The 576716-nt window shown below is 39.5% G+C and overlaps 14 protein-coding genes and 3 long non-coding RNA genes across 47 annotated transcripts in view; 7 read left to right on the top strand and 10 right to left on the bottom strand.

The window, feature by feature from the left end:
* lama2 (laminin, alpha 2) overlaps nucleotides 1–144977 on the bottom strand; it is a 222887-nt gene extending 77910 nt beyond the window's left edge. For 5 of the 9 annotated variants that reach the window (XM_037750093.1, XM_037750096.1, XM_037750095.1 and 2 more), the window contains exons 1-32: nucleotides 144813–144977; nucleotides 100617–100787; nucleotides 98862–98974; nucleotides 86628–86679; nucleotides 85691–85881; nucleotides 80391–80573; nucleotides 79180–79269; nucleotides 75954–76071; nucleotides 73579–73757; nucleotides 73399–73498; nucleotides 72913–72970; nucleotides 70774–70876; nucleotides 70475–70615; nucleotides 66225–66389; nucleotides 51811–51915; nucleotides 48256–48467; nucleotides 47593–47704; nucleotides 47268–47381; nucleotides 42821–42948; nucleotides 37936–38022; nucleotides 27277–27488; nucleotides 20987–21093; nucleotides 19947–20219; nucleotides 18844–19024; nucleotides 16881–17017; nucleotides 13880–14011; nucleotides 12480–12584; nucleotides 8008–8151; nucleotides 1785–1961; nucleotides 1373–1558; nucleotides 1027–1145; nucleotides 568–685 (exon numbers count right to left, since the gene is read on the bottom strand). In XM_037750093.1, coding sequence (XP_037606021.1) covers nucleotides 568–685; nucleotides 1027–1145; nucleotides 1373–1558; nucleotides 1785–1961; nucleotides 8008–8151; nucleotides 12480–12584; nucleotides 13880–14011; nucleotides 16881–17017; nucleotides 18844–19024; nucleotides 19947–20219; nucleotides 20987–21093; nucleotides 27277–27488; nucleotides 37936–38022; nucleotides 42821–42948; nucleotides 47268–47381; nucleotides 47593–47704; nucleotides 48256–48467; nucleotides 51811–51915; nucleotides 66225–66389; nucleotides 70475–70615; nucleotides 70774–70876; nucleotides 72913–72970; nucleotides 73399–73498; nucleotides 73579–73757; nucleotides 75954–76071; nucleotides 79180–79269; nucleotides 80391–80573; nucleotides 85691–85881; nucleotides 86628–86679; nucleotides 98862–98974; nucleotides 100617–100787; nucleotides 144813–144879 — 4380 coding nt within the window. In that variant the 5' untranslated portion in view covers nucleotides 144880–144977. The remainder of the gene's footprint in view (nucleotides 1–567; nucleotides 686–1026; nucleotides 1146–1372; nucleotides 1559–1784; nucleotides 1962–8007; nucleotides 8152–12479; nucleotides 12585–13879; nucleotides 14012–16880; nucleotides 17018–18843; nucleotides 19025–19946; nucleotides 20220–20986; nucleotides 21094–27276; nucleotides 27489–37935; nucleotides 38023–42820; nucleotides 42949–47267; nucleotides 47382–47592; nucleotides 47705–48255; nucleotides 48468–51810; nucleotides 51916–66224; nucleotides 66390–70474; nucleotides 70616–70773; nucleotides 70877–72912; nucleotides 72971–73398; nucleotides 73499–73578; nucleotides 73758–75953; nucleotides 76072–79179; nucleotides 79270–80390; nucleotides 80574–85690; nucleotides 85882–86627; nucleotides 86680–98861; nucleotides 98975–100616; nucleotides 100788–144812) is intronic. The other 4 variants (XM_037750099.1, XM_037750101.1, XM_037750102.1 and 1 more) reach the window with 1 other exon arrangement.
* A 1994-nt stretch (nucleotides 144978–146971) lies between these two features.
* LOC119477228 (vesicular inhibitory amino acid transporter-like) lies at nucleotides 146972–161438 on the top strand. Its single transcript, XM_037751195.1, has 8 exons — nucleotides 146972–147075; nucleotides 147347–147968; nucleotides 154675–154811; nucleotides 156424–156544; nucleotides 156757–156959; nucleotides 158272–158509; nucleotides 158745–158907; nucleotides 160749–161438. Exons 1-8 carry the CDS (start codon nucleotides 146972–146974, stop codon nucleotides 161060–161062), a joined length of 1902 nt encoding a protein of 633 aa, XP_037607123.1. The 3' UTR covers nucleotides 161063–161438.
* A 44417-nt stretch (nucleotides 161439–205855) lies between these two features.
* On the top strand, nucleotides 205856–334794 carry ptprk (protein tyrosine phosphatase receptor type K). 17 transcript variants are annotated; one of them, XM_037750180.1, is made up of 41 exons: nucleotides 205856–206198; nucleotides 212745–212768; nucleotides 259415–259537; nucleotides 268874–269034; nucleotides 270820–270871; nucleotides 270953–271011; nucleotides 276888–276969; nucleotides 278394–278509; nucleotides 279901–280075; nucleotides 287233–287345; nucleotides 288770–288950; nucleotides 297434–297616; nucleotides 297744–297863; nucleotides 298452–298561; nucleotides 298664–298865; nucleotides 298983–299088; nucleotides 299853–299922; nucleotides 300206–300328; nucleotides 301516–301590; nucleotides 301834–301870; nucleotides 308940–309075; nucleotides 312634–312663; nucleotides 315770–315930; nucleotides 317117–317152; nucleotides 319922–319933; nucleotides 320182–320369; nucleotides 321603–321702; nucleotides 321925–322070; nucleotides 323737–323754; nucleotides 324386–324422; nucleotides 324527–324624; nucleotides 325259–325375; nucleotides 325521–325675; nucleotides 325807–325930; nucleotides 327294–327443; nucleotides 328705–328878; nucleotides 330266–330397; nucleotides 331451–331576; nucleotides 331666–331829; nucleotides 332915–333050; nucleotides 333306–334794. In XM_037750180.1, the coding sequence occupies exons 1-41, from the start codon at nucleotides 206108–206110 to the stop codon at nucleotides 333357–333359; spliced, it is 4497 nt and encodes a 1498-aa protein (XP_037606108.1). In that variant the 5' UTR covers nucleotides 205856–206107; the 3' UTR covers nucleotides 333360–334794. The 17 variants fall into 17 exon arrangements, with proteins under 17 accessions (XP_037606108.1, XP_037606107.1, XP_037606105.1 ...); XM_037750179.1 differs by having other exon boundaries at nucleotides 205858–206198; nucleotides 321615–321702; nucleotides 325807–325942; XM_037750177.1 differs by having other exon boundaries at nucleotides 205858–206198; nucleotides 321606–321702; nucleotides 325807–325942.
* A 2869-nt stretch (nucleotides 334795–337663) lies between these two features.
* LOC119476736 lies at nucleotides 337664–452766 on the top strand. Its single transcript, XR_005204096.1, has 6 exons — nucleotides 337664–338321; nucleotides 351671–351824; nucleotides 363280–363435; nucleotides 426086–426169; nucleotides 451654–451723; nucleotides 452276–452766. It is a non-coding gene; the product is annotated as an uncharacterized LOC119476736 (long non-coding RNA).
* On the bottom strand, nucleotides 350209–460829 carry LOC119476735 (disks large-associated protein 2). Of its 2 annotated transcripts, XM_037750217.1 has the most exons (13): nucleotides 460304–460829; nucleotides 394264–395414; nucleotides 383380–383597; nucleotides 380138–380288; nucleotides 378009–378228; nucleotides 368380–368418; nucleotides 363337–363393; nucleotides 357761–358119; nucleotides 355331–355416; nucleotides 354825–355246; nucleotides 353743–353834; nucleotides 351647–351799; nucleotides 350209–350652 (listed from the first exon to the last, which is right to left on the bottom strand). In XM_037750217.1, the coding sequence occupies exons 1-13, from the start codon at nucleotides 460422–460424 to the stop codon at nucleotides 350437–350439; spliced, it is 3285 nt and encodes a 1094-aa protein (XP_037606145.1). In that variant the 5' UTR covers nucleotides 460425–460829; the 3' UTR covers nucleotides 350209–350436. The 2 variants fall into 2 exon arrangements, with proteins under 2 accessions (XP_037606145.1, XP_037606144.1); XM_037750216.1 differs by lacking the exons at nucleotides 350209–350652; nucleotides 351647–351799; nucleotides 353743–353834; ... (3 more) ...; nucleotides 363337–363393; nucleotides 368380–368418 and adding an exon at nucleotides 368685–373549 and having other exon boundaries at nucleotides 460304–460825.
* On the bottom strand, nucleotides 419689–427344 carry LOC119476738. The gene is made up of 3 exons (XR_005204098.1): nucleotides 427327–427344; nucleotides 421214–421217; nucleotides 419689–421097 (listed from the first exon to the last, which is right to left on the bottom strand). It is a non-coding gene; the product is annotated as an uncharacterized LOC119476738 (long non-coding RNA).
* LOC119476737 lies at nucleotides 452226–454480 on the bottom strand. The gene is made up of 2 exons (XR_005204097.1): nucleotides 452713–454480; nucleotides 452226–452544 (listed from the first exon to the last, which is right to left on the bottom strand). It is a non-coding gene; the product is annotated as an uncharacterized LOC119476737 (long non-coding RNA).
* Nucleotides 460830–464469: 3640 nt separating the features above from the next.
* Nucleotides 464470–473290, top strand: LOC119477149 (cytospin-B-like). Its single transcript, XM_037751056.1, has 13 exons — nucleotides 464470–464611; nucleotides 464979–465095; nucleotides 466104–466224; nucleotides 468594–469073; nucleotides 469933–470006; nucleotides 470338–470948; nucleotides 471033–471120; nucleotides 471528–471603; nucleotides 471693–471729; nucleotides 471979–472075; nucleotides 472201–472317; nucleotides 472861–472920; nucleotides 473025–473290. The coding sequence occupies exons 3-13, from the start codon at nucleotides 466185–466187 to the stop codon at nucleotides 473112–473114; spliced, it is 1770 nt and encodes a 589-aa protein (XP_037606984.1). The 5' UTR covers nucleotides 464470–464611; nucleotides 464979–465095; nucleotides 466104–466184; the 3' UTR covers nucleotides 473115–473290.
* A 272-nt stretch (nucleotides 473291–473562) lies between these two features.
* On the bottom strand, nucleotides 473563–477296 carry grcc10 (gene rich cluster, C10 gene). Its single transcript, XM_037751058.1, has 4 exons — nucleotides 477169–477296; nucleotides 476185–476238; nucleotides 475749–475925; nucleotides 473563–474401 (listed from the first exon to the last, which is right to left on the bottom strand). Exons 2-4 carry the CDS (start codon nucleotides 476234–476236, stop codon nucleotides 474262–474264), a joined length of 369 nt encoding a protein of 122 aa, XP_037606986.1. The 5' UTR covers nucleotides 476237–476238; nucleotides 477169–477296; the 3' UTR covers nucleotides 473563–474261.
* A 155-nt stretch (nucleotides 477297–477451) lies between these two features.
* On the top strand, nucleotides 477452–479543 carry saysd1 (SAYSVFN motif domain containing 1). The gene is made up of 2 exons (XM_037751057.1): nucleotides 477452–477704; nucleotides 478782–479543. The coding sequence occupies exons 1-2, from the start codon at nucleotides 477501–477503 to the stop codon at nucleotides 479106–479108; spliced, it is 531 nt and encodes a 176-aa protein (XP_037606985.1). The 5' UTR covers nucleotides 477452–477500; the 3' UTR covers nucleotides 479109–479543.
* An 891-nt stretch (nucleotides 479544–480434) lies between these two features.
* On the top strand, nucleotides 480435–491637 carry bpnt1 (bisphosphate nucleotidase 1). Of its 3 annotated transcripts, XR_005204145.1 has the most exons (11): nucleotides 480435–480754; nucleotides 481856–481977; nucleotides 482675–482779; nucleotides 482910–483017; nucleotides 483668–483716; nucleotides 485222–485299; nucleotides 485468–485559; nucleotides 485639–485836; nucleotides 486910–487015; nucleotides 487205–487835; nucleotides 490889–491637. XR_005204145.1 is itself a non-coding variant. In XM_037750720.1 (10 exons), exons 2-10 carry the CDS (start codon nucleotides 481858–481860, stop codon nucleotides 487354–487356), a joined length of 1008 nt encoding a protein of 335 aa, XP_037606648.1. In that variant the 5' UTR covers nucleotides 480435–480754; nucleotides 481856–481857; the 3' UTR covers nucleotides 487357–488223. The 3 variants fall into 3 exon arrangements, 1 of the variants encoding a protein (XP_037606648.1); XM_037750720.1 differs by lacking the exon at nucleotides 490889–491637 and having other exon boundaries at nucleotides 487205–488223; XR_005204146.1 differs by lacking the exon at nucleotides 485222–485299 and having other exon boundaries at nucleotides 480441–480754.
* On the bottom strand, nucleotides 490739–497942 carry LOC119476983 (serine/threonine-protein phosphatase PP1-beta catalytic subunit-like). Its single transcript, XM_037750721.1, has 8 exons — nucleotides 497793–497942; nucleotides 495211–495342; nucleotides 494368–494598; nucleotides 494079–494183; nucleotides 493554–493625; nucleotides 492960–493111; nucleotides 492262–492396; nucleotides 490739–491935 (listed from the first exon to the last, which is right to left on the bottom strand). Exons 1-8 carry the CDS (start codon nucleotides 497842–497844, stop codon nucleotides 491831–491833), a joined length of 984 nt encoding a protein of 327 aa, XP_037606649.1. The 5' UTR covers nucleotides 497845–497942; the 3' UTR covers nucleotides 490739–491830.
* Nucleotides 497943–502057: 4115 nt separating this feature from the next.
* On the bottom strand, nucleotides 502058–526770 carry LOC119477221 (phospholipase B1, membrane-associated-like). 2 transcript variants are annotated; one of them, XM_037751190.1, is made up of 42 exons: nucleotides 526715–526770; nucleotides 521841–521894; nucleotides 519946–520006; nucleotides 519798–519832; nucleotides 518468–518552; nucleotides 518262–518313; nucleotides 517461–517538; nucleotides 516988–517053; nucleotides 516831–516892; nucleotides 516670–516751; nucleotides 516484–516591; nucleotides 516118–516192; nucleotides 515122–515193; nucleotides 514887–514961; nucleotides 514727–514787; nucleotides 513728–513786; nucleotides 512590–512663; nucleotides 512412–512455; nucleotides 512222–512330; nucleotides 511553–511604; nucleotides 511344–511424; nucleotides 511187–511252; nucleotides 511004–511104; nucleotides 510834–510915; nucleotides 510651–510755; nucleotides 510433–510528; nucleotides 509881–509952; nucleotides 509654–509731; nucleotides 509036–509096; nucleotides 508134–508192; nucleotides 507674–507741; nucleotides 507552–507595; nucleotides 507304–507403; nucleotides 507150–507201; nucleotides 506340–506420; nucleotides 506171–506236; nucleotides 505986–506080; nucleotides 504670–504751; nucleotides 504472–504576; nucleotides 504295–504390; nucleotides 504123–504197; nucleotides 502058–502962 (listed from the first exon to the last, which is right to left on the bottom strand). In XM_037751190.1, exons 3-42 carry the CDS (start codon nucleotides 519951–519953, stop codon nucleotides 502651–502653), a joined length of 3174 nt encoding a protein of 1057 aa, XP_037607118.1. In that variant the 5' UTR covers nucleotides 519954–520006; nucleotides 521841–521894; nucleotides 526715–526770; the 3' UTR covers nucleotides 502058–502650. The 2 variants fall into 2 exon arrangements, with proteins under 2 accessions (XP_037607118.1, XP_037607117.1); XM_037751189.1 differs by lacking the exon at nucleotides 526715–526770 and adding an exon at nucleotides 522243–522407.
* Nucleotides 526771–529088: 2318 nt separating this feature from the next.
* Nucleotides 529089–535548, top strand: slc35a1 (solute carrier family 35 member A1). Its single transcript, XM_037751191.1, has 8 exons — nucleotides 529089–529284; nucleotides 529365–529545; nucleotides 531106–531265; nucleotides 532893–533045; nucleotides 533213–533279; nucleotides 533549–533725; nucleotides 533804–533938; nucleotides 534773–535548. The coding sequence occupies exons 1-8, from the start codon at nucleotides 529275–529277 to the stop codon at nucleotides 534904–534906; spliced, it is 1017 nt and encodes a 338-aa protein (XP_037607119.1). The 5' UTR covers nucleotides 529089–529274; the 3' UTR covers nucleotides 534907–535548.
* Nucleotides 535549–536778: 1230 nt separating this feature from the next.
* rars2 (arginyl-tRNA synthetase 2, mitochondrial) lies at nucleotides 536779–547646 on the bottom strand. Its single transcript, XM_037751345.1, has 20 exons — nucleotides 547481–547646; nucleotides 547296–547369; nucleotides 547094–547196; nucleotides 545749–545832; nucleotides 545556–545656; nucleotides 545411–545466; nucleotides 544894–544977; nucleotides 544710–544786; nucleotides 544229–544387; nucleotides 544011–544117; nucleotides 542762–542857; nucleotides 542478–542538; nucleotides 541674–541750; nucleotides 540233–540357; nucleotides 539896–539963; nucleotides 539669–539778; nucleotides 539084–539179; nucleotides 538899–538973; nucleotides 538686–538749; nucleotides 536779–536955 (listed from the first exon to the last, which is right to left on the bottom strand). The coding sequence occupies exons 1-20, from the start codon at nucleotides 547514–547516 to the stop codon at nucleotides 536869–536871; spliced, it is 1740 nt and encodes a 579-aa protein (XP_037607273.1). The 5' UTR covers nucleotides 547517–547646; the 3' UTR covers nucleotides 536779–536868.
* Nucleotides 547647–548728: 1082 nt separating this feature from the next.
* akirin2 (akirin 2) lies at nucleotides 548729–554243 on the bottom strand. Of its 2 annotated transcripts, none has more exons than XM_037751377.1 (6): nucleotides 554140–554243; nucleotides 553655–553833; nucleotides 551005–551139; nucleotides 550235–550384; nucleotides 550078–550149; nucleotides 548729–549371 (listed from the first exon to the last, which is right to left on the bottom strand). In XM_037751377.1, exons 1-6 carry the CDS (start codon nucleotides 554172–554174, stop codon nucleotides 549361–549363), a joined length of 582 nt encoding a protein of 193 aa, XP_037607305.1. In that variant the 5' UTR covers nucleotides 554175–554243; the 3' UTR covers nucleotides 548729–549360. The 2 variants fall into 2 exon arrangements, with proteins under 2 accessions (XP_037607305.1, XP_037607306.1); XM_037751378.1 differs by having other exon boundaries at nucleotides 554010–554153.
* Nucleotides 554244–557128: 2885 nt separating this feature from the next.
* On the bottom strand, nucleotides 557129–561309 carry cnr1 (cannabinoid receptor 1). Of its 2 annotated transcripts, none has more exons than XM_037751418.1 (2): nucleotides 560944–561309; nucleotides 557129–560115 (listed from the first exon to the last, which is right to left on the bottom strand). In XM_037751418.1, the coding sequence occupies exon 2, from the start codon at nucleotides 560068–560070 to the stop codon at nucleotides 558667–558669; it is 1404 nt and encodes a 467-aa protein (XP_037607346.1). In that variant the 5' UTR covers nucleotides 560071–560115; nucleotides 560944–561309; the 3' UTR covers nucleotides 557129–558666. The 2 variants fall into 2 exon arrangements, with proteins under 2 accessions (XP_037607346.1, XP_037607345.1); XM_037751417.1 differs by having other exon boundaries at nucleotides 560939–561307.
* Nucleotides 561310–576716: the final 15407 nt, after the last annotated feature.

The raw sequence follows: 576716 nt of genomic DNA, 5'->3' as shown, positions 1-576716 counted from the left end.
TCTGTATTTTATTGTTGTAATATCTTTGATATTTTATTTATTCTACTTTTTACGTAGTGTGCTTTTTCTTGTTGCATTGAAGTTAATTTTATCAAACAAATTATTACAAATACCGTTAAGTGAGTTATAGAAACCATCTCTTTAAAAAGCAGTGTTCATTATATCGTTTATAGCCCCTGTGTGGTTTCGATGGACACTTAAAGCCCGTGCTTCTTGTATGGCAACTGCTGTATGTTCTATTTTATATTGTATGTTTTTTATGTGTTTTTATGCTTGCTGCAGCATAAATTGCCCACTAGGGAATAATAAATTGATTTGAATTGACTTGTCTCAGTCACATTTGCACTTGTAAAATACTGAAAGTTCTTCAAAGTTAAATTATTCAGAGAAATTACAGAAAATACAGTCATTTGAAAATGCTGTTTAACTGCATACCTGCTGACTACAACAACAACTGTTATACCTACAGTATATCAGAGTTCTCAGGAACACCTTTTAGAAAAGTTAACATTTTGCAGGTATGAAGTCTTCACGTGTTTGCATGCATGTCTTTAGTTGTACGCTCACCTCGCAGGAAAATCCGGAGTATCCGCTTGGACAATCACATCTTTCTATCTGATGTGCTTTCTCGCTCTCTTTGGTTGGTCTGCCTTCCTCGGCCACCGTTAGACTGATTTCTGAAATACTGAGAGAGAGAGAGAAGTCAAATCAAATCCATTAATACAACGATGTATTACGATTTTTCTTTTTCTAATAGCACTGGTTTGTCGGGATGCTTGCCCTTCATCATGTCAAAGAGGATCTACACATGTATTTGGATAGAACTATAATGATGATTTGCAGCAGGTTATAATGTTTTGCTGTGGAAACGGCCTTTAGCAGAGGCAAATCATTAAACCTTGAGATATAAATGAAAACAGAGGGTTTTTTTTTTCCCCCACAGGTTATCCTTTATTCACCTATCAAATTTCATATTCAACCAACTGTGTGGAGGTGCATGCCACTGCGTGTGTGCGTGTGTTTTACCGGCTGTGTCTCATCAAGTTGCCGTGCGACGCCTTAATTAGGATGTAGTCCACATAGAACAAAATATCCATGAAGTCCTCTCGAGTCATAGACCGGCCATCTGCGTACTTCCACTCATGCTGCACACACACACACACACACATTAAACACACTGACAAATCAATTTTACCACTGCAGTCTATTACCAATGTAATAGACCCTGTTTGTATTGACCGACAGAGCTCGCCAGAAATAAGTACCATCAATATTCTGTTTAGCTGTATTATTTTTGTAGTTGGTATTTAATAGAAGAAGTTGTTTCTAAAACGCATAACTCAAATATTTCTTCCATTAAGCCTTCCTCTACCTCCGTCATGTCGATCTCGTGGCGGGTGAGCTGTCCAATCTGCATGCCCGGTTTGTGGCGTGTCATCAGGATGTTGTGGTTAGGACCGCCCTTAATGATGACCTGAGGCTCATAGGAGGAGGGACCGGTTTCTTCTCTGGCCTCGTAGAACACTGCATATTTCAGCTGCCCACCATATGCTGTGATCTGGAGAAAGACGGAGAGATGTGATTGAAGACTGCGCTGAAGTACAGTTTTCACCATTCTGACAAGCTACACTTGATTTGAGCTAAAAACTTGATATCTATATCACGACTTTGATTACAAATTGCTGTAGAAAACAATTAAAAACTGTATTGCTCAGTCTAAAAGTGTAATGGCAGACATGTTAAAAACATATATATTAAGAAATAAACCCAGTGAGCTTTCCTACCATGGAGCCTCTGAACTGCTCGGGTAGTTTCCAGTAGTAGGGTTCAGAGAGGGTTGAGCTGACCAGCTCTGTGTGAGCGAGGATCTCAGGGTGCTGGAAGCTCACTCCTCTCCTCGTCTCCACAGTGTTGGACTTATCCACCAGGGGGAGCACCGTCTGCTCGGGCTTCAACGCCAACTAGGACACACAAAAGTCATGACAATATTAATGTGATGCTGAGTTGATCTTTGTAGATTAACCCAAAAGAACCAGTCCATGGAAGCTGTTCATACTGTATATACCATGCTGCCTTTACATTTGAACTGGACATAATATATGCACTGAGCATATGGGTGGTTAGCCAAGACTTGGGTGTTGCTGTACAAGTAGTATGATGAGTTTAAATGGTGTTAAATGGCTGCAGTAATAATCCTGGATCTTCTGTTCTCAGTAAAACAAAATGTGAGTACAAACTTTTTTAACTAACGTTGCAGGGTTTGGGCTTCAGTAATTGACACAGAAATAATAGTACACCCTTGAAGATACTGTATGTGCATATATGGGTGTGTAGAATAATCAGAAATTAAATCACATCAATTAGGTTGCATACCATAACACAGACCTCTGAGTCATGTGTGTGTAGTATCACTGTCTGTCTTTTCTCTTTCAGTCACACAATCTTCACCTCCTAATGACGCTGACTCATATAATACTCCGCCCTCTCCGTTCTTTGACTTTGGCAGATTTCAAATGTGTTTTTTTTTTGTCTCAGACTGCTATCTTGTTACAGAAAATTTGACATCCTTTTTTCATCTGTGGGCGCGGAGGATTGTGAAATATCCTGACTAATGAGGTTGGATCTATGCAGCTCTAAAAACTGGCCAGATGAAGGCACCTTTTTACAGAAATATTTGACTGCAACAAATACTGTCAGGCTGCATGTTTTTCAAAAAAACAAACATTATGTGGTAACCCTCTTTTTTGATAGTCAAATGAATTTCATTAAGCAGAGGAATTCTGGTGAAGTATGAGGATAACGATCTGTTATTTAATAGACAACGATCTTCACTCTTCAGCTGAATCTGATGGCATTTAGTTGCAATCCTGCTGCTGGAGTCACAGTACGTCTTACATAACCAAACACCTTCACTCCCTCAGCTTCAGTCAAGTCACACCACCTGAACAGCCTAATGTATGATTATGCATTGTATGTACGGTATGTACCTGTACCCCCATACACTTGTTTTGGTGATGGTCTTCTTTCAGTATTTTATAATAGTGGTAGTTGTTAATAAGAAAATCACCAAGTCAGTATTTTTTCAAGGTGATAGTAATTTTTATTAAAGGGTCAAGCTAATTTTTGTTGCTTTTTTCGGTTAAATGCACAATATGTATTTCTGCCGCTAGGGGGCTCTCAATCAAAACAATAACAAAAGGAGTAGTTTGATGACGTCGTGAAGTAGCCGTCGTCGTCACCATTGCCAATGAAAATCTATCTGACGTGACTCAGGCAGAAATCATGTTCACGGATGAGGTAATGTATAAAAGTTTAATCCACGTTACGTTTACTCAAGTTTACTCACGTTAATTTGTTAATTTACCATGAGATTATCTGACTGTTCATACAGCTATTGTTACTGTAACGTTAGCTAACGTTATGTGGCGAATTTCCCGTCCAGGGCTGTGAACCTTGGTTAAAACAATCATACTAAAAATAACTTTATGAGTGTGTTGAAAGTTGTTGTAACGTTATAACGTTACCGTCCACATTAGCGGGGTGGCTGCAGCCAACGGCGATGAATAATCGTGCTCCATCACGAGTGTCCAAAAAAAAAAAACTATTGTAAACAATAGGCTTCCTTCCTGAAAATAATAGGAACTAGAACGGGCAACGTGGATATGGGGTCATTGACAGGCGACAAAATGAAACGGTTACCATTAATAAAATCGAGCATTTCTCTGGGTTTGAATATTGTTGGAAACATTTGGGATAATGAACGTACACTACTAAAATATATAAAGCATAGGTAGTCATTTTTAGACATTTTAATGCAGAAATGTTACATATTATACCTTTAAGAATTGCTCTTTAGCTGTAATTTCCAATTTAAATGTCTTTCCATTCTGAATATAACTGATGTTGTCACTAATAAAGTCGTCAGAAATAACTCACATACCAGAAGAGCGAGAGACAGTCTGGAGAAAATCTGGCTCTTTCTTTCTCATTCCCACTTTATGTGTTGATATTTCAATATCACTTGAATAATATGAGGGGTTTATTATTGACTGCGGGTTGTGGTTGAGTGGACTGATTTTAAAATAGATTCATCTGCTGGAGCCTGGATCTCTCTCTCTCTCTCTCTCTCTGTCGCCGTAGTCCAGCAGTGCTGATATGTTGATATTGTGTGAATAATATCTGAGGCTATACGGAAGAGTGCTTTTTGGTTGAGAGAAATCTATGAAGTTTCTATAGTTTGGACACACTGGCAATAATTGAGAGGCAGTCACACATGGAATGGGAAAATGCTAATTTCAAAATTAATTGAATGCCAAACATTTATAAACTGTAGCTGGTTTCTCATTGGCAGTTTGCTTGATACAACTATGAAATCTAATAAGTAACAGAAGTAAGTTATGATTGATATTTTCACTCCAAAATAGGGAAAAAAGTGATCCTGGAATTTTTCAATGTGTAGTTTGTAAATCTGTAGAGTTGCTCACAAGTTAATGTCTAAATAACTAGTTCTGAATATTGATTAAGAATGAGATATACCTAGAGAGGAAGAAGTACGGCTTCATCCGAAATCACATACTATGCACGACATACTCGATATGTGTACTATCGTTCAACATACTTTTCTGTGAATAATAATAATCTTTTCGAACGCACTGAGCAGTAATTACCACGTCACTTCCTGAGTGCCTCCTTGCTGGTTGGAGAGGCGTTACCGTGGTAACCTGTGCAAACCTCATGTGACCAAGACGACGGTTTGTGAGAGTCAAAGTCTGAATTAATTTTAAATATATATTACGCCTAGCAAAGTGAAATCTTATACTTACACTTAAATTGAAGTGTTATTGATGTTACAGAGCTGCCCGTCAACATCTAATACGTACGTTGTCGTCACTGTCGCATTGCATTGTGGGATATTTATGCCTCCGCAGTGTCCAGAGTTGTATACTGTAATGTTTCACCGGAAATAGTATACGATTCGCGTACTATTGGTTTCATACTAAGATTTCTGACACACTAACAAATCTCACATACTGTTTTGGCGTACTTTATGGCATTTTAGTGTGGCATTTGGGACACAACCTGTGTGAACAGACATGATGAGTTCATTCTCTCACACAGTATGTGTACATTCAGTATGTACAGTATAGCATGCCATCAGTAATAACACCGAATTCAAATAATAAGAGATTCTGATCCATTTCAACAATGTGCAAAATGTTCAGACATAGAATACATAACATTTTTCCTCATCTATCTATTAAAGTAATGTTTTTTAATTATTTATATATATGTGTCTGTGACGTTAATGTTTGTTATGGCATTCAGATATGACAGGATCTTTATGCATAGAACCAAATGTTGCACCTGCATGCACATAGCTGCATATGTGAGGACGAATATGTTTCAGAAAGTGATATACTTTACATATACCTTTTTATTTTTACAGCTAACAGTTATTGATGTGCAGATATTAGTAGCCGTTTGACTTGTTTTCAAAGTTTCTTTCATTTCTCAGCCCAGCACTTTATGACTGGAGAAGTTACCAATTAAAAATGTAATTTGGAAGATGCTGCCATTTGTCTGGTGGCAAAACCTCTCGTCTTTACGAGGAGAGTCCTCTTGACAGTATTTTCCTTTTTTTTCTCTATTTATCAGTGCTTCCATCTTATCTAAGTTCTTTAAAGATTTTTACTTCATTATATTAGTGCAGATCTTTACTGCAGTATTTAACAACCAGTAAATAGTCATCCAATCACACACTCAGTTCTCCCATCAGAGATAAACATCACTAAAAAGTCTGTGTGTGGCAGAATGTGTGTGTGTGTCCCTCTCCCCTAACCTCCATGTAATCCCCTGTAGTGTGAGTTTTTGTGTGTTTGTGTACGTGAAGGCATGTGTGATGTGTTTGTATAGTGTATGTGTATGGTGTCTAGATAGGGTGAGTGTGTGGGTGTGTGTGTGTGTGTGTGTGTGTGTGTCCCACTCCACTCAGTGTAATCTCACGATTCACTGGTTCAGAGAAAATCTCCCTCTTTCCAATAAACTCTCTATTTTTTCTGTCTTTCTCTCTCTGTCCAGCTCTCTCTCTCTCTGTCAACAATAAATGAAGTGAATGTTTGTCGTTCAAATGAAGCCTCTCGCCGCACTCCATCAGAAAACTCTACGGTTACCACGGAAACGGCAGTTTATCGCCGATGGCAACCGTTTCTGAGATGAAGGGCCTTTTATTAAAAAACGGGCTGCCACTCAACAATCGATTGCTAACTTGCTGGCTGACTGACTGACGGTGTCTGCTGCACCTACGTACCTCTGTTTTTCAGTCACAGCGGGTGTCCTTCATGCTATTCTATTGTATTTTGATGTGTAGAAGACAGCCGATACATGGCGGATGAAGTCTACTGATTTTGATGGTCACCTGACTTTTCCTCAAGCACTCCCAGCAAGTTTTCACTGACAGTATCCAGAGAAATATCTTTATAACATGGACTGGCACATGCTTTTATACATTCATGGTTCCCAAACGATGTGGCAACAACTATTGGATGGATTGCCTTGACGATTGCATTGAACTGTGATGCAACAGACAGATATTCCTGAATGCAGCACACCTATCTCATCTCTGTAAACATCACCATCTCATCTTCTTCATATGTGTAACCTGGCTTCCTGTTGACAGCCGCCAGGTAGGCTGCAAAAAACTAACATCATTGATTTTCTACTGGGCAGAAATCAAGTAAAAATGAGATTAACTTTAAGTATTTGAAGAAGCCTCTAATTATCCATAGATAATGATTAATGAAGAACATGAAGCTCACAGCTTTGGCATAATGCAGAGTCAGTTGTAGGCAGCCAGCTGTCGAATGTGTCGTCTCAGCATGGAGGCTGGCACAGACAGTGTGTACAGCGAGTACAGCTTACAGGCAACCACTGGTTAGATCCAGGGATAACACATTAGAGACAACAGAGATCCAGACCACAAACTACTCTTTAAATTTGTACCATTTTTCCACCAAAATAAGTGCGTATATGCAGGTTTTTTAAAGCGATAGGCTCCTTTTCCATTGCCACTAGACTAGTAGCCTTTTCTGTTTTTTTTTCCTGGTATGTCACGTTCAATGTCACAAACCCGCCGTCTGGCACCGGAAGGGGTTAGTTAGTTCGCTTTTTTGTATCTGTTACTTATTCAGTCTCTCTTTCAAACTCTCAGACCAGAGTTGGTGATTGTTGGAACAGTAGAAAGACTAACAAAGACTGTTTTGATGAGTTCTATTTGTGTGTTTTACTTCGATCAGCGAGCTAAAATGTGTGTTTCTGTAAATAGAGTTTGGTGGCTTTGAGGAGCACATAGAACGGCTGTTTCTGTTCACATCTAACGTCATCAATTAAGGGCTTATTTCAACCAAACTGTCGTGTTTGAATGAAGTGTGTTTCAATGTTGTCTGACTGGAATCTGATGGCTTTGAGGAGAGCACATTCACTGTACGTTTTGTACGTTAATTAAGTTAAAAGTATAATAATTGTCCAAATACCTGTTGATTTTATTTATTATATATTGACTTTAATGCACATCACAAAGCATCGCACCAGAAAAGGGGCGAAAATGAGTGTGTCCACCCAGCTGTCATGTTTCCGTCACTGCCAATAAATACCTGTGACTACTGCAGAGTCATTTGTCCCAGAAAATGAATGCCGATTGTAACATTTCCCACTGAAGGCAAAAGCCAAATGTTAGTGGGTGTTAGTGGGTTTTTCTCCACTGGGTAAGGGGCTTTATTGTTATATATTATCACCAGCGTTTTGGACAAGATGGAGCATTAACATGTTTGATGGAATATGTTTATTTGAGACCAATAAGGCCATTGCTGTCTTTAAACATTTAAAAAAAAAACATGGGTGTTGCTTACTGTAGGCTCACATGATCCTTTTTTGCCAAATACTTAAATCTACTTCTGTTAAACAATAACAGTGACAGGAGAGAAGTAAAACAATTAAGACATGTCCACTCACCCACATCCTGATGAGTCCTTGTGCCTCTGAGCAGGTGCGTGTCAGTCCGTAACAGTAACAGTTGCTGCAGCCCTGCGGGTTTCGTACCGACAACCCAAACGTGTCTGGCTTACAGCGGTCACAGTTGTCTCCTTCCACATTCGCCTAAAATAACAAACACAGGCAAGCGCATATAGTTGAAGAACATTTTAACATTGTTTTTAATAACAAATCTGATTTAGTGGATGGTATTTAGTGGAGAAATAGAGTCATGTGACAACATTGAAAGCAGCTAAATCCACTCAGCTGATGATTAATATGTAGAATTTTGTGGAACTTGAGGCTGCGAACTAAAATCAATCTGAAAATACAATGACATGGGAAACATAATGCAACTTTAGAAAGCATCTAATCCTTTATTTTACTGCTTAAGGTCAGAAAGCAGATATTATAATAATTGGTTACTACTTTAAATTTGACTGTGTCACACATTTTAGCTGTTAAAATACATCCATCCTACGCTACACAGAAAATGTATTCTCCGTTAGTTGCATTGGGGTAGAAATAAGCATCTCACTGCACTGAAATGTTTACATTTAATAGGTAAATAAGCTGAGAGCTGACTGCTCTTAAGTGGGATTGTGGACAGGTCTGTATATTAAACCTTTCTCTCTCTGCTAAGGAAAGGCTCACAGTGCTGTCAACAAAACATCATCCAATTAATGTTGAGCTCTGTCAAAAAGTCCTGCAGGTTAGTGAGAAGAACAATGTGAAGGAACCTTTAGTACTCTTCATTATTAGCATGTGTTACGTCAAAAGGAGGTCATTATGTTATTACTGGCAACTAATGATTAGCAATTTAGTCATCAAATATCTTTTTCAATTAATCTTTTTTTTGTTTAGATTATAATGTCTCACGACAACAGTTCAAAAAAACAAAGTTATTCAATATATGATCCCATAAAAGAGCGGAAAATCTTCACATTTGAGTGGCTAAAAATTGTGAATTTTAAGGATTTTTTTAATGATAAATGCCTTAAACAATTACTGAATTATCAGAATTATTCTGTCAAACATTTCAACATAAGTTATTACATTATATACAATCCTTGCAAGTTAAGAAGACGTAAAACATCGGGGCCACATTTCGATTTTGGCATCTTAAAGTCAAGTTTAAATGAAAAATGCCTTTTTAGCCCTTAATGAACACCTACTTAACAATATATGCAAAACACAAAAATACATTTCTTCATATTTTTATATCAAAATTCAATCTTTTCTTCCTGTAAAACAAAATATGATTTACGAGATTACATTAGCAATGCTAAGCTGCAACTTTTAGCGACAAGGTAGGTGTGTGTGACAGTCCTCTGTAGCTCCGTATCGCACTACAAGCCCGCCCACTTTCTTAGCCGTCCTATCAAAATCTAAATCTAAAGACGCTCTAACTTCTGTTTCACCTGGACTTTGAATTTGGCCTCTTTAATTCTAGATATACGTGATGCAATTAAAGCCATAAGGAAATGCAGGTATGTCACATACTTCCATAGATACAGAGATACATACAGACAGAGACACAGGTAACCAGCATGCAGCAGCAGCAACACGTAACAGAAACAATTGATGACACATCAAATGACTGTTTGAGTGACAGGAAGTCAACCTCCTACCTGTTCAGAGTGAAGATGACACCATGTGATCTGACGCCTCGTTACAGGCCATGAATCAGGTGTGTACATCGATGTGCATGTGTGCACAAAATTTAGTTTCAGCATTTGTCGCTGTCTATGTGGGATAAGGAAGTGACAGCCAAGATGAAATGTGTCTCCAGTCTAGGTGTGCCACATATTGAATATGTGCATGTGTGTGTGTGTGTGTGAGAGAGCTGTGACAGCAGGCTACAGTATTGATGAGAGGCGTGCGTGTGAGATATATGATCAACTTGTCACAGTGAGGATGAGAGGTGTGAAATATATGTGTAATACAGTGTGTGCGTACATACAGTAGGTGAGTGAGTGTGTGTTTGTGTCAATACATCCAGTGATGGTATTTTTTTTCAGTAATTTTTTTTGTTTAGTTTACAAATTTAATAAGGATTCATACTGTAGTGTGTGTGTGTGTGTGTGTGTGCGCATCATTACTGTCAAGAACAAGGTGGAAGAGAGGAGATGACATCCACACACACACACACACTTTCTTATTTCTAGACAACATACTGTAGAGGAAAAAAAAACTATGTGCATATATATATGAATATGTGCATCCATCTATTTGTGCAGCAAAGTGAGGACGTCACGCAGAGATGGCCGTCTTACTCAGTTCTGTGACATTTACTGAAATAATTACACACTAACACACATATACTATAGAACACACACACACACACATGCTGAGACTCTTAATATATACAGATAGAGAAAAACACGTGCATTCGGTTTTAAATCTACATTGACATTTAAAATATAATCCTTCAAATAGCAGGTTTTTCACAGTTTCTCACACATTCATTCGGACTTTAAGGTGACTTTCTGAAAAGTAAAAGTTGCTCGAGGAACATGATTTTTTTCAGATTACCTATCTCATGTACTACTGTCAGGATATACTGACCGTTTTATAAAAATAACTTTTTTAATCATATTTGCTCCATTTCTACCCACTGCAGCTTTAAAGGGACTGTTTGTAAGAATCAGAAATTGGTTGTAACAGCGACACCTGTGGCTGTTAAGTCAACGAAAGTCAGCGTCCTGTTGCTTGCGCTCGCCCGTGTGCACGCGCTACCTGAATGTGAGCGAGCAACCCTCAAAACAGTGAGGCGACACACGTCAGCTAAAACCACAATATCACTCTATATTTCACCTGCTTGGCAGTAATGTTAGCTGACCAGACGAAGGTCTCTCCATGAATCACGGATGGGACACCGACCCGGATTGATTTAAACGTGTAAGAAGTTACAAATAGTCCCTTTAAAGGGACTATTTGTAACTTTCATAAATGCTTCTTAAGAGCGACACCTGTGGCCGTGAAATCAACGAAAGTCAGCGTCGGGCTCGTGCTTGTGCTCGCTCTACATAGACATGAACGAGCATCGCTCAAAACAGTGAGGCGACACACGTCAGCTAAAAGCACAATATCACTCTATATTTCAGCTGCTTGGCAGTAATGTTAGCTGACCAGACGAAGGTCTCTCCATGAATCAATGCTGATACTGTGTTTGCTTCTCCTGCCTCAGCGCAGGCTTCAGCAGCGGGGCTCCCCAGCGAGAAACTCGTCTCCCTCCGCCCGCAGCCGGAGAGAGCAGGAAGACACCGGCAACCGGTCGGTAACGTTTCTCTCTGCGGAGCCCCGTTACTTCCCAAGACACGGGAAACCTCTGTTGGTCTGGAGGAGCTGCAGCATTTATTTCTGCACAAACGTCCACTGAACATTCACTAGATATTCTCAGAGCAAAACTAACTCTTCTGCAGTGTGGAGTGAGCGTGCGTTCACGTCTAGAGGTGGAGCGAGACAGCGAGGACGTGCGAGCTGTCTGAGTGAAGGCGAGCAGGCAGAGGAGACGAGACAGCGGCCACACGCGAGCGCGCATATGCGAGCGCGCATATGCGAGCGCGCATATGCGAGCGCGCATATGCGAGCGCGCATGTGTGCCGACCCGCTACATTTATACGCTTAGAAAGTTACAAACAGTTCCTTTAAGTATGAATGATGAAAATCAAAAAAAAAAAATACACAATACAGAGTATTTTATTAGAAGTCCCTAAAAATATCAGGAAAACTCATCTCTGATGCTGCAATATTCACAGGAAATAATCTTCTCAAAATTCATCCAAATCGCTCGTTTTACATAAACTTCCTGCAGTTCTTATGTTCACTATTTGGGTTAATTGTGCAGTGTATCAGTTGGTCTGTACTGTTACTTTTATGTATTGAATATAATATGAAATATTCATAAAATATGTCACTTAGTCAGGGGTCGTCAGTTTACTCAATGATAGAAAGGAAAAAAGTTGGTTTAACCTACTTGAAATGAAATTTGCTTTATGAAAATTTCGACAATCTTTCCAGGCAACAAGTCAATTAAAATTGTGTGTTGGCCAGAAAAGACTAAAACGGGCCTGTTTACTTCAGGATTTTTGTAGTGCATCAAATTATCAACTATAAGGCCAAATGCTCGGACTGTAATGATGACCCCAGGCTCCCTGATCAATTTAATGAATTCTACTATAGTTTTGATAATATCGCAACAGAGTCTGCCTACAGTGGAAGAAGCCCTCCTTGTGTCCAGCCTTTATGAATCAACAATCGTTTTTCAAACCCATTGACCATCAGCATAGGCTTGTCCTCTCACCACTGCTCAACTCATTACACATCAATGACTATTGACTTAGTTTGCTGATGATTCGACTCTGGTGGGACTGATTTCCTGTAATGGTGAGACAACATCATGTGGGAAGACCATGTAAAAGTGTGTGTATCTTTGTGAGTGTTTGTTTTACCTTGCAGCTGCACTTTCCTGTCCGATCTGCGCAGGCGCACACTTCTCTCTCCAGGTCGCAGGTCTGGCTGTCCGATCCTGCGACGTTGCACTTGCACTGGGTGCACTGTGGGAAACATGGACACAGACAAGGCTGAGAAAGGAGCTACCAGAGTGTGTCACCAAAACTATTGAACTTCACTCCAAAATGAAAATGATGCCATTATCCTCTCACTCCCACGTCAGTCGAATCATCACTGAAGTTCAAAACCAAACTCAGAGTTATTTTTCCCGTTGGACTGAAGCTAAGGAGTTCAAAAAGGGGCAACAAAAAAAGTTACCATGAAATTTCTGTGAACACTGACTCAACAGGTTCTTTTTATTCTGTTACCATGCTATTCAGGAAAAACTATTCACAATTCGTCTACCTTGAATACAGCTACACAATGGAGCAAATATCAAATCTGAAATATGATTGCGCCTGTATGAATGACCTTTTCAGAGTCGAATTAAACAAAGCCTTCTGCCTTCAAGCTAAGACTTGAATGAAACTGAAAATGTGGCGGCCAGCAGTTTGGAGAAGCAGACAGGAGTTACCGCATGGGAGCAAATCAATGTACTGCTGTGGATGGGGCCGGCAGCAAAACATATTTTAGCCACCTAAAAGAAAGGCTGACCTGAAAAAAATCTATATCAGTTTAAGTGTACACTATATTTGGAATATTTTCATCGGTTTACCTTGCTGTGAGACAGCTATAGTCTATGTTTCCTACGGGGAACTGAGGCCGTTATCTATGCTCTCGCCAAAGCAACCAGACTCCATAAAATATTCTGCCAGACCTGTACACAGCCATACATTACTTTACTTCTGTGAGGTAACTCCTGTCTGTTTCTTGAAAACTGGGGGCGTGCTGACCGTGTTCTACTGTAGGTAATACACTGACTACACTAAGTACGTCATACAACCCCACTTCGAAGCACCTGAACTATCCCTTTAAGGTGAGCTGTTTCTTCAAAAATCTGTTTTGTAAAACATTCTTGTGTCAGGGAGTATGTTTTATGTACAGCACGATGTTCATCTTTTTATTTAAAGTGAGGTACCTCTGTTGAAAAGTTTGTCTCTGGTGTAAAGATGACTTCAGAGCTAAATAAAACCACTGGTGTGACGACACTATTAGGCCTCTATCAACCAGGCAGGGAACACTTCCGTTTATTGAGGCTTTTTATGCTCATAAAATCCATAATAATAGCATTGTCATGTCTATGAAAAGCTCTCTCCCTTGTCCTAGTCGAGTCACACAGACTCTCAAACCCCCAATGATCGAATCCCATCAGATTCTCTCCAGTGCCTCCTCTCTTATCTCACTTTAAAAAAAAATAAAATAAAAGCCTGCTTTATGATAATAACATCAGATCATTCACCTGAGGGAAGTCTCTGTATCCAATCTGACATTCGTTGCACTTCTCTCCTCTGAAGGAGTCGCGACACATGCAGCAGCCTGTGTTGACGTTGCACTGCTGGGTCACCGAGCCGATCACGCTGCAACCGCACGCCTACACACACAAACACAAACACAAAGAAAGAGATTATTTCTGTTGCTCTTATTAGTCTGAACTTTACTCACACATTAGAACATCACACAGCTGTTTTCTTCATCAAGTACAATGCAAACATTTGTCTAAGTGCAGACAACAGTCAACCGAGAGAGTAACAACAGAATAGTGTCAAATCAGTGTAGAGTTTCATTTGACTTCTATGAAGGTAAAAGATGAGTTCGCAGGTTAAAAGATCACAACAGAGTTTTGAATCAGTACCGCTGTTTCCAAATATTGAACATGGGAAGATACATGTGCAGTATGCATGACTGGAGTGACTGAAATCACTTTAAAAGCTCTACCTGTTAGAGGTTTAACGTTGGAATTTTTCAACCTGGACCCGATTTTCTTATGTTGAAGTATCCAAGTGACTAATGGGGAAAACAATTTTTGACACTGGGCCAGTATGGGCGAGAACGCTGTAACCAGCAGCCGCTAAACAAGCTGCAAGGGCAAGTGAATAGCATCAATGTAAAGTTACATTCACGACAAGTGCTTGTTTTTGCCACTGATTGTTATTATAAGTGTCTGACAACATTATGGAAAGGACCCTACAGAGAAATAAATGTTTTTCTTACCTTTCACTTGATCCGGTCTGTTAGTTATTGTGTCCAAGTGCCGCTCAAGGAGAAGTCTCGTTGTGAGATCTGAATATCTGTATACTCAGGCTCATATAAATACGGGCGGCCATCAAATTCAAAGATCTCATCCACATTATGGAAATCATTTAAATATTCAGCCGTGACATTGGAAATCTTTTAGTTCACACTAAGCTACGCTTTCTGTACTCCAACACAACAAATTCTGCTTCTTTCCACCATGGATGTATTCCACTAATCCACCGTTGTCTTCCCGCAACACATCACCTCGCCAGATTTCAGAACGAGACTTCTCCTTGAGCGAGACTCTTTCCATAATATCAGACACTTATAATAACAATCAGAGCCTGTCGTGACAAAAACAAGCACTTTTAGTGGACGTAAATGACGATGCCAGTTTGCCCCGATAGCACAATAGTGCAACCTGTGAGCAGCTGCAAAATATACCAAAGTAACCCTTTAACACCAAAAGTGCAGTTGTAGATGAACGTTCTTACTAAAAACGATCAATGAACAACATTGGATGTTATTACATTTAACAAATGTCTCAATAAAAGATGAAAACACCCATAAAATCAGATAACTGTGTGTGTGCTGCGAGGCAAAAGCTGCAAAATCATAAGCTGAAAAGCTGTAAATGTTTATCTGGTAAAATAAGAACAACTTTGTTTGAATTAAGATCTTCAGTGTTGAGTTGTGTTCAGAGTTCAGATACCAGAACACTTAACCCAGAGCAACAGGCTTTCACTGTTGACTTTCACTGACATTTTATGATGACATTTAATATGGCTTTTTGTGAACTGTTAAATATTATCTCTATGGAATCTTAAAAGAGTTAAATGTTTCACACTGTAGAATTTGCTGTGTGTATCTAGCTTGTTATTTCCTTAGTTGAACTTCACTGTTGTTATGGTGTACCTTTCTGCTTTGCTGTGTTTTACTTTGTTCTGTTGTCTGTTTGTTTGGTGCCACTAAGATCTGTTGCTTCCCTCTTTGTTGTCTTCATGTACCCTCCTGGATCAATCCGCTGTTAAACTGAGACTTACAGTACTTTCCTGTTCAAGCCTCTAATTGCTCTATTGCTACTTCTAATAGTTTACTGTTTTTGCTGTATCGCGGCCCTTTGGTGAGATGGTTTCAGTGCAGAACAATTACTTTTCAAACACTTTGAACAAAGTCGTGTTACGAAACAGAGAAGTACAGGAACTTGGGATGATAAAGGTGAAAAGAAAGAGGAAGTAATACAGAGAGAAGGCTTTCTAAACAAGCACTGTGATAATAGGAGGATAAGAGGAGAGAGAGGGAGCACACAGGGAGGAGTGGATGATGGAAAATAAGAAATTGGTAACCAGCTGAAATAGACTTAAACATGTGAAAATTGTGACTAAAACCGCAATACTCCAAGTGATTATATTAACCTTTACTATGCATGTATTGGGATAAGATAAGATGGTAAGAAAACTGTGTTTATGTGGTAATTTGTTATTTAGAGTAGGATAATGAGTAAGCACAAACAGTCTATAGACGTGTTTCCATTCAATTGTGAAGTGAATTTTGAGCAAACTCTTGAAATGTCGCAAAAAAGAAAATGTGATCTACGAGAGAAAAAATGGAGAGAGATCTTCAGGAATTTGTTTCAATTAGGCAAGTTATAATTGTTCTTTCACGTCAGCTAGTGTTGGTCATGTTTCAGGCTGTGCAGAGACAAAGATGAGCATTTGCACGTTATGAGAATATCTGGGAAGACGTCGACTGCGGACACCGCTTATCAGTCATGTGAGTTAAATGTTCGCTACGTCAGAATTTATTTCACAAAGGCGTTTCCATAATCCATTAAAAAAACACATCAAGCGAGCGTAAAATCTTTCTATTAGGTTTTATCAAGCTTTTTATTGAAAGTTTTTCTAATGTGATACCTCAAAATGCGCTTAAAAACACATTGATGGAAACCGCTTATGCTGATTAATATATAAATATATATATATATGAGTATTTTGCCTCTAGTATTATATTAGAAATGGGTTCAAGGGTTCAAATAATTTTTGAATTTATGACTCAAAGCTTTTGTTTTTCATTGTCTTAAAAAAAAAAGTGAAATAATCTCTTTCTTACAGAGTACTTGCCAAATTTTTGTGCCACCCCTCCAGTGTGTTTGCGACTGTAAGCCCCCTCCACGTGTTGCTGCAAATGTTAAATGTCAAATAACTGTTCTTTGTAAATCAGCCTACCTTGCATCCAGTGACGATATCATGGCCCCAGTGGTTGGGAGCGCAGCGGTCGCACCCCCCACCGATAGTGTTCGGAGGACAGATACACTGTCCCGTGTTAGCGTCGCAGTTATTCCCCACATGGCTGCACTGGCAGGCTGTAGGAGAGGAGAGAAAGTACCTTTTAAATGCTTTTGAATAAACTCTCAAGACAAATCAGTGGTTTACAAGCTGACTGTAATTTCTCTTTCAGTGTTTTATTTCTTCTAGTTCTCAACAATAACACAGTTTTTCTTTCACGACATGACATGCTGACTAACAGTCTCCAAATTGAAACAAAGAACAACACGTCTGGGACGGAGAACAGGAAAGTGAGCTTGCCACATTTTGTTGGAAACTTCGGAGGGAAACTGTGTGTTTCTAGTTGTACTGTGAATTTGTGAAATAGAGAAACATTGTCTTTATCTAGCTGTTATTACAAAACTTTCCACAAAAGTGAAAGTGAAAGAGAAAATGTTAACGGTTTATTAGATTGATACTGAGGTGAATGTTATGTGCATACTGAATTATATGGACTAGCCATCATTAAATAAACCCGTTTCAGTTATAGGAATTGATTGAGTTACTGCATAAAGATTGAGTTGTTTATAGAAACACCCACAATCCCCCAGTGTCATTCATTTCAATTTATTTCGCTACCAATTAACTCACTCAATTTCCACCATTCCCCAGAAAACACAATTGCACTCTCTTTCTCGCTCCGCACGCTGGTTGAATTGAAATGTTAACGCTCACGAAACGTGAAATCATCTTTACAGGAGGAGTTGCATTATTATGATAATATTTCAATCGATTTAATGATGTGAACTTTCCCGAAATTTAATGGAATGAACACCTGATTCATTCATGTAAATTGTTAATGAAAGTTATGTCTCGTCAGCTCGTCGTGGACCCGGCAGCCTGCAGCGTATTTGTATTCTGACAGGAAATTCCCTGGAACATTAAACACAGGCCAGCATAGTATTTCTGTAACCTGTGGTTGTGATCTTAAGATGAATCGAAGCAAATAACTCCCGGCCCTATCTTGTCTTTCTGATGCATGACTCATTACTCTTCTTCTTGGCTGCCAATAGTGGTTGGCATCAATAATAAATTGCATAAGGAGATAATATGTGGGGAAAGCTATTCATAGTCGTACTTGGGGTGCATGGATGCTTAATCCTCATTTTGGGCAGCACAAGTTTGCTGCACCTGCTGCCTGCGTTGCCAAGTTTTTAGGGCATTTGACTTAAGAATTTGAACATATTCCCGTCTAATAATAATAATAATAGGCAATTAATAATGTATTTTCAGATGACGTAACACACCCTCAGGCAACAATAATGAAAATCTCGCTAATACACTTTCAGGCAATGACATTATTATTCATAATTTCTACATGTCTGACTTTTATAAGACAGGTAGTTTGTGGTTTCTGCAGGAAACTGATGATATTTCAGACGGTACAGTATAGGTGCAGACTTCATTATGTCCATGTGGAACTGGAACAGGAAGAAATGCCTACACTGACAAAGTACTGTAGTTTTTAATACAACGCAGCACTCATTTCACTAAAGCCAGCGGCTCACATTCATAACATGTTTTGTCATATTTTGCTCTGATGTTTTTCGTGTGAAAGATGTTTCGCTTCGGTCTGCTTGTGGGCAAAAGATCTTGCTTTTGCAATAATTATAAAACTGCCACCACGATGTGAATGAATGCAAGTGCATTTTTTTTAATGGAATTGCTCTGCTGACTATTTGTGTAAACTTTAAATTAAAAAGAGAGAAGAGCAGAGCAGCAGTTTAATCAGGACAGCATTTTGTGATTGCTGACATTACTTTCATTGCAAATTACAGTATAAAAACAAATCCAAATGCTTTGATTTTGCCAACTTTTTAAAGAATCACTCCTCTCTCTCTACCCCGCCGTCGTCTATGCTTACGTGTGCAGCCGCCCTCCTGGAAGTTGAAGAATCCTCGTGAGCACCGGTCACATTTGGCTGCGTTGACGCCCGGCTGACAGCGACACTGACCGGTTTCATCGCAGTCAAACGACTTGGAGCCAAACGAGTTGCAGTGACACGGGACACACGCTCCACCGGTTTTAATGCCGTGAGTCTGAGCCTGGAGAAACACACACAAAGACAAATGGAGTTGAGAATAGGTAGTGGACTAAGGGTACAGTAAGACAAGTTGCAGACACACTCAAGCAACTCAGAAACAAGGGGGTTATAATACAATACTTGTTTTTGAAGATTGAAAGAAAAAGAGGGAAAAAGTGATGGAATAAAGATTTTATATTTGTGATTTTCCATCTTTTTCAGTCTTTTCGAGGTATTATTCTGGGAAATAGAGAATTTGTCTTCAGTTTAGAAGCAAACTAAAAACTGCATTAGGGATTTGAAAGCTTTCCTCCTTGTTGCTGCTAAGGAAAATAAAACACAATGCCATGCATGCTGCCTCTTCAGCTACAATATGCCAGCCAAGACAATTTCAACAAATCTTCTGAAACGTTGCCAGATAAAAAAATGTTTGAATGAGATAAAGTTCAGCTGAAAAATATAGATAAATAAAAATCTGCTTCCTGAATGCAGAATGCAGCTACCTCGGGAAAGAAAAATCATAAACATCCTGATTAGCCTAAAAAGAATGACATTTACAGAACCAATTCAGCAACAACAAACATCTCGAGTTACATAAAGAGGTGACATTTTCTAATGACGTCTCATCGGCACGTTGATATTAAAATGTGGTAAAGATCACTCGTTATGTGTACGTTTCCCGACCGCTTACACTCAGCAACATCTTCAAACGGAAAAGTCTTTCACAGAAAAACACTGAAACAGCCGTGCTGGTAGAACAAAAACACACTTCCCTTTCCATGCAATGTTCAAAGAATTCGGGCCTCAAACCATCACATCCACAAACAAAGAGGGTTTAATGCTTGACACGCATGTAAAATGTGCTTTAAACCTGTTCCATGAATATCTAATATTTAAGTAAACACACCCATGCTGCGTAAAACACACCATGCAGCGTGTGTTACCCCTTGCTTAGGCCTGTACGCCCCCCTGGGGCAACCCCCCGTGCGGGAGGGGCCCCCCCATCTCTGCTGCACGGCTTCTATGGGAACGCGCTCCACCGGCCTCCGGGTCTCTCGCCTCTCGTAACCTTGGCGACGCAGGTCACAGCTTCGGCCCACAAAGCCGGGGCGACAGATGCAGCGGCCCTCGATGTCACAGCGCTGGGACATAGAGCCGTGAGGGCTGCAGCGACAGGGAATACAGTCCTGACGCTCAGCGTCCCACCAGCAGTTAGGCTGGACCAATCATAGCGCACAAGGGTGGAGGGGGGACCAATGAGAATGAGTGAGCGAATGACAAATAACAACAACAAACTGAAAGAATAAGTGAAAAAATTAAAAGTAGATTAAAAAAGAAACGTCTCTTCTGGTGAGATAAAAATCAGTCATCATCATCATAGCGTTATTATTACCTTAATAGTTAATAAAAGAACAAAAATACCAAAAATAGTTTACATTTTAAACAATGACAAACGCTTTTTCGTAAAATAATAATATAATCTTTGTCCTACTGAGGCTACACATGTGTGGCTTTGCCTATCACGGCCTGATAGCTGACATTGCAAAAACTGAGCTGCAGGAAAATGTCAAAATATGCATATCACAAATTGATTTCTGCAGGATACTGATGAGTAACAAGGACTTAAAAGGCCTCTATATTCCCATGGATGTCTCATATTACCTCATTTATAGTAGGGAACATAAATGAACTTTTGACCTTCTGGCAGACCACATATCTGGTTAACACATTTGATGTAAAGAAATGAGGAAAAATAAGGTGTAATACGAAGAAAAGCATCGTCACAATAGATGTAATTGGGGTTGATACACTCAAGACCACAGATAGTCCATTACACACATGATATTTCAAGATTACAATAAGAAGAAATAGTAGAATTGATGCCACCAGGGGAAAAGAAATGACTAGAAAGTCTACACAGGAGTGGCGCCAACACATATTTGCAATATCTGTAAAGATTATTGGCATCTGTCAAAATACTTACGATGCACTCGTCACACTGTCGTCCAACCACATTTTTTCTGCACTGGCACCGTCCAGTCTCCTTATTGCAGACCTCAGATATAGAGCCATTAGTATGACACTGACAGGCTGCAGAAGAGGAGGAGGAGAATAGAGGAAGAGGAGGAGGAGAGAAGAGAGAGCATATATCAATTATCATTTCCTAATGGCAGAATTTCTACATGAGTACATATAATAACACATTTTGGTTTAACAAGAACAGAAGTTGGCGAGTGTGTTTACTTCACTCTGCAGTCGGCTGGATGAGCTCAGATCCTGCTTAAGGTCTTCTTCAGGATTAGCTGTCGATATGCATTTTAATATCCTTCTGACTGCACTTTAGAGAAAATCTTCTCTTCTTCAAATAGATTCTTCAGTCTAGTGGGCTGATTTAGTTTTTGCCAGATTATATTTTGTATATTAAAAACACACAAGTGTGAGCCTAAATGACAAAGCAACGCTGCGACAGAGGACAACATCACATTTTCAATTATTTGAGAATGTAGATTTGTCTTGTTGGCTCTGAAGGAAATTGTGCCATTGAGAGACTGCACAGGTGTGCACAGGAAAAACAAAAAGCAGAGTCCTCCGTCCAAACAAAACTGCAATCACCAAGATTGAACCGCCTTCAATTGAACCAAACACAACAATAGCCCAAAAATTTGCATTAGGTACAGTTCAGCTGAAATGAATGCAGCCTGAATGCAGAATGTGGCTACCTCATGAATATCATAATTTGCCTAAAAAAATACATTTACAACACCAATCCAGCAACAACAAACATGTAAATATCATCCAGATATTCAGGTCTTAAATGTTCACTGATGTGTAAATCCACACTTTGGTTAAGAAAGAAAACATTTTAGTTTAGGGCCCCCAAAGTGCGACGATGAAGATGCAATACAATACAGTGGAGAAAGCACTACTAGAATCTGACTAATTAAACACAGAGCAGATGCTCCTGATGATGGCTGGGAAAAATAATGTCAACAAGAAAGGGAACAGATTCAACGTGAACTGTGTTGAGTAATCTAAAAAAAAAAATAAACCCTGTTTTGGGGTGTCCCCCCATGTCTCAGGGGTTAAGATGCTGACCGTTAACCACAATGTCTCGAGTTCAAGTCCATTTGTTGCAAAGACTAAAAAACACCCACAACCCATAACACCCTAAAATTTACCCTGTTTTCTCTGATTAAAATCTGGTGTTCAGTGCCAACACTGACCTAAAATACTTGCCGTGAATATAACAAATAAAAACAGGGATTTATTCATCTTATATCGTGCCTTTTAGTGGATCCCTTTTGGATCATAACATATCAGTTGTATGGAATTAATCTGCAGATGCTCCGGTTAAAAATGAGACCAAACATTTCTATGGATGTCAGTTTTTGAGCCATGACAAACGCCAAAATGTGGCCTGCAGCAGACTGGGTACAGCTTGTTTTTAAGCCTAGCTGATTGCCAGAAATTAGTTTGCTACAGAAGCAGTTGCAGTCCCTTACCGGCCGGTTAATGACGGTATGAAACAGTCAATAAAGTAGTTTTTAAAAAAAATGTGAATCACCGCGACCACAAGAGGTCCTTGAGCATACAGTCATAGACGAGCACAAAAACTATCAGGCTGATGGGTCCAGAAGTGTGCGCGATTAGCCGTGGACAGACAGACAGATGCACACACACACACACACACACACACAATCGAACGCATGATCTCCCCACACCTGGCGGAGATAATGAAGGACGCACTACTTGGATCTGACAGATGCACATGGCAGCTGAAAAACTGTCCACTAAAAAGACAAGGTCACAAGACAAACACTTATTGAACTAGTCTTCAACATCAAAACAAAGCAGTTTGAATGTTTGGAGGAGCTCATTCGCTTTGGTAATGACAGTATATTCACTGAAACTTCATAAATCATATCAAGATTCTCGTCTCTGCCTCGTGCCTCATTTCTCTGACATTGAATTCGCGGCCTTTGTCATTGTGCGTGCAGATTTGATGCTTCCTAAATGGGTTATTACCACATACGACCTTTCAAATCTCTCTCTATCTGTGATACTTCAACTTTATTTAACTTGTTTAAATCCTACGGGAAGAGGAGGAAAAAAAAAAGACACACCCACACACGCCAATCAGCCCCTTAGATATACAATTAAAAGCTCGAACATCACAGCTCCCATCTGGTGGATGGGCTGTCAGAAGCATACACACATATATGCACAAAAAAAAAACACCTTTCTCAAGAAATAAGTAGCACACATCACATCACGTAGACACACGCGTACTAGTTTTACCTCCTGCCATTCTCTGCTGTTAGATGTAAAAGAGACAGACGGACAGACCTGAGTGTGGGACGGGAAAGTGAGAGAGACAACAGATGTCCACACACAGAAATATGCAGAAACACACATACGGTAAAAACATACATTGATTTCTGCTTCACACACGATTGCAGAGAGGCACGCATGCCCTCCCACACACACACACATGCAGATGTACATACACCCACGCCTGACTAAACATACAAGAAAACATGCACATATACGTCTCTGTTTCACACACACACTCTCACACAGTCTCTCACCCCCCTAGCTTCACCCTTCGGGGACCATCTGGACTCCGTTCTGTCAGTCGCCACAATGCGAGCCTTGTTGTGGGATAAAATGTTGCTTTTTGTTGTGTTTTTTATTTCTTTATTTGCAGCGCTGGCCTTGATGGCGAAGATGACATTTTTTTTTGCCACTTGAAATATATTATTTTCTGTTACCAAGCAATCCACAATCTGTTGTATAAACAAACTACAGGAGAAGCTATTGTGCATCTATACTATGTCATTAGCACTACAATGGTGCGTCGGTGAGAAGTGGAGGCGCTATACAATCATTTAGGTAGTCATACAGAACTGAACAATAGCAAATTGAGTCCACACTCAAAATGTCTGTTAAAAGCATGCTGATGAGATGTTGGTGTTCAGAGGCCTTGAGGGGAAAATAACAGACAGAATGTTGTGCAATAAATGCAATAAAACAATAATTACAAGCTTGACATATGTTTGCTTGGCCGCTGTATGAAGGTAAATATGTTACAAAATGAGAGAGCATGTAGACATGATGTGAGAACTTGTTGAAATTGTATGTTTAAATCTTCCGAAGCGTTTTAAATAAGGTTTTAGCAAAGATGCATGTGTTTGGGAAGTAGTGAGCATCCGACTGGATAAATGAGACTTGGATTATAGAGCAGAACAAGTTGTGTGAAAGTTTGTAAACGGTATGTCTTCATATAGTTTTGCTGTTGTTAAACGTGGCCCCCATTTACTGAAATTCATCAAGACGTTTCTCTGTTATTTGATTCATCTGTTCACCGTGGAGGCATGCGAGAAAAACAACTTCAAGAATTCAAGGTAAAAGGAAAAAAGTTGTTGCTTTTTCGCTGTGTAATATTCACGTTCTGTGTGACAGTGCTCAAAGACAAAAACAGCAGTTTGAAAAAATATATATAGACATTAATTAATTGTTAAAAAAGTAATGTTATAATAATGTTAAAAAAGTGCCACCATGTAGACAAGTGTATAAGGATGTCTAATTGCTCGACATACATTAAAATTAGGAAAAATGTACTTTGTCTTAATGAAATTTGTTTGTTTCCTCAGACTGAACTACTTCCTGTTTACTGTCAGCAATGACAAGAAAAGTGGAAATGTTGACTGCAGAATTCATCTCAGGTATCATCATAAAAAGATGAGTATGTAATGTAAATGACACTTACACACTGTGATTAAAAAAAAGAGGTTGTGATTGTTTTGCTTCTCTAAAAGCTGCCTTTATTTGGGATTTGCAGCGAGATATTGTTGGTTCAATACTACTTTTTTGGGGCCGACTGTACCAGTCCAGTAAAAAGCCTCAGCACAGACTGGACCAGACAGTCCATTAAGAGAGGTAAAGTAGAGTTGTGAGGTTTCTCAACGATCCCCTAAGAGTTTATTGATCGACCGTATGAAGTATCTATGAAACATTCATTAAGTGTCGGACACACAAGAAGCATAATTACATTATTGAATTACTACACATCCACTTTGTTCCAGTGATTGGACAAATGTGTGACAGCGCAATTCACACGTCTTTACAACAACTAGCCAAGGACTTTTCCCCGTGTGAGAAATGGTCAGAGGAGGTGGAGGGGGAGGAGGATTATTCCTTGCATTTATTCCTCAAGCAAATTGCTTTGTGGTCAAGTTGGCTCGCAAAAATCAAATTATTTTCCATTTGGACTGAATTAAACTGAACCGCTATTAGTGGGAGACACAGAACGGCTGCAGCAAAAATGTCCGCAGATGGGAACTCTGACATGAAAAGAAAAAGTAAAGGATTTTCACAGTCTAATAGTGCACAAATGGACTGAACTCTCCTGCTCCACTCAATAAAATTCATTAAGACTGGGAGCGATAGGCAGACAGAGGGAGAGAGATAGACTGACAGAAGCAGAGTTGTTGTGTTTTAATAATTCCTGGTGGTCATTCGTACAGGATCAATAACAACCCTCCAGCTCCAAGACACGAGCAGCCGATGAGCACTGTAGGAGAGCAATAGATCAGGCTGATTAATCAATAACCATTTAGCTGGGTGGAGAGGGGAAACAACTACAGAACAATGAACTATCAAATGCACATTAATACCCTCTGTCAGCCTGTCTGCCTGCCTCTGTGCCCGTCTGAGGGTTTTATCTGTCTATTTATCGGCCCTGCCTGCCTGTCTGTCTCTTGCTGAGGTGTCTCTCTGTTTGTCTGTCTCGCTGCCTGTGCCTCTGTTTTCATCAACAGCACAGGTTTTTAATGAAGATCTTAACAAACAAGCGCCATCTGTACGTCTGTATTCGCTGCCATCTCTCTCTTCCTCTCTTGTTCAGTCTCTTTACAGGTATAGTTTTTTTTATTCTCACTCTTAAACACAGCTGGTAGTCAGTGGGCCGCTCCGACATCACACCTCCTACTAGCACAGCTGCTTGCCGATGCAGTCACACACACACACACACACACACACTCCAGATGGTGCATCTACTCAGTGTTTTAGTAAGAGGATTAAAGGTATCATTTAGCTAAAATTGAGTTTCATAGAGGAAATACCACTGTTCAGTGTAACGCTCCTGCTGAGACACTGAAGCTGCAAAATTGGCTTTTTAATATTGATTTTTTTTTCAGTAGAGGAAGTTATTCCCTCTTAAAGTCCTAATGTGTAGGATTGTTTTTTTTTATCTGATTACAGCATCTTTAAAAATCATTCTGATGGCAAACTGTTCATAGAAAATCTCAAGACAAAATCAATACGTTGCTTTTAGCCAATTCATTCTCTGTGTGCCAGTATCGGCTGTCTGATATGTCCTATAATCACTTTAAATAACATTATGACAGCGATACTAAAACCTCATAATATAGTAAAAATCTGTATTTTGGGAATGCACAATAAGGTACCAGCATCCTGGACTTTAAAGCGAGTCTGTAACTTTAGCTAAACAGCGGCCACGTGGCCACATAAGTGGCAATTATGCCGCAATTTAACTGCATGGTACGACACGGCTCTACTCAACTTTTTTGGTTTTCCTTTAGTAAAAGTTATGGATAGTACCTGGTGCCTTTTTTGGTACCCCCTCGGTCGAGGTTCCAAGCAAACTGAGCCGATACTAGAAGGTGAAGTTAAAACTGGGGCTGTCAATCGATTGAAATATTTAATCACGATTAATCGCATGATTGTCCATGACTAATCGCGATTAATCATATCATTATTTATCTGTTCAAAATGTACCTTAAAGGGAGATTTGACAAGTATTTAATACTCTTATCAACATGGGAGTGGAAAAATATACTGCTTTATGCAAATATATGTGTATAGTTATTATTGGAAATCAATTAACAACACAAAACAATGACAAATATTGTCCAGAAACCCTCACAGGTACTGCATTTAGCATAACAAATATGCTCAGATCATAACATGGCAAACTGCAGCCCAACAGACAACAGCAGCTGTCAGTGTGTCAGTGTGCTGACTTGACTATGACTTGCCCCAAACTGCATGTGATTATCATGAAGTGGGCATGTCTGTAAAGGGGAGACTCGTGGGTATCCATAGAAACCATTTTCATCCACATATCTTGAGGTCAGAGGTCAAGGGACCCCTTTGAAAACAAACCAAACAAATCAAAGCTACTGATAGATGTATAACATGTATTTGTTTATTTCTTTAGTTTTGACGCTTGTTGTTGGTCAGTGTACTCACCCTGGCAGTTCTTTGCTGTGATGGCATCTCCATAGTAACCATCAGCACAACTGTCGCAGGTCCCGCCGCCATAACCTTGACGACAGCGCAGACACTGGCCCGTGATTGGATTACAGCTCCCAGGTATGGATAGGTCCAGGTTGCTGTGGCAATCGCAGGGCTGACATAATCCCCCTGGCACAGAAGGCTGGCCGTAGTATCCGTTGGAACATCTAGGAGGCAGCGGAGAGACACAGAAACAGTGAGATTAATAATGCTGGTTAATACTGGATGTACTGTACACAAGATTTGGTAAATCAACTTCCCAGTATGAACACTTGAATCGCCCTTATTTAAATCATTAGGTCCTAAAAGTTGTAAAATGCACTAATAGCTGAATCCAGAGCTATTTTCCTTCCTCCGTTCATGTGAATGAGACCCAGACCGAGTTAAAGGAAACACTACTGCACCTCCTCTATGAGCCCAATGGACGCAGATGGTCGCTGGATGATCCGGGTACTTTATCACTCGGCAGTTGAGCCATTTTGGCTTCATGAGCCACTGAGCAACTTTCATAGGAGTGAACGGGAGCCCGCCTACGATGCTGTATGCAATTCTCTTTACACATCCATGGTGTGACATCTTTGTTATTGTTCTTTTGCGCATGTGGGTTGGTTCAGGACCGTGGCCAGTTCTAATCTGCCCCATTGAGAATGACTGGGCTGAAACCGATTGCACAAACTTTCCTCCAAACGTCTCCTTTTTCCACAAACAAAAATGTATGCCATGAAGATAATCTGAAAGATGCTATAATCACAGAAACAATTATACACATAGGGGCTTTAAAGTACCTCAACAATCGATCACCATCCCATCTGGTGTGCTTTCAAGTTGCAGCAACAAGACGTCATCCTGTTATTCTCTTTCTCAGAATACAATTTGAGTTTGGAGATAATACTGCATCATCTTCTTGAAAGAGCGGGTAGTGCTGTAATATCTCCTGAAAATACAGCTTTACTCTGCTTTCATGTGGCAAATAATACTTGAAAACGCAGTTTCCAGCTTTCAGGTCTGCAAGAATATACGCGGAGGCTCACCTCGTCTTCTTTCTTTTGTATCTAACAACTGCAGAACAAACAACTCTCAGATATCAGCAGGCAAATATTAGCACAATATTGTTTACCTCCGCTTCCAGCTTGTATGACAAGAACATGCTGATCTCCAGATACAAGATCACTAATGACAGCAGGTCTCATCCCACAAGAGCTGACAACTAATATCCAATCAGGAAATAAACAAGCAATAAAGCTCATCTAGCAGAGTCCACAGGAATCATCAGCATCGGTGTGTCTCTGACCAGCGAGGCAGCTCGGCTGAAGGCTGTTGTATAATTCATATTTAACACTCACATCACATACAGACACACATTACTTCATAAATATACACACAAAAGAGCTGGAGGGCAACAGAGCCAAACCAAACATCAACAGATATGAAATGAAAGTTTAAAGAAAAAATAAGCTTTACCAGAGATTTAAAAAAAATGGAGATTTGATGTCTTCAGGCAGTTTGTTCCAAATCAGGTTATTTGCAGCAAACTGTCCAAGTTTTACCCATAAAAAATATTGATATTACTGAATTACTGTTATAAACCTAGAGCAAGAAACATCTACTGTACATGCTACTGCTGTTAATAACAATTTAATCTGCAGAAAATTTATGATTGATGTCTTTGGAGCTGCAACATTTAATCGATTAGTTGTCAACTATTGAATTAAACAGTCAAAATTCTCTGATTACAGCTTCTTAAATGCGTATATTTTCTGGTTTCTTTACTCCTCTATGACAGCAAACTGAATATCTTTGAGTTGTGGATAAAACAAGACATTTGAGGACGTCATCTTGGGCTTTGGGAAACACTGAATGACATTTTTCACCATTTTCTGACATTTTATAGACCAAACAACTAATCGATTAATAGAGAAAATAATCAACAGATTAATCGACAATAAAAATAAGCGGTAGTTGCAGCCCTAGATGCCTTTGTGGTTTTCAGTTGAAGGCAAATGTTTTTATTAGGGCTGTCAAAGTTAACACGATAATAACACGTTAACGCAAATTAGTTTGAACGCCGTTAAATTCTTTAACACATTAATGCAACTTGCAATTTTTAGGTTGTAGCGGGCTCAGTTTGAAAGTTAGAGTGAAGATACTGGCATCGTATGAAACTAAGACACATAAGCAATCCATTGGTACCAACCATGTCATACTAGTCTGTCGCAAAGGAGGTTAAATAATGATCCAAACCTGCGTTAAATTTTGCAGAGGAAAAATTGTCATGGCCATTTTCAAAGGGGTCCCTTGACCTCTGACCTCAACATATGTGAATGAAAATGGGTTCTATGGGTACCCACGAGTCTCCCCTTTACAGACATGCCCACTTTATGATAATCACATGCAGTTTGGGGCAAGTCATAGTCAAGTCAGCACACTGACACACTGACAGCTGTTGTTGTCTGTTGAGCTTCAGTTTTCCATGTTATGATTTGAGCATATTTCTTTATGCTAAATGCAGTACCTGTGAGGGTTTCTGGACAATATTTGTCATTGTTTTGTGTTGTTAATTGATTTCCAATGATAAATATATACATACATTTGCATAAAGCAGCATATTTGCCCCGTCCCATGTTGACAAATCTCCCTTTAAGGTACATTTTGAATAGATAAAAAATGTGTAATTAATCACGATTAACTACGGACAATCATGCGATTAATCAAGATTAATATAGATTGACAGCCCTAGTTTTAACTGATTGGGATAAAAAAAAATGCTTTGATTCTTTTATGTTGCCAAGTTCTTTGTGTTTAATGAAAAAATAAATGAAAGAAAATGCCAATAACAAAAATCAAAAGCATCCTCTTCATCGGCATCATTCATAGTAACAAAAATTAAAAAGGGTTGTCGGCACCCTCGAGCAAGGACGAGGACACACGCGTGTGAACTGTCACGCCGTTCCAAGATTTTCATTTTTGCTTTTCAGCCTCTTTTCTTTGATTAATAATAAGAGGAAGACCAGATGCTGCGAAATATATTAACCTGAGAGTGCTGCGGCGTGTCAAGAGCCACTGAAACCAAATAAAACAGGACTAAGCTGAAATAAAGCTCTACAGGCTAAAAAGGGAATTGAGATGAAAGAGAAGAGAGAGAGAAAGAGAGAGGGGGGGAAAGGTCTTCACATTGAAAAGAGAATTGAATTTAGAGAGGAGAGTAAAGAAAGGACAGAGAGAGAGAGAGAAAGAGTCAAGAGCAGCCAGCCATTATTACCACTGACCCTCCTTGGTACTCAATAGAACTGGTTTATTAGCTTCAGTGTGTGTGTGTGCATGTTGCTGAAGTGTGTGCGTGTATTTCCGTTGGTGTGTGTGTGTGTAGCGCTAAAAGTACATTCCTGCAGTACTTGAATGAGAATCGTACTGGCAGCAATCTCACTTCTTGATAGGAGAGAAGAGTGTTTGTATTTTGATTAATTCACACTTGAGGTTTCTATTTTATTCTGTTTCATTTCAATTCAATTCAATTCAATATGCTTTATTGGCATGAATAGATGAACAGGGATAATATTGCCAAAGTCAAGTAATATATACCATCAGCGTGTGTGTGTTACTGTGTAGTTACTTGGGCTAGAAGAGGAAGTGAAGGTATTTTTAGTTGAAAGAGATATATTAGACACCTGGTCAAAGCCTTCAGAGCGTACAGGAAGCGGACGTTGAGCATAACTGGTAGAGTTACAGCAGGAAAAGAGAGAGGGGCTGGGATCCTAAAAGCTATCTGCTTTTATTTTTAGTGTTATAAATGGGGAGTCGGCGTCAGGGGAGGACAGGCTGTGCTCCTCCCTCGTACATTTTTTTCCATAACTTTCAAAGCATTTGGAGATCAACTTGCTCTCTGAGTGTTACTGTACAGTTCCTGTTGAAAGCAGAAATTGGGGCAGGTTGTTTTTAGGGAATAAAATGTGACTTTCATATGAATAAACATCTTGAAGTTATTTTGTAATTTACTTTTAAATTTATGTGTATTATGGCAGAGAAATAACATCAAATGAGGTCTTGTTTTTTTGTTTCTGTATGACTAACATTTACATTTTCCAATGGGTCGACCGTGCTGCCGTGCTTGAGGCTGCCAAAGCACAAAGTGCAGATTTAAATCTCCTCAATACATTTAAACAACAATTGTGACGTGCTGCATTAAGTCAGTGAGTGGAGCTATGGAAGTGTCAGCAACACTCAAAACTAATGACCTACCTGGGGTTGCCAACATGCAATTCATGTATAGTACAGCTTTAATTAACCCGGGGTCCTAAATGAACACAACATGTTTGAACTCAAGTTTGATTGTTACTTATTTAGTCATGGATACAAATGGTATAAAGAAATGCTTATGTTTAGAACAAGGTATTCAGTATCTTTAAATATGAATCTTTAAATTTCTAATTGTATACATCAAACATAAACATTTTTATTCCAAAAGCTTTTATTCTAAACATTTGATTAACGCCTCTATACCACCTTTGTTTCTGCAGTTGTCTCTTTGCATCATACAGTATATTCAAAAGAAAGACAGACAGAGAGACAAAGACCGAGGCAGATACGTTTTCTATTTTAAACATTAAATATGATAAGCCCTCACATTTCAGTCTTTTATATTTCTGTGCTAGATGAAAGTATCAATCCTCTCTTCCAAAGACATTGAGTTACATTTCTAAAAACTTCTAGGGATGCACCGATGTATCGGCTGAACATTGGTATCAACTGATATTCACCTTGTTGACTGCCATCGGTAAATCTATGTTAAAGGTTGTTTCATACATTAGTATGATTGAGTTTGTGCTCATTCAAAGACGCTGTAATGAAATGCTGAATGACTATAAAACAGCAGTTATTTCCTTGGCACATACAGTAAGGGGATTAAATAACAGCAACAAGAAAAATATTGGTATCGGCTATCAGCCAAATTGTTATTTTAAACATCGGTATCAGTCCATAATTTCAGAATCTACTTCTTTCTGTCCTAATTTCATGATTTCAACTGACAATATTATTATAGATCACAATTTATTCAGTGCCTCCCCAGGTTTTATATTTGTATTTAGATCACGAGACACTGAAAATACCCATTAATACTACAGTCATCAATACTACTGCTATATTCTTCTAGTAATGCTGAACTAACGCTTCACAAATACTCACTTACTAATGCTACTACTGGTAACAACAGCATCATGTCCTTACTTGGAACTATGTACCCCAATGCTCTTTGGTCTCATCCTTATTGTTGTTATTATTAAATTTCAAAAGTCATGCTGTCCACTATGCACCTGCCCTGAAAGGAAATCTCATTTCAGGTGACTCGTCATAAGATTTAATCTTTAATATTTTCCTCCCCCTACTGAAGCGGTGCCCGATCACTCAGACTTGACCTTACATGACTTTCATTTTTAATGAATTGTTGACATTAATATAAATACATATAATAACAGTAACAATAATCATAGCCATCACCACTGCTTCCTGTGCCCTTCTAGATGAAAGGTTGATCTATTGAGTGCCTCGTATTCATCCCACATCATTTACAGCGAGGCGGTGTTGAGTCACCGGCATCCAAATGAATGTGTAAAATCTAAAATACCTTTAAAAAGGCCACTAACATCTGGATATACTGGCAAACTTTGGATATCACTAAACAGCAGCTTACTGCTCAAAGTGTTTTATCGGACGTATTTGTGAGGCAGTTGCATTAAACAGCTTTCAGCTAAATTCTAAATGGCTGTTTATGGACAGGAAATTGAAAAGCAGAATCACTTAGCGGCGAGCGGATAGTCTATTAGCATAGAGGGAATGGAGGGAGCTTATTTCGTTAAAGCCCATAATACAGACAAATTGGCACATTACAATTAATTACCATTAACAACAACAAAAGCACTGTAGATAATGAAGTGTAATGGCAGGTAGTGCATAGCAGGTATCAATTAGACTAATAGAACTAGAAACAACCAAGTGCTGATTAGCTCTTTAATACTGTCATTACTGTAGTAATAAAATATTATTTTACATTATGTCAGCTCCGACTGTATATGTGCTCTGAGTCAATACAACAGTCGCTCTTTCTTTCTCCTTTTTGTTTACCAGCTGTCCCTCTCTCACTGACTGGAGGCACCATATGGCATCAGAACAGCACACACACACACGACCACAATAATGCACATATACACAGATGCATTCTAGACACAAATACATATTTACATGCACATACACATTCGGCACACAATCTCCCCAAAACAAACACTACCATCTCCATTTAGAAAAAGTGACTGATGATTACTGGAGCTTTATCCCATTTAGTTGCATTAAAATGGGTCCATGGGTGGACTTCAGAGAGAAAGTCAGAGCAGTGAACTTGTACCGGTTTGATTCTCTGTCAACACTGGACCATATTGGTCATTGGCTGGGTTGAATCAACTGACAATAGAGTTGGGCGATATGACGATATACAGTATACTGTGTGAAGGTAGAAATGTGTCCACCGGTAGAGATTTGACAACACCGTTTCCACCGTGTGTTTCTCTCGCGATATCGCAAATCTAGCTGCCTCGCAAGGTAACGTGATTCGGGCAGACATGGAGGAGGAGAGTGAAGTTGTAAATACAGAGCAGGAGGAGGCATCCCAAGAACACTGGTTACATGATCTCCAGACATTTGCACAATGTAGTTTATTTTGTTTTGTCAGCTTTTTGAAATGAAAGATGAGCAAATCCTGCAGGAAAAGTCAAGTCTTTCTTTCTTTTGGTATACTCTAAAATACAAATGTGTGTGATTTTTATATTGCACTAACTGACTGTCAGCCTGGTATTTGCACCTGTTATCCCTAAAACCTGTAACACGTGAACTTATTGTTTAACAGAGATTGTTCAACAGAGATTAAGATTTAGTTTAACAGTTTTGAGTCTTTTGTTTTCAACTCCAGTGTTGTCTCATGTGAAGCAGTTATTTTTATTCGTGTGGAAGTTCCAACTAAAAGAAGAAAATAATCGAATGTGATGAAGTACGGAATGGTTATTTTAAAACAATTACTGTATCGTGATATATACTGTTAACGTGATATAAATATACATATACTGTGATGGAAGAATTTTGCCATATTGCCCTGCCCTGAGTGACGATAAGTCAGTTTGCTTTCCAGTGGCAAATGATGTTTATAAAAAGACTAAAAGGCAGACGGAGAGACTCTGCTGTGGACAGCATGGCGAGGCGAGGCATGTAGACTATGCATGGCAGCGAGCTGAGGTCCCTGTGAGCCCTACGGCCACCAGCAGCTCTCTTTCAACCGGCAACTGAACACCTATTTGAAGCACAACGTTTCATCCTTGAGATTAAAATTGTTATAATAAGTATGTAAATATAACTAAAAAGATATTAAACTTATAACCGGCTCATGAAGGCATTTTTCATTTGCTATTCTCAAGAAGGAAAATGGAAAACTTGCACAGCAGGTGATGCACAATCTACATAAATTCAAACTTCAGTCACATCGTAGTAAGACATAGCATTCGGTGCTTAAAATATGCTATAATGTTGCCTTCAATGTCAACCAGGATAATCAAACCATCACTTTGAAGAGAGAGATATGAGTCTCTCTTAAATGAGCCAGCTATGACAGGAGCAGTTATTTTAAATTGTGGGTCAGGAGCATAAAGACTTGATGCTATTGAGTCACCACCAGATCTAGTTTGATATAGTCTAGTCGGTCAGTATCATCCATCTCCAATATGATAGCTCAAATCAATTTGTTTGATATTTGGATACCACTTTCTAATAAGGCAGCCTTAATAAAGGACTTCACATTGTAACTATGGGCGCTTTCACAAGCCAACATTTATTCCGTTTTAATCAAACTCTGGTGCTGTTCGTCTGTGCGGTTGTGAACGCAGTAATCATCTTCTGGTGCTGACCTAAACAACCGGTCCGAGCCGTTTCCAAGTGAACCAAAACACAACCCAAAACGTGGGTATTTGATGAGATGGACACAGGTAAACGACAGGTTAACATGAGTGGGAGCGGACTGACATGGACTTCTGCAGAAGTCCGATGTTTGCTTGACATGTGGGCCGAAGAGAACATACAAAATATGCTAAATAAAGTCTGCAAAAAAAGTGGCGTTTTAAAAGTAATTCAAGATAAACTGGAGGAGAAGGGACTCTTAAGCATAGTAGATCAGTGTCGGATCAAAGTGAAAACACTTCAACAGCAATATTTCCAAGTGATTCCCTGCATAGGAGTGGCAGATAAATTTGGTCATCCATACACGCTCCTCAGCAAATTCATTTTGATTTGGTCCGCTTTGATATGTGCACCTTGAAACCGAACCAGACAAACCAAAAATATAAATTTCACTCTGATTCGGACTAGCCAAACGGACTATGGCTTGTGAAAGTGCCCTTTTAAAAGGTGTTATTAAATGTAAATAGGTCTGTTATAAGTCATTAATGAGACCAACTTTTTGGTTGCTGGGTTGGGAAAAATCCATTTGACTGTTTGGCAACTTACTTAGACCAGAATCCATTTATTAAAAACGTATTAACATGTATAACTCCAGACTTCATAGCTTATTAGAAAGTGAGAAAACCATGAGTATCTATTAATGGATCACCAACATTTATTACTGCATTATTACCAAATAGAAAGAATAAACACCTGCCAGAGAGAGTTTTCACAACCTGGCAACCCAAACATTGTTTTTTATTAATGGCTTATAATTTAGCAGTAAAGCATTAGTAAATGATTTATTAACTATTGATAAAACCACCCTTTATAAAGAGTGACTTACTAGAGAGTGGTATGGATAGTTTACTTGGTAAAAAGTAAACAATATGTGGGATTCTTTGTTATGTGTCGTGATGGTACCTTTCTGACAAACACTGAAGGCCTTCATATAAGACTGCAGAAACTGACAAAGCATTCCTCCTTTGACTTGAAAAATATGAGCTGTACGAGGCCACTAACTCATTTACGCAGTAAATCACAAAGAAAAACATTACTACAACATATCAAGCAGTTTGACCTCACACTGCACATTTCAATAAAACACTACAGAGCTATAAGGTTTAACTTAAATAACAACAATGAAAAGTTTTTTTAAGTGGAAAGATTAAAATATACTGAATACTAACTGATAAATTCAGCTGTGGGCAGTTTCGCTTCAATAGAAAAAAGTCCAAATGCATTTCAGTGAGCCTGTGTGGTGGAAAGACTATATTTACTCAGTCTGCGTCACCACATGACAGTATAGCCTGAAGTTTTAACAAGACTAGCATCCAGAGAGACTTCTCATTAGTCCTGGGTTGGTAAAGAAGCTCACAGCTAATGGAACAAGAATGTCACTCAGCTAATAAATGTGCTGTGGACAGAAAGCTAGATGGACAACGAGACATAGAGAACTCAGACAGTGGTTAATGAGCAGCGGTTTCTGTTGCCATTTGGGAATGTCTATTTTCCAAATAGTCATTTCAAGGAAAGACAGTAATAATATTCTTTCTATTTTCTAGATTAACGCTTATATACACATTTGAAATAAAAAAAAAAGTAAAAAGGTAGTTCTGTTCTGATGCTGCAATTAGGTAATGAAACATACGTCGTACTTAATGGGCTAAAAAGTGTTATTTAAATACTGAAACGTGGCATCACATCCGTTCCGTATCTGTCAACCAAAACAAACCATAGCGAGCCGAAACGACAAAGCAGAAAACGACGGAGGGTCTGCATGAATACGACCTGCACCCTCACATTTTAAATCCAACGTGGTAAACACTACACATACAGTAAAGTATGGAAACACTTTGGGTTTCACATATTGCCAGGAAAAGCAGAGCTAGACATCACGACTAAAGCTGCATGCTAACTCTGTCATGGACAAGAAACATTATCGTATTGCGGTAACGTGCGGTCGAGCCGGCCGTCACTCTCATCTCCTTGGTCAAATGGGGCGATGCTACAACTGTAGGGCACCCATATACTGACATTTATGTTAAATGCATTCAAACGTCCCCGATGGAGCTGACCATGGATGTATAAGGAGAACGGAGCTGATGGGAGAGCTAGAGACGAACATGGCGAAGTTAAGGGAAGTATACACGTGTGACTACATTTGGTTTTCAAAATAAAGTGTTAACAAAGGGAACTGTATATACAAAATACATATATGGAAATAATCATCTCTGACTACATACATGCTGAAAATCAAACATTTGTACTGTATTAATGTAGATATTTTCCAAAGTAAAAGTCCCTAGAAGTGTATGATATTAACTTTTTCCCATGATCCAGTGTTAAAAAAGTTAACAAAAATCGCAATATATCATAATATTGAATCGCAACACTTAAAAATCACAATACATGTCGAATCGGCACCCAAGTATCGTGATAGTACCGAATCTTGAGATAGGTGTATCATCCCAGCCCTAATAAACAATGAAGAATCAAGTCTTTTCCAGCTCTGTAATAACGAACTACAGTCACATTAAGCTTGAAGCCAGTAAATTCAACACAACGGCATAAAGTTTAAGCATAATAGTGTTTTTACCAGTGTTAACGTTTCTCATTCAGTGTGTGTGTGTGTGTGTGTGTTACCTGTCACATCTTGGTCCTGTGTATCCGGGTTCACACTGGTCGCACTGCAAATCCCCTTCTTCACCCAGGTGGCAGGTGGGACTGAAACTGTCGTAGTCGCCAGGATGACGTAGCAGTTGTTGTTTTTGTTGAAGTTGTTGATGAGTTCGGTAGCGTTGTCCCAGCGTGGAGAAAGGGAGGAGGAAGAGGAGGAAGAGGAGAGGACAGAGGCGAGTTAAGGCCATTGTTTGTATCCTCATAGAACTCACACACACACAAACGCGCTCACACCTGTGGTCCTACTTCCACTTTACAATCCTCACATTCAAACACACACTTAATTTCCTCTCTCTCTCACACCCACAAGTCTGTATGTCCACACACTCCTGAATTTGAAAACACTCTTCCTCTCTATGAACAGTAACCTAAACGAACTGAGGGAGAGAAAGAGAGAGAGTAAAACGATAGTCTGGTACCCCCGTTCTGTCACCCTCCCACTTCCATAAACTATAGATAGTTCTGCTGGCTCGGGTTCCAGACCCCAGACTGACTCACTGGCTGACTGACTGGCTTGCTAACTGCAAGCTGGCTTGCTGAGCTTAACTGTTGTATTAAATGGGTTGTATTTGCACATTTAAATCAGCTTTAATCATCATGGGCACTGGTTAAGTCAAGGTGCTGTAGTAGTGTAGTAGTGCCATTAAAAAGTGTTTTTTTGGAGGGAAATTATGTAACTGAAGAACATAAAGTATAAACGAACATTCATGTATACAATTTTTGACGAGACAACACATATTTACTTCACTATATATGCAATGTATTCAACGTATCCATCTGAATCTAGCAGCATTTTAAGTCGTCACTGATGCGTAGCATAGACTGTATATAAAGATGGATGACGTGACAGCTCCCAAAAATGAAGCCAAAACCTCTGGATCGCCCCCTGGTGGTTGGCTGCAGTATAGGTCTTAGTATAGGTCTCAGTATAGGTTTTAATTAGTTATTTGATGCTATATAAAAAGGGGTGGGACATCATGATTGGCAGCTGTGAGTCTCTCTCGCTGACAAGCTGCAGCCGTGTTCGGCCCGCGATTGTTTCAGGCGGATGATGCAGTGGCTCCACCTCCCGATCACTACTGCACAGACTCAGGCTCCAAATGACGTCAAAAATCTCAAGATTGGGCAGCTCCCGTATCGGGATATTTTGGATTCACTTCTGTACAGTGGGAGGAAGTGGAGACGTGTCATCCATCTTTATATACAGTCTATGATACGTAGCCACTGGTTTTGCTAGGGGTTTTAAGAGTGGAGCGAAGCGAAGTAAAACAAACTACGATGACGGGCGACACTGATAAGACATGCCGTCTCTGGCGCAGAGCTTGACAATGGCCTGGCGCTGACTGACTAATCATAGGACTGCTTTTTCAACTGAGAAACCGCCGTTTCATGTCGTGATGCCAGACGAATCAACTCAAACTCAGTGGAGCGGGCGGATTCAAAGGTCTGGACCCTGGAAAGTAGGAGAGGGTAATAGAGATACAATCTACTATCATGATATAAAACATTTGATATCACATTGATAAACTGACAGGATTAAAAATCCAAATATCACCAATATCACGATAAAGCACATTGAAACACTGCCTAAAACGCCCTTATATAACCTGAGATATAAACAGTATGGAAAAGTCTATGGCAAAAATGCAACACTGTCACATTACCCAACCTTATGCTACCGTAAAAACAGGTAATTGAGTTGAGATTACTGTATGGCTACTGTACCACAACTCATCAAAAGAGTTGTTGGATAAGTTTATCGACTGATCTTGGTAATATCCGGATACATCAGCTCACACAATCCCAAACAACTAAACATCCAATGTGTATAAAGGCTTCATTCAGACTGAGACACAACCAGAAATCACTTGGAGAGTGCCTCTGCCAAGGCGGCACAACCATCCAAATGAGTTGCTCTAATAATAGAACTTGTTTGAATCTTTTAATCTACATCTGATGCAGATCTACATCAAAAGACAAATAATAATAGACAATCATGCAGATTTTTTGGAGTACATCTAAATCCTGGGAGTATTGGGGCTTTTTACGAGGATTAATTGTGCAAATTTCAAGTGACTCAGACTCAAATCATTAAATTACTAGTAGTGATGTTGCTGTAGCGCTGCCTTTACATGAAACAAGATGAAGTTTTGTGGATTTGCTCAGAGCTGACTTGTTAAAAAGGATCTTCAACAAGTAATCAAGAGTAACAACTAACAGACTGCTGTGCTAAACCCCTGGAGAATTTGTCTCTCTGTGTCTTTGTCTTTTTATGTGTTTGTATATCGGTGTATTTCTGACCCGCTAAGAATCTGATCGATGAAGAATTTATTCATGTGTAAAATGTTTTTCCATCCTTCGGAAATTATTTATTTGCTGTTTTTTTTTAGCAGATACTTTAACTTGAACAACCCTGATTCGCGACCGTGAAGCAGGCACAGCACGATGAAAGGTTTTAAATACCTTAATTACTTGTAGGAGGTTTGAGTTTCTACTGTGTTAAGTTCTCCAGCCACAGTTGTGTTGATTCTGCCAACGGTGATGACATTTCTACCCACAGGGATGATGTTTCTCCACTTATATTGATGCTTCTACCTGCGGTGATGATATTTCTATTCGTGTCATTACAATTATATTCCTACCCACAGTGTTGAAGCCACCAGTTTGTGGCGATATCCTTAAAAAGATGACAAAATGTAGTCCATGTCAGGAGAGGAGACGGGTCAAAGAGAGAGAATAGGGGCCACAGAGCAGTGGTAGATTGAAGTGCTTGGTTACAGCTGCACAATGTGCAAATAATTATGTCAAATAGGCCATGACTACAGGACTTTAACTACCTGCTGAAGGAAAACAGATGTGGAGCAATTTTAGGAAAGATTGGGTGAAATTTTATAAGAACAGTGGTGAGTTTTTTTAAACAAAAATCTAAGCGAAAGTAAAACTGTATAGGTACAAATGATGAAGGCCTTTATGGATAGACACTTGAACGAACGATCTTCAACTAAATTTCCCTGAAATCTGTTAAATAGATTTACATCCAACTGAAAAGATAAAAAAACCTCCTTTGCAGTGAGGTAATTAAGCCTGGGTGTAAATAAAAAGGAACAGCACTCCAGGACTAAACTGATTTCTATCAAATCGCTGTAAATCCCCATCCTTCTTCCCGTGCTCAAACTAACATGGACATCATTTTTATCAGATGTTCCAAAGAGCTTAAACATTACGGCTAACTGGAGCAGTCCGGCTGGCTGGCTGGCTGGCTGGCTATTTGAGTGATTGGCCTCAGTGAACATAAGGGACTAGATGGCTATTTTGAGGGGCTGAAAGCTCGGCACCTTCAAGCTATTATTACTGCGGGGGTTTATGGGAGGTAGGGAAGGGGAGAGGTGAGAGACAGAGAGAGTTGTAGCTTTCTTTAGCTCGGAGAGTTTTGGACATGACGTGTCATGTCTGCATGAAGATTCTCAGCTGCTGCTGCCTGTGTGTGTCTGTCTGTCTGTCTGTCTGTCTGTCTGTCTGTCTGTCTGTGTGTCTGTCTGTCTGTGTGGGTATGCACCAAACACAGAGCATCTCTCTCTGGTCATTTGGAGAAACTGCAAATCTATAATAGCAGGAATAGATTAAATATCCAATTTAACCTATGTGTATATATTGTTCCTACTTATAGCAATAGCTTTTGTACAAATTCATTTCCTTCACCAACAGTTGGTTTGTTGCGTCCAGCATTTTGTCAGATCTGTGACCAAACAAATACTAACAAGTATCTCTGATCTACTCCTCAAATGCCTTTGTTGGAGCATTATCTGTAGGTATAATTCCTATTATTGATTGCTGATGTGTGATTTGTTAGTCCAGTTTGTTTGTTTGTTAGTACTGTTTTGTATTAATCTTTGGACTTTGTGTATGTTGACTATATTAATTATTGTACTGTACTGTTTCTACGGGGCCTCAAAGGGTTACTTGGTATTTTTCACCTGGATCCTATCTATTGTGTCTGACTAAGTCTCGCTGAAGGAGAAGTCTCATTCTGAAATCTCATGAGAGGGTTAGGCCTCATCCACATTGTCGAAATTAGGTAAATATTCAACCATTTACAATCTCTTAAATGACTCGCTTTTCTACACTTTCTGTACTTCAAAACAAAAAACTCTTCCCGGCACTACTCTCTTCAACTCTCGCTCCCGTTTCTCCCGTTGTCTTCCGGCAACAAATCACCTCTCAGAACGAGACTTCTCCTTGAGCGAGACTTGGTTAGAAAGTAGAAAACGTCTTTCCTCCGTACATACAGGGTCTGCATGCTTCCTGGATGAACCATCAGGTGAGAGGCCCCGTCCCACGCCTCTCTCTACTGGGCTGCTTCTATGACAAACAGCAGATTGCTGCTTTTTTTAATTACATTTTTAGCAGATTTTTGCTGTAACTTGAACAACCCTGATTTGCGACTGTGAAGCAGGCACAGCACGATGAAAGGTTTTAAATACTTTAATTACTTGTAGGAGGTTTGAGTTTCTACTGTGTTAAGTTCTCCAGCCACAGTTGTGTTGATTCTGCCAACGGTGATGACATTTCTACCCACAGGGATGATGTTTCTCCACTTATATTGATGCTTCTACCTGCGGTGATGATATTTCTATTCATGTCATTACAATTATATTCCTACCCACAGTGATGAAGCCTCTATTTGTGGCGATATCCTTAAAAAGACGAGTGTCAGGAGAGGAGGTGATTATGAAGAGACGGGTCGAAAAGAGAGAATAGGGGCCACAGTGCTGAGGCAGTGATAGATTGAAGCGTTTGATTAAATTGTGTCGTCATGGCGCCATTAACCCCCGTTATCTTCAGAACCTACTTGTTGCTAGGAAGACTGAGCGGGCAGGCGCAGGGCTGACAGTCCGCAGGTGACCCACGGGTGGCGTTGCCGTAATAACCATGTAGGCAGGTGTCACAGTGGGGGCCTGTGGTTTGATGGGAGCAGTCCTGGAGGAGAGACACAGACGTTAAAGTTCATTTATATCAAGAAAACAAATCAACTATTAGTCAAACAAACTGTCTGATCAGTGTCAGCATCTTTTTCTTTATAATCTCATTATCACTTGACGCTTTGGAAATATAGTCCCTGTTATGTTCATGCTAATAAGGCATATTGAATTTAATTAATACTAAGTGTAGGAAGCAAGTTAGGACGGTGAAAAAGAAGAAAACCAAAGAACAGACCTGCTCTATTTTAGAGTAATTAGTATCACATGTTGCTTCTAGAGGTTAAAGGCTGGAAAGGTAAAAACTAATCGGCTCAAGGGTTACGGCACTGCAATAAGAAGAGCAGACACTCGCTAACAACAAAACTGTTGTTATTAAATAAAGCTGTCACATCAAATCACTGTCAAGCAGACAGCAGCGGCAGGAACAATCTCGAGGAGGTCAAGGTTAATGATATGGTTCAGGATTAGCATCACATTTTGTTACCATAGTAACCAAGCGCACAGGATTCACAGGTACAATAATGTCCCTCAGAACCTGTTAACAAGTTTCAGTATTTGTGCGTATTGATGAGTACTCATGCTAACTACTAAGGTACTGACACATTCAGTAGACCACTGGTTCCCAACCTGCGGGTCCTGACCCCCAGTAGGGGTCGCCAAAAGCTTAATGGGGGGTCGCAATGCCTTCTTGATTTTAAGGTGTGTAAGACAACTTATTTAAAAAAATTGAGTTTACAGTTGGCCTATATCTCAGTATTTCATTCATTTCTGTGAAGAAAACAAAATTAAATTGTTCTTTTTTAAGTTTAAATTATTATTTAAGATATAAACTTTAAAAAAAGATCTCACAGGATAAGGGCACGGTGAAGAGCTGAACACAAGCTATATATAAGCCGTCACTCTCTGCAAAACAGCCTCATCCTGCATTAGAAAAGTACGAAGTTAAAACAACCACAGAGCTAATGGAACAATGGCCAAACGACAGGGAGAAGAAAACACTGGATTTGTAAAAAAAAAAAAAGAAGCCTATTAAGTATGTATGACTTTTAAAATTAAAAAAAAATAAAAAGATACATAATACAGACAGATAATTGTATAAAAAGTTCCTAAAAATAACGTGAAAACTCATCTCTGATGGAATATTCTCAGTTCTTCTGTACTGTTATTGTTATGCATTGAATATAATATGAAATATCCACAAAATATGTCACTTAGTCAGTTTACTCAATGATAGAAAAGTATTTTAGTATTATTCGTTGAATATTAATATCAGCATTTTTATTATTCTTTCTTCTGTGACTGCTTCATTATTGGTTTTGTCTGTTTGTGGCCAACTGGTAATAGAATATGAAAACAAAACCAACAACACTACAAATCCAGTTTAAATCCTTCTAGCGAAAGAAAAGCATTGAAGACATTTGCCGTACAGCTCTGCCTCCACCAGCACTAATATCACACAATGTAAACAACTCCTTATTAGCTCATTCCAAAGCTGCCTCAAAAATAATTAAAAACATGACATTTCATTGGTCTGGTGTAGAATGAAAATAGTAATTTTGTATTTAACATGTCAGTTTAAGATCATTTTACCACTTACAGTCAAATTAAATTGTGTTCCTTTCATTGGGGAAATCAGGCTGTTCTTTTCTTTTCTTTTCTGGGCCGACACATCCATGTTTTTATACGTCCAGATACAACAACAGTTGATTTCATGGAGCTACTGTGTGTGTGTTTGTATGTCAGTTATGTTTCAAATCATTTCCCTCTCAGATCAAATGTCTCTTCACTGCTGAAACACACCCTGACACACACACACACACACTGTGTTAACCTACAGTATCGGACCACAGCAGCATCATTCAGTCATTCAACTATAGCCAGAAACCACACAGTCCTCAGGGAAGGAGTGTGTGTGTGTGTGTCCATCTGTCTGTCTGCCTGCCTGTCACTGTGTATGGACATGAGAGTGTCTGAGAGAGAGAGATTGAGCCTGCTCATCTTTGTCTGGAGTGTGTGTGTTCTCCTTCTGACATATCCCAGCATCCTCCTCATCTATAATGAAACACAACATAATAATACAAAACCCACAGCTCTCTAGGTGTGTGTGTGCGTGTGTGTGTGTGTGTGTGTGTGTGTGTGTGCGCACTGGTGTGTGTCTATTTAGTTTGATGCTAACTGACAGCTTAAGCCTGAGGCAATGTGTAGACTGGGGAGTGACGATGTGTGTGTGCAGAATGATGCACATGAGCAGGTTGGCCTGTATGTGTGTGTGTGTGTGTGTGTGTGTGTGTGTGTGTGTGTGTGTGTGTGTGTGTGTCTCCACAGCATACTTAAATGTGTATTTGTGAATGTGGATTTTTCTGTGCGTTAGGGTGTGAAGTGTTTTAACCTGCTGTTCCTCTGACGGCCACTAGATGGTGGTTCCAAGAACATTGTATTGAAGAAGTGACTTCTAACTTGAAGGTATAATATGCAAGAATTAACTAAAAAACAATGTCTAGACTGATAGAAAAAGAATCCCTCTCAATCATCACTCATGTCCCACTAGAAGTGTGATACGGTGTCTGTTTCTGCAGAGACCCTGCAGCCCTCTGCCTGGATTTTCTCTGTTCTTCTTATTTTGCTTTACTCGGGACGCTTCTGAACGTCAGAGCGCGGGGTGTGCAGCCCGTTCAGGTAGTCAAATATCGACAGCTTCGTCACGCTTCTCAGCTTATGATACCGAGGCACAAGTCCTTTAGCTCTGCCAGATACAAAACAGCTGCACAAGGATGAGAACGGGTTGTGTTATGTGCATGTGTTCCAGTGATCCACCTGCTCCTCTCTGTGCTGTGAGTGCAGCTATGATCGCTGTGTGTCAGTAGTTTGACCGAGCGCTGAGCAGCATCAATGCAAAATCCAGCAACTCGGTTCCTTCCCGCTGGGTTATGCGAAGTTGTGCGGAGTTAGTTGTTTTTTTATTTGTGTTTTGGAACGTAACCGCCAAGAAACAATCAGAAAATACCATTTTATTTCTCAGATTTTCTGCTTTGTTCTCACTAACGATCCCTCATTTCATTCACTCTACAGCTTGCTCGATCATTGAGCCGACGAGCAGTCGCCAACTTGGATTGCCTTGTGTTTACAAACAGCAACCGACAACGGTTACATATTATACCTATAACTCTTAAAAACACAGTCAATATGTATTTTTTTCCACATGAGGTCATGGTTTCAGTGATTCATTAAATCTGCTCTGATTTGTGCTTCTGTGGCATAAAATCAAATTGAGAGGGTTAGCGCTCGTTCTGCCGCTCGTGCGTACCAGGCTATTAGTGATCTCACAGGTATTACTACATGTTTTCTGTAGTTTATGGGATGAACTCTCAACTATAAATTGGCCGATACATGTGAGTAACCCTCAGCTCCCAACCAATTATGAATTAACCTCTCTCAATTATTCATTTAAAAGAAAAAAGAAATCAATGCTGTGAACAAGTTGACCGTTTAAAACATAAATAAAAATGTCAGCTCATTTACTCACGACAGACAGGTTACTTAATATTATACCTTAATGATGATTAATGGGGTTGACAGCTTTACGAGCTAAAAGAGAAATTACAGTGAATAATGAGTCGAGTACAATCACATATTGCATAGGCGATATTCTGCCTAAAAGTATAAGGTTAGTCACCAGGCTGTCCTCTGCTTTTCAAATAGACGGGAGACTATGTTACTAAATGTCTGCGCATGCATACACACACATATATACAGTAGTGTCTGTGTATGTGAACAAATATGTATGAGTGTGTTTGTGTGTGTGTGTGTGTATGTATATATATATATATATGGATGTATTTAATAATTTAATGTACATAAATATGTCCAATAGCCAACCTGTTTGTTTCGTTTTCTTTCTGTTTGATTATCTTGTACTTAATTGTAAATTTAGAAGCAGTCAAGCTGCATATATAAATGTGTTATTGAAAAAGATAAATAAAACATAAATCACAAAAAAAACAATAATGCTGTAACTTGACATATTCTGAACATTTTAAAAAACATATATATATATTTTTTTCATTTTGGTATTATCTTTTGACATTTAGTAAATATCAAAAGTGATAAAGACGTTTCATGAAAGCTTTTACATTTGCTGCTCTCAACACTTGATGTCTGCTACAACTTTCCCTGCAAAGAAATAACACTATTTGTCATTTTCGGCAAATCAATTCAGAGGAAAGAGTGAAGCAGAGTAAATCAGTTCAGTGTGATTCAGTGTGACAAACAGACAGACCGATAGACGGAGTGTCTTCATTAACTTATTGATCATCTTACCAGGCAGTGTCCTGTGTCCTCGTGGCATTGTGCAGCGTGTCCGTGGCAATGACAAGCTTCACACACACCATTATACAGATTCCCGTTGACCCTCCGAAAACCGTGAATACACGCCTGAAACACACACAGACATACACAGTTAGAGAGACAGGAAGACAGACAGACAGAGTCTTTGAGCTGCTGTGGAGTAAACAGAAAGTACTAATGACATTTTACAAAATATCTTTGTTACATTTTTATGTGGCTTTATCGTACTTTTATTTACATTTTTCCAAGACCGTTCTCTAGTTTTAACGTTGCAGTAGGTGTGTGTGTTTGTGTTTACCTCACAGGAAGTTCCAGCGTATCCAGGAGGACAAGAGCAGCTTTCTACAGCTGATGCTCTCTGCTCTCCTCTGGCAGAGGGGTTAGCTACCTGCATAGAGAATGAGTGGAGTCTAGACGCACACACAGACACACACAGACGCACACACACAGAAATATCATGCATAAACATGTGGTACATTGGTAGTCTGTCTATATTTATAGTTAAACCTACTCCTTCACTTACATAAACAGGGCTGATCAGGTTTATAGAACTGTTATGACCAGAGTTCATTCTCTCAGGCAGAATTTACTCCCAGACAGCAGTAAGTTTCACCAATTGTTTCACTGAGTGCACCTTCATAGTTTAGTCAAGATTTTCATGCACAAACAGTCCACAAAGGGCTATCATCAAGTGTTTCCCACAAACGTACATACTTGTCATGGTACAATATCTACACTTGGATGGAATCCAATCAAAAGTCGCACCACAGTAGAATCATTCAAACAAACTGCATATGCATCATATTACTTTTATTGGCTGATTTGTTGGAATTTTAAATTAAAAAAATGACACTAAACACGATACTAAAATACTAATAATGACACTTGACGTGCGGTATGTAATCATCCAATAATGCTCAACATTTTAAAAGCCTGCCCTGGAATGTGTGTGTGTTTCTACCTGTACACAGCGCTGGGTTCTGTGCTGTAAGAGGCCCGCACCATCACTGTGGTCACGTTGGCCAACACAGTCAAGAAATCCCTCCGGGTGATCGGCTGTGCGCTCTCTGAAACCAGGAAGTTCTCTGGAAGGAGAGCGATGCGATTGGTGCTTGACGAGGACGGGTACACCGGCTGGCCATACCTTCTGTCAATAATCTTGATTCCGCCTCCCTGGAAGAGAAAAACATTTTTAATTTGTGTATTTTTGTCTCCTTCTTTGTTGCAGTTCACTTTTACTTCCATAAATCCAGACGGGATATTCTCCAAAACATAAATACAGACACCTCTTTCAGACAGGACTATGATATTCAACTGATCTGGAAAACCAGAGTAAGAGTGAATGATGTGTCATTAGGTAAAGAGCTGCAGTTTCTATTGACATTTTGAGTGGACTGCATGCAAAGTGAATTGAGCCCGGGTCTGGTATCTGACTATCTCTTGTTGAGAACAGATCAATGGCATGTAGCGGCTAACACAGAGTGACAACTACTGATGGAGAGAGAGCTTACCATGCAACAAACCATTACAAAAAAAACTAATTGAAAGAGAGGAGATGGAAGGAGGGATAAAAACACAAGAAGCAGTAGCAGGGCCGAGAGATGCAGAGATAAAGACTGAGAGAAAAACAAAGAAAAGAGGCAGATTGACAAGAAAAAAGACAAAGTCACCTCAGAGGAAATTGTTTTCATTAAGTCTCTGAAAAACCGACAATAAAAGATAGACAGTAAAAGCCTCAATTCTATTTATCACACCTTAAAAATCCCATGAAAAGACTCAAAACAACAACAATGTCCTGCCTGTGGCTCTCAACCTCATACCCATTCACTTCTTCAAATATGGCTCATAGATATGTAAGGGATAATGCCCGACAAGGTTCAGATTCCTAATTATGGACACCTCAAAGGACATTATAACGGTTATACCATGGACACTTGTCAAAGAAAAAAAAATAAGCTCGCTAATTTCTATTTTCATGCGTTTGGCAACCAAAACCTAAAGTTATTCACAAGCCATAACTCCATTTCCCTGCAAAGACTTGAGGGTTAGCTAATACCTGGAACAATCATTACCATTCATAAGGTTCCTATATGCAATGGAAATGTTGTTGATTGCTCCAGTAAATAGGAAGGACCTTGGCTACGACTTGGCAACGGGAGATATTTCTAGTCCTCTTTGGCTCTGCTAACATTACAGCAGGGTCTGAAATTAAGTTTTTTCCATGTGCCACTGTGGCAGGTCACTGAACATTTCTACTAGCCACACAAATTTTTTGGCTGCGGATTAATACACATTCATTGAGAATCACTGAGCTACAGTACTTTGTAGGCTTTGGCAACACACACAATACTTGTTATTAGGATCAATTTAATGTTGGTTTTGGTCTTTTTGTGGAATTCGTTGGGGTGAGAAAATTTACACAAGAAACGTTGACAAAAACCACACAGTGCGGTGAGAGCATTTTATTTGTTTCCATTTCTTTTAGCCTGTTTCTAGATGGTTCTGGAAATAGCATCTTGAGCTACTGGCAGAAGAACTAAAAAAATATATTGATTTGCGTACGTAAACATTAAAATAGAATTTGTAAACAAATCAAAATCAAGTTTTCATCTGTCGCTTTAAGCGAAACGAGAGACTCCAGATGCAGTACATTGTTGCTGTCATGAAAGGCTCGGTATTTACATTTCTACAACTCTGCCGATGGAAGGCTGATAAAGTGGGCTGGATTGAGAGAAAGACATTGAACTCAACAAAGCCAAACAGACAAACAAAGACAGAGAGATTATTGTCTATTCAGATCCCACGTACTTACAAAGCTTTTTTCTGCGCTTCACAAAACCACGCACACAAACAATATCACAACTTGATGCAGATATGCAGAGTAAACAGTGGGGGGGGGAGAAAGGAACAAAAAGGGCTGAAAGAGAGACAGTGAAGAGGGAGAAAGGCGGTTGACAGTGTGTAGGTGGTTCATTATCGTCATCATTTGGAGGAGCTTTTTGTTGACAACAGGGCCGACACTTGTCCTCCTCTCCTCCCAGTATGTCGATCTAACTGACACGTCTTTAAATAACACAAGCTCATTGGTCTGTGACTACCCATCATGCAGCTTTCTTTCTTTCCTTTTTCACTTTATTTCCCGTTTCTTTGCTTCTTCCTTCTTTACTTCTGTTTGTCTTTGTTTCCTGCTGTACTTTCTCTCTTCCTTCCCTTCCTCCCATTCTATCTTCCTTTGTTTCTGCACTAATGTGTGCATTTTTATATCACGTTCACTAAACGAAAGGCTTAAAATTTAAAGTCGTAACACAATTATTTTCTTTGCATTCGTGTCTATATTTAATCTAAAATTACATCTCTACAGGATGAAACTTTTTTGGTTATTAATTTTGTTGCAGTCAGTGCCTGACAAGTACATTTCCACATGTTACTGCAGCTTATTACAGATTTTTTTTCATCTATTCTAATTAAAACTTCCTCTAAGTTAACACGTCACCGGCAGAAAGTTGTGTGTGTGAAATAACGGGATCATTTCTGCAGCTCTGGCACACTGTGAACATGCACAAACACATCAACCTGCTTATGCGCCTGTTTGTATTTGTGTGTGTGTGTACTGTAAACACACACACAAACACACAATGTTGTTTAGTGATGTAGCCGATATAAACAGTTAACTAATAGTGTTGCTGCTTCGCTTATTGCTGCCATACATCATATCACAACCTGCTCATTATAAAGACATACAGAGAGAGGAGGGAGAGACTCTCTATCTGCATTTTTTATTGCTAAGTTCAGCATTTCTCTGCCAGCTGCACTGTAGCTGCGTGTGTGTGTGTGTGTGTGTGTGTGTGTGTGTCTGCCTTTAACAGCTTTTATTTGCTGCTTCATTTAGTGGTCTTCACTGGTGCAAGAGTCAGTGGCTTGTGGGAAAAGATGAATAATGCTGCAGACACAAATACATAAACACACAAACACAGATTCACACTTGTGCTCATGTGGGTTTCCTCAGGTTGTGATCATTTCCTCCCACAACAAAAAAAACATGTACAGTATGTGTTGAATGTTAAATGTTAGGAACACTCCTGGTCAATGCCTGTGACCGAGGTGCTGCCCTGAGAACTGGAGCTTATTTCAGGGCTCTTCACAGCCCACTGCTCCTTAGGAAATCTCCCAAATTTACAGTCATGGTTTAACGAAGCACAATTCTAAAAGTCAAAACCTATTATACACACACACCATATAAAATAGTACATGCAGATCAAGGCATATATCTTGTTAGACAGGACTTCATTAGTGTTCAAAGGGATAGTTTGGATGTTTTGAAGCCGGGTTGTATGAGGTATCCATAGTCAGTGTGTTGCCTACAGTAGATGGAGGTCAGCACGCCCCCAGTTTGGAGAAGCAGACAGGAGTTAACACAAGGAAGCAAAGCAATGTACTGCTCTGTACCGGGCCTTTCATATATAATTATGCCGATGCTCTACGATGTCTTTATCTTTGTGCGTGTTTGAAAACTTACCTCTATGATTAGGTCAGGTTGTGAGGTCACCCTAATCGCCGCTTGTTCTTGTTGGTCTGTAGTATAAGACACGGTGTAGGTCACACTCCCTCCATACGCTGAGATCTGAAGACAGACAGAGAGAGAGAAACAGAGATTAGTAAATTCATGTTATTTGAAACATAACATAAACATAAACAACATTAGAATTATGGCAAACTACTGACGTGATTAAAGATTAACAATTACAGGATGGTAAATGGTAAAACGTAGTGTAGCAGTAGTACAAGTAGTCATAAATGTCAGCAAACTGACTCAGTAATGTTAGCTACACAGCAATCTCTCTAAAGTTTGCTAACATTAGTTATCACTAGTCACCAATTTCACACTAAGCTTGAACTGTATGTACTGCTACTGCATGAAATTAACTACTGTTTGATTTTATAGATAGCTTGTGAAATGAATGTGACAAAATTATAATTCTCACGTGTACACAGATTATTTAGGACAATGTGGTTCCCAAGCTTTTTCCTTAGGGGACCCCTTTTCTATCATTGAGTAAACTGACGACCCCTCACTAAGTGATATATTTTTCATGGATATTTCATATTACATTCAATGCATAACAATAATAGTACAGAACAGCTGATAAACTGTTCAATTATCCCAAATAGTGAACGTAAGAACTGCAGGAAGTTTGTGTAAAACGAGTGATTTGGATGAATTTTGAGCAGATTATTTCCTGTAAGAGTTTTCCTGTTATTTTAGGGACTTGTAATACAATTCTCTATATTGTGATTTATTTTTTATTTTTAACAATCATACATAACAGTTGTTTTTTTTAACAAATTCAGTGTTTTCTTCTCCCTGACGCTTGGCTATTGTTTTATTAGCTGTTTGGTTGATTTAACTGCGTACTTTTCTAATGCAGGATGAGGCTGTTTAACAGAGAGGTAAGGTTTTGTGAATATAATTTGTGTTCAGGTCTTCACTGTGCCGTTATCCTGTTTATATCTAAAATAATAATAGCAATTTAATTTAGTGTTCTTCACAGAAATGAATGAAATGCTGAGATATAAGCCAACAGTATATTTTTAAAAAAAAGTTGTCTTACACCCCTTAAAATCAAGAAGGCCTCGTGACCCCCCGTGAAAGTTTGGCGACCCCCAGGTTGGAACCAGTGATTTAAGATATATGTAAAAGCAGCAGCACTACTATACTGACTACTTCAACAGCAATATAGCAAAACAAACAACAACTGCTTCTACCAATCATAGTGTTTCCCTAAAAAAATATTTCAAAATGTCTCAAAAGTAAGGTGAATATGCTCCAATCGTTGTTGTCCTGTGTGTTTCGGTGCTTCAGTGTTTCTGTCGAGTCCACAGAATGAGCTTTAGCTGGAGAAACGCTGCGTCGGCATGATCCTGAAATTTATTATTCTGCTCCAACCTGAACGGTAATGGGTGGGAGAGCGAGATAATAATGCCACCATAAAAACACAGAGAGGGGGACATTGAGGAAAGGGGGGGGAGAAGGACGAAGAAATGGAGCCCGGGACAGAAAGACAGAGAGAGAGAGAGAGAGAGAGAGATAGAGAGGGAGTAAGAGGTGGGCTTAATGCCTCTATAAACCTCTTCCATTCTACATCATTACTCTCAGTTCTTAAACCGGGAGGAGGAATCACCCATTTCACAGCTGACTGAAAATACACACACACACACATACACACTATAGTGGGCACGGAGGTGTACTCGGGTGGACGTTTTATTGACTAACACTTATTCTCCATCTAACCCCATTTGCTGATTTGGACTCCAGAAGACAGTAAAATCATAGTTTAAACCCACACTACACAGCCTACACACATCAGACGCTGGCGCTGCTCGACCTCCTTCGCTATTAGCTCATCTGCTCTCTGGCACGGACTCTGCATTCACACTTAACTCTCTTATACGGAAGGAAACTCAGGTTTGTTCCACTGCAACAAAATAGCAGAATGATGAAAGCAAAAGACACCACAGAAGAAGAAGTTATACAGAGACTTACCAGAGCTGTAGTGTTTGTGAACACTAAACATTGTGCATAATATGACATGTGAACTCCTCAAGCCAAATCAATTTTAGAAATATATATTTATATTACAGCAAATATAAGTATAGATACCTGTATGCTTATTAAAAGTCTTTACACCTGAAATGAAAACTGGGTTTGTTGATTTTTTCTGGCCACTTTGGGGCGGTGAATACAACATCTGACATATCATCATTGATATGGCAAATGTGTTAGTAAACACTGTTTTTTTCCATGTTCAGTACACACAGAACAACATTAGCATTTAGTTGGAGTTCTGTTTCTGGTCACCTGATGAATCTAAGTCCAATATTCACTCTCCTTTTAGCTCTGTTTTGGTCTCCACCAACTCCTGAGAGGAATATCTGTCTTTTAAACTGCTAAATGCTCCACTATGTTCACCATAAAGTTGCCAACTTTGTCCATTTGCTGCTTGATACTGGATAGGTAGTGTACTAGGGGTGTCCCCGAATCCTACGAATTTGCATAGTTGAATCTGATCGGTCAAGTCTTGCCTATAGTCGACTGATCGTAGAATCAGGTTTTCACTGTGACAATTCGACTGTGAGATTGGCAGTCGAATCAGGCTCCTTAGATCAAACCGTCATATAATTGACCATTTGGGGTAACCCTTATAGTCTACAGAAGGTTTTTACAGCTTTTTTTGTTGAAAACAGCTGCAGCTGGAAATGAGGTTGATGAGAGTGGTGAGACTCAACCAAAACAGTAAAGTGACAGGCCATAAAATAACGAGTTGAAAAGACTAAAAGACTCAGAGCAGAGTTGGGTAAAAATCTAGATAATTAAAATAAAATCAAGATAAAAACACCAAAAGGTTGTGATCCATAAGTCCTTTAATTCATGAAGATAAAGCAATGTCAACTAGCAACACCTTGTCACAGGCTGGATATGTCTTTGAGCTGTGAGCAGTTGAACCAAAGAGTGATTTCCCTCCCCAGTTTATATCTTTTAAAAAAAATGTATAGAGGTAAATCTACCCTGGATTTCACAAGAATGAAGCTAAAATTATAATAATTACAAAAAAACGTTTTCATGGAGGTCCACGTTGGGAAGTGGTGGTTTAGGTCTGTAAGTGCTGAAGAGGTCTTGCATTAAAAGCTTTTGTTTTATCCTCGTTTGTAACCACTCAGCGGCGTAAGAATAGAGAAGAAGAAGAAGAAAAAGCTTCTCTTGTGTATTCTCAAGAACACTCTTCACTGATGGAACTTGTACCACTTTTGTGGACGTGTCTCTATCCACTTCTCACACCTGAGTTTAGCAATTTACTTCCTTTGAAATTATTGACATTTCTCAGAAAACTCATTTCTCTGACTCCGTTCACTCAACCTGGACAATAATCAAAGCTTTTGTCATGGCAACCCGGTGACCCATCTCTACCTCGGGGGATAGGAAACAAAAGAAATACAACACAGGAAAGAGAAAAGACTGACAGAATAGCACAGCGGGAGAGGGAAATTATAGGAGAAGAGAGGGGAATTATGGGGAGTAGAAACGAAGGAACAATAAACACTCAGCCACACAGCTACAATAGACATCAGTCGGATCCCCCCCGAGAGCTCCATAAGCTTGTTATTAACTCTATCAGTGGGCCGAATGAGAAGACATAATCCTCTCTGTTAAAACCCTAATCAAGACCTGACACAATCTTCATTAAAGAACATTTTGTCAGGCCATGAGCGTATTAGTTCATTCAAGTCATTCAGCTTAAATTTATGTAGGGGTAAAAAAAAGGCTAAATAATCCCATGTCACAACAGGAATATTTACTGAAGGAAAAAAAGAGAAAATATTTAAAGGGCAGGTCCATCTGTGTTCAGTTTTTTTCAAAACGCTTACCTCATTAAGGTCATGAATGATGTGAACGCTAGCAGTTGCCGAGTCACAGTTAGCTGTGCTACGTTTGGAAATATCTGAAAGGGTTAGTTCATTTTTTGAAGTGGGCTTGTATGTATACTCCCACGTTCTGCGAGGTAAAATTACTGTTATTGTGAATGGAATCTTGTGGCTTTGAAGAGAGCGATATAACGGCTTCAGTTACTGTCAGAAAGGGCTGTCTGACGGCGAGGTAAAGTGGCTGTGTACGGGAGAAGCAGAAACATATTTTAGCCATCAGCCAGCCATCAGCCATCAGCCAGCCATTTCCGACAGTGGACTGAAGCCGTTATATTGCGGTCTTCAAGACCAGGCCAGACTCCATTCACAAAAACAGTAATTATACCTCTCAGAACACTGGAGTTTCTGGTCTACCACTGTATCGATCGGTTAGTTTGTTTGTGTTATTGTGTGACGTTTGGATCCGAACTAACGTGGCGTCCACAGCATTACGTTGCTTAGCTTCCATGCCGGTACTCCTGTCTGCTTCTCTAAACTAGGAGCGTGCCGACCGCCATCTAAGTTACTGTATGCAACGTTAATGCACTGACTATAAGGATGCAGAAACCTACGTCAGGTCACGTGGGAAAACGTTTTTAGAAGGGCTTGGGAAAATACCATTTTGACGCTAAAACATACATACTTTGACGTAAATTTTAATGTTTGTATTTGAATACATAAGGAACACCACTGGGAAGCTACAGAATGATATAAAACCCTAAAAAAAACTCAACAATAATCAACCCGCCCTTTAACTAAATAGGCTGTTGAGATGGGAATTTTGTGCTTTAGAGGTCTTGCTGTAGTTGCAGGGTTTTTCTTTGCATGCTACAATGCAAATTTCAGTTTCAGTGACATACATGTTAGCATCCTCTTTGCTATCGTTTGTCAGTTAGAGTGAACATAAAGTGGACACACACAGAGAGAGAGGAGCAGAGAGGGAGAGAAACTAGAGACTAGAAATACTTGAAGAGAATTGAAAAGGATGAAGGAGGAGAGAGAAACAAAAGATGGGATAAAGTGTAGCAGGACAGTAGGAGAGACACACAAAACAAGGATAAAATAAGAGTGGAGGAAAGGAGAGAGGAGAGGAGACGAGGTGAGTTAAAGTTATGAGATTTAATTTGCTGCCTATGCTAAGGAGTAGGCTTGGCATGGAGCGAGAAGAGGTGTGAAAATGAGTCACTATCGACTTCAGTCCTCCTCCAGGGTTCCCACCAGAGCCCTGATGTAACACGACTTTTGCAAAACTTTAAATAACCAAGTCAGAGCATTTTAACGAACTAAAAGTGTTAGTCCGTCCTCATTTTAATACTGTTGTTATTCCAATAAGGTCACACTTCTGCTACAGTTTGACTTTCTGCCGGGAACATAATTTTATAGAAAAAAAAGATGTTAAACAAATTGGAAAATATATTCTGGCATGTTCTTGTAAAGAGACAGGTTTTTTTAATTCCCCAGTGTTTCCTCACATCCACAGAGAGAATTTATCAAAGCTAGTTTTTTGGGGGTACATACACTTTTATAACATCTGTTAAAACTGCTGTTAGAAAAACAACAAGAGACTTATAAAGCAAGCATTCCCTCTGACTCTCACAATCACAATCTGCCAATCACAACTACGCAACCTCACACAAATCACTGTTATAGGTAGCAGAAATTACTGACCGGCTTCACAGGGTCGAAGCTGACAACATGTTTACTGACAACTTGGAAATCTCAGTAACTCTCCTGAGCTCTCCACTAACATCTCTTGTCTGCTGTTTCCAATGAACACTGAAGCTCAATTTAACACGTCTTTGTCCATCTACACATAAAGCTATTCACCGGTCTCCTGGTGAATAATCCAAAAGTTAAATCACAACAGCATCATCTCATTTGGTTTCCTCATAATAGTTGTCTTCTAACATAACAAATTACAAGCTTCCTGGACGTATTCTCATCGCTTTGATAATTTGATTTAACGCAACAAAAGAAACAGAAACATTGTTTGGATTCCCACACTGAGGAGAAACGTCGGAGGTGTAGAAGAAAAGCTAGGGTACTCGAATCAAACAAATTACTGATTGCAGGAAGTAATGGCATTACTGAAATTGAAAGCCATTAGTATGCAACTTCCTTTTGTGCCGACCACATGCTAGTTTCTTCAGAGAAATGTGTTTGACAATCTGCATCCGTACGCCTGTTTACTGTCAATTTTTAGAGTACAAAAGCAACCGACGCTCTCTTCAGGAGATTGGGCAGAGAGAGAGGGGGGACAAAGGAAATCATCCTTCAGGAAATGAAAACCAGATTGTCACAAAAGCTTCAGAAAACAAACTCTCCTAAAATGACACACACACACACACACACACGCAGGCATACACAGAAACACACACAAATACCCAGCGAAACAAAGACACACACACACACAGCAACTTAGAAATACAAACACACACACACCGGGGTCGCCTTTCTGATGCCTGTGGTTGAGTGCAATTGGTATCAGGAGTTTTCACTTTGTTTATCTACCGGTTACACACACACACACAGGCAGACTGATGTTGTTCCTAGCAGTAGGGTCAGATTGGCTCCAGATGGACCAATAGACGGAGTAATGCTGAACATCATACAATCAAACTGACCTTCTGTGTGTGTGAGTGATATATGTTGGCAAAGAGAAAGGAAAGTCATTGTCGAAAAAGTAGCAAGATCCAGTTTTAGTACCCGGATATGTCCGTGCACTTTCTTGTTTGGTTCTATATCTATCTTCAGAGCCTCTGTGCTGAATATCTTTTTAGTTTGTGCCTGTTGCTGGGAGATGGGTGCAGGACCCTTGAGGCAAACTGTGCATTCAGACTTCCCCCTGGTCTAAAGGGACATGGTGTCCATGGGGTTTTCTTGCTACCCATTGCAGCCAGGATTGCTCTTCGAAGGGAGTTGTAGGCGGCATTGGTCAACCAACATGGGAATGTAAACATGCCCAGGATAGTGGGTGTTTACTCATCTTAGTCGCAAGATCTTACAGTGACAGTTCTGGGCTCAAGTTCCCAATCAATCTAAACATTTTCACTCATTTTGACGTAACTTAAAAGGAGCCGTGTGTAACAATTAGGGAGATCTATTGGCAGAAATGTTTTCTTTAGTGTATAATAACCTGAAAATAAGAATTGTTGCGTTTTCGTTACCTTAGAATGAGCCGTTTACATCTACATAGAGTGGGTCCTTTTCAGGGAGCCGGCCGCCACGTTTCTACAGTAGCCCAGAACGGACAAACCAAACACTGGCTCTAGATAGGGACATTTGCATTTTCACGTTTTCTCGTCGTCCACCTTAGTTCTCTTACACGCACAGCACATCGGAGAAGTTTCGGCTGGTTACAATCTGCAACCTCACCGCTAGATGCCGCCAAATCCGCCCTTAAATGTGCAGTGCGCACATTTAAGGGTGCTTTTACATGCCAACATTTAGTCTGTTTTAATCAAACTCTGGTGCAGTTTGTCTGGGCAGTTCTGGTGCAGACCAAAACAATCGGTCCGAGACCGCTTGCGAGAGATGGTCACGAACCATTTCCAAGCAAACTAAAATGCAGGCTGCCTGTGCGAGCATTTGTTGAGATGGACACGGGTAACATGAGTGGGAGAGGACTGACCTGGACTTCTGCAGAAGTCTGATGTTTGCTTGACATCTGGGCCGAAGAGAACACACAGGATATGATAAATAAAGTCCACAAAAATAATGACTTTTATAAAGTCATTCGAGATGAACTCAAATGACTTTCGAGAAGGGAAGGGATTCGTGTGCAGTCGATCAGTGCAGAGTCAAAGTGGAAAAACATTGAGAGCAATATAACAAAGTCCATGATTCCCTGCATAGAAGTGGCAGCTCTCGAGACGGAAAAAAAATTCTCTCCTTCGTTTATACACGCCCCTGAGCAAATACATTTTTTTATTTGGTCCGCTTTAATTAGTGCACAGTGAAACCAAACCAGACTAAATAGAAAACGATCCACAAGCATCAATTTCACTCTGATTCGGACTAGCCAAACGGTCTATGGCTTGTGAAATCAGTGTTCATGATAAAAATCATAGACTCAAAAATGAACAAAAACTTGAATAAAACATGTAGTTTTGGGTTCCTTCTGCAGGTTCTTGAGCTTCTGAAATGCTTTTAGCCTCCTATGAGTGGGTAGGAGCCACTTGTATCAGACAGAGTGCTCCCTGAAACTTTTTTCTCTTGGTGGTTTTCAGGTGGTTGGTTGTACGTTGACTTGGTATTCCTCTGCAGGTTGGGAGAATGTTTCGGCAGCTGTGGGAGCGTCCTGCTTGCTCACTGCAGAGGTGGAGGCATTTGCTTTGGACTCCATGCCTATAGAACAACCCAGGGCCAAGGGGTCCTCTTTGGTTGTTTGTAGTGTGTTTGGTTGGGGGTCAGTCAGGGGGTATGAACCCTGAGAGGAGGAGGCGGGTCGGTTGTCAGCTGGTTGCTCTGCATGGGGTTTGCCCTCAGATAGAGTTTGGGGTTACAGACAGTCACTTGATGAGGCCTTTTCACTGCCTTAAGAGGATGGGGTGGCAAAGTTTGGAGGGGTGGGTTTGATTAAGATTGGGTAAAACAACTTTGGTTACGGTCCGTTTTTTATGTACATATGGTTCAAATAACAGACGTTTCATTCCATTACATTTTATAGCAAACAGACTATTTTACATGCTGTACTTTTTAGTTTTTTTTACAAATACTGCAGGAGAAACAGCACAGAAACATATCTGTGCCACTTGAAAAACAGAAGGACAAAGTAACATTGTTGAATTTTGAGGCGGTTGTGTACAGGACTGTGACATGATAATAGTCCCTGCTGGTGGCAGAGGAGAGGAGGTTAGACGGACTGTAACTCTGTATGCACACCTCATCCAGGAAGATGACTAAGAGCGGCTCACTCATTTGCTTCCAGCCTCTTAGAGACGATCAATTATTGTTCTGCACTCCCACGGCTCGCTGACTCTTGAAAGTCAACTCCAGCACCTTGCTGTGTATCAGACTTAAAGTAACAAAAACACTGGCAAAATGACACCCTATATTCAAAGCAGTGGACAACCTGAAAAGTCTGAAAAGTGAAGCCAATGTGGAAGTGTCTTAAACTTGCATTCTTTCTAACAGCCAGCAGGGGGCGACTCCTCAGGTTGCAAAAAGAAGTCTGATTGTATAGAAGTCTATGAGAAAATGAGCCTACTTCTCACTTGATTTATTACCTGGTTGCAAAAAACAAGATGGCAACGGCCAAAATGCCAAACTCTAGGCTTCAAAAGTGCAGTCCACAAACCAATGTGTGACGTCACGGTGACTACGTCCACATTCTTATAAAAACAACACCATCAGCCTCCACACATTGCCTTAAACAGGTTGGATTTATCAGGAAATTAGAGTGATTACTTAACAGCGCACCAGTTGATTTATGTCACAAAACTGGACTTTTCGCACTTTGTTATTAATATATTACTTCACATGTTTTGACAGTTATCGTGAGCTGTTAATAACTTTCATGCTCTCCAGAAAAGGCAGCAGAAAGCAACAATGTTGACAAGAAATACAGTCTTAATATTAAGATCCATGCACTACGTGGTATATTTTGTTTGATGGTAATTATGCTTTTGTAATGAAAACATCAGTGAATCAGGATTGCAATGATCAGTTATGGTGTATTACTGGAAATGAAAAACCAGGTGTAATGAATTTCTTTTTTTTTTTCTGAGCCACAGGATTGTTGTGTGGAGCTTAGCGCACACTTTCCAGGAACACAAATGTGTGTGACACCAAATTATTTGGTTGACGAAAACTGGAACAAATCCACTGTGATTGATGTAAAAGACACGTTTTCAGCCATGTAAGTGAAAAAACAGAAGATGGAGGGAGGGGGAGAAGACAGTGAGGAAATGGGAGGGGAAATCCATCTCATGCAATCAGGACCAGATAAGGAGTGGCATCATACACAAACTCCTCTACACACATTCTTCTCTCTCATAAGTCACAGCTCAGCGGCTCGGCAAAAAAACTGATGCTCCTCTTGTGTATTTGGCAGAAAAAGGGAGAATTTGCTTCCACAGAAGTCGTTTACAGAAACACTTTTAAGAGTTAAGATTTAATTCATCACAACTTTGAGGTGTCAACCTCTATATCCAAGGTGAAACTGGAGCAGTTTTCTAAACACTGCCTCAGGTTTGCACCTGTATTTTGTATTACTTCAATATAGAAGACAAGACAGACAAGAAAAATGAATAACGGTAAGAAAAAGTTGGGGGAGGTAGAGGCAGAGTTGGAGAAGGAGTTAGGATGAAATGTAACACTAGCTGAGCTGTGTGTTTGTGTGTGTCTGTCAAGCTTCAACATATTCTGAGCTTTCTTTCATCAGCTGTCGGCAAAGGATGTGTCTCCTCTTTCCATGTTCATCCATCATCCCCTTTATCTCCCTGCTTCAACCTCCCAGTACTCTCTCTCTCTCTCTATCTCTCTCTCTCCATCTCTGTCACTCGATTTCTCCCAATGATGAGCATTTCTTGTTTTTGAGCCTTTTATCTGACGGTGAATCTGTTAGTAAATCTGGGTACAAGATGGATACAAGGAGGTGAGGATGCGACTGCTTTTGAAGGCTGACAAAGTTGCTGATGGATGATATTTTCTGTGGATATTTACTTCTGACCAGTTTACTGCTCGGAAAGTTAAAATACACTGCAATGTTTCTCAGAATCCTCTTGTCAGAGCGGCTCCAAAACAACAGTTGAAACATGAGAAACTAATAAGCTCTAATGTAACTTAAAATTATAAGAACTTGTCTCTGATGCTGCTTCACAATTAGTACAATTCAATGCCACTTTAAAATCATCAATTAAAGAACTTCCCATACACGACCAGATTAAACTGAAACTCTGAGCAAACTCCATCTGCTGATGAAGATCATGCGATAGGCTGAAAAAAGCTCCAGAACATCTAGGCTACTAAATGCACCTTGAGGTGAGATTATTTTGTCCACTGCTGTTTCCAAGTTCACAAATGAACGCTGAAACTCAACCTTTAAACTCAACATAAACAAGAAGTCCTTTAAGTGCTCAGAGCAAATGATACGTCTACATTTTACACGACACTGCTCAAATCGACCAAAAGTTCCAAAAGCTGTTGTTTTTGTTAAATACCGTAGTGTTATTAAAGGTCCAGTGTGTAGGGTTTTGGGGGATTTATTATCAGAAATGGAATACAATATTCATAACTATGTTTTCATTAGTGTATAATCACCTGAAACTAAGAATCGTGTTCACGACGTACACAATCGTAGAATGCACCTGATTGGTCCCTGGTTCTCTGCTCGCCATTTCAAATAGGAAACAACATGACGGCCTGCTCGTAAACTTTCTGTTATTCCGTCTAAACAATCCACCAAAAATCTATTTCTGAAAATATTTGAAGCAAGAAATAGACTATGCCACTGCTGAGTCATTTGAGAACTACATGTCCTAGTTTGACAGCTTGGTCTCATGGTTACAACATCGTGAGTTCATATTTGGCTCTTCACGCTGATCCCTGCTTATCTGCACTCCACTGCCAAATAAACCAGAAACATTGCAGAAATATTCTTTTAACAGAGCACGCTTTAATGAAAGCAATGGCTATCCTGGTGAATGAGCAGTCCCCCGACCTACACGTGCGATAAAAATACCCAATGAGCATCAGTGAAACGTGCTTCTGGACCAATGAGCATCCACAGAGCGCACTAACGGGCCAATGAGCATCTCTAGCATTAAGGATACAGGAGGTCATGCAGGAGAATTAAGAACGTTATCACACACATTTATACTCTTATATATCCACCGCTAGCTTGTCATTACACACACAGCCTGTCACAACCAATGATACACACTAACATGACAGACCACAGTGTGTGTGTGTGTGTGTGTGTGTATGTGTGTGTGTGAAAGAGTCACATAGTCAAGTCACATAGCATCTATCTCTGTAACACGATCAGAGATTGAAGCAAAGAATCGCTTTTTCATACAGCACTCGCACACTGCTCCTAGCAATCACACACACACATACACACACACACACACACACACACACACACACACACACACACACACACACAGTAGTAATTTGTTTGTTTCCCATGTTTGGAGGCATTCGGTTCTGCTCCGCTGTCCCTAATGCCTCCAAAACACATCATTATCTGACTTATATAGGCCTGGGAGTGTGTGTGTGACTGTTCGTGTGTGCCAGTGTGTGTTTGTTTGTGTGTGTGCACGTGTGTGTGTGTGTGCGCTAAGAGAAAAACAGTTGATTATCGAGTTCAACAGGCGAAACACTGTTTACCCTGAGAGACACAAAGCGAGCGAGGGAGATACAGAAAGAGAGAGAGAGAGAGAGAGAGAGAGAGAGAGAAGAAAGCTTGGGGGAAGTAGAGGGAGATGATTTAGGAACAGGGAGGTGAAAAATGGGAGTCCTGGAGAGACGGAGTGAGAGTTAGAGAAGCAGACCAATGAAAAGGAGCAGGGATGGAGGGATGGTTAGAGGGAGGTAGGGAGGGAGGGAGGGAGGGAGGGAGAGAGGATCAGACAAAGAAGTGAGATGACAAGCCAGGCCTGCAGGGTGCAAAGTAATGAAATTCTGTGGTATATTCCTCTAAGCCATGACACCCAGACAAACATCACAGTCAGTCTGTTGTTGTAGTAGGGCAACAACTCGACTTCAGAAAACATGGACTGCAGCTATTTGCCAGCTGGAGTGATAAAGTCTAATCGTGGCCACAGAAAAACCGCAGCGCAAATTCAAACGGTCGGCATTAGTGGGAGCACAGATAGAGAGAAACAGGACTGGGAGGGAGGTGAACATCCCAGCAGGATACTTTCTCACCAGACTTACATCCAGGGGGATGTACTTTTAGATCATACACTGGATCCGGTTTATAAATTCAAGCTTGTCCTAATGATGTAGCCTCATGTCAGCTTTTTCCGTATTTGCATGTTAACGCGGTCATTAGACCGTAAAACGGTAGGAACTGTTAATGCAGAGATGTGAACGGTCAGTGGACAGTGAGACCACACGTTAGGTTGCAGTTCACCTTTCGTTCACACAGAACAAAACTGATTTACTATTGTGACCTAGACCGGTCTGGCTGCTGGTGCAACACCTTCGGAATAATAAAAACAAAACTGCAAAAAAAAGTTTTCTTTTCACCATCTTTTTGTTTTGAAAAATTAAATTGTAGATACAGGGGTTACGATTCAATATATTGCGAAGGAGGCTAAATAACGCTACAAATTTAAACTTGTGCTAAATTTAGGTGAATAAAAACTGTCATGGCCATTTTCAAAGGGGTCCTTTGACCTCTGACCTCAAGATATGTGAATGAAAATGGGTTCTATGGGTACCCACGAGTCTCCCCTTTACAGACATGCCCACTTTATGATAATCACATGCAGTTTGGGGCAAGTCATAGTCAAGTCAGCACACTGACACACTGACAGCTGTTGTTGCCTGTTGGGCTGCAGTTTGCCATGTTATGAGTTGAGTATATTTTGAATGCTAAATGCAGTACCTGTGAGGGTTTCTGGACAATATTTATCATTGTTTTGTGTTGTTAATTGATTTCCAGTAATAAATATATACATACATTTGCATAAAGCAAGCCTATTTGCCCACTCCCATGTTGATAAGAGTATTAAATACTTGACAAATCTGAATTTGAACAGATAAACTATTGGGGAATTAGGATTTCTTAGTATGCCACGTTACCATTTGGCATTTTTTATACTAGATACAGCATATTCAATTCATGCTTGCTATAATAGGATGACAGACACGTCTTTCACATTTACAGGGAATGAAAGCAACAACAGGAACATCTGACATATCCAATAATAACCAGCACAACATCTCTGAAAACATATTATGTCTGAGAAGATAGCTGTTGTTGAGACTCTATTAGAGAAGTGTTATTCACCTCTATGGTTAGGCACTGTATCAAATTACTGTTATTTTTCAACATTATTTGCTAGGCACTTATTTTGACTGAATTCAATGCATGTATACATTTTTTAAAACTAAAAAATAATACTGTAAAATACCCTTGTAGTGGTAGAAATTGTCATTATTTCACCAAGTACAGACGTAATCACAGGAGTAATTAACTGATAGTTAAATATAATTTGCTTTGTCTCCTCATATTCCCTATCTGTCAGTGTGGGAAAATCTAATCAAAATAAAAATCCATCCATGATTACGGTGCCTTGAACTCATACAATTACAAACATTAACACATGAGAGCTGTCGAGTACAGTACATCCACTGAAAATGAAGTCAAGAAGGACAGATGTCTTGCACGAGAAAGAATTATTGTCTCAAAGCAAATCCTTAAACCATTTCTGTTTCCCGATTTGGAGAAAATCTCATCATGATTCGGTTGCAGAATATATATGTGTTAACGTATATGAGGGTGTGTCTGCATCTAACCTTGTTTCCCAGGTATAGTCCAGGTGCGTTCCAGTAGTAGGCAGAGCCGAGATCATTCACAACGTCTGAGTGTCGGGCGCTGAGATAAGGAGGCGTCTGTCTGTGGACGGACCACACTCTTCCTCCTGTGTCTCCGAGCAGGTGCCAGCCGGTCAGAGTGGTCTCCTACAAAACAAGATTTACTTTCAGCTGAGCTGAGCAAACAACTGTTTTCATTCTTATACTGGCAAGAGAAGGTCGATATTCAGTCTTAGACCTTAGTTCACTGTGTCTCATTTCAAAGTACACAAAGAAACTTTATGTTCAACACCCAGGAATTGTGTAGCATAATGTAAGAACATTAAATGAAGAGGTTTCGGGCGGGATTGGACTCTTTCCCTTGTTGCAGTAAAGTGTAGGTTTCAACACGGAGTTAGCTTTCAACTTGTTAAGGTAAGTTTTCAGCTGCACTTACACTGCAAGTGAGTCACACAGAGATGTAAAATGTCAAAGTATAGCAATCAGAGAACTAATTATATATGTTGGAAAGGATTTCAGTGATTTTTTAAAGTATATTCAGAGAGTTTCAGACAGAACTGACCTTCATGTTTAAACTCAGATTAATGCTTACCGAGCAGAGAACAGAAGTTGTGCTCACTGTCAGCAGATCAGTAGCATTTGACAGCAAACGTATTAACGCCAGTCACCAGTCATGTTCAATGTGGATGGACTTTATAATCTGACAAGCTTTGCTCATAATGCCCAGCTGGTGGTCTTTCTTCTCTGCTGCCTGCTACATAACAATGTACCGGCTGGTTAAGTAGATGTGTCCCTCCACTATCTATGTTCCTCCTGTTCTACAACCCAACTTAATATCACTTAGTTTGTGTATCCAAAATCACCCTCTATCCTTATAAGGTCCGTATAAGGAACAACTAAACTAATCTTAACTGTTTTCTAAGACAGACCAGACTGAAGGCTCTTTAGCACACAAATCTGCGCTCACGGCAGGCAGGTGAAGTTGTATTGTTGCAGTAAATGTACAGCGTAGGTTACAGTTTGCTCATGAATAAACACTGCAAAAAACAGTCCTCAATACCCAAGAAGATCCTGTCTCTTGCTTGGTTCATGTTTGTCGGTGAACCGTGGCCGTGACAACTCTTAGGGGTGGATCACTCGGCTAGTGCGTCAAAGAAGAACGCAGCTAGCTGCAAGGATTAATGTGAATTGCAGGACGCATTGATCATCGACACTTCGAACGCAACAGCTGCTGGGCAAAAGTGAAGGGAGAATCTGGGGGATTACAAACCAGTCTCTGGACAGAGCCAGAGAGCAGCATATACCGCCCCACCTAGGTCGCAAACTGTAGATAAATATTTTTAATCAGTGCCTTTTTATTGGGTATCAACCTCACGTTTATGAGCATATTATCGAAGAAAAAAAAAACGACTTGACGGAGCCGTTGCAGACAGCTGCATAGATTAAAATGAGAGCGTATACTTGCAGTCTAGACGGGTTAGACAATTGTGGGTTGAATTCATTCAATCCAACTTTACAGCAGTGGTCGTTGCAGACATACCCGGCGGAGATCTGAGTGCACTTTTGTAGATTAAAATGATGGATTCAATTGGTTTGAATTGTAATGGTCAATTCAGAATTAATAACTAAGGGTCAATTTATGAATCAACTGTTTCCGTAAACCTAAACTTCAATTAAATTCACCTTAGTTTTGAAGCTCCACAAATAACACTAAACTGACATGAAATGTAAATAATGACAAACATTCACGTCTATAAACAGTATTTTGTTATGGAAGTGCCAGTATAGCGTATGCATTCTTAAAATACTACATTTTAGGATATGTTAAGGTCCCACCTGATTGTAATGAATGAGAAGTCGTATCAATAAAAATGTAAAACTCAAGATTTGTTTAAAGGTTTCGTACATGTCACATTTAAGCCGGAGAGTCTTACAACTGACACCTAGAAAGAGCTTCTTTCTCAACTCCTGAAGGATTGCGTGTGTGTGTGTGTGTGTGTGTAAGAAAGAGAGACAGCCAGACACACATCTGTCGTTGCAATTAACCTGACCTTGGCTTCCCCTTTTGAACACATACACACACACACACACACACACACACACACACACACTATCGGTGTCTAAATCAGAGCTGTCATCCTGTCAGCGTCTCCTCTCTCCTCCTCTCCCACCCCGCCTGTCAGTCAAAAACTGTTTTCCTCTTTTCACCTCTCTCCTCCTCCTCGCCTCTTGTCTTGTCTCCACCCTTCGTCTCTCCAGTCTTGTCCTCTCTACTCCTCTTTTTTTTCTCCTCTGCCCTCTTTCCTCCTCATTTTCACCCTTCTCCTTTCCTCTCACCTCCACCGTACTCCATCCTCAGCCACTCTCTTAAATGTGTATTCGGTGAAGATTTGTCTTTGCTTTTACACTTAATGCTTCACTGCTACTCACTTCTGCACACTGACGCAACAAGTGACTCAATTTTATTAAATTCCAGAAGCCTAAAACATTTGTGCGGGATTAATTTATTATTGTGGATCTTGTGTCTGACGAGTTTCGTGCCTGATGGATATTTATGAAACTGGTGCACCAGTGTGGAAGAGTAGTTTTCCCGTCATCTGAGAAACTTCTTTTGGGTAATCAGTGAAGTGATTCGCTTCTCTTTATGCACATGCATGTGAGAGAAAATCATGAGAGTAACAGAAGCAGACAAAATAAGTGCAGTTAAATGTGCATTGTGGTGTAAGTTTGTGATTGATATTGTCCACCACAGCAGGTGCATAGTTTAAAAAAGAGAACTGACTGAGGAAAATCGCGCGATACTAGGGTTTCTTCAATCTTCCAAAGTTAAGAATGAACTTTCAATCTCAACAGTAGACGCTAACCGAACAAAAAAGTTAACACAGTTTATTCCAGAACATACTTGTACCGTCGACTAAAAGCCTCTTTTGTGGAAGAGTTTATACTCCAGCAGAGGAAGGTTGTGTAAAGGTGTACAGTATGGTGCAGCACAGCGACAGTAAAAGCTGTCCAGCTCTTGATTTCCTTAAAAGGTCAACGCTGTCAAGACTATTTAATATTGCCTAAAGCAGCAATTCTCAACCAGTGGGCCACAGTGGGCCTCAGAGCGCCATCTAGTGGGCCGCGGGGTACCGCCACATGGTTGGATTAAATTAAACATTTAAATATTTGGTAATTTACAAGTTATGTTTTTATCTAAATCTGCTCAAAAATGTCACTTGAATGAAAAACGTCAAATTAAAATGCATAATTTGAATGACTAGTTCTGTTTGAATGTCACCACACCAACCACAACTCATCATCAGGACAAAGTAGAGACGAACGCTAGCTAGCTAACGTTCCCTCAGATCGTTTTTTTAAACGAAAAAGGGATACGCTTCATCTTGCCGTCAGACAGTCCCTTCCGACGGGGAACTGAAGCCATCGTATCCATCTATGCTCTCGCCACAGCCACCAGACTCCATTGATAAAACCTGTAATTTTAACTCGCAGAACACGGAGGTTGCTGGTCTACCGCTGCCTCGATCAGTTAGTTTGTTTTGTTAGTTTATTGTGTAACTTTGGAGCGGTAGACCAGCAAATTCTGAGTACTGCGAGGTAAAATTATTGTTTTTTTCAATGGAGTCTGGTGGCTTTGGCGAGAGCATGGATAACGGACTGTATAGCTGTCTCACGGCAAGGTAAAATATTCAAAATATAGCGTGTACTTTAACTGAGGGGGTGCCGATCTACTGTAGGTAATACGCTGACTATTGATGATGAAGTACCTCATACAACCCCATTTCAAAACACCCAAACTATCCCTTTAAGTTACAAAATGTTGAGAACCCAAAAGGCAAAAATTCATTATTGGACTTGACACAAATGATTCAATCAGTCTTACATCACCCTCGCAAGCAGGTCTGCTAATTGTAATGATAATTCTGTTAAATACGTTCTTTAATGCATTAAAATTCCTCCATTTTAAATTATTTTAGGGCCATAAAGGTAATTAATTCTGTGGTGGACAGGAATTGATGCAATTTTAATTTTTAGCAGCAAAAGCGGTTTGTTTACATTAAAAAGAAGAATAATTAAGTTGTTAGCTAAAAGCAAAAATAGCAGAAATATTTTCTAGTATTGAAATATATTTAGATTCACATAAAAACTTGTTCAAATGTAAAACCCAGACAAAGAGACATCCTGATTGGCTGACAGACGAAGTATATGAGTGTGTGTGTAACATTGCCTACATTGTGATAGGCCCATGTGGAGGCAGAGCAGTGACTGGAAACGCCCATACACGAGCACTTTTCGCATCCACGTCGATTGTCACGTTGCAGGTTGTAGAATCCCAGTTTACAGCGGTCGCAGTTTTCTCCCTCCACGTTTTCCTGCAGGAGACAAAGACAGAAAGAGAGAGAAGAAGAAGAAGTTTATGGGCTGCCCTCAAACTGACGTTATGAGCACAAAGCATGTTATTGCCGTGTTAATGTGGTGGAGATAATGATGACAGGGCTAGAAAGGTTAGCGCATTAAAGAGAGTGTGTACCTTGCACACGCAGGGTGTTATACACGGGTCATCGTTGGTGCTTCCTTCCACGGTGCAGTTACAGCGCTGGCAGGACGGGTAGCCCATATAACCGACGGCACACCTGGAGACAAATGAGTTTAATAACAATAATAAAGATGACGAGTATTAGAGAGGCCTTCCCGTCACCAGGAGGTCACGGGGTCAATTCTCCAAACAACCACTGTGTCAATCTTGATCAAACCGTCTCGGAGCTGACGTGCATGTATGTACCTTCTCAGAGGAAATGTACTGTATAAAAGAAACTGCTAATTAAGAGAGAGAGGTAGCTGAAGCAAAGTCCATTAAAGGACATTTTAAGAAGTGATTTTTAAAGACGACGTTTATGCTGCTGGTCTGATCTGAGGACAGGTCATTAAAAAGTTTGAGGGGGGAAAAGTTGTATCAGCTTTTAGATTAGATTAGATCATAACTGAATGAGGCCCACAGGGAAGTTGAGTCGTAGCAGTGGGGGAAAAAAGATAATACAAACAAGCAATTACAGCAATAAGAGATAATGATAATACAATGAGTGATTAATAATTTATGATAAGGCACCTTGTTGACGGATTTGCAGGTTAGACAGAGAGCTTTTCTTGTTGTTAGTATTTCTTTTGATTCACAGGTTGTGATTTTAACCGAAAGTTTGGAAAAACATGACTTCCCGCGATGATATCAGGCTGCGTTCAGGTCCATTAGAGATTCAAGTATGTAAATTATGTAGGGCTGACAAAGTTAACGCAAATTCGTTTGAACGCCACTAATTCCCTTAAAGCATTAACATTAATCTATATTTCGGAGGTTGTAGTGGGCTCAGTTTTAAAGCAAGTGAAGATACTGGCATCATATGCAACTAGAAAAATCTCAGGAATCCATTGGTACAAACCATGTCATACTAGAAGGAGGCTAAATAACGGTCCAAACTTGTGCTAAATTTTGGGGAGGAAAAACTGGCATGGACATTTTCAAAGGGGTCCCTTGACCTCTGACCTCAAGATATGTGAATGTAAGTGGGTTCTATGGGTACCCACGAGTCTCCCCTTTACAGACATGCCCACTTTATGATAATCACATGCAGTTTGGGGGCAAGTCATAGTCAAGCCAGCACACTGACACACTGACAGCTGTTGTTGCCTGTTGAGCTTCAGTTTTTCATGTTATGATTTGAGCATATTCTTTATGCTAAATGCAGTACCTGTGAGGGTTTCTGGACAATATTTGTCATTTTTTTGTGTTGTTAATTGATTTCCAATAATAAATATATACATACATTTGCATAAAGCAGCATATTTGCCCACTCCCATGTTGATAAGAGTATTAAATACTAGACAAATCTCACGTACATTTTGAACAGATAAAAAAATGTGTGATTAATTTGCGATTAATCATGGACAATCATGGACAATCATGCAATTAAGTAAGGGATAATGTGAACCCTGAAGGGGTTTATTTCACAATAATGACCCGATAGCTGTACTGTATTATCCTGCATATTATACGGCTACTTACTTAAGAAATCAATAATTTGACACAAAAATGGTCCGCCAGAGTCCGAACTCAGAACTGTGCCCATAGCAACGGTCTGTTTTACATAGCAACGGTCTGTAGAAATAACAGATCGTAGAACACTGTGATTGACCAATCAGAATTGAGTATACAACAAAGCTATGTAATAATCGCAATTAAATATTTTGATTGATTAACAGCCCTAATTCTTTCTGATTCACAGGTTGTGATTTTAACCTCAAGTTTGGAAAAAACAAAACATCCCTTGATGATATCAGGCTGCGCTTAGGTCCATAAGAGATTAAAGTATGTAAAGTATATCATCAAAGAAATAAAAAGTTGCAGGCAAGAAAAACAACAAATTAAAATAGAAAATGAAACCGTATGTCTGGCATTGACACCATGTCCATTTATTCAGTGACTTCTTTACATTGGTACAATACCGAGTGTGCGTGTGTGATAATAAATATCATCAAAGATCTTAATGGAAACTTTCTGGCAATTTCCAAACACTAATTGGAACAGACAACAGCTGAAAGGTTCTGCTCACCTGTCACTATGTGTCTGTCTCTTTCTCTATACGTGTGTGTGCGTGTGGGTATGTGTGTCTCTCACCTGTCACATCGCAGACCCCCAAAACCATCCTTACACCGGCATGACCCTGCTGGCTGAGCTGTCAATCAAACACACACACAAACGCAAAGACACACACACACATTTTTAAAAAACAAACAGTGCGAGTGAAACCGAACGGGTCTCTTTTTGAAGTGGCTGCGCCTAAAATAGCTCCTCTTTCTAGACATAAAAACAGTAAAAACACAGAGAGGAGTAAAATTATCTCTAATATAAATAGTTGTTCTGTTCTGTCAAAGGCAGTTTTCAATAACAGAAGCTCTCTGTGCACACAGCTGAACCTGACTAACCCCAACCCCACAGGAAATCAAGCAGGACTGAATCGATGAAATGTCAGAGTTATTGAAGTACCACCTTTTTAAATTAAATGTGTGACGTGTGTTTGCATTCACTGATATCCTCCGTATGTGTGCCTACTATTTCAAACACAAACATCCAGAAAGGACAGAAAAAGGTATATCTGCATACTGGGTGTAGCCTGGCTTGAATCTTCGACACATGATTGGCTGATAGAACCGTGTGAGTCACATGAGCAGGGGATGCAGGGGTTCTCCTCCTCAACGCTCACCTGGACGGGTAAAGAAAACATTTTTACACACATTCACTTAATCATGACGAATTAAAATAAAGTATACGTATATGACATACCCCAGTGGGTCTGTAGTATCCAGAGATGCACGTCTGACAGTTGATTCCAGCTGTGTTGTCGCGGCAACTGATGCAAACTCCACCCCCTCTGTTTTGACCTTGGACGTTCAGGCTGAGCGACAGGTCTGCTACCGTCTGATTAAAGTAGCACTCCTCTGCCTTACCGTGGCAGTTACACCCTGAAAACACACACACACACACAAAAGGTAGTGCTGTAATTCATAGGATTGTTGAGTCCAGAAGGCGAGTAAGGCTGCAACTAACGAATACTTTCATTATCGATTAATGTATCGATTATTTTCTCATTTAATCGATTAGTTGTTTGGTCTATCAAATGTCAGAAAAACTATGAAAAATGTTGATCAGTGTTTCCCAAAGCCCAAGATGACTTCACCAAATGTCTTGTTTCGTTCACAACTCAAAGCTATTCAGTTTACTGTCATAGAGGAGTAAAGAAATCAGAAAATATTCACATTGAAGAAGCTACGATCAGAGAATTTTGACTTCTTTTTTTTTTTTAAATTGCTCAAACCGATGAATCGATCATCAGAATAGTTGCCGATTAATTGAATAGTTTATATTAGATTGATCGATTAATCGTTGCAGCTCTAAAGCATAGAGGACCGCTCTTTTAACTCTTTTTTGGTTTGGTTTGTTATGTATCATGTCACGTTGGTTTCTTAGTATTGTTGTACCACCTGTAAAGTCACTGCGGTTTTGTTATCTGCATAATAATAATTAAAAAAAACAGGTGCAGGACTTTTATATTGCAGTGAAAAACAAGGCCACACTGAGTAGAAAGAAAAACGTCCTGAACCTGCTCGGGGTTCAGAGGGTTAATCCGTTTACTTCTTCCACATAGGAGTTTAGAAAAACATCAAACCCTGTTTTGAAGACGGCACCCTAAGGTTCACACACTGACCATGAGCAGCGTGTTATCTCCGCGGTCCAGAGAGAAAAAGTGGGTCTTAGCTTGTCCTCACCGTTTCCCACAGTGTGGTAGTGAGCGGGGAGTCTATAGCATTAGCTCTGTTTCCTTCTCACTGAGCTCACCATGTAAAACTCACAAACAAAAAGGAGTGTTGTTCTGCGATGTGGTTGAGGACACGATTTAAACGCTTTTACAGAAAAGGAATGAACGATTTTGAAAAAATATCTCATTGCGATTATTTTGAATGATATTAAAATTGCGATATTGGAGGGTATGATTTTTTTTGATTATGGTGTGATTTTTGCAGGGATCTCTGTACCAAACGAAGATGTTTTCATAAGCCTGTAGAATATGATGTGTAGGACAGGACATCTCTGCAGCACCACAATATTTATTTTAAAAATGGTTTGACACACTTTTTTTTGTACTTTTTCACTTTAACAAATATTGCACCACCCGGAAATTGAAAATTACAGTAGGCCAAATTCTGATTTGGATAATATTTCAAGCCCTATTACAGAACAAGGATCACAGGGATCTGATCCAGGAATGTTCGATTTGAGTAGCAGATCCAGTAATGTGAAGGTTTATCAGATGCCAAACTAAAGAAAGGATGTTTCATAAGGTTTATAATACTATGAGGAAGGATTTTACTCCTCTGGAAAGTTACAGTATGATGACAGTTGTTCAGTTTGGTGGAATAACAATAGTGGAACTCTTATCTCCAGAACATTTCAGGGCCCGTCTCCAGGTCTGATCTCAGACTTGGCTCTGCTGACCTGTAAAGCTGTGCTGCTGCTGGGCTTCCCCCCTATACTGCTTTCCCCAAGACGCCTAACTTCACTTGTCCATCCCCTGCATTAGATCACTGTTTACAATGATTGTGCTAATACTGCATTCCCAACGACACTCTGGCCCTGAATGGGCTGAGTCTGTCGTGGCTGCTTCCTTTACTATTGTGCCAGTCAGGACTGTTAATGTTTTGTTGTGTCAGTGTCAAGGCAGAAGAAGCAGTTATCAGGCCACACTGAGACTACCGAGCCTGTTAGAAGGTGTAGCCTGTGTGGAATAAAATGAAGATTACATGTTGTAACCTTAGTTTTATGATGACGGGAGGAAGCCTCTAACCTCATCGCTCCGCTGCTACACAGCTGATGAAGGTTAATGGATGCAAAGGTGACTTTTGATGGCTTTACACAGTCTTATGAGTGAGCTCCTTCACAGTTCTGTAAAGCCTGTGTTCATATAAGCTGTAGGTGTGCTGCACAGGCATATCATCTATGAACAAGTGGTGTGTGGGTAAATATGCTGCATTACAATAAACGTACAGTGGGCGTCTACAGAACCATAAGAACTCTGGAAGAACATTTACAAGTAGGGAAAAAGTGACTGTTGGTTTTCTGAGTAGTTTAGTAGTGTGTAATTTGTGTTGTGTTTTTCTTACTCTCGCAGACGTGTCGAGTGAGGAAGGTTCCTGCCATCCAGGGCTGCTGGTGGTAACCAGGGCAACAACGATCACAGCTCTCCCCGCATGTGTTGTGTTCACATTCACAGCTAAACTTCTACACACACACACACAGACATACACAGAAATATATAGAAAACAAGTTTCACAGATTTGTCAATTAAACAGACATGAGCAACAGTGTTTAAATAAATGCATCGTCTGGAGGCTGATTTCAATGAGAAGGCTAAACATGGTGACAATCTGAGTCATCGTCAAATTTGAATTCCAGTGTAGCCACAATCTGTCAAGTGTCTGGAGAAAGAAAAATATCTGAATCTCAAAACGTTGGGCCTTGACTTGACATTAAGTTAGATCAATCCCACATAGAATTGGGAGGATGCACTGCATTCTTAACCACTTAACAACACTCTCTTTAACTTGCAGCATACTTTCTATTCAGCCTTCTATTTGTATGAGTAACTTAATAGTTGATGTATTTTTTTAACCTTTTCTGGTTTGATAGTTTGTGGTCTTTTACATGTGGTACTGAACACACCCTGAGCAGTGTTGTGCATGATTGAACATGCTCAGGTTTTTTGGTGAACTGAACGTATCCGTTTGCAACTACTCACAAAATATTCGAAATATAGCGTACACTTTAACTGAGCCTTTCTTTTAGGTGGCTTCTTTTGCCACCGGTCCCGTCCACAGCAGTACATTGCTTTTGCTCCCGTGTCGGTATTCCTGCCTTCTCAGAACTGGAGAAGTGTTGACCGTCATCTAATGTAGGTAACACACTGACTATGGATAAGTACCTCATACAACCCCACTTCAAAACACCCAAACTATCCCTTTTATGACGCGGCACCCTGCATGCCGGCATGGTTAGTGCAATAAGAAGGAACGGAGACATCGAGACATCAGCCACCCTCTATTCCATCCCCGTCATCAAAGTCTCAAAAGTCAACTTGACTAGCAAGCTTTGAGCAGTTACAAGCGTATAGGGACCGCTCACGGGACTGAATTTGTGCCACGAATGTATAAAATGCTACCTCGCAAGGATGCTTTTCCGCTCGCGGATACTGCTCTGTCCGCTCGCATCGCATGCACATGCCTGGTTTTTATGTGCGCAGGTTTTGAGATTAATTAAACGCCATATCATCTAACCAGTTTAAAAACAAAAAAACTGAAGAAACCAACTAATTCATTTTAATCCGTGGGAATTGAACTTTGAGCTAGCACTTGTGAAGTGTGAACTTGCACAACACTGACCCTGAGTATTAGCAGCCGGTGTAAGGCTACTTAAAAATGTCCAAAATATAAAACAAAAATTTAGGTTGGTTGGTTTTAATTTGAAAACTGAAATATGTGATTACACCCTGAGATATGCGTTTGTAAGATTTTTATCTGTGTGACTATACATTTTCAATGTCATGAACTAAAAGCGTTAGTGAATTGTCATCTGATTCATTCACATGAATGTGAAAAATGGAGGGCTGCAAATAGGTAATTACCAATATGCATGACCTACTGAACGCCTATCAAACAACAATATATTCACGGGAGAGCCAACGGCAATGAAAGAACTTGGTTCACTTTCCAGCTTGTCAGTCGGTAGCAAATGGGTTCACTATTACTCTCCCAGGAGGGAAATAAATTCAAAACTAAGCACAGTCAAAGCAGAATGTGGCAGGAGATTTGCCAACTTTCGAGGTTCAGTAATTCAATTTAGGACTTTCTGTAAATTGGCTGATGTGAAGAGGGTGCCAGATTTAACTGAGAGGAGAGCAGTACAATAGCACAGCCGGAGCCAAGTTTGGATTTGTTGGCACGAGTGGATTTGCCCCTTTTATCTGAGACGCAGCGCTACAGCTCTGGCTTCGGGCTGCCTTTGTACGGAGCGTGCATCTGAACAAATGTTCTGTAGACGATCATCAACAAATCATCTCGCAGGTCTCCACCTTCTCTGCTTCCTGAACGCCTGCCCAGGACTTTACTGCACGGATGGATGAACTCGTATCAAAGTAAAGCAGCTAAATGTCTTGTGGGAACAGAGGGCGAGAGAAAATCTCTACAAAATTCACATTTAGGCCTCATAGATTATATATGACTAACTATATGCTACCCACGTAGGAACATGTTTAAAATTAAGTGATTTTAAATACAAATGCATTATGCTGCTGGACCACATACTATATCCACCCCCTGAAGTCTTATATTTGAACCCTAAACCCACACATATGTTTGCAAACAGTTTTATTTTGAAGGTCCTCTATACGATATCCAGAGCATTATTATAGCAGCAAACAGCTATTGTCTATGTAAAGATAAGGAGGAGTGATGTCTACCTGAGCTCTCCCTCTGTGTGTGTTGTAATCCGAGCTTCTGTGTGCTTTGTTGACATAGCCGGGCCGGCCATGCATCCCTTTTATAGCATGTTTTTAGTGCCGTTCTGCACTGCACTCATACGGTGGTTACAGCTGATAACGCCTTCCCGACGACGGCATCTTTGAGGAAGCACAGAATCCACCTTCCACTTTTCTTTTAGGTGGATAAAATAAGTTTTGCTGCCGGCCCCGTCCACAGCAGATCATTGCTTTGCTTCAGTGCGGTAACTCCTGTCTGCGCGCCGACCGTCATCTACTGTAGGTTAATACACCGACTACGGATAAATACCTCATACAACCTCACTTCAAATCATCCGAACTATCCCTTTAATATGGCCTTTAGAGATGGGAAGAAGAGAGAAGTAGAAACAAGAGCTCTTAACACATCAGTGACATCACCTATTGTCAATGACATCATCACCAAGGGACCAGACACCAGTGTCACATCGGAGTTAGTCTCCGTGGTTCAGCCTCAGGACATGTAAAGGACACGAGACTCTAGGTGTGTGTGTGTGTGTGTGAGCGAGAGAGAGAAAGATCAGGTGTCTGGTATCAAACACTCTGCTGTTTGAAGTGACACGGGAGACAGCGCTTCACTGTGTCACCTGTGTCCCCTGCAGACACACACAGACAGACACACACACACACACGCATGCACGCACACACACACACACACACACACACAGAGAAAGTTTGATACAAGGCGGCGGCGGTGGCGGCAGATAAAAAGCTGGAGCTCGAGGGTGCTCTTTGCTCCTGTTCAGCAGTACTGAGGAGCTCCATTACCTTAGTGGTTTTGTTAAGTGGACTGAGGGAAGCAGAGTTAAGTATTTTACCTTTGTAGCGATGTCGAGTGGACAAGCTTTGGCGTGGCCGTAACAGATACACATCCCTCCGATTGAGATGTCCTTAATGGAATAATAGTACTGAAAAGAAAGAGAACATGTGATCGTTAATGAGCATATTAGCAGTTTAAGAGATTGTGCTCTCTTATCTCAGAGGAGATTTACACTTGAAAAAGGATTTCCTGATCTGACAAATGATGTCATGAAGGTGCGCCTATAGTAACACAACATCTGGTGATGTGTTTAACAGCAGTACTGGTGAATGGTAGCGTGTATATAGTGCTTTTATTCAAAGCACTTTACAATCTACCTTTACAATACAATCTAGTCAAGGTTGATTTTCATTTATTGTCACATTATCTGCTGGTATCTGATTTGTTAAGGTTACAGCATAATAGCATGACTCTTTTAATTATGATACAAGTTTTCATAACAGTTAAGATAAAAGATAAGATAATCGTTTATTAGTCCCACTGCTGGGGAATTTGCAGTGTTAGAGCAGCAAAGGGGACAGCGCAACAACAAGAGGCATCAGTGAAAAACAAAACAAGAAATAATAAATGAGTAAAAACTACAAAACAAAATATAAATCACATCTAACTACTCTTATGGTTACAATTAATATTCTACCATTCCCAGTTTTTATAGCTGTGAAAGCAGGGCATATTTTGAAGCATCATTACTTCTAAATGAATGTGAATACATATATAGAAGATTCATTAATTTAATCAACAGTAAACCCTCTGAGTTGTATGAAAGACCATTATCGCAAGAATAATACTCCTAAATAAACAATAAATTATGACAAACTAAGAATGATAGCAATACATTTTTTTATCTGTATCTAAATACTTAAAGTTTTAGTCACTGCTAGACTTAGTATCTTCTAACGTTGAGTCATATTCATGATTTAATATCTGATAATTATGACTTATGAGATGGTATCTTAATTATTAGACTTGGTATATTTTAGTTATGACTTTCAGCTATTCATTCAAACATTACTCTGAGATATAGTAACAGAACCTTGTAAGTTGTGACAGATCTTTAAGTTCTGAAACACCTCATCACAATTATTAATTTACTTTGACATTATTATAATTATGAGATAACTTTTGATCTATTTGTAATTTTCCTGTCAGATATTTATAATTTCCTGAAGAACAGAAAAGAGCAGAAAAGAAGAGTGCGTTGAGTCTCACCCGTCTCGTCACGATGGGATCACTCTCTTTCGGGTCACGGGTCAACGTCAGAGTCATGAGGTCGGCGTTCAGCGTTCTGATTCGCTGGAACACCAGCCTGATGTAGCGGGCGGAGGTGAAGTTCAGCAGGGTCGGGGAGGGGTCTTCTGCACTGGGCCGGCCATTGATCAAAGACGTGTGGATCTATAGACAGACATAGACAGGTAAGTACTGTAAGTAACAGTTAGAGTTTAACTGAGATAAACATTAAAGGTGTTTTCAGTTTCAGGAAGTAGCAGATGGTGGAGGGAGTGAGGAGCCTCTTCAGTGGAGCCAAAGACACAACAAATATAAACAGATTGGAAGGAGGAGGAGGATGACTAGCAACAACCTTTTTGTAACAGGAAGCGTTGTTTATGAAACATTTGTCCTTAAATTTAAGAAAGACTTGCATAAGCAACAACTCTGGTCATATTTGTACTTACTAAGGCACATTTAAATAGACAATAATATAACTGAAGTTCAAAAAGATGCTTAAATGTAACACCTTTGAGTACAGAGGTACAATTTTCTAAATGGCTGAGGAGAAAGAGAAGAATATATGTGTGTTTGTGTGGTGCAAAGAGCAGTTTCTGACATATAGACGGCAGATGGTGATTCTAAATTAATCCAAAGGACTAGAAGGAAAGAGCAATAGAAGGCGACTAGAGCTGCAAACTTTACTTTAGCACTACTGTAGGAGCAATAAACATGCTTTTTCTTTGCAAAAACGTGAATGAAACAGAGAAAAAACAAACCCTAGGAAGTTTAACAAAACAACTTATAGCTGAAAAGAATCAACAGATAAAACCTGCAGCCTCCTACAGTTCCACTACAGACCGGTGATTGGCTAACTGGAAGCAACCATCTGCTCAGGTAAACATAGGGTGAGCTAGACTGATGCAGAGCATTTTAAAGAATACACAATAAGAACAAAGCTTTCATTTTCCTGTTACTGCAGACAGACACAATTTATCTACAGGCCCATATGCACACACCCACTAGTGGACCAACTTTAACAAAATGTAATTTAGTACAGAGCAGTTTTGCCCTTTCTTCCTCAATCGCTGCTCAGACCTGAACCCTTTTAACAGATCCTAATATTGTGGAATCCTGTTAAGTAAATGTGAAAAAATGTCCGAAAAAAAAAATCTGAAAAATATCGGACAAAAAAAGTCTGAAAAAATGTCCGACAAAAAAGATCTGAAAAATGTCCGAAAAAAAAGTCTGAAATAATGTCTGAAAAAAAAAGTCTGAAAAATGTCTGAAAAAAAAGTCTGGAAAAATGTCCGAAGAAAAAGATCTGAAAAATGTCTGAAAAAAAAGATTTGAAAAAAATTTCCGAAAAAAAGTCTGAAAAAAAATTGCCCGAAAAAAAGATAAAAAAAATGCCCGAAAAAAAAGATCTGAAATAATGTCCGAAAAAAAAGTCTGAAATAATGTCCGAAAAAAAAGTCTGAAATAATGTCCGAAAAAAAAAGTCTGAAAAATGTCCGGAAAAAAAAGTCTGAAATAATGTCCGAAAAAAAAGTCTGAAAAATGTCTGAAAAAAAAGTCTGGAAAAAATTTCCGAAAAAATGTCCGAAAAAAAAATGCCCGAAAAAAAGATTAAAAAAATGCCCGAAAAAAAAGATCTGAAAAATGTCCTAAAAAAAAGTCTGAAATAATGTCCAAAAAAAAAAGTCTGAAAAATGTCCGAAAAAAAAAGTCTGAAATAATGTCCGAAAAAAAAGTCTGAAAAAATGTCCGAAAATAAAGATCTGAAAAAAGTCAGAAAAAAAAGTCTGAAAAAATGTCCGAAAAAAAAGATCTGAAAAATGTCTGAAAAAAAAGTCCGAAACAAATTCCGAAAAAAAAGATCTGAAAAATGTCTGAAAAAAAGTCTGAAAAATGTCCGAAAAAAAAGATCAGAAAAATGGCTGAAAAAAAAGTCTGAAAAATGTCAGAACAAACGTAGTAGTTTTAAGCCAAGGGCTACAAGTAGCTCTCTAAGTGGCTTGCTAAAGGTTCAATGTACAGAATATGTACATAAATTTGATAACACAAATTCTCTTTGTAAACCTGTTTAAATTTCTATCCAATCTCTCCATCTGGTAGCAGTCTACCAACAGAGAAGGTTAAAGGAGCTGAAAACAACACTTAAAAGACAACAGTCTCTGTTTACTACACTGACGAAGACGGTCGACGCAGCAACAGAGGCTTCGTTTAGTGACGCACATCCCAAATGAAACACTAAAAGCCCTTCTTCGCCTATGGCGGGACAAAGCATCAGTATATGACGAGTTGGGATGAGAATGTGTTGTAATAATTATTGTTACTGAACAATAATCGTCTGGTAATTGCTTAGTAAATATTCCTATACAGGCAAATGCATACACCCCCACTTCTCTAGAAGAGGTAGTGTGCTTTCAAAATGACATGCACTTGTGCAGCCCAGTATCCAGTATCACTTCACGATCTATGCCCATTGCCAACATTCACTGCTTTTTATTTATTTATTTATTTTTATTTGCTTGACAATTTTATTTTGTCTACCAAAGAAATTTACCTTTTTGTATTGCACCTGCCTTGCTCTACCTTTAAATTAATGTAGAAGAAGATCGAGCGGTATCACCAATAATCAACAGGCAGCCACATAACAAAGATTGTGAGGTCCTGTCTGCCTTCCTGTCTGTCTGTCCATCTGTCCGTCTCACTTAAGTGGCCAAAAGCAACATTTGGGATCTGCACAAAAAAAGTCATACAGAGTGGGCTGACCGTGTGTGTGTGTGTGTGTGTGTGTGCGTGTGTGTGTGTGTGTGCGTGTATGTGTGTGTGTCAAGGGGGAACACTTGATGGGTGCAAGCTGCACACTTGGAAGTAACGAAGGAGATGGTTGTGTGTGTGTGTGTGTGTGTGTGTGTGTGTGTGTGTGCGCGTGTGTGATGAGTGGTGGGGTGACATTGTGAATGTGTGTGCGATGCTGTGACACATCGCCTACGACTCATTATGGTTTCACTGTGATCAGACGGCTAGGGAGCTGTCAACCACACACACACAGACACACAGGACACACATATACACACACACACACACATCCAGACACCTCCGTCGTTACTTGCAGCTCTTGACATCTCCCAGCTCGCACCCCCTCTAGCGCTCCCCCGCAGGACACAGACACACAAAACGACAAGCCGAACACACACATGCACAGCACAACAGCACCCATATAAATGCATATACTGTACATATTCAGACAGGCATCTACAATTAGAGGCCTGTGTGGGAGATGTGGATGTGTGATTAGCTTGTTTTCACTGCATGTGTGTGTTCCGCAGTCCTCTTTCTCTTCATTAATGTCAGTAATAGCAGGCTTTGCCCTGTATGCTCTTACTGGGTGCAATCTCACACACAGCTGATCAAAGCAGCACAACAGTAAACAGTGGTGTGCACATGTGTGTTTCAGTGTGTGTGTGTTTTCCATCACTGATTAAAATTATATTAAGAGTTTCCCACTTTTTAGAAAACAAGCTCTCATCTACTTATTAACTTGAAACCCGACATTTCATAATTTATCCAGCTCTGAAGACTAGACTGGTGTCTTAACGAGAGCTCATATAAACTTTCGTTTCTGTTTTATATGATTTTTGTGTTGCTTTTATGCAGTTTGATCTAGTGTCAGGAGTTGAGCTTCTTCTTAAAGGTGCAGTGTGTCGGATTTGGTGGCATTTAGCGGCGAGGTTGCAGATTGCAACCAACTGAAACGTCTCCCGTGTGCCAAGCGTGTAGGAGAACTACGGTTGGCTGATGTGAAAATGCGAATGGCTCTCTCTAGAGCTGTGGTTCTCAAACTATTTCTGTCATTCCCCCCTTTGGAGCAAGAAATATGTTCACGCCTCGTCATCTCCTACCGCATTCATTAATTATTTATATTCATATAAATGTAATTACTGTTGCATGCGGGAGAGAAAACAGTTTTTAACCGCAGTGAAACGGTTGTTTTTGAAAGGATGTACAACGAAAAACACGGACTGAAGCAGAATATTTCGTTAGATAAAAACATGCAGTGAATTTTGGAAATAATACAATCTCTTTTTTTTTCAATAAATTTTGACTTTTTGACTGAAGCAATTACGGAGCGCCGCGTCTCTCGCTCTTTGTGTGTTTGAGAGGAGGTAAGAGAAGGTGGAAGGTAGGTTAATCAACCTTATGAATGAAGCTCCAAACTACTCGGTGCAGCCCTACTTCATCATATTTTCTTTTGATTACCGTCAGATGAGCACGCTGTCTTGTTCGTCTCTGAAGCATTGTGTGTTTTTCTTTTTGTCCCTGTCAAACATTTGTCCATTCTGTAAACAATACAAACTACCTGTCTGAATGAACACCTTTGCTACCATGGATGTATAAAGAGACGATTGGTTTACTGTTCCGCCGCGAAAAAGATTCTGACGTCAAAACATTAATTGCGCATCACATTTTCTGTAGAAACATGACGTCCGGCTCCGTAAAGAGGACCCTCTCCGTATGTAGATATAAACGGCTCATTCTAAGGTAACGAAAACACAAGTCTTATTTTCAGGTGATTACACACTAAAGAAAACATACTTAGTAATATTACATTCCAAATTCTGCCAATAGATCCCCTTAAATGCTAAACACTTTTTCTTTAATTCATTTTCACATTTTCTGCTTATTATTCATGTCCGCTGCTGTAGCAACATCTCCTCTCGTTCCAAACTCTGTTATTCACCTTCTAGACTCGCTGCCCTCAGCCCTTTCCTACATTCCCTGTGACCTGAGCATCACCTGCCTGCACACCCAGCCCTCATTCCTCCTAATCAGTCACTTAGTATGTACACCGGTCCACGAGCTCACTCTCTTTCTCAGATCATCTTATGCACCTCCTGGCCATAAAGTTCCAGCCTCTGCCCTGCCTGCCTGATTTGGATTTTTTACCTGCACTCCTTTCCTGCTCCTTTTCTGGATTTGTTTGCCTTCTCTAGCTGCTTACCTGTGTTGTGTACTCACCTGTTACACAATGATGCACTAAGAAATACTTTGCAGGCATAGTTTTCAGCAAGTCAATCCAGCATCCAACACAGTTTAAACTCAAACGCAATTTAAGTAGACGTGGCATAATCCAAATCACTGTTTACACCCAATCTAATCCCACCTAACCAAATTTAACTCAACCCACTCCATCCCAGCCAGAATCAACCCAACCCATGCAAAACTAAACCCAACTCAACTACAGACAGGTCACAGTGGCAGTGCAACGACTTCTGTATCTATCTGAGTGTTACCTCTCCGTTCTCCAGAGGGTGAATCTTTGAATAATAAGACGTGCAGATGACTTCATCATCTCTGGTGTAGGATGGAGGTCCTCTCCGTGGATTGATGTTGAACCTCGTCAGGCACTCCGTGTCTGTGATGGCGTAGTACTGCCACGGGTCAAAGGTCACGCCATCGATTGAACGCTCCAAGACCCAGTTACCTGTGGACAAAAATATTGGTGAAGAAAATAATGATGAAACGCTTCAAACGTGTGAAGTGGAGAAGAGAAAAGATCAATAAAATATAATGATGGACATCCAAGACTGTGCTTAGGTCACCCTACTTAAAATACATAGAAAATTGACAGAACATTCAATTCAATTTCTTATAGCTTTGACCAGAACTGTGATATTCAACCTCCAGAATTGATTGAATGTAAAGTGAAGGGAGTCCAGTTAATGGAAAAACTAAATCAGCAAATTACATGGCAATAAACAGAATACATACAAACTGCTATCAACACTATAAAAACTATGCAACTATCAAGATGTACCAGTTTCATTTTTTCAATTAAAAATTAACATTAGCTGATGCACATTGCGAACTGGCCACATGATGTTTCAGTGTTTCTTCAGTTACCATTAACGTCGTCTTTGTAACACCAAGTAAACCAAAAATGAGCTCTGAAGTGCTTTCATGTTGTTTTATTGTTATGACTGAAAACAAAATGCAATTTATTGAATGTAATCTTCATCTTTCCAATGACTCTCTGTGGGGGGATTATGTGCTCAAAAGGTTGTAATTACTGTATTTAACTGTTCATAAGACAGAGACTGAAAATAAGTCTGTAGCTGGCACTTTAATCACACAGCCATTGTTTTATTTTCATAATCAAAGCAGTAATGTTAACACCTGAATCAGTGTGTGGCTGCCTAAACACAAACTATGAAGCAGCAGAATGTTTACCTGGGCGAGGTGAGTTGGCTGCCTTTATGATCATATAGGCGATCTGGAAAACCTGGAAAACACAGAGGATGAAAACAGTTTAACTTAATATAATATACAGTATATTATATAACTTATAAATTACAGGTACCTGCGGAAACAACTTTGGTTTTGATGATCACACTTTGGTTTTCATTGGAATGCCAAGTTTGTATACATTTTTAAAGTAGACTACTATATAAAAAACACCATTGTTTTCTCTGTCGTAAGCAGTTACTTGAGATTTTGGACTCTTAAGAATCATTATCATTTTGAGTCATTGTTGACAGATGTAATGTCGCACAACTGTGGCACATTGCATTGTGGGATTGTTATCAGAAAGTAGTCAAAATACCATCAGCAATACTTTTGTTTTATTACACGGTTTTGTTGAATACTCGTTTCGGATTGGTCAATTATCTATCCACTAAAAATCTACGGTCTGTTATTTTTTTATAGCAGACCGTTGCTATGAATAACAGACCGTTTCTATCAATAACGGACCGTTGCTATGAATAACGGACCGTTGCTATGAATAACGGACCGTTGCTATGAATAACAGACCGTTGCTATGAATAAAGGACCGTTGCTATGAATAACAGACCGTTGCTATGAATAACGGACCGTTGCTATGAATAACAGACCGTTGCTATGAATAAAGGACCGTTGCTATGAATAACAGACTGTTGCTACGAATAATATACCGTTGCTATGGACGCAGTCCTGATCTCCGTACACAGCGAGAGGACTATTTTTTTTTTTTTTAACAAAAGAAATAAAATCATTTTTAAATCAATATTTTGTGTCAAATTGATCTCTTTAGTAAGTAGCCTTGTAATACGTGAGATAATGTACAGCCCTGTAGGGGTTTATTTTGCAATAATGACCGGCTCCCTGTACATTATCTTTTACTTGTTCTATTGTGGGCATTTTTGAGGGCACTGTACGTAGGGGGTATAGGGCATTGGTTGTTTTTTCATGTTCACCTTTTAATATTCAAAATAAGTACAGAAATTACCATATTATTTGTCAATAAAATACAAATATCTGTGTTTCGACTGACTTTCCTTCAGTTTGATCACCAACTAGACAGACAGACAGTTAGAAATATTGGATGTAGGTCAAATGCTGACTCCCCGTCTCCCTCCAAAACCTCATCTTTCACCCCATCCTTTCTCTCTCTCTCAGTATTTCTCTCTTTCTTCTCGTGATGTGGGAAGCAGTGTCACATTGCTGCAATTAGAATAGGGAGAAAGCTACCAGGTGTGTGTGTGTGTGCTTAGAGGAGAGAGAGAGAGAGAAAGTGTATTTCAGGGTAACCTTATAGCAGTCATTCAAACCCCCTACAAAGAGTCAATGTTACTTGTATTCCCACCGAGGACGGGATGGTGTGTGTGTGTTATGTGTGTATGCGTGTGTGTACGTGTGTGTGTGTGTGTGTGTGTGTGTGTGTTATGTGTGTATGTGTGTGTGTAAGAGAGCTCTCAGCGGTAGCTTGTAATATGGTGACAGCTTTGGGACAGCTAGGCAGCTCCAGCAGCTAAACATAGATGAACACAGCTAACTAATGCAGTGTGTGTGTGTGTGTGTGTGTGTGTGTGTGTGTGTGTGTGTGCGTGCGTGCGTGCGTGCGTCATATTCTATGTTTTGATCAGACGAGGGATTTTTTTTTTTGCCTCTAAAGCTCAACACAGCATCAACAAATAAACACACCAATAACTGTCCTGCAAGAAATCACACGGCTGGTAAATAAATGTTTATCTAGTGACATTTAACGTCAGGTAGGTAAGTTTACGGGGAGTTCACGTCACAAACACATCATATTATCAGCCTTCTGTATATAATTTAATTGGCTAGATTCACTTTTCAACTTTTTCTATTTATCTTTTACTTTCTTTACTGCAGCTCTGGTTTGGCAATTTTGAGCTCAAACTTGCAGGGTGTCTGCAAGTTTCATCAGGTTACATTTGAGACCTTGTTAATGCAAGTTAGAATGAAGCAAATGAAATGTTATCTCACTGGATAAAGAAGGCATACCACACTAAATAAATAAATACACAATTTGGGACTGAATTCGCACAAGAAAGAGTATTACTACAATAGAGATAAAGGGCATCTATTGGTAGAAATGGAATATAATATTGGCAAAAGTATTAAATATTAATTCTTCTATTTTGAGTACTGTTTTTATCTCAAAGGAGAGAACAAAGCAGATCTATATGCCCCAATTTAACACGTTAAAGTCCAACTAAACTGAGTGAAACAATCTGTGACTCATTTAGATGAAATGATGTAATCTCTTATCTGTACTTTGTTTCTGCACTGATGAATAATCCTGTGATTCTAAATTAAACTACTGACTGAATTTGCTCATTTCTATATTGCACATTATAGACGTGTTGAGATTGCAGAGGAGTGGAGCAAATTATTCACAAGTCTATAAAGGCTATAAAATTGTGTTTATCTCCAGATATGACAAGTGTCTCCTATTTTTACATCTCATCAGTGATTCTAATACTCCATACCAGGGCTGCCCAAAGTGGGGCACGTGGGCCAAAGTTGGCCCACGATAAGGTTCGATTTGGCCCAGCAGATGTTAGCAATCCTGACTGACTTTACAGACTTTAGCAGGCTCGATTTTAGAGCTAGAAAACCAAACACTAAATATACTAATATCACATGAAACTAGAAAACCTAAGGAATTCATTGGTACCAACCATGTCATGTGAGCTTTTTGGGAAGGAGGCTAAATAACGCTCCAAAGTTAGACTCAATTTTGGTGATGAAAACTGGCATGGCGATTTTGAAAGGTGTCCCTTGACCTCTGACCTCAACATATGTGGATGAAAATGGGTTCTATGGATACCCACGAGTCTCCCCTTTACAGACATCTCCACTTTATGATAATCACATGCAGTTTTGGGGAAAAATAAACAAAACATGCAGTTATTTGAATGCAGTATAAATGTGTTATTATATCTTGGAACTGCATACATTGGGTATGACTAGGAATGAGCCCAATTGTATTCAGCGGGTGGGTCTTAAGGGGTTAAATTGTAAAAGCTAGAAGAAAATTCAATTAGGGGAACTTGGGATCCTAGTACCATTTTGTATCTTAACAATACAATACAGTAGGCATTTGATTTTGGCCTGAGTCTGACCATTTAGTTCTAGTTTTGGCCCTCCAAGCGATTCAAGTTTGGGCACCCATGCTCCAAACCACAAAAATTAATATTCATTTCCAAACAGTTCTCAAGCATTTCATTGGAGCAATCTTACATATTTGACAGGAAATAGTTATGACATGCCAGGGAATGACTTCTTCCACATATATTTGAGCATAGCAGCCAAATGAGCACTTAAAATGTTTATTTTAATGCTCAATCAGTCCATTTAAGCCCTGTGTCCAGTATGGTCGGGTTGCCCACAATCAAATGGACCGTGAAGAATCCATTTTGTCTCGGCACGATTTGGCCACACAGTGACAGTGGTTTTACTGAACAGCTGGTGTTTACAGGCCATTCACATGGCAACGTGTTAAAATTTCTCTGGCCTGATAAACTGGCATCGAACCCCACTTCCAGTTAGTACTCCAGCTAATTATAACAGGATTAGCACACAAAAGACAGATCAGAAACAAAGTGGAATAAGATCAGAATGAGACAAAAATAATTAACGAGAAAGAAACATGAAACTGAATCATTTTGAGGATTCAGACATAAACAAACATGCAGACACACATGTGGCTGTTCCGCCAGAGCAACAGGCCTGGTATGCAGACTTGTTAAAATTTACCGTCACTTCAAGAGAAAATGTGTTAACATCTCACTGGACTAATAAAGTAGCTTTTGGCCCAGTTCTAAATAGTGTGAATCATCCAGCATCCCTGACTGCCAATCTTAGTGCAGGCAAACAAGCAGGAGATATTCACTGGAGCCACACAGTCATCTCATCGCAAGATCGCTCTGCTTTGCCACTGAGCTGCCACTAAAAACAATTTGGGGAGAGATGCTGCAGTATTTTTGAACGGCAGTCTCTTGACAGCTCTGCAGCAAACACATTAGAATGGAGTTCAAATTTCTAACCAAATTGCAGAATATGAAATATTAAAAATGATTGTGTTTTTCATTGGCTTAAAGAGTGGAGAGGCTGCAGCGTATACTGTACAGACAACAGCCTCTGGATGAAACTGAGAGACGTCCCGTTGTGTAACAGCCAATTGAAATCTATTCTCTTTACGTCTGCCTCTCTATCTGAACTGCCAAAAACACAGTTACACACACAAATAGTACAAATGTGCACACAAACACGCTCGCTCACAGACTTGGTCGTAATTTAGCCTTAAGCTTTTTAAATAGGCTTTAGTCTGCACAAAACACCAGATGCTGCAATATCTCCCACACTCTTGCTTTGGCCCGAGCTATACTGTCAAACATGGACCAACAAAGTTTCATTGGCTACAGCAGATGTTTCATTTACCTTCTCTCTGTTATGAATAAAGTTATTGTTTCTGGCATTAAAAGCCCTGACCACATATTATTCTCATATTCCTAATTATAACATAAACTAAAAAAAGTCAAGAAAAGTTTGAGATATGTTAACCATGGCAATTTACAACGGGAAATGTTTAGCACACAAAATGTCTCATATAAGATGTATATGCCGCTTTCATCCAAGCATATAGTATATGATATAAAGCTATAACCATGATAGGTAAAGCTTCACTGAGTCCTTATAAGAGTTGATTTCGAGAACCGATGGACTCCAGGCTCAATCATCTGCCTTATTAAGGTGTCATTGAGCAAGAAACTGAGTGTAGACTGTGGTAAATTGAACTGTGATGATTTTCAGTTGAAGAGTAGGAAGGTTTAAAGCTGCAATATTCAGTGATCTGGATATTCAAATAAATGTAAATAAATAGCTCATTGGTCTGGTTATAGGTAAGATTGTACCAAATGTTGTTGTTTTTTAACACTAAAAGCTTCTATTTAGGTTTTACGAATGAAGCGTCGTCATATTTTGTGACGTCATCACCCTAAAAAAATGTAAAAAATATATTTTTTGTTATTGTGATTATATAAATGTAATTTATGGTGCTGTTTGAGCTAACGAATTTTAATCACTCATTTGAATATTTTGGCTTGAAGGTACAGTGTGTAGGATTTGGCGTCATCTAGTGGTGTGGTTGCAGATTGCAACCGACTGAGTAACCTTCTGCTAACTCCTCCCTTTCCAAGACTGCAGTAACGTGAGCTGCCGAGTTCAAAACCGTGGTACTTTATGAGCAACGGAAGTCAGACAGCGGCTGGAGGTAACGAGGTAACATAAAACCACGTTTGTCCGTTCTGGGCTACTGTAGAAACATGGAGGAGTAACATGGCGGTCCCCGTGAAGAGGACCTGCTCCCTATGTAGATATGAAAGGCTCATTCTAAGCTAACGAAAACACATTCTTAGTTTCAGGTGATTATACACTAAAGAAAATATGAATATTATATTCCATTTCTGCTAATAGATCCCCTGAACTGTTACATACTGTTCCTTCAAACAGTTTATGTTCACACTGTACCTAAAAAAAGAAAAATCATTTCCAACTGCATGCGTGTGCATGAACAAGTTCCTGGTGAATTCAAGGTAGTAATTTTGCATGTGACATATATGCATTCATGGTAGTCTTTGTGTCCGTCCGTCTGTATGAGGTATTTAAGGGCTGTGGATAATGACAGCACTTTGACTGACAGCCTCTTTCAGGCCCCGCGATCACTCTGCCAGGTTCTCGGCCCGCCCCCACAGAGCAGAGCCGCCGCATGATTTGACCACGTTGAACAAACTGTCCATCAATCAAAGTGGCCGCAGCACTTCCATAATAACTGCAATTTAACGTCTCAAGCTGACAGAAGATTGTTGCCACGGCGAGGCAAGTTTAACCCCTCATGGTGAAGTGGTCCTCATACATTTACTAATAATTTCTTCATCTATATGCATACTAATGAATAAGGCTAGGGCAACTCAAGACTTCACACGTTGGAGACGCACAGCTGGAAAACTTTTAGTTTGATATGGAATAACTGTAGGTACAACAGCCCAATAATTAGAAAAATAAAAAGAGTGTAAAACATCAGTTTAAATTTGTAAATGAAACCTTAAAAATAACCAAAATTTGGGAACTAAGGTTTCATCATTGAAGTGCTTTTCAACCTTCTTCAACGTGTCTCTATAGGAGACTTTTACTTGTCAAGTCAGATGCAAAATTACAATTCAAGAATTCATCTAAAAAGATGATGAAGAACATATACGGACGTCAAATGTCTTTCACACAAACACAGACAGGGTAACACACATGGACCCTGGGCTCCCACTCTTTCTCATTATTTAGTCTTTCCATCCAGAGAGGCTCAACAATAACAAGAAAGGAAATGAGGGTGGTGATGTCACAGGCGATAACCACACACACACACACACACACACACACACACACACACACACACACACACACACACACACACACACACACACACACACACACACAACACGCAGTCCCACTGTCATTTTCTGAGTGAGATGACTGAGGTCGCAGGGGAAATTCAGCGCACACTGGAGGGTAAATAGCTTTCCGTTGGACTGATCGAGACTCACACACATATACACACACAAAACACTCACTGAAGGGTGCACATGTTCACACAAACACATACACGCACAGACATTATTGGCAGTGAGTAGACAGTCGATCTACCGTAACTTTGATCAATACAAAATTGATTTAATTAATTGAGTTACGTGATGAAAGGATCGTTTTCAGTCTTCTTCGATGAAGTTGGTTGTAAAGCCTGTTTCGTGTCCAAACATTTGAGAATATATATAGTATTTGAACTATTTTTTCTAGGGCTGCACAACACAACCTGCGATTTTTAGGTTGAACCAGACTCAGTTTTAAAGCTAGAGTAAAGATAATGGCATAATATGAAACTAAAAAACCTAAGGAATCCATTGGTACCAACCATGTCATACTAACTTGTCGCGAAGGAGGTTAAATAATGCTCCAAACTTGCGTTAAATTTTGGCGAGGAAAAACTGGCATGGCCATTTTCAAAGGGGTTCCTTGACCTCTGACCTGGGTACAGTATACATACATTTGCATAAAGCAGCATATTTGCCCACTCCCATGTTGATAAAAGTATTAAATACTTAACAAATCTCCCTTTAAGGTACATTTTGAACAGATAAAAATGTGTGATTAATCACGATTAACTATAGACAACTGTTAACTGTTAAAAAAAACATTTACATTTGGCCCTGTGTGTTCACGTTGTGCCACTCTGCACCATCCAAACAACCCTTCATCACTTCGTATATGGTACACTGAATGAGTTGTAATAGTAAAGTGATAATCCTGAAGATTGACGGTTTTTCATGGGCGGAAACAGCAAATTAGAACTGCCCCCTGAAAGTCGAATCATCTGTCGGTGACCGCTCCAGGTCGAGCACTCACTTAGTTTTGTTGATGATTTTTTGTCAGTCAGTGTGCATTAGCCTACATTATATTGATGCACTTTGAGAACAAAATTAAGAGGCTAGATCTATGAAGAACTTTGTGCTCTTGTAAAAATGTTGAGCTCTAGAAAACTGGTTGTAGTGTAGATATGAATGGAGATGACACAGCAAGAAAGTCACACCCACAAAACATGGTAAACGAGACAGGGTCCGTGTTTCGAGACGGGTCGGGTGGGTTGGTGACATCGCTGCAGACCCTGACGCACTGAAGACAGTCCGCCCCGGTTGACAGTCGCGCCGGTAGCAGGGGGGCCATCCCTCCCCGCAGGAAGAGAAGGCAAAGGGAGTACTAATTCCATGACCCCAGGAAGTGGCGACGTCCGGGCAGAGGGGTGCTGTAAAGCTCACAACCGGAGCCGCAAGTCACCTTCACCCCCGGGCCTTTCCAGGCCGACCAAGAGCTTGTCTCAGCGCATCGCCACGGAGGGAGAAAAAAAGGAACGAATAGACAAATCTTCATATTGAACAGCCAAATCCCTTCAAATTTTGATTCAGGTACAGCTTTTTTTCAATTGACAATAACAGAGGAGCGTTTAGTCAAATGAAAACCTTAACGATTACTGCTTTATAGTAAGACAGACAGGCTTTTCACGGAAATAAATACACATAATAAAACGCTGTGAGCACGTCAAACACGGCCATTGTATGATGAAGAGGACTGTAAGAGCTGAGACGGCCCGGTAGGTGGTCATTGAGAAAAAGTATGCTGGTATTAAAAAGCTTTTAAAGAACCTGCTCGTGACAAATGGAACAAGAGGGGTTTTTTTTCATACTCTCACACTCTTTATCCAGCTGTCAGCATTTATAATCATTTCTTTTTTCATTCATTTCTCTGCACATCTCTATGCAAGAGCAAGAATAGTGTGTGTGTGAGTGTGTGTGTGTGTGTGTACATGCCAGTCTCCTGCTCCACACACTCATATTAAGGTCAGAAGTGAGTGAGTGACAAAGTGTGTATGTGGGTGCGTAACCAGGCAGATGCATTCATTGGCCGTACCACTCACAGTGACAGGTGTGAAACGTGTGTGTGTGTGTGTGTGTGTGTGTGTGTTTTTGGGACTATTTAGGGGCTTATATATATTCTGCAGCAGCGGTCCACAGTGGTGAAAGCTGTGATTGATGGGCCTGAAGTCATTAACATGTCAAGATGGCTGCTCCTTTACTTCCTGTCCAGAGATAGAATTATATTCTACGCATGTGAAGGTTGGCAAAAAATAAATAAAGCTCCCCTCAGTTTTACCTCTTACTATTTTATGTTCTCTTTCTCTTCCTCCAAATTAAACTCCATATGAATAATAGGAGGCTGACCTGAAATAGTCCAATATTCACATTAGTATTCAAATCTCAAAGACAGAATCCAAAACTTTGTTTTTTTATTATAACTTTTGGTCTCCTTTTGTTTACTCTAACACACTGCACTGACAATGAGCTATCTGTTTCGGCTGTGTGTTTAAGTTATTAATATAAAATAGAAAGATTACAATAATGAGGAAACAGATGTGTGTGTTTGGGATTCTGCTCTTTGTGAATTAAACCAGTTGCAAAAAATTGGGAGTTTCTTTTCTTTGCGGACTTAGTCACTTCAATTTTTCAAATGTTTTTCCATTTTAATTGTTTCACGATGTGGCAGTATGAAGACGATGCTATTTTGTAGCTGGTTGACTCTTTATTTAAAGGTGCTAAATGCGAGATTGGGAGCCTTTCTATTGCCTCCGCATGGCTCTCAACATGGAGACAGCATCTAACAGAGCTAACAGTGTTAACATGAACGAGAACCGGAGGGTGGGTGCTACGCTTCCGTGTCTGCGCCATCAGTCGGGATTATCAGCTGTAACCGCCGTAAGAGAGCAGTACAGAGCAATGCACCAATGACCTGGCAATATCAACAAAGCACAGAGAAAGCTCCTGTTACAACACACACGGAGGGAGAGTGACTTAATTCTCTGCTCAGGTAGACATTACTCCTCTATATCTTTACATAGCAAATAGTTGTTTGCTGCTAGATTAATGCTCTGGATATCAAATAGACAACCTTTAACCATGGTGTATAAACTGCAGCAGCAGATTAACATAGGTCTGTTGCATCTTCATGCATTTTTAGACTTTGTCAGGTCTACCTCTGCAATGTAGAGAGATACTGAAAGACCGTTTTGATGCTTAAATACTGGCTTCAGGTTTTGGGTTTAAGCTTTTAGGTGAAGTAATATATCTATTTTTTGACCAGAAAAGCCTGTAAAATGGTGTTACACAACAATAATGTACAGCATTTATACAGCACTTTTGTCTGAAGCACTTTAAAATGTACCTCTTATTCACCCATTCACATTTTACAGAACAATTTATATCCCTCTGCACTGATTATTTCTCGGTTTCTTATTTCTATTTTCTCTGTATGTCTCCTACATTGTCCCTCATTGCTGTTCCATCATCATTTCTTCCCAGATTCCTTTTCTAGAATCTACTTTTTTGATAAATTTAAGGCATCTCTGCAGCGTATTGTGAACAGAGACAGAAAAGACGGGAGAGTGACAAAGATCTTGACCCAGATTCAACCTTACAACGTTCGAAAAGCAGTAGGAGTATGAGACCACAAAAATGTACTTTAAGTTGACAAAACTGACAAAATGTGCTCAAGCAACATTCACTTATATGTGATGTCAAGTAGTTATTGCTAATTTGGCTTTTTTGTCCTCATTGTTGCATTTTTGTCTGGAATATTAGCATTTTTTATTCATCTAATATTAATTTGTTTTAACTTTAAAAGCAATTTTTCACAGGCTTCTCTTAATGAACAGAGGGCTTCTCATGAACTAAAATCTCTCACCCTCATTAGTTTTATTCTCAAGACATCTATATAATTATACTGTGCGGTGTAATCTGTTTAATCACGTTTCTAAACTAGACTAGATGTCCTAAATCATCCCATGCCAGTACACAGCCCCTCAATCACCCAGATTCCTGCCAAGCCTCCAAAATCAAAAACCCAATTATTTAAAGAGTGACAAGCGAGCTCATGAAATGATTGATAGCAAAGTTGGTTTAACTAATTTCAGCACTGCTGTAATAACAGTAGGTAGCTTAATTTCCACAAAGACACATCTTTTATATGATTAACTAATTGCTCTAATTACTATGGGATTGACAACATATAAAAATATACTCAAGAGAGGCAGCATTGGGACCAATGTTGTGTGCATTTGATTACCTAAATTTTATTTTGTGCACACTTCAAATCCAAATCCAATCCATTAAATTTATAATTTTTTAAAAGAGAAGAGGGCATTTTTTTTTTACATTTCATAAGCTATGAGATATAGCTACAGGCCATATCATAAACCATATTGTAAAAAGTGAGATTTTCATGTCTTTTATATTATAAAGCAGGTTTAAGTGATATATAAATACTGTGAAAGTATCAAAACACTCAATCCACAGATAAACACACACAGCCCGTATTCAGAAACTGTGTGTTTGAAACAAGCCGTCAGGATTTCTGTACATTTGTGATGTCACAAATCTACAATATTTAGACAATTTTACAGTTTTAAATGTAAAAATTCTTAATGTGTCCCAGTTTATTTCCTGTTGCAGTGGATGTGAATGACATCAGCTGACAGGAAGTAAACATGGACCCAAGCTGTTTCCTAGCAACGCAATTCCGTTGTCATTCCGTTGAAATGCGCTAAAACGGAGCGTTTCTGATAGAGGGTGAATACAGGTATATTCAGACAGACAGAACATTAAAGCATGTAAACATGTTCTAGTAGAAACCCATAATACAAGTATGAACCTGAAGATGAGCCCTTTAAGGTTTAAAGTTCGGCATGATTCAAGGTGTGGCTGCTTTGAGTGACAGGTGTGTGCCGTACGAGGTCGCTAGCTGCAAGCTTTCTGCTCTGCTGTGTCACCCGGGCCCGTCTCAGCTCCACCGACGCTCCATCTCTTTTCCCCATTTTTGGATTAACCGGGAGTTGGCAACGGCCAGAGCCGCCCACTTTGAGCTTTACACTCTTCTCTACGCTCTTCAGAAACCTATGAGTGACGTCACGGAGACTGCTGTGGGCATCTTCGGGTTCTGTGTTCTGTGTTACCCCCAACTGTCCTTCCATCTTCCAAATGTGTTAAAGTTTTATGAAGTTCCTCGTCTCTTTAAGGTGTGTTCAGAGCAAACATGAAACACATTTTTTTTGCGTGGTGCGATCACAGAGTCAATGGAAAGACGCAAATGGAAGCGAATTTGCACCGGATTTCACAAATAGATGTAAATACACATCCGTACGAGTTGAAACGTTTCAACTTGAGCGTTCAGCGTTATCAGAGTTGAAATTCTCCTGACGTCACCGAGAATCAGAAATGAAGGACAAACTTGATAAAACAGAAAAGGTTTGCAGTTTGCTTCGTCGCAGACAGTGGAGGCTGCGGTTTGACGTTTGATTCATGGCGGTTACAGTGGATTCCAGTAATGACGAGTCACCATTAAAATCCAAACAACATAAATCCAAGCCGACCACAGCTGTCAGTCTTTGTGAAGAAGGAGCCAGCTGTCAATGCTACAGGGAGTGGATGTTTGAAACTCAGAAACATTCGTTTAAGGTTGGGGTAAGCCTCTAGGGAACAATATCCTCACAAGTATAGTATTACAGGTTTGTGTGTGTGTGTTTACCTGTTTTAAGTCCAGAGTGATAGTCACGTAGTGGTACGCCATTCCATTCTTGATAGACGGACTTTGCCACCAGCGATTAGTCCCATCTATGGCATATTCTATGGGATGTTTTTCTGTACACACACAAACAAAGAGAGAGAGAAAAACATATATTTTAGATATTTAATAAGTTAATAGAAATCGTTGAATCCAGCGTTGAGGGGGGAAAATGTTCCTCTCCACTCTTTTTTTTTTTAATAAAATTCTGGCATTTCAACCATTCAAGGGCCAGACATCAAAAGCACATTTTTCTACCTTGTAAAATAAAGAATAATAGATTTCTTTTCCATTTCAGATGATTCTATTTCGCTTCTGAGTCAAAAAAAAAAAAAAAAAGTCACCCTATTTGCAGAATCTACTCCTGGCCGCTGTTACTATTCCACACAATAGCTTCCACAGAACAGGAAGAAAACACATTATTAGTTTATCACATAGCAAAGGTCACTTATGCAGAAGTTTTAGGGATGGCTGTGTGTACGGGATGGTTTGGGTGTTTACGTGGATGTGAGAGAGAGTTTTTTTAAGTGAAGATGTGATGTTTCAGGTTGACTTGCAGCTGTCAATCACCGAGCTACTTATGTGTGACATTTCTGTTAAAAAAAAACATGGCAACTATTGATAGAAAAATGAGGGAGCTAAATGTATTTCATTCGGTAAAAGTACTTTCACTCTCTTTCTAACAGCATCCTTCCTCTTCCCTCGTTTTTTTTTAGTCCTATTTCCTTCTGAGGCAAAGAAAGAAAACTGAATATACATTTCTTACATTACAAGAAGGGCTGTCCTCGATCAAAGAAATTCTTAGTCGACTAACACATCGATTAGTTAATTTAATCTGTAAAACTGAGTTTCTCCATAAAGAATCACACAAGAATCACATAATGGAAGATAGAGGTTTTTTAAAGTGACCATTATGGTCTCAGTTGATCTTTCCATCTCATTCTTTTCAAGCTTTCAAGCTCCTTTTTGCAGCACTATATCCAAACCTTCTTTTTCCTCTCAGCTTGGTTGACTAAAGCTAACTGGACTCATTAACTGACTGACTGGCTGGTTGATGACAGTCTGCCTGCCTGACTGACTAACTGATTGGTTGGTTTCATGAGGTTAACTGATCAATGATTGGCTAAATAACTGACCGTCTAGTTGGCTGTTTGAATTATGATCGCAGGCTAATTTTGTATTGTCATCCTGTCATGTTGCGATTGATCCCTCAGTTCATTCAGTAATGATCATTTCAGACAAAACGATTGGATAACATCTGGCCGGTTCTGCCGCTAATTAACTAATCTAGAATGATTAATTGTTGTAATCACCAGGCCTATAAGTCTTGTGTGTGCTCTTTGTAATGGAAATTCTTTCAGTATTCCAAGATGAGTCCTAATGAACGTTGAAATCAAGATCCCAAACAGATGAAATGTCTTTGTTGTATTTTATTCTTGCAAGAAGAGGCACTGGTTATACAGAGTCACACAAAGTCTGCAGAAGAGTGCGCTGCCGGAGATTATTACAATGTGACTATATAGAAATCTACAACAGGGACTGAGAGAAAAGGAGTTGTTTTGCACAGATAAAGAGTTGTTTTACCCAAACAGTGTCCCAGTAAAAGTCAACACTCAGTACTTTCCCACTACATGAGACGAAGAGCACCCAGACAGTAACTTTCCACTGTTGCATAAAGAGACATCAGTACATACAATGTAATTTTCCATTACATCTTACCAAATGGTTTTGTGCTCTTTTGGTCGCAAGTTCGACACTGAGGGTTTCTAACGGGCTGGCCTGGTACATGTTCCACCAGCTTACAGAACATCTCTGGACCCGATGAACCACAGGTAGCATTAGTGGATATATCTGCCATGGACGCCAGGTTCAGCACAGCCGGGAACAGACCTGGGGAGAAAACACACAGGCAATTACATACAGAAATAGACAATGAAACAAAAACAGCTGTATGTATTAGTACTGACGTCTGATAGACGTCACGATGCAGCAGAATATTATAAGTCTGATATTTTGGGAAGTACACTCGTTTATGCTTGACATACACAGATGATGTTGACGTCAATCTTCTCATTGGGCCCAAAATCGGCTTGATTCTCGTATAGTGTGTACCCAGCAAAGCCCCGATTTTTTGATGGTTCTAAAGATTATCTGTCCAGATATTCCTGTGGTGTGAGGTATGTGTGTTTTTTACGTCCCCTGATCGGCTCGGAAGTCCATCCTGGCCGCACCGATTTCAAATCATAAATATTAAACATATTCAACTGTTACGACCGGGTATCCTGTTGTGTGTGGGAAACCCCGCGGACAGCCGATGACGCAGTCACGTGGGAAAGAACGATAGCCAATTGAGAACCAAGCTGACTGAAGAAGGAAGGACAACCACAGCTGTCATGAGCTAATGCAAAACCTGAAGCATAAAGTAGAAGTAAGATGGACCTCAGAAATGGACGACCAACTTGTTAATTTGTCGCAACAACACAACAAAGTGTTTATTGAACGTGTCTCCATGACTTCATCCATCCATCCTTCATGAATTTTCAGTATAACGTAGTAAACTAACATCGCTAATTCTTCCTGCTCGTCGTCTGCCATGTTAGTTTACACTAAAGTCACGTTTGATTGCGAGAGATTTTGCAAGATTTTCGGTTTTGAGAGTCAGGACTGTTGTTGTTCATGAATTAATCTGTTAGTGTGTGGTGTGCTGTTTTGGCCACATCGTTGCTCTCCACATACTATAGGAACAAAACTGTTAAATTTAACATAACATGTGTGGGCTCTCTCACATCTTCAACATCTGTTAAGATCTGAAAAATCTTGTAGTGTGGGCCAGCCTTTAGCTGTTGATTGTCGAGAGGGGGGAATCGGGCCCAAAATAGGCTTGATGCTTGTGTAGTGTGTACCTGACATTAATTGCAGATCATCACTGATCACAGGTTCAAGTCCATTAACAGCAACTCAAAAGAGGTCAAACTGTATTCCTCCTTCAAAGCAAAACAAATGTGTTATATTGCTAAAATGCAGTACAGTAAGGGTTATTAGGAGCACACCCTGCTTTGCACACAGGTTTTGTATTTAAAAATCATTAAAATAATGTCCGTTTCTCTGTGTAGTCTTGTTCCGAGTGAGCCAGCTAGCTTGTATGGCTGTTGTTGTGAGCTTATGAGTAATTAGTGTGGAACATGAGGGGGAGGGCAGGTGTTTTATACCATCCACGTTAGTTAATCTGGGTGTATTTTCGGTGCAGTCTAATGCAGTTAACATCATTTGCCCCTCACAGATAGCGAGAGCTGTATTCACTTTATCTTTGGATAAAAGGAAGCATATAGAGTACAGCTTTTTGGCCAGCGTTCAGCTGTGCAGACTTTGGGCAGTGTAATGCTACTATATCAAAGGACTATTCATTTGCATTATGTTGCCCAAGCAATTTTTTTTTCATTTCCTGTCCGTGGATATTTTTCAGCGCTGGAACAGAATGTAAACTCAGAGAGAACATACATTATGGAAAACACTGCAAAGTACACACATTTTTTTTCCAGGATATTGTTGGAAGCCATCAATAATGTTTTATACTGTGCAAACATTACTTTGTTTTCCTCCCTCGTGGCCTTATGGGTGCTCGGGGTATTAAACAAAAAAAATCTACTAGAAGACATGAAAGTAGAGCTATACATCAAATTCTCATCTTCATGAGAATTATATTCAACTCTTGGAGCCGTAAGATTACAACCAGGGGAGTGTGCTCCAGTCACCTCTCCTCTTACCGTACAGGGTAGGAAGAAAATAACATGCGTACTGTAATCGATGCAACATTTTATCAGCTAGAAAGGCTTTTTGCCAGCGAGCCAGAGTGGCTGGACTTGCTATTAGGGCTGTGCTTTACTATTATTTTCATTATTGGTCACTTATTTTCGCAATCGATTAATCAATTGCACTACGAAATGTCAGAAAATAATGAACAATCACAATTTCCTAAAGCCCAAGTTATAGATTAGACATTTGAGGATGTCATCTTGGGCTTTGGAAAACACTCAGACATTTTTCTTTTTATAGACCAAACAACTAATCGATTAACTGAGAAAATAATAATTAGTTGCAGCCCTAATTTGTCCGATGAAATGTCAGAAAATAGTGAACAATCACAATTTACCAAAGCCCAAGTTGATATCAAATAGCTCCTTTTGTCCAACCAATAGTCCAAAACCCAAAGATGTTCAGTTTACAATCATAGAGGACAAGTAAATATTTATATTATAATAATATAATATATTATGTACAGTGCCTGTATAGTAATACAGGAACTAAACTATGAAAATAATTTAGGTAATTTAGGCGAGGATAATTTTGCCATGTATCATATTGATCAATCAAAAGGCACATCTATGGGTTCAACGTCAATATTTTTTTCACTTAACCTGTCGATCAAGTGGGTCAGAAATCTTCTTGCCCAAAGTCAATGTTTACTTGCCCCAATACAAGTAGTTTTACTAATTAGTGTTTATCAAACAAAAACAAAGATAATAGTTAATTGAAGTAAATTAATCTGCAGTTTCGCCCACATCCTCTAACGCCAACCACCTAAACTTGTGTTTCCAGGATAATTGAAATGCCTGATATCGGTACTGCGTATGTGCAACTCTCAACAGAGATGAGAAGGAAGCGAGATGGCTCACACTTTAGCTACTTCCATCATCAGTTCTGGAAAGAAACGATGTGTGTAATTCTTTTTTACCATATACTATATTATATATACTAGCCTGACGGGGCATTTTTCTTGCCCCGAGCAAGTAGGCAATCCTTATTGTTGAGCCCTGCTATAGTATCTGCATATGCTATAAAATGTGAGCCTGCTAACAGCCAGCAAGCCAAGTAGCTTGTGTTATCTAAAGTAGAAATAAACTGAACTAATCACTGCACTTTAAACAAACTGATCTTTCACCACACAAATGCACCATGAGGCTGCTTACACGTGTTTTTTCTTTTTTTTCTCCAGCAGACTTCTCTGTGTTGTTCCCATAGCAAAAGCACATTAGAGTGAATGACAAGCTTGTTGGACTTAAAAGTACTGGAATGCTCAACATACTGTACACATGGTTCACATTTCCTGTCTGGCAAACACACACACACACAGAGACAAATACATGCACATCCTGTACGACGACACGTCACATACACCAGTCCTGGTTTAAGGTCACAGCTTTTACAGTTAAACAACGTGTGCACTGATATACAAACATAAACACAGAGACGCGTAAATGTACAGCAACCGTACACAAAGGAGACAGACAGGAAGGGGAGATCAGATGGAAGGAGAGGAAAAGAGAAATACAGAGGAAAAGCACTTGTGAAAGTGTGGACGGTGTGTGTGTGCATGTCCAGATGAGCCCAGCTGTTTGGCCAGATGTCAATACTGATGAACTGTGAAGAACATCTGAGACACCCAAAGTCTCTCTCACACATGTGTGCACATTCTCACACAACTACTCACAACATATCGTATACACACTCAGTCATACCTTCCAGACCTCTCAGAAATGATATCTGAGAACCTGCCCCACTGAGGGAGCCCAGATTTCCAAAACAGTGTTTTCATAGAGGAAAAGTTCTCACTGAAAGGACACAAATGGGGGGGGGATAAGCTCGTACCATATCCAGCTCTGAGTCAATGAGCAGTAGATAACAGTTATTAAGGGACCTGACCTCAAAAAGGCAAATATACATAACACACATATGTCAAATTAAGATAATGATGGCATTCTGTTTATGTTGTTGTAGGCAAGTTATATTCATCAATTCATGCATCAATAATGTCCCTTATATGTTACCCAACATACAGTTTAGATAATCACAATCTCAAAGCTTAAAGGTCAAGTCCATCTGCGTTCTTTACCCGTTTTTTCAAATGGAAATGCCCAGTCAGCCTTTAGCAAAAGGCATTGACGTAGGTTACCAAATTAAGCTAATCGAAGCTGATCAATAAGTTTATGAATAAAGTGAACGCTAGCAGTAGCTGAGTCAAAGTCAGCTGTGCTAAGTTTGGAAATAACTGAAAGGTTTGGTTTGGATTTTTTTTAAGTGGGGTTGGATGTATACTCCTGTGTTCTGTGATGTAAAATTACTGTTTTGTGAATGGAGTCTGGTGGCTTTGAAGAGAGCGATATAACAGCTCTCAGTTCTCTGTGGGAACGGGATGTCTGATGGCGATGTAAAGCAGTTGTGGACGGGAGCAGCAGGAAAACAGGTTTTAACCACCTAAAAAAAAAAAATCACTATCAGTTTAAGTATACGCTACATTTAGTATATTTGCACCACTTTAATTCACCATCACACAGCCCTTTCCGACGGGGAACTGAAGCCGTTATATCGCTGTCTTCGAAGCCACCAGACGCCATTCACAAAACCAGTAATTTTACCTCTCAGAACACGGGAGTTGCAGAACTATCAATACTACTATCATTGTATTGATCGGTTAGTTTGGTTGTGTTATTGTGTGACTTTCAGATCATGGCATCCACAGCAGTACATTGCATCTTAGTTACTGTTTGTAATACACCATGACTAGAAAGATGTATGTATACTATATATGTAGCAGCGGTCAGGTCACATGGGGAAAAGTTTTTAGAAGGGCTTGGGAAAATAGCATTTTAGGCTCTAAAGCATACTGTAAATACTTCGACCAAAATGTGAATGTTCGGATTTGAATACAAAATGAACACCACTGTGAAGCTGCAGAATGATATAAAAACCTCAACAAAAAAATATAAAATAATGGACCTGCACTTCAATTCCCAACTCATCTTAAAATGAAAAGGTGAAAACTACTCTGTCTGTCAGCTTGAACATTGAATGATTCATGTATCAGTGTCTTTTCAGCTCCATCTTTTCATTGTGGCACAGTTTTTGGATGCCTCAAGATTTTAAATCTGATATTTGGTCCACACCTCAAAGACTCCCGTCAGTGGAGAGCAGGTTGAACTCTTTTCATTGCGCTCTTTTGTTAATTTAATTCCCAATATGAAAAGTCACAGTGGGCAAAAGAGAAAAGCTCTAACAGAGAGTAAAAGCATGCAAGGCCCATATATAAGAACGCCTACAGGATCTATCCTCCAATGCACCCATTACGAGAGCAAACAAAAAGAGTGCACCATCTTTTTGTCGTGTTGCCAACACAGGAAATCCTGTAACCAGACTTCCGTATAAAAAATATCTTATTTAAAGGCCTTAATACAAGATCAAACCGTTGCTTTGATGAACATGTTTTTCATGGTCCTTCCACACCGTTTCTAACTACCGCCTCCTGCTTCTGCCAGGAAATCAAGCCAACATCCTGCGTATTCCTGGGTTTAGATCCACAACCTGGAAGAGTCTCCTACCACATACAAATGCACGTGGGAGCAATCTTTAATAGTGTCATTTTACCTTGATTTGAGACAGCTAATACCTTAAGCTTCCCATCAGTACTGCGTGTCTGATTTACAGAATCACAAGGGATTCGAAAGGGAACTACATTTGTTCCAAGTGTAACCACATGTTTTGGTTTGTGCCAGTTTCACCTCTTTCAATCTAGCTGGCAATTTTGGTGCAGTGTTACAGGGAGGGTCCATTATTTTTGTGTTTTTTGAGGTTTTTATATCATTCTATAGCTTCACAGTGGTGTTCCTTGTGTATTCAAATCAGGTGTGTATGTTTTAGCATCAAAATGCTATTTAATTAAACTTAAACTTTTTCCCACGTGACCTGACGTAGGTTTCTGCATGATGACGCTGCTACCTGTACAGTATATACTGTATATAAGCATCCTTATAGTCAGTGTATTAACGTTACATACAGTAACTTACATGGCTGTCGGCATGCTCCCAGTTTGGAGAAGCAGACAGGAGTACCGGCACTGAAGCTAAGCAATGTACTGCTGTGGACGCCACTTTGGTTCGGATCCGAAAGTCACACAATAACACAAACAAACTATCTATTCGATGCAGCGGTCGGTTAGTTTGTTTTTGTTATTGTGTCACTTTTACACTAAATAACACATACTTATTAATATCATATTCGATATCTGCCAATAGATCCCCCTAAATGCTACACACTGTTCCTTTAAAAAACATCTTTGGAAAGTGTTCAAGTCCTGCTTTCACAAAATAATGCAGGAAGCAGCAAGAAAGAACGACTGACAACTAAATTTTCTTTTTAGACTTTCATGGGCTCTCACTGTCTGTGTTGGCTTTCATAGAAATTTTTACTAAACATCAAAATGATTTCTTGGGAGAACGTGATCATGTGTACGACTCCAACTTTGGCTACTGATAACACTTTTTCTCTCTAGCCTTTTATGTTGAACAATGAGGTGAGATAACAACAGAGAAACAGAGAGGGCCGGCTAAAGACAGGGTTCAGATTTCAGATTCACTGAATGACAAGGACACAATGACTGTCTGCCTTCGGCTGCCACACACACACACACTCACACACACACACACACACACACACTCACACACACACACACTCACACACACTCACACACACACAGAGACATCTACTCAGGTTCATCACCTTCCATTCTTTCCTCTCTGCTCTGATAACCATGGTAACCTGTCTGTCTGTCCGTCTGTCTGTCTGTCTGTCTATCTGTTGGCCTCTCTATCCCCGTCTACGCTCTGTTAACCAGACGTCTCAGAGGATTTACTGCCATACAGGCTCTAAATTATAATACTGTCAAAATGTATAAGTACACCCAGTGAAAGCTGGGCAATGTCATCGCCAAAGAAGTTGGCACTGATCACAAAGAAACATCCCTGGTAAAGGTGGCCATTTATTCACAATGTATACACTAATATTTCTCAGATGATTTTTTTAATGAGCTACCTGTTGGGTCATCATTAGGGATGTCACGAGGACTGATACTTCGGTACCAAGTCAATACCAAAATTCTGTAAACGTGACGGTACTCGTTTCTCTATGGTATACCAACAGGGCATGAGACTCACAGCGTCCCATCGTCCAAGGGATGGTACAAAATATGTTTGGGATGCAGTAAACTCACTATAGACGTGTCCAGGGGACGCACAGTATTTTTTCCCTGATAATGCTACATTATGAACAACAAATCCGCGTTGAAATCGGCAGAACAAGAGCTAGTTAACGTTAGCCGGTAGCCGGTAAGCAGCACAAACCTGCACGGAGCTAACAGCTAACGTTAATGAGAGGTGCCATTGATTTACATAGAGATGCATTCAGGCTTTATTAAGTAAAAATATTATTTATCCCTAGTCAGTATGTCTAAACAATTATTATAACTTACATGTAAATATCTTCCAAAAATAGTCACACCCGATATATTGTCAAATTGCATTAACATTATATAATTAAAATGTATTAATATAAGATGAAGCTAAATTTGACATGAAGGTTCAACCTTGACCTTATCGCAAGGTTCACTGACTTGGTTGTTTTTTCAGGAGCTTTCAGACACATTTTGTGGCCTTCATCTGCGCATGGACTTCACTTCGTAGTCAACTGCTATTACATGACCAAAAATCCATGCAATCCAAAGGATCTCTATACAGAATTCAGAACGTGCCTACACACGGCGTTATCAGCTGTAACCGCCGTATGAGAGTAGTGCAGAGCGGCAGCCATGTGGTAGCCATTGGGGCACAAAAAGCACGCAAAGCTGGCCTGGCTATGTCAACAAAGCACAGAGAAACTCAGATTACAACACAAAGAGAGGGAGAGAAACTTCATTCTCTGCTCAGGTAGACATTACTCCTTTATATATTTACATTACAAATAGTTGTTTGCTGCTATATTATAATATTGTATAGATGTGGCTGCTTAAAAAACAACCAAATAAGAGGACCTTCGTCAAAGTATAAACTTCTATTTGTCCAGTTTGTTCCCTTTCAACTGTGAATCTACGCCATCTGTGTGCGTGTTCGTGTAACACAAATCTTCATCAATATCAAATCCATAAGTTCACATTGTCCGTTTTCTGTTTACCGATTTGCACCTTGCGAATATGTCAAGAAAAATGTTATGAGCAGTCGAGGGGAGAAATGCAACATTAAACAATATACAGTACAGTGCGCCCGAATTCAACTGGAACCATAACATGCTTTCCAATTGTGGTTATTCGATTCTAAAAGTGAACTTCGGATGGGCGGCACGACTTCCATCTACATTGCAGGTTGCACGTGCACTAACACATTTATTGAAGCACGCTACTCATCCATGTGGTAAGAAGGACAATAAGATATCAATATGGGAGTTAAATGTACACTTAAGGAGAAAATGTCCAGACGTGACTGGATTTCCACAAGATTCAGGATGACAGCAAATTCTTTTTATTGTATAACGGCTTCTTATTACATTATGAATAAAACTTTATTTGCTTTTTCAGTCACGGTAGACGATGACTCTGCACTGCTTGCCCTTCTGTGTGTGTGTGTGTGTGTGTGTGTTCATGTGTGTGTGATGGATGTGTTATTGTTGAGTTTTGAGGCTAGATGTATGCTTGATGGAATAAGAAGAAGGTTGAAAAAGACAGGATCATCTCTCTCTGTATCTCCCTCCATCCTGAGTAGTTGGGGGGGCTGAGAGAGATATGGATGCAGAAACAGATAGAAAGATTGATGGAGATGGATGGAGGGATTCCCAGAGAAAGATAGAGTGTTGTTTAAAAGGGTCAGGGCCAGGAGGCGAATGAGGGATGAGACTGCGATAATCCTGTATACTCACACACACATAAACACACACACACACAGTCATTACATAAAGACATCTACATACAGAAGTGTGTGTGCATAAAAATACAGATGCCAAATAGTGAGAGACGCATAGGATTATAGGTTGACCGATATATTACGATAGTTTGGAACAGGAAAAAGCCAATAGTCGGCCGATATATTCTTTACTTCTGCAGCAGTCTAGTCAGCTACTGTATCATACGCCTTTTTCAATAAATCCGTTTTTTGTCAGACCGCATTTAATAATTCATAAGAGAATATCCTGAAGTGTGATTTGATGGATTACTGGTGCCTTCAAATGGGTTCGTGTTTACCGTGTTTACGAGAAGAGTCCATATGAACGCCCCCCCTTTTGTGGTATTCACAACCTCGTAAGTGGAAAGTCTCTGAAAGCTCCGAGTTCACGACTTGTGACGTGTTTGTTGATGTCGTCAGAAATGGAGGAGGCCATGGAAGTTCATTTTTCGGTGCATAATAAGTTCATATATTGTTTTTTTAGTCGTGCATTGTTTTACTTTGTAATTTTATAATATGTCTGAGAAAAATTTTGATATTCCCATCTGCCTCATTTTTTTCCTCTGTCATTATGCCTTTGCATTTCCTGCATTATGTTACCTACTTGGTAGCTTAGCCTCTGTGGCTTCCAGACGCCAACAGTAACGTTAATTTTGCCGTTGCTTAGCAGCGGTGTTCTCACGACTTTGACACGAGGTCTCACGAATGACCGCTTGAATGCCAAGCATATTGTGTACACGACTTCCCATGTTGTAAACACAAGCTTCATTTGAAGGCACCATACATCGTTGGAACATGTGCGATTCATTTACAATGGGCGACGCGCTGTTCTGTGGCTTATGATTGGCCAGGATCCTGTTACATTGTTAAATGCCACTTTTAAAAAACATTAATTCTCGGGGTAAGGAGGATCCTTAAGTGTGCGATTTCATTTCATGAGTGGATGGTTATGTGTCTGTATTATTTTGAAGGGAGAATGCCAAATTGGTACAGTAAGCAAGTTAAAGTAACAGTGAATGATTTATTTTCCTCCCTGTCTACCTGTCTTGTATCGTGGACAAAGAGCTGATGGTGTTGCGTTATATATTCAAGAGATAACTTTTTACTACCTATACCTTGACGTTAAACAGTGATGTCCCCGCGTGATTGGTGGAGCCTACGCAGCCATCGGTCACTAATGATAGTTTGTAAAACATCCTATACATAGGATTGCCAAAAATATACATTCACAAATGTGTTAGACAATTAATCTGCCATGCAGACACACACATGTGCACAAATGAATATGTACAATACACATGCACACCCCACACTCAAATGAATTCCCCGCCTAATACACCACATTTGACGGAGCCAGATTTGGACCAAGAAACAATATAAACACTAATCAGTCCTGGACTCATCCTCAGCTTTGGGAGGATCTCATCCAGAAAACTCATCTGCTTTGTTAGCTCAGATGTGCTCTGAACACCTGAAATATGATTTCTCTTCTACCTGAGTTTCACAAACAAGGCAATCCAGGAAATGAGATTTTAACAGTTTAACAAGGACAGAAGAATTCAACGCATGTCCCTAGTTGGGAAAAATCTACTCAAAATGTCTTCATACAGGTGAAACAGAAAGCGGTTGGTTCTTATGTGTTGTGAATCACACACACAAATAAAGCCCCATTATTATCAAGAAATTAAGCTGGGATTTGTGTTAATATAAATAAGAGAATATGACCCACCACCAAGCATAGATATGGAGGCTGATGGCGATATACATTGTAATATTTTATCATGTTTGTGCAGTCTTGATATCAGAACATAATATCTTGTTATCTTGATATATCAAGCTTTGTTTTCTTTAACAATTACATAAAGAAAAAGATGCTTTCTCAAGACAATGACTTAATTTGGCCGCAATGGTAGCCTGAGTCATAACTCATAACTAAAAACAATGTAATTGTCTGGCTCAAGATAACAATTATTTCTAGATACTGAGATAATACAGAGATAACACACATAGAGCTTAAGTACAGAAATAATCCTCCCGATAAAGATGTTCATCATTGAGTATGACATCACCACAATAGTTTAATTAGTAGTCAAATTATTTAGCAAGGTATTTAATTAAATCATTATCTCAAGACAACCATGTGTTAATCAAACACCAGAGGCTGCTCTCAGCAGTCGTGTAGCATTTATCATTCAACGTATATCCTCACTCGACTCTTCGTTTGACATCTTATGAACAGTTATTCCTCATTTTTCATGCATTTTCCTACCGATGTCCAGCAACACGCGTCAATTCCTGCTCATTACACGCATACAGTCTTTTCAAAATAAACTTCTGTCTTCACAGGAAACAACTTGGTTAGAGTTAGGCAACAAAATTACTTAGTTAGGTTCAGGAAAAGGTCGTGGAAATGGAAGTTACGTGACGAATAAGTCAACATTTGGGTAAAACAAAATGAAACGAACACCGGCCTCTTGGCAGTGAGTAAGTCCGATGTTTTTTGACCCATCCATCCACCCCGACCTCCTCCCTACGGCAACAATTATTTTCATTATCAATTATTCTGTTGATTATTTTCTCAATTTACCGATTAGTTGTTTGGTCTATAAAATGACATATAATGGAAAAAAGTGTCCATCAGTGTTTCCCAAAGCCCAAGATGACGTCCTCAAATGTCTCGCTTTGTCCACAACTCAAAGATATTCAGATTACTGTCATAGAGGAGTAAAGAAACCAGAAAATATTCACATTTAAGAAGCTGGAATCAGAGAATTTTGACTTTATTTCTGTTTAAAAAAGATTACTCAAACCGATTAATCGATTATTAAAATAGTTGGCGATTCATTTGATAGTTGACAACTAATCGATTAATTGTTGCAGCTCTACTATGCTGCGTTTGTCGCTCTTTATTCTTCCTGGTTCACGATTACGTGGATTACATACAAATTGATTTTGCGGGATATATACAAATTACAGTGCATTATTTTTCGCAGGTATATTCAGGAATGGTTTATGAGAACAGTCTGTATCATTAGATTAAAAATACATACACATTATATTTGGTTCTATACAGGCACCTCATCAGGAACTTCTTTTAGTTGTATAAATGTATGCAATTTGAATTTAATCAGAACAGTATAACTAACAGGAATTTTCATTCCTCACCTAAAGACAGATATTCTTCAGTAACACCTACATGGCTCAAACTGTCATGACAAAAGTTTTTCAGTGATTGGAGTTTAAATAAGTATAATTTCTTGAAATGAATAAAATGAAAAGGAATTTAACCCAGGCACGACCAGCATCATTATACAATAATCACAAGTGAAAGGTTTAAATATAGCGATGTGATCATCTCCACCTTGATCAAATCAGACACGGAGACTCACACGCACACATACACCTCGCTGTCAACCTGTCCTGGCTGCTGCTGCTCGTCACAACATTTATTGATGACTTGACTTTGGCAAAGCTCACATCTAACAAAAGGTTTAATATTAGCGCGCGCACACACACACACACACACACGGCTGTCAGTGTTCGGCGGTTGCTGTGTGTTGTTTCTATGGTAACATAGTTTGTACTGACATGTTGGATAAATGAATGACTTTTCTAATAGATGGTAAATTACATTTCCTGGACATCAACTGACTCTCTCCTTCTGTCACTCTCTGTCTCTGTGCCCGTACAAACTTCCACATTAAAACAGTTTGGCAGAGTATCTTCTGTGTCGCACACTTTGTAACTGGTGCTTAAACTGTTGGGTTTAGACGTTTTGTTGTTAACTTGTATTACATCTAGAGACTTTTAGTGAATTGACATCCTTGAGGTGGCTTCAGAAATGGTTTGAAAATTGCTGAAGGATTTTCAAGTGTCACATTTTCAGAAATATTACCCTCAAATATCATGCTGAGAAAATGAGCTGTACAGATTGATACTGATAATGACCCTCATAGCTATTTTACAACATGCTTACAGCTTCAGTATTCACACTGACTGCTGTCATGATGAGCCTGCTATGATTCTTGCATTTTGGGAAAGTGTACAGTCAGTGGACGGCCACAGAAATATAATAAAAGCACAAGAAAAGCATATTTATGTGTCACTCTGGCACCATCTCCTGAAGCGTCACAGTGAATATATTACATTTAAAGCTAACTGCAGTTTAAAGTACATTTTAGAAGTGTCATTAGACAAAGATGAGGCATTTTATTATACATCAATAAATATAAAATCAGTCTCTTGGTTTGCCTTTGACTCAATTTCTCTCTGTCTGACTTCGCCTGCTGTTTTTATGAATATTATCCCTACACACCATTGCTGTAAATAAATATTTACTTTTAGTTCTCTTGTTATAAATTGTTTGGTGCGATAAGAGTTGGATGTACATTAATCTATACTTTTGTTTCGCTGCCTGTATCTATGGCTTCACATCTGTTAGCTGCTCTTCTGTCGACCTCCAGGGGTTTTCGGAGAAAGCTGAAATAAAAACTAAGTCAACATCCTGCTCTCACAAGGACTTCCTGCCCCGGGAGTGTGTGTTTCTGAGTGTGTGTGTGTGTGTGTGTGTGTGTGTGTGTGTTTCCATCAGCAATGAAGCTCCAAAAGAAAATGCAAGCAGACAGTTAGTCACCCTGCCATGAAAGACAGCAATGAATGGCTTATTATACAAAGACAATAAAGGAAGAAAGTTATTGTAAAGGAGAGGGAAAGCTTGTGGGATGATCAGAAGGGTCATCTCATTTCCCTGGGCTCTCTTTCGATTCCCGCATGACCAGATGTCCCTTTCTTTCCCGTTACTGCCCCATCCCATATCTGCTATTGAGTTGATATCTTAAAATTGTGGTAATAATAATGCAATGAAGACAGAACCAGGCACAATGCACTTTATTTTAACTACAAGCAACGCTAAATCTGATTTGATTTTAACAGTTTTCAGCTATAAGCAGTGGGCAACCTCTGGGTCTGAAAAGTGAAGCAAATGCCTTAAACCTGCATTCTTTCTAACAGCCAGCAGGGGGCGACTCCTCTGATTGCAAAAATAAATCTGATTGTATAGAAGTCTATGAGAAAATGAGCCTACTTCTCACTTGATTTATTACCTCAGTAAACATTGTAAACATGAGTTTATGGTCTCAATCGCTAGTTTCAAGTCTTCTTTAATACAGCATGATGTTCATTTAGTAAATTATGGTCCCATTTAGAGTCAAATAGACCATAAAGCAGGGGATGCTTTAGGGCATGGCTACCTTGTGATTGACAGGTCGCTACCAAGGCGTTGTCCGGTCTGGGAGTTGTCCGTGTTTTCATCTTACAACTTTAACCCTTTCACAGTGTGTTTAACAGTTCATGTCTTATTCAGCGTTCGGTTGCACTTAGCTCCACCCTCTCGTGTCACTTTTGGTTGCAAAAAAACAAGATGGTGAAGGCCAAAATGCCGATGTCGAGGCTTCAAAACGGCAGTTCACAAACCAATGGGTGAAGTCATGGTGACTCTTTCCACTTCTTATATGCAGTCTATATATGTCTATATGTCATGATAATTACTGTAATGGGTAATCTCAGTGTAAGAACTCAGATACTACCAATTACATTTTTCATATTACTGTATATTTTTCTTCATCGTGCCAATGTGCGTTTGCCCATCAAGCTTCTGCTCGCAATTGCAATTACAGGATATTAGAGACTGAAATGTCGTCCTTTTCCAGATGGCCACACACTCGTCAGAGAAAAGAAGAGGGAGAGACATGTGGGCTTACAGTCTGTGTGTGTGTGTGTGTGTCTGTGTGTGTGCGTGTGTGTGTGTGTTTGGTCTGTATGGTTGATCTTTGCAAATGCTGTCCTCTTCCAGACGGTCATAAAGTCAGACTAAACAGGAAAACCACAGAGTTATAGACAGTTAATCCCCCACTTAGGCACACTCATACACACTTACACAATGTCAATGAACTGGTCATGTCTGCTGGAGGCTACGATGATCACTGTGCTCCAGACTGGGGGGTGTCTAAGTCTAAACTGTCTCCCAGGAGGACCACTGGTTCTCTACGCACACAATTAAAATTCTCAGACTAGAAAGTAGGCTAAAATACAACATATATCCGTCTACAGTGCAGACACATGGGAGGGCTTTGGCAATATATTACAGTGGAAACCGCTTATATGGATCAAAAAGCTTGGGACAGAATCATTCCTATACAAATGCTGTTTAAATAAGTTATAGTAATCAAGTACTCCGCTTATAGTGTTCATATTGGGTCTTTTCATACATGACAACATGTGGAAAAACATTTTAAAACTACGTTAGATTAACATTAAAACAGTTAGTAACTTTAATAAAAAAGAACTTCTTGTGACATTTGCTCAAACTGTCACATTATCCTGACAGTAGTACATGAGACAGATAATCTGTGAAAAAACAAGGTTCCTCTTCCTCCTTTTAAAAAGGCATTTGCAAGATTCCCCCGCATCCGAAGAAAAACAACCGATTAGAGCCACGTCTCCAACGTCAATCACTGCTCGTGAAGCTCATGAACTCTGATCAAACTGTCAAACTAGGCAGCGCTGATCAAAGATGAATCAAGATTATGTTACTGTAATGCCTATTTCTCTCCTCAAATGTTTTCAGAAACATCTCGTAGTGTACTCTTTAGCTGTAAAAGGAGAAAGTTTGTGACACGGCCCGCCGTGTTGAAAACAGTCAAGCCAAAACCAAGCACTGCCCACCAACCGCAGCACACTAAATAATATACGATCATACAAAAAACAAGTATGTAAATGGAAGTTTAAACTCTTACATTCAGATCTATTAACCATGAAGCACGAGCAAACACCATCATGATACTAAAGTATGTCAAAATCAAAATTCAGTAAATTAAAAACCCCACTTTAACTTGAACGTGAACTGCAAAAAAAAAAAAAAAAATATATATATATATATATATATATATATATATACAGGGAAGATAGAAGCACGGAGAGGGAATGTTTATGTGCAATAACTCCTGGATAAGTGGTAGAAGTGATTTAGCTGAGCTCAGACCAGCCAGCAGTAAATCCATCCTGCAATGGACCAACTGCGCTCTCACACACACACACACACACCGAACACACACACACACACACACACGGTCCATACCTGATGAGGCAGTGATGAGGACTTTGTTAAATCATCCACAAGTACCTCAGAGACACAGTTGTGTGAGTGTGTGTGTGGTTGTGTATGATTTAAGTAGGAACTCATCGGTGCTAGCCTTGGTTAATACTGCAGCCAAGGCCACTACACACACACACACACACACACACACACACACACAGTCTCGGGGATATGTTGGCGTTGGTAATGAAAACATGCCAGTGAGTAGATTTACAGGAGAGAGCAACTTGACCTCTGGCCCCCAGAGAGATTTATCACGGGTAGAGGATCTAATCTTCTCATAGCTACGATCACAACCCCACAACAATATAGAATAGACTAGAATAGAGCAGAATAGAATAACAACAGCGTGATTTTCTTGGGAAAATCAGTTTGGACATTTATCTTGAGCTCAGCAGTTGTTCCTCCTCACACTGCTGACTGCTCTTGATTCATGTCTAATGCGTTCTCCGGAGATAAAGTCAGGGTTCAGTGACTGCTCAGGCTTCAAGAGAATCTATGTTCAAGTAAAGCCAAACAATTGAAACAACTTGACCTCACAGAAGCTGCAGCTTTCCCGCTGTATGTGAGCACAACACCTACAAATACTGTAAACACCAGAGGTCAGAATAGTGGTATTTACAGAAGTTACTGTATTCAATTCAATTCAATTCAATTCTGTAGAACTACACAGTGGCAATTCATGTGAATAAGCGTGATTTAAAGACAGTTCACAATTTTGGCAGTGGAAAAAATTTAACTTCCAGATGGGGTACGTAATAGAGAGACGGTTAAAAGAGCCTAATGCCTGTTGGACATTTCCTCTCCAAACTGCTGCAAAGTGTTCAAATAAACGTGGTCATGTTAACTGAACGTGGAACTCACTAATGAAAAAGGACAAAATTACATCAATTTTACATTATGTATTATGAAAGGTTCACTTTATCATAAGCTGTTTAACATGTATGTGTATTAGGTCTGTCTATTTAACCGTGATTAATCGCATGATTGTACATAGTTAATCATGATTAATCGCAAATTAATCACACGTTTTTTATCTTAGTCGACCAAGGGCCCAGACACACCAACCCCGACATCAAAGAACTTGCGGCGACGAAAGCCACCAGTTGCGTCGCCTCACGTTGGCCATATCTTGACCAAAAAGTTGCACTCAAACACACCGCAAAGACGACAGCCGATGGCCAACTACAACGTATGTTCTGCGCCTGCGTGAGAGGAAATAAATCTCCACACCAGCAGGTGGCGGTAGTCTGTATTCCTCATTCAAAAAGGGAAACCGGAAGAACGAGGACGGCGGATATACAAGCCGTTGTTATGATACGTACATGAAACAAAGCGGCGATCCATTGCCAACCATTTTCACTCTCACTCACCACTGAGCTTCATTCCATACGACCATTTCATTGTGAAAATATCCGTGTATAGGAATGAAAAATGAGAAGAGCTTTCTGTGCTCGTCCTCTTGACATTACTCGTCGGCTTGCTTTCCTCACTTCCGTTTCTCCTCTCATGCACCGATTTGTTTAAGCTAAACAGCCAATCAGAGGGATTTCTCTCACCGACGGGCTCCGCTGGCGATTCAACATGCTGAATCGTCCGAAAAACCTCCAACACAAGCACACTAGAGCTGACGGTATGGGGCACATCGCAAAAACCAGGCCGACGGACGCTCACCGACGGCCTGGTGTGTCAGGGCCTTAAGACCAAAACAACCGATTTTGTCGGCTAAACAACTAATGACTACTAAAGAGGGAGCAACCCTTGATACTGTCAGCAAAGTACAATACTGAAGCTAAACAAAGTTTAATATCTATAGAAAACATAATAATATATCTCTTATGTTGGGAATTGATGTAAATGTTGATGATAAGATGGAGGAGAGAAACAGGGTGGAGAGTATGACTGTGTGATGACTAGAGGCCTTGCTATGTTGGACTTATGTATTTCGTCCATGTGTTTATATAGATGTGTATTGGGAGTGTGCAGGTGCTCCTATCTTCAGTGTGTTCTGTATTTGTCAGGTCAGGAAATAACATCATTCTCTAGATGCGGCCGGTAGGGTCACAGGGGATTGTGGGTAATTGGAAATCCAGATGGACGTGCATGAGCTTCCAGGAAGAAACGGTTACCAAGGAGATTGAAACCGAACACACGGGCTACAACGTTAATATCTCTCATCTCCGCCTGGCCGCCTTTCTTATTCTCCGACTTTTCCTATTCTCTCTTCTCATTTTCCTCGTCGTCCCTCGTCTCATGGCCTTTCTCCTCGCTTACCCTCTTTTTCGCCGTTCACTTGATTTATGAATGGGAGACAGGAAACAGTGTACTATTGGCTGAGAGTTAAGTGGGCGGGTCCATGGGGGCCAATCAACAAAGTATGTACAAAAGCAACAGCCAGTTATCATGTGTAATATTCACCGCACACGCACACACAGAATTAATGTTGGTTTCTCTGGGGATTGACTTCTTCACAGTACTTGAGAGAGCTCACCATCATAGAGACTGATGGAAGCTAGACTTACTGCTATTAGTCTCTCTGTTAGTTACCAGAGACGCAGTTGGCAGTACTGCTGAGATCTTAAGATTGGTAACAGTTTCACAGTCTGTTGACAGCAGACACAGCCAACAATTTGAGAGTCGACATGGATAACATCATTACAGGCCAACAAAAACACAAAACAGATGTTTAAACCTGGTTCGCTTACACGATTTGTACATGAATCTGCTGAGAGAATGAAGTGTGACCTGATGGGCCCCAGAGTAGTTTACATTTGTGAAATAAGTGTTTAATTAAATTTTACGGCTATCATTGAACACACATTGAAAAATATGTTACTCTATTTGTAAAAACTAGATTTCTGAAGGCAGGACTGACCATTCAAACATCAAAACATCTCTTATTATGTTTCTGCCATGATAATAATTGTATTTTTCTTTTAATTAATCAAAGGCATAGACGTAGTTTATCTTTTATAGTGTGTTTGGAGTGGGCAAATATACTGCTTTATGCAAATGTATGTATATATTTATTATTGGAAATCAATTAACAACACAAAACAATGACAAATATTGTCCAGAAACCCTCACAGGTACTGCATTTAGCATAACAAATATGCTCAAATCATAACATGGCAAACTGCAGCCCAACAGGCAACAACAGCTGTCAGTGTGTCAGTGTGCTGACTTGACTATGACTTGCCCCAAAACTGCATGTGATTATTATAAAGTGGGCATGTCTGTAAAGAGGAGACTCGTGGGTACCCATAGAACCCATTTTCATTCACATATCTGGAGGTCAGAGGTCAAGGGACCCCTTTGAAAATGGCCATGACAGTTTTTCCTCGCCAAAATTTAAATGATTGGTTCCAATGGATTCCTTATGTTTTCTAGTTTTGTATGTGACAGTATCTTCACTCTAGCTTTAAAACTGAGCCCGTTACAACCTCCGAAAAATTGATTGCGTTAATGCGTTAAAGAAATTACTGGCGTTAAAACGATTTTGCGTTAACGAAAGTTTTGGTCTATTCAATCCAAACTTAAAATTCCTTACAAATGCTTCCATGAATGGGACACTGGAACCATCTTTCCTGGTCACATCAATTTCTTATAACAACATGAAACCATATTGATTCCCAAAAGCAGATTACCAGCCCGCTCACAGGGAGGTCAGAGTCAGCTACAGTCTAGTAATGGCAGAGAACCATACATAAAGCTTAATGTTATCTGGTTTGATTTGAATTGACATTAAATCATGTCCTCGCAGGAAAAAGAGGTGGAACGAATAACATGAATGATGGCTGCCCTTCAGCAATTATTGCAATGCAGCAATTAATAATATGAATTAAAATAATAATAAGTAATTAAAGATTGAAACGCCTGCAGTAAAAAAGGTCTATTCAACATTACTTTCACATATCCTAATATAGAAGCTCAGTAGGCAGCTATAGAAAGAGCAGCAGCTACCTAGCAACCAGTTCATACTGTACATACTATATCTCCAAAGCATATAATTGTCTCTATATCTTTTGTTTAAGTTGAATAGACGGTATTATAGTTCATTTTTTTTGCATATTATTTCCGATATGTAACATTTTCACACACTGGACATCGTAACCATGCACCACACAAATGTGGATAAAAAGGGAATAAAATAGAAACGAGATCACCTGGAGTTAGGAGGTTCTCACACGCAGCATTAAATGATGGCTATGGATTTTGACAGGGCTGAACTACAGGTTGCTGACTCATCGTTTTTGACCAGCGCTGATGACTACACATCTACTATTAGCTGCCCCCGGGCTACCGCTAACTGCTCTGGCACAGGACATGTTCAGGTTAGATTGAGCGTAGCTGAAATGTGTGTTTGACAATATAGAATCCATTACGGTGTGTGTGAGCGCTTAATAGACAGTGTGTGTGTGTGTGTGTGTGTGTGTGTGTGTGTCTACAGTGCTTTATGAAAGTGAATCTTTTATGCTTAATGATATTGGAGATCTACATTTTTTCAGCATTTTCATGAGGACAAATTGAGATACTCTTGCCTGTTTCAGTGATTATATTCACATGAAAGATTAGTAAAGCTGGGCATACACTGTACGATTTTAGAAATATTGTTGTGTAATTCTTACATGTAAAATAGAAAAAAGAGAAACAGAAATTCATCCGACTGTCCCATGGCCGGTCGGTAGGGATGTGACGGTGAGGAAATTTTCCCACCGGTTAATAAACTTGTGACAACACCAGTGTTACAGATTAAACCGGACATTTTACAAGAAAAGATGACAGCCAATATGTATAGCGCGCTTACGCTGATCTTTAACGTCACGTAGCTGTGTGTCTGGCCTCTCCAGTTGAGCTTTCACTGCGGAGCCACAGGTTTCAACCCGGCGCTGCTCCTCTGCGCAACCCGGCTGTGATCGCTCTGTCCTCCTCACGACGATTACCTCATTAACGTTATGGTTCCCTTATGGCATTCGGTTTTAATCTGAAATATTGCCAAATAGGCGTTTTTACTTTTCGCTTCGACACTTTTCGTCCAGTGTGTGAAATCCGACTCCTGCTACTCTGAGCTGAGACTTCTTACAGAACAGACACTTTCACTTTCAGTTTGTAGCGTTCGTCATCCGACTACGGCGCTGATATGCGAAAATTAACTAAATGGGTTTTATTTTTGTAAAAAAAGCAACACAACGGTGGGGGCGACAATTAAATAATGTAATCGGTGTGTGCCTGAGCACTGTGTAACACAGGTTACAAGACTACTGTGGCAAGCCTAGCGGTAAGGAGGAGTTAATCGATCCCCGGTGCCGCCTGTATAATTCACGGCAAACGACGCCTGACAAAGCTGAAATTCGGTCCGACTCTAAAAGGAGCAGCCCACATACGGTTAAAAACTCGGGCCAAAATTGTAGAGTGTATGCCCATCTTAAGAGAGAAGGACATTGAAAAACAGGAGATAGAACTATGTGAGAGCGATAAGGAGAACTAGTTGCACAGAAAGGAAAAGTGTGGATGAGTGAACACAGCCCTGCATCGACTACAGTGTGTTTGTTCTCGCTGAAGTTCAGATGTATGGTTCACAAAACCATCCGTTACACCAATGCACCTGTATGTGTGAGTGTGTGAAAGAGATGGAGAGAGCTGTGTGTGCTGGAGTATATAGCATTCATTACAGTGGCGCTACAGACAAACTGCTCCCTGGATAGACATTGATTTTCACCCAATGGATCTCACTGTTAGCAAACCTAATAGCTTGGTGGGTAATGGGTACATGTTATGAATGAGCCCCTATGGGCAGCAGAGGGGAGGAGAGGAAAGGAAGTGAAGGATGGAGGTGGAGAAATGAGAGAAGAAAGTCAAAAAATGGAGAAGGAGAGCACGTGAATAAACAAAAAAGAGAGATGAGGATAAAAAAAAGGAGAGAGGAAGACATATGAAAGAGAGGAGAGAAGAGGAAAAAATACCAGAGGCGGTCAACTTGAGGGCAAAAAATAGAAGACAAGGAGAGGATGTGAATGGATCTGAGAAAGGAAATAAACCTGCAAGGATTAGTCGATGAATTGATCAAAAGAAAAGTAATTATTCTGATAATTAAACAATTGTTTTAGTCTTTTTTTTTTAAGCAAAGTGACAAAAATGTGGTTGTTCCAGTCTCTCAAATGAGAACATTTGCTGCTTTGCTCTGTCATAAATGATAGTAATCTGAATATATTTGGGGTTTGGACTAGAGCTGCAACAATTAATCGATTACTTGTCAACTATTAAATTAATCACCAACTATTTTGATAATCGATTAATCAGTTTGAGTATTTTTTTAGGAAAAAAAAGTCAAATTTCTCTGATTCCAGCTTCTTAAATGCGAATATTTTCTGTTTTCTTTCCTCCTCTGTGACAGTAAACTGAATATCTTTGAGTTTTGGACAAAACAAGACAATTGAGGATGTCATTTTGTGCTTTGGGAAACACTTTCACCATTTTCTGACATTTTATAGACCAAACAACTAATCGATTAATCAAGAAAATAATCTACAAATTAATCAGAAATGAAAATAATCATTAGGTGCAGCTCTAGTTTGGACTGTTGGTCAGACAAAACAAGACATTTACTGTATATTTGACCATTTTCTGACATTTTAATGACAATGTATAAATCGAGAAAATAAATAAATGATAATGACAATGATCGCCCTAAAAAGGAAACAGGGAATGATAAAACAGATAGTGTGGGGATATGATGGGATTAAGAAAAGAGAGAGGGAGGAAAAAGAGAAGGTACAGTGGGGAAGTACAGAGGAGAAAACAAGGAGAAGAGAAGAGAGGAAGACAAACAGAGGAGAAGAGAAAGGGAATAGATCAGATGTGAGTTGAAAGGGGCGCTGCTATTTACCATTACTGCTAATAGGTTTCAAAAGGAAGCAAGTCGTTAGCTAAATGGATAGGCCCTAAATGACACATTACCATGTTAAAGGCTGATTCCGCTCATTATTGGAGCTCTGATTCCTCCATGCATCACCAGCTAGGGCTGTGAGCTGGCCACTAGTACACAGACCTGCTGGCTCAGCAAATACACACACACACACACACACACACACACACACACACACACACACACACACACACACACACACACACACACACACACACACACACACACACACACCAGCAGAGAAGGACTGTGGAAAATGGCCATGAGAACAAATCTCCTGGCCAGCGCTCTGCTCTGAATCACTATGTAAATCAGATAGGAAACCTGGTTTTCCCATTAGGACACAGGTTTGTGGTCTAAAAAAAAAAAAAAAAAAAAAACAGTTTTTGTTTTAGCATCATGAAACATTTTTCCATCGTGGAAAGAAAATGTCAACTGGGAACTGAATCGGTGTCCAATAACATTACAATAAAGCACAGAGTACCAAAAGAAATGTGAGACAGAACAGATTTGATTAGAGCGCTCCAAACTTCTCCTACAGTATTGATGAACAGCTGTTAAGTCTATGACACAAACCATAGAGGCGTCTGTTGTGAAACAGATGGAATTTCTGCTGCACTATATTTTACAAAACAATAAATCACACACCAACAGAGAGAGAAAGGAAGTAAGTGTTATTAAATGAGGGTGTCTGTGAGTGTACTGTGAGTAACACACAAATGTTAGTGGTGGTTGTAACTAGCACCCGAGAACCAGTCGGTCCATATCTAGCAACAGTACATGTGCTTCAGGCTGTACCTACTGTATATACATGTAACTGTATACTGTACATTAGGGGTGGGAATCACCAGAGGCCCCACGACACAATATTATCTCAATACCTAAGTCATGATACAATCTTATTGTGATTTTAAACATTTTGTGATATGCTGTGAGATATGAGTATTGTGATAAGATATAGTTTGCAGTTTGTCAACATCTGTTTTACCTAATAAGATACAGTTTTCACTCTGTTCATCTCAGAGTTTTCATTCACATATATTGAGGTCAGAGGTCAAGGGACCCTTTTGAAAATAGCCAGGCTACTTTTTCTCCTCCAAAATGTAACGTAACTTTGGAGCATTATTTAGCGTACTTCCCGACAAGCTAACATGTCGATTTCTTAGGTTTTTCTAGTTTCATATGACACCAGTATCTAGCTTTAAGACTGAGCACGCTACAACCTCTGAAAGACAGAATAGCGGCCGGGCCCGCCAGCAGGACATCAGATTGTTAGGAGGTTAATAGTAGGGATGCACCGATCCAACTTTTTCAGTCCTGATACCGATAGCTATACCTGCCAATACCAAGAACCGATCCGATGCCAGTGTTTAATTAATAAGCTGTATGCCTAACTGTGTGGAAGTGACTGGGATCATTCTGTTATGTGTAAGGAAATGACAGGCTTGACTTAAACATTGCTTTCCTAACTTTGTAAAACAAAATGTAACTAATAAATACATCATTAATTAATAAATAATATATTGTATGACAGCAGCTTGGTAAAAAATCTTAAAAATTAACAGGAATAACAATTCAGCTTTTAAAAAACCTTTTAAATGCAGCAAAAAATTGGTCAAAACGTAAACAGGAATTTAAATTCCAGTATATAATGTATATAGTATGTAAACATAGAATTGAATTTAATAGATCGGCACCATTGCCACCAATATCCGATCCAGCTATTTGAGTCAGTATTGGCCCGATATCCGATTCGGTATCGGTGCATCCCTACTTAATAGTTTATATAATAAAAGATCAATACTTGATGTCTGTGTATCGATACAATATAGCCACGAGAAATATCGCAATACTATGCTGGATAAATTTTTTCCCCCACCCCTAGTATACACTCACCGGCCACTTTATTAGGTACAAAGTGTACCTAATAAAGTGGCCGGTGAGTATATGTGCTCATTACAGTGACACTTTCCGAAAACTGCAATTCAGTGGTAAACTTAGCAACACAGAGCTCATTGTAAATTGTGCAGGATCTTTGGAGAGTGATTAAAGGGCCCCGTCACCCCCCCACCCCAGATGCTTATACGCTTATAGCGCTGGTCAAGGATCTCCAGCAGTTAAATCGTGATTAAGTGTTGCAATCTCTTTTTTTTTTATCCCCTTTCCTCTAATTAACCTACTTGCATTTCATTTGATACCTTTCTACATTTCCCAAGATGCATTTGCCTAGAGTGTAGTAGACTTGTTTTATTCAGCTGTTGGTTGAGCACCAGCAGTCTGCCAATAATTTTATGTAGGCCACCTGGAAATTAGCTCCACCACGGTTCCACAATAACTTCAAAAGTTTGTTGAATGTGATTTCCAGACTGTGTTTAACACAGGCTTGTGATATTTATACATGTTTAATATGAAATAGTGTTCACAAATGAACACTTTTACAGATTTAACACATGAATGTAGCTGGTAATCGAAACAAATATTTAAATACAAAATACAATAATTTATTTCCTAACTATTTGAATTGTGTGTTTTAATGCAAGTAACCACTATAGATGACAATAACAGTACAGTACCCCCAAATAATAGGGCTCCCCCGGAAGCTTCGGTGTAATTTTAACACTGGAAGTTACCATGCATACAATATCTTTTATATCTTTTATACATATTGAACATTGAATGACATCAGTTCTGAAATGATCTTCCTTTGTTTACCGCAAAGATTTCAAAAGTGGCAGATAAAAAAAAATACTTGCCTGCCACAGTGGCACGCAGTAAAAAGAGTTTTAATTTCAGACTCCTGACTGTGACTATATCCTGACAGTAGCACATGAGACAGTTAAAGGGACTATTTGTAACTTTCAGAAATGCTGCTTAACAGCGACACCTGTGGCCTTGAAATCAAAGAAAGTCAGCGTCGAGCTCGCGCTTGCTCGCTCTACATAGACATGAACGAGCATCGCTTAAAACAGTGAGGCGACAGACATCAGCTAAAACCACAATATCACTCTATATTTCAGCTGCTTGGCAGTAATGTTAGCAGACCAGACGAAGGTCTCTCCATGCAACAATGCTGATCCTAGTGTTGGCTTTTCCTGCTCAACGCAGGCTTCAGCAGCGGGGCTCCTCAACAAGTTACGTTATCGCCTCCCGACCGCAGCCGAAGACACCGGCACCCGGTCGGTAACGAGACGATAACGTAGCTCGTTGAGGAGCCCCGTCACTTCAGAAGACACGGGAAACCTCTGTTAGTCTGGAGGAGCTGCAGCAGTTATTTCTGCACAAACGTCCACTCTACATTCACTAGATATTCTCAGAGCTAAACTAACTCTCCTGCAGTGTGGAGTGAGAGCGCGTTCACGTCTAGAGGTGGAGCGAGACAGCGAGACAGCGAGGACGCGCGCGCTGTCTGAGTGAAGGAGAGCAGGCAGCGGAGACGAGGCTCCGGCCACACGCGAGCGCGCATATGCGAACGCGCATGTGTGCCGACCCGCTACATTTATACGCTTAAAAAGTTACAAACAGTCCCTTTAATCTGTGAAAAAAAAATCATGTTCCTCTGTGTTCTTTGCAAGATTTCACCACGCCTGAAGTAAAACAACGAATCAGAGCCGAGCAGTCTCTAAAGCAGCAGCCCGAGAAACTCGTGAACTCCGATCAAACGGTCAAACAAGGTAGGCAGCGCTGATCAAATATTAATCAATATTCTGTAACAGTAATGCCTTTTTCTCACCTCAAATGTTTTCAGAAACATATTTTTAGTGTACTGTTTAGCTGTAAAATGAGAAAGTTTGTGACCCGGCAGCCATGTTGAAAACAGTCGAGCCAAAAGCAAGCACCGCCCACCGGCCGGAGCAAACTTTCATTAAAGAAAATAAAAATAAAAGTCCCAGCAGAGAGCAGAGCAGAGCCAACCCCCTCCATCTGAAACTAACAGAAGTCTTTGTTAACAGGGTCCAAGTAAGCAGAGGACAACGAGCTGGTTGAGTTGCTAGAACAGAGCAGTGGGCTCCTCTAGGAATAAATGTGCTGACGGACCACCCACCTCCCACCCACTGCCAGAACAAGCCTAGGGCTTGGCTGAATGCTTAGGTCTGCTTTCCTCTGCGGGGCCAAACAAGGTCAGCAGAAGACACATAATGTATGAGCCTCACAGATATTAAAAACTGGAATATACAAGGTTTGATAGACAGGACTCTTGAATATTTTCTTCCAACTATGTTGGCTATTTTTTGACGGAAAGGGGCATTTGCTCTTCTTCTAAGATACACTAATAGTTAAATACTTCATTGATCCAAACAGGGGAATTCCTTCCAACAATGAGGGAGGTCAAAGGTCAGATTCAACGAACAGAGCATTGCTGTATCCAACATCACTCCCTCTTTCACACATTCACTGTTGCATACTTAAAGGACCAATATGTAATATATTTACTGTAATAAATCATGAAAAATTACCGTGATATGTGATCAGAGATTAAGGAAACATGCTGAATTGAAAATCCACTCCCCACTTCAACACCCCATATGAAACAAACTTGCACACAAACGCAGCCTTCTGCAGCCATGGAAGTAAGCAAACAAACTGGATCAACAGAGATAACATTAACGTTAGATTCTACCCGACCTGAAAAGCCTCAGCACGTCTCTCTGTGGTCCGTGTGCAGCTGGGTTATCAAGGCAGAGAATATTTGAGACACACAGCCGGTGAAGTGATTCTGACTACTGCTGCTGGCCAGAGGGTAACACGGTCATGTCTAGAAGGTAACCCTCAAATTGCGAAAACGTGCGCCGCTATCAGTCACACCATAAGAGCGGACGGGCCACAGCTCCAATGTTTTGAATATGGACTGCTGTGACCTATTTTAAGCGCTAGCTGTCAGTCCTACATATTGTTCCTTTAATAAACAATCATTAGTTTACTGCATAACGAGCGGTATAATAATACTTCGGACACTGACAAAACATCTTTTTGCACCACCACCGACAACAAGGTCCTAACCTCGCTACTGATTTTGAAATTTGTTGTATATTGTTTGTAATATTTTTTAGACAGTAAATCTATCATTTATTTTTAGGCAAAAGCTTTAATCTAAATAAAATAAAAAGGGACCTGGTATTTCTTACCTCCTCAATAGGGACCTGTGAAAAACTTTATTTACATGTCACCTAAAAGTGAAGAATTACATCATTTTTTTTATGCAAAAAGTTGTCTACATGCTATGGATGCAATTGTTTTTGTTGCACACTTGAATGTCATGAAGAAATATAGTGCACTGGATGGAAAATAGGGAGTGAATTCAGATTTGAAGGTGGGAGTTTTGTGTCAAGCAAGGCAATAAATGCTCCTATATTTATCCAGCCAATCAGATATTACAGAGATATGTATACCAATGACCAAAAAGGAAACATAATCCCTCTGCAGTGATGCTGGCAGCCTCTAGGACACTCACAAACAAGATGAATCATTCCTCAGAGGTTCATCAATTTGTTTGGCATTTCAGTGTTTGTTTTTAGCCTCAATACTTTGCTCCATAAGGCCAACCATTATGAAGTCATTTAAGCACAAAACACACGACTGTACCCACGACCAGCGGCTACATCTCTGCCAACCTCATTGTGCCATGAACAGGAAATGGCATTGTGGAATAATTCACCCGGTACCAGCCTTGTCCAATCACAGACCGGTGCCCAAAATTCCCGTGTGTCGCCGGTCTATTATTGCAGGGCTGCAAAGGCTCTGCGGCCCCCGTCCACACACACACACACACACCACTTTTCACATATTTCATCTTGTGTCAGATGTGAACATTTGCTCTGCATTAGGCTCTCTGTGGGTTTGCCTTGGACCAGAATAATGGAAATACAAAAAATATAATAGAAATGTGAAATTACATACAGAATATGTCCCTCTCTCTCTCTGTGCACACGCACACACAATATTGATGAGAAAAGCAACTGGAATAATGGAAAAGCAAAAATGTACAGTATACGCAGCACATAGCTCTTTCTTCTTCCTTCACTCGACTTCTGCCTGCCTGTGTTTTCACTCTGTCACACACCTACACACACACACACACAGAGGTGTGTATAAATGTTAAATCCATAGCTAACCAGGCCAGTCTAATAGACTCTTATTCCTCTGATGCTTTATCAGCTCAATCACACAAACATTCAGCCCCAAAATAATGGCCTTTCTGTTTGCTGCCTCTTTCTGTGTGTGTGCATGTGTGTGTGTGTGCTTCTATCTCAGAGCTGTGCTGCAAAGCCTGTGTGTGCACTGCATACAGATCTGTCACTAAAGCCAGAAATGGCAATTGTTGGGTTAGGAGGTCCAAGACGTTCATTCATTCATTTATCCGCCTGTCAGTCAAGCCGTCTGTACATATTTGATTTTAATTAAAAGTTACAAATGTGCAAAAACTACAGAGTGCCAGGTAGTGAAGGAACACACACCAGTTTTAGCAATTAAATGGTGATCAACTGAGTTTAGGATGTTCGATAAGGACCTCTAGCATTGGAGTTAAAGTGGTTATTTGCAGGATAACTGAAATCAAATAGAGTATCTTGAATTTTGTGTGAATAAAGGCTAGGGCTGGGACGATTCACCTATATCCCGATTCGATACCATCACGATACTTGGGTGCCGATTTGATGTGTCTTGTGATTTTTAAGTGTTGCAATTCTACAAGTATTGTGATAACTTTTTAAAAATTATAGACCATGGGAAAAAGTTTAATCATAAACTTCTAGGGACTTTTACTTTGGAAAATATCTAAATTAATACAGTAAGAATGTTTGATTTTCAGCATGTATGTAGTCAGAGATGTCCTGAAGTCAAATATATCCGTCATTGTCAGGAGAATTATAAGGCACATGTAATGTTTTATACTTCTGGTGAATATAATCCAATCAATTTTATTTCCATATACTTTATGTATTTTGTATAAACAGTTCCCTTTGTTAACACTTTATTTTGAAAACCAGACGTAGTCACACGTGTATACTTCCTCTAACTTCTCCAAGACTGTCGCTAGCTCTCCCGTCAGCTCCGTTCTCTTTATACATCCATGGTCAGCTCCATCGGGGCCGTTTGAATGCATTTACCATAAATGGCAGTATATGGGTGCTCTACAGTTGTAGCGTCGGACAATTAGACGATGGAGATGAGAGTGACGGCTGGCTTGACCGCACAGATTTAAAATGTGATGGAGTAGGTCGTATCCAGGTGGACCCTCTGCCGTTTTCTACTTTCTTGTTTCAGTTTACTGCAGCCGGTTAACGGATATGGAACGGATATAACGTCTCATTACTCAGACTACAACAATAAAAGTGGTAACTTCCTTCTACCTCCGCATAGACTCAAATGAAGCAAATACAGTATATCAATTCTGGCATTAAAAAATGTATTTCAAAATCTACTCTCCTCTGTACGTCTAAGACTTTGGTGCAAACTGTCCAAACCCTCTCTGTATATGGCTAGGTACTCTGACTTGGACCACACACCAGACTGAGTCCATGATGTAGAGGACGGTGACCCTGACAGGTCAAAGGTCATGAATGTGAGAGGTCAGAGGCTGTTTTAATATTGAAGGTCATGACCCAAAATCATCACAGCTGGACACACACAAAGGAAACAACACATGCAACAACAAACACTCAAAGGCATTCTCTAACAATTTCTTTCAATGTTTCTTACACACACAGAGTCTGAAAACCATGTTGTGACCATGTGTTGAACAAGGATGTCGTGGGCAAGGTAATTGGTCATTTCTAGCAGCCACTAAAACCAGCCGGTATCAATCTATACACGACTTCAGAGGAACAGCAGTCTAACAAGAAGCCTCGGCTCAGACATTGTGACCACAGAGGCCCACAGCAGACTTGCCAACTAAAGTATAAAAATCTGCTTTTGAAACACGATCCACAAAGCATTTTGATGTTGGTGGGAGTCTGGCACATTGGCTTTCTGTCGACGTCGAGGGGACCCTTTATATCATTCTGTAAAGGTTTTGGTTTTTTCACTTCTTTCAATAAAATGAAGAAAAAACTGCGCTAAATGACATGTAAAAAACTGATGTTTTTTGCTGCGTCCCCAGGTCTTTTCTATCTAGAGTAGGCTTTATAAAATGGGTTAGCAGCTTTGAATATGACTGAGTTTTGAATATTTGTTTGGGAGTGAGGACTCCATTGTGAAGCCACAACAAAGCCATTGAATCAGAGTGTGTACAGACAATAAGCTAATCATTTTAACATGTGTAGGCCATGTGTGTTGCATTGAATGAACTGCAGGAGGAGTCACAGTTGGCAGTATTGTGTCGTCTTAACACTTTGAAGAAGAATTGAGTACTCCAAATCAAACGACCAAATGAGAACAACAATTTTCTGATATAACGCCCCCCATTGGCAAAACAACCTAATATTGTCAGTGCCTTCTAAAGCCGGTTAGGTTTAGGCAAAAAAAGACGTGGTTAAAGTAAGGGAAAGATTATGCTTTGGGTTAAAATTACTATTTTGCGAAGATGAGTGGACCTTCGTCATGTCCATGTCATGGATAAAATAATAACTACTAGGTAAAGAACGATTGTGGTCACGGTTAAAAGAAACCAACGTTGACTGTCAGTTGGAAACAAGAAACAAACTGTGGTGAATACCCGTGTCAAAGTCTGATTTTGTGGCTCTATAACAACAATTTCCTTACAACCGCTAAAGGTCTTTGACACTTGAACATAAACATGTCATTATTGCGCATTTGCCGACCGACTGATCGTGTTGGATAAACATCCATACATCTGCTAGCAGCTAATGCAGCATGACTTGACATGTGGAGTGTTAGTGGAGAAGACGTTGTTGTTCCAGTACATATGACTATTCAGTACAGGAACACACAAATACTACAAATTCCAAGTTCATGCAGGTTTTTTTCTGGGGAAAGGAGACAATTTTGGTGAGAATTCCCAGGAAATACTGTAGAAGAGTAGACCTAAATTACCAGTATTCAACCCTATTAACAAATCATCGGTGTCAAAATATGCATGTATTTTCTGATTTTGTGAATTTGAGTTTGCACCCATCAAATTCATGCTTTGACTGTGATTATATTTACGTCATACCCACATCTCTGACTTAACATCTGTTAATTTAAATCTAGGATTACTTACTATAAACCTACAATAGTTATGATGAACCTGATTATCACGTGATTCATCCAAAACCTGATCATCTCTGATTGAAATAAACCACGTTGGTGCACTCCACAGTTGTAGCTAAACCACTTACATGAAACATAATGAGAGCTGAGAGGAAAAAACAGCCCCGGACCAGAATCAACAAACTGAGAACTAGTTCCCAAAGTCTAACTCAGAAAAAAAAGCATACACACAAACCAAAACCCAACAAACTAAAAAATTCCAAAATAGAGCTGGGGGGCATCCGTCTTGCTTTATGGCTGTCTTTGAACTGCCTGTGTCAGACAGATTTCTCCTGTAAAAAGACAGCTTGCTCTCAGTGTGTTCGCTGTGGATAAACAGAGGTTTTGAACCGAAGTGATTTGAGCTGGAAAAGAGCAATAAGACCTCCAGAAACCGACGGTGAAGGAGTAGCAAGACAAACAAACTGAGGCCAGACTCTGAGCTCTGCTTTGGCCGCAGAGGTTGTCAGCGGTTCTCCTACATAGGATGAAAGATAGATAGCAGAGAGGAGGAAGAGGAGGAGGAGGAGGTGAGGGGGGGAAATGTACAAAGGGGCACAGAGGAGAGGGGGAAGGATGTGAAATAGAGAAACAGCAAAGCACAGAAGATGTACAAGAAGTCCACCATCAGCCAAAATTAATAAATTTTCCTAATGTACTATTGACTTTTTAGAAGATTAAGACAAACATTTAGGTCCGGACTTCGTCAAACAATGCACAAATCAGCATAGGAGAGGATAATCAGGAGGCCAAGGAATGAAAGGAGAGAAGGACAGAAAGGAGGGACAGGAAAGAAAGAAGTAGGCGAGAGGGGACGAAGGATTATGAGCAGCGGAGGAGGGGAAAGTGTCTACGAGTGTGTGTGCGTGTGTGCGTGTGTGTGTGTGTGTGTATATGTGTGTGTAGGGGGGCTCATTATTGACACCATGTGTTACCACAGGAAGCTCCTTGGGAAAATATAAGCACCCAGAAAGATCAGAGAGCGAGACAGAGATGAGAGGACGACACAGAGAAAGAAAGATGAAGAAACGGAGGTCATGCCAAAGTCTTTGCAGCTGCAGGCGTGTATGTTTGTGCGTGTTTGTTCGTGTGTGTGTGTGTGTGTGTGTGTGTGTGTGTGTGTAAGGGTCAGTAGCCTCTGTTTTAGCAGCTGTACATCTGTATGTCAGGCGTGCAGTGTTTTAGCCACAAAGTCACGGGGTCAAATCCCGCAGCGAACATGCACTCAGATCTATCTATTCATCCATCATAGACTTGCATACATACATAATTCAAATGAACACTGTCCGTTTCACCAGAAGGCTTGTTAAAGTTCAGCTTCTTCAAAAAGTCGCAATAAAACACTTGAAACAAGTGAAACAAGACTGCCTTTTTATCCGGGGAAGAAAACAGCATGAAAAAATCAGACTAGTCTACCAGTATTAGTTTTAAAGCTAGAGTGAAGATACTGGTATCATATGAAACTAAAAAACCTAATGAATCCATTTATACCAACCATGTCATATTAGCTTGTTGCAAAGGAGATTAAATAACGCTCCAAACTTACACTAAATTTTGGCGAGGAAAAACTGTCATGGCCATTTTCAAAGGGGTCCCTTGACCTCTGACCTCAAGATATGTGAATGAAAATGGGTTCTATGGGTACCCATGAGTCTCCCCTTTACAGACATGCCCACTTTATGATAATCACATGCAGTTTGGGGCAAGTCATAGTCAAGTCAGCACACTGACAGCTGTTTTTGCCTGTTGGGCTGCAGTTTGCCATGTTATGATTTGAGCATATTTTTTATGCTGAATGCAGTACCTGTGAGGGTTTCTGGACAATATCTGTCATTGTTTTGTGTTGTTAATTGATTTCCAAGCATAAATATATACATACATTTGCATAAAGCAGCATATTTGTCCACTCCCATGTTGATAAGAGTATTAAATACTTGACAAATCTCCCTTTAAGGTACATTTGGAACAGATAAGAAATGTGCAATTAATTTGCGATTAAGCGCGATTAAATATTTTAATCCATTGACAGCCCTGCTTATTTCATGACTTATTTCCAAGAAACTTATCAGCACATCTCTGGTAAACAAAAGATTTAAAGTGGTGTTTTTGTGTGATTTCTTTGTGGAAAAACAAAGTTTTACAGATCTGTTGATTAAATCAACTAATCTGTTAGTCGATAAAATTGTTAGTCCACTAAGAATTTCTTTGGTTGAGGTCAGCCTTACTTTTTACTCCCAAGGAGTAACCTACATTTTGCTCTTTACTATTCAACTTAGCTACCCTGTAGGCTAAAAGTCAAATGCTGCTGGAGAGCAATTTACCCACACAGCAGCAGCCGAATGAGACCATCAAACTGCACTGGACTCATGCTTCAGAGTGAAGATGGGTCATTTTGCTATTTCTGCTCACTGAAATGCCCCACTGAAATTTACAAGTTGGAGTACATGCGACATGACTTCACAAGATACTCATTTTGATCTAGATATTTTTTACTTTTCAACGTGGAGCACTGATGCTATTAAACACATTTACTTACATTAATTTCCATTATTTTTCATATACAGTATATTGTGGATGAAATAAGGAATGTATTCAAACTAAAGCTGGGAGTTGTACTCCAACCAGCAAAGTTTGTCAATCAACATGTTGTACAATTTATTTTCTACAAATCCATATCACAGTTGTGCTTATTTTTTAGGCACAGTAAACAGCCACGGTGCAGTAGCTTGTACAAACACACATGCACACCCTGTATGAACTCACATGCACACACACTTCACCAATTCATCAACTCATGCTTTCTGTGTCTAAGCCCACACTAGAATGGAGCTGGGCAGAGCAGCTATTGTGTCCCTGGTAGAATTAACTATTGATTTTCTCCTCAGCATTATCAATGCTGTTCTGACAACAAAACAGCCAGGAAACACTCACACACACATGGGCGTATACACACACACACACACATGCACAGGCCTAGATTCTGTTCAGTGTGAGATGTGCTTTGTAGGAGGCGGCACAGCCACGCGGGGAAAGTCAAATATTAACACGCTATTGTAATAAGCACACTAACAAATACGCAAACAATGATGCAGGCAAATCATCAAACATGCAAAACAAACTGAAGCAAATGTTTTGAGTCTCATCACACATGCATTAGGATGAACACTGTCCCATGGACATTAGACTGTGTTTATGCATCACATGTTTATGCATAGCTTGTGCAATCAGAACGTAACCTTCGTGAACATCCGTACTGTAGACCTACTGTACATCATTCCATTACTCCTGGCACTATTTGTATTTAAACAACTGAGACTATAATCCCCTTTTCTTTCTGCAGTAAAGAGAAAGCCGCTACTTGTCCTACTACATTTTACTGAAACAGAAATACATGTCAAATAGGGATGCACCGATACCGGATCGGATATCTGGCCGATACTGACTTCAATAGCTGGTTTAACCTTTTACCTGTTTACCTGTTTTAGTCGCACACTCACAAAGAATGATCGCATATGCAACCATTTTGGTGGCAGTCTGCAGCCCTGCTGTGATTTATTTATATTCTACATGTAGCACTCCTGATACTTAGTTCAATTCCAAAAGTATTATATTGTCAGAGCACACTTTATTTTTTTAAATCAGGAGGTATCACTTAGCTGCAAGCCAGCGTCCTGACCTACTTCTGCCCCACACTGTCACAGGTGTCACAAAAAAAACAACCCGACTAAGATTTAAAATGTCAAAGTCAGTGCCACCAAACCCCTCTCTCTCTTTTTTCTCCTCCAGCTTCGTGTCTCTCTTATTGACAGGAAGGATACAGCACCGTTCCAACTTAGCACCTGGCTAATTTTAGCTCCCAGAGGATTCCTCTAAAGTACACAGACACACACACACACACACACCTGTTGGTGCTCATGTGATCTGTGTCTTTGGCACAATGTCATCGATTAATTCTTGGCTGCCTTGAAGCCAATGACAACTTCAAAAACACGGTCTGACAGGAAGCTACAAACATATACAAACATACACATAACGAGTGCTTTAATGAGACGAATCTCATATATCAAATCTGCCAAAATAAGATTATTTTAAAAGTGCAAGCAGACACACGCGTACACCAAGTGCCAGGTTGATAGTAAAACTCCAAGACGCCACGTAATTAAAAAACCAGGACAGACTTTTATTTCTGGTGGGAGGCCTGATGAATGATGAAGGACGAGCGTTAAATGTTAACTTTTATAATTCAATCAAAAGTGTGTCGCAGCAAAAACACCACAGATACTCCACTATACTACAGTTCCCCTTTCTTCCCATAATTATACACTGTCAGTTTAAATAGAATAAGACATAAAACTCAATGTCCTTGTAAGGTGCAGCCAACACACAGATCACATTGTTTTGGCAACACATTTGTCCAAAGTGAATTACATTTACATACACGCATCTGGAGTAGGGATGCACCGATACCGATACCGATACCGATACCAGTATCGGGATTCGGGTCCGATACTGTGCTCATGTACTCGTACTCGTACTCGAAAAACGACTTCAATACAACGGCACCGATACCACTTTACGACAGTGTGACGTTAACCTCTCGTCACCATCTTTCGGGTCCTCACGCTCCACGTCCCCGATGGTGTGGGCGAAACTTTTACTTTCACTTCATTGCGCCACGGGGTTTTCCTTGCACCCTCTGACTCACGCGTGCGTTAGACTCCTTGGTCCGTGTTTCAAGACGGGTGGGGTGGGTTGCCGACATCGCCGCAGACCCCTGGCGCCTTTTACGTGGGCCGCGGCACAACGATGTTGGGGCGCACTAAGGACAGTCTACCCCGGCGACGGGAGAGAGGGCGCAGCGAGCCTTCTGTCCACGGTGTGGCGAGGTCCAGGTGGGCAGTGCTGTAAAGCTGCGGCCGCGAGCCACATTCGCCCTGAGCCTTTCCAAGCCGACCTAGAGCCGGTCGCCGGTAGTATGCGGGACTCCCCAGCCTGCCGTGTGTCGCTCACACCCTCCAGCTGGCTGTTAACGAGGGTCTTGTGGCACAGAGAAGTATTTGTACCGGTACTCGGTATCGGCGAATACCCAAATGTAAGTACTTGTACTTGTACTCGGTCTGAAAAAAAGTGGTATCGGTGCATCCCTACTCTGGAGAAATTCAGCATCTATTCAAGACTGAAGATGAAGATGTGAAAGACTCATTCTAAGCTAAGGAATATAAAACAATTCTTAGTTTCAGGTGATTAGACACTAATGAAAACATAGTTTTGAATATTATACTTCATTTCTGCAAATAGATCCCCGAAATGTTACACACTGGTCCTTTCAGTACATTTTACTGCTACAACATTTTGAATGCAGGATTTCTACTTGTAATTCTACACTCTGGTATTGCTACTTTTACTTAAGTAAAGCATCTGAATACTTCTTCCACCACTGATATGGTGTGAATGGGACTGTAGGAGTAACAAATGAGCGTGTAATGTTTGTATTTATTCCAACCCCACTCTAAAATACAGCACTCATGTATCCATAATCTGCATTCATTTGCATGTTTTAACAAAACTATATAATTTTGCCAAATAGACCTAACCCATTATTACAGCACATAGCCAACTAGACTGAACTAAACTGTTGTGAATCCTTCCAATCTTCCTGATTTCTTTCCTTCCCTCCTTCCTTCCCTCCTTCCTTCCCTCCTTCCCTTCCGTCTTATTTTCTAGGACACATTGATTATATTCAGTGAGTTTTGTGTCCCAGGCTGAGAAAGTCTGAGCGCGATCCCTCTGGTGTATTCCATCAAATCCACTCAGCTAAGCTCGGCTGCTTTCACATTAACATAGCAGACTGAGATCAACATATTTTAGAAACATTATGACATTGGGATGAATTCACTCCATAAAAAAGTTGATTTCTCTGATGGGCAGAGAGAAACGCTCTGGATTCACATCACATTCACGGCGATACCTCTGGTGGCTTCACATCACATCACAGTCAGCCCGGCTTGGTTAAATCCGCATTAACATAAACGTATAAACACATCTGTAGTTGCTCTGAGGAGACCTTTTATCTGCAAATTAACTATTTTTTTTTACATTTTCAGCAGAGAAAATATTCCACAGGATCAGGCTGCACCTTTGATTATTCCAAAGTCCAATAAACATCAACAGGGAAATCAATCTGTTTTCTCTCCCTTCCTGATATGTTTGCTGTTTTGAAGATGCAGTAGGAGGTTTTCTGCAGGACAGCGATATTAAGAATAAGTCACATGGATTTGCTAAATAAAAATATGTTGATTTCTCAGTTGGTTTACAATCCTTGTCTGGATTCATTCCACACTGGGGTCTCTAGTGAGTTAACTTCATATCCATTCATGCAAATCAGGCTGCTATCATTCATATTAAGACACACATAACTCCAACGACTCAACTTTTCTGGCAACTTCTCACAACTTTTAAGATTTTCCCCGGCAACAGCCACACATTCCTGACATTTCACCATCTTTTGACAATGTAGGTGTTTGGCTGTGTCAGGCATCATACTGACCCTCAACTGATTTATTGACCAATACCAGCATCAAAACAATATGAAAACACAGTTTAGGGCCAAAAGTAATGGTCATTTTAGCTATTAATTAAAGCAATCAATCAATTAGTCTATAAAATGTCAGAAAATAGATGCCCAAGATGACATCTTTATATTATATTTTCTTCGACTAACAGTCTAACATGCCATAATTGCTCTATTTACAGTGATAAAAAAACAGGGAAAAGCAACAAATCCTCACATTTGGAGGATTTAACCAGCATATCTGGTGCTTTTTGTGTGATAAACAACTTAGTGTGATTTCAAAGTAATCCTTTTCAGCACAACAATCAAAGTTAAGGTTCTTTTTCTAAGAGTTTAACACTCTTGACTTGATGATGAAGCAACTGAAGCAAAAAAGAAGATTCACAACTATCATCACATTTAGATTTAAATGTTGATAGAACTTGATTGGTGCACAAAAATGCATCTTTCCAACTGAGACCTGCTGACTTCAGTGAGAATAGCACATACAATAATACAGAAAACCTCTCTTGTAGACTAACCAAAAACTGTAGAAAATGTTGCGTTCATGCAGCATCTCAGCACTTATAGTGAGTGAAACAATAATTAAATTACTAAAATTGTAGTCAATTTATTTTCCATTGATCGGCTAAGCGATAAATCGACTAACTGCATCAGTATTAACCCAGCTTATCCATCAATTCTGCAACAAAGTCTAATAACACGCCTGCAGGGTTTACAGTTTTCTGCCCAACTCTCCTGCAAAGTTGCTTGAATTCTTGTAACGTTGCCAAAAAAGCATCTTTTCATCATCAACAATCCATCTGTCTCCTCAAACTCGCATAAGAAACTTTTTTGATTCTGTGGAAACTGTTTCAAAAGCTTCCATTTCCAACTTTCCGTTGAGTTTGTGTATACTTCCAATCTCCCTCACTAACTCCATCTTGCTGCTTCAACCTCATCCTCTCTCTCATGACCTCTGACCCTTCCGTCTACCTGTTTCACCCATCCTCTCTCCATCACTGATGTCTCCTGCGATGCCTAATAACTCTTGAACGCACCCTCCTTCCTCTCTGCTCTCTATTTCAGCCCTCCTCCTCCTCCTCTCTTTCTGATTATCTCCTGGTGTCTCTCGGAGCTCTGTCGCTGATAGAGAGCACGCCTGGCTGACACGCCTGGTAATGAGGCTCCTAATGCAGATGGCCTCTCCCGCCCTCTTCTACTCACTTTCTCTCACACACCCACACACACACACACACACACGCACACACAGACAGTATGCTATCAACACACACAGACCGCCTCCCCTCCTCCACTCTGCAGGAGGTCCAGAGCTCTCCTGGGTTAAACAGTAGCTGGAGACGTTTTGAAGAGGATAAATAGGAAAAAGCCTGACGAGCACTAAATTTGTCTCATCTTTCAAGCGACAGTCACCGACACCAAACCCTCGCTCCTCACACACACATGCAAACAAACCCTTCACACACTAATATGTTCAAACAGCTTACCGATCCTCTTCCTATATTCTACGTAGGGGTGTAACGATTCATCTACTACGTCAATGTGTCGATTTATATTCCTACGATTCAACTACATCGGTAGGTACTCGGAAATTTGTCCTTCACAGGGGAAGTATATCAATCTAAAATTGATTTGCAAGGTAAATAATGTATTGTATCGATACTAAGAATTTGCACCTTGTATTTAAGCACAACAAACGTTATATGGATGTATTTTTTAGCACTTTTGATAGTAAAGGAATGTTAAACGTTACTCCGGTTCACTCTCCCTGTGTATGACGTCGTCGTCATGCGGCACCAGCGCCAATCTCAGAAAGACGTCGACAAAACGAAGCACGGCGGGGAAAAGCCAGACGAGCGGGAGAGCACCTACTGAGATGCCATGCACTTTATTTTTTGTTAAATATTATTGCTCTACCATTTATACTGAAAATGAGAACAGAAGCATCAGGTAGCAGCTTGAATAGAAGTTGGTTTATTTTATTTTTTGTTAAATATTACACTGCCTTGTATCTTGAGAACTGAACAAGCGAGTCCTTAAGTTGCACTTTTTATTATTTTCAAATAAAAGGTGTATGTATTTGCCCTTTATCGTTGTGTTTACTTGTTTATATCCACAATTAATTTATCCCTGCCTCCCCTACAAGACAAACTTTGAGGAATCCTGACCTGCACTGTCCAATATCCAGCTATTTATTTTACAGTCACATTGATTTTTGGCAAAAAAATGTAAAAACGTATTGTTACACCCCTTACACACAAACATGCAAACAATACACACACTCATATGTTTAAACAGCTTGCCGATCATCATCATGTACTCTACAGCATTGTTGTAATAAGTGGGACAATCTGACTAATAATAACAATCCATATTCAGCATGAATATTTTGACTCTTATTGTGCACTGTGTCATATTGATTTTGTCCCAGCTGTCAATCCCCATCTCCGCTGAGGGCATTGTTGCTCATTTTTCATTGTTGACTATGTCACGGCCCTTACACACAAAAAGCACATAATTAATCCCCCACAACCTCACAAATACACAAAGTAAAAGAGCAGCAGCTCTTCTGATGTTCATTTCATGACATGATTTGATCTTTAAAAGGGTTGGTGGTTCACCTAGATGACAAAAACCCTGGCGGTATCCAGGCATGCAGATTGATGTGGGTTTTATTTGTCTGGGTTTTGAGAGATTCATCTGAGATTTCTGTCTGCACAGCAATGCAGTGGGTCTGAAATTAATTTTGTTTATGGTGCAAAGCATTGAAAATAGGGCTGTCAAAGTTAACGCAATAATAACGCGTAACTCAAATTCATTTTAACGCCACTAATTTCTTTCACCAGCGCAATCAAGCTTTCAGAGGTTGTAGCGGGCTCAGTTTTAAAGCCAGAGTGAAGATACTGGGATCATATGAAAGAAGAAGACAAAAGGAATCAATTGGTATCAACTATATGGAAATGGGTTCTATGTGAACCCACAAGTCTCCTAAGGAATAGATTGGTACCAACCATGTGAGCTTGTCGGGAAGAACGCTAAATAACGCTGCAAAGTTCCGCTAAATTTTGGTGAGGAAAAACTGCCATGGCCATTTTCAAAGGGGTCCCTTGACCTCTGACCTCAAGATATCTGGATGAAAACTCTGAGATGAACGGAGTGAAAACTGTATCTTATTGGATAAAACAGATGTTGACGAAATACATAATTTGCGGTTGAAATAAGGTGATAAATCGCAATTTATTGCAATATATCTTATGGCAATACTCAGCATATCGCAAAATTCTCTGAGCACCACAACACAAAATTCAATTCACCTTCATTGTATTGGTGTGGTGGCAAAAAAAACTCAGAAATGATATCTTATCTACAAGGCTAGATCCCACTAGAGAAAAAAAAAAGAAAGTGTATTTTCATAATTTGGGTGAACAACCTTCAAGTCATGTTGTGATTGACTGTTTACTTTCTTGGAGGAATAAACAGAGGTTAACTAGAGCACAGATGGAAACACTATATACTTCACTTTAAAATTTAAAGATCAATTGGCAACCTGAACTTCTTATCATTTGGAAAAACCAAAACCAATATGGCACACAATCATCTGATGATTTCTAACAATGGAACAGACACATATGGCCTTATACAGTAGCATACATATCAATGGCTTTAGCACCATTGTTCTTGAAACTTTCATGCCAATAAAGCCCCATTGAATTGCATTGAAAGTGTACAGTCTACATTGTGAGTGACTAATGCACCAGAACTATGTGAAAAGTTGGAAAAACAAGACTCCCCAGGGGGTAGACATAACTTTAAATGACACACAGTGCACTCTGGGTAATCATAAACTCTGTTGGCTAAGCAGTAACTGCAGAAGGCCAAAATCCAAATGACATATTTATGCTGTTGTCTGTCATGTTAACTTGATTTATGAGTCTAAAAATAACAACAGATCCAACTAGAAGTGACCCCTGATGAGTCATAATGTTTCTAAATGTTTTCTGGTCGCATACAACTAAACTTACAAGCATCTTTTTTATTTTTCTAGTTTTTAGATAGATAGATAGATAGATAGATAGATAGATAGATAGATAGAGAGATAGATAGATAGATAGATAGAGAGACACTATAAAAATACATACAATTTTACTCAAGTAAAAACGCATGGGCCTACTTTTGTAGCACCAACATGTAGGCTACTTAAAGCATCCATAATAAAAGTACCCATTGGGTTATTTTTATTTATTCATTTGTTCATTTATTTATTTTTTATTTTATTTTATTTTGTAAGCAGCATTTGTATCACCTGATAAAAGCACCTGATCTTGTGTTTTGTATGTAAAAAACTAACTTACAAGCATCTTTTCATGTGTTCTCACTTGTGTGTTTGTTTTAATATTAGGATCATTTAGCTAGCTAATATTAAGTGTTTGACACCTGATTTGCCCTCTTTTATTAACAATAAACAACCTGTAACTGTGACAGAAACAAAGTGTGATTAATTGGGAGATTATCCTGCTTACCACACTGATGTGAGGACGTTTAAAAGTCTCTCCCGTGGTCAGACATGACACTTTTCATTTAGCTAGCTAGCTAGCTAGCAGAGGTGTTACTAACCGTTAGCTAGCCGTTGGACTGATTAGCTTATTAAAGGTCTCATATTGTCAAAAGTGAGATTTTCAGGTCTTTTATATTATAAAGCAGGTTTATGTGCTATATAAATACTGTTCAACTATATAAACGCTCAATATATGGAGAAACACACAGCCCCGTATTCAGAAATTGCCCGTTTGAATCAAGCCGTTAGGATTTCTGTCCATTTGTGATGTCACAAATATATAAATATTAACTCCATTACATGATTTTAAACACAAACATTCTAAATGTGTCCCAGTTTATTTCCTGTTGCAATGTATGTGAATAACATCAGCTGACAGGAAGTAAAAATGGAACCAAACTGATGCCTAGCAACGCAGTTCCGTTGCAATTCCGTTGCAATTCCGTTGAAATGCACTAAAACGGAGCGTTTCAGACAGAGGGTGAATACAGGTATATTTAGACAGACAGTATGAGGAAAATAAAGTTGTTTTTTTTAACATTACAGCATGTAAACATGTTCTAGTAGAAACACAAAATACAAACATGAACCTGAAAATGAGCATAATAGGGGACCTTTAAGGGTAAATGAGCAGCCGGGTTAGGGTAATTGAAACCCGGGCTCATTTGGGTGTTGTTCACCGGTAAAATGTCTCTCTCCTTACCAGGTATATTGGTGTATCGATCAGTAATCTCTTATCTATCTATCACCCTCTCTGGGAGGACTCACCTCTCTGCTGGGCACGGCAGCATTGCCATAGCAACGCGGTCAGGAGCACGAGCCGGAGTCGTTTCATCTCGTGCTGTCTGGAAAAGTTTGATATCGAACCGCGCGCGCTGCTTGTGGTGTCAGAACGCTGTAGTCCTCACGCGCAGCTCTCCGTGGTGCGTTTACTGACCCAGGAAAGTTTCAGAGAAGTTCAACCAAACTCTCTCTCTCTCTCTACTACTCCTCCTCTTCCTCTCCTCTTCTCCTCCTCCTCTACAGGTTTAAAGTTGGGCCAGATGTTAATGATATAAAAAAATAAATATATATATATATGAATATATGGAATGCATATATAGAAATATATATAGAAATATATAGAAATATATAAATGTATGGAATATATATATATATATATAGAAATATATAAAAATATATAAATATTTATATATATAAATATATATATTTAAATGTATATATAAACATATATAAATATATATAAATATATGGAAATATGTAATCATAGATATGAAATCATAGATAGATAGATAGATAGATAGATAGATAGATAGATAGATAGATAGATAGATGTTTATTTTTTTAATTAAGGAAAATATTTAGATAGATAGACGAGTAAAAGTCATTCATAATTTTACTCAAGTAAAAACGCATGGGCCTACTTTTGTAGCACCAGCATGTAGGCTACTTAAAGTATCAACAATAAAAGTACCCATTGGGTTATTTTTATTTATTTATTTATTTTATTTTTATTTATTTTTGTATTTATTTTGTAAGCAGCATTTTTATCACCTGATAAAAGCACCTGATCTTGTGTTTTGTATGTTAAAAAAAATATTCTTGAAAGTTTTCTGGGCTAGCATTAAAACTTTGTCTTTCAAATGAATGTAAAATTTGAAATGTAATGGGGTAGAACTATAAAGTAGCATATAATAAATACTCAAAGTAAAGTATACCTAAAAAAGTGTACTTAAGTACAGTACTTGAGTTCATGTACTTAGTTACTTTCCACCACTGTTTACAGTTAATTAAATCATGTAAAAAAGCGTAATCAGGCGGGTCATCAGATTACTTTTTGTTGCAAGCCAATGAACTTTTAAGCAGTAGGCTATTGTGATAAACTTTCCACAGCTCGAAAAAACAAATGGGAAAATGTAAAACTGTCTGAATGTGAGGCAGGTGTTAAAACACTGAATCCATGAAGAGTTTTGCTGTGTATCAGTGTGCTGCAGAACTTTTGGAAATAAAAGCTCCAGGTGGTAAAACAAAGCAAATGAAACACAGCTTTGGATGCAATAGACAAAGAGCACATAGGAGGTTGAAATAAAAGAGTTGAAAAGAACTGAATGGAGTATAGAGTACAATCAGAAGTGAAGAGTTGGACAGAAGTTTTGGTCCAGTTGTGTCCAGCGAGTAACACAACTGTTCAGTGGCTCCTCCTGCTGCCCTGCACAACTCACCACAGTCTGGGGCAAAAACTGAGGCAAGCAGGTTCAAACGACCATAAAATCACATGGAATAAGGGATAACAATGTGAATATTTAATCCATTTGTGTAGAGAAGTTTTATCACTAAACTCTTAAACTTCCAAAAAAGTGTGTGAAACTAGTTGACTTTTATTACTGGAATAACCAACGATGATGCAAAGGTTGTTAGATAATGACATACAGTTGGTAATCAAACACAACCACCTAAGTCTGAAGGTTTTTCATTAGAACATTGCTATTATGTAATGCAAGTTTATATTTTATATCAGCATGTAAAAGTGAAGACATTTTATTCTGCAAAAAAAAGAATAAAAAGTTCATTAAACTAAGTTTTTCCCTCCACTTCATTGCTGAGTGCACTTATCTGCTGGGAAGGCCGTTGTAGCTGTTTACTCCTTCACTGTTGAAAACACTGCTATATTATAATGTTACAGCTCACCAACTTGTCAATCAATTCATGCATCTGTGCATGTGTGTATAATGCAAGTGTGTGTGTGTGTGTGGCTCAGGTGTTTGTACAGTTTCTTTACAGGCAGATATTGTGAGTGTGTTTCTGTGTATATTTGGAGATGATAATTTGTGCATGAGTATGTTTATGTGTCCAGTATCAGTCAAGTTCTCCAGACCCTCAGACCTCCAGATGCAGAGAGGCTGACTTGTCACACAGCGAGGCTGAAGATGGGCTCTCTCCGCTGGGCTCGGAGCTCCGGGCAGCCCTGGACTGCTGCTGGGTCTCTGTGGGGCTGGGCAGCGTCGAGGCTTCACCTGGACTGGACAACAAGGTGAGTCATATACACATTCATATACTGAATATAATAATATAATATAATAATAATATATATAATGATATACTGTTGTTGTTTTTATTCAGTTCAATCTGCTAGATTCCAACAATTTATTGGCAATATTGTTGAGAACTTTAGTTATTTTTTTAACTGCCCAAATCCTCACACAACTTGGTCTTCCTAATGGAGTACAAATATGCCATTTTAAAGTGGATGAGGGCACAGAAACCATGAACTCAAAATGTAATAAAGTGTTTTTGATCATCAGGTTGTTTCAGGAGGACGAAGAGATGCTGATTCTGACCCACAGTGATGAGCTCAACAGAACCTACAGTGAGGACAGCAGATCGCCTTTTGACAACATCCCAAACAAAAATTACACAAGCTCCGATGACACCAGAGGAACCAGAACTCTGACTGAGCAAGATAATCCCAGCATCCCAGGATCCACCAGCACCTTACTGCAGGAGAGTCCAACTGTTAAAGAAACCAGAGCTACTGTGATCTCCACTGGACCCGCAACCATCACCATAACCTCAGCAGTTTCCACAGTAGACTCCTTTTGGTTAAAAAACACCAAACATTATGGCAAAGGGATGGGAAGCAACAGTGAGGAGAACCCGAGTTTCAACCAGAACCAGGGTAACAAGAAAGGATCCTACAGGCTGTTTAGAGGGAGTATGCAGAAACAGAGACTTTCAGAGGATGGAGAGGAGAAAAAGGATGGAGAGGAAACTGTGGAAGGGACGTTTCAGTTCTGTGAAGAAGAGAGAGCGAGGATGAGTTTGGCTAATCCAGTTCAGAGTCCAAGTACTGGCACCACAGGTCTGAAACCTCCTCTCACCATCACCGCCTGGGAGGCTGGCTGGAACGTCACAAATGCTATACAGGTACACTCATACGTGCATGGGCAGAAATGTTTTCTATACATGAGAAAAGCGAAAGAAAATACTATAGATTTGGTATACTTTGATTTAAAAACAATTTCATGTTTTAGTTTATTAACCCCAAATAACACATAATTCAGATTACTGTGAACCAGTGTTGTACTCAAGACCACCTAAACTGAGACGAAGTACTGACCAAGACCAGAGTGTATCGAGAAAAGACCAAGACTTTGAGAGATTGAGATCCAAAGTCAGGACTAATACCGAGGCAGTGCAAGACCGAGTCAAGACCAGTGCGAGTCCCACACTGCATGCATGACAGACTTAGGATAAAATGTGGGAAATGCAAACAATAGGCACTCCTCAAATTTAAATCTGAAAGATCCACATTCCCAAAGAAAGATGCACAGAAAACAAATGAAGATTACTCTTCATTCACCTCTTTTATTGTCATGTATTGTGTGGGTGTGTATCAGTGTACCGTGAGAAATGAGGCATTTTATGGTGAGGTGAAGTTTACGTGTGGGGATTTCCCTTTGTTTTCTATAAGCAAACAAATACAGACACAAATATACTAAGGAGCTGAAATCAATTTAACCATCTTTATTCAGCTCTCCTTTTCCATATTTTATCATCCACCTAACACAACATCATTTTCTGTATTGTAATGTGTGTGGTCGGGTAGAGGTGACAGCCGTTAACAGTAACGTAACAAACATTTCAAATTAGAAATGAGTCAAGTTATTGGTTGCATTTGCAGCAGGAAGTTTTATATCCAATCACAGTAATGATGTTAACAAATAAATCAGACAATGCACAGGTAGTTTAGTGATAGACAGTAGTGGTCTTTGTCTGAGACCGAGACAAAACCGAGTAAAGATGCGGTCGTTTCCGAGAAGAGACGGAGACCTTCAAAATGTGGTCTTAAGACCGTTCTCGAGACCAAGACTGATCTCGATACCACAGTTTTATTGGACTTATGAATATGTTTTCCTACTTTCCAGACAGCCATGTTGCAATTTCACATCCCTCTTTGATCCCTTTTCCTGTTTCCTTGGCAAGACACAACCCCACATATCAGTCACCTAAGACCTCTACCACCAAATAAATGTAATGTAATGAAGGATGACATGAAAAACTAATCCAAGGCAGTGAATTATGTGTCGGTCAAAGTTATTCAATCATTGCATAGCAATCAACCTGTGAAGCACAACTGTCGGCTGCTGAACATCAGTCTCCTGAGTTTGAGTTCCCGATAACACAGCTCATGTTTATTGCAGCTGCAAACGTGGAATTAATTATTTTGTTGGTTCAATTTCAGCATGTCATTCCTCCTTTTTGTCAAAAACTTGATGTCTCCATCTCTCTCTTGCAAAATGCAAAATGTAAAATGTAAATGCAAAGTGTTTAGGTGCAGAGCTGCACACTACATTAGAAAAAAGCATTAAACAGACAGACTATTTAATTCGCTTCCATTGTGTTTTGATATTACTAAACAACGCTTTGTGGTCTTGCAGGCTTGTTTGTCTGGCACGCTCCGGTCTTCATAATCAAACAAAGTGTGAATCAAATCATTTTATAAAAAAAGAAAAGCTCCAGGTCACAGTGTGTCCTCATGGCGGTAATGCTAATAGCTTATTATGCTGTAAACGCTGAGCTGTATTCAACCGCTGCACTCATGTAAATGTGTCCTTTCACTGAATAACTGTGGTGTAATTGAACGGCGTCACTGGGTCCGTAAAGAACATTATGACATTAGGGCATCAATACACATGCACACACACACACACACGCACACACACACACACACACACACACACACACACACACACTAACAAATGATGACACATGCATGCAGACATGTTCATTCAGGAGTCAAGGTCAATTTGCATCAGACGTAAACACACAGATTTTAATTCACTGTTAGCGCTGCTGTCAGTACATAAATACACATGATATTTAGTAGATAAACAATATTTTATGTGTTTGGTTTGTTGATGCTAGTCTATTTATCTGAAAGACAGGATTTTATGTCTGTGTTATATTACATATTATTGATTTAAAGGTACAGTGTGTAGGATTTGGCGGCATCGAGTGCTCCTCCGCTTACTCCTCTCTTTCCAAGACTGCGGTAACGTGAGCCGGCGAGTGCAAAACCGTGGTAACCCCGATCACCTCGCTCAGAGGCCATCCATACCATAATAACATTGCTTTAGGAGCAACAGAAGTCAGCTAGTGGTTCCACGGTTTTGCACTCTGCGGCTCACGTTACCGCAGTTTCACATATACTGATGCTTTGTCAGACGCCTTGGCGTCACTTTTTGCTCGCAGTAAACACGTGCTTAATGTTGTGAATTAAACAAAAACACTTGCTTAGGTTTAGGCAACAAAACTACTTAGTGTGGTTTCGGAAAAGTGTGACTTGATGTTGTGAACACGGGACAAAAACAAACAGCTGATTGTAAAGTGAAAGTGAAACGTAACACACGGGACACGAACAGCGGTCTCTTTAAACTACGTCACCACCACAGCACTTTCTCTGAGCGTTTACTGCTGCCGCGGATGGGTTTACATTGTAGTTAATGGAAAGCCCGGCGTGTCAAATACTAGCGATAAAGGGTATCTTGTGCAGCGGTATCGAACACAGACAGCCGTGACAAAGCGTCTGTATTTGACTCCGTGGAATGAGAACGGGCTGAAACACAATGATTCTTAGTTTCAGGTGATTATACACTAATGAAAACACTAATAGACCCACAGAAATGTTACTCACTAGTCCTTTAAATTGCCTTTTAAAATCAATGATTTGTCAATGCTTTCGTCTATATTTTAATTAATTTGTCCCTAAAACCACGCTGTGATTTGAATAGTTCCTATTTTACTGTATTTTCCTGCAGCATGCTTTGTTTTCTAACTGTGCTGAAACAGTATGGGTTTCTTTTTGGGGTTGTTGGGTTGGTTTTATAGGTTATTCATAACCTGCAGCAGCACGCTGTAATCAGGAACCCTAACCAAATGGATTGCTCAGTAATCCCCTCGGTTGAGGTCACAGACAGGTGAAGATGAGGTGAGTACCGGATGACTAACATAGCAGGAAGGAGTCTTTTTCATTAATGGTGATGATTCACTGGATGCTTGAAAACCTCAGACGGTGACGGATGACCACATCGTAACGATAAGAGGCGCAGGATGTATCAGATGTATAAACATCAGTGCCATTTATTTGTTAAGGCTAACAGATGTCTAGTAATGGAAAAAAAGAACATCAGTTTTATCTCCCATCAAGGCTAAAAAGAAAATATGTATTTTCCGGTGTTTGTTTATTGATGCCAATATAACTCTGATACGACTGTCTGCCAGCTTAATAAACTTTTTATTAGAGAGCAAATTTGCTGCCAAAAATGCTAAAACCAGCTCCAGCTCTCCAGACTCCCGACTTGGGAATATTATGAAACTCAGTTTTAATTCCAACCCGACTGTTAATGAGGCAGATCCTCTTTTAGTGTCTTCATCTCAGATTAGAGACGTGGACATTTTGTTTCTGTCACTGAGAAAAAAAACTGATATCAATCTAACTGCCTGTGATTGTCGGCTTTTCGGCGACATTTTACCATAAACTGGGCTGGAAATTCAAGTTCTAAATGGGTTTTTCACACCCAAACACACGCCGTAGGGAAATGAAGAGTGTCCCCATTTTGTTTTGGGGAGATTGCTGTCAAAAATTATTTGGTTCATCACGCTGCCAAATACATCCCAAGACCCTGCAAATAGAGAAGCTGAATAAATATGGCTGGTTGTCCATTAAAAAAGTTACTTTTATGCAGTTTTAGTGTCGTCTTCCACCAGTTATTTGGTACATGATCTCCTATATTTATTTATATTATCATGTTATATTATTATTTCCCAGGAGTCAAGGTGACGTCTTCAGATTGTTGGTTTTGAGGATGAACTGCTGTAGCTGACTCGATCTCAAAAACCCATCGGCTATCGGTCGGAAGACAATTTAGCCTCTGTTAGCCAATATTTCGAGCGGATAATACTTCCTCTTCCATGCGCTGGTCATTGCTTACAGTCCGATTAGTACCTTGAGACGTGAAAATGGAGTTGGAGTTGAGAAACGATGTCTATGACCGGATTGCATATCTGCATTTATATTCAGATATCTGTTTATAGAGATGAATTAAAAAGCTAAATCATCGTCAGACGATAGCCGACGAGTCCGGAGATTGCGTTTCGGCTCAGTTTGAAAGACGTGGGCCTAAAGAAGGCAATTTTGATAAAAGATTGTAGTTGAAAGACAGTCGCATTATGGGAAATGTGGATCAACTTGGGCTTAACTCATACTAGGGACTAAAAGTGGGATATCTCAGCTTTGTTGCTTTGATTTTGACCATACGTTTAAAAATCTGTGAGTCACTCAACTTTATGGAAGTACTTCACTAAATTACTGGAGTACCCCTTTAATTAATCATTTACTCTGTTAGAAACGTGTTTAAAAAAAAACTTTCTCAAGTTCACAGCCCAAGGTGACATCTTTAAATTGCAACCAAGAGTTATAATTACATATTATATTATTATACATCAGACAAAAGCAGCAAATTGTCACATTTGAGAATGTATTTGACAGTGAATGTTTGGCATTGTTGCATTGAAAAAAAATTACTGAATTATTAATCAGGTATCAGAATAGTTGCTGATAAAAATTCCTGCGGATCGACTAACCAATCAATTGATTGATTGATTTCAGCTCTAATATAATCTTTACCATAAAAGAAGTGAGATTTTCCATCATCATTGTCGACCTCAGTATGCTGTGTGGCACTTTTCATGATTACAAAGGAAGTATCTAACACTTTCTCTATAGAAGGATTATGAGACAAAACCTTTTCAGAGTTTTTTTTATATTTGAACAAATAAAACAACTTTTGATTAAACTTGAGCGCTATATATTTGTTTAACAAAATGACACTTCCAGTTAATTAAATGTCAAACCTGTCTGTTTCTGCTCCGCATTATCCTCTCATGGTGGTGAGAGACATGTCTCTATCACTCTTTGTGCTCAGCGCATGTGCTTGCATAAAACATCGTGTATGACCTGAAGAGCAGCAGTTGAAATCCTGCACCTGGGAAGTCCAGACAGGAGCAGCGGACGTGTAATAATCTTCTTTTTTTTCAACACCCTTGCTGCGCGATGGATGATATTGAGTATGTAGTGTGAGGTATGAAAAAGGTCAACCTTCCCTGAATAAACTGGGTGTCAGATTATGACAGGATGAAGCTGAAACATCTTCTTCAGAGCCAATCAGGGGGTTTCTTTTCCTCCCTTATTGCACACGTTTGTGATTGGGAGCTGCTTTGGGTTGTGCTCAGAGAAACCAATGAGCTGGCAAAAACACAGAGAGACAGAGACGTGGAGGGAAAGAGAGAGAGAGAGGGGAGATGAGATCAGATACTTGAGCGTCAAACTGCTTTCATCACCAGCAGCTCCATTTGAACATCAAAGCTCTATCAGCATATGCGTAACAGACACCAGTTACAAAATAGAGACTTGAAAGAGAGAGAATGTGTCTGTTTATGCATCCGCAGTGTGTGTTACTACGTGTGTCTGTGTGTCTCCATGTTCTCCATCAAAGTAACGCGTTGTCTCCTCTGATCTCCCCTCGTCCTCCTCTTCCTCTTTCCTCCTTCAACCTCTTGCTCTAGCTGTGAGGTTGCACCTGTCCTTCCTCCTTACTCTCTCTATTTCCTTCTCCTTCGCTCCTCTACTCTCCTCTTTTCTTCCTCTTCCACCTCCACTCTTCCTCCTTTCTCCTCTCTCTGGCAGTCATTTCCCTCGGTGACGACGGGCCAAAGCTCCACTCTCCTCTTCCTCCTGCTCCGGCTGGTCTCCTGCGTCCTCGAACTCTCCGGGCATCACGCCAAAACTCTCCTCTCGCCTCCTCATCGTCCAACCGTGAACGCTCCTTTCTTCCCTTTCCTCTTCAACCATCTTCCTTATTCTTTCCTTTCCTCTTTTCTTGAAGCAACGTCTCAGTCGATAAGTCGACTAATCGGTTGTTTTGGTTTTAGTCGACTAAGATTTCTTCAGTCGATTAGTCGTTTTTTATGCTTTTTTTTATGTTGAATGACTTATTTCTGAGAAACTCATGAGCACATCTCTGGTAAACACCAGATTTAAAGTGGTTCTTTAGTGTGATTCTTTGTGGAGAAACTTCAGAGATCTGTCGATTAACCCTCTGAGATCCGCGATCCTGACTGACTTTACTGTCTGTCAGAGGCTCTAGTAGGTTCACTTTTAGGGCTAGAGTGAAGCTACAGATCTCATATGAAACTAAAAAACCTAAGGAATCTATTCATACTAGCTTGTCGGAAAGGAGACTAAATAACGCTCCAAAGTTGGGCTAAATTTTAGTGAGGAAAAGCTGGCATGGCCATTTTCAAAGGGGTCCCTTGACCTCTGACCTCAAGATATGTGAATGAAAATGGGTTCTATGGTTACCCACGAGTCTCCCCTTTACAGACATGCCCACTTTATGATAATCACATGCAGTTTTTCGGATGAGAACGTGTTGGTATGACAGTATAGAGACAGGAAACACAGGGAGAACGTGACGAAATGGCATAATACAAAGGTTTAAATGGTCTCTTCTCATTTCTTATGTTCCACACAAACCTATTCTTTCTTTCCTTCTCTCACTTCTCTCCTCAGGGTATCTTTGTGTTGGGTTTACCCTTCGCTCTGGTCCAGTCAGGTTACGTGGGTCTCGTTTTGCTGGTTCTGTCAGCCTGGGTCTGCAACCACACAGGGAGGATCCTGGTGGCCTGTCTCTATGAAGAGGATCAAAGGTATGGGTTCTATCATCAATTTATAATCAGATTACATTACTTTATTTACATAAAAGCACTTCATCACTGCACTTGGCTTTCTATTCGACTGATAGCAGATGGACTAAGCAACTTATTTAACTTAGTGTCATTGCTGTAGCACCTCTTGGCTCTGCTTCCCAGAGAGCTCTTGTCACTGTGCTCCGTACTGGGATGTTTTTTTCATTGTTGGCTAAGTCAGAGTTTCTGCAGCTGCTGCTCTCCTCTGTATTTTCAGCGATGGCAACTATCATTTGTGACAACAGAGTCGTCCTCATATTTATTCCTTCTCTTCTATTCAGACTCCTCGGGGGAATCTAACCCCAATTGTGGTGCGAACGCTGCAGAGTGGAGAGTTTTTAGAGTCCAAATACACAAACATGTTATTCTATTCATTCAGCAGTGGTGAGCCGCCTCAGAAAAACACCGCCGCCACGCAGCTAAAGGAAATGTGTTCTGCAAAACTGTGGTCCATTTGTGGTTTGAGTTTACTTTTGCCTCATTGATTTGTGGGTTCAGTATAATTAAATTCAGATTAGTTCTGAGCTGAGTTTGATTTTGAATATACATTAGCTTGCTGTAAAATAAATGGATGGATGGAGGACGGAACGTGCCAACATAAAAAATAAATGAATAAATAAGTGACTCGATAAATAAATAATGCCATTAAAAGTAGCAAAAATAATATAAAAAATAAATGTATTCATTAATTGATAAAATGTGACATAAATTGATGTTTCTGTTATAATTTGTTTTTTATTTATTTACCTTTGTATTAATTCCCTTATTTATTTACTCTTCTCTTTAATTTCCACTTTTATTTATTCATATATTTATTTTTAGGAATTTTTAAATATATTTAATTATTATTGCATTTTGCTTTATTTATTTTATACTTATTTCTAAATGTATGTATTCATGTTTTATATTTATTTTGAAATGCATGTATTTATGTGTTTATTTATTTATCTATTTATTTATACATAATTTTCCCTTAGCATTTCACAGTCTATTTATTTCCCCAAACATATTTATCTCTTTATATATTATTATATTATATTCTTTCTTTACACATTTATTCATGCAAATGAGGGGACGTTGCTTTCATATTGTGTCATCACTCAGAAAGGGGAGGCAGGTAGGACGTGGCTACACACTGCCCCTTTAATAGTTCAAAGACAACATGCTGTAGCTTTGAAAACAGTATATGTATCAGACACAATTTATCGCAGTAAGAAGCAGGGTTGCAACTAACAATTATTTTTATTGTCGATTAATCTGTCAATTATTTTCTTGATTAGTCAATTAGTTGTTTGGTTTATAAAATGGTGAAAAATCAGTGTTCCCCAAAGCCCAAGATGACTTCTTCAAATGTCTTGTTTTGTCCACAACTCAAAGATATTCAGTTTACTGTAAAAGAGGTGTAAAGAAACCAGAAAATATTCATAGTTAAGAAGCTGGAATCTGAAAACTTTGACTTTTTTCTTAAAAAATTACTCAAACCAATTACAAAATAGTTGGTGATTAATTTAATAGTTGACAACTAATCGATTAATCGTTGCAGCTCTAGTAAGAAGGTGTTTGTATCTTTCAGTGGTGGCTCGGGGTCAAAGGTCAGAGTGCGACACAGCTACCAGGACGTTGTGGAGGCCTGCTGCAAAGGACTGTGGCCCAACTGGCCCGGACTGGGGGGCTGGATGGTTAATGTCGCTCAGGTAACACACACACATACGTAGAAACCAACACACACATACTTTATTCTGCAAATCAGTCTGCACATAAATTGAATCTTGAAACTTTTCTTATACTGGAATACTTCTAGATTACTCTAGCATAATTCAACATTTATAATATAGATAAACTGGTTTGTTTCCCACAATATGCATGAAGTAATCATCTCTTTGCACCTTGTTTCTTTTTATTCCAGGTCATTGAACTGTTGATGACGTGCACCCTGTACCTGGTCGTCTCCACCAGTCTGTTATCTGACAGTCTATCGGTGATGGCTGTTCCTCGATCAGTGTGTTCTCTGGCGTCTCTGATGTTCCTGCTGCCCTGCCTGCTGCTCACTGATCTCAGACCAGTCTCCACTCTCAGCCTGCTGTGCTCCCTGGCTCACATACTCATCAGGTGATTGAATAGAAGACGCATCAGGAGCAGTATAAATTTGTGCATCAGCTGATCGGCTGACAAACTCGCCAATCGTGTTGAATCGAGACAACAAGGCGGTGTTTATAATGTTTAAAATCTGCTCTCGTTCTCACTCCTGTGATCGTTCTGCAGCTGCTGCTGGTTCTGCTGTCTGCTCCCACCTGCTGCTACTCTCTGCTCTTACTGGTTGTTTGATTTATCTCTCATGCCAGGTGTCTTGGTAAATGGAGCTGGGTCTCTTCTTTTGGCTATTAAGTCATGTGCAAATACACATTTCTTCTCAGTTTAGTCCCTCACAATTCAAAGCTTAAGCAAAGAGAAACATATTTCATCTATTTTTTTGCTTAATCTCTTGCTGCTGCTTGGATTAATTGGGACTCACCCTCGGGAGCAGATGTTAAATAATTAAATAAAAGTAACCATTTGTTGCGTACACAACGTTCAACGCTCTGAAGAAGTCGTATGTCTATTGTGATGTGAGCCAATTAAACAAGTGTAATGTTAGTATTATGTCCTCCTTGATTTTGAAATCTTGGATGTGCTACCCTATCACATTTTTATACTCACAATGTATACTTAATAAAGTAATAGTAATAATACCACAGTGTAAAAATATTCGGTGGCAAGTAAAAGTCATGCTTTAAAAAATGCACTTAAGTAAAATTACAAAAGTATTAGAATAAAAATATTCTTAAAAGTATCAAAAGTAAAAGTAATTATTATTATGCCCATTTCAGAGTAACATATATATTATATTATTGAATTATAATTATTGCTGCACCACTGTAAACATCACATTAATATTGCATCCAGTTATGGTGTGGGAAATTTTAAATACTTAACTCCTGGGCGACTTAATCTACAATATAGTATCATAATTTATTAGTTGATTCAGATTATTAATACAAAATATAAGTAACTAAAGCTGTCAGATAAATGTAGTGCAGTAAAAAGTACAATATTTCACTCTGAGATGTAGTGGAGTAGAAGTATAAAGCAGCAGAAAATGGAAATACTCAAGTAAAGTACAGTGCTTGAGTAAATATACTTAGTTACTATTATTTCTTGTATTTTATTTTCTATAATTTATATATTTCTTCCATTGTTTTCCTAATAAACAGCTCTTACTAGACCACCCTGTACAAATAAGAAACAACATCAAACATTTAAAAAAGTAACTTTATTTATTTATTTTTTAAATAAAGGTTGAATAGATGAAAGGATTACCATTACATTCATTTTAGATGTTGTTTTCATAGAGCATTATCTTTTGTCTCTGACCCTCTGTCAGCCTGCTGGTCATGCTGTACTGTCTGAGTCGAGCCAGCAGCTGGTCCTGGTCCACTCTGTCTCTGTCCGTGGACCCGGAGGACTTCCTCGTCTCCGTGGGCGTCATCATCTTCTCCTACACCTCGCAGATCTTCCTCCCTCCTCTGGAGGGCAGCATGGAAGACAGAGGGCAGTTTAACGCCATGCTGGGGTGGACGCATGGAGCCGCCTGCATCATGAAAACTCTCTTTTCTTTACTGGTTAGTGTGACACAGCAAATGTTCCCGTAATTGTTGAGTTGATAGCGTTGCTTGTATGAGTTTGTGATGCCTCTGTGTTGTCTATATAGTGGAATATAGTTTTATTTTATAATTTGCTGATGGTCAAATGTCCATCATCGACATCTGGCTGACAACAGCCGGTCTAATCAAGAGATGGAAGAAGGGACGGACAAATGGAGTGATTGATTGACTGATTGTTTCCGTCCTCCATTAGGCCGTGTTGACCTGGGGGGCAGAGACCAGCGAGGTCATCACAGACAACCTGCCCTCTGACCTTCGACCTCTCGTCAACCTGTGTCTGCTGGCCAAAGCCCTGCTGTCCTACCCTCTGCCGTTCTACTCTGCTGCTGAAATACTGCAGAGCTGTCTGCTTGGAGGTGAACATCACAGATGACAGGTCGATTTTATTGCCCCAAATATTGTCCCAATACATGAAGTGAGAGTTCCTTCAGGCTCATCTATTAAAGATCTAAGGTAAAATGGTTAAGATCATGACTGTAGATCAACATTTTATACGTTACAATATCTGATACATACAGTAGATAACACATGGCCTTAGGTAGCTGCTGTTTCCTTTACTCTAAATACTCTGTGGAGCAGCAGAAGTCTGGAGAATCAGGCCTGAGGCTGGAGGTTCCCTGGATAGTCAAAGAAAATAGCGTTGATGTCTCTCGTACTGTCCAGTTTGCCTTGAGCATAACATTTAATTGCTCCAGAGGTCACCAGTGGTAAACTGTGGTTAGACTGGGCAACTTCCAGGTGGGAATATCTGCAGAAAGGTCGTGTTGGAACGGAGCAGGAGAGCACAGTTGACTTTCTATTAAAGGTTTGTTTAGCCCACTTATGTTACATGCTGACATCCACCCTCGAGGCCACATAACTACTAAAATTATGGCTCCTGAGAAAACATAAATGGTTATAGGTGACCAGGACGTTATAGGAAATATACTGTATGTGTTGATGAACAAAGCTTTGTGTTATTCAGTCCAGATATTCAAACACTGGACACTCAACAAGTCCCGTTAATTCAAATAGAGAAGATTAGATCAGAGGTTCTCAATCTTTTTACAGCCAAGGACCCCTTACGAGATAGAGAATACACCGGGGACCCCCTATATATACATAACATACTGTATATGTAAGTTATGTGAAAGAACAACACAAGAGAAATGTTAGAAAGATATTAGACATGTATTAAACATATTTGCAGATCCTAAGAGTTATAGATTTGTTAGATTAGAACATCATTTATGAACTATTTTACTGTAGATTTAGAAATGATAAATATTATTTGTTGAACTATGAAGAAAACTTGTAAAGAAAGAAAAATCGATCATGATAATTTAAATGACTGAATCAGAAAACTTTTCACGCACACCACTTTGAGAATCACTGGATTAGATAACATTATTAATCCCCAGCGGGGGGATCTAGTTTGGCTGTCCACAGTGACAAATAACAAAAGAGACACAAATTCAGACAGGTCACAGCAGACAACACATGAAATACGTACTGCCACTACACTAGTAACACCAACAACAACAACACATTCAAGAGGATGTTGGTGTATCTCAGAAGTTAACCTAACAACTAAAAAACAATGTTAATACAATAAATTAATTAATTAATCAATAAAAGTCTGATCTTGAAGGATGCACCAAAAATCTAGTCTGATAAAATAAGCAAAACATAGTAAATAAAACTTCAGAAATTATGTCAAAAAATACAACATATAACTCAGAAAACAAACAAATATCACATGCCACTTATTTCCATCTGAGAGTTGAGTGATCAGGGAAACTAATGTGTTCACTGTCAACACATTTTGTCACCACGGCTGAACTTTTCATACTTATTGACTGTCAACAGTCGTGAAGTCAACACGATACTTTACCTTTGCGCCAAGTGATGTCATGTCGTTTAATGATGAACATTTCAATAATAATATGCAATGGTCATTTAAAGCTTCTCTGTCCTCTACAACTTATATTTAAAACACAACTCTCAATACTTACAGTAAATAATGTCACTTAAATTGTCCTCGTATGCCCTCTTTAAAATGATGTAATACTGTAAATAAGAAAAAAAGTTCAAGGCTGATGATACCTCTATATAGATGCAACTGGAAAACAATGAGTCAGACTAGAGCGACCCATAAACAAACATTGTTAACACAAACTGCCACCAAAAGCAACTTCTCTGTTCAATCTTCCTACAGATGTCTCATCGTACTCCAAACACGGAGGTCGAGGCGTGTCTCGTCCGGCCCTGCTGGTCCGCACCGCCCTGCTGATGACATCATACCTGCTGGCCCTGCTGGTCCCCAGGTTCTCCCTGCTGATGGGTTTGACAGGCAGCGTGACCGGGGCGACCATGACACTCATACTGCCGTGCCTGTTTCACCTCCGACTGCAGTGGGGCCGCCTCGCTGTGACGGAGCGGCTGATAGACGTGTGTATACTGAGTCTGGGGGTCGTCTGCAGTGTGTCTGGTGTGATTTGTTCAGTGAAAAGACTGGTGGAAGGACTGTAGGATGATGGATTGATGGATGGAAAGGTAGATGTGTGGGCAGATCAAACAGGTCATTTTGAGGACAGTTGAAAGCTCTCTTTCGTAATATTTTCTGTATTAGAAAACTGTATCAGTGCATGATGACTCTAGTCCTTGAAGCAGCAATAATCAATAATTTCATAGTTCATAGTTAGTTCACATGAGTAAGTATGTCAGAGGAGTCAAAAGTGTCAAATCCACTTAAGACGATCATCAACTCTGAAGTTCCCCTCAGCTTTACTAAGCATTTTAGTGTCTTTCAGCTCGCAGTTTTGGTTTTCTGGACCACAACTTTACTGTTTTGGTTCACTCTCGTTGCTCTGCAGTGTCGTTTATCGTCACATACGTCACTTTATTTTTGGCATCAAAACCACTATAGTTACCCTTGGCATCACTACAAACTACATGGTTGGGCTCAAAACTACTATGTTTGTAAAGTGAAAGTGAAACTGAACGTTGTGAACACGGGACGCGAACGAACGGCTGATTGTAACATGAAAGTGAAACTTAACATACAGGACATGAACAGCGGTCTCCTGGATGAAAGTTTTGTGTGTGCTGGACCCATCCAAACACTGACGGCTGTGATGTGACAAAGTAAAAGCTTTAAGGATCTACAATACACTACTTGTGCGACCTGTCAATCACAAGGTAGCCACGCCCTGAAGCATCCCCTGCTTTATGATCTATTTGACTCTAAGTGGGACCATAATTTACTAATGAACATCATTCTGTATTGAAGAAGACTTGAAACTAGCGATTGAGACCATAAACTCATGTTTACAATGTTTACTGAGGTAATAAATCAAGTGAGAAGTAGGCTCATTTTCTCATAGGCTTCTATACAATCAGACTTCTTTTTGCAACCAGAGGAGTCGCCTCCTGCCTACAATATAGTCATGAGTTAGTCAAAGCATATTCTGCAGCAATGTAAGGACAGTAAAATCCTGAAGTTACCATGGTGAAATATTATTACACGTGGAGCCAAGTGAAGATGAGAATTAATCAGCAATACAAAATAAAAAACGGTACGTCAGCCAGCATGTTTCTTTAAGCTTCTTATAGAAGACCCACCTGTCAAAACACGGATGGCAGTCTATTAACCAAACCATCAAAACTTTTAAAAATCTCATTTCCCACACTGTCTTGTTTGTGAGAAGAAAAAGTAAAAGTAAATGTAGTTCATGTTGTTGTGATTGCATTGGACGGCAAAAGAGGAATGTCACACAAAGTTGGCAATAATGTCAAGAATGTCTGTTCAAGTAGGACGTGGACTTTTGTTACATTCAAAACTGAAGCATGAAAAGTGCAAAATTATAATAAACTACGATACAATTAACTCTATTTTTGAAGATTTAATGTCGAGATGAACCTTTTTGCTGTGCAACATTATTGTAAAAACTCTTCTGCATATATATGTGAACCTTATCTTTATTGTTAAAATGGTCTAATTAGCCTTCAGGAGAAATAAACATTAAAAACTATAACTTATCTCCTCCTCCTTTGGGCTGAATAAGATTAAGTGATTGTCTTATCTCTTGTCTGAATTTGTAATTGTTAAAGTATGTATGGAGTCTGTGTGTGTGTGAGTGTGTGTGTGTGTGTGTGTGTGGCAGGTGGGAGTAATCTTGGCTTTGTTTCGTCTTCTGTTTACGTGCCTCCAACGCACTGTGGAAGTGGGTTGATCCAAACTGTGAAAGAAAAGAGAAGAGAAATAAGAACCACAGAGGAGACTAAAATGGTTTCATTTTTCATACTGTTAAAAATATCTACTGAAAATGTGAAAAGCGAGAGGAAAGAAAAATGAGCAGGAAAAAGATAAGACTGAGAAAGGGCGAGAACTGAATCACAGCTGAATTAAAGAAGGTCAACAGAGGGAGAAAGTTACAGAGGAGAAATTAAAGTTTTCAGTTTTTTTCCTCTGGGAGGGGGGGGGAGTCGATGTGACTGAATTTCTACTAGTTACTAATCAGACATTTAGACACACACATTCACGCATACCACTGCACCACAGTAACCTCTCAAAACTAAAACAATTCCTGAGATATTTTTTTTGTGAGCAGAAATTTATCTCCGTGATATGTGTGGATTTGCATTGTTAACATCTATGGTTCAATCTCATTAAAGTTGTATTTGATCAAGTGCAGAAGAGAATGAGAGGCAGAATGACAAAGAGAGGGGAGGAGGTGCTAAAAAACAACAGGAAACCTGAGACCAAATCGTTTTTGTTGTTAGTCCATAAAGGCTCGATCAACCTTTGACCAGATAACCAGTACCGCACAATGCCAGGTATAAAGCACTTGATATAAAGTGACTAATAGTACTAATGAATAAACTTGAAGGTGCTATTTGCTTAAAAAAACAATTAGCATACAAATGTTGAGGTGTAAGTATAATCAAAGAACGTATATTGCAAAGAAGTGAAAGTCAATTGTTCGTTCCATTGCAACATCAGCGCCCAGCAACAAAGCTACGCTTCCACCATTTTGGACTGAAAGCAGCTACTGGACGCCAGTAAAACGTCCGCCAACAAAGTGCCGTACAAAAGTAAAACTAAATTATTTCTATTCTATTTTCATAATTGTAATGTCTTGACCGAAATGGCCTGTGTTGAACAATAATATATAAAAAATATAAGGAGCGTTTTCAGTCCAAAATGGCGTCAGCGGCTGTTGTCAAAAACACACTGGAGTTTCGTCTCTTTGCTTCTAACGGCACAAAGTAACATAGCAATGTAACGTCGCAGGGTAACATCGCAACGAAACATCACAACGTAACGACACAACGTAACGACACAACGTAACAACGTAACGTAACGACACAATGGTAACACCGTAACTAGTATAAATAAATAAACACCCTTAATAGAATTTCTTACGCAACACTACGTAACAACGCTGCAAGCAGAAACTCAACGTTGACCTTTGATTTCACACAGGACACGAACAGCGGTCTCCCGGGTGAAAGTCTTGTGATTGTTTGACCCGTCCACCACCATTCCTACAGTACAAGCCCTTTGTGGACTTTATCGACTCTTTATACTCGTTATTATACCACGTAACTTCCAATAACGGTCGCTCCATATACTACGTCACTTGCTCTGTGCGTTGCTTGTTGTAGTACATCACTTGCTCTGCCCGAAACGTACAACATTTCTTCTCATGACTGGGCTGCTAAATAGCTTCAATATAACCAGAAATGACTACGTTTATATCAGAAAACATGATAAACATGTAATTTGTGGTTAATATTTGGGCGGTGATAATAAGGGGTCTGTTTCTCCACACGTCGTTCAATCCTGCTTTCCTTCTGCCTACTTTTTTCAGGGTTTTTTTTTGTTAGGGTTACGCTTACAAACTGTCTACCTTCTCATGTTACAACCTCACACACACACACACACACACACGCATACACACACACACGCACACAGCTGACAGGGTGACAAAGTCTTTAAGCCAACACACCTGTCACCTCCTTACAGATATCATTATAAGACGTGTGTGTGTCAGTTTCATATGGTGATATGGCATGTACACAGCATGTCAATCTGTCAGCTATCCATCGCTCTTTCTCTCTCTCACACACACACACACACACACACACACACACACACACCTTCGACAGAAGATTCAGACAGATTCAGACACTGGATGCCAGCTCAGCCACCCTTCACACCTCAGCAAACATTTTTAGGTGAGCTGAAGGTGAAAAGACGTCTGGGCGTCCACTTGCTTAAAAATAAGAGCTTTTTTAGATATCTGCACGTAACCAGGTTACATATATAACCCTTGTTTTAACCTGACACAAATCACCCGTTACAAACCGGTAGTAAAGGAGCATTGTCTCCTTCAGTGCCTCCACCCTGCTACACAGACTGAGATCAGTTTTCACCCGGCTGTGCTGCAGTAACACATGGGGATTAATGAAGGGACGTGTATCACGTTACGTATTTAATCTGCCTTTTGAACCATTTCTGAAACAGGTCCAGACTGGTGGGATTTTCAGACAGTTTATGACTGTAATAAGTAATGTGATCACATGGCTTTATTGAGGGATAAATGAGTCCAACACTGCTGAGGTGTTTACCTGTAATTTGATAACGCTCTCAGGCTAGAATTACTTAAACCAAACATGTTGGTTTCTTGTCTCAGAAGAAGCCTCAACGTAAAGTAACCTCACACTGTGCAGCATCAGGGCCTGGTCCACTCAGACTGGATCATTCAGAGTCTAAACGACACTTGTCAGCGTGAGTCTCCTCAGTGTGAATCTGTGAAACTACCAGCAACTGTGGCAGTCGTGACCTGCTGGTCAAATCAGATTCTAGCGATGTCCCAGTTTTTCGGGTCAGTCTGGCCTCCAATTGTTGCATGACTGGATTTCTGAAGTAGCACACTATTCCCACCCGGGGACAGTATTTACAGCACATTTACACGCCCTTTTGTAACAAACTAACAAACAGGACAGTACGTCTGCTGTACAGAGGCAGAAATGAACATGAAAACAGCGTTAAATTTCAAGCAAGAAAACCCAGCGATTTTTCTGGAAGCCACACACACACACAAAAAAAAAGGAGACAATGTTCCCTCTGTGCTGATATCTTGGTGACCTCTAGGTTTATTGATTTATCATAAAGCAAACCTAATACCTTGTTATCCGCCACAGCTACAGTTGTCCCCAAAGTTGTATTCAATAGACCTGGAGCTGTACTTTTTGATAAATGACGTTATTTATATGCTGGGCTTTTGCCATATACCTTTTGGGTTATAGTGAATTACTGTAATAGCGCTTACAGTAACTGGTGCACCTTTTGTGTTTGGATTTTTGGATCACTTTGCAGGGAGGTCCTCCTTGAAAAATGATCTCTCAGTGACTAGTGTTGTACAATATGCCCTTATGCTTTACCACCTATCCTCTCGAATCACCCGATACTTACACAGGTACAGTATTTTTAGACCTCATTGGCTCTGATTTAGCCGGAGCGTGGGCTGGGTTGTGCCATGTCGTCTGGGGTCAGGTTGGAAGGTTGTTTCAGTCGATCCCACCGGAGCCAATTATGCACAAGATGTATGCACTCACCACACTGTGAGCTGCTCTGGATAAAGGTATCCACTGTGTGACATGTGGCTGTCATGATGGCTGTCCTTCAACCTGGTGACCCAGGTTTAAACCCCTGTGAAGACAAGCATATATCCTACTTTAAGGCCTGCGGTCTCACCAGCATTTAAAAGAAACGTTCTTTGGGATGGATACCACTCTCATGTCTGTAGGCCAAAATGTGAAGCTACCGCCAGCGGCTGGCTAACTTAGATTAGCAAAAAGACTGGAAACAGGGGGAATAGTTAGCCTCGCTCTGTGTGAAGGAAACAAAATCTGCCTTTCAGCACCTCTAAAGATAACTAATTAACACATACTGTAATATCTAATTTATTTAATCTGTTCAGAAACCTAAGTGCAAAAATGTCAATTCACCGTTTTGTGGGAAGTTATAGAACGGATAATTTCTTGCTCAGGACCAAAGTGACTACCTGGACTCTCCTCTGGTTGCCTGGCAACTGGTCCTGAATGGTGAATTTTAACCATAGACTGTATATAAGAAGTGGACGTAGTCACCGTGAAGTCACCCATTGGTTTGTGGACTGCACTTTTGAAGCCTCGAGTTCGTCATCTTGGCCGTTGCTATTTTGGATTCTGGTCGTTGTAGTGGCTAGAAAGGAGCCGCAAACTGGGGAAACTCTCGTGAGATTGTTAAGGTTAGGCATTGACCTCGAATAGGTTAGGATAAGTCGTTGGGCAGGGAGTCTTGTGAAAGCTTTTGCAGATTTCAGATCAGATTTTGCAATTTGCAGACTTCTTTCTAGACACGACTTTTGGCCGTCGGCATTTTGCAACCAGAAGTGACACGAGAGGGTGGAGCTAAGTACAACCAAATGCTGACGAAGACATTTTTAGGCAAACAAAAAGGTTATAATTAACTTTCATGAACTGTAAAGTTGTAAGACGAAAACACCGACAACTCCCAGACCGGACAACGCCGTGGTAGCGCCCTAAAGCATCCCCTGCTTTATGGTCTATTTGACTCTAAATGGGACCATAATTTACTAAATGAACATCATGCTGTATTGAAGAAGACTTGAAACTAGCGATTGAGACCATAAACTCATGTTTACAATGTTTACTGAAGTAATAAATCAAGTGAGAAGTAGGCTCATTTTCTCATAGACTTCTATACAATCTGACTTCTTTTTGCAACCAGAGGAGTCGCCCCCTGCTGGCTGATAGAAAGAATGCAAGTTTAAGACACTTCTGCATTGGCTTCACTTCTCAGACGTGGAGTTCGTCCACTGTCACCAGCCCTGTGAGTAGTTGCTACGCCAACAAGCTTCTAGGACCTGCTGAATCCCTACTAGCTCCAGGGTCAAACCAGCACCATTTAGATCTACCAGGGTAAATCTGACCTCCCTACACAAGTCAAATAACTCAAAATAGCTTAAAATATCTGAGTCACATTGACATGGATTTTTTTTTTTTTTTACAATTTCTATAACATTATACCCATCTGCACTACTACACCTTTATCAGCACTAGGCTTTTACCGCCAGAGGCACATGGAGCGCTTTCCAAGAGATCTTCACCTGCCTGACAAAGCAAATCAAGAAGCTCCTGCTGGAAGTGAAGAGGAGAGGAGGAGAGGAGGAGAGGGGGTGAGAAAGAAGGGAGATAGGGGTGAAGATAGATAAAAAAAAAAAGAGAGACAGACAGAGAGATCATAAGATGGTGAAGATGGAGACAAAGATTGATGGAGAGAAAGAGAGGAAGAGGTAGCGTAGTAAAGTGAATTAGCTCCAGTGGATAAGGAGCTCTGTGCTGACTGCCAACTTTGCTAATCCTTCTCACATCTGGCTGGCTGGCGAGCACACTGTGTGTTTATGATGGATGTGTGTGTGTGTGTGTGTGTGTGTGTGTGTGGGAGTGCCTTTGTAGGGCAGCGTACATGTGTGTGTGAAAGTCTGCATATCAGTTCAGCTCAGCTCATATGGTCATGCATGTGCCTCCATATATTCAGTGTGTGTGTGTGTGTGTGTGTGTGTGAATGTGTGCATGTATACGTCATAAATGTGTGTGTGTGTGTGTGTGTGTGTGTGTGTGTGTGTGTGTGTGTGCGCCTCCCACAGCACAGAGCTGCTTTCAGAGCGATAAAATTCACACACAGAAACCAAACCTCTCGCCCCTCTGGAGCTTTATTGGCTTAGTTCGGTGAATTGTTTCTGTGGAATAATAACCTTGTATCTCCTTTAGACAATAATTGTTGGGCAAAAAGGCCGTATCTCCAAAGAAAAGGCTTTTTTAAGCTCCTTTTGAGAAAATGTGGTGGATTTTGGGCATAAAGAAACCTTTAACTTTTGTGTTGGAGTTGAAAAATCAGGTACAAACATATGTAAAAGTTTTAAAGGCTTTACAACAACTAAAGGCCTTTGCACACCGAGTCTGCATTATTCTTCCAAAATTGTTGCATTGTCACGTTTAAAAATAAATATGACCTCACGTTGTGTGAAACACGTTTACACGCCGACTCTGAAACTTTCGTCAGTCATTAAAGATTTCGGAACGGGTTTGATTTTCTGCGTTTTTTCACAAAGAGCATTGTTTGACCACTGAGAGACACCGTCCGTGCAAACGTCATCATCCAAAACGGCATCTGATAAATTGATTCACGTCTCCGAGCACTAAGACTTTATACGATAAGGAAATAAAGTTTCCGATAAAAGAAATATAGAGACGTGTGATTCAACGGTTTGTATGATATCTTACATACAGTTATTTTTATTATTTTTGATGTGTTTTCCTACGAATGTGCAGTAACACGAGCGATCAGTGCACCTGCACAAGTTCCTGCAGTGTTTAGGTAACAAAACGACTTGGTTAGGTTTAGGAAAAGATGGTGATTTGGGTTAAAATAATTACGGAAGTGGTGTTACTTAAGTACAGAAGTTACATAACAAATAAATCAACATTGACTTCTGGTTTCACACGGGACACAAACACCTGTCTTCTGGGTGAAAGTCTGGTGTTTCTAGAGCCACCTATCCATCCCGACCTCCTACCTACGCAGACTTTGTCGCTCTTTATAGCCTATGGCGCCACTTGTCCTGGCTCATGATTATTTGGGTTACATATAAATTGATTACGTAGGTATAAGTACAAAAAGTGTATGAGAACAACCTGGTGCAGGACGGTTACCAACATTTAAAACAGCTGTGTGGCAGCAGGTGCAGCCATCAGTGCCTCATGGAGATTACAAAAAAATATGTGAACAGTAATTTGAAATCTCAATAATATTCAACGGCAGAAATAAAATATACTGTAAGAAGAAGAAAATGGCAATAACAGTGCACATACAGAATAAGGCTATAGGTAGTGATAACAGGTTTGTACTGTATTCAGCCTAAGCCGCTGTGCCTTTTCAAGAGCTGGAAACTATTCAGAATAGCAAAGGCTGTTCTGTAGGTTTTTTTTTGTTCTCTGAATAGTCAGGAGCTCTGCATTGTGGGTCAGATGGTGCAAGTCCATGTAATGTTATGTCAGCTGGAGCTCCTTGAAATTGGAGCAAATGCAAGGAGGTCAGGACGAGGCTAATGTGGTCATCTTTCTCAGTCCTGGTTCACCTTCCAGCTGCTGCATGTTGGACAAAGCTACACGTTGGTGAAGTCAAGGGACAAGAGTGTTGCAACAAGTTAAATTAATACATCGGGAGGACGGGAGGACGGGAGGAATGTGCCAGTATTTTGCATTTTGTGGAAGTAGGTTACAGTATTTTCAAATTAAAATATCAGGGATATTGTGCTGACCAAAGTACACAGCCCGGTCGCATGAAAAAGTGTATGAATGTCACGATAATGCAAAAGGCAAAAGCGTGTAATAAGAACGCCGTTCTTGCTTTAGGCGTGTCATTTGTATGCCATGACTGCAATGTAAACGCATCAGCGCAAATATGCTGCGCTCAGAGGTAGTGACGTAGAATAAAAAGTGAGAAAGGCCGCTTATGGCTGGCGGTAGGGGAGGTGGATGGGTCTAACAAACACAGGACTTTCAACCAGGAGACCGGTGTTACGTCAGTGACGTGTTTTTTAGTGACGCTTGTGACGAGTTTTCTGTACTTCTGTTACGTTGTTTCCATACATATTGCACTTAGTTTACGTACTTATCTTATGCCCAACCATGACGTTTTTCCTAAACCTATCTAAGTGGTTTGGTTGCACCCTGCTGGTACTGCACCTCCATACATGTGTATAATATTCACGCTTCGGCGTGGCAAAACGTGACACTGACAGTGACACGCTATCCTCTAGTGGACAGGCATCTATTACACGCTTTGGCGTGATACCGGGTTGCAGGTTGCTGGTTGCAGGTTGCTTTGGTATCATAATACTGGAATATTGTGAAATACTCTAATACTTTAGTCTAGAATTTGTTAAACCTAATTTCAAGTGCATATTTATATCAACATTTTCTGGCTTTTCAATGGTTTGAGAGGCTTATATCTTTGAATAAGGTACAACTATTTTGCTGTTAAAGTTACTGAATTACTTCTTCTTCATGCTTTTATGCAGCTGCTTGCATTTTTATTTTATTTTGGCCTTTCTTTTATATCACTTTTTATACCATTTTATACCATTATACTATAATAACACTACTTTAGGAGCAACGGAGGTCAGACGGCGGCTGGCGGAACGACTGTTTTACATTCTGTGGCTCACGTTACCGCAGTTTCACAAGTGTGTCGGAGAATACGGTGGCCTTCAGGTAACATAAAAACATGAAAGACTCTTTCTAGAGACGGTGTTTGGTTTGTCCGTTCTGGGCTACTGTAGAAACATGGCGGACTCAGTGAAGAGGACCAGCTCCCTATATAGATATGAAGGGCTCATTCTAAGCTAACGAAAACACAATGATTCTTAATTTCAGGTGATTATACACTAATGAAAACATAGTTATGAATATTATATTCCATTTCTCTTCAAAGATCCCGTAAATGTTCCGCACTGTTGCTTTAATCTTTGATATTAAGTGTATTTTATACTCATCACTATTAAGTTTATACTTATTTTATAGTATGTATTTCACATAATTGTGGCAAGTCTGCTGGTTTGGAGGGGATATATTAAACTAAAGCGATCTATTGGAGCATGCTAGGTGGGTTTCTGAGCACTCAACTTGGCCCGAACATTATAATCAAACCACTTTGGTCAGCTGCTGCTGCTGTCATAAATATTAACGAGCTACGGGCACTCCTACAAGTCTATCAGCGCTGTACTCGCTCATTCATCAGACCAACTCATCTGCAAATCCATCCCTGGCAAGACTCTCGCTTTATCTGAGCCCGCCAGTCCACATCTCCACCAGCTCCAGCTACCTCCCCCTCTTCCTCTCCTCCTCCTCCTCCCCGAAGCTCACACCTCCGTTTGGCTGTAACCCGCTCCACTGTGCTGCTGCCAGCGACTGCAATGAGTTCCAAAATCCCTAAAATTGATCTTTTCATCCCAGCCATATCCTTTGAAAATAGGCTAGTCAAAACACTTTCTGGTTCCTGCACCTGCTGCCTTTCTTACATGTCTTTCTTTTTCTACATGTGCTTTGATAGTCGCCTGCTTCCTTTACTGTACACTGTGTAGTTTTGGAGCCTCTACTTTTTTTTTATGTGACTTGATCTAAGCTCTGCCTCTGGCTCGACTGTCACTGCACATAAGAATCAATGCCCAGCTGACCCACAAGGTTAAACAAAACAGAAATAATGAAATAATAATATCGCATCACTGGCGGTAGCAATATAATGAGAGCATTATGATAATTAAACATCCTAATAAGCCGGGGTCACATTTAATCTCTCTGAGTTTGAGGTCAGCAGATGTGGAGGACGCCTCATCATAGAAATGCCACTAATAGAATGAACACAACTGTTTCCTGTCAATATTCAGGTCGTGATTACATGAAAGTCCAGTTACGGATCCGTTCTGTTGAGATTTTGAATTACATTTTCCTTCATACAGGTTTAGTAACGTCTATCGAGGCTGATCTGAAAGTATTAATCAAGATTTTAATTTCCTGGATTGTCTGGTCTTTCCTTAAAATGTTAGTTTGATAAAAATTGTGTCTGTAGCTGGAAATCTGTTCTTTTATAACAGTATATCAGCCACAGGTATTAGTGGACTGTTGCTAAGGATGCTAACTGTTTTGTTGTTGACTCAGATTTGAGAAAGAATGGATATTAATTATAGTTTTTTCAAGAAACGGTCTGGGAGATGAGTCACTCTTCAGGAGAAAACACTTCTTGGTAAAACCTGCGGGTGGTAACTGAATGGGGAGTAATCGACAATATACAGGATGTAATTTCCGTGTAAAAATTGAAAGAAATCAGAAATGATTACAACATGTGCTGTTGAAATAGTTTCACTTAGCGGTCGGTGCAGGTAGTTGTGTTTGAATATGATTTACAGGAAATTAAATGTTATTTATTAAATAATATGTGAAAGTAAAAGCAGGTTTCTGTCATTTAAAATGTTCAGTCATGTTTGTTTCTGTCTGCCAACTCTGATTGAATGAATTTATTACATGTTTTTTAATATCTGAGAGAACTCAAAGCAAGAAAACACAGACTGCAAACAAGACAGAAGCAAATGAAGGAAAGATCTTCACCAGTTTAATAGCACATTTTCTTAAAGGTCCCATATTGTAAAAAAGTGAGATTTTCATGTCTTTTATATTATAAAGCAGGTTTAAGTGATATATAAATACTGTGAAAGTATCAAAACGCTCAATCCACAGATAAATACACACAGCTCGTATTCAGAAACTGTGCATTTTAAAACAAGCCGTCAGGATTTCTGCACATTTGTGACGTCACAAATCTACAATATTTAGGCAAATTTACAGTTTTAAACGTAAACATTCTAAATGTGTCCCAGTTTATTTCCTGTTGCCGTGTATGTGAATGACATCAGCTGACAGGAAGTAAACATGGACCCAAGCTGTTTCCATAGCAACGCAATTCCGTTGCCATGCCGTTGAAATGCGCTAAAACGGAGCGTTTATGACAGAGGGGGAATACAGGTATATTCAGACAGACAGTATGAGGAAAATAATGTGTTGTTTGAACATTAAAGCATGTATACATTGTCTAGTAGAAACCAATAATACAAGTATGAACCTGAAGATGAGCATGATATGTCCCCTTTAATGCTTTCAACTTCAACTAAAGTGCCATTTATTTCCCTCAGGAGATGGTAGAGACCAAAAACGGAGATAAAAGAGAGCGAATATTGGACTTACATTGAATGATAATGTTGCTCCTTAACTGTTGGATGTGTAAATAAACAACCACCACATCGAATTAAAATGCAAAGCAAGACATTTTTATATATATATAAAGTGGTGGAGATTTTAAATTTAACATGAAAAGTAAGTATGTATGTCAATATTGTGTGCACAACTTGTTTCCGCTGCAAAATTGGATGTTTAAATAGACCGTCTTGTTGTAAAAGATGCACTAAATATATTTTGCAGTGAGCAGAGTGAATTGAGAGTAGAGTGAATCCCCCAAACGATGGCTGAATAATGAAGCTATTCTTAATATAAGTATTGAGGAGGAGAATAATAATGATTATTATTTCAACCATGATCATGAAGCCCTACTACTACCTGCCCTGCTTGACCCCAAACACCCCCATCAGTGTAGCTTTGGTCTCAGTGTTGCTGCGGTTGAGCCTTTCAGCTCCGAATACACTGATTAAAAATGACCCGTTCTGAACAAGAGCGCCGTACTCAAGAAGCCCTTCAGAGCTCATTAGTGATGGAGAGAGTACTGGAGGAAGACATTCATTCTTCTTCTTCTTCTGATTCTCCGTCTGTTTTCACTGATGTGTCAAAACAGTTTATGTCCTCATTCTAACCTGATGATTCTTAATGGCGGGCTGCTCTCAGATATAATTCCTGTTTTCACATCACTATTATCACAGTACTAACAGGTACATTTGGGAAACCCAGTCTACTCTAATCTTTTGCAGTTCTACGCTGTGGCAGCTGTGGTGTGGACGGACAGATGATGATTAAAATTAATATCATCACACGCACACAGATCGCACACACACAATGACCCACATCTGACACACACACACACACACACACACACACACACACACACAGACAGATCATCCCGTATCCTGCTGTTGAAACAGAAGAGACCAACAGCTGCTGAGAACCAATATCACTAATGACTGACCTCATGATATACAACAAACACACCCAATGAGTGCAGCATGTGTGTTGTGTATTAGCACATGTACTAACTACACGATATGTGTGTGTGTGTGTGTGTGTGTGTGTGTGTGTGTGTGTGCGTGTGTGTGCGTGTGTGTGTGCGTGTGTGTGTGTGTGTGCGTGTGTGTTGTGAAAATAGGGAACATCAGTCTTGAATCCTCGCCTGAACAATTTGTTTTAGAATTGTATTACAGACACCTGAGTAAGGGTTAAATCAGCAGCAACTGGACTTGGTTTAGATTCTTGAAGACGTTTCACTTCTCATTCAAGAAGCTTCTTCAGTACTTAACTGAAGAAGCTTCTTGGATGAGAAGCTTCTTGAGAAGTGAAACGTCTTCAAGAATCAAAACCAAGTCCAGTAGCTGCTGATTTAACCCTTACTCGGATACCATGACCTGGATGACTGAGAACCTTCACAAACATGTATCACAGACACTTCCAAACGACAAATGACAATGATAGAACCTTTAGGTGCTACATACGGGATAGGGAGCATTTCTATTGCCTCTCAACAGCTCTTAACAAGGCGACGGCAAGCCGGCAACTCACAGTTAATCACAGTTAATGATGCTAACAGCGCTAACAGTGCAAACAATGGCGAAAGTACTAACAGAGATAACAGTTCGCTTGACAGATCACAGTACGCTTCCATGATGACGCCGTCAGTCCATGCACATGCACTAAAAGCACACTCGGCATGGAGAAGCTCTGATTACAACACACACAGTGCAACTTCATTCTCTGCTCAGGTAGACATTACACCTCTATAGCCCCTTCCACACAGAGATTTTGCCCTACCGCCATAAAGAAGATACACAGTTACGCCGGCTTTGCTTTTTCACACTGAACAAAACAATGACGGAATAATGCCGCCATCGCGAGAGCAAAAGGGGTCTAACGTTAAACCCAACAGCTTCTGCGTCTAGTGTGTCTGCGTGGCGTGTAGCCCTGCCGTGCTGGTTGTCGCTTTCACACAGACGTCAGCTTGGCTCGGTGGCTGTACCTCAGTTGCCGGCTCAGAGGCGAAACAACTCTGTCCCCCCCAGTCCGTCTCCGTATCTTTCATACAGAACAGCGAGGCACAATAACGGTGGAACATTCCCTCCTTGAACAGGCTGTGTGAAAGGGGCTAATATCTTTACACAAATAGTTGTTTGCTGCTATATTAATGCTCTGGATATCTGATTTTGCACCTTTAACATCACATTGAAGTTCCCACCTATCAGTAGATGAAGTTTACTGAAGTTGATGAAGTTTTAAATATATTATATTAAGTTAAGTTGTGGTTCTACTTTACTTCTCCCACAGAGACTTGTTTTTTATTTTTATTTCAATGCTCTAGTTTTAATAATAATCTAGTTTTTTTATTGGATTCAGTTGGTGATGTTAACCTTTGCCCTCGAGATGAACATTTTTAAACCTATATGAAATAAATTGTGGAATATAGAGGAAGCATTAACAATATACATCCCCACTGAATTACCTCCACATCAATTAATGTGAGTTATTACTGCTCTCAGCTTCCTGGTTGAAATGTGAAATGTTCATGGGGGTTATAACCATTACAGTGGGGGGGTGTCTGTGAGTGGACCTTCATATTTTTGCTGCTGGATAAAAAAGAAAGTGTTTTAATTCAGAATTAAAGATGAACAATTCCATATTTAGATAAGAAAACTGCATTTTCAAAACTCCACAGGGTGATGTAGAAGAGTTTCTTGGGTCCCGGGTTCTCACAGGGGTCATCGGATTTAATCATCACACAAAAGACCATGTAACTTTTCAATTAAAATTTTATTTTCTGAAAATGAAAAGCCACAAAGGGACTATAGAGTCTACGTCCGAGTGCTTCGCAGCTCCACATATTGTAGTTTGTGCTGGAGATAAGGCTAATGTGGTCCTTCTTGGGGGAAGTAAAGGCTCTATGGTAATTTCCTGTAGAAATAGCAGCTTCCACAGGCTGTAACAGTTAGTGAGATAGATGGTCCAGGAGAGAGGTGGGGAAAACTACAACTCAGCATTTTTTACTTTATCTATTAGAGCGGTAATAGTGCATGATCAAGTGCGGGACACATTCGCTCACACTCTCACTAACTCTCTCCACGTCTTCCTCCCTCTTCCTCCCCCTCTCTCTCTGTCTGTCCATTATGTTGAGTAATGAGTGCAGAGTTTCCAGTCCATCCAATACTCGCTGTCCCCTCTTAAAGGGACACGCCGAGCTCCAGGTGATGGTCCTGCTGGTCTGTTTGATGTGCACTTTACTGTACAGCCAACACTCGTCGAGCAGCTACTTTGTCAGAAATACAACAGAAGACCTATGAGGAAAAATACCCGGAGGTCTTACTGATTTGGAAAAAATCTCCAGTATGCATCAGACCAGTCTACCTCGCCAACTGTATCCCACAATGCAAAGCACTGGACCGCTACAGGCTACGGTTACAACAGTTTTTTTTACAATTTTCGTAGCTATTTCATCACAAAATTCACTCCTGAAATTTTTTGAGGTGAGAAATCATCTGTGTAGATTCTGAATATTGACAGTTTTGCAATATTAGATGGCAAATCGAACATTTGCTCCACTGTTTTCTGAGTTCAGAAGCTCCACAAACTGCCATGACAGCTACCTTGCCAGCCGGGCAGTCACGCTCACAGATCGCAGTATGTACTGTATACTGCATACTGCGTTCATCAGTAGAAGTAGGCGGTTTGGAATACAGCTTGTAAGTGCAATTGACCAATTCTAAGCTTGACAAAAAGAAACATACTTCAACATACTTTGGGGCGGCACGAGCCCGAGATAATATAATGAAATTATATCCGGCAGTGACCAGCGGTCGGAGCTCCGGTGGAAGGTGAAGAACTCCGCGCCTGGCAGCAGCAGCGGCTCCATTTCCGGCCAGGAGCAGAGCTTCGCCTCGCTGCTCTGCCGGTCCCCCACTGGGGAAACCAACTCTGGCACCCAGACCCAGGCCATATTGCTGGGCCCGCTGGAGGGGAGGTAGTCACGGGAGAACCATGACGCTGTGGAGCAGACTGTCACACCCTGCTGCTGCAGTCAAATGAGGGTTTGTCCCGCCCTAACAGGTTCAACAAAGCTAACAGGAGACTCAGGAAGATGTCACACAATTAGTCTGTACACACCCCGAGCAGAGGTCTAATCAGCCGGATAACTGACAACACCTGTGTTGGTGTTCAGAGGCTTTCATGGCACAAGTGGTTTTCCACAAACAACAGCAGGACACAGTCACAGAAACTGCTCCTTCTTACTCCATTACTCCCTGCAATACTTAATACCACTGGTGAAAAAATGCCCAAAAAAAAGACCGTTGTCTTATTGCTTTTCCTGCTGCTGCTTCACAATAAAAGTCAGCCTTGCCATTTGAACAGTGAAGCAGAAGTATGAGCCGTTTGCATTTGCAGTAACTTAATAAAGATCTGATACGGTTGTAGGGAGAATGAACAGCAAACAGCGAGGCTGTTATCAATGAGATTAAATTACACTGTATTAAATGCATGCATTTATCCTCCAGTGAATCACTCGTGCGTTTGAAGACAATGTGAGTCTACGTGCGGGTTTACTAAATATTATACTACTATTAAAACTACCATGAAGAGAATTACAGAATGTAAACACATTGAATGGCTGTTGCAGGTATCAAAAACAAGGTTTGATTTCATAAATATCAACTTAAATGATGAAAGACTTGCAGAGTTGTGATTGCTTGTGTACATTTCAGACTTGACTAGAGCTGCAACGATTAATCGATAAGTTGTCAACTATTATATGAATCGCCGACTATTTAGATAATCGATTAACTGGTGTAAGTCATGTTTTAAGAAAAAGAAAAGTAAAAATTCTCTGATTCTAGCTTCTTAAATGTGAATATCTTCTGGTTTCTTTACTCCTCTGTGACAGTAAACTGAATATCTTTGAGTTGTGGACAAAACAAGACATTTGAGGACGTCATCTTGGGCTTTGGGAAACACTGATCGACGTTTTTTTTACCATTTTCTGACATTTTATAGACCAAACAACTAATCAGTTAATCAAGAAAATAATCAACAGATTAATCGACAATGAAAATAATTGTTAGTTGCATCCCTAGACTTGACTTGGACTTACCTCAAACAGCTCTGACATTTTAGCGAGTGAAAGCTGATTATTATTCAGTGGCCTGGAGCAGAGATAGGCAACCATGTGTCATGGTGTTGTGAGTAGGCATACATGTTTACCGGTGTTTAAACCAGCCAGAAAAACTACGCCAGTTCATTGGAATGGATCTGTCCTCCTCCTCTGTGGGTGAAAACGTGTTAGTCACTGAAATCAAGTGGTTTAATCTCTGCTCGCCGGAAGGAAAAAACTTTTTCAGAGATGAAGCATCATTAACTCAACGGAGCTGATGTAACCGAGCTAATCTCTGGAGCAATTTCACAAGAACAAACATGTTCTGTATTGATCCTCTGCAGTTATTTGTAGCTGTACACAGTCGTCTGCTATCCATCCATCACTCTTATAATGGCAGAAAGAAGAGTAACATCTGTCTAGATAGATAGATAGATAAATAGCTGCTCCATTTTCTCCAAGACCATCTTCAGGATTCCAAATGGTATCACCATATGTCCGTTATCGCTACCATACCATGGCCCATTATTGTTGTATGACCCACTAAAATGACTGGCTTTATCTAAAACAGATCTGTTTATATTGTTGTATTGTCCTGTATTATTATTATTTTATTGTTCAAATTGCGCAATAAATTTTCTTTTTGTGCAGTTAAGTCTTCCCTTGACCTTTCCTAGGTCGTTTCGCTCTGTTCTCCAATAACAGTTGAGGCAGCTTGGAACCCGACAGAACCTCGTTCAACTTTCCCCTTTCCTGGTGGGTTATACATGTACTATATGCTACGTCTGTTCAAAGGTAACATTACTATGTAAGTCACATTACATTGGTGTGACACATTACATTGTATATAGTCACAGTTACTCTGAGGAACTTTCATTTTGTGTTGATTTTTGGCGGTCCCTGTGGACAAAAGCGGTAGCGTTTCCGAGCACCAGAGTTCCTTTATAAAAACCTTTAATTTTACGGCAGCAGCAGGGTCTGACAGTCTTCCTTCTGACAGTCTCCCTTCTGTCCAGCGGGCCCAGCAATACGGCCTAGGTCTCCAGCAGCGTGGTGGCAGTGTTGGCTTCCAGCGGCATCCGGCGGAGCAGCGAGGCGAAGGCCGGAAGAGGAGCCGCTGCTGCTGCTGGGTGTGGGCTGGAGCTCAGACTGAAGGCTGCAGCGAAGCCGGATCTGGGTCTACCCGCGGCGGGCTCGTTGCTGCCAGAGGCCCCGCTGGAGTTTGAGCTGAAGGAGTTTTTGGTGAACCTGCATGATATCGTCTGATTTCCTTCCTTTGTTTATATTATCTCTGCTCCATACTGCCCCGAAGTATGTTGAAATATGTTTCTTTTTGTGAAGCTTGTCCAACCTAGCAACAGTAACTAAGGAGGGCGGGACTTAGGATTGGTCAATTGTAGTTAGTTTTACAGTAATATTACCGTGGTATGGTAATATGAATCCTCTCCAGTGAAACAACACACACAATGCAACAATTAGTCTGAACCTGGTGTGTGCATGTGTGTGTTTCTGCATGATGCCAACTAAATGCCTAAAGTGTAGCCATATGTGTAGTGTGTGTGTGTGTGTGTGTGTGTGTGTGAGTTACCCCAGTGTGCGTAAGTGGATTAGAAACAATGAGCGCTCTGTGATGGAAAGACAATAGACTTGCATTCCCTCTACATCCCTACATCGCTCACTCTCTCCTTTTGTTCCCTCTCTTTCTCTCGCTCTCTCTGTCTCTCTCTCTCGCTGTCTTTTCGTTCTCTTCTGTCAAATCCTCTCTGTTTATCAGATTTCATTTCTGTTGACCTACCTCTGTCCATTTCTGACTCATTTTCTCTATAATTCCCATCTAAACACAACCAGATAAACCTGTCCTTGCATGTGTGAGAGAGAAAACATAGACAGAGAGAACAGTCCAGTGGTTATTAATCAGTAATTAGTGCTCTGTGATGTGTTGAGGATTAATTTACTGATTCTGCTATCTCCCATCTGCTGGCTACACACACACACACACACACACACACACACACACGCACACGCACACAGAGAGAGAGAGAGCCCGTCAATCTCTCGGTAATAGTCTTGTCTGATTCCACGGTGTGTTCCGCTGATCTCTGATCAGTCTGGTCCAGCTGGACTCAGCCTCCCCGCGGCTGCATAACAGAATCATCCTAAACTCTCTCTCAGACGATAAGCAGTGTGTCGCCTGCAGACCCACGCAGCCTCTCGGCGATATCCTGGTTTCTCTGTGGGAACACTGAGAGGAGGAAGGGAGCAGAGTCTCAACTAGGTCTCCATTTACAGCCTCTAACGGGCAGTAACATTATCGCTAGTTCTTTCATTCGTCACCTTTGGTGCTGTCCAATCGGAGGATGTGTTGCCCTCGAATTTCATGTTGATAAAGTTTGTACTCTTCTCGTTGTTTACCAGTGTAGGCTCTCATTGTTAATGCTAAATATTCAGTTCATCTTCTATTTAGTTGGGTGAACTGGGTTTAGTTTGAATCATGATTGTTTGGTATTGACTGCAAAGAGTACATAAGAAAAACATTTGCATATATTAAAATGTCACTGACTCTTACTTTAATGGAAAAGCTGCAACATATAGATCAAGCTGCAACCTCCGGTGCGGAGAAATGAAGCCAACGCCGAAGTGCTAAAAACTGCAGTTCCTCAAATGGTCACTTGAGGCTGGCTCAAAAGCGAGTTAATCTCCATAGACCCCGATGTTAAAGGGACTGTTTGTAACTTTTTAAGCGTATAAATGTACGGGACATATGCGCGCTCGTATATGCGCGCTCGCATGTGGCGAGCAAGCGCGAGCCCGACGCTGACTTTCGTTGAATTAACGGCCACAACAAGCATTTCTGAAAGTTACAAATAGTCCCTTTAAAAGGCCCAACTTTAAAGCAGAAATGAACATGTTTACGGCCAACAAACACAAGATTTTCATCCAGGAGAACGCAGTTTGTGTTCCGCTTCACTTTCACTTTACAAACAGTAATTTTAATCCAAACCATGATGTTTTTTTCCTTTTTGTCTAAACCTAATCAAGTGTTTTGTTTGAATTCACAACGTTAACCACATGTTTACTGCAACCATAGTGGTACATCATAGTTTAAGGCACTGGGCTACCAAGTGCGTTAGAAAGTGGCACCAAGGGGTCCTGACTAGCGTAAGTATGTGACGGGATGGGAACGTGTTGTAATAGTAGAATGGAATGATGTGGGAAGTCTAAAATGGAGCATCCAAACTTATTAGCTTTGTGGCACCATGCAATTTGACATACACTCCTCTGCCAGAGGGTAAACTGCTCCCAAAAAAAAAAGAAAAATGGGCATTTTGATGACTGATTGTTTATTCAAGCAAACATGCCAAACATTTACTGGATCCAGGTTGTCAAATGTGAGAATTTGCTTCTTTTCTCTGATTTTTTATCAGTATAAATTTAATCTTTGGGTTTTGGACTGTTGATCAGAAAACACCTTGGAGTCTGTGCACTTCTGATGGGCTTTTGCACTGTTTTTGAACATTTTATAGACTAATGGATTTATCAATTAATCTGAAAATTGAGCAATAGATGAAACAATAATGAAAATATTAATTAATTACAGCTCTTTTCAAATGTTTTTGCTTTACGGCTACATAATGTTATGCCTTTCACAAGGACATAGCGAGGAAACATAGTCATTATTTGCAGCAGGATTATACACACCAAGCGCTGCACCTCTCGGCGCTCACAATTCAGACAACTCTGCTACAGAAGAAAAACCACACACAGCGTGGGTTACCTTTTCTTCTCTGACAGAGAGATCGGGGCTGTCATGTCATCGGTCAAGCACAGCGTCGTGCGCAGACGGGCCTCAAAAAGCTAAACGTGATTCACCTGTGGTTTCACAGCGGTCTCCATGAGAAGGAGGCTGTTTCCCGCTCTGCCTGCTGGGGCTGCCCTCGTGGCTCTGCACTCACCTTTCACCGGAGATGACGGATTTCTCAGCGGTCGCTGCTTACAATGTGAAAACGGCCTCAAAGGAGGTGAACGGTGAACCTCGCTTATCGACTGCAACGCTAAAAGCACAGCTCTGACACTTGAATGATTTCGAGATGGAGTAACTCATTCAGGAGGATCTGCTTTTGATTTTATAATTCTGTTGAAAGCTCTGAATAAAGCAAATAAAAACCTTATTTTATGAATGTGCTGTTTTTCATTTCGGCGATCAGAAGTATTTCAACCTGCTGAGGCAGTCACATGTTAATTACCTTGCTCAAGGGCACCTCAACAGCGTATTTCCAGCCGGCAGACAGTGTTCCTACATTCACCCGCCTCATGTATTATCCTCTCAACAAAAGAGAGCCGGAGCGAGGCGTTGCTCTTTGTAATGAGAGCTTCTCCAGAGTAATGAAACTTGTCTGGAACAAAGAGAGCGCTTCTAATATCAAACTGTGTCCTATTACCATAATAACTGACCTTTCTATTGGATGAGAAGGGGGACACGGCCTCGGCTCTGGCCCGGTCCAAACCTATCGTCTTGATAACAACCTGGAATTAATGTCCAGCATAATGGAGTGCAGGCGACGGAGGAGAAGGGAGGGTGGCGTGGGCGGTGGAAGACATGTCTTTACAAGGAAAAAAGATACAACAAAGGGAAAAGGGTGCTGAGGAAAGGGGACAGGAAAGGAGGAGGAAAGGCGTCAGGGTACAGAGACGCAGAGATGTTTCGACAAAAGGTCTCATGTTGAGAAACACTCGTTCTCCCTCACTTTCTCCCTCTCCCCCTCATTATCCCTCCACAGGACAGGAGAGGAGGGAGGGTGAGGGCGAGGAGGGGTTGGAGGGAGAAATGACATTTTCATTTGTTCTTTTAAGGGCTCCTTATTATCACCTTTCAAGAGAAACCCTCTCTTTCTCCATCTCTCTCCGTCTCTTTCTTTTCTCTCTCTCTCTCGCTCCCCCACACAATAGAATCGAATAGAAGTTTTTATACTCTCTCTCTCTCTCTCTCTTCCCGTCCCCCTGTGTCTCTCTGCCTCTCTCGTCCCCGTCTCTTGTTCTCTCTCTCTCTCTCTATTCTGCAGTATAATTGCATGGCTGATTAATTATAAGGGAATCAGTAAGAGTGAAAAGAGGAGTTGGCATTTCAACCTACAAAGAGAAAAAAGGAGCCCTGCACCTACACACACACACACGAACACACACACACACACATACACACACCAACCAACCACCAACAACAGGTTTTTACCTCTGCATTGTCTTGTAACAGGATTTTTGGCTCCCACACACACAGACACATTACAGTTTTAAAGGGTTCCTCACACAGTTTTATCTAAAGTCAGTGTTAACCCAAATTCAACAGAAAGGCAGCCTGTAGGTGAAAAGAGCCACATTACCTATAATCATAAAAGCTACACGATTAGCGTTCGCTTTGTCATTTCGATAGCCTATAGGCAGCTTGGGACGGACCAGTAACGTCAGAAAAGGAAGGGGTTGAAAGTTGAAAAACATAAATGTAACTTTATGCAAATTAAGGTTGAAATTTCACCTGGAAGCTCCGTAGTGATTTGAATTAACAGTAACTTGCGTCTGGAAAACAACACTTGCATTTTCAGGTAGTTTTTTTTACAGGTTCTCCAAGCACACTGACAAGCCAAAACAAAAGGGAAATATCAAAATTCTTCGTCTTCCTCCGTTTTCGTTTGGCAAAAAACATCTCTTCTGGTAATCTTTCTGTTTCTGTTCCTACTAAATGCTAAATGCCAACCTATCCTAGCAAAAAGCCTTTTACAGCAGATGTTGAGTCCAATCCGTGAGTCCAAATGTGTGCCAAATTTGAAGAAATTCCCTCCAGGCGTTCCTGGGATATCGGTTGATCGGATGGACGAATGGACAACCTGAAAACATAATGCCTCCGGCCACGGCTCTCACCGGCGCAGAGGCATAAAAACGTGTTTTTTGAGGTCACAGTGACCTTGACCTTTGATCACCAAATTCTAAGCAGTTCATCCTTGGGTCCAAGTGGACGTTTGTGCGAAATTTGAAGAAATTCATTCAAGGCATTCCCGAGATTTCACAAGAATGGGACAAATGTGAGGTCACAGTGACCTTAACCTTTGACCACCAAAATCTACACAGTTCATCCTTGAATCAAAGTGGATGTTTGTGCCAAAGTTGAAGAAATTCCCTCCTGGCGTTCTATAGGTATCGCGTTCACGAGAATACGAATGTAAGGACGGACAACCCGAAAACATAAAGCCTTTAGCCACAGCTGTCGCCAACGTAGAGGCATAAAAACAAGCCAACAGCAACAGCATTAGCTAATGTGTTCAGAGAATTATTCTGCCTTCACCTATGCTCTGCCCACGTAAATACGTCATCATGTTTACTTACAGAAAAGGGATCTATAGTCGTCTGAAATATGGATGTAGTTCAGTGACATGAGCTGTACAGAATTCTTGAGATTTGACAGAATTTTTAACATGACTCCTATAAAAACACTCAACTGTCTTTGTGCAGGCACATGCATACATGATGTCTTACATTTTCAAAGAACCTCACATCTTCAACACAAGACCATCTTTTTTAAAGATTTACTATGGAGGGCATTTCTGAAAATCAATTTTTTGGTGTGCAAAAATGCAAGTTTAGTGCAGACAGAAGGCAAAAAACTGAGAGGAAAAGGAAGCAAGTTCAAAATTCAGCCAGTTCATTGTGGACATTAAGTCTCTGCAGTTGGTTCTCTCATGAATATTCATAACCGGATCCTGGCCAGTTGGCAGGTTGTCATCTTGAGCTGTGCTCCGTTTGCCAAGCCAGTCATCAAAACTAAAACTTAATGATCATAGCATTGCATTAGGGAGGACTCTGTCTGTACCAGTAGTATAATTCTGTCCACTAAGGACTCATCCACATTCTTTTGAAAATGTAGTTTTTAATCAAATCCTTGATTCACTTTTGTAAAAAAATAATCTTCAAATGCTCTCAAGTCTTTATGGTATTATCACAGTTTTAAAGGTACAGTGTGTAGGATTTGGCGGCATCTAGCAGTGAGGTTGCAGATTGCAACCAACTTCTGTGTGCCAAGCGTGTAGGAGAACTACGGTGGCTGATGCAAAAACGTGAATGGTCCCATCTAGAGCCAGTTGTTGTAGCGTAGGTCATTTAGAGAATAGCAGAGTCAGTGTGAGTGCGTGTACATGGAAGGTGAGTGGTGAAGCAAGAGAGAGAGAGCGGCAGCGAACGTTTGTGAGCAAACAAGTGAGCGAGTGGAGCAGAAGACAGTTAGATTAGCTTTGAGAATATCAAGTGAATGTAGAGTGGAAGTTGCAGTTTGTGCAGAAATAATAATACAGTCTCACGTCAGTTTGTGAAATAGTCACAAAACTTTTATCTATTTGATTTGTGAACGTAGACACAAGTTCAACTTTTTTTCCTCATGATGCTCAGCACGACTCTCAACAACGTGTTTTTTTGAGCGTTTTCCTACGAATGTCCAGAAACAGTGTCAATTTCCACTCTAGTCTCTTCAAAATAAAACTACTTAGTAGGTTTAGGAAAAGATCGACTTGATTAGGTTTAGGCAACAAAACGCCTTAGTTAAGTTTAGGCAAAAAAAAACTACTTGGTTAGTTTCAGGAAAAGATAGACTTAGTTAGGTTCACAATTACGTGGATTACATACGCTATATGCTGACCATCACAAAAAAAAATGTGAAATTCGTGTCTATGTACACAAATCAATACATAAAATTTCGTGAATATTTCATGAACTGCTGTGCGACTGGGCTGGAAATAAATTTTGCTGCTCCTCAAGACCAACAGAGGTTATCCGGTGTCTCGTTTTTTGGCGGCTTGAGTGGAGTGACGGGGGACCGTGTAACGTAATCGACTCCAGCCCAGGCAGGAAACGTTAACAGTGTTTGGTTTGTCCGTTCTGGGCTACTGTAGAAAAATATCGGACATAGATATAAACAGCTCATTCTAAGGTAACAAAAACACAACGATTCTTATTATCAGGTGATTGTACACTAAAGAAAACATTCTTATTAATATTATATTGCCGGTATACAACCGGTAATGCTACTTTCATGGTTTGCAGCCTCCTCCTTTGTTGTTCCAGTCAGCTCTTGCAGCAGATACAGTCACACATGTTGAGACCACTGACATTATAACCCCACGACAGAAACTCAGAGCAGATGTTTTGAGTGCGGTAAGCTGGTGATGTATAAAAAAGGCCTACGTGGCTTGGATGGGAATCTCCGAGCTCAGGATGACTGTGTACCCCGCTGGGGTGGTTCACCTCTCAGCTTTGCCTCTCCAAGTGGATCAAGTCCAGAGGATTGGTGGAGGGTTTTTGCTGCAGATTGAACTGAACTTGGATTCTGGGAAGTCCCAAATCTCCACCCGTCTATCTTTCGGTTCCAGTTTGTTGTTGGGCCTCAAAATCAGCAGCTTTAGCAGAATAATTTTGGGGCGCAGATTGTAAACATCCCATGACTCATCTTTGGGTCAGAACCAAGTTCTACTAATCACTCTGCTTCCTATTTCTCTCTCAACCATTTATCATTTCTGATCTGTTTTGTTTTTAGTCTGTCTGGTGGTTTTCTGTTTGTTTTAATGCAGTGAAATCATCATAATGCATCTTACAGATACATTTGTATTTGCACATGATTTTAAATATAAATCCCTGTATTTACTTTTGTTAATATGTGCATTAATACCTGTATTGTATGTGTGTCTCTTCTTGCATTCTTTAAGGTGTATGTGTGTGTATTTGCGAGTGTTTCTGTGCACACGCGTTCGTGATGTGATTTGATCAGACACCAATAAGAGCAAATCTCATTATCATCAAACTGCTTTAGTACTAATCAGGTTACCGAGCAACCCGCCAGCCAATGGCAGCTACTAATGCCATTAAGTCGAGCCGTGATTGGATTGGGATCTTATTTCAACTTCCTGAAGGCTGCCAGCGTTTTAATCAATAAACACAAACGCGGTGATGTCACAGTCCGTTAGAACGGCGAGGCGGTGATGTCACAGCTCGTTAAGATTGTAAAGATGGTGGAGAGGGATGAGCAGAGAGGATTGAGGTGTTTTTTGCCGTATAGTCGTATATCTGAGGAAGCTACACCTACACTCCCTAAGAGATGTGCGAGGCTGAATGTAAGAATTGTGAAGGGAAAGAAACACAAACGCAGCACATCTTTCATGATAATTACACGGTGTTGGCGAAGTGGAGGAGAAGGAGCGAGAGTGGAGGGGGAAGGAGAGACTGTAGGGAAGGTTACACGAAGCAATGGATGTATGGGGGATGGAGAAATGTAGCTGTAGTAGGGGAGTTGTAGGGCTTTATATGAATCTACTCCAGACAAGAGGAAAATGAGAGGGACTGGAGGGAAATAACAGAAAGAACGGGAGTTACTGGTGAAAGGTCATTCATTGTCTCAACACACCTCTGGAGTCAATCAATCAAACTTTATTTGTATAGCACCTTTCACGTGATTCACAGATGACTGACAAGCTGACAATAAGTGCGGACCGTGAAAACAACAGGAAAGACAAAAATAATTCAGCAATGTAATAATTTGATAATGTAAGACCAATGTAAGACCAATGCACAAAAAGTAATGAAATAGAATGAAAAGCTATAATAACAGTTATAGTAGTAATAAAATAATACAACTAAAAAAGAATAAAATAAGCGATTAATAAAATAACAATAAAATAGAATAAAATAATACAACTAAAATAGAATAAAATAAGCAATTAATAAAATAAAACTAAAATAGAATAAAATAATACAAATACAATACAATAAAATAAGAGATTCATAAAATAACAATAAAATAGAATAAAATATGCAATTAATAAAATAACAATAAAATAAGATAAAATAAGCGATTAATTAAATAACTATAAAATAGTATAAAATAATACAACTAAAATAGAATAAAATAAGTGATTAATAAAATAAACATAAAATAGTATAAAATAATACAACTAAAATAGAATAAAATAAGCAATTTATAAAATAACAATAAAATAGAATAAAATAATACAACTTAAATACAATAAAATAAGCGATTAATAAAATAACAATAAAATAGAATAAAATAATACAACTTAAATACAGTAAAATAAGTGAAGAAAATACATATATATATGAACCAGGAAGTATTAGTAGCAACGAACACCACATAGGGAGGAGGTCTGATAGATAGATAGATAGATAGATAGATAGATAGATAGATAGATAGATAGATAGATGTACTTTATTGATTCCAAACATACAGATGCTAAAGGGTGCCTCCGTGCGTCGGTATCCGATGCAAATTTGACAAATTGGGAGTAAGAATGGGTTGACAAACCGCACAAAGAAGAGCATAGAGACAAAACAGAGGAATGGATTGAAGGATGGACGGGGGATCAAGGGAATCATCCATGCCTTGACTTTGAATTGCCTCTCCCAGTCCAACACACAGTCTGAGCAGTTTTACATTAACGAAAATTACAACAGTTCCACAAATTAATTAGAATAACATTCAGACTTCTCCCTCTTTAGAATTAGTTCATTAACTCTGTTCAGTAGATTAGCTGCTCTGGATAACTGAGACTAAAATAATCCTCTTTGCTGGTTTTATGGATTTCACTCGTGTCATTTTGTATTTCCGACTAAACTGAATATAGAATTTTATACACAACGGGGCAAAAAATGGCTGCCTTATCAGGCTCAGTTACTGGACTGTGGCATTAAGTTAAAACAAAGCATTCTAGACAGCTTAATCCATTTAACCTGGACAATCCTGTTGCGGTCACTCCATTCAGTGTTTGATTCTCTCCAATTGTCTCAATTTAAAGGCGCAGCCGTGCTCCTGTCTCTCTCTCTCTCTGTCTGTCGCTCCCTTTCTCTTTCTCCCTCGCCTCCTCATGCCTCAGATCGATGGCGAGGGCGAAAAGCTAATGACCCATCTCAGCAACCAATTCACTCAGCTCTGCCACACTCAGTACCTGTCGAAACCTATGAGAGGAGAGGAGAGAGGAGAGGAGAGGAGAGGAGAGGATAGGAAAGGAGAGGAGGGAAGGATGCTTTATTTATCTAAAACCTTTCTCCTTCCCTTCTCAAACCGAAAGCTTAAATCTCTTTTTGTGTGCGCATAGTTGTACACACGAAAAACGACGGAAATAATTGTGTGAAAAATCACAAAAGAAACCTTGAGCGAGATCTTAGACCTCTGCACGCCGAACAAAAAGATGGTCATGACATCAGAATTGTCAGTGACTCACTCCCAACTCGTCAAATACCGCTGCTTGGTAAGCGTCTCTCGTTATCGGATACCGACGCACGGAGGCACCCTTTAGCAGCTGCATGCAATGCACCAGGCTTTCAACTAACTCCAACGTAAACCCACCCACGACATTATCAGTCAGAGCAAAGTGATGTAATTCAAAGAATCACGAGGCACTCCTTGATGTCGGTATGAAACACACCGGGTGTTCCATTAACAACTAGAATGGCACTCGGAGAGCGCAGACCTCCGCCCGTACGATTGCCCCCCCTCTCCGTTCAGCTTGCACCATCATCCAAGTGTATTTTTGTTTATGTTGTTTATGTTGAGATCAGCTGTACGTAGCGGAGCATTGTAAAACACTTCATTCAAACCGGACAGAAACAAAATAAAACTCACCTAAACCATCGTCGTAACTCTTTCCAACAGTCACCAAATGTGCTTTGATCGAACTCAACTGTAATTTCACAGAGTTTAATGTGAAAAAACGCGCCGAATCTACAGTTGCCCCCCCTCTCTGAAGGAAAGAGGCTGGGTCATGTGTCATCAACGCGTCATCAGATCATGATCCGGATCGCCACGCAAATCTAATGGTATTTGACGAGTTGGGAGTGAGAATGTGTCGGCTTGCAACCCCTCATCACTGGTTGAATATGTCTATGAGTTGTGATCAGTTGAACCAAAGATTCATTCCCCCCTTAGACCTCCTTTTATCTGAATAGCTGCTTCTCTCTTGTCCCATAAATCACGTTGTGACTGCTCAGATTTATCGGCCAAATTGAGCACTATTGGATCAGTCTAAAGGCAGCACAAGTTGTAACCGACATTTACGAAGGCTTTTAATTTGAAGGATTTTTAATCTATCATGGATCTGTCGATTACAAGAGAGTGCAGCTCCTCTCAGCCACGACTCTGTACACACTTTAGTGATTTGAAAATATTTGTGTTTGCGTTCTCGTGGCATCAGAATAGGCTCACACTCATTGATGATTTCCTGAACGCACTGATAAAAATGATCGATGCAGCACAACATTTTCATCCATGAATGGTTATTTTGTTACCCTGAAAACAAAGTTTCCCCGCCTCTCTGTCTCTTGGCCTTCCTCACTTTCTATCCATCTATCTCTCTCTGCCCCCCCACCATCCTTAAGTTCAGCTTCAGTGCCTATCACATCTAAATTCATTAGTGCCTCAAGAGATATGTGTGTGTGTGTGTGTGTGTGTGTGTGTGTATCATCAGTGCTAAATGATTATAAAGCATAGTTATTAAAAACTGCCATAATTACCATGCCGGTAGCAAAAACACTCTGATATGAATTTACCTCCTCTCCTCTCCACCGGCAAAGACACACACACACACCAATACAACACACAGATACTTGTAATGTACATGTAAGCACACACATTTAAACACAGAGAGACACACGTCCACAAACACACGTACACCAACACACACCTCTCCTCTGGCAAGAGCAAACTCTTACAGAGGCTCCTAAGCTTGATGTCATTTTTCATGTCCCCTGTCCTCTCTGGCCTGCTGTGAATGTCAATTAGAAACCTTATGACCCCAAGTTTGGGACTTACCCATTCATTCTTTATACTGCACATTACCCACAGGGAGACGCATCATCTATTCAGAAGATGTTCGTGATGTCACGACATCTGTTTCAATATCAATAGAGAGGTAAAGTCACGCCCCTTCCGGTGGATCACCATGGGACCTTATTTTGGAAAAAATGTGGACAAATAATGTTTTGATCCCGTTTGAATTGCGCCATGAATCACACACATGATGTTTGTCAATTTAAAAGATAATTTTGTAACTCAAGAAATTCTCAGTTTGTCATAAAGCTGTTGAAGTATCAGACTGTGAAAATACGTAATTAGAAAGACGACACACCCAAAAGTGGCGTAAGTGACGTCTCTCTCGCTGAAGCTACGATGCTATGGTGATCAGGTGTCCCACTTTATGAGGGACTGCACAGCATTTTATCCCTTATCCGTTATAATGCATAGAGATGTTACAAGATAAGGGTCAGAATAGAAATGTTTATTATTTAAGTTAGATAGATTATATCAAAATTGTAGACTACCTCTTAGCCTTGGTAACGTGTCCCACATTGTCCCACACAAACATACTCTTTGTCCCACATTTGGTTTGTTGGGATCTGTTCACCCTATACGATGCCTGTGTGTTTCCTACTGGGATGTATTCACACCAGCAATGGGTCTCGCTCATTCTTTTGCTTCCCGGCTGATAAAAAGACCAGGAGTCGCTGGATAAAACACATCAGGTAAGAAAACGTCACATTTGTGGGTGGTCATACCTAAGTTAGCTAGCTAGTTAGTGTTGGTGACGTATATTGCGTGAGACGAGAGATGTAGTTCACTGAGCGGTTTCACACAAGACTAAATGATACTACGACAAACCTACGAAAAATCATAGCTTTCTTCACTTTTTCTTGACTGCAACTTGACAAACATCATATGTGTGATTCATGGCGTAAAAATATTTTGTCTCTCGCCGTTGACTACTGTTCATATTTTTTCCAAAATAAGGTCCCATGGTGGTCCACCGTAAGGGACGGGACTTCGCCTCTCTATATCAATATTAATATCACACTAAGAACACTAACCTTTGTAAAAGATTGAATACAATACTGAAATCATTGGATAATTTCACAAACCAGGAACAATTGCACACATTCCCAAAAGATACAATGTGTTGCAGTTCCATACAATAAACTAATTAGCAGGTTTTGTAGAGGAGTGTGAAAAAGTGTCAAAATTAAGTACACTTAAAAAAGCTAGTAGACATATGAAAGAAAATGAAGGTGCTGCAATTAAAATCGTGGACAGCGTCTGTGACTCTCTCTCAGGTGTACATAAGTGCATAAACACATTCCATTCTATTGATGTGATGTGAAGGGTAACTAACTGTACTGAAGAAGATAGTTGAGCCTCCGTTCTGTTCAGCAGTCATTGCATCATTTAATCTTGAGCTGAATCAGGCTAAACTGGTTGATCAAACAGTGAAAGGACCCACATGATAAATGGAACTATTTCAATAATGCAGCCAGTTTGATATGTTGTAATGTTGACTCTGGTGTCTCTAGCAGACTGCAAGCAACAAAACATTGATTTAAACAATGCAGAATTAACTAACTAACTAATTAATTATCCAAAATCAACACAAAATGAAAGTTCCTCGTAGTAACTGTGACTATTAACAACTCTGTACTGTTACCTGTGAACAGACGTTGCATATCTAAGTATAACCCAACAGGAAAGGGGAAAGTTGAGCGAGGTTCTGCCAGGTTCCAAGCTTACTCAATTGTTTGGAGTTTTTGGAGGGTCCCTTGACCTCTGACCTCAAGATATGTGAATGTAAATGGGTTCTATGGGTACCCACGAGTCTCCCCTTTACAGACATGCCCACTTTATGATAATCACATGCAGTTTGGGGCAAGTCAGCACACTGACGGCTTCAGTTTGCCATGTTATGATTTGATTTTAATGCTAAATGCAGTACCTGTGAGGGTTTCTGGACAATATGTGTCATTGTTTTGTATTGTTAATTGTTTTCCAATAATAAATATATACATAAATTTGCATAAAGCAAGAATATTTGCCCACTCCCATGTTGATTATTCCCTTTAAGGTACATTTTGAACAGATAAAGAAATGTGCAATTAATTTGCGATTAATCACGCTTAAATATTTTAAGCGATTGAAAGCCCTATTTTACATATAAATTGACAATATTTCACTAAAATTTGCAACTGATAAATACTGATCAACCACTCTCACTGTGTCCCTGCTTCAAAGCTGAACTGGCAGAGCAGAAGCTGATACAGGCCAACTAGAACTAATGGTGCCGGGCTCTCGCAAGAACTACAGGCGATGGTCAGCCACGCTTGGCCCAACAGCGCCCGATGGCCAACTGTTGGCGTAGTTAGTCACTGGCCTACAGGTAACGGTAAAAGCGGTGTAAACCCAACAGAGAGCTCCACAAATGATGAATCGATGCTTCTGAATATCAGCCTTTGGGGACGAATAGAAACACAGCGCTCTACTCAATTCTTTCTTGGTTCATTCTGACTCCGGGAGGCTCAGTGTTTTTGGTTTATCTGCTCTAAAACAGACGCAACACACACACACACACACGCTCACACACTCACTCCCACCATCCACCTGTCGTCACCAGCTGGCAGATACACCTGGTTCACCGGCATCAGCCAAAAGAAATGGAACGTTACCATAGTAACCATATGGTGTTGGCCTGGCATGGTGGGCATTGTCATGGTAACGGCCGAGCAGACAAGTGGGCAGTGCCAACCTTATAGGGCCAAGCTGGACCAGTGAACACTTCTTGATAATGCTGATTCTTCAAAGCTCCATACAGCAGATAAAACTGTACTCTCTCACACTCGGGTGTCATTCAGTGTCAGTTTTGTCACTTTGAGGCTTTTATTTCCCGTATCTGCTGTTCTAAACAGCAAGTGTTGGTCTTAACCTGGTGAAATCCTCTTTAGCTGCGTCAAAATGCAACAAAACCGAACACTGATCTCGCAGATTATCACTTTAAATCAGGTTCACAGCTTTTCCGTAAAGCCGGCAGCCAACTGTGTTTGCCTCGGCTGAATCTGTGAGCTCTGTGAGCAATGTGAGAAATAATGGCTATACAGTTTAAATGTGGACGAACACTTCCCCCACAATGGATCAGTGCATGACGCATAGATGGGAATATAATATGTGTGAAGTGGTCATTAAAAGCTGTGAATAAGAAAAGTGACCATTTTGAAAAACATACAATGAAGGTTTTTTTAAAAAGGCGACCAAGAAATTGAGACAAAGTTGTACTCCTTCAGCATTCAACAATAATATCATGAAGACTTTATGTTCTGGGTTAAATTTAACATTCTTGGTCTTTTGTCACATGGCTTCTGTCGGCATGCACATACCGTACATTGGCAGAGAGGCACAGGATATACTGGAAGATAACATGCTGCAAAAATAAAATTCAGCTGCTTCCTACTATAGACTGTATATAGAAGAGGAGACGAGGAGGCACAAAATAGAGAAATAATAAGAACGGCCGGTGAACATAGTGGAGCATTTAGCAGCTAAAGAGCTTAGACTGTATATAAGAAGTGGATGTAGTCACCGTGACGTCACCCGTTGGTTTGTGGTTTGTGTTCTCTTGGTTTTTGGCCGTCACCATCTTGGTTATTTGAAACCAGAAGTGACAGGAGAGGGTGGAGCTAAGTACAACCAAATGCTGAATAAGACATTTTCAGGCGACTAAAATGATTATAATTAACTTTCATGAACTGAAACCACACTGTGAAAGGGTTAAAGTTGTAAGACAAAAACACGGACAACTCCCAGACCGGACAAGGCCGTGGTAGCGACCTGTGAATCGCAACGTTGCCACGCCCTAAAGCATCCCCTGCTTTATGGTCTATTTGACTCTAAATGGGACCATAATTTACTAAATGAACATCATGCTGTATTGTAGAAGACTTGAAACTAGCGATTGAGACCATAAACCAAGCGGCAACCTCCAGTTCTGAAAAGTAAAGCCAATGCAGAAGTGCCTTAAACTTGTATTCTTTCTAACAGCCAGCAGGGGGCGACTCCTCTGGTTGCAAAAAGAAGTCTGATTATATAGAAGTCTATGAGAAAATTAGTCTACTTCTTGATTTATTACCTCAGTAAACATTGTAAACATGAGTTTATGGTCTCAATCGCACATTCCCATAAAAACACCCACAGAAAACAAATGAAGATTCCTCTTCATTCACCTCTTATATAAGTGTACCATGAGAAATGTCTTTGGTGAATTTTCCTTTGTTTTCTATGAGCAAACACAGTAATAATGTTAACAAATAAATAAGACAATGCATGGCTGATTTAGTGATATCGTTGCAGTTGTGTTCTTGACCAGACTTAAAATAAAATCCTGAGTCTTCTTTGTCTGAGACAAGACAAGACCGGGTAAAAATGCGAGGAGTGATTTTTATGTCACACAGGCAGTCAAGTTGACAGACAGAGCGAGATGTTATTCCTTACAAAATGGTTTTCAAATCATTCTGGGACCCATCTTTAAAGGCACATATTATCATGATTGTACAGATGATAACTGGTGGCTTCATCTGAATCTTTTTTTTGGCTGAGTGTCAGGTCAGCCTGCATGTTTCCTTCAGCTAGTTGTTGGACAACTCTGCGACATCTGTCCACACCAGTGAGCACAATACCCAATGTTCCACTGCGTTGCCGGATGAGCTGAAAAACTGGCTTCAAGTATGTTTCTAAGTATGTGTAGAAAGTGTGCAGAGTATGTGTGTTGGCACACTCCCACACCAGGCTGCATACCTCAGACCTGAGTATGCATGAGAGAAATAACGCTCGCAAACTTTCTCTCCCTATCTGTCTTTTTTTTCAAATATAAACACACTCACTCACACACAGCGGCTTCCCACCATAGCTGCGACCTTGAGACTGAACATGAACATGCATATCTCCCGCACACAGACCCCAAATGGTTTAACTCTGTGGATGTGTGTTAACGTGGAGCTTTGCCAACTCTGTCTACAAAAAGAAAGCATTCTCTCCTCTCCTCTCCTCTCCTCTCCTCTCCTCTCCTCTCCTCTCCTCTCCTCTCCTAGAAGTACAAGAAGAAAAATACCCATTAGAATTGGCTGAATAAATAATAAACTTGGCTGTTAATTTTACCAGAGCTGCAGACTTGAACTTGGACATGAGTCAGACAAAGATTACAATATGGGATCTTGAGACTTGACTCAAAAATAAAAAAAACATGAAATCTTAAGTTTGGACTATAAGATGATGGAACAATAATAAATGAATAAAACAGCACCAGATAGTTTGACAATCAATACCATCTTACTGTAAAGGAGCTAAATGTGAAATTCTGAGCATTTCTATTGCCTCTCAACGGCTCTCAACATGGCAGGGCAGCGTTATCGGCTTTAACTGCCGTATGAGAGCAGTGCAGAGCGGTGGTCATGAGGGCGAGCTCGCATGCACAAACATGCACTAAAAGGCACATGCAGCCGGCCCGGCGATGTCAACAAAGCACAGAGAACTGCATAGACTGCAATTCTTTTAAATTTTATTTTAGGTATTGTTGTGAGATATGACAAAAAGTATCCCTCTTGGGTCTGCGGGGACCTTAGTCAGTAGATGAGGGTTAAAAGCTCTAGGACCGTGACTTGGGATTGTTTGGTCAAACTGCAATTTTCAAGGTCAAGAATGAACTTTCATGCTTAACTTTTATGTTTTTACTTTCAAACATAGAGCGTAGACTGATAAATCTAAATTCAATCTCGTTGGTTTTGATTTGGATATGTTGAATACCTCTCTGCTCTCTGAAAAGCTAAATTCCTTATTTTGAAATATCTGAGATTGAATGTTGAATGAATGTTTTTCCAAAGGTTCTTGCAAGTGACATTTCCTTCACGACTGCTCAATAGACTTTTTGTTTTATTTCGATTTATTAATTTTTTGAGGGGACGGTTTTTGCAAAGATGTTCTGTCTTTATCTTTCAGCTGTGGTATTCTGGTTTTATTCCTCCTCCCCCGTATTTGCTTTTCAGACTTTTGGCCTTCAGAAGTGTCGGCATATTCACTTTACTTTTTTCTCCTCTTTATATTATTCTCATCTGAGGTGGGAGGGGGGCTGCCGTGCTTTTCTCAAACACAGTTAAAACATGACTGACGACGGAAAATCAGCACTAAATCTACCTGCCTGCCTCTGTCACATCTGTACAAACGGTAGGGGAGGGAGATTGCCTTCTTTGAATGGGTTCATCAGTGTGTTTTTTCATGTCACATCTTCACATTACACCTCATAAAGTGGCATGCTACTGAGACAAGGGCACTGTGTCCTTTTCCAAAAATAATTTTAGGTCCAGTGTGGTGCCTGAGGTGATTTTCGGCCCTCAGTAATACACATTAACTCTTGCTAATTCAAACTCACCAACACATACTATACAAACACATCCTCCTTTTTAGCGCACCTCCACCATTATTTAAAGGGTGTGTCCATTATTTTAGGTTTGTTTTAGAAGGTTTTATATCATTCTGTAGCTTCTCAGGGGTGTTTCTTAAATCCGAACATTCACATTTTGGTCAAAGTATGTATGTTTTAGCATCAAAATGCTATTTTCCCAAGCCCTTTTAAAAACGTTTTCCCACGTGACCTGACGTAGGTTTCTGCATGATGACGCTGCTACATGTACAGTATATATACATCCTTATAGTCTGTGTATTAGCGTTACATACAGTAACTTACCGGCACGGAAGCGAAGCAATGTACTGCTGTGAACGCCATGTTAGTTCGGATCCGAAAGTCACACAATAACACAAAGAAACTAACCGATCGATGCAGCGGTAAACCAGCAACTCCTGTGTTCTGTTTTTGTGAATGCAGTCTGGTCTTGTGTACTTGAAGACAGCGATGTAACGGCTTCAGTTCCCCGTCGGAATGGTAAAGCAGTGAAAATACTTATAATTATACAGTACATTTAAACTGGTTTTACTTTTTTTTAAGGTGGCTAAAATACATTTTTCGGCTGCTCCCGTCCACAGCCGCTTTAACTTGTCGTCAGTATGGCACTACGGAAAAAAACGCAGATGGAACCGCCCTTTAAAAATGACGTGTTGCATCAGCTGTCCATTGTTTTGTTGTACCCGACCGCTGTTTTTTATGATCTCTGACAGATGAGCATAAAAGTGTTCAGGACAACTTTTATTCAATTCGCAATGCTTATATATTCCAGCTGTGTGTCACGCCTCATTTATACATCATTGATGACAAAAAGACTTTGGACAGGAAAAGGATACACCACCTGTGCATTCTCTCTATTTGGCTCCTCCAGTAAGCCTCCTCTCTCCTCGAAAATGCATTTTAGGAATTGAGAAATCCTTCAAGATTGTGCGCTGAAATTGATTTCCAGGTCACAGACAGTAGCGCCAGCCAAAGAGCCACATATTTCCCTCAGGAGTTGGTGGAGACCAAAAACAGAGTTAAAAGGAAAGTGATTATTGCACTTACATTCATCACGAGGCCAGAAACTCCAAATTAATGATGTTGCTGTTGCTCCATGTTTGTTGAATGTGTGAATGAGCAAATATCAATGACGAATCTCCAGTTATTTAAATGTATTGCCAAAGTCATGGTATTGATCTTGTTGATTTCACATTTTCAACCATTATAAACACTTTAGTCATGTCTCCGTTTTATTGGTTTGTTTGGTATGTCTTGCTGTGATTTTGTGGCTATAATCAAGGGAATTCATTATTTATTTGTTGAAGCCTCTTTGTGCTTAATAGATTTGATTTTCTGATGACTTTTTGTTTCTGTTTTGACAAATTAACTACGTAGTTGTCAAATCTGAAGGCAGAATCCAGGAACATCCAGTGTCACATTCTCTTTATAACAGTTTCATTCAATTTGTTTTTTACGCAGTGATTCAAATATTGAAAGAGTGTTTTTTTTGCATTGGAAGGACCTCATATTCATCACAACAGAGTGAAGGTTGCACCTTTTAAAAAAAGTAAAAATCAAATGCCGTTTCTATTCAGCATGTGAATGGATTGAAGCCACAATCAAAAGAGACGACCTCGAGTTCTGCTCAGTCCTCCTCTTTTCTTTTCTTCATCGGTCCCTTTAAAGCAGCCAAGATCAGAGACAATACCACTCCGTTTTTATTTCTGTGGTTGATTGAAGGTTGTTTTAACACTCGAAAGGTTTTATAATCAATTCATTTCTAGGACATATTTTCACAGATGTTTGGCTTTACTTTAAAGCCTGCATCCACATTTACTATAAAATATCATGATCAATTTAATGAAATCATCCGATCTTTTATCATAACCTCAATGTATTTTGATAAGTGAGCCCGTTTCAAGTAAGGTCAACTTTAAATTTCTAGTTATCAGAGTCAAAAACCATTTCATACCATTTCAATTCAAGGCTTTATCCCAAACAGAAAGGACAGCCTGAGGTATGAGGCACAGCTTGATGGATTTTACTTTTCCATTTTCTATGTATTGTAAAATCCAGCTTTCTAAAAGTACCTGAAGAAAGAGGACAAAGTTGGTTTTGGCTTCTCTGTGTCTATCTTCAAATAAAGCATATGACAGACAGACAGTGGAGGAAGAAGAAGTCGTCCTGTCTTAACAGCTAGGAATAAAATAACAGGAGAATCACAGAGCTGTCAGTCAAGCAGTGGTCAGAGACAGAGAGCTGTATGTTCAGTATTTATGTGTGGTGTCACCTGTGTCCAGTGGCGGAGTAAAAGTACTCAGATCTTTTACTTCAGTAAAAGTAGTAATACCACAGTGTGGAAATATTCTGTTACAAGTAAAAGTCCTGCCTTAGAAATTTTACAAAAAGTACGGAAGAATTCGTATCAAAATATACATGAAAGCACAAAAGGTAAAATTACTCATTCTGATTCTCAACGGCTCATTTCAGACTAATATATATTGTAATTATTGATGCGATTCTTAGTTTCAGGTGATTATACACTAATGAAAACATAGTTATGAATATTATATTCAATTTCTGCCAATAAATCCTCCTAAATCCAACACACTGGTCCTTTAAGTTATGCCATTCCAGTGTTATTTTAACCTAAAACCACGATTTTACCTAAACCTAACTAAGTAGTTACGTTGCCTGAACCTAACCAAGTTGTTTCCTGTGGAGACGGAAGTTTATTTTGAAAAGACTGTATGCATGTAACAAGCGGAAATTGACAAGTGTTCCTGGACATACATAGGAAATGCATGAAAAATTAGGAATAACTTTTCGTAAGATATCATACGAACCGTTGTATGAGGATACATTTCATGAAGGGGACATGAACGTCCAATAGTTGTTGAGAAATTTTTATCAAAATCATAAATGGTGGCGCTAGAGGAAAACTTGGGGTCACCAAGCTCAGTGTCATATACATCTTCTGAAAACTTTAAATGTCTGTAGAAAATAGTGTGCCAATCCATCAAGTAGATGTTGAGATATTTTACTGTATAACTGAAAACTTTGACCTGCTAGTGGTGAAAAGTCATGGGAATCACTAAAGTCATTATGATTCATCATCTGGGAACCATGAATATCAAATGTTCATGGCAATCCATTTAATAGCTGTTGAGAAATTTCACTAAAAATGTCCAAATGACCAGCTGGTGGCACCAGAGAAGAGTTAATGTGATCGTCAAAGTCAGCATATGCCTCATTCTTAAGGGGACCAGGGCCATCATGTAGCTGTTAAGATATTTCAGTCTGATGGACTGTCCAAAACTCTGGCCTTGTCTTCCCTCGAGCCATGCTGCTAAAGTGGCATTGGAAATTTAAAAAGAAACACTGAACGTAATCTGCAAAATTGTCCAATATCTACATTCCTGTGTGGTGATAGGGTCTAAAAACACAGGAGCTTCTACCACACACTGGATGCTACATTTATTCTCAAAATTGCATTGAGCTACTGGTGAGTGCTGTGACAGGTTAGATTGCTGGAAATTACCTGCAAAGGGGAAAATGCACCTGCATCGGGGGTCGAATGGGGTCTTTCCCTAGTTCCAAATAAAAGATCTATTTATGCTCGCTGTCCATTTCCAGCACAGGGATTCTTTTTCCCCGTGAAGACTAACTTTCCGTCTACCAGATCTGTTATTACACAGCAATGACTACCTGCCATGTTTTTCTCGGCTGGCTTTTGCCACCTGAAGCCGGATAAGTGTTGCAACATGATAGTTTTGTTTGTAGGAGGGATAAAAAAAAAAAAAAAAAAGCGATGGTGAGAGAGGTACAAGCATCTTCAAATCATTACAGAGCAGAATTCACACTGTGGAAGACAATGTTTGGTGCAAAGGCTTCTGAAAAAGAAATACAAGAAGTGGTCTATCTACTTCAGCACATGTCTGTGATACGCTTCACCGAATAGAAGACTTTAAGAGTGGATATTCTCTGGAAGAAAAAGTTTTTAAAACACAGCTTTTGTCTTTGAAACGTGTGCTTTGGATGCATATGACAGCTGTTGAACACACCGCAGGGCGACAAAAGACATTCATGACTGCAAATAGAGTTGTATCCACCGTATATAAACCCATGCAAAATCATTTCCGTGTTGAAAGTACAGCCGGGTATGCTCAGATGATTTCAGCCCACTGTACACAAACCTGCAAATGTAAAAGCTACCTATGCATATAAAAGTATGGTGTGATAGCAGCGTGTATGAGAAAATAACTGCAAATAACAACCTGAAACCTGCAACTTCAGCAGTGAGGATACACTGCTGTCTATAATGGCAGGGTACCAATGCTGTGTAGCAATAGTAAATTCACATTTTGAAGCAAAGTACAGTGATGTTTGGTGACAGGTTCATTTGAAGGACACGGGCCAAACACTTACAGTTAGGACCGTCACCCATAATTACCAGCACACCAACAACCCAGCAATGCAATGAAGCTATAGTCTCTCTGCAGAGACCAAAGTTTGCCTGTGTAAATATTCTTGTCTCTCACAGCTGGAAACTTGGGAGAAGAGATCTGTATGTGGGAGAGGTGGCACTAAGAGAGACAAAACACGCTAAGAGGATACACGGCGGTTCCCTTGCTCGTACATTTCCATCCACACCACGTATTTTTAGCTCAGCTGTGTACCAAATCAAAACATCTATTTTGTCTTTTTTGGCAGGCGCCTGTCATGATGTCATCCAGCCTCACTTTGACACGCACGGCTGTCACCACGGTGTGCAGATGGTGAAATGTGGGCAAATGATTTGATTTAAGTTGTATCAGGAACATACAGAAACTGGTGCAAATCATAGACTGTATATAAAAAGTTGACGTAGTCACCATGACGTCAAAAACTGGTTTGTGGACTATGGTTTTGAAGCCTCAAGTTCAGCATTTTGGCCATCACCACGTTGTTTTTTTGCAACCAGAAGTGACGAGAGATGGTCGAGCTTGATGTTTTAAGGTGACCAAAAAGGTTATAATTAACTTTCATGAACTGAAAACACACTGTGAAAGGGTTAAAGTTGTAAGACAAAAAACTTGGTAGCGACCTGTCAATCACAAGGTAGCCACGCCCTAAAGCATCCCCTGCTTTATGGTCTAATTGACTCTAAATGGGACCATCATTTACTAAATTCTCATAGACTTCTATACAATCAGACTTCTTTTTGCAACCAGAGGAGTCGCCCCCTGCTGGCTGTTAGGAAGAATGCACGTTTAAGGCACTTCAGCATTGGCTTCACTTCTCCGACCCGAAGGTTGCCCACTGGTGCAAACACTAACAAGTTACAACACGTTTTGATACATAATATCTGACTATGTGATCATTAATGAGGAATTTTCTTGGTTTATTTATATTTCCTCATCTATATAAGCTGTTTTTATGGTGCTGCTGTTGTTTTTGAGTTGTATTGAATGTTTTAAAGGTGTGGATACTTGATGTGTTGTTGTCATTCGTAGTTTAATTGTTATCGATTTTAGTGTTTTTTTGTAGTTTGTTTGTTTTTTGTTAAATTTTTGACTTGTTGTCAATTGTTGTTATTATTGTCATTAGCAGTTTTATTGTTGTTGATTTATTATTTCTTGTAGTTTGCTAGTTTTAGTTATCCCATTTTGACTTGTGGTCATTTTGTTATTATTGTAATTAATAGTTTCATTGTTGTTGAATTTAGTCATTTTTTTTTGGTAGTTTGCTTGTTTTTCTTTTGTTTTTTGTTGTCATTTGTTTCACTTGTTGTCATTTGTTGTTATTATTGTTATTAGTAGTTTTATTCTTGTTGATTTATTTATTTTTATTGATTTATTGAAGTTTGTTTGTTTTTCTTTTGTTCCCTTTTTTTGCTTTGGATTTTAATTACGTATTTGTTTTTACGTTGTGATGTAGTGTTTTTGTACAGACCCCAGGGAGAGTACTGTGGTAGGAACTAATTGGGATTCTAGGTAAATAAATAAATAATTAAAATGAATGTGTAAAATGTGCCAAATGCAGTTTTCTGGTGATGCATTTTATGGGCTGAAACCAGGGATATAAAGGTCACCCTTCAGCTAAATCCTGCAGTAATTCAAATCACTTTTTGACAGAAAGGTTCTTAGCACAAAATAAAAGATACAGTGATGTTCACAGTCCACCAACTGTCCACAAGGTCTCCTTTAAATCAAAGAGAAGCACCTCCTGGCTGTACATCTTGATGACGTTGCAGAACCGAGTCCTGGCTCTCTGGTTTGTGTCTTTGAGAAAGAGGGATGGTGATTTATGTCCTGCAGAACTCTTTTATGTCTCAGTTTAATCTTTCTATATCGTAAAGGAGCTCAACTTACAGACATTAACATAAACACAAACATTATCACATCACAAAACATAGCCTTTTAATGAGTTTGTGTTTCTTATAGTATATGGGTTGATTCTATTTTTTTTCTTCTTTCTTCTTCTTTTTTCTATTCTACTCTATTCTATATGCATTATTAGCAGGGGTGCCTTTGGGGCTGTCCCTGTTTCTTTACTGGCAAGGATGTTTTTCAGTGTTTAAACCTGCGATAACAGATATTTTCTGGCCACTTGGGGGCAGTGAAAACAAGTCATGAACACAACTTTGACTTTAAGTTGACAAATTCGAATTTGCTTCATTGTATTCAGCTCTTTGACTTAAGCAGCAGTGATGTGGAGCAAATATGATTAAAAAAAGTTTTTTTTTATATAAAACGGTCACTATACCCGGACAGTAGTGCATGAGACAGGTAATCTGAAAAATGTGACTCTGTGTCCTCCGGTGCTCCTAATGGCATCTGCAAGATTTCACAGACCGGAGGAAAACAACCAATCAGAGCCGAGCTATAGCCTTGCTGTCTTTGAGCAGCTGTCAATCACTCGCAAACTCCGATCAAACGGTCAAACTAGGCAGCACTGATCAAATATGAATCAATATTCTGTTACTGTAATGGCTATTTCTCTCCTCAAATGTTTTCAGAAACAACTTGTAGTGTACTGTTAAATGAGAAGGTTTGTGACCATGTCCATTTGTGATGTCCGAAATCTACAATATTTAGACCATTTCAAAGTTTTAAACGTAATCATTCTAAATGTGTCCCAGTTTATTTCCTGTTGCAGTGTATGTGAATGACATCAGCTAACAGGAAGTAAACATGGACCCAGGCTGTTGCCCAACAATGCAATTCCATTGCCATTCCGTTGAAATGCGCTAAAACGAAGCGTTTCAGACAGAAGGTGAATACAGGTATATTCAGACAGACATTATGAGAAAAATAATGTGTTATTTGAACATTAAAGCATGAAAACATGTTCTAGTAAAAAAAACAAATACAAGTAAGAACTTGAAAATGGGCACGATATAGGACCTTTAAGTGGTGTTTTTACTTTGTTTATTGTTAAATTTTCACTTGTTGTCATTTGTTGTTATTTTTGTCATTAGCAGTTCTATTGTTGTTGATTTATTGTTTCTTGTAGTTTGCTTGTTTTTTATCCCTTTTTGACAGGTGTTCATTTTGTTGTTATTTTTGTCATTAGAAGTTTTATTGTTGTTGATTTATTGATTCTTGTAGTTTGCTTGTTTTTTTATCCTTTTTGACAGGTGTTCACTTTGTTGTTTTTATTATTAGTAGTAGTTTAATTGTTGTTGTTGTTTTAGTGGGGTTTGGTTAGGTAGTTTGCTTGTTTTTCTTTAGTTTTAAATTTTTGACTTGCTGTCATTTGTTGTTATTTTTTGACATTAGCAGTTTTATTGTTGATTTTAGTGTTTTTTTGTAGTTTGCTTGTTTTTTTGTTAAATTTTTGACTTGTTGTCATTTGTTGTTATTATTGTCATTAGCAGTTTTATTGTTGATTTAGTGTTTTTTTGTAGTTTTTTTTTGTTTGTTTGTTTTATCCCTTTTTGAGAAACAATACAACAACACGCTGCAAGAAATACAAGTTTTCCTTCATTGCTTCTTTTATTATATTAGTGTTTTTCTTTTTTTCAATCAACGGCTGCCTCGTGACGTCACGCACTCTCTCCGCTGCGCTCGCTCTCCCTCTCTGCCTCTCTCTCTCTCTCTCGCGCTCTCTCCGCGTGAAACAAAGTGTGGTGTCCTCTCGAGCCCCGTCTAGGAAGCGAGAAAAGAGAGAAACCAGGAGAGAAACAGAGAGAATGGAGCGGCTGAATCCACCACAACAGGAGGAATACTAACCCACTAAAATATATAAAGAGAGAGAAATAAAGAAAGAAGAAGACGGAGGAGGAGAAACTTTTCGTCCTGGTGGAAAACTGTTACGGACTCAAAAAACATGGATGATACACTTTTCTCCGTGTTGCTGCTGCCGGGACTCCTGCTGCTGTTGTCGGCAGTTGGAAACACCAACGGTCAGATACCGACAGGTAAGAATTCAAAAAAACGTTAAAAAACGGTTAGAAAACGACTGTTTGAGTGGTTTCTGTTGGGAAAGTTTGGACTATTTTCTATTTTTTTTCACCATCTGTGTCCGTGTATGAATCCCTGACAGGTGTGTTTAGGTGTAGTAGGAGAAAAAAAGTTCACTACCGTGTTGAAAATGTACCAGCTGTAAGCTGACACCCTCGGATGGAGGTTTCGTGGAGTGTCTGGTGCCTTTTTCTCACTGATATAATGTGTTTAACGTTGAAAGCAAGTCGTATTACGCCTGTGTGATGTGAGTCTTGTCTGAGTCTGTTTGCCAAGTAGGTCGGTTCTTCTATCCACAAAATGGCTAAAACACCAATAGTTGGGCTGTGAACTCAATCTGAAAAGGTTTAAAACTTAAGTTGCAGTATTTCTGTTTGGGCTCCGGACTTTTTGTGGTATTATTTGACTCAATGACTGAACATGTAGAGCTTACAGCGTGTATTAGAAGCGGAGTGGAGAGTGGAGCTGCTTGTACAGCACAGTGTGGAGGGGAAACATCGTTCAGCTGAGCATGAATGGAGAAAAAGTTATGCACGGAGATCACCTCCTCCTATAATAACTATAATATCCACGTACTGTACACAGTGATGACTTACAGCCTTTTATGTCTGTTTATGATGACAGTGATCTTGCACTTTATGGTGTGATTCCTTGCCGTCATCTATAGCATTAGGCAATTATTTCGGACTCCAATTCCAGGCATTCTCTGTAATCTGGGATGCATTTAAGTCTTTAATTAATGCATATATTAGCCTACTGATAGATGCTTTTAAAGGTGTCATTCTCTGTAGTCTTGGATGCATTTTCAGTCTTTAATTAATGCATGTATTAGCCTACTAGAAGTGGTCATTCTCTGTATTCTGGGATGCATTTTAAGTCTTTAATTAATGCATGTATTAGCCTACTAATACATGTCTTCAAAGGTGTCATTCTCTGTAGTCTGGGATGCAAATTAAGTCTTTAATTAATGCATCTTTTAGCCTACTAATAGATGCCTTTAAAGGTATCATTCTCTGTAGTCTGGGATGCATTTTCAGTCTTTAATTAATGCATGTATTAGCCTACTAAAAGGTGTCATCCTCTGTAGTCTGGGATGCATTTTATGTCATTAATTAATGCATGCATTAGCCTACTAATACATGCTTTTTAAGATGTCATTCTTTGCATTTTAAGTCTTTAATTAATGCATATATTAGTCTACTAATGCATGCTTTTAAAGGGGTCGTTCTTTGTATTTTAAGTCTTTAACTAATGCATGTGTTGGCCTCTAATACATGCCTTTAAAGGTGTCATCCTCTGTAGTCTGGGATGTATTTTAAGTCTTAGTATTAGCCTAATAATACATGTTTTTAAAGGTGTCATCCTCTTTAGTCTGGGATGTATTTTAGGTCTTTAAAGAGGAGCTCTTTTGTACGATGCAATGGTCGGTTCGGTTCGCAAAGTGCCGTGAGCTTTTCACTCTCTGCAAACCAAATGATCCTCTTCTCTTCTGCAACTTTATTCACGCTGCATGCAATAAAACCTAATGGTTGAGAATATAGCCTGTATACGCCGATTGATTAAATGCATTTTGTTAGTGCACCGTGCGATTTAACTTAAGGACAGGATCAGTTACTTTTCCTCTGCAGACCCTGCAGGTTTCATCTTTCTACAAACTGTGAAGATGTGTTTTTAAACTATACATGCGGCCGTGCGCATTATTCCCTTTCAGTGTGTAGTAACTGAAACGACCGTGACATTAAACTCTTCCTTATATTTCTGGGCATGCATGGGAGCTCCTTTCTCCTGGACTTCAGTTTAAACATCGCAAAGTGTGCATCTGCTCCTCTTTCGTTCGTCTTTTCTGCAGAAACACGTATGCACTCCGAGGAGGAAAATCCTGCAACCGTGCTGCTTGATGCGCTCCGGGACGATGCACAAATGCAAAAGTCCCCTAAATGAACTCAAGAAGGGAGTTATTATCTTATAGCTGTGTGTGTTGCTGGTGCAGGACTTGAGAAAACAAAGTCCGTGCATATGTATTTTCTGCAGCTTTCGGTGTCCGAGCAGGCAAACTCTCTCTGTACCTGTGTCTCTGTCTGCTGCGCGATGTATTTACCAGCAGCAGTTCGTCTCTGAACTCAAACACACATAGAAAGAGAGATGCAGCTGTTAGAAAGCTCAGCTGACCTCCAAAATCACACTAAAACCATATATGGCTGCAATAAAGGACACATCATGCTCCACTGAAGTGCTAGGAATGATCAGAAACAGTATAAAAACGTCGTTTTCTGCTTCAGTATGTTAATGATTTGCATAGAAATTACACATTAATTACCACGTCATCTGTGAACGTTTTATTGCCACCCTCTCCCTCCTCCCTATACCCACTATAACCCCTCCTCTTCCTCTCCCTTGTGGCCATTTGGCCCTCTGGGTAACAAATGTGTGGAATTTCTTTGAGGCCTCTTTGGGAATTTGAGTGCTGTTAATTTGCAAGTAAATACTAGTGACTTGATGTTGCTTTGCAGAGAGTAGGAGGAGGAGGTGGACGCTATAGCGTTAGCGTTGAAAGGGGGTTGAAAAAGAGAAGTTGGTTGTATTTCGGAATAAAAAAAAGCAAGCAACAGTGGTAATTTAAGTAAATCAGATGCAGGGAAAATGATTGTTTAATTGCAATGAAAGGAGCCAATTCCTGGGGATGAATGTGTGATTGCCATCCCCCTTCTCTGTATACGCTGTGAATCCTAATTGATGAAGTTGAAAAGGAGACAACTTCTCATTTATGGCACAACAAGAGCTTGCATTTGGTGCAAAGTAGAGCTGCAACGGTTAATCGATTAGTTGTCAACTATTAAATTGATAATTGATGAATTGGTTTGAGTAATTTTTTAAAGAAAAAGACTACATTTTCTGTTTCCAGCTTCTTAAATGCGTATATTTTCTGGTTTCTTTACTCCTCTGTGACAGTAAACTGAATATCTTTGAGTTGTGGACAAAACAAGACATTTGAGGATGTCATATTGGACTTTGGGAAACACTGATCGACATTTTTCACCATTTTCTGACATTTTATAGACCAAACAACTAATTGAATATTTGAGAAATACTCAACAGGTTAATTGACAATGAAAATAATCATTAGTTGCAGCCCTAGTGCAAAGAGAGTGCAGGATTTGCTCGATTTTATAGTTGTTTCCATCACTGACAGCACCAGAGCTGCAACGGTTAATCGATTAGTTGTCAACTATCAAATTAATTGCTTTTTTTTGATAATTGTTTAATCGATTTGAGTAATTTTTAAAGGAAAAAAAAGCCAAAATGTTCTGATTCCAGCTTCTTAAGTGTGAATATTTTCTGGTTTCTTTACTCCTCTATGACAGTTAACTGAATATCTTTGAGTTGTGGACAAAACAAGACATTTGAGGACGTCATCTTGGGCTTTGGGAAACACTGATCGTCATTTTTCCACCATTTTCTGTCATTTTTTGACCAAACGACTAATCGATTGATCAGGAAAACAATCATTAGTTGCAGCTCCAATGCAAAGACAGTGCAGGATTTGCTAGATTTAACAGTCGTTTCCATCTCTGACAGCACTTTTATTTGATCTCTTCAGTAAAATATTAAAACAGATGGGACTGATAGGGTTAATAAGCTGCAGCCAGAGTGAACTGTCACTGAGAAAAAAGTGGTGTCTGTTAGATCAGAAGCCAATAATGAAGGAAATCACAGGAGAGATGTGTGTTGTGGTGCAGCATCAGTCGCCGTTGCTCTCTGAAATCACAGACAAGGACGAAAAAAATCAGTGGCGAGGATTTAAAAACTGTCCGTCACATTTTAACAAAGTCACTTTGAGTTTGTGTTAAGATGATTTTTCTCTAAATCTGCCTCATTTCCTTCTTTATCTTCTAGTTCCCCATTTAGAAAGTAAATTATGGCATTTATATAAATCTGTCTCTCCCTTGTCTCTTCTTATCGTGCTGTTTTGCTGCAGTTTTGTATTGTCCTATCTCTTACAAAGTCAGTGTAATAAATTTGAGCGAGTGTAAGTGAGTTTATGTTAATTTGACAACTTTCTAAATCTGTCTCCTCTCTGATCGAGCTGTGACACAGATTCCAGGCGTCTTTAATCTTAATGAAGTGAAATAATTGTTTTCCATTAGTGTCTCCAGACGAATTAGAGGGCTGCCGCTGCCACTGAACGCCACATCTGAGCTGGTTTAATTATAATTGTGAATTATTTTAGTATTTTTGAACATTAGAACCAAGTTGGTTTAATTATAATTACTTTTTGGCTCCATTTGGAAGATGAAATAAAATTGTGTGTTTTCCCCCAGAAAGAGGGTGATAGTGGAAAGAGGAGGAGGAGGGGGAAAAAAAACAAGAAATGCAACCATTGGTTTTTGGCCGTGGGCATCTCCTCCACTCAAGAGACTGTGAAAACGGCAGGAGGGAGTGTGTGTGTGTGTTTCCCTGTCATGTCCTATGTGTGTGTGTGAGCAAATGTGTGTTGCTGTCACTTAAAGAGAAAGAGGGAGGCCGATGCTTTTAAGCCCTCCGGAGTACAGTGGTACAAAGACGAGCATGTGCAATGTTTGCCTCTCATTGAGACTGATGTGAAAATGCCTTCTCATTCTACTCGTGCCATGTAAAATGGCACCAAATCAAAGGCTGTTTTATTTATTTTCCTCTTTAAAAGTAATGCTTCTGCCCGTCGTCCTTCAGATCCGTCTTAATGTCTTCTCTTCAAATCAAACAACACTTTGCCCAGAGAGCCAATCTGTGTCTACGGATTTCAATTTAGTGATAGATTTAAAAAAAAAAAACCCATCTCTTTGAAAGTACTGGCTCATGTCTTCAGTCGTTTGGTGGATGAAGTCTGTGCGCACACAGGCGTGAGTGTGTAAATGTAATTAATCTGTTGAGAGAATTCATTAGCTAATCCCTCATTAGACTGTGTGCATGTGTGTGTGTGTATGAATGAATTTGAGGGTTTGTGTTGAAAAATGGATTAGCGTCACATAGCGACGATGCAAACTTTAGCCTCTTGTTGGTGTCAGAGAGTTAAGAAGGAGGGAAAGTGAGAACATGACTTTATGATTCAGATTTCCATGAATTAGGGCTGCAACTAATGATTATTTTCATTGTCGATGAATCTGATGATTATTTTCTTGATCAATCGAATAGTTGTTTGGTCTATAGAATGTCAGAAAATGGTGAACAATGTCTATCAGTGTTCCCCAAAGCCCAAGATGACGTCCTCAAATGTCTTGTATTGTCCACAACTCAAAGATGTTCAGTTTACTATCATAGAGGAGTAAAGAAACCAGAAAATATTCACATTTAAGAAGCTGGAATCAGAGAATTTTGGCTTTTGTTTCTTAAAAAATACTACTTATACTACTAAAATACTAACCAATGTTATGGTCCAGATTAACCTTTGGATGCTGTTGCGGGATGCGTGTAAATCATCAGTCAGCGAGCAGGAAGTGAAACCAAGAAAGTCTCATTGGAAATGAAGGGAGGCGGCACGTCCAAAACAAATCCCAATCCCTGAAATATCACATCCCTGATGAATGATGGTATTAGTCCAGTATCATCAATCTCTGCTCTGCCCTGATTGGCTCTGGTCACAGCTGTCGGTACAAGGGGGGCTAGAAACACCCTGCTGCCTCACATACACACTCATACTATACGCACACACTTACACACATGGCTGGCTAATGACAGATTAAGTAATCAACACTCTCACTTGATTAATTACATTACAGTGCATACTGCATACACACACACACACACACACTCTCTTTCCCTCACACTCACACAGATGTGAGCAGCCTCAGTACCAGTTGTGTAGTCTAGTGTGTGGGGATAATGATATATATAATGGAGACATGGCTGCTGTGTGTGTGTTTAGAAAGAGATTGAGAGAAGTGGCAGCAGGTGACGACAGTCTTGGGAAAATGATTATTTTTAGGGTTACCATGAGGTGAAGTAGAGGTTAAAGGTTGAGGTTGGGCATCTGTTGGTTAAAGGTTAGAGTTTATGTTAGGGAACATGTGCAGTCAACAGATTGTCCTTCCCCTTTTTGATACAGATTTGGGTGTGTTATATCAAATAGAAGGTTATATTTCCATTATTATGTCATTGCTTTTATTTTGTATGATTTCTGAAGCTGTTGGTGCATTTGGTTGCTGCTGCTGAGCAGAATGTGTAACAATATATTAGAAACTTATGAGCACATCTCTGGTAAACCCGAGATTTAAAGTGGTGCTTTTGTTTGTGGAGAAACTCAGTTTCACAGATCTGTTTATTAAATCATCGATTACTCGACAAAATCGTATGAGTGTTAGTCGACTAAGAATTTCTTTGCTCAAGTCCTGCAATATATGCTGAATAGATATATGCTGAATTTCAAAAATTCACAGCTTTCCTCTTGTGTGTATGTGATGATACACCTGTGCATGCTCTCCAATCTAATTTTGTCTTCTTACTCTCTGCTTTGCTTCTGTTGGAACCAGCTCACATGGGGCGCGCTGAGAAGGGTGAGTTACGAGTGGTCAGCCAATAGCTGAGCTTCATCTGTCATAGTCATCATCACCGTCAATAGTCTTTAGTGTCGTCATCGTTCGCCCACAGTCTTCACCCCAAAGTTCCTTTTTCAATGTGTAGACGTCCGTTGAAGTGATCTAATTGTTTCTCATCCGCTGTCATCCCATCTTTACTAACCATGCCATCTTGATGAAATGTTTGAAGTGCTCTTTTGCTGGTTTGCGGTTATCTGTCTCGTGACTCTGCCAACCTGTCTCTCTGTTAATCTACATGCCATTTGTGTGTGTCTCCCCTGCTGTGTTCGTCTGTCTCCGTCTGTCTTTGTGCAGTTACATAGACAGCTGTCGGGAGGTTTGAAGTTTCCAGGTGCTGTTTGTTTAGCTGATCCTGCTCTTTAATAAAGGAGCTCTGAGTAACTTTGTTCCTGCAGTAGCCGACCACACCTCTTCTTCTTCTCTTCTAACTGTCCACACATCCTCTCATCCTGTCTCACACCTATCCTCTAATATATCTTCCCTTCCCCCTCTGTCTTTCTCCCTCTCACACACAAACACTCACAGCGGATGGTTGTTAATGAGGGAGTTGTTTTTTGTTGTGAAAGTGACAGGTTAGTAAAATACACCGCAGATATTTCACACTGCAGAGGCTTACAGAGAGATCACGGTGTAACTGTGGAGTTTGGTATCCCACAAGGCTTCGCCGTGACAAAATCAAAGCAAATATGATGTTTATTTACAAAAAATCAAAAGCAATAAAACTCCACAGTGAAGGTCACATTCTGGTTAATCCTTAAAAACTGAAAAAAAGAAGCTTTGATTTATTTGTTGTTTTTTAGGTGTGTGGGAGTAAAACATAGGATTTGGAGTGCTATGCTCCAAAACACAAATTATTTAATACAAAAATAATAGAGACCTAATGAAAGCCCAGCGAGGCAGGAATACTGTCAGTTCATATTAAGCAGGACAGGTTCTTGAAAGTGGTTTTGGCAGGTTCTACATCTGCTCTCACTAATCTCTGTAGATTACACTCAACTCAGTCCCTGAGACAGGAGGTGTTTGTGACTACTGTTATCGCTCTGTGAGCTCTTACCTGATAGGTTGTAGATGAGGTCGAAATTAATAAAGGTGTAGTGTTTTGAAGAATAGGTTTACGATTTAGTACATTAGCTGTGGATTTACCACATATCTCCATACATTTCGAGTTTGCAGGGACGAAATCAAACTTCAATCGATCCAATTCTGTAATACTCTTGTTCTATTTTGAATAATTCACAACTCCAAAGAAGGACGGAGATCTGATCATCTGCTTTGATGGTATATTAACATCTTTCATATCCAGTCAAGCTTTCAATTTCCATCCACAAGATAAACCCCACTGAGTCCCTCAAAAAGTAGCCGAAATATCCAAATTTCTCCTTTCTTTTATGCCAAGTTATGACGTGACATTATATGGTCAAAAACCTTTCGTCTCACTCTTAGTTTAGCTGACTTTCTTTTTCACTTCTTAGTCACATTTTACTAGAAACTTTTTTTAATAATGTACCCCCTTTGAAATATTTTTTCAGCCAAGCACCCCCTAACCAATGCAAAACATTTTTGGTAGAAAAAAATATAAGAATAATGTGCGTTCAGCAATAATTGCTGTTCCAGGTGGCTACTTTCTGTGTTTTCTTTTGGTCAGACGAAGGCAAACATTTGAAATGATTCATGTCTTAATCATGTTTATTCAGAAAGCTGTAGGAGGCTTTTGCAGCTTGCCCCAATATACATTGCTTTATGCAAGTCTTTGTTTCCCCAAATCTCTCCAGTGGAGGTGGCAAGTGCAAAGTTAGCACGACCCGTAGTTTCACAATAGCCTCATTATGTATGTGAAATACACCAGGTTGAAATAAGCTTTCTTTAATGATACTTTTTTATGTGTATTAGTTTTTCTCTGATGTTGGCAGAGGCAGTTTTCTACTTCAGGCAAGGTGGCTCTCATCTGCCATAAAAACTGCAGGAAACTCTGCTATTAATAGCTCAAATGAGCTATTAATACTATAATGTATTTACATTAATTGTGAAGGTTACACTCAGTGTCAGCCTTGGGGGCAGAAACCAGCCGGTAGATCTCCGGTTTTCCTGTTGTCACTGAAACCAAACCATTGTCCCACATGTTTGGCCAATGTTTGACGATACTGGGGTCGAGCCAAACCACTGAGTGTGTGAGTGGGGAATTCTGGTGACTCAGCTGGCCAAAGTGTAACCCAGCGTCCTCGCTTCTCACTTGTTTTTAATCTCAGCCTCTCTGCTCAAATACCTAAAGACAAAATACCCCAAAATAGTCTTCAAAAGGAGAATTTAAAGTGGAGATCATCGGAAGTGTGACTTTTTAGGAGCATGTGCCTTTTTAGTGTCCTTGCTAGGGCTATTTTTGTCACCCTCAAAGCTCCTTACGAGACATTTTAGACAAATTAAGATAAGAAAGTGTCTTTCAAGTGGAAGAATTTGTTCAAGACGGTCCATAAAAAGACGCTCTTTGTTTTTTACTTTACTTTAGGCAGTGTTTTTCTTTGTCTGTACGTTGAGTAAATGTGACAACAAAGTTGTGTATGTGAAGGATTGAGCCTCTTCCTGTTAGCCTTCAGGTGGACTGGGTTTATGGACATGGCCAAAGGGCTCTAGTGTGTCTCTCTGTGTGTGTGTGTGTGTGTGTGTAGCTAAAGGCAGTGGCTGAAGTGGTTTCCATTAGTCCAGTTAGGACGACATCTGTCACGAAGCTGCACCACACACACACACAAGTAGCCATAAGCAATCTCTGTGCAGTATACCATAGCAAGTCTCATTCCTGATCTCTGTGTGTAGCCTCATGATAAAACCCCACAGGACATTCTGCAGCTTTCAGCCATACAGCCACATTATACATCCTGACACTATTTTTACTGTTCTTATACTACTTTTCCAATAACTCTCGTCTGCTCTTTAAGCTGATTTCAGTTCAAAAGCAGCAGAAAGCTTTCGAGATATATAAACCCTCCTCTATGTTAGTGTGAATCAGGGGGGCTCACAGACAGATGACCAGTCCATTAAGATTATCATCTCCATCCCTTCCCCCGACCATGTATCTTCACATCCCCACCATGCTGGTCCTCTGTCTGTCTGTGTAAGCGCAGATTTAAATCTAGCAGATATTCCAGAGCTATCTTCTTTCTCTAAATGATGTTACACCGTTTTTTTTTTATCTGTCTGTCTGTCTGTCTGTCTGTCGTCCTAATCTGTCGATTGGTCCGTCTGCCTGCCAGCCAGTGTGTGTGTGTGTCCCTCCTGTCTGCAGATGACTGGATGACTGCAGACACATGGTCAGTCTGACAGCATTTGCGTATACGCACCTACAGTCAATCACTCCAGCAGACAGACAGACAGGCGGTGTGTGGGAGTTTGCAGACATTTAAATGTTGAACATCTGTCTGTCAGTTTCCTGGTTGGTCCTCCACAGCCTTGATTTCTGAAACACTGTCTGTGATAAGTCATATATCAATAAATCAATCTTACCATATCCAAGCATATTACATATATAGATAAGATCAATGATGTCTTAATTTTCATCTTCAAAACAAGCCTTATTTATATGAATAAAATATGAGAAAATTTAGCTAGAGGCTCATTAACCTTTGATATCTACGATCATAATTCAGTATCTTCCCTCAATCATGTTTCATTTTCCACTTTACTGGTGTAGATATTTTACAGAGAGCTGAGCCCAAGGACTCACAAACTAAATAAGTGATGAAACCTTTAATTAACCGAGTGATTGATAACAAATCAATTGACCTAAAATTTGATTAGCAAAACTCGGAGGAGCGGCTTGCCATAATGAGATCAGCGCTCGTCCGCCTTAACAGCCCACCTTAAGTGAGCCTGAGCCAAAGTTGTGGCTAACTTCGCAGCTAACCCCCTTCAGTAAACAGACTGTGGCAAGCAAAACACGGGAACTTGGCTTGTGGCTTGAGGAGTCGTTGCATTTCTTCACCGACAGCCTAAACTGTACATACACTGCTCTGCTACGCTCACAGCTTTACTGTTATTTTCATACTCACCGTGAGTCCATCTCATACACACTCTCCATTGCGTGCTCTCTCTCTCTCTCTCTCTCTCTCTATCTATTTCTGTACCGCACACGACACTCGCGAACGTAAAGCACACAACCTACGCACTTCCTTCAAGTTATTCCTTCAAGGAGTTTGCTAATTGTATAGCACATTTTAGTTTAAGAAAACATCTTAAAAATATAAAATTCCCTGATGATCCCATTTAGAGTAAAATAAACCATGAAGTAGGTGATGCTTTAGGGCGTGGCTATCTTGTGATTGACAGGTCGTGACTATGATGTTGTCCAGTCTGGGTGTTGTCTGCGTTTTCATCTTACAACTTTAACTCTTTCACAGTGTGTTTTCACTTCATGAAAGGTAATTTTATCATTTTGGTCACCTAAAAATGTCTTATTCAGTGTTCGGCCATACTTAGCTCCACCCTCTCGTGTCACCTCTGGTTCTTATATACAGTCTATGCGTAGACGGCATGTCTTCTCAATATCACCCGACATTGTAGTTTGTGTTTACTTCGCTCCTCTCTTAAAATCCTGACAAAACCAGCGGCTACGCATCAGTGTCAACTTAATATGGCGTTAGATTCGGGCGGATATGGAAATCGGTTAGAGTGGAAGATATCAGGCAAAGTATGGAGGGGAATTAAATTAAATCTAATCTATAATAAAAGCCTACAAAAGAGTATAGTAGTAGTAGTCTTGAATGCAACTGAAATGCATACTCCTTAGGGGGGGGTCACAAATAATGTGTAAACATCAGAGTATGTTACTGGCTTACATCAAAGTTAAAATATGCAGCACCACCAACAGCTTCAAGTGACAGAGGGGACAGGGCAGCTTCATACCTCCAAACATTCAGCGGTTCAGATTTATCTCCACGCATTCATGGAACTAAACAATAGTTTTCTCACGGTTCCTATAGATTGTAGAGTCAGGACACCTACTGGGACCGTATTTCCCCCGAAGTCACTTCTGTTTTTAAGTGAGCAGCACTGAATAAATGTGTTTTGAATGGTGCAAACAGTGTGTCCTTTCCACTGGAAGTGATAAGAAGGCAGCGCAGTGAAATTCCCAACGGACACACAGCTGTAGAGCAACATGGCAACCAAGAAAAACACCAAAATAGGACATGTGAGGTTTTCATTGGGAGGTAGAGAGTAGTGAGATCCTTACTGTGAAAGTATAGTAGCAACACACACACACACACACACACACACACACACACACTCCTCAGCGATGTTGATACTGTGCAGACTCCACCGTGTCTGGTGGAGTCGAGAGAAGTCAGTCAGTTCAGTTCAGACAGCTCTCCTCTCCTCTCCTCTCCTCTCCTCTCCTCACTTCCTCTCCTGTCCTCTAATCTCCTCTTCTTTTCTTTTCTCTCGTCTCCTTTCCTCTTGTCTCCACTCGTCCCCTCTTGCCTCCTCTTCTCCTTTCATCTCCTCTTGTCTCCTTTCACCTCCGTTCCTCTCATCTTCTTTCCTCTCCCTTTCTTGTGTCTCCTCTCCTTTCCTGTCGTCTAGTCTCCTTTTGACTCCTAGTCTCCTCTCCCTTCCTTTCCTTTCCTATTCTCTTGTGTCATTTCCTTTCCTATCCATTAGTCTCCTCTCATCTCCTCTTCTTTCCTATTCTCTTGTCTCCTTTCCTCTTGCCTCCACTCGTCCCCTCTTGTCTCCTCTTGTCTCCTTTCACCTTCGTTCATCTTATCTTCTTTCCTCTCCTCTCCTTTCCTGTCCTCTGGTCTCCTCTCCTCTCCTCTCATCCCTTTTTGCTAAACATATCTAAGTTCGACTCCCTCCTTTCCTCCCCTTCAAGCTTCTCCTAACGGTTATTTTACCTCATTCCCCTCTTCCAGTCCTCCTCCCTCCTGTTCCTTGGAATTTATGGCTCACTAGCCTAAACAAAGCAACACAACGTTTATCAAACCCTCCCCCCTTCTCATGTTCTCCTTATTCCCCCTCTCTTCCCTCTTTTCCTCCTCCTCCTCCTCCCACCCTTCTTTCCCATCTCCTCTCTCCCTCGTTTCTCCAATTTCACTGTTTCCCCCTCCAAAGACCCACAACAAAATCAAGGGTGGGATTTTGTGTTCCCAAATCCAGACTGAATGGTGTTGTATTACAGGGATTAAGTGTGTGGATTCTGTTTCAGGTGGAAACCGTAATAGTTAAGGGAGTTATACACAGACAGGGCAACATGGGAGGAACAGAAGAACAATACAGTACTTTTAGAATAAGTTAAAAGTGAGTTACTGTTACTTATTAATGCTGAAATTATGGATCTCTAACTGACCTAAACTCATACTGCAGTTTCCAATAGTTGCCTATAAGCTGACAATAGCTACAAACACTGACATCCAAACTGAGGTTTTATCCAAAATACTAATGTTGGCACTGGCTGACCATCTCTATTGCAGAGTTCAAAGGGTTAATCAGTTATTAAAATAGTTACCAAAGAATTTCTGTCGATCTATGAATCAATTAATCGACTAATCAATTCAGCTTCTGCAACATTTTAAGGAAAACTTAAAGTAAAATTAAACAGGAACTCTCAATTATAGTAACACAAGTACTGTAAGTGTAATTTACTTCTGCCATTGCCCGTTGATATCAGTTAATACAGCTGCCAAACGAAACAGTGATGTTTCTCTATGTTTTATCTGAAACTAAAGAACAAATTCCTCTCTACAGTGTCATGCTGGCTCCAAACATCCTCACTCCTTCGTCTGTGCCTCACCCCCTCCTGTATCACGTCAAGGTCTCTCTCTCTCTCTCCTTTTTCTGAGTCTTACTATCTCTCTCATCCACTCTCTGGAATGCTTTTGTTAGTGTTTTCTCTCTGCTCTGTTTTCAGTTCAGCCAGATTTACTTTGACTCACACTACCCCCCTCTGAATATAAGTCTTTGTAGAAGAAACTGTCTCTTTGTATTAAGTGGCTAGGTTAACTGTCACTGTGTCTATATTGGGCCAAAGGTAAATAAAGTGTCTGTGTGTGCATCTCATGTGTGTGTGTTGGTTGTGTGTGTGTGTGTGTGTGTGATTGTGAGCCAAGCGAGCTGTCTTGTTGGAGTAACGGTTAGCAGATACAGCTCTGCCTCCCCATGACATAAACTGTCTCTTACACTCATCCTCACACACACACACACACACACAGACACAAACACATGCACACAATACTACCTTAACACACAGCGTCGCTGTGTCTCGTAGGGTTAGTCCCTCACTACAAAGGGAGCTATATGAAGTTAAGTACAGTCTGTGTGTTGAGCTCTCAATGGGGAGTCTTTAACTTCAATGACAATCTGTAGAATACCTTTCAGATCCAGGTATGAATTTATCTAAAGCTACATCCACACTAATGCGTTTTCATTTTAAAACGCCGTTGCTGAGTTACAGAAAATACAACTGAGTGTTATTGTAAGGTCTTCCTCTAGCTTTCGCACACACACAATTGAACAGAGATGAATTTAGTGGGATAAAAACAAGTTTTATTTTTCAAACGCACTTTACAAGGCTGCTTCTAGTCTTGCTTTATCTCTCTCACACACATCAGATTTGCTTTAAAACATAAACAGATACAAATTTTACTACATTATGGGTCAAGAAATTTGTTCCACACACGTCTCACTCGTTTCCCCCCGGTTTCGTCGTTGTCTGTTCTCACACTCGGGTGGCTGGAAGTCCCTGTCGTACTGGAGAGCAGCTTATATGCTTTGTTCGTTTAAAGTTTCTTTGTGAACTTCACAATAGTTGTCTAGAACAAAATAAGCATACATAACAAAAGGAAAGTCCTCTGTTTTATGTCCATCGCCCTCCTTCAAACGCTGCTGGACACGCTGCTTACAAATCGTTTGAATAATAGCTTGCTTCATGCGCATGTAGGCCGTAGTAGCATTATAAAAATGCAGAAATGAACTGCACAACAGCTGTTAGCAGAGACGACAAGGTCAGCAACACCTGTAATTCTTTATTCATGTTGAATTAACCACTGGTAGTTAACCACTTGCTGATGCCATTTGTTTACTTCCGGAAAAGTGTCACATGATAGGGGCGCGACAACTCAGAGAGGACACGTTATGACCGATAAGGCCCAATCAAGAAGCGAACGTGAGTGTCAGCGCCATCATTTTCAATGGTCTCCGTTTCTACCCGTCTAGACTAAAATGCAACCCCCCGAGTTTTCAAACTAAAACGGGGTCAGGAGCGTCTTCAAACTTCTTTTTTTTAGTGATTCTAAAACGCCAGAGTAGAAGTATGTTTTCTATGTAGTAGAAATTATGCATTTTACAACAAAAACGCTTTAGTGTAGCCTACTGCTGTTATTCAGAGTTATGTACACAATTGTCAAAGGTATATCTGTCCATTGTTCTTCATCCATCATACAGAGCTTTTTGAAATATCTCTCCAGAGTGGCTCCATTTGAAACTTCTGGTCTCTCTGACGTATGAGCCAATCTTTGACAGACATAATTGGAAGCGTTGTGTAGTAGACAAGTTAGAAATACAACTTATTGTCGCCTTCAAATTTCTGGCTGATCACCACTGGCCAGTGGATTTCCCCCTAAAGTACATCTCCTTGCAAGAATAGCTAATATAGTTTTAATCTGATTATACTGCAGTCATGTTACCCAGGGGCCTGTTTCACAAAAGCGATTTGAAAGACAATTGCAGATAAATTTGCAAGCACCACAGGGTGTTCATGCATTGGACGCAAGCATGGTGTTTGCATTGATAGTGAAACTTGTCAAAATGAATGGCAGAGGAAAGGTGTTAAGTCGTTTTATTCAGAATCGCCACAATCATGAAAATACAACCAAGGTTGAAAAATGTTCTGATTTACTTTAAGAGGTCAATGAGTTTTCATTACCATATTTTCACATTCATGCCACATAAAGCAACACCTTGTAATATATTCACTCAGTCTCTGAATTACTTCAATTGAAGCCCATACAACTGACAAATTCAAGGATATGTTTCCTGTTTTGGTGTGATCTCAAGTCAGCTCTGTCAGATTTGCAGGTCAGAGTTTGCACAGTCAGCGAATAGAAACACTTATGCATTGTGTTTCAAAATGGAGAAGTCTTTATTCATCTATGAACTGCTGCATTGCTCTCAAACACTGTTTAAAAAGTTTGTGATCCTTCTGCTCAATACTTATTCATCACCCACATTGGAGTCATGACGTCAGATCCTTTTCCAGGAAGCATCTTCATTGGATGAAAGCTAACGTGACTGTTTGGTTAAATGTTGATTTGATTGAGGGTCAGTTTAATCAAGCAGCAGCCCTGGAATTATCATTAGCTGTACTTGCCATTTATAACCAGCAATTAGATTACTGATTACTGATGAAGCAAAAATATATACAGTGACATCCCTTATATTGTGCGATTGGCTGACACTAAGATGGAGGAAACAGAAGAGAGACGTTCTTTGTAATTGTTTGGATGCAAACACTTTGATTTGACACATTTTGAAAACCGATTTTAGTCAGCAGTGCTCATCCTGTTTGCTGACGCACGGAGCAGGCGAGGACATCAACATTAGGAAAAACTGAAACAATCTGATATCCGCTTGTTTGCATCGCATCCTGTTAGGAAGAGATTTTATGGGGCGCTGTACAAATACGCTGGTGCTGTTGCTGTTGCCGTTATGCATCACCAGTATGAATCTCCCAGAGAACCTGATATGGAGAGGGCAGAGAATAGTACCGGCAGCTTGTGAGAAGTTCCGCTACGCAAGAAAAAGTCACGGTACGCCAAGGAGTAAAATGTGGAAGTGGCGATACTGCGTACCAGTGAGTACTGGCCCACTTTGAGCCCTGATGGTCAGTGTCCTATTTGACACATAAACAGAGGTTCTGATGTATGGCGTGGCTTCAGTAAGTACTACTTTGTACTTGTTGTAACTTTGCCCTTGTGCAAAGCACTTAACCTGCGACTGATCTGGTGGCACTGCTGCAGTGGCTACCAGTAGAAAGCGGTAGTTACAGTGGGACAGCTCCCAGGCGTGTAACCTTGCAGCATGGCTACAAACAGCATGTCTGCCCAACACAACTGTTCCCTGGATAAATAAAGGTTAAAGTCAAGCCATGAGTCTAGCTCTGCCTCTCCTCCTGCCGTTTGCTATCTCACCTCCCCCTCCGCAGACACACGCACACACACACACACACACACACACACACACACCAGAGGCTCGCATAGCTCTGGATGGAGCGAGAGAAAGTCAGCCACATGTGGTTTCGGTTAGCCACACTTTCCCCTTGCGCTGGCCCCAAACTAACCACTTCTACTTTACCATGGTCAAGTACATGTGTATATCTCCCATACAGCGTATGCCGCCGTGTGTTTGCTTGTAAATCTGCCTGTCTGTACATGTGTCTGTGTGTGTGTGTGTGTGAATGCATGTCCCAGCCCGAGGCAGAGTCGAGTAGAACAGTGAATCAAGGTTAGTGGTCCAAAGAGAGCAAGAGAGATTGAAGGAGGGAGGGAGGGCGGGGGGTGACTTTAATCGAGGCAGCAGAAGAGGGAGTGAAAGAGGAGAAGGAGAGCGACTGCATGTTTTTTTTTTGTGAATTCACTTCTCGCTGTGTGTATGACCTAAACATAATTATTTCATCATTACCGGTGATGATGTTGAGCTGGTGATGTTAAATGTGGACTTCATTAAACGGGCCATAGACACAGCAGGGATTTTATTTCATGTAGGCTTATAGCAAAAATAATCTGATGTTAGAGGATCTATCTTCAGTTGCTAATAATAGGATGTAGTCTATTCTACAGTACTTTTCATATTGCCCCTTTCTTCTCTCATATATGGCACAATTACGAGTGGTGGCGGGAAACATTGATGCATGTTTAAGTGTAAAAGTACATTTTCTTAATACATTTTCTAAATACTTTTTTGGTAACACTTTCTTTGATGCCCATGTCTATAACAAGGCTGTTCTCATACACCTTATAAAGTATTTTATGTTTTTTTTTTTTTTTTATAGTTAGGTCAAGTATCATAATACTTCATAATTGCTGGTCACTCACTGACATTTTTTTCCTGCAAGGATCATAGTGTTCCTATTATTTACTTGTCATTGTTGTAATACATTATAATCTTTATTATAATGCATTATACTGTGATTATAAGTTACTCTAAGTGGTTATTGTTGGCCTTAAGTAAAGTGAACAAAACGTAAAGTACATTTTTAGACATGGGAGGCATAGAAAGTGGTTTCTTTTTCGTCCCTTTACACAATGTTATCAACGTTTACATACCACCACTAGCCAAGCTTTCCATAATGAACTGCTGTTAGCATTCTTCAGGTATACTCAAGGTTTACTAGATTCTTCCTAGATTACATGGACCCATAATGTCCTAGATGGTAGCACAACTCTTAATACGTAAGACCTTGTATTTCTCCAGTATTTATGCCCATAAAGTATGACCTCATTTAAAGTTGTTGAAGAGTTGCTCTGGTTTTATCCTCACAGCTCTGCCTTTATAATGTGAGAAAGTGGACACTTTGCTCTTTAGTGTATTCTTTCTCTTCAAAGATTCCAGATTTCTTTGAAGTTAAACTGAGCATGTTTTTGAAGTTCAGACAGAGTCGTGACTGTTCTGTAAGTTAGTCAAGAGTTAAAGATTTTGGAGCTGTTGGTGCTGGTTGTCTTAAATATAGGAACACAAAAACATACACAAAGCTGTTAAAGTGTGTGCAACCCTGTCTCCTACAAAAATTACAATCCCATACAACTAAACTGCATCCTCAGTTGTGTTTCGAGGGAAACATATTTTCTCCCGGATTATGGTCACAGTTTTAAACAGTTTTAAACACGTGGTTAATGTGTTTAGGCAACTACTCGCTTACGTTTAATAAAAAACATCATGGTTAGGCTCAAAATATCTACAAAATTGAACCAAAACACAACAAAAATGCAACAAAACTACTTGGTTAGGTTTAGTAAAAAAAACCATCATGGTTATGTTTCCATTGAAACGTAATTCACAATGCAATTTCGTTGTATGGGAACGCAATCTTTAGGAGACAGGGCTGCTGTGTGAGTTTTTGTGAACATAGAGATCTGGAACATTTAATTGTATTAAGAATGTATATTGAAAGATTTAGTACTGACAGTACATTTCTTAGTAGATTAGGCAAAATTATGCACCATTTATCTTAACCCCTTAAATATCAGAGGTCAGTCATTAGAAACTCATGTTGTGCAGCTAAAAATTGTTGAAATACACTCAACATTATTTCAGATTCTACCAGAAATCCCAACATTTTCAAAGATATTAAATATGTCAGGCTGAATTTGGTGGAAATTTGTATAAAATGATGCACAATAGATCTAGAATATTTCTATTTGGTGGAATGGGTTTGAATGTTTCACTCTATTTTACAACCTTAAAGCTACTTAAGGGAAAAAACTGCATGTAAAGGGGTTAACTTGGTCCTCAACTTTGTCAATGTAAAACAAATAGTTTGGTCTATATTTAATGTTTGTATGATGAATTTGACAGCTACTCAACATGTAGCTCTGTCTTCTGGGATTCCTCACAACACGAGTCACATTAATAATATCGCCTGGTTTTTCTTAGAATCAGAGACAAATCAACAACCTGTTGCTCGCCAGCAACGCATCCTAGAAGAGTGCAGAACCTCCACCTACTTGTGAGAACAAATTAGAAAGCCGTCTAAACTTCTTCTAAATGACACTGTGAACAAAGAGTGGGCTTTGACAGTTTTTTTTTTAATGTTTTTTCACTCCATGGCTGTTATGACAAGCCCACTCTGTCCTGACTTTCATAAGTGAATTGTAAATCATTTTTCTTTGCTGCTGTGATATCAATTTAGTGTGTTATTAGAGTATAATGAAGCGTGGTTTAACCAACTTAATGTATCGTGGGAGTATGATATGATTTTTCTTTGTTGGCGTTTTCAATAAGCTAATTTAGAAAGCTTTCTCTGTTGTCACAAAGACCTTTTTATATGTGTGTTCAGGGAGAAAAATCACCCGATGAAATTGTTTTAAAGCAGTGTTGTTGTCTAGTTTGAATAGTGTGAACAATACGAGCGCAACAGAAGTGAAATTGATTTATTTCTAGATTTTGGACCGTGAACAGTGGCAGTATTTCTAGTCGCCGTGTACTGAATCAGATCACCTTAAATTCATGAGCCCTGTAAATGGAAATTGAATCCAGTGATGAGGTCTCTGCTGAAGCTCATCCCTAACAACCAGGGTAGCATTGATATCAGTCTGTTTTCATGGCTGTTAGCTTCGCAAAGCTTATACTTTTTTTTGAGAGATGAAGCAACAACTACTTCGAATATGGCTTGGTTTATAGATATAGGAATATACATTTATGGATTTTTTTTGGAAAAGCCATACTTTTACTTGACACCTTTCTTAAAGCTCTGTAGATGTATTTTATTTTTTTAAATGATTTGTCTACATAAAAATGTTATTAATAAGACCTTTAATTCATACAGGAGTATACAAAACCATGTGGTTATTTCATGTAGACTATTTATTTGTTGAATTACCAGAAAACATGCTGCATTGTGATATATATCTTTATTGAGATATGAAATGAGCTATATTGGGATAGAAGATTTTGGCCATATCGCCCAGCCCTTGTAGAAGTTGAAGTATTCTTCTACACAGAATAGAACAAAGCAGAGTTTAAGAAAGTAAAAGAGCAGGTTGAAGTTATAACCACGATAAGAAGCTATTTAAATGTACGTTACAGGCCCTAACCTGACCAGACTTTGACTCTAATCCTTTACAAAATGGAGGCGCATGAATTGGGAGTAAATTATACTGAATAGAAGTGGGCAGATAAAAGTCTGTGGGAACAAGAAGGAGCGAGAGCTGTTTGAAGTGTGATAAGGAACTGCGCAAGAACAGAGCCGACCAGAACAGACTGACACAACAAACACTTGCAGCTGCGCTCGCTCTCATTCCTTCTACCTCCTCCATATCTGCTGATAACACCAGAGCAGCGAGACAGACAGACAGACAGACAGAGGGAGGGAGGGGGGGAGGGAGGGAGTGAAAGTTATGCTGGTTTGATAGGACGCAGAGCTTGGATTTTTCTTTGTCTCGTCTTGTTCCTCCTCACAAGCCTGCGTCCTGTTTTGAGTTTAATGCTCAAACACCCCATGTGTAGGAGGGATCAAAAAGCCGTTTCTCATTTGATGTTGTAGTTAGGGTTACACTTTGACCAGCAGAAAGAGGACAAGCTGTTAACCCATATTCACACAGACGGAGGCTCGTGGGATGGACTTTGTTCCTTGTTCTCGTGCATGTATGTGTGTGTTTACATTGCTAACAGGCTGTGCAGAGACTGATAGGTTTCTGCTGTGAAATCAGTCTGTTTGTGTTTCGGGGGGCCTGTTTCTGTTTCACATTCTTCAGCTTTCGGCTAGAGCTGTTTAGATTTAACCGGGGAGATGTAGTGGAGGGTAAAATGACTTTAATTTATTTTCACATGTGATTTACATCTTGATTTACTTACATGAAGCTGTACAAGCCTAAAGTATGCTACACGATCCATTACTAAGTTTGTTTGTAAAGGTCTTCCTACGTTCTTTCTAACTACTAGCTAGCTTCAAACTAGTCCTTTACCAAACTGAGTTGCACCATTAAAACTTCAGAAATATCTTGACCTGTAAAGACTTTATTTAGTGAGGAAACATCTGTGCGGCAACCAATCACATAAACAAGAAGTCACAGTAGCATCACAAGCCGTAACTTCCAAAAACAACATTTTTATGAGGTAAAATATATATAAAACATTATAATACTGTATGTAGGTATGACTTTGTATTATTTATATAAGCATACATGGAAAAATATATGTGTTTCAGACCTAGTAGTGAGTCGTAAGATCACAACCAGACCAGCGTTATTTGGTAATTTATTGTCACATATCACAAGAATTTACCAGGTATAAGTATTGTATTAGTTGCAGGGCTGGCCTCGACCAAAGAAATTCTTAGTCAACTAACACTCTAACACGACTCTGACAGATCTGTGAAACTGAGTTTCTCCACAATGGATCGCACAAAAACACCACTTTAAATCTTGTGTTTACCATAGATGTGCTCATAAGTTTCTTGGAAATAAGTCATTCAGCTTGAAAAAGCATAAAAAATGACTAATCGACTCAAGAAATCTTATCGACAAAGACCAAAATGATCAATTAGTCGAGTAAACAACTAAGAGGGGGCAGCCCTAATTAGTTGTGATACAAATAAAACAAATTGTTAGATACCAATATCCTGATTGATATATTGCACAGCTCTAATTTTTATGTCTTAGTCTAGTCAGAATCATTTTAATCAATTGATTGATCCTACCAGGCAGAAATGGACTGATATTAAGTGAAATAAATAAAGTTACAGAGCCTGATTTCAGACGGTGTAATTTTTTCCTTAAGTTGGAAAAATGACTTCCCCTTACAAGCAGTCATTCTTTGTGTCCCATCAAACATCCAGCAGCATCAACAACAACTCGCAGAGACACAGACTGCCTTTAGATGTGTAATCAATCGTTATGAAAAAGATATTAATACATCCTCCTCTGTGCATCTCCTGTCTTTCTTCTCCTCCTGTCTGCTCCCTCTTTTCCTCCATGTTCTGTTGCTCATTACGCCGATCACTCAACTTTCACTGACACACACTAGTCACACCTCATTACTGACCACACACACACACACACACACACACACACACACACACACACACACACAGAGTTTTCAGTCAGTGAACCTGCATCACTGCTTAATGTGGTGAGGACGGATGTGGACGCTCACTAGTAGTATGTGAGAGACAACTGACTGAAACATGATTTTAATGTTGTTTAGCTTTATATTAGTTGCTTGTTGTGATTGTTGAGACAGAGCTATAGTGACAGACTAGCATTTTAATAAAACAAAATAGTAGTAGTGGTGGAAAGTAACTAAGTACTTTTACTTGAGTATTCTCATTTCATGCTACATTACACTTCTACTCCACCACATTTTAGAAGGAAATATTATACTTTTTACCTACCAAACCACCTACTACCCTACTAACACTAGGGCTGCAACTAACAATTATTTTCATAATCAGTTAATCTGATGATTTTTCTTTGATGTCTTCGAGTTATTGTTGTTGTTATGACTATGAAATGCCACAAAATATTGAGAAGACATTTGATGTCTTCAAATGTCTTATTTTGTCTGAACAAAGCCTAAAGCCCAAAGATATTCAATTTACAATCAAATACAGCTAAGAAAAACAGCAAAGCCAGTGAATGTTTGGCCTTTTTGTTTGAAAAATGACTGACAAAATGAATCAATTATCAAAATAGTTGCCAATTATTTTTCTGTCAAGTAAATGAATTGATTAATCGTTTCAGCTTTAGATGAAACACCTGGATCACTGGATTATATTCACCAGAAGTATAAAACATTACACGTCCCTTATAAATTAAAAAGAAAATACCACTAATTTGTGAGGGAAATTTCTTTATTCTTTGATTTTTGATTTGCTGGGAAAAAAATTATAAATAATGTCTGATAATGACTGACTTCAGGACATCTCTGACTACATAAGTGCTGAAAATTAATCATTTCTACTGTATTAATTGAGATATTTTCCAAAGTTAAGGTCCCTATATGTGTATGATTCAACTTTTTCCCATGGCCTAGTATTAAAAAAAGTTAGTCGCAATACTTGTAGAATCGCAATACATATCGAATCAGCACCCAAGTATCGTGATAATATTGAATGGGGAGATAGGTGAATCGTTCCAGCCCTATGAATAAGTCTCCACAAGGATTTAAATGTTTGTGGTGGGTGTGGGTGGGACTAATGACTGGTGAGTCGTGGTGAGTAACACACTGGGTATGCTGATGCATCCTGGCAGATAATACAGTAGCTGTGGCTGTGTGTGTGTGTGTGCGTGTTTATGACAGGTAGTTAATTATACGAGTGTGTTTGTCCGTTCGTATACGTTTCCACACGCGCACACTGACCACAGGCCTGACAGGCAGGTCTTAATTAGTTGCCACGGCTACCGATGATGCGTCCTGACAGTAACTGCGGTGATGACAGAATCTCCTGCCTCAGAGCAGAGGCATGCTGGGATTGACACGGGGTCCACTCAGTCATCATGCTGTGTGTGTGTGTGTGTGTGTGTGTTTGTGTGTAAAAGTTCAGATTGAAGAAAATGAGACAGTTTGTCAGTCAGCCAGTTACTTCCTTGTTAGTGAGTCAGTCAATTAGTCAGTGAGGAAGGGATTAACTGAGGCACACACACACATACACACACACACACACTTTTTGTGCGGTAAACATAGTGAAACGAGGAAATTGCTTGGCGATTTCCAATCTGTAGGTGTGAAGATGGAATGACTTCAATCACCACTTTCTTCTTCCGTCTCTTCGCCACCTCTATCTGTAACCCTCTCGCCCTCATCCCTCCTTTCCTTTATTCATCCCGGGAGGTAGCAGAGAGGGCGAATATTATGAAATGTGTAGATGGCATGTCACAACAGATCCACAGAGACATCGTCAGCTGTACCAAAAGTGATTTATGCAGGAATTATAAAACATGAAAACGCTCGCCTCTCTCCAGAATCACTTAACAAAACAGAAGTTTGAGGCCAAAAAAGGAGAAGCAACAAAATGAGTAGCTTGTTGTGATCTCTGTGTTTTTTTTTTTCCACCACAGCTTTAGTGCTGTAATTACTGCATTCATTATGCATTCAGTGATTTGAGTTGGCCTAAATGACAGGCGAGAGACAAACACAAGAGGAGAGACAATTGCTGCACTCTGACAGAGGCCACCCTCGTCTGATTCAGTCTGTGTGTGTGTCTGTGTGTGTGGGTGGCTGTTTGGTTTGCTGGTAGTGAACTCAGAGATGAATCTTAATGGCCATCATTTAACCTCTCACCTCGGCTTCTACACACACACACACAGAGGCGCAAACACACACAAGAGCTAGTTTACTGGATGAGGAATGGAGTGAAGAGTGGAGTGCAGCGGATATTAAGTGGAGTGTGTTTGTGTGTGTGTGAGTGTGTGTCCGTATGTTTGTGATGTGTGTGTGTGTGCGTTGAGAGAGAGTGAGAGGTTGATCGGGGTCAATAGACACAATTTGTCTCTGAGAGCTTTGCGGTAGCCACTTCTTAACCAGAGCGGTTCTGTGTAAATCTGACGAGTAGCACAACAATAGAATAATTATATTACACAATCATATTATCATAGACTGATTTTAGGAGGTTTTCATATAGTGTAATGAGTGTAATGTTGAGCTGCAACAGTTAGGCTACATGCACACCAAATACAGCGTTGTGGCAAAAATGCAAGGGGCTGCGGCTGCGGTAGCCACAGAGGGTGCCAAAAAACCTGCAGCGGACTGCTGTGGAAAAGTAGAAACAGAATTAACGTTTGGAGAAACGCACCATGACGTCATGCTGCGGTGGTCAATCACGTAACCGGCAATCCAGCGTTGTACAACCCAACCATGAGGAAACAAAAGATGTCAATCGCCGCAGTTAATGGGCCATTATAGTGACTCTCCCACAACACCGAATCACAGCAACGCCTAATTTGGTGTGAATTCAGCCTTAGTCGTTTGACCGATTAGTCGAGACAGAAAATTAATGGGCAACAATTTTGATAATACATTAATTGTTTAAGTCATTTTCTAAGCAAAAATGTCCAAAATTCACCGGTTCTAGTTTCTCAAATGTGAATATTGGCCAGTTTTCTTTGTCTTCTTATGATAGCAAATTGAATACTTTTTGGTCTTGGACTTAATAAGCAGTATGAAGAAGTCCCCTTGGGTTCTGGGAAATGTAATGTTACGTGGGAGTTATGTGACTAAACCCAAATGCAGAAACACTGAGACAGAGAGCTGGCGCAAATGAAGAATTTATTAACAATACTTAAATGTGAAAGGTGGGCAGAGAGTCTCTTGATCAGGGGAGTGCAGGGACTGAGCAATGGGCAGGAGGATTGAGCAGAGCTAGGGTGGGAAGCCAGGCAGAGTGAGAGGGGATAGTCTTTGGTCCAGAGTGCTAAAGTCGTGTAGTGTGAACTAACCAACAGTTTTTGGAGCCAAAAAGCCCCAGATCAGAGACAAATTGATGTTGGCTCGCCGCTCACACATCGGCATTAGAGCATCATGTGTGAACTGTTCAAAAACGTGAGCCGAGAGGCTCGCCGATGCCTCGCAGACACATCCCAGATATCTAGCATGCTAAATATCTGGACCTGTCGGGGACTCGAGGATGAGAGCACAAGACACGGGTTGAGGGTAAACCTGGGGAGGAGGGGTCACCTGTAACAATAGGAACTTAAAATTGTTGTTGTACCTAGATGAATAAATAAAAAAGACGTGGAAACTGGTGGAAAAAAGGCTGTTTTGTGAACATGTGCCAACAACAACATCAGCAATATGTCTCGTGTATGGTCTCATGACATTTACCGTGTATTTCTTGCATGTGTTTTCGTGACAAAACTTAGTTTGGGACCTCATTGGGGATTCCTCCTGGTTAAAGATCTTGTAGCGTGAAAACCACAACGACTTAAAGACTACCGATTACAAGACAGCCAGTTGTGTAGTGTGAACAGTACAGCGATCTGACGGCTGAAAGTCGAGTTGTGTGAATTTGGCTTAACTCAATAGCTGAGTCTATGATCTGACGGCATGGCGGTGTTGAAGCCCGGTGTTTAAAGCAGAGCTGATTGAAGATGATTAGCAGCTACCTGACACCCGCACACCTGATCCCACTCCTGTAATCAAGCACACCCAAACAGACAAACAGAGAAGCTCCCGGCTGGGATGAAGCAGGTTATGACATTACAATGAGCATTTTTCTCCATTTTCTGACATTTTGTAGACCAGAAACGAACAATCAATAATGAAAATAATTGCTAGTTACAGCCCTTCTACAGTGTGAGAAAGAAACTTTGTAAAATGGATAGAAATGTTAAACTAAATTGCTGCACTGCTCTCTATGGGTGGAAACTTTTAGACATGTTGAACTTCTGGCCACTTCCCAGTCAGTGGTGTAACAGCAGCTGTTTCCCATCTGCATCCAAGGGAGGAACACCTGCTTTCATGTAAAGGTAGATAACAATAAAATGTGTGTGAATTAGTTGATAGCTGTTGAAATCAGTGCCACGCAAGAACAATTTGGAACCATTTAATTCAAAGAACCTTGTGCCAGTTAATTTTGTTGAATTTCGCAGAATTGGACAGAAAATCTCACGTCAGTTAAAGCATCTCCAGCTCATGTTGCAGCTTTAAAAGTGAGAATACTGTACGTTGAATAGCATGCAGTCAGGAGAACTGCTGAATTGTGGTCACATGATGCTAGTGGGTGGAATCTGTCATTTGTGTGTGTCCATCTGGTATGACCCCCTGTTCAACTCCTCCAGCACTAATGCACATATGGACCGTACACACACACACATACTTGACAGCACATACACACCCATATGAGGGAACAGCTGAAGGAAACTGCCCACCCTTCTACCCATCCTCCCCCCTCCTTGAGTCCTCCCCTCCTCCCTGCAGAGCCTGAGGACTCATCCAGGTGTCCACTTTCCTCATCCGCCGTCTTTGCTCTTTTTCCTCTCTTTTCTGTTTGCTTTCTGTCGTATCCTTGTATAAAAATAACTGGACAACAACACATTCAGTGTGATAACTAGTCAGGGCAGAGGACAGCAAAGTAATGGAAAGAATAACTAACGCAAATTTGTTTTAACATCACTAATTTCTTTAACGCAACTTGCGATTTAGCCCGGCCACTCTTCGATCTTTCAGAGGTTGTAGCGGGCTCAATTTTAAACCTACAATGAAGATACTGGCATCATATGAAACAACTAGAAAACCTAAGGAATCCATTGGTACCAGTCGTGTCATAATAGCTTGGAGGAGGCTAAATAACGCTACAAACTTAGGCAAAATTTTGGCGAGGAAAAACTGTCATGGCCATTTTCAGAGGGGTCCCTTGACCTCTGACCTCAAGCTATGTGAATGAAAATGGGTTCTCTGGGTACCCACGAGTCTCCCCTTTACAGACATGCCCACATGCCCAAATTTTGCTCTTGGGAGACTGCAAACACACCAGTTTTATTAGATAATGTTGAGGCACTCCATAGCTTTAACTCTAGCGATGATCATTGAATGAGGTAGCATTTGGTTGAAATATTTTTGTACATCACACCTACTTGCTTCAAGTTACTCAATTGAATGTTTGTCTGAAGGATGAAGGACGGATTGAGGGTCAAGAAAATAAATTAATCTGGGAATAAGGAAAGAGAAGATATTAATAAGAGCAGAGCTGCAGTTCAAGTAGAAGAAATAAGGGGAGGGAGCCAAGAAGGGGGGAAATATTAAAGGAGGGAAGAAATGGCAGCAAAAGAAAGACGACAGAAAGGAAGGGAATAAAGAAAAAGAAATGAAGAAGGACCAAAGGAAAGAAAGAAAGACTAGTTTTGTGCAGGAGTGCAGTTTCAGCTTCTATAAACCCAGGAGCTCTGAATACTGCTTATTAAGCAGGGACCGCGTCTGTGTGTATGTGTGTGTGTGTGACAGGGTGATATATTGAAACACACCTCTGTGGAACAGCTGCAATGATGAGACAGAGAGTAGGGAGTAAGAGGTGTCGTCTACCTTACACACACACACACACACACACACACACATTCATGCATACAGACGAACAGAGCTGAGCCAAGTTCTTTATTGTATTACTGTGGCCAGCTTGTATCAGAGGCCGGGCGAGAGAGGCAACCAAAGAAAGGAGAGAGAGAGAGAGATGAATTTGTTGTGACTGCTCTGGCGGACTCAGCTTTTTAACACAGCACTTCTTTTTTTTTCTGTTCTCCTCTTTTTCCCCGCTGGTTTCTCTCCTACCATCCGCTGCTTTTTTTATTCCTCTACTCTTCTCTCATTCCCCCGACTCATCTGCGTGCATACTTATTATATTACACAGATAACGAGACCAATACAGGGGAATGACAGAAATCGAGAAAGACAGACGGAGTTAAAAAGTAAAGGGAAGGCTCTATAATGAAAGAGAGAGAAACACATAGAGAGGAAGAAAGGGGGGAGAAATGGAAAGGGAGCGACAGAAAGAGAGATTTAATAGATGAATCTGATTTATCTATAATGAAATCAGCTTCAGTCTGTATGGAGGAATGTGCCCCATTCAGTCTTTCTGCTGTTACAGACAGATTTGCCCGTTTAATATTCCAGAGATCAGTGTGAGGAGATACATGTCCAACATCCGGGTGCTCAGGAGGTGCAGCTGCTAACTGGCTAGTCCGACTTTAAATGCAAAGTCAACACTTCTTAACAGTGGAGAGAGTCAACTACATACAAGTCAGCACGGATACTATCATTACAGCTTACCACCATTACGTAAAACAATTTGGATTGTTAGCACTCCCTCCATCTATGTGAACAAGAAGAAGCATGTTTTTGGTTTGACTTCTTTCTCTTGACATGAACATAATTTTCTGGTACAGGCTACTCTCAAGGCATGTTTCCACCAGATCCGGTGACGGCGGGCGTCTTTCCATTCATTCCTTGGAAAGCAGGAGAGGCAGTTGCCCAGTGCATGGTGGGAGTGTTGCACACACTCTCCCTGTCTACATGTCACATTGTTTTACAAAATCTCTGTTTTGTGACCTAAAACGCCGTTGGGTGTGGACGAAAGGCCAAAACGCATAGAAAAAGTTATGTTCACAAAAAATACCTGTGTATGTGTGGACAAGGCCTTAGACTTAATCTGTCATAATAATCTATTTAACTACCTAACTATCCGTTTAAGCCATTTATCAAGTAAAAAATATGAGACATTCATTGGATCCAGCTTTTCATATGTGAAGATTTGCTGCTTTTTCCTCCTTTTCTACAATTGCAAATTGAATATCTTAGTTTTGTTTAGTCTGACAGAACCAATCTTAAAATGTCTCCTTGGGCTCTGGGAGCTTGTGAACGCCACATTTTATTGGTTAAAAGATTAATTTGAAAAATTCTACAGACTAATTGATAATGAAAATAATCATCAGTTGCAGACTTACTGTTTAAAGAAGACAATGTACATTATTTGGATGTAGATAGGCATTAGGACTGCACAATTAATCTAAATTCTATCGAAACAGGAGGCTTTAATATCATGTTAAATGTGTGTCAAAATACCATTTTAAATTAAATATTGTGGTGCTGCAGAGAAGTCCTGGCCTACACATCATATTCTACACTTAAGAAAACATCTTAGTTTGGTACGGATCCCCACAAAAAAATCACACCATAATCATTTTAATATGTTTTTCAATGAAAATAAGAATAATGATGTAAAAATCATACCCTCTAATATCGTAAATCATATCTAATTTGCAATATCAGTCAAAATCATCACAATGAGATGATTTTTCAAAATCGTGCAGCCCTAGTAGGCATCGCAAGCAATTGTTACTGTTCTCTGAACTAACGCACAGTAGAACAATGTGTTAAGATCATGAATAAGGATAAACACATAATCTTCTTTTTGACCTAAATATTACTTCTAATGAACTGATGAAAACATTTCTATTTGTGGTAGAAATGTCCCACAAAAACAAGAATCTAAACCCAGAGGGGTAAAATAAGAATAATCCTCTCGTCTCCCCTCCCTCGACTGTTGAAGAACTCTCTGCTTCACTGTTCACAATCATCATCATGTGTATTTGTGCGTCTGTGTCTTCTGGGTTCATACTGAAAAGAGATGGTGCATTCAATTGTCTGTTTGTTCACGCATCCATACATGAGTACTATGGCAAAAGCCTTTTCCTGTCTGCAGTCTGTGTGTGTGTGGGCATGCTCTCTCTCGCTTTCCACCTTTCATGTCCGTCCAGGCATGAAGCAATCCACTCCTCACACACACACACACACACTGCCTCAGGCCAACACTCACACACACTCTTGTACGTTCACACACACGTCCACATTGCCCACGGCTACTTATTCGGTCCAAGGAAGCTGTTTTTTACTCTTCAAGTTGTTTGTTTGAGTGGATTTTACACAACGCCCTTGGCATAACATCACACACTCACACACATGCATGCGTTCACAGAGATATGTGGAAACACACATGCACATTTTTAGGCCTGATTGTACGGACTTCTACTCCTGTGGGCATGGCATAATAACACACACACACTCATATACATTTTCTGGTATCCTATTGAAGCAGCAGCCATGGTAAGAGGTGCTGTCCAGCTGACCAGCAGCCAGATCTAGAAACACCACACAGTCCAGTTATTCTGTACAATGTCTGTGTATGTTTTCCTCAAATTGCATCTGTTGTTATGGCAGAAGTTTTTTCACAGTAGCTTCTGTATGTTTTGCTGATGAATGTAGATTTGTTGTGAATCAAAGGACGGAGCCACGACAGACTGCTAGTTGATGCTTTTTGCTGTAATACCGTGCAGTGATTTGGGAAAATTACAGTCCATCTCGGGGGTTTTATGGAGTAAATGTTCAGTAAAATGGTCCGCGTCGTGCATCGCCAGGGGATTTGTTTAGTCTGAAAGGAAAATGTTGTGATCGCGAAATCCCAGTTTGAGCACAGAATGGGCCGTTAATGCTGGTAAAGTGGGGAAACTGGTTTGATCTTCTCTTTCATCACGTCTGCCTGTGTCACTACCACTTTCCAGTCTCCTTCCCTCGTCTCCTCTCTCCTTCCCTTCCCCCTCGCCTGCAGGACAGGAGGCAGAGAGGAGTGGACAGTTAAAGGAGATGATCCCTCGCTCTCTGTCTCCCTCGCTCTCTCAGCATTACAAAGCCCCTTGTCCACTTTGATTACTTACATTAACGTGAGCAAGAAAAAGACTCTGGATGCGCCTGTGTGTGCGTCAAAGAGAAAGAGAGTGACGGTGAGGGTTTATGTGTGTGTGTGTGTGTGAGTTCGGTCCAGACACAAGTCAACAACCAAACAGAGCAGTGATTGTCTGGGTTGTTGTATAACAACCAATGGTTTCCTTGTGCGGCAAACCAGAGAGGAACCAGCATTTTCTGCCTGGCTGCCGTGAGCGATGGCGCTGACATGGAGGGAGGGAGGAGAAGGGAAGCGATAGAGTGTGTGTTTAGTGGTCATGGTGGGAGGGATGAGTGACCGAGAGGAGGAGGGGGATGGATAGAAAGATGGACATCGATAGATAGATGGGATAAACCAAAATGCAGCCAGTCTGTACTTGTTTTCCATTATCAAGGTTCCAAACTGTTCACAGAGCAAACACAAACAGCGTTAATTACTTGGCACACATCGAGGCGTACGTGCCGCAAACGGGAGTAAGAGCTCGTGAATGTGTGTGCATGTATGTAAAACAAAAGGAAGGATAGAAAGGACAATAGTGTGGGAAAATTTATAAGATGTGGGGCAACGCTCATACTCGGGTGGTCATAAGCAACTACTTTTTTCCAACTAGAGTGAATCGTTTTTGATCAGTAACAATATTTATTTGAATTATTTAAAATTATTTATTTAATTATATATGAATATATAAATAGTCATTCAGCATAAAAAAAGCTTAATAAAACGACTAATTGACTTAAGAAGCCTTAGTTGACTAAGACCAAAACGACCGATTAGTTGACTAAGAGGAGGCAAAATAAATTAATAAATAAATAAATACAACTCACCAAAACAGTCTTGGTTAGTCTTTCCAACAATCACCAACTCTGGTTTGGTTGAAATAAACCCTGATTTCACCGAGTTAAATGAGAAAATATGCATTTTACATTAAATTAGCAAAATAAAACGACAAACATCGGCCAAAAAAACAACCGCGAAGTTACTCAGCCAATCGCCAATAGTCAATATATTCGTCCGATCGCCCAACAACTCTATTCCATACCAGCTTCAGGCATTTTGTTCTGCATCTGATCTTGACCTCCGATCTCTCCAGAGGTCGCATGCAAAAGAAGATTAACAACCCACAAGGGTCAATAAAGAAAGTATCACATTAAATTGTTTCTCCCTGTTCAAAATATCTCTGTTAAAGATCATGTTTACAAGATCCCCACAGAATTTTATTTCTCTCTCAATTTAATCTGGGACGAGGTAGAACAGGAATGTATGCAGCTCACCACTAGCAACAGGAGTCTTTGTATGAGCACCACAGGCTTCCTGTGCTGCATGAATGAAATGTCATGGAAGTAATCTCTGCTACTATGAAAAGTACATTGTTAGCTGACTTGTAGCACTCTCTTTGTGCAGCCTGTGTTTGTGTCTGGGTCTTAGGTCATGGAGTGGGTCATGTGCATGCTTCAGCGATGCCCTTCGTCTGTATCTCCTCCCATGACGCTGACATTAAAGGCGTCTTAGTGGGAGTCCATGCCTGATAAAACAGGGTCGGATGCCCCGGAGCAGTAGGCCACACAGCCCCTCAAAATGTGCACACCCTCTCCCCATGAAATGGACATTTCATGGTCAGCTACATGGCCCACATCCTTGAGGATATATTGTCGTTATCTTGCCATTTCTTATCATTTCATCTATATAAACAGAGTTCTGCAGTGACAGTTTTGCATTCATACAGTTTACAAAAAAGTTTTTTTTTATATTGCATAAAATGTTGTTACATTACATTTATTGTTGTCAAAGCCGGGCAGAGTCCTTGTATCTCTGAAGTGTTTTTTTTCACTTGCCAAGTTAAAGAAACACACTTCAGTCTTTGTGTTTTTGACGTTTTACATTAGCGTTTCCAGAAAGCTGGCAGAGAGTCATTCATGCACTGCTGTCCCCAAATCAATGGTCAGGCTTTCTGACAAGGTCAGGAACCATTTTCTGCTTATAGGAGACAGTGTTTGCTGTCAGTTGGAGTAAAAGTGACGGTGATATCAGTACAGCACTGACAAGGTACAAGTACATCTACTAACTGTGCAGGACTATCCTTTTTTACTGCTATAAATCTGCTGTAAGTGGAATCCAGGGAGCGCTATAAATTATCTGAAGAATTTTGCTCTTCTAGTTGCAGCTTCTCCAATGTGAGGATTTGCTGCTTCATCTTAATCAATGTTAAATGCAATACTTTTGGGTTTTGTCAGACAAAACAAGACATTTAAAGACGTCACCTTGGGCTAGAGGTAGTTGTGAGGTTCATTTTTCTTGACTTAAAAATTACCAGCAGATTAATCGATAAGGAAAATTATGAAAATTACTTAGTTGCAGCCTTTTTTGCAAGAGTATTACATGGTGGTTCTCTCTCTTCAGAAAGCCTGATAATTAAAGAAGACAGGGTGGTTAGGTAGAAAAGCAACACTAACAAACCACAAAGGAATAACTTGTATTTCCAATTAGGGATGTCATAGTGAGGAAATTTTCCCACCAGTTAATAAACCTGTGACAACCGGACATTTTACAAGAAAAGATGGCGCTTAATATACTGTACAGTATGTAGAGAGCCTACTTTGATCTTTAACGTTGGATGGCGGTGTGTCTAGCCTCTCTGATTGAGCTTTCGCTGCAGGCCTGCAGGTTTCCACCTGGTGCCGCTCCGTCCTCCGCACTACGATGGCCTCATTAATGTTATGGTTCTCTTATAGCATTGGGTTTAAATCTGAAATATTGCCAAATAGGCACCTTTTCTTTTCGCTTTGACACCAAATACTCCACCATCATCTTGTCAGTCAACTCTCTCTCGTACCGTGTGTGAAATCTGACTCCTGCCGTACGGAGCAGACACTTTCACTGTCAGTTTCTAGCGTCCGTCGTCCGACTATGAGTTGATAACACGGCGCTGATACTAGAAAATGAACTAAATGGGTTTAATCTCTAAAAAAAGCTAAATGACAGTAGGAGTGTAAGAAAATATAAATACACAAAAACCTAAGGAATCCATTGGTACCAGCATGCCATACATGTCGAGAAGGAGGCTAAATAACACTCCAACTTAGTGTTGTTTTTAAAGGATGTAATGATGATTTTCTTTAAATTCTGAGCAACCACAACAAAGTCAAGTCAGTCTCTGCTCTCACATCCAAGGCCTCAGAGTTTTTCCTTAAGAAAGGCTGACAGTGACCCAGAGTTCATGGTGATCACTCAAAATCACTGACAAGTGTTACAACTGAAAGACAGGCCACTGGTTATTGTCTGGTGCCGAGTGTGTGTGTGTAGGGATTCAAACCAGCAACCCTCCAGTCATATCTCTGACCATTAACCCTCAAACTAGCCCATATATTTGTCTATTGACCTCAATATGTGCAGACAGAGATCAAGAAACAAAGAGAAGGGACACATTTAACAATGGTGTCTGGTGTTTAATAGTGTGTGTGTGTGAGAGCCTGAGGCAGTGCTCTGTAACCTGAATGTGAGTCAGAAACCGGTTCAACTCATTTCCTGCTCAGAGCTTTGTCATTTAACAACGGACACACACAGATATAGCTATTAAAAGACCACTCCCCTGTAGGTAACTTGCCTCTTGCTCCCATGAGCCACTCCTTTGCTCCACGACACACATCCACACACTCATAAAAACACAAGAGTTTGTGTAACTAGACTTCGCTGTATCAAGATGAATTAATATCATTTCCTTAAACGGCTCGTTTTCCAAATGAGCTTTGTCCTAAAAACATCTTTAATTTTCTTTATCATTAAACTCACACAAGGACACAAGTACATGACCATAATGTTTCTCTGAGAGCGACGCTCACTCACTCACATACAGTATTTCCCTGTTGTAAAGTGTAATAACAGCTGTCCTCGGGCCAGTTACAGCTATCGTAAAGAGACGACAACTCCCAAAACTCATTTAACACACACACACATGCACACGCCGTGAACCTGCAGGGAGGAGGTCTCTGTAGTGCTCATTTTGCCCTCTCTTTTCTCTCTATTTCTCTCTCTCTCTGTCGCTGTCTCTCTCTCTTTCTGTCTCACTTCTCTCTTGTTTCAGCCCGTAAGTGACGTTTGACCACATTTTACAGCTGAAGGTGACAACGTACACACTCACTTTCATGCACGCTCTGCAGTATGTGCTCCCTCTAATCTCCAAGCGAGTGAGTGTGTGTGATTGTGACGGAGGGAGGGGAAAGTGTTTAGTGTAGAGTGTTCACATTCCTACACTTTCTCTTTCGTTATGCTTTGAAGAATAGCTGTTATAGTTAAAACACGAGATGCTTCACATTATTATAACTTTGCAGACTGAAAAAGACTGTGTAAAGGTCTGTGGTACTGTGGACCTCATAAAGAAAAGTTAGAGACACTCATTCCTGGGCAACTTTAAAGGTGTAATTAATATTTTCAATATGGCTGTGGAATTAATCAAATTTAAATTGTATTTTGGCTTCCAACGATAAAAACAAGATAATCAACATAAAACGATTATTGTGCCGCATTCCGTTTTGCAATGACGCTCTCGTTTTGTCTTGTGCCCCGCTCGGCAGGTCAGGGATGGCTGAGCGGTGTGGGAGGATGGTGTGGGAGGATCCCCTTGTGGGAACTCTCCTCAGCGCCGGGCGTATTTCTTCCGTGGTGCTGGGCCACGACCGGCTAGGTTGGCTTGGAAAGGCCCGGGGTGAAAGTGGCGCTTTACAGCACCCCTTGCCGCTTAGTGCTCGCGGTGCCCTCTCTTCCTGCGATAAGGAACGGAGCTCCCTGCTCTCAAAGTGCACCAGATTGATGTGTTTAATTTTAAGATATAGGTTACAAACATTTTTTGCGAAAACGCATGATGTTTCTCAAAGTCAATGAGTAATCTGATCTCAATATTGACCAAAATAATAGTAATTTGCCACAATCAAGCCGCCCTAGTTCTGCGCCAGCGTTAGAGGAATTAACTCTCCCTACCTGCAGGTAGCGGTAGTCTTTATTCGTAATTCAAAAAGGGAAACCAGAAGACCGAGGACGACAGATATACAAACCGTTGTTATGATACGTACATGAAACAAAGCGGCGTCTCCGACCATTTTTCAATTTCAACAATCTCCGACACGGGCAGACTAGAGCCGACGGTGCAGGACACACCGCAATAACTAGACTGACCTACGCTCACCGACGGCCCAAAACTGTCCGACGCCCGACCATCGGCTTTGTGTGTCAGGGCCTTTTAATGGGAAGAAATGTTAGAAACCTCAGAGAGAGCAACTGCTCTTTAAACTGTGATAGGTGTTTATAAAGGACAGTTTAGGTAATAAGGAATTTGCTTCAAACCTGTCCGTTCACCATATGTTTCTCTCCCCATCTGACGTCTTTTTAGCAATGTTGACTTTATGATTCACTTTATGAGAGTGTTGTTATTATTATCTCTGATAGGAATGATGGCCAAAACCAGGTTGCATTAAACAACACCCGCCCCCCTTTAATATAAACCTGTCTTTGGACGTAAACCCAGTGACCACAGTGCAAACATAGCTGTAAATATTGTTTCATGTTGTTTTACATTTATACACATGGTCTTGGCTCTTGTGACACACAGCTACAGTCTGTATTTATGCCTGTTATCATTGCAGACAGTTTTTACCCTCAGCACAGGCACCATCATGACAGGCCGGCAGAGATGTGTTATGTATGTTTAGCTCTGCAGACGGTCTCAGAAGTAGGTGCTTTGGTGGTTGTCTGGTCTGCTAGCGTGTTATTCCCACTTGTGTGTTACTCCCTTTGTTTGGGTCTCTGTGGTTTCCACCGCTGTGTAATGTGCTCTTTTTCTGTGCCGCGCAGTGAAAAGTAAACTTCCTCCAGGACCATAAATGCTATCGTTAGGTATCTTTTTGTTGTTCGACAGAACTGTGTCACAACCGCAGATAAAAGAGCTTCTTTGACATTATTTTTTTCCATTTGAGATATTTTTTTTTCATATTTGATTTTTATTGGTTTCAGAAGTCCCAGAAACATTTTCCAATTGTTATTTTAGGCGCTTTTTTCTCCTTTGAAGTTGGATGTTTTAGAAGCTTTTTTCATGTGTTTATTTGTTTGTCTCTGTCTTTTCTCTCTCCTCGTCTCTGTCGGCCTCTCCAGTATAAGTGCTGTTTCAGGTTGTTCTTTGTGTGTCGGCACGGAGAACTGCTTTTTGTCCGACAGGCTGAACAACAGAAGTGCTTCTGCTGCACAAACGCAGGATAGACTAAATCCGAGCCGCCAGTCGGTCAGTCAGTAAATCAGCCAGCCAGCCTTTGAACCAGCGTGCTGGACAATTGGAGGAGTCAGCCAGGCAGTTCAGTGTGTCACCAGCCTCTGGGCTGACTTGCTAAGCTAGCTGCTTCAGATTTAACCTGCTTATAGCTCCCGGGTGGGATTTTTTTCTCTAAACTGACACTCAGGTTTCTTCCTCTTCTCACTTTTCTGACTCTTCTGACTCTTTCCTTCCCTTTAGGGATGTCACGAGAACTGATACTCTGGTACCATGTCAATGCCAAAATCCTGAAAACGTGACTGTACTCGTTTTTGTACAGTACCGCAAGCACCGTCAGGGCTCGAGACTAAGGCTGCACTCACACGAAATTGGGTGGTGCGGCGAAAACGCAAGTTTCCACTCATTCTGAATGGGGGTAGTGCGTTTGGGCTGTGGCTGCGACGTTAATCATTGCAGTTAATGGGCCATTAAAGTGACTTGCCCGGACCTCTGCACAACCTGATCTGCCTGATCTTGTGTGAATGCAGCCTATCATCGTACCATTGTCCCGGGGACGATAGAAAAAGTGTCTGGGACACAGTAAACTCACTATCGACACGTCCAGAGGACGCACCCTGTTTTTTCCCCTGATAATGCCGGGTTGAAATTGGCAGGATGAGAGTTAGTTAACGTTAGCTGGTAGCAGTCAGTAAGCAGCGCAGTCCTGCACGGAGCTAACAGCTAACGTTAACTAGCTCTCGTCCTGCTGATTTCAACACAGGGGGCCATTGATTTACATTATGATGCGTTCAGGCTCTATTCAATAAAATGGGTGAAGGTAAATTCTAACGTTATCATGATGTGTTCAAATTAGGTCAGTCAAACGATTAAAATATTAAATCACAATTATTTGCATGTCCGTAATCGCAAATAAATGGCAAATTTTTTATCAGTTCAAAATGTCTATGTCTCGACAAAATTTAGCGCCAGTTTGGAGCGTTATTTATTCTCCTTTGCGACAAGCTAGTATGCCATGGTTGACATAACTCTGACAGTCCTAGTTCAAATGTAATCTTTTAAAATAAAGGAGTGGATGTTGAACTACATGGGATTTATTGTTTTGTTTTTTTACTGTGGTATCAATTTAGGTATCGAGAATTGTGGAATTTAACTGGTATTGGTATCGACTACTAAATTTCTGGTATTGTGACATCCCTTCTTCCCTTTTGTTTTTCTGTAAATGTTCCTCTTCCTTTCTCCATCTGGCCTTACTTACCTTGTGTGTGTGTTTGAATGTGTGTGTGCATGTCTGTGGGGGTTGGTGTTTAATGTGTGTTTGTTCTGCTCTTATCTCGTCCACACCAGACCTGCTTTTCAGTCCAAAACCTCAGCTGTGCACCGATTGGCTCAGAAACAAACTGCCTCCTGTCTGCTCCGTGATTGGCCCATTCAAATCCCCTACAATGGATAAAGCATTATTTGATTGTATTCTCCTGGTAATTTATCAGTTGGTTATCAGGAGAACATGATGAATGGTTTAGTGTCGCAGTGTAAAAAAGCTCGCTGGCTCCGGTGGCATGTGGGTACATACAGGTGTGGGGCTCGCCGCTCCACCCAAACGCTGCCCGCCAACCGCCAGCAATCATCCTGACCCCATTCTGTCCAGTATTGATCCCTTTACAGTCCCTCTGTATAACTCAATGGGACTTGTCTATCCAGCCTCATTCACATTGTGTGTGTCTACGGCGCTGCACAGTGAAACCTGGATGTGTTTTTCATCCTTCAGATCACTCACACGATGTTTAGATGCTTCACGAAGAGATCTGAGATAAAATATTAATTGCTTCGCAGATTTTTCCCACTTCGAGTCATATGGATAAGGTTTATACAAGCTGTAGTGAGTCAGCCAGTCAGCATTTTTGAGGTCAAGCATGCGGTGAAGGGTGGAGAGAAGCAGCCAGTTGAGACTTGTTGTTTGGGGATTTTTACTTAAAAGAAAATACCAGCTGTGCTCTCAGTTCTGAGCCGGGCTGAGTGCCGTCTAAGGGCCCAATAATTACTCCCCCCTGACTCATTCAGGATGACACGCACTGACACAGGATCTGATCGTGTGGATGGTTTATGGGTTAGTCCTTTGGTGACGTTATAAGCTACCAATGTCTAGAGTCATCTTAACACTTAATTGCCGGCCATGAAACTTTTCAGCCTGTTTCAGTTCAGCTCTCGTTGCTACTGAAAAGTTGACCTGTCATGTTTGAGCTGAAGTGTGTCAGCTATCACAAACCACTATGTTTTATAGTGAATTGTTAAATGGGAACCTCCGGTACCAAACTGTATTGTAACCCGCAGTGACAGAGACAGAAAGAAAGGGGTGGACAGGGAGACAGTAAACAGAGATGTGGGTGTGGGGAGAGGTAAATGGGTGAACAAACACACAAAAAAGAGGAGGGGATGGTTCAGCTTTCCCGAGTGAAATCTGACTCCCTCTGGGGTTTATGGGTGAACTCATTCTCAGACGGCGAGAACGGGGGGAGGAGGGAGGTAAAGGAGAGGTGAAGAGGATTTCCCAATTTTCTCCGTGAGCGACAAGCTCGCCCCTCCGTCTCCATCATCCCCCACCTCCTCTCCTGTCCTCTCCTCTCCCACAGCCTTATCTGGCAGCCAGTCAGTGAGTCAGTCTGCATGTGAAGTTGCTTTAAATGTCAGCATTTGAATAGTAATAGAGATTAACGATGGAGAGATAGACACGGAGCGTAAGAGGGAGAGAGGTGAATGTCATAAAGATAGTGTCTGTGAAAGGTTTCGACCCCTGCTAACAGTGCTAACAGCTATCTCTGGACACACACACACACACACACACACACACACACACATTGTCCTGATTATAGTGGTCAGTCCAAGACAGAAATAAAGAAAGATATGAAGAAAGGAGACATTCCCATAGAGGTGTGATGTATTTAGGGTTTAGGTGTCATGTTGATTGTCAACAGGTCATTTAGGTTGTTTAATTATGTCACTAGTATGAGGAATTCAGAGCTGCATACAGTATTAATGCTGGTACGGTTTAGGGCTGCAACTAACGATTATTTTCATTGTCGATTAATCTCGTTTGATTATTTTCTCGATTAATCGATTAGTTGTTTGGTCTCTAAAATTACAGAAAATGGTGAAAAAACTACGATCAGTGTTTCCCAAAGCCCAAGATGACGTCCTCAAATGTCTTCAAACAGTAAAGAATGAAAAGAAACCAGAAAATATTCACATTTAAGAAGCTGGAATCAGAGAATTATATCTTTTTTCTTAAAAAATTATTCAAACCGATTAGTGGATTATTGAAATAGTTGGTTAATTTAATAGTATACAACTAATCGATTAACTTTTGCAGCTCTAATACAGTTGTTGATTAATATTAGTTGACCAACAGCAAATTCATTTCCACTGACATTTTTATTTTTTGTTTTTAAATGCAAGCAAAAATACCTAAAAATATTAGCCGGTTACATCTTCTAAAAATGTGAGGATTTGCAGTTTTTTTTGTTTTATATTATTGTATTATAATTACATATCTTTTGGTTGGTCAGACAAAACAAGTAATTTGAAGACATCACATTGGGTTCTGGGAAATTGTGTTCAACAGTTTTCACTGTAGACACACTGAAGGCGCGCTCAAAAGCGGGAGCAACGCCATCGCGGCACGGGAGCATTCCCAAGTGCTTGTTTTTCAAGACGCGCCAGTTGCGCCTTCAGATAAAAATAATTCAACCTTTGGAATGCTGCAGCGAGCACCGCATGTGATGAGGAACAACCAATCACAGCCGGCAGATATGTTTTATTTTTCCATAAATATCAGTCTATGCTAAATATATGGAAGAGAAGTTAATAATTTTAGTGCAGGGCTACCCAGAGCTTTATGATCTGTCCCACGGACTATTTTACTTGCGTCACCCTTTGAGTCCAAAAGCGCCACAACATCCGGTTGAAAGGTCAGCCAGACTGACAAAATAAAGCTACTGTGAGAGATTTTGCGGTGCTGGAAACTCATTTATCTTTGTTTTGACTCTGTTTAGTTTAGTCAGTGAGGCTGACTGCTAAATTACCGCAACTTCATCATCATCATCATTATCGCAGCGTGCAGGTTTTGGTTGTATAATAACGGCAGGAGCGACAGGAGCACAACCTCCCAAACACCTTGGATAAAAGGATGAAAGCGGCACGGCCCCACGCATTTTTAGACGTAACATGTTAACGGCCCCTAAATGACTTATCAGTTAATTAAAAGATAATCAACATACTAACTGCTCATGGAAGTAATAATTAGTTTCCCGACCACTACTGTATCTTTGAGGCTGAAACTGATATCGATATTACAACATTACAACCTTTCATCATCACTGGAAAGGGTGAGAGACGTTACCACGTGGAACCAAATACTTTGCTCCGCCGTAGCATCAAATGACGGTTCCTCGCAGCTCACTTACCATTGCTATTGTGTTGTGTGACAGTGATACTGTGATGGCAGGTCATTAGTAAGTCGTTCACGCCTCATTGTCTGCTGATGGTGCTTTTTGTTTGCGGCCGTCCAAGCAGAGACGTGTTTTCAGGTACTACATTCAACTGTATTTGTCTTACAACGTAGTAATGAGAGCCTCATTCAACAGTAGAAGTGGAAGTAGTTATAATTATAAACAAAAAACACTCAAAATGTGCAGCGTTTTAAAGAATCAGTCTGTAAGTAGCGTTTTATAGTTAAACGCACCTCATCCAGACAGGCTCGCCAATGAAATGCCAACAGGCAGTGATGGAGGTCATGGCTGCCTTTCACCACAGTACGACCAAATCATCAGTTTGTGGAAAAAATAATGTGGCGCATGAAAACTGCTTGAGTTTGAATTTGAATTGAAAAGCGGCATTAACCCCGAGAGAGGAGCGGGGTGAGGGGAGAAGATAGTCAGGGATGGAAGGACAGAGAGGCTCCTCACAGAAGGGAAAAACACACATTTCTGTTTTACTGTTACTGTCAATGGAAACCCCTGAATCAGCTCAACACACACACACACACACACACACACACACACGTCTCAGATTCAATTACAGTATTGTGAGATGAAGGAGAAATTCTTCAGCCTTCAGCACTTCCAATTAAACCACCGCTCTGAGTGTGTGTGCGCGCACGCACGAGTGTCAGTGTGTGTGTGCGACAGTGTGCACGTGTCTGTGTGTGTGTGTTGCTGTGTTAAGTCGTGTGTATTTGGGTGTGTGATTGCGCGTGCCTGTGTGTATGTTTAACAGGCGAGGTGTGTGTATATGGGTCTTGGCTTTGATGGCGTCGCGCTGCGCTGCGAGGGCCACTGAAGCGTGACGAGTGAGAGTGTGTGTGTGTGTGTGTGTGTGTGTCAGCCTCTCTGATGTCACCTTGTATCATTTCAGGCTAATTTCACCTATTCTCAGAGAGGCAGAGAGAGAACAAAAAAGTCGAGACGACACAGAAAGTAAATGATAAGGTACAACTTTATTAGTGTCCTTGAGGCAGTCAGGGCCACTCAGTGATTCACACACACACAGATTAAAAACAACAAACACACTAACAGGAGTACAGAATGTGATACACCACAGTACAGAGCAATGTCAAGAGGGCATTATAAAGGGACAGTGTACAGATACAGTAAAATGATACTTTCCGTCTCTCCTTTTTAAAGCCGTCTTCACGCGTTTGAGCCAAAAACTAAAACCGTCCGTGAGTCACTGGTATGAAATATCCCACAAAGCCATATATGATTAGAAAATCCGGGTCAGCAAACGGAATTATTAACTGGACTCGGCCAAAATTTTTAATGATTTGGAGGGAAACAGTATTACTGGTGGTTGGAATTGGATTTTAATGATGTAAATGTAATTATTGTCCTTGGAAATTATTTCCGTTTGCAAAATGGAGCTCCTCTTCCTCTTCCTCTTCCTCTTCTCTTCTCTTCTCTTCTCTTCTCTTCTCTTCTCTTCATGTTGTATAATTGTGATGCCACCAATCTAAATGGATTTTGATCGTCATTGAACGTATCATTAATGCAGGAAAAGATAGCGAGACAGGGATAGAAACAAAAATACAAAAGGCAACTGAAACAAAAGAAAAACTGTTATGCATGTTTACAATATTATAAAAACGTAATCAACAGGGTTAAGGCCTTTTTACTAAATACAATTAAACGGCGGCCTTTAGAGTGATCTCCCAAAAAAGTATTTATTTTTCTGTCTGTCTGTTTTCCCCTCTCCATTTCTTTCCTTATGTTTCTCCCTCTTTCACTCATCCCATCTTATCTGTTCTCTCTGCTGATAACATCTCCTGCCTGCAGACTGAAACAGAGCTCTGCTGATAAATACTAGACACAGTCAGAAAGAGGGAGAGAAAGAGCAAGATGTACAGTACGTACATTACAGAAAAAAATTTGATTTATTTTTTTTTGTTGTTCCTTCAGATTCCTGAGCAGATTTAAGCTGTTTGAACTCAGCTTGTGATCAGGGTCAAGACATGATGATGATTAGCCCAAATATATAGTACAGTTTAAAACATCATTCCTTGTTTTATAGTTGAATGAAAACAATGTTATTCATGATGGTTAATATCGAATGCAGTCCCTACCCCCTTACACTTTTTTTTCAAGTTCATTTAACTTAACTCATTTGGTTTTGCATTTTCAAAACTCACAAGACAACTTTGAACTAATCAGTCAACCCAAGTTCAGTTAAGTCACATTTGTAAGGCAGCAGAGGAACGTATAGGTTTTTAACTTGTGCCAGCTTAAAATGATTAACAGTGAATGTGGAGCTGTAGAAAATGCAGACTCTGGTGTCATAAAAGTTATGCTGACATGATCTCGAGTCACTGACCTTGCATATCTTTGATACCTCACATATCTGCAGAACTCTGTGACCTTTTATCTGTCCAGATTGGATGCCTGAAAGTGCTCATCCTTTCTTCATTCCTAGCATTCATAGAATACATGCAGTTTAACTAAAACACTTTACTTTTCTGTGCCTCCACACCGGCGACAGCCATTGTGTTTTGGGGTTGTTTGTCCCGTTCTAGTGATATCTCAGGAACGCCATGAAGGAATTTCTTCAAATTTGGCACAAACGTCCACTTGGACTGACTCAAGGTAGAGCTGATTGGAATTTGTTGGTCAAAGTCAATGTGACCTCATAAAACACATTTTTGGCCATAACTCAAGAATTCATATGCTACTTATGACAATTTCACACACACATGTCTAATAGGATAAAATGATGAAGTGATGACATTTTGGACAGATGTGGATGTAAACTGCAACTGGTTGGCGGAGGTGTACAACCGCAAGGCGGTAATTCTAGTTTAACCAAAACTGAAATTAACTTTAATGTTTCTTAAACCGCACCACCACTTACTGCAGAACCAACTTCACAAATCCCTCATTTATTCTTTACAGACGTATTTGCTCTCAAACTGTATTGCCATTTTATGATTTTACAATCCACAGGACTGATTGCTTTAGATGTTGTCCTTACATCTCATAAATAAAACGCAGGTTATGAGCATTCAGTTTACAGAATATTAAGTCCTAAATACCAGTTTGGAATAGTCCTTCAAGGGCTGAATTGAAACATTTATGCAATTAACTTGCAGATGTGAGTCAAACAAAAACAAGCCTATAAGCCTTTTGCAGTAATGTTAATGTAGCCTAATATTAAGTTGCATTGAAGACGCTAGATATTCACTTAAACATGAGACGATGCCGAAGCATGTACAAGCTGTCAGTTTGCGGTATAAAGCCAGTCGTAACCGCTATAGTTGCTTATTGTACTGATTGTACAACACCAAGGCCACGCTGATGTGATTCTTGGATGTTGCTTTCTTGAGAAATGTACTCAGAGACAGATTGAGAGGAGTGTTTTTTTGCACAAGGGCACAAGTATTGACTTCTGATTCTTAGATTTCATAATCAGCCATCTCTCTCTTTAGTTATAATGGAGTTTCTTTGTCATAATAGATTTTCTGGAATTGTCTAGAGAAAGAAATAAAAGCACCTCAGACCTTGATTTGATTTAAGCGTGTCCCAGGGACTTGTATCTGAGCAGACTATAGCTGTTAGATCTGATTTAATACTGCCTGTTCTGCAGATTGGTTAGATCACGTTGGAGGAAAGGAAAGCTAATCAAACTAGCTATTGTTACACATTCTTGCCGTGTTGCCAACTAATAATCTTGATCTAAGCTAATGACCGAGGAATGAATCTCCTCCGGCAACCCCCTTGGGGCCGTCTGCACCCGTGTTTCCCAACACTTTGACTCACTTTTCTTTGACTTGCCTCTTGGAGGTGGAGGTCAATGCAAATCACCACAAAATGAGTCTGAGTGACGGTGGCAGATGTTGTGTCTGATGCCATTCAACAATCTTTTAGAGAAGACTGCGGCTGTGTCCTGTGTCACTGTGTGTGTGTGTGTGTGTGTGTGTGTGTGGCGCTCCTCTCTCTGCCCTTGAGCCTTTATCAAGTCCTTCTAATTATTTTATAATGCAAATGAGTCGCCATTATTTCATTAGTGAGGCAGCCAATCACAGAAGCTGATTAGGAAGTGATTAGCATGCAGTCGGTTCCTCTCCCTCGCTCAGTGTCCTTGTGAATGGAGGGGAGGGGGGCAATAATTACCCATCTGGACACACACTCGTGCATATAGTTGGGAAAATGTTGTAGGGATTTGTTATACAATATTATACGGTTAACACATGCAGACAGACACAGTACAAATACACACTGCATATCTGGAACATGTAGCAAATAATCAATATTTTTATAATAACAATAGATCAGATGACATAATATGAAAGGGGTTTGTCGTAATGACAAAGCGTTTTCGTCTTTCCGCTCATTTTTTTTGGTGTTACGGCTTCAATTTTACTATTTTGGTTCACTTTGACCGCTCTCATAGTGTTGTTTTCAGCCACAGTAGGCAGCTATTTTCAGCCAAAAAGCTCTAAAAACCCACAATATGCTACCAGCCCAACACCAAACAGACTAGCTGGTGAACATAGTGGAGCATTTAGCAGCTAAAGAGCCCGATATTTCCCGAAAAGGAGTTAAGAGAAGAGTGATACATTCTTTAGGTCAACTTAAGCTGCATTCATACACAAAATGACAATCCTCCCATTCATTTGAATGGGGGTAGTGCGTTAAACGCGCAGGTGTGGGGGTTACAGGGGGTGCTGGAAAAAAATCTGCAGCGGTCTGCGACGAAAAGTTGAAATAGAATGAACTTTTGGAGAAACGCAACCCAAAGTCATTGGCCAATCACTTGGCACTGGCAATCCAGAGCTGTACAACCCTTCCATGAGGGAACGAAAGATGTTAATCGTGGCGCATTCGCTTGGTATTAATGGGCCATTAAAGCCGCGTTTCCACGGCATTGTACAGCTATGCTCGACTTGACTCACTTTTGGTACGAGGTCCTTTCCTCTAGCATTGTTTCCACTGCACTACCTACGCCTTCTGTGAAGGTGGGACTCTCAGCTGATCGCTGTAGCGGCGCATGAAACTGCCGTGATATCATCTTCAATAGGACGATCACTGAATCGTTTCAACGGCAACCAAACAGAGAAACATCTACACTTTGTTAATAGTACGGAGTAGTGTACGGTGTAGTTTTGCGAGCTGCTAGCTATTGACGGCAGCTTGGCTATTTAAAAACGTCAGGTTTGTGCAGGATGTCCCGTGTCGCGCTAGTGATGATTCGCTCTGACCAATCAGTGGTCTGCAGTGTTTTAACTCCACCTTCTAGTATCTGCTCAGCTCGCTTGGAACCTCGATGGAGGTACCAAGAATGGAGTGGTTCTATTGGTACCACCCACAATTTTTGCTCATGGAAACGCAAAAATAACCGTTCTACTGTGTAATAAACTGAACTGAACTGAACTGAACTGAACTGAACTGCTTGGTGGAAACGGGCCATAAGTCACACTCCCACGCTGACGCACAACCCTACGCTAATCGCCGCACCACCTGATTTGATGTGAATGCAGCCTAAAACGTGTTGCCTAAACAGGCAACTTTTTGCTAAAAAAGTTATCATATACACTTAAAAAAAAACAATAAAAAAAGTGATGAGTGTTGTGTTTACAGCTTGTTCCTGTTGCTACCAAGAGGCTAAAAAAATCAGTTATCGCACTTTTAATTATAGTTGTACTGGTAACAGAGCTTACCAAATACAAAATAGAACGTTGTTAGAATTTGATTATTTGCGTTTAATTATTAAAGAAAGTCATAGATAAATACTGGATCGATACATAGCTAGACAGATGGATAGATTTGAACTTCTTACAACACTTGGGAAAGACATGCCTCGTGTTCAGCAGAGGTAAAATAATAGTTCAAGGTCTGCTCTTCTCATTATTGGCAAGAACGATTAACTGTCAGATGTATGTGTCTGTCGATGTGTGTGTGTTGGTTAAAGTTGGCAGGACATTGAGGAAAGGGAGAAGTGTTAACTGAGAACGTGGGCGAGCTAGCGTGAGGTTTGTGTGTGTGTTTGGAGACAGTTTCACACATATTTGGTTTCTGCAGACCCCCTTTTTAACAGTCACACATACACACACACACACACACACATGGACACACAGGTACTTTGTTTAGTAGCTGAAAGCTGCGAGAATGTCTATCAGAGGTGTGCAGACGAGAAGAGAGGAATGCTTCACGATTGAGAAATGTTCTTTTAAACCAGTCAGTAAAGCGGAAATTTAAAACACGGACAATGTTTTTCTTCACAGCTAAGCCAAGGCAAAATACCTCTTCTACCACAGCACTACATCAGAGCTGAGTGCAACTCGGTGTGTGCGTGTGTGTGTGTGTACACAGTTAAAAGCCCACAGCACGTATTTTAAACACAGTGGGTTTAAATCCAATTTCGCTGTACACTGTATACTGCTTTCAGAGGCAGAGATTCCGGAAAAAAAGCTTTGAAACTGAATAGAGCTTCTGTATGTGTTCTGTAGTTCGGCGAGGTTAAACAAGGCCAAACAAATGCTGAACCAAGGATAAGTGCTTCTGCACTGCCAAAACTATGGCCTAACAGTTTATCACTTACAGAAAAACATCCCAAACTTCCCAGGCTTTATGCTAAACTCATACTCACAAATTTTCCAGCCACCAGTAGCAGCGCTGAGCAAAACACTCCAGTCAATGAGCCATGAATAAATTATGTCAACTAGGTTTTTACTCTTACCTTTATTAGAAATAACTTGACTGGCGTTAACATGAATTTCCCTTAACTGTTGCCTTCACTCTAGTGGGGTTGTATTTTCATTAGTCTGATACTTTAAATGCTGACCACCCATTCAGGACCAGTTTCTCAGTAAACTGCAGTGCTTTTGAGCTAACATAATCAGGCTGTTCTCATACACCGTTCGTAGCTATACCTACGAAATGTAATGCACCATAATTTGTATACATCCCAACAAATCAATACGTATGTAATCCTGTGAACCAGGAAGTATAAACAGCGACAAATGCCACGTAGGGAGGAGGTCGGGGTGGATGGATGGGTCCAAAAACACCGGACTTTTGCCCAGGAGACTGGTGTTCATACTCCGTGTGAAACCAGAAGTCAACGTTGATTTATTTGTCACGTAACTTCCATTCTTAAGTAACGCCACTTCCGGTGTTATTTTAACCCAAACCAAGATCTTTTCCTAAATGCTCGTCTTGTCTCATTATAGATTGCAACCTAATCAGAGATCATATTAATTAAACAATCATAGCTGGTATTTTAAATATCCCCACCTCGCTCAGCATACTTGAACATCATATTTACTGAGCGTCTGAATAACTGAGCCTTTTGGGAGTCATCTGGGAGCAAAGACACAGTTTGATTTAAGCAAAGCTCTACTCTTACAAAGAACCATATAGATCTTTTCAAAGTTGACAACTTAAACATTCTAAATGGGCCCCTTTGTATTTCCTGTTGCAATGTTTGTTAATGCAGAAGCTGACCGGAAGTAAACACGGACCAACGCTGTTGCCCTAGCAACAGAATGGCAATGAAAAGGTCTATAGTGCTGCTGTGCATGTGGTCATTTCCACAATCCTCACTTTGACAACAGTTAAGGCCTTAACACACTCATGAATACTTTCACACAGAACGTGAATATTACGTGAAGAAAAAGCGACAGAATTTTTTTTTGGAATGAGGTTGATTTTCTGAGCTTTCACACCGCGAATAAAAGCATCAACCAATCATGTTGTGCGGAACGGATTGAGTTTCACCTATATTTATGAAACAACAACACGGAAGTCAGGACGGCAAACTTTATCACTCCTTTCGACCTTGACCAAGGCAGCGCAGACCAGATCCACTCCTATGTTCTTACCTTTCACAATAAAATGTAAATGTAGAAAAACTGTAAATCAGATTTGATTGTCACACATTGCATTGTACACAGCACACAGTGATATTGTACCTCTGCATTTAACCCATTGTAGTATTAAGAGCAGTGAGAATTATTGCACAAGTTCGTGTCATTTATTCATCACGCCCCCGGTGTGTAAAGGCCTTTCGAAGGTCGATTTCTGTACTAAGAAAGTGGAAAACGTACTATTCTGTCGTTAACAAAGGATATTATTTTCCAACAAGGTTACCCTTTCTGTAACAGAAAACATAACAACACTTGTCCTCGCTTATGATGCAGTATATTCCTGTACAAACGTGCAAACATACACCCCAAAGTTACACACTTTTGCTCTTTTAACCCATGCAGAGAGAGCTACCTGGCAGCAAGATGTAAACTGACATACACACTGTGGGAGACAGGAAGTCATGGAGTTTTACAAACACACAAACACACACATACACAGCAGCATTTGTGAGACATCGGTTGAATTAGATTCCGTACATCCAAAGTGAGTTATGATGGAATAGTTTGGGGTAGAAAAAAGCGTGTTGTCGTGCTGTACTTGGTGCCCTCTACATGTCCCAGCGTTTTCCGCATTATGACTGGAGGTAACTTGCTGTGACAAAGACTTAATTGAATTGAATGGGAGCTGCAGGAAGAGAGGCTGGTTTAAAGAATGACGCCGATAGGGATGTGATCCAGTGCATCTCTGAGGCTGTGAGTCACAACCAACCATACAGCCGGCAGCCGAAGACAGTCGCTTAGTTTGATGTTAACTTGTTTCTCCTCCGGCGGCGGCTGTCACCTCTTGGTATCCCTCTGTAGCGGGAGCTCAGATCAGTGGGGTATCTGAGGGCCTGTCGTTCTGCTCTCCATCACAGCCGCCGCAGCTCGCTCTAGGACACAGGTAGCAAAGCTGCAGCGCAGACTGAATGCTGGGAGATTTATGATGCTGGCAGTGCTGGTTGCTGATAGTGCTCCATGGTGGCCTGTGTACCTTGGGTTTCTTAGTGGTTGTGGATGTAGTATAAACATGTCTTCTGTGTGTCTTGGTGTTGAGGTTGGCCGCTCTTTCAGTTCCAAAATACATAGAAATGTGCACATTTCACACAACAAAGAAAAGAAAATGTTCTAAGACTGTCTTTTTATTTTTTTTACATTAAGGCAATTATTTTTTGTATTACAATCTTTCTGAAATCTTATGTTTACATGTGCAAATGAGGCATCATCTCAAATTTGTGCTAATTTGCATCCATTTCCATAACAGAAATCTGAACATTGGATAAAGCCAGGTTCACAATTATTGTTTCAATTTGCTGACATATTAGAGTCAAAGGTTTTTACAGAGGGGATTTTGGACATCTCTTTTTTTAGAGCTACAATGATTACTCTATTAATCGATTATTTGTCAACTATTAAATTAATCTCCACTCACTATTTTTGATAATCGATTAATCGGTTTGAGTCATTTTTCAAGAAAAAAAAGTCTAAATTCCATTCTAGATTCCAGCTTCTTAAATGTGAATATTTTCTTGTTTTCTTTACTCCTCTATGACAGTAAACTGAATATCTGAGTGGTGGACAAAGCAAGACATTTGAGGACGTCATCTTGGGCTTTCGTCTACATTTTTCACCATTTTCTGACATTTTATAGACCAAACAACTAATCGATTAATCAAGAAAATAATCAACAGATTAATAGACAATGAAAATAATCATTATTTGCAGCCCTACTCTTTTTTATCACTCCATAAATCAGAGAATACTGTCATCAGTCATAAAATAACACATTTTCACCATGTTTTAGGAATAAAATGTTCCATAAATCAGGCTATGAATGATATAAGAACAAACCCCTCTGTAAAAACCTTCAGAATATAGATAGGAATGAAACTGGAAAGTTTGGTGGATGTAAGTGCGACTGAAGTGGAGATTTCTGGCTCAGAGTCTGAGAAAAAAACTCCTTTTGAGAGATATGTAGTGTAAAATGTCATACATTTTGCAAGGCACTAAAGGTGAATAGTGTAAAAAAATCTTTAACTAATAGATATCACCATGAAAACTTACATAAAGACAATTATTGTATTACAAGTTTTCTGAAATTGTATGTTTAAATATGCAAATGAGGCATTATCTAGTGCTAACTTTGTTGTTAGTAGAAGGTGTAGTTAAGATAAACACTTAAATATGTATTTTGGATGTTTTGTTTCCACTAGTCTGAAAGAAGACATGTTATGGAAGCAAAATAGACCAAAATCTCAAAATTGATCAGCGCATGAAAAGCGAGTTTTTTGCCTGGGGAGTCTGGTTGAACTGTAGAGCTTGGCAACAAATCATTATAGTATTGATATTGTGATAAACAATTCATTATCGTCTTGGGTTTGGCTATTTTAATTAGAGCTGAAACGATTAGTTAATTAATTACAACTACTGTGTACAAGTATATCACTACCATAACACTATATATTCCTACTTTGGCCAATGTCAAGAAGGACACATATCTGTGACTAACCACCAGTGACTTGAATCAGATGGCACTGTGTCTTTTCTTAGCCACATCTCTCCCAGCCATTTTATTAACACAAGCCGTGCATCACTCTTAGGTCAATGAATCAGATAGCTAGCAGTAGCCAGCATGTTATTTCTATCAGCAACATCGCCAGTACAAGCCACATATCACTGCAGGTTGATTGTTTCAGCTGGCCGTCAGGGACAAGCGGCGTCTCTCTCTATTAGAGCCACTTCCTGTTTTAGGCTGGGCCACGGGCGGCCAGCTCACACATGGTTGTCCCGAGGCTGCGGTGGCGATGGGCTCAGATGATCAGCTGAAGGCCCTGATGGTTGAGTCAGAGGTGATCCTGACTGGCCTTGAGTGATGACTGTTGGAGCTCAGACTCCTGGTGGTTTGTTAATGAGCTGAGAAAAAAAACAACAAACGGGAAAGAAGAAGAAAAAGTTTTACTGGATAAAACCAGAGATGAATTCATGTTCCATTAGTTCATTCAGTCAATAATCTCTGATGCTATGAGATGAACTAAATCTTATTGTGTTTCTCTTTGCAGGGAGCTGTACGTTTGACGAGGGCTTCACTCAGTGTGATTACCAGCAAGATCCCTATGATGACTTTGACTGGACGCACATCAACACGCAGGACGCGCAGTACGTCTCACCAGACCTGCCACAAGGTGAGATTTCACATCCTTTCTCCTGTCTCTGTCATCCACTTGGTCAACACTTCACAGTGGGGGAAAGTAACTAAGTACATTTACACAAGTACTGACCTTAAGTGCAATTTTGAGCTTTTATTATTTTATTTTACATACACAGGAGCTATTTCTCTGCAGAACCAGTACTTACATTTACTTAAAGCCCCCATCCAGCAAGTTTTACTTACTGTTTTTTGGTTCTTTCTCAAACAGAGAATGGGGGTGTGGCTAATAGTCAGACGTAATTCAATACCGTGGAAACCAGATTGCATAATTTTCAACCCAGTTTAGATGAAACCAGTTCAGATGAATTTAGGCTACTGTTTATCAGCCCACAAATGAGACAAGAATTAGCGCAACAAACCGACTCTCTCTCGCTCGCTCTCTTCTTTACCGTCTCCTCCTGGCGAGGCGGACGTGTCGCTGCACGCCGGCCACAGCGCATTGGAGGACGAATAGACATGTTGCCGAGGTCCACCGTTTGAAATGCAGTTTCGGGTCGTTTTGGAGGTGCACCGTCCACCAGCACTGGCCGCTCTCGCCTCAGCTGTGGGCTGCACTTTGATTAATTTATTTATCTAACGGGACTTTTCTCTTGTTTTCTCTTGAGCTGAAAGTTGCGCTTCCCATCATACGGACCCATTAGAGATCTGCAAACCTCCAAAACAGCATTGGTTGCTTTCTGTTAATTTATCTCCAGGAGGAGGAGACGGTAAAGAAGAGAGCGAGTGAGAGAGACAGTCAGTGTGTTGTGTTAATTCTGCCTATGAGATTTATGTAGACTAATTCACTGTACACACAAATGCCATGGTCAAAATAAACACACTAAACTAAGGTCGAGGAAACTAAAAGATAAAATGAAAACCCTCAGTTAGCTAATGCAACGAGTTGGGCTAGCTAACTACTCCTAACTAGCTCACTAACTAGAGAGAATACGAGCATGGGTGCGCCTGCGCAAGCTTGGAGGATGACGTATGCCTTGCAGCTTCTACTATAGTCATACGTCATCTTCCCGTTTTACCAACAACCTTCTTTTTTTTTTTTTTTACTTTGAGCACAAAATTAAGTTATTTGTCAAAAACATTTTGGCAAACTGTGGCTAATCAACTTAGTCATGAAATGACTCAAATAAATATGAAATCTCATAGAAATGGAGGGGGGCTTTAAGTAGGAGTTGCAGGACTTTTACTTGTAATGGAGTATTATTACATTGCATCGTCTCTCCTCTTTTCCTCGACATCCTCTCCTCCCCTCTTTAATCAGTTGTTTTTTTTCTCCGTGGTGATGATGAAGGGGAAATTAAATCTTTCTGCCTCAGGGCTGAGGGTCTAATTAACAGAATATGAGGTCATTAATCAACGGCAGGGAACAGGGAAGGTTGCCTACTTCACAATCTTAAAAAGCAAAATGTTATAACAATAAGCAGCTATGAGATGTTGAGATAGTTACTGGCATTACAACATTAAAACCACAGAGTAAGAATGTTCACTGGTGTCTGAACAATAGTGTTAACCGCAGGGAATAAACTAATGTAACAACCACAAACATGCTGGAGATTGTTCAATTCTTTTATCTCAAGCTCTCTTCTCCTCTCTGTTCATTTCCTTTCCTCTAGTCTCCTCCTCCTCCTCCTCCTCCTCCTCCTCTTTCCTTTTCTCTCATCTCCTTTCCTCTTGTCTCCACTCGTCCCCTCTTGTCTCCTCCTGTCTCCTTTCACCTTTGTTCCTCTCATCTTCTTTCCTCTCCTCTCGTCGTCTCCTCTCCTTTCCTGCCCTCTTGTCTCCTTTTGTCTCCTTTCCTCACCTATGGTCTTGTCTCGTCTCGTCTCTTCTCCTATAGTCTCCTTTCCTTTCCTTTCCTTTCCTATTCTCTTATGTCATCACCTTTCCTGACCTCTTGTCTTCTCTCATCTCCTCTTCTTTCCCTTTCTCTTGTCTCCTTTCCTCTCCTTGTCTCCTTTCACCTTCGTTCCTCTCATCTTCTTTCCTCTCGTCTCCTCTTGTCTCCTTTCCTGTCCTCTTGTCTCATTTAGTCTCATTTCCTCTCCTAACCTCTCCTATGGTCTCATCTCCTTTCCTATTCTTGTGTCACCTCCTTTCCTCTCCTCTCCTCTCCTCGCCTCTCCTCCCCTCTCCTCCTCTGTTGAGGGAGATTATGACTTTGTTACCATGACAATGTAATGCCGTTATTTATCTCTCGTGCTTATCATCATGACAACCCAGCCTCGCTGACATTTAGAGAAAGGTTCAGTTCAACACCGGCTCTTTACCATTTCCACACAAACACACACACTTCCTCCCCAAAATGTGTGTGTGTGTGTGGACCTGCTGTCTGCTGCATATATTTACGCCATGACACGACGGGTGGGGTGCCTTGCCCAATGGTACCGAGCCAAAGTCTAACATTTAGTGATATTAATACCAAGTGGTGTCACCAGGCAGAGAGGCCAGAGCTGGCAGTTTGAAGAGGTTAAAGCAATGCCTGGAATTAGCATAGCATTAACTCCTGTAGCAACTAGCGGGATGAGCAAGGGCACGAGGATGGCAGGGCAGGTTAATGGTTTGGAGATGTTGGATGCGAAAAGGGGGGGTTCAGAGCGTTGCCTTAAGGTACGGGAGCACGAACTGACATTTGATGTGTTAATAATGCCAGCAGGGTGTGGGACAGCAGTGCTGCGGATGGAGAACGAGGTAGCTGGAGGGGATTGCAGATGCAGCACTTGGCTAGGTTTTCTGTTTGGAAGAAGGAGCAGGGAATGGGTGAGGGGTTGAGTTGGTAGCTTAAATGTCTTCCCCAGGGACACATTGGTAATGCCTATTATTAGAATTGTTGTTTTGTGAGGCAATCCTAGCCACCGGTAATTTAGAAGTACTCTGGTCCGGCTGCAGTCTCCCTGAGGCCATGGCTTTTGACCCGTTAAAACAAAGGGATGCCTACTCCCTTTGTTAAGGGGGGGGGGTTGTTGAGAGTATTTGGCAGCTCAAAGACCTTTGGGAGTGAGTTTGCTGATTAGTAGTTCAGGGGGTTATATATTGTCAAAGGTATTGGCAGAAGAATAGGAGTCATCTTAGGGCTTTACGCAGGAATCGTTTAGAGTCATTGGATACTCAGCCAATATTTAGAGTTTTGTTCCTTATAAACCCACATCGGTTTGTCCCAGTTGCTAATCACTATTTGTGCTTAAGGCAGTATTGAGTGTGGAGGGATGGTTTGGCAGTTTTTGTAATAGAGCTAAAACTATTCTGTGTAATCTCTTTGGGGGTTGATGTTGGCACCAGCCACCATGCTACGTTGGCAACGTGCGTTGTGCCAGTTGAACATTCATGGGCTGGGGCTCTGTGGCTCAGTGGACTAAAGCAGATACTCTTGACTCATAATGTTGTCAGCCAGTACCACTCTAAACCTATTTGGCATGCCATTCTCTCCATGTCTCTCTCTTTCCTCTTGTTTTCCACAGTGCACTGTCTAATAAGGGAGCAGAGAAAAAGGCATTTAAGCTGCAGTCTCTCTCGTCCACTGGATGTTTTAATAATGAGTCAATAATGATGGATATGGCAACACGAACTATACAGCGTTAACATTACCATTAAAGTAAACCTCTCTGACATAAGCCTTGTTTATATTTGCACGAGGCACCGTGGCATGGGTCTCCACAGATGGACCGCGAGCTACAAGAACGCACAAAGACGTTTATGATCAACACGTTGATCTTTGCAGTATTTTCCAAAAACGCCAGAGGAAATACAAACAAAAGATTCTGTGAAAAAGCAAGAAGTCAACGAGAAAAACGCCATAAACCATCACCTCAATGCAGTGAAGGACTTGTAATTTACTGTAAACTCATATCTCATATTCATAGACATACTTTATTGCCGTTATACAATCCCTGTAAAGAAATGGGTCAAGTATTAAATGTATTGTAATGAAACGAAGGTTGAAAGGTTTAATATCCTGTAAACAATTTGATTCAGCTGGCGAAATGGAGCTCTCCTGCTTTTTAAAGCATTTAAAAACGAATTGGCCTTCTTTCTCTCTCATTATTTTACTGCTTAATTGAAGTTAATTACTTTTTATCTTACTGCACAGCGGGCGCCAAGTTACAACAATTCAGAGGTGCACAACCAAGCGCTGCGACAACTTGCAGAGCCTTCGCGCTTTACGCACAATATGTGATGAAGTCATTTTTGGCGCAGCAACATAAACCCCGCTATAGTCGCTGCAAGACTTGAAGATTAAGCTTTGCAAAAGTAGTATTTGTTGCATTGGATTGCATTGTATTTTAAACATATACACCCCATGTAATTTCAGTTAAAATTCAATTGTAGATTTATTTGTTGAGCATTTAGATTGTTAAGGTAAGTCATTTTATTCATAGAGCACAAGAATGTAAACAATCAGTTAATTAATCAAGTAGTCAATTGACAGAAGATTAAAAAAGAATCACTTTTTCAAGCAAAAATGCCAAAAATTCCCTGATTACAGCTTCACAAATGTGAAGATTTACTGCTTTTTCTTTGTCTTATATGGTAGGAAATCGAATATCTTTGGGACTGTTGGTCGGATTAAAACATGACATTTGAAGACGTCACCTTCGACATTTTATCGACCAAACAAATAAACAATTAATCAAGAGAATAACCTGCAGATTAACTGATAATGGAAATAATATAGAGCACATTTTATAGCAACAAAAATCCGAAAACCTCCAATTACACAGTCATAATATCAACCAAAAACCTCTATGTAAAAGACAGACCTGAAGACAGGTTTATAGAAATACCAGTGGGATGGAAAGATTGAATAGTGATGGGGAAATGATTCCACAGTTTGGAAGCAACAATGGAAAATACGTGATCACCCTTTGATTTTTAACTGGGAACATGTGATGAGAGGCCTGAACATAGAGTATGAGCTGAGGAGAAACAAGCAGTGCTTTGAGATCAGTCGATTTTGGCATTAAAGTAAGCCTTGTTTCTTTATTGTGGACGGGCTGCATGTTTTTTTTATTAGTATGTTATACCAAGAGGGTGTCAGCTATTTTCTATCCCACTCAATCTGATCGGTACAGTAAGAAGCTGAAGGCAAAACTCTCCCATTAGCTGCTGTTACTGTTTTGCTGAGGAACACTGTCCTCTATGTACCACGCTGCTGCCGCCGCCGCTGCTGTTGTTGTTATGTGACATATCTAGGTCTTAAGGCTGTCACGGGGGTATTTTTAGCCTCATCGTTATATTGTGGCGTCATTCTATTAGCGGCCATTTTATACTTTGGCAGTTCAAAGACATCAGCCATTTTAGAAACTGGCAGACTTCAGGTGTCAGATGTTCTTGGCATCACAAGGTCTGCTTTCTTAGCATGGGGTGTTTTGTCAGTTTTTATTACTCATGTTTTCCAATGCCATATTTGTCTCAGATTAGACGTTGTTATTGTTCTGTCTCTCTCTTTTGGCTGAAGCATTTGAATGATCTCTAGAATATTATTGAATATTATTGCAGTAACCATGCAGGGGTGACGCTTTAACATGTTGGACATTGCCTATAATATTTACCAAATACTATTTAGCTATGTTTACCTATACCTAATCCACTTGTTGTTATGATTTTGCGGCAGGCAGCGTTATGATGAGTGCTAAAGGTGATATTTTTGCCATGTTGTTGTGACATATTTGGGTCTCTGACTGTCTCAAAGGAGTATTTTTAGCTGGTGCATCATCTTGGCAGCCATCTTATAGACACTTTTCTCATGTCACCATCTTAGCATCAGTGCCAGAAATGGAGGAAGAGGGGTGACATCCATCGTGTGTTCATGTTGGATGGATGGAGATTACAGAGCTAGAGAGAGACAGAGAGAGAGAGAGAGAGAGAAGGGTGCTGGCCTAGTATTGTTTCTGGTCTGATTGGCTGTAGTCCAGTTTGGACGTTCTCATTGTGTGTGTTGTTGGTGATGTTCAGAACCAGGAAGTAGGATTATTGTAATACTGCTATAGCTGGAATAGAAGTGTGTGTTTGTGTGTGTGTGTGTAGGCGATGGTGGGGAAAAGAGAGATCAAGAGAGAGAGGAAGAGCCAATCCAATAACTAGGATACAGTGTGTGGTTTTGAAAAGCTGAGTGTGTGTGTGTATGTGTGTGTGTACTAGTTGAAAGCCTGTTATGTTCTGCTGTATTCTACAGAGAAAAGTGTTTTCTCACAGTAGATTAGCTAAACAATACGTGATAATCACCATTGTTCTCCAGCTCATTTGTATGGAGCATATTGTGCAGGGTTTAATATGCAAATAGATTTAACCAGTTAGGATGGAGGGCTGTGGTTGATTAACTGGAGCACAGATACTGTGTTGTGTTGTATTATATTCTGATCTTTTCTGTGTTATTCTACTCTATTCTGTTCTTTTCTACTCTAATTAGGGCTGTCAAAGTTAACACGTTTAGAGAGAGTAAAGATACTGGCATCATATGAAACAAGAAAACCAAAGGAATCCATTGGTACCAACCATGTCATACTAGCTTGTTGCAAAGGAGGTTAAATAAAGCTCCAAACTTGTGCTATATTTTGGCAAGGAAAAACTGTCATGGCCATTTTCAACGTGGTCGCCTGACCTTTGACCTCAAGATATGTGAATGAAAATGGGTTCTATGGGTACCCACAAATCTCACCTTTACAGACATGCCCAATCACATGTAGTTTGGGGCAAGTCATAGTCAATTCAGCACACTGACACACTGACAGCTGTTGTTGCCTGTTGGGCTTGAACTTGCCATGATATGATTTTAGCATATTTTTTATGCTAAATGCAGTACCTGTGAGGGTTTCTGGACAATATTTGTCATTGTTTTGTGTTGTTAATTGACTTCAAATAATAAATATATACATATATTTGCATAAAGCAGCATATTTACCCACTCCCATGTTGATAAGAGTATTAAATACTTGACAAATCTCCCTTTAAGGTACATTTTGAACAGATAAAAAAATATGTGATTAATCACTTTAAAATATTTTAATCGATTGACAGCTCTAGTAAGATACATACTAGTGTTTATTCACACAAAAGTATGTTGAACAATATTGTGTATGTAGTGCATAGTATGCAGTTTTGGATGCAGCCATGTTCTGTGTTATTCTATCCTCAAGTGTATTGTGTTATATTCTATTTAGGGCTGCAACTAAAAATATAATTGTTTTAATTATTCATGATTCAGAAAATGATAATCGCTTAGCCTATAAAATGTCAGAAAATAGTGACAAAAATGGCCATCACAATTTCCCAGAGGCCTCAGTGATATCTTCATATTGCTTGTTTTGTCTGACCAAAGAGTCCAGAACCCCAAAATAATCAAGATTTTCAATATACAACAACATAAAACAGAGAAAGCAGCAAATCCTCACATTTGAGAGACTACCAATGAATCATTGTGTATTGTTCCAGCGCGCTAGTTCCATTTGATTCATTTCTATCCTACAAATAGCATTAAACCTTATCATGGCTACTTTCTCTCAGTTTGTGATGAGCTCATGTGAGATTAGACATCAGGCAGGAAAGGCTCACATTTCATCATATTTCACTGGAACAACATCTGGTTGAGGTCTGAGCTGATTACTGGAACATCTGGACTGACCGTCCTGTCAGCACACCCAGATTATGTATTACTTCAAGCTCCATTTCCTGCAGTCGACTGCCATAGGTACGAGGTATAGCACTGAGTGGTGACAGCAGGTATAACAAAGTACCTGACGTACATTTGTTCTTGTCTCACTCGTCTTTCTCATCAGTAGTGACTGACAGCTTTCTCCAGAGTCCCATCATAGTAGAATAACAAAACCAGTGGATTTATATTTGAAATCAGCAGAGAAAGGAGGAACATACTGCAAACAAAAACAAGCAAGCCAGTAAAATATAGCCCAGAGGATAGCTATGAAAAATGCAATTAATCATGTGACACCGCTGGGTTGTTGCAGGTAATGATATGTTGTCGACTGTGGAAAAATTTAACTGGTGTGGTTTCGGAGTCTGTGCTAACTGCAGCGACTAGTATCAGCATGACGTGATGGAAGCTGCAACTGGACACTTAAGTGATGAGGTTTCACCAATTTAGATTTTGTTGACATGCAAATCTGCTTTTTACGCTCACATATTTGCAATTATTATTACCTGGAAGCTACAAAGTTCATACAGAAATGAAAAGGAGACTTAAAAATTAAGAGAAGAGAAGTAGAAATTAAAGAAAGACGTAGCTTTTCTCTTCTCTTCTCTTCTCTTCTCTTTCTAATTCTCTGTTTATTTGTTGTTGGCTTGATGAAAAACAGCCTCACAATCACAAAGGGGAAACAAATGACACAGTTGTAGTAACGGTGGTTTGTTTTATGTCTCTGGTTGGGGGAGGAGGGGAGAGGAACACACAAGTGAGTAAAAACATGCACATATAAAAGGAAAGAATAAAGGCTCTTTATTTTAGGTTCTTTTTATTCTCATGACAAGAAACTCGCAGCTTCAAAGTGTCTATGTCAAAGAGGAAAGAGCAAGGAGAATGGGGGGAAGTTCACATTTGGTTTCAAGTTCTTTGTGTCCTAGATCAGTGGTTCTCAACCAGGGGTCCGGGGACCTCCAGGGGTCCTTGAGGGAGTTCCAGGAGCTCCCCAGAAAAATGAGGAATAGCTTGTTTTCACTATTTAATTCACTATAAAAGTGAGCCCAATGGGAGTAAGAGTCATGAGAGTGAGTATTCTGATCATAGGTTTCACTTCCTCCACAGTTATATATATTATAGGATATTGGTTATAATCATATCTAACAACTAAAATCTCATCAGATTGAGGTCTGAAATCTTTTCAAATGGGGTCCATTAATAATTAAGACATCAAAACCAGTATATACAGAGTATTTACAGAAGGTTTAAATAAAAAAAAAACTGTGTTACTATGAAAAAATAGCTTCAAAATACACTTGTATACACTCACTGTAATACATAGAACTGTTGCAGCTGTCTGTCTTAGCTGTTCATGCCTACAAGGGTTATTTCCAAGCTCTTCAGGAGCAATGACAGTCGGTTTACTCATGTAGGTACATGTAACACAGGCAGAGGACACACAGCCTACTCTTTGACAAGTCCAGTCATACACAGTAACTACCTCCTCAGAGGACACCACTGCTAGTCTGTTCAAGCAGTGAATTATAGCAGGTATGTGGGCTACAAGCACAAACAGCTACAAACACAAATGAGCCGATTCATGAGTCAGGTCTTATTCACAAACACAGTGAACCCGATCCACCGGAAATTATGATTCTGTTTTGACCTTTTCCTTATCTCTGTGTCCAGGTTCCTTCATGTATGTGGACATCTCTCAGGCTGAGGTCGCGGAGAAGGCCAGGTTTCAGCTGCCAGTCATGAAGGAGAATGACACTCACTGCATCGACTTCAGCTATCTCCTCACCAGCCCCGACGGCTCCAGCCCCGGCACCCTCAACATCCTGGTGAAGGTAATAAGAACAGAATAAAATAAAGATGCAGCAGTTTATTTGTCTTAACTGACTGAAACTGATTGCACTGGATCAATTTATATGGCATTACCTGCACAGTAAACAACCTGCCCTTACCTTTTAAAGCTTGAGTCATTAAACAAGATCATCTGAATGCCTTTACTGGCCTCTACGTAGCAGTTTACCCTCTGTGAGGAGAGGTTTGATTTCATGAGACACAAGCTGGATTTTTTTTTAGAAAACATAACGTTCTTTTTACTCCATAAAACAACTCTAGATGAGTTCAAGTGCCGAGTTAAAGCTTTCTGTTTGTCACAATGGCAGATGGTGAACACTTCCTCTTCATTTAAAACAAAAAAAAAAAACAGGATTTATGGGAAATGTGGTCTGGATGTTGTGAAGTACAACCACAAGTAATGCAGCTAGCATGCGATAGACTGCCTTGCCTTAACCAAGAGTTTGCGTAAAGTTGCCTAATTAAGCTTTAGCAATTCATTTCACAGTAAAATACTGACTTTTAAAATCCCATGCACAAATAACATTGAACGTTTTACACACTTTGTGTTCAGATTAAGATGTTATTTTGTTGGATATTTATTAAGGTACATAGTGTGATGGATAGGCTGAATAACACACACATTTTATGATGCAATGATCCAAACTTTTCCTTCCACTTTTCACAACACTCCTGTCTATGCTTTCCTCTCTCCTCCTCTTGAGTTTTCTTACAATTTGTGGAAGTGGTTAGAAAACACATTAACTGAAGATTGCCATTTTTACTGGTTCTACCATTTCCTGGTTCTGAGCAGCAGGGGAGTATTATGAGTTGGAAGACTGCCCTTCAATCTGATGACACAAAGTCAAACACACTTTACTGCAAACATGCCACACTTGCCAACTTCCCAACCTTGAGACCTCAAAAATAGGGAGGATTTCAAAACAAAAGTGGGGGGTCCAGAGACTTTGTTTCCTCCAATTCTGGTGACCTTTAAAGAATGAAAATAATAAATATTAAGTACACTGCAACAGCATTTTTATGTTGAATACATTTAATTTGACTTTTAATTCTCAGAAAAAAAAATGTGTGTGAATCTCTGGCGTAAACTAATATTTTTTGCCCCTTCTTGAGTATTTCTCTCTCTTAGTACTCTCCATTTCTCTCTCCGTCTCTCACTCACTCAAGGCCCTTTCAAACACAACGCGATAACAGCACCACTGCGCTCTGAAACCCGTTATATCCTATTTCTCTTTGTGTAGAGCAAAGCCCAACTTTAGGCGCTGCACACTGTGATGTGCGCCGAACCCAACGGTGAGCGCAGCTCAAACCGCGCTGTGTCGCGAGCATAGACTGCTCTCTTCAGCCGGGAAACGCCATTTGTTGTAGCTCTATTGTCGTCCGGGTGTAAACAGGAGGGCTTTTAGATGCTGTACAGTGCCAGAAACAGGTTGAGATAATGAAAATGAATAAAAGTTGTGAAAATTTGCCATAAATCGTGAGAAAAACAAGAGAATTGTGACCCCGGGAGGAAACCAGGAGAGGGTAATGAAAAATGTGAGTCACCGGGAAAATTGGGAGGGTTGGCAAGTATGAAACATGCTCCCTGCTGAAGTTCCCATCAGCGTAGATGTGGTGGTATAGCTGACCTCTGACCTCCTCGTTTTCAGGAAAACATAATCTATGGCATTAAATACATCTAATGGAAAGGAGGCCTCGCTGAGTGCATCAGGAATTGTAAAGGACTGTATGTTATATATGTTTTATATTGTGTTCTGTGTTATTTCCAGGTAAACAAGGGTCCCTTGGCCAACCCTATATGGAACCTGACGTCTTACACTGGTAAAGACCGACTCCATTTCATAACTTATTCTGACTCTGTTGATTTTATTTCCTTGTGTTGACTGTGATGTCGTCTTTCAGGTAAAGAGTGGCAGAGAGCAGAACTCGCCGTCTCCACCTTTTGGCCCAATGAATATCAGGTAACTCCCTTTAAATAACAACCAACGGCTGTGTTAATGAAGGACTCCTTTATCATGTAAATGTTTCTTTTTTTCCACTTCATGTGAATACACACACACACACACACACTCACACACATGCTGGGAGGCAGGCAGCTGATTTATTTGTGTTGACTGAGGCTCAGGAGGTGACGATTAGGCAAGAAAGAAAATGAAGTGGGTGTGTGTGTGCACATGTGTTTGCGTGCTAGGGTGTGTGTCACCAGGCTGGACATTGATATTGTTGTCAATGTTTTTAATGAACGCCTGTCTGACATTATAGGACTCACAGGGGTTAGACATTATTGCAGGACTGTTAAAGAAAACGTGTGCTTGTATGTTTCTTAATTTATGTCCGTCACTCAGTCAGCATGATCTGCGTGTGTGTGTTGGCTGGTGTTGACAGATGTGTGCACGTTGTGGGATAGCTTGTCTCCGAGCGTCCTAGCAGGCATACACACACACACTGATCATGTTAACACACACAGCCCGGGGACCCTCTAATATTACTGCAAGGCGAAGTGTGAAAGCATCCTCCAAATGGCCCATCTGGAGCCCAGTCCCCCTCAGTGACGAAGGGAGGAGATCACCAGCATGGAACTCGTGTGTCAACATGTTTTAATTGAACATAATCATCCCGGTTTGCTGAGGCTTATGTAGGTTTTTCAGGCTATGAAAGAGGTTATTGGATTTGAGGTTATGAAGCTATTTTTTTCATGTTGGAACATGTTTCTGTGTTAGCACTTTAGCTTGAGTTGTAATGAGACTGGTTTCACCAGGGGAAGCGTAGGCACATGCACACACATGGAGTCACGCACACACACACACTCACACAGGAGTTGATGCGCTCACAAAAGGCACACCCACGCCCACACAGCAATCTTTAGACCTTGAAATTACAGTTTTGTCTTTATTTTATGGCTGCAAACTAATGATTATTTTCATGTTTGATTAATCTGTCGATTATTTATTAGTTGTTTTGTTTATAAAATGACAGATAATGTCGATCAGTGTTTCCAAAAGCCCAAGATGACTTCCTTGAATGTCTTGTTTTGTCCACAACTCAGTAAAGAAACCAGAGAATATTCACATTTAAGAAGCTTGAATCAGAGAATTTTGACTTTTTTTCTTTAAAAGATACTCAAACTGATTAATCGATTATCAAAATAGTTGGCGATTAATTTAATAGTTGACAACTAAACGATTAATCGTTGCACCCCTACTTTATTTCCATTTTTTTCTTTTTATGAAAACTGGCTTTCAGATGATGACTGAGTTCCTTGACTATCGCTAGACTGCAATACAGTTAACCAACCTCAGATAAGAGTTGCAACAATGAGTCGATTAATTGATTAGTCGGTCAACAGAAGATTAATCAACAAATATTTTGATAGTTGTTTAAGACTGTCATTTTTTTTCCAAAAATTAGCTGGTTTCAGCTTCTCACATGTGAATATTTTATGTTTTTCTTTGTCATTTATCTAACTAAAATGGAAGGAGTCTCTGTCTGTTTGAATGTCCTTTGAGTTTCTCAACAACCGTTCATCCCATCGACTTCACATGTGGCGGGTGTTCATTACTTTACACTCATTACTTTAAGCTTTGGATCATATAAGTAGAACATTCTCACTTGGATATAAACATGATGATGAAGTTTAATTACAATGTGTTTAGTAAAAGCAGTTGCCCAGCTGACTCATGACTAAGAGGATTCAAACTATGAAATGAAGTGGAAAAACACTCCTGCGCCTGCAGATTTAAACGTCGTTGATTCAGTTCCCATACATGCCTGCATCAGAATGATATATGCCATTAGTTGATAAGAGGATGTTCGCTATCGTCCCATGATCTCCTCTGGAGTGATGATATGTCAGTCCTCAGCCTTCAGCGTATCAGAGTTGTTTTGCCCATGTGAGAAGTTGTAAACCCGAGCTATCAGTAATCCTTCCTCGCACTGATGAGACCAGTCAGGCAGCGAGTGCTTGACACCTGCATGATCGAAATCCTATCTCCTCAGAGGTGACCATACAGCGGACCCATGAATCACAGAATGCAAAGAGTCTCATGGCTGATAATTAAATTCTACAGGGAAGCAAAACAAGTAATGACTTGCATCCAGGCTGCAGTGACTCTAGGCATCATGGAGAATATTTAATATCCACTTTCTGAAATACATGACCATTAACAGGGCAATAGACTTGAAACTGAAGGCCTTTACACACTGGGGGCGTGACAAACAAACAACACGGAAATGCAAATACTGCCTGCGAATATTATAGGTCTAGGGCTTTTATTGTGAGCCTCTGTGTTGTTGTTTCATAAATATAGGAGCAACTCAACCGGTTCTGCACAACGTGATTGGTTGATGCCAAGCGGAATAACAGTCGGAAAAAATATTCTGACGTGCGAATTAATTGAACAAAAAAACAACAGTCCCGGTGTGTAAAGGCCTTAAGTCACAAAAAGTTAGACTTGAGTCTTGGACTTTGCTGTGAAACACGATTCAGAGACCTGAAAGACTTGAAATTGACCTGCAATTTGCTTATGACCTAGACTAAAGCCGTCAAAAACATGAGACTAGATTTGACAAATCATGAGATTTTTGTTGGACATGTCTCAACTGACTTGAGACCATAGACTGTATAAACGAAGCTGACGTAGTCATTGTGATGTCACCCACCGGTTTGAGAACTGCCGTTTTGAAGCCTTGAGTTCAGCATTTTGGCCGTCACCATCTTGGTTGTTTGCAACCAGAAGTGACTCGAGACGGTTGAGTTAAGTAAGACATTTTTAGGCCACCAAAATGCTACAATAAACTTCCATGAACAGAAACGCAGACCGGACAACGCCGTGGTAGCGACCTGTCAATCACAAGGTAGCCACGCCCTAAAGCATCCCCTGCTTTATGGTCTATTTGACTCTAAATGGGACCATAATTTATTAAATGAACATCATGCTGTATTAAAGAAGACTTGAAACTAGCGATTGACACCATAAACTCATGTTTACAATGTTTACTGAGGTAATAAATCAAGTTAGAAGTAGGCTCATTTTCTCATAGACTTCTATACAATCAGACTTCTTTTTGCAACCAGAGGAGTCGCCCCCTGCTGGCTATTAGAAATGATGCAAGTTTAAGGCAATGATGCTTTTCAGATGTGATCTGAGCTCAACTGACTTGAGACTGAAGTTTTTAATAATGAAATTGATACTTTCTACAAAAAGTGAGCTTTTCAGAAAGATTTAATTTATACATGTGCACACAGAGCAGGAGAAGCCATGAGGTCATGTTATGGCTACCAAAACAAACGTGGTTCTAATAACAAACTGCAGACTGGGGAGGCAGACAGACAGACAGACAGACAGAGATGAAGGTATTAAAAGTCAGCGGATGTCTTTCTGCTGTGCTCCGCAGTGAGCTATGAGTGAAAGATGATAGGGCAGAGAGACAAGATAGATTGGTAGGGGAGGGAGACAGAGAGGGGGAGAGTGTGACAAGCAGGGGATGATAAGCTGTGGGTAAACAGTTCACGGCAGATTTCCTTTTACAGGTGATGAATGACAACAACTGCTCACCCCCTCGCTCTCTTTCTCCCTCCGCCTCTCGTTTTGATAGCGACCTCCTCTGCTCCCTCCTCTCCTCTGTTCATTACAGCGCACCTCTCTGGGCAAACACTGTTAGAAAACAGAGACGGCGACGGAAAGAGAGGAGTCGGGTTAGAGAAATGGTTTCCGAAGAGGGATTATGATGGAAGAAATAAAGAGTGGAGGGCTAACGTATGGACAAAGGAGGAGGGAGGGAGGAAGAGATAAATGAGGATGAGGAGAGTTATCGGACCATGAGTTGATGGAATGAGAGAAAAATGGAAGCACCTGTTGAATGCAAAACTCTACTTGAAATATAGAATTTAGAGAAGCAGGTTAGAATAAGACACAACAACCACAAATCAGCATTAAACCACAATTAATTTGCCCATAATTTGATCATCTCATTCCTCATTTAGCGGCTTTTCTCTTTCCATTTATGTGGCTCACTATTGCTTTGAAATAATGAATAGGAAAGAATAACAAACAGATACGCTCCAACCCTTCATTCTCTACCTTAACCGTGTTTGGTTTCATTACTTTTTATCATTTCCTTGGCAGCCATTTTATGTGTACCAAAGGAGATTATTATGATCCAACAGGAAGTATCTCATTTATCCTTCCTGGCTCGGTGGCCTGAATGTATAAATCCAGGATGGCAGCTTTGTATTTATCCAGTTTAGTGCACACAGCACCGGCGGCTGTCACTGACTTTCCATCTATCCTGTGACAACTTAGATTGGATCCATCACTTTGACTGCAAATTTAAATAGCAATAGTCTTACTTTGTAGCTTCCAGTGCACCCAGAATGCATCTAAAACGTCACAGCTTCTGATTTGGTAACAACACTAAAGAGGGTTGATGATTTGGCTTGTGATATGCAAGCAGGGCGTTTGTTGGTTATGTAAGTTTCAGTTTTCTCTTTGGAACGGCATTTCCAGTGTTTCAGCTGTTGTATTTTGGTTTTTGTACATTTTGTTTGTGCTCTAAGCTGTTCTATTTACAGGCTAATAATGGGTCAGAAATAGTGTTGTCAAAAATATTGAAGTATCGATAATTAATATTTGAAGTGGTTTCAATAGACATTTTTCACACTATTGATAAACGGGTACCAGCTGCGCTTTCTGCTCTCTCTTCTCTCCGACAGCGAGTTGACACACACATTGCTATTTATCTTTTATTACACGGCTTTGTTGAATACTCAATTCTGATTGGTCAATTACGGCAATTTACCGGTTGCTATGTATAACAGACCGTTGCTGTGGGCGCAGTTCTGATGGAGGACTGTTTTTGTTGCAAATTATTGATTTCTTCAGTAAGTAGTTGTATAATAAGCGGGATAATGCACAGCTAGCGGGTCATTGTTGTGAAATAAACCCCTTCAGGGCGATGCGGCAGGGTTTATTTCACAACAATGACCAGCTCGCTGTACATTATCCCATACTTAATAAAAATCTAAAATTTTATGCCCTCAATGTCAGTTTTTTCTTCGTAGTATCGAAAATGGTATCGAATATTGATATTTTTCACGGTATTTTATCGCGGTTAGAATTTCCAGTATTGACAACACTGGTCAGAAATGACTCGATATTCTTATAATGTTTTCTGTGTTTGATTTAATAACCCTATTTTCAAAAATACACATTATGAGTAATAAAACACTAAACTAATAAAACAACAAAAATATTTGAAAGGGGAAATTATAAACAGAATATCATGCTCTCATTTCTTTTGAATGTTTTAATCTTTATTTTGTCTTTATTTTAGCATTTCTATTGTTACTTGCAATAGTTTTCTTTAATGTGGAACTACTGTAGTGTATGTAAATTGTGTGTGTTTATACCAGGGCTGCAAATAACGATTATTTTCATTGTTGATTAATCTGTTGATTAATTTTCTCAATTAATCCATTAGTTGTTTGATCCACAAAATGTCAGAAAATGGTGAAAACTGTTGATCAGTGTTTCCCCAAAGCCCAATATGATGTCCTCAAATGTCTTGTTTTGTCCACAACTCAAAGATATTCAGTTTACTGTCATAGAGGAGTAAAGAAACTAGAAAATATTCACATTTAAGTATTAATATTATAACATTGCAGCTCTGGTTTATACTGTATATGTTTATTCCTGTGCACAGGTCTCTCTTTAAAAACACATCTGGTCTCAATGAGACTACCTGTTTAAATAAAGGATGTAATGTTTAGAAAATATTGTATATAATAGTGATTGTAATGAAGACAGTAACAGCTAAATCTCTCCCTCTCTTTTCTCAGGTCATATTTGAAGCAGAGGTTTCGGACAGCAAAGCCGGCTTCATCGCCATCGACGACATTCAGGTGCTCAGCTACCCGTGCGGTGAGTCATTAGCATGCCAGCAATTAGTCCTAGCTCGCTGAATAGGCGCTGATAGCTTTGGCCACTAATTAGACTGTACCTGGGATGGTTTCTGTTGCACTTGAATGGGTAGATAAGTGGGAAGGTGACACAGGAGAGGAGGGATGCAGCGAGAGGAAAAAAGTCGTAGAGGGAAAAAAATGAGAGAAATGAAAAGGGAGAGGGAGATTGTGAGACTGAGAGAAAGAGAGTGAAGCGGGAAATGAGACAGTATTAGGGCAATCATAGAGAGAGAAGATTCTGACCACTCAGCACTTTCTCTCTCTCTTTAACCCACACACACAGTTAAACACACACACATAGTGAACAGTAGCTGTCTTGTCTCACACTGACAGGAAAGAGATGAGGGCTGCGATCCATTTTAAATTCTCGCTACGTCTCTTCTCTCCTTCGCTTGAGTGTTTCCTTACTTCTAGAGGGCCAGAAAAGAGCTGTGACGACAAACCGTTACCGTTAACAGAAGGGTCTGTTAATCTAGAGCCGTAGGCAGGTTCCTGGAGGGTCCGCTGTGTTGGAAGGGAAGCAATTACAACTCCTTTTGGTCATCTGTCTTGTAGCAGCAACGAAATCTCTGGGGACAATTTTGTTTCTTAATAGATTCTATTGATTAAAAGTCATAAAGATAAACCGTCTTGCAGCGTCCTCTTGTACAGTTTGTGAGGTCCCGGTATCCCCGTTGTCCCTTTCGCCGTCAGAAGTTAGCGATTATGTCTCTGACAGAAACATTAATTTTGTCAATAAAGTGACCTGGAATCTGAGAAAACTATTAAAAGAAGAGTCCTTTTAAAGGCAGAAGAGCGGGACTCCTAATGGGAAGGGGGCAAGTATTTGAAAAGGAATTAGTACTTAGTCGCCACAGTGGAAGCATTCATTCTCACAGCTGCATGTCTGGACACACAGGTTTGTGTGTGCATGAATGCATGTGTGCAAGCTAGTGTGTGTGTGTGTGTGTGTGTTTTCATTCACCATAGTAGCTGCTATCTATGATTGCAATCACCTCCCCAGAATAAGAATATCATAGCTGAACTGCATCTTCAGGGTCTAAAAGGCTTATTTCATATCTTAGCGTGGTCGTTAGGAGCTGTGTGAATAATATATACTGGATGTGACATTGATGTTACCTCCCAGCACTGCGCTTCATTCGACTCCAGTAAAATCGAATCGCAGTAATAACGAACATATTCCTTAGGGTTAGAAAATGTCCTGAAATGTATATAGTGTGTTTGTGATAACCTGTTTGTATCTATAACTCCCTCTGGCTCTGTAACCTAATTTCCACTTTTAACAGACAAATAAGATGAAACCAAAAACTTTTTAAAACACAACTACATTACTGTGCAGTTGCTGTAAACTCAATCTAATGTTTGACCTCATTTGCTTTGCAGATAAATCCCCGCATTTCCTTCGTCTTGGGGACGTGGAGGTGAACGCCGGACAGAATGCCACATTTCAGTGCATCGCTACAAAACGAGACACTGCCAACAATAAACTCTGGCTGCAGGTACAGCTACAAAACATGCACACACACTTAAAGAGGACCTATCATGTTTATTTTTAAGTGCATATTTGCATTTCGGGTTTCTACGAGTACATGTTTACATGCTTTAATGTTAAAAAAAACGCCTTATTTTCCTCATATCGGCTATGCTGCACACATCACTGAAAAATTACATTTACAAAGTTTATCAGCATCTCCTCATTCCAAAAATCGAACTATAAAGCAAGGCATCTCTCTGTCTGTATGTCTTTCACATATCTCGAGAACCGTTCATCCGATCTACTTCACACTTGGTGGGTGTTTTGCTGGGGAGCCAAGGAAGTGCTTTGTCGAATTTGGTGCAATTTAGACATTCGACACGTTCAATATTGATAAACTTTGAATAAACAAGCGTACAGCGTACTGTGTATAATAATAATTAATGTTGAATATGAATAATGAATAATTATGCCCTGATATGTGAATAATTACACCTTATTTTATGGGCTATTTATACTTCATTATTGCATACTTTTACGAAAAACATAAACAAAAACAAAGCATTCGAATACTGATTTGGAGATTGATTACCATGGCAACGGTCGAAGCTTCGAAGCATTCGGGTCAGCTCTACTAACGTTAACAACCAAACTCTTCTTTACTTCCCTGGAGTCAACGAACGATGGGCAGTTCTCGTCAACGCTGCACTTACTTGGAGCAAAGCAATTGGCTCATTCCGAACGCCACAAACGGGCGCAGCACTAGTAGTAGTGGATAATCACTAGTGAGATAGATAATCCACAAAACACACTGTGAACAGTTTTCATTGGAACTACTTTCAACCAGAAAATAGTCCTCCAGTTGTTTTAAATGTGCAGAAATCACAAAGAAGACTATCTCAACAAACTGGGCAATTAAAACCAAAATCTACATGGCTCGATGCCACTAGAGGCACGTGAGAAAATGTGTTTTTTCGTTATTTGGCTATTCATCCCTGCTAACAAATAATTGAATATAAAATACGACTAAATATATTTGCATGCCCCCAATATGGTGTAGTAGAAATAGACAAACACAAAGAAATGAAACATTGTGTTCAGCGTTCCGCCCTCAGGACGGGTACATCCAATAATAAAGTGTCATCCTCACACACACGCATGCAGAGAGCGACCCCAGGCCATAGCAGCTAACATGATTAAGAGTTTAATAGCTGCTGATTTCATTACAGCTCTATTGTAGTCATGACCTTCAAACCTGCTGTCAGTGAGGCAGAGGGGAGGTGTGAGTGTGGGTGTGTGTGCGTGTGCGTGTGTGGTCCAGTGCTGCCTTGTGACCTTGAGCAAGGCAGTTAACCCTCCACCAGCCACTGCAGCAGCGATACCTGATTTGTCTGTGTGTGTTTGTCTGTGATTCAGAGGAGAAATGGAGAAGATATTCCCGTGGCTCTGACCAAAAACATCAACCACAGACGCTTCGCAGCCACTTTCCACCTCAAGGAAGTCACGAATCAGGATCAAGATCTGTACCGCTGCGTCACCCAATCAGAGCGCGGCTCCGGGGTGTCCAACTTTGCTGGTCTTATCGTCAGAGGTGAGGATTTAAAAAAAATACTTGATTGTTTTGCCTGATTGTTATCTCTATAATACTTGTGTTTTCTTTTGTTTTCTCTGATTTAATATTTGATACCTCAGCTTTAGTAGATAGCTTTTACTGGAAAGTACCAAAGGCTTTGGAGGTAAACACTAGGTTACTCCTGTATGTAGTAAGTTAGTAGGCAGACATGCTAACGTTAGCAGCTTACATTACAGTAAACAAACACACTGTTTAATCAATTTTTTCGACTTTTGCCTGTGTTTTTCATTTCACAAAGCAAAAAGATAAATAAATAAGACAGATTAGACAGATAGATAAGACCAAATTCAAAGTCCGACAGAGCCGTTGGGCCTAGTTACGGTTGCTACGCTAATATTTAACAATCGCTGTTATGAAGTTGATTTGAATCTCTCCGTGACCCTGTTGATGACCAAAGTTATATTCTTGACCCAGTTATATTTTTTATATTTTGTATTATGGGCAACTTTTGTGTTGTGTTTAACTTTTTGAATGTCAAATGTCTTTCCAATCAAATGTGCATTCACTGTGTCTGACTGATAAAATGTAAGTTACTAACACAATGTAGACTAATGAGGAGAGTTTGTGTGTGACGATATGTAGATGTGTGTATGCCAGCCTTGTGTTTGTACGCGCGTGCACGTGTGTGTGTGTGTGGATGCTCGCGTGTGTGTGAAGCGGCGGCATTAGTGTCTATGTGCACATGTGTATGCTGTGTGTGTGAATGGAAACTGTGTGTGCTCTAGCTGTCATGTGCAGCTGACATGTGGTTAATAAGGTGTCACCAATGTGTGTTTGAGATGGGATGCTTTATTCATTCACATCCAATAGCTTACATATTCAATTCATCTCCCAGAGAGAGAGAGGGAGAGAGAGAGAGACGGGGGAGGAGCAGGGCAGAGAGAGGGTGAAGGCGAAAGAATGATAAGGGAGTGACAGAAAGGAGGGGGGAGACGGAGAAGTGGAGATTGAGGAAAAGTTAAATGTAAATAGTCTGCTCATTATCTCAAGAATATCCATATCAGAATCAGGAATATGTCTGAATATGTAAACAGCTGAGCAGAGTTATGTTTATTATTCTGCATAAGAGATGGCAGAGGAGAAAGAAATGAGAAATCAAAGCAGAAGCGAGCACCATGAATATTAATTTTAGCCGGTGTGGCTCAGATAATGGAGCTCTTACGCTGGCTGGTTTAGGGGTTCAACTCTCGGTGTCGCTTGGCACTAACGCCGCCAAGGTTAGGGTTGCAATGCCCTCTGGGAATGTCTTCTCTTTGGTCAAGAAAATATGTTGGTTTTGGAGACCCACTGTTTCTGCAGGACCTTGCTGATATAGTAAGAATACATAAGTGGCTAATGTTTATTTATCACGAACATCTTTTTTTGAAGGCGAAGAGGAGAGAGACGAGGGATCCACTCAGCAGGAGGCATGTGTCTTAACATGAATAGGACCAATCTACATATATGAAAATAGATTCACGTTGTTCAATAAGACGCACTTTGAGCGATACGCGTTTCGTAGCCAGTCGTCAGCTTGAAAAGCGTCCACTCTCTCTCTATCTGTGACGCTTTTTGGAGCTCTGAGGGATATTGGCGATTATGAATATTGATCCAGAGTCTCGCTTGTTAGAAAAGATATCACAATTAAAGAATGAGGACTGTGTGGTTATGAATGTGGAAGGAGAGCAGCCTCATGTTTATTTATTAGAAATATCAGATGGGAGATGAGAGCGGGAGAAAAATCAAAGGAACAGGGAATATGTTTATTTCACTTCTCGAAAAAGTATGCGTGTCGGAGATTTGAGGCTCCTGCAGGACATTGACGACCATGAATATGGACAGAGTTAAGCTGCATTATTAATATTTTTGCTCTGAATATTTTTTTATATTTATTTATTGTGAGATGAGGGATGCTTACTGGAGGAATCGTGTATCTAGTAGGAGCAGGAAAATGGAAGAAAGAAATCATAGGAAAGTGCCAAAATATGACTTGTATATATTAAAACTGTTTGGCAGTAGGACGGTAACCCAGGTTTCATTTTCAAAGGCTGAGAAGTGGTCTGCTGGGTGATGTGAGATTGCCTCGGTGCAGGTACGCGCAGGCCGAGTCTATTGATATTTATAACATGTAGATGACAGAGATGTGCCATTATGGTCTCCCTCTGTGTGTGCTGGAGCTGTCAAGATCAGAGACGAGAAGCACATTTTGTAGCAGAGGTGCATCATGGGAACATGAGAGGGGGTGTCATGGGATTCCCAGGTAATTCTTATACCCAGATGTTTTTCTGTTCTTCCTTGAGCAAAAAACAATTTCTTTGTTAATTAAAACTAGTTGATTATCTTCACAAAGTTGAGCTCAGATTAACCACATTTTGATGTTTCCATCAGGGAGTAATCCTCCTCCTCCTCCTCCTCTTCTTCATCTGATAGATCTATACATTTCACATGACAAACAGTTTATAAACGTTGTGTGTGTGAGAGACAAAGAAGTATGAGAGAGTCTGACTGTGTATTTATGTGTGTGTGTGTGTGTGTGTGTGTGTGTGTGTGTGTGTGTGTGTGTGTGTGTGTGTGTGTATGTGTATGTGTGTTTGTCACTAGTGGTTTGGTCAGAGCCAAACTCTAATAAAGCCTTGCCCTCTGGTTCCTACGGTGACAGAGCGCATCATCACGCCAGCTCGTATCACACTCACATACACACACACGCGCACACACACACACACACACACACACACACACACACACACACACACACACACACACACACACGCACACACACACACACACACCATGCCAGCTTGCATTACACACAACCCATGCCCTAAAAAGCTCCTGCAACATTATTGTCACACAAACATGCACACAAACACACACATGTATCAGACTTAAGAGGACGCACAATTGACTTGAATTCATATAACTGTCTTAAACCTGTAATGGGCCACTTCCTTCTCCTGTTTAACCTATCACACACTCACACACACACTCAGACTCACTCACACATGCTCACTGTAAGTGATAGTGACAGGTAAAGCTTCAGGCATTATGGAACTATAGAAAACCTACTACCACTGTTGGCTGTCGATACGACTGAAACACACACTTGCACACTCATGCACACACTCCTCTCGTGCTCTGGAGGTCAGATGTCCTCCAGTGAGCTCCATGGTGATGTCAGCAGCAAAGTAAACTTTATTGACAAGGTTGCTGACGATGGACAACAAAGAAGAACATGCCTAGTGGGCGCCAGTCACCAACAACATATCTCTTTCTTTCTTTCTGGCTGTGTTTGAAATCACTCACTACTCACTATATAGTGAGTTCGCCATTTTGCAGCGCTGTCCGAATGTATAGTGAGAATTATTATACCCTATATTATCGATTGTCCAGCAGCCGATGTTGAACGGCCACGTTTTAATTGTTCGTCAGCAATGACGTAATTAACGGCACGGAGAAAATATATATATATATATATATATATATATATATAACTCTACATAGAACTCCCTGGATGGTGAGTAGGAGTAATGAGTGAATGAGTGAATGATTCTGGACACAGTCTTTGTCTTTCTTTATGTTGGTCTGTCTGTCTCTGTCTCGTTGTTTGTTCACTTCATCATAAATCTGAAAACCTACAAATGCCTCTGGAGGTTTTTTTAAATTCTAATATCAGTAAAGAAAATGAGTGACAGTAAAAACAAATTAATCACTCAGACGGGTTAGGTCAGAAAACAACACACACACACACACACACACACACACACACACACACATTTGAAGTTTTTTCCCTGATGTTGATTTGTTTTGTTATTATCATTTACATTTGACCCATAAAAATGAGAAATGATGAGGGGGTTCACACATGTGATTAATAATAAAAGAGATGGTGACAACAAACCCATCGCAAAACAACACCATTGATGATTTGTTAGATTTTTTTAGGTCAACTGTACAAATGACAAGTGATGGAACAAAAAAAAAGAAGAAGAAAATAAAACACATGAACCCATTCCAGCTCTTGTTTTCTCTGGAGTCACATAATGACCCACTTACATTCCTTACTGTTTCATTTTATGTGTATTATTCATCTTTGAGATATTCAATAGGGTTTTTTTAAGTAATACACAAACACATATTCAAGTTGGCTGCAAGCAGTCAAACCCGCTGGTTTCTGTGCTTGAATACATTTATCTTTGCGAGTTTTCTGCTTTATTTCTTTCTTCGTTTGTTTGTTAATCATCAAGTTGTTTACTTTGTTTATTTGATGGCGTTGCGAGCTGACATGTTGTTGACGTTGTCGGTTTTCTGAAGTCACTTCAACATTCATTATCTGGATTCAGCTGTTTGTGTGTGTGTGTGTGTGTGTGTGTGTGTGTCTGCGTTTGCATGTGCTGTCAAACTACAGTGTTTCATCTGTTGCTAAAAAGACACTTCCCAGCCTGCACCTCTCTGACAGCCATATTCAACACACACACACACACACAGAAATGCAAACACAAACACACACAAAGAGAAAACGAGGTGACAGCAATGCAAAATATAGATATTAAAGGAACAACATGCACAGTAACACACATGCACACACATATAATTTAGATAATACTTGCTTTGATATGATGTGATTGAAGCTGGATTGCAAAAAAAAAAAAAAATCACATTTTTCCCCTATCTTCATACTGATAGTAAAATTGCCTGGTGGTGTGTTTGAGAATGTGGCTGAGAGAGATAAAATCCTTATGATTTACTGTATGCGAGATAGACCACAGTGTGTGTGTGTGTGTGTGTGTGTGTGTGTGTGTGTGTGTGTTTGTGATTAATTCATGTGTTGATCTGTGTGTATCTGTACGTGTCAAGTAGATAAATCTTTGATGCAGCGTGTTTTAAGGTTGTGTTGTGCTTTTCGGCTTGTCAATCACAGATGCGTGACAGTTAGCTCTGATCTGACTGACTGGCCCTGAACCATCACACATCCATCACATTTACGTGCACAAGTACACACAAACACACACACACACTATTTATTGACTGAGAGCATCACGGCTGATATACAAGACATATGTTGAATGAAAACTACAGTATATATATAATTCTAAAAAACGTCATTGCTCATTCAGCTGTTAATAATATTTTAATGGCACTCTTTATGAAATGCAGTCTTATCCAAGTAGGTAAAGGTGTATTGCTATCTGTTTCCCTTGCTAAATCTATACCAATCAAAACGAGGAGTAGTTCATGTAGATAAACATTTGGTAAGCTTGTTGTAAAATTGACTTTACATTGGAATACAAACCCCAAAAGCCAACAATAATCAGAACCCGATCATGATTTTAAATGTATACCATAGACCGTATCTAAAGATGGACGACATGACAGCTCCCCAAAACTGAAGCCAAAACATCTGGATCGCCCCCTGGGGGCTGGCTGCAGTATAGGTCATAAATCACGCCCCCTCCATGTTAGCGGATGGGACAAACTAAAAAGTCAAAGTACATGTCAAATAATTTTTTTCCAAAGATGGTTTCTGTCATTTTAGGAATTTCTTATCAAGCTGATGTAAGTCTGGTTTTAATTAGTTATTTGATGCTATAAAAATGGGGTGAGACGTCATGATTGGCAGCTGTGATGGACAGCTGCTCTGAGGGAAGTAGCCGAGAGGAGATTTGCCTATTTGATCATAAATGAAGTTAGTTAGTTGTTGAGTCTTTCTAGCCAAACAGCTACCGTGGTGCTAACGTAGCAGCTTGGTTGCTCACGCTAGCAAGCTGCTTTCTTGCTCGGCTCGTGATTGGCTCATGTCTCGAGTAACTTGTATGTTGAAATCACAACGGCAATCTGACGAGGCCAGACCTACTAAAATTTCAGTCACTTTTAACATGGCACAAGTCAAAATTGAATGCCGTTATATTAACGTAAAGGCTGCAGCAGGTAAAGAAAGAAAATAAAACCAGTTCAATAAAGCTCAAACATCGTGAAGAGCTCATTTTTCTAATGCATTTCTGAGCATGACTCGGGACAAAACAAGTTAACTTAGCATGTTTGTATCATTCTCTGCTTGTCCACTGATGGACTTTAGAAAACAGGCAGCATAAATCACTCTCTAACAATATTAAATGATGAAACTGATGAGAAAATATATTACAGGATTTACTTGGATGGCAAAATAAGTTTTAAAACCGATCACTCATGTAGCCTGTAAGAGAAAAACACTCTTCTTCTCTCATATCACTACTTTCTAAACTCTTTCACCTCTCGCACTAGATGCAAAACATCACGCTAGCATTGTGGCTCTTCCCCGTAAATGTCCTTTCGTCTGAATTAAGCTGTAAGGAACATTTACATAACAGACACCTATGTCTGAAAGACAAAGAAGACATTACTTTAACAGCTAGACGAAGCCGGCAAATTTACATATTCCATGTGTGTGAAAGGGGCTCAAAGTATCGGCCACTACGGGAGACACTTTCTAAAGCAATGAAAGCCTCCAGTTTCTTTTGTTTTGAAGGTGGAAGGCTTTTGATGTGAAGCAGCAGCAAAGGGCGTGTTTGCATTAATATTAAGTTCATTATAACACAGACGTTATACAGAGAAGGAGAGTCAATGCGTGAAGCCACATGGCTACTAGTGTTAGATGAAAGTAACTGTTTATAAATCTTGCTATGTGAAGTGTCTTTGACTATTTAGAAAAGCCCTCTATGAATAAAATGTAGTATTAAGTTATTATTATTAGTTAGAAAGTAGGAACAGGAAGGTAGGGTTGAAACACAATGGGTCTGCTTACTCTCTACTCCCTCGCATGACCACAACATATTTAGCCAATTAGTTCACCATTACATTCACACAGCTTGGTTGTCATAACATTACAGGTCAGTGCAGTTTCCTTGTGTTAGGATGTCCCTAACAATTTGTGCCATTAGTTTAGTTGTCATTGTTTACTGGTAGTTTTCGAAATATTAATTTGCTCTCACAGATATTAAATGTCATCTGTTACACTAACAAGGCTTTGTGTCACTACAGGAGGTTGTTCCTTGTGTCACTGCCCTCTTCTGTTCTGCTGTGACCTTGTTTAATTGTGTTTCATTTATCTTGTGAGGCCCTTTGAATTCTTCTCTTTTATAACTTTGTTTTTTTCTCCACAGAGCCTCCGCACCCCATCGCCCCACCCCAGCTGCTGGGCGTCGGCCCGACTTATCTGCTCATTCAGCTGAATGCTAACTCCATATTTGGAGACGGGCCTATTATACTGAAAGAGGTATGTTCAGTAAGACACTTTGTATGGCTTTTAAGGAATAAATGCCCATAACAATTATCGTTTATCCTTTCACAGGAAAGCAGGAACATAGACTGACTTCTGAGTGACATATGTGTAAGGAATAGTTCAATATATGGGGAATTATGCTTATTCTCTTTATTGCTGAGAGTTAGATGAGAAGTTCTACCAGTACCACTCTTGTGTTTGTAGGCTAAATATTAAAGGAAGGGTTGGTAGTGCTGTTCAAATACATTTTTGTTATATTTGTTGAAATTCTCTTTTCATCCCGACAGAAAACAATAAATCAAATGCTCTGACAAAAAAAAAAAGAGAAATAAAATACGGTATCTGTGGATGTTGCGGGGCTGTAAGAAGCCCGTCCAATCATTTCATTCGGGCTATCGGTGTTGCCAACTTGGCGACATTCTCACTAGATTTAGCAACTTTTGGAGCTATAGTGCTGCTATCTACTTTAATGGGAAAAGAGTTGGCGACGCTGAGCTTGATTTTTCAGTTGTATAATTTTTTTAATCTAGTGTACTCTTGGTAGTTTCTCAGCATTACCGACCTTAGTTAACGGACGGAGCAGGGAGGGCTATGGGTTATGAGCTTAGTCAAATTTAAAAGTGCTGGTAGATTTTTAAAACTTTGAACTGAGCCAAGATGGCTGTTTCCCCGTTTCCAGTCTTTATGCTAAGCTAAGATAATGTAATGTAATGACGGTAGCTTTATATTTAGAAATGAGTGATATTGATCTTCTCATCTTACTCTCGCCAAGAAGAGTATTTCCCAAGCTCTCAAACTATTTCTTTAAGCAGCGGTATAAGTGGTAATTTTGGACTAATGTATTCATATTTTAGTAAAATTATTTGTGATCATGTGTGTTTATTTATCTGGTGTTTTTTAATAACCCTTTTAAAGGAATTGTTTGACACATGCAGTGGGAAATGCAGTTATTTACTGTGTGGCAGAGAGTTAGAAGAGAAATGACTATAAAGCAGATGTAGCCAGTTAGCTTAGCTTAGCTTAGCTTATTTTAGCACAAAGACTGGAAACAGGGGGAAACAGCTAGCCTGGCTCTGTCCTCCAGTAATCTCGTTTGTTTAATCTGTACAAAAACGAATTGTAAAAATGACAATTAGCTGCTTTACGGGGGGTTACGTGCTGGACTTTTTCTTGGCTGGGACCAGTAACTTCCTGGAGTGTCCGCTGGTTGCCTGGCAACTGCTCAGAGGCAAAAATGTCTAATTAAATATCAAACTAGTCCTTTAACATGGAGTAATTTTATTTCCCACTCAATGTATTTCTGAAAGCTAATTATATTTTTAATTAATACTTTGACATTTACATTGATGCTTGAAGCATCATTTCTGATTAATACTGACTACTCAAATAATGTGTAATATTTGATTTTTCTCCTTTAGGTTGAGTACCGTATGACAACAGGCAGCTGGATAGAGACTCACGCCGTCAACTCTCCCAACTACAAGTTATGGCATCTTGACCCCGACACAGAGTACGAGATCCGAGTGTTACTCACCAGACCAGGAGAGGGAGGGACGGGAAAAGCTGGACCACCACTCATTACCCGGACCAAATGCGCAGGTAGGACATACATACTCTATTAGACTGTATTTGTATTATAAACTAATCCATTTTGTGATAAGGAAAACAACCATCAATAAGTGAAAAAATACATTGAACACAGTTTATATCAGTTTTCAATTAAACAACTTTATATTTACACTATTTCCTCACACTTGTTACTATAATGAATTCCATGAGGGTGGATCATAAACACGTATGTCCACCTAAAATATGATAAATTGCATTTTGCAAGAAAAGGTGCGTAACTTTGCTTGTATCGGGTCTTCTTGTACACACAGCTTTTTCTGCCTGTCTGATTATCTATCGATCAGTCCGTCTACTTTTGTTTTTTTTTTGTCTTGGTATCTATATTTTAGTTGTCGGAGTGATATTTATAATATGAGCAGGCAGGGAGAGGGGTGGAGAGGTGTAGCGAGGAATCGAACTGGAGAAGAAAGGAGGGGAGAGCCTTAGTCAGTCCGTTGTTGCTCACTGATCTGAGAGAAAGAGTGATTAAAATACTCGAGGCTCTCTCCACCTTTCTCCCTTTTTATCCTGCTTTTTCTTTCGTTTTCTCGCTGCCACTCCTCCTTTCTCTCATATCTCCCACTCTTCCTTCTCTCTTTCTACTTCGTTCCTTGTCGCTGCCTTTCCCCCCCTTTCTCATCGCCTCTCTCTCTCTCTCCCCATCTCCTTCTCTCTCTGTGGATCAATAGACGGAGGGCAGAAACACTGTCTGACATTTGTAGAAATAAACGACTGAAATATAAACACAGCTAGCCTGAGGGAGAGAGACGGAGCGAGCGAGAGAGGGTTGATATGCGAGAGAAAGAGACAGAAAGAAAAGCAGCGAGATTGAATGAGAAACAGTATCAAGGAGTGATGGAGAGATGATGAAAAACAATAAGGCTGGAAGAGAAAGAGGGGAGAGAATAGAAGAGAGAGAGAGAGAGCGTGAGAGGCGAGAGAATGATGAAACTGGAGAATGAAAATGAAAGAGAGATGAAAACTCATAACCATGGGGCCTGACTGATGTCTGCCAACCTGCGTGTGTGTGTGTGAGTGTGTGAATGATCCTGTGTGTGTGTTTATTGACAGAGAGGAAGTCATAGACTTGTTCAGGCGACTCGTGTATTGAACAGTTTCCTGTTTGACAGGAAAAGGAAATTAATCTTCCTCTCCTCACTCACGCAGGAACACATTTGAGTTAAAGACGATAGCTCATTGTAATCCACATAATGTGTTGATATCCGACCGAAGCAGGGAAATAGGGTTATGAATTTAGAGAATTACATCAAATCATTCGGTATATCTGAATAATTTTTGTTGACTGACTAGAAGGTAAAGAAAACAAATCTTTCATGATCTTTAGAGGGATTTCTACTCTAATGTATTTAAGACTCTAGCACAGCAACAAATGTCAAAGTGAACAAGTTTAATGTTCTGTTTAAAATTCTGCAAATAGGGTGAGACAATTCCACTGAATTTTCATTGAAACAAATAATTTTTTTTCTTGAAACAATGCAGAAGAGAAAGATCTCCCCAAGTGAATTATAAAAAAAGATAATATAAACAAGTAGAATAATCTCACTCTGTTTTTGGGGGGCCAGTGTATGTCACATGATGCTGTCATGTGCTGCTGAAGTTGCTCTACCAAGTGTGACCACTTCACTAAAACAGCCCAGCCCTGTTCCTGGGTGCTTGGCTTTATACTGCGTTCCATTTTCCTCGGAAATCGAAAAGTCTCAGATGGAAATGACGTCACATTGACTGGCGTTGACCGCATTTCAGTAAAACAAATTGGAAAATGTAATGGGTTTTGCTTCAGACAGGTTAGCTATTGTTAGCCATTGTTAGCAATACCAGTTGATAACAATGCATTACGCCGGTATTTTGCGCATACAAACAACGTGGATTTGGACGGTACTGTTTGTACGACTGATTTAATGAGACAGAAGTTCTAACAAACAGTATATTACTACAGCTTTTTTTTTTACTGTTCGTACTTTATCACTCAGCAGTTGAGCCATTTTGACTTCATGCATCACTGAACAACTCTCATAGGAATGAGCGGGAGCCCGCCTACAACGCTGTATCCCGTTTTTTTGTATACATACATGGACTTTCTGAGTCGGAAATCCGACTTAAGGCCGGAGCAGACCGTTCCAGTTGGAATTTCCAACTGGAAACTCGGAAATTCCGACTTCCCAGTTCAAATGGAACGCAGCATTAGTGCAGTAACTCTCTTGGGTTTCCGCTGGAAGCCTAGGAAGCTCATGGTGACAACAACCAACCAAGAAATACTCCAGCACGTAACCATCCCGTGAAACCACAATTTGATGTTTTTACACTTCGGCTTTTTTTTTACTGATTAAATAAACAAGATATAACATGTTAATCAGGGAGCTTTAGAGGTGCTGGTCGGCAGATTTTGTTATATTTGCTCAGAGTCAGGCTAGCAGTTCCCTCGGCAAGAAAGGGAGTAAGCGCCTTTCTAAAAATGTCTCACTATTCCTTTAAGTCCAACCTCATTTTTAGTAAAGTAAATAACTTTCCTTTGTCACACAATATAAAAACACAGAGATTAAGTTGTGTAAATAAGCGTACATAGAATCCAAATGCTGAATACAACACTATATAAATTGGACACAATTCCTTATACTACTTCCTGACTTTATTATTGTTGTAGTGATAAATCCCCACCTGTCTTTCTCTTTTTGTTTTCACTGTGATTAAGGTCATTCAAATTCTCACTCACACCTGTATTCATACACATATAATAGCACACACACACACACACACAATTGAAGATGAACTTGTGTGTGTTTGTGTTTGTTGAGAGACACACACACACACACACAGGGTAGAAATGTTATTTAAATGGTAATGATTCCTTTGCTTTTCCTGTTTGGTTAGGTTCGTCTGATCCCACCACCTGTAGTTTACTGAATATTTAGCTCCGTGCAAAATAATGAAGACATGCACGCACACACTCACACGGCGAAATGTGTGCACAAACACCAGGCATAAACCCAAAGCATGTCACCACACAAAACACTGTTTAATTAAAAACCAATAAAGCTAATAAGATACGCAGCAGAAATCACGCTCACTAGCAGAGCAATTGATATGATAAGAGGGAGGATTTCATCTCTTCTTCTACACTTCTTTATATCTCTTCTATCTCCACTTCTCTCTCTCATGCTCCCTCTGTCTCTCCTTCTCTCCCACTCCTCTCGATTTTTCTTCTGTGGTGATTCATTGCTCTTGTCAGAAGGGTGAAAAATAATCAACTTGAAGTGAAGAGTTAGGGAGTGTGTGTGTGTGTTGTGTGTGCACGTGTGTGTGAGTGTGTGTGTGTGACAGAAGAAGGTGATGAAGTAGCTTTTAATCCAAATCCTGAATTTTCTGCTGAAAACCTCTTGGTCATGGCAGGTTACACACACACATGCACACACACACACACACACACATGGACACACACACAAACAGGCATGAGCACACACAGAAGAGAGACACACTAAGAGATGGAGAGCAATGTACACACACACACACACAGTTCAGAGAGCCACAGTATTTCTCGTATGTTGCACAAACTCAGCATCACTTGGATTAATGGAAGAATGGAATCACAAAACACACATTTCCAGACACACAAGCACAGATGTTGTAGGAATCACACACAGTATATCACATGTACTTCTTTATATATGAGAAAACGCACACGCGTGCACACACACACAGTCAGCAGTACGCCGCTTTAAGGGGTCAGGCCCTTGAAATAGCAGCCAAGAGACTTACTGACACAGTATAGTGTCTGCTGTGTGTGTGTGTTCGAGAGTCAGTTTTACAGTGGTGTTCCGTGTGTTCATGTGGTAGTTTATGGCAAATTTCATGGTTTTGCCTTTAATATGCACATGTAGATTTGGGGAAGAAGCTCTAAACTATTAAACTTTATTATGTGTAAATCTCTAGGGCTGCCCCATCTTAATCGATTAGTCGACTAATCGGACGTTTTGGTCTTAGTCGTCTAGTAATTTTGTTTATGCTTTTTTCACGCAGCATGATGTATTTCCAAGAAACTTATGAGCACATCTCTGGTAAACACAAGATTTAAAGTGCAGCTTTTGTGTGGTTCTTTGTAGAAAAACTCAGTTTCACAGAGAAAATCCATACTGCATGGTATCGAGATATTTTGCGCAGCAATATTGTATCGATACACGGACGTCAAGTATCGATCTTTATTATATAAACTGTTAAAAACCTCTTAACAATCCGCTGGCCCGCCGGTGGGTCCGGCCGTTATTCTGTCTTTCAGAGGTTGTAGCGGGCTCAGTCTTAAAGCTAGAGTGAAGATACTGGTATCACATGGAACTAGAAAACCTAATGAATCCATTGGTACTGACGTAATGTTAGCTTGTCGGGAAGAACGCTAAATAACACTCCAAAGTTGCGCAAAATTTTGGCGAGGAAAAACTGGCTTGGCCATTTTCAGAGGGGTCCCTAGACCTCTGAAAACTGTGTTTTATTAGATAAAACAGATGTTGACAAACTGCATAATTTGCTGTTAAAAAAAGGTAATAAATTGCAATATATTGCAATAAATCTTAGCTACTCAATCTTAAATTCTCAGCATATCGCAAAATGTCTAAAATCGCAATAAGATCTTGATTTAAGTATTGTGATAATATCGTATCGTGAGGCCTCTGGTGATTCGCACCCCTACTGTCGATTAAATTAACTAATCGATTAGTCGACAAAATCGCAGTTTCCTCGTTCGCTATTTTCACAAGTTTGAATTAGATTGGTGGCCACTCCCCTTCCGCTACGTAGCAAAGATGGCGACCGTTGAGGGTGAGAAGCGTCCAGCATTCCATACTCAACGTTTTGACCGTTTTGAGTACAACATCCGGGCACTTATAGAGCCCTGCATTTTGCCATATTTCTCAGTGTGAATGCACTTATACACTCAAAATAGCAAATTTAAGTAACGAAGTATGCGAATCAAGACACTAAAAATTAGCCTCTGCATAGGCAAGTCAGAATCCGATTCCACGTAGCCCACAAGTGCAAAATTGAATGAATGTTGCAGTGCAAATATGCACCTTTCATGTGCTTAAATCTGGCCCCCGAGAGAGACGGAGACACGCAGAGAGAAAATGAGAGTTAAAGACGGAGTTTCATTTGTCTTCCTCATGACAGTGGAAGGATTACCACGAACTAATTGGACAGATTAACTTGGATTTAGCTGCATCTCCTGTCAACCTTTTCTGTCCCCCCCACCCTCCCTTTCCTTTCCTCTTTTCTTCTCTGCTTTTCTTCAAGCTTCTTTCTGCTGCTCTGTGGTCTTTTTTTACTGTATATATTCATTGGCTCCTTTTAATGCTTCATGTTGAGAGACAGGTTGTTTTTTTTTCTCGCCCTTAGCGTAGTTCTATTTCATTTAGTTTCATTTCCTTTCCTTTTGTTTCCCGTTCTTTAATTCCAACCTCTGGATTCAGCTGATATGAAGCTTGCCGTCCTCGGCGTTATTGTTGGTGTTTATTGGTATTGTTGTTGTTTTCAAAGCTCCATCTGTGGAGAACAAAGCCTTTTAGTTCCAACATGAATCCAGCCGTTTGTACGTCTACCGGAGGAGGAGGGGGGAAAGGGACAAGGCAGCCTCTGTGGTTTACCATTGGACCTGCTCCCGCTTGACTCTGGCCACGTTCCAAACTAGTTATCGTCTCTCCCCGTTCCTCCTCTCGGCTTCTTTCTTTCCCTCTCTCATCTCTCTCTCTCCCTGCCTCCTTTTATCTGTCCCCTCGCTCCCTCCAGCCCCAGTTTCATTTTTCCACGCATCGCTTTGTTTTCTACGCTCTTCTTTACTCATTTTCTCTGCTACTCTCTTTGCCCTCCTGTCCCTTTTCTTCCTCTCTTTGTCTCTCCTCCCACCTTGCTCTCTACTCCTCTTTCACCACCTACGGTAAATAGACACAGATAAGCAGCAATGCATTGTGGGTCAGGAAGGGAATGGGGGTTTTGAAATGCAGGTTAGAGAGACAAGCAGCTAGCCATATATTTTGTTTTAATTCCATGTTGAAGACCGTCTCACTGTGAAGCAGTGTTGGCATCAAGGGGCCCCCGAAATCAATACAATTTATTACACCGCCCTAACTCTATGTGTGTGTGTGTGTGTGTGTGCCCTAATAGCCAGGTTTATGGTGAGGATCACAAGTATTGATTTTAAACCGGGAGACAGACAGACAGAGAGGAAGAGACCGAGACAAGTGAGGGGGAGACAGGCAGAGAAAGCAATAGGTCTCCCTCTCGCTCTATTTAAATGTCAACCATCCAATAACAGGTTGAAGCAAAAATGAAATGCTCCGACCCCTCAGCTATTAACACACACATACACACACCCACACACACACACACACACACATACAGGGTTGAGCAATAATATTTGCTCAGCAGACAATTACCTGCCCGGGTGTCTTCGCAACCTTTCTTCCTCTGTCTTTTTTCTTTCTTTCTCATTTTCTCTCATATGTCTGTATGTCTCTTTATTAGTGAGCTATTTACATCTAAATGACTTAGCAAACCTCAACATGTTTCGCTTACACCCCTGTGTGTGTGTGTGTGTGTGAGAGTGTGTGTACGAGAGTTGTGTTTGTCCTTGACGATGCATTCTTATTATGGGAAGTTTTATTGAGACGAGCACACACACATAAACACACACCTGTACGTGCTCTGCCCAGATTTAATCTGGATTCTGTCACAACCTGAAGCGCATGTGTGTGTGTGTGTGTGTGTGTGTATTTGGGTAATAATGGAGTGTGAGAATGTCCGTGCCTGTGTGCGTGTGTGTGTGTGTGTGTGTGTGTGAGTGACGGGCAGATAATGGGTTGTCAGAAGAAGCGACAAGTTTGTGTCCTTGTGTTGTCTCCTCTGAGAGAGGAAGACCCGGGGAAAAACAGAGAGCGAGACAAGGAGGGGTTGGGGAGAGACTTGCCTCTCTATTTAAGGTGAGCTGTTTTTATTAAAAAAATCCTGGGAGGACATAAGGAAGCAGAGAGAGAGGAGGAGGAAGGAACATCAACAGGTGACGTTCACTGTGAATGAAGTCAACTTTATGACAGGGAACAATAAACAAAACTTTTAATTAAGTTTGTTCTGGTTGCCGAGTGATAGATTCCACTTTTGTCTGAGGATGTCCGGAGTCAATCTGCAAGATCAGTATCAGAGTTAATGAAGGCATATTTGTATTTGGCTGAGGCTGATCAAACCTATTGCACCTCAGCTGTAGAGAATGTCAAATCATCTGTTAATTGAAAAAAAACAAACACTTTACTAAACCTCTTTTCAACTTGGTTTAGGTGTCTTCACTACAGTGGTCAAATGAAACTAAGTACATACACTCAAGTATTGTACATATTAGGTACTCTTACTTACTTTACCTGAGTATTTCAATTTCATGTTGCTTTATACTTTTACTTCATTGACAGCTATAGTTACTAGTTACTGTTGCAAATCAAGATTTTACACACAAAACTTATGAGCTTATAATATATGATGCAATGGTAGTCGGGCTACCCTCTCTTAGACGATTAGTCGATTAATCGGTTGTTTTGGTCTTAGTCGACTAAGAGTTCTTTAGTTGATTAGTCATTTTTTATGCGTTTTTCATGCTGAATGACTTATTTCCAAGAAAATTATGAGCACATCTCTGGTAAACACAGGATTTAAAGTGGTGCTTTTGTGTGAATCTTTGTGGAGAAACTCAGTTTCACAGATCTGTCGATTAAATCAACTAATCGATAAGGCGGCACAATTGTCGTTGAGTTTTAAGGCCTTTACACACCATACTGTTGAATGACTGGAGAGGCACAAGTTGGTAAACATTCATGAGCTTTTAGTCACTGAAATAAAGCAGATGAGGATTGGTTTGGTTTTGTGTTTGCGGTCTTGGCTGTGAATGTGTGTGAGTGTGTGTCTGTGTAGAGATGGGCGGGTTCTGGGGGGGTTATTGATCCAGTTAAATGAGCCAGTTAAGGTAATTAAAGCCCTGGGCAGGCTGGAGAGAAGGTAGATTATATTGACAATAACAGTTCTGAATTCACATAAAAGATGGAAACCAAAGACGTGCCTCGTAGGAGTTATTGCATTTGAGAAATGGTTGACTGGCAGCGAGGAGAAGAAATAGATGTTCGTTAGAAACCTTCTTGTTTTATCTTGGGGAAAATGTTGACTCAGCACTCTTGCTCTTTTTTTTGGCAACGCAAAGTACATTTGCCTCTTACACCCCCAGTGAACCAGAATTAAAGTAAATATTTTTGAAGTTCACTAAAGTATTTTTCATATATTACTGTAAGTCATCAAAGAATGGTGATTATTTTCCCCTGCGGGCATATTATGATCAAGCTGCTATCGTCTAACACAGTTCATATGGCAATTATCTGTTGGGTTACTGAGATAACTCATGATATTCTTTCCTTGTGTTCTCCTCTGTTCCTCTGTAGAACCTATGCGGACTCCTAAGAGGCTGAAGATTGCTGAGACCAGGGCTCGTCTGATTGCGGTGGACTGGGAGTCGTTGGGTTACAACATCACTCGCTGTCACACCTTTAACGTCACCATCTGCTACCAATATATGACCGCCAACAACCGCAGCAAGGCCGACTGCTTGGACATGGACCCTAAAGGTAACAATCAGTTTAATTACTAATACAGGCTTTGTTACCAGTACTGTTTTACATTGAATATCATGCTATAAAACAATGTTATACATTATTGTTTTACAATAAAGTTATGTTCTCTTTGTCCTCTCAGCACCACGCCACCTAGTGGGAAACCTGCCGCCCTACACCAACATCAGACTGAAGATGATTCTGACCAATCCAGAGGGACGGAAAGAGAGCGACGAGACCATCATACAAACCGATGAAGATGGTGCGATACACAAACCACACTCTATTTTTTATCAATGTTTTTATTTTCGAATTCATTTTTTTTTTTTTTTAGATCTATATTTATGTATTATTTGAATGTTGAGATCGATTTGTTTGCACAATAAAACAAAGCAGCAGAAATACAATAACAAAAGAAAAGAAGTTGTGCAAGTGAGATTGAAAAAACCCTGAGGGGCTTATAGAAAGAATCTCACCTCAATAAGCAGCATTATAAGCAAATACAAAAGTCATATAGTCAACAAAAGTAAACGAACAAGCAAACATAAGCTGTTAGCTTTCTAAAAAAAGTAAAGTAAAAAGTAAATGCTTCTAATGCTGTGAGCTTATCTACTGGTACTTTGATAGTTTAGGTGACACAACAGGCCACTGCTGGGAAGTAGAAAAAATTAAAAAGCATAAAAAATTCTTGAGCTATTACTTTGGGTAAACTTCAACATGATTCAGGAAAGTCCCTGCTGAGTGTATTCCTGTTGTTGGTATTTACTAGGAACTCCTTCATTTGGAGGACAGAATTTAATTGTTATTTTTATGAGCGTTTTTATAATTTTGTCTGTGTGTGTGTTAACAGTTCCCGGCTCAGTTCCCAGTCAGTCACTAAGAGCCACTCCATTTGAAGACCGAATTCTTCTTTACTGGAAGGAACCGACTGAACCCAACGGGATCATCATACAATATGAGGTACCGTAAGCAGCAGCAGTGGGAACACTAAATGTTGTAGCAGCCAAACTATCACTCAGAAAAATGTATAAACTGGGATTCTGCCTCTCTGCTCCGCCTCAGATCAACTACAGTGGCGTGCGTTCATTCGACCCTTCGGTGCCTCTCCAGCGGCCGGGACTCACAGTGTCTCTGCCCTCCAATGCCACCCATCACCTGTTTGCCCAGCTCCACCCAGGGGTCACATACCAGCTCTCCATACGCGCATCCACCTCCAAAGGGTTCGGCCCTGCGACCACGCTCAACGTGACTACTAATATTTCAGGTAGAAAATAAGTTTTAATATATTTTATTGTCACAACCTTTTTTTTTTTGGTATCACATGTAGATAGTCAGCAAGGTGATACATGGACACTAATACAGACTCATGCTCTTTCTTCAGCCCCGACAATAGATGAGTACGATGGGTCAGAGGCCTTCCTGAATGAAACTGCAACAACCATCACTGTCCTGCTCAAACCTGCCCAGGCCAAGGGAGCACCTATAAGGTATTGCATGCATAGCATATAGTACATACCCAGACACAGGCTTTTGTCACACCTGGGGCCAGTTGCGTAAAAATAGACAGAGTCTATTTATAGAGTCTTTGTCTTAAATATAACTTTAAGTCAGACATAGACACTTAAATTTGTTGCATAAAGCTTCCCTATGAGTGACTAATGTAAGATTACCTAGAGAGCCTGTCGTGCAATGCATTATGTGTGAAATAAGACACTTTAAAGAAGAGAAAAAGTGGCGGATGCAGCACCACACCAAGTGTTGGAGAAAATAACAGAAAAGGTAAACAGCATAAATTTGTTAGAAACGTTAAAGATGTTCAGAAACAATTCAAGAATATGGTACTAGAATACAAAAAGTAATGGATAAACAGTTAAAATAGTTAGCTAAAAGTATACTGTATATAGATACATAGATAGTATTGTCCTTAATGTAAAGCAAGTGGTAAGCCATAGAAATAAACACAAGACATCAAGTAGTTCTTTTTGCAAATATGTCTGTGAACGATGCAGTGGTCAAGCTTGAACATGTGCATTACAGTACAGTCATCTATTATAAAAAATATGTCAACCATTGTTATTTTTTGGTAACATGAGTAACATGGAGGTATTCTTTGACACTTCAAAAAACAGGTTGATAAATAGTAAATAAATAGGCAAGGCCACATGAACGTGACACAACATTAACTACACAACCTTTTTTTTGAAATATTTAATTTGTCATTTAATAACGTACATTGTCTTCTTATCTACAGTGCGTACCAGATTGTAGTCGAGGAAGTGAATCCCCGGACACGTCGTCAAGCTTCCTCTGACTGTTTTGAGGTGATTATTTATCTGTTCTACATACATTTAACAAGCCATGCCTTTACATCCTAGCTCATATACATGTATTTGTTTGCTAACAGAAGTTTCATTCCAAAAAGGAGTCATTTAAGAGTAGATAGCCACCATTTGGCTCTATAGACCGCTGGACATTTGGATCCCAACTGTTATAAAGCAGACCTTTTATTTGCAGCAAAAAACTCCAGTTTAACCGACTTACATTGTATTTGTAAGACAGATTTATAGATATATTATTTTAATGTGAATATATCTTCTCTCCCAGGTCCCAGTTCCCTACCACAGTGCGCCTAGCGGTGGATCTCCATATTATTATGCCGCCCAGCTGTCCCCCAGCAACCTGCCGGAGCCGCTCCCCTTCACCGTTGGAGACAACAAGACATATCAGGCAAGCCTTTTTTATCTGAGCAACGTATTCTGTACGTAGTGCAGCAAAAATGTCAGGTGAGAAGATAAATCAAATAGAAATGAAAGTAAACTTGAAATGCAGAAGAATAAGGAGGAAAAAAAGGTAACAGAAAAGGGGGAAATTATGTTGGAGTTAACTTGAGCTTTTATAATATACTATAATACAAGGAGTTTTATTCTAAACCTGGTGAAACTTGCAACTAATATAACATACTAGAGAGCCCACAGAGAGCACAAACTGATCGTCCACCAAGGCTGCAAAATCCAAATGTTTGGGAATGTTAATTTTTGGATCAAGATCCTGGTCTACATTAACATCTGGCACATTTATGATGTGCTATATGCATGTGCCAGAATTTGCTTATTTAAGCAAGTGTAGTAGTTTATGAGAAGATGGTGAAAAATGTACAAGTTCCTGGATCTGCAAAAAAAAACACATCAAAAAACTCTCTCATAGTCTTGGCCTATCTTTCCATCAGATTGTATCAGAATCTGTTAAAGGAATAGTTCGTTATTATTCGTTTCCTGGTGAAGAGTTAGATAAAGCTTCTGTTATACTTTCCGCAAGGACGGTCGCACAGACATGAACTGACGTGAAATCGTGATGAGGAAGCGTTTTGAATCTTTTGTACTCCGTGCGGGTTTCTCCTCACGGCAAACAGACATTCTCAAAGCTCCTCAAAGTTCTCAATTTTGTCCGCCCAGTCATGTCCGCTTAGTTAGAATAATTTGGATGTGCATGAATGGGTGAAAACCTGCCACACCGAAAACCAGCGAAGTGACATGCCTGATGGTGTGACTTCACTTTGGCCTCAAATTCTCATTTTTACGATTTTGATTTTGTATGTGGTAAACGATCAAGATATAATGTGTTAATGTGAGCTTCAGTGCTGCTGCTATGTTTTGTAAATTAGCCGGCTGCTGGCTGTATGTTTATATTTAGCCTACAGACACGAGAGCGGCAACGATCTTCTCATCTAACTCTCGGCAAGAAAGCAAACAACAAGCACATTTCTCAAAAATGACATATTTAAGATATCTTGTAACAAAGAGACAAACCAGAAAACAGCCTCTTTAGCAGAAGTAATAAGTGAAATTAGTAGCTGACAATCTACGTATGTTTAGCCTCATATTTAAAATTGATGATCACTTTCTTTTATTTCCCAGGGTTTCTGGAATCCTCCGCTGGCCCCGAGAAAGAACTACAACATCTACCTTCAAGCTGTCAGCAGCACGGAGAGGGTAAATAAATATTTATTCATGTGAAAACGCACTGAACACACAGTGAATGCTCACCTGCTAACTGCTATGAATAAATAGACTTATACAGTATGTACACATTGAAAGACTCACATTAACTTCATTACAGCTTCTACCTGCAAGCAGTTATGACTTTTGAGAGTACTTAAAACTATAGAATATCTGCAGTGTGTATTGTGTGTGTACTGGGGACTCAGTATTGATCTTATTGTCTTTTTTCTTCAGGAAACTAAGACCCAGTGTCTGAGGCTTGCTACTAAAGGTAAGAACTCACTGTCACTGTTGATACCACTTGATGTAAAAAAAGACCCCAGATCAGTGTGAATTTGACAATCAGATAAAACTCAGGTGGCAAAAATTGTTTCCAGTGTTTGGCTGCTTAGAAAAATTTCAGAATACGTTTTTAGATATCACTAATAATATTAAAATAACTATATTTAATATATTTTTCTGGTCACTGGACTATGCTTATCTTCTGTTGCTTGCCGTCCCTTAATGATAGCTGTTAATCTGATATTTATTCATATGACGTCACTGATGTAATGATTGTTTTGATAGTTGTTTAGTGGAGTATTACTGGTGACGACATAATGTTTTGCATGTTAGAGAGAGAAAACGTGATCGTGTTAAGTGTTTGTGTGCACATTTAGTCATTGCATGTGCACACAGTCTAAATGTCATGTTTTTACTAGCAGCCATATGTTGATAGATTATCAGACAGGTCTAATCCCCGGGCAACCACGCACACACACACACACAAATGCACACACACTGTTTTCAGGAAAAGATTTTCAGAAATGCGGCTGATGGATCAGAGTTTAGCCGTGTGCAGTAAGAACAAGGATAAACAGAAAAAATGCATTAACGTGTTTTCAATGAAATTGACAATCCTGGTGGCGTTGAGCTTCGAAGAACAGCGAGGTCATTTAAGTGTTAACTCGGCTAGTAACGCACAACTAGAAAGCAAACGGGTGAAAAGACAAAATGAACTGATATAAATAGTAATAATAATAATAATAATTGTGTTTGTAGCACATTAGAACAGGTAAAATCAGTGTGGAAAGAAAGAAGAAAATAAACATGTCAAGAAGTCCTAGGCACACAGAAAAGAAGACACAAGCCATGGATGTCATCAGGCAGAAAAGGAAAGACACTTAACAACAGCAAAACAAGGTCACAGAAAGCGGAGGCTCAAAAAGCCTACTCAGAGGCACATAGAGAGGTGAAGGCTAGTGTGAGGAAAGACAGAACACAGAAGATCTTTGCGACACAAGCAGAGAAGGCAGCACAATATGAAAAGGCTCTATGACACAACAAGATAACTGTCAGGAAGAGTACATAAAACCAACACTCCATAAAGGATATGGATGGGAATGTTCTTACAACCAGCGAAGAACAGCGCAAGAGATGGGTCCAACACTTTGAGCAACTACTCAATAGACCAACCCCTTCCTCAGAACACTTTAATTACAATATAACATTAACATATGGACAATCATGCAATTAATCACAATTAAATATTTGAATCATTTGACAGGCCTAGTAAGCATGACATTTTAAAATAAATACCTTTGATTTGGGTCAGTATCCTGTTGACACTTCTACACAAATTGAGACAATAGATGAGAGATAAAAGCCCATAATAATATAGAAGATTGATGTCATACTTACAAGAGTCATTATATTATTTGACTTGAATTGTACTTGAGAGCTATCTTACTGCATTCTGGGTGTTATTGTGGTGAAAAGATAAGTTATAATGACTTTCTGGCACTCAGCTGATGGTCCTTGCTTTGACCTTCTAGTGCCGAAGGAGCATAAAACCAGACAGTAAAAGTCACATAATTTTCAATCGGACATAATTATTGCAGAATGAATTCATTATGGCTGATTGATTTGTGTATTTTTATAAAGATCCATCAAGGGACAGACACTGTAGAGTAGCTTAGATGATAAATACTGTGGCATAAGTGGCATTGTTCCATGCTATGACCTTTTTTCCTATAAAATGAAAGTTGAAATATAATAAGTTGAAAAGACCTGTTTTCTGTTAAGGTCACAGAGTTCAATGTGACCAAGACATGTTAGCCATTAGGCTCTTTTAAGAAATTGATCCCATGGGACAGATCAAAGTTATATTCAATCTCTTCAGTGCCTGTAAGGTGTCATGTTTCTGCTCTAAAATAAGAGAAAATGAGGGAAGTTACTGTGTTTCCAGCGTCATCACATTTCAAGAATTGCTGGTGGTCGTAGTTACTAGAACAGGTTCTTCGCCAAAGGCTGCTAGAAAGAGATGACGCTCTGTCTTTGTATTCTGAGGAGGTCTTAGTGAAGCTGAACTTATTTTTTTATTTTTTTTAATAAGGCAGAAAGACTCTCTAATGGACGGAGAGGTCAGACGACTGTCCCTTCCTTTCTTTCCCTCTCTGTCCCTCTGCATGTGTGTGTGCGCTCAACCGTGCATCCGGGAGGGAGGATTAAGCAGCGGTGGTCCTATTAGGTCATCTCGGGTATTGTGTGTTGTCATTGCTGCCTCAGGGTGTTTTGTGTGTGTGGGTAAGTTGTGAGTGTTAGTGGACTGACCTGGATAATTTTTACAGACATTAAGAGCTACCGCCGACATTATGAGGTCAGGTCTCAGGACTCTTTTATGGATTGTTTTTCTTTTTTGTTATGTCTTGTTTTGATACCCGCTGACTGGTCTGATAGTCATTGAAAATAAAGTAGGTTAACATAAAGCAATTAATGCTAAATATTGAAGACAGATTTGACCTTGAATTTCTTTTTACCGCATAATTAACTACAGCCCGACCCATACGGATGTCAGTATTTATTTTATTTTAATGTATTTTATTCGCTCCATTCTCCAGAGAGACAGGGAAGGAAGTTTGATTGTTGGTTTTGGTCTTTTCGTGGAATTGCTGATAATAAGAAAAATATACGATAATGTGAACCTTAACCTTCAAAGCATTTTGGCTGACAGATCACTGCTAATAAGGGTGGGAATCACCAAAGGCCCCACGATACTATGTTATAACGATACTCTAGTTACGATACGATCTTATTACGATATGCTCAGTATTGCGATAAGATATATTGCGATTTATTACCTTTTTTTTCAACTGCAAATTATGCAGTCAACATTTGTTTTATCTAATAAGAATAGAGTTTTCATTCACATATCTTGAGGTGTGAGGTCAAGGGACTCCTTTGAAAAAGGCCTTGCCAGATATTCCTCACCAAAATTTAGCTTAACTTTGGAGCCTATATAGCGTTCTCCTTGACAAACTAACATGACGTGTCGATTCCTTATGTTTTCTAGTTTCATATGATACCAGTTTCTTCACTCTAGCTTTAAGACTGAGCCCGCTACAGCCTCTGAAATACAGAACAGCAGCAGAACCGGACTGTTGGATTGTTAAGAGGTTAATATTTAATATAATAAATGATCAATACTGACATCTCGACACAATATTGCCACGCAAAATATTGCGATACTATGCTTTATTGATTTTATTTCCCCCACCCCTAACTGCTAATGCTTCATCCATCAATCTGATTCCCATGCTTTAGTGTAATATTGTTACATAATGACGTTGGGCTGGATATGGGACATTTCCAAGATTTCAGCGGCAGAAACATTTTATAACAAAATAATATGATATGGTCACAAATACTGAGGGAGATAAAGAGAGAGAGAGATTATGTTTATCTTGTTGATATTTAGCATTAGAAGTGGATTATTGTTTGATAGATGTATTGCATTATGTTGAGTTCTGTGCATACGTCTTTGTGTTGGATTATTTGGATTATCATAATGCATGATAATGTTCTTACGCCGCTGTACGAACTATTCTGGCGTTATGGGATCAAATCACTAAGCTCAGGGGCATGAAAACAGATGCTGGCTCTCTTTTTCTGTTGACTTTTCTGTGCATGATCAACATGGCCACGGCGTGCACTCTGCCTGAAACATCATTTGTGAATTATATTTCAAGCAGACGAAATCGGGGAGTTCAGACAACTCTCTGAAGTCATCAGGAAGAGAAATGAGTTTGAGTACAAGTAATATACTGTGACATTGGTGCAGACACATTGGACAGCTACAGTCAAATTGCATTTCAAAAGCATTTCCCAATGAGACCATGACTCCAAGGATAACCTGAATACACTGAACAGTGCAAGACACACAGTCAATTGAGCATTTCTTTATTTGTGTGTATTCAATTTGTAGCGTGTTTGCAGCTGGGAGTAGGAGCAGTAGAAGAGCAGAGAGTTCACTACATGTACCATCAGGTGTGATACAACAAAAATAATGAGAAGATGGAAACTGTGTAAGCTGAGTGTTTTTACTGACCCCGCTACAGAAGATGGTACAAGCCACGGTTAAACAGCTTCCTCTGCTGCTCTGTTAGTCTTTTCACAGGATTTGATCTTTACAGTGTGCAAGAAAATGTGGTTAGACATGCTTTAGACGTGCTAGCATCATGGCTCATGTCAGTCGGTTGGTCAACCACTTTGGTCCAGACTGAAATATCTCATCTACTGGATGGATTGCCGTGACATTTTGTTCAGTTATCAATGTTTCCCAAAGAGTCCTGAAGACTTTGGGGATCCTCTTTTCATACAGCGCCACCAGCAGATCAAAGTTTGAACTTATCCTGTGAAATTTCTCATCATCTATTCAAGGATTGGCACAACATTTTGTACAGACATTCATGTCTCCATCATGATGACTTGTAATGACTTTTGTAAATCCCCTGACTTTTCATTTAGCGCCACCATCAGGACAAAATTTGAATTTGTCCAATACTTTGGTTTATTACCAAATATCTGCAAAAAAAATTACATTTATCCTCAGCTGTACTCAGTTGGCAACCTCCAGGTCGGAGTAGTGCCTTAAACTTGCATTCTTTCTAACAGCCAGCAGGGGGCGACTCCTCTGGTTGCAAAAAGAAGTCTGATTGTATAGAAGTCTACAAGAAAATGAGCCTACTTCGCACTTGATTTATTACCTCAGTAAACATTGGAAACATGAGTTTATGGTCTCAATCGCTAGTTTCAAGTCTTCTTCAATACAGCATGATGTTCATTTAGTAAATGATGGTCCAATTTAGAGTCAGATAGACCGTAAAGCAGGGGATGCTTTCGGGCGTGGCTACCTTGTGATTGACAGGCTGCTACCGAGGCGTTGTCCGGTCTGGGTGTTGTTCGTGTTTTCGTCTTACGACTTTAACCCGTTCAGTATGTTTTCAGTTCATGAAAGTTAACTGTAACATTTTGTCCTATTCACCGTTCAAATGTACTTTTCTCCACCCTCTCGTCTCACTTGTGGTTGCAAAAAACCAAGATGGCGACAGCCAAAATGCCGAACTCAAGGCTTCAAAACATCAGCCCACAAACCAATGGGTGACGACTACGTCCACTTCTTTTAATACGGTCTATGGCTATACTTTGTATGTTGTGCTAATTAGGAACAGGTTAGCATGTTAAAATGCTAAACTAAGACGATGAACATGGTAAACGTTATACCCGCTCATTTGTCATTGTGAGCATGTTAGCATTCTAACGTTAGCATTGAGCTCAGAGCAGAGTTCAGCCTCACAGACCTGCTGGCATCGACTCTCAGAGTCTGTAGAGTCTTGTTTCTTTGTTGTGTTGCGAAAACTACATCTGCTTTATGCCCATATGTCGTCTGTAAAACACATACTCTTTTCAGTAGAGGTGACAGTTGGTGGGTAGAAGCAATCTCTTTTTGTTCATTATTAAATAGCAGTCATATTAACGGAGAATTAACTGTTAATTTCGAACTGTGAGCCAAATAAGCTCCTCAAACAGAACTTTTGGCTATATCTGGATCCAGAATGACAGTTACCATGGCATTTGTGTTGGCAGTTGTCTGACTTTGCTTTACAAGGAATATTTAGAGTCTTGATATTTACCTGATCTTTAGCGCAGGCCTGATTAAACCCTCCTGTTTAAATGGCTCATCGGGATTTGTTTCCTTATCACAAGCACCACTTTCCTGATGTGAGGGCATTTTGTACAGACATCTTGAGAGAAAACAAACATAATTCCTGAGGCTGTTAGGTGGCATACTTTTCCAGCCCTAGGTGACACGGGGTTGCGTAAATACTTCAGATAGTGCCAAGAATCTATTATTTGTATAACAGGCTTACAGTCAGTGCAAAAGAGCAACATGTAGAGGTCTACACAGCTGAAGATCAAGCTTCCTGGAAAGCTTAGTTGGCTGGTGGGTTTGGTTTTATTGGACTACTTTGCTGCCCCAGAAGATTATTTTAAAAAATAGAGAGTTTGGGTGGAAAGATGATCACTTTTTTACTTTTCTTTGTCCGATATTATACAGCTCTCTCCACAAAAAAAAGCTTTTGACGATAATATCAATTGTTAGTCTTTCTGTTTCTTAAGCTACTACTTCTTCATCATATTACAAAAACATAATTTCAGTGTCTTATAGAAGATGTATTGAAAGCTTGAAAAAATAGCTTGTCAAGAAAAAAAGATCTACTGGAAACTGGATATTTTATACACATGTATTCTCTAGATGGATAGCATCTTTCCAACAGCAGTGGCCGACATGATAACTGTACAAGAACACAAAGAAACATCAGGCTCAAAAAGCTTTAAGTATTTTAGTGAGTGATATCCACGTCAAAGGCACAGAAACACTGAAACGCCTGAAACCGTAATGTGGTGATGTCACCAATTAACGCATTTGCATAATACCCGTCTAGTGGCCAGTTTGGCACGCCCTCAAACAAAGCTAGTTAGAGCTGAGCTGGAGCGGAGTTTGGTGCGGTTGCCCAAACACAAAAGAGTGGGCCAGCTGACCAATGAGACGCTGCCGATATGAGTTTTTTGAACATTAAAGCATGTAAACATGTTAGGGTAGAAACCCAAAATACAAGTATGCACCTCAAAATTAGAATGATAGGGCCTCTTTAACTCCGTGAGATCACTCAAGAAATAAAAAATATGAAAGTGAAAACTACAACTTACAAAAACTACTTTTCATATCCTTCATTTTGGATTTTTTTATTTTTCTGCAGTATTTTAAGATGTTGCCATTTTTCTAAGGAAACTAAGATTTTAAAGTCCTGCTGAGATGTCCCTTTAATGTCATTTAACAGCTTTCCACTGAAGCATACCTTTTTTTAATTGTAAATACACCAATGTTTTACAAATGGGGATGTAATATGAGATTTAGTCCACTCCTAATATTTCAAAAGAAACAATAATTACTGTATTATTCTGGTAGTTTGATATTATGATGTAATTGTAATGTTTTATTGTCATTATAAATGTTCCAGGTGCTACAGAGGAGCCAGAAGTCATCCCTGACCCCGCTAAACAGACGGACCGGGTGGTGAAGATCGCTGGGATCAGCGCTGGTGTTCTCGTCTTTATACTGCTGGTGCTGGTAGCCATCCTATTGGTCAAGAAGAGGTGAGTGACAGGTCTTAACCACGCCCGCTATAACAGCTTTAATGAAGAGTATCGTGAAGAACAACAGTACCACACCAACACACATGCAGATGCAACACACACAGACACACCTAAAGCCATTCTCTTGTTGTGTGTTGGTCCAAGTATTTGCTGTAGTAACACCATCTTCCATCCATCCACCATAAACGTTGATCTCCCTTCAGAACCAGCCCGATCACTTCCTCAAGTTTGTTCTGTTTTTAAAGAGCTGAAGGCTTGTTTTTTTCCTGAGATCCACTGTGAAAATATGGTGTTTCCAAAATTAGAAACTTCTGCCTCACAGTTGTTGTGATTTAGCGCGGGAGAGATCTGAGGATATGTTGTGTTTTTTTTTTGTTTTTTTTTCTTGTACAGTGCAGCTGTTGAATCAAAATAGACAAAACAACCACTCAGAACAGCCAACTCACTGAGAGTAAGAAAGAGAAACACAGTGAAAGAGATCCTCAAGCAGAAGACGTCAAGATTAAATTTAGAATATTACAGCACACATTCATTATATAAACACATCACAGACATCTAATAGAAACCCAGAATGTGGTGTTTTAGAGTTGAAAGGAGACGTTGTGCAAAGAAAAGGAGATCTTGGCCAAGATGATTGAGGAAAAAGCAAAATGTTGGAAAGTGGAGAGTGAACATGGCATACACTTCATTCATTTAGGTTCACACTTAAAAGAATTAAAGCACAACAATTTCTCATTTAGTGTGATGTGGTAGATTACACTTAAAAGGGGTTTGTTTTGTTAGAAAAAAAGGAAAAATTAAAGAAAATGTGAACACAGAGACTGAAAGAATGATATTTCAGAATCATTGTGTCTCTTTCCATATATATATAAATCTCATCCTTCACTTGTAGAATAGCATGTAGAAGAGTCACAGTTGTTCCTGGTGTCACTGTTTTGTCCTGTGAGGTGATAGTTTGGTGCAGGGCTCCACCATGTGGTGGCTAAACACAGCTACAACATGAGAATGCAGCTACAACATGATAATGCAGCTGCAGTGCTTATAACTATAAATATACAGTCCTGTAAGCAGATTATAACACATTTAAAAGTATGTTTATAATGCATTATAGACATGGGCGTCATAGACAGTGTCACCGATAACTCTTATCCTAATTCTAACATAAGTTAGTGTGATTACTGTTTTTTGGGGGGTTTATTAACATGACAGCCTTCAAGGCTGAGTGGTGACTTATGAGAATTGTGTAATATTATCACGTCAAAAGTCTGTGAAGCTGTGAGGAGAGTCAAACCCCCCCCATCTCAAGTCTAGACAAGTTTTGTTTGGCATATAGCCTGCTCTCTATTCATCAAACCTGAGTAACTGTGAGGCTACACCAGGCTGAATTATGTCTTTGTATTTTTCAGGGCGTGCGGGTGCATATGCGCGCATGCACATTTCTAAAGTCGTGAACACGAGTATGTATATGTGTAATAATTAACTATTACTAAACACGGCGTTCTTCCTGTGACCTTTCAATTAAACTCTGGTGTTCGGGGAACCTGAGTGCCTCATTAAAAAGAGAATAATTAGAAACCTCATTTGCATATTCAGGTTCAGATACATTCATGTTGAGTGCCTCGTATCGCATCTATTCTTCATTCATATAAAGTATAAACAGAGATAGCTTGATTTGCTCATTGACCACCATGTATCTTCAACACGTTACAAGATTAATTATCGTCAACTTGTAATCATCGACGGTCTCTTTGAGGAGACGGCGCTGAAGTAGTGCGTCTTGCCAGAGGCTTTAGAGAGCAACCAGGAAAACAGTCAATTACAACCAATCAGGATCTCACTCAGTAGATCAAAAACAATTAAAGTCATTAAATCTCAGTCAGTAATGAACTCTCGTCACCGGAGAACTTTGCTCTGGCAGCCTCGTGACCTCCGTCTTTTTATTCTAATTCTTTTAATGGATTCATGAGATCCAGCAGCAGATTTAGTGTCAAAGTGTGATTGTAAATTATATCAAAAGGCAAGTTTATTTATACAGCACATCCAAAAGACCTGAGCTTAAAGTGGAGGATAGAAATATTCTATTTATTGCAGGACTATTTTGTGATGCCCAACAGTGTTTGAAATCAACTCACCGTCATCCAAAAGCTTGACAGTGTTTGATCCACAGTTTGCTCTCCTCGGCCTGATTACGGTAACCGAACACAACCTGTCCCCCTGAGGATTTTAGGCCTTTTTATAACAGAAAATTGGTCCAAACTGGTAGATTTTTTGGGAGGCAACTGTTGTTTACTACTCTGTAATTCCATGCACAGCTGGGAGGAACTGAATTAAGCATCTATTGTTGTTTTGAACAATAACCAGCTCATGCTGCGTTCATGCATTTGGGCACGAGGAGACTAGAGGAGGTAAACGTTAGCGGTAGATCACAAAGTGTTCAAGGACCGCCACAGGAGGTATAACATCATGTTAAAATAGGTTTTGCTGCCGGCCCCGTCCAGAGCAGTACACTGCTTTGCTCCCGTGTGGTAACTCCTGTCTGTTTCTCCAAACTGGAGGCTTCAAAACACCCAAACTATCCCTTTAATTGCATTTCTGACAGGTTGAAAATATATATTAGCAGCTGCTGAAGATCAATGGTATTTTTGGGCATTGCATATTTCCAAGTAAGTTTGTTTCTAGGTATATACTTTTTTGTATTACCTTTTCATTTAGTTACATTTTTAGTTTGATTTATGAGAGCATATGACATCTTGCGGCAACCAACATTGATCAACTCATGACAGCAGTTTCTGGTTGAGAAAACGTATTTGCATATCTCTGCATGGGATATAAAAGCTACTTAGTGAGTCCTAAATAGTTGGATTTCAGTTATAATGCATCTTTGTTTTGAGCTATGAAAACAGATCTGACATTTTTAGATTGATGTGTAACTAAACTGTGACAACTGGGAAAAGGATTTGAATGTTATCAAAAGGATTTGTGACCCTCATGAGTGTGAAGTTGTGTTGACAGCGTTTAGCAGTTTTCCATTGAGGTTTCTGGGGAGATCAATCTTCATCGTCATTGAACCTTTTACAACTTTGAACAATACTGCATCTTTAAAATGGTGGGACATGATGACATCGCAATGACATCATGCTTGCTTTACAGGAAGCGAGCTGCGTGGTGTTATACAGATCGGATAGCTTTGTTTAGGAGTTTACCGTCTATGTGATTGGCTGATTAGGGCTAAAAAAACCTCTAATCAGGGCCTTTAGGTTACAGTAAATGCAGCTTTAAAATATTGCATGAATATATAGTTTAATATTGATAGTTCGTTATTTTAGCAATAGTTTTATAAGCTTGTTTTGTAGTATTTATTTAGCATTTTTTTTTAAAGAAATAGGGCCCGTAGTTATAATAACAACCCCTTGCATGACCCTCAAGTTGTAGCAAATCAAAAGGTGTTTTCTTCTGTTTCTGTTGTTGCTGGTTGGGACAGGACAGTATTGTCCTAATTTGCATATTCATGACCCTTGTGTCTCATTCTTTGCTTTTCTGATTGGCTCACAACCCCAGGAGGACCTACTATTCATACTCTTATTACCTGTAAGTAAACAACCAATCAACAATCAGCTCACCCAGCTGCTGTTACCTTATTGGGCGAATTATTATTAGTGGCTAGTTGTTGTTATTATTTTTAAAGATGCAGTATACTTTTTTCAAGACAAAACACATTTTCCAGCTCTGACCAACCAGCCAAAGCCATCCTCATTGACGCCTCGCCAGGGTGGGGGTCAGTTCACTTTCATGTCAGTCAGGTCAGGATTTTCAACCATTTATATAATTATTTTTAAATGTTTAGACATTAAAAACTCTTTTTTTTGCAAGAGAATGTTGATGGTTTCTTGTCTAAAATAAAAATAACACTATATAATAAATAATTGCTGCATTATTAACAAATTAAATTTGAAAGGGACTGAACTGACAGTGAATTGACCTCAGCCCCGGTGTCCTCTACATGCTCCAAAGTTGCTCTGAAGCAGGCTTACGAAGGCCAAAGTGGGCCATAAACCAGAACAAAAGCAGGCCAAAGTGGGACAACACAGGCCTAAAGCGTGTTATTTGAAAAAAGAATGCTGCACTTGTGACTTGTAGCTCTTTGTGTGCATGTAGTCATGTGATCATCCATCCGCCCATCAAGTCACAGGTATCATGGGAACTCAGCGTCTCTTTTCTGGGTCAGCTTCCTGTGTGGAGCACACGGCTCTGATGTTGGTAGTTGTTGGTGGGTTTTCTCGTGTCGTGGGTACTCTTTACTTCTCTACTCTGTCTCTTATTGTCTCTCGCCGGCTGTGACCAAAATGGATCCCTAAACACCTCATTGTACTTCCTTTAAAAAGAGTTAACTATTTAGCAGTAACAAAAACAAATTAATAAATAAATATTGACATTTATTCATCACCAGCTTGTGTCGGCATTCACCGGACGAACAAAATGTAGCATGACAGGTTATCATTTATTTAAAAAAAACATTTGTCTACATAAAAATGTTATAAATAAGACCTTTAATCTTGTATCCTAAAGCAGTGATTTATTGTAAATCTACATCTACATGTAATAGTTCATAGATTGTTATAATCGAACAAATCTTTAACTCTTAGAATCTGCAAATATGTTTAATACATGTGTAATATCTTTCTAATGCATTTCTCTTGTGTTGTTCTTTCACATTATTAGGACTACGGAAAAATAAAAAATAGGCTTTTCTCATTAGTGATGAAGAGAGAGGCAATTTGATTTGATAAAATGGGCAGACAAATATCTTCTGAACTAAATGGCAAGACAATGTAGCATCTATTCAAATACATTTATCAGAAAAACATTTACTGTCTACAATTTCTCTTAATGTCCTCATACAGAACATTGTAACCCCGTTTCACATTTATAAATTCATCTCCGGGTATATTTTGTCCAAACCACTTTTACAAAGACAACCTTTTTGCAGGAGAGGATCATGTTGCTATGTTTTTAGTTTTGTTATTTCTTATTAAGAGATTTGCAGGGTGTCTCGGCATATATTTACCATTTTAATGATCCGGCATGTTCAATAGATATTACAGTACTTTTTATAAACACATATTGCGCTCAAAATCAATTTGCAATTAAATTTTACAATCCAGATCTTAAAAATTATTAAAACAGTAAAAAAAAACTCGCTCTAGTTCTGGTCACAGCTCCCCTCCTCTCCTTCTCTCTGTTTCTACTTCGCTATATACAGTACTAGTACGCAGCATATGGTGGTTTATAATACATGTATCGCCTTCTTTCCTATTCTCATGTTTTCTGTTGGACAATGCACACACAAACACCCACATAAACAGCTGGCCAGCAGTTAAATCAATGTTCCTGAGTGTGAGTGTGTGAGTGTATTATATGTGTGTGTGGTCTTAGAGGTGGCGTTTTGGGGTGAAGAGGTAAAATATACAATAAAACAAAGCATGCTCTCTGTCTGTTCACTGGGAAGAAGTCAGAGCCGTATATATATATATATATATATATATATATCAGTTACGCAACAGTCAAACATTTATTTCTTCATCAAAAACCTCTGAGAGAATATTTTTTACCTTCATGTTTGAGCTCAAACAAGTGGGTAACTAACTAATTCAAACATAATCATAATAAATGTTTGCTCTGCTGTTCAGACAGATGTTGTCCTAACTGATGTACATCTATGGCTCTGGGTACAAAATGTTCCTGCATGCTCTGTCATGCTCCGAGTTATTAAGCCCTCTACGGTTACTTTTCCTGGGATTTTATGGATTGCACACACTGAGAGAGAGTTAAAACTGAAAATGATACCTCGATGTTTAGATTTTAAACAGTTATTTTTCTTCATCAGACACCGGTTTCTGGCATTTAATTCCACAATATAACAAAAGCCTGTGAAGAAAAATAGCAGATTCAAATATAAAAATCAGGTATCTCTAAACATATCTTTCCTAGAAAGACAGTCTACAGTTCCTTATTCTTTACTCGTTCACGATGTGACCTCGAGGTCTGCTACTCATATGATGATAACTGTGGTACTTTGGTTGGTAAATGGTTTTTCCTGTGCTTCTGTAGATCAAAAGTCATTCCCTGTGTTAATGGGATTTTTTCCTATCTTTGCTGTCGGATGAAAACCAAATATTTAATTTTTTTTGCTTTTGCTTTATTGAAAGCCTCCCTCGTGGAATTACAAAATGTGAAGAGTTTTCAAACAACTAGAAATCGATTTGAGAATAAAACTTTTCATCTGACAGCTCATTTCTGGTGCCGAGGTTGATAACAGGTTTTTCCTTTGCTTGTCGGTCATAGGTCATTTCCCCGGGTTTGTATTAGATGCTATTTTCCCTCCGCTGAGCCTGTTATATGCTGCCATTTACAAACAAGCCTTTCCTCTACCTCCCTTGCCTGTTCTCTCCTCTTTTCTTCCTCTCTTTTTCTCTTCTCCCCACCTTTCTTCTCTTCTGTTGGATCTAAACTCTGCATCGTGACTCAGCAGCCTGCAGCCCCCCCGGCCGTGTTTATATCACCGAAAAAAAGACAAAATCATACTCTACTTTAAAATTTGAGACTCTTCCTTACAAGGCGGCGGTCTGCAGGCTAGCTGATGTTTGTGTATTTGTTTATAAGATGCCTGACTGTGTCTGTCTCTGCCCCCCGACAGGAAACTGGCTAAAAAACGTAAAGACGCCATCGGAACGACGCGGCAGGAAATGACCCACATGGTGAACGCCATGGATCGCAGCTATGCTGACCAGAGCACTCTGCACGGAGAAGATCCCATGGCTGTGACATTCATGGACTCTCACAACTACAACAACAGATGTAGGTTCACAAACAAGACTATTATAAATATTATTATTATAATTTCTAACCATAAACAGTCTGTAGTATTAACCAGAACACAACTCTGTCTATAATCTAATATTCAGTTTTTCCATTCTAACACATCTACGTATTTTCATCTTTCCTCTCTTCTATCCTCACTGATGAGACTCGAATTTTGCAATTGTAAGGTTATTCTAATTAACAGCCAAGTTACAGTTCTCAAGCTCAGTTTTCATTACAGCATTTACATGTGGACAAAACTAGAATGATCTTCATGACTGATGAATCTTGTGATTGTTTTTTGGGTAAATCATTTGTTCTCTAAATCGTCCAAAAATAGTGAAAAACATCCATCGAAGTCTCCCAGACTAGGCTGCTCTCATACACCGTTCATAGCTATATCTACAAAAAGTAATGCACTGTAATTCGTATGTAAGTATCCCACAAAATCAGTTTGTATATTATCCATGTAATTGTGAACCAGGAAGTATAAAGAGCGATAAACGCCACGTAAGGAGGAGGTCAGGGTGGATGGGTGGTTCAAAAATCACCGGACTTTAACCCCAGGAGACCGACCTTCGTTCCCCTTTTGAAACCACAACTTCCGTACTTAAGTAATGCCAATTCCGGAGTTATATTAACCCAAACCACGATATATTCCTAAACCTAACTAAATAGCTTTGTTGCCTAAACCAAGTTGTTTCCTGTGAAGACGGACTTTTCGTAAGATATCATACCAACCGTTGTATGAGGATGCGTTGCCCAGAGTCTAAAGTGATGTCTTCAAATGTCTTGTTCTGTATGACCAACAGTCCAAAACACCCAAAAATATTCAGTTTAGAGTGTTATAACACGGAGTTGCCAATAATCAATGTCGTGTTTGCCTGATCAAAGGCCAATGTCAGTGTAGAAAGTGTACGTGTTTATGTCTGATGTGTGAACGGAAGAACTGCTGATAAATCATTTCTGTCTCAAGTTAAATAATTCATGGCTTTACCGGATAGATGATCCTTAAGATGTAACATTTTTACTCATGTTTAAGTCATGGCTGGAGGAACGTGTCGTCCATCAGCAGCCATACACAGAATTTTCCTGATGTTCACTGCTCACTTTTAGGTTCTCTCATGTACGTTTGAGTAACGTTGAAATTTAGAACGTTTCCTCACCGTGTTTCCTCCCACAGTGCCCAACGATCCTCTGGTTCCTACTGCTGTGCTAGGTGAGACTTCTGGCATGGTTGGATATGTCACATTATTCACCACCAGCTCCCTTTAGTGATCACCCATCTCCATCTTAAAGCCCCCCGTGCTTGTAGCCCCGTCTTGTGCGTCATCATGTAGGTCCCAACTTTGTGTCCAAAACACCAGTTAAAATGTCAGATATGGTCAAAGTTCCCATTACATCCTGCATCCTCTGTCAAGTTTTGTGGGTGGATAGTTTGGCTTGATTGGAGTTTTAGTACCACAGCACTGTCTCTTATCTACATTTTAGAAGTGCTACATGTTTAACAAACCTCTCTAATATTACCACAGAAATGCAGTTCTACACTGAAATGAGTTAATGAAAGAGAAACACTACAAAAACACAAATACAAAGTAGCTGGATTTGGTTCAAAGGCAATCTAAAGATGTGTAATGGATTAGAATATATGAGGATGGCAAAACAGTGTGTTCATCTTTTATCTTTTGTAGCCACCTATTGCCAACTCTCTGTGTAAAACATAGCCGGTACTATAAAACTCCAACAGCCAAGCACTTCATCTGTCGTACTGTGTTTTCCCCAGGTTCAATCACTCCCAATCCCAGCCATGGTTTTCTGTTTCCTACTTAGCGTTATTGATATTCACAGTAATTACCATCATTCTCCCTCAGAGACCTCATTATTTCCACAGCTTTGAGTTGTTTGAAGGTATGCCACTTCCTGTCCCAAAAACGACAGAAACTAATGCTTAAAAGGAGGAAGACAATTTGTCACCATTGCCACCGCAAAACGACTGCAGATTAAATCTGTGACATGAAGTGACAGTGAATAACTTGGTGCCTACAGGCCTGTGTGTTTGGCAGAGCTTTCTCTATGCGCTAGATCTCGAAGTGTGCTCGAGTATCTACCATCTGTGATATTCCCTAAGCTTGTTTTGTTGCTGATGTCCCGGTCTGAATTGTGAAAGCTGTAGTTTTTGCCAAGTCGGATGTTCCTCCAGCTCCAGTGTTGCACTGCAACGTGTTTATTTTTTTAGTTCACTCTAGTGTTGACACTGCAGCGTGATGCAGACTTCTAACATACCCTTAAGGGGCTTCGCGATCCACGACGCCACCAAACTGTGTTAATTAACCGATCCACAACCTCTAATGCGGAGTGAAGGCTGCAGTTACAATCTGTCCTGGCCAATCACATCACAGAGTGGGAAGAAGTAGCAGGAAGTAGCGAATTAAGAGGCAGTGTCGGGTCAAGTTTACTGCTAATTGGCCTGACGAGGGCTTCAGCAAACCTCTAACAATCAGTAATGAGCTAACATGTCCTCGGAGCAGAGAAAAGCATCAGTTGAGATGAAATAAAAAAGATGAAATCAGTCGGTTGTTCTGCAAACCCCCCCAAGCTACTCCATTATACAACCTGTCAGTCTGTGCTTTACTACTGCCGACTCACATTAACCCCCACAGCGCTGAAACGCTCACCTGGTAGTTCTGCAACAATCTGACCCCATAATTACCTGCAATTGAAATACTTTCTCAACATATACAAGCTTTGAAAATGCAAAGTTAATTATGTTAATTATCATGCTATACTCACATGATAATTAAACATGCAGCCTTTCTGATTGCTCACCTGTGGTTAAAATGTATAGTTTTATTCCACATATAACAGATGTATCATATAGGTTCAGATACTGAAGTATGCTGATGATGTGAAGTTTGTAAATATTGAATAAAACCATCTACTTTTACTATTATAATGTGTAAGGAAGGTGTAGAAACCTTGGGATAGTAGAGTGAAATATGCAGTATGTTTGAAGCAGCAGTTACTGAATGAAGGCAAGGCAAGTTTATATAAATATATATATATATATATATATATATACGGTAGCACATTTCAGCAACAAGGCAATTCAAAGCGCTTTACATAAATCAAAGTAAAATCATCGAGAAAAAAGTGCATAAGAAACACACCACAAAAGGACATTTAAATACAATTAAAAACAGTTATTAAAAAGCCAAGAGAATATATAATAAAAAACAAGATAAGATCCAATAATTAAAGTTACACTGAATAATTATTTGATTTAATAAAAAGCAGGCAAACAGAAACGTCTTCAGACTTGATTTAAAAGAAGTGAGAGTTGCAGCGGACCTGCAGTTTTCTGAGAGTTTTTTCCAGATATATGGAGCATAAAAAGTGAACGCTGCTCCTCCATGTTTATAGTTTTGACTTTGGGGACAGAAAGCAGACCTGTCCCAGACAACCTGAGAGGTTTGGATGGTTCATAATGTAGCAGAAGATCATGTATTTGGGCCCTAAACCATTCAATGCTTTATAAACCAGCAGTATTATTTTGAAATCAGTTCTTTGACAAACAGGAAGCTTTTGTAAAGATCTCAGAACTGGAGTGATGTGATCCACTTTCTTGGTCTTAGTGCAGCAGCGTTCTGAATCAGCTGCAGCTGGTTGAATGAAGTGACGTAGTTGTAAATAGCAGCGGATGATGCCACTAGAGGGCTTTGCAGTAGACTTGTTATTGTGTTCTGTTTCTTAGTGTCTTTCATGTTGCTCTAGATGTTTTAGCAAAGTGGCACTTAATGTTTTTTGGGCCATGCTCCATTGTTTTGTGAGATCATCTGCTTTTTTGTTTTCATCATCCATTATGTATAAACCTTTGGAGTCCTTGATCAAAGTTGTCAAAGTAGTTCACAGTCTGACTAACAAATCCTCTTATCCTGCCGTCTGACTAAACCTTTTTGCTTTTCTCTTTTTCTGCTGCTTTGACATGTAGTTCCAATCACTGGTGAGTATAGACAGAAAACAAAGAGAGTAATGGTTGGAGGAAAATGCAGTGTTTTCTTATGGTAATAGCTCAAAGCCAGCAGCTAGTACTGGTTTTGGGAAGATGGAAAAGTCATTGTGTTGTTGCTTTTATATAAACAGAAGACCTTTTTTTTTTTTACCCTGGACGGTACAAAACACTGATAAATACAACACAAATTTTGGTTAATTTGTGATTGAACTGACCAGTATTTTTCTGTCTTGTTGTAGATGAGAACCACAGTGCCTCTGCAGCGGAGAACAGCCGGCTCCTGGACGTTCCTCGGTATCACTGTGAAGGAACCGAGTCTCCCTATCAGACGGGACAGCTCCACCCGGCCATCAGAGTGGCCGACCTTCTGCAGCACATCAACCTGATGAAAACATCCGACAGCTACGGCTTTAAGGAGGAGTATGAAGTAAGATTATTATAAACAGTATGTTTATTAATAGTACTAGTAGCAGTAATAGTATTAATAGCCTGGTTGGTTACAGGAGGAAAAATTGCAAATGCCTTACAAGTAGAAGCAGTCATGTTAATGTTGTTTTTACAAGTAGTGTTTGTACTTTTAAAGGGATAGTTTGGGTGTTTTGAAGTGAGGTTGTATGAGGTTCTTATCCATAGTCAGTGTATTACCTACAGTAGATGACGATCTGCGCGCCCCCAGTTTTGAGAAGCAGACAGGAGTTACCACACGGCAGCAAATCAATGTACTGCTGTGGACAGGGCCGACAGCAACACATATTTTACACACCTCAAAGAAAGGCCCACCTAAAAAAATCAATACCAGTTTAAGTGTACACTATATTTAGAATATTTTTGCCAGTTTACCTGGCTGTGAGACAGCTATACAGTCTATGTTTTCAACAGGGAACTGAAGCCATTATCGATTGCTCTCACCAAAGCAACCAGACTCCATTGAAAAAAACAGTAATTTTACTTAGCAGACACGGGAGTTGCTGGTCTACTGCTGCATCCATTGTTTAGTTTGTTTGTGTTATTGTGTGACTTTGGTTAGTTTGGATTCACCAAAGTCACACAATAGTGCAAACAAACTAAGTTAAGTGTCTGTAAAACGTTTCTCTGCCGTACATTTGGTTCCGTGTGGTAACTCCTGTCTGTTTCTCCAAACTGGGGGCGTGCCAACCATCATCTACTGTAGGTAATACACTGACTATGGATAAGTACCTCATACAACCCCACTTCAAAACACCTGAACTATCCGTTTAAGTAAAACCCAGACAAGGATATTTCTGATTCTATATCGGAGGACTTGACAGGGCAATACATTAAGATATCTGAAATGTATTAAACACACATTTTTAATGTAGAGAGCAACAAAAAACTCATAAAGAAAATCAATGATTCTTTATTGGATGTTTTGGCTTTCCATTAAAATGATAAAATGACTATTAGGGTTGAATTGCCTCTTAATTTGAGAGTATTTTCTGCTTTATTGACTAACAGTCAAAGAGCTGCAAACCTTTTTTATTTCCTCTGTTTATGTATCTAATAAGCACTATGTCACCACTCGTATACCCGTGGAATAAAGTCATTCAAGTACTTCTTTCTGCTCAGAGACGTCCAGTAGGAGTGATTATTTTTTAAGATCCAAGACGTGTAATTTCCTTTTGTGTTGTTTTGTCTGTTGTTGGTGATACAGAGCTTCTTCGAGGGCCAGTCGGCCTCCTGGGACGTGGCCAAGAAGGAGCAGAACCGCACCAAGAACCGCTATGGGAACATTATAGCATGTAAGCAAGCAAACTTTATTTATTTATGTTCAGAGCAGAAGTTACAACGTGCTTTACAGGAGGAAGAAAGAGGGGGGTAAGAGACAGAAGAAAAAATACATACAATACATGTCCTAAAATGTCCTAAAACAAAATATTCTCTGTCTTTTCGCTTTCCTCTCTATGTCACTGTCCCTCTCTCTGTTGCTCTCTCCAACACTGTCCTCTTGTGTCTTTCTTTAGATGACCACTCAAGGGTTATTCTCCAGCCCATAGAAGACGACCCCTCCTCCGACTACATCAACGCCAACTACATCGATGTAAGTGGAAACGCATCGAATGCTACTATTGGCTCCCAACGAAACCAACGAAACCACACTCCCTCGCTCGTATGTCAGGCCTCTATACCTTTATTGCGTCTACTAGTCATCCATCGTGCCATTTTACGCATCCAGCCACCCCCGAAAACACATCATTATACATACACGTACATGTGTCATTCTCAAGTGTCAGTTTTGCTGTCTTTCTCCTGTCTCTATCCATGTATTCATGTGTGCATCCATCATTAGTATCCTGATGCAGCCAGTTTAAATTACAGTTTAGTCTAAATGAGTTACATGAACTAAAACGGTAGATTTCTAAGTCATCATTTGGACTTAGTTGGACTACAGAAATTGGACAACCATATAATGCTAAGAGCTACACAAAGAGAAATGTTGTTATTTCTTCATAATCTCTCTTTTAATTAAATAGTTCGACAAGTGTGCCTCCAGGAAGAAATAGTCTGGTACATGACACCCAGTTAAACCACAACTTGTCATTTTTACACTTTAGCATAAAACTTAAGGACCATAAACTTAAAGCCTCTCTTGAAAGTGGTCCAATCTTCTCATCTAACTCTCAGCAAGAAACTGAACAAGAGTATTTCCTTTAAGTCGCTGCATTTAGCCCTCAGTCCGTTCATCTTTTAATCGATGACAGTATATCATAAAACTTACGGAACATTAACTTAAATCCTCTACAGAGCCTTAGTTTTTTCCCCCTAAATACTAGCGTATTGGCAAGAATCTGCCGATATGATACGTATCATGAGATTTGTTTCTTTAATTTTAGGAAAACTCTCATATTATAAAGAACACACCACCATATGTATAAAATCTGAGTTAAAGAAGTTTACTTTTTTATGCAATCGGAACAGTGGGATCTGCATTTGCATTTATCACAGTCCTTGTAACATCCAACAACTACTTTTTGTGCAATCTGAGCTAATGACTTTGCTGATATCAGTAAAAATAAAATATAATAAAAGTGTTTGCAGGATTCTGTAGGTAAACAAATTAAGTAAAAAGTTTAGAAAGCCAGTGAAACAAAAATATATAGAGAGACTAAATGTTGAAACTATGTTTTAACCTACTAAATGTAGTGTCTATTTTTACAGTATAGGTCCATTCATCCATTTTCATCCATTCTATGGTTATCTATCGTTTGTCTGTCCATTCACTCATCACTGCATAACTCCATCTGAACACACACATCTATTCATTCATCTTTGTCCATCCCTACATCTCCACTCTGCTGTCACCTTCACAACCAATCATCTGCATGTTAGTCTCTCACGTTGTACTTTTTTAAAAATGCTAATACTGCTTCTGGCATGTTCTTCGATATCATCATTACCTTCCATTAAAACTATTACATGCATGCTACCATCCACAATAAGCTAGAATTAGGATGAATAGAGTGGACACTATCCAGCTTATCTCTGTTGGTACAACTACAGTTAAGTCAAAAATGAGATGTAAACAACCAGCTGTCTTTTTGCTGTGAGGAGGTCAAACGACATCAGGAAGTGTCCTTTCTATACAGTCTAATTCTAAAGCTTTATATCATGTTTTTTTTTCTGCATGTCCTGTTCAAACTCCCATTATATCAATGCTACTTTTCTTTTTCTGATTGACTCTCTCTGACATTGTTGTGCTTTCTTTCTTTCTTTCTTTCTTTCTTTCTTTCTTTCTTTCTTCCACTCGTTCTTTCTGCCTGTGGCTTGGGCTGTAGATTTGGCTGTACAGGGATGTAAGTATCACTGTGGATTCTTTCATTCACGCCCTTCAAACCTTCACACCTCTACGTCCATTCACACACTCGCCGCTACGTGCATCGAGTCACGTTAATATTTGTATATCTTGAGTTGCTGGGGCGTCTGATGCATGAAGGATTTCACTCCATCCTGCCCTCCCATTGGTCTTCCTTACATCCCACAGTGTGCTGTAAATTTGCTTATGCGTAGTAGCTGTTTTTGTCTTACTGGCATCAGGAAATCCCAATCAGTGGTTGACAACGCTTTTTACACCTGACAGTTGTTATAGAGGTGATAGGCATCAATACAGAGTCATCTGTAGATTTTTGACAGGTCCTCACTTTGAGCATAATTTTGCAGCTTTGTTTTGATGATTCAGACAGATTCAACTCAACCCAAAAATGACAATTACATTAATTATATCGACAATAAAATTCTGCTTTAACTTTACAATAAACGTCTTGGAGATGCTCCGTAATGTTTCTATCGCGACAGGTGAGAGACAAGCTGACAGATTAGTTTTGACAGTTATAATGTTGCACTGTGGAGGTCTCCAACTGTGGTACAAGATTTTTTTTAAACATACACTTTTTTATGGATATTGAGATGTTGTTTTATGGTTTTCAGGGCTACCAGAGACCAAGTCACTACATCGCTACTCAGGGTAAGATAATAGAACAGGATTTTGTAAATAATAATACATTTTCTTCTCACATAGAAATCATCCAAACTAGTACTGAATATGTGTCTTTGTGCATCTGTGTGTAGGTCCTGTTCACGAGACAGTGTATGACTTCTGGAGGATGGTGTGGCAGGAACAGTCAGCCTGCATCGTCATGGTAACCAATCTGGTGGAGGTTGGAAGGGTAAGTTGCTCTTTTCCTCTCGTCTTTTTACTCTATTGTGCAATTCGAATATGCGAGACATTTTTCCCAGCGTTCATACTCGCCCATTGACAATTGGATAGCCAGATAAAAGAAATTACATGTCAGAAATCATGAATCAGGATCATGTAACACTTTGAAATAGCTTTAGTACATACTGTATGCTCATACGTATGCCAATCATCCCAATTTTTCCCGGGGGTTGAGGCACGGAGCAAGCCATTGGAAATAATGGATTCCAGTTTTTATTCCTGAGAGTTAAAAGTAAAATTAAAAGTATTTAACATAAACCCAGTTTGGTTTTGAAATCCTCCCTATTTTTGAGGTCTCTAGGTTGGCAAGTATGCATACTGTATTCCAGAAAGATATTCTGTTGATAGTGTTTGTGGCTGCTAATGGAAAAATGTAGATCAGCTGACTGGAGTAAAACAAATTAGCGACCCTCCTCTGCCGTCCTACTGTTTGATTGGTGAAGTCTGCAATGTTTAGGGCATTATATTATATATTTTTTATATTATGTAAGACGCTATATCTGCCACTTGATCCAGGTCTTTGAACATATTTATTATAATTATTATGCTGTATTTGATCAAATGTTAAATGTTATTTCTAACAGGTTAAGTGCTATAAGTATTGGCCGGATGATGCAGAGGTGTACGGAGATTTCAAGGTGACTTTTGTGGAGGTCGAACCTCTGGCTGAATATGTGGTTCGCACATTTACACTGGAGAGGGTGAGTGATGTATTTTTGTCTCTGTGTTGTTTTGCATTTATTTTGATAAATTTGTAATGCTTGTACCTAAGAGATGTAGAGGATGTGTTTGTCTCTTCTGTGTGAGTTGAAATGTAACCTAAAGATGTCTTTTGTCTTTACTCAGCGTGGTTTCAACGAGGTGCGGGAGGTCAAGCAGTTCCACTTCACAGGCTGGCCTGATCACGGAGTTCCATATCACGCCACGGGACTACTTTCCTTCATCCGCAGAGTTAAAATCTCCAATCCACCCTCTGCTGGGCCGATTGTGGTCCACTGCAGGTATAGAAACACAAGCAGACCTTTATATTCTCTACCTCACATGATTAATATGCACCATAACATCTAAAATATTTGCTTTTCTTTTCTCAATTCTAGACATAATGAATGATTTTCTGTGTCTCTCTCTGCAGTGCTGGAGCAGGGCGTACAGGCTGTTTCATAGTCATTGACATCATGCTGGACATGGCGGAGAGAGAAGGAGTGGTCGACATCTACAACTGTGTGAAGGCTCTTCGCTCTAGGAGGATCAACATGGTACAGACTGAGGTGACTGCATTACCCATCCTCCATCTGCATCCACATCTTAGAATGAACCCTCACTGTAAGACTCTTCAGCCATCAGCATGGAGCAGGCTGAAGTGACCACATGTATCTGCCACCCATTCATTCATTCACATGTCATCTCACTACATAATCACAGCAAATGCATGATTTAATGTAATATATATATTTATCTGTAAGCATATTATCGTGACCGGGATAGAGGTCAAATTGTTATTTATTTAAAGCCACTTTTTTCAAGGATTTTAACAGATGTTACTTTGGCGCCATCCAGTGGTGGGATGATGAATTACACTGTGGCAGACAGCGGTGCATTTGGCATCTTGAATGGAAGCACCTCCATCCCATAATGTTTTAGCGTAGCTTGACGTGATCCTGATTTAATATTAACAATCAGACACATCCAACCCTCTAAACACTTTTTTAATGATGAAATTTAGGGCTACTACCAGTTATTTTCATTGTCAATTAATCTGTCGATTATTTTCTCGATTAATCGATTAGTTGTTTGGTCTATAAAATGTCGGAAAATTATGAAAAATGTGGATTAGTGTTCCCCAAAGCCCAAGAAGACAACATCCTCATATTACTTGTTTTGTCCACAACTCAAAGATATTCAGTTTACTGTCATAGAGGAGTAAAGAAACCAGAAAATATTCACATTTAAGAAGCTGGAATCAGAGAAATTTGACTTTTTTTTCTTAAAAATTTCTTTAAAATGACTCAAACAGATTAATCGATTATCAAAATAGTTGTCGATTAATTTAATAGTTGACAACTAATCGATAAATCGTTGCATCTCTAATGAAATTGCAAACAATATTTATTTCCTATACGTTGTGTCTATGGAGGAAAAAAGAGTTATTTTTATTACGTAGGTACCACAAGCTGTCATGTAATCATTATAATATATTCATAATAAATCAGTGCACATTGTAAAATGTATGAAATATTATTGTGTAGCGGTGTAACTAGAACAGTTTATGTCATCCATCATAACAAAGACATTCGCAGCCATTCACTAAAGCAGCCTTCAATTCACTCTGTGTCTGTTCATTGAATTGAAGCTGCTTGAATGATCCAAAAATACAATTTCCTGCGTGGACTGACTCACAAGTGTCATAAACCGAAACTCGACAGTCATCATCTCATTCATAACTCCCATCTCCCATCAGCCATCACTCACTCACAGTGTCACTTTCATTCGGCATCACAGCTGCTCGTCTTATCCATGTGACAACGTTGTGTTTTATTGTTTGCGAGTGTTTTTGTTATCTAGGAGTGAAAGATGTGTCTGTATGTAATAACGTGCATGTCTTGAATTCTCTGTCTTCAGGAGCAGTATATATTCATCCACGATGCCATCCTAGAGGCGTGTCTATGTGGAGAAACAGCCATACCAGTCTGCGAGTTCAAAGCTGCTTTTTATGAGCTGATCCGCATCGACTCGCAGACCAACTCGTCACATCTGAAGGATGAGTTCCAGGTAAACCTGATTATAATCTGTATCTTCAGCCACTACCTCCAAAATCAATCCTAAAATGCATTTAGGAGCGGAGTTTTTACAACACGAAACAAATATCAAAATGTCAATAGAAGTGTCTCAAGGCAGCGTAATCCACTTCTCAGCTGTTCAGCGTTTTGCAGACAATAAAAGCTTCAACCTCTGAATGATGGTGCAGCATCTAAGCTGTATATTTAGCAACATTTTGGTGAAATGATCAGCTAATGAATCCACTCCCGGCCTTTCTCAAATTCTCAACCCGAAAATCTAACTTTATACTTTTAGCTCCAAGTCAGAAGCAACACTCAGAAACAACTCAAAACAACTATATATTATGTGCAATTTTTACATTTACAATAAAGTTTTTTGTTTACATTCAGTGTTACTCACCAAAACACATCATTGTGTATCCTAGAGACATAACAAGGATACACAAGGATGCGTTTTGAACACATTTCCTTCCTCATGAAACATTTGCAGAGACAATTTTTTTGGTATTTCAAATCCTGCAATGTTTACTTGCTTACAGTCTTCTTCTTAATTGGCTTTACTGGTGAATTTCTGTATTTCTTGGTGCATTACCTACCAACACCAACTGTCGATTAGTGGAATAGCGTGAAAAACAAAAAGGGATGTTCAGTATATCAGTCACCCACTAACCCAAGATTCAAACTAAATTGGGACCCACAACGTTACTAGTGGTTAAAAACTCCACAGGGTACCTTTAATACAGGGGTCCCCAACTTCTTTTGTACCGTGGACCTGTTTAATATTAACAATATTGTGGACCGGCTGACAGGGGGTCGGGTGTGATGACCGGAATACGCATTAAAAGGTGGAGTCAGCGATTCTGGAGAGAGATTGTTGATATTTGAACTCAACACCCAAACGAATAACCCCCTCCAGATCTCACCCACCTTTCTCCATCCATGGCTTCTCCCCTGAGTGGCCATATAGTGTTTTTTCTGTGCACCAGCGGTTTTTTTTTCTTCTGAATGCTCTGACATTTTTGCTCCGAGTGCTTCTAGTTGAAAGCTTCTGAACTTTTCAGAAAGGCACTGCGTTCCCCAGCGCCCTGCCAGCGCTTCTCTGCCATAGAAAAACACTATATGGACACTCAGTCTTACAGAAACATTGTGTACAGCCCACTCTTCCACCTTCTCTTCCCCTCTCTCTCTCCTAGAGACCTTAAAACTCCCTTTATGCACTAACTTATATGTTGTACATCTCTCTCTTTGTCCAGACGTTAAACTCGGTGACTCCTCAGCCTCAGCCTGAAGACTGCAGCATCGCGTTGTTGCCTAGAAACCAAGATAAGAACCGCTTTATGGACGGCCTTCCTCCTGATCGATGCCTTCCCTTCCTCATTACAATAGACGGAGAGAGCAGCAACTACATCAACGCTGCTCTGATGGATGTAAGTGTACAACACGCTACAACATACAATATACAGTTGAGTTATTTTCACAACACATCGAGCAAGAGAAGCAAACTGCAATCACATAATTGCTGGAAATAATGCACACTTTTAAGAGGATGTACATAAATGAAGAGAAACACATGTACATTCAGATATTTATGCACATATTATACAGACAACACACACACACACAGACTCCCCTCCCTGTTTGTGTGAAGCTGTGTTTGTGGTTTTAGCAGCAGAAGGCTAGAGACAAATCCAGGTTCTGAAAAGACCGCTAGCTTCTCTGGCCACCGCCCGATCTTTAACAGCCTCATTGTTGCAGGACGTTGTTTACATTGGCAACAGTTGACAACATGTTGCCCATGTACCATGACTTGAAAAATAAAGTCATTAAATAGGTTGAAATTTAAGGTAAGATGGCAATATCTGGTCATGATCAGCAGGTCTGTTTTCATAGAAATAGACAGAGGGAGAGATAGTAAAGGGGTGGGGGTGCAGTATGTGAGTTTATAATAAAGGTCGAAAGTGTAATATATGCATGGTGTGGAAAGAAACCTGGCTTCTCCAACAAAAGCTGTTGGAGCACAAAAAAAATACTGTTAATTGCTGTAAAAACTTTCCAACTTTTTGAAAGTTTATATTTAAAGTTAAGTCACTTACCTTTTGGCCTTTCTCTAACCAAGCTCTCAGAGGAGTTCCAGGTAACGGGATTTTACTTCAAATCTCCAATACTGGATTTGTTTCATGGCTTCAGTGTCGTTCTGCCACCAGGTTCATGTTTAGCAAAAAGCCATTTACACCCTAAAAAATCCTAAACCTGCCCCCTCATTCCCCCCATCACCTGACCAAAATCATTCACTCCCATGTCACACATCTGGCTGCACATTGTTCATTCAGGATGAGTTGGGCTCAGTTCACTTCAAGTTCAGTCAGTTCATTACGTCAATAAAAACTTGGTCAATTTTCTATTTTGTTTTGGGACTGACAAATTAGAGAAATTTTTTAATGTGAACTTTAACTGAACATGAAGTAAACTGACCCTATTATGGATGTAGATGTAATGTGCGTACAGTGTATTTGAATATGCAACGCATGCTCCTCACCCTCACGTTTGATAGGCCCACTGCATGATCATGTGACCACCTGTGTTGCTTGTTGTCCCACAAATCGTCCCGCTCTGCTCCGCTGTTTGTGTTTTGATGTGTGTGTACAGTATGTATGTATGAAAGAGAGAGAAAGAAGGATGTAATAAGAATAAAGATTTTTGTAACAGAACGGAGAAGTGAAGGATGTGTATGAAAAGCAAAACTTGCTGCTGGATTTTAAAAACAGTTTGTGTATGAAAGACCTGACGTTTATTTCTGTTGTGTGTCTCTTGCAGAGCTACAGACAGCCTGCTGCGTTCATCGTTACCCAGCATCCTTTGCCCAACACTGTCAAAGACTTTTGGCGTCTGGTTTACGACTATGGATGTACCAGTTTGGTGATGCTGAATGAGATCGACTTGGCTCAGGTAATTCACTTTTCTGTTGAACTTATGGTACACAGGATCCGTCCTTTCCACGCTTCCCATTCATTGAGAGCAGCCGTGCAATGCGTTCTAGTAGCGTGGCGGCACAAGTCAAGAGACGGGGCCTCACGCTGGCCGCTCCTCATTTACATAAAGTTGAGGTCTAGGCTACTCTATGCAAATCAGGGGCGTCCGGCGAGACTCACCGCCTCTGGAAACTTCAGAGAAACATTTAAACTAACCGGTGTTGATCTAAAATAAAGACAGATTCAGCAACTGCATGACTTATTTCTCACCTAAAATGTTTTCACATTTCGGTGAAATATTTTCGTAATATAAAAGAAAAAAGTTTCCAAACGAGCCGCCATGTTGGTTCCGGTTTGAAAGCTTGGAGCAGCAGCTCACGAGGGAAAGCATTCATCCAATCAGGTGTCTTGTGTCTAGTGGCAGCCCATCAAACGTCCAAAGCTGGGAAGCGAGGTGTCCAAAAGCGTCCAAAAACGCCCCTGTGGACACGTACCATTAGTATCATAACCACCGCTAAAAGTTAGACTTTTCCCAGCTTTTAATTTAGCCGCACTTCACCGCAGAATCAAACAGCTGCAGGTCGCTGTGGCCCGACATTGCATGGCAGCTCGCTGCAGGTCGACCTTTGCATAAAGCTGTGAAGTGAAAACTCTTGCAGACCACACTGGAATGATTTCTGTAGCCAGCTATATCAAATAAAAAAATCAAATTAAACTCCAGTCTGTGAACAGAGAAGAACCTTAGGGAGATAATCCTGTCTTGCAGCTACAGTAAATTTATACTAAAAGTGTAATATTGGCTTAAAATGCCACCAAAGTCAGCATATATGAAGAGAAATGTACTGTCGACAACGGTAGAAAATTGTCCTTTACTCACAAGGCCTCAAATAAGCATAAACCCTAAAACATATAGGAAAATAATAGTAAGAAAAATGCTTTTAATATTGAATGTATTGCTGTCTCTCTCTGTCTTTGTTAAAGTGCATTGTTGCCTCTACTGTATCTAAATGCTGTGACTGTTTGTGCTCAGGGTTGTCCTCAGTACTGGCCGGAGGAGGGCATGTTGCGTTACGGTCCGGTCCAGGTGGAATGTATGTCCTGCTCCATGGACTGTGATGTGATCAGTAGACTCTTCAGAGTCTGCAATCTCACCAGGGTCAGTACATTTATTTTGTCTTGTTACGTTTATATGGTTTTCTTCAAGCCCAGTTCATCTAAATGTGTGTGTGTTGTTTGATCTCTCAGCCCCAGGAGGGCTACCTGATGGTCCGTCAGTTCCAGTACCTGGGTTGGGCGGGACACCGAGAAGTCCCCGCCTCCAAACGCTCCTTCCTCAAACTGATCCTGCAGGTCGACCAGTGGCAGCGTGAGGGAGAGGAGGGAGAGGGAAGGACCATTGTGCACTGCCTGTGAGTTCACACCAAACATACTCATACACTTTTATTTATTGTTTAGCAAGAGTGTGTTTGTGAAAATCAATCAGTAGCTCTGTATTATATTTCAAATATCTTTATTGAATTTTTTCCACTTTTATGCAAACATTCATACGCAAAACGTACCAAACACTGGACATATAGCATACCGGTACATGCTTACATACCTTCACATTCTATTGCACATATCCACAGACATAACTGTTGTGCTCGCGGGGGAAATAAACAACTAAATAAATAAATGAATACTAATAATCCAGATTAAGTGGATCAGAATAAATAAATAAATATATTTATATATATTAAACAATAATAAAATAAACAAATAAATAAATAACAAAATAATGCAAATAAAACATTTATTTATTACCTTCACATTCTATCACACATATGCACAGACATAATTATTGTGCTTGCAATTTACAACTAAATAAATAAATAATTATAATCCAAATTAAGTGGATCAGAAGAAAAAAAATATATAAAAAATATAAATTAATTAATTATAAATTATAAGAAATTCAAAAAAAAATTATATATATTAAAAGATAATAAAATAAACAAATAGATCAATAAATACTAAATAAATAAATTATATTAATAATAAAATAATGCAAACAATAAATGTATTTCTTTATCAGTTGCTCTGTAAGGAACAAAAGAGCATTCTGTTTACTCAGAGAAAAAAGGGAAGAATTATCAGTCATTTTGTTCAAGTGAAGATGAAAAGAATCAAATGAATGTTAACGTGTTTGTTAAGACCGCATCTAGCAGTGGTCCAATAAGGACTGGTTAGTACCAGTTATCTTGGCACCATTTGGTGATTATTATAGGAAGTGCTAATGACTCATGAAACTCAGTCAGAGAGTGAGAGTGAGAGAGTGACGCTTCTCTTTCAACAGAATGTATTCTTGTCTGATGATGCACAAAACTTTACTGACGAGCAGGATGAGTTGTTCTCTGTGAGCCATGAACACAGTGAGAGGTGGTAAAACTACAACTGTATTATTAAATTGTGCATTTTGTCACCTAACTGTGTATTATTGTCTGTGTGTTTACAGAAACGGAGGTGGGCGTAGTGGCGTTTTCTGTGCCAGCAGCATTGTGTGTGAGATGGCCAAGAGACAGAGTGTGGTTGATGTCTTCCACGCCGTTAAGACCTTGAGGAACAGCAAACCCAACATGGTGGATACTCCGGTGAGTTAGAGATAAAGGAGAGGCAAAGAGAGTAACAGAGGGAGAGAAGAGAGAACCTAAATGTTTGGTTTGTTTTATACAAATACAAGTACCGTCACTTTTTCAAAATTTTGGCATCGACTTAGTACCGAAAGTTTCGGTTCTTGTGACGTCCCTGAATACAACATATCAGACTTTATCAGAGATCGACCCAAAATATGAACATGTGACCCCCCAGATGTTAACTTCAGTGTGTCTGTCTGTGTTTGTCTACAGGAACAGTACCGGTTCTGCTACGACCTGTCGCTGGAGTTCATCGAGTCCTCCTAAACAAAGGAGAGAAGAGGAGGAGGAGGAGGAGGAGTAAGAGGAGGTGAAGAACATCTTTTCACTCCCCGCGTGTTTGATCCTTTGCTTTCGCTTTGGTCCCGACTCCCCTCTGCCGTTCTGTAGCACCCATTTTGCGTCCCTACAAAATGGCGCAAGCGACATCGGCTCCTCTTCCAGTGTTGTAAAGTATCCAAACAAAGGGAAACGTTGAGACTTTGACCAGAAGGAGCTGCTGGGAGTGCAAACAGAGAAAGAGGCGACATGTTTCTCCTTTTACTCCTTCATGCTTATTGTACAGCTTTTTGAGTGCCAGCGGGCCCCTGTATGTTTTGGGCCCCATTTTAAATGTTTATCCTCCCTCTCCCATGGACTTGATGCCTCATGCTGTTTCAGCTGCAGTACTCAATGTGCCCTGTAGATGTCTCCCTTTACCCTCCCCCACTACTCTCGCAAGCTGCAACCACAGCTTTTGAATAACTGCAAGTTTTCAGTGGCCCCACATTCCTGCTCTCATCATGCTAATTTCTGAGTAACTTAACAGTGTTGGGCGTCTCATCAACGGTGATGTTTGAGTATTTGCGTTTGTATAAGAACAAGAAACTTCAAGTTACAGCCTGGCCAAACTCTGTGAATGCTTCTGTTTTCTACTCCATACATCAGCAGCATCTTCACGTTACTTTACCGAGTCAGAACATCATTATGTATATTACTATTATGTAGTACTTCATATCCACTTTGAGCCCATTCTTCATTGGTTACATACAGTCAGATAACAGAATATACAAGACATAGAAAATACCCTTAAATGTCAATGTTTGCTAATTAGATGAAGTAGCGTCTTAGACTGACAATGAAACAAAAACAGGAAGTTTACACGGGGCATATTAGGCATTTCTTTTTTAATTTTTTTTTTTTTTACGATATCATGAAGTGGCAACTTGAATAATGTTACGTGTAGGATTTTTGCTAACGTTCAAAAAAAGTGTGATATGTATCGTTGTTTATGTTTTGATTTGAGTTGATTTGTCTTTTATTGATCTACTGGATAGAAGAAAATTGGATTACTTAAGATTTTTTATTCAACCATGTGACATTAGCATAATCATGTTTGTTTCAGGGCTGGGCCCAATGCACTTTCAATTCAGCCAACACACAAATGGGATGTTTTTTTTATTTCAAAACTCTATAACATGAACAGATTTTGGGTACTCGTAGTAGAAAAGACTGAGAAATAAACGCTCAATCATGAACCGGTGAATCACAGTTTTTCCATTTCTGGTTTGAATGGAATTGGAAGTGAACTGACCCCAGGCCTCGTTTGTTTCGTGCACTGGTGGCCAACGACACTTTTTATTATTATTTTGTAGCTGATGTTTATTCATAAGCCAAAGACTTTGTGTAAATATGTCTATATGGATAAAGCACATTGTTTGTATTTATTGTTTGTTTACTTGCATTGCTTGTAAGAACAATCATTCTTCATTCCATGTTTACCACCAGCGTTTCTTAAACTGTGGCTCAAAACGAGCTGCGAGTCTCCTCTGGAGTAGTGGGCCTCATGCAACAACATTTTTGTATCCTTGTCTTAACTTTCTCTTTATTTCTTACGAGTGTGCCACGTCACATTCAGCAAACGCTTTTAACTTCAGATGACCGTGTAAATGACCTGCGTAAACATGGTGAATGCCACCTGTACGTAAGTGAGCACACGTTCATGAGAATTGTAAACTAGCATAATTATTAACGCCCCAATGACACCATATAAGTCAGCCCCTGGTTACACTTCCTGACGACGTTATTACTGTATATACAGAGACAAATTAACCTTCAGTTAGTGCGTTATTTAAGTCGTTTTGTGGTGTTATACAATAGCATCAATGGTCAACTTAAATGAAGGATATCGTTAGGCTATATGAATACATTTAGAATTAAATTATAATTCAAATTGCAGAGTCAAATATTTTTTTATCGGTTCAAAATGTACCTTAAAGGGAGATTTATCAAGTATTTAATACTCTTATCAACATGGGAGTGGGCAAATATGCTGCTTTATGCAAATGTATGTATATATTTATTATTGGAAATCAATTAACAACACAAAACAATGACAAATATTGTCCAGAAACCCTCAGCCTAAGTTTGGAGAGTTATTTAGCCTCCTTCTTGACAAACTAGTATGACATGATTGGTACCAATGGATTTATTAGGTTTTTGTAGTTTCATATGATGCCAGTATCTAGCTTTAAAACTGAGCCCGCTACAACCTGCGGAAGATCGATTGCGTTAATGCGTTAAAGAAATTAGTGGCATTAAAACGAATTTGCGCTATCACGTTAACTTCACTTAAGAAGTCACTTAAGAACAAATCTTTTCGTACGAATGGTTCTTGCATGAGGCCCGTTGAGAGTATTAGTGTGACTTATAGAGCCCATAAAGGGTCCTGAGGTTAGAGGCTGCGTCTGCTCACTTTGGGTCCATGAAGAACAGTTTAAGAACCCCTGATCGACGCTGTATATTAAAAGCATTAGACGTAGTTTTTCAGTATTTAGGTGGAACTCAGTAGTATTGTCTTGTTTTCACTTAATGAAACTCTCTGTGATGTTACCGTGGTTTATTTGTGTAAAAGCCCATCGCTCTGTTTGTGGTCAGTAGAACATCGGTGCATTTCTATGCACGGAGTATTTTTTGGATAATAAGCTCCTCTTTAACGTCTCAGTAGGGATGAGCTGTTTATCTTCATCCTCACATCCTGCTCACCATTAATCCCTGAACACACACAACAGGCTTAGTGAGTGACACATGCAGGACTGTGAAACAAGAACATTTATTGTGCCTAATCATTTGAATTTCCTTGTTGATAACAAGCATTTGAACAGATGGCGAACCAGGGCTTCGTTCTCATGGACGATCAATGTCTTGAACACCTCCTGGACCATGATTCAATGTGTTTTATTAATCCGAATGAACTCTTTGTGAGGCTTCACCGAATACCAGATGTGTTTCTGAAAAAAAAAAATATTGTAAATAAAAATGTCAAGAGGTTCCACTTGGTTGGAACGAGAGTAGCCCCGGGTCTACTGTTAAGGATGTTATTGTAAATAGGCTATCATGAGTACTCTAAAAGGCTCTAGATGATGGATGCAATGTCAGAACATGAGTTCTGTTGTAGATAAAAAAAAAAGTCAGAGATTGTACTCCTGTAGGACGCAACTTCAAATGTTGAAAGATATTGTTTAAAAAGCATTATAATATCCACTGAATACAGAAGTTTATTCTGCTGGTGGAGCATCAATTTTTTAGTTTATTTCCGCAGATTTCTGGTCTGACCAAAAAGAAGGGAGAGAAAAATTCAGAGGCCATATACATTAATATAGTCAGTTTACCGAAACTGATGGCCATCTCTATATAGCATGCAGAGAGAGAAAAGACTGACGACCTTCTTAACTACACACTTGAGGGAAAAACTAAGGAGCAAATCCAGTTAAGATGCCCATAAATCCTCCTTAATAAATCTGAAGTAATGGCCCTGAAGAGTAGTGAATGAAGCAGGTGTCTGGATGAGAGGCCAGTCTGAGTATAGAATTGATATTCATGGTTCATAATTATTCTTGTCTGTAATGTTTGGCTTCTTTGCTGTAATAAAGACCACTTCTTTAATTAAAACCTGTGTGTGTGGCGTGTTGTCTGTACAATTAAAAGAATTGAAAACCTGATGATATTCAATGCTCCTACACACCTGTAACCCCCCACCACCACCACCACCACCAATATTAACCCATGATTACATTTGACTCCAGTTACAGTCCACACACTACATACGACCACATCATCTCTTTTATCCATCATCCTCTTTCAAAACATCATCTTTTTATCCATCACCTTATTAAACACCATCCTTTTATCCACCATTCTTTTACTTCTATCTATTTACCTATTTATATTTATTTTACTTTATTTTATCATATTCTTTTTAATCTTGCCTTAATTTGATTTGCACCTTGACTGACAGCCAGCCACCCTCACCCCACTCAAGCAGCCCACACTGTACATAGTCACATGATATTGATCTTGCCCAGTTATGTTGGCTTTTTAAAAAAAAAAAAAAAAATTAGGGTTAGGGTTAGGGTTAGGGGTTAGGGTTAGGGTTAGGGTTAGGGTGGGTTAGGGTTAGGGTTAAAATTTATTTTTCATTAATTTATTTATTTTATCCAGGTTTTTTTTGTTGTTTTTCTCTCCATTTTGTTTTATCCATATTTCATTTTATTTTATTTTTTTACAAGAAAAAAAAAAATAGAAAAAAACCCCCCAAATAAACCAAAACCTCCTCAACTGGCCCGGCATGGGCCTTGCTGCCTCAGCACCAACTGGTCTCCTCCTCCTCCATCTCCTCTCTCCTCCCTCCAATGATTGCCTATGGATAGAAAAGGGCAAAAGCCCTGAGCTATTAACACCAGAGTTCGTATCGTAACGTAAATTCGTGAGCCTGGTGTTGATAGCTCAGGGCTTTTGCCCTTTTCTATATATATACATATACATATATTTTTTCTTTTCTTTTTATTTATTTTTTTCTTTTTATTTTTCTTCCTTTTCCTCATACCTCATATCCACAAATAAACAAATAAACAAATAAACACCAGAGTTTCAGCTCTTTGCTTCTAGATATACTATTTGGTCTCGCCCACTGATTGGCCCGTTGCTATGCCTCGCCCCCAGAACGGCCACTGTCCAATCATACGTTAGCAACTGTAACTAGGCAACGCAGGTCAAGGTCAGCCTTGTGAAAGGAACCAGCAAGTCCACAACAGATATCATCAAAGTTTAGAGAGTGTCATAGTATTTTCGCTTTTCTGAAGACAAAAACACAAGAGGAGCGATGTTGAATATGGATTAAACAGTGTGGAAGACGTTACTTACAGCTGAATCCATCAAAGATCAACAAAAACTCCTTTGGTGTGCTCCAAGGTAAGATGCTAACAACGTTAGCTAGTTTAGCATGTTAGCAAACACAGACAGTTGAATATTAGCTAACTATTGTGAGATTCAGTCTATAATGCAATATCCTGACGTGCTTTTTAACAAATAGAAAAGTGGAATAATTTAGTTTTATATTAGATAATGATAGCAAGAGGGAGTCATAACTGAACATTAACTTACCTTAAAGGCCCCATATCGTGCTCATTTTCAGGTTCATAGTTGTATTTTGTGTTTCTACTAGAACATGTTTACATACTGTAATGTTAAAAAAAAACCTTTATTTTCCTCATACTGTCTGTCTAAATATACCTTTATTTACCCTCTGTCTGAAAAGCTCCGTTTTAGTACATTTCAATGGAATTGCAACAGAATTGCAACGGAATTGCGTTGCTAGGCAACAGTTTGGGTCCATTTTTAATTCCTGTAAGCTGATGTTATTTACATACACTGCAACAGGAAATAAACTGTGGCACATTTAGAATGTTTACGTTTAAAACCGTCTAATGGTCTAAATATTGTATATTTGTGACATCACAAATGGACAGAATCCTAACAGCTTGTTTCAAACGCACAATTTCTGAATACGGGCTGTGTGTATTTCTCCGTATATTGAGCGTTTTGAATATCTCTTTTGAATATCTCTCACTGATATCATTGAAAAGGCCATATTGACATGGCGGGTGCCAAAACTTGACAGGCCTAGCAACAGTAACCACGGGGGAGGAGCTTAGTCAGTAGGAAAAGCACAGGTGTTACTAATGAAATTAAGGGTACAAATAATCCAAATCACATATTTTTTTAATTTTATTTTTAGTACATACTGCAGCTGCCCTTACAGAGTACGTGCTGTTTCCTGCAGTATACGTACATACAATTGGGAAACACTATTTCTACATATAGACTGTATATAAGAAGTCAACGTAGTCACTGTGACGTCACCCACTGGTTTTTGGACTGCCATTTTGCCAAAAATGTTACAATTAACTTTCATGAATTGAAAACTCACCGTGAAAGGGTTAAAGTTGTAAGACGAAAACACAGACAACGCTGTGGTAGCGACCTGTCAATCACAAGGCAGCCACGTCCTAAAGCATCCCCTGCTTTATGGTTTATTTGACTCTAAATGGGACCATAATTTACTAAATGAACATCGTGCTGTATTGAAGAAGACTTGAAACTAGCGATTGAGACCATAAACTCATGTTTACAATGTTAACTGAGGTAATAAATCAAGTGAGAAGTAGGGTCATTTTCTCATAGACTTCTATACAACCAGAGGAGTCGACCCCTGCTGGCTATTAGAAAGAATGCAAGTTTAAGGCACTTCAGCATTGGCTTCACTTCTCCAACCGGAGGTTGCCAACTGCTTCTTCGTAACATTGTGTGTTGAACTTTGACCCTCTTGCTCATATATCCACTGCGCAGAGGACTGTGGGTCAGATTAGCCAGAAAAGCATGCTGCAAAATGTGACCGTATGTAGTAGGACATCCTGGTATTTAATCTTTTTCTGTCATACTAAATAGTATGGTTATTCGAATGCACAGTGAGTATCCCAGTAAGCCAGCATGCACAATATCGGGATCCTAAAACTTTGCAGGAACACCAAGCAGACCAGAGGGACATCATGTGCAGTAGTTAACTGCTCTATCATCAACTAATTAGATCACTTAATGTATTTAAATCATCACAGTTGTAACTGAGAGCCAATATTGTTGTAAGACACTTCATGTGGATTGCCCCCCAGCAAGCGTCTTTCCATTTATTATTATATAGACCCGCAGAGAGTTACTCCAGAGGATGGATAACACTTTATTGGGTTTTAGTAATTCCCCATAAATAGCCCTGCCTTTGAGCTAAAATCCCACATGACTTGTCTACTTTGTGGCACAGCTGCGTCACTGAACCCTTTCCAAACTCCCAGTACTTACAGAGGAAAAAAGAGCTCTAACACGACCATGCTGTTTTCTTCAAAAAGTTTAATTTGCATAATTATTTACAACAGATGGTTGATAGCAGTACTTAGAAGAGGCAAAATATACTGAGCCACGTTGATAAAGCAGGAAAATAATAAAATGATATAAATTGTTGAAACCATTTCAAAACCTTGAATTTTTAAAAAAAGAGAGTTTACAATTCATTTTATAGGTAAACAAATCTAGAAATGAAAATATTCAGCTTAAATTAATCTTACAAACACAAACTGATCTGTAGAATGCTGTAATACTGAACAGCAATGAAACACTAAATAATACATTCATTTTCACTATCCTGCATGCTATCTGAAGATCTTATAAAATAATGTTGACAAAGGAACGTTAAACAACAAAAACATGGTCAAGAGCGGAAAATAGTTCCATTTAAATTAGGCATATATTATATATTTATATATGTATATTTCTGTACAAATACTGAATATTTGGCATTATATTTATCCTCATTATTGATATATCTAACAATTCAAAATAGTTTTAAGCTAACCACAAACCTTTTATGCTATCAAATTTTTCTCATGTCACATTGCAAAACCCATAAGAGGCCTTCTGTATTTTCTACCCACAGCCACGACACAAGACATTTCTCCACCAAAGGCAAACAAAACTGTGACTTCTCTCTCCCCTCATAAAACATTAAAACATAAAATAAAACAGCACAGATATAGAAACATGTCTCCTCCCAGTTATACAGTAGCACACAATTCAAAAAAATATGCACATGTAGATTATGCCTGTAGATTCTGGTTGTGATCGTGTGACCAAGAATTGGTGCAGCGACGAGCAGTGTTGTAAAACAGTATAACTGTCCTTCAGAGGAAATGTAGACACTGAGGTCACAAGTAAAAATAACAACAATAAATCATAAAATCAACCTAAATAACATAAGAGGACTTACAGAAATCAACTACGTACATCTTGAGAAAATGTTAACTCTACATTGCCTTAAAAAGTTCTCATTTATGCAAAACATTCACCTGTTTATAGGAATAATTTGACATTTTGGGAAATACGCTTATTTGCTTTCTTGGAGAGATGAAAATATGGATACCACTTTCATGTCTGTATGATAAATATGAAGCTACAGCCAGGAGACATTAGTTTAGCTTAGCAAAAAAACTGGAAACAGGGGGAAACAGCTAGCCTAGTCACAAAATCTGCCTACCAGCATCTCTAAATGGCCCTAATTGACACTTTATTTCTTGTTTGTTTATTCCATACAAAAATAAATGTGTAAAAATGACAATTCATGTTTTATTTGCTGGTCTGTTTCATTATATAGTGGACTAGCTAGTCACTGTGTCTACTTAAGAAATAGACCAGTATATAACCCCTGTAAAAAACACAACTTGTCGTTTTTACACTTTGTTTTTTGTAAAGATTAAACAAACATATCTAACCTGGTAATGACTGGGGTGTTTTTTGGTGGATTTTGTTACCTCTGGACAGACCCAGACTAGCTGTTTCCACGTTTTCTGTCTTTATGCCAAGCTAAGCTAGCTTGCTTTTGGTTGTAGCTTCATATTTAGCGGAAAGATATGAGAGTGGTATCGATCTACTTATCTACCTCTTGCTAAGACCACAAATGCACGTATTTACTAAAACGTTAAACAGTTTCTTTAAGCAGCGACAACCACTTAAACAGTACTGTAACAGCCCTCGTGTTTAGGTTTATCAGGAGTCTAAAGATCAGGATGAAAAGCCAAACTAAATATCTCAATTAGGCTTATTGCTTGAGGAGCAGATACACTCTCATACAGCCCAGTATTAATAATGCAAGCATGACATCAAAATAATGGTCCATAATTACTCACTTGACTGCTGTCTGGCTTCTGACAACAGGCAAAACTCTGATCTAAAAGTCACATGATTTATGAGAAGAGAGAGCAAGCAATAGAAAGACATCTTTGCAGTGCAACTGTATCAGAAACAAGGAGAAAAGCTTTCAATGAAAATCTAATGGAGTCTGTAAAGACATCCTCAAGATGCGTATAAGGGGAACTTTTATCTTGAGGGTATAATATGACACTGCTGTTGTTATGTGTGTGCATTTGATGCTTTTGGTGTGTGCTGATTGTCAGAATAAATAAACAAAATAAAAGCAAATTTAGGAAAAGTACAAGGAGAGAAGTTGGTTGATTCAGCACCGATGCAGACTTCTCTGAGGTCTATCTTCAGGACAACTACTAAATGATGTTAGCCTAAAATATGGTGCTGTGAACTGTTTTGTACAAAGCATAAAGCAGTGTAGAGTATTACTGAAAGTTAGCTGATATTTCTTTACACTACATCAGCATAAAGTGATCATGTATGTATAGGAGTTGAGTACTGGATGACAATGACAGCACACGTTTTTTGCTCCTGTAGTGTAAAAGCACGATAGACGGCGTTGCTTTCAGTGCTCTGTAAAATGAAAGGTGATCTGCACCGGGGGCCTGCAAGCTCTGCCGCCCCACAGAAGTACCGCTGCATAGTACACAGGCATGACAAAGTGTTCCTGTGGAGATTACAACTACTCCTCCTACTAATATACCATGTTTGCTAAAAACACTTAACCGTGAGGTAAATAGCTGTAAGGTGATCGCCCGCCCGTCATTGTATGAAAACACTATTGCACTTTTTGGCTGGTCAAGTTTCGTCAGTCTCCAGATTCTGTAGATGTACATGCCAGAAAGGCAAAAAAACAAGATTACAATATCACAGCTAGGAGGAAAAATAGATCATTTAAAGAAATGATTTGCTAAAATGGATGTGACGTGCACTCTGAGATGTTGCGTTTACGCCGTCATATCCGCTCCCAGATATTCTACAATTCACTTTGTTTTTAAAGGGCCAGTGTGTAGCATTTCATGGGATCTATTAGCAGAAATGAAATATAATATTAATAACTATGTTTTCATTAGTGTATAATAACCTGAAACTAAGAATCGTTGTGTTTTCGTTAACTTAGAATGAGCCCTTCATATCTACATAGAGTGCTACAGGAATAAGTCCTGAAACCAGAGTTATTATTTTAGCACTTCCGGTTCCCTCGTCTCTAAGTCAGTGGGTTTTTTGAATGGGTTTTTAGTTAGATGCCTGAAATAAGGTCTATGGTTATCACAAACTGAAGAGATTTTAACGTTCTACGACATAAAATACATCAGTAAATATCACACTTGTGAATTTTGAAGCCTTTATGTGTCTTAAAAAAGGCGGTTGCTAATAAGTGGCTAAATGAGACTACTAAACGTTGTCACTCCGACTCGTCCGCCTTTACAGCCTCGTTGTGTATACTCACGCTCATGTGACCGTGGTGTAGTTCGTTTACAGCCTAACGTTAGCTTTTTACTTCTGCCGATTGCATTCCCGCTTCAAAAACCATAAAAGTGGTGTTCATTTGTGGAGATTATCTTGCTGAACAAAACGTGTAAATTTCATAAACATTTGTTTGCCACAGAGCTTATTTTCTGAAATAATCCCCAAACCCAATGGAAAAATCCCATTGGCTTTTTGTTGAGGGAACTCGGGGCGATGCTAACTTCCTGGTTGGCCTACAAAAATACGTCATCCCTGGAGCACTCTATAGGGAGCGGGTTCTCTTCATGGAGTCCGCCATATTGTTCCGCCATGTTTCTACAGTAGCCCAGAACGGACAAACCAAACACTGGCTCTAGCGAGAGCTTTTTGAGAAACTGCGGTAACGTTAGCTGCACAGTGTAAAACCCTGGTACGGCGTTACCACGGTTTTGCACTCGGCGGCTCATGTTACGGCACTCTTAGAAAGGGAGGAGGGAGCGAAGGGATTCTCAAATGGTTGTAATCTGCAACCACACCACTAGATGCCACCAAATCCTACACACTGTACCTTTAATGGAGCTGTATCCTTTGTCATAATAACACATTAATCCAATTTTAAAAATCTAACTGCATGATAGTGAATCGTAGCAGAACATCTACGTGATCTGAACCAAATATTTAAAAAAATAAAAATAAGTTATCAAATCCTCCTTTGAAATCCTCTAGTCTGTATTGTGCTGTTGTTTATTACAGTAGGACATTGTGATAAGTCAAATATAAATGTAAATTTTCTGCAGCCCGACCCAGCCCAGTTTCCAGCCCTTTGTAACGGTGTCACGGACAAACCTGCACTCTAAGAGGTGTTGAAATCCTTTCACATAATCTCAACCCAAAAACATTCACTCACAGAGTCCTATGAGAATCAAACTGTAAGGCACCTGAGGATTTGTCATGTACATAATCGCCAAACTCCTAAGCCCCTCATAGCACGGTGGGTGAAAACATGTGACACAGACGCAAAAAGAAAAAATGTCTAGCGTTTTGTCAGAGATGCCATGCTAAGAGTATACAACAACGACATCAAAATGATACTATGATTATAGAATAGCCCTGCTTGATACCACAAAAACACGTCACTGTGTGTATTTCACGTCACACATACTGTAATAGTGTACACTCGCACTCGCAGCAGCTGGTGTCCCTGTGACTTGTGAGGACATCTTAGTGTCTGATATCAGTCTTACTGACAGGTGATTGGTGCAAAAACAGCCAAAGTGACATCATTTTTTTTCATTCTAGCCAGTGACGGTGAGGTTCCTGCTAATCCTTGTCACTCTGCCGTGCCCTTTTTACGCCCTACCACTTGGTTTCAGCCAGGCTTTAAGACAAGTTGACCAAGCAGGAAAGGTCATTGTTGATGTGCTAAACCAACCTCATTACCAACTACCAACACTTTATAGATTATACTTCAAGCTACCCGCAACACAAAACCTTGAAACTACAAAAAGCTCTGTTTGAAAAGTTTTTTTTTTTCTTTTAAAGGAAAGCCTGTATTGATGATAACGAGTACCAGATCATCAAGTACTACACATGATGGAATCACAGTATGCAGTCTGTGGGAAGTAGACTTGATTTGCATGACTTTCAGTCAGGTGGAAGAGCAGTTGGATTGTTAAAGTAGCCCATCAACTGTTGTCAGAAATCAGAGAAGCTGTTATTAGTCTTAGACTCAGGGAGGAACCGGTGGAATAAATGAGGACTTTAATATTTTAAACATTATTCTCCATCTATATCCAAAAAATGAGTGAAGATGCTGATATTTATAGACTTACAAGGGAGATGGAAGATAGCACGAGGTGTGTTCTTGTCCAAAATCTGTTGAGTTTAATAGACTATCACAGTGCTTCCACTTTACTGTATATCAGTGTTTAATAAAGCCAGCCATGAATTACTCCTCTTAACCATGTTTAGCTGGATTAGATTTACTTATATATAAAAATCTGTCTTCTCTCAGCGTTCCACATAAATAAATAGTATCCCCTTTTAAAATTGCACACAATAGACATTATTTATTAATAAATAATTAAGTAATAAACTCCCTCCTGGTTAGAGGTTTGGTGAGAAGATTTCTCCCCTAAAAGTGTGACCAAGCAGGCCAAGAGAAAAAGCACAGGATGTGTTACTTCCTGTGAAAGATCTGCTGGAGAATAGATTATAAATTAGTAAAGAAAAGAAACTTAACACACTATAAAGTGTCCAATTTTGGTGCCACTATGCACCAAATTGTAAAAGGAAAAAGTGTGCATCCTCTTAACAAATTTCTGAAAGGACAGAAATAGACTGAAGTACTGAAACAGAACATATTTAAGCACTGCGATTCGTAGAAGATGAATTGCCGGGCCTGTTCTTCAGATTGAATTTGGAGAGGAAAAGGCTTAATACGCCGAGATGACTTCAAATAATTTAGTTTCCTGTCTAAAGAGGGTAATTAAATGGAATCAGCCACGATCAGTTGGATCCTTTTCCCCTGAATATAAATGGTGTGTTAATGCTGGAGATAAAGCCCCGTAATGGAAGAAGATACTAAGTAAATTAGAGAATTCATTGAACTTTAAAGTAAGCCCTTGCCATCATAACAGTTTCTGTAATTATATAATTCACTTGATTTTTCAAGCAAAGTCTTCTTCCCTTCAATTACTAGTCCTTTAGTGTATACATGGGCACAGTATATATACAGTAAAGACATGTAAATAAACTAAACTATTTGACTAGAATTTGGTTAGAAAAATGTGGAAGCTGGAACAACAAGACATCCAGTCTTGTAAATATATTTATTGGTGCATATAAATCTAAACGTATCAGGAAAAGTCAATTCTTTTATCGGTATTTTAACTGTTTAATATTTTTTAATCAACTTATTGTATTATTTCTTGGAAATGAATGAATTAATCCTACTAGGAGTCTATTTTTTTTACATGCATTGAAACAAGAAAATATTTTCTGAGAGATTACACCTCCGTACTTCCTGTGAAAAACCTGAAATCATTGTGAAATGATGTATTGCCCTTGGTGACCTGGCATGTTGTCACTATTATTTTTTTGTGCCCTATAATCTTAAAACCAATCAAATGAATTAGAAAAACTGAATTGGGTTAAATAAAATCAAACAAAAAGTAAAAGTTTGTCCAATTGAGTTGGATTTTCAGCAGCTGCTCGTCTCCTGGGAAGTAGTTTTTCTTGTTGTTGTTTTTTTGCATCGTTAGGGGCTCTACATTCATGTGGTTAAGGCCGTCCGGTAAGGTAAGGGTTTCAGATTTAGCACTGACTTTAGCACACGTGTCACAAAGTAAAAGCTATTGGTCAGACAAATGCAAGCAAAAATAAACCCCATCATAATCCCAACGACAAGTATGACTCACTGCCTCACACACATATTTACAGAACTGCCCTCCCCGACTGAGTGCTATTCTAATCACAATAAAATGGGAAACTGCAGCATAATTCTAGTGGCCCTATGTCAACATTTGTTTTAATTAACTGTGGTTAGATCGGCAAATGAGGATGAATCATGTACTGCAGATGTTGTGGTATAAAATATGGACAGTATGTTATAGCAGTATGCCCTTGGCTCAGGGTGGGCATATTAGATTATACTTTAAGGTTGGTGGAATGTCAAAGCCTGTAATCTCTCCCACGTGATACATAAATATCACCGACCTCTTTGCATGTTTAGAAAGGAAGTGAAACCGTAAAAACCTTCTCCTCATTTACATCACTGAGGGCATTGCAAAGATGATCTTTTCTAAAGTCACAATCTACCACAAGTCATCGGAGAGACAACGGGCACCATGTTAATAAATCTCTGTTTAAAAAGTCCTTGAGTGTGTGTGTGCGTGCACATAGGACTGGGTAAAGGACAACAGTTTTAGAGTAAAAAGCAGCACCATTTACTATAGTAACTGAATATTGTTAAAGTGTCATTTGCACCTGTCTTTCCTAGACTACATGAGCAGATCAAAAATAACAACAGAAGTGTTTCCGTTATGCCCCACTTGGAACAAAAAGGTTGGATGTTATGAGATAATGGTTTCTGTTAGCAAGACGAATGCACTCAAATCAACCCACAACTGTTTCAACTATAAATACTAAATGTATATTGTGATGTTGGTCATGTGATAGATACTGTAAGTATAATTAAAAGTGTTAGAATCACAATATTGTAATTACGAGAGGCCTGAATGCCGTCAGAAAGAAATGAAAATTAAACAATACGAGGTGCATTTTATATGACCTATAGAGTAACATGAAATTCTGTAGTAAATTTTCCATATCTGTCCTTGCAATTCAACTGCAACAATATCACATGAGCTTCATAAACTACATTTCCCTTGGAAATACAAACATGAATATTATAAGGTGCAAAATGCATTGTTTGATACGGTCACCTCTTCCAGGCTGCGCAAAAACTGTCTTTTGTTAATAATTCATATTTGTTCTGCAATGGAAATGTATCCAGCAGCAGATAACGTACATAGCTTTAAAAATGTGTAGTCCTAAGAAGGGATGGTGTTACATGAATGGAAATGGATAAATTCTGGAATGATGGTCCAGGATTTTTTTTAGCCTTATTTTCATTTATCTCATTCAGCAACAGTGGTCAGCAGCTGCAGCATGCCTGGTTAAAGATGGATGGATGATGTAGTTGTGCAGCACCTCAGACATGCTGTCGGACATTTTTAATACCGTTCTATTTTGACTTTTTAACCACAAACGGGCAGGAAATTGATCAATCAACGTACCAGGTGTTAGCCACCTCCATAGAAAAGACTGTGTGTGAAGTTTGAACCACATCAAAAATAATTTTATTTGTATAGAGTGCTACAGGAATGAGTACTAAAACCTGTAAACGAGTTAGCATTTTAGCACTTCCGGTTCCCTCGCCTGGAAGTCAATGGGTTTTTAGTTAGATGCCTGAAATAAGATCTGTGGTTAACAGAAGCTGAAGAGATTTTAACGTTTATTTCTGCAACATAAATTACGTCAGTAAATATCCTACTTGTGAATTTTTAAGCTTTTACGTCTTAAAAAAGGTGATTGCTAACAAGTGGCTAAATTAGACTCCAAATTGTAAACGCGCCGAGCTCTAGTCCATCTTTAGCTTAGTGGTGGTGACGTGAAGTTATGCAACCGTGGTGTAGTTTGTTTATAGCCTATCGTTAGCTTTTTACTTCTGGCGATTGCTTCAAAAATCATAAAAGTGGTGTTCATTTGTGAAGATTATCTTGCTGAACAAAGTATCATAAACGTTTGTTTGCCACAGATCTTATTTTCTGCAATAATCCAAATCCAATGGAAAAATCCTGTTGGCTTTTAGTCGAGGGAACCCACGGTGATGCTAACTTCCTGGTTGGCTTACCAAAATAGGTCATCCCAACACATTCTGACTCCCAACCCGCCAAATACCGCCGCTTGGTCAGTGCCCCTCGGCATCGGATACCAACGCACGGGGTATCCCTTTTACGTTACTTTTGGATGGACCAGGAATGGTGCGTCAATATGCCCTTGTTACATGCATAGTATCCTTTCAAAATAAACTTCAGTTTTCTCAGGAAGTTTGGTTGAGGCAACACAACCACTTAGTTAGGGTTAGGAAACGGTCGTCGCTGACGTTTACTTCACTGACTAATGACTCACGTGGCTAGCGACTCGTGACTCACAGGACTGACAATAACGAGTCGCGGGACTAACGAGTCACATGACTAACGACTGACGTGACAAAATAAGTCAACGTTACTTTTAGTTTCACACGGGCCCTGAACAGCGGTCTTTTGGTTGAATGTCCAGTCTTTTTTGACCCATCCGCCACCCCTTTTGCCCTGAACGGACTCTCACGCTATTAATACTACGTCACTTGCTACGACCGTTGAATAATGGGTGGGTTTATATTGGAGTTAGTTGAAAGCCCAGTTTCCGATGCTGAGGGGCGCTGCCCAATCGGCGTCATTTGACGAGTTGGGAGTGAGACCTGGGCTGCGTCATCCCTGCAGCATATTCTTTTCAGCAGTTAGATAATAATCTACCTGTTTTTTATTAAAGTCTTTTTCACCTTGCTATGATAACATCAATCTCTGCTGCCGCTGTTCCTTCACACAGGGTGCTTTAGCCCAAGACCATTGTTGCTGGTGAGAAACTCTAGAAAAATTGCACTTTGTGTTTCCTTTCGAATGTGGCGGGTATAGCATTACCCTTACTCACAGCGGGGCAATGGCGACAATGGTGAAGAGTTTTAACAATATGACCAAATAAATCACTAATTTGAATTAATCTTGCTGAGGTGAAATGTATATTTTGGGGTATAGCAGCTCATTCTCGTGGTGCAAAGAGTCCCTTGTGGGTTTAAAGCTACACTAGGCAACTTCACGTGTTTGTGGCTCATGTTTACCGATCTAGTTTTAACAGAAGAATACCGAAAGGGAAAGAGGCAAAAGATCTAATGCTGGTGTGTCCAGTTTTCTCAGTTTTGAGCTTCATTTTAAATATTTTATTTATGACTTTCTGTTGGAGAACGACTGTCCACACCTGACTCACCTGTCCTCTCACTCAGGAAAGATGGGGCGTTCTTCCCTACGGCAGTGCCACATTGATAAAAACGGACGCATTTATGACTGAAATCTTGCCTAGTGTAGCTTCAACAGGGACAACCCAGAGAATGGCGACAGATGATAGTGAAAAAAAAAGGTGGACGAGCAGTGACAAGATGATGACAGCGGACTGGATGTGATGCCACGAGCTGGTGTTGGGGCGGAGGTGGACAAGGATGAATCCGTGGACCTCAAAGCCGCGTTTGGGCTTCAGGGATGTAGATCTCGATGCTGTCTGCCCTCTCTGTAGCTGAGTCCTGTCTGAAAGAAGCCGCTCGTTTGGCAGCCATGAGGCGTCTGCGGGCTTCCTGACGCTGGCGGTCCTGAAGGTCCAGAGAGCGCTCTCGCATCACCCCGCCACGCCCCTTGGACGGCCGCTTTGGCAGAGGTGGTGGCCACTTCCGCTCCTTAGGGTACAGAATGACAGGATTAAAAAAAGGCATCTATAAACACTACAGGACCTATAAATTGATTGTGTAGCCAGAATTACCTTTTACAAAGAGTGTTGTGCAACATTTACCTGCAAAATGTCACCCGTACGACCTACAAATCTGAACACACTAATGTACAAAAGCTTTTGAATGCAAGGGAAGCTTTTCTGATTGCTTGGCAAGCTGGCGTCGGTGTAAAAACGGTGCTTGCCTTGAAGGAGAGAAGCTCAACACCGAGCATCTGTGTCACTGTTTGGGCTCAGCTTCATGGAGCTCGCAATGTGCCCATTAACGGCTGGAGGTAAATAAGTCTCTTACAACTACAACTGTAGCATGAAGACAATTATCCACGTGCCCTGAAGGAGCTGGTCTATCTCTAACACCACATTACCATCTAAATGTGCTTCATCTACAAGCACCACTCTTACAAATGTGCTTTTATTTCAGCTCTTGGGTAGTGGGGATTTAACTGGATTGTTTTGATATTCTTAATGTTTTATGCTATGTACTTTGAAATCAGGTTTTTAAAAAAGCTATGAATGGTATACCAGTATATCCAGGCTGTCAGTATAAAGAATTATAAAAATCAAAAGATTGTCAAAACTGTCAAAAGCCTGTTTTGAACATATTGTTTGTTTTTGTACTTTGTAAGGGCAGCTGCAGTATGTACTAAAAGTAAAAGGAAAAAGTATAGATTTGGAATGTAGCCCCCGTTTTTTTTCTTCTTCTTCACCCATTTGTTAGTCTGTTAACAGGAAATCTCAAATCTACGAATTTCTATTAAGTGCAATTGCTCTGATGTCACTCAATGCAGGTGAAAAGCAGGCTTCACTACTTGACCTTACATTACCACAGACCGAAAGCAGGCGATGAGCTCACGTGTTTAAAAAGGAAGGCAAATGTTGTTAATGTAGTTCTGGAGTCCATTAAGACTAACTATTATGAAAAGGAACATATTAACCAGTGATACCTTCTTGTCTGGGCTCTCCACCAGCTGCCACTGGTTGCTCTTGATCTGCTGCAGCTCATCAAACTTGGCAGTGACGTCATCGATGGAAAGCTGCAAGAGGTCCCAGAATCCAGCCAGGTCCTGAGATGTGGGTCTGGGCATGGCACTGGGGTCCTGAAGAGACAGCGGAGCACCAAAAGTGAGTATTTTATACTCAAGTGAAATTATTTCCCGTCTTTGTTATGTGCAGGATTACTGAACACTAATCACAAACTTAGAAGCTGTCCTGAACCAGCATTATACCACCTGTATCATATTAAAAACTTTAATTAAGAAGCAACAAATAAGCTACAAAGAATCAAAAAAACACTTCACTACAACTACTAAATCTATGTTCAGTGGTGGATGAAGTACCTGAAAGCCACACTTGAGTCAAAGTACAGATATCTAACCAGAAAATTACTTTAGCAGAAGTTAAAGTCACCTATTAGAATATTACTTGAGTAAAAGTGTCCGATATTTTCTGTACTGTACCCATCACATGAATGATGTAACTTGCAGGCTAGGATCACTGATTCGCCAAACCTGCTTGCTCACAATAGTTACGAGTAACGAACATGCTTAGGGGAAATGTATCGGAGTAAAAGTACACATTTTATTTAGGAAATGTAGTGGAGTAAAAGTGAAAGTTGACAGAAATATAAAAACTCATGTAAAGTACAGATACTCCCAAAAAATACTTAAGTACTGTATCAAAAAATATTATTACTTTGTTACATTACACCAGTGTCTATGTTGGAAACTACAGCCTACTTTCAGGACATCAGCCACCTCACCGTTCCCACCACTGTGTGGCAGTACAGCACCAACAGTGGTTCATAACCTCAACTGACTCCCTGAACCTGCCTTTCATTGCATCTTTTTATAACAGCAGTATTAGTCTATTCAATGTAGCAACAATGATTATTAATTATTAAAGGTCATTTTTACGGTCATATGCAGTGATGACTGAATTCATGTGGGAGGGAAATGATATGCATTTGTCCTCTTTTTGTACAAACACCAAGTGTGCACAAATTACTGTCAGCACAGGTGTTTGTGTAAATTATTTTTTAAAGAAGTTTATTGTTATTCTATTGTACTGTAATTTTGCAAAATCATCACTACTCTGTAGAATTTAAATGACAAAAATCTGGTGCTCAACGTTGCTGCATTTCTGTGGTGCATTGCTGCTCATGATACCTGCTGCACCCAGTTGGCTGATGTTGTGACAACTGCAAATCTCATCAGCCAGCCACACACAGACGTGTGCTCATTACCACAGACGGCAAACACAGAACGAGTGTGATCTCAGACCAAGAAAAGGTCTGTCATGTCAAACTTCAAAGCACGTTTGGAGCTTTTTATAGACACGTCGTGCAGTTCCCCCTCCGTCCAGAAGGGAAACAGAGTCATTCTCTCATTCAGAGACACGTCTGAAAGCTCAGGGCAATCTAAGGCTTGTCACTACCAATGTTAGACTTAATTCATCATCCTATTATCTACGGGGAGAGAGAAGGAGCGAGCGCGGCCCAAAAACCATCCAAAACAGAGCAACACACCGAGTTACAAATGCACAAAACAGGCAGCGAGAGCAGCACCTCCACAAGGTTTTGCATTTCATTGAGAAAATTAGCTACGCGTTAGTGATTAAGTGCCTGTCTCTCTCGACTGTATCTGCAGAAACATTATGACACTATCACCCTCTGATATATGCTGACTCTGTGGATAGTTAGCATTAGAAAAGGTGTGAGTTTCCAGTCGACGTGACACGAGGGCTAAACAGGGAGACAGTGTGGCGGTCCATTATTCAAACTCTCATTCAAATGTGTATTAATGGATAGCCTCAACACAGGTGCTGCTTCCTATTGGAATTCCCCTTTCGTTTGCTGTGGGGTCAATAGCGGCAGAGGGACTGCTTCGCTATTGATCTCTGTGGTCTATTTCTGGAAGGCGCACAAGTGCAGCGTCAGGCCGAGCAAGAGAAGCCCATCAACAAGTTTACCCCCTGATCTTTCTGTGTTTTTACATGTAACACATTAACAGCATGTAGGTCGATACCGTGACATTCTACTCACCAGATTCTGCTGACATAGCCAGTAAAACTGCTGAAACTTTTGAGACATTAGTAGCTGAGCACTTCCCACTGCACTCCGGATTTTTCCTAGGACTGGTGGACACACACACATAGAGAGAGAGAGAGACAGAAAAATAGAGATTCTGGTTTTATCACTGACAGCTTGATAAATGCTAACATGTTGAGCATTCACAAGGATCCAATCTGCTCACAGAACACCTATCACGACTCTGTGTTTTCATAGTCAACATGACAGTTAATACTCTGAATGATCACTTTATACATACTGCAACAAAGTTATCATAGAACACCATACTTGCCAATCTTGAGACCTTCAAAAAATGGAGGATTTCAAAACCAAAGCTGGGGGTCGTCCCCCAGAAAAGAAAATGAGCTTCAGAGACTTTTTTCTTGCATTTTGGTGACTTTAAAAGACTGAAATAACAAAATGATAACCTACGAAGTACACTGCAACAGCATTTTTATATTAAACTTTTAATTTTACCTTTTAATTCTCAGGAAAGAAAACAGAATAATTTCCCCCTCTGGCATAAACTTGTATGAATCTCTGGCATGAACTAATATTCATAAGTTTTTATTAATTTTTTGCGCCTGCTTGAGTATTTCTTTCTCTTAGTACTCTCCAGTTCTCTCTCCGTCTCTCACTCACTGAAGGCCATTTCAGACACAATGCGTCAACGGCACCACCGCGCTCTGTAACTCGTTCTCTGGGTGCTGCACGCTGTGATGTGCACTGAACCCAGCGGCGAGCACAGCTCAAACATGAGCTCAAACTGCGCTGTGTCGCGAGCATAGACTGCTCTCTTATTTGGACTATATTTGGTGTAGATGTATTGTCGTCCAGCTGGAAACAGTAGAGCTTATAGACGCTGTACAGTGCCAGAAACAGGTTGTGATAATGAAAAGGGGGGAAAAAAAGTGTGACATTTTTTTAAATCAGGAGAAATACGGGAGAATTGTGACTCCGGAAAGAAACCAGGTGTCCCGGGAAAATCGTGAGGGTTGGCAAGTATGTAGAGCACGTATCATAAAAGCAGTGACCTCAGACAACAATGTAGTTACCCTCAGGACACTCACTCTCCTCTGTCAGGTCATGCTCCTCTGCTTCCCTCTCCATCTCTTTGCACCATCCCTCCAGCCGCTTGGTTTCGTTGTGAAGGAGCTGCATGAACCAGCTGCCGTCCCTGCGGAGGGGGGACACTCGGCCCGTTTCCACGCTCTCCAGACTGGGTTCGACCAGCCAGGGTTCAGGCTGCGGGCTGGGGGGCCCGCTGGAAGGCCGGTAGTCCTCCCTGTAACTGAACAGGCCTTGCGTGCGCACCGTGCGGATGGCCCCATACTGCGTGGGCGTGCTGGGCTCGGAGTGGCGACCGAAGCCGCCGCCGAACTGCAAGCCCTTGTCCTCCATTGAGGGAAAGCCCTCCAGCTCCATGTCTGCTTGTACTGCAGTGGTCACACTGTTGGAGCGCTTGAACCTCCCATGCCTAAAATTGCAGACAAAAAAAACGCAACTTTAAATGTACTTAACTTTGACCATGGACACTGTTTCTTCTGTCTGAGCCACGTACCGTTTGTGATCCTCCACCTGGATCCCTATAGAGTGGAACTGAGGAATGCCTTTACTTTCAGTCTCAGAGTCTGTCACAGTTTCCACCTGGTGAATACAGACAACTGTCAAATCATCGTTATTCACAAGTGAAATGATTAAAGTACAGACTCATGTCTACCCCTCAAAATGTCAGCTTGACATTTAGAAATGTGTTATATGTTGACTAGATTTCTGACTTTATTTCAGAAGATTGTCTTTTAGCCCGCAGTATAATTGGTGGGTGTGGTGGTTCTGATTGCGGCTTTTAACGATTCATAAAATGTGCTCTTTATTTATTATTAACAACATATGTTACAAAAACTTACAAAACAGCTTGTTTGACACATATAGGCCTGCAATGATGCTGCTCAAACCTACAGGTGTCTTTCAGTGCTAAACAAGGAGCATAAGAGAGGCTGACAGTTAGGAACTGTAAGAAACCAGCACCTGTGGGTCTGAAAGGTGAAGCCAAAGTGCCTTAAACTTGCATTCTCTCTAATAGCCATCATGTGGTGACTCCTCTGGTTGCAAAAAGAAGTCTGATTGTATAGAAGTCTATGAGAAAATGAGCCTACTTCTCACTTGATTTATTACCTCAGTAAACATTGTAAACATGAGTTTATGGTCTCAATCGCTAGTTTCAAATCTTCTTCAATACAGCATGATGTTCATTTAGTAAATTATGATCCCATTTAGAGTCAAATAGACCATAAAGCAGGGTATGCTTTAGGGCGTGGCTACCTTGTGGTTGACCGGTCGCTACCATGGCGTTGTCTGGTCTGGGAGTTGTCTGTGTTTTCGTCTTAGTGTTTTCAGTTCACGAAAGTTAATTTTAACCTTTTTGGACGCCTAAAAATGTTTTATTCGGTTGTCCTTAGCTCCAGCTGCCAAATGTACAACTGCAGTGTGGGTAGTTGTATGGATGTTAATGAGTAGTATAATAAGTTCAACCTTATTCAGGTTTTTGGTACGAAGGAAACTGAAAATAGAATCATCAACTAGCTGGGTTATGGCTGGTACAGTTTCCACTCTAAACAGCTACTTTTACAACAGGACCATGCTCAGACGTCTGTGGGCGACATGCAGGTACAACATGGTCCACACACAGACAGTCACCTCCAAAGTCGGAGCTAACAACTGAGGGCATTTTCCTCCAGGAGATGCAGGAGCTACCTAAGTTAGTCAGACAGTTGGCACACAAGGCAGAATCCTTATCTTGCGGTGGAGCTACTTGTTCAAGTATGGGCTCTAATATTATCAGGCCAACGCTATCAGCTAGCTCAAGAAGAATTTAACAGGTTAAACACCCGGATCACAAACTAGAACAAAGAGAGTGAGAGAGATCCTCATTGTACTCTTCATTACTGCTGCACGTAATACCGCCTGACACTTGTAAAGGTCAACAAGCCTCCAAAACCTCGTAGAGTACTTCACACAGATTGGTACATTTGGGAATTTGTAATGCCAAAAAAAATGACAGGATTAACTAATTTGCACATGTGTGTAGTTCAGCATTGTGAAGTCTGCCTGGGGACGTGGACATAGAGGGAGTCTTTAATAAAGAAATCTAATCCTATTGTCATATAATAATCCAATGGTGCAATGACTGCAATGCAGTTGAAACACTACAGTACATACAAATATGCCTGTTGTGATCTAATAAAACAAAAGTGTATTTGGTTGATTTAAGTCAGGGCTGCCCAAAGTGGGGCCCCATCAGGTTTGATTTTAGAGTTAGGTACTGGTATCATGTGAAACTAGAAGCAACCATGTCATGCTAGCTTGTTGGCAAGTAGGTTAAATAAAGCTCCACAGTTAGGTAAAATATTGGCAAGGAAAAACTGGCATGGCCATTTTCCCACGAGTCTTCCCTTTACAGACATGTCCACTTTATGATAATCACATGCAGTTTGGGGCAAAAAACATGCAGTTTTTTGCATGCAGTATAAATTTGCGCCTATTCTAAAATGGTGTACTTGAATATTTCTGCATGCTGGGGTCCCTAAACAGTCTTGGAAATGCATAAATTGGGTATGATTAGAAATGAGCCTGGTGGGTTTTATAGGGTTAACTATGTAAAAGCTACAATAATATTCAGTTAGGGGAACTTCTTTACAATACAATACAATAGGTGTTTACTTGTGGTCCGTGGCCCACCATTGAGTTCCAGTTTTGGCCCTATAAGGGAAAAAGTTTGGGCACCCTTGAATTAAGTTATTGAGAACTGTGAGAGATGGTTTTACTGTGACTTGATTTCACAGGACAGCTCTCATACATATTAACACTGTGAATATCCAAATGAGAAATTATCCTTTCAGCCAGGACTAGATAGAAGGAGACAGATGAGATTGGTGTCATTAGCATGAAGGCTGCGTAGTGAGACTGCAGAGAGAGAGCAGCATTTTGTTACCTGTATCCCGATAGAGGAACGTGGGGTTTTGAGGTACTCCTCGGCCTTGGACACCAGCACCGCTTTGTCGCACGTCTGCACCGAGGTGTGGCTGCCCAAAGACGAATGCCTCTTGCCCGCCGCCGACTCCATGGCCATGGTGACCGCCTTGGTGCTGTCCAGGCTGTCCATGGAGCTGTAGATAGGACGACCGAGGCTATCCGTGGTCCACAGACCGCCCCGCGGAATCCTGCCCTCCTGGTAGGCATCTTGGGTGGATTCTGTGCTGCTCTGGGCTGTCACAGAGATAAGAGGCTTGGTGGTGGTGCGCGGGGGCACAGGAGGTGGAGTCTTCTTGTAACTGGGAGGGTATGATACCGCTGGATAGCACAAGCAGGATGAGAGGACGAGGACAAGGCAAGACAAGGGTAGAGGATAAAATAAAACGTGAGAAATGAAAGAATGTGGCCAAAAGCTGACAAGGGCCAAGTGCTGCAGTTCACCTGGATCACACAGTGTGTGATAGAAGAGCGTCGTAGCTATGCATGATGGGAGATTAGGCATCAGGGAAATGTCAGTAAGATGGAAAGCAACAGCAGCTTTGTAATATGTCTGTGCTTATTGGGGAGGTGCGATGAAGGATTATGGGAAAGATTTGCTCTTTTAAGTGCAAATGAGAATCTGATGGTAATCCATCCAGATGGACCTCACAGCAGAGTTGGAAACAGACCAGCTTTACTCGCTGGATATCATTTTTTTTCTTCTTCAAAGCTATGATAAAACACTGACTTAACACGTAGTTGCTAAGCAGACAAATCTTCATGGATTTTTTTACATGGTAAATGAAGTTTTCCATTTTAAGAGATTGCAATACATAAAGTAAATCCTAGAATGGCCCCTATAGTGCTTCAGATCAATGCATTTAGCCTCCTATTCATTTCCTCATGTATTACTTATATACACTCAGTGGCCACTTTATTAGGTCCGCCTGTACAGTCTAATATAATCCATCCAATATTAATAGCCCTGCCATAACATGGCAAGAAGCTCACTGGTCAGAAATGTGTAAATTCAATTTATTACTGAGGTCATAGTTAAAGGTGGTGTTGTACTGGACTACATTATATTTTTGTCCTCCCTATTTATATACATGAGGGGTGCAGAATATTACAATAGGGCTGCAACTAATGATTATTTTCATTGTTGATTAATCTGTTGATTATTTTCTCAATTAATCGATTAGTTGTTTACTCTATAAAATGTCAGAAAATGGTAAAAAATGTTGATCAGTGTTTCTCAAGATGACATTTACTGTCTTAGAGGAGGAAAGAAACCAGAAAATATTTACATTCAAGAAGCTGGTATCAGAGAATGTTTACCTTTTTTTTCTTAAAAATGACTCAAACCGATGAATCGATTATCAAAATAGTTGGCGGTTAATTTAATAGTTGACAACTAATCGATTAAACTCTATATTAGAAAGACCTCTGAATTTAACGCAGTCCAGTAAAACACCACCACTAACTATGAATTCAATGATAAAACATGTAATTGAATGAACACCTCTATGATTATGTCAACAAAACAAACAGGTGCAGGCAGAGCGCCACACACACAAACACACACACACATAAACCACTTTGGATTACAGGTAATTAAGTGCAATAAGAAATAAGAAACCACAGGGAACTCTGTTAAGCTAAATCCAGTCACAGACTTGACTTCCTTCCAACTTGAAGGGGCTGCAGTTCTGCAAGACACAGTGGGTGGATACCGAAATGAAAAGAGCACGGTGACTCAGGCAGTACGCAACTCCACACACTCTATTTATACTCATTCTACCCATTTGACTTACTTTCAAAGCTGAAAACGTTACAGATTGCTCGGTACCAGATACAGATCGAGTGACATGAACCTCTGCATTTCCTTACCACCAGTATCTTGTCATGATTATCATGTGGTATCACAACCATCACGATGTGAAAATAATAGTTTATTTCTATGTCCATGGCTTTTCTAAAACATTCTCACTGTTTAATCATTTTAACAAATAACAAATTATATTTTTAATCAGAGATATCTGATCATAAAACTGCAGTAGAAATGATGTATACATTAATCTAAACCCTCACTTCCTTATAATCTTTTTAAAGACATGTAAAACATATACTGGGGCTGCACAATTAATGGAAATTGTATCTAAATCGCAATATGGCCTTCAGCAATTTTCAAATCACAAGAGACGCAATATTTGTTAAAGGCGAAATAGCATTTTAAATTAAATATTGTGGTGCTGCAGAGATTACCTGGCATACACATCATATTCTACAGACTTTAGAAAACTTCTTTATTTGGTACAGATCCCCACAAAATGAGAGAGTGAGAATAATGATGTAAAAATTAGCATTCCCTCTAATATAGCCATTGCAATATCAGTCAAATTATCGCAATTTGATATATTTTTTTAAATCGTTCAGCCCTAACATATGCCTAACTTATTTTTCTTCTGGAACCTCACCTTCTAATTAAAGACATCCATCCTATGTCAACATTTATAATATATACAGTACAGTATATTCTATATTATATGGCCGAGTTACTGCTCCCGTCAGTCCGAATTAAACTGATAAATTGAGTTTGTTGTTTACTCTGGAGAGATGAAACACTGCAGATGTTACCTACCCGAACTACAGAACGTATTATCTTCTATTATCAGCTAATGTGTCCATGAAAATGTCACAAATAACAAGGTTTCCCCCCTTTGAAAGCATGACTGTGAACAGCAGCAAATACTGTGCTTAAAACCAGTGAGTCAGGAGATTGTTTGTTTCAAAACTGCAAGTTTGACCTGATGGTGGCGCTACATGAAAGGTCAACATTAGACTTAGTGGGAATGTGCACTAAGTTGGTAACAAACAGTCACATGGTCCCTTTGCAGAGGTAATGGATGTGACTGTACTCCCTCAGTAGGGTGATGATAAGACTCTCAATTAGCCAATCATCTTACTGAAAGATGAGTCAGCACTACACAGCTCTTCATTCATATACTTTATGCTTGCCTAAATGGATTGACATTTTCACAACACATTTGTAGCCCTTACACGCCTACATTTATGTGCTGGGTGTGATTACACAATTATTTGCAGCTTAGGTTAATGTTGTTTAGTGAGAACATTTAATTTGCTGACTCCTTTTGGGCTGTCACATCACCACATGATAAGCTTATGAGAGGAAAAAGAAAAATCACTATGTCTTGTAATAACACTGACTGGACACCAGATGTCCTCCTATAGACTGAACATAGCCCCCTTAGAGATCTACCTGGGCAATACAGGATTTTATCAGTGGATTAAGATAAGGGATTTCACAAGTACTGGGATTTATGAGTGTCTATATTAACATCCTTATATCTAGTTTCAGGTTTCAGAATGAAAAAAAAACATTATACAGGTGTGCTTTTTTTCCACATTGGGACTTGATTTAGATAACTTATTTAGAAGGGTGTTTTAAAGGTCCCATATTGTAAAAAGTAAGATTTTCATGTCTTTTATATTATTAAGCAGGTTTAAGTGCTTTATAAATACTGTGAAAGTATCGAAGCGCTCAATATACGGAGAAATACACACAGCCCGTATTCAGAAATTGTGCGTTTGAAACAAGCCGTTAGGATTTCTGTCCATTTGTGATGTCACAAATATACAATATTTAGACCATTACACGGTTTTAAACGTAAACATTCTAAATGTGTCCCAGTTTATTCCTGGTTGCAGTGTATGTAAATAACATCAGCTGACGGGAAGTAAACATGGACCCAAACTGTTGCCAGGCAATGCAATTCTGTTGCAATTCCGTTGCAATTCCATTGAAATGCACTAAAACGGAGCGTTTCAGACAGAGGGTAAATACAGGTATATTTAGGCAGACAGTATGAGGAAAATAAAGTTTTTTTTAACATTACAGCATTTAACATGTTCTAGTAGAAACACAAAAAACAAGTATGAACCTGAAAATGAGCACGATATGGGACCTTTAAAACCCAATTTATTGTACAAGTATTAAGTATTTATTTTTTCCTTTTTCCTCTACCTCAATGTAATGTAATATTTTTGTAGGTGATGGATTTTCTGATATATGAGATGATGAATATGACATCAAATGACATGTTTGATATTTAGAAGTATGGCTTTTGTATTGCTGTTGTTCATCAAATTGTGAATTGTTTGTGGATGTTTTTATCACGCTAGTGTTTTGGATGAACTACACCTGCCATCATAGAGCTTGTTTGCCTATTGGTGTGATTTATGTATAAATATGGACGTGGTTTCCACCTTTTCAAACACTTTGACCTGACAAAGATTCAAGCAGGATCGTAACATAGTCAATACAAATATTGTGGCATGGAGTAGTGTGCAGGCGTTACCTTTTCTTTACTGGCGCTGACAGTATAGCCTCAAAAAATCGATGCATTCACAAGACCTGTCCTGCTCTCTTCAGCTACATGAAGACCTACAGTCTAAGTAATAATGTTGAACAAACAGTAAGAGCCCTTGAACACAAAAAAAGGAGAAGATGAAAAAAGGCAAGTTGAGGAAAAGTGTTCAACAAAGTTGAATTTGCAGGGCTACTGTGCAGCAGGTTTTCCTCTGAAATACTCCAGTTGAAAGTTTGGCTAATATAGTAGTCCAGGGAGGCATCCTGTCCTCTTGTGTAGTCAGTTGTGGCCCGGCTGTGTTTGAATTTGATTGTTTGCTTTAGCACCGCTGCACCGGGCAGTTCAGTAAACAGACCCACACACTGGAGGTGCAGCCAAGACTAAATGGACCTGAATGTCATGCTATAAAATAGTGTTGCTGCTCGGCTTAAAAGCTTTTGTAGTATTACAAGTAAACAGTGAGGACCCTGGTAGTTTCTGCCTTTAACACAGGCATTTTGACACATCATCAGCCCCCATCCAAACACAAATTAACCAGCCTTCTTACAGTTTATCCTCATCTAATCTCCTCCCTGTCCTCACTGACCATATACAGTCTATGTCAGTGACTATCTGATGTTTCTGTTTGCCATCAACTCTCACAGTGAATCAACAGTGAACATCATATCAGAACGTTTGGGGAACAGCAGAGTAACGTTATTGCCTAAACAATTAGGTATAGTCTAATTAATCAATTGACTGCTCGTCAGAAAAAGTCAGTCCTATGGGGTGATTGTTTGATTCTCACAACATAATGTTAACATAGGTTTTCATTTTTAGTTAATATTTTGAAAGAGACAATATTGTATGAACAGTGAAACGATAAAAAAAGCCTCTGTGTTAACAGCCCGTACATTACCCGTCGATATGAGTTCCCCCCTACCTAAAACCTAACTAACTACTGAGGGCGGAGCTGCAGGACTGAAAAACTATTCGACGGGGGAACAGACTTCAACTTAACACCTGTTCATATTCACTTCTCTCTCTCTCTCTCTCTCTCTCTCTCTCTCGCTCTCTCTCTCTCTCGCTCTCTCTCACCCATGGATGTATGACTGCAACTGAAACGTAGTTTGCAAAGATAAAGTGCTGCTAGTATGGAGGAGATGAGATGGAGACGGACTGGTACCTGGAGGAGGCTGAGCGCGGTCCACACTGCAGGAAGTAGGGAGACGAAACTGAATCCCTGCAAGGAGCAAGCGACACCAGTTAGAAACGACAAATGCAGGTGTTGAACACACTAATGCACATCCTACAGGGACTCATCTTTCTATACCTACCACAACTAACTCCAAGAGGTCTAAAGCTCATTGAAAAGTATTTACAGAATGTTTTCTTTTATGCCTATCCAGTTGGTAAGTCAGTAAGTAACAGGCAGAGAGAGAGAAACACAGATATGCTCAATTTACAGTGTTATAAATGGGCCACATCAATGTTGAATACGCAGAGCTGAATGCACTTGGAGAAAGTGCATTTGGCCTATATGATTTAATATGAGTGAATTACATTTACAGTCCTACTATAACAAAGTCAAACACTGCTTCACCACATATAGACAAAAAGGGGAAATGTTTGTCATTATTGAGCATTTGCTGTGTTTCTGTCTCAAAATGCACGATATTCTAATGGCACTGACAAAACTTGCAACTTGATGGGCAATGCTCATAGGCAACAATTGTCCAGGAGGTGCCTCAACCTTATAACAAATCTTATCGCCAAGGACATTTCAATATTTATTCGTCTAGACTTTGTACTTGTTCCCTTTTGCTTCTGTTGGAGCTGCCAATGTTGTCCAGAAACATCATACTGCATTATAAAACCAATAGGATCACAGTATAATAAAGTAAGTGGTAAAAGATCATCCAAAATGGACCAAACTGGAAATCAAAACGGAAATCAGCTATATTGTTTTTAGCAAAAATAAAAAATCAATGTTTGCCAAGGTTGTTAGAAATGTTTGCCCATCTGCATTGCCCTAATATGTTGACCATGTACCATTATCTAAAGATAAATCCTTACTTATCAGGCATGACATAACATGCATCATCTAAATCTAAAAACAGACAGCTACACCTTATCTTATTATACACATAAGACACAGAACAGACATCATTAAAACATAAATATGAAAATCAAATTTTAAAGTTCACGATTTAATGAAAACCGATTTAAATTGTTCCAATTAACGGTCTTAAATGGCGAGATAATAATAATAATGTTCCAATCTTTGGATATTATATGAAGAAATATTCAATATTCAAGTATTAAACTTGGTTTATTATCAGTACAGTGTGTCTCCTCATAGAGACACAGAACATTGCAATTTTTCGGAGTATGAGGCCAAATAAATGTCATGTACAGACAAAGACTTAGAAGAAGAGACACAGACAAATCATTATAATCAACTACTGAATTAGCCACTCCACAACTGTAGGAAAATGCCACAAACATGAGCTTGAATAGGAACATTTCAGTCTCTGTCAAGTGGCATTTTTTTTGTAGTTCTAACAGAAATGAGGTTCAGACAATAGGGAAACAAAGAAAATCAGACAAAATGTGCTGAGCGACCAAGACAAAGAACATGTGTTTAAACGGAAAAGCAAGACAGTCTATTTTTTTTTTTACTTCTTGACTGCCTCTGGTGATGTAACAGTATAGTATATTGAAAAGCGTTGCATGCTGTACTGAAGCATGTGGAGTTCCACTTTTCACATTCCCGTTTTTCAAATCTTTTACTGAATGGGTATGACTACCCCACTTATATTTATATGTTTACTGCATTCAAATCCCTTTTGTTATTGGTTGCATGAGCTTAAGCCATACTTTACATGAAGTGCAAGTACACTGCTGCACCTAAAGTACATGTAATTATAATCAGGGCTAATTCCTGGAAATGTAATTATAATCACTTATCGTGTTCACACTCTGCCATGTGAACATGATGAGTGCAGCTGAGATTCCAGATTGATTATATAGGCACTATACGGTACTTACATGGACTTTACGTAAAGTGTGACCTAATATCATTTTGGTGCAGAGAATATTTCAACAGACCTTCTCTCTCGTGCTTTTTCAACAAGGCCCCTCAAACCTTTTTGCTCCTTTGTGGTCAAGACTTAAATTTCAGAAAAAAAATCGCAGCACAAGTTCTGACTGCGACTCCTCCCCGTCCGACTCCCTCCATTTGTGCCAGAGCCCGTTCTTGCCATAGTTGTGGACTCAGACTGGCAAAGAGGCCGGTGAGATGCTGTTCTTACTCAGGTCAGGGTGGATTGTGGCTTAATGGCGTGCAATGACTGGCGAGCTGCATTCATGAGCATGGGGGCTGAAGATGTAACAACGTGAATGTGAAGTCTCTTATGTTTTGTTTGACTCCAGAACAAATTTATCATGAAAACTGAGTTACTATCTAGCTTCACTCCATTTTAGCAAAGATACAGAAAAAAATATATTTCTTTTATCTATATTCTAGTAATTATATTGCAAAATCATTGTAGTCTAAAGCCTTAAAGTCACCGCCTCCAGCTTTATCTAGTCGCAATAAAATGATTATCTCTCTCTTTCTTTAACAATTTGTTCTCCTGGCTGTCAGAGCGATGAGTCGTGAGTGCATACTGTATATGGATGAACAAGTTTAAAGCATTGCTTCTCTTTTACATAATTGCATGAATTTAGCATGTAGCCCACTCCAACGTTTATCACGAAGCCAATGTTCATTGCGAGGCACATCACAACATCCTTAATGTAAAAATAACTGAGAAAAAAAGCATATACATTTGACGATTGCTGTAGATCTCACATCATTGCATCAGTAAAAATGTCTCCTCAGTGATAGCCTCCAGGATTAAGTGCCAATTAGATCTTACTTGTGCACTGAAATAGCCTAAAATTGACTTGTCTTTTGAACATTTTTTGCTGCTCACCTAAATGGCTTTTTCTTAAGTGTGCATAAAAGACACGTATTGCCACAGGCGAAATAAATTATTGTGTTTAGCTAAAATAACACAGTGCTTTGCAAAAAAAAAAAAGAGTATTGACTAAGGCGAATTTAAATTACTATACCTGAACCAACCATTGTGAAGATATCTCCTCAGGCCTAGGATTGAGCTTGTGTACTGATGGCACTGGTGGTTAGCAAAGTCGGATGAGTGGATGGATCTATAAATGGATGAATGGATGGATGGATGGATGATTTGACATAGGACAACTAGCAGGACTTGTTGCGGGTGTGTATAGGGCAGTGATTCCAGCTGATTCTGCTGGATATACAAAATTTTAAAAAGTAGGTTTGTGTAGCCTCTTTTTTCAAGAGCCCTACAATAAAACAAGCATGTTGTTCATAGCCACATACATATATACATACAGTGGTGATGCCCCCATGGATGCAAGGTGGATTAACCTTTTATGTATGATACATCACAACAAACCAATACAAATCAATGGCCCGAAAGTATCATTTCAACAAACTCGCTTTTCATGGCCTTTTGCCCCAGTGATGAGGTAGTGGATAGCACCCCAAATAAATCCACAAAAAAGGTAACCTTCACCAGCCTTCACAGATTTATAAAAAAAAAAGAAAAGAAAAAGTTAAAGTAACTAGAAGCTGTAAGTTCATTAAACCCTATAGTCACAAGTGTTGGACAACACAAAGAACATTTTGACCATATTGCTATTGTTAGAGCCTTTCCAATAGTTGGGTTGAAAAGATGTTTGTCTTGAATGTGGCACCGGAAGAAAAGCTAAATATCTTGGAAGAATTGAATCTACTGAGCAGATTTTATTGTAAGCTGCCTGTTAGGTTGAACTATTTTGTGTGTGCAAAGATGATATTTTGGTCTGAGAGTCGCACTAGAATAACGCTCCGTCCAAAATGTAAATAGTTCATTCAATTGGGGAGTAAGCATGTGCTCAGAAAGTTTCAAGCAAAACTGCCTATTCCATGCGTAGAAACTTTGGCCTTATGGTGGCACTAAAGGAAAGGTCATGGGTTCTCCAAAAACTTTAGGATTCATCCTTTGGGGATCTGAATCTCAACAAATCTTGAATATCTTTTTAATATGTTGCTTTGAACCAAAGTGTTGGACAGATACTACAACTGACAGACCATTGGATATCACCGTTCATGGGCTCTGCTGCAAGTGGGGCCATTAAAGTGGGTTTGCTATAGTACAGCAATGGCAGCTGAATATAAAGTTTGCCACCAAATATAATCATTTCATTATGAACAGACTATAGAGATTAGATTATATGTTCAAGATGAGCTGTTTAAGACTATTCATGGAACCAATAATAACTGCCATATTAGATACTGTACCTACCTACCAAATATAGCTGACTACAAGTATAATACTGTATGTAGGATTAAGTGTAGATTGCATGAAAAGTTCACCATTTCATTTACTTCAGTATGTCAGAATCTGCAACCATGTGATCATTTTGAATATTAAATCCATCACCCACAATTTGAGCATGAGAAAACCTGATTGATCGATATCATCTAACAGCGGCATTGATTTGTGCTGGTTTGTAGAACAAAGCTGTTATGTTGGTCATAACCTGCCTTGCTGCATGCCAGGACATTTAAAATAAAGACACACTACTGTGTGCTGATTTTATTCCCCTCTGTTCGCTTAAAGAAAATGTATACAATGGTTTAAAGCAAGAGGGTGAATCACTACTAATACCAATGGATTTGAACAGAACAGTAATATAAATCATAACAAATGAAAAGAAACCAAATAAATAATTTAATGGATTTCGTAACGGGCTTCATGCACATCTCACTTAAATTATGTTCCAGTTGTGCAGAAGAGATTTTAAATGGAACAGTTATTCTCGTGTCTCACTCTGTTCAAATGCAGTAGATATTGTACAAGAAATGCCAGTGTGCTAACACAAGGCCAACATGTGGGACAGTAGTCAACAGATTTTTTTTTAGTTTTGTTGAACTCATTATCCAGTATTTGTACATAATCTGGAAAATTCCACTGGAATCAATGTGGAAACAGATGAAAACATTTAAATGTATAATACATACTTAGTGAGTATGACAGCATCTTCAACTTATGATATATCTTATTTTAGTGGGAAATGTTAATGAGTCAGACAAAATGTATGAAAAACTGCATTAACAACATATATAAAAAAAAGATAGAATAAAGCGGTTCCCTACCAGACCTACCGTACCGCCCCCCAGCTAAGCTACGGGCGCCTAAAATGGGGGGAAAAAGGAAAAATAAAACAAACAAACAAAAACAAAAAGGTGATAGCTTAGTAGAAAAGCAATGCACATTGAGAGGGTCAAAGTAAAAGACACTGTGCCTGGCCCATGCTGTGTATTTGCGGTGTGTTAAAGTGTGATCACTATGGACACAAAAGACACTATTAAATGCTATAAGTCAGTTTCATCTTTGGATGCCATTGTAAAGCTATGACCCCCATTTTGCCATTTAAATTACCATAAACATAAACATCATAAACATTTTAATCCATTGTTTTATATCAATTTATGAAAAATACATAAGGCCAATAAAAGTTGTAAATGAAAATTCACAAGAAACACCACAATAAGCCAAAAAAAAAAAAAAAAAAAAAGCAAAAGTATCACATACGGTTTTCATTCTTTTAACAAAATAAGAAGCATAAGCTAACAAATGCAGGCTAAACTATTGTTTTCAAAAGGTGCTTCATAACGTTGACAAAGTCAGATTCACGAAACAATTCAGTCTGAGATTCCCTGAAAATTGCAACATGATCGATGCAAAACAGAGTAGCATGTTTTCTCCAAGAACACCTTGAATAAATGCAGGAAGAGGACGTAGGGGTAGAAAAGGATTTATATTCAAGCAGTGTTACAGGTTCAGGTGAGATCAGATTCCATCCAAAAACCTTTGTCCTTATAGCTGGACGTCAGAGAGTTGGCACAGTTGTTGCATCAGATCTCTGGATGACAACAAAATGTAAACAAAAACTCATGGGGTAATCGACTACATACTGTAACATATAAGATAGACACTTTTCATTTATATATTTCATTAGACAAAATATGGTTGCATGGTTCAAAAATAATTTTAAATACCCTTTGTCTATTTCCTCTTCAGTCTTTGTTAAATGTACATCTTTCATGTATATATTTTTAAAATAGTACTCTGATCAATATCTGTATTTTTGCTACATTTCAACTTGTTTTAAGGGAAGGGTAATTTCTTTGGGCTAAATGATGAAATGATCGCGACACACTAGATTAAACTTATTTATAGCACGGGTGAGTTCCCTGGGATCGATAAATCACCAGTTTGCAAGTTCAATTGGATATAAATTTAGAAGAATGTTAAGCATTTGTACAGCATTTCCAATTATTATTATCACAGGCTTTGTTTTCTAATTTTGCTGTAGTCAGTAAATAAATTGATGGCACTTATGATTGTTCATTTCTTTTGTATATGATGTCACAAAGCACACGGTTGCTACCACTAAGCAAGAATCTCACCATTAAACTCTTTGATTCTAGTATACATATAAGCTAAAATGGGAGAAATATGAATTAAACAACTGTCTGCCAGGAAACACTAAAAAAAACAACCTTTAGTGTGGCCCCTAGCTCATGCAAAAATATATCAAATTAAATTAAAATAAAAGGGCCACCAATATTTTCTGAAAACATCATTCCATTTCCGGCATTGATGACTTGCATGAAGGCTCAACATAAACAGCTAATATCTATAACCGCAAATATTTAGATGTCGTAAGAATACAACGAAGAACAAAGGAGTTGCATAGAATGAATGGATGTAGATTGGAGACATCATGATTGGCCAGTCTTCAGCACCTTTAAATTAGTTTACATTCCCCAAACAATGGGGAAAGATGTAAGTAAGGAATGCCACTGCAATCCCCTCTTAATCATTCGGAAAGCAAAAATATGAATACAAGCCTTTCCCAAAAAAAAAGAGTCATATATACTGTATACATATATATCATATATTAAAATGGTTATAGGCTAAATGTCACAGTTATATGCCTTTCACTGAAATCCCTTATGGTTTATGCTAACCCAGCCTTTGGCCGGTGTGATGAGGAACTCAAAACTGGTTTTGTTTGGGTTCATAACAACAATAAAATAGGTTATAATCTTTTTAAAATTATTATTCTGTATTGCAAATAGTGGAGAATGGCAACAATACAGTGGAACTTATTTATTTCTTTTACCTATTATTTGTTGTACCAAAACCTCAAGAGTAATGGAGATGCTGCTAAAAAATTACCAGCAAAACATGCCTTAATAATATAGTGTTCCTCTGTAACACTATATTAGATCAACAAGGCAATATGAAGCATTTAGCTAGTTTTAAGCTCATGTTTAATGAGTTACTGTAACAGTATATGTGGGGCGGAGCTACTGCAATGAAAGGAAATGTCTGCCTTTTTCTTCTTCTGTGGCTTCAACTTTAATTTTGATCTTACCTCTAGTACAACCTTTCTATGAATATCATCTTTTCAAAATGCCACTTTTTTCTGCAAGTATTGTCTTTTGGCCGTGCAAAGGGGGGGAAGAAGATCCACTCTCTTAATAAAGTGAGAGACGATGCCTCTCCTTTATTTAAAGTCCTTTCGAAAAGGTTCACATTTCAGTCAGGGGTCTGTTACATACAGGCTTCCCATGGTCCTGTGCTGCAGTGATGGTCCAAAGATAAGTCAAGCTTGGAGATGTTTGTTGTTGGCCTCAGTTCCATTGCCTCAGTGTTACAGTAACTTTGGTACGCCATGTTGGTACAATGGGACAATGGACCAGATGAGTGGTTGAGGGGAATGCCAGTGGCTAATGAGCAACTATTTTTTTATGATTAACAGACAAAATGAGCAATCGGCCAAAATATAGCAGATGATTGAGGGCTCCCACCCGTTATGGTTTGACAGGAGCCCAGCTAAGCCATCACTAGTGAGGCGGTGTTAGTACATTCAGCGGTACTATACTGCACCTCTGGGGACATGTCGGAGAGGTAGAGGCCCTCAGTGGCTCTGATTGTCTACTTATAGGGACCAATGTTTCTCTGTTATCTTTCAGCAGTGATGAACCACCCCAGCATGAAAAAAGTCCACCATTACTAGAGAAATGTGGCATTTAAAAAAGGTGAATATGGTAGTCCAAATCTCTTAACATAATGTACCAAAAAACAACAAATTCAGTATGTTATTCCCTTTTCTTCTAAAATAAAAATGGACAGGTAACCACATATTTAAGAACCTCCAGTCACCACTGCAAGAAAAACAATAGGCGAAACACCGGTATGAACTACCAACTTCATTATGAGGAGCACAAACAGCTGGATGATGAACATGATGGAAATAAATGAAGACAGACCTCGAAGACTGGAAAAAGTGCTGTGTTTGGTTTAGAACCACAATTACTACTACAACCCCTCTCAGCGCTGTCAGAAATGAGCATGTTTATAACTGCTAACAGTACAAGTATTGAATATAAGTTTCTCTATATACAAAATGGTACATTTATATACATATACAGAGTTTTGAACATGAATGCAGTTTGTGCAAGAATGAACTGAAGCCGATACATTCATACTTCTCGATCGCTGTTTCCTCTCTCTTACTGTTTCCTCTCCACATGCTGTTCGACTAATAAGTCACAGATGATTCATCGTAAACAATTTTAGCCAGCTGGGACTAAGTCCACAAAGCCTTGAGACAGTGTCATCCATACAGTAGTCCAAAGGATTAGGCTTTCTCAAATTCCATTATAGATTGTTGTCATCTTTTTTTTATCATATTATTACTTCTTTATGCTGTGTGGTTCACCAGTTCGCTATTAAGAAAGCTTTTATAACTTGGAAATCTTCAAAATGCCCATTTCAACTGGAACTGGCTACAGACTGGATGAAGGCCATGGGAAAGGAATGCTTTGATTAGAATAACTCAAAAGTAAATCATATATCAATATATTCATAAATAATGTATTCATCTTTGATGCATTCATTAAAAAACTAGGGTTTATAAAGTTATTCACAGTATTTTTTCAGTATACTCAGGTGCTTAAGAGAATGTTTCTACAGGAAGAGAAACTGGAATGAACATGAGCTAGACCAACGTATGCCTCACCTTACAATGGCTGATTATTGAGTTTTATCATTAAATGACCCTCAGATTTCCGATCATATTTACTTGGAGTGACTTTTTCTCTGAAGATTGGGTGTTTAAGACAGCGGAGGGAAGATGATGCTGCACTTTGTTGGCACTTGAGGATCTGAGCATCAGCCACATTCTCTCTCACATTCTTATGTCACCTCATTCTGGTGTAAAACAGAGTCACTCTCTTTTATTCCATGGCTAACCAAGACACTTGTTAAAAGATTGCTTGAACAACATTGTAACCTGTTCAAGAGACAACAGACTCGGTGTCTGCATAGAGTAAAGGGACATCTAACAACAGCTCTGCCCTGCCTTTCCTGGTAAATGTCAAGGTTTTTTACCCTGGCTTCCTCATCTCATTTTACAGTATGCGTAGAATGGGAATGATTAGAATGACATAGACAGATATGACATGGGCCCACTGGTGTACTTCCTGCTCCACAGTTCTAGACTGGCGCTTCTGTGACCACCTGTGTGGCCAACTGTGTCTGACTGCTTTTGGGCCTTTTGCCTTTTGGTGATCTCCCATGGGAAATCCTCTATTGGAAGTGGGCTGGCAGGGCTGCCTGACCCCTCTGGCGTGCTCTCAGGGGTTCCCTCTATAATCTCAATTCGGGGCGTGTCCATCAAATCCATAATGCTGAAAGGTGCTGGCTCTGGTTGGCACATCACTGACTTGTCCTCTTTATTCTGTCGAATAGACCAACTTGAGCCTGCTTGGATTCCTACGGACACTCTGTCGTCCGTTTGTGTGGTGCTGTCGCTGCAAGGCTCCCGGCACAAAGTCCACATGTTGTAGCACTGAGTAAAGTTGAAGAAGTTGCTGTTGAAAGTCTTCAATTCCCCACAGACGTCTCTGCGCAGCTCCGCCAGTTCATAGCGCATCGCTGAGATTTCATCCTTCCACTGCATGTTGAAGGCAGCGACCATGTTAGCAGACTCTTTAAAGGCCTGAATGGCCTGAGGGACCGGCTGCTCAGAGGCTATGGGTGAGGCAGAAGGGACCCTGTATGAAGGCGGGGATGCCGGTGGGACGGAGATGGCTGTTACGGTGGAGCTAGTACTGTGGTGGCTGCGAGCAGCAGCAGTCTCTCTCTCCAGCCTCTCCAGCTCCACATAGGCAGAGGAGCTAGCACCGTCATCATCCTCTATCATGTCGTCATTTAGTAAAGAGATCCCATCCACAACATCATATCCCTCTGGAAGAAAAATTTGAATATGCAAACAGAAGGACATTCAAAGTGAAAGGAACAGCTGGAGTGTGATTTGATTTGGATTCTGAACTAGAACATATATCTATGGAAAACATACAGTATGCGAGTGGCAAGTAATTCCAAAGACATACAGGATCAGACCCAATTAGTTCCCATTTGGTTCTAAAGATTGAAGCGTTTAATCATGGATAAGCACCCACTATTGACTGGTGTGCTGTTCAAAAGCGACTACGTCTGCACTATAGACTGTATATAAAGATAGACGACATGATGGCTCCCCAAAAGTGAAGCCAAAACATCTCAATCGCCCCCTGGTGGCTGGCTGCAGTATAGATCATAAATCCAGCCCCCTCCATTTTAGCAGAACTAAAAAGTCAAAGTACATGTCAAACAAATTTTTCCCAAAGATGTTTTCTGTCATCTTAGGTAGTTCTTGTTGATGCTAATGTATGTTCAAGTTTTAATTTTTCTGATAAGTTTGGTTTTAAGTAGTTATTTGATGCTATGAAAAGGGGGTGTGACGTCATGACAGCTGCTCTGAGTGAAGTAGTCGCAGCCGGAGACTCGGGAATTGTACAAGAGAGGAGATATAACTTTAACTTTCCATAACAGTCACGATTTGATCATAAATGTAGTTATAGAAATATTATAGTTAGTTGTTGTGTCTTTCTAGCCAAACCGCTATCGTAGTGCTAACCTAGCAGCTAAGTGGCTCACGCTAAAGCGTGATTTATGCTTGCCGCATCCGCAAGGGTCGCGAGTGTCTGCACGGCCCTTCGCGGCAGGTTTTGGCCTGTTCGTGCACATCCAATTTTTTCTAACTACGCAGACGCGGATAGGCGGAGAAAGTTGAGAGATTTGAGAATGTTCATTTGCTGCCAGGAGAAACCCACACGGAGTATAAAAGATCCAAAGGTTTCCTTGTCACGGTTGCACGTCAGCTCATGTCCGTGCGGCCGTCCTTGTGGAAAGTATAACCGAAGCTTAACTAGCTGCGACCGTGCTTGGCTTGTGATTGGCTCGGGCAGCTGTGTGGGCGGGACCTCGAGACTAAGGTTTCAGCCCCCCGATCACTACTGTGCAGAGTCTGGCTCCAAATGACATCAAAATCTCAAGACAGCAGCTCCAGTATCCAGGATGTTTTGGCTTCACTTTTGTACAATGGGAGGAAGTGGAGACGCGTTGTCCATCTTTATATACAGTCTGTGGTAGGAGTTATGCAAAACCAAGAGGTAACTGAGTAGTGTCACCAATTACCAAAATTACAAATATAAGAGACTATCTGTCCTTTTTTTAAATCAATATCTAAATATATTGTTGGTGGAATTCATAACAACATAATTTTTGGAAGTTGCTTATCAGTAAAATATTTGGATGAACTTTCTGTGGTGTTCAAGTATAGCATTTTACGGAAAATCGAAAATGGGTCATCTCCAAGTAATAGAGCTACTTCCTGCCAGAGCCGGTACAGAATACACAACACCTTTTTTGAAATAGGTTCTTGCGTGCCTTAACTTAAGACAATAACGATTGTCATTAAACTCACATACTGTAGGCTTTTCCCAATGTTTTTACACTGCCTTCTCAGTCATCTCAAGGCTTCTTTCCATCTTTTCACTGCACAGCACAGCAAAGAGTGGAATTAAACATGAAATACATCAATCATTATCAAATCATGAATCCATTTTGCTGAGAACCCTTTTCTCAAAACGTATCAAAATGTTTATTTTTGTGCCATTTTGTGCAAAAGAAAAGATGTAAAGGGAGTAGAAGAATCACAACCCACTGGGTCAAGAAGCAGATATGAACCCTATTGAACATATCAGGTCCAAGGTGGCTGATTAGACCATGTGGAGTAAAGTAACCCGGTGAGGGGAGGGGTCGCTCCCCTCTTCGGGGCTGCACCAGGGAGAGGCTGCAATCCCACAGTCAAAGACAGCTGACAGACTCAATGCCAAGGGTTAGACTGCCACATGTGGCCTTTTTTTTAAAAGAAGTCAAATTTTCATGGAAAGAAAAAATAAAGTTCACACATGTACAGCAGACGCATGCTGCTCTCACAAATGATTGGAGACAGTGGCAATGCGATAACATTCAGTGCTATTTTATGGTTGAAAACATTCCGAAAAGTTCGGGAAGGACATCTCTCATACATTTACACTTACAATGTGGTCTAAGCACACTTAAAATAGAGACATGGTAAACAACTCACAAAAGCCAGCATCACATTCATCACTGTAATCAATATCAGGGTTTTAAGAAGAAATCAAAGCGTCTGAGGTTTTGTGAGTTGTTTGTAACCGTGTTTGCTACTTAGGATAACATAATGAGATATTTCTACCAACTCTTTATATATATATAAACTCTATATATCTATTATTTTTACTGAGAAGGCAGTGCAAAAACACACATATACATAGATATATGTATGCGTGTCAACATTAAAATACCTGCAACACTCATCACTGATGCCTCCAGTTGTTCATTCCCCCTGGTTATCCTTCAAGAGATGGATGGTCAAATGGAGAGGGGTTTGCTGCTCGTCTGCCCTATGGAGCATCATGGGATCCCTTCCCCACTCAAGGGTCCACTAGCCTCACATGGGGTTTGGTTCATAAGCCGCTTACAATTCAATTATAAACTAGTACTGAATACTAACATAAAAACATGATTCCAGGAATCAATGTTTTTCTTAGCCAAGGTAGCCTGGATACGTTTATTTAACTTCAAGGCCACTATTCCCTCAGAACAGTGCAAAGAGTACACCAAAGGAGAAATATAATTTACAGTATGGCTTGACTGGGAGGTGACAGTACTGTTTATAATTAATCACCATCCAGGGAACCCTTCCTCTGGGTTGCTATAACCTTATCTGACAGATTATAATTGATGCATCGTGCCAATCTTCAAAATACAAATTCACAACAAAGTGTACAGTCAACTGCTTTGTTTTAGTCCACATAGAGCTGACAGATTTGGAGCAGAGAGTTAAATGAATAGAGTTCAGCAAATAAGACGGTGGGATTGGAGAACACTCCTTTATCCTCAGTACTTCTGTCACATCGAAGAAATCGTAGATGGAAACCCAATTGAAGATGGAAGGATTCCAAAATCAAAAGTCCAGATTGCACAAGAAAACAAAACCCAACAAAATGAGTAAAAGTGCAAATGTCTCCAATATTAGATTGACAGAAAAGTGTACAAAAACAATAAAAATCCAGGTCATAATATTTTAAAAAATGCACGTAATTAAAGAAAAATGTTTCAATAGGGTTCATAGCTTTACTCTTGCAGGTAAACACCAAATGCACTTAGTGAGGGAGTTACTGCAAAGACTCTGCTTGCACAAAGAACCTGAAATTTTATATATTGCTCGCACTGTGTCGCACAAAACCTTGAAATCCTTGCATGTTGTTTTAAAAAAGCAGCAAAATATGCAAAGTCCATAAACAAAATATGTTATGTGGAGTCTGGGTCCACTGTCATATTGTAATTGTAGCTAAAAATAAAATATGACCAATGAAATTAAGTTTTTGCTAAGTTGGAAACTTGCAGTTGGAGACGACTTTAGGAAGTCCTGTAATAAACTTCACATACAATTCATTAGTTATTTTGACCGCTGCTCAAAAGCTTTCATGCAACACAATACAACAATACTGCAAATAAACGAAGGTTGTACTTGTCAAACTCGAATATGCCATCAGTAGGCGGTTCCTTTGTGCAACCAGCATGTGTGTTTGTGTGTGTGTGCACGTGTTCTAGTCTCTAGAGGTTGTTGACTTACCTTAAATTGGTTACAAGATTGGGTTTTTTTAATTAAGAGGTCAATGACCAGGTCAGTTACAAAGCATATGCGTTGGTGCAACAGAGCAGGGGGAGGACAGGCGGAAGGCTTGTATCCTCTCAACACAAATATGTCAACAACCTACCGCTCCCCTGCCCCTGGCCCGTTTCATCCCTCCCTAAGTAACTCACACGCTTCGCACAACATATATAACACCACAGTTTAACATGCTTAGGGTAGGGCCTGTTCCTCTTAGGCATGCCATGTAATGTGGCTGTGCTGTGTTGTAAATAATATTGTGTTCCGTGAGCGTGTGTTGCCATCTCAGTGTTTATGCGACCCTCCCACCCGTTTCCTAGTCTGCAGCTTGGCAACGCCACAAGTGACCGACCAGAAGCTTGGCTAATGATGCGTGAATCGTGCAGAGTAACACACAAGCAAATCCATCTAAACAATCGGGGAGTATGCAGAGGCAAAAAAACAAACACACGCACACCATAGCTTCCAAAGAAAATAACTGGGATCATTCAGCCCGGCATCTCTGAAGCTCAAGGGTTCCCCACTGTACATATGTAGGTATGTCAAGTTTGTGCGCATGTATAGGATGTATGAGGATATGTAGTCTAAGCCCTCTCTCATTTAGGGGGGGGATTGTTTTACCTGTTGTGGATCTGAGAGTTGAAGTGACAGTGGAGGATGTCATTGAAGGCAAGCAGTCGTCATCTTGGGAATAACCAGCCTGAATTGCACGGAGGTAACTGTGGCTTCGAGTGCGGAACGAACCAGGGAGGTCCAAGGCTTCCATGGCCTGGGATTCTACTTCACTAAAAACGGACTCGCAAACTGACTCAAACTGGCCATTGATCTCAGTCTCACTCACCTGAGAGACAAAAACAGGAATAGCAGTCCTTAATTTTTCCTCGTCCTTTCTCTTTCTCACTTTGATTCTTCCCCTTTGCACAGCAAATATGAAGGAGTGTTAGCGTAAGGAAATGCCACTGTCATTCCGACCTTAAACTGAATAAATGTCAAGATCAAATGAAAAAAAAGGCAGATGACAACAGAAAACAATCAGGAAAATATTTCACTTTTTGTTATAAAACATTCCATTCACCACATACCCCCAAGACTAAGATGTACTGTACTGTACACTGTGTGTTACTACATGGAAAATAGCAAAAACACTGCAGTCTCAAGTCCTCATCTTTTAGCTCTAGCAAACCCCTTACAAATTCTTCTAGCTTACACAAGACGTATTCATTTATCATGTCACTATAAAAAGAAGCTATCTATCCAATTCTGTTCTGTCCTGTCATGTCCTCTCCCGTCCTCCGTCCACATAATCTAGCCTTTTCTTATAAAGTGCTGCAGGAATGAGTCCTAAAACCCAGAAATGAGTTAGCGTTTTAGCACTTCCTGTTCCCTCGTCTGGAGATCAATGGGTTTTTAGTTAGATGCCTGAAATAAGGTCTGTGGTTAACACAATCTTAAGAGATTTTAACCTTTTGTTCTATGATATAAAATACGTCAGTAAATATCCCACTAGTGAATATTGAAGCTTTTAAGTGTCTTAAAAAACGCAGTGGCTAAATGAGACTACTAAACGTCATCGCGCCAACTCGTTCGCCTTTACAGCCTCGTTGTGTTTATACTTGCGTCGTGCGACCGTGGTGTAGTTTGTTTATAGCCTAACGTTAGCTTTTTACTTCTGGCGATTGCATTCAAAATTCAAAAATCATAAAAAGTGGTGTTCATTTGTGACGATTATCTTGCAGAATAAAATGTGTAAGTATTATAAACGTGTGGTTGCCACAGATCTTATTTTCTACAATAATCCAAAACTCAATGGAAAAATCCCATTGGCTTTTTTTCAATGGAACCATGGCGATGCTAACTTAACTTCCTATTGGCCTAAACAAATAAGTCATCCCTGCATCACTCTATTACTTCAGTGTTAAACATACTAAATTATATTACAGAAGAGAGCTGGGTTTCACTATTATTAAAGACACTTTTCTACTATTATTAAACTGTGTTAGCACCAGCAGGAGTAAGCTGATTGTACAACACTCTCTCCTCCTCTTGTTACTCCTTCTCCTTCTGTTGTGTCACAAATCTTCATAGCAACCACGTCTTGTGCCACCATGGAGGTCCAAAACAGACTTGCACAATTGATCCAACTGTATAGATTCATAGCAGGGTACACAAAAAGCAGATAGCTGAAAAGGTCAGTGTGTGAGGTTGGATATGAAGTTACTGTGTCTCTAGCCCTAGTCTCTAATTCTAAACATCAGTAGTTGGAAAATATGCTCATTTAAGCAAAACAAAGTGCTGCTTTTGGCGTTGTTAGCTAGCTAATTAGCTGGCATGCCACAACAGCAGGAGAGTGATGAATCGTTGATAAGTGGTCTATTCCAGACATCCTCGGGCCAAATCAGGATACTGATGTGAAACTGATATCTTAGTTTCTCAATTATGTACAATTTCACATTTCTTTATACCACGAAACACTTCAACAACAAAAAACTAAGCAACATTAGACTGTGTCTGATCAGTTAAATTATCAATTCCCAGTCCAAAACAGCACAAATTAGTTATGCCTATTGACTTCAGTTGAGACAGCCGTGGCTATGTCTACTTTAACAATCAGCTGTGGACCTCCAATATGGACACCTGTGGATGTTTTATGTCTCTTTACACAAAGCTACTACATGCAAAACAATACAAGATATGCTCTCATTAATATCTCTAGGTGTTGCCCCTGTGCGGTGTATGCATTTAAGACTCACCTGGCTGACGCAGCTAGCCTGACTGAGGGTGCTGACGGCGCGCATGTAGCTCTGGTTGCGAGAGCGGAAGGGCGGGGGGTGAAAGGCGGCAGGGTCCAGCGTGACACTAGGGTGGGGTCGCATTTCTCTGGTTTGCAAATGGTAGCCCTGGCTGAACAAGGACAGGGGGTAGGGATAGATATACGATGGCACAGTTCAAAAGCCACACATGGAACATCACTGGATGATAATGGACTTAACAAATCTGCTGGCTATGGCCTGTTTGGTAAAGAAGATCATGATGCAGTATTTCTATCCAAAATGAACACCAGCCACTCGAATGACTCACGACAGGATCTGAACTGCTGAGATCAACATTGAACTATTTTTAGTGGCTTGCATTGTTAGCTTCTAGTTTAGCTCCATGTGTCCTATGAGAAAACTTCCATCCCAAAAGAGCATGTGTACGGCTTGTCTGTGGTTCTTATTAGAGAAACAATGAGAGCTATAAGAGGATATTACATTCTCCAACAGAGGCTAAAACAAACAAGAGGGTTGATTTGTTTGTGGACAAAAGCCAAAGTGATCAGAACCCAGCTGAGATGATGGTAACAAAAATATGTTCACAGAATTTGGCTATATCTGTCAGCCACACTGTTAAAGAGAACAATAAGCTGAGTAAAAACAAGCTGAGCAACAATAAGCTTAGTGGGAATGTGGAGGTGAAGCAATAGCATCCTCTGGGTCACAAATACACTTCTATTAGTGACCCAGTGTATGGAATATAAGCTGGTTCGCGCTAGTTTATTAGGCAACAGGTAAATGTCACCACAGAGAGTTTCTTAACCCCCCCTGAAAATCTTTGCTGACCTCAGGTGGTTTAACTTTTCACCTTGCTGCAGTTGAGTACAGGTGAACTCCACTACCCAGGGAGTCAGAAGTGAAACAGGCTTGAGACTGTCAGCCACAGAGGGCAGCAAAACACTGCTTTTCAGCTTGGTGTTCTTTAAGTAAAGGTAGTGCATCACAAGAAGTCACACTAGTTTTTGACAAACAAAAACAAAAAAATAGTTTTATCACTATTATTATTGTGACACTGTTTTTAAGGCATCTGAATAATGCTATATAAAACTTCTGAAATCAATCCCTAATGTTCACACTTTGCTTGACCAGTGCAGAGACATTTATTTGTTTATTTACACTGATTATTATTGATAAATACTTTCCATCTCGTTTATATCAATGAGTGTAGAGTAAATACCACCAACACCTGTCAGTATAACACAATACAGTTAACACATATTGACAGCGCCACAAACTGCAGCCTTCAAAATGACCATTAAGTTGAATCAACACCTCTAAACTGTTCCATAAAAAGCTGAACATTGTGACCTTCATGCGAGTGGGATTTATTGCAAGGCTGTTGTGTGTATATTTTATACTCAACACTTTGCACTCAGAGTGCCATTTTAGCAACCTGGGGACGGCTTCAGGTAATTGTTTTCAATGAGATTGAAGCGTTTTGCGTGCTGCTTTTGCGTTGCTGAGCGCCTCGCGTTTTTTTAACAGGAGCGCCCAGAACGAGCGGAAAAGATCCCAACGTTATTAGCGTATTATTGTGGTGACTTTTGCATGAATACCTTCAGCTTTATGACTCCACCAACCATAGTTATGATAATAATCCATAAAACCATGATCTGAGCAGAAAACAGCAGGCCTGGAGGATGATGCTGGATACCCGGAGTTACTGTTTATGAGTTTACCAACCGCAGCTACCATGGTCTGAACAGAAAGCAGCGGGAGACAAATTAGTGCAGTATATGAGATTTCAGGTTAGTTGTTTTCATTCATTTAAACTCGACTATTAACTATTTTGGTCACGTACATTTCATGGTTTGTAATAAGGTACCGTAAGCACTCATTTGGTTGTTGCCTAGCAACATATAAAATAAAAAGACGCAGCAAACTGCAAAAAACGCTCTGTCTGATCGGGCAACAAAAAGGCAGTGCAGTGCGCCTCGCGTTTTCCACCTGCAAAATGCACCCTGTCTGATCGGGGTCTTAAGCTTCTCATCATACAGTAACTTGTCCTTCCATGTGACAATTCCCCGTCCAGTACTAAGCTCAGGTACATTTGCTCTCTTGAGTCTGAGATTATATAAATGTAACAGTTTTGCACCAGACTTGTCAACAACACTGTGATGAGGAACATTTCCTGCGTAAGATGTTTGGCAAATATTGGAACTAGCAGATGAAAAAGGTCACAAACACAAAATCCATTTGGTACTGCAGCTTCCAGCAGAGCACTACTTTACCTGACCTCATGAAACAGTTGTTGATCGAATACTAATAGCCAACAAGAGCAAGTTAGTGATGAGGTTATAAAACAAGCCAACAAGTAAGTACATCCCAGCTTTAAATAGCAGCTTACAATCACCCAAGCATGCATAAAATGATGTAAGTAACGACAACCAAAACTCGTCCTCTCATTTTGTTGCCAGGCAACTTCACTTGGAATCACCAACTAATGTAAAACCTCTTCAGATCTCTCAGGGACAGCTGAGCAGCATCAGCAAACAACAATTTTACTTGTACAGCATGAAGACAAAGTAGTGAGTCAGTGTTAGGTGGTTCAGATTTATAGAAACGAAAAAGGCTGAGGCTGTGAATTACAATTTCATGTAGGGAGTAAATAAAATATTTATTGAAGGCAAGGTCTAGATTTTATACAAATCTATTGGAATGCACTCCCTACAGCTATAGAAGTGTGTGGAGTATAGCTCACATACTACATCCTGCATGTCAGCTCTGCACCCATAATTGTTGAGTGTGTGTGTGTTTGTGTGCATGGGTAAATGTGCAACACTGTGAAGCCTAACCCTAACTATTTGTACTGACCTCATAGTACCATCTACCACTATCTTTGTCAGTCACTGGAGCCAACAGTCCAGTTCCTGACCTTTAGACTCACTCAAGACACACTGCATCAAAATCTAAGCTCTTCCATGTAATAATTAACAATTCAGGAAAAAAGCAGTTCATTTTGTTGAACCTGAAGTAACCAGCAATTTCCAAGCTATTCCTATTAATAATAATGTATTTTAACGTTGAGAAAATGCAATCCTTTTGCATCCCTTTGCCTTATTTCCAGCATGCCCTCTGAGCACCCATTAATCCTTTAATGGTTTCATGAACAGAATTGGAATAAATTGAAATGAACACAGCTTTGGCATGGACATATTAAGCAAGGCAGCCAGGCCTACCTTTGGGAGTCTAAATGGGGTCTCTGCATGGCTGATTTGAGGACGAGAGCATCAGGCCGAACGGCCTTCTGTGGGGAGGTCTTAGGGCTGGCGTCAGAGTCACCGCTTTCATCATCCACCTCTCCCATAGCTTTGACATAACTGCTGCTGCGCATCCGCCGACACGGGATCTCCTCATCCTTCTCGCCTGGGTATCCACTCCATTCATCCTGGGGCACCTGTGGGAGATAACACACCTCTATTGAACACTACATACAGAGACATTCATAGCCATAAGGTTATAGTACTTGTTTACTTGAGCCAGTATCTGTGGTGACTTGTTAAACCATGATGGAGTAACAGAGACAAAATATCAGGCGTGTACAGTGAGCTACTTCAGAGATATGATTTGCAAGTACAATGGGGCCCAATTAGCCAAACGAGAGTGAGAACTGTATCAGACAAGTGGTTGGATAAGCTCTGGCTGCTTTTTCCCTAAACAGAAAGTTAAGCTGATTCACACCTCTGGTTTCATTCCCCTCTGAGCCTGGGCACTCAAATTAAACTCAACGCTTCACCTTACTCCACCCATGAGAATCAGATCCAATGGGTTTCTCTAAGCTAAGGTCCTTTCTGCAACCATGGACAGGCACATTGTACCATTGTTATGAAAAACATGAACTACTAAAGGAGTAGCTGATGTCAACAAGTAGAGCTACAACAATTAATCGATTAGTTGTCAACTATTTAAATTAACGCTAAGTATTTTGATAATCAATTAATAGGTTTGAATACTTTTCTAAGAAAAAAAAAGTCTAAATTCTCTGATTCCAGCTTCTTAAATATGAATATTTTCTGGTTTCTTTACTCCTCTATGACAGTAAACTGAATAACTTTGAGTTGTGGACAAAACTAGAAATTTGAGAACGTCATCTTGGGCTTTGGCAAACACACAACTTAATCGAGAAAATAATCAACAGATTAATCAACAAAGAAAATAATCGTTAGTTGCAGCCCTATCAACAAGAGACACTACTCATGTGTCTACCTCAAGTGTTGGAAATAACGCATTACAAAGTAATGTACTGCATTTATATTGCTTTTTCAGTAATGCAGTAAACAGTGAAACACTACATTTTAATTTTCAGTAATTACATTAAGTTCATTGGTAAAAAAAAATGTAGAATTTATTATTTAAAATTACTTTAAAATTGATTTTATACTTTTTGAAAATTAAAAATCAATATATTTTTTAGTCTGTCTGTCTTAGTTTTATTCAAACTGTCCTCTCCTGTCGTTATTCTTGTCATTACTGCTTGTGGCCCCTGGAGGGCCAGGACCAGGAAGCTGCCTCACTGAGCTCTGTCCATGGTCCTGAAGAATTCAACCACATTCTCTGTTTCTCTCCGTGGTGCTGAAACATTCAGTCTGTCTTTATGTCGTCTGAAATCGTTGCCTATTTGCTACATTGCACATTTGCATTCTGCCGTTTTATTCTGAAGGCTTTGTCCCAGCTGTATTCTTTCGACTCGTGGGTGGTAATAACAAGGGGCACTGCAGCCGGTGAGGAAATTGGTCATGTACTGTGCTTTTAATATACACAGAGATAATACTGTGGGTTGTTAGCAGGACCTTAGCAGCAAGGCTTATGGATTATAAGTATGTTTTTGTGGTTTGCATGTGTTTCCCTCAGATGTTCAGGTTTCTCTGCACAATCCAAACATGGTACATTTGGTAATTGTCAAAGTAGAGCACTGGATCAAAAGGAACACCAATATGCTTAAAGGTTTATTTAAGGTAACTGCATTCACTTTAGTGGTCTTACAAATGCTTCAACCTTAAAGTGATAGACTGGGTGTTTTGAAGTGGGGTTGTATGAGGTAGAAGCAGACAGCAGTTTTCCCACAGAACCAAAGCAATGTACTGCAGCAAAACTTATTCAAGCCACCTAAAAGAAAGGTCCACCTAAATAAATCAATTTCAGTTTAAGTGTACGCTATATTTAGAATATTTCTGATGGTTTATCTTGCCATGAGAATTAACTGAAGCCGTTATCTATGCTCTCACCAAAGCAACCAGACTCCATTGAAAAAAACAGTAATTTTATCGGTTAGTTTGTGCTATTGTGTGACTTTGGTAAATCCGAACTAACCAAACTCACACAATAACTCAAACTAACCAATTGAGGCAGCGGTTGACCAGCAACTCCTGTGTTCTGAAGGTAAAATTACTGTTTTTTTCAGTCTGGTTACTTAGGCAAGAGCTTAGATAACGGCTTTAGTTCCCCGTTGAAAACATAGACTGTATAGCTGTCTCATGGCAAGTTAAACCTGCGGAAATATTCTGAATACACTTAAACTGATATTGAATCTTTTTAGGCGAGGCTTTCTTTTACGTGTCTAAAATATGTTTTGCTGCCGGCCCCGTCTACAGCAGTACATTGCTTTGCTTCCATGCAGTAACTCCTGTCTGCTTCTTCAAACTGGGGGCGTGCGGACCGTCATCTACTGTAGGTAATACACTGACTATGGATAAGTACCTCATACAACCCAGCTTCAAAACATCCGAAATATCCCTTTAATATTTTTTGACACCACTTACAGTTGGTTGGACTTGCTGCTAGATCCATCATTTAAAGGATTTGTACTATTTTTCATTAAATTAACATATTCTAATCAATGTCAAGTTTTCCAGTTTCACAGTATGTCAGCAGTATGTCAGCATTTCAACAACTATATACAGTAACTTTAATAATATCCATAAGCCTTCCATTCATTAATTTTAATAGAGTCCATGTTTGTGGTTTGGAAGAAAATGAACATGAAGACGACTCATCAGCATGTTTCTAGAAGGAGCTCTAATACGACTTTACATCTGCAGGATCATCAAACCAAGTTGAATGGGAAAGGGTAAAACAACCTTTGAGAATTGCACTCATATTGCAAATCAAAACATGGGCATACTTAATTCAAGGATTTGTAGAAAAAGATTAATAGAACTTCCCTTCACACTCTTGGCGGTGATGCATTTGTATGTTTTTATGCTTGCACAGCTAAGGCTGCCAATCATACCCCCGAGGCTAGAGCTGCAACTTTTAAATCAGCACAGTGTCATTAATGGCACAGCATCACTGCTAATACAGAAAAAAAAAAACATATGAGTGCTTAAATTAGCTTTGACTGACAGCCAAAGGAGCATATGCATATGTTTTTGACATACATTACCTGCATGGGATCAAAAACTACAGAAATCCTCAACATTCAAATACGTTTATAACACAGCCATGACATCATGTAGTAAATAGTAAATAGCTTTTCGTGTTAAATATTCTAATACGTGTTACCAGTGACTGTTCTTAACATTACAGCATCAGGATTAACATAGTGATTAAATGATTTTGTGCTAATTACTGTACACTGTGTGGTGTTCTGCTACAAACGACGTCTACTCATAACGAAGTGCTCATGTACTGAAAAGCAGTAGGTTTTAATTAGATTTTGATGTGATAGAAACAGTGGGCAGATTCGCGGTCTGAGAAGTGAAGCCAATGTGGAAGTGCATTAAACTTGCATTCTCTCTAACAGCCAGCAGGGGGAAACTCCTCAGGTTGCAAAAAGAAGTCTGATTGTATAGAAGTCTATGAGAAAATGAGCCTACTTCTCACTTGATTTATTACCTCAGTAAACATTGTAAACATGAGTTTATGGTCTCAATCACTAGTTTCAAGTCTTCTTCAATACAGCATGATGTTCATTTAGTAAATGATGGACCCATTTAGAGTCAAATAGACCATAAAGCAGGGGATGCTTTAAGGCGTGGCTACCTTGTGATTGACAGGTTGCTACCACGGCGTTTTCCGGTCTGGGAGTTTCATCTTAGAACTTTAACCCTTTGTGCCTTCAAATGGGGTGGTGTTTACCATGTTCATGAGAAGAGTCCATATGAACGCCCCCCTCTTGTGGTATTCACAAGTGGAAAGTGTCTGAAAGCTCAGAGTTTACGAGTTGTGACGTGTTTGTTGACGTTGTCAGAAATGGCGAAGGCCATGGAAGGTCATTTTTCGGTACATATATTGTGAATATATTGTATTTTAATCGTATATTGTAATTCTTCATAATTTTATAATATGTCTGAGGAAAATGTTGATATTTCCAACTGTCATCTTTTTCCTCTGTCATTACGCCTTTGCATTTCCTGCATTATGTTATCCACTTTCTAGCTTGCAAAATTGTTAGCCTCTGTGGCTTCTAGACGCCAACAGTAACGTTAATATCGCCGTTGCTTAGCAGCAGTGTTTTCACGACTTAACCACTTGAACGCCACCAATATCGTGTACACGACTTCCCATGTTGTAAACACAAGCTCACGATTTTAATTTGAAGGCAGCACCTTTCACAGTGTGTTTTCAGTTCATGAAAGTTAATTTTAACCTTTTTGGACACCTGAAAATGTCTTATTCAGTGTTCGATTGTACATAGCTCCACCCTCCGGTGTCACTTCTGGTTGCAAAAAACCAAGATGGCGACGGCCAAAATGCCGAACTTGAGGCTTCAAAACGGCAGTCCACACGTGATGTCACGGTGACTACGTCCACTTATATACAGTCTATGGATAGAAATCAAGGTAGAATATAACTAACTCTTAAAAAAGCATCTACCCTCTATGTTTGATTGTCATATTGAATATACTGTTCACATTTTAGCTCATCTGATTGAACTGTGATTAATATCGACAAATTATTCATGGGATCTAAATCAATGCCCGTCACAGACACAATGAGGTTTTGTGCTCCTGAAGATGGTGATTCACGATGGCAACGTGTCACACACTACACGCTCCGGCACAGTATCGATTGAGTCGTGTATTAAGTACAACACGGTGTCAGTGTGCGGTGCAGCTGTAGCAGTTGTCCCAGTGGACACGAGGGCAGCCTCAGCTCTTGAAACAACAGCCCGAGGCGCAGGGCTGTCCCTTATGCTCCGCCAGTTACTCACTTTACCCAATCACATGGCTTTCTCTGCCACAGTCGCTCAGCTGTTCTCACAGAAAGCAGAGTAATGCTTTCTCTATCACAGCTGCTCTCACTATTGGCCATCTCTCCCCCTCTCAGTCTTTCCTTTAACACCCAGCATCCTCTCTGACTTGACGGCCCGCTTCAGCAGGGCAGACAGGTGAAAGACTCGACAGCATGAGGCACTTAACATTAAAATGATGGACATTTTTCTCCTCTATGGGAGGTGGCAAGTGGGAAATGTAGAGAGATTTAGAGATGCTAATAATAACCCCCATTGCTTTCCACCACCATTAATCTAGTATATTTTACTCGGATGTTTTTGTAGTCAAGATGAAAAGGGTTCTGAAGCATTTAGACCATATGCTACTAGAACTCTCCTTTGAATCCAAAACAAATGAAGTTCTTTTGGGCAGCATGGCTCACAGCCATGTTGCCATTATACAACAGCAGAGTAGGGAAATGAATGATGATCATTCAGTTTGCTAATGTTATGATATTAGGCATCATATTTGTGTGTCAACTGCTTTAAAATAAAGTTGGCCATACTTTTCATGAGAAGGTAACATGAAAATTAGCTGACCTGCTTTCTGTCTTCCTTCAAAGACCTATCAGTAAAACTATCACGCACACTAATCTGCTATGCATACATTTATCCTCTCCCACATGAGTGGAATAAAATGCAGCAATTGTCTGGAAACTTAATTAATCAGCCTTAAAGACAGCAATAAAGTAAAAGAATAATTTTCCTCCTAATGCACGACCATTGATCGTCTGGGGCCTCGGTTAACAAGGCAGCCATCACTCATGGAAGCATCGCGCTAGCTCATTAGCATTACCTAATTTTTGTGCTCATTTGGTGCTACACCTGAAGGAGCATATTCAGCTGCGCCTCTGAGGCAGCTATACAGGCAAGCTGCTTTACACCATCATTAGTTACTACTAAACACTGAGAATACTTTGTACAAAAATAACCTTGGGATAAAAGCATCTTCTCACTGCAGACGGTGATTTCGTAAAATTATGTAGTACACGTAAATGTGTTTAGCTCAAAAAAAAAAACATTGACTGTGGTGGTCGGACCTTGGACCCTCTAAGAGGGTCCGGGGGCATGCTCCCCCAGAATTGTTTTGGTACATTTTACAATTAAATGATCTATCTGGTGCATTTTGAGAGCAAAATTAAGAGACTAGATCTAGAAATGACTGTGTGCGTAAACAATTTTGTGCTCTAGCAGTGTTGTCATGTAACTTAGTACATCAAGGCTATTCAAGTACTGTACTGTAAGTACGATTTTGAGGTACTTTACTTGAGTATTTCCATTTTATGTAACTTTATACTTCTATTCCACTACATCTCAGAGGGAAATATTGTACTTTTAACTTTGCAGATTCAGATTCATAATACAAAATATAATTCAACTAATAAACTATGATTTATTATTAAGTAGTATAGAATCATTAAGTATGTAAATTAGTTAAAATGAGCTCCACCTTTACCAGCTGCAATATTAAAGTAATTAACATATCAATGCATCAAAAATTATAATACACATTGGTTGTATTATATAGACATGAATGGTGATGACACAGCAAAAAAGTTGCACCCACAAAGCATGTTAAACGACATGGGGTCCGTGTTTCAAGACTGGTCGGGTGGGTTTGCCGACATTGAGTACAGTCCGCCCCGGTTGACAGTCGTGTCGGAAACGGGGGACCCCGTCCCTCCCCGCAGGGAGAGAGGGTGCATTAAGCACTCACCCCGGGCCTCTCCTAGCCAAATTAGAACTGATGCGGAGGAAAATGCGCCCAGTGAGGGCCAGAAGGCCAGCCCACCCGTTGAAAAGTGTAAATATATTTTCGGTTCATTATGAGACTGTGGTTGGACAAAATAGTCTATGGCGGGCCGCCACAGTCTAGGTAATTAATGGGAAACACTGCTGTGAGAACTGGCAGAACAATTTTTAGTTCGTAAGTCCTGTCATTTCTTCCCACAGTGTGCTGCTTAGTTGTTGGACGTTGAAGTGATAAGATGTGTGATTTGTGACACTGAGTGCAGTCTACTTACTTCTGAAGTAGGTTTTGAAAGCTTAGTCACCTACTTGTTGTAACTGCAGTAGGCAAGTGCAGGATGTTAACCACCTTCTGCCAGGAGTGCAGATTATCACCCAAATCTGTCTCTGTAATTGTACCTGTGTCACGTAATAATAGGTAAATGCTCTGTTGGTTTATTTGGGCGTACAGTACCACACTCTCTAAATGCAGGATTCCCCAAGAGACATAATCTGTTGCAATGGCCACTGTATATCACAGGGAGGACACCAGCTCAACCTTTACGGATGCTACAGTAGATCCTCTTAATAGAGACATCAAGAGGAGACAAAGTTCCTCCCCAGATAATCTTTTCAAATTCCCTGCCATCACCCGAGAGATTTCATTATTACACTTAAGGGAAAGCACCACACTGGCTACATTTCAGACAAGGAAGGGCAAGAACATCTGACTGATTGAAGCTCGATGATTTATGGAATACTGCACAGAAGCCTCGCACAGTTTGCCTTAACTGCACACTTAATGCTGTTTCTCACCTTCAAAACATGCTTGAAGATCCTGGGACCAGGCCAAACCATTATTTATTTACACTTTGTTTACCCAGCTTCAGCCTGTTATAATGAAGTATTGCTCTGAGAGCAAGTTAGTGAAAGAAAACATCTCATGATTATTAAAAGTCAATCTTAACATTTAAAGAAAGCAATACACAAGCAAGAATAGCAATACATTTTTTTTGATAAGCTTTTTGGACTTGAAGTGATTGATAGAAGGCCTACACATATGAAGTAAATTATTTAACTTACTCAAACAATACCTGCAATCAGTCCTATTCTGTGCCCAGATCTGGAAAAAAGATGACTGTTTTGCTCTGAGCCAATCACTACGGGTGTTCTTCAATTTATTGTGACATTTGTTTGGCCCACTACCGCAGGAGCTACAACCCATACAGACAGAATTGCCTGCTTGCAGCTAACAGTGCTTATAGCGCTAACGACGGCAACAAGTGCAGACAGAGCTAACACTTAACGTGCTGGGTGGGGGAACTGGAGGATGGCCGTTACGGTTCTGTGACAACGCTGTCCCAGGGGAGACGGCATTATCAGTGGTAATCGCTGTAAGAGCAATGTGCAGTGCGGTGGCAATTAGCTAGCCAGTGGAACACAGACACAGCTTCCATTCACATGATGGGTATCGAAGTACTCTGGTATCGGTATCACTTTAAGGGTACTGGTATTGATACTGGCATCGTCATTTTCTAAACGATACCCAGCCTTAACCATGTGTAATAGTCTTCTTTTTTTTTTTTATGTAAGCTTCACCCTACAACTGAGGTTATTGGCTTAGGATGGTAGCCTGAAAACTTGACACTTGCTGAAACAAGATTATGTCAACAACCTGCCCAACGCAGACCTGTCCTCCTCATCACACGTGAACACAGACCTAAAGGACCCAGACACTTCAAACAGATAAAATCCAATGAGCACACCGAGCGTCGACCACGACGCTTGTGTGCAGATCTCCCCTCACGTATTCCACTGAATAAGGCTCTCAGTGTGGACACGCTCGGTGCAGAATGTGCCCATGTGGCAGCTGCAGGGTCTCTGCCTGCTGACACATAAGCTTGTCAAATGCCAGTGAGAGAGCCTCTGTATTGACAGAGTCTTCCTGTCCCCATGGCACACAAACAACGGCAGTTTGTGTGTCTCCACATAGCATCAAAGTGGGCAAAGCACTGGGCAAAGATTCAACCTCTTCTCCCTCTCCAAGCACGGACAGAAATACATCCAGAAGCTTTATGTGAGAGCAGCACCATTCACTGTTATTAGCAAAAGTAGGGCTGGCAGTACAATTTGATTACATGGCATGCATATAATCAGTTGCCAATGTTTCTGGAATTTGGTGCAAATGCAAGTGTGGACAACAACTTTTTTGCATTGATGGTGATTGTGTGCACAACCCTAACAGGGCACAATGTGAAAAGGTGCAGAACAATTTAGCCACAAATTCACAGACTGACCGTACACGGTGCAGCTAATACTCGTTAGTTAGTTAGTAGAAGGCGCTGAAATCCCTGTCACTATGTTGCCATTATTTGTAGATTTTAAATCATGCTGCACTGACTGTGAGTTACTCCGGCTGAGAGCATTTGCTAAGTGCTGACTATTAAAAATGAAAAGAAATTGAATCAAAGATAGCTGTTACCTCAAACACTTGGCTTTTGACTGTGTTTTTGAAGCCAGTACCTGTGGCTAAACTACTTCAGTCTCTTAATGTGTCAGTGGGATAGCAAAGACAGAGGCCTATGTATAACACAATTTATTTATATTTTAGTGCGCATGAGCTCCGGCTGAACATTACTGTATATATTTTTTGTTAAGACAACAAACCTGTGTGTTTTCCACATTGCAGTCTAGCTCAGGTAGCCATTTATTCTCAGAGCCATCCACAGTGACATTGATTCACTCAATTGATCTCTACATCTTAATAGACAATAGCTCCCTGAGGGGACTACACAAAGGGGAATCCTGGTTAAATATATTGGCTTCTCACACTGGACACTGTAATTGCCCTCAGGAGAGTAACAAACAGAAAGGTGGAATCCGAAAGGCTTTCCTGACAAGATATCTCATCAATACATCAATTACTGCCTTTTTACTCAGAAGGTCCTCTATGGGGATGAGTGAGTATCGATCTCAATTATTGTTTGTTATATTTTCAGATAGGTGATGCTCAGGGTTTCTATGCATTCATGCCCTTTCAACCTATCACTGAAATTCAGCCTTCGTCTTTTCTGTTAGCCCTTTCTAAAGAGATAGATGTTCAACAATGACAAGAATCCTAGTGAATGGTTTGGAGGAAGGCTACATATTTTAACTTTTGAACATAGAGCAGCACATTTACTGTATGTCAAGGTTGCATTGGCAATGAGTATATTTAGTAACCGGAATAAGTACAGTCAAAGTTCCAAGGTCCATCTTCCATTTCTGCTGCTTAAAAGTCCAGCGTGTAGCATTTCAGGGGATCTATTAGCAGAAATGGAATATAATATTCATAACATGTTTTCTTTAGTGTATAATCACCTGAAACTAAGAATTGTTGTGTTTTCGTTAGCTTTAAATGAATCCTTCATATCTATATAGGGAGGGACTCTTCACGGAGTCTGCCATGTTTCTACAGTAGTCCAGAACGGACCAACCAAACACTGGATCTAGAGAGAGCCTTTCACGTTTTTTTGTACCTGAAGGTCACCATAGTTCTCTGACACACTTGTGAAACTGCGGTAACGTGAGCCGCAGAGTGTAAAACCGTGGTACCACCAGCCGCCGTCTGACTTCCGTTGCACCTAATGTAGTGTTACCACGGTGTTACCACGGTTTTGCACTTGTCGACTCACGTTACCGCAGTTTTGGAAAGGGAGGAGTGAGCGGAGGGGGACTCAGTTGGTTGCAATCAACACCAACACCAACCACACCACTAGAACCACCACCAAATCCTACACACTGTACCTTTTAATTGCCATAAGTTAAACCACATAATTAAAAATAAATATGATTGACAGGATAACAGACGCATGTGCTCCCTCTCAAATGAAATAAAAAGGAATAGTAGCAAACTGTTACTTCTATTTCCAAAAATCCTAATTTAATGAGATTATATATGGTGACATATACCAGCAGTAGCACATAAACATTTATTTCAGCAGCTCCAGCTGCCATCCACATACAGTAGAACACAAGGAGCCTTAATCCAGCTTTTAATATATTCATATTTTAATCTTTTGTCTTTTCTATTTTGTTTGATTTCTGTCCATTTAAAACATAAATGAAGTAAAGCACCACTCACCTGCAGGTAGTGACATGTCCGCAATGAAGGCTTGTGGTCCGGGTGCATCATGGGTTTCTCTAGATTAAGCGATGACTTCCTGTAGGCCTCCTTGGCCTGGCTGACTGTCAGTGTCGACCAGGAGCTCCTCTTCATGAATTTGCCCTCGGGCGCCATGGCCATGCTCTCGCAGGCCGAGCACTTGACATCATTGTTACTCTTCGAGGTCTTGAGTGACAGGTCTCCAAAGTGGTGGCTGTGCATGGAATCTGGGTAGCAGTGGCTGACGTGTTCCCCGTGGTGCCGCGACATGACACTGGGTGTGCGGTAGGTGCTGTCACTATCCAGGTTGTCGTCGGAGCTCCACCAGCCGCCGGAGCGTTGCTTGCGTTCTTTGCTCTTGCTCCTCTTGCTACCGTGTTTGGTGGAGTGGTGGCCGTGATGGTGATAACCCCCTCCGCCTCCCATCATATCACCCTTTGTGCCATTCATCTTGGATGATCCCTCCAGGGAGTGGGACTTGGTGAAGAGCTTCTGGACAGAATGAACAAGGTGTCTGATGCGGCCAGGACTCTCGCTGCGTTGCTCAGTGGTGGTGGAGGTGCGCTGGTACTGTAACGTGTGGAAGCCATCGCGGTGTAGTGGCAGTTGTTTCTCAAACTGGTCTAGTAGGTTAGCGGGAAGGCGGTTGCTCTTGGTGCCGGCGAGATGGGAGGAGGCGGCCGCCGCGGCCGCAGCGGCAGCGACGGCCGGGGAGGTGGCAGAGGCTGTGATGGCAGCGCAGTCGTCCCGTGTGGCTGAGTCGTAATACTGAGAGCTGTAGTGCATTCTGGGGAAGGTGCTGCTGGAGATGTGGTCAGACACCGCAACTGGGGGCATCATGACGGGGGACATCATCATGCAGTCAGAGTGGATGGAGCTGCGCGGCGAGTAGCGGTGGTGGAAGTCCATGGGGCAGCTCTCCGTGGGACTGAGCAGGTAGGACGAGTGGCGGGACTCGGCGCCATGGTGAGCGTGGAGGTCGTGGACGTGGGGGTCATAGTCCAAGCCGTAGGGTAAAGGGATCTGGTGCTGGGAACGGCTGCCCGATAAGCCCTTCATGTTCCTGGCTGGAGGGAGGCGTCTGCCTTCATTGAACTTTCGAGACGGGGACCACGGTGGAAACTTCTGGTCTGTTTCAGAGAAAGAAAGAAGAAAATAAAGAAATAAGATACGAGCGGGTTGGAGAGAGACTTGCTCTGGTTGTAAATATTTCATCCTCCCACTTTATGCTGTTTTCAACACAGTATACCAAGGGACCTATAATGCGAGACCATTGTTACAGTATTACAGTACACATGGGAGTATAATTATGTCTAACTAAGAATGACAATTCTTAATTACAGTGTTGAAGTTAACAGAGCAAGTTAACATGTTAACCTCTTTAATGAAGTTTAGAAAAGTGGATTAACCTGCAGTATAAAAGAGACAAACACAACAATAATCACTGTACTTCTTTTAATATACTGTAGTATGGAGGCACAGATATATTTCTCTTTTGAGTCAGGTAGAAATCCTTTCTCTTCTTCTACAGGCAAAGGGTTTGTACTTGTATTTAATAACACACTGTGTCAAATCTCATCTCATCTGGAAAGAAGTAGTTCTCCACTTCTGCCCTCAAAACTGCTCGGAGGTTTTAAAGCTCAATGAAAAGGCATTTACTTCTAATGTATAATTTGTCATAGATTACTGATTATGTCCTTCAAGCTATGGTGATTTGAATAATCTATTGGAATATTTTCACACAACTGATTTTATTGTTTTCCTTAAGGGTAGAAGAAGAGTTTCATTTCCATCTGGGTCAATAAAGAGAATACTGCACAGTAGATAATATTCATTAGTGAGACACAGATCAGCACGAATGATAAATGGTATTAATATTAACATTTATAGATTGCGATAGCTTGTCGATAACAAATGAGGAAGGAATGAGTTCGCTAACAATGGCTGTTGCTCAATACATTTTGTATTGTTTGAAGTAATATCTAAAGACTGACACATTGCTCCAAAATACTCTATCGATATCTATTGACCCGATGAAATTTGCTTAACTTTCTGTTTCAACCAGATACTGCCTATGTCAGAGTACATAAGCAAGGCTGCATCAAAATGCTTTTTCCTGGTGTTTTGCAGTCAGAAAAGTTGATTATTTGTTCAAAGTCATGAGGTAAAAGACCAGATACAGAAAGATTTATAAAGCCGCATGTACACCTGATTCTGCGCTCTACCTCACGGTGAGCTAAGAGCAAATTTATTGTCATGTGAAGTCAGTTTAAGCCATGGATATGCCATACAAATGGAAGTAGAAACATCCTTAAACATCTGTTTGCATATTGATACAATGACAAGAAGGGCAAAGAAGCAGTGCAATTTCACCGATTGTGTTGCATCTGAAAGGTTCTCCAACAGCACCAGAACAGCTATCTTTACGCACGACCATTAGGCACGACTGTGGCTATTTTCAGCACCAATACCACTCATTCATCACATCTACCTGTATATCGTCGCCCCATATCTCAAACATCATTATTTAACGTTGGAAGCAAGATAAATGATTAATTTGTAGAGCTCTTATTAAAACAGACTTTAAATATCAAACTATAATAAAACTCATCACTCATAGATAATTTGTAATTTATAAATGTGCCTTTGACATTTTACAGAACGCTGTGTAGACTGCAAAAAGTAATTACACAGTCAGTGAAATTGGCAAACAACCTAAACAATGTTTTACTACAAGGTCTGTCACCTTATATTTTATGTCCACATTATCATTTTGCTTGCAGCTATCTCTTGAAAACCGTGTATACACCTCGTCTGAAGTATGCTTGAGGTGCGCACATTCTCACCGTTATAAATACCAGTTTGTATTTGGGGAATGGTGTATGCACGGTTTTTGTGCATACGTATCGTTTATACCAGTGATTCTCAAAGTGGTGGTCCGTGGCACTCCGTCAGTGGGTCCGTGAAATAATTTGCTGTAAATTATAAAATTGTGCTGTATCATTTAAAAGTACACATCTCTATATGGGGACCATTTGCGCCAATAAATCAAGCATATTGTATCCATTACTCCCACCCATGTTAGCTTTGGGCTAATAGAAACTCTGATATGATTGTGACACATCACGTCAATCTGTCATGAATCAGTCACTTCACTCAGGAGTAACGAACCATTTCTGCGGCTGCTTAGCTTAGTTTATTAGCCAGCTAGCTACCTATTTGAGTCAGTCCACATCATCAGGTGACGCTAAGACCAAACTAGCTAAATTGAGAAAATATGATGATAGTTATATCCTGTGACAGCGACGGGAGACTAAAATGCATCATGTGTCTTCAGGTGCTAGAGAACAACGCCACGAAGCCGGCCAAGCTAAAGCGACATCTGATTACAAAGCACCAGGAATATCAGGGCAAAACAAAGTGGTGTTAACATGAATCAAATTGAAATGTGTTGATGAAACAGGTCTGAAGTATTTAGGTTGAAAAGTTTTATAATACAAATAGCTCCCATGTCCAAAGAGTATAAATGGTAGTAAGAATATGTTTAATCGGTGTTGAGATTACGAAGGGGTCTTTGGAAATGTTCTCCCCTTTAAGGGGTCCCTGGCTCCAAAAAGTTTGAGAACCCCTGGTTAATACATCTGGCCCCAGGTTCCTAAACCTATCCCATAGCTAGATGGTAAGCATAGGGAGCTGGTTCTCTCAACAAAGTGAGCTAACTCCTCTGGAATCTGTGATAACATTATTATTTCTCAAGCCCTGCGGTGGTGGACCAGTTGTTATTAGCTTTTATGCCTAATTATATTGAGGAGAGCTGTGCACATCGCTGGGCGGTGATCACAAAGAGCAACACATTTTGTACTACTTCAAAGAGACTGTAAGATGAGAGAATTTAGCAGCTTTTATACGAGGGGTTACCAAGTTCAAAATAACCTCCTGAATCCTTTTGCTCTGCCAATCTAATGATGCATGCTCCTCAGCCTCCTATGAGTTTTCCTTTATTATCGTCACACAACGCTGAAACAATATGTGCATAGTTTATCAAATCCAACATTTATTGTACTCAACATTAAAAAAAATGAAATGCCTGCACTTATATCAAGGTTATTCCCCTCCCATTCATTCCACTCACCGTGATATAATGATAGCATCATTTCTGATTGTGTTGCCTCGACAATGTAAACGCGGAGACTGTTTAGTTCTACAGAATGGGAGTACACTTCGACAATTTCTCTGATTAATACTGTGGGCACTATAATCTGTGGTAAACAGACCTGCACTTTTAGTCACAAAGCTTTGAGGACACAGTGGCGGCATGCAACACAAGAGTTTTATAATTAGTATCTGAGAGATACTGTGAGTCAGTAGGATCAGTACTGTTTGTCTGCAGCTGGTGTGACACCTCATTGGTAATGATCATCTGAAACTCAGAAACTGAACTAATGAATAAGTAAGCACCGTGGAGTGCTTTGTTTGAATACAAGCGAAATGTCACATTGTGACATTAACCACAGAAAACCCCTCTCTTGGGTTTACTGACTAAAAACTGGGAGAAAAAAAGGTTTCAAATTTGAAGAAAAAAAGATATATTTGAATAATAAAATGCCCTCATCCAACAAGTGATTAGCTACTTATTTAAATCCTAACTTGATGCCTCAGTTTGTCCTGTAATCCCATTAAAGTTAATCCACTATTCCCCAGCCCTGTTTATTATAAATGTACCATCGTCAAAGGCACTACAAATATTTATTCTTCTTCTCCATTTTCCTCCCTCTCTGTCGCACAAATGTTGATCTTGATTTCTGTCCTTCTGTGGCTAAAACAAACATAACTTTTCAACAAAACGAGCAGCATTATTAAAAGCGTCTGTCATCGCGCTTAGCTTCCTGCATAACAATTACAGCCTACATCTTTACCGGTATGTTATAAAAGCTGTAAGGTAAATAGGTAGACAATGCCGAAGCGCCGTGAGTGGCTGCCATTCCCCTGTAATTAATTACTTTAGGTTCTCTGCAGCAGGAAACCCCAGTCTGGAACAGTGCACATCGTCTTACATAACATTTGGGATCTCTGATCTCACACACCATTTCAAAGGAGCCAGAAATAAAATGCACAGTTGTCATGGCAACCACTGCTGAAAACCCAGGAACTGTAATAGGATTTTCAAGGTTGTTTGGGGTGGATCCCAGACTCAAAAAAAAGGGAGAGAAAAAAGACACATACAGTATGTAATGTGATACAGACACTTGGGCTTGATTTGCCATATGGACTGCTGTGTTTGGTGCACCGTTACCAATCGTGCTGCATTTTGTTGAGTTCAAATGAATGATGAATTGAAGCAGCTTGGAGACACACACTGTAACCACATACTGTAAATGTCTCTCACCCATGGGTACTTACATTACCTCCTTTTGAAATTAACACAAGTTGGGAAACATTTCACTAACGGTTAAAATCCCCCATCAGTGGGATTTGTTGCGCTGCAGGTTTTTACAACATCACTGAGTAGATGTAATTATTGTTTTCATTTGATTTATGTCTTTGCCTTGCGTCCTATTTTGGTTTAACTACAGCAGAAGACATTAAATCCTACTATTATTCATTAGAGGGTGTAATCAGCCACATGTGATTAATTTTCACATTTCACTCTTGCTTCTTATTTTAGCAGAGGTCGTACATTTTTGGTTAATATTAAAACACTGTGTGTAACTACAAGAAGCAGTAGATTTAGTTTTGTAGAGCTTCATTGTAATAATCACTGCACAGTGAATATACTTCTCCTCTCTTTATCTCATTTCCACCATCATGGCTCTCTGAAGTCCCCCCTCTCACTATCGCTCAAATTCACCGCATTGAAGTAGATGACATCGACCGGTTGCTGAGGCAACAAAATGTGTTAAATTAAAGCTAACAATAGTAATGAATGCACAAAGAGATAGTGTGTGTATGTGTGTGTGTACATACATACACATGCTATGCTCTGATATGTACAGTATAATGTAATCCATGTTCTTCATACAAATACATCATCAGACAATCTGCCAGTATGATTGTGGAAACATACGACTGTATGTAGGCTGCATTCACCAGAGCAGCTGAGCATCCATCAGCATACTTCTGTTTCACTTATACAGTGAGGAAGGAACCCGTAAAAAAAAACGCCAACCAAAACATTTTATTTTTAGCATTTTGCATTATGTGGTTTGATCAAGAAAAAATGTTTGTATTGTACGTTTCCACAAACCATGGGATACGTTGAATGTCGACGTTTCTGAACCCAAAAATATTTTTCATAAATAGGTTTCATATCGGCCTCGTATCACGCTTGCAGAAACACACAATGCCACGTGGGTAACGTTGTGCAATGATTAGTTAGGTTTAGGAAACAAAAGTACTTGGTTAAGGTCAGAAAAAAGATTATGGTTTGTGTTGAAATAATAACGTAACAATGCAACGTAACAACGCAACGTAACAACGTAACGTAACAGCGTAACGTAACAGCGTAACGTAACAACGTAAGTACTGTAACAGCGTAAGTACTGTAACAGCGTAAGTACTGTAACAACGTAAGTAGCGTAAAAAATAACAACCACCCTTTTCGCGGTCTTTCTTACATCACATTAAGTAACAAGCATAACAATATTATGTAACAAGCGTAAAGTCAACGCTTACTTTTGGTTTCACAGTGGGCACGAACAGCGGTAATATTCTTACTCTGACTGAATGCAAAAACGTCGTCATTCAGCGTGTCCGTGGTTTGCAGAAATGTACATTGCCAACATTTTTCCTGGGCTTGTAATTTTGATGATGCACATTACAGCAAGACATTAAAGACATCAGCTTTAAACTCTGGTTTTCTAGTTAGAGGATGGTCTTAATATTTTAATACCTTTCTGGGACCCATTCTTTTTCATCTCTAGACAGTAATCTGTTTTTTCTCCCTCCAAATATAATCATTCGGGTGGTACTAGATGTTACTGGGATACAGATAGCTTGAAATTGGCTGTTGAAGTGACTCTTCACAATCTTCTACAGCTGTTTCATCTGAATGCCATGACCCACTCAGTAGTCCAGCAGCCATGCCTGCTTATCTATCTCCACTAGTCTAACAAACAGCCAATAGTTACATCAGAAACACCATCATCTTTTAGCTTGCACTATATCGTAAAGACATTCACATTATAGGGTCAATCCCTATAGTCATATACCGCTACATGGTAACATGATTATTATGAAATAATGAAGTAAAAGACACAAAACATCTGTTTGCTCCCACAGAGTGGGTGTCTGCATCACTGTCAGCCTGATCTGCATTTCTCTCTACGATCACCCCAGGATTCTGATTACATAAAGTCTCTTGAGGTGGTTTGATTACCCCATAATCAGCTGTTTCGACGCTAATCTTTCAACCCAGATTGGTCTCTTTAGCTGTCAACCAATTCATTTCAAGTAGAGTCAATTTGACATAAATCATTTTCCAGAGAGAGACAGAAGGAAGAAAATAAACTACTAAGAAGATGCTGAAATGTTTTCAATGATTAATTAATCATTAAGCAGATGTAGATCATGGCTGCAGTGTAATTATCTTAGATTACTTTAGTATTACCCCTCCTTCAGTCCACAGATACATCCATCCTCTCCAGGGTTACTGTTGATGAAATTTAACTTTATTTACTTATTTATTTACACCTCTAAACTGACACAAATTAGACCACGGACCCCCATTTGATAAGACTTTAAAACAGAAAGTGTCTAAAACCCATGACCAAAATAGTCTTACATTCTGTCATTGTGTTAGCTTTCGCTGGGAACCCCCTCAATGTGGGAACCACTGTCTTTCATATCACATATATTTGGTATTATTAGAATCAAACCAGGGCTGTCAATCGATTAAAATATTTAATCGCTATTGCATGATTGTCCATAGTTAATTGTGATTAATCGCAAATTAATTATAATTTTTTTATCTGTTCAAAATTTACCTTAAAGAGAGATTTGTCAAGTATTTAATATTATCAACATGGGAGTGGGCAAATATGCTTGCTTTATATAAATGTATTGGAAAATCAATGGAAATTAATGGAAATCAATTAACAACACAAAGCAATGACACATATTGTCCAGAAACCCTCATAACATGGCATATCGAAGCCCAGCAGGCAACAACAGCTGTCAGTGTGTCAGTGTGCTGACTTGACTATGACTCTCCCCAAACTGCATGTGATTATCATAAAGTTGGCATGTCTGTAAAGGGGAGACTCGTGGGTACGCATAGAACCCATTTTCATTTACATATCTTAAGTTCAGAGGTCAAGAGACCCCCTTAAATTTAGGTGGCAGTTTGGAGCGTTATTTAGCCCCTTTCGCAACAAGTTAGTATGACATGGTTGGTACCAATGGATTCCTTATGTTTTATAGTTTAATATGATGCCAGTATATTCACTCTAGCTTTAAAACTGAGCCAGCTACAACCTATAAATTGCAATTTGCATTTATACGATAAAAGAAATTAGTATCGTTAAAACTAATTTGCGTTGATGTGTTATCGCGTTAACTTTGACAGCCCTAAATTTACAGCGGTTATTTTGTAAAAATGTTGCCTCATGAACCCAATTTTGAAACAACTTAGGTGACATCAAATGTTCAAAAATGCACAAAAATGTTCTTTCACCAACAATCAAAAATAATCCTGGGTTTGGTTGTATGTGTGTACTTAATTGCTACGGCAAGTTTGTCTCTGCGTTTCCACACGGTGAATAGAAAGGGCAAGGTGAAGCTAAAAATAGCAGAATGTGAGCACATCCAAAATGCTTCTGCAGGTGCTTAATCAAAAAGTCAAACTTAAGGCACAAACCAGACAAAAGATCCATACGCTGTACTAACTAATAGCTCCCAATAAATGTAGGGCAACATTTCAAGATTTTCTTCAGGCTTTGTCAAGACTTTGCAAATTGATTGATGCTTTTTACCTGAAAACATTCTGACTGGTAACATTTTTGGATAACTTCATCCTCCGGGAGCAATTTCATCCCCGAGAGGAATGTGAATGAGTTGAGCTGTCAACTCTCTGTAGTTTTAAATCTGTGCGTTGTAGAACACCATTGTGTTTAAATTCAATATTCATGCCAAGCCACTTTTAAACTATATTGAACTGCTACTCTTCATATTGAATGTTGTTGAAATGAAGTAGCCTGTGGCAGAGGTACCGGCGGAGCAGGAGGCCAGTGACACCTGCCATCGTTTTCATAGTGAGGATGTGAGGGTGGTGCAGTCAAGTTATGGGAGTTCACATCATATAACAACTTGGTCCAGTATGACAACACAAACACACACTGACTGTCTGCCGGAGGAGCTGTGGCATCCAATATCTGCAACAGACTGCTCTGCAACTTCTACTAATACATAGTGGCCGGTGCACAGTTCTGTGGGTGCGGGGGAGGTGACATCAAGGCAAGGGGTGCCGGCAGGCTCAACAAACAGGTAAAAAAAAGATACTAGCTGTGTCACAGGGCTGAATCTGGATACCCTGCAGGCAGTAGCAGAGGGGAGGATGAGTTCCTCAGCTCTATCTTGGACAATACCGCCCACTCTCCTTACGATGAGTTGATGCAACTATGGAGCACCTTTAGCCTGCAGCTCATCCGCCTGAGGTGAACCGTGGAGTGTTTCAAGTGCTGTGTTATTTGAACAGACTTCCATGTGGCCACACAGCCCTTCTGATTCTACAATAGCACCAGTTTGAGTCACCAGCAGAGTGCTGCAGCCTGGTCGCCAGCAAACCTCCATGAATGTACCTGGAGTGGACTAGTCTGCACATCTGTCCTGCATGTTTTTTACATGTCTTTTCTATGTCAACCAGTAGTTTTGAATAGGGCTGTGACTTGGCAAGAATCTGCTGATACGATACATATCACGATACAGGGTTTACGATTCAATATATTGCGATACTGTAAGCAAGGCGATGTATTGCATTTTTTTTTTCTAATTCCAGAAAAACTGACATAGTATACAGTGTTAATTTTGGCAGCTATTTTAGATTAAGTTTTAGTCTTAGTCTTAAAATGAAAATGCTGATTAGTTTTAGTCACATTTTAGTCATTTTTAGTCACACATTTTATGTGTGTGAATGCAAAGCAGTTGTGCTTGGATGAATATAGGTTAAATAAAATGCACATCTCTGAGCACATGAGCATCATCTGACAATGTAATCGTACAGTATGAGAGGAGAGCTGAAACCAGAAGCAAAGGAAAAAAGAGGACACATGGAGTGGGAGAGATTGATGGACTTCAGAGAGTAGTGAATTAAGCTCCTGTTTTTAGCTCCTGAAAGGCTTTTGAGAAAAGCAAGCAAGCTTGTTTTTTGAAGATTGCATTTACAGTTCAGAAGATTACATGCAGCTACGGTGTGAATGTAAATCAAACTGTGTAGGTTGATATACTGTATGCAAAAGTGAAAGATTTTAGAAAACATTTCTATTAAGGTGCTTTATTATCAGCTGTAGCTAACATACTGAATTTAGTTGTCATGGCTGATTTTATTTTTCTTCAATGGGACAATACGTTTTATACGTGCAAATACTCCCTCTTAGCTCTTTAAGACCTCACATAGCAAATCCATGAAACATTGATGAGAGCTTTCCGGTATCCCAGCTTATGCAACAGCTATTGTGGTGCATGATCAACAGGCTGTTTCCTCTCTACCTTATAAATGTGCTTCGGTCAGCACCTGATGCAGCCTGTAATACATTTTTTTTTTCCCCTGAGAAAGATGCCACACACAGAGGGGGGAGAGATTAGGGCTAGAGCGGAAGAGGAAAAAAAAAAAGAGAGAGGGGAAAGCCTCGCTGCTTGCTCGGCTCTCTGGGAAACCAGTGTGATGCTGCCTGCTAAGTTAAAGCTCTGCCGCTATGCTACAGTCAGCGCCTGGCCAGCATTTCCCAAGATGGTTGCATAACTTGGAATAAATGAGGCCTTCCTCCTCCACACCAATGCACAGCTAGCTAATGCCACAGGGAAGAACAGAGCAACAGGCTGCCAAACTGTAGCGCATGAATCACTGTTGAAAAATAACATCCTTGAGAGATAATTTATCGATCAGCGTTGAGGAAAAACATCCGTTCTTAATCAATCGTTATTACTCGCCCGGGTTGTTCCCTAGCCCTGACCTCTAAATCAAAGACTTGAACTCAGATGTTTGGTGAGAAAAATAAGCCACCGTCCACTTGGAAACAAATCAAATCAGGTCAGTCACAGAGCTGTCAGACACCCTCATGATTCACATTAAATCTATCAAGGTTTACAGTGACGCTGGAGGGCCAAAACAAGCAGAGAGCTGATATGACTATCATGAGCAGGGACTGCCAGCTTTTATCAACCTCAATCTCTCACAGTCTTGGATAGCAGAACCAAGCTTTTCTTAAATATTTATAAAAGTTTGACATGTAAAGAATAAAAACTGTCATAGACAAAGCACTGGCCAAGAGTTGAGTGTATCTCAACTGCAAACACTAACTGTCTTAAAATGGAAATGTGAAGGGTTACTAGCCAACCACCTCAATAGAGTCAAAATAATTACAATGGAGACTTGAAACACAGATACAGTGTATTATTAACATAGTTCATTACCTTTACAAGCACAGAGTAATACTACTGTTGGCCCAGCCCGGTCGCACTAAATGGCGTATGAATGACACGGTAATCGTAAGTCATTTTGCATGCAATAAGAGTGCCGTTCTTGCTTTTGGCTTGTCATTTTTATGCCATGTAGTCTGTACTGACTGCAATGTAAATGCATCTGCACCAATAAGCTACGCTCAGAGCTAGTGACGTAGAAGAAAAAGGGAAAAAAGACTGCTTATACAGAGACTGGTGTTGGTGTACCAAAGAGTTATTCTGAAGTGACATTTGTGACGTGTTTTCCGTACTTCTGTTACATTGTTTCCGTGCGTAATTTACTTGGTTTACGTACTTATTTTAAGGCCAACTGTGATGTTTTTCCTAAACTTAACTAAGGGGTTATGTTGCCTAAACCTAACTGCGGCCGTAGTTTTGTTGCGTGGCGTACAAATGACACGCAAAAAGGCTAAAATGTGTTCTCGTGACACAAGTAATGTCCTTGTAATCTTGGGCTATTTATACGCCTTCCCATAAGATTGAATTTGTTGGCCAAACTCCATTTAAGGTCTTATTCAAGCTAAGCTGTTTACATGTACTTTCCGTAGCCTGTGATTTGATCTGTCTCCCTGTTGCCATAAATAAACCAATTAACAGAATATTCCTGTATACCTGAGGTGTGCTGCCCATTGCTAGAACAATCTGCCAAAAAGTATTCACGAAAGCATTCAGCACCCTCTTCTTTTTTCACTAAATAATAGTTTAATTTCCTGTGCCCACTAATTACTAGTTGGGGTCAAAGAAGTATAGCCTATCCCAGCATGCACTGGATTTGGAGGCAGGCAGACAATTTTGGAGAGGTTGATAAAGTCACTGACATTCAAACCTGTAGTCAATTTAGAGTCTATGTGACTGTGGGAGGAAGCTGACTGTCTTGAAGACTGAACGGATGAAGCCTCTTAGATGAGTGGTGATGTACTGTGAAGTTTCCTTGACTCTGTAGATATGAGAAGGAGCTGAAGATCCCAACAGGAATGACATAGTGTGTTTAAAAGTGCATGAGTATCCTGGTTATGATCGGGTTTTTGGAATATCCTGGTTATGCGTTGCGCATGTAAACACCATATCCTGCTTTTGAGAAACCTGGATATGCTAGGTGGAGTACTCGGATAGAAACAGGGATGCTATGGCATGTAAACACCGTAATTGAACAGGTGTGTGGAAGTGAGAAACTAGCTACGCTTTGAACTTCAACGCAAGCTTTTTTATTCTTTGTACAACTACTTTGATCAGCTATAAACATTTTGGACAAAGTAGTACAAACTTTTTACTCCAAATAAACTAGAAACAAGGGGAGGGAAGACAAGTACAGTGCTAGACCTTATCTGTTTAGATGATCAGATGTAAAAGTTGGCATGACCTGGCAATAATTGATTCATATTGTGATACAATAATGGTAACAGAGGGGTAGCAAAATATTTACTGGCTTGAAATAACCACAGCATCATACTGTTAATAAAGGTATATCCCTCTAGCAGTACTGCAGATACAGCAGAGGGGAGACCGTTTTTAATGGTATCATGTGTTTGCTCATACACACAGGGACAGTAGAGAACATTATATAAGTGGAAGCAGTGTTAGACCTTGCAACTGAGACAAAATCACATTCAATTGGATGTAGCTTTGCAGCAGAGGCTGCATTTCACCTTTTGATATATCCGCCCACTCCCTCCCACTGCTGCTGCGCTCTCCTCGGCAGGCAGACACTGGCTGATGTTGTAGTGATGCCACACACCCTGGACACAGCCTCAGTCTCTTCTCTACGCCCTTCAGTGGAAGAAAACGCCAAATAGGGAGCTTATAGTCCGTCGCTGCTCACTGTGAAGCCGCCTGTAAAGCCTCCCACACTACATTGATTTAACACAAAAGATAAGGTCCTATATATTATAGAGCTATAACATACTGTATGATCCCCTCAGGATTTATGTTTAGCCTATCTCTGGATACTTTTATAGATCTGTATACTTATTATCTCCACCAGGAGATTATGTATTTGGTCATGTGAGTGCGTGCGTACGTACGTGTGCATCTCTGTGTCTGTCTGTCCACGGCTAATCTCACACACTGCTGGACCCATCAGCCTAATATTTGTTGTGCTCATTTATGACTATATGCTGAAGGACCTCTCATGGTTGCAGTGATTCACACTTTTTGAAAACATATTTTACTGACGGTTTTATACCATCATTGACTCACTACTCTCAACCGGCTGGTTCTGCGAGTGATCAACAACTGCTTCAGTTTGGATTCTTGTTTCTGCTACGAATTGTTCCTCTCATGATTTGCACGCCTAGGTAAGACAATTGCATGTATGAATGCATAACTATCGCTTAGCCTAGTTCACTATCACTTAGCTTAGCATCTTCTCATGTCGGTAGGGGGAGAGCTAGTTAGCTGTTAGCAGCCGATGAGCAGCGGAGTCCTGTGGTGTGGTTAACAGAGCAAACAGCTAGTGGGGCTAATATATCTAACAGAGCTAACAGCTAACATAACTAAACACAGCAGGGCTGACCGTTTTTGTTCAGAAGAAGCGTCATACAGTCAATATGACTGAAGCGTTACACAGTGAACTGCAGTTTAGCTGCACAGAGTCATTGCAGACAGCTGCATAGATTAAAATGAGAGCGTATCTCTCACGATGGACAATTGTGGTTTGTATTCATTAAACCTTTAACATTTTTAATTTTAATTTAATTAAACTTTTCTAGTTGTATCTGAAAGAAGAGCAAAATGATTAACTTGGGTCTGAAATCTTAGGTCAGATGCACTGACAATGGCCCCCTTTTGAGTCTTTATGAGTTCCAGTTTAAATCTAACCAAGTATAACAAATCAAGGCAGCCATGTGAGATGACCAGAAATAGTATAATCCCTTCCACATGAAGTCTGCTCCTGTGCATCGAGTACTAATCCTAACCTTTCTGTTATTTCCGGCGATATACGAAAATATATCACTGCTTATGATACAACATGGAAAAAAAAAACTAAAACCCAGGTGTACTGTAGGAGGCTAAGCTTTGGCATCTTGCCTTTCCTCATTCAGGTCTTGCAGCAAATGTTGACACATCTCCATGGAAACTGCTCATATGTAGAGTATGTAGTGTTGCAGAAGTCTCATTTGTGCAGCCTGTGTGAATATTGGGACTGTGGAACTCTTAAGTTGCGTAGGATGTTTAAGCATCTGCCTACAAAATGTTTACCTCAACATATTGATCTGAAATGTATGACTGCACGGAGAATACTGCTTTATTCTACACATGTTGTGTTACGTGTGTTTAGACCATGGCTGCCATGAATTATAACAGACAGTATAACTACTAACGCAGGTGCTTGTTTGCTGTTCAAGGTATTAAATTGGATGGTTATGTTAGTTTAAAATTCAGCCAATATAGCAGTAACTTACAATATACTTGCATCACTTTTAAATCTGCAAAATGCATCTGTGCAGTTTCTCATGGATTTGATCTATTTCTGCATTATCAGTCTGTGTGTAAATACCTACATTCCCCAGCATATGTGAAACTGTTATGGCTTTCAGGACGTTTTGGAAAATATACCATCTGTTGTGGCTACAGATACTGAATAGCTAACATGTGGATATCAAGTGCAGGAAAGTCACACTGTGGCAGCAACAACACAGAAAACTGCCAGAAAAGCACAAACAGTCAAGCTAGATGTGTGCCAGACAAGACACACGAAACACTGATGTTGGGAAACAGCATTGCTTGTTGCATTAAAGGTTATTGTCCATATACAGCATAACACATTTATCCTCACACATGTAAAAGTGTTGCTAATGCTGAACAAAAACTGATAGGAAACAATTTCTGCAAAGATTTAACATTGGTGTTCGGCCATTATTGTCAGCAACAATGTGATTTATTAAACTGTAGAAACTTACAGTAAGATACAAACAAACAAGCCAACATTTAGTCCATCTTTATTGAACTCTGGTGCGGTTCAACAACTTGTGTGGTTCGTTTGGACAGTTGTGAACGCAGTAATCGTACTCTGATGCGGACCAAAACAACCAGTCCGAGACCACCTCTCGCAAACAATCTCGGAACAAGCAAACCAAAACGCAGGATGCCTGTGCGGGAATTTTCAAATGCGGATTGGTTCTGCATCCGCATTAATATGTCAAATTTGTACTTCTTAGGACGACAGAAAATACCGTTAAAACGCCATTTTTTTACGTCTTTTGTACGTGTTAACGTGTCCATTTTTAACGTTTGAAATTGGGTTCACCAGTTTCTCAGGGGAAACCCTATAAAATCATTGCAAGTGAGAAAACAAATCCCCGATATCAATTGACATAGGCTTTTCATTTAATGTGGTGTGTTCGCCAAAGTATCCACTAGATGGTAGTATTAGTGCACAAATGGCAACCTGTTGAATTTTGAGTAGGTTGAGTAGATTTCGATGTAAACCGGTTAAGATCCATTCTGATTAATGGCGGCATTTTAGTGCAGCCAAGGGCCGGTGTTTTTAACACATTTATTTTAATAATCAGTATAAATGTAATACAAGGTCTTTCTAAATGTGCAGAAAGTGTTATTAAACCCATAATTAATAAGACTTGATTTGACAAAATTGAAAAAAAAAATGTTTTGACTTTATCACCAATGACTCGGGACCTCACATGGACTTGAGTCTTTTAACTTGAAAATACTTGATACATTCCCCCAAGCCCAAAGATGAAAATGTATGTTATTTCAAAAGTGTGCCACAAATCAGTTAATTTCCCTTCATTTCCAGAATCAACTAACGTTAACACTGTTCATTCCCAGCAAGTCAACACTTAATCCCCCAGATCCACTTTGTTTGAACCAATCCGACATCATCCATTCAAGTTCCAATCAAGAACCATGAAGAACTAACGTTACGTTACTGAGCGGCAGATAGAAAAAATTATACCAAAGATAATTTAGTTTGCGTACAAAAACTATGTGGCGGTCAAAAAAAAATTAACTGCAGTATGCAAAACGTGCGGGTCGAAAATTACAGACAGAAAAGCAAATGGCATTACATTTGGTGCAGAGACCATTATGACTTGTTTAGGACTTGAAACTCAAAGTTTAGGACTTGGGACTTGCCTGTCTTGAATTGGGACTTGACTTGGGACTTGATTGCAAAGACTTGAGACTTACTTGTGACTTGCTAAACAATGACTTGGTCTCACCTCTGCTATCTGGCCAGACCGACTGTAATAATGTCTTCATGATAATGCAATACAGTATGCCGTTGATCTCTAGTTATTACATGAAAGGTGGTCCAACATCTTTCTGTGCACAGACAGAGAAAAGTACAGAGGAAAAAAGAAATCGCATAAAACCAAAGCTAATCCCAAATGCATTGTGCTATTTGATGTTTTCTTTATTATGAGGAAACGGAATGAAAAATAAGCCTCTTCCGAAAAATCCTGATATCTGCACCTCATATCTGCAACAACTGCAATATTTAAGCGCAAGCCGGGCCTTCATCCTCGTCGTGTTTTAACAGATGTTTAATGCAGGATGCCTGCTTTGACCAGATACTTTGTCAGGCTTCATTACAGCAATAGAAAAGTAATGCTCTTAAGATATATCTCATCCATACACCTTGACTAAGAAGCATCTGTTTAAGTGATATACAGTATGTGGAAAGGCATCAGCATGGTGCAGCTTACCCTGGCCTGCGGCGAGTACCTCTACACAAAAACACATTACCCCCCTGTGTGTCACACATTGGCCTTTATAGCCGCACGACAGGACAAAAGTGAAACAATCCCTGTAACTCTCTGTAAACCCTTTCACTTTATTCTGGCAGCAGCATCATCACTGACATTGATTGACAGCTTTCAGCGTGTTTAAGCAAAGTCATCCGGTCTTCCCATGCACGTGGGCACATGACGTGACACTGAAACAAGTGTTTTAATCACAACTATATTTTAAGCCCCGCTGACAAATGATCATCCTACAGTTATTACATTATCCGTTGCTGGTCTTTGGGAAAATTGTGCTTTTTGTAGTAAATTTTATATATTCCTTGCAAAATCATCCACATTTCATGGGAAGGCGTATAAATAGCAAGACATTACAAGTACATTCTGCGTGTCAAAACAATGCATTTAAGCCTTTTCGCGTGTCATTTTTACGGCAGGCAACAAAACTACGGTAACATCCGCAGTTATTATTATTTAGGTTTATGAAAAACATCATGCTGGGGATTAAAATAACTACGTAAAATAAGTAAAATACGTACGGAAACAACGTAACAGAAAAACACGTCACTAACGTATCTTCAAAATAAGTCAACAACACTTTGGGACACGAACACCGGTCTCCTGGTTTAAAGTCGTGTGTTTGTTGGACCCATCCATCTACGTCACTAGCCCTGATCGTATCATATTTACGCAGTCAGTACAGACTACATGGCGTACAAATGACACGCCAAAAGCAAGCACAGCATTCTTACTGCGCGAAATGACTCGCAAATTACCGTGTCACTCATACGCCATTTCGTGCGACCGGGCTGGCAAAACCACTGTTTAGTGGTTGCTTCTATGAAACCACTTTATTATATTTGGACACAGGCTTTAGTGGTTAATGCATATAGTATTGGGCATAATACACAGGGGGGTATTTAAATATAAGTTTCATGCAGCATTGCATGGAGTGCTTCCTTACAACGTGCTGTGAGAGTAAATACATATATTACGTGTACTGGAAACAGCCAACCCTTTAATATAAACACTGAGGATATTATTAGGTTATGGGGTTTAAAGTGTCCTCCAGATGATTTAATATTTGTTTGTGTGAATTTTGCCGTAAGGAAAACACAGAGCTGTTTAAAGCTTTTTAGATGCTGACTTTTGCCATCAACATTAAAATTAAGCAAAATGCTTACTAGAGTTATGCAAAATAGCCACAGCAGAGCGGCTCCAGATGGGATGTGTCACATCAAGAAATTGTAAGACTTAGCTATACTAAGTATTCTAAATAAAATTTTAACATGTAGGGCTGCAACTAATTACTTTTTTCATTAAGGACTACTCATCGTTGATTAATCATTTGGTCTATAAAATATAAGACAATATAAAAAGCCCGTTTTAATCATAAAGACCCAAAGGGGAAGTCTGGTCTCCTGTTCATAGCTATACACGAAAAGTAATGCACTGCAATTTGTGTATATCACACAAAATCAATTTGTGTGTAATTAACGTAATCGTGAACCAGGAAATATATATAGTGGCGAACGCCACGTAAGGAGGAGATTGGGTGGATGGATGGGTCAAAAAATACTGGACCTCGCCCCGTAAGCCCGGCATTCATGTTCCGTGTGAAACCAGAAGTCAACATTGATATATTTATCATGTAACTTACGTAGTTAAGTTACGCCACTTCCGGAGTTATTTTAAACCAAACCATCTTTTCCTAAACTTAACTAAGTAGTTCTGTTGCCTGAACCTAACTAAGTAGTTTTGTTGCCTAAACCTAAGCAAGTTGTTTCCTATGAAGACGGAAGTTTATTTTGAAAAGACTATATGCATGTAACGAGGTGAAATTGACACGTGTTGCTGGACATTTGTTAAAAAATGAATGAAAGAGGAGGAATAACTTTTTTGTAAGACATCATACAAACTGTTGCATGAGAATACGTTGAAAGGGGACATCTTCAAACTGCTTCGTTTGTGTGACCAAAAGCTCAATCCACGGAGATATCTAATTTACTATAATACAAGACGCGGAAGCTGGGCGATCAAATGTTTGGCTCGATCGAATTTTAAAATGGTTGCAAATGAATTTCCTCTTAATTGACTAATTAATCGACTAATCGTTTCCCACCTTATTTCAGTGGCAAAGACGGAACTGTACAGTATATCTAGTGTAGTCAAAGTAAGCATCTGTTTACTCCATTAACTGAAGTACCAGGACCTGCAATTTTTTTTTCAGGCTGCTGACAAATAAGCAATATATCGTATCTATATCTACATCTTCATGTCAAGAAAACATTACAACCTCTCTTGGTGTGCAGGTCCAACTGTTTACCATTTTTTGATCTTCAGCTTGTAAATGTATTCAGCCGTGGAGCTCATTAGGATTTCCATGTTGTCATTCTGTATTGACTGCAGGTGATGCGCCATACAAACCACACATTTTAATGGCTTCTTTGTTACACGCGCTTTCGCAAGGTTTCCCGTGTCGTAGTAAAAGCCTAGCACTTTGTAGACAAAGATGGATGATGCAAATTGAAAAAAAAAAAAATGTTTTTCTTCTTTCCTCGCTGCCAGCATGTTCTGTCATGGTTCTGGAGAGGGTTTCCACATGTGGGAATTCAAAGGTGCACCACTCTCTTAATTAGGCTGTTTTGTCATGTACCGCTCCATCTGTCTTGAGCCCACTGCAGCAGAGAGAGAGAGGAAGAGAGACAGAGAAAGGATGTGGAGTGGGGTGGGGTGGGGAACAACTCCTCCTCCAATACCTGTGCAGCCTGCACCAGATTGTCAAACAGCCAGTGTGAAAAGTTGAGCTTTAATGACGGCTAACTGAATGTGAAGCACATGAAATATAGAAGACAGGCCCTCCTCCTGATGGCTGTGCGGAAGACACATTAAAAGATGCTGCACGTTGCTCAAGCAGAGGAAGAGGGAAACTGCCATGAGAGGAGTCTTATAATAAACTATATAAAGAGGATGATACTTGGCAGCCAACCTAAACAGCAGGATTGCCCCACCCAGCAATACATGTTAAAGAGATTTTTTCAAAATCAATATCGGTTTAAGTGAACGCTATATTTAGAATATCTTCACCGCTTTACCTCGCCATCAGACAGCCCTTCCTGACAGGGAACTGAAGTTATTATGTATGCCCTCTGCAAAGCCACCAGACTCCATTGACAAAAGCGTCATTTTACCTCGCAGAACACGGGAGTCGCTGGTCTGCCACTGCCTCGATCGGTTCATTTGTTTGTGTGACTTTGAGAGTTCGTTCAGATTCATCAAAGTCACACAATAACACAAACTAACCGATCGAGGCAGCGGTAGACCAGCAGCTCCCGTGTTCTGCGAGGTTAAATTAAGTTTTTGTCAATGGAGTCTGGTGGCTTTGAAGAGAGCATAGATGGATCATAGACTGTATAAAATAAAGACGTAGTCTCCGTGACATCAGCCATAGGTTTTTGAAGAGCAAAAATGAAGCTCAAAGTGGGTGGCTCCAGATGTCACCATCTTATCTGTCAGTGATGACACAGCCTAACTCACCACTAATCCAAAAACGGCCAAAGAGGTGGATTGTCAGTGGAGCTGAGGAGGAGCCAGCCTCAAGTGGCCATTTGAGGAACTGCAGTTTTTTGGCACCTCGGCGTTGGCTTCATTTCACAGCACCACTTAACTTCAGTTTGCCACTTGAGATGGATATAATGGCTTCAGTTCCTGTGCCCGTACTCCTGTCTGTTTCTCCAAACTGGGGCCGTGCTGACTGCCATTTACTGTCGGTAATACACTGACTATGTACCTCATACAACCCCACTGCAAAAAATCTGAACTATCCCTTTAAGGTAAACAACATAAAAGAGAGCTCCTGAAATTCAAATTACATTCCTAAAAGAAAAGACTGTTTACAGAATTACAAAACAGTAAGATTAGCATCTACACTCACTGTATTACCATAACTTCCAATGATTAAACTAGCACACAATAGAGGGGATTGTTTGAAGAAAAATACTCTGTTGTGGTGGTGTATTCATTTAGGTATCATAAATAAAACAAAGGTGTATAATGTGTTCCCTCACAGTAGCAATCAGGCTTAATTTTGTTAAAATATTTTGTTCTTATTAGTGTAAAAAATTACTCAAAATAAAGAATTACAGTCAGGTTATTGATATCGCAGCAGGGTGCTGCTGAGAGGCCGGGTCACGCCATTTGTCTAACGCTCAAGAGATAGGATAAAGGCTTGTTGCTGTGGCAACCACCTATCGCGTGACAGGGATGAAAGGCTGCTTTTTGAAGCCAAACCGAATGACAAAAAAAAAATACTTTTGATTTGTTAACATGACAAATTGCAGAGAAATTCCTTTCAGAGTTTGTCAGGGATCACGCCAACTAATCAACACAAAAATCTGTCTAGAAGCCAGGCTAATTTTCATCTGTAAAGACTGACTATGACATTTTGACACAGCTTTGGGTGGATGATGCATATCATTAGGCAACAGTTTTTTGTCACTGTTGTGTCAGAAGAATTGTCTTATTTTCAAATCATTAATTGCATTGTTGGATAAAGTTTTATACTTTTGTATATTTAGTTCGCCAACACGCAGAGAAAAAAGGAGTTAAGTGTAAAAAATGTATTGTTGTGTGACACAGTAAATATGAAATGACTCATTTGTTGAATTAAAACGGATCTGTTCCTTGATTCTGATTGCTGTAAACAAAGGTTATAATAGTTTTTAATTTTTAGTTAGTTTTTATTTTATTTTAGTTTTGACTTTTTAATTTAATTTAGTTTAATTTTAGTCAGTTTTCAGAGTGTGTTTGCCAGTTTTAGTTTTGTTTCAGTTTTTCAGAAAGTTTAGCTTTTATATATTTAGTTTTAATTTTACAGTAATTTTAATCTTCACGCATTGGTGTCCGATGTGAAGCGATGCGACATGCATGGCAAGACAGAGAATATTTGTAATTCTCTTTATTTAATTTTTTAAACCAAAAGCAGTTACAAAATAAGTTGTCATTTATGACAAATGGCTGTCATAATATATAATTCATTTGTTTTATATTTCCGTTTGTTTTCTTAGTCATTTTTATACTAGCAATCAGAATAAGGATTTCATTCGAACAGAAATTGATAAGCACAATCTGAATCAGAATCTAAAAAATCTAAACCCTGCCCATGCTCATGTTATGGTCTCCCAGCGCTGCTTTGACTCACAGAACAGCGCTGACAGTCTGTCAGAGAGGCGACTGAGGGGAACCTGCGACCGCCAGGTCCCAGGATTCATTACTCATGTGCTGTGACCTTCAAAGCGGACGTTCCACCTTGATGTACATGAAGTCACACACACACACGTGCACAGACATAAACACACAAATACTTCAACAGACGCATCATATTTGTTCGGTTGCGCTGACAGGGGAGGTGAGGAAGCCAACACTTGGACAACCATGTAGGCCAAAGCTCACCTGGATCACAGACTATAGAACAAGACGCAGCAGGGGCACCATCTGCTCCTAAAAACACGTTTTCAACATCAATTTGTAGCCTTTAAATGCAGTTCTTTGTATCGCTGCAAAATATTTATTTTAAACCAAATCGCAAGGACTTAATAGCTCTTTTGTCAATTTGTAATGTGCGTCTTGAAGGGTAATGTGTAGGGATTAGGGGTTATTTATTCATAAAATATTATTGTAGTTAGACTTAAAACAGGCATGTTTGGGGGTTGGTCTGTTGCTTGAGTTCAATTAAACGTTTAAAGGAATCATTCAGTGGAACGGCCAAATACTTCGCCCATCCTTACCATAATAACAATACTTTAGGAGCAACGTAAGTCAGACGGCGGCTAGCGCAGTCACGGTTTGGCGCTCGAAGCGTGTTGGAGAACTACGATGGCCTTGAGGTAACGTGAAAACATGAAAGTCTCTCTCTAGAGCCAGTGTTTGGTTTATCCGTTCTGGGCTACTGTAGAAACATGGCGGACTCCATGAAGAGGACCCGCTCCCTGTAGATATGAAGGACTCATTCTAAGCTAACGAAAACACTGCGATTCTTAATTTCAGGTGATTATACACTATGGTAACTTTACATTACACCGTAAGCCCAGGAAGCCCAATATATCCGCTACTGTCAGTTTCTGCAGTCCTTAAGCATCATTGTGCACAGCCTGCCAGTAGAGAATCTCATTTATTGATTGTCAGTGTCGTCTTAAGGCAGGCTGAGGTATAAATATGCGTTCTCTGTATGAGGCAGAGCTCGTGCATTGATTGAATTTACCTGGCACACTTCAAAGAGGTAGCTGAGTTCATGTCGATCGAACAGTTGTGACATAAGTTTGATTTTTTTTTTTTTTTCACTTCAGCCATGGCAACTGTCATTGCTCATGCTACTTGAGGTTCTTATTCCGATTTTCAAACTAATTTATTACTTCAAAAAGGAGCTTTGAATCAGTATTATGTTATATCAGTCCGTAATTAACAGTTGTGAAACCCCCGTTGAGAAACCGATCTATATGTCTGTGTGAGACCAAACTAAACATAGGACATAGGACACATGGACATAAAAGTCCAAACCTAAAAAAGAATATGCTCAAACTGCAACCCAAAGATGTCCACTAGTCACAAAATCCCTCAAGTCTCCTCAGACTTGACAACATTTCTAGAAAATTTCACTGCAGATTAATTACACCCTATTTAGTAATTAATGAGGGTTAATGAGGGTTTAGAAGAACTTTAATTATAACTACAAGTTGCACACCCATGTGCCAATCTCTCTGGTTATGTAAGTGAAAGTTTTTTTTTTTATAGCTGAAGTCTCAACCTGACAGTGCTGAGAGAGAAAAATACAGGAAATCCCCTCTGGAGTTTTTCTTTCTTTGACTACAGCAACACCTGTATATGACTGTCAGCGTGGTGTCTTTGAATCTTCAGGGTTGTCCATTCCACTTGAAGGAGCAGACAGCTGTTAACAACTCTGAGAGGTCCCTTGTGAGGCTTACTGCGTTAGACAATTACACGGGACATGTTAACGTCGACCACCCGCGTATAAAGGACTATGTTAAATGGGCCATGCTGTAACTATAGAGTACTTTATCATACAGATTGTAATAAAGATGGCTTTCTTCTGACAGATACGTGAAGTAAGTGGAAAAGATCGCCTCACTTGGAAATAGTGTTCATGAAACTGATGTATTATCACTCAACTTCTGTGTTTAGACAAAGGCATTAGAGCCCAAATGATTAGTTAATAGAAATAATCTTGTTTAAAGGAATACTTCACCCACAAAATGACCATTTGTATATCAATTACTCACCCTGTGTCTTGAAGAAAACGTCAATCAAAACATGCATCTTCACTAAAAACGTACTATTTAAAACACTTCGGACTCGCATGGAGCGGGAGACTCATCCATTCGAGTCCAAAGCGTTTTAAATAGTAAGGTTTTAGCGACGATGCATGCGTTTGGGACGTACTGAGCATACGCCTGGATAAATGAGACTTGGATTATACGGCACAAGGTGTGTGAGAAAAAATAAATAATTTCTATATCACCCTAGGCTCTGGAAAATTGTGATGGTCATTGTTTTGTTTTTTTTACTAATTTCTCACATTTTATTGACAAAATTATGAATCAATGAATTACAAAAATAATCAGCAAATGAATCCGTAATGAAAGCAATTGTTAGTTGTAGCCCTCAAAGGCAATTCACAATACATAAGGTAATGAAATTAGCAAAAATTACAGATGCCCTGGAGAGGTCACAACTACACCATCCGTCAGTTTTTGGTTAATCAAACCTCAAATTGAGGCTTGTACTTAAAAGTGCACTCAACAGTAGAATACCCTACTGCTTCCATTTTTACATGACATACATAAAGATGAAGAAAAGGAGACAGAAATTGAATGCCAAATACAAATAATGACTGTTATTACTAAGAATATGATTCACAAATGAAGGCCTTTACACACCGGGGGCGTGACGAGTAAAATGCAAAATACTCGTTTTTATAGTGAAAGGTGAGAACGGTAGGAGTGGATCTTCTGCGCTGCCTTTGTAAAGGTTTAAAGGAGTAATGAAGTTTGCCGTAATTGTTCGGACTACGGAGCCTCCGTGTTGTTGTTTCATAAATATAGGGGCAACTTGACCCGTTCCACGCAACGTGTTTGGTTGATGCCTTTATTCGCGGTGCCAAAGCTCAAAGAAAAAAGTGTTGCTTTTTCGCCGCGTAATATTCCCGTTCTGTGTGAACATATTCGAAGAAATATACTGGTTAATCACACGGAAAAAAAACGCCCCCGGTGTGTTAAGGCCTTTAGATGTACAAATGATTTAAATTGCAAATAATCTACGTACCATATGGTCACAAATCCCTCAGGTTTTTATATTGGTCCTGTGCAAATAGGGCATTAGAGTAACATGAGAAAAAGATTACCCTGTATAAGGCTGCTTAGCTGCTGCAGGACTCCAGAGGGCTGATATCTGCCAACATGTGAAAGATTTTGCTGCTTGCTTTCCTTGTATGGTGCCGGTTTTCACTCCATTTCCCAGGGAGCCTACAGCCAGGAAGGAAGCCTTGAGCTCCTCTGCTGATGAGGTTCAGTTACCTCTAATTAATCAAAAGGGTTTATAGTCTTTCAACTGTGTCACGTATTCTTATGAAAGACAGACTGGACCCAGATGTACATTTCTTTTTTTTTTCCTGTAACCATTTGGTACGGGATCCGTCCAAAATGGTGCAAAGAAATAGAATCTGAGGTAGCACCACATCCATTATTGATTGTTTTTTTTCTTTGCAATCTCTTTTCAGTAAGCTTACAAAGAAAGCTTGTAGATTATTTATTAGCATTGTCTATTTGTCATGAAACTATTCCCAGTTGTGTCTGAAATAAAAGCGACAGGAATGCCGCAGATGTGACAAATGCAAAGAAAAGCTCTTAGAGGGGGTTTCGCTCTCTGTTCGTTTGATCACAGTTTTCTTTTTCCTTTTTTTCCGTCCGTGTCGACTTCTCAAGGCTGTGACGCCAGAGACTGAGTGGGTGGGAGGGGGTGTAGTGAGTGTTGCGGGGGTTTGAAACATCTCCTCATGAGGCATTATCAGTGATGACAATGTGATGCTGCAGCTAAACTCTCATAGCGAGATGCTGAGATGTTGGGGAATCCCCTGGATAACGGTTTCACCACAGTGGTGCAGTGGAGTTAACAAGAGCACATCCTTGAGGAGGAACTCAGTCTGGGGAACGATATTTTATTGGCAGACTACTGTGTGTGGCATGTACTTTTAATGTTAGACTGCCCCTTTGTGCTTCCTGATATTCTGCACTGTGCTATCTAATCACAGAAGGCACTTGATCACTATGATATTTTAAATCAAAGCACCTCGGTTGTCAATTTATGCATAAATAGTATTTTTGTCATCCAACTCACACTCTAACACATGGGCAGTAGTAATATAAACTCCTTACAACTATCCTAAAGGATAAAGGAGTTACAGTCGGGTAGAGTTTTTTATGTTAAAATGTGCAAACATTTGCATAATTGTAATTAATCAAGGCGCATGGAGAAAAGCATACAAGTCTCAGCACACACAGGGCGTGGCAACTGACATTTTGCATATAAAATAAGCACCCGGACTATAAATTCAGTCCTGTCCACCACAGTGTCCTTGTAATGGAGCGGAGAGTCTTAAAAGCCTCTTTACGCTGTGCGATTTGGGGCTGTAACAGTCAGATCATCATATTATCATATTACCTCCTCCGCTAGCATCTCCTGTGGGCGGGACTAAGACGTGAGGAGAGGAGGCAAGGAAAGGAATCAAGGACGTACAAACTGGGAAATCGGAAAGGCCCTTGTTGTTGTTGCCATGGTTGGTTGCCATTGTGATCACGATTATGATTCAAATGTAATAAATACGGCTAACACTTAACAGCAGATATCTTCAATCATATCTGAATCACACCATCACAATGTAAAAATACCATGTGCATCACTTTTTAATGTCCCCTGGAAACAGTTTCCGTTTCCGCTTCTTGCAGCACTTTTTCTAAATGCTGCGCATGTGTTGTCAAATTAATGTTTTCGAGTGTCATCAGGTTGGTTAAGATGTTTCATCATTTTCTTGTGTTGTGTCTATTTGCATGTACTTTCTTAATTTGCAGTGCGTTGCGCTCTCAGGGCCACCATTCTTCTACATTGATATCATACAAACTCACACAGACTTTATTAGACCCATCTCGCACCCCATCTTGTTTGACATGCAATGAACTTAGAAGATTGATGCTATTGTACCGTGTACGGGCGCCATAAGAGAAATCAATGTTGTTGTCCAGCAAGGTTAAAATTTAAAGCACTCCAAATATAAGAAAACACAAATGTCATCAAGGGCTCTTGATACACCTTTTTGAGTTTGACTCAGGGTTTTAGAGATCTGCAAATTACCAGAATGTCATTCTCGGTGCTCAAAAGTTAGTTCAGAAACAACGTCCAGGTTCCTGTTCATAACTGGCAGTTTTTAATGGAACTATTTTTACCGATGAAATAGAAAATGTATCTGAGACAGAATGTAGCCTGTCAGCATAAAGGTCATGCCTGCAGCTGTGTAATTATACATGTTTAAAAAAAGGAGAGCCAACGACTGCCAAAGACACGATATAGCAGCAGTAGATCTAACGCTGCCAAGTCTCGCTGCTCATCCTTCAGTCCATCCGGTCTGTTTGTGTCCCACTTTTGATTTACACTGCAGGCTTTACGAAGCTGTCTTTTGACATTAAAATCTCGTCAAGTGCAGCTTTAAACCGTTTCTCAGGTGCCGTGGCATTTTCTTGTTCAATTACAACTGAAAATTGTTTGAAATCCCCCGACGTTACCTCGTCCTTACAGTCTCACATGCTGACCTAAGTCGGCTAGGATCTCATGTTCTGTTTAATGATTAATTGACGCCATAACGTGAGGTTAGAGCTAAGTTAATTACAGAAATAAACAAACAACCTGTAACCTCTTATGCATTATTGATACTGTGCATATCGGGCTCTGAGAGGGAAAACACGGCTTCCATATCTGGGGCATTATCTGGGTTTGTTTTGGGCTGAAGTGTTGTGTGCACCACACATATTGATTTTACCGCAGGGAAAGTGATTTATCAGAATTACTCAAGGATGCTGGACACCGTGTGCATAAATAATAAGGCAGCGCAGACCTCATTTAATTGGGTAGATCTCCTCTCTCTGCCTTTAAGACGGCACATACACTCACTCATTTACTGACAAGTATCGCTAAGTGATTTCTCTCGTGTCCTCCCCACTTGTCCCTTCACTCTTTCATTCACACACACACATACAGTACAAAAACACACTTCTTCAGCTTTAGGGATGAATGGATTTGCCACACTGCATTTGTGATAAAGAACTCAGGAATAAAAGAGATTGTAGAGAGGAACAAGATGACTGAAAATGACTGATGCCATTCTGTACCTGCATTATGCAAATCATCCTCACAGGAAACGAAACATAGAAAATAGAGCTGTCAAAGTTAACGCGATGATAACGCAAATTCATTTTAACGCCACTAATTTCTTTAATACATTAACGCAATTGATCTTCCGGAGGTTGTAGCGGGCTCAGTTTTAAAGCTAGAGTGAAGATACTCACATGAAACTAGAAAACCTAAAGATGAATCCATTGGTACCAACCATGTCATACTAGCTTGTCGGGAAGGAGGTTAAATAACGCTCCAAACTTACGCTACATTTTGGCAAGAAAACACTGTCATGGTCATTTTCAAAGGGGTTCCTTGACCTCTGACCTCAAGATATGTGGATGAAAATGGGTTCTATGGGTACCCACGAGTCTCCCCTTTACAGACATGCCCACTTTATGATAATCACATGCAGTTAGTCAGCACACTGACACACTGACAGCTGTTGTTGCCTGTTGGGCTGCAGTTTGCCATGTTATGATTTGAGCATATTCGTTATGCTAAATGCAGTACCTGTGAGGGTTTCTGGACAATATTGCTCATTGTTTTGTGTTGTTAATTGATTTCCAATAATGAAGATATACACACATTTCCATAAAGCAGCATATTTGCCCTCTCCCATGTTGATAAGAGTATTAAATGCTTTACAAATCTCCCTTTAAGGTTTGAACAGATACAAAATGTGTGATTAATTTGTGATTAATTGTGATTAATCATAGACAATCATGCGATTAATTACGATTAAATATTTTAATCGTTTGACAGCCCTAATAGAAAGATAGAGCAGTAAAAAAAAAAAAAAAAGCATAACTGACAGCCAAAAAGTCCAGACAATAACGGACAAACACGTTGCATTATTTTCAGTGTCTTTCAGTCTTTAAACAACAAAAATACATTAATGGTTTCATAACTACGACAAACTCATTCTCTGCAGTGGCAAAGTCCAAAACAATGTCAAGTATTCCTGCATAATTGCGTCATTAGATAAACAATGCTCCCCTAGAAATGGTGCGTTTACTGCTAACAACATGTAATGAGCTGCTGGGGAAAAATGAAATATTCTTTCACACATTGCAATAAAAATGGAACCACCTTGAATTTAGTCCAAGTTTATTTTCTTTCATGCCCTTTCAATTAAGCTGCTAACTGAGTGGGATGTTGCACACAATGTTTTAAAACCACTATAATGATTCATATTCCTAAAGCCAACACAGAAATTCAATTAAACAAGCAACATTATCTTATATATTCCTCTCTTGTCTGTGAATGGATCTAGCAACACACAGAATGAGATTCTACCAAAAACCTCAGATTAAAGGATTCCCTTATCTTGTTTTCCAGTATTCTCCTCCAGAGGAGAACCACACAACACAGTGCCACTATTTCCTCCACTATTATCAATTGTTGTGCTTTTCCTCAATAAGCTGGACATTTCTCTCCAAGAGAGTTGGGGCAGTTCCAGAGTCTTATTAATTTGTTCTCATTTGGCCGTCTCACAGTTAGCGCGCTGTGGAGACAGGCTGCTAATGAAAGTAAAAGCAGGATGTGGAGATAATTACAGTTACAGGCAGATCAGCTGCTGTTCTGAATCCATTACCATGTCATTTGGCTGTGATGGTGACTTCTTGCAAATTTTCCTCATGACAAATAATGAAGTTATCAATATGGCAGCCATATGTTATGCGCAGTGAGGATACTGTTGGTGCTCTCACTTCGATTACATGAAATAGTCGGATGAAAATCCAGCTGAATATAATAGAACTCTGTATCCTAAAGATTTAAAACAGTTCACTGCGATAAGATTAAATGAATAAGTAGGACTCAGTATGCTACTTTGTTTAAAAGAATAATAATTTGCTAATTGTTTAACCCACTTTTTAAAATACAGGATTATTGTTGTACTTTTATATACTGTATAATATATTATCTCTATATTATGTAGCAATACAGGCAAAGTCTTGAAAGATGGACTTCAACTTCATCCCTAAAGAAGAGCCCAGCAGTATATCAGCTGCTTATTGCAGATATATCAATGTCAGCGTATACGTCAGAAGATCGCACTACGAAAATGTAAAAAAATATATTTGAATTAATTCAGAAACAGTGTTTCCGTACAGTTTGTCCACTATAGAGCACAAGTTTATTTTTTAACTGTAGAATGTCCCGCTCTGTGCATGTCTTAAAGCCTTTGCACATTGAGTCCATAGTTTTTATATGTATATATTATTATATTTTTTTATGACGTTTGCATTTGCGGTGGCTCTGAGTGGTCAAACAACTCTGACGGATGCGAAAAAACGCACGGAATCGACCTACTCCGAAACCTTTAATGACGGCTGAAAGTTTCGGAGACGGTGTGTAAACGTGATTGACACAACGTGAGGTTGTACTTATTTGTAAACGTGCGACAATTTCGGCCGAAAAATACGGACTTGGTGTTCAAAGGCCTTTCGTCACAATTCTTTAAAAAACTAATTTAATTCATGTTATGTTAAAAATAATAATAATAACATATCTGCCAATACATTTTAAACTCTCAAATATCTATGTCAATATCAGCCTAAAAAAAATACGGTATTAGTCAGGATGGACGCTAAAATAAACTATTTTTTTAATTTATGGTAAATTATATTTAAATGTAAATTCTAAAGTTTGTTATTACGTAACTTATTTTGTGACAACTACAATGTCTGGATGTAATAATTACACAGAGAAAAGTATCTTTGGGCTTTGTGTATACTCTAGAGATAAAACATGAACCCTGTGTTTTAACCTGCAGCGGTTCCAACATTGCAAGCCAAGACAGCGACTGAACTTTCAGTTACACAGCATCTATTTGATTCCATTTAACTACACTCTCCAATCTCAAACCAACCCTCAAGGCATCGCAGCCTATTGATCGCACATGAAAAAGTTTATCTGTAACTCTAACTGTGTGTATTGTCTTGCTGTACTTCTGTTCTTCTCTGCAGGCCAACGAGAAGAAAAGTTTGCAGCCTCGTTGGAAACGTCGGGGCAGTGAAGTTGGCTCAAGAACAGGACTGCGATGGTGTTTGGTGAGAAACATAATGTATTCAGTATTCAAACACCCACAGTAGGAGTTCAAGGAACTTAGCCTTCACCGTGGCTTTTTTTTAATACGGGTATAAGGGTATCCTTCACAAAAATGCTAAGTGGTTGCCAGGCAACACCAGATTTATCAGTGGGAGACGGTTTGCAAGGTAGGGCTCACTTACAACTTTGCACTTATCCGAAGAGGAGAACGAAGCACCCGTAAATGAAGAGTGAAAGAGATAAACTCAAAGCGTATTCGAGCAATACGTGAGCTGTAAATTGTACAAATATATCCAGCGAGAGGACACACGTGTGCAAATCAGTCGTGTTGACAGATTATCCTGTTCCTAGTGATAATTAAACCACATGCTGCTGCGGTGTTCACCGAGCCGTCTGGCACATTAATGAGCCATAAGAACATGCTAAATGCACCATAAAGGGTGACACGAGACATTTATGATCAAACACACCTCACGTCCTCATTTATTCTTACAACTGCTTTTAACTTTGGACCTTTCGTGCATGCTCTCCATCCTGGTATTAGATTTGTCAGAGGAACTAAGTATTACATATTTCTCCCAAACATCAAACGGCATCTCCTTTGGATTTAAAGTTTGGGATTTGATTGCCGGAACATCAAAAGACAAGCCAGCGGTGTCTTTTTTTTCCTCTCGATGTAAGTTACTCTTCCAGGCGCTCGTCTTCAGGATTTTTTGAAAGTACGATTCCTGTCACAGCGCCAGCCCAGATAAAAACAAGCGCGATGACCTCGGCTGTCAGCTGAGCAGCCCTCCTCTCCCCCCTCGAGAAGGGAAAAATAGACACAGTGGAAGCTCACAGACAGCAGCGATGGACACTGGGATTACACACAGAGCACTATCAAAACACCGTTGATGTACTGCAGCTGTTTGCTGAAGTGACACCCAATTGTTTTTTAAAGGTGTTTCTGCTATATTAGACGGTACAGTGAGGAGAAAAAGAAGTGGAAAGGGATGACATGTAACTGTTTGTGTGGGCTTGGAGTATCAATACAGCAATGTGTGTGACTGCCTAAAAAAAAAACTCAAGTGTCTCTGCTTCTACGGCATAAAATGCGCCTTCGGGCACCGTGTAATGTGAGACTTTTACCCCAGGCAGTAAATAAATCACACACACACACACAGCCACACACATAGTCACACATATATACAAACGAGAATACACAACATCTTTCGCGGTCACATTCAGCCGTCTCATGACACCATTTCTACCATTTGAGAGGGAAGCTAAAAAAAAAAATCGGAGCCCTTTACCCCTAATTCCCCTGTCTATTCTGGCCTTTTAACTGCTCAACCATGACTAAGTGACCACCGTTGCAACACCGCTACAAGGGCTAATAATTCAAGCAGAAGCGACTGTCAAAGCAGTTTTATTATTCCCGGTGATATATTACCTTTGCGGTGGTTGTTTCTGTCGGATCTCTCGCTGTAATTAGCTACCTTACTCGCCTCTATTGTGCAAATGTGACTTGACTTTATTGTGTGTGTCAAGCGAAGGGAAAGAGAGAGGGAGCAGGGTTGGAGGGCAAGGCTTTTTCACAGAGACTAGTCCAGGAGGAGTAATGTTCTGCCAGCGCCGTCCCAATTCCCACTGGTGTAATCGAGGTAGCCAGATAAGTTAATGTCCCTCTAAACTGCCCATCTTTGAATAACGTTCAAGACTTCATTTGCACCTCCAGTGTTTCAAAGCAGAACGCAATCCTTGTGTGACCCATCAGCTAAACCTGTGTAAACATAATGTGACATGAATCAATCAATCAGTGCGATGTTATGTGGCATTTTAAGAGCCGTACTGGCAGTAGGAGAGTAGCTTCTAGGGGTGAGGGAAAAAATCGATACAGCATAGTATTGCAATATTTTGCGTGGCAATATGGTATCGATAAACAGACGTCAAGTATTGATCTTTTGTTATTAGGGCTGTCGATCGATTAAAATATTTAATCGCGATTAATCGCAAATTAATCACACAATTTTTATCTTTTTAAAATGTACCTTAAAGGAAGATTTGTCAAGTATTTAATACTCTTATCAACGCTGAAGTGGACAAATATGCTGCTTTATTCAAATGTATGTATATATTTATTATTGGAAATCAATTAACAACACAAAACAATGACAATTATTATCCAGAAACCCTCACAGGTACTGCATTTAGCATAAAAAATATGCTCAAATCATAACATGGCAAACTGCAGCCCAACAGGCAACAACAGCTGTCAGTGTGTCAGTGTGCTGACTTGACTATGACTTGCCCCAAACTGCATGTGATTATCATAAAGTGGGCATGTCTGTAAAGGGGAGACTCGTGGGTACCCATAGAACCCATTTTCATTCACATATCTTGAGGTCGGAGGTCAAGGGACCCCTTTGAAAATGGCTATGATAGTTTTTCCTCGCCAAAATGTAGCGCAGGTTTGGAGCATTATTTATCCTCCTTCACGACAAACTAGTATGACATGGTTGGTACCAATGGATTCCTTACCTTTCCTAGTTTCATATAATGCTAGTATCTTCACTCTAGCTTTAAAATTTAACCACTCCAACCTCCGAAAGATCAACTGCGTTAATGTGTTAAAGAAATTAGTGGCGTTAAAATGAATATGCGTTATCACGTTAACTTTGACAGCCCTATTGTGCAAACTATTAACCTCTTAACAATGCAACGCTGCTGCTATTCTGTCTTTTAGAGGTTGAAGTGCGCTCCGTCTTAAAGTGAGAGCAAAGTTACCGGTATCATATGAAACTAGAAAAGCTAGGGAATCTGACCTCAAGATATTGTGAATGAAAACTCGGAGATGAACAGAGTGAAAACTCTATTTTAGATATAACATATATTGACAAACTGCATAATTTGCAGTTGAAAAAAGGTAATAAATCGTAATATTCAGCATATCGAAAATGTTAAAAATCGCTATATGATTGTATCGTGACTTAAGCATCGTGATAATATCGTATCGAGGGGCCTCTGGTGATTCCCACACTTGGTACCTTCATGAAAATTTTAAAATATAGCAATGAGACGTGGAGTCCCTCAGCCTACCCATCTGCAGTGTTGTTCAACTATGGTGGCAGTTGGCAATGAAGGCTTTTTGCTTTGGTGTCTGAGGAAAATGAGAAATGGATGTGTGACAGGCACAGCTCCTTCTAACATGACAGTGTCAAAATTGTCAGACTTTACTGCTGTCACATTGAAAATGGCCAAATTTTACAAGTGGAGACTCAGAGGACTGAGTCATCAACCATGCCTTTTCAACATCACAGCTAATCTGCTCCATCTCTTGTTCTCTGTGCCGCACACGGCCTAATGAGGCAGAAACCACTTGAAGTGCTTTTTTAGCGACGAAAAAAATGTCACCACCATAGCCAATCTAGCAGCCAAAGCTACAGTAGATGCAGCACAGGCAAGGCATCACTGACTCATCACACAGTGTTTCACCAGAACTAATGGACAGCTGGCAGCAAGAGTCCATGTCATGCACGCAGGCCCAGCCAGCCCGGCCTCCCCCCAAGGTCACAGCCAGTCTCTCGCAGAGCACTGGCACCGGAGTGGCAGATGGTGGCGAGATGATGGCCTATCATTACTCATCCAGCAGAGAAGATGGCTGTCCTTTGTCAGAAACAGGCTTGTGAGGATTCTGGTGTTTGCTGGTAGATGTTTTTCATAAAAATGTTTCCATGACCAAATATTTTTTTCTTCTGGAGTGAAGTGTTTTCCCTGAGTTAATATGAGGGTGCACTTTTGGTGAAGGTGTCCAAAAGTCAAAGCCTTTGACAAGATCAGTAGGCAATCTCCGTGTCTGAGAAGTGAAGCCAATGCTGAAGTGCTTTAAACTTACATTCTTTCTAACAGCCAGCAGGGGTTGACTCCTCTGGTTGCAAAAAGAAGTCTGATTGTATAGAAGTCTATGAGAAAATTAGCCTACTTCTCACTTGATTTATTACCTCAGTAAACATTGTAAACATGGGTTTATGGTTCATTTAGTAAATGATGGTCCCATTTAGAGTCAAACAGACCATAAAGCAGGGGATGCTTTAGGACGTGGCTACCTTGTGATTGACAGGTCGCTACCACAGCGTTGTCCGGTCTGGGAGTTTAACCCTTTCACAGTGTATTTTCAGTTCAATAAATATAACCTTTTTGGTCGCCTCAAAATGTTTTATTCAGCATTCAGTTGTACTTAGCTCCAGCCTCTCGTGTCACTTCTGGTTGCAAAAAAACAAGATGGCAACAGCCAAAATGCCGAACTCAAGGCTTCAAAACAGCAGTCCAAAAAACCAATGGTGACATCACGGTGACTACGTCCACTTCTTATATACAGCCAATAGACAAGACAAGACAAGAGTTCTGGGCTACTGTAGAAACATGGCGACCAGCTCTGTCTAGAAGACCCGCTCCGTATGTAGATATAAACAGATCATTCTAAGATAACGAAAACAAAACCATTCTTATTTTTAGGTGATTATACACAATAGAAAACATACTTAGTAATATTTTATTACATTTCTGCTAATAGATCCCCCGAAATGTTACACACTGTTCCTTTAAGAATGGAAAGATCTGTACTGTACATGTGCCAGAAGTACACAGAAGCAGTGGTATTATTCAACTACCCATTAAAAAACCATAAACTTTCGTTTTAGATAAGCCAAACCAAATATTAGATGTTCAACCGTGAGACCAAAGTGTATTTTTCAAAAGTTATCGAAGCCTTTTCTCCCCAGGATGATCCTGGACGCTGACGCATTTACTGGCTGGTCTAGCCAAACAGGTCGCGTCCTTGAAAATGTGAAAGCTAATTTTAGAATACTATTATTTTATAGTTAGACCTCATATTTCAAATCTAAACAGTTAATTTCCTGTCTGAGAAAACCCCCTAACATCTCAGTTGGGTGGCACAATAACACAGCTGTAGAACGAGAATTATATCAGTTGTGAGTCTGATAACATCCGCCATCACCGCTGGTTGATGTGAAACGCCTGCTGGGATACTTGTCTACCCCTCAGAGTACAAGGCCCTTTTCGGTTGTCATCCATCTCAGATTTAGAGACTCCATTTTCATGCTAATAACCGAGGCTATCGCACCATCTTCATGCACTTTAAAGGCAACAAAAAGTTTCAGTGTTGGAGACTTTAATGCTGTAACAACTGGCGGATTGAATAATTGTCTCTGTTTGGGCAGACTAGAGATGCACTTAAATGCATCACTTTTACAGAGGCAGAGGCTTAGTCACCACCTCCCTTCATAGCGCACACATACAGACAATAGTGACCTGCTTCTCAGCAGGATATTGGAGTTTCCTTTCTAGCTGCGGGACGTCTGCGAGTGAAGGGCTGAGAGGAATACAGAGGAGGAGGTGTGTGGAGGGTTAGCGAGTTTGTTGCTAATGGACATTTTGTATCCTCAAAGCATTAATGTTATGAACAAAGATGAGGCTTAACAAGTTGGGGCAACAACACCCCAGGGTGTGTTCAAGAAAATGATATAATGAGAAAATCTAATTTTTCTAACAGTGGACTATGAATGCGTATGGGGTTATGAAATGTTTGAAGCTTTTACATGCAATGTGTTTAAAGAACTGGTCCCGTATTTTTCATATTTGTCAAAGTTGTATTGCTATTTTTTTAAGTGGGGTTGTATGTATACTCCCACGTTCTGCAAGGTAAAATTAAATGTTTTGTGAATAGAGTCTGGTCTGGTCATGAATACTGCAATATAATGGCTTCAGCTACTGTCGGAATGGGCTGTCTTATGGCGTGGACAGGAGCAGCAGAAAAACGTATTTAAGCCACCTAAAAAAATCGATATCAGTTTAAGTGTAGGCTATATTTAGAATATTTTCACCACTTTACCTCGCCATCAGACAGCCCTTATATCGCAGTCTTCAAGACCAGGCCAAACTCCATTCACAAAAACGGTTATTTTACCTCGCAGAACACGGGAGTTGCTGGTCTAGCGCTGCATCGATCGGTTAGTTTGTTTGTGTTATTGTGTGACTTTCGGATCCGAACTAATGTGGCGTCAACACAGCAGTACATTGCTTCTGTGCCGGTACTCCTGTCTGCTTCTCCTGTATGTAACATTAATACACTATATAGATGCATATATACTGTACATGTAGCAGCGTCATCATGCAGAAACCTACGTCAAGTCAGGCGGGAAAACGTTTTTAGAAGGAAAATAACATTTTAACGCTAAAATTTTAATGTTTGGATTTGAATACATAAGGAACACCACTGTGAAGCTACAGAATGACATAAAAACTTAAAAAAAACAATGAACCCGCCCTTTACGCTTACAAAGAATAAACATTTTTAAAAGTTAAGATTATTTCTTTTTCATTTAATGTCTATGGACAAAACCGAGTCTGAAAGTGAACAGCCCCGAGCCTGAAACCCTTTTGCTCTGATTGACTCAAAACGGTCCTGGGGGTCTCGGTGACAGACACGGTAAGACCTGGCTGAGTGTTTTCTCTACTGTCTCCCTGTATCTAGGCAACAGCAAACCACCACGATTATTACATCATCTGGCAGAGTGGGCCTCCCATGTATTAATCTCAAAGCAACACTTAGCTGAGCTTAGTGAGCGGTGAGCGAGAGCAAAGGGTGCTTCACATGTAGAGAGGGGAGGATGGAGAACAGGGCAGAGGGTTGTGGCACGGGGACGGTTGAAGTGTGTCGGTATATATGTGTGTGTTGGGACCATCTGAGGCATTTCACACTGTAGCACGAGGGAGATTGTATATTCTACTTCACATGCTTCTGCAGACGGACACAGTACTGCTCTGATGGTTTATGGCCTCTATCGGGGGACCTGTAGTAACTGCAACAATATTGGCCAAACTGGGCAGAGTGGGTTTTTCCTTCAGCATGAGCCAGGGAGTGAGTTTTTAAGACCAGAGATCTCAGTACGGAGAGTGTTATCGTTGAGTCAGTGGTGCAGATCAACTTCCTGTTAACGCTCTACACATATATAACAGCTATTTTTGTGCTATATGGCAGTCAAACTCTTACTCACAGCCTATTTAAAAGACCAGAGATATTAGAGTATATTTTCCAACCAACAGTAACTAGTATTGCCTGTGTACCCCAATTCTAATACAGCTCATTTCTTTATTGTTGCCCAAAAGCAACTAACCGTTGCACAGGGTGATAAGTTCCTTCATAACCCTGAACTCAGTGTCCGAAATGAACTTTTTGACTCACCGGTCAAGGGGACTGGTGGATAAAAATATCCACCGGCCAAGCATATATTTCACCGGGCAAAATAATAATTTTTGTGTCACATATTTATTTGTTTTTAGTAGATTTCATTGAGATAATAAGGTATTATGTTGAATACAAACTGTGCACTGCACACTGTTAAACACGTTAGAGACTCTTCAGTGTAACCAAGCATAGTTTTTTATTACATGACTATTTTGGTCCAAACGTTTACCCGCCAGTGTGGCGGATAGCCTTCCGAGATTTACACGCCAATCAGAAAATACCCACATTTGGCGGGTGTTAATTTTGGACCCTGCCTGAACTTAGTTTATTGACTCAATCCCACTAAAGCGTGATCTATGCTTGCTGCATCCGCGAGGGTCTTGAGTGTCCGCACGACCAACATGACATCACAACATCAGACACGGCCCTTCACAGAGTTTTTTTTCCTATCCGCACACATCCGAATTTTTCTAACTACACGGACACGGATAGACTGAGAAAATGGAGAATTCTGAGGAGCTTTGAGAACGTAAAAGATGCAAAGTGTCCTCATCATGATTCCACGTCAGCTCATGTCCGTGTGGCCGTCCTTGCAGAAAGCATAACCGAAGATTTACGAAATTCTGCTGCCTTAAATACTCACTACAACACCAAATGTGTATTAATCTGCAGCTGAAAATAGTCCCTGAAAAAAGCCCAAAACTACAGTACACAGTTGTTGAAAGGAATTACTTAGCTTTTATTATGAAATATATATTTGTGATATGTTTTAAAGATGAATGTCTTCAGTAGGAACGAATGGGGCTGCGGCTGAGTGCCACTAGCAGGTCAGAAAGTACTTAAAGATGCAAGAACTTATAGGTCGTTTTGGTCTTTTCATAATAGGTAATAGATAATAAGAGAAATGAGCAGTAGAATAACACCAGACATGTTTTAAATCTACATTTTCAAATTATCCACCTTGTCAGATGTGGATGATTTTATGGTGATTTTACATTCCCTGACAATTTAAGGTAATAATAAAACAGGAATCAGGAGGAAGCATTTTATAATATTGTTATTTCTATGTGGTATTAAAGGCACAATCTACCGTATTTTACCATCTGAGTTTGGGTATATTCATATTTGAGTCTGACCTAGAAACGAGGTTATGCAAACATTCATAAACAACATTAATGTAAAACAAAAATGTAAAAAGCATCCAATTATATGAAAAACATCCTCACAAAAGCAACATAATGTGTTTAGGGGACTGGTTCTGTCGCAAAACTGTCTGCAAACAAACAGGATGCCATACTCTCTCCTCCTCCTACTTGCAGCCACTAACCACACTGTATGAATAATACATTTAATGCATCAAACAGGCTAATAACTAATACAGTTTGTCATGGCACCAAATGACTATTAGCTCTGTTTACTCACTTCTTAATCATTTTCCAGAAACAAGTGTCTTATCATGTGCACAAGATGTCTTTTTTCAGCCACCCTTGGCCTCTTGATTTAACCAGATGTCTCCATTCTGTAGCCCATCAGGGCTCATCAGTGTGGCTCTGTGTGCACACTATGTTTAAGCTAATATGGAGCTCTCTACTGACAATAATACTGATAATTATTAGGCGTAATAACGTGCTTCCGAGCTGACACATTGCGTATTAATGGGAAAATGAAGAAAAAACTTGTATATAGTCTATAATACATATAATAATTTTATGTTTGTAGGTCATGTGATTTTATCGTACAGTTCACAGCGTCCAGTTTTATATTTTACTGAACTCTGTCCGCCTCAACTTTTAAAAAGGCAATAAGGAAGATTTGTGCTGTCCTATATTGCACAAAACTACTTTTATATATCTGTGGATGATAAGATTATTGATAAATACCAATGAGTGGTGGTTACTTGGCCAGGTGCTAAGATTTGTAGCTTTCAAGACTCAATTTCTGGCTCTGTGTTGGAAGAAATCCTCCTTACTTTGGTAATATACATTTTCACATTTTATTAATGGAATGCCACCGTAAGGCCAAAGGCCTTTTGTTTATATGAATGTCCCTCCTTGGAAATCAATCCTACAGTAGAAAAAATATTTTTATAACACTAATTAATTGCTGTCTGGATTATGTTAGCTGTCAGCATTTTTTCAGGTGTGGGAAGCGCTACCTTTATGTAGTGTATACAAGTCATGAGGAGGTGGTCGGGATGGGTGCTGAGCACACAAAGCTGAGGACATAACCATAAAAAAAAAACTTTAATCATGCTTTAGGCTGAGTGTCCATATACTGTAGCATCTTTCTCTGGCAGAAAAGCACTGGCAGAGACTAGAAGCTAGAAGCGCTCGGAGCGGGTGCACAAAAAAGTCGGAGCAAGATGCTTGGTACAGCACTTTTTCCTCTAAGTGGGCGCAGACGCTCTCTCCTCATTGGGAACAATTGAGAAAAGACGCTGATGCTCAGAAAATAAAAACGCTATATGGACACTCAGGGCCCTATTTAAATGATCTATAGTGCATGGTGTAAAGTGCATTTGGTGCGTGTCCTTTTGCTAGTTAAACGGCGCATAATCTGGGCGCAAACGAAGGGGCAAAGGGGTTGTATTTAATCTCTTAATTAATCGTAGGTGTGTTTTGAGTGTAACATTAATTAAAACCAATTAGTGTCATCTCCCATTCCCTTTAAAAGGCAGGTGTGCCTGCACCTGGCGCATTGCTATATGGCGGATTTGGCAAATTGGAGAAGCAAGCGGTTTTCTATAGGGAAATGTTGTTTTTGAAAGGCTAAACATCAACTAATATAGATAGAAGCTGAATATTTTGTTGGATAAAAACATTTTGTGAATTTGGGAAATGATTACATCCATTTTTTTAAATCAATTTTGACTTTTGGACTTCACAACGCTCTGGAGTTATTGGAAATGTTTGGATCACGTAAGTCGGAAACAATCCTACGCATCCACCACTAGAATCTAATTGTACAAGTCGTATGATACTAATAATAGTGTAGCCTGATCTTTATCTGCAAATTCGCAGAAATACCGGGTTTGTTTCCACACACTGGACCTCAAAAGCGGCTTGAAAATCTCTCGCTCGTCTGGCTCTTCCCCACCATCCGCTATGCTTTGTTTTGTTGTCGTCTTTCCGAGATTGGCGCTGCTGGCGCATGTCGATGACGTCTTACACAGGGAGAGTGAACCGGAGTAACGTTTAACATTTCTTTACGCTAAAAAATACATCCACGTAACGTTTGTCGTGCTTAAATACAAGGTGCAAATTCTCAGTTGCAGCTTTGCGCCGGGTGTAAGATAGGGCCCTCAGCTTTATGCCGAATTTATACTTCTGCAGAAAAGCTTGCCTAGAGCTTCCTGTTTGCAGAGCTAGCAAAGACATGCCGCGAACCCCCCTGGAAAAGGTGACTACGCGCCAGGCACCGCAGACGCCACAGAAGTGTGATTGCACATCAGAGCCATGAAGTTGTGTCGGGCCATACTTATGTGGAACTATTGAATCACGCCTATCAAATAAATCAAAGACCACCAGACCGCCCGGAGAGAACGCATCGGCGCACAGCTGCAGAAGTCAGGCATTAGTTGTTAGGCTGCAGACTGCAGCCACTTGACTGACAGACTGTTACCTGTTTTGTTTACAGCTTTGTATGACTGCTGGCTACATCTCAGTATTTCAAACACTGTATGAGTAAGTGTACCTACAGATTCCCAGGTGAAGAGAAGGTTTTTTTTCATTCAGGACGTTGGGCTTTGGAATTCCCCGCTTGTGGGGTTTCCCCTTTTTTTCTCTCACTGATTGTTTGATTGCAGTATTGATATTATTAATCGATGACTTGAGTTTAGTCTGTAAACTCATCATATCCTTTATAGGCCAAAACACTACTCTTCCAGATATAAACAGTCAGATTATGAATATAATTTCCCCATTTTATTTAGTTTAAAGTTTTTAGAGGGTTGACCTCGTTTTTGTTTTCTTTGTTCTTTGATTGCGCCCATTTTGATGTCCTGCTGTGGTGTTTCCATCAGCTGTGTTTTGCTGCACACGAGCAGCAGTTTGGCTCTCGCTCTCCAGTGTGATTTGTCAAAGCAGTCTGACATTCAACAGAAGCTGTTTCTTTTTAAGACACCAAGAGCACACTGCAGTGACAGAATATTTTAATAAAGATGCTGCTGAGGGAGATTACACAAGCACAAACTGAGTATTTCACACAGCAATATTTCTTATTATGTCCATCTGCAGTCACAATAGCGAGCCTTTGTCCTGGTTTCAGAGTGCCTTGGGTGGTAGCTTTGCTGTTGTGAAGGGTTTTGTGCCGGGATAACGGCCTGAATGGATAGCAGGTCCAGAGGCAGAGACGATAGAACTAAAATCAAATCCCTCCAGGGCATTAAGTGATTCATCTAAATGATGTTTTTGTAAGAACAAGATACAAACTATTTGGTAATGTGATTTTCAGTAAAAGCACGCAAGGTAATTCCAGAGGGCTGGTTGTTTTTTCTCATGCAAACAAAGTTCAATAGCAGCTCATATGACAGATCCAGATAATATTTTATTAGGATCACCTATAATACCGCATTTTCATTTCCCCATTACTCATAAATACAACCATAGAAACTGAGCTTGAAATGTAGACCACAAACACCGATAGACAGTAAGAGTATCTGACATTGATACTCTTACTGTCTCTACACACACTCTACCTTGTATTTCTAGGAGAGCAATTCAGTACTAGGAAGCACTCAGAGAGCACCTACCTTCACCGTGGCTGAGCAAACCTCCAGATGTCATGCTGAGTGGTTGATTATGATCTCTAGACAGTACCCAAATTCTGTCTACTAATGTTGGAAAAGGAGGTATTGTATAAGATTTAAGTCAGTCAGACTCACAACCACTGAGGTATGGCCATTTAAATGTGTCATGTTACTGTAGCGCCACCTATGGACAAAATGCTTTTTTGCAGAATCACCTGGAGTCTATACATGCATGTTTTTTTCTAAATTTGGTTACAGTTGCAGTACAATAAATGTTTATGGAAGCATCTCAAAAAGGCCGTTCCACTTAAGACAAAGTATTTTTTTCTTTTCAGGCTCATCATATCATGTTATGTGCCAAATTTTTTATAAAAAATCAGATGTAATTTACTGGAGAAGTGATGAAAAATATTTATTTCAAACACTTGATGGCAGAAAATCTAAATTTTGCATCTGTGCCTCTCGGTTCAGGAATAATGTGTTTAAACTTCTTAAACAAGTGCTTCTTAAAGAACAGCGTGTAACATTTCGGGGGATCTATTAGCGGAAATGGAGTATAATATTCATAACTATGTTTTCATTAGTGTATAATCACCTGAAACTAAGAATCGTTGTGTTTTCGTTATCTTAGAATGAGCCCTTCATATCTACATATGGAGCGGGTCCTCTTCACGGAATCCGCCATGTTGCTCAAACCAAACACTGTCTCTAGCGAGAGCCAATCAAGTTTTTACGTTACCTGAAGGCCACCGTAGTTCTCTCCTCTGAGTGAGGCGAACGGCGCTATCACGGTTTTGCACTTGGCGGCCGCAGTCTTGGAAAGGAAGGAGTGAGCGGAGGGGTTTTCAGTTGGTTGCAATCTGCAACCTCACCACTAGATGCTGCCAAATCCAACACACTGTACCATTAAATGGTAGGGATGTACGGATCCTACTTTTATTGTCCCAATATAAATTCTGACACCTCAAATCATTCAGTCTGCCGATACCGAGTTCCAGTCCGATACCAGTGCTCTCTCTCCCAAATTAAAAAGTCTGTATACCTAATTCGAATCATCTTTTATGTACTATAAGGTAACATAAGGCCAGGGATTGCTGTGGCGCTAAAAAAACAACTTTAATATCAATCCAGCGTATCAGATCAGGGTTCACAGAAGGCTGCGTAGTGGTTTTGTCCATGATATAACTTTCAATCAAACTGAGTAGTGTTTAGAGATATCCTTCTGACTAAGAGACAGACAAAAGCATAGCTGGTGTAAGAGGGTAATAAACCGGATGCTTTCAAACTGGCTGGCTGTGTGTGACACTTCCTGACTCAACATGTTACACTTGAGAATTCTGAATGGGATCGTGGGATATTGGTATTCTCCACCAAAACACGTATAGTGTGCTGATTCAAGTGAGCAGAGAGCTTTGATTTTTTGGTCTTAATGGGCTGACAGAATAATGGCTCGGAGAGAGGAGGTGCGTGCTTTTAGACGCCTCTCCCTCCTCTCAGCACACAGCGTGACACTCAGCACACACATGCCTGCTCTCTAAAGTGGTCAATCTAAAAACCCTGTAGACAGACAAATACTCTCTATGACTTAATCTATACTGTTTCCTCAGGATTATGTGAGGTTTTCTTTGTAACATTTGACGAGGAAAGTGGTGGAGTTGCTCTCTAGGGTTGGGACGATACACCTAACTCCCGATTCGATACTATCACAATACTTGGGTGCCGATTTGATATATATTGTGATTTTTAAGAATTGTGATTCAATAATACGATTTATTGTAATTTTTGTTAACTTTTTTAACACCGTGGGAAAAAGTTGAATCATACACTTATAGGGACTTTTACTCACTCTGTAAATATAATCCAATCAATCTTATTCCATATATGTATGTTGTATATACAGTTCCCTTTGTTAACACGTGTATACTTCTGCTAACTTCACCAAGTCCGTCTCTAGCTCTCCCGTCAGCTCCGTTCTCTTTATCCATCCATGGTCTGCTCCATCGGGGCCGTCGATTGCATTTAACATAAATGTCAGTATATGGGTGCTCTACAGTTGTAGCTTCGGTCCATTTGACCACGGAGATGAGAGTGACGGCCGGCTTGACCGCTCGTTACCAAAACACGATAACGTTTCCTGTCCATGACAGAGTTGGCATGCAGCTTTAGCCGTGATGTCTAGCTCTGCTTTTCCTGGCAATGTGTGAAACCCAAAGTGTTTCCATACTTTACTGTATGTGTAGTGTTTACCACGTTGGATATAAAACTTGAAGGTGCAGGTCGTATCCACAAGGACCCCCCGCCGTTTTCTATGTTCTCGTTTCGACTAGCTGTGGTTTGTTTCGTTTTTTGACGGATACGGAACGGATATGTGGTCACGTTACTCTGACTACAACAATAAAAGCGGTAACTTCCTTCTAGCTCCACATAAACTCAAATGAAGCAAATATATCGATTTTGGCATTAAAAATATAGTATTTTTTTTCCCACCCCTATTGCTCTCTGGTGGTAGCTTTCTCACCTTGGAGAAAAACACAATATTCTCTCTGCAGTATTAAAGCAGCAATGCCACTTTTATTTGAGTTCACTGATTCTGGTCAGGTACACACTAAACTCTTTTGTCTCTGTAACTTGTATTTGAAAACCTAGTCAGTGACGATATGAATGAGGGTTGTTCTATATGATCCCGGCCACTGAAAGAAATATGCCAACACTTTTCACCCCATGCAGACTCCTCTGAGGAGATCAAGACAAGCTCCAGAATTTTCCTTAATTAGTTTTGAATTAAACTGTCACCACCAGCGGGGCGTCAGACTGTGTTGTCACTGTTCTCACCTCCGTGTGGCGTGACACATCAGAGTGGAGGGCCACAATCTTTAAGCCTCTTGTGTTTCTGTGGGGGACGAACAGATCTATCTAATCCCACGCAATTAAAACGATTAGCGAACGCTGAGGCCGCTAAAAGGCCTCAAAGTAAAACAGTTGGATTTCATTCATGTGCCAGCACACATGTGGGAAAGCTTTGTACTCGTTTGGATATTTAAAAAAATATAGTGAAATTTGCTGCAAATCCAGATAAATATTACCAAGAAAAATCAGTCTCAGTACTGTTTTTATTCAAATGGTTTTCTCTTAAACAGATTAACATCTTAATAACCACGATTTGAAGATTAACGAAACTCATAAATGGACTCAAAAGTAAACTCCCATCCGTGAGAGTCTTGATGGATCCTTATTGAGTGGAATATCCACCATTATTGATATTCCACTTCAGGTTGTGCTTATGAGCCAAGGGTTTGCTGTTCAGACCAGGCTGAGGGTGTTGTACTGTATGCCAGCAGCCTGCTGGAGTCAAGTAAAAATATCTTACATAGGCTGTTTCCAAGTGGGCAGAGCCTCCTGATTAGAGGCTAGTTAGGGATTTGCCAAAGTGATTTGAGAGTTGAAAGAATGGCTGAAGAGCGGAAAGTCAGTTTTTGTTTGAAATCGAATATAAAAGAAGTTGAAAATGCTGTTTATGTGAGGCTGTTCTGTTCTGACGGTGAATGCAGGACAGCAACCTAGAATCAAGCTCCATTTTTATCACTGAAGTGATGAAGTTTACACAACAAAATACAGTCATTTGGAGGAAAGTGAATGTCAAAGCAGTTATTTCTTCGTTGCAAACACCTGCATTGCGCAGCTGTTTTGACTGAACATCTGCAGAGTGTTATTCTGAAGACGACTTTCTGTCTGTCACTGTGCATGTGTGCATTTACGTATATGATACAAAACCCAGCCAATTAGACTGTTGTCAGGCTATTAAATAGGCAATTAAGAAGGTATAAAAGATGACAACAGTGACCTCTAGCGACCGTAGTAATTATGACAGGAGCAGAAGCAGAAGTCAGGTGCTGTAGTATAGATAGTGTGAAACTCTAAAGGGTGGAGGTCGGGGACAATGGATGGATCTTTGTGTTCGTAGTTATTTTAACCCAAAACAATGTTTTCCCCTAAACTTAACTAAGTGTTTTGTTTTTTTGCCCAAACCTAAAGAAGTTGTAGTTTTATTTCCTAAACGTAAAGAAGTTGTAGTTTTATTGCCTAAACCTAAAGAAGCCTTTTCGTTTGTGTTCAAAACGTTCATTCAGTTTTATAACATGTTAGACCGTGTTGCTTTTAAGTTTCACTTTCATTTTTACAACGTAGTAGGCGTAGTAAGCCCCTAATGACCCACATCTATGGTGTTTATTGGGACTGATAACGCCTATTTAATGGCCTGATAACAGTCGAATCGGGTGCAGTAACAGAGAGCGTCTTAGCTTCCAGCTGATTAAACCAGCTAAGCGGTGCACACTGCCGGTGTTTTATCCTGTCCGTGGTGCTCTGGCTCCCCCCACCACCACCACCTTGCCTGACTGGACGCTGGTTTAGCACATTAGTATTAGCACTCTGAATTCCCTGTGTGGACATGTACCACCTGGCAGGCATCGCCGCCCTGCGTGAGTCAGAACACTCTGGCCATTAACGCACGGCAGGTACCATGGCACTGGCGAAGGATCAAGCCCATGTGGTAATGTCAACCTCACACACAGACATGAAACACACTCACAGCTTCTCTCCTGCCCCGACTCGTACTGATCCTATAAGCGCTCCCCAGAGTGTGATAGACTGAGATGACTGCTACCACCCAGCTTCTCTACAGGCTAACCCTGCACACAGCACATCCTATTATCAGCTATGGAGATGTTCAGTATGGACGCTGCCAGAGAGAACACACACACATTCAAATCAATTTCACACATGATGGGGTAACGATTAAAACTACATAGGTCGATAAAGCTGATTCTGATCTTTTTCTTTTTCTCTGGTATGAATTTCAAATGTAAAATCAAAGACCAACTCAAGAACATATTTGCTTTATGTATCCATATTCTGTTTTTATCTAATATCTGGTTTTCTATTTGGTTGGGGATGTTTGTGTAGTGTAGGCAGGCCCGTAGCCAGGATTCTAGAAATATCATATCTCTAAATTCACCCAGATGCCCAGCCACCTAAAACTATTTTTAACTGGCCACCAACAACATTTTCTGAGTATTTATAGCTTCTACGAGGAATTTTAATTTTGTGTTAATTTTGTGTTAATTTTGGCGGTCCCTGAGGACAAAAGCGGTAGTGATTCCGAGCACCAGATTCCCCTCAGAAAACCTCACTGCAGCAGGGTCCGACAGTCTGCCCTGCTTATGCTACGTTCATACTATGAGCGATAAAGGCAACAAAACGGCCAGTGTGGCCAGCTACGTAGTCGGCGAGTCGCCGTTGAAGTGTTGCTCAAGCGCTCGTTGATATAGTTATGTCATTGAATAGCACTGGGAACTGGCTTACAGCTTTTTTTTTTGGAACGGAACATGGTGAAACAAAAACATATGATTGGTTGACCCTTCATCGCGTCATTGGAGCGCTGAAAAAAGTTGAGACCAGCTCAACTGTATTTGTAGCGCGTCACGTAGCGACAAGTGTCGTCAGTTCGTAGCTTCATGTCACCGGCTTCCATTGCTTCCATTGAAAATGACTTGTTGCGGTGTCGCTCGTAGCGTGAACACAGCACAAGTCCTGGTTCTGGTTCTCCCGTGCATCCCTTCCCCCAAACAATATGGCCTGGGCCTTCATCAGCGTGGTGTCGGTGCTGGCTCTCAGCTCTGCTTCTGGCACGTTGAAGGCGGAAGCTAAGCCGAATCTGAGTCTGTCCGCTGTGGGCTGGTTGCTGTCGGACGCCCAATGGACTCGGGTGAACCTGCAGGATTTTGTCTAATTTCATGCAGAATCCAACCCGGTGGCACTGATGACCAGCGTTAAGAATAACTATATAGAATAGCCTTCTCGCTGATGGTGTCATTTACTTCGGTATATAGGTCATATAGACGCTTCGGTATTAAATTGAGATTCATAATATTCATTTAAAAGTTCTTTAAAAACAAAATATGACAGTTTATATATCCATTTAAAGCTGCAATAATCAATATTTTTGTGTATATCAAATAACGATGTGAAAACAATGTGATAAGGGTCGGTCATTGTGATGAATTCTCACTTGAATCTGCAGCTCCCCTCAGCGCTTTATAGCATCTTTCAGCTCATTGTTTAGCTGTCCGGTCCACAACTTTACTGCTTTGGTTCACTCTCACCGCTCTCGTAGCGACGTTTTTACAGCAGGCAGCTGTTTTCAGCGAAAAAGCTCTAAACACCCATCAAACAGCAGACAGACACAGTTAAAGAGTAGCTGGTGAACATAGTGGAGCATTTAGCAGATAAAGAGACAGATATTTCCCTCAGGAGTTGATAGAGACCAAAAAAAACAGAGCTGAAAGAGAGTGAATATCGGACTTCCATTCATCAGGTGTCCACAAACACGACTCCACGTGAATGCTAATGTTGCTTTGTTAACCGCTGGATGTGTAAATAAGCAACTGTTTGCCCACATGTAGAGCTGAAACAATCCGTCAATGAGTCAATTAGTCAAGCGAGAGAAAAATAATCTGCATAATTTTTGATTAATTTTTCTAAGCAAAAATGCCAAAACTTCACTGGCTCCAGCTTCCACTGAGGTTTTCTTAGTCCTCTGCGATAATAAACTGAATATCTTTGGGGGGTTTTTTTTGCAGCTGTTTGAACCAATTTAAGGTTCATCTGAAAAGTTCACACAGGCCATATCTTAATTACCACGCGCTTCTGACAAAACCAGGCAGCAACACCCAAAAAACTAGCAGATACGGTCGATGAATCAAAGGGCGGATCTACCCTTCAAACAAAATGCAGGCTGCATATTGACAGGGCAGAGCTTCGGGATTAGAAATCCTGTTGCTACAGGGATTGCCCTGGCCTTCATTCAGCAGGGACTCTCTGTTCAGGTCTGCACTGCATCATTCTGCCGAGACAGAAAGATCCTTTTCGCAGCTATTTTCGACACGCTCCGTCCCCGCGGTGGCCTCTTTGTCTGGCCAGGAATCACTTGTCACCTTTGTCACCTTGTAAGCAAGAACCTTTGCTGGCTTTAGAGCCCTCGGGGGATACATGTACAGTAACTAAACACATTAAATGGCACACATGTAGCTCCCAGAACGCATCAATGAGATTACATCGTTCACGGCTCACAGTCGACCATCATTAGATCGTCATGTCTTTTCACCTTCTGTTTCTCCGTCTTCGTCTCTCTCTCTCTCTATTCCCAACCTCTCACGATCTCACTCTTGCTGTCACTCTGACTCACTATCTCTCACGTACCCAGCATGCACACTCTCACACACTCCGTCAGTGACCAGTCACCATCCAGCCTGTCGTAACACACTATGACATACACGAACACGCTCACACTTGGACGTTCGCTACAGTAGGGCTTCAAGATTAGCAGCTACTACTAGCATGACACACAAGGAGAGAGAGAGAGTACAATACACACTAAGACACTTTGCAATCACACTACTGGAGATACTGAGCTGCAACACACACACATGCACTGCCGTAGAGCTTAATACTACCATAATAGCATATCCGTCAATGGCGCGATACATGTTTGTGTGCCTGATTTCACACTGTTATATCCCACACACACACCCTGGCCCAGATCCCTCTCATGAAGCAGCACTGTTTGGTAGAAATGTACAGCAGAAGGGGGTGGGGGGGGGGAATGCTACAGCTCCTGAGTATCTCCATGGAAACAGGCTGGAGAGCAGCATATCCCACTCGGCGTACTGTCAGAGACTGAGGATGAATCCAGTCCTCATTAGGGAAGCCGAACCACACCACACACCAGGCGGTTGATTCCATTATTAATTGCAACAGCTTTTTCACCCCCCAAAAAAAACAAAACACACACACACACCTGGATGAGGGGTTTCCTCATGCTCAAAGTAGTCAATACACTCCAGCTAGCTTATTGGACTTCGACGGGAGATTCTCCCCTCAGGCTGATCAATGCAGATTGTATGATTTCAGTCGCTCGTCCTTGCTCGTCATCGATTTTTCTCACAGTTACCATTTTAGCTCCTGGATATTTCTACAGTAACTGACAGCTGACATGGAGAGTGGAAATCATTCTCGAGTCCAAGGCGCTGATGATTCAATTTAAATAAAACCCCCTAAATTTATAAGAATTTGCCATTGATGCTGCCTCAAAATCCCACAGAGCTAAAAGCTTGAGAGCGTAGTAGGTCATGTGCTACAAGATGTAGTAGTGTAGAGGACAGTGAGAAAGCATTTGCCATAAATTTAGGTTGTAGCGGGCTGAGTTTTAAAGCTAAGTGAAGTGAAGATACTGGCATCATATGAAGCTACTGTATGAAACCTGAGGAATCCATTGGAACCAACCATGTCATACTAGCTTGTCGCAAAGGAGGTTAAATAACGCTCCAAACTTGTGCTAAATTTTGGTGAGGAAAAACTGGCATGGCCATTTTCAGAGGGGTCCCTTGACCTCTGACCTCCAGATATGTGAATGTAAATGGGTTCTATGGGTACCCACGAGTCTCCCCTTTACAGACACTTTATGATAATCACATGCAGTTTTGGGGCAAGTCATAGTCAAGTCAGCACACTGACACACTGACAGCTGTTGTTGACTGTTGGGCTGCAATTTGCCATGTTATGATTTGAGCATATTTTTTTATGCTAAATGCAGTACCTGTGAGGGTTTCTGGACAATATTTGTCATTGTTCTGTGTTGTTAATTTATTTTGAATAATAAATATATACATACATTTGCATAAGGCAGCATATTTGCCCACTCCCATGTTGATAAGAGTATTAAATACTTGACAAATCTCTCTTTAAGGTACATTTTGAACAGATACAAATGTGCGATTAATTTGCGATTAATCGTGATTAATTATGGACATAATGCGATTAATCGCAATTTAACATTTTAATCGACTGACAGCCGTACTTTTTGTGCAAACAGAACAGTGGGATCTGCATTTGCATTTATCACAGTCCTTGTAACATCAACATCACAGCACTACTTTGAGAGGACATACACTGAGATGACACATCTCTTTGCAAATATAATAAAGTATTGACTGAGTTCATCTTTGTATGTAAACTATTAATTAAAAATCAATAGTGTTTTTGATAATCGATACAGTATCACAAAACATAATATCGCGATACTTTCAATATTTTCTTACACCTAGTTGACACTCACCAGCACTCACTTACAAACAGTGTGTGGTACTACGCATTCATGCATATCACTGCTTTTCTGATGTACCAACATCATGTGGTCAAAACACGTGTTTCCTCAAACTATTTCTAAGTCTTAAATCCTACAAAACGTTCAACTACATCTCCTGATATTTATGTAATTCACAGTTATCTACTCAGGTCAAATGTGAGGAGAGTTTCCACTTCGTACAAAACAATAAATTGTATCAATCGTGCTTTCTGCTGCCAATATCCAGCTCACTCCTCTGAATGCTCTATATACTCAAACTCATATTCACTCTTCCACTCACTCATACACCCACACAGCTTCTCTCACTACCTAACATGGTATTGTGCCGAGCACCACTAGGAGGGATTAAAACTGGGAACCAGGATTCTGGTTATTTCCATCCAGCTTCTCTTCGCTTTTTTGCCACAAGACTGAACATCAGGTGTCCAGGAAACATTCAGCTTACAGAGCTGAGGTGAAGCTTTAATGATTCCTGTGGGGAGTCTTGGGTCACTGCAGCAGCAAAAGTATAAGTAGGTACTGTAGACGAGAATACAACAGATGGAATATATTGCTGAGTAAAGATAGTATATCAGATAAAGTCTCTCTAAAAGCAAAAATGCCAAATATTCTTTGAGAATTTGATATTTGAATTTGATATTTGAGAATTTCATATTTGAGAAGTTTTCAGCTTCTCAAATATGAGGATCTTCTGCTTTATATCACTGTAAATAGAATATTCTTGGGTTTTGGACCATCGGTTGGACAAAACAAGACATTTTTCACAATATACTGACATTTAATAGGCCAAATGATTAGTCATGAATCAAGTAAATAATCTGGTATTTAATCGATAATGAAAAGTGCAAATGAATGAAAATAATCAATCAATAATCAGTTGCAGCCCGACTCAACACATACAGCCAATAACAGTAACAGTGAGGGAAAGTACACGTGTGTAAATATTGGCTATACAATACAAGATATGAATTGTAATTACAGCCACATCGATTAAATTAATCGGCAACTATTTTGATAATTGATTAATCGGTTTCTATAGTTTTTTTTAGAAAAAAAAAGTAAAATTTATTTGATTCCAGCTTCTTAAATGTGAATATTATCTGGTTTCTTTACTCCTCTATGACAGTAAACTGAATATCTTTGAGTTGTGGACAAAACAAGACATTTGAGGACGTCATCTTTTGGGCTTTGGGAAACACTCATCGACATTTTTCACTGTTTTCTGACATTTTACAGACCAAACAACTAATTGATTAATCAAGAAAATAATCAACAGATTACTCAAACGTGAAAATAATCATTAGTTGCAGCCTTAATTGTAATGTACTGCTTTTAAAACACTGGAACTACAACTGTGTATTTTCTCTTCTCATATTATCTTGAACTGAAAACATATGAGCTGCTAAGGTAGCTGGAAAGCAATTTGTCTGAAACAATCTGGTTACAATAGTCTACAGTGTTTGCAGACATTGGCACGAATCTTGAGGAAAACACCAAGGTGTCACTAGAAAGAGTGACAAGACAGAAAAGATGTGAAGTTGTAACAGTTTGAGATCTAAATAGGTAAGCTGCTAAAAGAATCCAAATCCTGAATCATTAAAATTAATTGCTGGATCTCAGGAAAGTGTCACTCCCCGAGGTGGTTGTCATCAACGCTTTAACTTCTCACTGTTATAGAGAAACTGTCACTGATTTATTGCCATTGTTTAAATCAAGTCAAGTCTGAGGGGAAAAGAGCAGCGTTGTGCAGCTCGGTAGACAGACTGACATAATAAACTGCCAAATTTGAAATGTTTTATGTTTGCAGTTTGAAATTAATATAAAGGTTCACATTAGGTCACCAACGGAAAATCAAGCTTCTTCAACAGAAAATATGAGTAACAAGTCATTACAGCAGTGCCAGTTTGACTTTCAGGTGCTGTCTTGACAACATAAAAGCTGTCTTAAAAATGATTCTCTAGATTATCACTCTAAATCTCACAGAACTCCCTGGTATTTCTATTGTTGTCCTGCTCTGCACCCAGCAATGAATCAGCGCGTCAGTTAATGGCTGGTTAATCATTCAATCCTGACCTCCAAACCCCTGCAGCAAAACGGAGAGAAGAGATGCCATTAACAGCCAGATGTACTGCAGCTTTAATCCTAAAAACAAACACTCACTCTGTGAGTACAACGAAGAGGCTATATAAACAAATTAGCCATTTTATAAACTGTGTCAAATGACTGATCGCCCATTTCGCAAAATGGGACACAGAAAGCAAACTGTGGAGTCCAACAGAGATCTTGAACGTGACATCTAAAATAATCTCCAACATGCAGAGGATGTTTCATCGCTCTGTTAACCAAACTGAACCGTCGTCAAATCCACTGCCAAGTGTCAGCAATGAAGGAGGATGTAAAAAGGAGCTCTAACAGTATTTGATCAGTCCCATCTGTTGGACGAACCATCCGTCTGTCCTCTTGTCCAGCTACTTGGTCCAGATCTCAGCAACTACTGGCCAGATTGCCAAGTTTGGTTTGGATATTCATGGTCCTGGTTGAAACATGTTTCCAATTTCTACTTTTACCAAACCGGTAATAGTAATAACACTATGCCGAAGAGTTGCTGTGTAGTTGGTTGCACCAACAATAATAATAATATAGGCTTTATGGCTCCAAGCTATAGACCAGACCAGCGTTGTGTCATCGCCGAGGCTACGCTCCCTTTTGGAGGAAAGAAACTCGCCGTCACAGGAGAGAAAATGTGTTGTCTAGTGGGTTACTGAGGCTTTCACACTGAGATTTGAGGCACATACGATACGTGAATATTCACCGTCAGTGTGGTAAATCGCTAAATGATGCTTAATGACAGTGACTGGCATGGCTAGCTAACGTTAGCTTGAGTGGGAGGTTGCTGCAGTAATACAGTCATACATTAACGTTATAGCAGCATCAGACTGTCGTCTCCAAATAAATCTCAGCCTATAGATCAAACAGTTGGATATTAACACGCTGGTTATGTACAGACACGTAGCCTAACGTGATTCAATCAAATATGTAGAGATGTCTGGATAAACAATATCCGGCCAGTGTGTTGGACGGGAGGAGACTGAACGGACATGACGGCGATCAACCTTAATTTATTAAGGTATCGCCAACGCTCAGGTTCAGGCAAGGTCGCAAAATAATTATAGACATGTGTATACAACAAACATTTGTTTAACAAGACACGAATGCATACGAATTTGTCAAAATTACCCTCCAAGCATCCGTCAAATTGCATCGAAGTCTATGGGATCTTCGGTTTTCTTTCCCCCAAAAGGGTCCGTGGCTTTGACTTTTTGCGAAGTACCCATATGTGCCGGTCTGGTGTATAATTAAAACGATATATTGTTTGTTTAATCTGAACAAAAAAACAGTGTTGCTAGGCAACCAGCAAACACTGCTGGAAGTTACTGGTTTCGGCCAACAAATAATCCGGCCCAACCTCAAGTTGTCGTCTTTACATTTTGGTTCCAGCCTTTATGCTAAGCTAAGTCAACTGGCTGCTGGCTCCAGCTACATATCTACTGTACAGACAGTAGCGTGGTATCGATGTTCTCATCTAACTCTAGGCAGAAACTATTCATTCAACCATTGTAGCATTAAGCCTCTAGCAAAATGAGTCAGTCAGTGTGTTGTCCATTTCGCCCAACGTTTCCGTATTGTTCTGTGTAATAAACACTACAGCCTCTAGGGGCCGCTGGCGAGGCTTTCCACACTTCATTCTCGTTGGGAAGCTTTTATCTGGGAACCGTCTAAATGAGGCGTTTGAGGATGCCACTGTATCTGCTGGAGAATCAGAGCAGGAAAAAGGCGCCTGGGAGATGCTCGGAGCTGAGACTCTTCTCCTCTGAGATCCTCCTCTGCATCCTAATGCCACACATGACAAATTACCACCTCAGTACACATGAAAGCAGCTTGATTCAGTCCACACAGCTGTCCGAGCGTGCCCGTATGTAAGTATGCAATATAGGTGTGCCTATGGCTCACTGTTTGTACAGTGCATTAGGAGCTGGAGCGTGTTGCAAGGGCAAACGCTGTATGCACAGTTAGTATGTGTGGCTGCATGTGTCAGGACACAAGGATTAATGCTTCCAGTGATAAAGAGCATCTGTCAGTCCTCTGCTGCATATCACAGTACAGTTATAAAAAGAACCTGGCATGCTATCTGATCCGTATGCAGACATGAATGAGCGTGAATGTACATACACCTTTTTTTTTTTTAGCAGAAACAGGTTTATGATGATGTTTTTTCCTTCTTTTTTTTCAGGTCATACATAACCAACACATTCTGGGCAAAGAAATCCAGGAGCTAAACGAAGCGTAAGACGCTGTCAAAGGTTTCAACACACACACACACACACACACACACACACACATAGAAAAGCCCTGTAGCCCTGTCAAACAGCAGAATGCAGGATTTGGATATCGCTGCAGCACCAGCTAGTCTCCATCTCTTATTATGGCATTAGGAAGGGTGTGTGGGTGTGTGTGTGTGTGTGTGTGTGTGTGTGTGTGTGTGTGTGTGTGTGTGTGTGGTGAGAGTGATGAACCCTCATTAGGTCACTTACAGGTTCAGGCTTTGCGGCTTCACACCCAACATGTGATTGAGAGATTTAAGGATTTGAGAGAGATGGCACTGTTCAGCTGTTGGCTAGCAGGTTTCTGAGATCATAGAGTGATGGAGTAAGTTCTCCCACAACCCCCCCTCCCCTTCATTCCCATGTCCCCATCTACCTGCCGTTATCCTTAACCCCCCCCCCTTCGTTTCCTCACTTCATCTTCCCTCCATCTATGACAAATAAGGCATGAAGACAAACACATAAATTGACAGGAAGAACGTTTTTTTTCTCTCTCTCTCTCTCTCTCTCTCTCTCTCTCTCTCTCTACAGCCTAACAGAACCGATAAAAATGATTACATAATGATTAACTACTGGTGCCATTAAAGAAGGCAGTCTGTCAGTTATTTTGAAGCCAGAGATTGTGCCGACATTAGTGGCCTTAAGAAGATCGATGGAAAGCTGTTTGGCCACATTGTCAAGACGAAAATCCCCTTGTTGCCCATCGAGGAGCCTGTTTGAGGAGCAATCCCTCCCACCCTGCTGGATGCTGTTACACACACATACATACTGTATGGACACGCACACACACACACACACACCTGCATGGATCGCTGTGATTTGAGGGGGATGAGAGGTGCTTTTCCTCCAAAACTGAAGGCATGTATTTTGTCATATCCGACAAAGATCTGTTTTATTTTCTACCCATTGCGTTGAATACTAATCACCTAATCTGCTGTGCCAACTTCTCATCTACCTGTTAAATTCACACACACACACACACACACAAGGATGTAACAGTTCCATAGAAAATGAAAGCCCCCCAAAAAAAGCAAGCGTTTTTTTCTGGATAAGTCTTCCTACCTTGCAGCGAGTCTATGTTCCGGAGACATTGGAGCACATATGCGGTGCGTCTTCACACGATGACAGGGAAGCGGCGGACAGTCATGCAGAGGTGTTTCACATCTGAGAACGGAGGGGGAAAGCCGGATTTCTCCTCTGTTTTTCTGCTCCTTTCTTGTTATTTTTTTCAAAGCCCTCAGAGGAATGGAGCATTGACAGAGGAGGAAGAGGAGGAGGAAGAGGAGGTGGAGGAGGAGGAGAAGGAGGAGGAGGAGGAGGAGGAGAGGGAAGGCTAAGGAGGGAGCAGTCTGCCGGGCTGGGCTGCTGTGGATCACCTGGAGCAGTGTTGGGCTCCGCATTTACTCCTCCACTGCAGCAGTGCGAGGCAGCGGCGCGAGCTGCATGTTGCTCCCAGAGATCACCGCAAAACAAGGACACGGAGTCTCCATCTGCTGGATTCAGGATTCTGCAGCTCTGTAGCTCCACGCGCTCCTATCCCCATCAGCATGCACACTCATGCCGTCCCTCTTCCCCTCTGGGTTTCTGCATCTCTGTCTCTCTGCGTGCCTTTGCCTCACACTCCTTTTCCCCTCTCGGGGGGCGAGGGGGGGTTTATGACGAGTCCCTAACGTGTTGCCATGTTACTTGGTTCTCACTTTGTGTCCCCCGTACTGACTGGTGCATGTGGTCATACGTCTGGTGCTCTTGGTGATAAAACGTCAAGCTCACTAAAGCCTCAGCCAACCTCACACTCGCCCTGCGATGACATCACTCCTCCGAAACCGAAAAGGGAGGGAGCCGTTTCCTGGTCTTGTCGGGACCCTGCTGACGTCACCGAGATCAGACACGTTTTTTTCAGGCCATGTGCAGGTGTTCGAATGGCATACAATCCACGGAAGAAAAGTTACACAAAACTGAACAACAGGAAGCACGCCAAAACTGATGGTTCCACTTCACCCCGCGCCAGATCCAAGCAAATTACGACACGAGACTTGAGCTCATTCCCGTCTCTCGAAGTCCTGAGACGACCTCTTATCCGAAACTAGAACCGCCAATTTCACCGACCAGCAGAGCAACACTCGCCCTCACATTCCCCTCACGTCCTCCCTCCTTCTCCAGCCTCCTCTCTGTCCTACAGCACAGCCGAGCTTCTAAGGTTGGGAGACAATCTGAGAGAGGAATAAATACAGATTTGGAAAGGATCATATTGATTTTAGGCCCAATGTAAGACTTATTGGTATTCTGAAGGAGTAGAGGTGCTACTCAAGAGAAATATGAGCGCTCCTTCACCGGATGAAAAAGACTCATCAGCAGTAGTTGATGCAGATGGAAAAGGACCGCTTTAATAAGGACACTGAAAGACAAAATTAACACACAAAGGTGAAAAACCTCGTAGAGCTCAAACTGCCGCCATGTTTTCTTGTCCTGTTTTCTACACTTCTTCTTTGCAGGTGAATGTTTGGAAAGAGACAAAGGTTTCCAGCCCACTATCTTCTCTTGCCAACTGTTAAACAGTCGAGATGGATAGTCACCACCACAGTCTCTCCAACCAGTAGATCTACACCTTAAAGATTAATCGCATGATTGTCCATAGCTAATTGCCATTAATCACAAATTAATCACACATTTTTTATCTGTTCAAAATGTACCTTAAAGGGAGACATGTCAAGTATTTAATACTCTTATCAACATGGGAGTGGGCAAATATGCTGCTTTATGCAAATGTATGTATATATTTATTAATATGAATCAATTAACAACACAAAACAATGACAAATACTGTCCAGAAACCCTCACAGGTACTGCATTTAGCATAAAAATTATGCCGATATTGATGTGATTATCATAAAGTGGGCATGTCTGTAAAGGGGAGACTCATAGGGAACCCATAGAATCCATTTTCATTCACATATCTTTAGGTCAGAGGTCAAGGGACCCCTTTGAAAATGGCTATGCCAAGTTAGCGCAAGTTTGGATCGTTATTTAACCTCCTTTGCAACAAGCTAGTATGACATGGTTGGTACCAATGGATTCATCAGGTTTTTTAGTTTCATATGATGCCAGCATCTTACAGTACACACCTATCATCACGTATAGTAGTGGCGTTACAACGAATTTGCGTTAACACGTCATTATCGCGTTAACTTTGACAGCCCTATTAATTATATATTGTTAGATGTTTAATGGGTACCAAGCCACATTTTAAAGTTATAAAATAAACTGCCTTCTTTACAAAACCTCTTGTCCCATAAACTGCCCAGTCTCACATAAAACCAAAGCAAACAAAAAAAATATATATATATATCACGGTCTCAGTTTGCTTAAACATTGTGGAAACAAAGATCTAAATTAGCTAAAATTAATATAGTTTTTTTTTAGGGGTTCCAACTAATGACTATTTTCATTATCTATTAATCTGACGATTATTTTCTATATTAATCGATTCATCTTTTGGTCTACAAAATGACAGAAAACAGTGAAAAATGTCCATCCAGGCTTCTCAGTCCAAGGTAATGTCAAATATCTTGTTTTGCCAGTCCAAAGCCCAAAGATATTCAGTTTAATAAGATATAAAACTAAGAAAAGCAGGAAATATTCATATTTGAGAGGCTGAAAACAGCATTTTTTGACATTTTAGCATGAAAAATTCAGGCAACACAAGAGCTCATAACTATAAACAAATTCCTTTTACAGAGCCTTTCATTTTATTAAGGTAATTTCCAACAGCAGAGACACAGTCTTTGTGCTCTGTGATTCCTTTGCTTTTAGTCCTTACAAATTTACCCTTGCACTGCTGCTGACACCAACTGTTGAGCAGCAATAGAAAGCCCACTAACAGTGAATACATTTTCCCAGGATAGCACAGCAATGGATTCTGAAATGGCCAGTTCCTGAAATACACCAGTAGGTATGTCATATCAGTGTTTCGAAATGTTATCAAAGTAAACAGTCCCACCTAGTGGCGCAACACTGATCTGAAGTGCTTTAGGAAATATCAAAGATTTACAGATCCAGTTCTAGATTAAAAACCATAGACGCAACAGAAATAATAAAAGTGCGTCGTGTTCATGTTTAAAGCTCATGCACAGAAAGTCATAAACAGCATCACTGCTCCTGCATCACTGCGTGGCCTGCTTGCTTTATATCCCTTAAAATGATCCAGTCGTCCACACAGTCATTAACATTCTGCCTCAACCTTGAGAAAATGATGAGCAAGGAACGATCAAGAGCGAGTTCTCCGGATGGCTGATAAAGAAGAAAAAGAAAAAACTCTGAACAATTCTTTAGGTTATGCACATCAAACGAGCAGAGATGTTCCCACCGTATCCACGTTCACTTCATCTGCAGCCTTTGTGCTGACAAAGCCTGTAAAAGCACAGTAGGACCCTACACGCGATTAACTCGCAGATAATCTCTGATGTGGCTGAAACTCTGACGTCAGCCCATTTGTATCGCTTAAAAAGACATTTTCAGAACGCGATTGACACGTGTGTGATCACTGTTTGAGCAAATGCTGTCAAACTTAATATCCTACTGTCTTTCACTGTGATTTAGAGCGACACTGCAGCACTACAGACACAAGGTAACAATTAGTGTCGGGGCTAAATGTGCAAAATGTCCCTGAGATATTAATGAGCAGAACAGAAAGGTAAAAATAGCCAAACCTGACCTCAAACTGTTTGTTCATTGGTGAGTTATACACCAACAAACGTGCTCCTGGCGACATTTCTATTCTCATGTCACGAGAATCAGTTTGTGGTATTTATAAACCAAATAAATACAAATTTAAATTATAAGATTAGTCTTTCATGATTTCCTCTTGGCCTTTGGCTTCAAAAGCATCCCAGCGATAGTGATAGTATTTGATGTTTGTGCTGATGCGAGCCGGTATTTGATCATCTACGATGCCCAAAAAATGCCAAGAGAAAAGCAGCGGACCCCTGCAGTGCTGTTTCCCTGGACGGCTCTCGGTGCTCTGACCTCTGCGGAGAGAAGGAGTCGTGCAGAGTTTACCTAATTAAAGACTATCTCCTTTATGCCCAAATTCTCCAGGCATCACAACAGCGAACACCTCCACCGCACTGTGGGACGTTGATTGAAAGGCTCAAGCCTTTCCCATCATGCACTAGGCCAGATGGTCATATCACATGTAACATGAATTTACAGAGAAAGGAAAGCAGGAATCCATCGTTGTCGTTGTAAGGGGACGGTTCTAACGTCCGGGCTGTGGTATAAAGCTGTACTAATCAAGATTTTGTGTGCATGTGAACGGTGTCGCTCATAGTGACAAAACCACTGAGAATTATCACCCGACTCTGCAGTTCTCCTCAAATCTACGGGGTATTTTATCTTCTTACAGCTCATTGTTTACGGCCGGCAACTTTACCGTTTCTGTTCTGTCTTGCTGTTCTTATCAGCGTAGGTTCCAGGCACAATAGGCAGCGGTTACCATTTCTTAATACTTTCTGACTTCTAGGAAGTATCAGGGAAAACATGGTGCTAGTTAAGATGTACAGAAGTCTGCAGTTTGCTTTAACAACTTGTAATACAGAATAGAACATCAAGTTGGTAAAGGACCAGACTAGGGATGCAACTAACGATTATTTTCATTGTAGATTAATCTGTCGATTATTTTCTCGATTAATCGATTAGTTGTTTGGTCTATAAAATGTGAGAAAATGTTGAAGAATGTCCATCAGTGTTTCCCAAAGTCCAAGATGACGTCCTCAAATGTCTTGTTTTGTCCACAACTCAAAGATGTTCAGTTTACTGTCATAGAGGAGTAAAGAAACCAGAAAATATTCACATTTAAGAAGCTGAAATCAGAGAATTTAGACTTTTTTTCTTAAAGAATTACTCAAAGTAATTAATCGATTGTCAAAATAGTTGCCGATTGATTTAATAGTTGACAACCGATCGATTAGTAGTTGCAGCTCTAGTTTACAGTGAAGAAAGCTCTGATAGTCCCGCTATGCACACTTCCTGCTCAGCACCAAACGGCAGACAAAGTTAGCAGCTAGCTGGTCAACATAGTGGAGAATTAAGCAACTAAAGAGCCTGGTATTTCTCTCAGTAGCTGGTTGGGGAGAACTAAAAGGAGAGTAAATATTACATCCGTCAGGTGGACACAAACGTGACTCCAAAGGAATGCTAATGTTTCTCTGTGTCGCCAATGGATCTATAAATAGGTAACTTTATAATATCAATGTTATGTTTACAACGTGTTGTGCTGCCCACAAGTGGCCAAAAAAATCAATGAATGCAGGTTTAAGTTACAGTTTGAAACACATCTAAAGTATAAACCTGGCATTATTCTATTAGTATTATTCCTGGATCCATCTCTTCATATACAGTACGTTCACATTATATGTATTATTTTTTATTTTTGTCATATGGATTGTCTCTGTTGTATTTGCATTATGTTGTTACTCTGTCTGTCCTTGGAGAGGGATCCCTCCTCTGTTGCTCTTCCTGAGGTTTCTTCCATTTTTTCCCCTTATAAAAGTTTTTTTCGGGTTAAGTTTTTCCTTATCCGATGAGAGAGTCGTACTGTAAAGGACAGAGGGTGTCGTTTCCTGTACAGATTGTAAAGCACCCTGAGGCAAATTGTGATATTGGGCTATACAAATAAAATGACTTGACTTGAATTGACAAACGATTATTTTCATTGTCGATTGATTATTTTCTTGATTAATTGTTTAGTTTAGTCAATACAATGTCAGAAAATGGTGAAAAACGTTGATCAGTTTTTCCCAAAATCAAAGATATTCAGTTTACTGTCATAGAAGAGTAAAAAAAAATAAAAAATATTGACATTAAAGGGACTGTATGTAAGGTTTTACACATATAAATATTGTTTTATTGTCAATTTGTAAACAGGTTTTAACCTAACCTAAAAAATGAGACCTGAGACGTTGTGAGTTTCCTCTATCAGCCTGTAGGCTGCTTTTAATGTGAAGAACGCGGGCCCGTTTTTTTCCGGGAAAATACAACAGATTTGAAATCATGCGCGCTCGCAAGTGCCTTTATTTTGAGCTTCGCTTCAGGGTTAACAGTGTGCAACCATAGCTAACGTTCGGTTAGAAATGGTGTCCGCTAAACGACCAGCTCCCACCACAACTCAGACTCTAACACAAACTCTACGCTGACTGTCGTCGACTTAACAGCCACAGGTGTCACTGTTAACAAGCAATTTCTGATTCTTACATAGAGTCCCTTTAAAGAAGCTGGAACCAGAGAAATTTGACTTTTTTTTTCTTAAAAGATTACTCAAACCATTAATTGATTATTAAAAAAATTGTTTGCGATTAATTTAATAGTTGACAACTAATCATTTACTTGTTGCAGCTCTAAACCAGACTGAGATATAACTGCACTTTGGATAGATTCACCTGCCCTGATGTTGTGATGTAAATCTTCAAAAAGAATCCTCATTCAGGGGCATTTCCCTGCCTCCGAGGCTCATGAGTACACTGGTTCAGTTCATAACAGCTGGATTTAATATTGCACAAGTCAAAATTTAGATGTGCCAAGCAGACTAAGTGGTCTTACAAGCTGAAATATGGTAAAATGTTCAGTATTACAGAGCTGTGTTTATGGTAATGAAGGAACAAGACATCCAGTGCAACGGTGTGGCTCATAGATGGGTTTTTAACAAGTGTTGGACAAAAATAGAGGACTATGATACATAACAATATGGTTACAAAGACAAAATGTATGGTCTTTTTATGGGATTATTTGACAGTAAGACGTATCCTTTTATAGTCTCTGAATAAAGTTTGCACTGTTAACAAACACCATCTCCAACAGGCCCCCGACGGTCTGATCCATACTCGTGAAAAACTCATCATCGCTCACAAGAACAAAGAAGCTGCCATCACAACACTGTCATTCCTCCAGATCTCTCTTGCTCACTAGAAAGCCATTATATACAGCATTAAAAAAAAGCTTTTTTTTTATTAATATTAACGTGAATGACAATCTCCTCATTATGTTTGACTTCATCACTTCATCATCACCCCCTCCCACCTCTTACCTGAGTCCTTCTCAAAGAAAAGACAGCAGTGAGTCTGTAGTAGCCATGGTAACACCTGTGACAGATGAAAAGATGGATGACAGATATAGTACAATACAGCTGAGTCACATACACTTGAATGGAGGGGAGGGCAGCAGCACACAATGGGGAACTGAATGGGCGTTTACAGACAAGAAGAACAAACTTGAGGGAGAAGAAGAAGAAGCTGTGTGTCCCCTCCATTCACAATGGATTCAATGGCACCTCCACCTCCAGACACATGTAGTCTAAAACACCTCACCCACACATCATGCATCATTGATTGATCTGTGCTGGAAACACCCAGTTAAGTCTGAAGAATCATCCAGGAGAGTGACTCATTTCTGCACAACTTTCTGACATTTTGCACATTCTGGTCAAAACCTCCATCAGACCTCATGATGACAATAACAACAACAACAAGCTTCAGTTCATGCACAAACATCTGCTCCATCCCTTCCTACCTTTTTCAGCGCTGACATCTTCCTCCTCAGAGAAGGTCACTTCTTCTTCTTCGATAGTAAACGGGCGGTAAAGAAGTGCAAAGCGATCATGTCTCCTGGTCTCCGCGAACATGTTCATCATCGCCCTCGTTCGTTAGAAACATCTGCAGCAGATCGGCCGTAGTTTCCCATCATGATGATGATGATGATGATGACGGCGGCGGCTTGTGTGTGTTTTCTTCTTGTCCGACGCTGGTCCTGATGCTGCGGCTGCGGCGGAGCTGGAGGTCTCCATCCTCTGGAGAGGAATCACACAGCTCCTCTGATGATGTTGTTGTTGTTGTGGTCACTGAGAGCACAGCTGCGATTCTGAAGGCAGCCAATATCAGACGCCATTTTCACAAAGTCTGCACCTACAGTAGCCTACTTGTATTGACAGAATCATAATCATAATAATAATATAACAATAATAATAAAGCCTAACTTCTCAACAGTCTAACATGCAAACTTAAACAGAAAAAAAGTCAAAATATTCATTTTAATTGATGCTTAGTTATATTAGATAAGCATGACGTACATAATTCAAAATGAATTAATTACTGGTGAATAATAATAATAAATATGGCTTTTACAATGAAAAATAAAAAGTGCTTTATCTATTTTGTGAAAGTTATATTACATTGCTGCACTTATTAGCCTACTACAGACCTACACATATGAGCTAAACTTTAACATCCCAGTTACATAATTTTCATAACTTTTACTCTGCTATTTTATTTAATTTTCCTTATTATTCAATATTGATAATAATAACTTTATTTGCATTGTACTTTTCAAAAACAAAGTTGCTTTACAGTAAAAAAGGAATACAAATATATAAAAGTTTTGCCAATATTGCTGTCATATGACAGCTTTACACTTGTTCTTGACATGTATCTCCTGTCTTATTATTATTATTATTATTATTAGTATTATTATTTTGTATAAGGGTACTGGATGTTTCATGTCTTGTGTTTATAATTTTTTTTTTTAAGTTGAAAATAAAATTAAAAAAGTAAATAAAATACAAAATGTAAAAGATAAACTTCTAATTAAAACAATTATTATTATTAATAATAATAATAATAATAATAATAATAATAATAATAATAATAATAATTTACAAATAGTTAAAGGTACAGTGTTTAGGATTTTGCCCCTCCGCTCACTCCTCCATTTCCAAGACTGGTAACGTGAGTAGCCGAGTGCAAAACCGTGGTAACATCTTTCGCCTGACTCAGAGGTCATTCTTACCATAATAACACAACTTTAGGAGCAACTGAAGTCAGACGGCGGCTGGCGGTACCACGGTTTTGCAGTCTGCGGCTAACGAAAACACAACAATTCTTAGTTACAGGTGATTAAACACTAATGAAAACATAGTTATGAATATTATATTCCATTTCTGCTAGAGCCCCCGAAATGTTAAACACACTTCCTTTAAGTTAGTTTTAAGAAGGGGTTTAAAGTTGGATACTGACTTTGCTTGAGCTCCCTGATGATTGAAATAACTGACATTTTACTTGCAAATATCTTACTGATATAACTCGTAATATTTAAAGGATGTCCTTCAACAACTGCTGTTGAAGTGCCCTTGGGCGAGGCACTTAACTCCAGCATGACAGGCCACTGTTGGTTGACTGCTGTGTCACTGGGCAGCTCCTGTGGGTTTTGTTATGAGCAGTGTGTCGGCAAAGCACAAGCTCAGCGTATATTTCTTTAAAAAGTTACACCAACTTTACAGCCAGTGTCCGCCTAGACTAATTTAATCTTCCTCTCCTTTTCTCTCCTATAGAAGTAAGACATCATCCCAGAACTCAAAGCCAAAGTAAATTCCTCCTCCTCCTCAAGCCTCATAATTATAAACAAATCATTTTTGTTAAGGTTTTTCTAAAGGGGAATGTGCTGAAAAAGAAACTAGTTTTGTTTCAAAGTGCCTTAAGCGTTGGAAACAATGTGTATGGTAATACAAGTGAGTGGGATTAGATGTACAGGAGAGGTCACTGAGAAATCATGTTGGTGAAGTGCAAAAAACAGCCACAAGCAAAAAAAGACTGCCTGCATTTCTTAACCTTTGCTCACACCGCAGAGACAAATAGATTTTACACAGTACAAATCAATCTGCCCTTAACAACGTCACCTTGGCAACAAGACAGCACTTATAAAGTGTTCACTGCTCGGTCAGAAAGTCTCTGCAAGTACATTTTAGTTAAATGGAAGGAAAATGATTTTTGTCTGGAAGGTAGACGAAACAAAAAAGTTGGACACAAAGGCAGCATGTTTTGAAAAACGGCAATAATGAGGAGAACTCTGTTATTATGCATGATACTTGCAAAACTCGCATAAAGTTTTATCGCCAAGTTTTATTTCTTATCTACTGTATGCAGTATAAAAACATCCAAGTGACACAACCCCCCATATACCCATAGATATAGAATAGATATAGATATAAAATGATCAATCTCACACCTTTTTGAAGCCTCACAAGGTAAGTAGCCAAACTTCATTCAGCCTTCAATCAAGTTACTTTACTAAATGCTATGCATTAAACCAACTGTTTATATCAATTTGGCCAAATTTCGAATTTTAGAAATCTTGGTTCTTTTATTTTATAGAAAAATAATGAAACAGACAGAATTAAGAATAAATCCAAATGTTATACTCCTGTCAGTATTGAGTTTGGTCACTGGAGGGCGCAAGAGACAATCAGCTTCATTGTGCTCTCTCCATGGTCCTGAAACATTCAGATATAATCTACATTATAAACACATAATAATAGTAATAATAGTAATATACAGTATCACTCTGTCCCTCTCCATGGTGCTGAAATGTTTAAACACAGACTAATATTTATTCACGATTAATCGCATGATTGTCCATAGTTAATCGCAAATTAATCACATTTTTTATCTGTTCAAAATGTACCTTTTGTAGTATTTAATACTCTTATCAACATGGGAGTGGGCAAATATGTTTGTTTTATGCAAATATATGTATATATTTATTATTGGAAATCAATTAACAACACAAGACAATGAGAAATATTGTCCAGAAACCCTCACAGGTACTGCATTTGGCATTAAAAATATGCTCAAATCATAACATGGCAAACTGCAGCCCAACAGGCAACAACAGCTGTCAGTGTGTCAGTGTGCTGACTTGACTATGACTTGACCCAAACTGCATGTGATTATCATAAAGTGGGCATGTCTGTAAAGGGGAGACTTGTGGGTACCCATAGAACCCATTTTCATTCACATATCTTGAGGTCAGAGGTCAAGGGACAGCTTTGGACATGACCATGCCGGTTTTTCCTCCCCAAAATTTAGTGTAAGTTGGAGCGTTATTTAGCCTCCTTCATGACAAGCTAGTATAACATGGTTGGCAGTAATGGATTCCTTAGGTTTTCTAGTTTCATATGATACCAGCATCTTCTCTCTACACTACTACCATCACTCTACTAGTACAGTTTCCTCCCCATAGTATTCATCCATCCTCTTTGTCTTTGTGACTCTGATGACTCATCCAGCAGCTTTGCTGCCTCTTCTATGCTCGCATCAATTTGTACTAATGTGACTTTACTGTGCAAATGAACCAAAAGACAAACAAAAGAAAAATGTGGCTCAGGAAAGATTTTAAGTTATATAATTCTCTTGTTTTCTTCTCATCAATGCCTCTTGACTTCTGTCCTGTCAGTCTCATTTGTAATGAGGATAAACTCATTTGAATTGTCACGTTATATAAATACCTTTATATAGTTTTATAAACACCAAGGCCAGGCTCCCATGTCTCCCTTGTGTGATTAAATTACGTTAAAGTTTGGTATAATTGCTTGTTTAATTTTGCAGCTGAACTTCCATTTAAGGCATCATTATGACATTTTATGATGACATTTTCTTAGTTCTTACAGCCGTTCTGGCTGTGCAAACCTAGAAAACAGAGAGGATCTCTCGCTCTTCAGCCTGTGAAACCTGTGAGGACAAATAACAAGTGCATTGTTCAGTACAGTCATATATCCACTAATACACTGACTTTGCTTTGTATTCAATATTAGTGCAGTTAGAGCTCCACCTGATGACCAATACAGGTGGATCCACTGGAACATCTTCACTTGGAAATCCTAGCTCACACTCCAACTTCTGCACATGTTTACCTCTGGATTAGCAAAGGCATGTTTTTTAAAGATTACTTAAATTGTTTTCCTCACATCTTGTGAGCTATGCCAGCTGCCATGAGACGTCACACACCTCCAGACCTGTTACCTGGGTGCCACCACACCTGCAGTTAAAGGTAATTAGCCTGCAGCAGGTGCAACTGCTTCCTCACTCTCTGCAGCACATCATTTTAATATAATACTATTTTAGTTCTTGACATTATTTTGTATTTTGAGTCGTTACTTTGCATGCAAACATTGCTTTAAATGATGCCATTAATAACATGCATATCGTCGATGCAACGTGCAGCTGCTGCGCATCCAGTTAGTTTCTGCCTGCTCTGTTTGTCGCATTGGATTTAAAGGAGAAGAGGAGTTGGATTTTATTGGGAATTGGACTCAAGTTATAGATGGAGGGCTGCCTTTTCTGCAGCTGTGTGGTGATGAACATGGGATATCGGGGAAAACATGATTGTCAGTAACTCGACCAGTGTCCTCTGGTAGATTTTGGGGAGACAGGACGCAGAAGACGCCGACAGGGAGGTCCAGACACCCGGAGAAGAAACCCTCCGGACAGCCGGTGGACCAGACTGGAGGACGTCCAGCTGGCAGGTTGAGCAGGTAGGATGAATGAAACTGGAGGGTGATGGTGTGTCTGCAGTGTCGGTGTTTGGATGCAATGCATGTCACAGATAATATAGTTTCACATAATAAAATTGGAGTGTTCCTTATTTTTTGGGGGAAAAACGAGACTCCAAACTTCATTCACAAACCGGGCAATTTAATGTTGCATGGCTCCTTAGAAGCTGGAATATGTAGCACAGCAAATTTTAAAGACATTTTACAACTCAATAGAAATTACTCGTTAATTCGGCATACAATTCATCAAGCAACATTTTGATTTGATAATTTGTTTTAGAGTTGCTCCTGGTAGCTTAAAACCACAATACTCAGCCTAGGCCAGTAGTCAGCAGTGTGACTCGGTTGTAAAAAAATGAATTATTTTGAAATGTAGTGCTTCATGTGGAATAATGTGCATGCCGAATTCACCTGGGGATACCAACAACATGTTTATTGAGGTTAGTTATGACGTTTAATGTTTGTGTCTTTTCTCCATTACCACGGCAACCTTAAATTGCTAAATTATTCAATGGAGTTTGGTTAAGAATAGACCATGTGATATAACTCCACATCACTGTAGAGGAGCATGTAGACGTTGTTAGAAAGGATGTTATCATTTTAACACATATGTGGCTCTGTTGAACACTATTTATTTTTTATGTCAAATGTATGTAAAAGCTTTATGACTCATAGCTCTTAAATCTTGAGTAGGCCTTATAAATATCTGACAGCTATTGTGGGATGGTCAACAAAAACTGCAAGCAGGTGACACAGTGACTTATGTATTGACATAAGGTCAAAGGTGGTAGTATGTTTTGTAACAAACAATCTTGTAGGACTTCATTATCATGTTAGGGGAAATGTTTGGGCTGCAAGATAGAAGATTCTGCACTAATGATTTCCTAAGCAAAGTTCTTGTAAGACTCTTTTCTTGACATGTTCTACTGATCAAGAGTTCAGCGGTGAGTCATGCTCATGAAAGATTTATATTTATTCCCTCCTATCCAGCGAGCAGTGGGCTTCACAAAGCAGAGGACACAGTGAAGGACACTGGGGGAGCCTGTCCACATAGCCACAACCTGCTGGATCATGGGTAACCAGACTGGCAGAGACGGCCACAGCACTACAGGTACCTGAGGACAAAGACAAACAATTGCTGACTTTTACTCTTTTCAAAGTATAGGTACTGCTGTTTTTATGCTGCTATGCTGCACATGGCCACTTTTCTCACACATGCTTGAATTGACATCTTTCTTCTGGTCATTATACTGTGAGACAGATTATTTTTAGACTTCCTGGTCCCAAGACAGAAAGTGAAAACTGGTTTGCGATCAGAACAAAAAAATATCTTCTGAAGTTTTTTAATATTTTATGAAGCTGAAGAGAAGCACGAGCCTTTACAGCGAAGAAGGCATTAGCTGAAACATTTATTCTTGTTACTCTTCTGCATTACAAAAGAATAAAAATGCGGAATACATTCATGACAACCTCAGAAGACTATTGAGTGAACCAGTTTATTTCAGTTTGAACAGCAGATCTTTCTGGCTTTAGTACAAACAAGCGTGAGTGCAGCGATTTTTCATTGCATCGCCCTAATTCCAAGACAAACCAAAGACTATTCATCATATCCTTCTGTTTACCCAAAGCACACTGATGTAGTGCAATGGCAGCACAAAACGTGTTCTGAACTGAAGTAGGCCTCTAAACCAGGAATGATGATGTTTAATTTTTGTGTAAATGCATACCCGTTTAAAGTTACAATCTCAAAGATCACCTATGGCGATAAGCAGGATTGCGGATTGCAGATTGTCGCCACAGACACCCAGTTCTAATACTGCAAATACAAGAGCTTTCATCAGCGGGCCATAGACTCAATCACCATTGTGTTACCTCATTCAGCGATAGATATGGACTTAATAGACATGTATTTAAAGGTGCTGAATTTGACATTCAGAGCTTTAATATAGCAGCAAACAACTATTTGCAATGTAAAGAGGATGAAGTCGCTCTCCCTCTGTGTGTGTTGTAATCCAAGCTTCTCCCTGCTTTGTTGACATTGCCGGTCCGGCTGTGCATGCTTTTAGTGCATGTGAGCGTGCCCCACTGGCTAGCTCACGGCCCCCACTCTGCACTGCTCTCATATGGCGGTTAACCCTGCCATCCTGACCGACGGTGGCGTTGCAGAAGCGTAGCGCCCACCCTCCCGTTCCCCCTCAGGAAAACACGGTTAGCTCTGTCAACACTTTCTCCATTGTTTGCACTGTTTATCGCTGTTAGCACCGTTAGCTGCGAGCCACATCTCACCGTTGCCATGTTGGGAGCCGTTGAGAGGCAATAGAAATGCTCCCAATCCTGTATTTAGCACCTTTAAATGAAAATCTTTGAGATTATTATTATTATAAGGTTAAATCACAAAGTGGGGCTGCTGTAGAGGTGAGCATCACATTTCCACAGATTGACACTTTATGCATGTACCCTGTTTGTCTAAAAGAAATTCTGGTGTCCGGTCATGTACGATCACAGAAACATCTCTCGGTACACGGGAAGTGATGAATCAGAACTTTGCAGTGAAATCCAAACCGTATCCCAGAGGATTTTAGTAAAAGTTGGATCCGGCAACATCAGATCTTTTAGCCTCTCTCACGCCTTCAGTTTCAAAGCATCACAGACCGGCTGTCGTTTGTCTCGGCTAACGTGTGAAACTGCCCTGCGAAGCCTTCCACGTCTTGTTTTCTAACCGAAGACATTCATCCGCTTGATTCTCACTTTACAGCTGTTTAAAATGCTGCTCCTTGTTTCCCTCTCTGGGCTGTCAGTATGCAGGATGTGGGCTCAGGCTGGAGGATGAGAATAGCTCCCTCGCTGTAGCTGAGCAGACTACAACATGCTGCTGCTGCCAGGGAAAAGATGAGTCTGCAGAATCCTGCAGCACAACACAAGGGCAAGGAGGGGAAACATGAAAGGATCAGAGTCGAAGGAGGTGGAGGTCCCTGTAGCCTGCCCAAATCTGCTAAAAACAGCATCTTACAGAAATCACAAAGATTATTTTTCAGTGACAGGTGACACTTTCAGGATGCAGATATCAAGCCAAAAAGCTCAAAAAGATCACTCTAAACTCTTTGAGAAATGTTTTTCAGAGGTTCATGCTTCATGCAGTTTACTGGCAGAACTGATGATGGATGTAATCGCCTCGTGGTGGCAGTGAGAGCGGCTGTTAGATAGTAGATCAGAGTGAAATCGCCTCTCTTCCTGGATCTTACCACACGGGGGAACAGTGTGTTTGCCTGCCAAGACATTGGCAGCAGAGGCTTTTTGCTGCATCAGTCAGCCCAGCAGAGTAAATAAGGAAGCAGTGCTTACATCTGCATCGAGCAAAAGAAGAGAAGGGCTTTGCATTCAGCACATTTTTCTTATATTAGATGATTTTAAAGCTCAGGACAGTCATATTTTCTCTTTTATCTCTTTGATGTACTTTTTCTTTTGCTCCCAATCTATTAGGTTCTCCATTAGATTTCTTCCACACGCCTCCTACCACACCCTCAGAGGCAGAGCTGACTGCCATGGCCTTATCCACTGCAGCTTCCTCCTCCAGTAAGGCACAGACGCCATCGCCAGCCGGCAGCAGCAACACCCCCTCCACCACCTCTCCTCTCGCAGACTGGACACAGAAACTGCCTACTGCTCCCTCAGAATGGGCCGTGATAAGCGTAGACAGCATCACCTCGGAGACGAACGGGAGCGATGCAGCAGTGAGGCGTGGGAAGGCGGCGGGCAGCCCGGTCAGACCGGCGTCCCTGCCTCCGTCCAGAGGATCGCCTTCAGAGCAGAGCTGGCAGGAGAGAGATAGTGGGATGGAGCCGCAGGCTGCAGCAGAGAGAGCCGGAGAGGAGATGACCCTGGTTTTATTCAGTCTGATGGAGCACTACAGAGCCTCACTAGGCCTGAACCCCAACACTGATGTAACCACAGGAGCCGTAGGTACGTCCTCCATCTTCACTGGTTTGTTTACTTAAAGAGACTTTAAAGTAAAGTGTTACTGGCCTAAAAAAAAACTGCCAAATGTCTCTCCGCCTTTTAATTAAATGTAGAGTGTGTAGGATTTGGCAACATCTAGTGGTGTGGTTGCAGATTGCAACCAACTGAGTACTCCTCCGCTCACTCCTCCCTTTCCAAGACTGTGGCAATGTGAACCGCAGAGTGTAAAACGCCATTCGCCTCGCTCAGAGCACATCCTTACCATAATAACACTACTTTAGGAGCAACGGAAGTCAGACGGCTGCTGACAGTACCGCGGTTTTGCACTCTGCAGCTCACGGTACCGCACTTTCGCAAGCGTGTCAGAGAACTACGGTGGCCTTCAGGTAACGTAAAAATATAAAAGGCTCTCTCTAGAGTCAGTGTTTGGTTTGTCTGAGTAGGACTCGCCATGAGAAGTTAACCACACTTCTTGTGCGAAATCGCCGGAGTGCCCCTTTAAGCCCAAAAAAGAGCCTTTTCATGATTTAACTGGCAAGTAGACTTACTTGATTTTGCTTCACTATATAATCAAGACTGTTCTCAGGGCAGACAATCTGACTTTTCAGGATGTGTAACTAATAATACTAATAATAAAAATGAGGTATAAAAGTGATATTGGCTCACTTGGATGGCTAAATGGAACAGAGTCACCATGAATGTTATTAGTCCTGTCCTTTACCTGTTTTATTAAATATTTTATGAAACTGTGCCATTTGTTGCTCTTGAGTAAATAATGAATGAATGATCTATCCTGATGTCAGGCCTTTGAATCTATTTCCAATCAACCTTGTGTGCTTTTTATGTTCGACCTGTTTTTCAGAGCTGCTCAGGCGCTTGATAACGGAGAGAGATGAGCTGGTTGAGGAGGTGGACACACTGAGGGAGACACTCAGGGTGAGTCTGACACCATTAGGCCCTTAAGATTTCCTGTAACTCACAAACATTTATTTGCTGTACAATAGAGACTTGACCTGGCGACTTTGAAGATCCTATGTTTTGGAAAAATGAATACAATTATGAACAAATTACATTTTATTTACTTTTTCTTCAGCATTTTAGTCTTAAAACAAGTTTTTTCATGTGACAACACTGCAGCATACGTATTTTATACAAATATTCATATGTTAAGAGCTCAGAAGAACCAGTTACATCCAGGACTCTGGAGGAGAACTCTCTCTCTGTTTCTTTTAACATTTGGTCCTCTTTCTTTTGTCCTCCATGACAGACAGAGCGGTTGGAGTGGCATCAGTTCCAGTGTGACCTGCAGGTTGCCGTGTCCGTAGCTGACCGGCTGCGGGTCGAGTCGGAGCAGGCTCTGGGTTCGCTCCAGGAGAACCACCGGGCCGTGGAGGAGCGGCTGGCTCAGGCTCTCAGCAGACAGCAGGAGAAGGACGGAGAGCTGGAGAGTCTGAGGGCCGAGCACAGAGACGTCTGCTGCAAACTGACTGAACTCACCCTGCAGCAGCGGCGGGAGCGAGCCGAGCTGGACGCTCTGAGGGACGCATGCAGGGTGAAAGACACAACTGATTGTGATGAACAGAAAGAGAGACGAGACTCTGAGGAGGAGCAGGGGGAGGGAATACAGGAGGAAGTCGTGGAGGAAAAACCCGACACTGAACCTGAAAATGCTGAAAAGGAAAAGGAGGAGAATGAATCAAATCAAGAGGTGGATGATGAAGTTATAGGTCATGACCCCGAGGAGGCGAATGGATCAGGGAACGGGCAGCTGACAGGGAAAGGAGTGGCAGAGGGATACCTTCGTAGTTTGGCTGTGCTGGAGAAGAAGAAAGAAGGCAAGGATCCGAGGAGGATTGTGATGCTGTCTGAAAGATCTTGGTGAGTCTACATGAACGCTCACAACACATTCATCTCTTTTAACAGAAGACAGAATTATAAAACATGTAAAAATATGTCTTTTAGGAGTCTGTCTCGTCTCCCACTCCCAGTGGACTCCCCCGGTGAAAATGGGACCTCAAAAAACACAAGCACAACACTGCCGCTATGCAAGGTACCACACTGGTTGAATTGATATGAAAATGCTCTTTAAACCAGTGGTTCCCAGTGGTGTTTCAGAATATTAAATTAGTCTTTTTTTATTAAATCCACTTTTTTAATGAATATAACTCCTCAGCTAAACACCAACAAATATGGATATTTCATTAGATAAAAACACATCTATCTTTTTCCAATAAATAAACACTCTGGAGTTATTGGAAATGTTTGGATCTCAAGAGTCAGAAACAATCCTACGCAGCCATCACTAGAATCTAATTCTACAAATGGTATAATACTAATAATATTAGCCTCATCTTTATCTGCAACTGTGCAGAAATGCCATGTTTAAACAGAATGTGGCCTACTATTACTGTTGAATCACGCTAGGCATTTATAGAATCAGTCTCTAAACTTTTCCAGAAAGAAGAGACACCAAAACGGAGAAGGATGGATCGCGTTTTACAGCGGCAGGACAGCTGGTGCAGCTTTTACACAGGTGAGCTTTAAACCTACAGCACTAAACCATCTTCATGTTCTTTTAGACTGTACAGCTATATGACTGTGGCTTCAATCTTTGGCATGCAGGAAAACAGGATGAGGACCAAAGCTTAGATTCCTTCAAGTAAGTAACTATTAGGCTCTTTTTCTTTGTTGATACCAACATCTCAGCAGACACTAAAGTGAGTCAAAATGAGTCAAATCAACCATGAAGTCGCATTTAATCACAATCTCTGGTTGAACCATTTGCACAATTGAATCTGCAGAAAAATATCTTTTTCTCTTCTTTAATCTCATTATATGTGGTTTTACTTTTCACTGTACAATTAAGTTATTCTTAAAACTGAGGTAAAATCTTTTCTTGCCTTCCCAGACCTCAGGATGGTTTCAGTGCTCTGTTGAGGCGTCACGGCGGCTCCAGGAGAAACTCCCTGCTGCGCTGGTGCCAGAGTCGTACCCAAGGTTATAAGGTTAGAAAAGAGGATGTCACCATCATTGAAATATGTTTGTAAAGTTATGAGGAATTCAGGGTGGGCAACAAAAATACGTGTTTTACCAGTTATGTCTCGTCTTCATCAAGTGTGTTTTGTGGCAGAATATTGAGATCACGAACTTCAGCAGCAGCTGGGAGGACGGCTTGGCGTTCTGCGCCGTTTATCACACCTATTTACCAAATCACATCCCGTATGACACCCTCGACCCCGCAGACAAGGTAAAACTGTTGCTGTTGATTCTCAGAACAAATGAATCACATGTGATGAGAAGATTATGTTTAATTTTATGTATGCGATTAATCACACACTATTTGTCTGTTCAAAATGTACCTCAAAGGGTTATTTGTCAAGTATGTAATACTCTTATCAACATTGAAGTGGACAAATATGCTGCTTTATGCAAATGTATGTATATCTTTGTTTATTGAAGATCAATTAACAACACAAAACAATGACAGATATTGTCCAGAAACCCTCACAGGTACTGCATTTAGCATCATAACATGGCAAACTGTCAGTGTGTCAGTGTGCTGACTTGACTCTGACTTGCCCCAAACTGCTATGATTATCATAAAGTGGGCATGTCTGTAAAGGGGAGTCTCGTGGATACCCATAGAACCCATTTTCATTCACATATCTTGGTCGACAATGTGCTGGATTATTTTGTTCTCTTTTATAAGAATCCATGAGTGAAAGGTACGTCTGTAAAAATGTCCCCCTGATGATGTGAAAGCTGCTTCTGACTCAAATGTTTTTTACAGAAGGAAAATCTGGACCTCGCTTTTAAGACAGGAGAGAGTGTTGGAATCACAGCCACACTGGTGAGACATTTACACAACACATATGTGGAAAGTTACAAATTGTTAAACTTAAAACCAGCTGTGTCCTCTGGTTTTATAATCTGATCTTTATATCTGCGTGACAGACGGTGGAGGAGATGCTGAAGGCAGACGGGCCGGACTGGCAGACGGTTCTGGGTTATGTCGAAAGCATTTTCCGTCACTTTGAGATGTGATTCTCTCGTCTCGCTCTTCTGCCTGGTACTTTTCCATCGTTTTGACTGACGGACTGAAACGCTGTTCACCACAAGAGGGAGCTCTACTCACAATGAACTCTGAATTTAAAATGTGTTAGCAATATTAGACTTTATGACGTGATTTTATGTATCAATACAATCACACAGAAACTAAACCATGGGAGTATTTTTATTTTTTTACTTATCACCTGTTCAGATCCAAATAGTTGCTGGGTTATTATGATGCACAAGACACTAAAAGATTCGTCAGATTTAAAATCAGTACAGGACTTCAATTCACCTGCTTAACAATTACGGTCACGTTTGTTTCTGGGTGCTGGGAGCACTGGTTCTGCACGGTTTGCCTTTTTAAAAAATGTAATGAGCACTTTATGATTAATGTAAACTTGCGCTGTATTTTTAAGTGGATGATTTTGAGCACTTTACATTTTATCTATCTCCACTAAAAGTTATTTTTATCATGAACCTCTGTTGTCATCATGTCTGCATGCACCCCAAAGCTAAAAGCCACAAAACAAAGAAAGGGGGCAGACATGAACCCAGGTTTATATGTTAGAATAGTAATGTTTTAACCTTAAATACTACAGTATCCATTTAAAGAAAGTTGCCTTTGAGGAAATGTATATATGTAAATGTGTGTAAGCGCTTCAGTATTTTTAAAAACACGTATGTATAAACATATATGTTGTTGCCAAAGCCTTATTGCAATAATAATAAAGTTATGTATATCGACGTTGCTTTTCCTGCCCCACATTTTCTCTATTAATACCACACACAGAGAGTCACAGAAAACATTTTAATATATAACAAGAGAATGACATTTGACAGAGCATATAAAAATGGTATACTTAAAATTATAAAAGGATGGCATTAAAGGAGGTGTTTAAGGTTCAATGACATTAGAAAATGGTCATAATATAACAAATAAATACTGAAACATTTAAAAAAGCAATAATTTAACAAGGTTTTGCAAAAGCTGTTTTAAATGGAACCACAATGCAGATAAGGCATGTTGGAACGTATTAGTGTAATGAGTTTGAAAATATGATAGATGAGATATTGGAATGACAGTATGTTCACGTTGATGAGAGTAACCTTGCAGTTGACCGATGAATGTAAAGAAGTCCTATGAAGCTGGAATGGCGCCTCCTATAGGTGGAGTTGACAGCGGCGGCAGGAGGAGAGACTTCAGTTTAACCGACATGGCTGCGATTTCAGGGTCCTGAGTTTCATACATCTTCACCAATCTGGCAAATTTTAGGACACCTGAAAGGGAAGCAGAACCACGATCATCAACCCTGAAGGACATACAGTCTGTGAGTACAATACCTAAATATCTATATATGTAATTATATACTGTGAAAGTATTGTGGGATTGACTTCTGCCACTTTCAGATGATATTCATACACAAAAACATTTTCAGAAAAAAATATCAGTAACGTGTTTATTTCAGCGTGAACACATTAGCTTGGAAATTAGTGTCATTTAACTGCACTGCAAAATTTTAGAAAAAAATAAATTTAAGATTCCAGTCATGGCAAATGTTATATCAGTATATGTAGGGCTGTCAAAATTGGCCTAAAATTATGTTTGAATATTCGCTCTAAAAAAACACATAGGTTCGAACTATTCAAATATCTATTTTTGCGCATTACGTCCATGACACCGTGTCCTAACTGGCCGCGAGCAACGCGGTACCTCCTCATTTCCCAACAAAAACCTAAATGAGATGAACCTAAAAGCTGGCTGGAGGGAGGTTGCCAGGAGACCACTTGAAAGTTTCCCACTTGCTGTTGGCAATATTGAATGTCATTTCCACTAAATATGTAAGTAATGTACAGCTAGGGGGTCATTATTGTGAACTAAACACCCTGAAGGGGTTTATTTCACAACAATGACCTGCTAGCTGTGCATTATCCCGCTTATTACACGTCTACTTACTTAGAAACCAATAATTTGACACAAAAACAGTCCGCCAGACTCCGAATTCAGAACTGCGCCCATAGCAACGGTCTGCTATATATAGCCACGGTCTGTTTTATAAAGTAATAGCAGACAGTAGAATGCAGTGATTGACCAACCAGAATCAAGTATTCAACTATGCCGCGTAATAACACAATATAAAATGTGTTTTTTGTTTAAAAAGCAAAAACGTCAGAAGATAGCAGGTACACACGACTTTCTCTGCAACCAAATTCTCTGGCATCATTACAGTTATGGTCAGGTAGACCTAACGTTACATTTAATTTCCAGTTAATGAAAGTGGCGTTGTGTGACTCCCGTCATGTGGTAAATTCAGTGAGCGCGAGGCAGACAGCCGCGGTAGTGCTGAATTTAAATTTTCATTTTGTGATATCTGTTTTTTATTATTTAATATATATTAGAATTGAGAATATTCGTTGACAGCCCTACTGTAAGTATATGGCTGAGCTCTAGTGATGAATAGCATGATGAATGCTAGACTAAAGAGTTCCTAGACATTCAGTCCTGTGGCACAATATTCCCTTATTACAGGATGATGCTAAAAGGTCCGTTCTGCATGACACATCAGCATTTTCCAGCCTTTAATTAAATCTATACTCAAGGGCTAGAAAGTGCTGTCTCATGCTTACCCTCTCCTTCATTGTTGAAGCCGTACGCTTTGATAACCTCCTGTTGAATCATGGTGGCCACAGGGAGCACAAGCTGCAGCATCTTGCCCATGTCGTTGCAGGCACTTTCTCGAGCCTCCTCCATCCTCGCAGCGTTTTCTGGTACCGAGAAGGCCTGGATCACTTCACTCAGTACCACTGTGGAAGAAACAAACAAAGCATCAGTAGCTGCTCTGCTTCTACAGCGTGTTTATATATACAGCTGCGAGACAAGTATATGTAGCAAGACAGGATCTTGGAAACGCAAGTAAAACGACAGACCTCGGGTCATCAGGCAGTTTAACATGCTGAAAGTGTTTGTCCAATATTTATTCAGCAATAATGACGTGGGTCACCTAAGAAAGACTAGAAGAGCTAGAAAATGTAAATTTAACAGAATATAACCGGTTCTTCTCACCTCTGGTCTGCTCAACAGTGAGGGTGGGCTGCTGTGCTGGAGCTGAAGCCATGTCTGGAGAGAAAAGAGACAACAACATGTACGTATGAACAAGAAAAAAAGAAACTACATGGCTTAAAAGAGGACAGTTTTAGTGTTTTACGCAAAATTCAATACTTGATATCTTCTAGGTTGATTAAAGAAAATGAAGTAACCTTCGTTGTAGAGCTGAAATGATTAGTTGATTAATTGATAGTAATTAGCAAATTACTTCTTTGGAATGTCTTAATGTTTTTCTTATTAGACAATAAGTCACAATGGTTAGATTTGTGCCTGATCAGAAGTGTCTTCTATTAGTTTTCCACCTCAGATGAAGAGCAGTCACTTCTCAAGCCTAAGGGCTTATTAGATTATTAAATAATGTTTATAATAAAGTACTTTTCCATACATTTTGAGGTAAATATTTGGGGTAATTTGTCAGTAATTCCAAAGAAATTTCAAATAGGTAACTTTCTAATTATTACCTAATTACCATGAAATGTGCAGACCTGTAAAATGAAGTGTTACCAAGTATAGTCATGCATTAAAGTTGCATTATATATTCCATAATTCTACAGTCTGGTGCCTCTGACTCAGTGCTATACCTAGATTTCAGAAGTGGCAGACAAACAAATGAGTGTCTGGTAGAAATGTTGTAACGTTAGATGTTAGGTAATAGTCCTAAACTTGAATGCTAGAAGTGAACCTGCTGTAAGATGATGTTCTCTATACCCTTTAAAGTGAGTTAATGTTAACTAATCTCCCACAATAACAACATAAAGATCAGTTAGGTTGATGATCTGATGAGCTGGATGTTGGATCATCGATTACTTTCTCTATTAACAGCTTTGACTGTAACACAAGACAACGAGAGCTTAGCTAAGATTACGAACAACTAATATATATATATATATATATATATATAATAACGACAGTTAAACATTAAACAGATGTTTGTGAACTCACCCCTTCTAGTGAAAACAACCTAGCGTGTAGCAGAGCTGGAAAACGACGCGTTTTACGACAGTTGAAAGCGTCTCACGACACTACGTCCTCCTTTCAGATAGACGCGGAAGTAAAAAGGTAAACAAGCGGCTCTCTAAGCTACTAGCATGATGACATCTCAACAACATGTTGCTAAAGTGGAAGTAAAAGTGACTGACAGTCATCGTGGTTGTATGTAACATGTGTGTTAAGCTTTATTGAAGCGACACTGACATTAATACGTTGTATATGAGTTGTATTAGAGGCTCTTTCTGCCACGTTGCACTTCATAAACCTGATAGCAGTGAGAGTCGATGGAGCAGAAGCTGGCAGAGTTCAGAGCCAGACGACAGGCTGATAACACCATGAAGAAGGAAGACAGTGCTGCTGATCCACATTACAGAGACGAGACAGAAGAGGACACAGCTCCTCTGATTGATAAAACAACAACTGAGAGACATCAACAGATAGAAGAGACAGAAAACATCACAGCTTCAATTCAGAGCTCTCCAAAGAAGGTGAGACAGTTTACTGTGAATCAGGAAACAGGTTCATTAGCTTCCTCATTAAGTGTTTTCTGAATTATTACTAGTGTTTACTGCAGTTGGCTGTGACAAATCTAAGACTAATCTGATTGTATTTTATTCATGGATCTTCACAACACACTAAACCAAAGAGATAACAGTGAAACACGCCTTTAAAATGTTTAAAGACAGACACAAAACATATAACTAAGGCTACAACTAACTAACCAATATTTGCATCATTGATTAATCTGTCCATTATTATAGTTTTTTTTTTAATTTGTAAATCATTTGTTCTATAAAATGTCAGAAAATAGTGAAAAATGCCCATCATAATATAACACATAGAAAAGAAGAACATTCTCACATTTGAGAAGATCAGTTCAGTAAATAACTGTTTCAACTTTATGTGTAACATAAGATTACATAAAACATCTTTAAATGCCCATTTATATCAGTACTAACTAAACCAGAAAATAAATATCCACAATAAATCCACATTGAAAAACACAAGAAGCACTGCATCAGGCACTGACTGGTGGTCTATATACAGGCTATAAATAATGGAGTCAGATGCACATTGTTTTATACTGGTGCTGTACTGTATAACAGTTAAACCTCCATTAAATATCAAGTTATTGAAAAGGGATAGTAGCACCGAGATCGAAAAGTGGCTGAAGATGTGCCACTGTGGTTCAGCGGCATAAGCCGGTCCTTGGAGTGGTATGCCGCTCCTATTTCACCTGTATATACCGTTTCTTAACGACAGGTGCCACTTGAAAGTGGTAGGCCACTGTCAGACTGTCATACCAGTACCGGTGTTACACTGAAATCTGTGACTACCAGATGACAAGTCAGTACCTGATGCAGTGCTCTTCTAAATACTAGTCTGTCTATAATGGATGCAGCTTGAAATGTATCAAACTAAAGTGCTCCAATATATAGCAAGTCCTCCGCTCTTAACTGAAAACGCCTACAGTCTTCTATCATGTGGACACCCAGCAGAGAGGCCTGTTTTGTGCCCAGACCCACTGTGATGTTGTTGAACCTCCTGTTGTGTCTTCTCTGCAGGACCGCAGTGACTGGCTGCTGGACAGCGCTCTGGGAAGATGGCTGGCTTCGAGACAACTTGTCTTCACAAACCTTACTCTGCTTAAAGTGCTGCTGTGGCTGGTGCTGCTCGGTCTGTTTGCTGAACTGGAGTTTGGCCTGCCTTTCTTCGTCATCTCCCTCTTCTACTGGCTCTACCAAGGACTCCGTAGCCCAGCTGCCCGTGAGCCTGGAGAAATGAGCGCTTATTCTGTCTTCAATCCAGACTGTCAGCCTCTGCTGGGCGCTATCACTGCAGAGCAGCTGGAGGGAGAGATGGGTTACAGTTATATGGCAAATCACAGCTGAAGCGCTTACATTTATATTTGCACATTTATATCAAATAATTAAATCTTTTTGTCCTTTCAAAAATGTTAATTTTATTCAGGGACTTATAGGAAGGATTTGGTCTACTTACAGTTGTATTCCTGTTTCTGTTATTTGAAGCAGTTTAATAATAATCTCTTCAGGTTGTGGAAAAGGGATATCAATTAACCATTACTTGGTGCACAATATAATGGGTGACATTTGGTTCTTAACAGATTTTTAAATCTGAACTTTAACTCCATTTCCTGTACTGATCAATATGGATTTGCAAAAATGTGGGAATGATATTTAAGGGTGAGCTGGGAAGAAACAACGGCTCATCCTAAAGGAAAAGCTTTTTAATTTATATAAGAAAAATGTTGTTTACTTCAAATAAATGGCTTTTCAAGTTTAATAAATAATTCTGATGTATCAAACAGTATTGCATCTTGTTTATAGGTCTTGTTCTCCGGATTTTTTTTTTTTATCAAATCTGCCATGAAAAGTAGTTATGTTTGAGAAAAGATTCAAGAAATGTTCATTCAAAAATTGCAATGGAACTTTATTAATAAAAGCAATGAATATTGAGCTTCAAAATCCATCTTAATAGACAAAATCTAAAGGAAATGTGTCCTTTTTTCCTTTAAAGGTCCCATATCATGCTCATTTTCAGGTCCATACTTGTATGTATATACTTGTTTCTACTAGAACATGTTTACATGCTGTAATGTTCAAAAAACACATTATTTTCCTCATACTGTCTGTCTAAATATACCTGTATTCACCCTCTGTCTGAAACGCTCCGTTTTAGTGCATTCCAATGGAATTGCAACGGAATTGTGTTGCTAGGCAACAGTTTGGGTCCATGTTTACTTCCTGTAAGCTGATTTTATTTACATACACTGAAACAGGAAATAAACTGGGACACATTTAGAATGTTTATGTTTAAAACCGTGTAATGATCTAAATATTGTATATATGTGACATCACAAATGGACAGAAATCCTAACGGCTTTTTTCAAACGCACTCTTTCTGAATACGGGCTGCGTGTATTTCTCCGTATATTGAGCGTTTTGATAGTTCAACAGGATTTATATAGCACTTAATAAATCCTGCCTTATAATATAAAAGACCTGAAAATCGCACTTTTTACAATATGGGACCTTTAATGAAACCGGCGGACACTTGGACCCATAATATGACATTTATGCACAGAGAGAACAACTTTTATCGACAAAGCGAGAGGCTTCACTCCCATCTACTTCCGCTTTTGCTTAAAAGCCGTTTTACCGCTCACAGGTAGATTTGGTCGTTTCGGTGTTTAGCGAGGACAAAAAAGATTGACACACTTTCAATTTTTAATAGTTAAGCTGACGTTAGCGTCCTCTTTGTGCGTGTTAAGAGTATAGTTAGATGTTATTGAATGTCATGACAAGCTGGCTTGCTCCATTAACTCCCTATACTATTTGTTTCTTGGTTGGTCAGGTAACTATCTTGACAATTCATCTCTACTCTTTGGAATCAAAGGTCTTGCACTTCCGGTATCTCAAAGATTCAACTTGCTGCATCTGTAAGAACATTGTTTGTTTTCTCACCAAGAAAGAAGGAAAACAACTTGTTTGGTAGCTTCTCCTCAGAGTTATCATCAGTAAGTATTCACTCCACATCACCACCACTTTACTACTGGATATTTATTCATATTCTTGTATTAATATGTCTGATTTAGCTAGATATCAACAGTAGCTGTTAGCTAACTTAGCAGCTGCTTATTCTGACTGTTAGCTGTGTAGTTAGCTAACTTTAGTTTAATTGCTCTAAAAACACATTTAAATGGTACACAGACGTTGTGTGTGAATGTAGAAAATACTGGCTAAAGACAAAGCTTTGTGAAGTGTTAAGGTGAATCCAATTATTGCCACCTGTTCATTATCCATGCTGTGTAATACAACATTTTAAGAAAAATTGTAAAAGATAGATAGATGGATAGATAGATAGATAGATAGATAGATAGATGGATAGATAGATAGATGGATAGATAGATAGATAGATAGATGGATAGATAGATAGATAGATAGATGGATAGATAGATAGATGGATAGATAGATAGATAGATAGATAGATAGATAGATAGATAGATGGATAGATAGATGGATAGATAGATAGATAGATAGATAGATAGATAGATAGATAGATGGATAGATAGATAGATAGATAGATGGATAGATAGATGGATAGATAGATAGATAGATAGATAGATGGATGGATGGATGGATGGATGGATGGATGGATAGATAGATAGTAACTTTATTGATTTCGAGGGAAATTCAAGTTTCCAGCATCACAGTTCCATAGTGCAAAACATGTTAGTAAAAAGGCAGTACAAAAGTTAGTAGTGCAAAGTACAAAAAAATATACCAAATATAAAAATACAAGGAGATGAAGAAAACTGTTAAAAGTGAATATAGTGCAGGGTAACAGCTGTGTTACACGACTATTAAAAAAGTGAATATAGTGCAGAAGAGACTGTTAAAAGTGAGTATAGTGCAGGGTAACTCCAGTAGCTTAGTCTATGAAAGTGCACTGCATGCATTATTATCTGTCCTGCAGACAGGACAAAAAGGGATGTTTTTGAAGATGTCCTCAGCATTTTGGATATGGTCATTATGTCAACTTCATTATTAACTCTAGAGGCTGTATATTGAGGTGTGGTTCATGGTTTTGACTAACAGCTGTCTGTTCTGTCTCTCAGCAATGTCTGGAAGTCCTGCAGTGCTCATGCGGCTGGTGGCCTCGGCCCACACTGTGGCTGAGAAGGCCGGAGCCATTGTGAGGAAGGTCCTCCACAGTGGAGAACTTGGCATTGTGGAAAAGGTGGGACCAATTTAAGTTTGATATTTAAATCCCAGAACAAGTTAAAATGTCTGCACTACTGTCAGGATATAGCGACCGTTTTTTAAAAATAACATTTTTAAATCATATTTGCTCCAATTCTACTCACTGCAGCTTTAAAGGTCCTATATTGTAAAAAAAGTGAGATTTTCATTTTTTTTTATTATAAAGAAGGCATAAGTTCTATATAAATACTGTGAAAGTATGTAAACACTCAATCCACAGGGAAATACATACAGCCTGTATTCAGAAACTCTGCATTTGAAACAAGCTGTCAGGATTTCTGCCCATTTGTGATGTCACAAATACACAATATTTAGACATTGACACAATTTTAAATGTAAACATTCTAAATGTGTCCAAGTTTATTTCCAGTTGCAGTGTATATGTGAATGTCCTCGGCCGACAGGAAGTACACATGGACACAAGCTGTTGCCTAGCAACGCAATTCCGTAAAAATGCGCTAAAACGGAGCGTTTCAGACAGAGGGTAAATACAGGCATATTCAGGCAGACAGTACGAGGAAAATAATGTGTTTTTTGAACATTACAGCATTTAAACATGTTCTAGTAGAAACACAAAATACGAGTATGAACCTGAAAATGAGCATGATATGGGACCTTTAAGTTTGTTAATAATTTAGGAAATAGACTGAGATGATTTGTTTTCTCCTGCACAGACTGGAGCTAATGATCTGCAGACCCTGGCAGACAGACTAGCACAGCAGAGCATTTGCGCATCGCTGTCCAGACATTTCCCTAAAATCACCATCATTGGAGAGGAGGTGAGCACATTACGTCTGTTTAGTGTGTTGGTAAAATTATGTCCATGGACATCCACCCATACAAGAGTATTCTAGGCTCTATAGAAGGAGAGTGAAAGACTGATTATTATGTGTATAACTTGTTTATTAGGACCTTCCAGCTGAGGAAATAAAGGAAGATCTCATTGAGAGCGGCCACTCAGAGGAAATCCTTCAGAAGACGTGTCCAGCAGAATATATTGGGCTGAAAGAGGAGGAGGTAACTGCCAATATGTTCAGTTTAATGGGTAACTTCAGTGTTTTTCAACTTGGACCCTATTTTGTGACAAATGGGGGACAACAATTTCTGAAAGTGGTCCAGTATTGAGGGAGAACGCTGTAACTGACAGCCATGAAACAAGTTACGAGGGCAGTGAGCCATGTAACGTTACGTCCACTAAAAGTACTTGTTTTTGCCACTGACAGGCTCAGATTGTTGTTATAAGTGTCTGACAACATTATGGAAAGGATCCTACAGAGAAATAAAACTTCAAGACTTCTCCTTGAGCGAGACTCTTTCCATAATGTCAGACACTTATAATAACAATCAGAGCTTGTCATGGCAAAAACAAGCACTTTTAGTGGACGTAAATGACCATATAGCACCTCGTGAGCGGCTGCCATCTACAGCGTTCTCCATCAATACTGGACACATTTCAGAAATGTTGTCCCTTTTAGTTAGTTAGACACAAAAACATGGGGAAATAAGGTTGAAAAATACCCTAAAGTTACCCTTTAAGTTTGTAGGGTTAAGTAATATAATAAAATAGTATTTTCTATGTATCATAAATGTTAAAAAGAGGTGCAGTATAGTACAGTTGTATCAGTGCATAAATGTTCTTCTTCTGAGTGTTTCTTTCTGAATCTCAGCTAGTTGTGTGGGTCGATCCCCTCGACGGCACAAAGGAATACACTGAAGGTAGGCTCTTCAAATATGCTTCTGCCTCCAGATATGTGTGTGTGTGTTTGTGTGAAATGCAAATGTGGGCTGAGACGTTACTGTGAGCCATCCAGTTCTTGGCCCAGAAACTCACTGAACAAATACATTTAGCACTAAAGTGACTCCACCTGTTTGTGTTGAAGACGTTAAAGAACACATATTCTGGCTTTGCAGCATGTTGTCAATGCAGTCAACCTAACACTGCACCCTGAACCTTCTATCTATTAGCAGAAATATAATATAATATCCATAACTACGTTTTCATTGGTGTCTAATCACCTGAAACTTAGAATCGTTGTGTTTTCGTTACGTTAGAATGAGCCCTTCATCTCTACATAGGGAGCTGTTCCTCTTCAGAGTCCGCCATGTTTCTACAGTAGCCCAGAACGGACAAACCAAACACTGGCTCTAGAGAGACTTTCCCTATTTTTACGTTACCTGAAGGCCACCGTAGTTCTCTGACATGCTTGTGAAACTGCGGTAACGTTTTACCGGCAGCCGCCGTCTGACTTCCATTGCTCCTAAAATAGTGTTATTAAGTTGAGGTTGGCCTGTGAGCATTTTTCGGATTTTTCTGACTCATTTTTTTTTGGTTTTTTAAAACTATTTTCTGACATTTTTTCAGAATTTTTTTTTTTTTTTACATTTTTTTTTTTTTTTCTCGGACAATCTTTTTAAAAACTTTTTTTCCGCCCTTTTTTTTTTTTTTTTACTTTTTTGGACATTTTTTCGGCCTTTTTTAAAAAACTTTTTTTCAGACACTTATTTTAAAAACTTTTTTTCAGAAATTTTTCTGACATTTTTTTTTTTTACTATTTTTTTTTTTTTATCGGACAATCTTTTTAAAAACTTTAAAAATCATTTTTCTGGCTGTTTTTTTTTTACTTTTTTAAAACTTTTTTTCTGACATTTTTTAGGAATTTTTTTAAATTTTTTTTTCTCAGACAATCTTTTTAAAAACTTTTTTTCAGACATTTTTTTTTTTTACTTTTTTAAAACATTTTTTGGAAATTTTCGGCCTTTTTTTTTTTTTTTTTTAAAAACTTTTTTTCAGACTTTTCTGACATTTTTATTTTTTTCTACTATTTTTTTTATTTTTTCTCGGACAATCTTTTTAAAAACTTTTTTGTTTTTTTTTTTTACTTTTTTTTTACTTTTTTATGGAAATTTATTTGGCCTTTTTTTTTTAAAAAAAAAAATTTTCACAATTATTTTAAAAAGTTTTTTTTCAAACTTTTTTCAGACATTTATCCGGACATTTTCCCGTAGTTTTGGAAATCTGCAACCACACTGCTAAATAGTCTTTAAGTATTTGTATTGTAAAATGCTTTCTGTGCACCGTGTTGTTGGGTTGCTTTCTGGCTGTCAGAGCTTCACTATCATTTTTACCTTTTTCTTTCAATTCTTCGTGTATCCCTGCTTCTGCTATCTACCTGTCTCTCTCTCCGTCTCTCTCTCTCTCTCTCTCTCTCTGCTGACTTCAGCATCGAGGTGTCTCCATCACCAAACTGAGGCCCAGATACCAAACAAAGGGTCGGACACCTCTCAGCCTCCCTGGCAGTGTACAATATTAATTATTCTGCATGAACGAAGAAGCTTCTCTATAACTTACTGCTCTTTTCTTTCTGTCCAGCATGTAATTTCCACAATGACACTTAATACAAATATTTAAATAAAACTAATGGCTTCAAGTGGCTTCCATCTTACATCCTGCTATTCTCTGATTGAAGGGCTCCTGGATAATGTGACGGTGCTTATTGGTATCGCATATGGAGGCAGAGCTATTGCAGGCGTCATCAACCAGCCTTTCTACAACTACCAGGTACAGACTGAACTCAATGATGTTGTAGCCGTGTCCTAACAGCTCTCTCTCTGGTTAATTCAAACTTTTTCCTCATCAGCTTGGAGCAGGAGCAACTTTAGGAAGAACCATGTGGGGAATGCCGGGATTGGGCGCCTTTGGATTTCAGCTCAAGGAAGTTCCAGGCGACAGACGCATCGTCACCACCACACGCTCCCATAGCAACAAGCTAGTAACGGACTGTGTGGACGCCATGGAGCCCCATGAGGTTATAAGAGTCGGTGGTGCTGGGAACAAGGTGAGGATTTAGAGTTAACAACACGGTGAGGTTGTTTAAGATGTAAACTGGGATTTTACAGTCTTGTGTAGGGACGACTTGTACATGAAGCGTCAAGCGTAGTCATGTTTCTGATCTGGAATTATTGAAAGCTTCTAGTATTCCTAGTCCTAACATCTGCCATCACATGAATCTCTTTAGATCTAGATTTAGATCAGTATGTGCTGGTAAAAGCTGTTTTGTTACATTAAGCATTTTTCTTCTTGTGACATGAATCAGTGCAGCAAAATTGCTTCCAGATTTGATCCCATATAAAGTAAAATGAGCGTAGAATTACTGCCAATCTTCTCCTCCATGTTCTCTTTGTGTTTTTAGTAGGGCTGCCCCCTCTTAGTCGATTAGTCGACTATCGGTCGTTTTGGTCTTAGTCGACTAAGATTTCTTTAGTCTTTTAGTCATTTTTAATGTTTTTTTCTTATTTCCAAGAAACTTATGAGCACAGCTCTGGTAAACACGAGACTTAAAGTGGTGCTTTTGTGAAAAACTCACTTTTACTGATGTCGATTAAATCAACTAATCGCTTAGTCAACCAAGAATTTCTTTGGTCGAGGACAGCCGTAGTTTTTAGTAACCACGGCATCTTAATGCCTTAAAATCGATGATTATTGTGTAAAATGTCACATTTAGGCGGTTGAAAAAAACATCTATTTGTGCGTCATTCCCTCAGTTAAAGCAACATTAATATGCTGTCAAAATCTAGACTAACACAAAGTGTTCAAGCCATCCAAACTGGGTCTTTTAGACATGTTAATGTTTAAAAACCTTATCCAGCGCTTTGATGGAAAATGTATAGTGTTTTATTTGGCTTCTCACTGACCAAGAACTTTGCCGCAGTGACCTTTTGTCTGCAAATGTTAAATGCTTCCTGTAGCGAAAGGCCTTAGATTTGTCATTAACCCCAAACTGAGTTGTCAGCCAAAGGAGTTTCATGACAAGAAATAAAGACGTCTTATAGCTATAACATTACCACTACATATTTAAAAGAGCCTGTTGGTGTGTAAAGAGTGTTTGTTTATTGAATCATCTCTCTGCAGATAATCCAGCTTGTTGAAGGAAAGGCTTCCGCTTATGTCTTCGCCAGTCCAGGCTGCAAGAAGTGGGACACCTGCGCTCCTGAAGCCGTTCTGCAAGCTGTTGGAGGTAAGAAAACATTAATTTGTGTGTTTTAAAATGCAAAAATGTGTCTCTATGTACAAACTATAAAGAAAAGTTTAAACTAAGTCTTTAACAAATTAGCATATTTTATAGCCATGCCATAGGTTAAAATTCAAGCTTTACATTTTACAAAATGCACAGTTTTTTCTATCTTTTATTCATTTTCTTGTGCAGGTAAACTGACTGACATGCATGGAAATGCATACTGCTATAACGCTGACGTAAAGCACATGAATTCTGCTGGCGTTCTCGCTACACTACGCAACCACGAGTACTACGTTAGCAGAGTGCCACAGTCGGTGCTGCAGGCTCTCAAGTCAGCTTGAGGTCTGTCTTCATCAGAAAATCACACTAATTCAACTTCCATATATGAAAATATCATAAAATCAGAGCAAAAATAGAACACGATGATTTCAAAATCACCCTGGACATAGTGAACTACTATGTTTTTATGTTATTCAGCATTTAATTAATCAGAAGCAGAGAGCAGACTCAACAGCACCTTAATTTATTTCACTCGTTTCAAACAAACTCATACAAATCTCAAAACATCTTTAACATACTGTTTCCAACTTAAAGACTGATAGATTTACAAGGCAAAAGGCAAAATTTGAATAAATCAAAATACATTGGTTAATGTTCATTTAGAAGTTGGAATTAATTTACTTCATTCAATAACCATTAAATGGGAACACTGTATAACTAGCCAACAACAAACAAAATGCCATCGTCCCGCCTTGATGATTTGAACTTTTTATGACATCATGCGATGACTGGAAGTGAAACAATGTTCAGTGTGTGAGAGGTCAACATTTGCTGTTCTTTAAAATGAATATACTGACAATTATTTTTTTAATCCGGTACTGTACGTACCACAGCAGCGTTTATATTTCTGTCTGTCTGGGGACAGAGTTTGTCACCACGATACCGTTACAACCGTGCAAAAACTTTAAAGAAAAGAAACTTTACAGGCATGTAGTTGAGTTTAAAATGAAGGCTGATTTCGGAGAGGGTTGTGGTCTAAACCTTTTAAGCAGTTTACTACTTCAGCAAGTAGTAATTAGATACATTTAAACTAATTGGCCCTGTTTGTCTGCAAGAGTTTCTATATTTGCTTGAATGTATTCTGACATTTTAAATTGTACAGTCATGTGAATGTGTTAAATAAAGTTGTTCCAATTTATTTGCCTTAAGAAAGTAAAGTTTAATTCTCCATGGTAATAAAAGGGAAACTTTGAATGCTATAATTTTCAACCGGCTTAGTATCGATGCAATGTGGGTGGTATGTGCAAATGTTCAGCTTCCCTCCGTGTTACCGGAGCTCCCCACTCACCCGCCGGGTGGTAGCGAGCTATACTATGACATTTTTATGGCATACTATACTATCACGTTTTTTAAAAAATTTCGACATACTAAACTTTGACTTTTTATGACTTTTTTCAACAAACTATACTGTGACTTTTTTTTTTTTTTTTTTTTTACTTTTTTCGACTTTCTATAGTATGACCTTTTTTCAGAATACTATACTATGACTTTATTTTTTTTTTGCTTTTTTTGCTAAAGTATACTGTGACATTTTTTTTATGACTTTTTTTTATTATTTTGTTTTACTTTTTTCGGCATACTAGACTCTGACTTTTTCCGAAATTTTTCCACATACTATACAATGACATATATGACGTATAGTATGTCGAAAAACTTCATGGAAAAAATCATAGAATAGTATGTCGGAAGATTTCAAAGAAAAATTCATAGTATAGCATGTCGAAAAATGTCATGAACAAAAGTCATAGTATAGTATGTTGAAAAATTTCATGAACAAAAGTCATAGTAAAATATGTCGAAAAATGTCATGAAAAAAAGGGAAAGTATAGTATGTCGAAAAATGTCATGAACAAAAGTCATATTATAGTATGTCGAATAATTTCATGAAAGAAAAGGCATAGTCTCGCATGTCGAATACTTTCATGTAAAAAAAAGGCATAGTATCGTATGTCGAAAAATTTCGTGAAAAAAAGTCATAGTATAGTATTTCGAAAAAGTAAAGAAATAATAATCACAGTAAAGTATGTCGAAAAAAGCAAAACAAAAATAGTCATAGTATAAAATGCTAAAAAAAAGTTATAGTATATCAAAAAAATTCAGAATAGTATGTCGAAAAAAAAAAAAGTCATAGTACAGTAAGTGGGAAAAGTCCTGGAAAAGTCCTAGTATATTATTTAAAAAAAAAAAAAGTCAGTATAGAATGTCAAAAAAAAGTCATAGTACATAGTATGTTAAACCTTTGGTGCACTGAGGGACTCAGTGCACCAAAGGTTTAACCTTCACTTGTTACCTCCCTCTAGTCAAACATCAGGTGTGCTGTTAACCACAGTGGTAAGGAGGTGTGGCCCAGGAACAAAGAGAATTGTTTGTGGAGGGGCTTCTGGTTTGGTTTGTGAGGATAGATTGAGGAGCAACGAGGCTGCCAGGCAGACTTCTGCTGAACACAAACACATTTAGCCCATTTTTCTGGTGTTACCTCAACCACCTCAGGACAGTAGGGAAACCAGCGTGATCTGAGGACCATAAATATTGAACAACAAAACAAGACAAGGCTGGATTATTTTTCTTTCCCAACCCATTATCTGGTGAGTTTGATCTCTTTTTGGGTATTTCTTTTTTTGCAATGCAATGCTTTTTCCTGGCTCATATATTTGCACTTTGAAGGGAAGACTTCGAACCATTTTTTTGGTGGATTAGTTAACATTAAAGAAGACTAGGGCTGCACAATTAATCAAAAATTAATCGTGATCATCATTTTGGCTTCCCATAATTAAATGAACATGATCGACTGCGATATTGAGGTTTAAAATGCTCCACTCATAGAAAACTCCGCTGCATAAATCAAGCGCTTCCTAAACGCCGATCGAAGCTGGCCGATTTTCAGTGGTCCCATATTCATATATCCAAGTTTTTTGCCGGTCAAACACTCACAAAGCTGCAATTTTTTACAACTGTAAGTCCAAAATAAGCTGTAGAACAACAACCTTAAAACATCTGGAACAACTAACTTAATCAGACACTTCTTATATTGTAATTAGTTCCCATGCTGCTGCTCAGTCATCACAGTGATCGGCTCATCTGCCGACAGCATGGAGCACGTTGTGGTGCGTTCAAGCTCTACTCGGTAAAAATGAGTATTAGGCGATGGTAAATTATAACCCTATCATGATGTGAATGTGTCAAATGTAATTTTGTAAAATGTAGTTTTTGGCGAGAAACTTGAATAACTACAGTTGTTTGAAGTAGATGTTTTCACAGCAATATAAAATAGATAAAGAGAATTATGACCTGTCTAGAGGTAGCGTTAGGAAGTTAAACTTAAAATATATCAGCTTAAAATATATAATTAAAACTACTAATGCCAAGATCTTTTTAATCAAAGCAAATATTTAAATAAAAATACAGTAATTGAACCTTCTATGTATGAAAATGTCATAAAATCAGAACAAAAATAGAACACGATTTCAAAGTCACATTGGACATAGTTAAATACCAGCACTTAATTAATTAACCAGAAGCAGAGAGCAGACTCAACAGCACTTCCATTTATTTCACTCGTTTCAAACAAACTCGTACAAATCTCAAAACGTCTTTAACATACTGTTTCCAACTTGAAGACCAATAGATAAAAAATACATCGGTTAAATGTTCATTAAGGAGTTGTAAATGATTTACTTCATTCAATAACCACTAAATGGGAACACTGTATAACTAGCCAACAACAAACAAAATGCCATCGTCCCGCCTTGATGATTTTGAACTCTTTATCATGTCATGCGATAACTGGAAGTGAAACAATGTTCAGCGTGTGAGAGGTCAACATCTGCTGTTGTTTAAAGATGAATATACTGACAACTATTTTTTTAATCCCATACTGTAGGTCAGTTTCTGTTGTGGTCTTCACATTTCTTTCATTTACCTTCTTCTCTTGCAATAGCATCTCTACTTTTCCACACACCTGCTGTACTCACCAGACATTTTGGAAAATATACGCTTAGTCGCCTTCTTGCCAAATGTTAGATGAGAAGATCGATACGATAAGACGTTTTATATCTTGAAGAAATTGTTAAGGATTAAACAAACAATGTGCTAATTAAAGAGCCGGTCGGTGGATTTTGTTAACGGAGCCAGGCTAGTTGTTTTCTCCAGATACCAGTCTTTGTACTAAGCTAAGTTAGCCAACTGCTGGTGGTAGTTTCATATTTGAAAGACGGGAGTCGTGTTCTCTTCCCACTCCTTGCAAGAAATAAGCATATTTCCCAAAATGTAAAAATTATTCCTGTAAGCAGAATACTACTTCAGCCAATATAGAAGTGGCTAATGGCAGTAATTTGGTTAATCACGGTGAAAATGAGAAATTATGAATTTTACATCGGCTAGAGCAAAGAGCCTGTCTCAATCTCACAAGCGTGCATGCGTTCATAAAATCACTATGGAAATTGTTAATGTGAAAGAAGAGAAGCATCTTTTCTTAACCTCTTGTCCATTCCCACAAGAGTCTGGTTTAAATATTGGTGAATGGCGTTGAGTAACAGAAGTGAGGGTAATACATACCATGGCATCAAAAAGAAATCAGTCGAAAAAAATACCACTCACATGTTCTTAAAAATACCCACAGAACAAGCAAAAAAACACTCCTGGAGTTTTTGTTTACACCAACAAGCTGACAGATATTTCTGGAGTGTTTGAGGCAGCCTGCAGGGAGGTGGGCCAGAGACCAGCCGGGGAGGAGCAGGAGAGTCGGGGTCGGGCCGCTCACCTTTTTTTCGGTGCCTGAGCGGTTCGAGGCGGGGTGACGGGGCGTCCTGCATTCACCCCTCCGTACTGGTACTTTGCTTTTTTTTCCGATGGCTTCAGGATCTGACAGAGAGGATGATGGTTGTAAATTACCCTTCAAAACTGCTGTTGAACTGCAATGTTTAGCTTTGAGCAACAATTGGTTTTATATGAGGTTTAATAATTTTTCTATTAATGTTTGAGAATGAGAAATTTGGAAATAGGTTGTACATTTACAAGCTTTTGTACTTGTTTGTATGAGTGTGTAGTGAGGTACTGGTGCTAATGCTAGTTAGCTTTGAGAGTTGGCCATTGCTCTAAATGGGGATGCTACAACGGTCGTAATAAATGCATGAAAAGTACATGAATAAAGATTTATGTTACTCTAAAACAAACAGAGAGTTCTCTACCTGAAAGGAGCACATAAGGGACTCGTCCACGCTCATCATGCCGCCTGCGTTGTCAAACTCCCCGCAGTAGTTGGGGGCAGAGAACAGCGTTACCAGCTGTCGCTTGGCAAAGAACTCATAGCCATCTTCAACAACCTGTAAGGCAGCAGGATTAGAGCTGAAACAATCAGTCAATCAACAGAAGATTATTTATCACTGAAGTAATGATTTAAGCAAATTTGCCAAAAATAGACTGGTTTTAGCGTTGCAAATGTGAATTTGTAAGGCTTATGATAGTAAACTGAATATCTTAAGAGTTTTGGACTGTTGGTCATACAAAATAAGCAATACACAGACGAAGCAGTAAAATAACTAATTTCATGTGAAGAAAGACTCACTGATTTAATGATTTGTACAGTGTGTATTCTATTACCGGTAATGTTAAACTGAACTGATTATTAACAATATATTTGTTTGTTTCTATATTTGCTTGAATGTATTATGACATTTTAAACTGTACAGTCATGTGAATTTGTAAAATAAAGTTGTTCCAATTTATTTGTCTTAATAAAGTAACGTTTAATTCTCCATGGTACTATTTTGATCGTAGTCCTTAAAAGGGACAGTTCCTTTGCACATACCACTCACATTGCAACGATACAAAGCCGGTCTAAAAATTGGTAAAGTTTCCTTTTAAACCAAAGCAGCACAAGCGTTACCTGATGTGCTCGGCAGATGAGATCCAGGTCGTGACGGTTGAGAAACTTGCTGACCACAGCGGCCCCAAAGGTGAAGGAAACTCCCCGATCGTTCTCCCCCCAGCCCTGGACGTCTTTGTCTGGGTCTGACCACAGCAGGTCACACAGCAAGCCTGGTACAAACAGAAACAGTAGAGTCAAGCAGTCATTCACTGACATATGACATACTATATTATTACATTTTTATATTATTAAACTATATTAATATTTTGATGATATACTATACTATGCCTTTTTATATGATTTTCTTTTGGTATATTATACTATGAAATTTTTTATGATATACTATAATATGACGTGACCTTTTTTTACGACATAACATACTATGGCTTTTTATGACATTTTTATGGCATACTATACTATGACTTTTTATATTATATTTTTATGGCATACTATAATATAACATTTTTTATGACTTACTTTACTATGACTTTATATGTGACATACTATATTGTTAAAATGTAACATTATTAAACTATTTTTTTCTATGACAATAATATGACATTTTTAATGGCATACCATAATATGACATTTTATAATACAAACACAACCGACCTGTGTCTGGGACATCAGTGGGTCTCATAATGCGTCGAATTTGTTCCATGGACTGTAGATCAGGTGAGAGCCCTGAGGAGAGAGTGTATTATAAGTGACACACACTACAGAAAACCCTATGTGAATCAGTGAAATGTTCAATCAAAATGTGTTGACTTACAGGTAATGTACTGATGTGGCAAAAATGTTTTTAAAAAGTACATTCTCAATAGCACCATAATGTAATGCATGATTTCACATCCCAGTTAACACCTATAGTTACTTCACATATAATTAACAAATTATGTAATGTAATAGTAACATAGAAAAATGTATAAAAGATTACACGAATTATTCCCTAAAAATACTGTACTATTCAATATTGCTATTACAAAAAATATTATACCTCATTAAATACTGAACGCTGATAAATAATTAATCAAATAATCATCTATTTTAAACCTGTGTACAGGCACACTTTAATTACACAGAGACAATTGTATTATTGTATCAGTGGCTGCTACATAACAGAGATGCTTCACAAACCTCCGTGGCAGCAGAAAATCTTTTCGTCAATGATCGCAGCAATGGGCAGACAATTAAAACAGTCTGTGAAGGTCTTCCAGAGCTTTATGTTGAACCTGCGCTTGCCTGAGGAAAAAAATGAAGAAATGTGGCAGACAAAGAACAAATCAGACAATAAGCTATTGTAAAAGCATTTAACTAAATAATACTGGATTTCTACATTCAGATTTTCTATTTCTTCTGTGTTTTTGCAGTGGACAGTATGCACATGTAGCCAGCGCACAACAAACAGGAATGTTTTCCAACTTACACTCATCATAGAAGCCGTAGATGCGATTGATGGAGGCACACTCGTGGTTCCCCCTGAGCAAGAAGAAGTTTTCTGGATATTTGATCTTGTAGGCGAGCAGCAGGCAGATGGTCTCCAGCGACTGCTTCCCTCTGTCCACATAATCCCCCAGGAACAGATAGTTGGCCTCTGGAGGGAAGCCTCCATACTCGAATAGCCTCAGCAAGTCTGTGTACTGTCCATGGATATCACCTGGAGGGATATGTTAAAGGGGTCCTATTATGCTTCTGTGCTTTTTCCATTTCCTTTAGTGTGTTATATAGTTTATTGTGCAAGTAAAAGGTCTGCAAAGTTACTCTCCCCAACAGAAACACTTCTCCTGAACTGCCTGAAACACCTAGCTTGAAGTCCTGCCTATTCTTCCGTAACATGGTGATGTCACAAAGTAACACATTTGCATAACGGCTAGTTTGGCACACCCTTAAACAAAGCTAGTTAGAGCGTCGTCGCGAAAGCGTAGGGTCCCCCTCAGGTACAAATATTTGGCTCTGTCAGTCACGTTTGTACTTTTAGCACCGTTAGCTGCGACCCACTGGCTCGCCGTTGCCATGTTGAGAGGCATCAGTAATGCTCCCAATTCCATACTTAGCACCTTTAACTATTTGGTGGAAACATTTATTCTAAGCACCTTACAGTACAATGATTGCGTGTGTTTTTTTTACATATCCTGGTGGCCTCACAGGGCTTAAGACACCATGTTCACTTGATAGCTCAAAGTTGCCTCTAGCCATTAACATAATGCGTTTTCTCATCACCTTGCACTGGAATATATATGTAAACAAAAATAAATGGTGCTGTTCTCACCGCAGATTTTGAGTGGAGCCTCCAGTTCTAGCAGGATCGGCTGACTGAGAAAAATCTCTCTGGACTTGATGCAGAGCCCCCGAACCTCAGCCTCCGTCATCTGTACGACCTTCCCTGGACGACATCCTCGCACTGCCAGTCAAAAGTACAAAGACGTCAACAGTCAACATGGGCTGATCCCTTAAACAGGGGGTGAGTAAGTATTAGACATCACACATTAGGACAATTAGGCATTAAATAACCTGACACAGTGATCAGAACTAATATGCATCAAATTCAACAGCTGCATTTTCTTCTTCTTTATATAATTAAAGAGTCTCGGTTATATTTAAAAAATATCAACTGATCATAAATTACCTGCCTGTTTCACATCACTGTTTACAAACATTACTGGTGTTAATAAATGTATTAAAAAACTATCAAAGACTTAGATTTAGCTGTCTGTTTGTCCTTGTATTTAAACACCTACCAATTACTCTGAGAGTGATAGCATGTTTCTATCATGTGTTTTTCTTTCGACAGTGGGGTTAGCTACCCTTTTGTTTACATTTGCATCACAGTGTGCCATTAAAGAAAGCTGACCATTACATTTGCTTTGCTACTGGCCAGACATGCCATTTACTCCAGTCAACACGGGTTGTTATGAACTGGCAAGTACAGGAATGAACAGCTTGTTGGCTCAGTTGGAAGTGAGTGAGTGAGGGCGGTGTGGTCCAAGCAGGACAACAAGTATAGAGGGGAGCTTTCTGTATCAAGAATAAACAACATGCTTGTTTAGTGATGTTTTAGCGTAGACAATAACTACATAACTACACTAGCAATTAGAGTTGTTCCAATACTGATACCAGTATCGGATATGCGTCCGATACTGCCCAAAATTCAGTATCGGATGCATAAAAAGCATTAAAAATATGTGGTGTTTTCATACATTTTGTTTTGGCTAAATTATTCATTTGCCATAATCAGAATTATGTTATCAGCAAATTCTCCAGTTTATCTTTAATGCAGTCCAAACATGTCATACATCACTTTAAACCCATTCTTCCATTTGGATCAAATAGTTGGAAGTCATTGACAACAAGAAATAGACATGCATGTTTCTTCGTTTTAAAGGCCCCATATTATGCTCATTTTCAGGTTCATACTTGTATTTTGTGTTTCTACTAGAACATGTTTACATGCTGTAATGTTCAAAAAAACCTTTATTTTCCCCATACTGTCTGTCTGAATATGCCTGTATTTACCCTCCGTCTGAAACGCTCCGTTTTAGCGCATTTTAACAGAATTGCAACAGAATTGCGTTGCTAGGCAACAGCTTGGGTCCATGTTTACTTTCGGTCAGCTGATGTTATTCACATACACTGCAACAGGAAATAAACTGAGACACATTTAGAATGTTTACTTTTAAAACCATGTAATGGTCTAAATATTGTATATTTGTGACATCACAAATGGACAGAAATCCAAACAGCTTGTTTCAAACGCACAATTTCTGAATATGGGCTGTGTGTATTTCTCCATATAGTGAACGTTTTGATAGTTTAACAGTATTTATAAAGCACTTAAACCTGCTTTATAATATAAAAGACATGGAAATCTCACTTTTTACAATATTGGACCTTTAAAGATAAACTGGAGAATATGCTGATAACATAATTCTGATTATGGCAAATGTATAATTTAGCCAAAAACAAATATATGAGAACACCACATATTTGCAATGCTTTTCATAACAAATCCTAGTTGTACTGCAAATGTATTAAATTAAAAAAAATTGCAAAATAACTTTTTTTATTTTTATAATATGGGACCTTTAATGCAGTCCAAACATGACATACATCACTTTAACCCATTCTTCCATTTGCATCCAATAGTTGGAAGTCAGTGACAACAACAAATAGACATGCATGTTTCTAAGTTTGAATATGTGTTTTAGGAGTTAAAACTAAAATCGTAGTCTAAGAAATTCTTCATATATGTGTTACTGATTAATGTTAAACAGCTATGTGTGCAGGCTTTAGTGGTTTCCTGCTTAAAGGGGGCGTGTCCCTGGATAGTGGTAGCCGACTAGCTAGCTAACTGCCTTAGAGAGAGAATAGTTCATGTTACTTAGCAACGACAGAATTCCACCGTTCCATTTCGCGTTCCATTCCATTCTGATGAACACCACCCTGCGCGAGCTCTGCTACTGGGCTAGTTTAACCAGTTAAAGTTATACTACTAGTTAACATGAAGAGCTAACGTTAGCTCTCTTAGCTCTTAGCTGGCTCATTTTACACAACTTCTCCCTTTTTACACACAATACCACGACGTTAACTTACCAACATTAGCGAATAGGTAGCTACAAAGGGACTGTGACATCATAATAAGGTGTAACTTCGTCTACATTACTCCTAAAGCAGAGCGCGTTTTCACGTTAACGTTAGCTTACTGGCTGCTTGTGAACAACACTGATAGCTGAGAAGGCAAGATGCTGAAATGGTTTAACATATCGTGAAGTTACAGGTTATAAAACAGTACAGTCCCTTTTCTCTGTAATGAACAGACAGAGAGAAAGAGGGATTATCAGAATGCTGCGGTACCTTCCAGTAGTCGAGAGATCAGGCTGTCAACGTTCAACTCGCTTTCCGCCATTTTTCTGATGCTCACAGAGCCTGTTGCCAGATCTCGCGAGAGTAACCAGGTCTGTAGAAACAAGCGAGCTTACCTACCACAATATGAGATCACTTCATATATATGTATGAATTTATTTTGCATCCATTTTTAGCTTGTAACTTTACATTTTTCTTGTCAACTAAAGTTAAATTAGTAGAACATTTTATTTAAAGGTCCCATATTATAAAAAAGTGAGATTTTCATGTTTTTTTTTTATTATAAAGCAGGCTTAAGTCCTATATAAATACTGTGAAAGTATCAAAACACTCTATCCACAGGGAAATACACACAGCCCCATATTCAGAAACTCTGCATTTCAAACAAGCTGTCAGGATTTCTGTCCATTTGTGATGTCACGAATATACAATATTTAGACCCTTGACACAATTTTAAACGTAAACATTTTAAATGTGTCCCAGTTTATTCCTGTTTCAGTGTATGTAAATAACATCAGCTGACAGGAAGTACACATGGACCCAAGATTTTGCCTAGCAACACAATTCTGTTGCAATTCCATTGCAATTCCGTCACAATGCGCTTAAACGGAGCTTTTCAGACAGAGGGTAAATACAGGCATATTCAGGCAGCCAGTATGAGGAAAATAAAGGTTTTTTTGAACATTACAGCATGTAAACATGTTCTGCTAGAAACACAAAATACAAGTACGAACCTGAAAATGAGCATAATATGGGACACTTAATTTTTGTATTTCATTTTCAGCTTGTAACTTCACATTTTTCTTGTCAACTAAACTTAAATTAGTAGAACATTTTATTTCATTTTTAGCTTATAACTTTACATTTTTCTTGTCAACTAAACTTAAATTAGTAGAACATTTTATTTCATTTTTGTATTAAATTTTCAGCTTGTAACTTTACATTTTTCTTGTCAACTGAACTTAAAGAAGTAGAACATTTTATTTCATTTTTGTATTTAATTTGTAGCTTGTAACTTTACATTTTTCTTGTCAACTAAACTTAAATTAGTAGAACATTTTATTTCATTTTTGTATTTCATTTTTAGAATTTAATTTCATTTTAGTATTTCATTTTTTAGCATTTTATTTCATTTTTGTATTTCATTTTTTAGCATTTTATTTCATTTTTGTATTTCATTTTCAGCTTGTAACTTTACATGTTTCTTGTCAACTAAACTTAAACAAGTTGAACATTTAATTACATTTTTGCATTTTGTTTAATTTTTGCAAAGACCGTGAATCCAATGTCGGTAAGCCTCATTAAAGAGAACGGTGCTGTGTTTCTTTTATGTTTTTCAGTGCTAGCATGTTAAACCAGATCGGCATGACTTACAATTGCGGCAAACTGCATGCGAATCGTCAGAGAGAGACAGGAACGATACGATACGATAATACGATACAATAATACTTTTATTGTCAGACAGGTCTGAAATTTGTTTTGCATCACAGCAGCTCTGAACAAGCCCAAATAAGCAATTACTCGTTAGAAACAAGTCCAAAAATATTATATCAAAATTGTAGACTACCTCTCAGCGGTGGTAACGTGTCCCACATTGTCCCACACAAACATACTCTTTGTCCCACATTTGGTTTGTTGGGATCTAGTCACCCTATGCCAGAGCCTGGTTTTAGAGACGTTGCCCAAGACAATCAGGTCTGTAACGCTGTAAAGGGCCAGACGGGGCACAACAATGACTGCTCACTCAACCATGTTTCATATGGGTGTGGTTCAGCAAGCCCTGATGGCTGGCAGCCTGTCTTCCAGGAGTCAGAGAAAGAGTGTCAAACAAAGAAATATTTGAATGCCTGTGAACTGAAAAGGAAAATATGCACGCAGTGCTTACATAACCCTTTGTTGGTAATCAATCCGTGGTGATGTGTCTTATCACGTCAGGTGCCCACGTGGGGGTCAGACCCTGTACGGGCGGCTGTGGCTCAGAGGGTAGAGCAGGTTGTCCACCAATCGGAAGGTCGGTGATTCGATCCCCGGCTGCTCCGTGTCACATGTCGATGTGTACTTGAGCAAGACACTTAACCCCAAGGCTGCTCCCGAAGGCATAGCCATCGGTGTGTGATGAGTATTTAGATTGAATCCTGATGGGCAAAGTTGGCACCTTAGCAGCCTCTGCCATCAGTGTGTGAATGGGTGAATACTGACATGTAGTGTAAAGCGCTTTGAGTGGTTGGAAGACTAGAAAAGCACTATATAAAAGCAAGTCCATATGTAGGGTGGAGAGATTCGATAGAGGTGTTACCAGTTGTCTGACATTTTTATATGATGAATGCAATGTTCATTCTGGTGGAGGCTCTCTGACAGGACTGACACTGTTAACTCTTCTCTGATTAGATCTACATCTTTTTTTAGAAAGATCTGTACTTCATCTCTCATAAAAGCTGACTTAATCCTTTATGGATTCTCTGGACCTTCTGAGCCCTTACCTATTCAGGTACAAAGGGAGGAACTTTATGGTGCAGGAGGGGTTGAATCCCAAAGACCGTGATGCTCTCCAGCATGTGGATGTCCGACCTGGTGATATCTATTTCATCACATAGTAGTGGTTTTAAGCCCAACCATATCGTTTTTTTCATTGATGCCAGAACCTAATTTGATACCAAGGGGCGTGACAAAGCGTCAGTATACACACGTAGGCAAAATTGTTGGTACCCTTCCGTTAAAGAAAGAAAAACCCCAAATGGTCACTGAAATAACTTGAAACTGACAAAAGTAATAATAAATAAAAATTTACTGAAAATTAACTAATGAAAATCAGACATTGTTTTTGAATTTTGGTTCAACAGAATCATTTTAAAAAACAAACTAATGAAACTGGCCTGGACAAAAATGATGGTACCCCTAGAAAAGATGTAAAATAATGTGACCATAGGGACATGTTAAACTAAGGTGTGTCTTGTAATTAGCATCACAGGAACCCCAAAGCAAACTACAAGGACTTGGTTGAAAATAAACGCTACCAGAAGGAAACCATGCGCAAAGGTTTGTTTCCAGCAACATCATGTTTACATGCAAGTGTACTGCAACGTTTTAATGGTACATTAAACTCTTTCTGTAATGTGTCAGTAGTTCATGCTTTAATGAAGTCTGTGTGTGTGTGTGTGTGTGTGTGTGTGTGTGTGTATGTGTGTGTATTTATGATAGGTGTGGCAGGTGACTGGAAGAATTTCTTCACAGTGGCCCAGAACGAGTATTTTGACCAAGTGTTTAAAGAGAGGATGAGCGGCCTGCCTCTGAGCGTCACCTGGGAGATCAAACAGTAGCTCCGTCATCATTCGGTGTTGATCATTAGGGAAATGCCATTTGCAGACGGGGGTTTAAAGTTGATGCTAACAATATGTTCGTCTGTAACACTAAACTTTCCGCCCCATCTGTGGCACCAAGTCCATTGCCTGAAATAAATGTAAAACTTGAAACTTTAGAAGTGAGTCATAAATCAGTTTAGACTAATAATCTACAGGCACGTTATGTTAAGCAGGTATAATGTTTACCATCTTCTCCATTTAGCTTGTTAGCATATTCACATTTGCTAAAGCCCCGTTTCCACTGCAGGACCTTTCCCCTGGAACTAGGAACCTTTTGAGGAGCCCAGGGTCTAAATTAAAGCTTCAGTAGGCAGTATATTTTTGGCATCATTGGGCAAAAATCCCATAATTACCTTTCAGCATATTGTAATTCAAGTGTTCTGAGAGAAAACTAGACTTCTGCACCTCCTCATGTCTGTTTTCAGGCTTTAGAAAATCTAGCCCGTGACGGGAGACTTTGACCAATCACAGGTCATTTCATTGAGAGAGCGTTCCTATTGGCTGTGCTCCGGTCATGTGACCAGAACTTGGCGTTCCTTCACCAGATTTAACAATGGTGGCGGCGTCACAAACTTTCTAATTTTACAGCTAAACCGTGCACTACAAGATGATTCTGAAAACAGTTGAGGAGAGAAATAGGCCTTAACGTAACAGAATATTGATTCATATTTGATCAGTGCTGCCTAGTTTGACCGTTTGGTCGGAGTTTGCGAGTGATTGACAGCCGGCTCCCATAGACAGCAGCTGGACAGCAGACCTCAGATCAGCTCTTACTGCTTGTTTTCCTCCGGTCTAGATCATTTTATTTATTTTATTTATTTAGATGGGAGACTTCAGAGATCGAGGAAACATCAGCGGGTACAATACTAGTGTTTACAAAGTCAACCAACCATTGTCTCCAATATTGTAGCAATTTTATTCCATCAATAAATAAAAAATGAGAAGAAAAATGTACAAAACTTCTGGATTCATCAAGGTCGGTGAATTACATATGGCCGGGATACTTCACAATTTCTGTGCAGTATAAAAATTACAAATATTTGACATATTAAGTCATATTTTTATACTAATATTATAATCACATTAGTCTCTATAACGTGAACGGGCTGCTAGTACTGCCACTGCAACTGAGAATCTACATCCAAGACAGGTTGCAGCTCTACGCAGCTTTCTAGATGATTTTGCTAATAGTTGAGAATTTCAATAGCTCACACTCCTTGAATAAAACGGTGAACAGTTGCTCGCACAACTTCAGACAAGCTGACTGTTCATTACCTGCCTCGAGTGAAACAGCAGAGAGCTAAAGTAAACCAGCAGCTGGTGAACAAAGAGACCCTGATAACTGAATATTGGACTAGAATTCAACAGGTGGCAAGAAAGAGGACTGAATTTCTGCTGGGTGTTTCTCCTGGAGGCGACTCTCTGCCCTCTAGTGGTCAAACAGTACTCGATGCAGCTTTAAGATTACAATAAATACAGCTTCAACTGCATTAAAAAACAGTTCCTGTCATTTCTACTGCTTTCTCCACTTTTTTTTCCCGACGCAGACAGCTGGAGACAATAAACCCGGCGGTAACAACGCCAACCAGTAAACTGACAATTCCCACAATCACTGGCAACCACAAGGGCATAGCGGAGGGACACCTGGGTTCAGCGAAGGTTGGTATAGGAGTGGAGATGGAGGTAATGGTGGTGTCAGGAGCACCAGTCGTGATGGTGGTGTCTGGAGCACCAGTCGTGGTGGTGGTGGTCACTGGTGGACTTGGTAGGCTGTTGATCTTAGTGAAGATGAAGGGATTGGTCTGTAGGAAATATAACACAGCTCAGTGGAGAAATGTAAGAAATGAAGAACTTTGAAAAATATGTGAAAGAATCTTTGAGAAAAAAAAAGACCCACACTTCAGTTCAAGGATTATGGGTTGAGGAGTCAAGTAATATGAAGACCCAAAGTTTTCAATATGAAATAAATTATCTTAATAAATAAAAAAGAGACTTTGAGAATCTCCTTCCACTGGTAGCAATTTCACAGTCTTTGTTGTAGCTGCTCTTCCTTTTCTTTGTGGTAGTTTTCATCATAGTCCGCCTAAATCTGCACAGCTTGCGACTTTGCAGTGACTCGCAATTTTCTCCGTTTGGGCGTATAGTAGACCCACGTGTGCGCAGTTCGACAGCAAACACACAGCGCCGTGATGACAGCTTTCCTTGCTTTCTTCACAGCCATTGGATAAAAGCCAGATTTTTAAAAAAGCATCTGTCCTGCAGCGGATTGACTTTTGAAAACTAGAGCCAATGAAAATGTAAGACATCGTCTCAATATGTGGGACGTGGGACGAGCGATAAAAATGCTGTGCAGTCTCTCGTAAAAGTGGGACACCTGGTCACCCTAGACCAGGGGTCAGCAACCTTTACTATCAAAAGAGCCATTTTAGGCAAAAATCTGTCTGGAGCCGCAAAACATTTGAGCATTGTGATGAAGGTAACACAGTTTATATTCTAAGTATATAGTATATAAGTCTAATGCAGTGAGGGCCAAAGGGCAAATGTAGAACGGAGTATTAGGGCCACATTGAGGGAAAAGAAATCGGAGATTTCAAGAATAAAGTCATAATATTACGAGAAAAAAATTAAATAACACGTAAAATTACTACTTTATAATATTATGACTTTATTCTCGAAATTTCAGATTTTTTTTTTTTCCTCAATGTGGCCCTAATGCTCTGTCGTACATTTGCATTTTTTCCAGCAAGACTTCCTGGTTTTTGTTTCAAGTAAACGGTTATATTATAGTTTTTGTCTGTATTTAGTCATATGATTATTATTATTTCATGTCTTTTTTAACACTAAGACTGAACGATACATAAAATTCAACTCTATTTAATAAATAAATAGCTCTAGTTTGATGATATAATAATAACTTAAGTTGGGATTTCTCTCCAGATTTGACAGAAATCTCCACACATACCTCAGAGGGACAGTGAATCTTGGAGCGATCATATGTGAAGTTGTTATAGGTCTGCTTTCTGCCGACGGGCTCCAACTGAAGACAGAAAAAGAAATTCTGTAAAACCACCAAACCAAACACTTGGAAACACGTCACTGTGCTGCAGTTTGGTCCATTACTGCTCCATGCTCACCATGTTGTTCCACAAGGCAATGGCCATCTCAGCATGAGTTCGCTCACTGATGTGGAAACAGTCCGGAGAGAAGAAGCTTGTGTCAACCTCGCCCTCCTGATGAGAAGAGTAGATTTTTCAGCATTTCATTACTTATGTCTGGCTGTTTGGATACATGTGTGTGTCTCTGTAACTCACTCCAATCAAAGGGAGGAACGAATTCTGGATAAAGGGTTGAAGGACAACAGCAAAGTCTTCTTTTTCCTCGTAGCGATTTCCAGAAATAAGAATCTGGAGCTCAGCCTGTGGGGAAAAAAAGAAAATTAGAGGAATGACGGAGGGAACCTATTTTTTTTTTTTAATATTTAAATGGTTAAAAGAGCTCTTTGTTTTTACCTGATACTCGCGATTGATTCGTTTTATCTCTTCAAGTTCTGGGGAGTTTTCAGCAGGGTTGATAACACAGGGACAGTTGTTCCTGTGAAAAACAGATGAGGACGGAGCCGAACCAAAATTAAAGAAGACTTTTCCATGACAAAATCCTTGACTTACAAATTTAAAGTTTCTATGCATTAAAACAACTCAACCAGATGTATTTGCAACATCTCAAATGTTCCCAGGAACATCATTGTTAGCTTCAAGTCGAAATGACAAAAAATTAGACACTATGACATAATGTTCATTGCAAAATAATGACACGTCTGAGTGAGAGATGTGAACACATCAAAAGATCAACACAAATATCGTTGAATGATCTAAACTTCTGTTTTTCCATGTATGTCTTCTAATTCTCACATCTGCTTGAGAAAATCTTGATTTTTCTGAGATGCTTAGTGAATAACCTTTGTCTTTCAGGGGAACCGCTGGAAGGACTAATCTTAAAGGTTCTCTATATGATATTCAGAGTATTAATATAGCAGCAAACAACTATATACAATGTAAAGATATAGAGGCTTAATGTCTACCTGAGCAGAGAGTGAAGTCGCTCTCCCTCTGTGTGTGTTGTAATCCGATCTTCTCTGTGCTTTGTTGACATAGCCGGGCTGGCCACTCGCGTGCTTTTAGTACATGTTTGTCATTTAATCAGACGGGTCGGGTAGGTTGCCGACATCGCCGCAGACCCCTGACGCACTGAGGACAGTCTGTCCCGGTTGACAGACACACCGGAAGCCCGACCCTCCTCGCAGGGAGAGAGGGCGCACTGCGAAGCGCTGTAAAACTCACGGCCACTTTCACCCTGGGCCTTTCCAAGCCGACTGCCACCCGAAGTGGAACAATATTTTCGGTTCATTATAAAACTGTAGCGGGCTGGATATCCGATCACTTTGATTTCATTTGAATTAGGCTACACAATAGTCGATTATGATTGGATAAAGGTCCAACATATCACGCCATATAGACATTATCACCAACGTACTACCTGGTTTAGACGTTACCATTTTATTACCATAACACCTGAAAGTGAGGGGGACAATAAAACTTTGTGTCACTATTCTGGCGCCCATGACATTATCATTCAATTGAAGTCATGTTTTGGTCCAACCAACAATATTCACTCTCCTTTTAGCTCTGTTTTGGTCTCCACCAGCTCCTGATATAAATATCCCACTCTTCAGCTGCTAAATTCTCAACTATGTTCACCAACTAGTTTTTAATTTTGTCTGTCTACTGTTTGATGATGAAACAGAGAAAAAAAAACATGCAAAACCAACCTCGGTATGAAGGTACAGCCAAGTGTGTTCCTCTTAACTGATTTCAGCGGATCTATCTGCACGATCGCCACAACATTAACCAACAGCCTCGGTACCTAACGATACGGAGAGAGAGAAGAAGAAAACATGATACACTGGTACTCACGAGGCAACAGATGACAATAACTTATAGTTTAATATCCAACCTCTTTGTAAAGCTTGTCCAAACTGAGCATAAGATTGTGGCTGTAGTTCTTGGGTGACAGATTATTCTGCAGAGAGATAACGTAAAACATGTTTTTTACTGCAGTTTAATAACACAGAAGAAGTGTGTGGTTATTTATGTACAATACATGGATTTTAAAGAACACTTACTTGGTCTATGCAGTAATGGCAAAGATCATTTCCTCCAACAAATATTGTCACAAGTTTCCATTCCTTTTCAAAATTCACCTCCTGTGTAACATGTGATTAAGACAGTTATGAGCTTTTCCACCAAAATTAGCACGTATATGCAGGGTTTTTAAACACGGTAAAAACACGCTAAAATAGGCGATAGACTCCTTTCCCATTGACAGTAGAGTAGTAGAGTATGCCTTTCTTTTTTTTCCCCTGGTGTGTCATGTTCAACATCACAAACGCGCCGGAAAACAGGGTTAGTAAACACAACAATTTTTACAATGATCAGTGAGGTAAAATTACTGTTTCTGTCAATGGAGTCTGGTGGCATTGAGGAGCGCATATAACATGTGTTTCCAAAACTAACTCAATAAATTATGGGCTTATTCCGACCAAACTGTCAAGTTTGAATGATGTGTTTCAATGATCAGGGAGATAAAATTACTGTTTCTGTAAATGGATTTTGGTGGCTTTGAGGCTAAGCATATTGATTGTATGTTTTGTGTGTTAATAAATTCTAATAATTGTCCAATCCATGTTGATTTGATGTATTATATATTCACTTCAACGTGTATCACATACATTAGCATCGCTTGAGAAAAGGGGCAAAAATTATCGGAGCTGGAGCCGGTAAATACCCGTAACTACAGCAGAGTAATTTGTCCCCGTAATGAATGCCGATTGAAGACAAAAGCCAGATGTTAGCGGGTGTTAGTGGGTGTCTTTAGCCCAGTGGGAAAGGGGTTTTAGAGTCTGATAAATTACTTATCTTTGGGGAAGTTTTACCTTATTTTCTCTCATGGCCTTGATGAGATTTTGAGCTTGTACTGGGATCTCTCTATAACAGAACAAATACAGTAAACAGGCGTTAGAGAGATGACAATGGGTTGTTCTTGTTATTTCACCCAGGTGGAGAAAGTAAAAAAGAATATGCACATACGAGGACTTAGCTCCAGCTACAGCCATGTTGAAGGCCTTCTGTCTGGGGCCCACGCCTTTGGAGAAGCCCTTTAAGGAGGGGTTGAACTTCTTCAAGATGTCTGAGGAGAAAAGGATGGAGTACCCGTTATATGTTATATGTAAAACTCTCAATTCATTCAGATTAATTAAGAGAGATTGCTATTCCTGTCCTGATATAGTGACTCACAGGAACTGAACATTTTCCCCAAACAAGTGGCATAAACTCACTTGGTAGTGTTGTGACAGTCTCCAGAGTTTTATCCCCTCCAATGCTGCAAGAAAAAAACAACAAACATCAGCCTGGTTCATAAAATTTGATGGTTAATGTAAACCTCATTAACACTATGTACCTCCATGATACTCCTTTATACTCTCTTTTCAGTTCAAACAGGTTATCTGCTTTAGCAGCGGTGCCTGCCTGTGAAACAGAGAGACACATATGAACACACAGATAAATAAAATAAAGATAATATGCTGAAGACGACAGTGAGACACTGACAGAGATAAGTTTTACATCAAAGCCTAAACACCAGATAATAAAAGAGACGCTCATCTCCGAGGCAAAGCTATCTGTCTGATAACAAATTGATTAGAGAGTTCATAGTTCAATGTCACCAAATAGCTGATACCAACAGGTTCTCGGCTGGTGCTACATCTTACATGTTTCCCGTCAACACACACATTATTACCTGTCAAATACTCATTGTCTGTGGCTGATAAGGTAAAAGTCGTGTGGTTTTCTAACATGTGTACATTATGTCTCCTTCCTTGTACTTAATAAACTGGATATCACCGTGTTACAACACTAACCGTTGAAGAGTCTCCCAGTGCACCCACCACCTTGATGTCTGCCGGTCTCAGCTTGTGAACTACAGATAAAATACATAAAAGAGTTTCAGCACCTGACACCTCATATCATAATAAACCACAAACCAGGATTATTAAAGTAAACTAAAATGAAAATAAGCAGTGAAAATTATTTTTAGTGAATTGAAACTAAATTAAAAAATATATTCTTTAAGAAAAACTAGAGTGAAGTGATATTTCCTGGTTAAAAAAACCGAATAAAAACAAAATAAAAATGAATGTAAATTCATTTCAGTTTTACTTTTTTAGCTATAATATATCGCTACTGAAAAAGACGATAATAATGCGTTAACGCAAATTAATTTTAACGCTTCTAATTTCTTTAACGCATTAAAGCAACTTGCGATTTTACGATTGTAGTCGGTTTTAAATCTAGAGTGAAGATACTGGTTTCATAAGAAACTAGAAAACCTAATGAATCCATTGGTACGAAACATGTCGTTGTAGAAGGAGGATAAATAACGCTGGTGAAGGTTTCTAGACAATATTTGTCATTGTTTTGTGTTGTTAATTGATTTCCAATAATAAATATATACATACATTTGCATAAAGCAGCATATTTGCCCACTCCCATGTTGATAAGAGTATTAAATACTTGACAAATCTCCCTTTAAGGTACATTTTGAACAGATAAAAAATGTCGAATGTGATTAAAGAATCTGTTAAATCATCTTGAGACATTGAGACAATCCAGGTGACAGTTGACATCAGCCGTTTCATTCACAGTGTCACTGGTGGTGAGCGTAGCTTGTTAACTATAGATAAAAGAGGATATTAAAACTAATATCAACTGTCTGTTGGCTTTAGAAATGAGTCAATCAATCAGAAATGAATGTCTGTCTCACCTGAAGTTGGCACAGTGTCAGATGGAGCAAGGACCACACAGGAGAAATTACTTCCCCAGTTCTGAGGAGAAAGAAACATATGGTGTAAAATGACTTTAGAAAATAGATGGATGGACATGAAGAGTAATTCATTTTATTATTACGATTATTTTGTTTCCGTCTTTAGCGCTCACTGCTGTGTTTTTTGCACTCCAAGAAGATAATTTGTTTGTGTTTAATGCTGTGACATCTCTCTGTTGGGTTTTCTGATGGTACATTTTTAGTTTAAAGCTGCAACTAATTAACCTTTTTCTTATCGATTAATCTTTTAAAATAGAGAAAAAGGCCCATAACAAGTCCCCAGAGCCTGAAGCAACATTTTTATATTGCTTATTTTAAAATCCAAAACCCAAAGATGTTCATATAATCATATAAAACACAAAAAAAAAATTAATTTGGAACCAGAATGTTTGACATTTTTCATAAATATAATGATTATCAAAATAGCTGATGATTTATGTTCTATTGATAATCAACTGTTTCAACACTATATAAGTTTCTGTGAAATTTTAGTTTCATTCAGGTCTTTAGCTCAACATTACATATTTTATTTGTATCAGATAGAGATGAAATGCTTACTGTGATAGGTTCAGGTGGTATAGGGGGACCGCTATATGTGTAATTGCTGTTTTTATAGGTCCGGATATATGGTGAAGTCTGCAGACAAAGGAAAGAACTTACATTACATGATGGCCTCAAAATATAAAAAAAACATGTACATTCAAAAACATAATATACTGTTAATAACAGAATCTTTGGAAATTAATTTATATTTATATTGACTCTATTTAAACACAATTTCCCACCTTGGTTGGACATTTCAAGTCAGTGTCTGGAGAAAAATCCTGCACGGTTGTCTTATTGCCCAGAGGTTCCAGCTGTGGAAACAAGAGTCAGAGTATCATTCAGCAATTCTAATTAAAAATACACTGTTACATAAAACGTGATGATCATATACATAACAAATGCACGTTGTCATGTTTATAGTATTTTAACGCAGTACAGTGTTGAGTTTCTATTCTATCCAGACTGTAGAATAATGGAATATAACATGTAACCTTAATCCATGACTGTATTTGGTAACACTTCATTTTACAGGTCCATACATTTCATGGTAATTATGTGATAATTAGCAAGTAACCTATTTGAAATTTCTTTAGAATTACTGCCAAATTACCCCAAATATTTACCTCAAAATTTATCGAAAATTACTTTATTATAAACATTATTTAATTTCCCAGTCGCACCTACGACTTGAAAGTTGACGTGAACACTCTTAAAGCCATAATTACAATGACTCCGATATTTCTTTTTCACAATACCTACTGTATGTCTAACTCTTATTAATGGTGTCTTACCATGTTGTTCCAAAGGGAGCGAGCCATCAGCGTCTGGGCTTTCTGGCTGAGATGGAAGCAGTCAGCACTGAAGTAGGAGCGATCAGCACGGCCATCCTGTAGAAATGGTATGTTAAAGGAGTCGTAAAATGTAGGACTATACTAGGTAGGCCAATGCAATACGGTGCAGGCTATAGATAAAGTCTGTGCAGTCCACATGTGAAAGCTTTGTTACTGACCGGCTGTCTGGGGACGATGACTTCTCTGAAGAAAGGCTGGACGACCACAGTGAAGTCTGAGCGAGTGTCGTACCGGCCTGACTCCACGAGCTCTTGTAGTAAATGCTTAAAGAAAGAAAGAAAAGTGTCAAAACCTGAAGATGAACTTGACTGTTTAACAATCATAGTATGTCTCTTTCCTACCTGATAGCCTCTATTGAGGTCTTCCATCATTTGCAGAGCTTTAGAGCCGGGCTCTGGCAAGATAACACAGGGACACAGAATACTGGCAAAGGAGGGATAACAAGGTGTTATACCACTGCTTATTTATTAGATTTTCAATATCTCAGTGAGAATTTTAAATTGATACTCACTTCACCAGCCAAGTTGGGCATTTAAGTGAGGTGTCTTTGTGCATTTCTCTCAGTGGGGCAATTTGGAGAGGCTCTACTAAGTTCACCAGAGCCCGAGGCACCTGCACAAAGACTCAATTAATGCTCACAAACAATCATCCAGACCAACAACGTATATCCGAAAATGTAGCTGTTCATTTTTACCTCTTTGTGTAGATAATCCAGGCTCTCTTGAATGGTACGTATATAATTCTCTTCAGAGTAAAATAGCTGTAAAGAAATGGAAAACATTTTCACGTTGTGTCTTTTGGCCCCTCCGGGAAACGACTATTACGACTATTACTCCAACGTTAGTACTCACAGAGTTGTAGCAGTGGTCACAGATGTCGTTTCCACCGATAAAAAGGTTGATCACCTTCCAGTCTGATTCAAAATTGATTCTCTGTACAAGAAAGAAGAAGATGTCAGAGAATGTGAGTATGTAGTGGTGTTAAAGGGGACGTTTTTTTTAATAGCGGAGTTGGCAAATTTAAAAATAGGTAAAGAATAAATATTAACTTATAAACTTACACTGTCATTCTTCATCCTGTCCACCAGGGCGCGCACCTGTTTTGGTATGTCCCTTAAAACACAAACAAAGTAAAATATCGCAATGAAACAGCAAAGATTTTACTCATTATTTCTTTATTTATTATTTATTCATTCATTCTTGTGCAATATCAAGTATACCACTGTGCAATATCAATATTTTGTGCATATTTGATATGTGCAATAATGTGTTTCAACCTTTCAGTCTGTCTACTATTATATTTTTTTATATTTTTATTTAGTTTTTTACTGTTTACTTATTTATTATATCTTCATCGTTTAATTATTTATTAGATCTTGAATAAATAATTCAAGATAATTCAGACAATTAAAAGCACATTTTTTTTATTATAAATATATTATTATAATAATAAATATACAGTATGTTCATCAAATTTCTACTTTCTTTTAGCTTTAAAATTAAAAAAAAAAGATTATATCGATAAAATAATTTTAATTCAAGGTCCAGAAAAAGTTAATAAGAAGATTATTTTAAGGCAAGATTTATATAGTCAAGCTACTATTTCCATATTCAAGAATGAACATTTTTCCCTCTCTTTTTAAAATATATATACATATGCAAATGACAGTTTTTATTATTTTATATGGCTTTTTTTCCCTTTTTATGTGATAAAATAGGATAGGACTCACTTGGTCTTAGCTCCGGCTACAGCCTGGTTGAGGAAAGCCTGGTTAGTTTGCTCTTTGCCCTTCCCAAGAGAGTAGCCCGTCAGGTTGGAGTTAAACATCTTTAAGATGTCTGTCAGAACAAAGAAAATAATAATAATAAATACCTTTAACACTTTAACATGTTATTTGAACCAGATAGAAGAAGACTCACTGGGCAGCGTGGTGACAGTTGTGAGGTTTTCATCTCCACCAACACTGTAAAAAAAAACAGAATGTTAAAATTATGACTTAAATTTACTTTCCAACTAAACAAATGGAGGGTCATAGAACCTCATTCAACACTGCAAGACATATAACATTAGCATTATGCTGCTATGTTGTGTGATTACCTCCAGGATAAACCTCTGTACTGAGTCAGGACGTCCAGGACGTCGCTCGGTCTGGATGCGATACCGTTCCCTGCCTGACAGAACAGACAGTGTTTCAGTAACATGATGAAATAAGACACAAGTTCTCAATATTTTACAGTACACCAGGGTACAGGGGGTCTTTAGGGGGAGATAGCAGGTCAACAGTAGATGTCACATAGAAGTGGTGTACATCATCTGAAAGCTGGGAACCTGAAGATTAATTTGAGATGCAGCTCAGCACTGTGTATCAAATTGTTCTAGTCATAGATAAGAAATAAACATGAATTAACTAATTAAAGTACATTTTGAAAGTGTTTAGAACATTATGATCGAAGTATATGATGGCTATTCCCATGCTATCTTATGTGTCATAAGATGTTGCACCAATTTCTGGGTTGATACCATTCGTTACACATATTTGGTGCAACATTTTTACAATCTTTTACCACTCAAGAATTGATAGAAATGGTCAACAATCCCTCCAAAATACCACATTACGACACCAAGACCTTGTGGAACGCCATAGAAAAAGCCATGCTATGATTTGGTATCAAAAACTTTTGACATTTCGGGGAATGTTTAGTTTAGAAATATTAAAACACACCATTTTTAGAATAGGCAAAAATAACACATTTATACCGCATGCAAAAAAACTGCAATGTTTTTGCCCAAAACTGTATGTGATTATCATAAAGTGGGCACGTCTGTAAAGAGGAGACTCGTGGGTACCCGTAAAACCCATTTTTATTCACATTTCTTGAGGTCAGAGGTCAAGGGACCCCTTTGAAAATGGCCATGTCAAGGACAAACTATCACCTTACTGTACAGAATATAACATTATCCACTAACTTGAGCCACTAATATACAGTATTTTACTGGTCATTGTACACTTCGTATTTAAATATGAATATGACCGAGAATAGATCTTAGAAGTAGGACCATGATTTGCTCTAATAGTTAGAGCAAATTATGATCCCACTTCTAAGATCTATTTTTTTATTTTTTTATTATTTTATCGCATTTTATATATTTAATTCTATTTGGTACTTTTGATTATAGCCTATGGCTAATATTTCTATCTACTTAAAAGAATTCATAGAATGAGAGAATGACTCACAGTCAGAGAGTCTCCCACAGCAGCCACCACGTTGATATCTGCAGGCCGGAGTTTATGAACTGAGAACATAAAGAAGACACGTCAGACTCGTCAGGACAGTAAAGCTCTAAACTTAATGAATAAGACAACACAGGACTTTAACAGAGATTGTACAGTAATATAATACATAGAATTGTAATAATAGCAATAAAACCAGCTAGAAATACTGTATAGTAGGATAAAAATAAAGTACTATTTGAAAGAAATAGTAGATTATCAGAAGCTATGTCACATAATATTAAAAAAAATTGCATAAGAGGTTACTTAAACAGAGATAGGCACAAAACTTAAAATGATAAAATGATAAATATACAGATTAACGACAAATGAAAGGAAAAAAAAACACAATTTATAAAGTGTGTTATATATTTTGTATGTCAAGGTGGCACCTTTTGTTTTGTATTTTCATGTGTTCGTGTGTCATGCACATCACTCATCAGAGCTGCAACAATTACTCGATTAGTTGTCGACTATTAAATTAATATTAACTATTAACTATTATCAATTAATCAATTAGAGTAATTATTTAAGAAAATAAAGTAAAAATTCTCTGAATATTTTCTGGTTTCTTTACTCCTCTATGAAAGTAAACTGAATATCTCTGAGTTGTGGACAAAACAAGACATTTGAGGACGTCATCTTGGGCTTTGAGAAAGACTATTTTCTGACATTTTATAGACCAAACAACTAATTGATTAATCGATGAAATGATTGACAGATTAATTGGCAATAAAAATAATCACTAGTTTCCGCCCCAGTGTATATTTGAAGTAAAACAGAAAGACAATATCTCATCAATCAATTTCAGTATGCTGGTCTTGCAACATGAACACTTAATGAAAAAATTCCCCCTGCCCTTTTTAATGTGATAAGTCCCCCCAAAAAAACATTATTTGGCTTTTTCTAGTCAACTGAAGAGTCACCCTGATAAACATGTAAGTGTAAACCATGTTACTGTACCTGAGGTGGGTGTGGAGTTCGAGGGGCTGAGGTCCTCACAGGGCATCTTTGTGCCTGTAAGCTGACCAGACACACAGAGCAGATCCACAGTCAGAACTAAACAGGAAGCGTACAGCGCTGCCACAACCTCCATTCAGGCTCAACACCTCACTGTACTCACTGGGTGAAACAGAGGAGAGGCATCACTGTGGTGATATGAAGGAGAGTTTCCCTCCGTCCTCAGGAAGGGCCGCTCCTTTGGGAGGGAGGCAGATAGCCGGAGAGGAGGAGGAGGAGGAGGGATGAGAAGAAAGAGGTGGGATGAAGAAGAATATTAGCAATACATTGCATCTAAAGGTGCATTTTAACATGCTGATATTTCTGAATGAGTGTGAGTTTGTAGCTCAGTTCCTCACCTCAGTTGGACATGGCAACGTGATGATCTTTCTATTGTCTTCTGTGTTATGTTGGCCACTTGTGGGCTGCAGCTGAAAGACAGAAAACTCATTGTCTTCATGTTTGCGACAGAAAAAAACAACAATGACTCTGTATGTATACATATATGTGTGTGTGTGTGTGTGTGTGAGCAGTGGTGGAATGTAACTAAGTACATTTACTCAATTCAAGGTTCTTGTACTTTACTTGAGTATTCACATTTTATACATCTCTATACTATGTATCTTCAAAATTTGGTGACTTTGAATTTGTTGTTTTTATTGTGTTCCTTTATGGATTGAGATGCATTGCTGTAGATAAAGCTACCCAACTATAAAGGATTTAAAATTAGCACACCTTTAACATCTACAGCAATTAAATGTAACTTATACATTAATGCAGCACTGATATTGATCCAAAAACATCATATATAATATAGCAAAACACTGACAGGTAAAATTGGACCTTTACTTTTGCTTATGATACTTAAAGTAAATTTTGTATGGCTGCATAATTAATCAGAATTTTATCATAATCACAATATGAACAAGTGCAATATCCATATCGAAGGAAGTGCAATATTTGTTAAAGGCAAAATATGTGTCAAGATATCATTCTGAATTAAATATTGTGGTGCTGCAGAGATGTCCTGGCCTAAACATTGTATTCTACAGACTTAAGAAAACATCTTTGTTTGGTACAGATCCCCACAAAAATCACAGCATAATCATTTTAATATTTCTTTCAATGAAAATGAGAATAATTATGTAAAAATTAGCACTCCTTCCAATATTGTGAATCATATCACAATTGCAATATCAGTCAAAATAATCGGTCAGCCCTAAAAAGTTGTTGTAATTACATACTTTTACTTGTAGTGAACTATTTCCACAGTGTGGTAAAGGACCTGAATACTTCTTCAACCACTTTGCGTGTGTGTGTGTGTGGGAGGTAGATTAGATTGCGTTAGGCCTCACCAGGTTTGTCCACATCTGAACCATCAGCTTATCAGTTTGTTGAGACGCTCGTGACCCAGAGAGCGGCTTCCCACTCTGTTGAAAGAACATCAATAACAAACTGTACGTTAGATACACAAAAATACATCTTAAGTAAGATAAGAGATGTTGCCGTCTCAAACGGTTACTTTTCTGTTGTTCTGGGCATTTAAGTTTTCATAGTCTTTGTTTATATTAAAGAATAGGTTAATTGTAACTTTGAATCATCATGTCGGCCAAGACAAAGGCGACGTGAGGCGACGTAACAGTCGGCCTTCATCGTCGCTAGTTCTTTGATGTCGGGTTGGTGTGTCTGGGCCCTAACAAGGGATGCAAAAGTGAACTCACAGAGACAGATGAAGGGTCTGTGATGAAAGGTGCGTCCTGCAGAATGACAGTGAAGTCGTCTCTGTCGCCGTACCAACGCTTCTTTACCATCAACTCATCCAAAGACTCCTGCTCAGTGAAAGAACATTTCAGCATCTAAAACAACCAAAGGAGCGAATGAATCTATCAGATGAATAATGGACAAACCTGCAGAGCATGACTCAGCATGACCCTCTGAAGTCTGGCTTCTCCTTCACTCTTTGTCTCCATGCATCCACACATCCTGTCACTAAAACACATTTACACGTTAAAACTGTACATTCAGAGAAAAAAGAAAAAAGAAATAGTCATTTTACATATGAACTCACTTGTTTTGGAAACTGTCACTCTCTCCATCCCACAATGCAACACTGACGATGGTGCGCTTCAGCTGCAACACAGTGAAGTCAAGCAAAATGTCAAATGTATGAATATTAGCAGTAATAGCGACTGCTTGAAAAATACAGTATACAATGTGAAATATACCTGAGAGTGCAGCAGCTGCAGAGCGTCGTCCACCTCTTCAGCCACGGCTTTTATAACAGACTGAAACTGTGCACAAACACAACAGTCTGAGACTTCAGTCACCTTTTCATTCACTTGTCAAATGACATTTTTTTCTTACTATTGTTGTGAATTTACGAAGCACTTTTAAAGGTTTCATTGTCAGGTAATAAGAGACAAAATAGCAGCTATGAGGAAGCATTTATTTCTCTGCCTCTGCACAGTTGTTTTGGCGCTTATGGTCCTTTTAGAAGCTGTTGGTCGTTCTGTAAATCAATCTACAACTAACGCTAAATACCTGAAATAAAATACATTATTGAAGACGTGGTATCATCTTTTTTAAACTCTGCAACTTCAGTGTTTGAGGCAACAAAGTTTAAAGAAACAACTCTGTAAAGTATTTTTTCCTTAAAAATGATTTTGTAACATCAATATTAAAGTATTTTGCTGTTTACCTGCTGCTCACAGGCACAGAGCTGGTCCATCTGAACAAAGAGAAGAACCAGCTTCCAATCTCTGTCCACATCAATGACCTGGAGGAGGAAAACAAAAAAACATCAACCACTTTAAAAGGCTGCTACTTTTTACTTTTTGATTATTTAATAGTTATTTTTCTTATCCTTATAAATATCATAGACTGTATATATATATGGACACATCTCCACTTCCTCCCACTGTACAGAAGTGAAGCCAAGATATCACAGATACATGAGCTGCCATCTTGAGATTTGGAGCAAGAGCCTGTGCAGTAGTGATCGGGGGACTGGAGCAACGCTGGAGCCGAGCTGTTTATAACATCAAATAACTAATTAAAATGACCAATATGTAATATATTTCCTGTGATAAATCATTAAATGACCGTGATAGGTCATCATAAAGAACCATGCTGAATTGAAATACCGGTTACAGTACAGTATGTTCTCCTTCTGAAATTTCCGGTCCGGTCTGGAACGTGTGTTTTTGATCCACTGCCCATTTCGACACCCCGCTGCCACATATGAAACAAACTGGCAGCAAAACACAGCCTTCTGCAGCCATGGAAGCAAGCAAAAGATTTGCTAAAACTCTCATGAGACTTGCTGCCCGACGACTTAACCTTAACCATTCAAGATCAATGCCTAATCTTAACCATCTCACGAAAGTTTCACAATTTGCGTGGTACCTTCTAGCCACGACCAGCTGTTATTGTTGTCCATCTTTATATGTCTACGATAAATATCCTTTAAGATTGGGAGTGCAGACACTGGAGGACCTACCTGATTGTTTTGGAGGTGGAGGGACACTTCCTTTGCCTGCTCCACCAGCGTGCTGCAAACCAAATGAAACAAGGAGAAAACCACTAATTATTGGCAGAATTAAAAAAAAAAGCTGCAACATTAACAAGAGTGACATGAGCGTTAAAGGCAGCAAGAGTCATTGGTACGATATTTCTCATGTGTCTGATACAAAGTGCTGTCTGTACCTGTGTTGAACAAACTGAGGGGCGTACAAGTTTGTTTCATCCGAGAGAGGACTGATGATTGCAGGATTGAACAGGATCATCATCTCTGATGGAGAGACATTAATACAAGTTTAATACCAGAACCCAGAACTTCTTTTCCCACGTGGCTTGTAGGTGAAACCACAGTAGAGCTTAAACGATTACTCCAGTAATCAAGTCGTCAAATGACAGAAAATGTATCTGCAACAATTTTGATACTTGAATAATCCTTTTAAATAATTTAAAGTATAAAAAGCACCAAAATTTACTGGATTTTAACTTTTAATACGTAAATATTTTCTGGTTTTGTTGCTCTATGATAGTAAAAATAGATCTCTGAGGTTTGAACTGTTAGTCGAACAAAACATTTTTTACTATTTCATGATATTTCAAAGATCAAAAAAATTAATTAATGAATCAAAAAAATAATAAGTAGATTAATTGGTAGTGAAAAACTGTTAGTTGCAGCCCTAAAACAGACAGATAAGTTGATGTGACTATGAAAATATTAATTGTTAGTCAAAGCTTTCAAACATTAGCAGTTTTTAACACCCTTAAATATGTAACAATTGATTGAAGTAGGGCTGGGCAATACGTTATATATCATCAAATCAATATAAAAAATGCCTCTCATATATATTTTACTATATTGTTTCGATCGCGGTATAGGCTAGGCCTATATTCGTTTCTTTTTTCTCTATAATTTCACTTAAAACTGTTCTGTTCATTTTGCAATCAAGTTCTTAAGTCTGTAAACTAAACACAAAATTTTACAATAACATACTGTAAATATCTTCATTCTAATAAAACAAATTATTACTGAAAACATTACAGAATTTCAAAATGGTTAAAAATCCTGTACTGACATTTTAATCAGAAGAAATCAAATGTTAATTTTGTTCAACAACTGTGAAGTTCCTGCTGTCAGTTTTTTATCTCTATGAAGTACAGAACGTTTTATTTAATGAATGACTTTCATGAATGAGATAACAGGCCTGGTGGTGTGTGGCGAGTGTATTGGGGTTCATTGATATCAATTATCACGGTCAACGTAGATATCAGTGTAGTAAAGATACCACACAGTAGTGTAATAGAAGGTCATATCAACCTCTTTAGAGGAATTACACTGTTTATTTAGATTGTAAGTCAATAATAGTGAAGGTTACATTTTGATTTATCAGCAGCAGAGCTTTTCCTTCAAGCCTGCTTGAACGCAGCGGGAAAAAAAAAATAATTAAGTAAATTATTAAATAAACAATTGGCTTTCTGTCCCATAAACACTACCAACAACAAAATAAAACTTTGATCTTACCTCTGAGTCTTGATACCACCGAGGACAGCTCAGTGCTGCAGGAAAAGAAAAGACCACAGTGTGATTATGTCTCTGCATTGTTGAATTTTAAACCTTGCGGTGCAAATATGACTTCATGGTTGAAACTAACAGGTGACCTGTTGCTCACCTGTGCATGTGAAGTCCGATGGAGGAAAGCACAGCCACATCTGAGGGCGTAACGCTGTTAACTTGAGAGAAAATAATAATAATATTAAATAAATTTCTGCACTGAGGCACAGGGGGATTTGCTTAATTGTAAATCAGATAGAAAATATTTTTGTACTGGAGATATGAGGGTGGATAAAAAGTGTTGTGATATTTAATATTCAGATCCTTTACTGCAGTAAAGGTAGAAATGATACATGATAGAAATAATCCTGCAGTGAAAATGCTATTTATAAGTAATTATAAAGTTAAAAGTATGGAGAGCTGCAACGATTAATCAATTAGTTGTCAACTGTTAAATTAATCGGCAACTATTTTGATAAACGATTAATCGTTTTGAGTAATGTTTTAAGAAAAAAAAAGTCAAAATTCTCAAATTCCAGCTTCTTAAATGTGAATATTTTACTCCTCTATGACAGTAAACTGCATATCTTTGAGTTGTGGACAAAACAAGACATTTGAGGACGTCATCTTGGACTTTTTTCACCATTTTCTGACATTTTATAGACCAAACTACTAATCGATTAATAAAAATAATCAACAGAATAATAATAGACGATGAAAATTATCTTTAGTTGCAGCCCTAAAAGTATGTATGTGTAGAATTAAAAGCAAAATGTACTTAAGTATCAAAAGTCAAAGTAAATCAGTAACATCAAGTCTGTCAAATAAATGCAGCGGAGTAAAAAGAACATCAGAATTGCAGTGAAGAAGAAGTATAAAGTGGCATGAAATGGAAATACTCTAGTAAAATACAAGTAACTCAAATTTGTACTTAATGCAGTACTTGAACAAGTTAATTTAAAGTTACATTCAACCACTGATGTATTTACTGATACAGAATATTCATTGATATACTGAAAATGCACCCTCAAAATCAATAATGAAGGTTTTATAAATCAAATGTATCATATTTATATGATGCACATTAGAGTTGCAACGATTAGTCGATCGACAGAAAAATAATCACCAACTATTTTGATAACCGATTAATTGTTAAAGGGACTGTTTGTAACTTTGTAAGCGTATAAATGTAGCGGGTCGGGACACATGCGCGCTCTCATATGCGCGCTCGCGTGTGGCCGGAGCCTCGTCTCCTCTGCCTGCTCGCCTTCACTCAGACAGAGCGTGCGTTCTCGCCTACTCGCTCCATCTCTAGACGTGAACGCGCGCTCACTCCACACTGCAGAAGAGTTAGTTTAGCTCTGAGAATATCTAGTGAATGTAGAGTGGACGTTTGTGCAGAAATAAATGCTGCAGCTCCTCCAGAGAGAAACGTTACTGTCTCCCTCCTGCACCCGCAGGGAGAAACCGGGTGCCGGTGTCACAGTTCACGTTTCTCTCTGAGGAGCACCGTCACTTCACAAGACACGGAAAACCTCTGTTGGTGCGCGCCGTTCAGGTATATTCAGAGCGAGCAAGCGTGAGCCCGACGCTGACTTTCGCTGACTTCACGGCCACAGGTGTCGCTGTTAAGCAGCAATTCTGAAAGTTACAAATAGTCCCTTTAAAGTCATTTTTCATGCTAAAATGGCAGAAAATGCTGTTTTCAGCCTCTCAAATATTGAGATTTAATGCTTTTCTCTATTTTTTTTCTGATTGAACTGAATATCTTTGAGTTTTGGACAAAACAAGACACTTAAAGACTTTGAGAAACTGGGACATTTTTCACTGTTTTCTGACATTTTATAGACCAAACGATTGATCAATTAATCTAGAAAATAATCGTCAAATTAATAAATAATTAAAATTATTATAGTTATAGTAGTTGGTGCCCGAATGTACACATTTCCATCCACAGTAACAGTCGGGGAAATCGACTGAACTTGTAGCCATTAATGTAATAATCGGACTTACCATTTGAAGGGGGCAACTGAGAGGGGAACGTCTGAGTGCAAGGGAATCCAGTTACTGAAATCAGAAAGAGTACACCATTATGAACATACATATATATAATATATTGGATCCAATATCACTTTTAACAACGCAACAGCCATGCAGAGTTTAAATGTGCTGCAGAGCAATGCACAACATATTCTGTATAACTATTCTTCTTCCAACTTGACCTTTGCACCTTCTTTTTGCAGCACAAACACATCAAAACATGCGTCTCCATGTGCTCAGCTCAAAAGTGCTCAAACCCACTGCTCTTTAGAGACATGTAGATATATTACACTTAAATACTATCCTGTCAGATTTTTAAAAACTGCAGCATTAACTTGAATGACATGAGCATTAATTTAAGCAAACAGTAGAAACCTGTTGTCCCTGTGAGCCCCAGGACTGTGAGCAGAACCAGCTGTTGAAGCATCATGTCTCTGATTTTTACTCAGATTTTGTCCTCGTGGATCTTTCCTGCACTCTTCCTTCCTCTCTGCTCTCCCTACTCGGTGGTCAGCCGGCTTTCTACCTATCGTCATTAACACTTATACCTGGTCAGGATAACTGATAATGACAAATCATTAATGAGCTCATGGGGGGAGGGACTCGCCTTCTTGTCCAAAGGACACAGGGCCATAAGGTTTTACAAGGAAACAATGACACTGATAATGATTTTATAGTAATAATGAGTGAGAGTGAACTTCAGGGTGTTAATGGGATTCTATCTCTGGACTATCCGAGGGTTTTTGCTAAATATATTTCTCTTTAGATATAATTTGACGTAACTCTCTGTTCTTCAAACGTGTTTTCCAAATAACATAGCTGTTGATAAGCTAAAGGTAATCTGCAGATACACTGTAATGACTGCCATAATCCAGACATTTAGAGTTACAAAAAGAGGTAACTTTAAGGCGCTGGCATTTCTCTTCTAAAAGACTAATACATTATCTGTTGTGCTGTTAGACAAGAGAAGAGACTCAGGTCTTTCTCTGTTGGTTTAACAAGCTACATGAAACACAGTCACAATATTAACCTGCTCTGTAGTTATGATCAAATCTGCACATCTGCATCGACACAGCATGACTTCAGTTGTTTTGTCTTCTGTGTTAAAACTGTGTAATTGTGATGATTTGATGCTTCTAGTTTATTCTACGGATGTTCACCATCTTGAGGACAGAGAGATTAACTGCAGTCAAACAAGTGACTGAAGATTTAAAGCTTTAAAACGTTAAACGATTTCTGCTAATAGGCTCGACACACATTGTACACATCCACTCTCACATCTGTGCAGTGGTGGAAAGTAGCTTGAGGTACTGGTACTTTACTTTGATTATTTCTCTGCTGCAGTACTTTATACATCTACTATGGTACTTAGCCTACCAGCTTATGCTTTGGATATACGATCATATACTTAAGTGTAAGGACAAGTTGTGTGTTAACGTACTGGACTATATCTGGGCTATTCCTAATATATGAGTCCTTGACCTCGCCGCGACAACAATGTAAGGTCATGAATTACGCCACTTTGTAGGCTGACTGTTACAACAGATACATGGTGTGACAGGGCGAAAACAACACCGGTGCAAAGAGGGAGAAGATTATATTGGTTAATAGCATAAATAGTTGTAGCTATCTCTTTTTTTTATCTTTAAGATTTTCTGAGTTCAATGATGGTAAACAAGAAATTTCCCCTCCAACCGTGCACCCTGTTGACTTCATGTCAGATAAGATGTCAAATAAAATGTCTACACTCCAGTGACAGGGTTGGAAAAATCATTTGTAAATTTGGCTTTATGTGGGTTTTTTTGTCCCATAATCATATGAAACATTTGTATTTATATCCACTTAATTATTGGAAAACAGTGGAGATGCCCTTAAAACATCTTTTAAATCTCACTGTGCATGAAGATGCTTACTTAATATCTTTATATCAGTCACCTCGACAATACAGCCAGAGAAACATGTTCTATTTATACATATCAGCGATGCTTTAGAGTTGTAAAGCTCGACTATCTCTTATCTCTGCTCTGATTACAGAGTTGATGGATGGCCAGAAGGAATGTCAAGAAGTTAAGAAAACAACTAACCGCATTTTTTACTACTAGTGCTCTTATGTCGTAAAGTACAGACGTTTATACTGCCTCTAATCCCGCCAGCATTATTAAATAATTTGGACAGCTGCTCATAGAGTCACAAACTGTACAACGTTGAGCTGAGGTTCGGTTTGTACTGAAACATGTGAAGTCATGATCTCTATAACTGTGCGCTTGTTGCTCCCAGCAGATCTTATATGCTGCAGAAGAAAGGATGAACGTTGTCTCTATCTAAGAGTCGACTCCAATCATGATAATTCAGATATGGAGGTTGCGCTGCCTTTTACAGTCTGTTATCTTCCCTCAAGGACACTAAGTCGACACGAACCGCCAGCTTTTATCGCCCCGATCTACGCTAATCTTTGAACAGGCTTAGATGGGCTGAACAGTTTGTCCTGTTTCATCATCTGCTTATCCAAAATGACAACATGATGGTCATCCTCACTGTCTGTACAAACAGGGCCTAATTTGACCTGCTGGGATTAAAGCACTTCCTTCTTTTTCTCAAGAAAAGGTGCAACAGACCGGATTTCATTAAAGGTTCCATATCGTGCTCATTTTCAGGTTCATACTCGTATTTTGTGTTTCTACTAGAACATGTTTACATACTGTAATGTTAAAAAAAACTTTATTTTCCTCATGTCTGCCTGAATATACCTGTATTTACCCTCTGTCTGAAACACTCCGTTTTAGCGCATTTCAATGGATTTACAACAGAATTGCGTTGCTAGGCAACAGCTTGGGTCCATGTTTACTTCCTGTCAGCTGATGTTATTTACATACACTGCAACAAGGATAATAATAATAGTATTGAATCGTTATTAATCGCATGATTGTCCATAGTTAATCACAATGAATGGCACATTTTTATATCTGTTCAAAATTTTCCTTAAAGAGGCGGAGCAGCAAAGCATGTGATTAAAAGGCTTTACTAGTGGATTTTATATTACACCTATATCTTTTTTTATTTGGATGTATGTCACCAGGTGAATCCCATTATCTTGATTTTCCTAATCTGAGTTGTAAAGTTAATCCGTTACTTGATTACAGGTTTTTTTTTTATAGTACATGATGATAAGTACTTGGCTGTGTATTGATGTCTGGGTAGCACAAACAGAGCGGTGTGGCCTGTGGTAACCTTGATCAAACGCTAAATTGGTCTATAATATTTGATAACTACGTGCACTTTCTCCTGCTTACTTTCTCTTCCTACCCAAAAGGCTGTTAACACCATTGCTGTAATGTATTTACCTTTCTGCAACATTAAATTAATTAAACACAAATGGATATTAAACACCTGACAAACCAGGGACTGATCTTAAAGGATAAGGCTGGCATTGCTCTACATTTTCCTATCAACAATCCCTTAAAAAAGGACCAAAACAATTAGAACAGGGGTCAGCAACCTTTACTATCAAAAGAGACATTTTAGGCAAAAAATAAATAAACAAATCTGTCTGGAGCCGCAAAACATTTGAGCATTGTGATGAAGGTAACACAGTTTATAGTCTAAGTATATAGTATATAAGTCTAATGCAGTGAGGGCCAAAAAGCAAATGTACTACGGAGTATTAGGGCCACATTGAGGGGAAAAACATCTGAGATTTCCAGAATAAAGTCATAATATTACGACTTTTTATAGTAATATTAAGTAATATTAAGAAAATAAATTCATAACTTTACGAGAATAAAAGTCGTAATATTACGAGAATAAAGTCATAATTTTACGAGAAAAAAAGAAAATAACACATAAAATTATGATATATATGATATATATGATAATTTATAATAGTATGACTTTATTCTCGAAATCTCAGATTAATTTTTTTCCCTCAATGTGGCCCTGATACGTACCATAGACCTACAACAATGATAAATAAAAAAGAAAATGTAAACAAAAAAACAGTTATTCATTTTCATTTTTATAAATCCACAGGGAGCCATTGGAGGGGAGCTGAAGAGATGCAGGTTGCTGACCCCTGGACTAAAGGAAAGGGAGAAAGCACAAAAGCATAATAGGTCCTCTTTAAACTACACAAAAATAATGATTTGAGACTGAAAACTTGCTGTTTTTGTCATGAAAATGGTTCAATACAAAATTAGCATGTGAATATCTGGCAGAAATGGCTTCCAAATCTTTAAACTAGCAAAACATACCAGAAATTAAAAGATGTAGAATGTCACCTGTGCAAGTGAAACCTACTATATATACTTATTTTATTTATCATAATCATTATAGTGTTTACTTTACTATATTTTATTTAACATTTTATTGTTGATCATTATCTCTTTTATTCTATTTAATTAAAATCTCAATATTTTAATACAATCTGCTTATTTTGTGTAGTTTCATAATTTGTATTTATTTATTTTTATTGTTATTTTTTATTTCCTTGTATTTTATTTATCTTTTATTATCTTAAATACCCATCTGTTATTGCTCTCTTATACACTCAACTTTTATATTGGTTGTTTTGGTGTGCATTAGTCTCTAAATCCATTTTTAACATTCTACATTTTTGTCAATCGTCTGTCCAGCACTTTGATTTGCATTTGACTTGTTTGAAAGGTGTTATATTGATTGATTGATTGATTGATTGATTGATTGATACTACCTGAAAATGTTCATTTTCGTTTATTCCTCTCGTGTTTCGGTCGTTTCTTCTTCTTAATTAAGGTGGTTTCTCCTCGAACAAACATTTTATCATTCTGGGAAAACAGCAGACAACTTATAAAGTTAGTTTGTTTGGTTTTCACCTCAAATTCTTCTTCTTCTTCTTCTTTGTAGTTTATTGGCGGTTGGCAAACCATCTTAGAGGTGCATTACCGCCACCATCTGGACCACTGGAGTGTGGAACAGGAGATTGTGCACAAAAAATAAATAAATAAATAAAATAAAATAAATACAAAAAAAATAATAATAAATAATAATAATAATAATGAGAAAAGCTCTAGATTCGTTTAACTAAATCAGTTTCTTTATTATTTATATTTAAAAAAAAAGATTATTTTTTTTCTTAATTTAAATCTTAACTAAAAGTGACATTAGTGGTTGTCCATTCTCCATTCATTATAATTTTTTTTTTTTTATCTTTTTCTTTAATTTTATTTTCTTTCATTTTTGTTTAATTTTAATTTTTTTTTAAATTTTTTATTATATATATTTTTTTTATTTTAATGTTAATGACAATGTTAACTTTAATTTTTAATTTTTATTATTTTTTTATTTTAATTTTAATTTTTTTTAAATTTAATTTGAATTTCTCTTTTTACTTTTTAGTGACATGATTGGTTGTCCATTCTCCATTCATTATTAATTTATTTTTATTTTTTTATATATTTTTCTTTAATTTTATTTTATTTAAATTTTTTAAATTTTTTTATTATATTTTAATTTTATTTAATTTTTTTATTTAATTTTTTTTATTTTAATTTTCCATTTAAAAAAAAAAAGACAATTTTAACTTTATTTTTTAATTTTTTTTTTTTTAATTTTTATTTAAATTTTCTATTTTTTTTAATTTTTTATTATATTTTTAATTTTTAATTTAAATTTTTTTTTTTTTATTTTAATTTTAATTTTTTTTTTATATTAATTTAAAAAATATATATATTTTTATTTATCAGAGATCATGGCTCTTCTTGTACTTCCAAGCAGCAGCCCTCATGTGCGCTTTTGCCAATTCTTCCAATCTGGATAAAAGGAGTGACATGATTGGTTGTCCATTCTCCATTCATTATTAATTTATTTTAATTTTTTTATATATTTTTCTTCAATTTTTTTTTAATTTACATTTTTGTGTAATTTAAATTTTTTTTAATTTTTTATAATATTTTTTTTTTAATTTTTTAATTTTTTTTATTTGAACTTTAATTTATATTTTTACTTTTTATTTATTTATTTTTTTAAAAAAAATTTTTTTTTATATTTTTTAAAAAAAAAAAAAAATTCTTTAAATTTTTGTGTAATTTACATTTTTAAAAAAATTTTATAATATTTTTTTTTTTTATTTAATTTTTATTTTAATTTTAATTTTCTATTTTTTTAATTTAATTTTTTTTTTTTTTTATCTTAATTTAAATCATAACTTCCTTTTTTTAATTTTAATTTTAATTTTAATTTATCAGAGATCATGGCTCTTCTTGTACTTCCAAGCAGCAGCCCTCATGTGCGCTTTTGCCAATTCTTCCAATCTGGATAAAAGGATTGACATTAGTGGTTGTCCATTCTCCATTCATTATTAATTTTTTTTTTTAATATTTTTCTGTAATTTTTTTTTTCTTTAAATTTTTGTTTAATTTAAAAAAAAAAAAAAAAAAAATATTTTTAATTTATTTTTGTTTTTTTTATTTAAATTTTTCTTTTTTAAATTTTATTTAAATTTTCCATTTTTAAAAAAAAAGATAATTTTAACTTTATTTTTACATTTTTATTATTTTTTAAATTTTAAATTTTAAATTTTAAATTTTAAATTTTAAATTTTAAATTTTAAAATTTAAAATTTAAATTTTATTTATTTTAATTTTAATTTATTTTCAATTTAATTTTATTATTATTTTTTTTTTTTTTAATTTTAATCTTAATTTAAATCTTAATTTACAGTTTTTAATTTTAATTTTAATTTATCAGAGATCATGGCTCTGCTTGTAGCAGCCAAGCAGCAGCCCTCATATGCGCTTTTGCCAATTCTTCCAATCTGGATAAAAGGAGTGACATGATTGGTTGGCCATTTTCCATTCATTGTTATTTTATTTTTTTTATTTATTTTTAATTTTTATTAATTGTTTTAATTTTTAATTGTATATATCGTAGTAGTACTATATATATATATATATATATATATATATATATATATATATATATGAGTCTGGGGATGCTGACAAAGTAAGTGTTAAATCACCGTTATATAATTTTTTTTTTACAATTCCTAAGTAAAAAAAAGTGACCAAATAAGCAGATATAAGAATTATAAATAAGATCTCAAGAGAAAACATCTCAGATGATGATGATGATGATGATGATGATGATGATGAAATAACGGGATTTCGGGGTGCTAAAATCAAACGCACCCTTCCGTAAAGTCGCGCTGCATTCCGGGAAATGAAGTCCAGACGCAGCAGCAGTAGTAGGAGCAGGAGGAGGAACAGCAGTCTGAAACAGACTCAGTAACGTTTACTGATGTATATACTTAGCTCTCTAGTCGGGTAACATTCCTCCACCACTCCTCTGGATGTTGCGTGTTAGACTGAATGGCCTGTAAAGAGGGCAGGACTACAGACTTTCTCTCCTCTCGGACGGACATAAAGCAGAGAAACGATGGCCGTCGGTGAGTTCAACCAGCTAATACGAGCTAGCATGATGTCCGCCGTTAGATGTTGTTCACCTCCTGTCTGTGTCTTCCTCCAGAACATGTGAGCGTGTACTTCAAGCTGTACTGCCTGACGGTGATGACTCTGGTGGCGGCTACATACACAGTAGCTCTGCGGTACACCAGGACCATCACTACAGGAGAGCTGTACTTCTCCACCACTGCAGTCTGCATCACTGAGGTCATCAAACTCATACTGAGTCTGGGGATGCTCTCTAAGTAAGTCTGAAATCACTGTTACACACATTACCAAGTACAAAAGTGACCAAATAAGTAGATACAAGAATTGTTTATTTATGATTTTTTTTTGCACAATTTAAAACTATACAACATAACAAAAAAAATAAATAAAATATACAATGCAGGAAAAGGCTAAAAACCCACTGGGCTTATCTGAAGCCTCCACCTAGAGACAAGATTAATATAAAGAAATAATATGACTACATAATAGTGATAACAAAACAATTAGGACAATATATATATATAATAATAACAATACAGTAATTGTAGAATTATTCTTCTATTATAGAAGAATTATAAATAAGATCTCAAGAGAGACCATCTCAGCATAGAGGGAGGTAAACAGAAGGATGATGTGAAACACAGCAGTCCATGTGTATTTTGTAGGGCTGTCTATCCATTAAAACATTTAATCGCAAATTAATCACACATTTTGTATCTATCTATGTACCTTAAAGGGAGATTTGTCAAGTATTTAATACTCTTATCAACATGGGAGTGGGCAAATATGCAAATGTATTTATATATTTATTATTGGAAATTAACAACACAAAACAATGATAAATATTGTCCAGAAACCCTCACAGGTACTGCATTTAGCATAACAAATATGCTCAAATCATAACATGGCAAACTGCAGCCCAACAGGCAACAACAGCTGTCAGTGTGTCAGTGTGCTGACTTGACTATGACTTGCCCCAAACTGCATGTGATTATCATAAAGTGGGCATGTCTGTAAAGGGGAGACTCGTGGGTACCCATAGAACCCATTTTCATTCACATATCTGGAGGTCAGAGGTCAAGGGACCCCTTTGAAAATGGCCATGACAGTTTTTGGAGCGTTACTTAACCTCCTTTGTGACAAGCTGGTATGACATGGTTGGTAACAATGGATAGGTTTTTCCAGTTTCATATGATACCAGTATCTTCACTTTAGCTTTAAAACTGAGCCTGCAACAATCTAAAATTTGCAAGTTGCGTTAATGCGTTAAAGAAATTAGTGCCATTAAAACTAATTTGTGTAAATGCATTATTATTTTTAATAATGTATTATTATAGTGAATTAATTAATAATAATTATAATATTATGAATATATTAATATTAATTATAATAATAAATAATTCATTATTTTTTTAATTATTAATTATAGTCTAATGCACGTGAAAAAAAAATAATAATATAAGAATAAAATTCTAATCAAAAGCCAGGCTAAAGAGGTAAGTTTTAAATAGCCTATATCTTTTAAGATTACAGTTTCAGCTACTCTCAGATTTTCAGGAACTTACAGCAGCATCACTAGATGTATTGGTCATGAACCATGACAAAAATGTGGGTCAGACGGCCGGAGCTGCCTTCCTGGTTTGACAAGCATGTCAGACATGCACTCCTCTGTGCTTAAACACATGATGTCGATTAGAGAAGGAAACTCATGAACTATGATTCAACAACTTCCACAGGTGGAATTAATGTTTATTTAAGTGAATCATCTTTTTACAATCTTCTTCATCAGTCTGTTTTTTCTGTGTCTCCTCTCCCAGAGAAACAGGAAGCCCCACCAGACTGAAGAATGCTTTAGTGGAACATGTATTTTGCAGCCCGAAAGAGCTGCTGAAGCTGAGCGTGCCCTCGGTAGTGTACGCAGTTCAGAATAACATGGCCTTTCTTGCCTTGAGCAACCTCGATGCAGCCGTTTATCAGGTATGAAATGAAGCTTGTTTTTAATGATGTTCAAATGATATGCGCTCTTAATATAGTCACATGGTGTGGAGCGATTGTGTCTGTGCTGCACCCACTAACTTTATAATGTGGATTCTAAAAAGATACAGCAGAATATATACAGAGAATAATATGTATACACCAAACTGCTATTATTAGGTGTTCAATATTTTAAAAAACAGAAGTGAAACTCTTAACAAAGTTGCTAAATTCTCAACAAAACTATACAAACTTACCAAGTAGTTTGTCTACAGTACAGAAATCTCTCCTGACATTGCACAGAACTGGATGCAGGCTTATTGTTGAAGTGGTAGAGGTGAAGGAGAGCAGGTTGCTGTCAGCTGCTCCACAGTTTTGACCAGCTGTTTCTCATCACCCACACATCATGCACATACTCTGAGGGGAGGAGAGAGAGATCGGACGCATCAAAACAAATACGAACCAGGGTCATGACCGCACACTGTCTTTGCCAAATGATGTCATGCTGATAGCTGCACAAATACATAATATAAAACCACAACATGCATAATTATAAAGATTAAAAACATGCTTATGTCGACGTCATTTTCTGACATGGGTGAAGTCAAATATGTGACAGAGTTTAAGTGCTTCTGTCTTTGAGACCTGGGTGGAAACATATTGGACAAAGTGTAGCTTAGTTGGCAGAACAGTTGCGAGTACGACAGTCTATGCACCGATCTGATACCATAATTAACCAAGAAAATAATTAACTCGTTTAACCGGAAATCAATTCTTCTTCTTTGTTAATGTTTTCAAAGGGTTTAACCTGAGCCAGGCCATGCAACAAAGATCATATCACATCCATACATGGTCAGTAGTAAACAGCTGTTAAATATTAATAATAATAACTATATATTTTTTGACCACGCTGGTATCGGATCCGTGCTCGGTTTCAGTCGATACCACAAGTTTAAGTATCGGAATCGGTATCGGGAAGGAAAAAATGGTATTGAAACATCTCTAGTTGGCAGTTAGTCGAGTCAAATACAATGCAGCCATTTTCATTATTGACTAATCTGTTGATTATTTCTTTTATTAATCGCTTACTCGTTTAGTGCACGAAATGTCCAAATAATGTCTATTATATGTACCCAGAGCCAAAACTTAAGATATTCCAATTAAAACAGAGAAAAGCAGTAAAATCCTGACATTCGTAAAGCAGCAGGAGCCAGTGAATGTTTGGCTTTTTTGATTGATAAATGACTCCAACAATTCAAAGATCAGTTAGCAGAATTACTGTTGATTATTGTTACTGTTACTCGACTCATGGTTTCAGCATTAATAGACATGCTGGGGCACAAAAGCAGAAGCTCGCAGCCCACTTTGCTCTTTATTTTAGGGTAGAAAATGCAACAATATAAACACACATTTACGGAAACTAAATTTCCAATATAGAAATATTGATCCCCCTCAATGTCAAATGGGGAAAGTTGTGTGTAAACAGTGGCTATTCTCAGCAGTTCCCATAATATCTACAGTATGTGTGGAGCTGAATAGGAATGCTGCGTCCACCTTCCCTCTATTTAAATAGGTTTAAAAAAAAAAAAAATCAATAGTTTTTAGACCTGACTTGTGTTTTCCTGTGTAGGTGACATATCAGCTGAAGATCCCGTGCACGGCCTTGTGTACCGTCCTCATGCTGAACCGCTCTCTCAGCCGGCTGCAGTGGTTCTCCGTCTTCATGCTCTGCGGGGGCGTAACACTCGTCCAGTGGAGGCCTGCGGAGGCCACTAAAGTGCAGGTGGGGGGATGACATAAGATGAAATATAAACATTATAACCATCCTGATGACTCACTGAATTATAATCTATGTAATGTGACTCATGGATCTGGCTTTTTATTACCTGTATCTCCTCAAGCTGCAGTCTGTCTGGTGGCTCATGTCTCATTTCTTCTTCTTTTTTACAGATTGAGCAGAATCCTTTTGTCGGGTTCTGCGCCATCGCTATAGCTGTCCTTTGTTCTGGATTTGCAGGTAAAATCGGCAAAGGACTGTGTGGAAAATCACTTGTGGTGGTTCGTCCAATATTGATTTAGTGACCGCACACAATGCAAATACTTGAGTAGCTAAACAAACACTGTGCGTTCACCAGCCAAGTAAACACATGATGTGCGCGCTCAAACATGAAACCGACACCAACTGATTGTCTTATCTCATCACATCTTGTTTTTAACGTCATTTGAGATACCCATCACGAGTATTTACTTTGCACTGATAGTTTTGCGTCTACTTTCTGATTTAAGGTGTGTACTTTGAGAAGGTGTTGAAGAGCTCCGACACGTCTCTGTGGGTGAGAAACATCCAGATGTACCTGTCCGGCATCCTGGTCACCCTGATCGGTGTTTTCGTGACCGATGGCGAGAAGATCCTGGAGAAAGGTTTCTTCTTCGGTTACACACCCTGGGTGTACTTTGTAGTATGTAAGTACGACTTAACCTGAGGATGTTCTCCTGTTTATTTCACAGTATTTTAGCTGACGCTGCTCTTTGTGCTTCCAGTCTTGGCGAGCGTGGGCGGTCTGTACACGTCCGTGGTGGTGAAGTACACGGACAACATCATGAAGGGATTCTCTGCTGCCGCCGCCATCGTCATCTCAACCGTGGCGTCTGTCCTCTTGTTTGGACTACAGATAAGTGAGTTAGTTGCTCTAAACCACATTGTTGGAGTGTTTCTTGCTCTTCAGGCGAGGCGTGGCGATGTGTCTTATGATTGTCAAGTCTATTTTAGTTATATAGCCCAATATCACAAATTTGCCTCAAGCAAACAACCCCCTCTATCCTTAGCTTGTGGCTCGGGACTTGTATGTTTACACACTTTTAATTAAAGAAGCCTTTGTTTTAGATTGAAGTCACAAGCCGCATAACATTCAGCATAGTAGTAGTGTATCAGAATCATACAATGTGCTCATGCTGGCCACTACGCTAAGATACCGCAATCTGTCAAAGCATATTCAGAAATATGACTGCGGATTATTTTAAACAAAATCTTTATAAATCAATTTTCTTTTACAGTGTAAAGCCCTTATAGTGAGCAACCGCTTATTAGAGCTGCACAATTAATAATATATTTATCGCAGTCACGATTTTGTCTTCCCACAACTAAATGAACATGATCGGCTGTGATATTGACGTTTTAAAATGCGTGTTTCGCTCATAGAAAACTCCGCAAAAATCAAGATCGATCATGCTACAACTTTAACGTAATGCCCCCAAAGAGAAACTTTGCCGATCCTCAATCGGCTCTACAAATGTCAAATTAGATGGTAATTTGCATGAGAAGTGAAGAACAACAATTGGTTATAATAATCATCCTCTCATAGAGATCAATTTGACCCAGACAGACGTGATCACTGTAAGCGGTTTCCACTGTTCCACTTCCACTTTTCCCCAAACGTTACCATTCCACAAAATCCTTTTTTTTTTAATTATCAGAATGTCTCATTTAGCTTTTCTTTCCGTGTTGTGCAGCGATCTCGTTTGCCTCTGGAGCCCTCCTGGTGTGCGTCTCCATTTACCTTTACGGACTTCCAAAGCTAGACACGACAAAGCTGAGCCGGCTGGACGCAGACAAGGAAGCCAAACAGAAACTGATCACTGTGTGAGCCGCCGACCCGCAGCAGAGGAGTCTCTCTGGCTGGTGGACCAGGTCTGTGTTGGGTGGGGGGGGTTGGGGTGACCTTTTCTAGGGGACCTAACAGAGCCAAATGAACACTTGGTTGAGCTGTCTGTGTGTTCAATTCATCACATAGACGACAGCTTTTGATCCACGTTCATGTAGATTCAAGCAATCTTTCAGATGATATAAAGAAAAAAAACATTCGACCTAAAACTGACATTTATAGCTGCTTTTAAAGTTTGTAAATGATCCGAAGCAATCAGTTAAGTCATCTTCAGCCAAGCTGGAGCGATAATCAGCAACAGGACTTTGTTGCTCTTATTTTGAAGCCTCCATATATCTGTTCTAGGGGGCGTATAAATATCACAACTCTTTATCATGTAGTTGTTGTTTTTTTCAATCATTAATTAGTCTGTTTTACACTGTGCATTGTTAAGTGTCCATATCACATATTGTTGATTCTGAATGTGCCCAACTCACGGGAAAACATACTTGAAAGAAGGATGACGACCGACTGCATGTGTAGTTACGTATTCATAATATCATCTCTCCGGTGTCTTGAATCTTTTTGTATCACGTCTGTGTTGCATTCTGTTTTCATTAAAACTGAATGGGAATACAGTAAAAAGCGATGGCTTCTATTTCTGCTCAGCTTGTACGCAATCAATCCTATTTCAATTCATCGTTTAACTCCTCCCTCGAACAGCGATTGTCTAATAGCAACCGTAACTACGTACAGCAGGCCTGTCGAGCTTTGGATTCCTCCACACGAGCGACGATTGTCATTTAAAATATCTGGAGGGTAAGGAATGGATTAAACAGTGTTCATCTGCTCTAGTGTTAAGTTAAACTGTTACGTTATTTAAAGGTGCTAAATGCGAGATAGGGAGCATTTCTATTGCCTTTCAATGGCTCTCAACATGGCGACGGCTGAGCCGGCGGCTCGCAGCTCCCGGTGCTAACTGCACTAACAGTGTAAACAACAGCAACAGAGCTAACAGTGTTTACCTGAGGGGGAAGCAGAGAGCGGGCGCTACGCTTCCATGATGATGCCGTCTATCGGGACGGCGTTATCAGCTGTAACCGTCGTATGAGAGCAGTGCAGAGCGGCGGCCGTTAGCCAGCCAGCGGGGCACGCTCACATGCACTAAAAGTATGCACGGCCTGCTGATGTCAACAAAGCACGAAGAAGCTCTGATTACAACACACACAGAGGGAGAGTGACTTCATTCTCTGCTCAGGTAGACATTACTCCTCTATATCTTTACATAGACACTAGTTGTTTGATGCTGTATATTAATGCTCTGGATATCAAATTTAGCACCTTTTAATGTCTTCTACGTGGATCATCAACTGCCAAGGATGCTGATTTTCTGCCTTGGACATGCAGCTTTAGTCTTTTACCACGTTGTCTTGTACACTCACAGTTGCCAGTTTATTAGGTACACGTAGTCAAAACTAATGTTAACACAACCTGCAGTAAATCCTACCTTCACGAAGGTTATAATGTTCTGTTAAAGCTGGTTTAAAGAGGTTTTGATTCAACTTTATGGTGACTTTGGAGGCTGCAGTTTGTGGTGCTGTTGAAATTGTTTTCAATTATTTTGTCCACTGTCTTGGTCCCATTAAGAACAAATCGGATCCTCTTTAAGTGAACCAGTCGTACCAGTCTAACCGTGAAAACTTGTGCATCAGCAGTGAGTATAACAAAAGTCATTCAACCTTTTGTTTGACATGTTTCCGGCTGTCAACATGACCACACAGTAACTCACTGAGGAGTGTCTTATCTGTGTGAGTGGAAAATACCTGAGACAAAAGTAGCAGAAGGAAATGTTTCTGTGAGTTCAATTAAAGAAGATGATTTTGAAAATGTAAGGCTTTTTATTTACAGTACAACTTAAGCACTATGGTATCTACAGCAGTTAGAAATGATAAACTTTGGTGAGTTTCACATTTTATCAACCGGTGTGATGCCCAGGATCTTCATCCCGTTGGCCAGGACTGAACAGGCTCCGCTGAACAGCCGTAATCTTGCCTGTTGACATTTAGCAAATGAGATTTTCTTTTTTTTAAATATAGGTTTCATTTTTACAATTAACAGTATTTTTATTTGTTGTAAAGTTCATGAAAATGAATCACTGATGTTAGTTTGGTATCTGCGTTCAGGCTTTTTCTCATTAATGTATTAAGAGGCTGATTGTTCTGTACCATGATGCCGACGTTGGGCTGAATGATTTATATATTTGAATCCGGATCTGAATGAGTGTCATTTTCAAATTGCAATACTAGCAACTGTAATAACATTATCAGCATATACTGTAAAAACATAACCTGTGACCATCTGTAAATGTTTACAGCAAATTTACTCAGCTGCAGCTTATTAACATACAAAATTACAAAATTAAACTCTTGACTGTTGTCGGGTTAATGTGTTCTCTGCTTGTACATGTGTGAACTATCTGTGTAGACTCGGCCAAAGATGGCTCCCACGAGGAAGAAGCACCGTTCTGTATCTATTTGATGTGACTTTGTAAACTGACTTTTCTCCAACTGGCTGGTTTGAACCCCTCAACAACAAGCACCTGCATCATCAGATCAGACTATTTTTATATTATTAATATTATTATTATATTATTATTATTATATTCTTCTCTTATTATAATATTAATATTATATTAATATTTTTTTTATTTTAGGAAAACTCAGTATAAAGAACACCACCATATCGTAAAATTAGAGTAATTAAAGTTTTGTTTTGGTGACGTGAGGTTAGCATGGGTTACCATGGTTACACGTCTCCAACCGGCTCTTACACCTCTTCCTAACATGCAGCGACCGAGCGAATTCTGGCAAATGTAGCGCAAAAAAATGTCCAGATATACTACGAGTGACGTCACTTTCTACTACATAGAAAGAGTGTGATATTGATTAACTGTCAGTTACTGTCAGTGTCGATTTTGACCAATGAGGTTGGAGGTGCACAAAACAAGCGACGCATCGCTCAGCCTGTTCGCTGCAGCACGGAGCAGGTTATGACATCTTCATTAGGAAAAACAATCTGATGTTTGTTCGTTCACATCGCGTCCAGTTCGGAAAAGGTGTCAGGAAGTGACGACGTAAATTACCGCTCAGTGCGTCCGAAAAGATACAAACTACAAACTACTGTTCATTCACTCAATAGTATGTTGAACGATAGTAAACATAATGAGTATGTGGTACATGGTATGTAATTTTGAAGCTATGTAACGTTTGAAAGAAGAACCCTTTTCTTAGAAACAAAGTCACATTCATAAGCAAGAAAATGTTTAATTTCTTGTTTTAATTTACTCAGAGACGTTGGCAATACAACATAACTTGGTCTGGTATGACCGTTAGTTTATGGTGGCTAATGTTAGCAAACTTTAGATTGATAATTGTTGATGACTTGTCGTTAAAATGTGGTACATAGACCACCAATACAGAACTAGAATTTAATTAATGCAATAATAATTGCAATTTGAATCGGAAATATATATATATATATATATATATATATATATATATTATACTCCCCAATTTTTTGTCATATCGCAAGTTAAACCTGTGACAAGACATGTTTAATTCACTGCAGAAGCTGATAGGGGCAACCAATGTATTTGGAGATAGTCTTGTTTATTTATGGTAATTACTTTAATGTCTTTAAGGTGATGAGGATTTCCTGATTGTATAATGGTGCATTTAAAAAGGAAAAACCATAGATATGTACTCAAGTGATTCTCTTCCTACCTGTGCAACATCTTGAGGGCTTCCTTTCACCGGCAGCTGTCTGTGAGCTGATGCGATCAGGTGGCTGGAGGAGATTGAAGAGGAAGAAGAACATTAATACACCAGAGCAAACAGTTAAATCACCTTTACGGTTACACAGACTGTAATGAGTCAGTTAAACGTTGAGCAGTAAAAGTTCCCAGCAACCCTTCAAGACTAACATCCTGTTCTTACCACAGCTTCAATAGAAAGTTGACGAGGTGTTTTGGCTGCAGGTCCTGGGCCGACTGATACAACACCTCATCATATCTACAAAGAGCACATCAGAGTAAGTTATTAGATAAACATTGACAGACTGTGACGACTTGTCTGTTTGACGATATGCAGAAGAATTAAGGGATATAAAGTGGTTTGCTTACCGAAGGAGGTGCTGCAGGATGGTGATGCTCGTCGGCTCCAGTAGGAGGGATGGATCAAATACAGATGCCTCAACTCCTTCGTTCCTCCGGATTAAACTGCAGCAAAAACAATAATAATTAAAGCCGCAAGCGGCATTTCGCGGGTTCAAGCTTTCGCCCGCTCAAAGCGCCCCCTAGTGGCCGATTTAAATGAAACTTCCAGCGGATGTTTCAGCTACTCTTGTGAACATATGCTGCAAGCTTGGAGATGATGGGCCAAAGGCTTGTGAAGTTAGGTCTACTGATGTGCTGAGCCCTGCCCTCTTAAAGTTCATTGGTCAACAGATTCATAACGCAATGAGGTATCAACACGCTTTATGCAACTTTAGATGACATTAGTCCAATAATGATCCAGAGAAAATTTGGTAGCAATCGGAACCCTAATAAAGGTGTGAATGAACAACTTTAAAAGTCAGATCTCGTTTTTTTTCTGGGTATATTTGGAGAGTATTTGTACTAAAACTATTTGTTGCAACCCTATTATAATGGAATTACACTAAAAAGAGTCACATAACTAAATCACCAAAATTACCGATAAATACTGACCTGCGGAGTCGAGCGTGTGTGTACTGGAGGAAAACTCCCGTGTCTCCCTGAGCCTGCAGCATCCGGTCCCAGTCAAACGTGTAGTCCGACTGCAGGGGTCCTCTGAAGTCCTGAAACAAAGTCAACCGAAAACTAGAATCTCTCTCATCACGTTGAGCAGACAAATCAGGAAATGAGACAGTTGAATATTTGACTGAATACTAATACGAGTGTAGAGATCAACTCACCTGGACTATTAGTGCACTGATTCCCACTTTCTCTGCGGTGTCCTCTGGGTCATCCATTTCCTTTGTTGCTGTGGAAAGAGCAAATACAGGTTCATTATTCCCACATTGGACAGTTTTCTTAGTATTTTAAAGAGATTGAGATGGGTAGTATTGATGACAACAGCTTGTTTTGCATTCACACTAGGGCTGACAATCTATTCAAATATTTAATCGTGACTAATCGCATGATTGTCGGATATTTTTGACCTGTTCAAAATGTAGCTTAAAGGGAGACTTGTCAAGTATTTAACACTCTTATCAACATGGAAGTGGGTAAATATGCTTGCTTTATACAAACTTTTTGACTGGCTCATGTTGTGGAGCATCCTGGCCCGAGCTTCGTCCAGCACGTCCTCCAGAAACACCACCTCACCGCTCCGGGTCTTCATGCCCCGCACCAGGCCGAAGGGCACATGCTCACACCTGCAACCAGTGATGAATACGCATCTATATCTTTGACTAACAGCCGTACCACACTATAAAAAAAAAAATACTCTGTTACAAATAAAAGCCTGAAGTATTATCAGCAAAAGTGTACTTCAAGTATCAAAAGTAAAGGTAGTCATTATGCAGAATGGCCCTTTTCAAGCCATTATTAACAATTATTAAATGGTTTATTATTACTGATGTATTGGTGTATAGCAGCAATTTCATGTCGAAGTCGGTGGAGGTGTTTTGATATACATCAATTTATCATATTTTATAACTTTATTATACATTTGGAAAGAAAATATTCATCTTTACAGCAACTATAGCTGTCACATAAAATGTAGTGGAGTAAAAAGTATAATATTTCCCTCTGAAATTAAATGGAGTAGAGGTATAAAGTAGCATTAAATGTATACAAAACATCTAAAAAAAAGTATATAAAATACCCAAGTAAAGTACCAACACTTCACATGAAACAAAAGGCCTCTTCGAAGACCAATGTTTGTATTAATACAGCTGTCTGTCGTGGGTGCTGATTATGTAATTTTTTGCTAAATCCAGCTTGCAATGTTTTTAAACTTGCTTACAGTTATAAAGACAGTGAAAATATTACTGTCAGAAAGGCCAGTTATTAATAATCTTTGAACTCAACTAATTAACAACTACTGTTAGCTAACATCACCTAACAGCTTCTATTAACCCGATCTACACTCACCAGCCACTTTATTAGGCACACCTGTTCAATTGCTTGTTAACACAAATAGCTAATCAGCCAATCACATGGCAGCAACTCAATGCATTTAGGCATCTAGACGTGGTGAAGACGACTTGCTGAAGTTCAAACTGAGCATCAGAATGGGGAAGAAAGGGGATTTAAGTGACTTTGAACGTGGCATGGTTGTTGGTGCCACACGGGCTGGTCTGAGTATTTCAAAAACTGCTGATCTACTGGGATTTTCACGCACAACCATCTCTAGGGTTTACAGAGAATGGTCCGAAAAAGAGAAAATATCCAGTGAGCGGCAGTTGTGTGGACGAAAATGCCTTGTTGATGTCAGACGAGAATGGGCAGAGTGGTTGGAGATGATAGAAAGGCAACAGTAACTCAAATAACCACTCGTTACAACCAAGGTATGCAGAATAACATCTCTGAACGCACAACACGTCCAACCTTGAAGCAGATGTGCTACAGCAGCAGAAGAACACCCGGTACTAGCTCCGGCCACTTTATTAGGTACACTTTGTACCTAATAAAGTGGCCGGTGAGTGTATGTTACTGTGTGTGTGGTTGTGTTCGGGTGTTTTATTACCTGTCGGCCCACGAGTGTCCCATAGCGAGCAGGATGTGGAACAACTGTTGGAAGTGATTCGCTTGACTTTTATCCGTCTTAAAAAGAAGAACAAATACACATATGTTGCAGCAAACTGTTAAATATGCAGCACGTAGAGTGTAAAAGGAAACAAGAGAGGAATTCCAGAGTAGTAGTAGTGGAACAAACATATGATCTAAACTCGGATTAACTTCGAATCAAACTCAAATCATCACAGACATTCAAATCAATGATTTTCACAAATATCTATATCTATATTGCATTTCTGTGCTTGGCTTGTTTTGCATAATTTTCTAAATCCCAAGGTGACATCTTCTTATGTTGTTTTTTTACAACCAACAGTTCAAACCCCAAAGATATTCAGTTTACTATCACATACAAGAAAGAGAAGCAGTAAATCCTCACAATTTAGATCCTGAAACTTGGGAATGTTTATGATTTTTTGCCTGAAAAATGACTTAAATAATAAATAAATAAATCTTAATAGTTGTCACTTGACTAATAGACTGTTTCAGCTCTATGAATGAGTTCAGGGAAACTATAATGAATCATTAATAATAATACATAATTGAAAATAATTGAAGCCATCATTATATTTCATTATGTACTATGTTATTAAATGTGCTATGTCCTCGTCTTTTACTGCTGTAGCTCATGTTGGAGACAAAAGTGCCTCATGTACAGTCTGTGAAGTTACACCGTGTTCCATCAGGTCTTTAAAGGACGGCAATGTAACAATTTAAAAAGTGAACAGAGAGAGAGAGAGTGCACTACTTTCCTTACCACGTAAATCATCTCATCAAAATGGTATTTTTCTTTTCGGTCAATAGCTGCAGCAACATCTCTGAAATGCAGAAAATGAAAAATAAGCCATTATTGCCACTGTAAAGATACATTGTGTAGGATTTGGCAGCATTCAATGGTGAGGTATCTGCTAATACATCCCCCAAAATGCTACACTCTGTTCGTTTAAAAAGTAATTTTTTAATGCATTCTTCATCTGATAACTCAGCTTTGGTTAAATATTTTCCAGTAGATATTAAGTGACCATTTCTTTGAGCACTGACCTGGTGATGTAGAGCGTCGTGCCGTCACTGCGGAGCACCGTAGAGACGCTGCTCATGTCTCCAGCAGGGGAAACATCCACTACACCGGTCCCCTTCCTGTAAACACAACAAGTCCATGTTAGCTGTAAGGCTGGCTGTCATTAATTTAATAATACTGAAAGAGCATTCATTCAATTATTGTAACATGTAAACAATTATATATTAATGACTGAAATGTGTCTCCAGCTCGTCTTTTAAGAGATGCTAATAATATTAATTAAGTAGTATTTTAATATAACGTAGAGAGGAAATCATTTTGACAAAAGGAAGTGAAGGCTTTTTTTCAAACTCTCAGTTCTTCAAATATTTCTCCACATTCTTTAGAAATGTAAAAATATATCGACCGATACATTTTTGATAAGAAGTTCTTGAATTTATTTTTTAGAGAAATGTGATTGTGCTTATACTGTATATATCTAGCATATTCATATCTACCCCTTAATGTTTATTAATTATATCTATATTACCACTGTACATATGTACATAACTCTGAACTTTATTGCTTTATGCACTCCTGGTTAGATATTAAACTGCATTTCTTTGTCTCAGTACCTGTAGTCTGTACAATGACAATAAAGTTGAATTTACTTGTCAGTGCTCTCTGGTGGACAAACTGTGTAATGAAGACGCTGTTTCTAAACTACCTCAAACATATCTTTGGTATTTCTGTGCTGCAACACATCCTCCATCAAGAACAACAGAAATCTTGTATTACCTACAATCCTTTCAAAATGAATACATAAATAATAAATACATAAATGCCCTGCCAATACTTTCAACATCCTACTCATACAAAATCAATCAGCCAGCTAAACATTATCATTACTCCTTAAGTTCATATCGTCCAATTATTTGATCAGTTAGTGGCCGCTCAGTTAGGGCTGCCCCCTCTTAGTCCTTTTTGTTCATGCTGAATGACTTATTTCCAGGAAACGTATGAGCACATCTCTGGTAAACACAAGATTTAAAGTGGTGCTTTTGTGTGATTCTTTGTGGAGACACTCAGTTTTACAGATCTGTCGATTAAATCTACTGATCGATTAGTCGACAAAATCATATGAGTGTTAGCTGACTACTAATTTCTCTAGTGGAGGAGGACAGCTGTACACCCAGTAAATAAACCGACTGAGAGCAGGAAGCTGACCTACGTGTTTACTTAGACTGTGTCATGACGGTTACTGATTAAAGGACGACACATAGTGCCACATACTCAGAGGTTTTCAACAGGCCTCGGCTCTGCAGCTGCTGCACCACCTCCTGGGCCTGATCCTGGTGGAAGGACTCTCCGGAGTAAATATCAAAGTGGACGCCTAACCGCTGGAAAGATTTAAAATGAAATGTGAAATATTTTTAGTTTATATTTCAGAGTTTTAAGGTTTTTTTGGAACCATGGTGTCAGTTTGGTCATGCATGTTATTCAGTCCGTACCTTGTAAACGCGTTGATACTCGTCCACTGTGATCTCTCTGAACTGTTGCCATAACGACACAGCCTCGCTGTCATGCTGCTCCAGCTGTCTAAAGAAGTCTCTGGCAGCCTGCTTCACGTCCTCGTTGTGCTCTGCTTCCTTATTAACTTGGACATAAACCTGCAAGACAAAAACAACAAATACTGACAGTATGGTAATGTTGAAGAAAAGCCTTTTTAACTGCATTTAGACCATGTGGTTCACAATTAACACTTTTTTATGAAACACACACTTCCAGTCCCTGTATATCCATTCAGTATTTATTCCTTTGCACCATTTGTATTGTTCACACTTAAAGAACACTTGACTTGTATATAGTGTCAAATTCCTTGTATGTATGTACTTGGCGAGTAAAAACTGATTCTGATTCTGATTATTTAACTTGCCAAACAGGTCTCTGTGATGAAAGTCACTGTGTCTTTATCCAAACATGCAGACTCACCTCAAACAGATGCTGTAAGGGATTCTGTTTCAGTTTCTCCTGACTTCCAAACTGACCAAACCCAGCTCCCAGCAAACCTGAAACCCAAGAAGGAAAACTGTTTCCGTGAATAAAATTCACTCAAAGAGAAGCCTTTATGAGACCAGAGGACACCGGTTGAATATTTTGCACATTATTTACTCACCAAACTGCATTCCCCAGTCTCCCAGGTAGTTCATTCGAATGACGTTGTTTCCAAGAGACTGCTTTAAGTTCGCAATGAAGTTACCTGGAGACGGAAATTATATATTTTAGTCCAGTTCGCTCGATCAATTTTAAATGTAAGTTTACAGTATAGCCCGACAGATACTTGATTTTTGAGGCCAATACTTTTATTACTTATTTGAGGGTTTAAAAAAGCAGATAATGATATATCGGATGATATGAAATAAAGATTTTTTTTCCAGAGTATTTTTTTTATAAATTACGTATGTAAAGAGCACAACATTTTACAGTTGAAAAATAAACTTCCCTACTCTCTGGTGGACAAACCAGAACGGTGACACCATTTCAAAACAGCATTGCCATCATCATCATGTTATTATTGTCTGACTTGTAGAGCAAACACCGGATGATATCTAGTTCACACTCACACACATATTAATCAACAGAACTATTCTGGCTTCAGTTACTGAATACATTTCATTTAAGCCAAAACTCACCAATAATTGTAGATCTTAAGTGTCCAGCATGGAACTTTTTGGCAATATTTGGAGAGCTGCAACATAAAAACACATTAATTCTGTCTGACAATCAATAAGCGGAAGACATTAAAGGAGATAATACACAAACACTTGACCAACATACCTAAACTCAACTAACGTTGTTGATCTCTTCAGATTATTGAAAAGTTCACTATTTAACCCAAATTTCTCGTCCTCCTCCTTTCCAAACGGCTCCAACATTTTCTAAAACAGAGGCAGTAGAACAGATTATAAATCACAGTAGAAGCAGTCGAGACGGTTGTTTTTCACTTCAGAGGAAAAGAAAACAGACAAACCTGGACAAGAAGCTGCCGATTCATTTTAAAGTTGATCATTCCATTTCCAGCAGATACGTCCTCCACCACGCTGTCCTGCTTCAACTGAAACACACAAAGCAGGTTTCAAAGAACATAAAAGTTCAGGCTTATATTAAACAGAATAGATTAAAATAAAGTGAAATACAAATAAATAAGAAGATAAGAAATATAAATCGCTTTGGACAAAAGCTGTCTGACGAATAAATGTAATGAAAGAAGAGACTTAAAGGTCTAATTGATAACATTTTTATGTAGATATATATTAAAAAAAATAATAATACATCCAAAGAGCTTTTGGTTCTGAATAAAAGTATGGCTTTTCCTGAAAAAAAAAATTATGTTTGTGAATTAATCATTTTAAAAATGTTGACGGGTCCAAAATAAATGTTTTGTTTATCTCTGTGGAAGATATCTGACATTTGGTTCCCACTTCTAACAAGGCTTAAAGGTCCCATATTGTAAAAAGTGAGATTTCAGGTATTTTACATTATAAAGCAGGTTTAAGTTCTATATAAATACTGTTAAACTATCAAAACACTCAATCCATGGAGAAAAACACACAGCCCGTATTCAGAAACTGAACGTTTGAAACAAGCTGTTAGGATTTCTGTCCATTTGTGATGTCACAAATCTACAATATTTAGACCATTTCACAGTTTTAAACATAAACATTCTAAATGTGTCCCAGTTTATTTCCTGTTGCGGTGTATGTGAGTAACATCAGCTTACAGGAAGTAAACATGGACCGAAGCTGTTGCCTAGCAACGCAATTCTGTTGCAATTCCATTGAAATGCACTAAAACGGAGCGTTTCAGACAGAGTGTGAATACAGGTATATTCAAGCAGACAGCATGAGACAAATAAAGTTTTTTTTAAACATTAAAGTATGTAAACATGTTCAAGTAGAAACACAAAATACAAGTATGAACCTGAAAATGAGCATGATATGTCCTCTTTAAGAGCCAAAAGTAAAATGATGTTGGTATCACGTGGTGTCTGTGGGTCGTCAGTGTGGGAAAAAAAAGGATAAATGGCTGAGATTGACTGTAAGTACCTGGCAACGACTTGTTGTGAAGTAAATGCAATGGAATTGGGGAGGGAGAATGTCACATCTAGTGGCTGAATAAATGTTATCAATAGCACCTTTAATTTGTTGTTTCTTTGTCTTGGCACCAAAAACCATCAGCTCTTTTTTATCCTCATCCACTGGTGCATGTGTATCATGAGAATGCAGCCTCTTTATGAGCTTACAACAGGGTAGGTGTAGCCTTCACAACAGTGTAGGTGTAGTCTTTACTCGTGCTTCCTCCAAGATGAATCTTACCCGAGTGGCCAAGTCTTCTGTCTGCAGCTGAATGTCACCACTGGAGGGTAGAATCCCACTGACCCGTAGTGAGCTGATGGACAGCCTGAAGTCAGCAGTCTGCCTGGGAGAGCACAAGGTCAGAGAGCTTTAACAAACAGACAGATATATATATACAGCTATCTGACTCAAACAGAGGAGTTAATGTTAAAACACACTTAACTGTTTCTTAAAGACTGGAACTGCTGACAGAGCTGGTATGAAGGCATCCTCAGACTGCTGCAGTGTGCGACCCAGCTGCACATAAAACACACACAGAGGTATAATATGTCAATAAACAGCATGATGTAAGCTTATAGAGCAGAATTAAGAGCATTAGTATACAGTGTTAGCTTTCAAATCTTCTACCTTTACTGCAATTGTTCTTCTGAAGAAACAAGCCATGTTTCTGAAACGTAAAAACACAAAATAATGATAATAAACTTGTAAAAACAGCAACAAATGCTGTATGCTCCATTCACATTGCCATAGCTACTGCACTTCCGCCTTAGCCACACCACTTCCTGTCAGCTCGTCCAATCACAGGCTTCGTTCGCTAACGACGTCACCGACTAGAATGGGTTCGTTCGTTTATATCGTCCGTTGCTCCCGACAGGAAGTATAACCGGTCACTAAGTCACTTTCAAACCTTCAATGTTTTTCTAGATTATATTTGTGATTAAAGAAGTTATTGTCAAAGTTAGGTAAATCAAAGTCAGGAAAAAAATCTCAAGTTATTATTTATGAGGGGTTTAACAACTCAATATATGTATATTAGAGGACATGACTGTTATAAAAAAATAAATAATAATAATTATAATAAAATAAATAATAATAAATCAAGAAACAAATGAAAATGAAGACATTAAATGATATCAAATTTACCGGTCACATTCAAACCTTAAATGTTTTTCTATAATATTAATATTTGTGATTAAATAAGTAATCGTCAAAGTTAGCTGAGTCACAGTCAGGAAAAATATCTTAAGTTATTATTTATGAGGGGTTTAACAACTCAATATATGTATATGAGAGGACATGACGGTTATAAAATAATAAAATAATAAAATAAATAATACAAATAAAATAAATAAAAAAAGAAACAAATGAAAATGAAGACATTAAATGATCTAAAATTAAATTAAAAATTGAATCGTTCCTTATTTTCTTAATTTTGAGCAGTTTGCTTGAAACTGCAATAACGACCGACCCTGGCCCCTTTTTTGGAGTAACTCTACTCTTTTATATCAGTTTATTCATTCTCTAAAAGTCCACTTGTCTGTGTTACATTCTATTTCTCAAAATATAAAATTTCCCAAATACTGAAACACTTTTAGTCCGAGGCCTTGCTGAAAACCGTGACCTGAGCTTAAAAACAAGTTTATCATTACAATTCTACAGGAGAAATAGTCCCAGTGATAATTGACAGGAATGTCTGGAATTTATCCCAAATAATGGAGATTGTGGAAAGAGATTTTGTTGTTGGATCATTTAAGATAAATACAAACTAAATTCCACTTACCTTCATCGCATTGTGGTGGCAGCATGTAGTCTAAAGATTGTGTCAACTGTGGTGCCTCAAATAGTGGTCGTAAATATAAAACCATGACACTTCCAAAGATTTGTGTAAACACTTTATTTGTTTTGCTTTTCTTGAATCAAAGCCCCTTTATACCTACAGCAAATAAAATCATGAAATGTTGATACAATAAACAAAAAAGTCAAGCAAAAAATGTTTAAAAATACAGTGTATACAAATGTAATAGCAGTAACTGCCAGAACAGTTTAAAACAATGCTGAAAAGATGCCTGTTCCTGGAGTCCAGTCTGAAGGCGGTCTCGGTTTATCCACTCGTCAACGTTCAATCCCTTTTTTCAAAATGTACAATATAGAGAAGCTGCACAGCTAACATCCTCTCTGTGAAATAACTAAATTTGACATAAACAAAATAAAATCAAAGAAAGGCCAAGTGTGTGGTGGCGGTCAGCCTTTTACGAAGGCGTCAGAACAAAGCCAAATAAATATGGACACGGCAGTTGAGAGGCCACTGGGAGAGTCTCAGAGAGTCCTTGAACAAGGTTGGCAGCAGGAAGCCCTCCTAACTCTGGTAGACGCAGCCAACGTGGACGCCACAAACTGAGTCCACATAGAGGCGATATGGCACAGCTAGGAGAAAAGTCCAACTAGACCCACCGAGGCCCCGGAGTGGCTCGCAGCAAAGTGTATTTCTCAATATCAGACGCTGACACTCAGGAAACATCTATGGAGGACAAACAACAAAGACATTTGAGGACGTCATCTTGGGCTTTGGGAAACACTGATCAACATTTTTCACCATTTTCTGACATTTTATAGACCAAACAACTAATCGAGAAAATAATCAACGGGTTAATCGACAATGCAAATAATCATTAGTTGCAGCCCTACTTTAAACACTAAGTGAAATTAACCTAAAATAAGGTTTTCATTAACACTGACTTGACTCAGCAGCTTCACTTGAGCTGGACACGCACATCACATAAGCTGATTGTGGGGCATTATGACAATGACTGGGGATTTTGAAAGCGCTGCGTTCTTACAGCAGAAAATACGGTTTCATTAATACAGTCAAGTCTCCTCCCCTGCAGTATTACATCCCACCGTACCACACTATTACTTGTGAAGCTTAGTCACACCTTTACAGCAGTCCGCTGTGCAAAATGTAAATACTAAAACACGTGCAGTGACTCATGAGTCATGTGTAACAGCTGACGTAGACAAAACAACAGCAGGACCAAACTTTGCTCTCAGGAATCAATAAGCAAAAAACATGTTTAACAGATACTATGAAAATGTGGTTTTCTTTACATTTTACAATTCACTATTAACAATGTGTCAAACTGTTCTGATGACTGAAAAGACAAAAGTTAAGTAGAGACCCATTAATGAGCTACAAGTGTAAAAAATAAAATAATAAATATACTCACAGCTGGCAGGCTGCTCTCCGAACCTTCGCATCAGTTGATCATGCGTGAACTTCACAAATGCATCATATTGCTCTGTTGGAAGAATAAACATTTATTGGCACCCAGTACAGATCATTCACTACAAATTGTTTTCTATACCTGTTAAAAAGAATCATACCTGCGAGTTTTGTCGTCAGGATCTCATCGTACTCCTCACGGATTTTGTCCTCTTGCTCTTTCAGCAGTCGTTCACAAATCATCCCGACCTGTCGGAGGGAAAATAAAGGCTGCTCTTTCCTGGTGGGAGACGCGGCACCTGAGGACGTACCTGTTCGGAGAATTAACATCATAAAATTAAAACAGGACAGGTGACATTAAACACTTTAACAGCACTGCAGCTTGGCCTGGCTCATTAAAATAGATATATATACACAATAGACTGATACCACCCTGCTTTAATGACAAGTGGGTATATATGACAACATATTTATGATCCTCATCTATCTGCAAAGTACACTGCCAGTAGGAACATCAGAGTGGGGTTGATTTAAAAAAAGCAAAAGGATAAGGGGGCTTTCCATCTCTATTATTATCCTCTCTGGGAGTTGGCTAAGGATATGGGATTTCCCATGGTTGTTGGCAATTAAAAAGGTAAAAAAACATCCTAACTTGTTGATGCCAAAGTGGATGGATGTGTCAGTCCCTGGTAATAGGTTTGCCAAATCATATTACCCTCCAAGAGATGATGGCTTACAAGAAGGCAATGTCAGAGTGAATAAAATGGTGACATTCAGTTGGAGTATCATGTGCTGTGATCAGCTTATAGTATCAATGTTGTCATCCTAACCAGGGACTCAACCACTCAGTTAATCAGTAAAATTATTGGTATATAGTAGTTGTATTAAGTTAATGGATTTGTGAAAATATCCTCACTAAGACGGTAGCTACCTGGTAGGGCAGATCCACTGTGTGCGTTCTGCAGGTCCAGAGGACAGCCGCTGGTTTCCTGCTGGAAAGCACTGTCCAGGTGTCGTCGCTTCTGCAGCCGCTTGTACTCCTGTTTGATGTTGTGTAGAATTTGCTCTGAAACAGAAAGAAAAGCATCCATTACATACATGACATCTTCACATAGAGGGTGCTGCACCTTGTGTGGTGACAAAGCTGTTGCCTTGCTGACATTTAAAGAGACAGCGTTCTCCAAATTAGTGAGCAATAAATACTGCATCCATCTATCAATTACAGAGTTGCATCACAACTCTTAGCTTCTTGTTATTCACACACTTGTTCCAGTTCCAGTTAGTCCTTGTTGCGGCTGGTGGCACATAGGGCAAGGACTAAGGATCTCCACTCATCTCTGTTGTTTGCTTTCTTCTCAATGCTGTTCCAGCTGTATCCTCTTGTCTTCATCTCTCCTTCGATGGTTCGCCTCCAGGTTATTTTGGGGCTCCCTCTTTTGCGTTTTCCCTCTAGTGTCCAACGCAATGCCACTTTTGTTATGTCATCAGATGGTTTCCTTAATACATGTCCAAGCCATCTCCATCTTCTTATCAATATTGTTTCCATGTCCAAGCACCCTGTCCTTTTGTGAAGTTCATGGTTTGTGATCTTCCTAGGCCAGAATATCCTCATGATCTTTCTGAGGCGGGTATTGTGAAAGCTGTATTCACACACTTTGCTTCCACAAAATCTACATCTAATACTTAACATTAATTCATAAAAGGAAGGAAGGCCCAGCAGAGACTGTACGCTCTGAGGCGCTTAAGGACTTTTAGACTGAAACCACAAATCCTCAGGGACTTCTACCGGGGCACCATAGAGAGCATTCTGACAGGCTGCTTCACCACCTGGTACGGCAACTGCATCAACGTGGACCGTAAGGCGCTGGGAAGGGTGGTGCGCTCGGCCCAACACATCACCAGGTGCGAGCTGCCCGGCCTGCAGGAGCTGTACACCCAGCGGTGCCTCAGGAAGTCCCTGAGGGTCATTAAGGACAACTTCCCCCCCCCCACAACAGCCTGTTCTCCCTCCTGCCTCTGGTACAAGATACAGGACCCCCAGGACTCTCAACCCAGGCCATCAGACTTTTAAATAGATAATTCATACGACACCTTCTCACACAAACATATATTTAATACTGTATATGTTCTTAATATGCCTGTATATGTTCTTAATGTATATGTTCTTAATATGCCTGTATATGTTCTTAATGTATATGTTATTAATGTGCCTGTATATGTTCTTAATATGCCTGTATATGTTCTTAATGTATATGTTCTTAATATGCCTGTATATGTTCTTAATGTATATGTTCTTAATATGCATGTATATGTTCTTAATGGATATCTTCTTAATGTATATGTTATTAATGTGCCTGTATATGTTATTAATATGCCTGTATATGTTCTTAATGTATATGTTATTAATATGCCTGTATATGTTCTTAATGTATATGTTCTTAATATGCCTGTATATGTTCTTAATGTATATGTTCTTAATATGCCTGTATATGTTCTTAATGTATGTTATTAATGTGCCTGTATATGTTATTAATATGCCTGTATATGTTCTTAATATGCCTGTATATGTTCTTAATGTATATGTTCTTAATATGCCTGTATATGTTCTTAATGTATATGTTCTTAATATGCCTGTATATGTTCTTAATGTATATGTTATTAATGTGCCTGTATATGTTCTTAATATGCCTGTATATGTTCTTAATGTATATGTTCTTAATATGCCTGTATATGTTCTTAATGTATATGTTATTAATGTGCCTGTATATGTTCTTAATATGCCTGTATATGTTCTTAATGTATATGTTCTTAATATGCCTGTATATGTTCTTAATGTATATGTTCTTAATATGCCTGTATATGTTCTTAATGTATATGTTCTTAATATGCCTGTATGTTCTTAATGTATATGTTATTAATGTGCCTGTATATGTTATTAATATGCCTGTATATGTTCTTAATGTATATGTTCTTAATGTATATGTTATTAATGTGCCTGTATATGTTATTAATATGTCTGTATATGTTCTTAATGTATATGTTCTTAATATGCCTGTATATGTTCTTAATGTATATGTTCTTAATGTATATGTTCTTAATATGCCTGTATATGTTCTTAATGTATATGTTCTTAATATGCCCTTGTACAAAGTATTTCCTTTTATAATTGTAATGTAAATGTAATTGTAATGTAATATAACTTATTTTAATGGAGCTTCCCAGCAAAAAGTATTTCACACCTTTGTACCTGTATAACCGGCATGACAATAAACATCTTGAATCTTGAATCTAAAAACTGTTATAAATTGTATGCCGAATTTACAACTAGGCACTAATGATTCACATCACATGATTTTCTTTAATATGTGTTTACTGAAAAGCAGTTTTAACAACAATACTCCCTTTAATTAGACATATTACGGATGGAGTTCTGTTTCAGCCACACCACAGACACCGGTACACACAGGGGGGAGGAAATGCTCATGCTGGGATGTTAACGTTGTCCAGATAACAATGAGTAATGGTTTTAACTGAACGGACTACATTGGGATATATAAAGTTGAATATAAAGTCCTAGTTACCTGTGGTGAGTCTGGACGACACCTCTCCAAACGGCGACGGCTCCATACGCAGATACTTCTGAGGTGAAGAGGAGACCGGAGACATTATCGGGGCGCACCTCCTCCGTTTAGGTGAAGCCTGGCTCATTAGTGGATCAAAATCCATAGTCCTCTTCAGAGTTGCTCCACAAGCCATCACGCTGTAATATGTGTAAAAAAAATAAAACAATAAAGCTTAAAACCCCTTTTTAAGTGGAAGGAAGTCGCTGATCTGACCTGGGCCCTAATGTTAGCTCGGTCAAACACAGCAGACAAATACGCTCTAATCTCGTCTCTTGTTGCCTTTTGATGATAAATATCATATAGATTACGTTACCGAGTATCTCTTCAAGTAATCTGGATGATATAATGTAGAGTAAATGCGCTATAAAATCGGATGATTGTAGATTTTGTTGCTACACTGGATCCGAGCTTCCACCCTCTCAACGGCTCTCGGACTAGTTTACCTTTTCTTCCGTTCGATGTGATGAGCTCTGCGCATGCGCGAAGAATCATTCCGAATAGTCTCATTGCTGGTAGTTGTAGTTTTTGCTCCCAATCGAGCCCGTTGTTTTTTTTAATTTAAAGACTACATTTCCCGAAGAGCTTGAAACTATGCTTTTTTTCAAATTTGTTTTGTTTGCTGACAGTCTGAAGTTTCAGTTTCACTTAAAATGTTTGAATAAAACAGTAAAAAAAAAAGAAAAAAAAGAGCATTTTAAACGTATAAAAAGACTTAGACTAATATAATATGTACAGTTAGTTTTTTAGACATGAATCTATCACACTATGTCTATATTGACTATTATTATAGATTATAATTATTAAAGTCTTTAATGCACATTTTTAGATTATAATTTATAGTCTTTAATATACATTTTTGCATATTTTTAGATTATAATTTACAGTCTTTAATGCACATTTTTGCACATTTTTAGATTATAATTTGTAGTCTTTAATGCACATTTTTAGATTATAATTTATAGTCTTTAATGGACATTTTTAGATTATAATTTATAGTCTTTAATGGACATTTTTAGATTATAATTTATAGTCTTTAATGGACATTTTTAGATTATAATTTACAGTCTTTAATGGACATTTTTAGATTATAATTTACAGTCTTTAATGGACATTTTTAGATTATAATTTACAGTCTTTAATGCATATTTTTAGATTATAATTTACAGTCTTTGATGCACATTTTAGATGATAATTTACAATCTTTAATGCACATTTCTTTGTAATATAAATACTACATTTCCCAAAGAGCTTGAAACTGCTTTTTTTCAAATTTATTTTGTTTGCTGACAGTCTAATTTTTACGTTTGCATAAAACATAAAAAAATAGCATTTTAAACATATAAAAAGACTTAGTCTAATATAAAACGTTCAGTTATTTTTTTATAGACAGAAATCTATCACACTATGAGCATTTAAATATAGAAGAATTTACCTAATATGAGGATTTGAGGAAACAATATCTCAACACAGCCTTTTTATTCATGTAAAATTGCACTAAAGTTAATTGAAAACCCAGGCCAGCTTGACTAAAATGCAGCTACAAAGAAGAATTAATACAATGTTTAGGTATTTAATGTTTCCTCTGCCTTATTAATGAGTACAGAATCAAAATGTGAACAAATTGTCTTGAATTAAGAGCATATTTCTGGTTCAGAAGAAACAATAATAATGCATGAGAAGAACTTATTTGAAATTAAAAATGAAACTGTAGGTCTGTAAAATTAGTAGCCAACTAATTGTCTGTGGATCATGTTCAGAATTTAAGTTGTACAAAAGATAAATAGTTCTGCAGCGGGGTGATCAGAGTATGATTAAGTATGATGATTAAGTATCGATCAAAAGAAGTGACTTAATAGACATGCACTTGGACTTTTCAAACCTGCAAAACTCCCTGTCTGAATTGTTTTTTTTTATTTGAAACAACACCCCACCCCTTGCACACACACACCCAGAAGTTTGAGACATTTCCCTTCCATCATCACCACTTCCTCAACCACCGCTGTAGTTACACAAACATATTTTGAACTGTACAAAAAATGGAGGAGGATGTGAGAGCCGATGGTATTTCAACAATTTCTCAACCCAAAAAAAAGCAAAACATTTTAAATCCATAGACTTCATTAAACTACTTTTTGTGTAATTATTCTGCAGTGTCAAACTGGCAGGTTTACCAAATCTATTGGACAAAATGAACAAATTAATCCTTAAGTTAAGTAATGGTGTTATACTTACTCCTGCAACTTGGTCCCAACTGGGCTGCAACAATATATTATGTTCAGTAATCAGTCATACACTGTCAATAACCCTTTAACGCAAAAATATTTGCTGCTGCCATTATAGATTATAATTCTCACACTCTTTAATGCACATATTTGCACATTTTTAGATTATAATTTAGTCTTTAATGCACATTTTTGCACATACGATTATAAATTACAGTCTTAAATGCACATTTTTAGATTATAATCTACAGTCTACAATGCACATTTCAGATCATAATTGTCAGTCTTTATGCACATTTTTAGATCATAATTTACAGTCTTAAATGCACATTTTTAGATTATAATTTACAGTCTTTAATGCATATTTTTTGTAACATGTACATATCCTCTATCACTTTATGTGCATATTGAAATATGTACTTGTAACTGTAAATATAAATCCTACTCACTGTACATACAGTATATAGACATCTTCACATGTACATACTGTATATAATCATCCAGTCCATGTATATCCAACCAGTATTTATTTCTTTGCACTATGTGTATTGTTTCCAACATCCAGAATACTTGACTTGTATATAGACATTTTATTTCTATTTTTTTATTATTGTATTTCTTTTTATTCTGTTATTTATAACCGTAGTCATATTCCATGTATGTGTATATTTGGTGAAATAAACTTGATTCTGATTCATTAGTGATTAATCTGCCACTTGTTCCTACTTGTTTCGTATACAAAACATCAGGAAAAAGGTCTTATTGCAGACTTTCACACATGGTGGAGTAAACCCGCCTCATGGGCTTTTCTCAGATTGGAATATTCTGTAGATAAATGAACAAAATCCTGTTGACAGCTGTGTGAACAGATGCTGCAATTTCCCCGTCCCTCTGAGCCAAGAGATGAAAAGAACAGAGCAGATGTTGGCGTCAGAGGATGCTGCGGTTGCTATTCTCTTTCAATTTGTCACTTTTGGGGTTACAAGAAGTAGCCACAGTAATATTAGGAAAGCTAAAATCATAGAAATGTTCTCCTCCCTCAGAAAGGCTGCCATTATTGAGAATGATAATCTTCCACGAGGGGGCAGTAAAACATCACTGATGCCTTTAGGTTGCTGCAGGGCTTGGCTTCCTCTCTCTGCTCCTCTTCAATCGGTGATTGTTGGATGAATTAAGCAACATCATCAATATAAATAACTGCAGGCGAAAATGACAACCAGCTGCAACTTTATTCAAAAGTTTTGAAAACAGCAATACTAAAAACACTTGACTGATTGTTGTTTTTTTTATAGTCCTCATTATGCCACCACTGTACAGAAGCCACTTGACAGTTTGACATTTTGATCTTCAATACTCAATAATACAAGAGGCAGCAAAGCATACTGATAAACAGCTCGTCTGGATAACTTCACACCAAGATAAATGTCTACAGAACAGTATTGTGCTGTGAGATTTCTAGATTAAAAGTACTACATTAGAAAAATCACATCTTCTCAGATTTCTTTTGTCAGGTCGGTCATCGAGTCTCCACACGTACACTTCCATCCACCAGCTATAATGAAAAGACCCCTGTTTCTTTGTTTAGATAAGTAAAATTAACAGACATTTTTTTTTTATTTAGAGTTACGCCAAAAGTACTTCACTATAGGCCTGTGCATGGGTTGCTTTTATTTTCCCAAATGATGCCCCGCTGCAACAGTAGCACTAAAACAACTCACTGCAATGATCAAAAAGGCTCGGGGGTTGGAAATATATCATCAAGTCACAAGGTATCACACACATACAAGGCCGGTAAAAATCATACATTTGATGAAAGCAGCAAGAAACCACTTCAACGTTGTTGCAGTAGTGACCAGCACACTGCGTCCAAATTCAGTTTTGATGTGTTCAAGCTTTGGCCAAAAGCTTGAATGAATGAGTCGACTTTATTTTTGCAAGAAAACACTGTACAGTTGTTAGGTTTACATTTGAACAAAGACACGTTACTCTAACAGCTTAGCGGGTAAAGAAATGGACAACAGGGACGATCGTCACTCTGCCACAGAAAATGCCATTCCAGATCTGACAAAAGCTGTGAATCCATTTATCCTCCATCTCATTAGAGCTTATTTTTTTTTAATCTTGAGCATGAATCATTCCCTCAAAATCTCTTTTGCCACTCACTGTGAGTGTTGTCAGAAGAAAAGTGACATGTTAAATGTCAATTTTGGAAATGAACAATCCTTTTTTTTTATCATTCCCTCATAGAAATGTCTTTATGCAACATGTACATGAAGCCTGTAGAAAGTCAAGACGCGAAGATTCGTTATATTTATGGTGCAAGACACATTTTTAAAGTCTAGATGACACAGTAAAACATGTCGAATTAAAAATGTCAGTAGCCCCTTATCCCATAAATGAAGATATATTGTTTTCAAAACCTGAATTCACAGTACAAAAATATAATATGCCTTCACTAACTTGGATATCATGAAGTCTATATGGTAAACAGCAGACTCATGATAGTCTTTGATAATCCTTTCAAATTAAGAGTCCTTCCTATGAACTTGCGACACCGTTTGGCACTTTGGCACACCGTGTACTCACAGACCAACGTAAAATAATGCAACCACTGAAGCGTCTACGTGAGGATGTGAGTCGATACTTTCAGGATTTTTTGTTTTTTATATCTAACTTCTGCTTTATTGTGTTGAATGGCATTGTTTGGGGAGGATGACATTTACACAGTTTCCCCCCTGTGACGGCCAATTAGACAGCCTCTGCAGAAGTTTCAGTCGACACAGACATTGTTACTTTGGCTATTTTCACAGTGGTCTTCACGCAGCTCTCTGCAGCCCGGTTGGCAGAGATGTTTCTGTTCTGGCAGTCCGACTCGAGGCTATTGTCCAGCTGCTGGGAGCTGCCCCTGCAGGCGTGACAGGACATGAGGAAGGCGTGCCGCATGTCCTTGCTCCTCAAGGCGTAGATGATGGGGTTGACGGTGGAGTTGAGCAGGCAGAGCATGGTGCAGAACGCAAACACCGTCTTGATGTCGTCGTCCATCCTCCAGAAGAGGTCGTAGACCATGATGGCGAGCACTGGGCCCCAGCAGATGACCAGCACAGCCAGGATGAGCACCAGGGTCTTGGCCAGACGGATGTCCATGCGCGTCTGCTCTGGACGCGTGGTCTGCACTTTAGTCCCATCAGCCGAGTAAACAACGAGGCTCTTCTGGGAGGTGCGGCTCAGCATGCGCACAGCGTGGTGGTGTGCCTTCCACAGGATGTATATGTAGGCGTAGATGATGAAAAGGACCAGCACGCTGGTCACACCGATCCAGAACAACAGGTAGTTCTCGTCTATCAGAGGGAATATGTCTGAGCAAATAGAGTTGAGGCGTTTACAGTTCCAGCCCAGCAGAGGTAGCACTGCGATGACGATGGAGATGGTCCACATCACGCAAAAGGCAATGACCGCCTTGGTCCGTGTCACGATGCGTCTGTAGGCAAGAGGCCGGTGTATCGAGATGTATCGATCGATAGCGGTGAGGAAAAGGCTCCCAACGGACGCAGTGAATGACGCCGTGACTCCGCCCAGCTTGAAGAGGAAAACATTGGGGCTGTCCTTCCTGTGGAAGACATGGAAGTCCAGAAAGCTGTAGACAAATATGACACTCCCCAGCAGGTCAGCCACCGCCAGGCTGCCAATGAAGTGGTAGGAGGGCCGGCAGCGGAGGGTGCGGGACTGGAAGATGACGCAGAGCACCACCAGGTTCTCCAGCACCGTGAAGGTGCCCAGAGTCAGAGACATCACCGCCACAGCCAGCTGCTGGCTCGGGGTCAGGATCATGAAACACTCCATGTCCATGAAGTTCTCCCCACATTGTATGGTGTTAGTCTCATCTCTGAAAGTGCTCCTGTTGCCAAACAAGTCAGTGGAATTGGTGGGAAAAAAGGGGATGCCCTTGAGGATGAGCTCCTCGTCCGCAGGCACTTTGTTGGGGAAGGAGTTGCTGCGGAAAGCAGAAAAGGGCTTCTGCAGGGAGAAACCCGCCTTGGAGTTTACATCGCTGAGTTGGTCCTCGTAGTTGGCGTCGTTGGAGCCCAGATACTGTAAACCAGATGTAATAGTCCGGAAGGTGGTGTCCGCCACGCCGTCCAGCACAGACTTCATGGCTGTGTCTGAGGGTAATACTGCAGTACGAGACGCCTGTACAACCTACAAGATCGATCACAAACATTTCAGACATGTTTGAAAAACCTAAAAAAGAATCTCATGCATATTTTCACAGGATATTAAATCTGCAGCAGTGCACACCTTTAATATAAAAACGCCTTTAACACGAGATAAACCTCACATTATGCAAATATTGTTGAATCTTTGATAGTTTTGTACAATTTTAGATGTTTTTTCAACACATTAGAGTTCATAGATTGGGCATAAACCAAATCCAATGTCTAAGAGCTGGTTTATAAATACTGTATCATGCATCAACACACATAAAATGATTAATCACTGAGTGCTTTCTCTTCAAGAGCAGAAAACCTACTCATAAAAACAAAAAACAGGAACCTGAGGATAAAAACGCCTCTTTTTTTCTATGAGGTGCAGAATCAGACAATGCAATTCCTTTGTACCTGCACAGACTGGAACACCATTACAGAACAAGCTAATTACCTTTATGTAAAACAATATACGGTAAATGCATGCTCAAATTTTGGCAGCCTAATTTACTGTAACAGTAAAAAGATAGGCTCTATAACTATATATAATAATCTAATTGCTAATATATGATTTAGTATGTATATTATTTCAATATTGGGTTTTTAAAAAAGTCTCATAACCAATACAGGAGTGTATTTATTGTTATTCTGGTGCAAAAAAACAAAAATCATGCAGGATTATGCACAATAAAAAAAAGAAGAAAACATACTTCTATGCAGGGAAAAACAACCCAAATCATTTAAAGTACAAATATAATAAAGAAAACAACATTAAAAGCCTCATTTAAACATTTAAAAGAAGAAAAGTGCTTCTTTACCTTACATAATTCTCCACAAGTGCGCAGAATAATCCAAGTCAGAAGCGCATCATCCGATGGCTCTTATATAAAAGAATAAGAGACAACCAGCCTGCATGCATGTGTTAGAATGAAACCACCATTATCATCATGATTATTCAGTTTCTTTTGCAAAGTCTGCATGTAACATAAGTTTTGTTGGTTGTCCGTAGAAGTGAGTTGGAGTTGGAGTGCGCTCCTGCTCTGTGGGTCCAGGTTGTTGCTGCTGCTGCTGCTCCAGCGCCTCTCCAGCCTCTTTCTCTGTGTCTTCACACTTTATGAAGCGTCGCTCCTACAAGCCCTGTCACGTGTTCCCATATAGCTTTATCTGCCCAACCCATGGAGCTGTCAAGTGCATAGGAACAAGGCAGCAGACGACAGTGGTGGAGGAGGAGGAGGAGGAGGCTTATACAAAAAGATCTGATTTGAATTCTCAAAGCTCCTCCTAGCAGACGATGTGCTTCTCGGATAAAGAACCAAAAAAAAAACTACATTAAGGAAAGCTTTGAATAATCTTTTTATCTTCCTAATTCATGAGGTTATCTTGAACACAATTTCTACATTTTGCAGGAACAAAAAGCTGCATTTCTCCTTTAAAATCTCCACATGAAGGTAACTTTTTATCAGTCGATCGATTAAAATAGATAATCCCGATTAATCGCAAATTAATCGCACATTTTTTATCTGTTCAAAATGTACCTTAAAGGGACTGTATGTAACTTTTTACACGTATAAATCTACCGGGTCGGGATCCCATGCGTCTAAACAGCATATGCTCGCGTGAGGCTATACGCTGTTCAGACTCAGACTCCTCTGCCTGCTTGTCTTCACTCACACAACGTGCACGTTCTCGCTCCACCTCACGTTCATGCGCGCACATTACACACTGCAGAAGACTTCGTAGCTCTGAGAATATCTAGTGAATGTACAGTGGACGTTAGTGCAAATAACTGCTGCAGCTCCTCCAGACCAACAGAGGTTTTCCGTGTCTTGTGAAGTGACGGGGCTCCGCAGCGAGAAACTTTATCGTCTCCGACCAAAACTCTGGTGTCTCCCTCCCTCTGACCACGGTCGGGAGGCTGAAGCAGGAAAAGCCAACACTAGGATCAGCAGTGATTCATGGAGAGACCTTCGTCTGGTTAGCTAACATTACTGCCAAGCAGGTGAAATATAGAGTGATATTGTGGTTTCAGCTGACGTGTGTCGCGTCACTGTTTTGAGCGATGCTCGTTCATGTCTATTTAGAGCGAGCAAAGCGCGAGCCCGACACTGACTTTCGTTGACTTAACGGCCACAGGTGTCGCTGTTAACAAGCAATTCTGAAAGTAAAAAATAGTCCCTTTAAAGGGAGATTTGTCAACTATTTAATACTCTTATCAACATGGGAGTGGACTAATATGCTGGCTTTAGGGCTGCATTAGGGCTGCCAAAGTGAATGCCGCGTTAACTCTAATTTGCACTAATTTCTTTAACGCATTAACGCAATCGATCTTTCGGAGGTTGTAGCAGGCAGTTTTAAAGCTAGAGTGAAGATACTGGCATCATAAATAACGCTCCAAACTTGCATGTCTGTAAAGGGAAGACTTGTGGGTACCCATAGAACCCATTTTCATTCACATATCTTGAAGTCAGAGGTAAAGGAACCCCTTTGAAAATGGCCATGACAGTTTTTCCTCGCCAAAATTTTGCCTAAGTTTGGAGCGTTGTTTAACGTCCTTTGCGACAAGCTAGTATTAAAACTGTGTCCGCTACAACCTAAAGTCGTTAAAGAAATTAGAGGGGTTAAAATTGATTTAGGCTTTTGTGTTCATGCATTCAAAGGCAGATAGAGGTTGCAGGCTTCATTGCTAGTCAGTGCATGTCTGCTTATTGTGTGAATAATTAACTAAAATAGAGAATCTCAGAGAACAGAAAGCATCATTTTAATGTTGGCTGAACAGAAACCATCCTCACATGTATTTTATTCCCTCTTTAATAGCTGTTTTTACTTTGTACCTATCAAGCTGTTCACTCTCCTGATATTTTCTGATCCAAACCAATTATTTGGAGGACTTAAAAGTGTTTGTATTTGGATGAAAAAGCAAAAGAAAAGTAGCCAAATAATGTCATTTACACACTGAGAAATACAAATCAGAGGAGCTGAGCAGTCATGTGACAACACAAGATTATTCATACACGTTTTATTATGTTTTATTTATGTCCCCCCCACCTCCGGATAAACCAGTTAGTTATCAGCACATTAAATCAGATTACACACCATCAAATTAGCCAGTCAGATCCTGCTATGACTCACAATAGCAGAGATATTGCTCGGCCTTAATAAAAACAGATTCAATCCACTGATTATGAATGGTCTAATTTACATGTGTTCATCTGGCCACATCCATGCAAACATTTTAGTGATTTTCTTTTATTTCTTCTCACAATGGCGGAATAAATGGTGCAGGCCAAGGAGGCAGGAGTTTGAGAGGTTTCATTGTCGTAGATAAAAATCAGAATAGATGCATTAATGTGACATTTTGAGGCCGACAGAACGTGAAAACCTTGCGCCACCTCGGGACTGAAACGAGGCGATGGCTCTATCATCATCACAGGTGTAATTATTAATATCACTCAGCCGTGGCTGCCGTCTCTGTGTGAAATGAACAAAATGTTCTACTTCACAAAATGAGGAGACATTCACGGTCAGCAAATGACAGAAAAAAAAAAAAAAAATCTTGAGGAGTATGAAGCTCATATTTCTGTGAGTTTATTTCCCTTTTTTGGCAAAAATAGTCTGCTGGCAGGTTGTCAGTGTGAGCAGCAGACTTGTAAATCATCTCCGAGCTGATTCCCATCAATCTTTAAGCAAACTGAGAAAGAACACATTATTTACAGTCTTGATCTGTTGGACTAGATACAGATAAAAGCTGAGCTCCCTCACACATGATTCAAACCTGAGAGCGGCCCAAAATAAAAAAAAAAAGCTCTCTTCCACGCTGATAACTGATTATCTCTCGCAGAGTAACTGGCAGATAAATGCCTCCTGTTCTAGGAAAACATCAAAAGAGCTGAGAGAGAGAGGAGAGAAACACTGATTCACTTCCTCTTTTGTTCGTCGGATTGAACAGAAGTAATGATGTTCCTCTCTTCAGTTTGCCTCTTAAACCCTGGAAGGAAAACATCACCCTTGGATGCACTTTCACCATTAGAGAGCATCCGTCTGTGATGTCTCGGTGTATTCTAGGAGTAATGTTTTGATCATGCGTTGTAGTTCGCTTTTTCATCGTTTGTTCCGTTTCGTGTCGACTTCTGCTTCCTACGTTTCTGAGGAATAGCTGCAGAAAAGGTCACGAAGTCATTTCATGCAATTAACTTTATAGGCGCGTTTACGTGTGGTCCAGCCAGCGAGACAAATAACAGGTGTATCTACGATGGCCGCCACGTTTATTGAGGGTATCTTTTATGAAGAAATCAATATCTCTTCCACCTCCATGAAGGATTTCTCTGTGCTGTATGTGCCAGTGTAAAAGTGCAGGATTATTGAAAAATAAAAACAGCATTTTATAGAGAAAATTTGTTGTTTATCATTTAAGTTTTAGATCACTAAAAATTAAACCATGTAGTAATTCCTCACCCACTTCCTATATGACATTTGTCTAGTTAACAGCCACTCTAATATTACACCATACCATGGTAGTATTTTAGCATGCTAACATTTGTTGATTCAGGTATTCTAATGTTTACCATATTCACCATCATAGTTACCTCCGCCAAGCCGAAGGCCTAGGAAGGAGGTTATGTTTTCACCGGCGTTGGTTTGTTGTTTTTTTGTTTTTTTGTTTTGTTGGTTTGTCCGTTTGCAGGATTACTCCAAAAGTCCGTAGTGGATTTGAATGAAATGTTTTGGAGGGGTGGGGTGTGGCACAATGAACAATCCATTTGATTTTGGTGGCGATCCAGATCATGCGTCCGGATTCAGGAATTCTTTTAAGGATTCCGATCAGCCAGAACATTAAGACCTCTGGGTATAACACATGCGCATTGTAACTGATGACGTGTTGATGACGTATGACCCCGCCTCTTTCCTTCAGAGAGAGAGAGAGACAGAGTAAGAGACAAAGAGAGAGCATGGGGTGGAGGGAGGGGGAAACAACTGTACTACGTACAGCTGATCTCAACATAAACAAAAATACACATGGATGATGACGCAAGCTGAATGGAGAGGGGGGCAGAGGTCTGCGCTCTCCGAGTGCCATTCTAGTTTAGCATGTTAGCATGCTAACATTTGTTAATTAGCATTAAATACAAAGTACATCTGAGGCTGATGGGATTGTGATTAGTCTTGCAGGTATTTGGTCATAAATCAAAGTACTGGACGTATTGAAATGTTGACCCGATGATGGTGCTAGATCAGGGCTTCCCAAAGTGGGGCCCGCGGGCCAAAGTTGGCCTTCAATAAGGTTCGATTTGGCCCGCCAAATGTTTGTGATTTCTTTTTTTTTTTTTTTATTAAAAGACCTGCGGGATTGTTGGCGATCCCGTCCAACTTTGCTGTCTTTCGGAGGCTGTTTTAGAGCTATAGCGAAGATACTGGTATCATATGAAACTAGAAAACCTAAAGAATCCATTGGTATCATGTCGTGCTAGCTTGTCGTGAAGGAGTCATGGCCATTTTCAAAGGAGTCCCTTGACCTCTCTGACCTCAAGATATGTGAATGGGTTCTATGGGTACCCACGAGTCTCCCCTTTACAGACATGCCCACTTAATGATAATCACATGCAGTTTTTTGAATGCAGTATAAATGTGTTATTTTCGCCTATTCTAAAAATGATGTATTTTAATATTTCTGCATACTGCGGTCCATAAATAGTCTTGCAGTTGCATAAATTTGGTATGACTAGACATGAGCCCAACTTTATTTAGCAGCAGTTTTAAGTGGTCAACTTTGTAAAAGCTAAAAGAATATTCATTTAGTGGAACTTGGGATCCTAGTACCATTTTGTTTCTTAACAATACAATATAATAGGTGGTTTTTTTTTTGGCCATCCAAGGGAAAAACTTTGGGCACCCCTGTCACCCTGAGAAGGATGTGGATGTCTGTATGAAATTTTATGCCAATTCGAGTAGATGTTGATATATTCTGCTGGATAAGTGAAGATTGTGACCTGTTGGGGGCGCTAAGAGCTACCAGAGTTATTGGGAATCATCATCTGGGGAACATGAATGTCTTAAAAACAAAATGTCATGGCAATCCATCCAGCAGTTGTTGAGATATTTCAGTCTGGACCAACGTGGTTGACCGACCGACCGACTAACCAACGTTGACACCCATAAACAGGAGCCAGAAATGGAGAGTACATCAGCAACAGCAGTTCTTGCACATTTTAAATGGTAGATTTAACTTAAGGTTGACTTGTATGATCTGACAGCGTGCTGAAATGTGCAGGTTTTTCTTACATGTACATGTAATTTCTACAGAATGACGGATTAAGTATTCACACCCGTTTGATTGACAACCGGTAACAGCTAAAAGTGTCTCCGTGAGACTGATATATCTTTGGAGCCTGCAACCTACAATCCTCCCTGTCACCCGTGTGCAGAGTAAGTGATTGCCTCTGTGAAGACATGCGGCACCTATAAATATTCATACATCTGCCATAAAACAACTGCAAGCGTATAAGCACATAACAAACACCGGATATAGCAAAATACTAAATGTTCCAGCAAAAAATGTTGAGCAAATTTTGAATTTCATCAGCTTATTATTGTAATCCCAGTTACTGAGACTTTGTAATATCCACCACATGGAGACTTTAGGCAGCAGGGTTTGCCAAACCGACTGGTGTATACTGTGACAGTTTCTCTGACTTTGCTGGCATGCTAACCTGTGAGTGAGCAATGAGCGATGGCTCAAGCAAAGCTCACGGCCATCTGCGTTTTTAGTTGTGATACATAACATTTTGTCCTCCAGTGACTCACTTTGAGTCCATGGATCAGAGAGAGGAGCTCAGGGGGGGAGAAATAAAAACTGCAGTCAGAGGAAGGAAGTCTCTTTTCCAGTTGTAATTTGACTAACTGATTGCTATTCAGTGCTAAATGTCAGACTCCCAGTTTAGGTCTATTTGATCCACTTCATTGCCATTTGAGCGTATTAGCATGCATAGAGAGAAAATTACCTCCATAATCAAACTATTAATTTCTGAACACGTCACCAACACCAGCTGTTTGTAAGTTCAAACATAGCCAAGTCGTAATGTTTACTAAGTGAAAATATGTGCATCATTCAATTTAAATGAGTTGCACCACATGAACTACACTCCCTATGTAGATATAAATGACTCATTCTAAGCTAACGAAAACAAAACAATTCTTATTTTCAGGTGATTATACACTAAAGAAAACATACTTTTAATATTATATTCCATTTCTGCCAATAGATCCCTCTTATTCTTACACACTGGTCCTTTAATTGTATATTTCCCACTCATTACAAATTGCATTAATACTATTAACACAAACTAACTTTGAAACACACATATTTGTGCGTACATATATGAATAAAGCAAAGTCAAATTGGTATTTCAATTTTAATGTGCAGTATATGGTTTGTTTGTCCTCCGAAAACTGTTATTTTTGGAAGTTTTGTTAAAGCTTGTTGCTGCAGTGACTTCCTGTTTACATAGTTGATTGCGTTTTCTTTGCAACTTAGGACTTAACGTCCAAAAATTAGTAAATTAAGTGCTTAGCCTAGCCTCGCATGGTTCACATTACAGTAATGCTGGATGAGAGGCAAACACTCAGGACTCATAATGCATTTTGCACCAGCCTCTTTACTGCAGGTTGTTCCACATTCATGGCTTTTTCAGGAAGGAGCTCTGGCTGACAGAATCCGAGCCAGAGTTTCCTCCTATACCTCACTAATGCATCAGTAACTACATCATCAATATGGGAGGCCAGCGGAGGTTGAATAAACAAAATGTGTCTTGGATCCCTGCATTCATCAAAGCTTCGTCTCCCACCGGTATACACCCCCTGATCTGAATCTTCATGAGAGTTCGGCTTTTATTAAATAGGCTGAACCAGTGATTAAGGTTATCACATGGCCTATGCATGAGTCAACACCCTCTGAAAATAGGCCGCAGATACTTCTGTCTTTTCGCCAGTAAGCAGTTCTATTAACTTAGAGCTCATTTTTTAAAGAGATGAATAAGTCTGTTGCCTCCATAAATAACTGTAAAGTTTGTGTGTTTATGTTACAGAGATGCAGCTGCACCATCGGTTCATAACAAATCACAGTTTGTACTGAATGTACGACCATACTGAACTTTTGCTCAATTATGCTAAACAACAACCAATCATCGGCAATTGTGATGAATAGACTCGATTAGTTTCAAAACAGTAGTCACGGGTCAATTGTCTTTGAGTCTCGTCTGTGCGGCTGGAGATGAGGCGTCACCACGTCGTGTATCAAATTATCGGTAGATGGATGTTTCCATTTGTTTGTCCTTCCCCCTTTGAAAGCCTCTGTAATTTCAGAAGGTCACCCCATATTGAAATTCTGCCCGCCAAATACAAGGTTTGTTTATGCGTTTATTGATTTGATATTTTGTTTGAACACTCTTTTTCGTGTACAAATCAAACGACCTTGCTGTCATCAATGAACAAAAAACAACAACAACAGAGCAAACCCCAAAAAAGATAATAGAAAGGTTGGCATAGAGGAGCATTTGATGATTCAATAAAAAGTTTTTTTAAAGGGGCAGTTTGATCAGTAAGAACTATGTATCTCCTCCTGCACGTTTCTCTTGTATTATAAAGCATGTTTAAGTGCTATATAAATACTTTCAAACTATCGAAACGCTCAATCCACGGAGAAATACACACAGCCTGTATTCAGAAATTGTGCCTTTGAAACAAGCTGTCAGGATTTTCTGTAACTTTGTGATGTCACAACTGTACAACATTACACGGTTTTAAACGTAAATATTCTAAATGTGTCACAGTTTATTTCCGGTGGCAGTGTAAAGGTGCCTTCAAATGAAACGTGAGCTTGTGTTTACATCATGGGGGGTGGTGTACACGATATACTTGGCGTGAGAACACCGCTGCTAAGCAACGGCAATATTAACGTTACTGTCGGCGTCTACAAGCCACAGAGGCTAACAATTTAGCAAGCGAGCAAGCGGGTAACATAATGCAGGAAATGCAAAGGCATGTTGACAGAGGAAAAAGATGAGGTCGTTGGGAATATCAACATTTTCCTGAGACATATTATAAAATTATGAAGAAAAACAATAAACGACTCTACCACCAGCAGGCCATATTTTTTCATTTATCCTGCAAAATATCTACAAGCCGGATTGGCACAACATTTTGTACGGACATTCACGGTCCCCAGACAATCAACGTATCCTCATACAACGGTTCGCTTGAAAGATATTCCTCATTTTTCGTTTTCCTACAAAAGTCCAGCAACATGTTACGCATGTGTCAATTTCCCCTCCAGTCTTTTCAAAATAAATGTCTTCACAGGAAACATCTTGGTTAGGTTTAGGCAACAAAACTACTTAGGTAGTTTTAGGAAAAGATGGTGGAAGTGGCGTTACTTAAGTACGGATGTTAAGTGAAAAATAAGTCAACTTTTGGGTGACTCACATGGGGTATGAACATTAGTCTCCTGGGCGAAAGTCCGGTGTTTTTTGATCCACCCCGACCACCTCTGTACGCAGCCTTTGTCGCTCTTTATACTTCACGATTACGTGGATTACATACACATTTATTTTGTGGGATATACAAGAATTACAGTGCATTACTTTTCATAGGTATAGCTACAAACAGTGTATGAGACCAGCCTGCACAGAGGAATAAGAAATATATAGCCTGCATGATACAATAAATCCTTATGACTTTGGTAATCCCCTGACTTTTCCTGCAGGGCCTCCATTAGGTTGACATTTGAGGAGTGAAATATCTCACTATTCAATGTATTGCCATGGCATTTGGTACAGACATTAATGTCCCCCTCAGGATGAACTGCAATAACTTCGGTGATCCCGATTTTTCATTTAGCGTCATCGTCAGGTCAAACTTTTAATTTGTCCGATACTTTGGTTTCTAAACAAAAACCTGCGAAACTAATGGCATCCCATCCCTAATTAGAAAATGTTAGCATTCTAACACACTAGAGTAAGATGGTGTCCATAAATAAAGCCATAAGTCAAAGTGGATGTTGGAAGAGAGGTGTTTTAGTAGTGAAATAGGAAACTAAAAGCACTGCAAGCAGGAAAAAAAAGCCAAATCAGCACTTGTTTATCTCCCTGTTCCTGTGAAACTTAAATGCAATAAAGTTGGGTCGTCTCACATGGATGAACAGCGCAGCTCTCTGCTGCTGTAGGTGGACGGATGATGCTGCCCTTGCCAGCGTCCTCATACACATTTTATGATTTTAAGTCAAAATGGCTAATGTAGGTGAACACGCTGAGTCATAAAAAAGGTTCATAACTACTTTCACCTTATCAGGTGTAGGCCTCCATTGACTGTATGTATATCCTATAATCCTAATGAAAGAAGCATGTGTGCAACTAATGAAAAAGTAAAGGTACAGAGAGATTACTGTGTGTTTAAGTACTGTTTTTAATTCATCTGAGGTTGTAAGGGGGGGTGGGAGGCGGACTATTTCTTGGCTAGAAGCGAGTCTTCCTAAAACTAGTTGTTTTTTACACTTTTACAGATTAAACAAAGAAGATATAACATGTTACTCAGTTGAATGTGGATTTTTTTAAAAACTGTTGGACAGAGCCAGGCTAGCTGTTTCCCCTGTTTCTAGTCTTTATGCTAAGCTAAGCTGCTGGCTGTAGCATGTTTAATATACATATAGACATCTTCTCATCAAACTCTCGGCAAGAATGCAAATAAGGATCCTTCTTCAAAATGTATTTTCCTTTAAAAGTAGAAGGATGTGGATGCAACAGAGCTGAACACAGGTGGAATATAGTACTAGTTATACACTAAGTAGGCTATTTACACTCTAAGATAACTAGTGCAGTGTATGAGTATGACAACATATGCAACCTGATATCACGCCAAAGCGTTTAATAAACCCGCCTGTCCACCAGAGGATAGACTGTCAGTTTCACGTTTTGCCTCACTGAGACGTGGATATTACATGCGTGTACGAAGGTGCAATTAGGTTTAGGAAAAATGTCATGGTTGGCCTTAAAATGTGTACGTAAACTAAGTACAATACGTACGAAAACGTGTCAGAAATGTCACTAAAAATAGTCACAAACGTCACTAACGTAACTTCAAACAAACAAACAAAACTCCAGTCTCCCTGGTTGAAAGTCCTGTGTTTGTTGGACCCATCAGCCTCCCCTCCCGCCCGCCATAAGCGGCCTTTCTCACTTTTTATTTTACGTTACTAGCTCTGAGCGTAGCATATTTACACCGATATTCAGTATATGTACAGACTACATGCCATAAAAGAAACTTGCCTAAAGCAAGAAAAGCGTTGTTATTACACGCTTTTGCCTTGTGCATTATCGTCATTCATACTTCTTTTCGTGCGACCGTGCTGACATATAGTATATTTGTAATATATTTTAAAAAACAATCTCACCTCAAGGTCAATTTAATAGCCGTTCTGGATCTTTTTAAGCCAACTTGGACGAGAAAAGAAAAAATGGAAATTTGAACATCTACCTTTTCATGACAACTAAGCAAACTCCATCTGCTGATGAAGATCATACGATATGATCGAAAGCTCCAGAAAAGCTTCTAAATGGACCTTGAGGCAAGATTGCTTTTTACCATGGGCTGTTTCCAATAAGGTCAAGAATAAACTTTGAAAGTGAAATTTGTACTTCTTGTTTTATCAGAACAATGAAGTCTGTGCACTGAAAGCTCCCACGTTGAAAATTGTTTATTATGACCCCAAATGACTGATGATAATAATAACAATAACAGACATTTGGAGAATCAAATATGCAGATCGTACTGTTCTGACTCTTGTTCGTGTTCTGTTCAGCATCTGATTCATTAGTTACGGTTGTTGTTGTTGTTATGTGTGTGTGTCTTTATTTTTTTCATTAATTTGCTATATGAGACATTACTGATGTCCCATAAATAAAAAAGGTCATTAAGTGTGAATGTGGAGGTTTAATTACGTTTAATGAATGATGATGATGATGAAAGTGGCCTCTCTGCTGCTTGCAGATATTTTGTCCTCCTGACTTCATTAGGCTGCAATCCTCAAAGTGCTCTGAAGCAAGTTGACACAGTTCAAATGAGGATCGCCACCTCTGAGTCGGAGTTCACAATCCTCCCTGAACAAAGAGGCCTGCAGGTGAGACGGGGCGGCAGCAGCCATCCTGCTGTCTTCAGAGAGTTTAATAAGAGACAGACCGTCTGTCATGCAGGCTTTGTGTCAGACGTGTGGCGGGGAACAGATATGAGCAGGGCAGCTGGTGAGGATGCCCGCTGAGCGCTTCCTGTGTGGAGGTGCTCCGGGTTAAGACTGACTGGGGAGGAGACCTCGGGCCGACCCAGGACACACTGGAGGACTACGTATCCCATCTGGACTGGGAGTGCCTGAGGCTCTAACTCATTAAATCTTACTACTCGCAACATTAGCTGCATGTGAATCACAATTTTTTTTTTTTTTTTAAAGTCTCACATTTAAGTACTCATGTTTAGCCCACGGATACAGGACAAGATTAATTAGTAATCAGTGATTTAATTTGTATTCTTCAAAACATGATGAGACATCTTGGGATATTTGTTGTGTTAAGAAACAATAATATTCATGATATTTGGATCTAAAATACTTTAACAGTCTTACTCAGTGTAAACTCTGAGTTGTGCATTCGCAGGTGATGATAAATTACCCCTGAGATACATCTTGGGTCACGACAAGGCATCTGTGGCGACTGCAGCTACCAACCGCACCATCAGCCGGGCTTATTGAAGGTGACGTTATTCGGTTCTTTCAGGACACAAGACGCTAGATTCAGTGCACGCCATCAGGTTAAATTTAGTGAAGGTGTTAATGTAAAGTGCTAACAACTTCCCTGTCATAGTCCTGTAGCCGACCAACCTCCTGACAAAAGACTGAGCTGCTGCATCACACCTGTTTAAGTAGATGGGCCTGGATAATTGGACTGTACCATTCTACTACAGCCAGAGGGGTGTACTCAGGAGCCGCTTCAGCTACGCCACATCTTTTTAAATTTTTTAAATCTTTTTTTTTAGATTTTTGTATCATTCTGTAGCTTCCCAGTGGTGTTTCTTATGTATTCAAATCATTCAAACTCTAATTTAAAGTATGTTTTAGTGTCAAAATGCTATTTTCCCAAGCCCTTCTACAAACTTTTTCCAACCTGACCTGACGTAGGTTTCTGCATGATGACGCTGCTACATGTACAGTATATATACATCCTTATAGTCAGTATATTACATACAGTAACTAAATGGCTGTTGGCATGCTCCCAGTTTGGAAAAGCAGACAGGAGTACCGGTGGCACAGAAGCTAAGCAATGTACTGCTGTGGACGCCACGTTAATTCGGATCTGATAGTCACACAATAACACGAACAAACTAACTGATCGATGCAGCGGTAGACCAGCAACTCCCATGTTCTGTGAGGTAAACTGTTTTTATGAATGGAGTCTGGTTGCTTTGAAAAAAGAGATATAACGGCTTCAGTTACCTGTCGGAAAGGGCTGTCTGATGGCGAGGTAAAGCAGTGAAAATATTCAAAATATATATAGCGTACACTTAAAATACGTGTTTCTGCTGCTCCTGTCCACAGCCGCTTTACCTCGCTGTCACACAGCCCTTTCAGACGGGGAACTGAAGCCGTTATAGCACCCGCTTCACAGCCACCAGACTCCATTCACAAAAACAGTAATTTTACGCGGGAGTATAAATACAACTCCACTTCGAAAAATATGAACTAACCCTTTCAGTTATTTCCAAACTTAGCATAGCCAGCTTTAACTCAGCTACTGCTAACGTCCACATTATTCATAACCTTATTGATTAGCTTACTTTGGTAACTAACATCACTGCTTTTTGCAACGGTTAAATGGACGTTTCCGAAAAAATCTGAGCCATTTTAACTAAGTTCTGTTTAGTTGGGTTTTGCTTGGGCACTAGATACATTTTGCTGAGTTTATATACTTTTTGTTACTTTTGCTTGATTTTGCTACCCATCTTAAATTTTGTAAATACTTTGGGTGAATAAAATCCCTATTTTTCCACCTTTAGTGCTTTCACAGTTGTACGCATACCCTGGCACCTCACAGCATCTGAATGAAATAATGACCAAATATCTGCGGCTCTTCCTCCCGAGGTAACGATCAGAAACAACAATAACAATATTCATAGTGACAATATTAAATCCAGTGTGAAATTGTATCACCTCTATGATACTTTTTGTACCAGCCTAAAGCAAGAATAAAATCATTTACTTTTAGTTTCATTTGAATGTTTTTTCAAAATCATCACAAAGGGGAAAACAAAAATGAGAAGTATCCAAATAAAACGGCTCTTAACTGCACCATTAACTTAAAACACTGGTTCCTAACTATTTGGCTTGTGACACTTTATTCGTTATATCTATTCTCACAGGCTGCATATGAGTTGTGAACAGTTATTAATCTTTATTTAAATGTAATTTTAAATTCACGTGGTGATCCCAAAAGATAATAAATATGTCTGGCTGAACTTTGGGGCAATGTGTATAAAATATTTTATAAATATTTTAATAAGATGGGACTGGTGCAGCCATGGAAATATGGATTCTCTGGTAAACAATAAATAAATAATAAATAAACTCAAAAGGGAAACAGGGTGTTTACTGGACAATCAGGAACACAAAAGAGGAATTTAAAGGTCCCATATTATGCTAATTTTCAGGTTCATACTTGTATTTTGGGTTCTTCTAGAACATGTTTACATGCTTTAATGTTTAAAAAAACTTTATTTTCCTCATGCTGTCTGTTTGAATATACCTGTATTTACCCTCTGTCTGAAACGCTCCGTTTTAGTGCATTTCAATGGAATTGCAACGGAATTGCGTTGCTAGGCAACAGCTTGGGTCCATGTTTACTTCCTGTCAGCTTATGTCATTCACATACACTGCAACCAGGAAATAAACTGGGACACATTTAGAATGTTTACGTTTCAAAACTTTGAAACGGTCTAAATATTGTAGATTTGTGACATCACAAATGGACAGAAATCTTGACAGCTTGTTTCAAAAGCTCAGTTTCTGAATACGGGCTGTGTGTATTTCTCTGTGGATTGAGCGTTTTGATACTTTCACAGTATTTATATAGAACCTTAACCTGCTTTATAATATAAAAAGCAATGAAAATGTCCCTTTTTTTAACAATACGGGACCTTTAAAAGTCACTGCAGATTCAGAGGCTTATGTAGTCCGGACAGTAGGCTTGTGAATTCACTCAGCATCATAAATAATGAAAGATATTGTATCATTACGAAACTGAAATGTACTTTTATACACTCTGACCTACTGTATGTGCACCTACCTGCCAGTCTGTGAAGTGTGCAAACATCCAAATCTCTCCACTACTGAACTGACACGACTGCCTTAGATATACTGTTGGCATGACAACCAGTGAGGACTGAAATGACGAGTCACATGACACAGCCAAGGTTGAGCACAGACAAAGCAAGAGAACATAATCATTTTTTTTCCACAGGGGGAAAGACTTCACAACAGACAGCATTGCATCAAAAATAAAGGTTGGGGGGTGGGTGGGCAATGACAAGATGTTCTGTGCCAATTATCCCAGGGACATCCAGTAGGTGCAACATCCTCCTGTGCTGCACCCACAGAGCTGAAGTGGGTGTATATATATATTCCAGCCCAGCACATCGTGATCCGACAAGTGTTACCGAGCCGCACACGAATGGTGCATTACAGCTCCTTGAGGTAAAGGTGAGGTGAGACGAAGAACAAAAGAGAAATGAGTAGAAAAAAACGGTAAACATCTGCTATCTGAACCCAGGCTAAGCTTGGGCGCCATGGCAACCGAGTCCCTCAAATCTCCCCTTGAATGAGATGTTGGTGTTGCTGCATCATGTGGCTGAATAGCAGGCCTCTATGGATGGACATACGGGTCATGGAGTGTGTGAGCACAGAGGGGCTGCAGTGATTCGCACTATACAGTCCGTCCTGAGACTTCAGCAGAACCTTTACTAAGATCTTCTGTCAATAAAAGGTGCTGCGTTATGTTTAGCTTTGTTTAAACATGAAGTCTGCTATAGGTCACAATCCTGACTCTTGATAGAAATGGGTGGATATTTGTTGTTGCTCAAACATGAAAAAAAAAACATATTTCCTATCTGTCCACTGCAGAGCAAATTTCTTTTCTATTTTTTAATAATTCAAAGGGGAAAAAGTAATTGAAGTTCTGCTGTAGGAAATCTGACTGGAGGTAAATTCCATGCTTGTCTATGAAAAGCCATCAGTACTTAGGCAGGATTGTTGAAATACTGAGGTCAGGATCGCAAATTCCACCAGCACATCATCATCCATGAAACCCTTTGGTTCATAAAATGTAAAAGAAAATGTGCATCGCAATTTCCCAAAGTGCAAGTAGACACATTTAAAGGTGCGGTGTGTGTAGGATTTGGCGATGTGAAAACACGAATGGCCCTATCTAAAGCCAGTGTTTGGTTTGTCTCACTCCCAACTTGTTAAATTGGGCAGCGCCCCTCAGCATCGGAAAACGACGTACGGATGCACCC

This window comes from Sebastes umbrosus, chromosome 18, assembly GCF_015220745.1.
Source record: "Sebastes umbrosus isolate fSebUmb1 chromosome 18, fSebUmb1.pri, whole genome shotgun sequence".
Taxonomy (NCBI): domain Eukaryota; kingdom Metazoa; phylum Chordata; class Actinopteri; order Perciformes; family Sebastidae; genus Sebastes; species Sebastes umbrosus.
Note: the sequence above shows the minus strand (reverse complement) of the source record. Positions and strands in the feature narration are given on the sequence as shown.

Coding starts and splice junctions, on each gene's coding strand:
- LOC119477228 (XM_037751195.1), top strand. CDS start 146,972: ATGGGCTCTCTCCGCTGGGCTCGGAGCTCCGGGCAGCCCTGGACTGCT. Junction 156,960..158,271: donor CTGGCTCACATACTCATCAG/GTGATTGAATAG, acceptor ACCCTCTGTCAG/CCTGCTGGTCATGCTGTACT. Junction 158,908..160,748: donor GCAGAGCTGTCTGCTTGGAG/GTGAACATCACA, acceptor ATCTTCCTACAG/ATGTCTCATCGTACTCCAAA.
- ptprk (XM_037750176.1), top strand. CDS start 206,108: ATGGATGATACACTTTTCTCCGTGTTGCTGCTGCCGGGACTCCTGCTG. Junction 288,951..297,433: donor TACCCGGACCAAATGCGCAG/GTAGGACATACA, acceptor GTTCCTCTGTAG/AACCTATGCGGACTCCTAAG. Junction 297,864..298,451: donor CATACAAACCGATGAAGATG/GTGCGATACACA, acceptor GTGTGTTAACAG/TTCCCGGCTCAGTTCCCAGT.
- LOC119476735 (XM_037750217.1), bottom strand. CDS start 460,424: ATGATGAACATGTTCGCGGAGACCAGGAGACATGATCGCTTTGCACTT. Junction 353,835..354,824: donor GGAGAGTGAGTGTCCTGAGG/GTAACTACATTG, acceptor TGTGTCCACCAG/TCCTAGGAAAAATCCGGAGT. Junction 350,653..351,646: donor TGGAGAGCCCAGACAAGAAG/GTATCACTGGTT, acceptor CTGTACCCTAAG/GAGCGGAAGTGGCCACCACC.
- LOC119477149 (XM_037751056.1), top strand. CDS start 466,185: ATGGGTAACCAGACTGGCAGAGACGGCCACAGCACTACAG. Junction 466,225..468,593: donor AGACGGCCACAGCACTACAG/GTACCTGAGGAC, acceptor CCAATCTATTAG/GTTCTCCATTAGATTTCTTC. Junction 472,921..473,024: donor TTGGAATCACAGCCACACTG/GTGAGACATTTA, acceptor TCTGCGTGACAG/ACGGTGGAGGAGATGCTGAA.
- grcc10 (XM_037751058.1), bottom strand. CDS start 476,236: ATGGCTTCAGCTCCAGCACAGCAGCCCACCCTCACTGTTGAGCAGACC. Junction 475,926..476,184: donor CACTGTTGAGCAGACCAGAG/GTGAGAAGAACC, acceptor TTTCTTCCACAG/TGGTACTGAGTGAAGTGATC. Junction 474,402..475,748: donor CTTCAACAATGAAGGAGAGG/GTAAGCATGAGA, acceptor CTTCCCTTTCAG/GTGTCCTAAAATTTGCCAGA.
- saysd1 (XM_037751057.1), top strand. CDS start 477,501: ATGGAGCAGAAGCTGGCAGAGTTCAGAGCCAGACGACAGGCTGATAAC. Junction 477,705..478,781: donor TTCAGAGCTCTCCAAAGAAG/GTGAGACAGTTT, acceptor TCTTCTCTGCAG/GACCGCAGTGACTGGCTGCT.
- bpnt1 (XM_037750720.1), top strand. CDS start 481,858: ATGTCTGGAAGTCCTGCAGTGCTCATGCGGCTGGTGGCCTCGGCCCAC. Junction 481,978..482,674: donor AACTTGGCATTGTGGAAAAG/GTGGGACCAATT, acceptor TCTCCTGCACAG/ACTGGAGCTAATGATCTGCA. Junction 482,780..482,909: donor TCACCATCATTGGAGAGGAG/GTGAGCACATTA, acceptor CTTGTTTATTAG/GACCTTCCAGCTGAGGAAAT.
- LOC119476983 (XM_037750721.1), bottom strand. CDS start 497,844: ATGGCGGAAAGCGAGTTGAACGTTGACAGCCTGATCTCTCGACTACTG. Junction 494,184..494,367: donor CTACGGCTTCTATGATGAGT/GTAAGTTGGAAA, acceptor TTTTTTCCTCAG/GCAAGCGCAGGTTCAACATA. Junction 493,626..494,078: donor GATTTTCTGCTGCCACGGAG/GTTTGTGAAGCA, acceptor CTCTCTCCTCAG/GGCTCTCACCTGATCTACAG.
- LOC119477221 (XM_037751189.1), bottom strand. CDS start 522,297: ATGATGCTTCAACAGCTGGTTCTGCTCACAGTCCTGGGGCTCACAGGG. Junction 521,895..522,242: donor GGGGCTCACAGGGACAACAG/GTTTCTACTGTT, acceptor TTCTGATTTCAG/TAACTGGATTCCCTTGCACT. Junction 517,054..517,460: donor TCTGTGCCTGTGAGCAGCAG/GTAAACAGCAAA, acceptor GTTTGTGCACAG/TTTCAGTCTGTTATAAAAGC.
- slc35a1 (XM_037751191.1), top strand. Junction 531,266..532,892: donor TCGATGCAGCCGTTTATCAG/GTATGAAATGAA, acceptor TTTCCTGTGTAG/GTGACATATCAGCTGAAGAT. Junction 533,046..533,212: donor CGGAGGCCACTAAAGTGCAG/GTGGGGGGATGA, acceptor TCTTTTTTACAG/ATTGAGCAGAATCCTTTTGT.
- rars2 (XM_037751345.1), bottom strand. CDS start 547,516: ATGGCTTGTTTCTTCAGAAGAACAATTGCAGTAAAG. Junction 539,779..539,895: donor TCAGTGCACTAATAGTCCAG/GTGAGTTGATCT, acceptor ACTTTGTTTCAG/GACTTCAGAGGACCCCTGCA. Junction 539,180..539,668: donor ACACACGCTCGACTCCGCAG/GTCAGTATTTAT, acceptor TTTTTGCTGCAG/TTTAATCCGGAGGAACGAAG.
- akirin2 (XM_037751377.1), bottom strand. CDS start 554,174: ATGCGCAGAGCTCATCACATCGAACGGAAGAAAAG. Junction 553,834..554,139: donor CACATCGAACGGAAGAAAAG/GTAAACTAGTCC, acceptor CACATATTACAG/CGTGATGGCTTGTGGAGCAA. Junction 550,385..551,004: donor CAGTGGATCTGCCCTACCAG/GTAGCTACCGTC, acceptor TTCTCCGAACAG/GTACGTCCTCAGGTGCCGCG.
- cnr1 (XM_037751418.1), bottom strand. CDS start 560,070: ATGAAGTCTGTGCTGGACGGCGTGGCGGACACCACCTTCCGGACTATT.